We start from the raw sequence: 516276 nt of genomic DNA on the forward strand, positions 1-516276 counted from the left end.
CAATATAAGAACAGAATATTAAAAGCCATCAGAGACAAGAAACAGATCACTTACAAGGGAACATCCATCAGAATTACAGCAGACTTCTCAGCACAAACCATCAAATCACGAAGAGAGTGGGGGGGAATAATTCAAGCTTTGAAAGATAATAACCTCCAGTCAAGATTGATCTATCCTGCACAACTATCCCTGGAAATTGATGGAAAAACAAGGTGCTTCCAGGATAAAGAGGAACTAGGGGAATATGCAACCACCAGTTCAACTCTACAGAGAATACTACAGGATATTCTAAAAAAGAAAAATACGAAATAGTGCCAGAAATAGTGGCAGAGAGGCCACAATGAATGGAGCAGAAAACAAAATGAAGAAGACAAACTGACAACTAATGACAGAAAAAGAGCTCAACAGAAATGAGGCAGAGAAGATTGGATGATAAGAACAGCTATTTTGGAGAAAACGACGTCATAATAGGTAATGCTGATTTAATATCATCTTGTTTTGAAGTCCCATCAAGCTTTTGTTCTTCTGTCTCCATAGGTCTTAATATGTTGTATCTTATTGGATTTTATTATATGTGATAGTATAAACAAAAACTTTTATAGACAGGGAGATTATACAGAAACCATTGTTCATTTTCTGTTAGGTGATTCTAAATACTCTGTAATACTGTCATTCTCTTGAATGGTTTTACATTGTTTTGATATATTTGATGCTACAGTATACGAAGTTATACTCAAAGATTTCAAGGAAAGAGACAATATGGTAACTACTTTTATGTCGGGATTATCTTGTGGTGAAACACTATTTTTCTTAAATGGTTATGTTTTGATCTGTGCTGTTTTGTTGTTATGCCCTCTTTTATCTCAATCTCCATTTTATTATTGACTTTTTAATTTTTATCCTTTTAATTAAGGGAAAAATAAATTAAAAATAGCAAGATATATTATAGTAACCCACTTTGATTTTCTATTAACTTGATTTGAAGCCCTGTATTGCTCTCACCATCTTGTTTTGACTGATGTTCCTCTATTCTGTTTTGCTTGATAGTACCAGGTTCGAAAGTTTAGGCAACAGCTGTGAAGATAGTGGGATTCATTATGACGCCCATTCTGGTTGACTATTATCTACTTTTGAAGACCTGTAATGTCTCTAATGTTTTGGTTTTGTTGGTTTTGTTCTTTACTGTTTTGTTCAATTTTATTATAACTGATGATATAGGCAATTCTATTTGAGATAGCGGGAGGCATTATGGTAACCATTGTTGATCACCTTGTATTATGTTTTTACATTATCTATTATGTCCACCCTTTTGATTTGACCGACTCTGTTCTGTTACGTCACATTTGGTTTTACTCTCTTCCAAAAAAGTAATAAGAACTGTGAGAGTAATAAAACCCAAAATATGTAATAGTCATTGTACAAAAGAGAGGAAAAGAAAGTGCTCTAAATGATACAACTGCATGTATATTTAAGTGTATAAGATAGACAATGATATTACTGAGTTTTGTTGGATCATTGAACAGAACCGTTTGCAGTCTCACTGTTTGAATGTCCACTTTATATGCTTTAATTTTGTAACTTGAACAAATATTTTTAAGATGACAATATATAATCCATTAACTAGTGATTTCCTACTGTTTATTTTTTTCTGAAATTCTATATAACTTGTACCCTTTTTCTGCATTTTTTTTCTTTTTCTCCTTAAATAAAATTAAAAAAAAAAAAAGAAACAGGTTAGCAGAATGGGTTAAGAAGCAAGATCAACAACATGCTGCATTCAAGAAACATATTTAATCCAGAAGGAAACTCATAGACTAAAATCAAAGATGTAAAACAATTCTCCATTGCACAGGAACCAAGAAAAAAGCAGGGATATTCTATTTGTAGACAACACAAACTTTAAACCAAAACTGATCAAATAGACAAAGAACGTCACTACACACTCTGTAGGGGAAAACTCGAAGGATAACAACCATGAATATTTATGCAACAAACATAGTCTCACCCAACTACATAAAACAAATATTAACTTATATGAAAAAACAAATAAACAGTAACACAGTTGTAGTGGGGTATCCTTAATGCCCCACTATCACAAATGGATAGATCAACCAGAAAAAAATCAACAAATATATATTAGAATTAAACCAAGCCTGTAAACAAATGTACTTGGCAGGTGTCTACAGTGATTCACCTCAAAACATCAGAATACACATACTTCTCAGCTGCACTTAAGATGTTCTCCAAAATAAATCATATATTAGCTGACAAAACATGTTTAAGTAAATGTAGAGGAAATGAAATCACCCCATGCATACTATCTGACCATAGCACTACGAAACTGGAAATCAACAACAAAGGAAACCACAAAAACTATATTAACACTTGGAAACCAAACAACACCCTTCAGAAAAGCCAATGTGCCACTGAAGAAATTAAAGACAAATTAAAAATACATGCAATTAAATGATAATGATGATAAAACAAACCAAAACTTATGGGACACAATGAAAGCAGTCCTACGAGGGGAATTTGTAACAATTCACTGACAGTCTGAAAACAGAACGAACTCAAATAAACAACCTAATGTTGAACCTCAAACATCTAGAAAAAGAAGAGCAAATCAAACCCAGTTTGTATGAAGAAAGAAATTAAAGATAAGAACAGAAAATAATGCAATAGAGACTAAGAAAACAATGCAAAGAGTCAATGTATAGAAAAATTGATTTTTTGAAAGAATAAATAAAATTGATAGACTATTAACCAACTTCATCAAAAAGAGAAAAGAAAAAACAAAAAGTCAAGCAATTATGAATGAAGGGGGAATCACAACCAATCTCACAGAAATCCTGGATATTATCAATACTTACTATAAAAAACTATATTCTAATAAGATGGAAAACACAGAAGAAACAGACAGATTCCTAGACACAGTCCGATTGCCAAAACTAAATCAAGAGGATGTAAAAAAGTCTAAATAATCCAGTATCAGTCAATGAAATTGAAAATGTAATTAAAAATTTACCAACAAAGAAAAACCCAGGCCTTGATGGATTCACTGTTGAATTCTACAAGAAATTTAAAGAACTAATACTAGTGATGCTGAAACTCTTTAAAGAAATTGAAAGGGTAGCATCACTTCCAAAGTCATTCCTGGAAGCAAGTATCATCCTGATTCCAAAACCAGAGAAAAATTCAACCAAGAAAGAAAACTATAGACCCCCTCTCTAAACAAACATTGATGCAAAAATCCATATTAGATACTGGCAAACAGAATGCAATAACATCAAGAAGATTATACATCATGACCAAAACTAAGATTCATCACAAGAATGCAGGAAAGTTTCACTGTATAAAAATCAATAAATGCAATACACCATATTAACAGAACCAAAGGCAAAACGGAGATGGTCATCTCAATAAATACAGAAAAATCATTTGACGAAGTCCAATGCCCGTTCATGATTGTTTTAAAAATTGCAGAAAATTGGAACAGATGGTCTTTATCTCAATCTTATAAAAGCTACCAATGGCAAACCAGCAGCTAATATCACACCAAATGGTATGATATTAAAAACTGAAAGCTCTCACTCTAAAATCAGGAAAAAGACAAAGATGCCAATTATCACCATTTCTATTCAGCACAGTTCTAGAAACATTAGCCAGAGCAGTTAAACAGGAGAAAAAAATAAAATGAATAAAGGTAGGAAAGGAAGAAGTTCAGTTGCAATTATTTGCTTAGAAGACCCAAAAATCTCCACCAAAAAACTTGAGATTTACTATCCAAATTCAGTAGTATAGTGGGATACAAAGTCAGCACTCAAAAATTGACAACATTCCTATACACAAGCAACAAACTCACAGAGAGGTAAATTAAGGAAAGCATGTCCTTCACAATAATATCAAAAAAAAATGAAATATTTAGGAATTGATCCAACAGAGGAAGTAAAAGATCTGTACAGTGAAAATTATAGTACCCTGAAAAAAGAAACTAAAGGGGAATTCAGAAAATGGAACTATATCCCCTGCTCTTGGATAGGAAGAATCAACATAGAGAAAAGGACCATACTTACAAAAATTGCTATACAGATTTAATGCAATCGCAATCAAAACAGCATTAACATACCTCATAGATCTAGAGAAACACCCCTAAAATTCATGGACCAGGAAATACCTAAAATAATAGAAACAGTTCTGGCCAATAAAGACAAGTCAGGGGGCATCACAATCGCAGACCTGAAATTATACTACAAAGCTACTGTGACCAGTTCAACATGGTATTGGCAAAAGAAAAAGAAAGAAGGCCTATGGATAAGTGGAGCTGAACAGAAGAGACAGTCACATCCCCAAACACAGTCAGCCAGCTTGTCTTTGACAAAGGAACCAAACATATTCACTGGAAGAAAGACAACCTCTTTAATACGTGATGCTGGGAAAAAACTGACTCTCCACATGCTGAGGACTAAAACTACACCAGTGTAGACGATGATGCACTGAAGTCAATGGATCAAAGACCCAAGCATTAAAACAGAAACACTAAATCCACTGGAAAACAAGGTAGGTAGAAATCTTGACGGCATAGAGGTAGGCAAAGAGTTCATGAAAAAATGCAAACCACAGGAGAAGCACTTCAAGGAATCAACAACTGGGATCTCATCTTAACAAAAAGTTTTTGCACAGCAAAAGAAATCACCAAAAGAGAAAAAACTTGTATCTCGAACATATAAATAATTGAAAAAATCAGGCCCCCCAAATTCAAAGACTTAATACAAAAGTGGGCATCTGAGATGAATATGTACTTCTTAGAGGAAGAAATACAAACAGAAATAAATATATGAAAAACTGTTCAACATCTTGGTCATTCAAGTGATGCAAATTAAAATAATACTGAAATTCCATCTTGCTCCAGAAAGAATGTCTATCATCAAAAAATCAACCTATAACAAATTCTGGTGGGCTGGGAGGAAAAAGAAACCCTATCCCACTATTAGGAGTACAGACTGGTGCAACCCCTGTGGAAATCAGTATGGAGGCAAAAAAGTAGGATTAGACATCCTATTTGACCCAACTACTCTCCTTTCGGATATTTTCCCAGAAAAATTAAAAACATCATAAACACCGATGTGCGCCCATGTTTATAGCAACACAATTTGTAACAGCTAACTCTTGGGAACAACCCAGGTGCCCATGAACTGAGGCATGGATAAAAAAAGATGTGGTATTTTAATACGATGGAGTACTACTCAGTCCTAATAAGGATTAAACTGGAGACTTAAAAGTAGGTAAATGGATGTAACTCGAGACCGCATCATAAGTGAAATTACTCAGACCCATATGTGTAAAAGTCACATTGCCTCAGTAGTGTGAGAAACTGAACAAGTAAATAGGGTCCAAAATGTACAACAGATATTGTGAATTGGGAAGAAACTGTACAAAAGAAAAGAGATGATCATCTAACATAATGGCTTGTACGGTCATTGTTTGCCCACTTTTTGTGCTTTGATTTTGTAACAAGCAACTACTTCTAAGATAATAATATGTAATTTATCAACTAGTGGTTTCTTACTGTTATTTTTTAAAGTCTGTATTATTTCTGCTTTTTTCTGTTTTGCTTTTTTCCTCTAAATAAAAAAAGAAAGAAAAGACAAACTGTGATGGGAGAAAGGGGAAAGGAAGAAAGGGAAAAATATATACACAAGATAGGATAATTATACCGCTGGCTTCTATGTTTTCCTTGAAAAGAATGATTTGTGCTAATATTATTTCGACAAGGTATCATTTATATTTTGTACTCTGAATAAATACTATGAAGACAATAAGCATATGTTTCAGCTATTGTAACTGTCCTACTAACCTGTTTTGAAACTCAGTTTCATGGTATCTTTTTTTTTTCTTAAAATAAAGAAGACTATATAACATTGCCTTTAATGAATAAATGCAAGAATACTCAACAATGTATTAATAGGGCTGGAGATTTAGCTCAGTGGCATAAGTGCCTGCCTGGCAAGCGTGAGGTTGTGAGTTTGATCCCCGGTACCAAAAAAATAAAAAATAAACCCAATGAATTAATAAATACAATTCAGCAATATATTCAAAACTTGTACAGCATGTACAAGTATGATTTATTCTATATTGAAATCTGACTCAACATTTGGAAATTTAATGTAATCTACAATATTAACCCTCTTAAAAAGGAGCACACAATCGTGATTAATAGAGAAAAAATTTTACAAAATTCAACATGCTCACATCAAACACTGTTATAATACATAATAATAATGAATCTCCTAAACTTAATAATGAACATCTATCAAATGCTTGAAACTAACATTTACTCACAGAAAAAAATTGTTTCCCCTGAGAACAGGAGCAAGATAGGGTTCCATCCTTGCCTCTCACGTCCAACACAGTGTTAAGAGTCCAGGCCATTGCATTAAAGGGGAAAAAAAGAATAAAAAGCATAGAGACAATAAAAGATGACAAATTTGGCCTTAATCACAAAGGATACAATTTTTAACACAGAAAAATCTGAGTCTACAAAAAAAAAAAATTACCAAAACCAATAGGTGAGTTCAGTAAGGTCACAGAACACAAAAGGAACAACTAAACTCAGCGATAATCCCACATACTATCAATGAACACCAAAAATAATGTAGTACAGTTTATAATCACCTACATAAAGTGAAATGCTTAGGTGTACATTTAATGAAACATATACAAAACTTGTGTGATACAAACTATACAACACTGATGAAAAAGCAAAGAAATACTTTAAAATATACCTCTCTGGATGTTTTGGTCTAGATACTTTCTTGCAGTTTATTTTCTTGTTTCTTAACCTACTTTTACTCTGTGATTTAAATAGTCTACTGAATTCTTAATTGCAGTTACTGAAATTTTCTATTGTAAAATACTATTTCTGCAACAGTTTACAGATCACTGAAATCTCCAGCTTGCCATCTAATCTCTTGAACATATTATTTTAAAATCTGCGTCTCATACTTAAGATATCAGGTTATTTTGTTGCTTTGTATCTATTGCCTGGTTTTGCTTTGTTTTGGTGAGGGTTTTGTTGTTTGGGATTTGGATTTGGTTTTCTTTTTCATGTGTGTTTTTAATTGTTGTTTTGCTACTGCTTTTTTTATTGCTGGTTTCATCTACAAGTAATACCTGTTAAATTTTTATTACATGCCAGACACTGACAATGGGAAACTACAGCAAAAGCTTGAGGCTCTGTACGATTTATGATTCTTCAGAAATGATTCACTTTTGTTTCTGGCAGGTATTCAAAGCAAAAACATAACATTTAATCAGAGTTGAGCTGGCTTGAGAAAGAATTTTGCTTTTCGTAAGGTTTGTGTATGTTTCATAAACTGCTACACCTCCTAAATGACAAACGGTTGTCAGTGCCCCTCCTTTTTGATGGGCTCTAAATTCCAGTGTTGCTTATTTAGCTATACAATATCAGTAGAAGTTAAGTTTTTATTCTCAGCCTCTTGGTTACTCTTCTGTTCAGCTTCTTAATGTTTCATCCTCTACTTGTGAATCATGCAGAGCCTTAAGAGAGAGAATGGCAGCAAAACTTGCCTTCATTTCTGTGTGATGACCCCTCAGCCTCTTTCTGCCTTGGTAAACCTCAGATGCCTTCAAAGGTGCACATTTTTAAATCATATTTAAAGAATTGTCATTCTAGGCATTGCTGAAAAACAACGTGCAATAATGTTCAATAGTTGAAAAATTGATGTGCAACTTTGCCTTAGCCAGAAGTGTCCTATTGATGATTTTTAAAGAATTTCCCTAGAATAAATTACAAATTTTTTTGTAACAGGAATGAAACTCACAACCTTACGTAACCTGCCAAGCAAGTTCTTACGATACTGAGCTAAATCCTCAGCTATGAATTATAATTTCATAATGTCTGTTAGTCAAATTAACCTACTGACTTCTGGACTCTCCTTCACTTAGTGCGACTTAAACAGCCTGTCCATGATACTGCAAGACAGTTAGGACATTCAGACTATTTTTTCTAGATAAGCGCGAACAAAAGGTGTTGCGTATATGCTAAGTTGCCTTGGTATATTAACCCACTTAAATACATTTTTAATAAGTAATTGTATCCCAAGTCTAGACTTTTACTTTCTGTCTGAGAAGCCCATTTTATTCCCGACACAGAGGCCATATGCTTTGCAGTTTGTGGCTATGAAGTAGCCAGATACTTCCAAAATAGCACTCAGATTACTTCACTATTGAATTACTTCACTAATGTTTGAAGTCCCTTTCAAATGCTGTGCATTGTGCTTTGTGCTAAAAGACACAAAGGTTACAGAAAGGCAGTTTTACAGATCAGAAAAAAAGACATAATCTAATTGACTTACTTATTTTACAGAACTATTTGCTCCAAATCAAGAACTCTAGCTTCTTACACCCTGTTCAGTGTTCCTGTTGTGAAGTGCTAGTACTAGTCCCCACCCCACAAAACTCCTCTTTATCTCTCTCCTGTCCCGGAACTATGGGGAAAACCAAACTTTTGAAATGCTTTAGTAAATCAAATGTGCTTATCAAATAATGATTCTTGTGACCTAACATAATGAAAGTCCAATTTTTCTACCAGGCTTTTATAAATAATTAACATAGCTAAAAATGACACATGATTGCATTCAGGAAGCTGGTGGTATTAGGAATTGTCCTTCCTCACTAGAAGTTTACATTGCCCTTTAGAAAGGCATTTGAACAATCATTTTCTAATGTAATATGGTGTAAACTGCATTAGATATGTGATATGTGGCAGACACATGAATCCAATATAGTTATGTAATGTATTCATGTACACATGTACATTCATGTGTATACACACACACACATATATATGTACATATATATATGCATATATATATATATATATATATGACCAACATGATCCTGTTACATCTTCTTCTCAAGGGACCAGGTACATCTTTTGTGAGTTAGAATTATAGCTTTTCATCATTAACCTCAGCCAGAAATCTGCAATACATATATTAAATGAGTGAAATCTTTCAAATCTATGTAGCAGTGAAGATAATAAATTCTCTAGAAATTAACAGACAAAACAGAAACTTTTAAGCTGAAGAAACATCATGAATATGCAGATTGAGGTAGACGGCTATCAAAATTTGAGCTAAAGTAAATAGGATTTAGACAGACGGCAATCACAGGGTAGGATGTCGTATTAGTGCCCTATAGCTGCTAGAACAAACTACTACAAACAATGGCCTAAAACAACAGAGATTTATTATCTTATAGATGACAACTTCGGATGTCAGAAATCTGAAATTAGTTTAAAATCAGTGTGTTTAGAGCTGTGCTCTTTCTGGAGCTCCAGGGGAGAATGTGCTCTTTGCCTTTCTCCTTGTACTGAGGCTGCCTGAATTCCTTGGTTCATCGCACCCTCCCCAGAGCACTTCATCCCAACCCCTGCTCCTGGCACCACATCTCCTTCTCCTTCCTTTGTTCCACTTGCTTTCCTCTCACGATAGGACCATTGTGCAGGCCACAGTGGTTCATGCCTGTAATCCCGGCACTCAAGGCCAGACCTTGTCTCAAAAGAAAGTCAGAAATAGGATTCTCGTTGCCTACTCTCAGAATCCAGAACAATCTCCTCATCCCAACATCTTTAACACAACCATCTGTTAAAAATCCTTCTGCTGTGTAAATTAATGTATTCATAGGTTTGGGGGTTGGGGGTGTGGATAAATTTGGAAGGCCATTATTGTATCTACCGTTGATGTTTCAAGCAAAAGTCTCATGCAGTGTTCCTTGAGTACGGTCTCTGGACCAGCGGCATCACCATCACCTGTAATATTTTAGAAATGCAGATTATCTGGTTTCATTCCAGCCTACTAAACTGAAAACTCTGGTGACCCTGATATCTGCTGTAGCAAACCTTCTGCGTGACTCTGAAAGCAGTGACGGCGAACCTTTTAGAGCTTTAACGATACAGTCCTTTGTGGTGCCCGTGTGGTAGGTTCACCGTGACTGCTCTAAAGTTTGAGAACCACTGTGTCGCATTTTGGGAAAAGGTAAAGAGGGGTGTCTGCTGGTCATTGGATTTCACAGGGATAGATGATTCTCGAAGCATCAGAACACTGACCACACAGCTGAAGCCCGTCACACGTTGCCTAGAATCTTAAACCGAACGTCACACCTTAGTTAAGTCACACCTGAATTGGCAATGTCCTAACACATTTCACAAAATCAACAACTTAAAGGGAAGATCCTCATTACTGCACAAGGCATAACATTAACCTGTATAAATTCACACATTAATAAATGAACCTAAAAAATAATTACTCATTTAATTTTTTAAATCAAAAATTTCTTGTAAGGATTTATAAATTATCATGTTCAAAATATATAAATTACAGAAATATTCAAGAGACTAATTGATAATATTTTAACTTCAGAACACCTTCCTCAAAGGAAATATAATAGCATCTGTAATTCATTATTTTTTCTTCTTACAAACAGCATAGTAAGGAGTCCTTACATTATCACTAGAAGGCTGGACACTAGAAAAGAAAAGAATTGCAGGTGACTTCCCAGGAAAGGCTGATTTAGGGCACAGGGCAATTCCCTTTCAAGAGGCAGAAAAAAAGGAAGCATTTAGAATTGTGCTTTCCTAGAGGCAAACAGGAAACAGGAAGCTCTCTGTCAGCCATTCTTACTCTGCAGGAAAAGCAGGAGGAGTCATGTCAGTGAGTGTGACCAGCTTAGAAAATAAAATGAGCTAGTCAGTTTGTAGACCACAGCAGGGATCTCTCTCCCCTCCTCGCTGACAGCCAGGTAGCAGTCATTCAGTTTTAATACTAGACACAGAGGAAGTGAAAAAGTGTACTCAAAACACATTAATTAGATTTTAAACAAAAGAGGCATAACAGTTTTGTCTACAACAGTAAACAAGCAGAGGACAAGCTACCTCCATACTCCAAAACTTCTCTTGAGAAACATTATCCTTAGGCACCATCACACTCAATTACAAAATGAGCCTGAGTATAAAATGAATTACAGTGCCCTGTAGTAAACATAACAATAATAAGCAAAGCTAAGCCACGCCCCTGGACGTGTCATACTATGGTACCCAGCCTTCTGCACTTGATAGAAGGATACACAGCTTGGAAATTGGTGCTTTATCCCACTTTCTAAATCTCTAAAGTATTCCAGTACACGTGCTGTTTTAGCCTAGATTTGTTTATGTGCCCATTCCTCAACCACGCTGAGCTCAGTAGACGTATGACCTTATGTTGTCTTATCCACATTTATAGTTAATCATCTGTCACTTTATTTTATCTTACAGATAATTAAAATTAAATATTTTGCACATAAGTAAAAGATTAAATGCATTCATGGTGTGTGACAGGGAAGCAGCTACAATTGTTATGGAAAGGAAAATCTATTCATGCTCTTCTGGACCTGGTCCAGGGATGACACAACTGATCCTCACCCTGCTAACACCTCAGTCACCCAAAGAGAGGTGGAACATTCGAATCAGTACACTGGAGTGCCCTGTCCCCATTGAATTATCCCGAAAGCCCAGTTGCAACAATTTGCTTGGTCTTACTATATTTTAAACTTGCTGTCTTGTATCTGGTCATCATTAAACTGCAGGAAAATTTAAGAAGCTAGAGAACGCCTGAGTTCTGCTTTGTTTCTCTCCTGTAACTTGGTCCAGATTCATAGTGAAATGTGCTGAGGAAATTGTGCTCATTAACCAGCCACGCTGCCTTCTAAGGTGGAATCAATTAGTGCCAAAGTCATCCACCTCAACTTGTAGATAAAAAACGCCTCCCGAGAACACCACAAAGATGCCTGTCCCTTGATCTGTTTGTGCAGATGGAGGGGATTAGTTACACAAACACAGGGAGAGCAGATAGGATTACTTGAGGAAGTCCTCCAAAGACAGTCAGCGCTCCCTGAAAGTGAATTTTCTGTCCTTCCTGTTTTTGCATCTGAGTATTAAATTTTTCACTACTCTTATGTTTCTGAAATGTCATGTCATGAACTGCTTTCTGTTCCTTTTTGCAGTGACTATTTCCACTTTTTGATGTACCTTTCAATAAACTATAGACTCCAGAGAAATTCAGCAACCACATCCACGAGAAACCCTCTATAACTCTAAAACCATAGCCCTTCTTGGGCAGGCAGTAAAATAAAACTCCCAAGATAAGGCTGTATAAAACTGGACAGTGGACAATATATAGTGCTAATATTTTCTTTTACTCCAAGAGGTAAAATTAAAGTGTCCTTTTGATTTTAAACTGTTCTTAATTAAGAAAAGCTCTACTATTACCTGTCTTACTCAATAGGAGAGGTGTGATTTTATAGCAGGCAGCTATTTTGTGCAATAGAGACATCTAACTCTTCCACTTTGAAGAGATGCATCCAAATAAGGCCAGTATTTACGAACACCTTGGCTTTTACCCAGATCTGTTTTACTTCTGAATATCACAGTGAAATGACTACTACTAGAATTCACCAAAACCTGGCAAATGGTAACAGGATAAAGGTCCTATCAATAAAATAGGATGCACGGTATAATATTCTGCTCCCTGAGAAAAATCTCAGGCAATTTAAAGTTATTCGTCCTGTAGCATTTTTACAGGTTTTACAAGTATCCTGCCCAATCACCCCACCAAGCTACTATTATACCACAAACCACTCAGGATTCCCAACAGAGATGAGAGATGGCATGTGACCTCCAACTAAAATAGTCCTTTTTATTTAAATACTGCATTAAGAAATGGTGGGAAAGGAAATGTAGATATTTGTGGAGAGGATGCATAAATTAATTTTTAAAACAACATATATAATTCATAGTTGAGTATTTGCTACACAGTGGGACCCCTTCTTTGCAATTATAATTTAGTAGTGCATATCAGTAGTATAAAATGGTCAGTTTCTTTGTGACATTTTTGTACATGCATATAACGCACTTGATTGTACCCACCCTCCCTGTTACTCTGTCTTACCTGCCTCTCTCCTCTTTCCCTGCCCTAATAGGGTGACTTCATAACATCTCTTGTTTTAGATTTTGCTGCTGTATCTCTTCCTTTTGAGATAACTCTTATCTTTTCCTCTCATTTTTCCCCCCTAACATACACCCAACCCTCTCCTGTATTTGGAATGTTGGTTCACACCTAGTTGATGTTCCTAAACTGAAAAATCCTAATCCTTGAAAGCGAATTTTTTGTCCTTCCTGTTTTTGCATCTGAATATTAAATTTTTCACTATGCTTATATTTCTGAAAATGTCATGTCATGAACTGCTTTCTCTTTGTTTTTGCAGCTAATACACACAGTCAGAGCTCAGCTGCCTGAGCTAACTCAATAGCATATGTCTGGTGAGTAACACCTCTGCTATTATTTACACAGTCTTCAAGTCCCGTGACACAAAGCAATAAAAGAATTCACATTGCCATACCAGGATTCAGCCACAGAACAACTGCAATTCAACTAGGCATCATATTTTGAAAAATAACTTTGACCCCTGCCCCCAAAAGCAAAAGTAACAGTAACTACACTAATAATAAATCTAATAATAGCAATTATGGTAAATTCCACACAGTAAATTGTTAGTTTTATATAATGGAATGCTACTCAGCCACAAAGAACACTAAACTTGAGGCTTTTATAAATGGATACAACTGGGAACCATACTAATTTGACTTTACACACATTATACATAGCATAGTCACATTACTTTTGTATTTGGATTTTATCATTTAGTATTATCCTAAGTATCTTCCCATGTTTCTAGTCTTAACTGGAAATGAATATTCAAAGTTTCATCTAAAATTCACCAAATTTTGTCATCACTATGTACTGGAGAACTTATCAATTATAAGATAACACTGCTAACTTGCACAACTTAAAACACAGGATTATCAAGCCAGAAAAAATGAAAAAGCAGTCCCAACCCTGGCCAAGTTATTAAACCCTATAAACCTATACTTCAAAAAGTGAAGACATGATGGCTTAAAGAAATAGAAAGTCAGCTGCAATATGTGGATGAATTTTATTTTTTTATTTTAAAGAGAAAAAAGAAAAATCAAGAAGCAAACAAAAAACAACAAAAGCATAATGACGATAACACCAAAAAAATTGCAAGGTAGGATTTTGAATCAAGACGATAGGAATTTAATAATGATTGTTATATCACATTCTGTTATCCTCAAAGTAATTGCTCAGGCTACCACATACATGCTTGCGAACTGATCGAACAGTGTAATTCCTTTTTGAGCAGTTTCTTTTCCTTTTACTACATCTATTGTAACTTTTGGATCTTATTTACTCTTTGAGTTTCTTACACTAGTGAAACAATACAATGCTTACACATGCAAGTCTGATTTATTTCACTTATGAGTATGGTTCCCAGTTGTATCCATGTACTTATAAAAGCCTCAAGTTTAGCATTCTTTGTGGCTGAGTAGTACTTCATTATATAAAACTACCACATCTTTTCTATCCATTCCTCAGCTGATGGGCATTTGGGCTGTTTCGAGGATTCATCAATTAAAATTATGCTGCTATAAACATGGGTGCACATATATCACTGTGATATGATGTTTTCAGTTCTTCTGGGAAGATACCCAGAAGGGCATAGCTGGGTAGAATGTAACCTCTAGTTTTCTGAGGAATCTCCATACTGTCTTCTACAGTGGTTGTACCAGTCTACACTCCCAGCAGCAATGGAGAGAGTTCCTTTTTCCCCATCAGCATTTTTTACTAGTTAATTTCTTAATGTTAACCATTTTATTCTTGAGTGAGAAGACATCTCAGTATTGTTTTAATTTGCATTGCTTGAATGACCAATGATGCTGAACATTTTTCATATATTTATTTGCCATTGTATTTCTTCACCTGAGAATTGTTTTTGTATTTTTTATTTAAAGAGAATAAAACAAAACAAAGCAAATCATAACAGAATGATGCAAACAACACAGGACTTCAAAACAAGACAATTGGAAATCAACAGTGGCTACCAGAATGTCTCTTATTTTCTTCAAAATAGTTTTCCATACCTTCACATACAATAAAATCAAACAAAACAGAATAGTATAAAGCCAAATAAAACAAACGAATGAAAGCATTATGAGACTTCAAAAGAAGACAATAGGAAATCAACAATGGATAGTATAATGTCTCTTGTTTTCTTCAAAATAGCTGCCCATACCTTTACACATAATGAAATCAAATAATAGAAAACAGACTAAAACCAATCAAAACAAAGGAATGAAAGCATTACAGGACTTCAAAAACAGGTAACAGGGAATAAACAATGGTTACTACAATGTCTCATTTTCTTCAAAACTGTCATCCATACTATCACACATAATAAAATCAAGCACAACAGTATAAAACCAAAACAAAAGAATAAAAGCATTATAGGACTTCAAAACAAGATGCAGGAAATCAACAATGGCTCTATAATGTCCCATTTTCTTCAAAATATCAGTTCATACCATCACACGTAATAAAATCAAACAAAACAAAACAGAATAAAATCAATTAAACAAAAGAATGAAAGCATTATAGGACTTTGAAACAAGATAATAGGAAACCAACCATGATTACCATAATACATCACATTATGTTCAGAATAACTGCCCATATGATCAGACACAGTAAAATCTAACAAAACAAGACAGAACAAAACCAAACCTAACAAAATTGTGAAAACAAGAGTTCAAGACAAGACAGCAAAAATTAACAGTGGTTATCACGTTCCCCTCCCAGGTATTTCCTCCTCTATCACTTTTATAATACCTGTTGTGCTTTTTGGATCCCACTAAACTCTTTCTGTTTTTTACGCTAGAGTTCACCCATATACATTCAAACCATTTCACCCATGAACATGATCTCCTATTGCGTCTATTTACCTACAAGAGCCTCAAGATTATCCTACATTATGGCTGGGTAGCTTTCCACTGTATGAAAAATACCATATCTTTCTATCCATTCTGCAGTTGATGGGCAAATTAGTCTTGCTTTTTTGTTTATCATCTTTATCTCTCTCTACAATATCCTTCAGCACTCTCTGTAGGGTTGGTTTGGTGGTCATGAATTCCTTCATTTGTTCTTCATCATGGAAGTATCTTATTTTTCCATCAATTTTGAAAAATAGTTTGGAGGGTACATCAGTCTGGATTGGAAGTTGTTTTCTTTCAGGATTTGAAACACTTTACTCCAAACTCTTCTTGACTTGATATGTGTTGACAAGTCTGCTCTGATTCTGATTGATTCTCCTTTATAGATGATCTATTTCTTTCGTCTAACAGCTTTTAATATTCTGTTCTTGTGCCGAATTTCTGGGATCTTGATTATTATACGTCTGGGTGTAGATCTACTTTGGTTATGGCTAAGTGGAGTTCTATATGCCTCACTTATCTGTGTGCCAGATCCTTTTCCCACGTTTGGGAAGTTTTCTGCTACTTCTGTAAACAGCCTTTTTATTTCATTTGTGTTGACCCCTGCTTCTTCACTGATATCTATTACTCTTTAAATAATTTCTTTTTGCATCATATTGCAGCTGTTGAATTGTTATTTCCCGGTTCCTTGTTATTTTTAAGAGATCTTTTGTTTCACGATTGCTAGTAGCAATCCCGTCTTCAAAGTCTGAAAGTCTATCTTCAGTCTCTTTCAAGTGGTTTTGCCAGCTTTTGATTGACTTTTTAATTTCCTGGATATCTCTTTGAATCTGTTTAATGCATTGTAATTCCTTTCTATATTGTTCATTCAAGATTTCCATCATTTTGGGCACTGGGGATTTAGCTCAGCGGCATAAGCGCCTGCCTTGCAAGCAGGCAGTCGTGAGTTTGATCCCCGGTACCGATAAAAAGGAAAAAAGACAAAAAAAAAAAAAAAAAAAAAAAAAGATTTCCATTATTTTCCTATGCTCTTTATTTTTATCTATGTCTTCTTTAGATATGCTGAGCAATTCGTTCATTATGTTTGTAACTTCTTCTTTTACTTGAGACATTATTTCTGATTTGATTACTTTTACAGAGAGTTCAGGTGTGTGACTTCTATCTTGTTCCATGACTGTATCTCTCAGACTTGTTCTGCATGGGCTGAGGTCTGAGATTGTATTTTTTGCTTCTACATCTTATTCTCCTGGGTTCGTCCCAACAAGCTGGTTGTGGGATCCCAGGTATTTCCCACATTGGCTGCCCCTCACTGGTACAAGGGAATGGGAAAAGCACCTGGGTTCGTCTGACCCCAGGTTTACAGGGAGGTAGCACGGCATGGGGCAAACTTCTCCAAAGCTGTGCAGCTACACTAGGGCTTCCCTGATGGCTACGGATGCACTGTGGTGAGGGTGCCTCTCTCAGCCTGCATGTCTACACTGGGACTGCTGCAATGTTGACAGACACACAGAGGTGTGTTTGTGTGGTTCTTCCGGTGGATGATGGCTGCCCAAGGGAAGAAAGGGTCTCCAATGGTGGCCTTCAGGTGCACAAGGCTTAGCTGGCTATGTGTCCCTGCTCATGCTAGCTGCCTGCAGGAAGCAAGCCTTTCAATGGAAGTTGCCTGCAGGTGAAGGCAGATCTGGCTGGTTCTCTCTGCCCATATTAGCTGCCCACGGGAAGCAAGACTTCTGATGGCAGCTGCCAGCAGGCAAAGGTGAATCTCTCAACTGAAAATTGTGTATTCATCTCACATGCCCATTTTTGGATTGGGTCTTTAAATTTAGGGGTCTGATTTTTTTCAATTCTTTATACACGCTAGTTAAAGTTCTTTGTCTGAGGGACAGTTGGCAAAAATATTTTCCCAATCTGAGGGCTTTCATGCTGTCTGTGATTTCTTTTGATGTGGAAAAAAATTTTTAATAAGATGAGATCTCAGTTGTTGATCCTGTGAAGTACTTCCCATGCAGTTTGGTTTTTGTTCATGAACTCTTTGTCTACCCCTATGCCCTCAACATTTCTACCTACTTTGTCTTCTAGTAGGTTTAGTGCTTCTCTTTTAATATTTAGATCTTTGATCAATTTTGACTTTAATGCACAGTGATAGACATAGGTCTAGTTTAAGTCTTAGATATGTAGTAAGCCAGTTTTTCCAACATCATTTATTAAAGAGGCTATCTTTCTTCCAGTGAACATGTTTGGTACTTTTGTCAGTGATAAGGTGGCTGAGTCTGTATCTTCTATTCTGTTCCACTGATCCTCAGGTCTACTTTTTGCCAATACCATGATGATTTCATTATAACAGCTTTGTAGTATACTTTCAAGTCTGGGATTGTAATGCCATTTGCCTTGACTTTGTTACCCCGGATTGCCTTTGCTGTTCAGGCCTCTTATGGTTCTATATGCATTTTAGCAATGTTTTCTCTAGATCTGTGAGGTATGATAATTATTGATAGGAATTGCATTAAATCTGTAGAACAGTTTTGGGAGTATGGCCATTTCCACAAGGCTGGTTCTTCCTATCCATGTGTAAAGGTTATGTTTCCATTTTCTGAATTCCTCTTTATTTTTTCATAGTATGGTACTTTTCAATGTATGAAACTTTTACTTCCTTTATTAGATTGATTCCTAAGTTTTTTATGCTATTATGGGGGTGTGGTTTCTCTAGTATCTCTCTCAGTGAGTTTGTTCTTTGTTTATAGGAGTGCTATTGACTTTGGAGTATTGACTTTTTACCCAGGTATGCCGCTGGATTTTTTTATTAAGTCTAGAGGTCTATTGATGGAGTTTTTGGGGTCTTCCATGTAGAGTACCAAGTCATCTACAAATAATAAAATACTAACTTCTTTCTTTCTTATCCTTCTTCTTTTTATTTCTCTATCTTGTCTAATTGATCTGGCTAATGTTTCCAGAACTAAATTGAATAGGAGTAGTGATAGTGGACATCCTTGTCATGTTTGTGATTTTAGAGTGAAATTTTTCAGTTTTTGTCAATGATGTTGTCTTTGGTTTGTCATAGAAAGCTTTTATCAGATTGAGGTAAAGGCCATTTATTATGATTTCCTGTAGGCTTTTTACCATGAATGAGTGTTGGACTTTTATCAAAAACTTTTTCTGCATCCATTGAGATGATCATGTGATTTTTATCTTTGGTTGTATTAATATGGTGCATTACACTTATTAATTTGCATGTTGCATTATGTAGAACCATCCCTGCATTCCTGGGATGAATCCCACTGATTGTATTGTATAATCTTCTTGATGATTTGCTGCATTCTGTTTGCTAGTGTCTTATAGAATATTTTTTGCACCTATGTTCATTAGAGAGACTGGTCTATAATTTTCTTTCTTGGTTGAGTCTTTCTCTGGTTTTGGTATCAGGGTAATTTTTGCCTACCAGAATGAATTAAAGAGAATTTTTTCCTATTCAATTTCATTAAAGAGTTTGACAAGTATTGGTATTAATCATCTCTAAATTTCTTGTAGAATTCAGCTGTGAATCCATCAGGACTTGGGCTTTTTTGTTGTTCATAAGTTTTTAATTACATTTTTAATTACATTAACTGATATTGGGTTATTCAGAAGTTTTATATCTTGATCCAGCTTTGGTGATTCCTATATATCTAGGAATTTGTCTATTTTTTTCTGTGTGTTTGATTCTATGAGAGAAAATGTTTTCAAAGTAAGTATTGATGATCTTCTGAATTTCCACAGGATTTGTGGTGATTTTACCCTTTACATTCCTCATTGAATGAGTTTGAGGACTTCTTTGATAAGGTTGGCTAGAAGTTTATCAATTTTGATTATTTTTTCAAAGAACCCTATGTTTGATTTATTAATTCTTTGTATTGTTTTGTTAGACTCAATTGTGTTAATTTATGCTCTGTTCTTTAAAATTTCCTCTCTTCTCTGGTCTTTGAGCTTAACTTGTTGTTTTTCTAGAAGTGTGAGGTACAGTATTAGGATGTTTATTTGTGCCTGTTCTGTTTTTCTGATATGAGAATTCACAGCTATAAATTTCCCTCTGAGGACAGCTTTCATTGCATTCCACAGGTTCCAGTAAGTTGAATTTGCATTTTTTATGATCATATATATTGTTTAATTTCATCTCTCATTTCATCTGTGATTCATTGGTTGTTCAGGAGGGTATTAATTTCCACGTGTTTATGAAGTTTGGGGGTTTTATTTTGCCATTGATTTCCCATTTCAATGCACTATGGTCAGGTATATGCATAGGACAATTTCAATTCCTTTGCATTTATTTAAGCATGTTCTATGGGCTCGTATATGGTCTATTTTAGAGAACAGCCCATGTGAAGCTGAGAAGAATATGTATTCTGATGTTACTGGGAGGAAGCACTCTGTTAATGTCTACTGTGGGCATGTTGCTAGGAGGCAGAATCTCAATTCCCACCGGCCTCACTGAGGGATCCTGAATGAATGCTAGTCACAGGTGCAGACTCCTAGTCCCCACGATCTTCAGATATGGTTCCTAGACTCCCAACCCTGCAGATATGACTGAGAGTTCTCAGATGACTGTGAGTTGCTGGGCACTGATTCCCAAACCCCACAGGTCTTACCAAGGGTTCTTAGATAACTGTGGGTCACGGAATATGGACTCCCAGTGCTCTATCACTTTCATGAGAGCTGTGGATGAATTTTAAAAGTCCACAGTTCAGCCAGATCATGATGAGTGTTTGCAACCACAATGACTGTTGAAGCAAGTGTGCCCTATACATGCACAACATGTGTGATGACACTGAAATGAAGTGCTAGTAGATCTAGGAGGTGCTGGTAGAGTACTCAACATTGGAGCTCCAGTGTTCCAAGCCGGGTTGTGTGCTGTGTTTAACCTTGGTGAAACTGCTTTGGAAATATTAATAAGAATGCAGAAGAATTAGAGTTAGCAAAGGCTGACATGGTTCAGGTGATGTGTGTTCAGGAAATGTAATTAGTATAGATAAGAAACTTCATTTAAAATATGAAACCATTAAAAAATAAACAGCAAAAGATTAACAAGCAGTTGTTCCATGAGATGAAATTCTGGATGTTACTATTTCTGGTTTTGTATTTCCTATAATGAGCATATATCTTTTTATTTTACTTAATAATACTAATAGCTGCTACTTGACTGTTCACCATGTAGGAAGAATTCTTCCAAATTCTTTATACATACTCAACCATTTAATCCTTATCACAACCCTGAAATGTAGATACTATTACTATGCTTATTTTACAATGAAGAAGTGGAAGCAAAAGCAACTGAGGCACTCACATGAAGTTACAGAGCTAAAAAGTAGAACAAGGATGTTTAATTCAAGCAGTCCTGCTCCAGAGTCTCTATATTCTCACACCATACGACCCACTTTAAACAGGAATACAGTAAGTTTGCAAACGTTTAAACTATAACTATTTTAAATAATCTACTGTCTGGCTTCCTATTGCAATGGTACTGCATTATGTTTCTAGCATTCCGAAACCTCTATGTGGCCCAGTGTAGTGCCACATCTGTCACTGTCGTCATTATAATCATCATCACCATTGATCCTAATGCCACCATGCTTTTTAAAACCTTCATAAAGTTTCAGCATGTTCAGAGTACTGAAGCAGGCACTTAGGTAGGCACAAACCATGTATAGCACCTGTCCTTGCCTCTTGAAATTATCAGAGCTCATCTGAGAACAGCTGCAAAATGAAAATGCAGTAAGCACGCTTGGATCATGAACTGCGAATTTACATAAATATCTGAACATTATAGGCAAGAAATAAAACCGCTTCTAGTTGAAATATAAAAATTTGTACATACTAATTGTAGGTAATACAAACTGGCAGGCTTTTATTTATTTAAAATAATGACTTCAGATCTATTTTCTCCTCTATATATACAAGCATAAAGCTTTATAGAGAAAAATTGAATATTAAAGTCATCTGTATCTATTACATTATTCTCTTATGATATTTTCAGGATGGGTTGCATAATCATCTAGTTCTTAATGTAAAATTAAAATAGCTTTTCATATGTAACACATAATTCTGTTCAGTGACTTTAAAGAAATAAGATTCTGATCCTTATCCTGAAAAACATTCTGGACACCACTAGAAAAAGATTTCTTATTCTAATGAGCAAATACTAATTGCAAATAAGTTAAGCAGACTGCAAGTCTAAAATCAAATAATAATTCTGCCAATTTATTCAAGTGAATACACTTTGCTCTTTCATTTTTTGAAAACTACCTGAGTTTTTGGTATTGTTACAGGCAGCTGAGTTAGTTAAAAATATTATAGGCAATCAGACAGGGCTGAGCCCTCAAAGGAGCCAGAGCAGAAGTTCAGATACCTTGCAGCCTTGGAAGAGACAATCACCTGCTGTGGGTCAAGTCTCAAGACAAAAGGCAAAGCAAATTACACCCACATCCTAAGGATCCACAGACCCAATAGTTCTCTATCACCCTGAGGAAGTCAGGAGTCAGCATCCCTCCCCCTACAGGAAGAGTCACTGCTGTTAAGCATGCCTGCTTACTAAGTGACTTGCTTCCTCATTTGCTAATTTAATCAGTTTTACCCAAATAGTTAATCTTATTGATTGATCACAGTTCTGTCCCACCTTATGCTCACCTTGCAAATTCCCATTTTTCCCCACCTTTGACCCATCTAACCTCATGATTTTATTCTATAAAAGTCCGTGAAAAAGACAGAGTCCTTGGCAACCTGCTTGGGACCCCTTCTGTCTCTATCTCAGACAGAAACTTTCTTTTTCTCAATAAATGTATTCTGCTTTTAATCTCCGTCGTTCCTAAAATTCATTCTTCACTTTTAGAGAACATTAACTCATACTGAATATGGTAGGCTGGACGTTTCATTCCCCTGTATCAGTATAATATCCTAAAAGTATGCATATATATTTGACAAATCAAAATCTACTGCTTTGTATTAATTAAAAATATTTGAAAAGTTTCATACACATATATTTACTACCAAATATATGTTAAGCCAAGCTAATAAAGTGAAATTTAAGAGATTCCCTTAGGAAATTGCTTTAGCAGATAATAAAAATTATTTGCAAATAATATACAAATTACATATAAAGTATTGCTCTGAAATATGTGAAGACATGATTTGTGCTCCCAACCATGTTAACTATATTTATGATATCTTGTTTAGACTATTAAATTATTTGGCAATCTTTTTTTTAAAAGAGATAATTAAAAATAAACTTTCCTGAATTTTGAATCCATAAAGTCCAAGTCAATGAGAATGGCTTCGGATTAGCCTAAATCCCAATCTTTAAGAGGCTTTGCCAGCCTTTTGCGTCTATTGTATGGTTTTACAGGCAGCCTTGACCTCGGTTCCTGTGATTCCTATAAGTGGAGCCCATTGTGGCAGTGAATTTACCATCCTCTTACATCACATCAGTTTTTCCTAGGAGTTGATTTTTTAAAAAGTGACTTTAATTTTCATGAATCCATTCATCCAGCTTCTCCTGATGACTGCATTCTTGTGAGAAGTTGATGCATGTATATAACATCGCTCAGTTCTTTTTCACCCTTTTCTCTTTTCCTCCCTTGCCCCTCCCTTCATCTCTTCATTCACTTCCCTATCTGCAAAAATTCTACCTTCCTATTTCTTATTATCTGCATTTTATTTTGCACCTTGTTTATATTCTGAGTTTTTCATATAAGAGAAACTGCAATAATATTAAGCTTGTGTATCTGATTTATTTCACTTAATATTGTGGCCTCAACAAGGATCCATTTTCCTACAGATGACTCAAGTGTATCCCTCTCTATGGCAATGCACTACTCTATTGTGTATAAATACCACATTGTCCTTATCCATTCATTTATTTATGGAAATAATATAAGCTGATTCTGAAACTTAGCTCTTATGAGTTATGGCCCTATAAACGTGGGTATGCCTACATCACTATACTATGATGTCTTCAAGTCTTTCAAGAAGAAAGGGAATAGCTAGGTTGAACAGAATTTCTATTTGTGGTGAGAGTATTCTTTTTTGCTACATCCAGCGGCAGAAAATGAAAGGGCAAGAGAGCTCAAGAGCAAGAGGGAGTCATCCTCACTGTTAGAAGAAATATAATCTCACAATAAGATACATCAGCCCATTAGTTCAAGCAAAGTATTCATGACCTGGTCACCTCCCATTAGGCCTCACCTCCCGATGCTGCTGCACCAGGGATTAAGTTTCCAACATATTCACACTTAAACCACACCATGTGCTATGGATAAATAAGCAAATGCTCCTGTCCTCCATACAAAGCCACAAAGCAAATGAAGATGTTCAGAGATTCACCTTACATCCCACTGAGATACGCCCGCCTCTTCAAACCAGAGAACACTATTCTCCTTGGAAGTCAAGGGCAAAACAACTTCACAGCAATTCCTTTCCACGGTGGACTCTAGAGGTCAGCTCTGCTCAGGACAGCTAATCTGAAATCTCGCAACCTGTGAGGGTCGGTGTGAGCACAATGCAGACAGGCAGACATGGTAGCGAGGTACCTCGACCAAAGTGGCCTGGCCAGTTCTCAGCAACAATAATGTGTGACAATAGCCAAACACAGATTAATCCATTCATAAAGCTTACTATGTTGTTCTTTTCTCTAACAGAGGCTGGGACGGACCTTAAACCCTAAGTCTCCTCTCCAGGAAGGATGGGAGATGACAAGGCTAATAAATAAAAGACACCCTCGTGTTTCTTCAGGTAAATATGAAAAACTAATTTAAACTGTTTTTAGTTTAGAATCAGATAATTGTTTAGATAATAAACACAACAGATTGTTAAACTGGAAACTTCCATTCCAGATTTAAAAGATAGCTACTTAATATCAAGAAGCCAAGAAAGGGATAAACAGGAAGTCAATTGAAGAAGGGAAATAGGGAAAAGAAATTATCAGCAGGAAGGAAATAGAGAGACCAAATCAGGGAAAAATAAACAGCATGAAGGAACTTCAGGAAAAATAATAATCTTGCCTCAGGAAAGAGCAGGACTCAACACAGGTGAATCAAGTCCAGCAGGGAACAAAAAGTGAACGCATTTACTGAGTATCAGGCAAGCTGGGCTGTGTGTTTCGTATCTGTGATTAGTCTCTCTACTAATCAGGTAGAAAATAAACTTGACACAGTGATCAGAACCAACATTCAGCCAAGTCTCTGACAACATAAGCAAAAAGAGTATGGGTTTTAAAAACTCACTGCCATTATGTCACTGGACTGTCCTGATCTCGATCTCATCCGCGGGATGACAGGGAGGTTTCGATGTAATCAAATGCAGACATGGGAGTAAACGCTTAGGAACCTCCACTTTCAGGAACACGAAGATCGTCTCTGTGCTTAGAACAGTGCTTACACATAAGAGGTAACACCTGAAAACTGCTTACATTTAACTGTATAGGTTACACATTACTGAACAATGCGCCTTTTCCGTTCCAAGCCAGTACCTCTGAAAATATCCAATCTGCTCTCCTGCTTTGGCTTCTTATTGGGAGGATTAATAAAACTAATAGAATTCTTACCAAAAAAAAAAAAAGATGGAAAAAACCCTCGGAAAGAATTTCATTATCCGAACCCCTTGTCGTGTGAAGTGCTTGGTATGTTGGTTATTTTCTCATGCGATTATGTCCGGTTCTTTAAACTTAACTGACTTGTTAGGTCTTTTCCTTCCACGCATCTATGGGCAGCCTTCCCAATGTCTAAGTCTCACAAATGACTCACTAATGCTAATACTCAGATTTAGAGTTCAGAAATCCCCTATTCATGTTTGCTTTAAAAAGTAAATATCACCCACATTCTTCAAGTGTTTCTGGGAATGGAACCTAGGGCCTTTGCACTGAACTCGACTGCACCCCCAACTTTCTGGTTTTGGTTTTGGTTTTTAGTTTTGTTTGTTTGTTTGTTTGTTTGATCGTTTTTGAGACAGGTCTTGCTAAATTTCCAATCTGAGCTTGAACTTATAATCTTCCAACTTCAGCCTCCCGAAGCTCTGGGATTACAGGGGTGCTCCAACACAGCCAGCCAGAAATCAATTTTTTTAAGCTAAAAGAAAAAATTGAGCAGGGCGAGTTGATAAAACAGTATCACTCTTATTTTTTCTATAACACCTCTATTTATTACCTTTACTCTTGTTCAAATAGATAGTGAATCAGTGTGGTCATGTGTTTTAAAGAGTAGACAAGGAGTTATAATGCAATTCAATTTTCCCCAAATTTAGTGGAAGAAATAATTGTAGAGTCTCAGGATTTGATGACTAGCCTTTCTACTGATGTGTGTGTGTGTGTGTGTGTGTGTGTGTGTGTGTGTGTGTGATCATAATAATTTCATTCACCTTGAGGAATTGGGACATACACACATCACACTTGCATCATTTTTCCCGTACCTTCCCTTCCCCTCCACTCTGTCTTTTCCCATCTCTACGTCCCCTTCCCAGTCCCACAAAATCTCCTTCCCTGCTGAGTGAAATAAATCTGACACAAAAGGTTAAAGATCATTGGCTTCTTTTATATGAGAAAAAATATAAATAATTTAAAGACAAATTAAAGATATGTGATGAGACACAGAGCGGGTATTGAAACAGTCTTGAGATCCTCTTGTTGCCCTGCTTTGGTCTCCCTTCTTGCCCGTTTGGATACACTCCTTACCTAGTTCCTCTGCTCATGACTTCCCCCTCCACCTTCCTTCACCAGCTGCCAGAATAATGTCTGTGAAACACAGCTCTGGTGAGATCATGGCCCTCCTCAGAGACTCTCTTTGGCCTGAAGAATTAAAGTGTGCTGTCCCTAGTAAAGTATTCAAGACTCAAAGTCCAACAGCAGCCAACCTTTTCTAGGTCAATACTTCAAATCTACTCAGCTACCTACAGTGAGCCTTCAGATGATCGCTCGCCGCCAGGCATCTTCAGGCCTCTGAGTCCTGTTCATTTCATTTCTTCAAACTCAATTGTCCTTCTGTTCTTCATCATCCAAAATGCAATTCCTTCTCTACACAGTAAATTTCACAACCTGAAGTATCATGTCAGAGATTCTCCAGTAGAATCAATGATTCCTTTTATACTGCTAATAAGTACTTACTTTCTGTGTATGTCTATATGGTTGGCTGTTTCCACATATATCTTTGCTACTGATCCAGAAGCTCCCTCAAAGTAGGAACTGGTGATTTATTTGTTTCTTTCACAGTGGTGAGGCCAATATCTCACACTGAGTAAGAGGTCAAGAAATAAATAAATAGTGAGGCATTAGCAGCTTCTGAATCAGTAGGAGACACTTTGAAGTTTGTGAGTTAGAAAAGTGCCTCCACTCCCTCAGAGCATAGAGAGCAAGTCATGAGCTTCACTAGCAATGCACTTCGCTTACAATAAGGGACAGGCACCCGCTGGACAAGGTCCCTTGACCCGGCCCCATACAGGGACAATGAAAAAAATGTGGTTACCATTCGTCTAATTTGCTCAGAGTTGAACATATAGGAGACTTCTGCAGGGGTCAAAAGCCCAGACAGCTGTGAATCTCAGACCATGATGCTCTATGCACAGGACTCAGGGTTGTCAAAACAGGACAGGTACCATTGCCAGGTGCCAAGACAGCATACCCAGGAGAAATGCTAGTGCCTACCAGGTTCGGGCAGAAATGAAGGGTCAGTGGTAAAAACCACTGAAGAGACCAGGGTGAGTGGGTAGCATGGAGTAAAGATCAACAGACATTTCTCAGTGAGGGTGCATGGACTGTGGCATCTTCCAGTTGGAGGTTGACCCTGTGCTTGGCTCCCAAGAAAGCTCCTTGTGACTCCTGGTGATTCCTGGCAAACCAAAGGGCTGGAATCCCAGCATAAGCCAACCCACCCCTCACCGAGCTGAATGCATTCAAAGTCATGAGGAAAAGGAAGCTTGTTTTCAATCAGCCACCACATCTTGCTGGTGAGAACCCCAGTGAACAACAAGGAAATTCAGGAGAATATTGAAGACATAGGATGTCTTTGTATCCCTTAGTGGATCAACATATTGTGATGTTTTTAAAACCATTATATTTAGCATCCTTTCAATTGACATGGTATAAGAGAATATTTTCAAAATGGCAATGCCAAGTAAAGTCATAATTGTCTTAAGAGCTGGATAGCAGGAAATTCTCAACTGTGTGGCATCATGAGCTAGAAGCTTAGCCCCTCTGCCCAGAATTTAAGATAAATACAAAAGGAAAAGCATCACTCTGGTTCCGGGTTCTGCAGACTTGATTGTAACTAAATTTACAAGAAGCAAAAGCCCTATAAAACAGTTCAAGGTTCCCTGATTATGAGGGAGGAGCCATTCCTGCTTCCTCAAAACAGGTCTGGAAAATAGATCCTCATGAGGCAGAAGAAAGGAAGACACTTTAACATCACTAGTGATCAAAGTCTCTGGCTGTCTGTTTGGGGAAGCTCTTCAGGCTGTGTTTACTAACTCCCTGTCTCTCTTCCTTCCAAATCCAGAAGAAAAACAAAATGGAATGCTGCAGTGCATTTCAGAAAACCTATGCAAATGTCAGAACTAACATCAGAGACAATCTGAGCTCCAAAGATAATGAAGTTACTAGGTTAAGATGGAGGCTGACATACAAGAACAGGAAATGTGCAGTACAAAAGGAGAAACACAGGCCTCTTAAATATTTTGACTGCTTCTGCCCCACCTCTGCCCCAGGATCTTTCAATTGATAAGTGTATTTAGATGAGTATTCTTTCTCCCACTCACTAAGTAAGAGAAGTCATCTATAAAAATAACTATAGAAGGCAAGAGGGAAGATAAATTCAGCAAGATTTATGTCCAATGCGTGTCTGACACACATGAAAGGAAGTGACACCCCTCCTGGGGGGCGTTGAGACGACTTCATCCAGAGGAAGACATGTGGACTCTGTCTTCAAGGGAATTGATAAGCGGAGATGAGGGTCAAGGGCGCTCAAAGAACAGAACAATGGGAACCAAGACATGAAAACAGCAAGTTTGAAGGGGGGGATTCAGGAAGGATGGAAAGTCATGAAAAATTGAAACTGAAAGGGGAGCTGGGACCAAATCATGAAAGGCCTCGTATTTGTCAGGTTCCTCATTGCTGGGACACAGCACCCAACACCCACAGTTTAAAGGCGGAGAAGCTTATTTTGGCTCATAGTTTCAGTTCATGGTTGGCAGTCTCAAACATAGAAACTCCATGGTGGAAGGACCTGCCACAGAGGAAAGCTGCTCACATCATGGTGGCCAGAAAGCAGAAAGAAAAAGGATGAGACTGACGAGGAGATGCATCCTTCCAGGTCACACCCACAGCGACCCCCCCTTCTAACCAGGCCTCATTTGCTAACAGAAAGCCAGCTATGAACTCACCAGTGGACTAGCCCACTGATGAGCATCTCACCTCCTTGATCCAATCCCCTTCCAAACACATGAAGTTTCTGCAGGACACTCAAGATCTAACCCATAACAAACCATGAACACAGAAACCAAGATGTTCAGAGTTGTTCAGAGAACAATACGGAGTTGTTGAAGGTTTAGGAGCAGGAATGGGATCCCAACTTGTGAATTTTTTTTTTGATTGTTTGTTTTTCAGATGAGGAGGTAGGGGATAGACTAAGGTGAAGAGTGAGGAAAAAAGATCATTTGGGAGATTTTTGCAAGAATCTGGTGAAAGACAGCGATGGTTTAAAACAGTGAAATAGAGGCTGGAGATTAGCTCAGCGGTGCAAGCACTTGCCTGACAAGCGCGAGGTTTTGAGTTTAATTCCCGATACCAAAAAAAAAGTAACATAGTGGAATAGAAACCTCACAGTGATGCCACTGACCTTGTTGTCTGGACTAAGTGGGGAAAAATCAGCCAAGTGGAACTGCCAGTATGAGCATCCCAAACAGTTGTGTCAATAGGACTCCAAATGTTTCTACACTTCAGGAAAGTAAAGGCAAAGTGTGCAATGGTTGGTCTTTTTTTTTTTTAATTTTATTTAAGGAGAAAAAGAGAAAAAAAAAAGCAGAGAAAGGGTACAAGTTATACAGATCCACAGGAAAAAAAAATAAACAGTAGGAAATCACTAGTCAATGTATCACATATTGTCATCTTAGAAACAATTGTTCAAGTCACAAAATTAAAGCTTGTAAAGTGGACATTCCAACAATGATACCGCAAACAGCAATGATTGGTCTTCTACAAGACTGACACAGCTCTGGATGGAAGGACCAAGTGTCCACTTCCTATCAAAAAGACGGGTAACTCTGAAGCCACAAGTCTGGAGTAATGAGTATAAATATAATGGAAATGGATCACTAAATAAAGAACTAATCTAAAATTCTCAAAAGGAGAAGTGCTAATGAGCCATATTACTTTTTTGAAATTGCCAATCTCTTTAAAGAAAAACAAATGAAAATATAAAAGTGCTTTCTTACTCATTTCACTGATATGTTCTAGACTTTTTAATACTCAGATTAGTGAGGGCGTAAAGCCATGTATCAAAAATTACGTATGTATATGTATCAAAAATTATAAAACTGTTCATAATTTTTGCACATTAATTCCATTTCTAGGAAATGATGCCAAGGAAATAATCATTGATAGTAAATTAAATAGTGAGGGATTTTCATATTATTAAAAATTAGAAGTAACTCAAAAATTTCATAATTGGGGATTTCTTAAATATTTTGGAGTTATTCATATAATGAAATTTAGTAATATGTGTCCACTTACAGGAATTACTTTTTAAATTAATAAATGATTAACCAATTTTAAACTCAAAGCAAACACCACATGGTCATTTTGAAATTGGCTCATTATATATTAATTGAAAAAATCAATAAGCAAAATAATACTGTGTGAAATATAGTATCATTTCTGAAAAATATATAAGAAATATGATTAAAAACTCTACGAAAGCCTAAGCTAAACTGTGCTTACTCTGAACAGCAAGTGAATGAATGTCAACTTCTTCAGTTGTCAGTGACAATACCCAATTCAAACTGGCTTCAGCAAAGTAGAAGCTTTGGGAGTTCGCGGGACCTGTTCTTTGGTAACAGCCCCATGGCTGTCTGGGGGAAGTGAGTGACTGACGGACCTCACACGCAGCTAGATCATTGGGAATCTTCAGACCCTGATGTCATGCAAAATTTCAGCCCACTTTTCGTTTCATTTCAGATTTCCCTGTTAAAGCCAAGATGAGCACCAACAACCCCAGACTTGCATCCACATTCTTATCCCATCAGAAATACAGATACTTTCTTTCCAACACTTACAAGTAAAAGAAATGTTAAAGCCAGTTGGTTCTGACGGAATCACAGGCCTATCCATCAACCACTGTCATGGCCTAACAGCCGCGACCCTCTAACCTGCAATCCAAGATCAGGTCGCCTTGTCTGACAGGAGACTGAGAGTGGAGGAGAGATTTTCCCCCAGACAGGCATGGAGCTGTTACCAAAGAACAGTTAGAGGACACCGAGCTTGCAAAGCAACAGATGTCCACCAAGGCCACACAGTTGAAGCAAGATAATGAGCAAGTTGATTCCTAGCTTTGGGTAGAAAACTTAATCCAAAGGGGAAGAAAACACTATTTCTGCACTATATTTAATGAAAATAGATGATGTGAGTATCATCAGACAAACTTACTTTTACACTCATGGTAACCTATGTGCAGGTATACTTTAGGATCCCTACATACTACAGTTGAACAGACACTTCACTGAGGTAGAAATCTGCTCTTTTGGCAGATGATGGCAGGGGGACTAAAGAGCACCTATGATGGTCCCAGAATCCTGCCAGTCCTAAGCAGCAAGGCCAAGGCTAGGCCAGAAGCTCCCCAGCAGTTCTGCTGCATCTTAAGGACTCTCTTATCTGGGTGACTCCAGCCAACAATGTATTCTTCAGACTATTAAGGTTTCACTGTGAATGGAGCCCACTGAAAACTCTATTAGATCAGTTCATAAACACCTCATTTTTGTTCTGGCTCAAGATTAAACAGTGACTATCTGTAGGAATAACTAGCTAATTAACAACACATGTTTCCCATTAATCCCCAAAGCCTGTTTTAACTAAAATCTTCTTTATTAATTATTTTTCATGAATAATTTAATATTTCTCAGTAATATTCATGTATTACTGAGAAACCAAGCTTGCCAAGTACATTCACGGTAGGACATCTGTCTACCATGAACCTAGTTCTACCTTCTGCCGACCTCATCTCTCCACTGCTAGGACCTTTTGCTTTTTTTCTTCTCAATCTTACACACATGCACACACACAAATACAAAGACATGCACACACTCATCATGGCAACTGGTACTGATTACTTTGAGCATTGTGCTGAGGAGCCAGACTCAGTGGCAAAGGAGCTATTAATTGATGCCTGCCACGAGCACAAGAGGAGAATGTGATACATCCTCTCCTATATTCCCAAGTCCATCCTAGATTCAGCCCTAATCATACTCTAAAGGGAATCCAGGTGTTCCCCCCAAAAGAGCTCAGTCTCCAGGTTCTCCTCTAGGCAAGCAGAGCATCAGACCTCGAGCATAAGCTGCTCCCATCCTAGCTGAAGTCACCCGAAGTCTGGGCTAGATTCAGGGAAGAGCTGCACAAGGACTAGCCACGGGATGCAGAGCATATTGTTAAAGGCATTACTAGCACTAGCTATCAGCCCAAAGGGAATGGGCAGAGGAAAGATCCGTATTCAAGGAAACAGGAAGGAACCAGGGAAAACAGATCGAAACAATAGGGTTCAAATTGAAGAATTGGAGGTGGAACCTGGAGGAAGTCCCTGAGCCGTGGAATTGTAGATACAGCTGCTTACAGCTCTTTAACGAAGTGCACAGGTGGAAAGGAAGCTATTAATGCAGTGACTTAGACTCATTCACGAGCATCGAGTCAGGCTTGTTATTGGGGCAGTTCTGATCTTGGGCTCTAATCCTAATTACTAAACCATGATCTCATTCCTGCAATCTGCCCTGCACTGTGCAACCAAGTGGTGGGGTTAAATGTTAGCCTTATTCCCAGTGTCTGAATCTCTGTATTCCCTGTTTTTGCTAACTTCTCCCCCTCTGCTTCCTCAGAATAGAAAGTCTACACCCGAGGCCCAACTAGCTACCAACAGACTTCTCTGACACTAACTCCATAGCTGTTTTTATTCACTGATTCTACAAATAATTACTGAACTGCTATGTTGGAGGTTGAGAATACAGTGCTAAATGCTTCCTACCTTCATGAATCTTTCACTTTATTAAGGAAACAGACATTAATCCGAGATCCACACAAATAAATGTGCAATTGTAACTGGGATAAACTTTGTAACAGGAAACCATGTGATAGCTTAACAGAGATGTATGACCTAGTCAGAGGTCAGGGAAGTCCTGCCTAAGGGAACAAAACTGAGCTAAATGAAGATCAAGAGTTCACTCTTCCTTGCAGAGTGAGGTGACACACACCTAGCTACTTGGGAGGTTGGAGCAGGAGGATAACAAGTTTGAGACTGGCTAGGGTAACTTGGAGAAACTCTATCTCAAAAAAAATTTTAAATGCTGAGGAGGTAGCTGTTAGGATTTAGATCAGATTTTTTTTTTGTACCAGAAATTGAACTCAGGACCTTGCGCTTGCCAGGTAGGTTCTTATGTCACTGAGCTATATCCCCAGCCCATGATTTAAATTAAGAATGCCCCATCACCACCAAATTCTCATGTGCATAAGACAAGGCTTTTGGAAGGTGACTGGGTCATGGGGGTGCTATACTCACTGGTGGACTCATGCATTGATAGGCTCAGTAGTTAAATGTGCTGATAGGAGGTAGACCTGATTGCAGAAGGTGGGAGCATGACTTGGAAGGGTATAATTCCCTCCCTGAATCCTCCTTTCTCACTCTGCTTCGTGGCTGCCATGATGTGAGCAGTTTTCTCCAAGGCAGGTCTTTCCACCATGCCATTTCTGCCTTACAGCCTACAAACTTTGGACTAAAACCTCAAAAACTGTAAAATAAACCTCTCCCCCTTTAAACTGTGAGTGTCAAGTATTGTGTATCAGTGATGACGAGGCAGCTAGGATAACAGCTCAATGGTTGAATACCTTTGGTTCAATCCCCAGTACTACAAAAAAATCACTTATCAACTTCATCATTCTTTGACAGATATTAATTAAGCATCTACTATATACGGGGATCTACTCTTGGCGCTAAGAATATGGCTGTGAACAAAGAAAAGCCTCAGATGTCCTGCAGCTGATATTCTAGGTAAAGACTGGGAAGGACAAATATATGAAAAATTAGAATGCTGGGCATGGTGGTACATGCCTGTAATCCTAGCACCTGGGAGGCTGAGGCAGGAGGATCACCACAAGTTCAAAACCAGACTGGGCTATATAGTGAATTCCAGGCCAGCATGGACTACATAATAAGACCTTGTCTCAGAAAAATTACACAGAATAATAATTACAAATCACATTAGAATTGTGCTATATTGAAAATAGAACAAAGTAACAAATTCTGTGGTGACCAGGGACTTCAATGAAGGGAAAAAATGATGACAAAAAAAGCCCAACTTCAGAGAAAGAAAGTTTGACCCAGCTGGGGTAACAGCTAGAAAGGTCCTGCAGCAGAAATGAGCTTGATTCTTCCAGTGATGCTACAAAGGCCAGAAGGACTAGGGTCCAACGACTAAGTCAGCATCAGCAAGTCAATAGTTGCTGTAAACATGAAAATTCATTCAAAAAAACCAGCTTAAGAATGTGTGGCTTTTCCTTCCCACTTAAACCAGAGCCGTGACATGAATATGATGCATATGTGTATAGTTCCCTGGGCACGAATCCCTCGGCAGCTCTCAGTAAACAAATGCGGGCCTCTCTGACGCCTATCACAAGTGTAAACTCAGCCCCGATAACATTGTTTTGTCACTTTTCACTCCCATCAGCAATGAAGACAAATAAATGGCTTCCTGACAAATGGCCCCATTTTCCAGGGTCCCAAGCTCTGAAGGAAGGAGATGTGAGCCTCGGAACATTTCTGGAACGAGTTCCTCAGGGGATTCATGGTTGTCAGCTCTCTGGAGGAACCACTCACTGAATTATTTCATCTGAAAAATTAGATTTTTCTTGCTGTCCATTAAAATTTCCAAAGGCTCGAGAAATGAATTCCAGACTATGTTTCATTGCAATTCGCAATAGCAAATAACTGAACAGAGACGTAATGGGATTTGAGTGAAAGATGCCTTCTGTTTTTCCTGTTTAACTATAGTACTCTGGAAAAGGCTAACTTGTGACCTTTCTGGAGTGAATTCTCACTCAAGTAAACTTCCTGGGGATAGCAATTGGATAAGTGCCCCCTCAAAATTCACACCCATCCTGAACTTCAGAACATGACTTTAATTGGAAATATAGCCTTTGCAGATGTAGATGGTCAAGACGATGCTATGTCCCATTACGGTGGGCCCTAAATCTAGGGACCAATCTCTATAAGGGAAAGGAAAGGAAGGTTCAGTGGAGAGTCACACACAGGGAAGAAGGACACATGAAGAAGGAAGATGAACACAGGAGCTGGAGTGATGCAGCTACAAGCCAAGGAATGATGGCACCCATCAGAAGCTAGCAAGAGGCAATAGAGGTTATTCCCTAGAATGTTCAGAAGGACATGGCCCTGAAAACACTTCAATTTTAAAACTGTGAGCGAATAAATTGCTATTGTTTTAAGCCCCAAACCTATAAATACACTCCCCACACAACCCCTCAGACCCTTTTTCTATAGGGAACTAATATAATGGTCAGTGGCATCTGTGGGCTGGCACAGAAAGAGAGAAAAACCAGCTCGGGGAGCCAAAACAGGCGATGGGAATAAGCTATACCCACATAAGAAACGTAGAAAGCCAAGTAATTATTTGGTGGATCTGACTACCAAACTTTTGAGAACAGCTTAAACTGTACGGTTGTTGGGGCTTTGAATCAGAAAATCTAGATTGAGTTTTAACTCTGTCTTTGACCCTGTGCAAGTTAATCTAAACCTCGACTCTTCACAGATGAGATGGGGACTTATCACATAGGGCAGTTGTGAGACCTGAGAGGGGGGAATCTCCAGAGGACACAGCAAGTGCCCGCCTCACAGAAAGCTCACTGTTATCATTACTTACCATCACCACTACTACTGTCCACCTTCAGAAATGCTTCCTCCCCCACTGAAGGCTTTTATTCAAATGTGCATGTAGGTTCTGCTCCTCATCCGCTGCTGAGCAGGAACAGTCAGCATATGAAAAACCCTAAACATTCATCAGTTCCAAATGTTGGACGGTTTTGCTATATTCACTGTGAACCTGGACTCACTCCTCACACTTTTAAACAATTCTTGCCTATTTCAAAATATAAATATTCTTCCAAACTGATCATTTGCAAGGACTGTAGTATTTTTAATGACAATATTTACTGGCCATGCCCCCTGTCAGGTTCTTCCCTGATGTCCACATAACCTTAGAACAGCTCTGCAAATGAGGCTAAAATAGTCCTGCTCAGAAGCGAATAGGCTGAGGCTCAGAGAACTTCTGAGGGTTCTAGACTGACTTCAAGTTACAGTAGGAGATAAAAGTGATGTTAAGGAGAGGAATAAAAGAGGCAGGTCTTTCTGGCAGGAGCTGAATTCTCAGCTCCCCAAAAGACAGATGAAATACAGCTGTCTTTCAGCTCCCCACCCCGGGAGATCAAAACCTCAGGTGCTCAAGGCCATCCCATAAAATGGCATAGTATTTACATATGACTGGGGCACACCCTTCCATATACTTTAAATCATGTCTAGATTACTTATAACACCAAATACAAAGGCAATGCTCTGTCAATCATTGTTAGGTTCTAGTGTTTAGAGAATAATGACAGGAATATAGTCAATACAGATGTATTTTTTTCTGAATATTTCCAATCCAACTTCTGAACACTTCCTGAATATTTTGAATCCACAAATGCAGAGTCCATGGATATGGATGACTGACTACACACATTGAGGAGCCACAGCTAGACCTCAGGTCTCCAGCATCACTGGGCAAGGCACATTTTCTCTAAGTCCTCGGGTAGGGAAACTACCTGTACAAGGGATTTGGTCCAAATGATGTTTAAAAGTGCTTACAGATCCAAAATTTTATGACAGGTAACATCATTCTGGTTTAGCATCAATTTAGTCTTTTTTTAAGGAATTGGGTATGTAATAAAAGATTAAAGATGCGGACTCTGAAAATTTCCAAACTCGTAACATTTACAATACAGTATCATAATTTTTTCTTTTTTATTTTAAAGAGGATAAAACAGAATAAAACCAATCAAAACAAACCAGTGAAAAGATATAGGACTTCAAACCATTATGAAATCACAATAGTTACCGTAATGCCTTTTGATATTTTCAAAATAGCTGCAGATAACTTCAGATATGGTGGAAAACAGAACAGAATAGAATAGAAACAATAAAAACAAAACAATGAATGCAGTAAAGGTCTTCAAAACAAGCCAATAGTAAATCCAAAATCGCCACCATAATGTATCTTGCTATCTTTGAAATAGCTGCTCCTGCCATCAGATTTAACATAATCAGACAAAGCAAAAGAGAGTAAAACCCAACCCAACAAAACAATGGAAATGATACAGGACTTCCAAACAAGACCATAGGGAATCAACAATGACTGACACCCTCAGAAAGACATCCCCCCTAGATGCCACACTGCATACTGCTATCCTCTGAACCTATGATCAGACCACTGGCCTTAGACCTGCAATGTTAGTGAAACTCCAAAGCACCACAGGCATCCAACTGCATCATCACAGCCTGTGTTTCTCTGGATAAGCTGGTCGCTTATGGGGGGTGATGCAGGGGGATCGGTACTTCTTGTTTGGGAGCCCTCACGCTGGAAGGGGCTGGAGTCTGTCTGATCCAGTCTGGTGGAGGCCTGTGCATAGCGCTGATTCCCAGATGGGGTTTTCTTGTTGATGCAGCTTTGTTCTTCTACCCCTGGTCTGCAAATGACCTATAATTTGAGTTTTTGTGACGCTGATCCTATTCCTTTATTTCTGTAGTTAGCTGATCAAACAAAGTTGGGACTTTTTTTTACTAAAATCATATTTTTTATTTTTACATATGAAAAATAAAAATAATTTTAAATACTATCACATTGAAGTAGTATCTTTGGTCTAAGACTTTTCCTATTATGGTATTTTTATAAGCCATGTGTGTTATTTTTTGGTAGATCATATTAAAGTACTAGGATGTCTAGACCACTGATACTATAGAAGTTCTTCAAAGCAACATGTGATATTTAATAATAAACTCAGCTTTTTACTTTAATTGTAAATGCCATCCTCATGTAAGAAAGCTGAGGTCATAGAAGTTTAGCAACTCAAATATTTGCAAATAATCCCAATACTCTCTGCCCACAGTAACATTTCAGGAGCTGGTACGCTCCAAGAAGATATAAACAGCCCTCTGTCGATAATGTTGACTGGATCCGCCAATGCATTTTTCTTCACCTTTCATGAGTACCATGTGATAGACTTTAACAGACCACATTAATCCAGGGGCAAATGTTTCATCTATCAGGTACCTGATCTTTAAATATACAGTAAGAAAGAGCAAAATTTATGTTAGTCTTTATCTCTGAGCAGACTGAGTTTCACATCATAAATTTCTTCTAACAAATTTCACATCATAAATTTCATCATAACCTAATCTCTTCCAAAACTCTATTACTATTTTTATTGTATATTCATGCATTATAAGAAATATAGACACTGAAAACCCTAAGTATATTGGATCAAGTCCATTTTGAACTATTTATTGCTATGTTTTGCTCCTCGGAATCACTCTAGATCACATAGATTAAAATTGCTATCATCTGTGAAACATTTGCAATCCCTTGATGCAGAGCACAGTGGTTGAAGTTGATTTTCAGTGAGTTATTTTGCCAGAAATTGCCTGATTCCTCTGATGTCAGCTCTAGCTTAGGGGAGACAGACTCATTTCTCCCAAGAAGATGGAACAAACTTCAAAGCTGATAGGATGGCAACCAAGGAGCAGTGCTAATGGCTGTTCTCTAATTATTAAATTCTGGATGACTTGGGTTTTGTTTTCATTTATGTCTTTATTGCTTGCCTTGGCCCATGATGGGTTGAAAGCTCACTCTATTTTAAGGTATGTTGCCCAAGAAGTTTTATCTTCCAAGTGACAGATTTATTCAAGGTTATAGGCAATGTGCTTCTCATATTTCTGAACTTCTCTTCAGATAAGGTCTTAAAACTAAAAATACTCATTTTGCTCCCCAAAGAGCCCTACCCTACTCCCCACTCTACCACTTTCATAGGAATCTCTTTAAAGAAGTCCAGAAATCAAATTAAATTATCAGACATAAGCACATACGCACGCGCACGCACACACACACACATGCTTATTCGCACTGTGGAAATGCCTTTATCATCCACTTTTTCCTATCATTAAGGAACCCATGGCTCCCATAGTCTCCCCACCTGCCAAAGATGAATTGACTTACTTTTGAGACATTCAGTTATCAAGGGACACAGGGCAAGATGAGCACCAAGGCGAGGGGGTGGACACGCAGACCTACAGAGCCCGGCCATAAGCATTCTTTCCAAAGGAAACCAGGCTGAAAGGCTGATAAACCGCAATCTCTTTTCACAGCTTGCCTTCGGAGCCCCTTAATGCAACTCCCTCATTTGTTCATCAGCACTTTATGAGAAAATAAACACAAACACGGCCTGTTTCCTCCCTGTCAGCACATCAGAGCACTTCCTGCTCAGCATCTCATCTCAGAAGCAGAGGCCCGCTGTCTACTTGCCTGACTTTTAACAGCCCATTTTCTACGCTGAATTCCAAGGGCCTAATATCAAATCTGAAGCCCCATCTGGGTGGATTAGATGTCACAGACCCCAGTGCAGGGCGTGAGGTTCATTCCAAGCCAACTGCTCTAGAATGGTTTCCACACTGAAACCCTAAAGGTTGTATTTCTTTTTGCTATTCTTATTTTACTTACTAAAAAAAAAAAAAAAGAAGAAGAAGAAGAAGTCTAGGAAAAACACTTAAAATTGTCTTTTCACCAAATTAGTTCTATGGGATACTAACTTAATACTGTATAATTTTGCGATATTTTCAAATCAATCTATTCCTTCCAAATTTATCACTTCTAACAGCTTTGAGAAGAAACAGTGTTGGCAACTGTAAGAGCCAGCGGTCTGAGGCTGCTGGGTTTAAATTCCCACCAGCACAGTGGGGACCTAGGATAGGTCTCCTGTGGATCAAAGGTTTAAAGAGGGAATGTGTGTCCACAGGGTCTAGATGGTGGACGCATCCAAGTTTTTGCATGGATTTGTATGAAGCTCAGAGGTACATGGGACACCCATCACCCCAACTTCAAAGAGTCTAGTGTTTAAAAATATACACATTAGGGGTGGCAGTGTGGTTTAAGTGGCAGAGTGCTTGCTTACCATGAAGAGATTCTGAGTTCAATCCTTAACACCACAAAAACTAAATAAAAAAATAAAATTGACAAGTGGTACAGAGCTGTGGTTAGAAACACAAGCTCTGAAGCTTAACTTTATGAGTTCACAGAGTGACTCAGGAGCTTACTATCTCTGAGGGCTCAGACGACTTAGACTCTCTAAGCCTCACTGGCTGTCTCACTGGGGTGTCATGACCATTGAGGTGGAACATGTGAGGAGCAGAGGTCGATGACACGGGGCTCAAGAAATATTAAATACTGGATGACATTAGTGAATGTAATTGTTGTTTTCATTTTGCAGATTATGGATATCATCCTAACATGCTCATTTCAGAGGGTTATTTTGGGGGACTGTTTAAGAGAGAATGCAGACACATTTTACAAACTAGCCTGTTTGCTAAGGAATAGAATTCAGTGCAAGGTGCATCTGTCTTGGAACTCAAGCAACAGTGGGCTTAGTATCACTAAGCAAAGAGGCCCCATTTAGCAACAAAGCAAGCTCCTGGCATGAGCCTGGGACTCCAGCATTCTATGGCACCCAAGTCCTGGGGAACTAGTGAGCATTCTCACTGACTGTGTGACCTGTGATCTAAAACATTTCACCGCTCAGTGAGGTGAGATGCAGGGAGGATAAGGAATTGAATTAAAAGACATCAAAAATGTCTGAGAAGAACTATTCCACCCAAATGTTCTGTGATTCTACCTAATGCCAGGAACTGTTTGAAGTTAAATGAAACCAGACAATAAGAATAACAACCGTTACAGTCTCAATAGACAATTGAATGCTATTATTTGCAGGTTCCTGTGAATGTACTTTTGTTTTAAAAAAAGTCTTTTAGTCTTATCTTCCTAGCTAGATTAAAAACTTTAGATTAAAAACAACAGAGACCATGCATCATTCTTCTTATTCCTCATTGTATTGAGGAATATTAATATTCCTAAATGTTGATAGCATTTAATACACAGGAGTCTCCATAATATGCAGCCTAATTCCATAAACTATCCACCCAGCCACATCGTGGCTGTGTAATCATTCTGAGTACTTGCTGCTCAGTCACAGCAATCTAACCCAGAACAGATGAGACCAGCCAGACCATCACTCAGTGAAGAATATTTCTAACATTCAAGATTTACAATAGCTACGATGGCAAAGCATTGTGCTTTTTGTTAAGGGTGCTCTATGCTACCAGTGCAAGCTTGAAGGTTCACATGTACAGACCTCTGTACCACTGGGGCAAAACTACAAACTGACCTGGCTCCCAAACCCTTTGTCTCCCCATCCATGCCTCCTCTTACTAATAAAAGGATTTTGCATTTTACTAGTATTTTTCCATGTCAATAGGTGTGGTGCTACTGAATTTAAAAACAGCACCCGTTTAGAGTGCTTTGCACAGATCTAAAAGGTAAAATGTTTATCAAATAATATTTTGGTCTTCCTGAAAGAGGAAATATTAGACTATAGACCAGTGACTCCCATTCCTAGAAGCCTCCGAATGTAACACTTCCTGAAGCTGTGGTTCTGGCCTTACGCACATCAACAAAATATGCTGTGGTCTGAGGTTATCTGTAAACCAACTGACAGGTATCTAACACAGACCATGCACAGACATTTCTTTACTCCTATCACTGCTTTCAGATGATGCTGTGAAAAGTAAAAGCTCATCAGATCCTGACCGAGTTCATGATAGTGCTGCACTGTGGGTTCTTAAGGCTAAAGGACTGCTTGTGATTTATCCCTTCACCTACTTATCAGCCTTGGAGTAACTCTCCTCCTTTTAAACAGCAGCCTGCTCCCCTCCTGTGGCTCCGGCCTGATGTGCCAACATTCTCTAAATGCTAATCAGGAGATAGGAGACTTTCTCTGATCTTGTAAAGCTCACCCAGCAATTTGGTAAAAACAAAGTACAAAGATTACACTGGGTACCTGCATTCATTGGTCAAGTTTTAATAAAGAACTGACCACCACCAAGGGTTAGTTAGTTACTGTGATGAAAAATGGAACATTCAAATGTTTTCTAGAAATTTTAGGATATATTTAAATAATAGCAATAATAATAAAGCAAATATTTAAATTAAATCAGTGGTTGCTCATGGCTAGAAAAGGGAATGAAGAGGAGAATTGAAACTATGAAGCTTATAAACCAACTCTAACATAGAGGGACAAAACCTAATCTATGAAAAATATTTTTAATTGAAATATACGAAAGTGGGCCAGGATTTAGCTCAGTGGTTCAAGCACTTGCCTGTTAAGCGCAAGGTCATGAGTTTGATCCCTGATACAAAAAAAAAGAAAGAAATACATGAAAATTTTCCAAGTAATGGCATCAGGATATTATTTAGCAAATAAGACAATCAATAGTATTGTGTTCATCAGTCTTTTTTAGAAAATTGCTGTAGTTTAGCGGATAGAAAAATCAACTTGGGCTTGAGGTCTCTCTTTGATTCACTTTGATTGAGAGTCTTCCCAGATTCACCACAGATACAATGAGTGAACTAAACAATGTCACACCTCCCCTCTATGCTTCACTTTATAAGGTTTTCAGTGAGAAAGTCCATTATCTAGCTCTTTTTAAGGCTCTGAGCCATCAGTAATACTTATGGGAGCTATAAAAGATAATCAGCCAACAGATGATTTGACTTGAAAGCTTGTACAGAATTCTGTCTGATGCTTCTTTAAAAGAATCACCTGCTAATTTTAGATATATCCTGAGTGTCACAAAATCTCATAACTGAGAGCATCCTTGAGAGGTCAAAAATAAAGTAAAATTTGGCAAATATCCACACAGAAGTAAATCAGCCTAGATGGAACAATTCACATTCTACATTAGACAAATGCCTCACACTGTGCAGGGATCAAAATGGGACGGTTCCCAGAAGAAAACAACAAAGATAAGATATCAAACCAAGATAACTGAATCAAAGTTAACCTCAAAACTTCCATAGAAATCTATCCTTTTGGGACTGCGGATAATTTCAATTCGGTGCTACTCCATTTGAGTTTTTACTTATTACCATCAAGCCTGGTTTTAATATTAATTGCCAAAGGTCAAGTTCAGACACAAAAAAGCACAGGCGTGCGAGTAGATACAACCTGATGTGTTTATCTTTCCAGTACACACTTTCTGCTGTAGGCGTGTGCCAGATGTAGCAGCAGCTGTAGGAAGTTGTTTATCTACCCTCTTGACCTTTGTGAAGTGTTAGAAGATGGTAAAAATCATGTTTTTACATTATAAGTATCTCCATTCAAACTAGCATCTTGTTAGTATCAGTCAAAACACACCAATAGAGGCAAAAGGAGGTCAGGAAGACATAATTGTGTCCCAATGCTATCTGCAAAAACATACTCGTGCCACGATTTATAGTAAGAAACCACTCTCTGCTTATTTATTCAACTTTCAGAAAGTATTTATCGAACTCCTACTGGTTTTAGGGCACAATTAAAAGGTACTAGTCAAAAGAATCCTAACACCTATCACGTTTCTGTCTTAACTGACCTTTTATAAATGTACACTGTTTTCTAAGTTTATCCTTTAAATTTTTCAAAATATATTAATGTCTCGGGGTGTTTCTAAATCTGTAGCCCTTTCTACTAATAAAATATTATTTTGAGGGTTCACAGCAAATGACATTCGTCTTGCAGAGAAGAGAGCTTTGGCCAAGCGTCAGGGCCACGCAGCTTCTGTTTTGATGGGCTCTCCACTCCTGCCTGTAGGGATTACACTAACTGCAAGTGGGATTGATCTGTCAACCTAATCACTCATGAGAAATAATAACAATGTCAATAGTTAAGTTTCCAAAACAACCCAGTTCCTGCTTGGGAGTCAATCCCTCAGAAGTATGCTAAGCCTTACTTTTGTTATGACATTTGGATGAAGTCACAAGGGTTCCTTTGGTCTTTCTCTGTCAACGTCAATGTCCCCTGGGGAAACAGCACAGTGATATCAAAGGACAAAAGGAAACAAGTTAGAGGACCCAAAGACAAAGATGCAAACAGTGATTATTGTAAGAAATTCAGTTAGTTACTCATTTTGGCCCAGGAATAACTAGAAAACTTTATATTTCTATTTCTTTCTCCAAAAGGTCAGCTTGCAAATGAATCAAAATGCATTATCATACATCTCTGAATCATTTTGGCTGACTTTTCAAGATTTTTAACCTGATAAAGTATTTGTAAACCTAGACATTCATTTTAAGCTATATCTAGACATATTGATTACATGTGTATAATTCAATTAAAGAGTCATAGATGGATGCTTGGGATCCCTAAGCAAACAACCAACACAACATTTTAATTTATTTTTGAAGCATGTACTCATTCACTGTGTGTGTTTCTTGCCCTGTAAAGATCTTTTAATCCAGTTGGTATGCTTTCGAGCTAGATCATGTAATATGATTTTCTGTGACAATCTTTGTGGATAGAACAAAAAACACTCATTCTCTTAGCAGTGATATGGTAGAAATTCTAATCTTTCCATTCTCACAGCTGGCTCTTGTGTTCCAGGCAGAATGCAATCTGTGAAGTCTCTGAGTCCCACATTTTCACTATCACATCTCCTTGGGGGACCAAGCAACCACAGCCTGTTAAACTGCCTTTTCCAGCCATGAAAATTGTATATACTCAGACTTTGAGTAAATTACTACAGCAGAACTGAAAAAAACATGAAAATATTCTGAAAATAGTTGCAGATGCCAAAGAACAAGATAATCAGTTATTCAATGAATGACTATGACCTAGATATCCACGTGGTGCTAGCTTCTGTGACATAAATTGCTTCCAAATGTCTCCTCTCCCACTTCAGAGCCATGGTGAATCATCATGACCATGTCTTGGCCATAGTGATAGAAAAACAACCCAAATCTGTTTCCTAAGCCATTCTTGTTAGGATTCCTGTGAGAGCGTATTGATGGGGAAAGTGTTGAGTGTTACTGAAGGCAACAATATGCATCCTACTGGAATGATATATGAACTGTTAGATGGTGTGAGCACCATACATATGTGTAATTTTAGGAAAAAAACAGCCTAGTCAACTGATGGATAAAATTAAATATCCCCATTGTGATATGAATTTTCTTTTAAACAAACTGCTATGGTTTGCATATGATGTGTCTCGCCAAACTTGCATATTTTGGAGGCTCAGTGCCTAGATAGATGTTGGTGATGAGATAGTGGAATCTTTAAGAAGTGGCCCTCATGGGAGGACCTTAGTCATTGGGGCACTCACTGTCCTTAGAATGGATTGAGGAGGTTCTCTTGGAGCTCCTGCCCAAGTTTTCATGAGGCCAAGTTGTTATAAAAAGCCTGAATCTGACTTGTGAACCATTCTCTCGCTTCCTGTGTGGCCATGTGATTGCTCCTTCTCACATGTATTCCACCACTGCAATGTCATTCACCACAAGGCCTTCACCAGAGCTATGCTGGCGCCACGCTCCTAACCTCTAGAATCATGCTGTGAATAAGTTCTTTTCCTTAAAAAGTTACCCAGCTTCAGATACTTCATTACACTCACCAAAAAATGAACACAGTGATCTATGTTTATATAAGTGAGTTTGCTAATTTCAGGTAGTTAGCTTGATGTTTTCCCCTTCTCTATCTCCATCTCTATGTCTGTCTATGTCTATGTCTATCTCTATCTCTATCTCTATCTCTATCTCTATCTCTGTCTCTATCTCTATCTCTGTCTCTGTCTCTGTCTCTGTCTCTGTCTCTATCTCTCCTCTCTCCCTTCTGTCTGACAGGGTCTTGCTGTTGTGTTGGTCTTGCCTCAGCCTCCTGAGTACCTAAGATTACAGGAATGTGCTACCGTGCCCATCTTTGGAAAGTCTCATTTTATACCATCCATATAGCAACTTGCAAAGAAAAAATTAACCTCCTACAGTGACCTTTTTAAATAGACAAAATGCTATTACTCAGTTTATTTAATTACAGCAATAAAAATTTCGGGACTGTTTTTAAAAGTCAAACTCACTTTCAATTTTGAAAATCTGCCAATTTTGATATTCTAAAAAAATATATCATTAAAAACCATTACAAAGGAACTTTAAAAAGAATTTCAAGCATTTAACTTAATATTCCCAAAGATAACATGTTTAAAAGCTGCCCACATTTATTCTAGTCCTGTAGGTGCTGGTCATTTATTATGAACTCTTAGAGCAAAGTTTTAACTACAAAGTGGTAGTGACAATTTTGATATGAAGAATATTGCAATGAAAAATATAAAGGATCGGGGCTGGGGCTTTAGCTCAGCAGCTTAAGTGCCTGCCTTGCAAGGGTGCAGTCGTGAGTTCGATCCCCCGTGCCAAAAAAAAAAAGAGAGAGAGAGATCTCAGTCACATGATGTCATAAGCAGGGATAGGAAACTTATGGCGACTCTTCAAATTGTGAAACTTCTGAAATTTGTGTATAATATTTTGTGATTGTCCATATTTAAGGGAGAAAGACTATAATGCTACAATGTGTCATAACTCCAAAAAATCATGTAATAGAAGAATATGTAATATAATGGGAAAACATTCAAATTATATTTCTCAGTAAAAAGGCATAATATAAAGAGCCAACATAGTATACTGTATTTAAAATATTTTATGTGTACATAGTAAATAATGCTGAAAAATACAGCAAGATGTTAGCCAGAATAATCTCTGAGTAAAGGGATTATAAATAATTTTTTATTACTGTGTTATTTTGCCTTGCTGTTGACTTCTTTGTTTTCTTGATTTTATGTGTTAGTTCTACAAAGGGGAAAAAAATAAAAACTTAGGTTTCAAACATTATTTCAGAAGGATTTGTCAGTGTATCATCAGCACGGCTCAAAATACACAAGTTCTGACTATTGACAGTTCTTGGTAGCAAGAGCCTCAGACTGCAACAACTTCTGCAAAAGTCGTGGCTCCGCTGATGGGCAGCCTCAGAGCAAAGATCTCCACTGAGAAGCTTCTCATAAAACAGAAATCCCCAGCTCTCCTCCCCCTGTCACTCCCAGTCATTGACCAGAAGCAAGCTGGGGAAAAGTAGGCTACACTGCAGATGCCAAAGCAGAACCACAAAGCTGCAATCGCTAGAGGCTCCCTCTCCTCCAAGTACCTCGTCACTACAGGAACCTCTGAGTGGTGCATTTGCACAAATTTCCCACGGGGTGATTTTTTTATTTCACACATGCAGACTTTTTCTTGCTATTGAAATTTTTCTAGGTTGGGATCAAATATTCTATCCTTTCCTCATGCTCTAGAAATAACATGATGTTCCTAAATGCAATTTACAAAGAGGACCATGATTTCCAGGTACAGTGTCACTAAGCAATTTTGAGCCCCCTTTCTGGAGTTAGAAGCCTCAAACTTAAATCCAGCTTTATCATTTTCACTCTCATTGTCATGAGTGAGACACTTCACCTTGCTGATATTCCGTTTCCTTATCTGGGAGGTGGGAATACCCATGTTTTACCTCTGAGGATTGTTTTGAAGATTAAATACAATATCAATAAGAACATGTGGAAACTGGCATAACTGCCCCGGATGTGCAGGTAATTTTTAGAATAGAGACTAACAGACCTAGCTGACAGCTCTGCATTTAGCTTGACCTTCCCTTTCTGGGTAAAGTGTGACCTTTCCCTACCTTAGTTTCTTCATCTATACAATATCATCCTCAGCAATTACTGATCAGGACAACTTGCTTTGAGAACATTATTCATTATAATTTTGAAATTCAAATTAGATTTATTGTCATTGCAATCTTAATGTCAAAGTAAGTAATAACATTTTCAATTGTCATCACTCATTCTCAGATTTGAAATGTCCTTTGAAACAACTGCACATAAATACCACTCTTCATCAGAACAATCATACCTCATGTCTGACTTTCCTTATTGGAGAGACAGAGAATCCCTCACTCACACCTTAAAGGAAGAGATGTTTACTTTAACTCAGTTTCAAAGGTCTCAGTCTATGCATGGTTGACTGGTTCCAAGGAGAAAATAACATGGCGAAAGAGCCTGAGTGGAAGAAAGGGGCTCTCAGCATGGTGGCCTGGAAGCAGGAAGAGATGGGAGGAAGTGGGAAGGGAGACACACCCTTCCAGGTGACAGCCCAATGGGCTGCCTCTTCCAGCCAGACCCCGCCTCCTAACAATCCATTTAGCTGCTGGATTTAATAGTGAACAAACCCACTGATGAGTATAGTGCCTCCATGATCCAATTACCTCCCAAATATTTGAAGCTTTGGGAAGACACCTTGGATCTAAATTGTAAAATCACAGCACTCTACCTTAGTTAACTAGACTGAGATAACAAGCAGCTTTTTCATAAGTGAGCATCAGCTTTCACATTTGCTTGCATTTTTCCAATAGATGTTTGTATCTTTTAGTGATGGGCTTCTTTTTATCATCACCATTAAAAAAATAATTTTTTATTTGAAAGTCTCAATTTCTTTTAGGAATTTTTCTCCTTAATTTTAGAGCAAATGTAAATGAAATTTATTTTTCTTCCTGTTCATCCACCAATTTTACCCCCAGAAGTTCATCATTTGAAACTTCAGGGAGTTGCAGACAGGGATATTGGCATGGGGGAAATAATTTAAAATATAAAAAAGCTACAGAAATATTAAGCAAATACGAAGGCAAAAATTTCTGTAATCATTTGAAAGTAGGATATGAACAGAAGAAGTAGTAGTAGAAACTTTCAAAGACAGAACTACAAATTTTCACCTTGACCACTGAGAATGGGAATATGGAAGATGGTCCAGGGGAAGCAGAAGTACCAGTTCCTCTGATAATCTATTTATTACATATTGCAAACACATGCTAACTTAAAACAGAAATAAAGATGGTCCTACATAAGCCATGTTTATTCCATATACTTCATGGTTGGATAGTTCCAGATTTTACAAGATTTTACCCTGCCCAAAGCAGGGTAGTCTGTGGGCTCCAAATGGGAAGCCTTAGAAACAAAGACAAATTCCATTATCTTCAGTCTTTAACATCTTGGGGTAAAATTATCACTCAAAAGATGCTTGTTACCAACTAGAAATTTACTTTAATTAGAAATGCACTAACGGCAGGAGCTCTTTCTTCTAGAGCCAGGAACAGTTACTGCTCAGAATTGTTAATATTTTCTAATCGGGAGAGTCTAATTAGTCAAACACAAATCCTTTATTAAATTAGCTATCAGTTCAAAGAAAGATTATCTATATTTTCAATTTTTTCCAAAATGTATAATTTTCCAGCATCATAGATCAACACAAATTCAAAAACTTTGACTTTAAAGAGGCTGCAGAATTATACTAATACTGAGCATAGATAATTTTTCATGATGAATGAATCAGGGTTAACTTTTTTTCTAGGCCATAGGAAAATGTTTGCTATTCTGAAGAGGCCTCAATTAAAGAAATTCAGTTTACCTGGGTCATTCTCACAGATATGAAGATAACTCAAGAGATAAAGACTGGGTTTTGTCTTCCAAAGTAGAAAGCAAAAACAGAGAAGCCAAAATTACAGAAGCTGATCCAGTTTTTAAAAACATAGACAAATCTCCTGAAGGAAGTCCATTTGGTGGACAGAAGCCATAAGGGGTTTGAGCTACTGGCAGATGTACATCAGTCTTTCAGGCCCAACCAAACTGCTGATTTAGACATTTTTTAAAAATCCCAAAGCAACCACTTTCAGACCTAATTCCTAATAACTGAATCCCTCATGTGGAAATGGGATTCTTTCTGGTATAAAATAACTCAGAATGCATTGTCTTTCCCTGATATCTCAGATGCTAAAATTTACTTCAAAATTTCTGTGGTTAAAATTTATTTAAGGTATCAAACAAAGACCCAAACTAAATATTTTTGTAACAATTCCCCCCAAAAAAGAGCAAACGAAATGATGCAATCTTTCTGCCTATCTTACCCCATGTGTGGGTTTCTAGTATGCATAAAAATTCCAAACATAAATCGCTTAACCATCTCTCCTAAAACATGTCCTGACCTTTGAAAAGAAAGAGCACAAAATGGAAGGAGACGTGGGTTAGATGTACAGTACACTGCCCAGACAGTTAAGCTTTTAATACAATTTTGTTATTGAGGCTTGGAATCTAAAACATGAGGATGGGAGGAGATGGGATTCATGGTGGTCCTGGTGTACCCCTGTCTCTGATAGGTCTCCCCAGCATTAACATAATCACAGGAGTCGTAAAGTCATAGGAAAATGTTTGCTATTCTGAAAAGGTTCATTCATTCTGGCATTTCAACAAACCCCAGTATAAGTTTGGTTTCCTTTTATGAGAAACAGCATAATACTCCAAGCCACAACAAGTCATTAAGAAACCACAGAGGACAATTTAAGTGTCAGCTTTCCTCTTCATCCCAATGACCCTCATTCTTGTCATCATTGTTAAGACATCAATTTCCTGCTCGGTCCCCTCTGCCTTTCAAGTAAGGTAAACCAATTCCCTGGAGGATTCTGAAGGAGAAGCAAAACTGGAAGGGCATTTACAAAAGAAATGAAAATGGGCAAGTAAATAGTTCATATCCTCTCAACCCCAAAAGTAATCAGCTCAGAAAATGTGACCTAGGATGGAAATCCACAGCAGAACAGAGTAAGGCGGGTTTGCCACAAACTGCATGATTTGGCTTCAGGGGACCTGGTAGGTTAGGATTGGCAGAAAAGAAACTAAAAGAAAAATGTGAATAATTGATTGCACTTAGGAGAAACTTTGCTTGGTTCTATAAAACCACTAATTTCAATCATTATCATCATAGGTGCAATTTAATCAGCACTTAGTAAATGCCAGGCCCCATACTAAGCCCTTTATGTCAATCATCATACTTAATACTCATAAAAATCCTAGGAGGAACAAACTAGGATTATGCTTATCTTATAGATAAGAGCACTGCTTACACAGAAAAGAAGAGAATACGCTGGGGTCAAGAAGCTAGTAAGTTAACCACAGGGCCCCACTTCTCAGCTGGAAGCCAGGAAACTGAAATCTAGCCTCTTGCCTGAGACACACTCTTCTACTATCTATGGCTGTGCAAAAAGTACCCCAAAACTTAGTGGCTTGGATCTCTAATTTGTTCTTCTTTCCCATGGTTCTGTGGGGTGAGAGGACTCAGGAAATTGGTTCTTTCTCAAGGTCTCTCATGTGGTTGAAGTCAGATGATGGCTCAGCCAAAAGTTATCTAGAGATTGACTGGGCAGGTTGGATGTCCAAGATAGCTATCTGCCTATCTGTGGGCAAGCCAGGTGGAACTGTAGACCAAACAACCACCCAAGTGACTTGGGCTTTTCACACCATGACAGCTGGTTTCCAAAAGGCAGCATTCTGAGAAACAAACTTCCATGAGACCCCAGCAGAGGTTGAAAGCATTCTTATGGCTTAACATTAGAAGTCCTGCAACATCCTTCCACCAAAGCTTACTGTCATGGTGTCTCTCCGGCACAACCAGATGCAAGAAGAGGAGTCCACCCAAGGCTTGGGTTCCAGGGCTGTGGGGTGGATCTTGGGATTCCAACTACACTAGTCATGTTTACAAAACACAAATCTTTATGTGTTCCCCTAAGAAAAAGCCAAAGAAGGGAGTCTGGCCCTCACAAAACTTTAGGACTGGACTTTTTACAGAAACATTAGACAATTACATTACCAGAAAATAAGATGAGAAAACAAGGACAAGAAAAGCAAACTTACAGACTGCAGGGAAGGAGAACAAGAAGCCAACAAGAAGCCAAACCCTCCCGGCCAGTCAATGCCATGCACGGGCCACTGTGGTGAGAACCAGACACCAGCCCCTTCCAGTGCATAGGCTGGAAACAAGAAGAGCCAAGATCCCAGTCCCACGCCTCTGTAGCAACAGGCTGAACCAGAGAAGCACAGGCTGCAATGACGGTTGTTGAGGAAGAACATAACTTCATGCTTGTAGCATTTAGTGTTTCACTGAGTTTGCAGGCCTAAATCCAGTGGTCTGATCATCTGTTCAGAGGATAACAATATGCAGTGTAACACCTATGGGGGATCTCCTGAGTGTAGTAGCCATTGTTGATTCCCTATTGTCTTGTTTTGAGGTCCTGTATGATTTTCATTGTTTTGCTGGGCTGAATTTTATTCTGCTTTGTCTTGTTTGATTTTGCTATGCCCGATGGCATGGGCAGCTATTTCAAAGATGACAGGATATCTTATGATAGGTATTTTGGATCTACTATTGTCTTGTTTTGAAGTCCTTTATTGCATTCATCATTTTGTTTTTATTGGTTCTATTCTATTCTGGTTTTTTTCTTATCTTTACATTGTCTGAAGTTATTTTGAAGACAATAAGAGGCATTATGGTAACCATTGTTGTTTTGAGGTCCTGTCTCACACTGTTTTGTTTTGATTGGTTTTATTCTGTTTTATTTTGCTTGGTTTTAGTCTCTTTAAAGTAAAAATTACCAAAAAAAAGAAAAGAGAAGCAAACTCAAGCACTAGAGTTTAAACCAAGTTCTACTTCACATAAATAATGACTCCCTGAACATCTTCCTCAAGCACTGCTGTGGTGATAGTCCTCTAAGACCTCATATTTTATTTATCACAGGTGATTTTTTTTATTTTTTACTTGTTTTATTTTAGAAGGATCATGGTATAAGTAGAAAGATGATGGTAAACTTTGTAATCAGTTTCAAATTCATATTCAGATGCTACTAGTATTACAAATCCTTAATTAAGCACTCAAATTTTCTGACCTTTTGTTTCCTCATCTGAATACCAAGGCTGCTGATATCTCCATCTAGGTGAGTGTATGTATATCTACCTCTCTATGAGTCATTGATATGAACATATCAACCATTGAAACATATCAACATTATACATTTAATAAAAATATTTTCCTTTAAAATTGACAGTATCTAATTGAAAAAAGTCACTTTCAGATTTCATTTTATAAAGAAAGAAACAAAGAAGGAATCAAACTATTTGCTATGAACTTCTGCAAATCAACAACCTCAAAGCTCTAGTCCCTAAATGTGATACTATGAGACTACTAAAGGAAAACAGTAGAAACACTTCAAAACATAAAAGAAGAAACTTCAAAACATCCATGTAAACAAATATATAAGATCACAAAATTATAGGCAACAAAAGGTAAAACAAAATAAACAAGTTAGTTGTATCAAACTAAAATCTTTTATACAACAAAGAAAAGAATGAACAGAATAAAAAGACAATCTACAAAATGAGAGAAAATATTTGCAAATTGTTTATCTGACAAAGAATTAATTCCCAGCATACCTAAAGGATTCAAACAACTCATAGCAAACTAATACTAATAAATAATAAATAATAATCCAATTTGAGAATGAGAAAAAGATTTACAAAAGACATTTCTCAAAAGAAGACCACAAAGTACATTTTAAAATGCTCTTATCACTAATCATCAGGGAAATACAAATCAAATCCAAAACTGTAATGTCATCTCACCCATATCAGAATGGCTACTATCAAAAAGATAAAACATAACAAGTGCTGCTGAGGACACAGAAAAGGGACGACTTATACAATGTTGGCAGGAAGATAAATCAGTACAGTCTTGATGTAAAATAGTAAGAACTAAATATTGATGTCTACAAAGTGGTTGTCCCCAGCTAGGTTATACAACTTCCTCTGGCCCACTTGGCTCCGTAGGGAGATTTTTACCCCACAAGACTAAATGTCTAAAAGTATATGGCAAGCAAACCATGTAGGACAAGAATAGGGAAGAGGTGATAAAGCATAGCACAAAAATGATTGCCATAGGGGCTGGGGATTTAGCTCAGCGGCATAAGCGCCTGCCTTGCACTCAGGCAGTTGTGAGTTCGATCCCTGGTACTGATAAAAACGAAAAAGACCAAAAAAAAAAAAAATGATTGCCATCACACCATGCTTTTCTCAGTAGAAAAACAGTAAAATTTGTTGTACACATATGGATAGATAAATGGATGAACAGGTGGACAATTTCTAGTTGCAATTCTTCTTTCTCTTTCTCATGACCATGTTAAGCAATGAATTCTCACTTGCACTTCATGAAGTTCCTAGGAACTGCATACTCTTGTAACACAGAACAAGAAACACTTCTCCCCACTGCAAACACTCTACCACAGTTTGTGCCTAGGACCCATTAACCACTTTCTCCTTTCTTTTGACAGGATATTTAAAGAAAGAGATCAACAGTGAAGAGAGGACACTGTGAGTTCTCCGAATGCGAAGAGGGAGCTTTCTTTGCCTCTTTAATGATTTAATGATTTAATTATGATCCTATTTTCTAGTGTCTACATCTAAGGTCAGTGTCTAGGATCTAGGAGGTCTCCCAACCCAGTCTCTGCTTTGGTTCACAGGAGTCACAGGACTTTTCCAGGGCTCTGAAACAGAAACTAGGGTTCCTGAATGAGGACAAATTGGACAAGAATATACTACACTCTAAGGCAAGTCACAGAAGTGCCTGCTCACTAATAGGCTTTCTACAGATAGGCCAAACCAGTCTTATATCATCATCACCATAGACAATACACACACAAGCACACACGTGCACACACACACACACACACACACACACACACACACTTTTCAATGCAATCTGAGAAGAAAGGGAAAGGGATAGAGCTGGAATTGAAAACTCTCAACTTTCTGAGTCCTTGGTGAGAGATATTTCAAAGATGGAAAACCCAGATGTCGCAAATCCAGAAGTGGACAGAATTGCAGAATAATTACTTTCAGAGACAGAGGGGATGGGAGGGAGAGGAAACTGATCTGTCATCTGGGAAGGATGCATACTGAGTTGTACAAGCCAAAGAATTGTACCAGGGCAGCCGTCCAAGGGTAGTGTCTTTTGGGAGAGTTTTACCTGCTTTTATTGGAGTACCATACATCTATGAATGTCCCAGGTACCTGCTATTTTTATGGAGATTTCTAAAGGCACAATCTTTGGTGGGCAGCCTTGAAAAGAAGACAGACACAACAGCTTATCAGAGCATAAGACTCCAGAAGTTCTCAGACCCCAGAAGTTCCCAAAGGAACATGGAGTCACAGGTGAGCAGAACCGTGGCATTGTCTAAGGAACTTTCAAGAAAAAAGATTAAGTCCCTCGTTTACACCAGCCCTCTCTTCAACAGATAAGTGTTGGAGGTAAGGATCACTGGTAGAGGTAAAGGAAGACACAGCTACCCTCTCTAACGTGATTCTAAGTGACAGAGAGGTCCAGAAGAGGATTAACGACATGCCTAGAATTCTAACCACATTGTCTACACAGACACAACCACACTGCAGCTGAGAAATCTAGATGGAACCAAAACCAATCAAGGGACAACCCCGTGGATCATCACAGCTGCCTAACTTGGTGGAAAGTGAGGCTGTTCCCTTTTTAATTGACACACATGGGAGTAACCCATTCCGCCCTCCCCTCTTTTCCAGGGCAGCTGCTCTTAGCTGACATTTCTGTTGTGGAAATTGATGGCACTATATCTAAGACACCCCTGTTCCTCTGCCAGCTACAAAACCACATTTTTTCTCATGATTTCCTGCTCATCACAATCTGCCCCATCCTACTCCTTGGGAGAGACATCTTAACAAAACCCTCTACTACTCTAACTAACCCCAGGACCACTCCAGGCCCCATCGCCCTCTTGCTCTCCCCTCCAGCCCCCAAACTCCCTTGCCCTATGACTTCTCTCTCCTTAAACCCACGCCTCTGGGACATCTAGTCACACACTCAGCTCCCCTCCTCATATCTCTTAAAGACAACCCATACCCCACTTGGGACCATGACTCGCTCCCCTCATATACCTACCTGCACACCAGGCTCTCCCCCACATCTGAGATCTTCCCATGCCAGACCCACAACCAACATGGTCCTCAAAGAGCGGCTCTTGCTAAGCCTCAGCCACTTCTGTGGCAAGAGCAGGATATGCAACACTTGCAATCAATATGGTAATTGAAGCCCAAACTCTCCTCCCAAATGCCATCTCACAGCAAGCAGAACTCATAGCCCTAACCAGAGCTCTCACCTTGGCAAAGGGAACCATATTTAATACCTACGCAGACTCAAAATATGCCCCCCACATCCTCCACAACCGTGCAAACCTCCAGAACCCCTCCAATTGAATACTGCTATATACAAAAAGATTCCTCTTACACAGAAAAAACAAAAATGCCACCCAAATGCCCAGGGAGATCCCCTCCTGTCATAGGAGCAACCTTAGCCGTCACCATTGGCATCTGGCAGGAAATCCCTGAAGGACAAAATCCCCCAATAACTTCTTGAAATATATAACCACTTCTGCTTAGACACTCAGGGCTGTCCTAGCTCTGTGGAACCTCTGTTTAGCTCTGCCTCCCAGATAACTAGACTAGAACCTTCCCTAAGGTGTTCCTTACCCTAAGAACAGGTACAGTCCCCAGACAAACCCAATTCCTCAGTTGTGTCTATTGTACCTCGGTTTACCCTAACACAACCAAGAATCCTTCCCACCACTGACTAAGGCTCAAAAATCTAAAAGCTTGTTCCTGTAACCCCTTTCTCTGAACAAAACCGAGAAGATTCCAATAGATTTCAATGACAGTACAATGTCCATTCCAATGGAGATGTGTGTAATTGGGAAGTGGTCTGGAAAAGATTGGAGGTACTGTGGGGTTTTGTCCTGGTGACAGATGAAGCAAAATGGTAAATATTGTGAGATCTCCAGAACAGTTCCTTCCTAAGAATTGTCAACCTAAAATGACAGTGGCATCCTCCCCCAGAAACATCCAAGGAGATCTGAGCGAGGGAGGAGGTTTAAATCTCAAGGCAGACCATTTCTCCTCCAACCTGCACTTCACCCTTACCCTCCCTGTCCTCTCTAACCAAGGTACCAGACTCTAAGAGGCATAAAAAGATAGCTTCACTCCTGGGCCTCTGTTCCAATTAACTCTAAAGTACAGAGGAGATTAGACTTACACTGAATCCGAGATGGATGCTGTAAGCCAAAATTGACTGAGATTTTAATAAATGAAAGAGAACCAAAAATTATGAAATCTGCCAAAAATGTTAGAGTGGGGACAGAAAACTCAACCAAACATCATAGAAATAATTGGAAAATACAAACGCTTCATGATTCTACTCCACTCAGTTAAAACTCCTCAGTTTACTCCTCCATAAAGGGGAGCAAGGTCATGATTTTCAAACACACCAGGAAGGAAGGTCACAGAGAATGTTTTTTGTCTGCCTTACTGACCATTACAGATAAGCAGCTGCAGCTCGCCCCGCTTGGAAACATTACATCCTGTTTCCGCCGAGGCCCTGGGTGGATCCCTGCCTGCCACCCTGTCTGCCATCTAGGGCTCTGGCTGTTGGATGGAAAGCTCATCAAAAACTGAATAGGGGTGCTGGCCCCTGGACACAGACGATCTTCCCTGCTAAAGGATAACAATGAGTAAGTAATAATCGCAAAATGAGTTTTCCTGTCCCCCTGCTATGGACAGGTGCTTGATATCAGAGCCCACTGCCAAATGATCTAAGAGGGAAAAGTGCCCAGGTCATAGCAAGCAGGACTGGTGAGCCTGCCTGGGGAGTATCGGCCTCTGATCTGGGTCAGAATTTTCTCAACTTGTAGCCTTCCATCCAGCACAGAGCTGTCTCAGTTCACACATCTTTCCAAGTATTTTTCCTAACCCACTAATCCCTTTATCCCCAATACAGAAACAATTATGGGTCCACTCCACCATAAAAAAGTACCAACAGACATAAAATTTGAAGATTACATTAACAGTTATCTATTTACATTTTAAATGTGCTTATACTTTGATACAGAAATTCCCCTGAGTATGAAAGCTTATAGTAGCCTGACTCTTCAAGTGTCAAAAGTTGAAAGCTGTCCAAATGTTAAGTAGACGAATGCATAAACAAACTGTGGTGGGACTGGGGATTTAGCTTAGCGGCATAAGCGCCTGCCTTGCAAGCAGGCAGTCGTGAGTTCGATCCCCAGTACCGATAAAAAAAGGAAAAAGACCAAAAAAAAAAAAACTGTGGTACATCCAGATAATGGAATATTAGTCAGTGATACAAAATGGGTTATCAAGCCATAAAAAGACATGGACTATTCTTTAAATGCACATTACTAAATTGAAAGAAGCTATACATTGGATGATTCCAACGATACTGCAACCTGGAAGGGTAAAACTACAGAGATGGTGATAAGATCAGTGGTTGCCAAGAGTTTGCAATAGAGAATGGAGAAGTAGTTGGAGCTCAAAGAATTTGGGGGGGCAGTGAAAACAGTCTGTGTGATTCTGTAACACAGCAGTGGACACATATACAACACTAGGAGTGAATCCTGAACTACGGACTGTGAGTGGTTTTCATGTGTCAGTGTAATCTCATCAATTTTATCAATTTTAACACTCTGGTGGGAGTTGTTACTGAGAGAGAAAGCTATACCTCTGTCAGTGTAAGGGCAATATGAGACATCTTTGTACCGTTCTCTCAGTTTTGCTACAAACCTAAAACTGCTCTTTAAAAATAAAACAATAAAAATAAAAACCTAAAAGTGTTCTTTAAAAATAAAAGTCTATTTTAAAACATAACATAAACACCTAAGGAAAAACACCAATTTATACAGATTTTTGGAAGACATTTTGGCAATGTTTATTAAAACTGCCGACCTTCTAATTCAGTAATTCTTCTTCTAGGCTTTTATCCTTGTGGACCCGTCATGTGTAGCTGACACATGCCAGGAGCCCTGGAGCCTTGGAGCCATATGAGGTATATATATTGGTACTTAATAAAAGTGTTACAGGCCTAGGCTAAAAAATATGTAATATTAAAAGATAAATTGACAAGCAGCCCAACACATAAATTATGATTTCATCTAGGCTTATGAAAAGCATTTTTTCAGCTATTTAACAAATTTTATGAACCCTTTTAGTTCACAGCACATTATTGGAGATGCAGAAGTTAGTTATCGAAGCAAGGTCTTCTCTCCCTTTCTCCTTTGGCATCTTTTTCTCCTTCATATCCTCCTCACCCCCATTTTCATTTCCTACTCATTCTAATGTTTACAATAAATATCTTATGAAAGGATTTTGCCCTAGATAGGACGTTACAGCAGTGGGAGGCAGGACCAAGGGACACTGACCTTGAGGTCACTTTTTCCGCCTCTAGGCAATTTATCAGTGGTGCAAAAAGAGTTCCAATCAGCGAGAACTCCCAAGATCCGGCCATGGTGGGACTCAGGCAGCTCATTCACCCGCCCTCTTGGTAAGCACCCCTGCGTGGGCCAGGAGAAGAGCCATTACCTATGAGCCTACTGCCATGTGGACTGAAAATCAAGCACCCTCCCCACCGCCATAGCTACTGGGGATAGATGTCTCAGCATCTCTTGGGAGGATGACCATATGCAGTATAGCAAATATGGGGGATTTCCTTCCATCTTCTGTCTGAAGACAAAGGTTGTTTTCACTGTTTTGTTTTGTTATGTTTCTTTTGCTCTATTCAGTACTCTCAATTGGTTTTATAATGTTCCATTTTTGGTTTGATTTTGCTATACCTAACTGACTGGACAACTATTGTGAAGTTAAAGAGATATACCATAGTACCTATTACTACTATCCCAGTATACCTACTGTGAAATCCTGTACCAATTTCACTGCATTGTCTCGATTGGCTTTGTTCTGTCTTGTGCTGTTGCATTTTTACTATTTTCAAAATAAAATTTAAAAAAAAGAGTTCCAATCAGCTACTCGGGCATGCCACCTTTAGGCTCCACCCCAAACAAAAGCTATATGTATGCCACCATGTGTCCAGCAGAAAAAGCCAGACCCCGGCGGTCATGGAGTTTCTCTCTACATTCTTAGAATGAAGGCCACTTTTACTTTATATTCTCTCTTTTAAACTGTGCTGAAAATCCTATCTTTGGTTCCCTGACTGGGAACGGCAGCTCCTGGGGTCCTCCCAGTTTGAGTCCCCCCCGATTCACAAGCTGGACCCCATCCTGGATTAACTCCTCATTTCTCAATGCGGGAGCTGCTCAACTTGTTGCCACTGCAAACAACACTGTGCTAATTCATTTACCTCAGTGAGCCAACCTCCGTCTGAGGGCATCTCTGTGACCATGGGCCAGGCGCACGACAGATTACCCATTCCATCCCTGGACTGGGGTAGCTATTCTCATGTTCCTTGGACAGTTTGAGGCAGAACCATTATGTGGTTCTCTGGGACTCCACCCGTCCCTTTTTGGTGATGGCCAGGAGGCACAAGTTGGAATCATTAACCGTGTGTCCAAAAATAGGTGACAACCTTTTTTCTGGTTAGCCACAGTCTGATTTTTGGCTCATTTTAATTCCATCATGGGGAATACTTTTTCCTGTCCCCCAAAAAACACACCTCAGGGGTGCCTGGTTTGTAACCTTGGTGGCCTAAAGAAAACCATAAGAATTAAACAATTAATCTTTTACAGCCAGGAGGCTTGGCCAACCTATGAACTTAACGGCAGCCCATGGCCTAAAGAGGGGACGTTTGACTCCTGTATTCTCAAAAATTTATATGGCTTTTGTTACACTGGTGACAAGTTAGCAGAAATTCCATATGTATAGGCTTTCCTTACATGTTCCCTTGGTCCTGCCTCCCACTGCTGTAAGAGCATGTTTCCTAAGAACATGCTCTTCTCTCATTAAATCATGTATACCTGCTCAAATATTTTTAGCTAGCTCTCCTTCACCACAAACTTTCCTCTCCTGCCCTCAGGACCCCTTAGACAACGTGATCCCCCTCTTTAACCCCCACTCCCTATCCACTAGATCAATCCCTGCAGCCTTCTCAGTCAAAGATTTCTGTACCTGCCATGCGGTCCACTCCTCCCTCCCCTAGAGCCTCTGAACCTTCCCCCCCAGCATCTCTAATCCCTCCCCTAGAGTTTCTCCCCAGTCTCTGACTTCACTCCCACCCCTGCCCAAGCTTTCTGTCCTGTCTGAGGGTTCTTTGTCTCTTCCCCTGCTTTCACATTTTCTCCACCCTCTCACCATACTTGGTCTTGGGCATTCCAGCCTTCTGGCATGCCACATGGTTGCTGCAGCTTGCATGGAGGACAGCCACCATCTTAGGGCCCTCTGCCATATGGCAGGGTGCCGCCATCTTGGGATGGGTCTCACAGTCAATGGCCACCCTCTTGTGGCTCCTCGTGTGATCAGCAACAACCACCCTGCTGTGGGTCACATCATAATTCACTGTGCTGCCAGCAGCGGCTGGACCACTGTGGTGCACACAGTGACACGCCAGCAGCCTGTGTTTCCTTGTCTTATGGTGATGAGTGGCCGCTTTGTAGCCAGTCATCAGGTAATTGCCCACACACACCTGCTGGATGGTTGACTGCTCAATGGTCATCTACACCACAGTCTTCACTGTCTCAATCTCTGCTCCTGCTTCAGGAACAAAGCAGGCTCCTGCCCCAAAACATTATGTTCCTTTATAAAATTTCTAAGCTATCTCAAATTAGCCAGAATTCCTTTTCTGGTATTCTTATTTCAAGAGATCTCTATTAATTGATCTATAAAAAGGTTCACATTAGTCTATTTATTATAGTTCAAATTGGCCAAATATGTTTGGTTCATTCTAATTTTATAAGATGATTATCACTCTATCTATCTTTTGTCTGTTTGTTCAGTCTATTTATAATGTACAGATCATCTGTCCATGTTTGTACATTTGCCTACTCTGTAAACAGCTGTGCCTTTTTATTTGAGCGCAACAATCTTTTTTTCTCTTTTGCATTTTCAAACCATTTAATCAAGGTTTATTTGGGTTATAGATTTAAAAAACATGCTTCCACCTAGTTTGCCAGCTGGTCAAAATGATGCTAAAATTGGTTAAACAAAATCCCTTGGGGTGAGGAGACATTAGACAGGACTTCAACAGATAAACAAGAAAGTGACCACCTGGTAATTTTAACCAGCTCTTGTTCATTAAATGGAGGCCCAATAATCTCCATAGCCTTATGGGAGATACCTCAACTAAAGTTCATATGACTAAGACAATTCACTATTGCTGATCTGATGGTATATTCATGCCTTCATATATAAAATTGGGATTGTTTCTGCTGCATTTTTCTTGTATTCCAGCCAGGAGATTCAGATCAGACCAACACAAGGTCAGTCAAATAATAATTTTTAACAAAAATTTATGTAATGTATGATGACAAGTATTTTCTTTCAGATCCAGACATATGCTTAGAGATGCTTAAATAGTAAACAGTAATGAATGACATGTCAGTTTATAAAATTCCCTGGTCCTTATCCTCCTTATGGGAAGCCATTACCAAAGTTATAATCATAAACACCCTGTTGATTGTATTATTTGACTCCTGCATACTTAATTGATTCTTTGCCTTTGTCTCCTTTAGACTTAAAGCTGTACACCTACCCAAGATAAAACCAGATGTCTTGTTACTGTAGAAGAGACAAATACCTTCCACTTGGGGCCAGATCCCAAGACAAAAGGCTAAATGTGGCCCTCAAACCCTACAAAGAGACCTTGTTAATATGGCTTTTCACATTTTCAGCAACAGATATAAAAAATAACAATCTGATCTTTCAGCAGTGATGCTTGGAGCTCTGAGACAGGTAAACCAACACAAAGTGGAGCTGCCTGAATCCCTCCTGGACCATGCTTCAAAGTGCAGCAAAGGAGGACATTGGGCAAGAAAATGTCCCATTCATTTAGGGCCTTATCCTTATTGCATCTCAAGGGCCACTGGAAGAGTGACTGTCCTAGCCACCAGAGAGTGAGTAAGCCATCCTCTAACTCTTTGCCGTCAAAGGAGGCTCCATTAATGCCAGATTCATCGCTGACTGATCTGTTTGGACTTGCTGCTGAAGACTGACAGGGTTCAGGGCCCACAGCCCCCATTAAGGTGTCCTTCTCAGAACCCCAAATCCCACTGGATGTCTCGGGTAAAACATTCTCTATCCTTGTGGACATAGAGGCCATGTACAGTGTTCTTCCTGAGTTTTCAGGCTGCTATATTAAGTGGGTGTTGACAGCCAACTTATACAGCCTTTGCAGACAGGGCCTATTTCATGCAGGTTCCAGACTCACTTCTTCTCTGGTTGATCCCATAGTTTGAGACATCTGCAATCCCACCTGCACTGCCCATGCCATGCCTATTTTAATTTGTCTCAGGGATCCTTCAATTTTTTCTTGTGTTCCCCAATATCCAGAGCTCCCAAACATTTGCAGGGAGTTAAACCTATAATTAAGCACCTTTTAGAAAATGGTTTTTCTAAAACCCATTCACTCTATAATACTCCCATTCTCCCAGTACTCAAGCCTGATGGGTCATACTTTAAGTACAGAATCTTAGCATAATCAATAGTGCTATTACCCCAATCCACCCAGTGGTGCCAAACCCTTATACCATGCTCTCTCATATCCCTCCCTCCACCACTCACTTTACAGTCATAGATCTTTAAAGTGCCTTTTTTATTCCTTTGTGTTTATGCAGACTAATCTAGACACTCTGAGGTCTCAACAGCTCACACCTGTTATCTCTAGTAAACCCTCTCCTCGGGAATACATAGCACTCCCTTCCTTTCCTATTCATCAATTTCTCAGACACAAACCTGGTTAAGACTGGCAGATAGATTTTACACACATCTCCTGCCACAAAACTCTCAACTGTCTTCTCACCTTTGTTTTTACTTTTTCAGGATGGAGAGAATCCTTTCCCATATCCAGGGAGACCACTGATATAGTTGCTAAAGTCCTATCACAAGAAATCATCCCAAGGTTTGGTCTACCTCAGAGTATTCAATCAGATAACAGTCCAGCCTTTATTTCTCAGATCACTCAACAGGTCTCCTCAAGCTTACACATCACCTGGCACCTACACATTCCATACCATCCAAAATCCTCAGGAAAAGTAGACTCCACAATCTTCCTACTCCCTAAAGTCTCCCTCCTCTTGCTGACTATATCCCAATACTCTCCTTCCTCTGACACCTGTTACAACAACATGCTGATCTCTGCCTTCCTCAACCTTCTTAAGGGGCCAAACCAGATCTTCCCATATCTCTGGGAGATCTAATTTATCTCAAATGTTCTAAATCCACAGGACTACAACAAAAGTGAAGCGGACCCTACCTGATCTTCTTGGCAACCTCAACAGTCAAAGTTGCTGGACTGCCATCCTGGTTCCACATCACTCAAACTAAGTGGTGCCCTCCCAGCCCTAACTCTAACCATCCTGAGTGGTCATCTCACCTTCTGTTGCCCACCCGTCTCCGTCTAACCAAGGCGTCAACTGTCATCCCATCAACCTTCCTAAACCCCAATATGATGCCCCTTTTCAACAGGAAATAGTAAGAGAGAGAGAGACTTTGCCCTTTTCCTAACAATAAAAAGACAGGAATGAAAGGATTTTGCCGTAGATAGGACACTACTGCAGTGGGAGGTGGGACCAAGGGATGTCTACCTTGAGTTCATTTTCCCCGCCCCTAGGCAACTTACCTGTGGTGCAAAAAGAGTCCCAATCAGCTACTTGCACATCAGCAATGCCACCTCTAAGCACGACCCCCAACAAAAGCCATATGTATGTCTCCCACACCATGTGTCCAGCAGAGAAAGCCAACAGCCATGGAGTTCCTCTCCGCTTTCTTAGAATAAAGGTCATTTTCACTTTATATTCTCTTTCTTTAACCATGCTGAAAATCCTATCATCTTACACCTTCATGTAATATTGAAAGATAAATGTTTTATTCATTTTTATTTTATATAAGTGACATTGTATCAGATTAGGCACATTCAATTTCTTGCTCTTCACTATGTTTTTAAAATCAATCTTTTTTTGTATAGAGAAAGAACACTAGCAGAGTAAAGAAACAATCTGAAGAATGGAAAAAAAATTTAGTATAGAAATTTCTCAAAAAACTAAAAGGAGAAGAAATTCCATTTGACCCAGCTATTTCCCTTTAGGTATCTTCCCAAAAGAGTAAAAGACATACCACAGTGATGTATGCATACCCATGCTTATAGAAGCACAATTCATAATAGCTAACTCTTTGAAATAGCCTATACATCTATTAACAGATGAACAGAGATTTAAAATGTGATATTTGTACACCCTAGAGTATTACTCTGCCATAAAGAAGGATAAGCCTGAGTCATTTGGAGGCAAATGGATGCACCTTGAGACCATAATATTAAGTAAAGTAACTCAAACACACTTGAATATCACATGGTTTCTCTTTTATGAAAAGATATATATATATATATATATATATATATATATATATATATATGCATATATATAACAAAATAAAAGTCACATAAAAGTAAAAAATAGAAAAGATAATATAACAGATAACTATACTAGTGATGTGTTAGTTCATGGAGAAGAATGGTTTGTTCAAACATTTTTTCATGCCTATCTCTTGTAATTGAACCTACTACTTTGAAAATAATAATATGCAATATATTAACCATTGTTAGTCTCCTACTATTTTGTTTTGAAGTTCTGTATCATCATTTTTATTCTTTTGTCATTTTAAAATAAAGAATATAAAAACTACTGTAACCAGCATGGACAACGTATCTAAAAGTGTGCCTTGGCTCAGTACAACTGTCTTGCATGTTACATGTTCTTTGGCTTATTAGTCTCATTTTCAACCTGTGTCTATGATAATTAACTTTATAAGGTTTTGTAAGATAAATAAATGAATCTGGTGCTAGAAAATAAAAGGGAGGCTGGGCTCCAGTCAGTGACCCTGAGGGGCGGGGGAACTGCCTGCAGGGAGTGGCACAAGCTGAAGTCCTGTGCAGCAAACTCCACCTAGTCCTGTAACCTTGCACCTTCCGTGGAACCTCTTAGGGACCTACTCAGTGACCCCAAGCAGGTGGGGAACTTTGGTTTACAATGTGGCATGAGCTGAAGGCCTGCACAGCATACTGCATCAATTTCTATTCTGACTATATCAATTATAGTCATTAATGTAAATGGTCTCAATTCACCATTAAAAGAATCAGACTGGAAGAATGGAAACAACAATTAATCACATGCTGTATACAAGAAACACATCTAATCCAAAAGGAAATTCATAGATTCAAAATCAAAGAATGTAAAGCAATACTTCATGCAACAGGAGCCCAGAAAAAAGCAGAGGTAGCTATTCTGTTTGCAGATGATGTGAACTTCAAACTAAGACTGATCAAAAGTGATAAAGAAGGCCACTGCATACTACTTAGGAGAAAACTTCAAGAGGAAGAGATAACAATCTTAATATATGTGCAACAATTTCACTCAGGAGCACTCAGCTATATAAAACAAATATTGATAGAAGTGAAAAATCAAATAAGCGATGACAGTTATAATGGGAGACTTTAACACCCCACTGACACAAAGACTGATCAACTAGACAGAAAATCAACGAAGAAATAATAACTGAATCACACTTGTGAACAAATGGACCTAGTAGACATGTACAGAGTGTTCCCCCAATAACATCAGAATATACATTCTTCTTAGCTTTATATGGAATGTTCTCTAAAATAGACCATATAACAGCCCATAGAACATGCTTAAATAAGTGGAAAAGAACTAAAATTATCCCACACATATTATCTGATCATAGTGACATGAAACTAGAAATTAATGACATAAGAAACTGCAAAAACCCCATAAGCACATGAAAATTAAATAATACACTCTTGAACAATGAATGGGCCACAGAGGAAATTGAAGAAGAAATTAAACAATATCTACAAGCAAACAAAAATACAAATACAACTTACAAGAACCTGTGGGATGCAATGAAAGCAGCCCTGAGTGGAAAAATTAGTGTGGTGAATTCCCACATCAGGAAAACAGAACAAACACAAATAAACAACCTGATGCTACACCTCAAACATCTAGAAAAAGAAAAAGCAAATCAAGCCCAAAGCCAAAAGAAAGGAGGAAATTATAAAGATCAGAGCAGAAACTGATGCAATAGAGACTAAGAAAACAATACAAAGCGTTAATGAATCAAAGAATTGGTTCTTTGAAAGAATAAATAAAATTGATAGCCCCTACCCAACCTTATTTTTAAAAGGAAAGCAAAAATTAAAATTCATGCAATAAGGAATGAGAAGGGCAAAATCACTACAAACCCTGTGGAAATACAGAAGATCATCAATACCTACTTTGAAAACCTTTACTTTCATAGGATTGATGACACAGAAGAAATGGACAGATTCCTAAATACATATGAATTACCAAATCTGGGTCAAGAAGATGTAAAACTTCTGAATAAGGCTGGGGATTTAGCTCAGTGGCATAAGTGCCTGCCTTGAAAGTGCATAGTTGTGAGTTCGATCCCCAGTACAAAAAAAAATAAAAAACAAAAAACTGCTGAACAACCAAATTTCAATTAATGAAATTGAAAATATCATTAGAACCTTATCAATAAAGAAAATCCAGGTCCTGATGGATTCATTGCAGAATTCTACAAGAAATTAAAAGAAAACTTAATTCCAACACTTCTCAAACTCTTCAATGAAATTGAAAGGGAAGCAATTCCTCCTAACTCATTCCTGTAAGCAAACATGACTCTAATACCAAAAACAGACAAAGACCCAATGAAAAAAGAGAACTATAGGCCAATCTCCCTAATGAACATAGATGCAAAAATCCTCAATAAAATACTGGCAAACAGAATTCAGCAAGTCATCAAGAAGATTACACACCACAACTAAGTGGGATTCATCCCAGGAATGCAGGGATGGTGCAACATACACAAATCAATAAATGTAATACACCTTATCAATAGAGCCAAAGATAAGAATCACATGATCATTTCAATAGATGCAGAAAAAGCTTTTGATAAAGTCCAACACTCATTCATGATAAAAACCCTATGGAAAATTAGAATAGATAGTCTTTACCTCAATCTGATCAAAACCATCTATAACAAACCAACAGCCAGCATCATATTAAATGGTCAAAAACTGAAAGCTCTTACTCTAAAATCAGGAACAAGACAAGGATGTCCACTATTATCACTCCTATTCAATATAGCTCTTGAAACATTAGCCAGAACAATTAGGCAAGAGAGAGAAATAAAAAGAATAAGGATAGAGAAGTTAACTTATCATTATTTGCATATGACATGATACTCTACATAGAAGACCCCTAAAACTCCATTGAAAGACTTCTAGATGTAATAAAAAATTTAGTAATGTAGCTGGATACAAATCAACACTCAAAAAATCAATAGCATTCCTGTACACAAACAATGAACTCACTGAGAAAGAAATAAGAGAAGCCATACCCTTCACAATAGCATCCAAAAAAATGAAATACTTAGGAGCCAATCTAACAAAGGAACTTAAAAATATATGCAATGAAAATTACAATACGCTGAAAAAGAAAAAGAAATCGAAGAGGAGCTCAGAAAATGAAAAGACATTCGTTGTTCATGGATAGGAAGAACAAACATTGTGAAAATAACCATTATCCCAAAATTGTTATACAGATTTAATGCAACTCCAATCAAAATACCATTAACACACCTACCAGATCTGGCAAAATCATTCCTAAAAGTCATCTGGAACCAGAAGAGACCTAAAATAGTAAAGGCAATTCTAGGCAACAAAGGCAAGGCAGGAGGCCTAACAATCCCTGGCTTAGAGCTATACTATAAAGCTACTATAATAAAATCAGCATGGTACTGGAATTAAAACAGACCTGATGATCAATGGTACACAACTACAAACATATTCAGCCACTTTATCTCTGACAAAGGGGCCAAATATGTTCACTAGAAGAAAGATAGCCTCCTTAATACATGGTGCTAGAAAAAACTGGCTTTCCATATGCCAAAAACTAAAATTAGACCCCTGCCTATCACCATGCACTAAACTAAAGTCAAAATGGATCAAAGATCTAAATATTAAAAAAGAAGCACTAAATCTGCTGGGAAACAAAGTAGGTGGAAACCTTGAAGACATAAGGGTAAGCAGAGAATTCATGAGCAAAAATCAAACTGCATGGGAAATACTTTCCAGAATCAACACTGGGATCTCATCTAATTAAAAAGTTTTTGTGTATCAAAAGAAACCCCCAACAGAATGAAAAGAAAACTCATGAATTGGGAAAAAAATCTTAGTCAACTCTCCCTCAGAGAAAAGACTTCTATCTAGAACATATGAAATTTTTTTAAAAATAAGACCCCAGAAATTCAAAGACCCAATCCAAAAATGGGCATTTGAAATAAATACACACTTCTCAGCTAAAGAAATACAAATGGAACATAAGTGCATTTTTAAAATGGTTAGCATCATTGGTCATTTGAAAGATGCAAATTAAAACACAAAGATTAGCTCTCATCCCATAAAGAATGGCTGTTATCAAGAAATTCAGCAATAATAAATGATCTGAGGGGAAAAGGAATCCTTCTCCACTGTTCGTAGGAGTGCAGACTGGTGCAACCACTGTGGAAACTGGTGTGTGAATTCCTCAAAAACCAAGAACTAAAAGTTCCCTTCAACCCAGCCATTCCTCTCATTTAAAAAAAAAAAATGAAAAAAAAGAGAAAAGAGAAAACATGGAAGCAAAGCTTTGTAAATGGGAAAGGTTGGGAGAGGTTGAAGGTAAAGTTAGGGGAATGAAGGGAAAAAAATAAGTTATATCATGTACAGGTACTAATTTTCTATGATGAATGTGATCCTTATGTATATCTAAAATGTACCAATAAAATCTGTTTTAAAAAAATAAAGATAAGTGGGAGGGGAATAACACTGGGCTTGGATCCTGAAACTAGGCTAGGTTCTGATTTTATCCTTGTCTGTTTTTCTGTTAGCCAAATTCTGGCAGATCAGGAAAATGACACTTGATGCTTCTTGCCTTTCCCAACTGTTGAGGACCACAAACTGTAAACTGACAGAGAATCTCTCCTGCAGGTTTCTTTCCCTGCCTGCCTGGTGGGCCAGATTTGGAATGAGGAAATCACCTTCCTCTGGTCAATGAGATTAGCACCCAGGTGTGGGAATCGATTTTGGCTTCTTTCCTTTGTGATACTAAATTTGGCCATTCTACCAGAGCTCCTACGCTGTTCCAGGAAAAGAATCCTGCTCTCTCCCCTATATTTCGTACACTGGCTACTAAATAGTGGCTACTCTAAGTGTCTTTGTCTCTGCCTATCCTGAGGCAATGACCTCCCAGCCCCCCATTATGCATTACTAAAAAAAAAAAAAAAAAAAAGACAAACATAACTTTCATCAGGTTTTCACTCTGAAAAGGTTGCAACCTAGTGAGCCAGAAGCAAGTCCTAGTGGGCTACAGACTTTCCCAGGGAGAGAAAGGACACCAGAAAGCCAGATTTCTGATGTTCTTATGGAAGAGGATTCTCCGTCCAAACAATAACCACCTTCCATTTCATCCTTCCTTCCTACAAAACAAAGATGTTAACTTCAATGGTGAGTACAGAATAAAATCATTTCTGGTAAACCAGGTACATTTTATAACTTTTTGGTGAATGCACTTGGGAAAATTATTGGTGTTTCTGGTAAATTATGAATGTCATACAATCCTTTGTATTATAAAAAGGTTAGTTAAGGGGTGTGTTGGGACATTCAGAATGCATTATGGATATTTCCATTATTTCTTATGGGAAAAATAGTCTTGATTTAGCAACCAACTTGAGTTACAACCAGCCCTTGTGAATAAATTAAATCTGTTTAAGTCAAGAGTCCCCTGTATGTCTATACCTGGCCTGTGGCCCCTTTATCTTGGGTATTTTCCCTGTGTTTGTACTTCCCAAACACCATAAGTTGTGCAGCTTTTCTCCGCCATGTCTTTGAATCATGATGGTTCTGCCTTGGAGATACTTGACCATTGACTAAGATCTCTCAAGCCATGAGCCATTGTTGGTAGGAGTGTAGAATGGTGCAACCACAGAGAAAATCAGCATGGAGATTCCCAAAAAAACTAGGACTAGGTGTTCCACTAGACCCTTTTTGGTATCTTCCCAAAAAAATTACAAGCATCTTCCCACAGTGTTCTATGCACATCAGTGTTCGTATCAGCACAGTTTGTCATAGATAAGTCTTGGGGAAAAGTCCAAATGACCATCAATTGTAGAATAGATAGAGAAGATGTGATTTGCTTTAGACAATGGAGTATTTCTCATCTATAAAGAAGAATAAAGTTGAGTAGGTGTCATCTAATATTTTTTTGTCATTTTACCAGAGTTAAGGAGGGGGAGGAAATAGTCTCAAGTCTAATAACTTGAACTTGAAACCTCCTCTTTCTCTTTTGAAATTTACTTATTCATCAATAACTTATACAGTAACCAGGTTGTGGTGTAAGCAGTACAGGTATAACATTGACTCCAATATAATTTTTAATGATCTAGAAAGAGACAAAACTTTAATAAATAGTTGGGTTTCAAGTTATAAGTAATGTATAAACATATAGGATCATATAAGACAGAGTAATAAATTCTTTTGGCTGTGGGAACTTGAAAAACTAATGCCCAAAGTAACATTTAAGAAATTTCCATTGTACTAGTCAACTTTTTCTCCCAAGGGCAAAATACCTAACATCCACAATTTATAAGAGAAAAGGTATCTTTTGGCTGATGGCTTGAGAGATGAGTAGATAAGTAGTTAAAGAAAACATACAGGAGAAAGAGAAATACACACATGTACACATGAGCACATATGCACTTACATACAAGAAAGCATAATATGTAAAGATCATGTCAGAATGCCTGTTGTCCAACTATGACAAGTTGCAGAAAGAGTTCAGAAATAAAATGAGAAAAAGTTATTAAAGAAATAATAAAAGAGAATCTCTTACAATCAAGAAAACCACAAGTCTTTGGATCAAAGGGAGTGTGAAGCATGATAAAAATTTTTAAGAGCCTGCTAATTAGAGAAATGCATATAAAATTTTAGAACATTGAAGATTGTATTGAAGAATACAAAAACTTCAGAGAGAAAAATGGTCATGTATAAGGGGTGAGAATCAGACGAGAATCAGATTTTTGTTAGCAATGCTGACTACCAGAAAAATACAGAAAAGACTTCAATTGTTTAATTATTATATGAACCACATTACACTTACATTCATTTGGGATTAATTTAGCGTAACTGTTTAAATTAAATTTGTTGATCTTAAAAGTTAAATGATTAAAATATTATTAAAGGGAGAAAATGTTAGAATAAAGTAATGCAATGTATATAATCTAAAAATAAATTTGTTTGAATTATCTCATTTCTCTGGCCTTATTTTAGTATATTTGACCAATAAAAATTAGATACCTTTAAGATATTAAGCAGAAAATTTTGATATACACTAACCTATCTATCACTTCACATATTTACCTTTTTTGGTTTTCTGGTTAAGAATATTTAAAACCTATTCTCTTAGCAAATTTCAGATACACAAAATAGTACTAGCTATAAACACCATGGCCTACGCTAGATCTCCAGAACTTACTCATTCTAAATAACTAAAACTTTGTGCTCTCTAATTGACATTTCTTCCACTCTTGGCAAAAACCATTCTACCTTTTTGCTTTTATAAAGCCAGATTTTTTAGATTCTAAATATGAAATCATACTACTTTTGCCTTTCTATATCTGATTTATTTTACCTGAAATAATGCCTTCCAAATTCATCTGTGTTTTCAAAACATAGAATTTCCTTCTTTATTAAGGCTGAATAATATTGCATAATCTTTTCAAGCTTCAGACTTAATTCGGTTTCATATGGATACCCAGAACGGAGAATGCCGGATCATATGACAGTTTTACATTTTTGAGGAATATTCACAGTTTTACATTCCCACAAAAAGTATTCAAAAGTTTCCTCTTCCCTACATCCTCATCAACAGTTATCTTCAGTCTTTTATGTAATAGTCATCTAACAGGTGTAAAGTGATATCTCATGTTAAGTTTCCATGATCATTCCTTGGATGATTAGTGATGTTTAGCATTTTTCATACTCTTTTTTGGCCATGTGTATGTTTTCTTTGGAGAAATATCTACTCAAGTCTTTGCCTATTTTTAATTGTGTTTTTTGTTATTGAGTTGAGTTCCTTGTATATTTTGAATACTAACCTCTTTTCAGGTATATGGCTGGAAAAAATTTTCTCTGAATCCATGGTTATCTCTTCATCTCACTGCTTCTTTCCATCGTTAAGTAGAAACTTTTTAGTTAAATACAATCCCATTTGTTTAGTTTTACTTTGATTGCCTGTGCTTTTTGGGTCATATCCAAAACAAATAAAACAAAATCATTGACCAGCCCAAAGTTATGGAACTTTTCCCTGCTTTCTCATAGTGGTTTTGAAAACTAGTTTCTGTTCTTATGTTAAAGTATTTAATCTACTTTAAGTTTCTTGTTTATACATGGTGTGAGGGAAGGGTCCAAATGCATCCTTTTGAATGTTGATATCCAATTTTCTCAACACTACTTGCTGAGGAGGTCATGTTTTCTCCATTAGGTTGTTTGTCACCATTGTCAAAGGTCATTTTATTGTATATGCACGGAAACCCGTGCATTTCTGGACTCTCTATTATGTTTCACTTGTTTATATGTCTGTTTTTAAGCCATTTCCAGACTACTTTTTTAGCTTTGTAATATATTTTTAACCTAGTAAATGTTATGCATCCAGCCATGTTCTTCTTCTTGAAAGTTTGTTTGTTTGTTGGCTACTTGGAGTGTTTCATGGTTTCACATGAGCTTTACAATTACTTTCCAATTTCTAAGAAAAAAATACCATGGCAATATTAATTTTCTCTGAATCTGTATATTACTTTACATAATATGGATATTTTGATAATGTTAATAGATTATATAGTATGGATATTTTAACAGTGTTAATTCTTCCCATCTTTGGGCACAGTGTTTTTAGCATCTATATATGTCTTCTTCATTCTTTCAATATGTTGTAATTGTCAGCATAGAGGTCTTGTACTTCCTTGGATAAAGGTATTTCTAAGTATTTTATTCTTGGTGCTATTGTAAACAGGACTATTTCATAATTTCATTTTAGAATAGTTTGTTGTTATTCTGCAATAAATGTAACTGATGTATGCTGGTTTTATATCCTACAACTTCACTCAATTCATTAAGTCCTAACACAGCTCTTTTATATACAAGATCCTGTCATCTACAAACACTCTTTTACTTCTTCCTTTCCAAATTAGATACCATGTATTTCTTCTCTTACCTGATGGCTCCAGCTAACACTGGTGACATTGTATTGAAAGAAATGGTAACAGTATCTTTATCTTATCCTGATCTTAAACAATAATCTTTCACCTTTATGTTATTGAGAGTATGTTAATTGTTGAGAGTATAATTGTCATATACGGTTTTCATTATTTTGAGGTAAGTTCTTTCTCTATGCTATTTTTTGTAAGATTTCACAATGAAAAAAATGAGATGTCAAATTTTGTGAAATGTTTTTTCTGTGCCTATAGAGATGATCATATGGTTTTATCTTTCATTCTGCTAACCTGGTATTTCACAGTTGTTAATATAGATATGTTGGACCATCCTTGAATACCAGGGACAAATCTTAGCTGATCACAGTGTGTGAACTTCCCAAGGTACAGTTTTATCCAATTTCATAGTATTTTGTAAGGTATTTCTGCATTTATGCTTATCGAGAATATTAGCCTAAAATTTCTTTTCTTGTAGTATCCTTGTCTGGCTTATTTATTTATTGTGGTGCTGGGGATTGAACTCATAACCTTGCACTTGCCAAGCAGGCGCTTATGCCACTGAACTAAACCCCAAACCCCTTGTTTGGCTTTTATGTCAGGAAGATATTAGCCACATAAAATCAGTTTCAAAGTGTCACCCTCTTTCAGTATTTTGGAAGAATATGAGGAGGGCTGGTATTAATTCTTTAAATGTTAGGTAGAATTCAATAGTGAAGAATCTGGTCTGGGCTTTTCTTTGGGGTAAGATTTTTAATTACTGATTCAACATCATTATTATATTAAAATTTGCTATTTCTTTATAGTTCAATCTTAGTTGGTCATATATGTCTAGAAATGTATCCATTTTTTCTGGTTATCCTATTTTGGTACATGATTGTTCATAGTAGTTTTTCATAATCCTTTGTATTTCTGTAATATTGCCTGTAATGCCCTTTCATTTATAGTTATCTATCTGAGCCTTCTTTTTTCTCCATATGTTGGTCTAGCTAAAATTTTGTCTGCTGTTTCTTTTCTTTTTTTTTTCTGTTTCTTTTCAAAATACAACAGACAAAAAATGAAAGTTTTTGCTCTGAAATCAGGATCAAGACAAGAATGTCCACCGTGCCACTCTTATTCAAAGCACAAATTCTTTGAATGTTCTTTTTTATTGTGTTTCCAGCATTTATTTTATTTATGTCCACTTTAATAAATAGTATTTCCTTCCTTCTTCTTAATGTTGGGCTTTGTTTTCTTCTAGTTCTTTGATCTGTAAAGTTAGTAGTTTATTTGGGATCTTTATTTTTTTTAAACATAGACACTCATCACCATAAACTTTCTTCTTATAAATGTCTTTGATATATCCTGTAAGTTTAATATGCACAAGACCATTCTCTAATATGCACAAGATACTTCTGAATTCCTCTTTGCTCTATTGGTTGTTCAGAGGTGTATTGCTTAATTTCCATATATTCATGAATTTTCTAATTTTTTCTTATTATTGATATCTAGTGTCAAATTGCTGTGGTTAGAAATGAACTCTGTTATGACTTCAATTATCTTAAATGTGTGAAGGTTTGTTTTATGGTCTAACATATGACCTATGCTTAAGAACGTTCTGTGTGTGCATGAGAAAAATGTGTATTGTGTTGCTGTTTTAAATTTTAATTTTTTTTAAATTTTTTTATTCAAAGAGAAAAAAGAAAGGAAATAAAACAAAGCAGTAAAAGGGTACAAGTAATATAGAATTTCAAGAAAAAATACAGTAAGAAATCACTAGTTAATAGGTTACATATTGTCATCTTAGAAACATTTGTCCAAATTACAAAATTGAAGCATATAAAGTGGACATTCATACAGTAAGATTGCAGACAGTTCTGTTCAATGACCCAACAAAAGCTCAGAAATATGGTTTTCTATCCTACACACTTAAATATACATGCAGTTATATCCTTTAGACCACTTTCTTTTCCTCTCTTTTTTACAATAACAATTATACTTTTTGGGTTTCATTACTCCCACAGTTCTTTTTTTTTTTAATTTTATTTAAGGAGAAAAGAAAAAAAAGCAGGGAAAGGGTACAAGTTATACAGATTTACAGAAAAAAAATGAACAGTAGGAAATCACTAGTTAATGGATTACATATTGTCATCTTAGAAATAATTGTTCAAGTCACAAAATTAAAGCTTGTAAAGTGTCTTATTACTTTTTTTTAAAGAGAATAAAACCAAATGTTACTAAACAAAACAGAGTCAGTTAGAACAGAAGGATAGGCATAGTACATGATGCAAAAATAGAATGCCAGGTGATCAAAAATGGTTACCATTGTGCCTCTTGCTATTTTAAAAAGAGTTGCCTATATCATCAGGTACAATATAATTGACCAAAACAGTACAGAACAAGACCAATAAAACCTACATTGGAGACCTTATAGGACTTCAAAAGAAGATAATAGTCAAACCATAATGGGCATCATAGTAAATCTTATTGCCTTCCAAGTGGTTGCCTATACCCTCAAACTAAATACTATCAAACAAAACAGAATATAGTAAAATCAGACAGAACAAGATGGAGAGAGCAATACTGGGGTTCAAATCAGGTTAATAAGAAAATTTAAAAAGTTACTATAATATATCCCACTATTTTTAAATTTAGTTTTCCCTTAATTAAAAAAATAAGAAAAAATAAATTAATTTTTAAAAAGGAGGGAGATTGAGATAAAAGAGGGCATTGTAACAGAACAACACAGATCAGAGCCAAACAATTTATGCATCACTGTGTTTCACCACCAGATAACCTAACATAATAGTGGTCACCATAGTGCCTCTTTCCTTGAATTATTTGAGTATAACTTCATATGCTATAGCATCAAACATATCAAGACAGTGTGAAGCCATTCAAGAGAATGAAAGAATTACAGGTATTTAGAACCAGCTAACAGAAAACAAACAATGGTTTCTATATTATCTCTTTGCCTATAAAAAATTTTGTTTATACTATCACATATAGTAAAATATAGTAAGATACAACATGCTAAAACCAGTGAAAACAGATGTACAACAGCTTGATGGGACTTCAAAACAAGATGATATTAAATCAGCATATATTCTGCTACTGTTGAATACAATATTCTATACCAATATATTAAATCTTTGTCTATATGATTATTCAAGTCCACCATCCTTTATTGATTTTCTGTCTGGATGAACAGTGGTCAGAAGAAAGATACTGATGTCTCCTACTACCATTGCATTACTCTTTTTTTTAGTTAGTTAAATTTATTGACATGTTCTAGATATACATAATGATCACATTCATTGAAGGAATGACATAAAATGATTCTTTTTTGTTCACTCACCTCCCCTCCATTCAATCTCTATTACTCTCTTTATATACAAAAGATTTGTTTCCATTTTTCCTTCTTTTACTATCTTTTATTTCTTTTCTCTTCCTTCTTTCCCCACCTCCTCTCCCTAGTTCCTCTTTCCTTTTAAACATTTTCTTCCTATTTCACTATATCTATTATACTTTTTGGTACTTTTTTACACTTCAGATTTCCCTCACGAAGAAACAATGTGGTATTCACACATTTGTGTCCAATTTATTTCACATAAGGAATGTGGTATCAAATTGGATCCATTTAGCTAGAAATGTCTCAAACTTATCCTTCTTTATGGCAGAGTATTAAAATACTGTGTATAAAAATACCCACATCTTCGTCTGTTCTTAAGATTGCATTAAAATTGTATAACAACTTTAGAAGTCTTGATATTTTCATTATGTTGGTTCTTCTTCCAGCCCAAGAGCAAAGTATATCTTTCCATTTTCTAATATACTCTCCAATCTCTTTTTTCAGAGTCCTGTAATTTTCAATACGTAGTTCTTTACTTCCTTTGTTAAACTGATTCCTTTTTTTTTTTTTTTATACTGGGGATCAAACTCACAACCATGCACTTGCAAGGCAGGTGCTTATGCCGCTTTTTGGATGCTATTGTGAAGGGTGTGATTTCTCTAGTTTCTCTTTCAATGAGAGATTTCTTACAGGAATGCTGTTGATTTTGAGTGGATTTCTTATAGGAATGCTATTGATGTTTGAGAAGATTTCGTATAGAAATGCTGTTCCTACAAGAAATTTGAGATTTCTTATAGGAATGCTATTGATTTTTGAGTATTGACTTTTTATCCAGCTATGCCATTGAATCTGCTTAAGTTCAGAAGTCTGTTGGTACATGAGTTTTTGGGGTATTCTATGTAGAGTACCATGTCATCTGCAAATAATGATAATTTAACTTCTTCCTTTCCTATCCTTCTTTCTTTTATTTCTCTCTCTTGTCTGATTGCTCTTTCTAATGTTTCCGGCACTATACTGAATAGCAGTGGTGATAGTGGACATTCTTGTCTTGTTCCTGATTTTAGAGTGAACGCTTTCAGTTTTTGTCCATTTAGTGTAATGTTGTATATTGGTTTATCACAGATGGCTTTTATCAGATTGAGATGAAAATCATATTTTCTGATTTTCTATAGGGTTGTTATCATGAATGAGTGTTGGACTTCATGAAAATCTTTTTCTGCATCTATTGAGATGATCACCTGATTTTTATCTTTGGTTTTATTAATATGGTGCTTTACATTTATTGATTTGCATACATTGAGCCATCCCTGCATTCCTGGGATTAATCCCACTTGGTTGTTTGTGTAATCTTGATGATTTGCTGCATTGTTTGCTAGTATGTTATTGAGGATTTTTGCATCTATATTCATGAGATTGGCCTGTAATTTTCTTCCTTGGTTGAGTCTTTCTCTGGCTTTGGTACTCAGGGTAATACTTGCTCACCAGAATGAATTAAGGAAAATTTTTTCCATTTGATTTTATTAAAAATTGTGAGGAATGTTGGTATTAAATCATCTCAAAATTTCTTGTAGAATTCAGCTGTGAATTCATCAGGATCTGGGCTTTTTTTGGTAAATTTTTTACATTCTCAATTTCACTAACTGATATTGGGTTATTCATAAGTTTTATATCTTCTTGATTCAGCTTTGGTAATTCATAAACTTTTAGAAATCTGTTTTTTCTGTGTTTTCCATTCTATGTATGTAAAGATTTTCAAAGTATGTATTGATGATCGTCTGAATTTCCATAGGATTTGTAGTGACTTCACCCTTTTCATTCCTCATTGCATAAATTTGAATTTTTTCTTTCCTTTTTTTGATATAGTTGGCTAGGGGATTATCAATTTTATTTATTCTTTCAAAGAACCAGGTATTTGATTCATTAATTCTTTATATTGGTTCCTTAGTCTCAAGTATCAATTGCATTAATTTCTACTCTGATCTTTATAATTTCCTCCCTAGTATGGGCTTTGGGCTTTATTTGTTTGCCTTTTTCTAGAAGCTTAAAGTGCAGTATGTAGTTGTTTATTTGTGTCTGTTCTGTTTCCTGATATAAGAATTCACAGCTATAAACTTCCCTCTGAGGATAGCTTTCATTGCATTCCACAGATTCCAGTAAGTTGTATTTGCATTTTTATACGATTATATTTTTTAATTTCTTCTCTCATTTCATCTATAACTTATTGTTTGTTCTGGAGGGTGTTAATTTCCATGTGTTTATGGAGTTTTGGAGTTTTATTTTGCCATTAATTTCCAATTTCAATATTCTATGGTCAGATTTATGCATAGGACAATTTCAGTTGCTTTGCATTTGCTTAAGCATGTTCTATGAGCTAGTATGTGGTCTATTTTAGAGAACATCCCATGTGGAGCTAAAAAGAATGTGTATTCTGATACACTGATATATATTCTAGAACACTCTGTAAATATCTACTAAGCCAATTTGTTCACACGTTTGGTTCATTTGCTGATTTTTTTGTCTAGTTGATCTATCTCTTTGTGACAGTAGGGTATTAAGTTCCCTCGTTACAATTATGTTATTGCTTATTTTTTTCATATCTATTGCTATATGCATATATATCCCTTTCTCTTGAATTTTTCTCCTAACAAGTATACAGTGGTCTTCTTTATCTCTTCCAATCATTCTTGACTTGAAGTTCACATTGTCTGTAAATAGAATAGCTACCTCTGCTTTTTTGGGAAATCCTGTTACATGAAGTATTGTTTTCCATCCTTTGACTTTCAGTCTATGAGTTTCCTTTGGAGTTAAATGTATTTGTTGGATCTTGTTTCTTGATCCATTCTGTATATCAGTTTCTTTTGACTAGTGAATTGAGGCCACTTACATTAATGGTTATATCTGATATATATATATATATATATATATATATATGTGTGTGTGTGTGTGTGTTTATCTTTATTATGTTACTTCCTTGTTGTTGGTCTCCCACTTTGCCCCTCTGTTTAATTGCTTGCCCTTCCTGGGTTTTTTTTTCTGATATTGTTCTTGGAATTGTGGACATTTTTATCTCTATCTTTCAGTAATCTTGGTAGGATTGGTTTGGTGGTCATGAATTTCTTCATTTGTTCTTTTTTATGGAAATATTTTATTCCTCCATTAATTTTGAAAGACAGTTTTGCAGGATACATCAATGTGGATTGGGAGTTTCTTTCAGGACTTGAAATACTTCACTGCAAGCTCTTCGTGGCTGGAGAGTTTCTGCTGAGAAGTCAGCCATGATTCTAATGGGCTCTCTTTGATAGATGATCTGTTTCTTCCTTTAACAGCTTTTAAAATTCTTATCTTGTGCTGATGATTATATGCCTTGATGTAGATTTCTTTTGTCATAGCTATTTGAATTTTATATACCTCACTTATCTGTACTTTGGATTCTGTTCATGTTCTTGGGAACTTTTCTGCTTTTAATTCTGCAAATAGGCTTTTTATGTCATTTATGTGAATTTCTACCTTTTTATTGATACTTATAGTCTTATGCTGTTTTTCTTTCCATTGTCTTGCAGCTGCTGAGTTGTTATTCCCTAGTCCTTTGATTTTTTAAAGATATTTTCTTTCATGATTCCTAGCTATGATCCTATCTTCAAGGTCTGAAAGTCCATCTTCAGTTTCACTCAAGCAGGTTTGCCAACTTGCAATGGAAATTTTAATTTCCTGGATAGCACTTTGAATCTGTTTCATGCATTCTATTTTTTCCTATATTGTTCATTCAAGGTTTCCATTATTTTCCTATGCGCCTTTATTTTTTTACTCTATGTCTACTCTAGATCTGCTAAGAAATTCTGTCATTATGATTGTCATTTTTTATCTGAGAGATTATTTCTAATCTGATTCCCTCTATAGCCTCATTGATTTGCTTATTTCACTTGTTATCATTGCAGAAATTTCAGGTGTATGTCTTCCATTTTCCTCTTTGTCAGTATCTCCTCAATTTGTTCTGGGTTGACTAGAGGTCTTAGATGGTATTTTGCTTCTGTGTCTTATATTCTATTTCAAGAATTTTTATTTTGTTTTCTTTGTTAATCTTTGTGAGTTATTGTAGTAGGTAGCTATATCAGTAGTATCAAGGCCTGTCTAGTAAAAGTCTGTTCTTCAGGTGTAATGATATGGACAACTTTTTTGAGGAAAATAAGATATTACAATAATCATCGCTGATTTCTTGTTATCTGAATTTGGAATCTTGTAACGCTTTCTTTCTTTTAAGTGATTTTATACAATTTTGTTATGTTTGAGATTATTGTGTGTGAAGGTATGTTCAACTATTTCAAACAAAACAGATATTTTGGTAACCACTGTTGATGTACTGTTGTCTTGTTGTGAAGTCCTGTGATGCTTGCATTGTTCTGTTCTGATTTGCTTTACTCTATTTTGTTTTGTTTAAAATAAAAAATTTTATTTTATTTTTTTAATTTTATTTAAGGAGAAAAAGGAAGAAAAGCAGAAAAATGGTACAAGTTATACAGAACTTCAGAAAAAAACAGTAGGAAATCACTAGTTAATGGATTACATATTGTCATCTTAGAAATATTTGTTCAAGTTACAAAATTAAAGCTTATAAAGTGGACATTCAAACAGTGAGACTGCAAACAGTTCTGTTCAATAATCCAACAAAACTCAGTAATATCATTGTCTATCTTATACACTTAAATATACATGCAGTTATATCGTTTAAAGCACTTTCTTTTCCTCTCTTTCGTACAATGACTATTACACATTTTGAGTTTTATTGCTCCCGCAGTTCTTATTACTTCTTTTGGAAGAGAGTAAAACCAAATGTGACATAACAAAACAGAGTTGGTCAAATCAAAAGGGTGGACATAATAGATAATGTAAAAACATAATACAAGGTGATCAACAATGGTTACCATAATGCCTCCCGCTATCTCAAATAGAATTACCTATATCATCAGTTATAATAAAATTGAACAAAACAGTAAAGAATGAAACCAACAAAACCAAAACATTGGAGACATTACAGGTCTTCAAAAGTAGGTAATAGTCAACCAGAATGGGCATCATAATGAATCCCACTGTCTTCACAACTGTTGCCTAAACTTTCAAACCTGGTACTATCAAGCAAAACAGAATAGAGGAACATCAGTCAAAACAAGATGGTGAGAGCAATGCAGGGCTTCAAATCAAGTTAATAGAAAATCAAAGTGGGTTATTATAATATTTAAAATATATTTTAAAATATAAATATTTTTATTTATTTTTCCCTTAATTAAAAGGATAAAAATAAAAAAGTCAATAATAAAATGGAGATTGAGATAAAAGAGGGCATAACAACAAAACAGCACAGATCAAAACATAACCATTTAAGCAAAATAGTGTTTCACCACAAGATAATCCCGACATAAAAGTAGTTACCATATTGTTTCTTTCCTTGAAATCTTTGAGTATAACTTCGTATACTGTACCATCAAATATATCAAAACAATGTAAAACCATTCAAGAGAATGACAGTATTACAGAGTATTTAGAATCAACTAACAGAAAATGAACAATGGTTTCTGTATAATCTCCTTGTCTATAAAAGTTTTTGTTTATACTATCACATATAATAAAATCCAATAAGATACAACATGTTAAGACCAATGGAGACAGAAGAACAAAAGCCTCATGAGACTTCAAAACAAGATGATACTAAATCAGCATTACCTATTATGACGTTGTTTTCTCCAAAATAGCTGTTCCTATCATCCAATCTTCTCTGTCTCATTTCTGTTGAGTTCTTTTTCTGTCACTAGTTGTCAGTTTTTTTTTCTTTATTTTGCTTTCTGCTCCATTCATTGTGGCCTCTCTGCCACTATTTCTGGCACTATTTTGTATTTTTCTTTTTTAGAATATCCTGCAGTATTCTCTGTAGAGTTGAATTGGTGGTTGCATATTCCCCTAGTTCCTCTTTATCCTGGAAGCACCTTGTTTTTCCATCAATTTCCAGAGATAGTTGTGCAGGATATATCATTCTTGGCTGGAGGTTATTATCTTTCAAAGCTTGAATTATTTCCCCCCACTCTCTTCGTGATTTGATGGTTTGTGCCGAGAAGTCTGCTGTAATTCTGATGGATGTTCCCTTGTAAGTGACCTGTTTCTTGTCTCTGACGGCTTTTAATATTCTATTCTTATATTGGATTTCTGGAATTTTGATTATTATATGCCTGAGTGTAGCTCTGTTTGGGTTGTAGGTGGCTGGGGTCCTGTATGCTTCATACATCTGAGTATCTTTACCTTTTGCTAAATTAGGAAAATTCTCCTGGATTATTTCTGCAAGTAGCTTTTGTAGTTCACTTGTTTGTGTCTTCTTTTATGTTCTTAATTCTTAAGTTATAGATCCTCTTATCATCTTCTAGTCTTTGTATTATTGCTGTTTGTTTCTTTGTTACTTTTAAGAAGTTTTTCATTTCATGCTCCCATATTACAAATCTGCCCTCCAGTTCAGATAATCTATCCTTAGCTTCTTTCAAACTGTTATACCAGTTTTCAATAGAGTTTTTAGTTTCCTGGTAATCTCTTTGAACCTGCTTCACATATTCTATGTTTTCTCTATTTTCTCCATCAAACAATTCTCCCCTCTTTTTCTGTTCTTCCATTCCACCATCTGTTTTTTCTTGGGTAGTGTTTAGCATTTCTCTAACTATTCTGCTTACATCCAGCTTCAGGTCATTAATAACTTCATTTCTGAACTCATCTATGAGGCTCTGGAGATAGCACTTTATATCTATTGGTGCCATGTCTGCTATTGCCTGTTTCTCAGGATTGGGGGCCAAGGAGCCTTTCTTGTTGCTTCCTCTTTCCATATTCTTTGTTCCTTATATATGCAAGCATATATAGGAGGCTCAGCTTCCTTCCCTGTCGGCCACAATCTGATTGAATTGCGCCAGCTAGGTGTTCCCGCCCACTGCAGTGCACCAAGGAGTTACGGACCAGGCAGCCTATGTGGGGCCCGCCCCTCCAGGTCAACCTACCGAGGGCTTCACCGCTAGGATGCACCTTCAGGCACTGGGACCTGGGTTGTGCTAGCCTACTGGATCTCAGCCAGCAGTGTCATGTAGGCTAGGCACTGCTCACCAATCCCACTTGAGAGGGTGATATGTGACTGAAGTCACTACAGCGCCCTATTCTGGCAAGTCTGCCCGGTCCCCGAATGTCCTCTGTTGGAGCCTCCTAGACCGTGGAAGAGTCCTAGTTTCTCTCACTCACCGCAGGTCGATGCACAGCTCCCCACCCATCCCGCTCTCAACTCCATTCACCAATTCCTGTTCTCAGAGCTTTCATGTGTCTCTCCGATTCAGACGTAGCAGCAGCAACAGGAAACCCAAATCGCAGCTTCCAATGGCACGGGCTCCAGCTTCCATGCCAAGGCTTTATCTGTTCCTGTTATAGCACCAGGATTGCATTCCCAGTTGGTTTCTCTCAGCCCAGTTTGTTCTTGGGTCAGCAGGGCATATCTCCTCTTGCTTAAGATTCCTCACTCCGCACCATTCCAGGATTCTAAGCTGGGTCTCTCAGAGAGCCTCCATAGCTGCTGCTATCTGTCTGCTGTGTTCTCCCGGAAGTCCTAAAATTAAAAATTTTTAAAATAAAAAATAGAAATAGTCTGTTTTTCAGGAATATCTTCTGTGTGCAGTAAGTTCTTGATTTGTGTCTGTCCCAGGATCCTATCTTCCCAATTAATGAAGAGTGGGATGTTGGTATCTGTTTGGCTCAGTCCCCAGTCCTTTGGTCATTGGCTGTACTGCAGCTATTACCCAAAAGCTTGCCAGTATTGTTACAGAAGGGAGAATAACTGATTACAAGAGATGTGACATCCCAGTTAAAGTAGTATAATTAGCAATAACAATAGCATCAAGCACAGTTTAAAAACGTACAAACTGTTGGGTAACTATTAATTTTGTACTGCAGACCATAGAAGCAAAAAATCTATAGATATATAACAAAACTGATCATAAATTAAAAGCTTGTATGCAGTGTTTCCCCTTCATAGAGTCATTTTACCCTGTGGTGAGGAAATTAAGGATAGTATATAATACAAAGATAACTGGAAAAGAAGTAGAAGCAAGACTAGAGGACAAAGGATGATCATGCAAGCTTTGGAAAGCAAGAGAATAGGATAGAAAAGAAAGAATGAAGGAGTGATAAAGGAGTTATTTGAACTTGGTCTCTGAGTTGGGATTAGTTTTCTTTGGCTGCAGTTCTCCTGAGCTGTTTAGAAAGGAGATTTTTTAAAAAAGAAATTTGAAAAAAATTAAGAAAAAAGGAAAAGAAAGTAAAATTAAAACAAAAATAATTAACTTTTTGTGAAAAGGATAGGTGGCCCCACCTATCTGCTTCTATACTGTGTCTCTTTGTTCCTAAGCACAATGCTGATTCACCTAACTTACTACCTTTTGGCTCATATTTCAGACTTTTCCATCTCACTGGTCCTGCCTGTCCACTCTGCCTGTGCCCTAATCAGGGTCCTACTGTGTGTCTGGTATTCTCCCCCAGTCATCTGCTCCCTATAGGTGGGGCCAGTCAGCTGGATTCCTCCAGCAGGGCTAGTTGCTGAGTCTTAGATTCTTCATGGGCCAATTGCTGGGTCCTGCAATGTAGGGGGAGAATCCACTCACCTTGATTCTTTCAGTAGCATGTGTTGCCAAGTCCTGGATTCTTGCCAGGCTGATTGCCCAGTCCTGAGATACTCACTGTAATTTAATCACTTTTGTGTTTAAATATTTTAACAATGCCTCAAATTAGGATCATCATTTATGAATGTATTACTAAATGGATGAAGTAGAAGTTAATATGTCAGTCAGATAAACAGAATGCCTAAACTGGAAGCCTTAATGCCTACCTCATGGAGGTTGGTATGACAATGAGTGAATAACACTCATCATGATGTCTGACATATCAGTTGTCCATGAATGGCAGCTATTGTTACTGGAAGACAGAAGATATGTATGTTGATTCATATCCCAGTTCTGCCATTTATTTTTACAAGCTGTTGCAGGCTTAGATAAGCCTTATTTTTCCTCATCTGTAACTTAAGAATTATTGTAGCCTCCTCTGGAAATAATTCAATACATATAAAATGCTTATCATAGTATCTATTCTCAGCAGAAACTTTTTAAAAAGTTTTTTAAAAATTATTAGTCAATAAATCTATAGTGTGATTATTTTGTTTTTGTATTTTCCTGAAGAGAAGATGTGTTAAATGACTAGATCTATCCTCAGATCCACCAGAAAAGTTCCTCCTCTTCATACTTCCTTACACTCTGCATACTCTACTGCTTACAGACATTTACCATTTTATTTATCAGTGTCTTCCATTGCAAACTTACCAGTGAATTGAGAAGAAAACTAACAGGTTCTCTCTTATATGTCCCTGTGAACTCCAGAAGTGAAGAAGAAGGAGAAGGAGAAAGACAGAAAGAAAGAAAGAATTGTGGTATCTATATTATCAAGGATGAGAATGCGGGACTAACTGCTGCTAAATGATGTTCTTTTGTATGCATTGATGTTCAGTGAGAAATACATGTGACACAAGTTATTTGTAAAATAATATTATAACTTGGACTGCCACAACTGTGCCTGGCCCCTCAGACATGGTCACCTGGGACACCTTGGCATGATCTAGCCACCTCAGACTGCCACTGCTGGGCCCCCCCCAACCATGGGAACACCTGGGTTGCCCCAGCAGGCCTGGGTTGCCTAGGACTGCTGCCACTGGGCCCACCCCCCAGGTGGGAACACCTGTGAAACCCCAGCACAACCTAGACACCTCCTTGGACTACCACCACTGGGGAACCCACCCACCTCCTGGGCCTAGTACTGCAGTTGTTCTTTGGATCCAACCCTTCTCCCAGAACTTTGGACTACATTGAATTACCATGTTGGCTAGATGGGAGACTCAGGAACCCCTCACCCAAACAAAAGACCTCAGCAAGCTCCAGTCAGTATGGTGAGTTTGTCCCTAAAGTATAGGTCTGCAGTGGGTAAATAGGAGTGGAAATAAAACTCCCTCCAACTGTAAGACCTTGACGAGCCTTGCAAGAGAGTGAGTAACCCTCCTTCCCACAGAGAACATCAGACAGGTTAAGAGTGCACCAATAAGGCTTCCACCAACTTGGAGAGCTTATGAGACCCCCAGTGACACAGTAGAGCCTCAGCTGACACAAACACTACAGACAGGGACATCTGGTGATCTGCAACAACCTGAAGACATAGCAACAGCAGGAAGTAAGTTGACCTATATCAATACTTCTAGGCTAGTTAGCCCAGAAGGACTATAGGACTTACGCAACAGGCCCTGTAGTAGGAATTCAGGTGACTGGCTCTCCTCTTCATTGTGGTACCCAGCAAATGGTCAAACATCAACCACACAGTAGGACTCTAAAATTCACCCTATGGACAGTTGAGACTGTTGGGATTGAAAGACCAAATATTTATCCAAAAGGTGAAAATGACAAAACGAAAAGGCAAAATGTAATCTCAAACATCTAGTCCATCAGGATCAAGTGCAGGTGACACTGAAATAGAGGACTTTAACAGTCATACACCAGGAATCTCTGAAAAGATAGCAAATGAAGTAAAGAAATAAATCCATGAGGCTATAGAGAAAATCAAATTAGAAATAATGTCTTATTTAAAGTCAGAAATAATAACCTTATTAAATAAGTTGCTCAACATAGCTAGAGAAGAAATAGATAAAAAAATACAGGAGTATGAGAAATTGATTGAAACTCTGCATGAACAATGCAGAAAGCAAGCAGAATCCATGAAACAAATGCAAAGAGATATCCAAGAAACAAAAAATTCTATTGAAAGCTTGAAAAACCATTTAAATGAAGCTGAGGGATAAAATTTCAGACCTTGAAGACAGGATTGCAGATAGTGATCATGAAAGGATAGAACTTGTGAAAACAACAAAGCAACATGAAATGACAATCCAGCAGCTTCAAGATGATGCCAAGAGAAATAGTATAAGACTAATAGGCATCAGTGAAGATGCAGGAGTCAATGTGAATGACATAACTAAACTATTCACAGAAGTAATAGCAGAAAATTTCCCACACATAGGGAAAAATCTGATACACAAATAAGTGAAGCATACAGAATGCCAAACAGTCACAACAACATAAATCTACACCCAGACATATAATAATTAAGATCCCAGACATACAGAATAAAAACAATACTAAAAGCCATTAGAGAAAATATACAACTCACCTATCAAGCCTATTTGAAACACAGCAGACTTTTCAGCATAAACTTTCAAGTTAAGATGAGCTTGGAGTGAAGTATTCCAAGCCCCAAAAGAAAACAACTTTCAACCCAGACTGATGTACCCAGAAAAACTTTCATTCAAATTTAATGGAGAAAGAAGATACTTCCATGACAAACAACAACTGAAGGAATTCATGTCCACCAAACCAACCCTAGAAAGAGTACTGAAAGGCATGCTAGATGGAGATAAAAATGAACACAATCTCCAGAACAACAACAGAAAAAAAACCATCAGGCTGGACACAAAATTAAACAAAGGAAAAAAGCAGGAATCCAACAATAGGAACACAACACGGTAAAGTCAAGCCAGTACTTATGTGATATTCATAAATGTAAATGGGTTCAATTCACCTATCAAAAGAAACAGGTTGACAGAGTGGATCAAGAAACATGATCCCACAGTGCTGTATACAAGAAACACATCTGACTCAAAAAGAAACTCGTAGATTAAAAGTCAAAGGGTGGAAAACAGTATTCCATGCAACAGGAACCCAGGAAAAAGCAGGGGTAGCTATTCTGTTTTCAGACAAAGTGAACTTCAAGCCTAAAAGGATTAAAAGAGATAAAGAAGGCCACTACATACTTGTAAGTGGAAAACTACAAGAGGAAGAACTAACAATTATTATTATATATGCACCAAATACAGGAGCACCCCACTATATAAGACAAATACTAATGGACATGAAAAACCAAATACACAAGTGTAATAGGAGACCTTAAAACCCCACTGTCACAAAGAGATAGATCAACTGACAAAAGTCAGCAAAGAAATAACAGAACTGAATCATACCTGTGAGCGAATGGACTTAGTGGATGTTTACAGAGTGTCCCACCCAACCATATCAGGATATACATTCTTCTCAGCTGCACAAGGGACATTCTCCAAAATAGACCATCTATTAACCCATAAAGCATTCTTAACTAACTGCAAAGGAAGTGAAATTATCCCATGCATAATATCCGATCATAGTGCACTAAAATTGGAAATCAATGGCAAAAAAACCTGCATAAATACATAGAAATTAAACAACAACCTTTTGAATAACCAGTGGGTTAAAGATGAAATTAAAAAAGAAATAAAACAATACCTACAATACAATGAAAGTGCAGATACAACATACTATAACCTATGGGACACAATGAAAGCAGTCCTAATAATGAAATATATAGCAATAAATAGTCACATCAAGAAAATGGAAAAACACAAGTAAATAACCTAATGCTACATATCTCAAGCTTCTAGAAAAGGAAGAGCAACTTAAACCCAAAGCCCATAAAAGAGAGGAAATTGTGAAGATTAGAGCAGAAATTAATGCAATTAAAACTAAAAAAATACAAAGAATTAATGAATCAAAGAGCTGGTTTTTTGAGAGAATAAACAAAATTGATAAATCCCTGGCCAACCTTATCAAGAAAAAGAAAGAGAAAACTCAAATCCATGCAATAAGGACTGAAAAGAAGAAAATTACCATAGAACCCAGGGAAATTCAGAAGGTCATGAACACCTACTTTGAAAGTCTCTACTCACACAGGGTGGAAAACACAGAGGAAATGGATAGATTTCTAGGAACATATGAACTACCAAAACTCAGTCAAGAATAATCCAATATCAGCTACTAAAATCAAAATTGTGATTAAAAACTTACCAACAAAGAAAAGCCCCGGTCCTGATGGATTTACAGCTGAATTCTATAAGAAATTTAGAGAAGACTTAATGCCAATATTCCTTAAACTCCTCAATGAAATTGAAAGAGAAACAGTTCTCCCTAATTCATTCTTGGAGGCAAGAATACCAAAACCAGAGAAAGACCCAACCAAAAAGGAGATCTATAGACCAATCTCACTAATGAACATTGATGTAAAGACTCTCAATAAAATATTGGCAGATAGAATGCAGCAAATCATCAAGATTACACACCACAACCAAGTCGGATTTATTCCAGGAATGCAGGGATGATTCAACATAAGCAAATCAATAAACGTAATACACCACATCAACAGAGCCAAAAATAAAAATCACATGATCATCTCAATGGACACAGCAAAAGCTTTCAATAAAGTTCAACACCTTTTCATGATAAAAACTTTACAGAAACTTGGAATAGACAGTATGTACCTCAATCTCATAAAGGCCATTTATGACAAACCAATAGCCAACATTATACTAAATGGACAAAAACTTAAAGCCTTCACCCTAAAATCAGGAACAAGAAAGAATGTCCACTATCACCACTCCTATTCAATACAGTTCTGAAAATATTAGCCAGAGCAATCAGACAAGAGGGAGAAATAAAAGGAATAAAAATAGGAAATGAAGAAGTAAAATTATTTGCAGGTGATATAATACTCTACATAGAAGACCCCAAAAGCTCCATTAAAAGACTGCTAGAGGTAATAAGCAGTGTACCTGGATACAAAGTCAGTGCTCAAAAATCAATAGCATTCCTGTACACAAACAAAAACTCACCAAGAGAGAAATTATGGAAATATCGCCTTTCACAATAGCATCTTAAAAAATGACATACCTAGGAATCAACCTAACCAAGAATGTAAAAGACCTACATGCTGATAATTATTTTACTCTTAAAAAAAGAGATTGAAGAGAATATTAGAAAATGGGAGGGTATTCCTTGCTCTTGGTTAGGAAGACCCAACATTGTGAAAAAGGCCATACTCCCAAAACTATTATGCAGATTCAATGCAATCCCCATCATAATACCATTGACATATCTCACAGATATAGAGAAAATATTCCTAAAATTCATCTGGAAACTGAAGAAACCTAGAATAGCAAAGGCAATTCTGGGCAACAAAGGCAAGACAGGAGGCATCTCAATTCCTGACCTGAAACTATGCTACAAAGCCACAGTGATAAAATCAGGAAGGTACTGGCAAAGGAATAGACCTGAGGATCAATGGAACAGAACTGCACACGTTGTGTAAACACAACTGCAAAGACAGTCAGCCTTCTTACATTTGACAAAGGGGCTAAATAAGTTCACTGAAAAAAAGATAGCCTCTTTAATAAATGGTGTTGGAAAAATTGGCTTTCCACATGCCAAAGACTAAAAATAGACCCATGCCTATCACCATACACTCAACTAAAGTCAAAATGAATCAAGGATCTAAATATTAAAACAGAAACACTAAATTTACTGGAGGACCAGGTAGGTAAAAATCTTGGAGACAATAGGGGTAGGGAGAGAATTCATGAATAAATGCAAACACATGGGAAATACTTCAAAGAATCAACAACTGGGATCTCATATTACTAAAAAGTTTTTGCGCTTCAAAAGAAATCACCAACAAAGTGAAAAGAAAACTCACAGAATAGGAAAGATTTTAGTCAACAATCCCTCAGACAAAGGACTTACATCCATAAGATACAAATAACTGAAAAATTCAAAGACCCCTTCCAAAAATAAACATCTGAGATGAACATACAGTTCTCAGATGAGAATATGCAATTGATAAATACATGAAGAAATGTCCACCATGACTGGTCATTCAAGAAATGCAAATTAAAACAGCATTGAGATTTCACTCACCCCAAAGAATGGCTGCCATCAAGAAAACAAGTGATAACAAATGATGGCAAGGATGCAGGGAAAAAGGAACCCTGCTCCACTGTTGGTGGGAGTGAAGACTGGTGCAACCACTGTGGAAATCAGTATGGAAGTTCCTCAAAATCTAGGATTGGAAGTTCCATTCAATCCAGCTATTCTCCTGGGGATTTTCCCAGAAAAATTGAAAAGGTCATGTCACAGTGATATATGTGCATCCATGTTCATAGCAGCACAATTTGTGACAGCTAAATCTTGCAAACAACCAAAATGCCCATCAACTGCACAGTGGATGAAAAAAATGTGGTGTTTTTTTATAATGGAACACTATTCGGCTACAAAAAAGGATGATCTTGAGGCCTTTATAAGTAAGTGGAGGAAACTTGAGCATATCCTCATTAGTGAAATATACAAGACTCAAATTAGTAAATATCACATTGTCTCTCTAGTATAAACAATAATAAATGACAGAATAGTGGGATCCAAAAATTATAATAGATATTGCAAAAGTGAAAGGGAAGGAAAGTGCTCTAATGATACAATGGTATAGTGTGTAAGATAGGTGACCATATTACTAAATTTGTATTAGTTCACTGAACAGAAGAGATTGTACTGCCAATGTTAGAGCCGGCCACTTTTTATGCTTTAATTTTGTAACTTTAACAACTGTTAAGATGACAATGTATAATCTATCAACTAGTGATTTTATGTTAATTTTTTTGAATTCTGTATTCTACTTTTTTCTCGTTTTTCCTAATTTGTTTATTTTAATTTTCTTTCTTTAAATAAAATTTTTTTAAATATTATAAAATTTTTTGGTTTTTTTCTTTGTTTGTTTGTTTTTGAGACAGGGTTTCTCTATACAGTTCAGGCTGGTCTTCAGCTCACCTTGTAGCCCAGGCCAGCCTCAAACTCAGCAATCCACCTGCCTCAGTCTCCAGAATTCTGGTATACATAACCATACTTGGCCATAAAACTGTTAGTAGTAATACAAGTTTCATAATAATATGCAACAGAAATAGGTAGGTTTTTTTTCTTAGACTTTGAGCATAATTTTTTCTGTGTGTTTTCAGAATAAGAGATATTCATCCTCTATCAGAGAAGCATACATTAATTACTAAGTACAGCCGGAAGAAAAAGGCACAAATATTCCATGAGTACACTATACCAGACACTTGTAATGAACTTCTTTACTGCTCACAGATCATGACAGATTCATTTGAACAATGAAGGTTTAGAGACAGCGTATGACTTGTCCAAGGTCAGACAGATGCTAAGGAGCAGAGCAGAGATTAGAACTCATAACTCGGAAGTCAATGCTCTTTTCACCAGACCTCCCAGGATGCTGACAAGACCACCAACACTTCCCAGGGTGTCCCCATCTAGTCAGAGAGTCTGGAGACAAGGCTTTAATTTTTGGTTGACCACTAAGTAATTTAGGACAGTTTACCCTCAGCGAGGTTTTACTGACTCCACTCAAAATACAACTATACTTTGCATAGTATCATAAGGTCCAAAAAGCATGAAATCATGTTTGTAAAATTATATGTAAAGTCTAAATATACTTTTATTTTTAAAATATTCTTTATATGCAGATAAAAAAAATATATTCTCAAAAAGGTATTCTCAGCTGCAAATGAAGGTCAGATTTCAATGTTTCCATTTCTTAACCAATCAGACACCAAATGATGTCTTTCCAAGTAACATAGATAATGTTTGGTTGAAGCCTACAAAATAAATGTCAATATTGTGATGGTTTCTGCGGATTTAAAAGTGCTAGTCCTGAATAAATAACTACTGGGAGGAATGGTAATATGACCCAAGCCAATAAATATTCATCAAAAATTCTCACATAGGAAACATGTGGGAACATGGTGTGTTGGTTCAGAAGAAAGAATGTAACCTGATGCTAAGATTGGCCTGTGTTGAGGTTTGCCTGCATGCCTATGACGCAGCTATGCACTACTGTTGGGAATTCACAGTCAAGCAGAAGCTCACATCCTCCTAGCAGAACAGAAAGGCACTTCACGTTTTCAAGCTGTCCTTCATCTTACTTTAGCATCATGATAAATTGGGAACCAGCTGCAAGAACACGGATGCCATAATTATATTTTTTTCATTCTATATTCCCAAAAATATTAAATATGCCTAGAAACCATAATTATTCCATATGGTTTTCCACCAATATGAGGCAGAGTCAGCCCCTTGCTAGATGTGTTGGTCTAAAGATGACCAACATTGGTAATGTAAGCCTGAATCTTTTCTGATGTATAAACAAGCGCACCTAAGTGTATATTCTGTTCTTGCTGTGGTCCCTGTTTCATGATGGTTAATCAATTTTTGTGTCAACTTGGTTGGATCATTGTACCCAGGCACTTGATCAAATACTACTCAAGGTGTTCTATGAAAGTATTTTTAGATAAAATTAACATTTAAGTTAATAGGTCAAGTAAAGCACATTGGCCTCCACAATGTCGGAGGGCATCATCAAGTGAATTGAAGACCCTAGTAGAAAAAGACTGCCATTCCTGGAGAATGGGAAATTCTGCCTGAGGACCGAATTGCATCTCTTGCCTGAGTCTCCAGCCTGCCAGCCCCGCTGCATGCACATACACACAATCAGATAAGTTAATTCCTCACCTGTGCTCCATCTCCTTCCCTTCTTTTCTCCATATACATGTTCCTCTGCATCCTATATAGGCATGTATACACACATGTATACACACACATATGTATCCTGCATGTACAGGGGTTCCTCCATTTACAATGGCTTGAGTTCCAAAAGCAAAATGATATCTGCTCAGTAGACACTGTATTTTGAACTTTGAGTTTTGGTCTTTTCTTGGCCTTTTCTAGGTGATACGTGGTAAAAAGTCTCTTGTGATGCTGGGCAGTGCAGTAAGCTGCAGCTCCCAGAAAGCGTGTGATCATCAGAAGCATAAACAATCCATAGTCTACAGTGTGCTGTGTTGCTGACCTGTCAAGGTCAGAAGTAATTAGTAGGTGAGATGCTATAAATGCATTTTCAACTTATTTTCGATTGATGGGGTTTTTTTGAACATAACCCTTCCCAGATTGAGCATCATTGTATTTATCTTTTGTTCTCTTTCTCTGAAGAACCCTAACTAACACATTTACTTAGAATCACAAAAGTGACACTGAGGACCAGCAGGGCTTATATACGAAGCAGCCTGTGAGCCATCTTCTTATGCCAGCACTGCTTGGCCACATGTATTTCACAGACATCTCAAATATAATAGTCCCAAACCAAGAGGCAAGGGGTTAAATTGTGGCTGTAACCCTTGTTAGCTGTATGGCTTCAGGAAGTTATGTTACTTTCCTGTGCCTCAATGTCCTCATCTGTCACACAATTATCATATGCATAAAATAAGCGGATACTTATAAAGCATGGAGGAGTGCCTGGCACAGGGGCAAGGCCTCACTAGAAGTCGTCACAGGTGTCTCCCAAGTGCCACCTGCTTCTCCTTCACCTCACCCCCTATAAGAGGCACCCAGCCATACAGACACAATGCCTGAAACCTCATCCTCTACTTCTCTCTAGTTAGAACCTACCGATCCTACATCTCCAGTGTCTTCTTAGTCTGAGTTTTGTTTACTTATGTCCTTCTATGTTTACAGACACTCATTCCAGGACTGATGCTGAGTTTGGATACAAACAGAAGGAAACAAAGGCCAAGTAAGGACAGTGGAGGGGACTCCGAAGTTACACTGCTCTGCCTTTGTCACCCTTGGCCACTCCTTGGGATTACTGATAAAGCTTCCGGAGAAATTTCTACCCCTCCCGGTCAGGCTACCCCTCATTGTGATGCTCCTCCAGACCTGCTCGGTTGTTTCTCTTGGCCTCTAGAATAAAGTCCAGGACTGTCCCCAGCCAATCCTTACTCCATCAGCTCCAGATATTACTCTCCACAATGGATTTTCTGGTCACTTCTTGGTGACCCATGACTCTGCTCCTGCAGCTTGTTCCTCCCTTCCCCATGGCCTCCTTGACCTCCTCAGTCAGAAGTAACTGTGTTTCCTTCTCATAATTCTTGTCCTTGCCAGTGACATTCCAACTATCCCTGGCTGGAGCCCAGGCCTTCTTCACTGGAGACAGAACTAGGCAAGTCTGCAGGGTGACAGGGTGGGGCTGCCAAAGTTCTCCCCACAGGAGGTCTGAGAAGCCTCTTAGGAGATGAACTCATCCTGGGGAAGATGGGCCAAGTCACACAAACATGTTCCAAGGACAGTCAGTCAGTGTCAGAGGAAGGGATCATTTTAAGTATAGTGTGGTGTCTGCCACTCAGTTTATCCTTGGCCAAGTTCACAGGGATCCATGGCTGAACCCCACAGTCATCCATTTGCAGTAAAAGAATATCTCTTGAGGGTCTTCTATGGTTAGGTTCTATACTGGAAAATAGAGGTATGATAATAAGCAACACAGACTCATTCTCTGACCATAAGGAGCTTAGCTTGAAGTTTAATTAAAACTTTAAAGACAGAAGAACTGCAACCTAAAAAGTGAGTGGATTCTGTTTATTTTTTTTTTTTACAAATTTTAATCATCTTAAGTTATACTTATTTATAGTTTGAAATCTCCCTATGTGATAAGAAAAAGCCAAGGGGCTCTACCTTGTGATTTGTATATGAGAGTAAAATAGAATAGGGATAAAAGTGGATTTTCCTTCTTGATGGAAAAGCCGAGAAAATTTGAGGCAAGAAATAACTCAACCATGATGCTGATGACAAGCAGCCTGCCTGTGTCATGGGGGTAACCCCGGGAAGAGTGTGAATGAAGCCTTGCAACTGTGGTGTGCTGGGACCCTCTTTCCACATCAAGAGAACATCTTAAGGAAACAAATTTTTTGTTTGGTTGGTTGGTTGTTTTTTTTCCTTTTCTCATCCTCAGATTGGCCAGTTCTTCCTCAAGCAGCCATTGTGTCCTATAGTTTGGTGAATGGATCAAGAACTAAGCCTAACTTGACAATGAACAAAGTTGTATCGAAATAAAATGAATATGAAACACTTTTATTTAGGTAAAGTAGCCAGACTGCACAAATGAAAAAGAAGAAATATAAAGAACACTTAGGTGGGGAGTTTTCCTGTCTTATTACAAGACAAATTTATCATTCATTTTTTCATTCCACTTTGAAGGTTTAAGTTGGAATTAAAGAGAATTTGTTGCTGGTCTCTTTATGAGAATAACATGTCTTGAGAGAGGGAATGGTAACGAGGGGATGAATATGTTATTTGCATGTATGAAAAGAGCACACTGAAATACCATATTTTATAAAATTAGTAGATACTAATAAAATATATTTTAAAAAGAATAACATGTTCTAATGTTGAACATTCTGATGAAGAATAGGAGAGGGATGCCACACAAACGCAGTGGAATATTTCATGGCGCGCTAGAATTTGGTTATACCATTGGGAAGTCCTAGAAGAATCTTCTCCTCCACCTCCTTCTACTTCAAGGCTAGTAATTCCTCCATTACCTGGTCAGAGGCGGGAATGAATGAAAACAATAAACCAACATTTCTACAGCTGAACAAGCCCGCTGGCTTCCATAATCTGAACTAAGGGTAAGAATTTCCCTGATACGCAGACAAAACGACTGGATCGTTTGTTCAGGAACCAAAGCTGGGCCCCTCTGTAGCTGCTCAGCACAGTTAGCATCCATAACACACTGGAGTTTGTCAGAGAATGGGAAAATCGTAGCAAAAGCCGAGCAATCAACAAGGGTTCCAAATTCCTTCTTCATTGCTTGTTTTCTGGGAAAGCAACAAAAGAAACATTGAAATGATGAACATGGAGGATGTTGAATTTTATTGGTTGGCTCCTTATAGAATTATATAGAAACAGGGAACTCTGAGAAAGGAGAACAAGGAGCAAAGTGTGAAACCACCTTCATTGATCTGTGACTGGGAGACCTGTGCAATCATTTCGCTTTCTGAGCTCATATTTTCTCTTCAGCAAAGATAGAAGCAGGACTTCCTACCATGCCTGGCTCATGAAGCTGCTGTAAAGATAAGTGAGTTCTTATTTTTGAAAATTCTAAAGAATGAGAGTGATAGAAATAGGAAATATGAAGATTCCATCGCTCCACAATACTATAACCAAATGGTCTCAGACATTTTTTGCTCTGTATTTCTTCCTACGGGCTGTAACTCAACTTAACCCTCCCAGCTCATACTATCACATCATTCTGCCTTTGCCAGAATTCTTTTGTTACTGGGAAAAATGCCCAATACCCAAGGATCACTCAGCACAAGGTTAAGAGCTGACTGTCAGCAAAAATGAAAGGCAGGCTACAGAAATGAAGGCTGGATAAAAGAAAAACATTTTGCTTTCATGACTCTTTCTATAAGGTTCATGTGAAGGTGACTATGACATAAAAAAGTACCTCTGGCTACTAGATCCAGAGTCATGCAGGATGCAGTATATTTACAATTATAGCACAAATGGGGAGAGTTGTTCCAAGAGAAATCAAGATAGGTTTAGTGCACTAGAGCCAAAGTGCTCATCAGTTAGTAACTGTATGACTTGCAGCACATCGGAGTCCTTTTGCTTCTCAGGTTGTTTATTTCCAAAAGGTAGATTATAATAACGGCAATTGCTTCGTAAGGGATTATAAGGATTCCATTAGTGAACATGGACAGAGTATATAACACAGCTGCAAGAGCTGCTAAGTGATATTAAGCACTGATATTGATGGAGATGGGAATGTTGTCATCGTGGTGGTGGTGGTGGTGATAGTTTTGACTTTACCTTCCACCGTACACTTATGAAGCTAAGAAACAGAATCAAGCAACATGCAAAGCACCCCAGGAAGAGGCAGTAGCTCTCTGCTTTCTGCAGAAGGTGCTTTAAAGAGAACCAAGATCCTTCAAGGTCAAACAATGCACAGGTCTTCCGACAACAAATTAGAAACAGCAGGATCCCAGGTTATCTAAACAGGGTCATCTGTAGATGATGAACTTCATGCAACTTTGTTCAGAAAAACTGAGAAGTCATGACAGTTTCTACAAAACTTTGGTGAAGGCAAAGCCTGCTCCAGTGCACAGGAACATGATACTCAGGGGATGGTGGCACAGAGGTGAAGCTCTGCGACAATGCAAAAGCAGAGCTGAGAGAAAAAATGAGCCAAGGCAGAATTAATTCCCCTGGCCCTCCTCCCCTGAAGGGGTTTCTCACAGTGAGGACAGACCAATTAATAACAGACCTAGACTCTCCACATTCTTCTTATTTGGGGTTTTGTTTAACTAACACATTTATTTAAGCTGTTTAGTAAAGGATTGATAGCTCATTCCATAGTTTGGGTTCATCAATAAATTATTTTCAGTTATTCATTCAATATGTTTGGATTGCTGCAGAATGCGTTCAGAGCCAACAACTTAGGGAGATAGAATTGTGAGGGAATGTTACACCGCACACACAAGTCCTGCTGTACATCATAAAGGACCGTAAAGTCTTGTTAAAGACTTTGGGAGGTCTTGAAGGAGATAGCATCTTAAATGCTTTACCAGTATGATTACAAATGCTTCTGTTAGTTGTGCTCAAAGTCTCACTCAGATTCTGATACCCAGGATAAACCAAATTAAAACTTGAACAAGCTCATTTCCCCCATCATTATTCTTTTGAGGGTGGCTCTACTCTCTCATCTCAGCAACCATGTAAAGTTAGTCAGTCGCTTTCCTGTGGTCCCAGAAAAGGACAAATGGTGACCTGTAAAACCTGGCACTTATTAGAAACACAGGAATCCTATTCAGACAAGAAATACCTTTAGTTACTGTAACATTTCCAAGATTATCCATGTCACAAGTCTAGGGATGCCCAAGGCCAGGGCTTCACCAGCTCACTATTAAAATCTTAAAGGAAAAAGGAAGGAATTTGAGTCATTGTAATGGTAAAAAATAGACTATGCTGGATGAGGACCAAGTACCCACTTTGACAGTCAGAACTTTACCCTTTCTATATTGGAGGAATAATGTCAAAACTCATGCTGGAAATGTTTATTCAATTTTTTCTAAAATTCTTATGAGAAAGTTTTCTCAGTGGTAGCTACAGAGTATCTACAAAGGAGAAGCCTAAAGGAAGCAACGTGGTTGGAAGAAATTTGTCATAATCCGCACTTGCATAACTAGTCACTTTTTATTCAGGTTGTGTGTTCATTTGTAATGGCTTGCAGGTTAGTGACAGGGACTAAAATACCCCCAAACAATCCTTTTGACATGCTACCTGTTATGGGTTGTATCTAGATATTCCCCCAAAGCCTTATGCAGTCACATGTGGGGCTTTAGGAAGGAGATTGGAACATAGCAGTGTGATAGTGGATGAATGCACTGATGAGTTTATAGTTAACTGTGCTATCTGGAGCATAGCTGATCAGAGGAGGCTACAGGAGGGGCTCACTGGGGGTGCAGCTCAGAAGGGCCTATCTCCTTCCATCCTTCCTCTACCTCCCAGTCCCTGCCAACGTGCTGAGAATCCCAGTTTGTTTAAATTTTGAAGTTAAAAGCTACTGTGAGATGCACATTTTATCTTGGAGGGGAGCACACTGAATCATTTATAACAACAATTACTGCAATGACCTCATCAAGTTATCTAGCTGGTCACTGGGGAGTTTCTAGGACAATAAGAGAGATGCTTTTGATCCTGGGGAGAAAGCCAGAGGCTGTCTGGCAATCAGACTCCGGGTGTGGGCCCCACAAGAGACTGAAAAGAACCTTACTACTTCCCCTCTTTTCCAGACTCGCCTGATCTTATTGTTTGAATGGTTTGGCCTGAGATCATGGGAATTATTCTGGCTACACTATTGGCTTTAGGTTTTAGTCAGTGTGAAGAGAGAATTGAGACCCTGGGTTGTTCACTCCCCAAGTATGTGAAATTACATGCATTATTTCAACTCTTGGAGCATCAGTTTTGTTTCTGTAAAATGGGAATAATAATACATGCCTTGAATTTCAGAGCTCCTGTGAAATTCCAGTAAATTAAGGAATGTGAAAGTGCCCTGCAAATAAAAGATATTCCAAGGGCAATGTTTGACCCAAATTGGTATTTCAAGACTGGAAAGTTTAGAGTCACACAAAAATTTGCACTTGGATATTTATAGCAGCTTTATTCACAGTGACTAACATGGGGAAGCATCCAAAATATATGCCAAGTGTGGTGGTACAAACCAATAGTCCCAGCATTAGGATGACTAAGGCAAGAAGGTAGTTGCAATTTCAAGACCAGCCTAGTCTACACAGTGAGTTCAAGGCCACCCTAAACTACACAGTGAGCACTCATCTCAAAACAAAACAAAAAAATAGATGACTTGATATAGGATATATGTAGGTATATCCCTACAATGGAATATTATTCAGTAATAAAAAGAAATCTGCTATGGAGTCATGAAAAGACATGGAGGAATATTAAATGTGTATTACTAAGTGAAAAAAAAGAAACCATCCTGAAGAGGCTATATGATATATGACATGTGGGAAAGCCAAAACTAAGGAGACTTTAAAGGACCACTGATTGTCAAAGGTTTAGAGGGAAGGACAGAGACTTACACGAATACAGGAGATTTTCAGAGCAGTGAAACTACTCTGAATGATACTACAATAGTCTATTAATAACCTTACCCACTTGTCAAAACCAACCATATGTACAACACAAAGAGGGAACCTGAATGCAAATTAGAGACTTCAGTTAATAATAATGTATCAAGGAACTGTGTTATTCCCAATTAAAGCTCTTTAGTGACACCCTATGAAATCCACCAATAAAATCCACCCTGCATAATTATACCCAAAGCCCTCCAATATCTGATCTCTTGCTCTACTCACCCTGAATTATTAGCAGATCCCTAAACAACTGTCCTGTTCTACTAATATTACCAATTTTCCTTCAAAAAAAAAAAAAGCCATGTCCAAATCCACCCTCAGTTTGTGAAGTTTGCTTAGGGCCACCCTACCTTAGTCATATTCAGGGTTGGACATGTGATTTCAATCCAGTCCAGTCAAAGGCAGTCTAGAAGTTTTAACTGGAGCCATTAGGAAAAATAAACTATCTTCCCACTGCAGGATCTCAGAGACTGTAGTAAAGCTAAGTGTCTAGGGCCATCTCTGAACTCCATGGGGAAATCCTACTGAAATAAAGCTGAAGAAGAGATCTGGGCTAAGGTGAGACCCAAAAACATGGACGAACTCTGAAGCTAAACCTGCATTTCCTACTTCCTTGGACTTCCAATTATGTGACTCAATACATGTGCTTTTTAAGCTAAACTCAATTTACATTGGTGTACTACTGCCTTGTGACCAGGAATCACACACAGGGATGTTTTCCTATATTTCATTCATTTACCCTTCTCATCACACCACTGATCTGATAAACACCTTCTTATTCTTCGAGACTCAATCTTGTACAAATTCGTTGTGAAATTTTTCTAGACCATTCGTCACCTCCTCTCTAGTTAGAAAAGTTTCCACTTTCTCTGAAGCCCATGATAACCTGTAAAGACTTTAGACTACAACAGAGTATGAATTATACTATTGCTACTTGGTCATTTACGTGTCTGTCTCAGCCACAACATTTTAGTCCCTCAACCCCTCAATGAGAAAAGCCATAACCTGCCATGCCCAGTACTTCCCAAATTCTTGTTGAATTCAGAAAAAACATTATTGAAAGAGAAGGACTTTGTGGGCAGAGGAGAGACAACAAGAAACAGTCAAGAAAGTGTAAAAGACATTGTAGCCGAATTTCTAGTTAGGAGAGAAATTGAATCTAAATAAAATGAATGAGTGATACATGGTACAAATGTGATTTACACACCAGATACATCCGTTGCTCTAGGAAAGTACTTCCTCTTTTCCTGCCCCCTATATCTTAGTTACTTTTCTCATTGGGGAGACAAAATACTAAACACCCAAAGTTAAAAGAGGAAAGGTTTATTTAGCTCACAGTTTGGTGAGGTTTTGGTCCAATATTGGCTGGCTCCAAGGCAGGGTGACACACAGAGAGGGGCGACTGTTCATGGCAGCAGAAGACACCAAAAGCAACAGGAGAAAGAGGAAGAAGGGACAAGTCTGTTTCTCTGTTATATTGTACAGGAGATGTCTTCCCTAGGGTGATTAAGGATCACACCCTTAAACTCCGCCCCCTAAACCCCAGAATTACACTAGAAATCAATCACATGCTCTAGATTTAGCCACCTCCAAAAAAACCCCCATGACCCTATAAGGCTTTGGGGGACATCTAGGCACAAACCATAACACTCTGTCACCATTTTGGGTTCTCTCAGGTTTATACACACACACACACACACACACACATACCCGATATGTGCTTAGGATCCAAGTCAAGTGCTTGCATATGGTAAGCAAGCCTTCTACCATTGCATTCCCCAGTACTTCGCAGAAGCTCATATTTACATTATGACAAAGACAACTAATTGCTTCTCCATATCTGTTCTTCTACAGAAATAGAGAGAAAGTGTGGCATTTACACACAGTAGAGTGCTACTTTTCCATAAAGAAAGATCAGTTTAACTCACTTGTAGGAAAATGGATAAATCACTTGCAGGAAAATAAATTACTTAAATAATTTCTAGGAAAATGAAATAAATTAGATACTCAAGCTTAGAGATCACATGATTTACCTTATACGAGAAACCCAAATTACAAATAAAGAGCAAAATAGAAAATAGGAAGAAGAGAGCCTGAACTTCCTCAAGTAAGGAGATCAAGAAACAGAGGGGGAGGAAGAGCAAGGAAACAGAATGGTAAAAGGGTGCACCAGTTCCACACAGGGAGACACAGTATACTACAAACATGAACTCATAGAACGGTTTTAAAAGGAAATAGAGCCGCTGGTGTTTTCCCAGATACAATCATTTCCGGGCTCCGAGCTGTAGTGCTCAGTGTCTACTGCAACCTGGTGTGGCCCTGTGGCCGCTTTCCAGTGAGCGGGAGCTGAGTTTAAGTGTAGGACAGCCTCCTAAAGAGTAGACGACCACTTTTCTATCTTCCTCTTCCCACCCACCGGGTGTGGCAGCCACCCTAGACCACCTGGAGGAAGACACAATGAAGGGAGGCTGAAGCATGATACTAGCCCTGAATGATTAAGCTAGAAGAGTTACAAGAAAAACAGAGAATTGACTTATTTACGCTCCTATGATTTGGAGCTGTCTCCTTATATAATTAAAGCGCTCCTTCTTCTCAGTCTTACTCATGTTTTTTTTTTTCTTTTGCTACTTTGAGAGAAACAAGTAGAATTTGAATTCCCCCAGAGACAAAAGAAAAAGTCACAGGTAACACTGAAGGTGATTTTCCATCTTTTAGTCTTTCAACTACCTTCAAAGAATCATGTACAGATGCTGCAAAAACCCTGATTGCTCTACATAAACTGATTGGTTCCAAAAGCATAGTTGCCTAAGATAATTATGATGGTGGAATATTCAGATTGGGTGCTCAGTAACCAACAAATCCAAAGTGGGTGTAATGACAACACTCACTTTTAAGAGTTAAAAATTTAAAACAATCTCAAAATCAAAAATCATAGTATTGTCAAGTAGACTGGTATATTTCCTATGTTTGATATAATTAAGTACTAAAATGACCATTTAGAAAGAGTATATAATGTGGGGAACTATTACAATAGAAAGAGAAAAAAGACAAGACATAAAAACACAATATCATCTTAAGTACAAGAAAATGACTGAAGCCTGAGAGTGTGGCTCAGAGACAGTCTCTGCTCGCCTAGCATGGGCAAGGGCCTGGGTTTAATCCCTAGCATTGCAAAAACAAAAATATATAAACAAAAATAAAAGTCATGACAAAACACTGTCATGTATTAAGCATAGACTGAACTGTAGGCACTGTGCTGAGCAGAAGCATTTTTTCGTCTAATCTTCGTGAACCTTATGATGTGAGCGCAGTTATTATTTGTTTTTAATGAAAAGACAGACTTAAGGAGATTAAGCAACTTTCCCTAAATTCCACAGACTGCAGACGTGGATGTGTCTGACACCAAAGCCCATGCTCATTACACTGTGCCGCCAGGAAACACTTTCATGGAGCCTTTGAATGCTTTTTAAAAATATTTCGACGTTTCTTTAGTTTCTAACTTTTCTAGAAGTGGTATGATTATCTTCCTAGTAGAAAACTCACATGCAAAATAAACTAGTTCTTTAAAGAAAGAAGGAGCAGCCCCACTGGAATGATGTGTTTTGCTTTTTCTTAAAATGAAAGTGCAGGGGCTGGGGATTTAGCTCAGTGGCATAAGCACCTGCCTTGCAAACAGGCGGTCGTGAGTTCGATCCCGGTACCGGTAAAAAGTTAAAAAAAAAAAAAGTGTGGGAACCTGCAGGCAGCACCTCAGAGAAGAGCAGTGGCACTGAGTGAGCCAGTGGGCGGGATTAGAATTCTTTGGTCGATTCATTCACCTTTTAATAAAGTCCTCAAACTGAAAACACTGTGGATTAGGAGTCGTTAACCTTTGGCTGGACCATGATTCCTTTGAGATCTGTTGAAACCAGGTTGTCTTCCCCAGACAATGTGAGACTACACCGGTGCACACGCACACATACACATGCACACGCACACATACACATACACACACACACACACACACACACACACACACACACATTTTGCATACAGTTTCCAAAGATGAACTGATGCAGACACAGTGCCCAGACACAAGGCTCCTCTTTTTGAGACAGGGTTTCACTATGCGGCTTAGGCTGACCTTGAACTCACCTTGTAGCCTGGGCTGGCCAGTAACTTACAGTGAGCCTACTGTCTCAGCCTCCGGAACGCAGGGATTACAGGCGTGCATCACCATGCCCTGTTAGGAACTATAAGAAGTTAACTTTTATCTTGTTTGTTGAAACTCTGCTACCTCACTGACATGATTGTCTACACGATAAACCATAGATGGCGGTGCTGTTCACCAAGATGTCACACAGGGATGTGCACTGTGGTCTCTGCTGGTAGGAAGACGGACTTGAGCAAATTTATCTACATTCTTGACCAATTCCCTGATGATCAACAGTGTCCGGGGTGATGCAGAGGGAGACCAGAATAGAGTCATAAAAACTCCCACAAGTGGATCCCTTTGTGGATCCCTTTATGGTTGCGTTCTAATACCCTTGATCTCAGTTGACCTCTCTCAACCCTACGAAGACAGGGTCATTAGCTTTATTTTACAGGCACCTTCAGCTCCATCCACAAGAGCTGACCCTATTTGGCCAAACCCCAAACTTGATACAAACTTAACTTCATCACCAATTCAACAACATATCCAATTGGTTTAATACCTCATAGTATAATTTTTGTAACCCACCCCAGCTAATTTAGCAACTCACCAAGACTCTGTCTCTAAATTTTAAAAATCTTTTTAAAAGGACTGAGGATATAGCCCAGTGTGGAAGCCCTGATTCAATTCCAGTACCCACACGCACACACACAAGACAACAACAACAACAACAACAAAACACCTGAGATCCTCTCTGCACTCTGGCCACTCTCTCATTCTCTGGATCCTGTGTGGACAGGAGCTCAATAACAGGGCCACTGCAGTGGTTTCCATGGATCTGCTTGCCAACGCTGTGCCAGACTGACTTAGGAAAGCTCCTGGGGCTGGAGATCTAGCATCTCAGTGAGCTGGTACATGAACACAGGGCAAGCTCAGGGCCCCCTTGTTCCCAGTCACACCCTTTATTAGTGCTCCCACCACCTAGCCCACAAGACAGCCCCAGCCCTAAGACCCAGGAGGCCTTCCTTGGGCAGCCAATCAGCCGCTGACTTTGACCTTCACTACCTGGGGGGCCCCATTTCTTTGTCTTCCTCTGTCTTTCAAATTCTTTCCTCATTTCTCCTCTCTTGTTTCTCCACTTCTTACTTGTCCTTTAGGGTACCCTGCTAGGCCACAGCTGGGGTGATGTCCAGCCAGCCAGTCTCCTAACACTTGGCCTTCCATGATAACCGCTTACCTAGAGCTTGCAGCTCCCTTTTGACAGCTGAAACTCTAGCACCAAAAACTAAAATACTCAGCCCTCCCTTGAGAGCACAACTAAACTGCAAGCAGAACCTTTACCAATTTGCCGCAAAGCTGGCTCCTGACCCCTGCAACCAACCTCCACTGCCAGTGCACGATTGGGTCCAGATCAGCCTAGGAATCACTGCGCTGAGCCAAGCAATACACAGCTCTAATGACACTGTTAAACTTCAAAAGGGAATGCTGGTTAGGGAATAGGTCTTTATTGCTAAAATATGCTAAGTGAAACAGCTGTCACAGAGGGCAAGGCCTTCATGATTCTATTTATATGAGATATTTAAAATAACTAAATTCATAGAAGCGGAGAGTAGAATCATGTTTGCCAAGGGCTGTAGCGGGGAGCTGCTAATCAAGGGAAAGAAAGTTCCACTTACGCAGCATGAATAAGTTCAGGAGATCTGCTGTGCAGCTTTGGGCTTACAGTTAACAATTCTGTGTTTGACACTTTTCAAATGTGGTGAGAGGATAGATTTCATGTTAAAAATGTTCACGCCACAATAAAATTTTTGAAAACTGCTGCCAGGAATCACGAGCCCTGCTCACAAAGCAAGAGGCTTCAGAAAGCACTTCCTATATAATAGTATGAAAACATCTGCTCTGAAGCAAACCTTTGTGAATGCTGCTTACCATTCACTGATTTAAGTAAACTGTGGATCAGAAAAGGAAATAAGTAATAACCAATAAAGAGTTCACGACAACTGCAATGATTCAGAACATTTACTTCAGCATTCCTCCTAACCAACTGTGGAAAATTATACAGCTTTGTGTATTTATCTTAGCCACAATAAACAGTATTCTTTTGCGCTTAGAGAAGAAAAAGTTACCCCAAGAATGTGGTGTGCAAAATCAACAGCCAGCTGACTCTCCCTTTGGCTGCACTGGGGAGCGAGGGGTAAGAAGTTATCTTTGCCTCTCTAATTGGGTAACCCAGCAGTACAAATAAATAGGCCTAGACCCTGAGTACTGCAGGCTCTTCCGCACCATTGAGCCTCTGCTCCCCTGTACCCCATTGGACTTGCACTGATAGACTTCTTTCCCAGTGTCTGAGACAGGTGTTCTTTCCAGTTGGGGTTCCTGGGGCTCTTGCAAATGATGAGTCCCTGAGCGCACTCAGAGACAGCGAGGAAGTTATCCCCTCCAGCCAGAGTTGCTCAGGTAGCTTTTCTACCACAACGGCACGCAGACCTCATCTCCGAAGTGCCATCCGGCCATGAGAGCGTAGATGGATGAGCTCTAGTAGGCCTATGACAGGAGACATCATCTCACACTGAGTTTAAACAGTAAGACGCAGATAAAGTTGTATTCCTAATGAGAAATACCCAAACACACATACAAAATAGAGTAAATAAGAAATGAGTTACTAGAGAATAAGTAGAGCAGACATTGTTAAAATGTGGAGGAAAGGATATATGCCTGCGCCTGAAAATTTATTTCTTCAAAATTTCCATTTTCATTTCAACAGTGGTTGCTTCTGAGTGAAAGACAGTCTTCTACTTTATACTTATTTTAGATTTTCAAGCTTCAAATAATATTTATGCAGTACTTTCATCATCAAAAAGCCTGTGCGCACTATATTTTAAAGTTTCATAGCTCAGGTCTCCATCCTTAAAAATAAGTGACTCTGAGAATAAAATATAACACCTAAAAGTAGAGAAAATGTAAGAGGAAAATGAGCTTGTGATTATTATGCAACATCTCTGAAGAACTTCTAGACAAGTGCTCATACTGCAGAGCTTGGTCACAGACAGCTCTGATAATTTCTGCAATAGGTCCTGAGCTCATAGGACTGTGTGGAGCTCCAACCTTCTCCAGCCCTCCGGCGTTTTCTCCAGCATGTATCACTAGGAGTGTTGGCGTTGAATACATTGGGAAGGGACTCCTCACCACTTAATGAAGATGTAAGAACTAGCTCAGGGGCTGGGGATTTAGCTCAGCGGCATAAGTGCCTGCCTTGTAAGCCGGCAGTCATGAGTTCGATCCCTGATACCAATAAAAACGAAAAAGAAAAAAAAAAAAAAAAAAGAACTAGCTCAGCCAGGCACGGTGGTACACACAGGTAATCCCAGCTGCTCAGGAGGCTGAGGCAGGGGGACCGGAAGTTTGAACCCTGCCTAGGCAACTTAGTGAGACTATCTTAAAATCTTACAAAAAGGCTGGAGATTAGATCAGTACTCCCTGGGTTCAACTCGTAGAATCACAAAACACACACACACACACACACACACACACCCCTCAACCATGTCAAGTGCAGGGTTGATTTTTACATTTTTTAATTAGTACATATTTGCTATCTACAACACTCGCATTTGCCATAGGGAATTTGTACCTTTACATAATACATCTTAATTCTTTTCCTCCCATTGTGCTCCCTTCCCTTCAGCTCTTATTCCCCTCCCTATTTGCAGAAGCTTTGTTTCCAATTTTTTTCCCTTCCGGTGTTTGTTTTTTTAATCCCTTTTCCCCTCCTTCCCATCCCCTCCCCTCTTTCTTCATTCCCTTCCTATTGGAGTATGTTGTTCCAACCTCCCAATATTTAGTCTCAATTTGGCTTCTTGTTTGCACTTAGGGTTTCTTACCCAAGAGAAAGAAAGCAACATTTAAACCTATGTGTCTTCTTTATTTCACTTAAAATTAGGGTCTCCAGATGCATCCATTTAGCTACAAATGACTCAAGTTTCTCCTTGTTTATGGCAGAATACTATTCCATTGTATATAAATACCGCATGTGCCTTATCCATTTACCTGTTGATAGGCATGTTTCCAAGATTTAGCTATTATAGTTGTGCTGCTATAAACATGGGTATGCATATGTCACTATGGTATGGTACTTTTAAATCTTTTAGCAAGATGCCCAGAAAGAGAATAGCTAGGTCAAACAGAATCTCTAGTTTGAGGAATGTCCATACTGATTTCCAGAGTGATTATACCAGTGTACACTCCCACCAACAATGGAGATGGGTTCCTTTTCCCCCACAGCCCCATCAGCATTTGTTATCAGTTGATTTCTTGATAATAGCCATTCTTTCTGGAGTAAGATAAAATCTCAGTGCTGTTTTAATTTGCATCTCTTGAATGACCAGTGATGCTGACCATTTTTTCATACATTTATTTGTTATTTGTATTTCTTCATCTGAGAATTGAGTATTTATTTCAGATGATGATTTCTGGATTGGGCCTTTAAATTTGGAGAGTTGGATTTCCTTTGAGTTCTTTATATATTCTAGATATTAGTCCTTTGTCTCAGAGTACCTGGTAAAACCTTCTTCTCATTCTGTGGGTTATCTCCACTTTTCATTTGCAGTGCTAAAGGTTTTTAATTTAATATGAGCCCAGTTGCTGCTTCTTTGTAATATTTCCTGTGCCATCCAGGTTTTGTTCCTAAAATTTTTGTCTTTACCTATGTCTTGCCTATTTTATCTTCCAGCACATTAAGTGTTTCAATTTTTATATTTAAATCTTTGATTCATTTTGATTTTATTTTAGTATATGATGAGAGAAATGAGTCTAGATTCAGTCTTTGCCTTGTAGAAAGCCACTTTTCCTAGCACTAGTTGTTAAAGAGACTATGTTTCTTCCAGTGAAGGTGCTTGGCCAATTTGTCAAAGTAAGTTTAAGTGTGCTTGGAGTTGTTTCTGTATCTTCTATTCTGTTCCACTGTGCCTCAGATTTGCTTTTTTTCTGGGATGGGTATTGGTTCTTTGATTTTGTGTGTTTTGTTTTGTTTTGTTTTGTTTTGGCCAGTACCATGCTGTCTTTATTACAGTACCTTTGTAATATAACTTCAATTAGGGGATTGTGATGTCCCCTGCTTTGTCCTTGTTGACAGAATATCTTTGCTATTCTGGATCTCTTTTGGTTCCACATGAATTTTAGGATTGTTTCTCTAGTTCTATGAGAAATGTTAATGGTATTTTGATTGAGATTGCATTACATTTGTATAACAGTTTTGAAAGTATGGCCATTTTCACTGTATTAGTTCTGCCTATCCAAGAACAGGGGATATCTTTTCATTTTCTGATGGCCTCTTTGTTCTCCTGTTCCACAGTACTGTAGTTTTCAATGTAAAGGTGCTTCACTGCCTTTGTTAGATTGATTCCTGAGTGTTTCTTTTTTCTTGATGCTATTGGAAAAGCCGTTGCTTCTCTAATGTCTCTCTCAATGAATTTGCTATTCATGTATAGGAATACTACAGATTTTGGGTGTTGACTTCATATCCTGCTACAGCATCGTAACTGCCCCTCACCCAGTCGCCATGGGAGTTTAACACTGGGAATCCTGAAATGCAGCTGACCTCCAGTGTTCTAAGTCCCCAGTTCAGCTGGCCCCTTTCTACAACGGCATACAAAGCACACTTTCCCAGGGACAGGGCAGTCGCTTGGACTAGTCACTCCCTGGCTGTTGTAGCTCACAGTATCCACTGCTCTGTTCCACTGGCTCATTTCTCCCTGGAGTCCTCAGGAGCCACTGCTTTCAGTGCGTCCCTATAGATTCAATCTTCCTTTCTTGTGTCAGAACTAAAATCCAGGGAGAACATGTGGGCTTCCCCTTCTTTTTCTGCATTGTGGTCTATTGCTTCTATTTCTCTGTAAGCCCCAATTTTCCCTTCAGTTCTTTCCTGGCCCCCAAGGATCCACCTCATTCCTTCTTTCCTCCCCCAAGTTGTTATTTTCCAGAGTCTGGGTCTTTAGTCTTGGAGGGCTGATCTGTTGCTGCTTACCCCTCCGCCATCTTCCCAGAAGTCCTCCTAGGTCTGATTATTGCAAGAGTAATACAATCATATTTTGTTTTGTTTTGTTTTGTTTTGTTTTGTCTCTCTGTGCTACCACAAAAGCATATAAATAAAGATCATGAAAATTACAATGTACACAACTGAAAATTTGTTGAAATGAGAAAAACTAAAGTGATTATGATAAAAGATCTTTAATCTGCTACCTTCAGAGAAACAAGGGTTAAGTGGAAGATATAAGACAATCAGAATTTCATTGTATCCCAATTCATAATACAGCATCCACTTTAGAGAAACACAGTATGTACATAAAATTGCACATTGATGTTGCTAGGAATGTAACTCAGTGCATGTACAAGGTCCTGGGCTGATTCCCCAGCACCAAAAACACAAAAAATAAAAATAAGATAAGATAAAATAAAAATCCCAGCAGGAATCAAGAAAAAAAGGAAGGAAAAAATAAGGAAGGAATGAAGAAAAGTATAAATGAATAAACAAATGCAGCATTGGTTGGGAATTCCTAAAAGTTCATCAAAAAGGAATGGTTTCACTCATCGAAAGAATGAGACCAGAGGCATCTGTGCAGACATGAGAATACCTGCTGTCCAACGAGATACAGTATTGAATAAAACTTTACAACAAAAGTACAAAATGATAAGTACAATTGATAGTATTCATGCAGAACATTTTTTTTGTGCTGAGAATCAAACTCAGGACCTTGCACTTGCCAGGCAGGCAATGTGCCAGTGAGCTATATCCTTAGATATATGCGCACTTACCTTGCTCTAGATAAAAGTTTATAAATTAATTTTTAAGTTACCAGAACTTAACCTCTATATACTAAGATGATAATAATAGCTCTCTTTGGGGAGGGGACCAAAATCAAAAGAGACCCCAACTTTATCTATAATATTTGATGTGTTAAGATGTACAATGAAAATATATTCTGCATTTCCTGTACAATAAGTTTTTTTAAAAAAAGAAAGAGATTTAAATATTTTTAAATGAAAGAAACTCTTGAGGAAAGAGGCACAAACTCATATGGGCTTTCACCTCTTGCCTCTGTGTTTTAATTCTCTGTTAAATTTTCCCTGATGCCTCAGTGAAGAAAGCTTCCAACCTTAAGACAGAAAAGGGAAGGAAGAGGAAGGGAGAGGAGGAATTTAAGGAGAGGAAACTAGGGACAGCCTCATCTCCAAACTCAAAAAGAAGAAGCAGGCCGCATCTTGGCCTCTGGACCGTTCCACCTAATATCTGCATAAACTTGAGTTCGCATCTTTATTTTTGGATCTTCAGGAGAGCCTTGGTCTGGTTTACTGTGGGGTGCATGCTAGGGAGCCAGGAAATCGAGGCTCTAGTAGGGGCTATTGGGAGCTGAGGCGCTTCTGTCTTAGATATGATTAATTCCGTCTGATAGTGGCTGACCAAATCCTCCTTTCTGTCAGCCAACAGTAAGAAGGAAAGGAGAATTCATCCACAAGCCTTGGATCTGCAAAAGTGCAAGACTCATCAAATCATTAAGTCATTGTTATCACTAGACTCTATGTTTGCTTCACTTAAACAACTTATGGAGTATTTTTCTTTCCATTACCTAATGTGAGCCTCATAACAACTTCATTAGGTTATGGAGGCAGATAATATTTGTATTTCCAGAAGAGGAAACCAAGGTTAAGAAGCTGAGGGATTTCCCAGGGTCACTTTGAGCTTCCTGCGGTCACAGAGCCTGTGCTGCGTCCAGGGCACCTCTGCACCTAAGCTTGCCCTTGGTTGCTCGACAACAGGAGCTGCTGAGAGCAGTGGGGTCAGGCATTGAATGGGAGTGGGGATGGGCGAGGACGATTGATTTCCCCTCTTACCACCAGTTTAACATCTGTCACAACCTGCTTTGTACCTTCTTCAGAAAAAGATGGCACATGCCTACTTCATTTGTGGAAAAGTCCTTTCTTATTGCAACCTTGCATGTAATCCAAAACCATTCTCTCTGAATCACTCTTATCCACCAAGTTAAAGCGTCTTGCATGTCAGGCACTGTCTGTGTTTCTCTTTAATGAGATTGTCCCTCTTTCTCGGCCTCCTCACTCCTTTCCAAACTTAGCACACAAGGAAACTGCCCTTGTCTATGAATACCGTGAGGTCATGTTCTACCTATGAAGCAACTGGAACCGATTTTCCTTCTTCCTTTATGCGAAGTGAACCGTGATCTCTTGGCTTAGGTGGCTTTCTCTTTGGCCAACAGCAAATGAAGTGATTTGATAAGGAAAAATCATTTAGTCTGGCTTTCAAGAATCCAGCAAACACTGTGTTCAGATTTACATGTACTCAGATGCAGTCATATGGAAATAGAGGCAGAAAGGCAAAGAAAAAAAAAGACAGGAAAAAAGAACAGCATCACTTTTATATCAGGAGATGATGGCATGTTTTAAACAATATATTTTTTCCACCTGTGAACCTTTAACCATGCCTCAAAATTAGGACCTACAAAAGTCAGTCACATTTTTTACTGTCTCTTGCTTTAATAATATGCTAAAGTCATTATAAACCCTTTGTATGCAAAATGGAAAGACAAATTTTTCATCCAGGAAACTGGATTAAATGGGGAGCCAAATACTACTACATCTTCATAAGCCCTTTTCCAATGAGATTGCTGAAAACATGGTTTTCACTGCCAAAGCAAAGGGAAGAATAGAGAGTTTGCTGCAGAATCTAGAGGCACTTGGCCTAAATTTATCAAGAAATTAAGTATTTGATGATACTGATGGCATAGACCTTGTCTGAGGAGTAGCCTCATCTTTCACAGTTATCTCTCACTGGATGTGAGGTTCCTCCAAAAACTAAAGTGGGTGCATAATTAGCTTATTGGTATTTATACACAATTGCCTTCAAAAATTAACACTTATTAAGCACTATGTCTTAGACCATGTGTGAGAGACTTGGCATATATCATTCATTTAATTCTCATGGCATCCTCAAGAAAAAAAGAAACTGGTTTTTATTTCAGAAAGCTGATGTTCCAAGAGAGATTCAGTATGTTCTGGCCAAGGTAACAAAGCCAATGGGTATTATAGGGCTTGAGCTCAGTTCTATGTCAAACACCCATCAACAACTTTATATTGTATGACTCAAAAGGAGAGCACAAGAAAACTAGTGGGTAATCCACGTGTAACAAGTTAGAGGCAGAATGCTTTATAATAGTTATGTACAGGAATAGTTACACTTACTTGCAAGGAATTTGTATTTATAGTGCGTTGCCATGAAATCATGTTATGAATTCATCCTATGCAATCGTGGAAGAGATTCTCTGTTCATTCTGTTGCATAGACAAAACATATAGTTGCAGTGACTTGGTCTAGAGAATCATTAACCAACTAGAATCAAAAGGGGCACAAGACTGTATGTACCTGAACTCCTGGCTGTCATCCTTGTTTTCAGCATATCATGGTTTATCATTATAAAAAGCACCTTTGTTTCATCATGGATACTATAGATTGTAGCTGTTGTTGACTATTTCACTGGCTGGCAATTCAACTTAAAAAATAGAGAGGTTCCCCTCTGTACCATGATAGATGAGAAAATGAACATTAGTATCAAACAGACTGGGTGAGAATTCACATCTTAACAGTCGTGTGTCCAGGACAAGATAGTCAGTCTCTGGAGCAATTAATTCTTCATTTGAAATGTGTAAACAATAACAATATCTACCTCAGTGATTCACTCTGAGGATGAGCTAATTCATGTAAATCTCTTTTTCACAAAACTTATTTCCTATCATATTTAGTTGTCCTTAGAGGGTTACTGAGATGAAAGAAATGATATAACACTTTAAAAATAGGATACTGGACATAGTTTTTTAAAAACTAAGCCTGAGGATTAAAAATTATTTTTCCAAAAATGTAATCTCTCAAATAGAGTATGATTCCGGTATTGATAAAATGATAATGTTGAAATTGAGGTTAAATTTATATTCATCACTTTCAGGAAGTTTAACTTATAAACTACCAATGCAAAGCACCACTCATCTCAAATTAGATAAAGTTGAAGAAATATTTTCCTTCTCTTCAGAGGTAGGATCACGAAGTTATTTAAATCTGATACGTATTCATCAGCAATTTTTCAGTTTCCACTGAACTTCTGTTAAATAGCAGATCACCACCCCTGTCTAAAAATATTGTGTAATCAGAGATTATTCTTACATGCCCCTTGCCACCAAGAATGCATAACAATAAATTTAAGTATTCCTTCTATCATTTATTTTGGCATAATTAATGAAATTTTATTAGACTTTAGTTATTGGGCAAGGTGATAGAGGGTATAAGACACTTAACATTAACAGATCATGGAAGTATAATTTATGGAATGGAGAAATGGAGACAGCAATAAACTTGTAAAGTGGTTTTTTGCAGAAACATCCATCTGAAAAATATTTCAAAGCACAAAACACAGAACATTAGTGCCACCTGGAGGCAGAAATATGTTTGAAATGTACAGTAGACACAACTCAGGGAGCGAATTATTAGCACTGACAGGCGTAGCCCAGGTGGCCCCGCCTTGTGTGGTCCTATTTGGCAGCACAAATGTCACTACTGAGCACGTGAAATGTGACTATTCCACACTGAGATGCGCTATGAGTATAAAACACACATCAGATTTAAAGATTGTCATAGTTCATCATAATGTTTATATTGATGACACATTAAAACTGTACTTCTGATTACTGTTCAGCACTACGATTACAGTTATTATGGTATTTATCTTTGTCTTTTTATTGTGACTACTTGAAATCTGAAGACACTCGTGTAACTCCCGTCGTCTTTCTCTGAAACAGTGCTGGTTTCCCTCCTGATGGTGTGGGCTGTAGACAGCAGCCTAGGCCTTCATTTCCCGAAAGCTGCTTAAAAATGCAGAATCCCAGGCCCCATCTCTGGCCTGCTGAAGCAGAGTTTGCTCTTTAACAAAATCTCCAGGTAACTAGTAGGCATCTGTCTGTGATCTGCTCATGAAATCCAAGCTCTTTTTTCATAAATGAACAAAGAAATCAAAATGCTCATCTACTAAGGCACCCTAAAACCTGATTCCGGGAGATCTTGGAGGTATCAGGTGCCCCCATCTCTCTCTCACTGCCTTCTCTGAGGACACTTTCATCTCTCAGAGAAAAAATAAGATTTCTGCTTCACTGGCCAAGAAAAAAAAAAGGAAAATTCAAAATACTATTTAAATATACACGAACAGATGATGCCCTTAGGGATATTTATAAACAAATTCTGGGGTATTCCTCAACATCTGTCAAATCAGTCACTAACTATTCTTATGTAACAAACCTGTGTTTCCTGCGTTATTATTACAAATAATGAACTTTGACCAAGAAAAAAGGGCCAGGATTTGAAATCAGTCATGTGTGTTCCAATCACAGAGTTCTTAAAATGGTTTTGGAAAGACCAATTTCTCTGCACTAAGCAGGAAGGCGAGACAGAACTGGCAGTTTTTTGCAAGAGGCTCCTCACAGCGAGGGTCTTATTCTTTCTGCACCGAGCTCCTCACAATATGCTCAGCACATATGAGACTTTGAATAAATATTTGTTGGATGAAAAGATTCATTTTTCTGATTAGATTTTGAATCTCAGGAAATGTCTCCTTTATATTGTCTGCTAACAATGTAAAGAAATTCAGGAAAACACTATAGCTAAAATTAGTGATATTTTTATTCCAAAACCACCTAGTAACCTAAGTGCATTGTTGAGTGAAAAGTCAAAAAGACACTATCCTTGATTATAAAGAAATAATCTAAGGTATAAAAAGATGAGGTTTCATCTAAAATACAATCATCAGGTCGTTCCAAGAAACAAGTGATTGAACATGTTTTCATTCATTTTTGTGAAGATACTTGTAAAACATTAATCAAGCCTATTCAATTTCCAGTGTCACTATATGTATATGAGAAAACAGACATGTTTTCTCATAAAAGATTGCTGTTTTGCATGCCAACTAGAAATTTAGATGTAACTTAGGAAATGAATTTCAGTGTTATGTGAATCAAATAGACTAAGGAAAAGAGGAAGCACATTAATGAAACCATTTGTTAACAATGTAAGTCATATAGGAAGTGAAGTTTAACTCCCACTCTCTTCCTTCCAATTGTCCCATTTCCTCCTGTTTTATCCATTACTCATGTCATGTTTTGTCATTAACCTAAATAAAATAACAGGATTTCAATCCTGTTTGCTTTATACACTAATGCCTTGATACCTTCAAAACATAATTATTCAAGTGGTAATAACAATAAATATAATAGACCATAATGTCAATGCATCTGTCACTAATTTGAAGTGAATAAGCATTGCCTTACATTTCTCTGCTGATGTCTTAAATTTATATGGAATGATTCATTTACTCCTGAGAACTTATTATCAGGCCCAGTTATAGGCACTGACTGCAACCTGAAATGAAAAAATCCCCAAGCCTCTGGAGTATTTGTTTCAGTGAGAAGAGACAAACAATAAACACATGCATGATTAAATAGGGCATGGCCAAATGTATTGAGCAACATGGAGATTAGTAAAAGGGGGATGCAGAAGGGATAGGAATATTATTCTATGTAAGATGGTCTCTCTCAGTGTGGATTTGATTTGCAGCAAATCAAAAGATAGAAGGGATCAGCTGGGGGGTGTACAGAGGAGAGCAGCCTAGTACACTGCACCAAAGGACAAAAGCCCAAGGCAGGCACATGCTTAGCAGGCAGGAAGGCAGGAGCCCTTGAGGGGCACAGCATGGGCAAGAGTGGAAGGAGGTGATGTCAGAGACACCCGCACCCAGATTAGGTGCACCATGTGCACCGTGGTAAGGATTTGGGGTTTTCTCTAAGTACTAGGAAATGCCACTGGAGGGCTCAGCAAATTCAACTATGATCTGAATTCACCTAAAGAAGCACTTAGCTGCTGCCTTCCAAGTAGACCTTAGGAATCTAGGCAAAAGAGAAAGGCCAGATTATTATAATCCCAGCAGGAGTGCTGGTGACTTGGACCAGAATGATGGTGATGAAGAAAATGCAACTGCATCAAATTCTAAAAATCCTTTGAAGATAACACACAGAATTTGTAGGTGGGTTGGATGCGGTAATATGAGAGGATAAGAGGAGACTTCAAGATTTTTAAGCAACTTTAAGAATGTTGCTACCAGTTTCTGGGAAAACCAGACATGAGTAGATTTCGGTTGCAGGAGGGAAAAAAAAATCAGCGATTGCTCTAAGAAATAAATTTAAAACAGTTTTTAAGGACTCATTTTTTAAAACTGGATAAATAAATAAAACTAGAAAAATGAAAACAGAGTTCAAGGGAGAGGGTAAGGCAGGAGTTCTTGGCTATTTCCATCTGTGACACTGCACAAGATCACTAAGGAGAGATACTGATGGCACCAAAAATAGTCTTTTGGACTGGCTCCTAGAAGATCAGCATTAAAAGGGTCCGGTTATTGTTTACCTATTCAGATGTTTATTGTCATTATCGCCCAACTAAAATGTCAAGTCTTTGAGGCTACAGCCCATACCTTTGTACTTCTCACTGGGCACTTTGTCCTTGGTGAGTGCTCAATAAATGTTTGATGAATGAATGAATGAATACGTCAGGATATGTCAGGGAGTACTTGGAGGAGTTACAAGATAAAGGATAAAGATTAAGGAGTGTGGAAGGGCTACTTCTGGCATATTTCTCCCTGCCTTGCTTAAGGAATGAATCTGAGAATGGAAACTGAGGCTGTAAGGCCCAGATTCTGGGCTGTTATTGTTTTAGGGAAAAACCTGGTGTCTAAGTAGGTCTGCCATATGGGACTGGGAGAGGGATAGGAGAATGATGAATTATCACCCGTCCCTCGACCTCAGTTATGTTATGACTGGTTTCCCTCAGGCCTGTTTTCAAGGGGCACTTATATTATGATGGCGTGTGGCAGTCTTCACTTTTTGTACCTGGCTATTCCACTGTGTAAATATATTTTATCTGTTCATTATTTAATGGACATTTGGAATGTTGGCTGTTATAAATAAAGTTCACATAAACATTTGTTCCATTTTTTGCATGGACATATGCATTCAGTTCTTTGGAGTATGTACTTAGAAGTGGAATTGTTAGATAAAGTAGAACCTATGTTTGACTTTCGTGTGTCTGTGCAGTACTAGGGATAGAACTCAGGACCTTTGCACTTAGCTGCATCCCCATCCCTTTTCAGTTTTTTTTTTATTTTGAGACAGGGGCCCCCAAGTCTAATATCACTAGCCCTTTGGCACTTTTGCACGTTGAGACAGGAGTCACTAAGGCTGAGTAACTAAGTTGCCCCCGCTGGCTTTGAACTTGTGGTCCTCCATCCTCAGCCTTGCAGAGTGGTAAGATTAGAGTCTGCTTCTGGTTTCTAGTTGTGAGGCTGGGATCTGAGTCATGCAGCCCACAACCCTGCAGGTGCCACCTACCAACTTGAACTTATTTCCCTGAGCTGGGTGTCACAGCTGTGCCTCACCCTGACACTGCAAGCCCCAAGATGAGTTCTGAGTTCAGTTGACCTCTTTCCATAATAGTTATCTGCCAGTGCCCTTTTCTGGGGACACCCAAACCAGTCTGAAATCACTCACCAGGCATTGAAGTACACAACCTCCACTGCTCTATTCCACTAGGTGGAGGCCTCGGGAGTCACCCGGATCACCGCACCTCTGCAGATAGGCTTGAGCCACCCCTCCCGTGCCACACGCCAAGACTCAGGAAGAAAAGAGCATTTGCACCTCCCTCTCCCACTCTGAGGTTCCTCTCTTCACACTCCCTGGGGGCTCAAATTCTCTTTTCAGATCCCTGTGGGCTCCTAGGACCCACTTCCTTCCTTCTCCCCTTCTACACGTTGCTGTATTCCAGCATCAGGGCTCCAAATCTCGGAGAAGTTGTCATCTTCCCACAACCACATTTTTAATCAATTTGGAAACATTTTTAAACACTACCTTTGCAAATTGTATCTGTTCCACGTTCTTTTCTCTTTCTTTCTGACATCCTACCAATTGGTGTGCACGCTCTCTTCTCTTTCAGTTTTGAGAGGCAAAAGTGGTAAGATTTAGTGTTAACTAAAGTGAAAAAAAGAAGTCCAAGTTTTGGATGCATACATCTTTTCCTGTGACTATTTTCCTAGTTCTCCTGTCAGTTTGTTAATCCTTCCCAACAGAATAATTGCCTCCCAGTAGGTGTAGAAAAAAAAAAAAAAGAACTTTGTAACTGCTAGGATAACTGAAAAATGTGGGGAAATAGAGCAGAGCAAAACAAAGATGGAAAGAAAGGTGATTTAGGATGCATTTACTCTAGTGATTACAAAAGCAAGTATAGCAAGTCAAAGATCAGAGAAGACGCAAGACCTTCAACCAAGCAGGAATTTGGCCTTCTGAAACTTTGACAGATGGAGAGAAACTAGTCATCATGATGTAAGAATTGTGCCATTAAGAATAAATAGGTCCCTACTGTTTTGTTTTGAAGTCTTATATCATTTTCATTGTTTTTGTTGACTTTGTTGTAATGATAGCATGAACATCTATTGCAAAGATAGCAAGATATATTATGGTAGCTGTTTTGGATTTATGACCGTCTTGTTTTGAGGTCCTTTATTGCATTCATTGTTTTGTTTTTATTGGTTCTATTCGGTTCTGTTCTGTTTGACTTTTCACTGTGTCTGAAGAAACAACAGATTATAAATTAGATCAATATTGCCTCATAGATTGTAACAAATATACCTCTCTAATTAATGATGCATGTAATAGGGACAGGGGGATGAGGGAGTATATGGGAGCTTTTTTGCTCATTTTTGGTTGTTGTTTTGTTTTGTTTTGTTTTGTTTGAGATAAGATCTCACTATGTAGTATAGGCTGGCCTTGAACTTGCTGTCTTGAACCCATGGCAGACCTCCTGCCTCAGCCTCCCAAATGCTGGCATTAAAAGCATGTGCCATCTCACCTGGCTCTGTTCATTTTTCTACACACCTAAAACTGCTTTAAAAAGATCAAGTCTAAGCCTGGCCTGGTGGTGCATACTTGTAAGCCCAGTATTCTAGAAGGCAAGAATATAGAACATTGTGGCCCAACCTGAGCAGCTTAGCAGCCTGTCACAATCCTGTCCCATGAGAAGATCCTACATTCAATCCCCAATACAACAACAAATAATAATAACAGTAATAATACTGGTGTCTATTGATTTTTTAAAAATAACGAAATTTGAGACAAGCTCTGTTGGAAGGATTTAATGTGGGAGGATGGAAAAAAGCAGATATTCTCAGCAGGTAGAGGCTGGGATGTGTGGAATCAAAAGCACTTACACCTGAATGATTCATTGAAAAAAATTGAAGTCTGTCTTCCTTCAGACTTCATTCCTCTGAAGAATCATCTTCAGAAAATAGTTAACAACATATATGCATCATCTGTGCATTCATGAACACACTTCCATCATGCTATGAAGGAAAAGGATGTGCACCAATTCACACTACTGGGCACAGGTTTCATTTCCCAGGCAGAACATTTTCTTGAAGGATACCAAAGGCTCATTGCTCTCATCAGCACCAATAAATTCAGCTGACGCCACATTCATTTGTACTTACCTTACTACATCATTTTGTTCTTGTTTTGATGCTGGTGATTTGGTCCCAGACTCTCATATGCTAAGTATTCAGTCTACCCCCAAGCTATATCCCCAGCCTGTGCATTTTCTCTTTTTGATATGACTGTAGCATTCATTTATGATAATGAAGCAGGAGATTAGGGCATGGCTGGCCAGCTGGGAATGTGGGAATGACCTGTCAGTCACAGAGATCCAGGGCATACGTGCAGAAAAATAGTTCCCAAGCCCTGGGCCTGTGGCCAATGAGAAAATCCTATTCTTCTGGTGCTCACTCTATAGAGTGTACTTTTTCCCCCTATCTTTAATACATATAAAACATCACTACATCTTGTGCATGTCTTGTCTGATTCTTTGTTGAGGAAAGAATCTTTCTAAGAGCCCACAGCAACCCAGGTAACAGTAAGATCTTAAACAAACCTAACTGAGTTCTCTGTATTTGTTTCCTCTATAAAATGAATGTAATACCTTTTTCAGAAATTTAAGGCTTAAACAAATTAATATATAAAGCTTTTTCAATGGAATCTGGTTACTAGAAAGTATTACTAAATGTGTTAGCTACTAGCACCCCAAGTTGGATTCTGTTTCCACTTTAGTTTTAGCAAGTATAGTTTTCTTATTTCTTCTGGAGTTCTCTGAATGATTTCCATATCTAAACCTCTAGACCTGATCAACCTCCCAAAGATTTTCCTTCATTCTAGTGCAAACATCTACTCAGCTCATTTGTTCCGGGAGGGAAGCTGCCCCGGGGCACACAGTAAGCCTACTAAGAAGCATACAATCCCTCCTCGTCCCTGGATTTCATGCTTACTGTAACAAAGCCCAGGAGAAGATAGCACAGGGAGAGCAACATCACCCAATTCTGGCTACTGCAAAGAAAGTAGGTTGAAAGAGAAAAGAGTGGATGGAGAGAGGAAAAATCTCAGGAAGAGATATAAAAGATGAAAGATCAGGAGGAAGAGGAAGTCTGGGACAAATGGGCCACACATAGTATCTAACTTCTATGATGCATTGTGCTAGGGACACAGGGTGATGTCATTCTGTGACAATGCCTCAGCCACAGGGCAAGATACCATTCATCTGTGGAGATTTTCAGGATGAATATTTATAACTCTTCCTCCACAGAGAAGGGAATATTTGCTTCTTGCAGCATCTTCCTGGTGAGCCACAGCACCCATGAGATGGTACCTGGTCTGGACACTACCTGCCTTACAGAGTAGCTACTGAGCAAGAAGACAGTAATGACAAGGCCCAGGCTGATCAGGTCTGACATTTTTGATCTCTAGCTTTCAATGCTGATAATTTTCCAGACAGATCTTATTTTCAGGGATAGAAGGGTAGTTTGCCATAAAAAAACTGGTTGGCTTGAATCACAGAAATGAATTTTTGCCTCTCAGATCTAGAGGTTAGATGCCCAACATCAAAGTGTTGGCAGTACTGGTTTTCTTTGAGGGTTTCAAGGGAAAGATCTGTCCTAGATCCCTCTCCTAACTCCTGGTAGCTCCTTGGCTTGTAACAGCAGGCCTCCAGTCTTTCTATAGTGTTCTTCTAATGGCTTTGTCTGACCCCAAATCTTCCACATTTTATAAGCTTATTGTATTAGAAAAGACCATAATGAACTCATTTTAACTTGATTACCACTTCCAAGACCATATTTTGAAACTGGGAACCATAGTACACAGTTGTAAGCCCAGTTATCTGGGAGGCAAAGGCAGGATAGTCACAAGTTTGAGTCAAAATGTTACAGAAAAACCAATATCAAACTGAATGGAAGACTATTTGCACCAAGAAGGTAATGTTTATTATGTTAGTAGGATGGTGGAAAACAGTTCCAAATCACCAGCACTAGAGCAGTTTTGGGTTCAGTTTAAATATAGTTTGCAAACAGGAAGTACAAGGCAAATGGCAGGTTATTACATGATTGGTTGCATGAGCTGAATTAAGTCATATATCATCATGCAAACTAATTCTAAATAAATTTACTTAATAAGAATTGTTTACCATATATAGGAACATCCTGGGGACAAGGGGAGGAGTTTGAGTGGAGCAAGCAAAGTTAAGGGTGTTCTTGACTGGGTCACTTCGTCTCAACCTAAGTCCTTGAATCAAGTTGGAAATAATATATTCTGTTAACTAAAGGAAACACAGGTTGGGGATAGTCAAATTGGCTCAGCGCATTGTCAGAAGTAGTTGTACCAAGACAGTCAAGGCTGACTCAGTTAGCAGGGTGCTTACATGACAAGAAGTGAAAGCACAGGCAGAAGCCATTATTTGATTTTTAATTTGTTGTAACATGTCTGTTAGTCTGCTATTCTGTAACTGTGCCTTTATTGTCTGTATAATTGTGCCCTTACACAATCTGAGCAACTTGGAAAGGTGCCATCTCAAAAAAATCCCCAAGTAAGGTCACATCCTAAGGTACTTGGGACAGAACTTCAACATGTGCCCTAGGAGATGGGCAGTGCCAGTCCAGCCCACACCATGGGGAAAAGACTGGAAGACATGTAGCACAGTCAGATCTGAGTCCAAAGATCCATGGCTGTTTCTTACTGAGTGCCTGCTTTATTCCAGGCACCATTCTAATTGCTGAACACACTACAGTCAACAAATTGACAAAACTCTTGGCCCTCATAGAACTTTAAGTTTCTAATAAGAATGATAAATAAAATTTAAAGTAAATGCATATTACATGGTATGTAAGGACAAGCACTATGGAGTGTGTGGAGTGGAGGTAGAAGAAAGTTGCTGCTGAAAACTGAAAGTCTAAGAAAATCATCTTACCACAGAGAAGGATGAATTTACTCAATTATCTGGAGTAAGAATCCTGCGGGCAGAATGATTAGTCCATGCAGAAAACATTGGAACTTGTGTGTTTGAGTATCCATTAGGTCAGAGTTATGACCAGGGGATATATCTCAAAATTCATAGATTGCAGCCCTAACCCCATGTGGCCATGTTTGAAGTCAGGAAGTGACTTAAGTTAAATGAGCCCATAAGGTTTGGGCCCTAAGTCAAATAGGGGATTAGTGTCCTCGTGAAAAGTGACACCAGAGGGATCACTCACTCTCCTTCCCATCTGGCACACCTGGATAAAAGGCCATGTGAGGACATTGGTGACTGTCAATGTGACTGTCTACATGGCAGACATTGATCTCAGATTTCTCAGCTGCCAAAATTGTAAGAAAGTAAATCTGTGTTGAACCCAGTGTATGGTATTTTGTTATGGAACTCAGAGCTAGAATGTTCTGTATGGGAGATTCTGGTCAGTGCTCAGAAGACTGATAGAAATTTGGCAGGTAAAGACCAGGTTTGGGAGTTTTCTAATGGGAAGAAGGACCACACTGGCTGTTGGAGTCCAAGTGATGTGTGTTATGCTTTGGCAGAAAGTTTGTCTGCATTTTGCTTGTGTTCAGCGACTTTGCCTGAGACTGAAATTAAGGGACACAAACTAACTAATCTTGTAAAAGAAATTTCAAGGCACTCTAATATTGAGGCAATGACATGGCTACTGTTGGAGACTTTTAGCCAGATTTAGCAGAATGAAATAAAACACAATTCAGCCAGAAAGGAACCTCCAATAAAGCTGTTGATTACAAATAGCAGAGAAGAATTTCATAGCTCAGAAGGAACAAAAAAATAGAAAAGATGGCCTAAGGACTTCACAAGAAGCAGCAGTACTCTACCCACTGCAGCTTCAAAATTGCAAAAATGAACACTTTGCTTTGAGAACCCCAGAGCACCATATTCCAGAATGGTAGAGTCCCCATCATGTTACAGATTGGTGACAGCTGTGCCATGTTCCAGAATCTCAGCAGCATAGAGAACTTGTTTCTTGGAATTGGATTCAGAGTATTCAGTGATCCAGGCACTCTATCCGTACAGCCAAGAAAGAGGGAAGCCTGGATACTGCTCCAGCTGGCAGAAGACCTTGGTATCATTCACATGGTATGGGTTTTAGGCGTATGAAGAATAGAAGAGTTGTGGGTTCATGAAGGCTTCCTTCCAGGTTTTAGGCAGTGTGCCCCTAAGACAGTGGTGTGTGAAGCTGCAAGTGTAAAGCCAAAGGTGTAGTGGAGACCCCAGAATTTTGGAGAAGCCAGGAATATGTATGATCTGAGGAAAACTGCAAGGAGGGAGCAGAGAGGTCCCAAGAGAGAAGCCATGGGATCTACCACCACCACCACCAAAATTGCTGCAGGGGTGGAGCCACACAACCCTTCGGAGTTCACAATCTGGCCATGGATTACCTTGAATGCTGAGCATGAAACTATAGGACTTAATGTTTGCCCTGTTGGATTTTGGACTTGCTTTGGTTCTATTTCTTTGTATTCCCCTGTTTGTAACTTGTGGAATGAAAATGTCTATCTTGTGTCATGGAATGCTGGAAGTGTTTAGCTTTCTTTTGATTTGTTCAGGAGCTCACATCTAAAAATTTGCCTTAAATGTCAGAGGAGATTTGGGACTTAAACTTTTCAGAAATGCTGAAACTGTTAGGATTTTGGCAATTTTTAGAGATGGACTAAAGGCCTTTTATATAAATAAATGTATATAATCTTTAGGGGACTCAAATACATTTATACATTTTTTATGCAATGTTATGTTCTGTGTCTAAAGGTCCCCCTCAAAGCCTCTTGCACTTTTAGAGGGTTTTTTTTTTCAAAGGTAGCTGAATCTAGAATTTGTGACTGATTCATGGTTCAATGCTGGGATTAAGGGTGCTGGGCTGAAGGGTAGGTGATTCCTGGATCAGTTCACTGATTGGATTGGTACTGTCCTAATCCCAGTAGACTGGATACAGTATAAGGGACAGAAAAATGCTTCTCTCTCCCTTCCCTTGTGGCTCTTGCTATCTTCTACCACCATGAACTATTGCCCATCTGCCATGTGCCATCCTGGCTTGGAGCTAGCTGATTGTGGACTGAACCTCTACAGACTTTTCTTCCTTTAACCTTGGGTATCAGGTATTTTGTGTCAGCATTAAGAAAAGTAACTAAGACAGAGTGTTATTTGGTTTGGCAGAACATGTAGATGGTGGCTTGTAGGTCACTATAACAATTTGGATTTTCTCCTGAATGACATGGGAACAAAATGGAATATTTTGAGCAGAAGAGTGGCATGATTTACTTACAATTTAGCAGTATTATTCTGGCCACTGTTTTAAGAATGGACTATTAGGACCACAGCAGGGGAACCAGGGACTACTTAGGAAACTATCACAATAATATAGTAAAGAAAGAACAAGTTAGCTTGGACCAAGATAGTAGCAATAGAGTGATGAGAAGTGCTCAGGTTAATAATATAATTTTCTAACACTTTTATTGTAAAATAAACATACATAAAAGTGCATGAAACATAAATACACAGGATAAAAGTAATTATAAATGCCTCAATAGTCACCATACATGGTCAGAGCTCAGGAAGTTCCTGTACGTAATCATTTCCCAAGCACAAATTTATAAGTCATCTATCTGTTATAATAATATAATAACCATTTCTAATTTTCTGTAGCTTTTGAACTTTATGAAAATTAAATTATGCTTGTGTGCCTACACATTCCTCATGCAACATTATGTTTGTGAGATTCCTCCATATTACGTGTAACTGTAATGGGTCCTTTTTAATTACCCTAGTAGTAGGGTGAATGACTGTGCCTCATTATATTGTATCCATTGTGTAGCTGATGGACATTTGGGTTGACTCTGATGGGTTCTGCCCCTGTGAAGCACTGCCAGGCTCAGCATGGTGCCTGCCTAACACGCCGCTGGACAGCACCTCCCTTCAACACTGACTTCCCCATTCTTCCAAACCCAAAAATTGAACTCCCTGCTTTTCATGAGCACCAACATTTCTCCAATCACTGTCAAAATGTCACTGCCCACTCATTCAAACCCTACTTCTATCAAACTGAATAAAGACTGGGCTTCTTTGTCTGCCCCCAGGGGATCTTGCAGTCTACTGCAGCCCTCCCATGCCCTCAATAAAGGCCTTTTCTTTTTTCCTTTCTTTGCTTTTGCTTTTCTACTACACAGAGGAAAAACTCATTAGTTTCCAGCTTTGCATTTTGTGAGTGCCCTGTAGATAGTCTTGTGTGTTTCCCAGTACACTGGAATGTGTATTTCCCTGGTATTCACCAAGGAGTGGACTGGCTAGGTCATAGGATGCAGTGTCTTCACCTTTACCAGTTAATGCTTGCCTGTTTTCCAAAGTGGTTACAACAATTTATACAACAATTACTTCAGCAGTGTTTGATAGTTGTGAGTCCTCCAAAGCTTTGACTGTCAGGATTTCAGTTATTTTCATTTTAACCATTCTGATGCAAGGTTGTGTTTAATTATGGTTTTAGTTTACAATTCCTAATTATTAATGTGATTGGTCATTTTTTCACACATGAAGAAAATCCCCACTAAGTCTTTTGCCCATTTTTCTTTTAATGGGGGGGGGAGGATCATCTGTCTTCTCTTCAATTTCAGGATACTGATCTTTTATTGCTATTTATATAGCAAATAGATTTTTGTACTCTGTGCTTTATATTTCACTCCATAGTATCTCCTCATGCAGAGATTTCAACTTTAATGTTTTGAAATGTATTGATATTTTCCTATAGTTTTTTTATTTCTCAAATAAGACAAATTCCTTAGCATGAAAATGTTTTCTCTATTGCCTACTAGAAATTTTTTATTTTGCCTTTCAAATTAGGTCTTTAATGTGCCCACAACTGACTTGCATGAATGAAAGAAGGACACAGTCACATTTCTCTGTCTCCTATCTCTATTTCCATCTCCATCCAACCTCCATCTCCACCTCTATCTCTTGGGGTTTGTTTGTTTGTTCTATCTCTATTTATTGCAAAGTTTATGCTTTCCATACAGATATAGCATACAACCTCAAACACACAGCATGTTATTATACACATGGAGATTTGTTTCTGGATTCTCCTTTATGTCCCATAGTCCACTGGTCTCTGCTAGTGTACCTGTGCAATTACAGTATTTCACATTGGCCTTGACATCTCATACAAAAAGTCTCCCAACATCTTAATCTTTAGAAGTGTCTTAGCAACATGTAGTCCTTCCCCCTTCCTTATAAATTTGAGGACCAATTTGTTAAGTTTAACAAAAAGTTGGCATTTGGTTAATTTTGTATTTATTTCACAAACCATTTTGGGAAAGTTGTCATCTTAGCTATCCTGAGTCATCCAGTTTGGAAACTAAATATCTCTTCTCTTTTTTTTCTCCATTTTTAAATACATTTTTTAAATATCAGCAATGTTTTATGTTCTTTGACATAGTCTTAAACATCTTTTATTAGGTTTATTTCTAGACACATAAGAATTTATGTCATGGTAAATTGTATCTTTAAAACATTTATGTTCTGTTTGTTACTAGCATTAGGTAGTAATTAGACATTAATGGGGGCAGAACAAAAGGGTGTGGTTAGACTTTAATGAAGGACATAGGGATGGGTCCAAAAGACCATGTTTTGACAGTTATGGTTAAGTAAAGTTAAGTAAAGAAACAAAGACTTCCCAAGGGCTGAGAATCAAAGGTCTCCATGCCCCTCCCTCCTTAGCAACTGGATGGTTTCCAGGTCAGCTGGAGTTGATAGCAACTAAGGCACATAGATCAACTAACTGCTTGTATTGGTGGGTTGATTATGCTGACCTGGTGCCAGAGGTCTGAGCATCCCTTGGGAGGATGACAGTATGCAATACAGCAAATATGGGGTTTCCTTCTCTCTTGTCTTTGAAGGCAAATATTATTTCCACTGTTTTGCTTTGTTCTGATCAATTGTCTTGCCCTATTCAATATTCTGTTTTGATTGGTTTTATAGTGTTCTGTTTTTGGTTTGATTTTGCTATACCTGATTGGATGGACCACTATTGTGAAGATAACATGATACACTATGGTACCTATTACTTGTTCTATCCCGAAAATGAGATCCCCAAATGTTGCTCAGAATGAGGCAGGATGTTTTTGAAGAAAAAGAAGCACTTTATTTTAGCTGGTAACCAGCCATGCAGGGAGTAGTGGAGACTGACAACCTCTGCGTGCCGAGATAGTGGGGAGCACAGCTTTTATTGGCAAAAACCACAAAACAGGGGAGGTTTGCAAGACAGGGTGGGAATTTGAGGAGTTTTACAAGGGACACCTGGAGCACAGTGATCTCAGAAAACGGGGTGTTGGGCTCCGTTGGGCTGAGGGCTAGGTGCAGAATGTTTCTATGATAAAAGGAGTTGGGGGGGTACAAGGCTGGAGGTTAACTTATCTATGTGAACCCAGCTAAGAAGAAACAGAAAAAGGGAGAGGGGTGGGCAACGCATACAGAACAGGAGCATGGTGTGGAGTGATCTGTGGAAAATTATAACTTATAACGTTACTATTTTCCTGGTATCCTGCTCTGAAGTTCTGTATCAATTTCACTGCATTGTCTTGATTAGCTTTGTTCTGTCTTGTTTTGTTGTATTTTATTATTTTTAAAATAACAAAAGAAAATTAAGAAAAAATACATCAATGTATAATGCATTTATAATCTTACGTCTCATACCTAAAGCAATCCCACAGAGCACAAGGACATATAAAGGTTATACATTATACACATTCTACCTGATATCTGGCCACCTGGCTATTTAGTGGAAAAACAAGGCATACAGCATTCCTAGGCACTATGACCTGCACCCAATTATATCAGAAAGAGGAGCATTCTTTAGAGACCCATCCTCTATGGGCTGAGGTTCTCACTGGCCACACAGAGGAACAAGAAAGACATTCTTGAGATATCAACATTCCAAATAACCCCTAAGAGAAATGTTGATAAGCATGTACCTCATGTTTTAAAAAAAAAAAAAATAGTGATAATCATCACAGTTCCCTGAACCACAGGCATAACTTTTGTGTGCATAAAAAGGTATCCAAACACACATTCTGTGCAGATGTCTTTGTGGTACTCTGCCTTCTTGCTTAAGGTAAATTCTGTATCTACTTTACAATAGATTCTACCTGTACTTCGGCATGGCAACCTGTGTCTTGACTGAATCCTTTCTTCGAGAGTAGAAAGAAGCAAGAGCCAAAGAAATAAGGGACCCAGCTTCCTGGTGATGTCTCTTTATTGTGATGTCTTGGATCACTGATCCACTGAGTGATAAAATTACAATCTTCGTGCTCTCACTATCTCAAAGTAAGACTATTCAGCTTCCATTTTTCATGTGCTGACAACGTGCTGCAACAGTTTATAGGCTTCAGATTATTGCATTGTATGTGAGACTTTGTGCCTCAGGCAAGGTAATCCACAGTCAGTGTGATATTTCAAGCTGTGGGTTCATGAGGGTCATCCTTATTTTCTTTTTCCTAGGCTATGTACCAGCATCATCTCTTCCTAGGTTTTGTGGTTTTGTTATCCCTTCTCCCACTTTTGAGAACAATACTGCATTTGGTCAGAGAATGGCATACTGTTAATAGTTTTGCTAACTTCACTGTGATAATCCTGCTTTGAATGTGTTTTTGCATCTATATAGACTATTGACTAAACCTGGTTAATGTGCCAAGGGATCCAAAGACTGCTGTAATCTTTTGGCATACGTTAGACAGTTCACATCAGTTTATACATTAGGAAATAGTCAGGTCTTGTCTCTAGAGATAATTAACAGTATACAAATTAGTGCATCATGTTTTGAGAGTTCCACCAAGTTGGCCCTCATTACAAAAAGAGCATCAAAGGTCAGTGATAGAAACTGATGGACCACACAAATCTGAGCAAGCAAGACATGTTACACTCACTCCTTAGACAATAACAGAGAAAAAAGACGACTCTACTCCTCTGTGTTTTTTTCCTTACATGTGATAATTCTCAGTAGGCTTTTATTATGTCACCTCTTAGATGCATCCAGTGACTATTCTCCAGTTGTGTCAATCTGTGCATTGGAAAATAAACATCAGGCCTCCTTCACTACAGATATTTGATAGGATATAAGCTAGTGCATCATTTAGTGAGAGGCACCATTTTAGTTATTTTTTTCTTGTTGCTAAGATTAAATGAAAAAAAGAGGACAAGTGTGGAGGACCACTGGAAGGCTCTCCCTAAAGAGGACCATTTGTCTCCATGTTGGCTCACCCTTGCCCTACTTCTGTATATTGGTATGCACACAGCCGGCCCCCTCAACTGGCTTTAAGGAATGCAAATGGGTCTAGCCAGTCACTGATGTGTAGCCTTTGAAGCAATGCAACAGGTCTGTGAGCCCTGCCTATAGCTCCTACTACTAAGGATGAGCTAGCCCAAGGGATGCAGCACAGTCAGCCAAGACTGAGCCTTGAGAAAGGGGCCATGGTGTTGCAGGGTATAAAGGCCAGGCATACAAGCTGAGGCAAAAAAACACAAGATACTTCTTCAAACTGTGTCATACAGATGCCTCCAAATTTAAAGGCCACCTGTTACTAGAACCCAGTACTCTTTCTGCATAGCTCTCTCTGCATACTGAGGAGGTACCACTGCTTCTCTTACCTAGCCCAGCTCACAGTACTTACCTATGTCCCACCATTCTCCCAGGCACTCTACCCCGAGCCACTCCCTTCTTCACAAATGAAATCCTGGTTTGGTCCTGGGTCGTGGCCTTTGTTCCAGTTAGCCAATGTTCCAACTAGACCTAGGATCCATTTGGCTCCCCACAACTGCGGAGATGTCTTCATCTCTTTATTTGCTCTGTGACTTGCACTGGAAGTGGTAGATTGGAATTTGCTTATTAGAATTCCAATAACTTTTCCCTGGGATTACAAATGTAAACTCCCCCAGACCTCACTGAGAGGTCTAAACCAGGCTCCCAATTCAAAGTACATGTGGAGCTTCTTGCTGAATTATAAGGCAACCATAATGTTATCTGCTGGTTCCTTCCCCAAGGAAGTTAACAATTAAGTGTTGCGTCTGCCAGCAACCAGACCCTTGGAAAAAAGACTTCCTTACAGCAGCTCAACCTCCTAAAGTCACCTTGTCCTAAATGTGGTAAAATAGAGGACACTGTGAGGGTTACTGTCTTGCAGACTGAAGAAACCCCAATCCAGACGTTTCCCCTGGAATGGGGAGGCCCCAGTATCCTACTGGTTCCCAGACTGACTACCATCACGAGTAGGATGCAGCTTCAGGTAGCATTTGATGACACAGGTAAATCCTTAAGCTTCTTCCTTGACAGTAGGGGCCCCTTATTCTATTCTAATCTCCTACTCCAAACAACTAGCCTTCAACACTTGTTGGAACATCATCAGGACTCTAGAGACCAAACCCTTATTCCTCTCCTGTGCTGCTTACAGAATAATTTTCTCTTTATCCATGCTCTTTCAGTAATGCCTGAATGTTCTGTTCTTTGCTGGGCCAAGACTTATTAACAAAGATGGTGTCTCAAGGTGTTTCTAGCTCATCTGACAGCCCTGTGATTACCATAATGGCTCCCTCTCCCAGAAATGCTGACAATGACTTTATCCTTACTGACCTTCCTATTAAATTCCAAGTGTGGGCCAGTCACATGTTTTGAAGGGTTGTTACTTCTATACCTGTAGTGATTAAGCTAAAAGATTCTAATCGCTTCCCATACTGTAAGTAGCATTTTCTTTGGCTGGAAGCCTGAGCTACAACCCTTAATAAGTAAGTTCCTTCACTACGGACTTGTAGTGCTTTGTCAGTCACTTTGTAATACCCCAATTTTTAGCTGTCAAGAAGCCCAGTGGAGATATGCATGATCTCCATACTGCAAACAAGATAGTTACTATATTCCTATACACCCAGTAATCCGTAGCCTCTATATTCTGCTTGACCAGACTCCTTCAAATACTCAATGGGTCACAGTCCTAGACCTTAAAGATTTGTTGTTTTGCATTCCAATAATTCCTGAGTCCCAATTCCTTTTTTGCCTTTCAGTGGACTTATGAACTGAGTTGGAGCAAACAGTTTTCCTAGATGATCCTTCCCCAAGAATTCAGGGAGAGTTCCCATGGGCCTTGACACACTTTAGCCAGGGATTTAAGTGACCTAACCATAACAAATGGCGGTACCCTATAATGTGTAAATGATCTTTTCTGTTTCCCTTCTCTAACACAGGCCTGAGATCATTTGATTCAGACTTTAACTTTCCTAACTGGCAGAAGATACTGAGTCTCAAATTCCCAAGGCCCAGTTACTGTCTCAAAGGATACATTATTTAGGGTTTATTTTAACCCCAGGTCATTGAGCTTCTTCAGCAGAGCATACACAGGATATCAAAGCCCGTCTAGCCCCTACCATCAGAAAATAACTTCATAGTTTCTGAGGATTAACAAGTTATGGATTCCTGGGTATGGCCTAATCGCTTAGCTCTTGCACAAGTCTGTAAAGGTTTATGGACTTAAAGTCAAAGATGAGAAAATAATGCTCTATGTGACAGGGAACCAGAAAAAAGTGGGGGTAGCTCACCCATCAGATTGGTTGGAAAGACATAACACTTTTATACAATGGAGAACTACTCAGCTATAAGGAAGAAAAACCTTGAGGCTCTTGTAGGTAAATGGATACAACTTGAGACCAAGTTCAGGGGTAAAAAGGTTCAGAACCACTTAGGTAAATAGTGGGTTGCCTCCCTAATCTAAAATCTAAAGCAGTTGGTGGGATACAAAATGTACAATGACCCTGGGAAAGTGAAAGGGGAGGAACTGTCTAAATAGGAAGGCAGAGGACATTGTTAAACTTGTATCATGATTTGAAACCCATGTTGCTCTCACCACTCTGTTTAGTTTGGTTATATTCTGTTCCAGTTTGTCTACTTGTATTAGATTTGATGGCATAGACAGCTATTCCAAAGACAGCAGGATGTATTATGGTAACCATTTTTTATTTCCTATTAACTTCATTTGAAGCCCTATATTGCTTTCACTGTCTTGCTTTTACTGATTTTATTCTATTCTGTTTTGTTTGATAGTATCAAGTCTGAGGATATAGGCAACTACTTTGAAGACAGTAAGATTCACTATGATACCCATTCTGGTTTGGGTATCAAAAGAAGACTATCATCTTCTTTTGAAGTCCTGTAATGTCTCCAATGTTTCATTTTTATTAGTTTTGTTCTGTACTGTTTTGTTCAATTTTATTATAACTGATGATATAGGCAATTCTTTTAAAGATAGCAAGAGGCATTATGATAACCATTGTTGATCAAGTTGTATTTTGTTTTTACGTCATGTACTATGTCCATTATTTTGTTCTGACTGACTGTCTTTTGTTTTGTCACATTTGGTTTTATTGTTTTCAAAATACAAGATTTTAAAAAAGAAACCCAGTTTTTGTAGAAGGTAATTGTACCAATAGCAGTATTAAGATCTCCTGATGGACCTTAGCCATTTGAAGTGCTACATGGTTCACCTTTCTTATATACGGACTTCTAGAAGCTCAGTCTCTAAGCCATTATGTATCTATACTAAATATTTTCCAACAGGCAATATGAGAATATGGATTACAGCTGTCACAAGCATCCCTAGAACCCCAAAGGTCTATCAACCTGAAACACTTGTCCTCACTAAAATCTACAGGGAGGGTCCGCAAGGTCAGCCGTTAGCTCCTCTTTAGAAAGTCCCTTTCTCTGTACTTCCTCCTTCAACAGTTATCCAATTTCCAGCTGTATGCATCATTCCTAAGTCAAACTTCAAAGGGAAAAACTTCTCCAGGAACACTACCATCCTGAAAAGCCATCCACTGGAAAGCTCAAAATAACTGTTCAGCCATATTTCATCTGAGGAAAGCCCTCACCATCCCTGCCCTATCCACTAACAGAGGCCTGCATGCACCTTGAGTGCTCTTCTAATCAGAGCCTTTATGATAATTACCTTTCTGCTCATTTGTGCTTCTCAGGGACACAGGATCTTACCAGGTGGTGCCTATGTAAGAGCACTTGTAACACTGGTTATAAGGAACTCCATTGCCATCCCTTTTGTTTAACTGCTTCTGATGGTCGTTTTGCCCCTGACCTGCTGTCAGGAGCAGCTGCGCTAACGATCTGTTCACCTGTGCAGAGCTCAGGGCACCCTGAAGACACAGAGCACCCCAGATGAACAGGTGGTCCAGCCCCGAGAATGAGGGAGGAGGTGAGAGGTGAACTAGTGGTTAGGCAAAGGAATTTTACCTGACATCAACTTTCAAACTGTATAAAAGCGTTGCGGTGGTGAGCAGTTCCTCTCCTCCCATCCAGAGGGCTCCACCTCACCTCAGCTTTCTGTACTGTCTCATCTTTATTTCTCTATTCTCTCACTATCCTTTCCCTGGGAACTTTGAAAGCAACACAGGACTTGGCAATCTGCCTTGCAGCACTTAAAACAAGTCTGGGCCATGTCAGATCCCAGTCCAAGCTTTGGGGAAAAGATGGCTTTGGCTTCCTGAATCAACTTGGTGAAAATGGTTCATAACCATTACAGCCTTTGTTTTTACGATCTTTCTATACCGTATAATAAACTGTTTCCTAAACTTCTTTTTCATAGTCAATCCATCTTCAGATGTCCTGCCCTTTTAGTCCAACCAGCTGTATCAGAACCCTTGACCTACTTAATGAGCCTGAAAGTCAGCAAGAGTATAGACTCTAAATCCCTCAGTTTTGTTCTGAACCTTTCTTCAGGTTAGGTAACTATAAGAGAACCTTCTGTCCAGCACACTTGGCCCTTACGATGCACTGATGCACTGCCGGGTGACTTCTCAGTCACCTTTCGATGGAATTCACCCAAGAACAACAAACAAACAACAAAGGGTGACTCCTCTAGAAGAGATCATGAATCACACAGGAAGCCCTCATTGCCTAACATCAGTGGCAAACCTATGGCAAGTGCATTATTGTATTTTTCTTTTAAGACAAAAGATGTTAATGTCTGAGCTGTTTTTTCTAAACTAAAACCTCAGTATTCAGATTTAATTGCAATGTTAGCGCTGTGGGTTTGGGGTTGCAATTTGGTACCCAAAAGTTTCACCATCACTGCCCTAGATGGAATGCCCATTTGACCACCTCTTACCACCTGGCTATGAAGCCTTAGGTACTCTTGAACAAAAAAGCAAGCCTCTAAAACCCTGCACATTCACCTTTTAAAGGAATCTGGGAGAGTAGCGAGAGAGCACTTGTCTAGCATGTGTGAGGTCTTGGGTTTAATCCCCAGTGCCAAAAACAAAAACAAGAGAAAAGAAAACATTCATAAGATCTTTCCAGTTCCACTATTTGGCACACATAGTTTCTTGATGCATATTCAGCCTGCACACAGGATATCCCACTGGGATAAGGGTGAGAGGCTGGCTGCCTGACCCCTATCCTCTCTCCTTATCTCAAGACTGCAGGCTCAGACAGCCAACGCCAACTGTCTTGTAATCCTCTCTACCCCAATGTCCACAATGGTGCCTGCCATCCAGTAGGCATACACTAATATTTTTGGAAATCAACATTTTAAAGATTTTTTAAAAGAGCTATATTTTCGTTTAGAGTGACAATCAATACTGTTTAAAACAGGTGAGTCAAGAAATAGATTGCCAATACACAGGAGCAGGCATCAAAAGAACTAGCTGACCGAGCTAACTTGGCTTCAAGGGCTGGAGCTCTAGTGGGAAGAGGATGACCGCTTAAGTACAATGGCTAGGGCCCTACGTTTTTATTTTTATTGGGGCTTTTTTGTTGCTGTTCCATTTTGTTTTTGTTGTTTTGAGATAGAGCCTCATTCTGTACCCCAAGTCAGCCTTCAGCTCTCCATCCTCCTGCCTCAGCCTCCTAAGTGCTGGCATTGCAAGTGTGTGCACCATGCATGGTTCTCCCAACTTTTTTTTAATAATATGCAATTACTCTGATTTTCCACTTTACACGTTCTACATAATACAATTCCCAACACGCTACTACACCTAAGCATTTTTGTGTCCTTGGTCCATACGTAGACACGTTCGTACTAACAGCTGTTGGCAATTCTATGTATTTATTGCCAACTTTGTTTTTACTTTTTCGTTCTCACAGAGGGTTGCTCCTGCTTCGTCTCCATACCTATCCTGCCAGGGGCTCTGACGCTCTAACATGCTAATGCTCCTCAATGCAGCTCACTACATCAAAGTGGAAAGCTTAGGTATGGTTCTGCTTTTCCCCTGGAAACCGTCCCATGATGAACTGCAAGGACGCGAGCCGGCTGGCTCCCGCTGATGCGCTTAGCTACAACCAGAGACCCGCAGCAGCCCGCGTGGCCTGGGCCGGGGAGACTGAGCGCGCGCACGCTCGCAGGCGGGGCCTGGGCGGGGCCGGCGGGGGCCTGGGCGGGGCTGGGCGGGGCCTGCGTGTCCCCGCTCTAGGGCGCGTTCCCGCCCCGCGCGTCCCCAACGATCCGCCCGCAGAGGGGGCGGCGGGCCTGGCGGGCGGCGCTGGCGGGGTTCTGCGGCCGCCATGGCTGCCGGGGCGGGGACTGCGGTGTGGGCACTGAGCCCGCTGAGCGCGGTGTGGCTGGGGCTGGCCGCCGCCTTTCTGGTGACCCTGCTGCTGCAGCTCGTGCCGCCCCGCCTGCTGCCGGAGTGCGCGCTCTTCCAGGACCTCATCCGCTACGGGAAGACCAAGCTGGCCGGGCCGGCGCGCCCGGCCGCCTGCCGCGCTTTTGATGTCCCCAAGAGGTAACCGCGGGGGCCCAGCTCCGCGAGCCCGGCAGGGGGCAGCAGAGGCGTCCGCGGACCTGGGGGTGCCGCCCGCGAGCCTGAGGCGCGGGCCCGGACCTCGCGGCGCTCGGAGCGTCTCTCCCCCGCGGAAGTAGCACGGCCGGGTTTAGGCCTGGGCCCCGGGCGACAGAGTGGCCCTGTCTGCCCCGAATTCCCCGCTCCTGCGCGCCGTAGGTAGGAGCTCGCAGTCCGACCTGAGGTGCCCGGAATTGATTAGGTCCACGCTTGGCACCGGGTTCCCGCGCTTGCTGCCCCGACCCCCTCGCAGTCAGGACAAAGCAGGCCACGAGGCCGTCACAGGGACGCCACCTCCGTGGGCTGCGCCCGCGCTCCTGACCCCACCGCGGCCGCGGCCAGGGTGGCATGTCTTAGGCAGACCTGGATCCATTTAGCTTTCTCCAGATTTCATGAGAGATTGAATTGCTTGGTCCAGAAGAAGTCATTCAATCAGAGATTGTGAAAACTCTTAACAGTTTTCTTTTTTTTTTACTTTGAATTCAGGACAGAGATGGGAAGAGTCGGCCAAATTTTTACTATTTACTAGTACATTATTACTAGTACATTTTTACTATTTTTCATAGTAAAAATAGAGCGGTGTGTTTCTACCTTTCAGATGCACCCCAAATTGGCATTTAAAAATCAATGGGAAGGAATCTGAAACAGTTTCTGATGCGTTAAACATCTGAGTTATTAAAAAAACCTTTAAAGATTAGCTTGCTGGTAGAGTGAGCTACCTGTAAATGTGCTCAAGGCCATGGATAGAGTTTCCAGCGGTGGAAAAGCTTAAATTTTAAACATCACCAAACCGGTTCCGTGTTCACAGACAGCAAAGGGACCAAGTGTAAAGGCACCTGGCACCTGGATAAAAACCGGTGGTTTTTCTGTTGTTGTTTGTTTTGACAGGTCTCTGGGGTTTTTTTTGTTAAGGCTATCCCTGAACTCAGGGCAGTCTCCTGCCTCAGCCTCTTGAGTATGGGTATTACAGGCGTGTGTCATCGTGCTGTGGGAGAACGATCTGTCAGGTGTTAACACTAGGAGGGAAAACTATGTCATTCTGTGTAAGACACTGGCCCAACCTATTCCTTCAAGGTTCTTTTTAAATAAAAATCCCTGCAGGATGTCGTTTCCTACTTTACAGAAATGTATAAATTGTGAAAAGAGAACTAGTCATCCCTGGATTCAAAAATAATTCAAAGTCGGCCCCATGGGGCTGAAGATTTAGCTCAGTGGCATAATCTTGTGCTTAGTAAGCACAAGGTCATGAGTTCAATCCCTAGTACCCCACCACACACACACACACCCCTCAAAAAACAAGTAAAACCAGTCCTGCACTTTTGTGTCTCTTCGGTAGGACTTAAGTGTGTCAGGCTGGAACCTTTCCCTTAGTCATTCCTGTGACAATTGCTTTTTGGACTTATTGAAATTTCGAATATTTGTGAAATAATGCACACCTTGTCTTCTGGAATTCTAAAGTAGAACCTCCCATGGAATTCAAGTGCTACGGGGTGATTATTGTTCATTTTCCCTAAATTTAAGTATTTCTGAAGTACCACAAATTAAGGCCAAGAATGAAACACATTTTTATTGGGATGGGGAAAAAAAAGAGCAGTTGCATCAAAATGGAAATGACTCCAAAAAGCAAAATACATTCCTGTTGTTTTAGAGTTTGTACCCATTTACACTGAATAGAGGGCAGAAAGGGTGGAGGTGAGAGGGGAGCCTCCTTTACTCTGTATATTCAGGGTCTCCAATTGACAGTGTGCTTATAGTCAGAAAATAAAACCAGTATTCTACTGGCCAAGGAGCACATAGACAGGCTCTTAGTAGCCACCATGAAGTGCCAGCACTGTCACATGGATTAGTCCTCGTGGTACACCTATGTTGAAAATGTCATTGTCATTCCCATTCACAGGCACCCAGACTCAGGTGCGGGACAGGTTACATGCCTCCTGGTGAGGGCTGGTAGTGTGAGTGGTACTTGAACTTTGCCTTCTAAAATCAAGATCCCAAACTGTTTATTTTTAAAGTAAAAAAATAAACATTTCAAAATACAATAATTAGAGGGTAACTCTGGATAATAAATTGCATATTGTTATGTTCAAATTAGTTACTCAGCATAAGAATCTACATTTAATTGTCCAATATTAGCACAAACTTTTTTCCATGAATTAAGAGAAATTAATAACTATCTTAACAATCTTTACACATTATGAGCATGGTCTCTAGTTGTATCCATTTACCTATAAACAACTCAAGTTTATCCTTTATGGCTGAGTAGTACTCCATTGTATAATAATACCACAATTTTTTTTATCCATTCATTGACTGATGGACATTTAGATTATTTCCAAGATCTAGCTATTACAAATTGCACTTCTGTAAACATGGGTGCACATGTATTGCTGTGGTATGATGTCTTAAAGCAAGACAAAATATGCAAACATGTTTTGTAAAACCAGCAGGATAATTTCAGATGGTGATCCATACTTTAAAGAGAGCCAGTAGGGTTTGATGGTGAGCAAGATGGTGGGAGTGACAACCTGGGAAGGGTAAAAACAGTGGGCAGAGCTGCTAGCAGGGCCCTGCAAGCTGGGATGGAGCTGAAGGGGAGAGGGGTCTGCGTGAATGGGGCTTTCTGGGGGGAGGTGGGTGTTGCAGCACATGATTTATGTTTTAAAGGCATAGTACTTTAGTGGTCCAGACAAGAGACAGCACTGCAGCTGCAGACTAAAGTGGTAGCATAATAGGTAGCAATGACATGAATGCACGCAGCACAGGGCCAGTCACCTGGCTGTGATCAGTCAACATCATTTATTAATCCTGTAATTCTTCTTACTCGGCCTGGGATGAGTTCTAAAATTCAGCATATATGTATGAAATCAGATCGTGTCCCTAGGCTGAAAACCATATACTGCAGTTCTTGAGCATTCACAGTAAAAGCTAAGGCCCTCTATGTCATCTGTACCTCGCTGTCTCCTTAGTTTACCCTGCTGCATCTGTTCCAGTTTAGGGGCCTCTCTGCTATTCCTCTTTCCCACTCAGGGCCTTCACTGTCTGTCCCTACTCTACCTGATAAGCTCCCTCTGTTCCCTATGACATGGTGTATGCCATCACTTCCAGTGAGTCCACTGAGATTTCCCTTCTCACTGAGGCCCACTGTATGTATCTTGTTAAAATTGTAATTCCGCCATCCCCCTAATTCCTCCTGTCTCTTTCCCCTGCTTTAGTTTTTTAAGTTACTGCCTGCTTCCATGCTGTAAAATCTTTCGTGTGTGCGTGGCTGTGCATGCGTGTGCACATACACACCATGACCAACAGCAGGCTGCTATATCCCCTGCTCTAGAGCAGTCGGGGCTCGTGGTAATCACACCAACAGTTGTTAATCAGAAGATGTTCATGCAGAGCACTGTGTAATCCTAAGAAATACTTTCTCCCTGCTCCTAAGGGCTTGAAATGCATTGCTCCATAGCTGTGCTATGGTGCATGACTATAATCCAAGCACTCTTAGAGGCTGAGGCAGGAGAATCTCAAGCTCATGCCCAGCCGGGGCAACTTAATGGCATAGTGAGATTCTGTCTCAAAATTAAAAAATAAAAAAAGGTAGGGGAGCATCGCTCAGTGTAAGGATCCAGTTCACTCCCCAGTAACATACACAGCTACCAAGAGGCATAATCCCAAAGGAGGAACAAGAAGGAACAATGTGTAAAACAGCAGGCAGTGAAGCTTTTAGATCTGCATTTTGAAGCTTGAACTAGGTCTTTAAAAACAAATGAGAGGCGAAGCTAAAGATGGTGGATCAGTAAGCAGAAATACAGAGCTTCCCTGAGAAAAACAACTCAGATGCAGGAATAAAACATCCTGGAGAAGACCAGACAGAGACAGATGGATCCTCTTGATCTACAAAGAAACTAAAGGGAAAAGAGCTGGTCAAACATGCGGTCGCTGGGCTACCATCAGAGCAGCTCAGATTCATGGCCACAGCGTTCTTGCTGGAGCTGCCCAAACTGAAGATCGCAGCACTCGCTGCTGGAGCCGAGGTTGAACTAAAGTTGGGAGTCGACGAGCCCAGTGGAGAATGGAGCTGGCATGGAGACCTGCAGTAAACCTTGGTTAGTGCTCAGAATAAGACCCTCCCATTGGAAAAGGGCGACCAATTGGACGACATGTTGGAATCGGGCAGGACGGGCCTGAACTAGGAATGGCAGTGACTTCAGTTGGTTACTCCCTGCCTACAGCAGATTGGTGGGATCTGCTTTGCCTGGGTCACACCCCTGGCTGGGACCCAGTGAGTTGTCCTAAAACAATTCCCTATGCACTGTGCACTCTGATGTGGTAAAGACCCCCGCAGGTTGACTGGCTCAAAGGGGAGGGGCCAGCATACACTGCCCCTGCTTGCACCTCAGTGACCAGCAGCAAACTGGAGAGGGCAGAATTCCCTAACCAGTACACTTTAGAAGAACCATCGCCAACAAGGAAAGGGGCTGGGACCTCCACTATACACCTATATGGAAGAAACCAAAAACATGACAAGAGAAATAAGAAAAAGCTCCTAGCCCCCAAACTTGTGAATATTGATCCAGGAGAGGCAAATACAAAAGAGATTGAGGGCAGAAAACATGCAATATCAGACATGGCATCAGCAGACATAAAGAGATATCTTCGTGACCTCACAGGCAAGCTCAAAGCTGAAATATTAATTCAAGTAAGCCAAGATATAAGAAGATTAATAAAAGAAATGCTAAGCACCTGTCAAGACACAGATGGAAGAATGGAGGAACACAAAAGAAGAAGAGAAATGTTTGATGATGAATATAAGGAAAATGTAGAATACATGAAACAGATTCAAAGAGATTACCAGGAAATTTAAAACTCCATCAAAAGCTAGAAAAATTGCCTGACAGAAACTAGAGATAGATTAACAAAACTTGAAGATAGGTTTGCAATGCCTGATCACAAAAAGAAAGATCTCAGAAATAACAAGGAAATAGGCAGTACCAATACAAAGGCTAGAAGATGACAAGAGGATCTATAACTTAAGAATAAAAATTTGAGTGCAGAAGCAAGAGTACATGCAAAGGAAATATAAAGGCTATTCATGGAAAAAATTAAGGAAAACTTCCCAAGCATAGGAAAAGGAAATGATACTCAGATGTATGAGGCATACAGAACTCCAGCCACCTACAACCCAAACAGAGCCACACCCAGATATATAATAATCAAGATTCCAGAAATTCATCACAAGAACAGAATATTAAAAGCTTTCAGAGAAAAGAAACAGATCACCTATAAAGGAAAACCCATCAAAATTACAGCCGACTTCTTGACACAAACCATCAAATCAAGAAGAGTTTGGAGTGAAGTACTCCAAGCCCTGAAAGAAAATAACCTCTAGCCCAGATTGATGTATCCTGAAAAACTATCTCTCCATGACAAAGAGGAACTGGGGGGATTCGTGACTACCAGTCCAACCCACAAAAAATACTGAAGGACATTTGAGAGAGAGAAAAAAAATAGTAGGATTTCAGAAACAGTGGCAGAGAGGCTTCAATGAATGAGGCAGACAGTGGAATGATGGAGAAAAGTAGACAACCAATGGCAGAAAAATAGTATAGCAGAGATGAGGCAGAAATGGTTAGCTATAATCTCTAACACAGATGGCCTTGATACACTAACAAGCAGAGTAGATCAGAAGGTAGGGTCCATTGAGATGCTTTGGGTAGAAAATATAATTAACTTGAAAGAGGGTTTATGGACCGAAAATCAAATGTGAGAAAACAATGCTGTATGTGACAGGGAACCAGAGAGAAATAGGGACAACTCAACCAGCACCTGCAGATAGGCTGGAAAGACATGATACTTTTGTGCAATAGAGAAATACTCAGCTATAACGAAGGAAAACATTGAGGCTTTTGTACGTAAAGGAATACAGCATGAGATCAAGTCCAGGAGTGAGAAGGTTCAGAACGACTTAGGTAAATAGCAGGTTCCCCCTCCAATCTAAAAACTGAGGGAGTTGGTGGGACCCAAAATGTGCACTGCACCCTGTGGGAGTGAAAGGGGAGGAACTGTCTAAAAAAGGCAGAGGATATTGTTAATAGTGTATCAGGATTTAAAATCCACATTACTCTCATCTCTCTGTTTAGATGGATTATATTCTGTTCCAGTTTGTCTACTTGTACTAGATTTGAGGGCACAGACAGCTATCCCCAAAATAGCAAGATATAGTATGGTAATCATCCTTAATTTCCTATTAACTCAATTTGAAGCACTGTGTAACTTACACTGTCTTATTATGATCAATCATATTTGAATATGGTTTGTTAGATTGCTGTTTTGTATCGACTGATTTTACTCAAATCTGTTATGATTGATACTATCAAATCTTAGCATTTGGCAACTACACTGAAAATGACAAGATTCATTAGGATACCCACTCTGGTTTATGACCTGCTTTTGAAGTCTTATAATATCTCCAATGTTTCATTTTTATTAATATGTTATGTACTCCTATATTAAATTATATTATGCTTGGTGATGTAGACAGTCCTATTAACGATAACAAGACTCATCATAGTAACCATTATGGATCACCTTGTGTTGTGATTTTATATGACTTTCATTTCATGTTTTTCTAGGAATTTGTTTTGTTTTGTCTTTGTTTTGTTTTTCCCTCTAATACAGAAAGGATAGATATACATGTAGAGACTAATGCATGTGTAGAACTTACAGTCTATGACAACTGATTATATAACACATGATGAAATGAACAATTACTTTGAAGAAAAAGAGACACTACAGTACCCAGTGCTGAACCCGTCGTGTCATTGATGTGAAATCCAACAATACTATTATTCTTTGTTCAGAGTGATTTTAGTCTGTTTTGTTTAATTTCAACGTACATGAAGGCATGGACAGCTATTTTGAAGAGAATGAGAGACGCTATGACAGCCATTGTTGACTTCCTTATTGTCTGGTCTTGAGGACGTAAAATGCCTTCATCATCTTGTTTGGATCAGTCTTATACTATGTTGTTTTGTATGAATTCACTGTATGTGAAGATATGGACAACTATTTGGAACACAACAAGAGACAATATGATAGATAGTAAAGATCTCTGGTTGTTTTGCTTTGAAATTTGTCTTACATTGCTTTCTTAGATATGTTTTGTTCTGTTTTGGTTATGTTTAATTTTACTCTCTTTAAAATATAAAAAAAGGGGGCTGGGGATTTAGCTCAGCGGCATAAGCGCCTGCCTTACAAGCAGGCAGTCGTTGAGTTCGATCCCTGGTACCGATAAAAACGAAAAAGACAAAAAAATAAATAAATAAATAAAATTAAAAAAAAAAAAAGAAATGTGAGTTGCTCTAAGAAGAAATCAGTGTTTCCTATCGTGTATGGGAAATTAGGAAGACAGAGTGCAGGAATGTAAAAACAACTATTCGACTTTGAATCAGCAACACCATTACAGGATAGCAAGATGGGGTCTAACAACTTACACAAAATGTTTCCGGCTCGATCCAACTTGGTTCTAAGTAGTCAGAGAAGCAGATCCAGATAAGCCAAGGCTATGTGAATGAGAGCACAGTGATGTAACTTGATCTCAAATCACTGGAAGTATCTGTGCAGCCAAGTGCTCCCATTCACTGTGGGAAATTGCTAGGAAGCAATTTAATGTCTCTGAGCCTTAGTTTTCTCATCTGCCACATGAAGATAACATAAGCATGAGATCGTTGTGAAGATGAAATTCAGTAATAATGTTAACTGTAGGATCCATTCCACACCTCTATGCCGTGCTAGACTCTTCTCTACCTAGTTATCAGAGGCTTTTTATTTAAACTTAATCAAATTTATATGCATCTTCTTTTAAAAGTGCTTTACTTTTACTGTGTGGAAACATACATGGCATAAACCTCCATTAACACATTCTGAGAGTACAGTTCAGGGGCTGCAAGTTCATTCACATTGTCATCGTCCATCTCCAGAACTGTCCTTCAGCCAGATGAATGTGTGAAACATCCATTGTGGCCTCAGCACAGCCGCCCACTGAGGTATCTCCCCTCTAAAAGCCATCCTCCTGCAAGGCCCTGCAGCTCTGCCTCCCACCCCGAGACCAGGCCCCCCAGCCATACTGGGCCCTTCTCTGTTCTTGATCACCAGTATGCACCGCTTTGGTGCCTCTGCAATCATCTGACCAGAAAGCTCTTCCCCCAGAAATCCACAAGGATCACCCCTCTGGCAGGTGTCCCCCAGCCGCCATCCAGAACAGCCTCTGTTCCTCCCTGTGCTTCCACCCCACCTTACGCTAGGTGTGGCAGGCTGCTTCATGGGCTTCCTGAGTGTCCAAGGAAAGTAAATTCCTCCAAGGCAGGGATCTGGTCAGCTCTCTGCCACGTTCCCAGCACCACCCAAGTGCTTCATCAATACTGGGGGGAAAGGGAAGGCAGTGACGCAGCCAGGCTGGAGGTTGCTCCGTAGAAGCCTCGCCTTTCCTCAGCCTTCCTCTGGCCACACCTGACCAGGAAAGGTATCAAGGAAGCCCTGGAAAGTGAGAGAAGATGGCAGCCAGGTGCTGATGAACCTGCTGCACTTTGGAGAGAACTAGGCCTTTAGGCCTACATAAAAGCGTGACCGTCTGTACCTGATTTCAAACCTCTGTGTAGGATTAAACTTTATCCAATCCCATGTGACCAGAGTGGGCAGATCCAAGACCAGAATTTGCTGAAAGGAGTGGGGAGAATGAAGCGAGTTGCCATGGAGTGATCAGATTAGGTCAGGTTTGTCAGACTGGGTTGATGGGTGAGGTCTGTGTGAGCAAATACTGGCCTCCCTGGAGGAGCCCCTGAGCTGATAGTTAATCCTCTTTGGCTCCAGGTTGTACTCTTCACAGACCAAAGAGAAAAAAAAAGGAGAGGTTTAATAAAGATGCATGAAAGACCAGGGAAGGCTTTGTAATTCAATACCCAGAAGAATCCGAAGGGATTTGAATTAATTCACATAGAGGAAAAATGCAGGCTAACCCCAAAATCCAAATTGCTCCAGTATCCAAAACTTTTTGCATGCTTACATAATGCCCCAAGTAGGAAAACAAACAAATTCCACACTGGGATTCATGTGATAAATCACAGTCAAAATGCGAGTGTACTAAAAAAAAAAAAAATTCTGTATAAAATTATCTTCATGTGTACCTAAAGTGCTGGCGACATAAATGAAGTGCTCAGACTGGGGTTCTATCCCTGTCTGTTAATTTATAAGCAAATATTCATAATTCTGAAAAAGCACAATGTGAGACACTTGATCCCAAGTGTTTAAGAAATACTCGGCCAGTTGTAGAAAGGTGTGGGGAAGGGACCATCAAAAGAACAGGTTCTTGTGTGCAAGAACAAGAAAGTTCTTGTGTGCTATTACGTGATGTCATTTTAATAAGTCAGCTTCTTTCACATTAAATTAACAAGGATAATGTCATTTTCTTGGTTTTGTGGTAGTATCTATATTTGGTTTGTAAATGTGTTCATTGCAAAATAACTCTATACTTACCTGAGAAATATAAGGAGTTCCTACGTATGATTAATGATACTTGTGTTATTGAAATGTTTGTCATTATATTTAGGTCAGCATAATTCAGAAAAATACTGGAGCCTAAAATCTTTAAGGTTTCTTCTAGCATGTGTCTGAGACTGTGCAACTCTTACGCAATAGTTGTATGATTCAAGTTCTTTCTAAAAGCTAAAGAGTACTTTGGGTTGGGGACTGGTAGAGGAACTAAAAATAATCTTCCTGTGTAAGAGTTTAACACCATTCTGCCTTGATGACTAACTCCTTTTCCTTTTGCAGGTATTTTTCTCACTTCTATATCATCTCTGTGCTGTGGAATGGCTTCCTACTTTGGTGCCTTACTCAATCTGTATTCCTGGGAGTGCCTTTTCCAAACTGGCTTCTCGGTCTCCTCAGAACTCTCGGGGCAATGCAGTCCCAAGGTAAGACTCCCCTGACCCCTGACAGCACTACAGCTTGTTCTTGGCTCCTGTGGCAGGGAGCTGTGCTCCCAGCCCTTCCAATGTATATAACCAGATGGCCGCGGGGATATCCCGGAGTCCTCACGGAGATTGTGGCTGAGCCCAGAGTTGGTGCTCCAGTCCCGACTTCCCCCAGCCACAGAGCAGTGGGCAGGAGTGGCTGCCCTCTCTGTTAATTTTAATACAGTACTGCTGATAAATTTATGGAGAAGTCTGTACACATGTGGAGGAAGCTTTTAGGCTCCCTCAGGGTTGACTTGCAACATTAATCATTTATACATTTCAGCCAAAAGCATATCTCAGAACTCACAGAGATTTGATTTTAAGTAGCTTTTGGTAAACAGATGAAAAGGTTTGCTATGCTATGCTATGATGCTTTGGTTATATTATTACCTGCGCCTGATTTTTATTACATGGTCTTTTAACGTGCCACATTCAGCAGTAGATAAGGGATATGCAGAACAGTTTTTAAATAAGAAAGCAGCACATCTGTGGCCTCAGCCACTCAGGAGACTGAGGCAGGAGAGTCACTTGAGCCTAGGAATTCAGGACCAGCTTTGACAACAAAGCAAGACCTCATCTCAAATAAGTAAGTGGAAATTAAAAGTTAAAGCCATGCTGTGGCTTTAGTTAAAGTCAGACAGAGAATGAGGGGCACAATTAGAAACAAAACTGTTCTCTATCCTTGTCTCTATCCTTTGGTCCAGCAGCCAAACTACCAGCTCCCTAGGAACAATCCTTTTCTCTGCAATAAAGAATTTGTTGCAAAGACAAAAAAAGCAAGAGAAAAACTAACATATGAAACCAGGAGGGTTGGTGGGGGGAATGACTAAAGTAGTTATGTGCATATATAAATCTGCCAAGAAACCCATGAATCTGCACAGAGACAGAGAGACAGAGACACAAAGAGAAGGAAAGAGCGGGGAGAGTGAAGAGCCCCACGCACGTCCTGCTGGGAAGGAGGTACCCACAGCAAGTCCCCTCTCACTCCTCAACACTCTTGTGTTTGCTGGGAAAGAGCCCACGTTTTAGTGTTTGGAGGGCTTGTTTCCATCTCTTCCTAAAAAATTAATAAGTATATTTAATTTATTTAAAATATAAAGAGAGCAGAGCTAATCTGTGTTGATAGATTTCAGGACAGGGGCGGGTAGCTCAGTGGTGGTGGGAACAGTAGGGGGCCCGGCCCTGTTCTTTTTTGATCAGTCAGGGTGCTTGTTATATGGGCGAGATGCATTACTTTAGCCTTGTGACATGTGTGTTATTAATTTTAAATATAGAAAAACTAGGTTTTATGTTATTTTAAAAAATAAGTTATTCTGTAGACTTGTCTGGGGACCAAGGGATGAGAGACAAGCAGGAGGGTAGATTTCAGGGCCCTGAAAGGTTTTACCACCCTGAAGGGTTTTGCTGTTCTTGTCCTTTTGACATTCCTTGGGCTTAAACCCAGGGCCTTGCACATGCTAGTCAGATACTGTACCACTAAGTTATACCTAAGCCCTTCTTTATTTGTTTTAGTATAAAAGAAATTCACAACTTTTTATTCCTCACTCTACCTCTCTGGGTGCCTGGGATTCTGGCTAGTCTCCGAACAGGTAGGACTGTTCGGAGACTAGCCAGACGCTTCCTATTTGCAGCTGGCTGCACCAGGAACCAGACACTCACAGATTGTGGGCTCTGAAACAGACCTGTACTCAGTGACATAGCCTGGAAGGCTGTCACATGGTGCAGCAGAGTGAAGAGGTAGATGTTTGCCTTGTACCCTCATTAATTCACTGCATCCTCTTGAGCCAAACTCTGTGACTTCAATTGACCCAGGTCTTCATGGCTAAAAAGAAGGTGTTAGACTGGCAGATTTCTTCTCATAACTCTAATCATATTTAGTACTTTGTTTGAACAGTAAGGAAAAATAAAGCCGGACGTGGTGGCTCATGCCTGTCATCCCAGCACTTGGGAGGCTAAGGCAGGAGGATTGTTGCAAGTTCAAGACTAACCTGGGCTACAGAGTGAGTTCAAGGCCAGCCTGAACTACATAGTGAGACCCTGTCTCAAAAATACCAAAAAAAAAAAAGATAAGAAAAAGCAAAACCCTGGGGGGCTGGGGATTTAGTTCAGCGGCATAAGCGCCTGCCTTGTAAGCAGGCAGTCGTGAGTTCGATCCCCAGTACCAATAAAAAAGAAAAAGACAAAAAAAAAAAAAAAAAGGAAAAAAAAGAAAAAGAAAAACCCTGCTTTAGAAGACAGCTGAACGTGTTGAACTTTCTGAACTGTAGGTGGTGAGCTGGCGCTGTCTGTCTTCTTGGTACTCCTCTTCCTATGGCTTCACAGCTGGCGGAGACTCTTCGAGTGCTTCTATGTCAGCGTCTTCTCCAATGCTGTGATCCACATCGTGCAGTATTGTTTTGGCCTTGTCTACTACGTCCTCCTCGGCCTAACTGTGCTGAGCCAAGCACCCATGGATGGCAGGAATGGTGAGTAGCCCCTGCCTCAGCTCCGGCTCTGCAGGCACGGGGTATGGGGAGCTCTTGAAGTGATGGCTCTGCACAGCACTCAGATGGCCCAAAGTAGGAACTGACCCAACTTACTTTGCCTTCAAGCTTCTTAGACTCTGGTAATCAATATTAAAAGTCAACATCTGCCTGGCAAGCATGAAGTCATGAGTTCAATCCTCAGTACCAAAAATAAATAAAAAGTCAACATGTCCAAGTTACATTCGTATTAACTGTAAATGCTGAAGCCTTAAGGGAGCGACATAAGCCGTCATGCCTTCTGTGAAGACGAATGCTCACGAGGCTCTGCTTAAAGACAGTGAGATGGGGTGTGGGGTTCCCTGGAGGGACTAAAGCTAGCAAAGCTACTTGGGGCTAGTCTGCGGCAAGGGAGAGTGTGTGCAAGTGCTGAACAGGAAGCCGGGGAGCGGCCAAGAACTGGAGAAAGGGCCAGCAAAGGAAGTGGCCTTGGGGAGGTCTGAGCCATGCTGGGCTGCCTGGGGGAGGTGAGAGGAAGCTGTACGGAGTTAAGTCCTGAGATGAGCGCAGAGGTGCTCCTGCTAAGTCGTTGAGATTGGAAGGGAGAGTGGGAAGGCTTCCTTGCCGTTCACTCTTCTGATTGCTCCCTGTACACCAGAGCTTTGCCTCACGCAACGGGGAGGACAGAGGCTGCAGGCAAAGGGCTCTCCAGCCTGGAAGAGGCAGCCAGACCCCTGCATAGGAGAAGATAAAGAAGTAGTTTATTGTTTTATTTAGGGGGAGGGGGTCTACCTAAGTGAATATTATCTTTATAAAAACAATGTATATGTATTGTAAAGAATTCAGGTCATTTTGGGTGATTCAGTTTTTAGTGCTGAGGTTAACTGGACCGTAGCCTTCTGTCCCCCAGATGCTACAGATCTTTTCTGACCATTTTCTCTGAGTCCTGAGCTTCCTGTTTCCTAATGATGCCCCATCAGTCCTTGTAAATTGAGACGGAGATCTAGAGATTCCTAACATTCATTGTGTGAGCCTCCCTCCCTCCCACTCAGGTCTGATTTTGGTGTCAGAAATTAGTGCCCCTTAGGGTCTTTTCTCCATTACTGTAACACAGCCTCTTTGGTTAGAGAAAAGTTTTTGGGTTTGTGTGTGTGTGCTGCTAGAATTCAAACCCAGGGCCTCATACATGCTACGCACACTGCCACTGAGCCACATCCTCAGTCCCTAGGGCAAAGATTTTACAGGAAAGATTACTGATGGTCTTGCCCAATTCATGAATTACTTATTGGCCACAGTCACACAGCCAGCATTTCTGCATCTGATTCAAGTCAGTTTTTTCCTCCCTGGGTTTTCAGCTGTAGAATCCCTGCATTCTACTAACACGAAGCTATGAGCTGTCATTCCTAGTTTTTCACCCAAAGAACTTTCTAGAGCACTTTGGTAACCTATTAGCTTTCAGTCTGTCAACTTCCATTGGCACTGCATATTCCTTTAGGAGTTTCCTGGATCCTACTTTCTGCCTTCTCTCTCTTATAGTCAAAGAAGGGCAGCCCAAGGCATCCACAAAAATTACTTCCTAACCATTCCGTTCTGAATATGTTTTACTATTTTACCTGGAAGAGGTCATCTGGGGTCACCCTTGAAGAAGTGATCTGGGGAGTACTAGTTTCTGTAATTCATTGAGACAGGACACAAACAGGACATTGAGAGAGGACACATTGGGGGATTTGCCAGCTGCAGTGTCACATAGAAATAACAAGGGCTTGTGGTCTACTGGGCCTAGGTCTGCCGTGACGAATCTCTCTGAGCTTCAGAGTCTCCATCCATAAATTGGACCAAAGACTCACTCTCCACGGTCCATATGGAAGTGGAAAGGAGGTCTGGAAACCAGAACAAAAGCTTCTTTTAAGATCTAGAATCACAGACTTAATGTTTTATCCTTTATGCGTACAAAAGGACGAGGCTCAGTGGACACTCAATAATTAGTAAATAAGTGTACAATTATGTGCCTTCCCTTCCCAGCATTATAATTCTGGCATTAGTCTTGTGAATTATTATTCCCTCATAGATGATGCCTCCCCATATTGGAGCACAGGACTTGTGAACTCCTAGATGTTCTGTTGAACTTTTAGTTCTTTAATGATTGGCTCTTGAAGCCTATCAGATGTAAAACCATTTTTCATATATTGTTTATTTTTGATGTAGATAAATACTACCTTTTAGAGAACACTAAAAAGAAGTTGACTGATTCTGTAGCAAAGGTTTTTGGCAGAAATCAACATGGGTGGACTTTGGGTTCTCACTGGTAATTAGCTATTCTCACTGACTCCTACCCATAGGAGCCCCTAGAGAACAGCATGATCCTTGGTTCTCCTGCTTGAATTTATCTTTCAGGGGTTCCTTCTTGGCTCTTTTCTAGTATCAATGGACAACCTTGTCCCTTCAGTCAAGATAGATGAGGCCAGCTGCATCCTGCTAGTCCTAAGGAGGCTTCGGTGGCTGTCTCATGCCAGTGGCATGCTCTTCATGTCCTCTGTGGGCTGCCTTCCCTCCTTCCTGGTAGCCAGAGGAGGAGGAAGAAGGTAGTAAGGGAAATGCTCTGCCATACTAGATGCTGTAATCCAGAAAGAGAAACCATCGTTCGTCTTGTAGTTTGCATTTCTGTTCTTTCTGAAAAACCCCTCTGTCTGCCTTTACCTGGAGGACTTTCTTCACCGGCCAGTGCCAGACAGCTCTGCACTGTGCTTCCAGGAACTGTAGACCTGGGCACAGGGTGGTAGCTCAAAGAGATTCCTTTAAAAAGTGTTCTCCTGACAGGAAAAAGGAAGGAGGCTTAAAATGGGTTCTAGCAATGGTGACCCAAGGCAGTCTCATCACACTCAAGAGCAGATCACCCAAAATGGAGCTGAGCATTTGAAGAAGAAGGCCCCTAAAGTATCAAAGGAGGAACGGGAAGGTGTCAATATGGACTTCTCTGCTGGCAGTCACTGACGCTGTGCATGTATGAGGAAAATATCTCCTTGGTCTAGAGGAAATTTGTCTTGGTTACTTTTCTCATTGCTCAAACAATATACCTGATATCCAGAGTTTGAGGAGGAAAGGTTTATTTGGTTCACAGTTTGTAGAAGTTTCAATCCATAGTCAGCTGGCTCCAAGGCAGTGGGATGGCAGACAGGCATTGCAGAGGAAAAACAGTTCATGGTGGGCAGAAAGTAGCAAAGCAAGTGATAGACAAAACAAGCTTCTGTCATTATATTATACTCAGGCTACCAGGATTAGGATGGTGCAAAGCCAATCAGTGGGTTCATTTAGTAATTACCCATCCTCAATCTTAATACTCTTAATCCTACCATTGCACCATGAACCAGTCGGACACTCTAGATTCAGCCACCTCTGAAAAAGCCCCACTTAGGACTGCATGAAACTTTGATGGGGCAGGGGAGGTGGGAGAGATCTAATCACAAGCCATAACAGAATTGCACCAGGATAATATGATTGTTTTTAATTCCCCAAGCCTCCAAAATTTTGCAGAACTGGCTAAAAGAATAATTCCTATTTCCACAGTGTATGTAAAAGGAAAAAATCCATTGATGCAAGCACGGTGGTTCCACATCCTTGGGATGATGATGTTTATCTGGTCATCAGTCCACCAGTATAAGTGCCATGTCATTCTCGGCAACCTCAGGAAAAATAAAGCAGGTGAGATGACTTTGACAGTCTCTGCACGTGGATGGTAAGCCTCAGTAGTTAGTTCCCTGTGTTCTTGTATTCTTTCCTTCTTGCCTTAGTTGACTAATCTACAAGACACCTCTCTGTAGCCAGATCTCCCATCTGTATAATAAGATCCATCCTCTGAAGAGCTCTCTGGCTCTATCCAGCCCTAATAGCTAGGAGTCTGTGCTGTGCCCACGTTTGGGGACTGCAGTATACAGATGTATTGATCCTCCTGTAAGAGCTCATATAACTTCAGAGTTAGTGTCATCCCAGCCAAGCAAAACAACTTGGCATTCTAGTTAGCTCATATTCACTTGTCACAGGTGGTTTCCAGTTATTTTAAATATTAAAACATAAACATATTATTTAATATTCATTCAGTGCTTGTTGTATGTGAAGCCTTGTTGTAAATGCTACTGCTTCACAATTCCCACATAAAGGTGAGGAGTCTAATCTTCATATCAATGAGGAAAATGAAGCACTTACCTGAAGTTTCATACCTAGTAAGTAGGAGAACCAGAATTTGAACTCATGTCCTCTAACACCGAAGTCTGAGCTCTTATTAGTGACTGGAGTGGAAGGTTTCTGGAGGAACTAGCTGACCTTTGTGCTCCTGAACAATGACAATGTAACCTCAGCATGTGCCTTTCTGATACCTAGTAGATTATCAGTGGAAGTATGACAGGACAGTGGTTTGCATGCGGCTGTATGAAACTTTTCTCTAAACTTTTCTCACAATTCCCTAAAATGATTTAGGGAATAAAATGGTAACATTTTCTTATCAAGTCTTCAAATGCTCATGAAGTGGTCTTTTATCATTTCAGGAATGGTCATTCACTGCAACCACAAGATCCCTTTTGGAGACTGGTTTGAACACGTTTCTTCCCCTAATTACTTAGCAGAGTTGATGATCTACATTTCCATGGCTGTCACCTTTGGTTTCCACAACTTAACTTGGTGGCTGGTGGTAACATATGTCTTCTTCAGCCAGGCTCTTTCTGCTTTCCTCAGCCACAAATTCTACCAAAGCAGATTTGTCTCCTACCCAAAGCACAGGAAAGCTTTCCTCCCTTTTTTGTTTTAAGATAACCTCAGTCATAAAGAATGCCAGCTACATGACAGTGTGAAGTTGGAGACCACAGTGCCATTTCTACTAGACTGGCTGAAATTCTCTGTTCCACATTTATGTGAAAAAGAATTTCATCACATAAGCAGAGTAAGTCCCTGAAGAAGATGACTCCTGAGAATGTCTTCAAAGAAGAAATGTTTCTGGCAGACCTATGGTTCACTGTCTGCTTTCTGCAATGCCTTATAAAGCCAACCAAGTGACCAAAAGTAAGTAAGACTTCTCCAGGCTGCCTCACAAGCATGCTTACAAAGAATACAAACCGCATCTGTCACATATACCACAGAAGAGACAAGATCACCTGGGATTGCTATTTAGGGAACAGTAAGCTGAATTATATAATGAGGGATCTAGGAGGTGCTTGATAAATATTTGTTAGATTTCTCTAAAATCAAATTAGCCTTTGAAAATAACATTAAGAGGCTGGGGATTTAGCTCAGCCGCATAAACGCCTGCCTTGCAAGCAGGCAGTCATGAGTTCGATACCTGGTACCATTAAAAAGGAAAAAGACCAAAAAAAAAAAGAAAAAAGAAAAGAAAATAACATTAAGTCGGGCATGGTGGTGTACCTCTGTAATCCCGGCACTCAGAAGGCTGAGGCAGAAGTGCTGCAAGTTCAAGGCCAGCTTGGGCTACAAAATGAGTTCAAAGCCAGCCTGACCTGCATAGCGAGACCCCTGCCTCAAAAAGACAAAAACAAAATAAAACAAAAACAGAGAAAGAAAGAAAATAGCATTAATATATAACTTTATACCAGTGGTATCAGAGAGAACAGGGTTTTCTGCAGTTAGTGTATATTTCCCTATGTTACCACAAAGATTTCCAGTAATGTAGCAGGTAAAGGCCATTTCCACTCCTCTTCCCCACAAGTCATAGTCTAATGGGAAATTTTGAAACTTCTTTAATTTTCTTTGACATTCCTTTTAAGAGAGTACTTCAAAAGTGAAAGCTTCAGAACATAAAATATTTTTATATTTGTATAAAAGTCCTTTTTTAATGCTATGGATCAGTAGTGAAGCCTCATTTATCAGTAATGATTCAAATTGGAGTAATGTCTTCCTGAGAGTATTTCACTCAGCAGAATGAAAGTGAGGATATCGAAGAGTAAAGTTTACACTTAAAACAGCTTAGTTAGGAACATACCCATGAGTATGTCAAAGGGAAATAAATGTATAGTATTAAAGAAAACCTAAAACTTGAAAAATAACACTAGCCTGAGCAACAGTCTGCCAATGCATATAGTGTATGATTTTCTGCCCTAGTGGCTGAGCTATCAACTTCTTTTATGCAGCTATCTTATTACAGTCACTAGTTAGTAAAGTTTTGCATCTATATGTTGGTATGGGCAAAAGAACCTCATTATTAGCCAGACATGTCAAATGCAATCCTCACTAAGAATGTGTTCACCTACCTCCCTCCCTCCCTGGAGTTATGAAGTGAGGCTGGTGAATGCAGTTTAGTGTGTGCCTCTGTGTATGTGTGTGTAATTTTTTTTCAGTGCTGGGGATAGAATCCAGGGCCTTGTACATGCTGGGCAAGTGCTGTGCCACTGAGTCACACCCCTAGCCTTTTGAATCTAAACACATGCATGTCAAAACATATCCTGATGTTCTTACATTAATTCTAATGTAGCATTCTCCCATTAGTCAAATACAACTTAATTAAGAGTACTCCATTGCTTGATCTGTTCAAATAAAAAATACTCATTTTATGTAGAATTTGTCATCCTCAGGACCAGGACTCAGGAACAAAACTATTTCTGTGTTGAGGATGTAAAAGCATTTTGCAATTTGGTATTCATTTTCACACAAAGGATATGCATGATGTTAAGTACATTGTTTAGGAGGAAACTCTATTTTGCTTTAGCATGCAACTTTAAATCTTGATTAGACTAAGTACTTGGCTAATGTTCTGGGTCTTATATTTGAAGTAAAAGAATGAATGTTCCTTTTGTGGTTTAGCTTGAAAAAAATATCCCCCAAAAGGCTTATGTGTTTAGAGGTGGGGCTTTGAGAAAGTGACTAGATCACGGGGCTACTAGTCTCATCACTGGATTCATCCATTCATAGCGGAAGGTGCTGTGAGGTGGCGGGGGACAGGGTCACTGGGGGAGTGACCCGGGAGGATATGTTCTTGTCCTAGACCCATTTCTCTCTGTCTGGCTCTTTCACCCTATCTCTGTTTCTTGGTGACCATGAAATGAGCCGCTTTCCTCTTCCATGCCATTCCACCGTGTTTCTGCCTTAAAGCCAGATGGCCATGGTCTGAATTAGCCAAAATAAACATTTCCTCCTTTAAACTGTGTGTCACATACTTTGTTATAGCAATGAAAGGTGACCTACAGCCCCCATGAAGGATCCTGTGGAGCTTTGAGAAAGCGTTCCAGTTTCTCATTTTGTGTCCCGGTTTCCTTACTGTCCCTTGCACATTCCCTGTCTTTTCCCCAAACACTGCATTTATAGGTAAAAATAAAATAAAATAGTGAAGTCTTCAGAGGAGTTCAGAATGAAGCTGCATAGCTCGGCTGAAAGCTTAATTGAGGGGGCACAATTGGGAACTGTGCTGTGATCATGCAAATATTCCCTGTGTCTAAAGGGAAAGCAACGCCATAGAGATTTGCAAATTCTTCACAAAGATGATCCAGAAATAGCTTGGAGATAGAAATTCTTGATTTCCCTGTTGGCATAGTGAAACAGCCTTAACCTTTTACTCTCAGCTACCACCCACTTGGGAAAGGAACTGAAACTACCTCAGAACAGTGTTATCTGGGGTAACCACTGAGTATAACGTATGTTGAAAGTAGACATTCAGTCCCCAAATTATAACTCATCCTGCACACTTAGTGCTGGCTTACAGTGACATGGATTATTTCATCTCCATAAGGCTGCATTCTGTATTAAATTCAGTGAGTGATTATTGCTAAATTCCTATCCCAAAAAAAGCCTTTGCAGATACTTTTGTATGCCACTTAATGGGTACTCAGTTTAAGGAAACTAAACATTGATGGAACTGAAGGCCCCTGAAGACTCAAGAACTACTGATGACTCTTGTGTCTCAATATGATCTGATATGTTAGACTTTATAAAGTAGTAAAAGAGCAAGTTAATATTTTTCTTTTACTCCATTAACATCTAAGCAGTGTTTCCCATTTCTTTTGCATTACTCATCAGGAACAAAAAAAAAAATCTTCAGCTCCAACAATTTCTCAACCTGCCTGAGAAGTCCAGTCTGTTGATCTCATCACATTTTCATTGTCCCTTCCCCCGCTAAGACCTCTCCTCTCACCTTTCCTGATACAGGTCCCAAGAAAATCATAATTAGTCCTTGGTACTCAAGTCTCTTGCTTCCTCCTACTCTGGCCAGAGCTGTAGCCCTGGTTAGTGAGCCTCACCCTTCGGAGTCTCTCAAGCTGTGAGCACAGAAAGGCAGCTTAGCTTAGCTGGGGCTGCTGCATCGACATCCAGCAATCAAGGTGTCAGCAGGGCTGTGAGCTCATCTGTGCGCTCAGCTTCAGACCTGCCTGGGGAGGGCTTGCTTTCAGACTCACCCAGCTAGATGATAGGGGACGTGTTATTAATGTGCAATTGAGGGCCTTAGTTCCTCACTGGTTCCGTGCCTCTCCAGTTTCCTGCCACATGGGCCTTTCTATTGGAGTCTCTCACAACATGGTACCACACCAGCTTCCATCAGAACAACCAAGGATGACCAACAAGGGAAGAAAGGAGACACAATCTCTTTGCAACCTAAACTTGGAAATCAAGTCCTGTCACTTTGACCATCAGCAATTTTTATTAGTCAAACCCACACTCAAGCCAGATATGGTAGTATAAGCTAAGCACTGGGGACGCAGAAGAATCATCACAAGTTCAAGGCCAACCTGGACTACATGGTCAGTTCAAGGCCAGCTTGGACTACATAGCAAAACCCTGTCTCACAACCAGGTAGTTCTTTTTGAGTATGGGTTTCTATAAAGCCAAACTCAAGAGATTTATACAAAACCAGGAAACAGGACCATCTGTGGCTGCATATCATGGTCACCTTCTTAGGTGATTCCCCTATTTAAAATTGCAACATTCCAGATACAGTGGAGCATACCTGTAAACCCACCTATTTGGGAGGCCAAGACAGGACAATCACAAGGTCAGCCTTGAGCTTTACTTTATGAAACCCTATTGCAGAATTGCATTATATTTTCCTTACAAAGACTGCATGCAGCCAAATATGGTGGCACATGCCTATAATCCCAGCATTTAGGAGGCTTAGGCAGGAGACTTGCCGTAAGTTTGAGGCCAGCCTCAAAAACCCAAAAAGAAAAAGGTGCATTCAGTTTATATTAATGTGTGTGCAAAGCAATTATCCGTTTGTATATTTGGACTACCAAAAACCTGGTAACCATTCTGAGAAGTTGGAAATGGAATGAAATCAGTCAAAATAAATGTTTAGGAGTCCATAAACCATCCAAATACTTTCCCAGGTTTTGTAAGAAAAACACAGGCTTCATGTATTTACTCTTCCAAATATTAATGCTAAAACAAGGTTGGTATGACATGAAAATAGAAGAAAAAAACTATTCTTAGACAAAAGGAAGGGGAAAAGGGCAAGAAGAGCTGGGGTAATGAGATGATGAACAAGATCAAAATATATGCTTGAGGCCTGACATTTTGTAATTAACAGGCACTAACTATTAAAAAAAAACAAAAAAAAAAACTGCGGTGGAGAGCAATGATTAGTCTTTAGCTCAAAATTTGGTTCTCTCCTAAAATTACAAAAGGTCAGCACTCTGAGATTTCTTGCTTCCTGATCTGGAGACCTATTACCCTCTGAGCTGCTATTAACTAAGACTATGACTTTTTTTGACATGTAGATTGTGTAAACTTTTTGAGGTTTAAAAAACCGAAGTCTGTTACAGGAACCATGTAATCTAGTAAATGGGAAGGAATTTAACTTGCTCATCTATGTTATCCCTCCTTTGAATCTGTCCTAATCAAAAATAAGTATCTAATTAGAGCAAAATGTGGCCCACAGTAAAAGATTATAAAAGATGGTTTCAGTTTATCATGATTAATCATTGTTCCATCTCTTCCTCTCACTAATTGTTGCAGTCAAATTATGATTTCCTTTCCCATCTGAAATTGCTTATAGGGTTTCTTTTCATGATTTTGCTTTTTAAGACATAGAAATAAACTTTAGATTTCAGGATAATCATGCAACTAGGAATTAAGGCAATTGCAAAAATAGGCAAAGAGAGAGGAATGGATTCTTCTCTACCATATTCTGTAATCTACAATTCTGAGAACAAAGTTAGATGACATTTTTGTTAGGTTCTTTCCATGAAGCCAAATTAAAAGCTTATAGATTTAAAACAAAAAACTAAAAATTTCCAGATTGGGAAAATGGAGAATAAATAAATAAAAACACCCCTGATTTTTCTAAATTTTACTGTACTATAAATTTGCCTAAATCTGTTTGAGCCTGTGATTTATAATTTCAGTAATAACTTTGGTGATCTTATATCCTCTAACTTTACTGCACAACTCTTTCTGTCCTAAAATTCCAGAGCATGCTGAACAAGACCATTTTCTCTAACCACAATTATGATGTAATGTCCCTTCTCAGAAGTGTAAGGAACGGCAGGAGGAGAGACCAGCGCAGACCACAGGGCTTTGTGAAGGCAACATGGTGTGGAACTTATTGTGCCTGTGTGCAGGCAGACAGAAAACAAAAGGCTGTCTGTAGGGAGTAAAGCGGGCTTTTTTTTTTTTTTTTTTTTAACTGAGATTTGAAAGAAGGCAAAGGACATTAGTTAGGAAGATCTTAGCAAACATCAGTGGCCAACATTCTCAGGATGTCTCTCCTGCCTCAGTGGGCAAAGTCCTTGAGGCATCCATTGTGAATGTTTGGTGTCTCCAGAAGAACTTTACTGTCAAGCAGTTGGTGATGTGTGGACTCACATTTCCTAAAGATGCCACGCCCACACTGCACTTTAGGAGGAAGGAGGTGAGGCTGAGTTTGGCTGGCAGCCTGATACCACAGGTAGTAGAGCCTGACAGGGGTGGGGTGTAACACCTGGCCCTGAGTTGGGGTTGGGGTGGAGCTGGGGACCCAGGCTCCAGGTCAGGTCCAGTGGGTCTGCATGTACCCTCACAGCACAGCACCAAGGGAGATTTGTCCCTTTGGTGCCATGTTTCCTCTGCCTGAGGACACTGATCTTACCCCAGAATCCATGTGAAAACTCACCTTTCGGTTCTTCAAAGTCATCTATGCCATTTGCAAGTCCCACACAGAGAAAAACGAGACTGTGGCTGTACTTGCTGAGCTTCTGGTGCGTGCCGGAAGCAGACCATCATCTGGCCAGGAAGGCCTCAAACTTGGAGGTTGGGGTCCTTGAGGAGGAACTCCTGGAAAACCTGCCCTCCAGAAGGTCCAAGAATGCGGGAGCTCCTGGTCCTTGCCAAACAGCGACAGTCTTTGTGGCACTGCCCCCCTCAACACACACATTGTCAGCCGAGATCCCCAGCTTCCTTTGAGTGGTAGCCACAAGGGACAGTGGCAGAGTCTCAAATGTCTTTCATTTCATGAGGGTGGGGCAGGGGCAGCCTAGTGACCAGCCCTCAGGAGATACCTTCAGCATAACTCTCAAAACAATTTAAGATTGTCAAGTGCTTATGTTTTCTTGTTCTTTTTAAGGGAGACCTCCTGTTTAAGCACTATCATTGTATTCCATTCCCTGGAATGCTTTTGGTGGCATGCTGTATTTGAACCTGATACTATGAAGGTGTGTCAAAATGAATAAGTAACATCTGATTGTGCTGTGCATGCTAATCAGTTTTGCTTATTCATGCAGTATAGATTTCCCATCAGGCTAAAAGGTATTTGAGGGTTGAAGAGACCTTAAAACTGGTTGGTTGAGATTCATGAAGGGCATGCTATTTTTGTGGTACTAAAGATGGAACTCTAGGTCTACACCCTGAGCTAGTACATCCTTAGTCCTTTTTATTTTATTTTTATTTTGAGAGAGGGTTTCTCTAAGTTTCTAAATTGCCCCAGCTGAAACTTGCTATCCTCTTGCCTCTGTCTGCCAGATACTGGAACTTACAGGAATGTGCCACAGGGCCTGACCTACCTATTGTGCGGCGCCTAGGCCCATGTTTTCTTTTCATGACTTGATAGGATGTGTCTTCTGAACCATAAAGTTTAAGCTCTTTTATGGTAAATGAGACAAGAAAGGCTTCCAAGGCCATTACTGATATAGGGGAATGAAACACCCAAGCTACTATGTCGAGAGTTCATGTTCTCTAAAACCGAAGAATGAATTTTAGGCATAGTGGAGGTTAAGAGCACAATATATTTATTGAGAGAAAGAAAGCTTCAGTCTGAGAGAGACTGAAGGGGGTCCCGAGCAGGTTTCCCAGAGTTCTGTCTTTTTCAGGGACTTTTATAGAGTAAAACCCTGGGATCAAGGCTGTGGGGGGTGGGGGGACTGGGAACTCACAAAGCAGATGGGCATAAGGTGGGACATAACTATAGTTAGCCAATAAGATCAATAGTTTAGGTAAAACTGATTACACTGGGGACAAATGGGAAAGCCAGTCACATTGGAAGGGGCATTCTTGGAGCTGTGACCTTTCCCCTAGGGGGATGGGAGAGTGACTCCAGGGTGATAGGGAGCTATTTAGAATATCAGTCTTTAGGATGTGGATGCATTTGTTTGATCCTTTGTCTTGAGGCCCACAACAGGAGGTCTGTCTCCCCCACAGTTGCAAACTATCCGGGCTTCTGCACTGGCTCTTTGAGGACCTAGCCCTGTCTCACTGTCTGTAATATTTCTGACTAACTTGGCTGCCTGCCACAATTTCTACTTCTACTTACTCTGATTTTTCTACTCCAGGAACAGTATTTCTTAAAAAATTATAGGCAAAATTATAAGCCTTGCAGACTGCCCTCAGCATCTCCCACTTGCACATGGTATATTCTGATTAGGTTTTCCCAGTCACTAGTCTTTCATGGTTTGATCTCAGATAATATTATAAAATTACCTTTGGAAACTCTTGGTAAATAATATTGCCATCTTCATTTTAGATCCTGAAAAGAACTAGGTCCTAGAAACAAAGAACGACTCACCCAGGGGCTCTGTAAGGGCAGGCAAAGCCAGACAGTTTTCACTTAACAAATCCAGGAAGTTTACTTAAGGGCACAGCTGTGGAGTACTTACAGGAAACACTAATGATGACCCTCCTCCTGGATCAGGCAAGCGTCTCAAGGTTGTTCTTGTATCAACTTTGATTAGTTTAATGCCTTAAATAAAAAGAACGATCATTTCTGACTCTGCATGTTACTGCCTTGAAGATAGAATAATTTATCATTGAATCATATTTAAGTAACATCTACAATGTGTAACACACAGAGGTAGGTCTTGAGAGGAATACAGGGTTATGTAAGATAAGATTCTTGCTTTCAAAGAACACACATTCCAGTAGGGAAATGATGCAGATTTATCAACAACCTACTGCTTTTAGTTAAGATCATGAAGGAAATCTGTCAGCCTCCGTCATTCCTACTCACTTTTCTCTACTTACCCCAATTCTGACACTTTGAAGACTCTGACTGTATGCAGGGTCAGCTTCAAGGGCTGGAGCCTGTGTCCTGCACAAAATCCCCCTCACAGGAGGGGCCATGCCTCGGTTGATCCTCTCCTGTTGCTGTCTTAATTTTTAATAATTGTATCTTTGAACTTCTTTTTGGTGTATGAAGTTCAATGGAACAGGGCTCATACTTGTGAATGGTATAAACTCACCAGGGCGTAACGCCTGCATAAATGCACTGGGTTCTGACAGTACTGTCCCCAGCATGCACATGGATGCCTCAAGGCCACCAGGTACAGGAAGGAGGCTAGGATCTAGGCCAGTGCTGCAGAGGTATCCATGGTAGCAGCAGAAGCAGTACTCACAGTGGCAGGGGCCATGGCTCCAGAGATAAGAAGAGGTTCTCACAGGAACAGTGCAAGAATTCGGGCTGGGAGCTCAGCTTGCCTGTATCTCCCTAGACCTGGTCCCTACATCACTTACACCATGCTCTGGGCCACAGACTATTGGTGTTCATGTGTCAGTTTTATCAATGAATTATTTTTTTAAAGGTGTGTGCAACATTTTATAAAGTGTATCTAGGAATTATTAGAATTCTTCAAATGGTTAGATTCTACAGTTTTAAAAATTGCTGTAACATTGTAAAGCAAATAACCTCTTAAGGTTATTAGAAATAACCAGATGTAGTGGCACACTTCTATAATACTACCACTTGGGATGTTGAGCCAGGAAAATTGCTACAAGTTTGAGGCCAGCCTTAACTATAGAGCAAGACCTTATCTACAAAAAAAAAAAAAAAAAAAAAAAAAAAAAAAGATTAGAAATTACATTTAGAACTTGGTGTAGTAGAACATACCTATAGGAGGCCAAGGCAGGAAAATCACCTGAGCACAGGTGTGTGAGGCAGTATACTTTTAAAAATAAACACACCCACCCACCCACACACACACAGATGGAGACACAGCTCAGTGGTGCAGCATTTGCCAAGAACACACAAGACCCTGCCTGTGTTTGATCCCCAAGACCGCAAAAAACAAAACAAAAAGAAATTACATTTACAGTTATCATATTACAAAAGAGAGGAGTTTCTTGGTTTTGGTTTTGGTTTTGGTTCTTTTAAACAAGTGTTGCTTTGGATGAACCGTAGTCTTAATTCGTAGCTGAACCTGTTGTTGGTCGGTGCGGCCTGGCCAGAAGCAGGCCTCGGAGGTGGAGGGGCATAATTCCCTCCCCAACTCCTCCCTTTCTCTCTGCTTTGCACCCACCATGACTTGAACAGCTTCCTCCACCCCAGATCCTTCTACCATACCCTTCCTGCCTTGGACTCAGCTGACTGTAGACTGAATCCTCTAATAACCATGAGCCAAAATAAGCCTCTCCTTCTTTAAACTGTGGGTTACTTTGCCCCAGCAAAAAGAAAATAACTAAGAGTACTCTGGGCTGCACTAAGGAATTTAGCAGAGGAAAAATCTGTTTTCATTTTGTCCAAGACTGATACCACAAAAGAACAATTTGGGGCAATGCCTTCAATGAGTAGCACCCTCACACAAACTATGATTTTTTTTTTTTTTTTAACTATCAATAGCATAAGTTTGACAGAGATGAAATCCATTTAAAAGAAGGAAATACTCAGGTACGGTAAGCTAGAGAGCTATTTTGTTCCCCAAAGATTAGTTAAATGACCACAATGATCTGGACCCAATTTCTATTTTTGATTTCTTCAGATATAATGGCTCTCGGTGAACTTTGCAGTAGAAACAAAATCACAGTAACGACTTACTTTTGAAAACTGAGACATCAGGGAAAAGAATTTAAACCAGATTGGCTCCCTATGGGAGTCTAACAAAGATTCACTGTATTATAATGCATTATTTCCATATGATGATTGTTGCATAAAACTAATTTATTGCTGGGATTGAGAAATATCACAAAGGTGCATATTTTCCCAAAACAGTGTTAAGTCTATCTTCTCAATTTCTAATGAAATTACATTCTTATGAGATATAATTTATGCATCAATTCTTTTTGAGGGCCCTTTTTAGTCACATGTCTAATGCTTACATTGTCCAAATATACAGTACTCAGCAAAGCTGAAAGCATATACAGCATTACAAGGAAAGATATCATAACATTTTAAAAATTAGGAAAAATAATCATAATACATATAAGAAACTCAAAAACATTCATAATATATAAAGCCTTTTGCAAGTCAATGACAAACCAATTTTGCAGCGTGCTTCCATTTTCTGGGCTGTTTCAAGGTCAGTGTTGAAAGAGAAACACAAGTTAAACAGAACTTTGTGAAGAGAGTAAAATGGTCACCTTCCTCGGTCAGGAGAGGGACAGGCGATGGACTGGGTAGCAATTACAGACTGAAAAAGCCATGGACTCTTTGTGACCTCTAGTTTATTATCTCCTCCTTTCTCCTCACCCTCCAGAGATTCTCTACATCACTACTTAGCAACAAAAAGTTGGGTCTTACAGTGGCAATAATGTCCCAAGTTAGAAAAGGTTAGAGAAAAAAGTTCTGTTTGTCAAACAGAATCTCACTGGCACAGCAGTTAAAAGAACAAACTCAGACTATTTATGCATAGTCTCCTAGGAAGGGCAGGACTTTGTGCCTTAATGGCAGAGTTCTTTTTATGGTGTATGTGACTCCAGTTATACAGGGGTATAAAATTTTAGGGGCCAAGCTACTTGCTGTCCCATTTAGAGAAAATACTTGGTGTTGGGAGTCTGTAAGTTGAGCCCAGCTCATAAACAGGTATTGTTTCGCTGTAGTTTTTTTTTTTTTTTAATGTTTAAATTACTAGTAAATTTTATAGGTCAGTTTGGCTAAGCTATGAGCCTCAGCATTTTGTGCAAACACTAAACTAAATGTCTGTGAATATATTTTGTAGATGTGATTAACATCTATAATCAGTTGACCTTAAATAAAGGATGTTATCCTCAGTAGTGTGGGTGGTATTCATTAAATAAGTGTAATATCTTTTTTTTTTAAATCAGTACCAGGGATCGAACTCATGACCGCCTGCTTGCAAGGCAGGTGCTTATGCTGCTGAGCTAAATCCCCAGCCCTAGGTGTAATATCTTGAGAGCAAAATCTGAAGCTGTCTAGAAAAGAATTCTGCCTACACAGTAATATAAAAATCTTGCTTGAATTTCCACCTGCTGGCCTCCCCTAAGAAGTTCAGATTTGTTGTGTTTGTCCTAATGGTTCTGTTTTTCCAGATGACCCTGACTACTGATACAGCTACCATAACTTAAAACTATTAGTGGTTGCCCTCAAAAGTCTTTTTTCCTTTATTCTCTCTCCTGAAAGCCCTGACATAAAGATTACATTTCCCAACTTGCTCTGCAGTTAGTTGAAGGCTAAAATCTAGCCAATATTAAGCGGAGGTACTCTGTGATACTTCCCTTAAAACAGCAGATGTCTCCGTCTTATAGCCAGCCCTCCATCCTGATGCCAGGGGTTTAGATCTCTTACAACTGTACTGGGTCATGAAGAGAAGTGTCACAGGCTGAGAGTAACAGCACAAAACTGGAAGGAACCTGGACCCCTGGTCTCTCTGGGGATGCTGGATCAGTTCTAAACCACCTTTAATGAAGAAAACATTTTAAATTTATGCTAATATTGCTTGGGATTTCATGTTATATTAGTGGCTATAATCCTGGTTTGATATAATTGTCAACTTTTAAGTATTAAGGAATTTTACATAAAATTTCAGATTTCTGGCCATTCCCTTGAAAATTCTGGCTATCTCTAGGTCGATGGGTCATGTTCCCCATCATAGCAATTGACTTACTAGAACAAAATAATGACTGCTCAATTCAGACTAGGCTGGAGTTTTCTCGGGTTTATCTTCTTTCTTTAAGTTTCTAGAGGATCAAAATAAAATCATGTTCTAAAAACAGAAGACAGCAAGTATAAAGGTCCTGAGGCAGAAATAAGCTTCATCAGGCATGGCACATGAAGCAGAGAAGGTCAAGAGAGGAGGTCAGGGAGGTAGGAATTAAATAGAACTTGCATTTAGAGAGACTTAGGACTTTATTCTAAATGCAGTTAGAAATTGTTAGAGAATTTTAAGATGGTGAATAAAATTATTTAATTTTGAAAGTTTATCTGGCTGTTCCAATGTCATCTCATGTGATAAAAAAAAAAGAAGTAAAAAGTTTATCTGGCTGTTGTTCTGACTATACATTGGCAAAAGCACAAATGGGGACCTGTGTTAGCTATTTCACAGTGCAGGTCAGAGATGACACCTGGTTTGACAAAATTTGCTGTTTTCCCTTAACTTATCTTGTGAAGCTTCTTGCTTTAATTCTGAATGATTTTCGGCTCATTGTGAAGTTTTTGGTTTCCACTTTCACCTCTTTCTACTATTTCTGCCTGCTTGTTGTCTTCTCTAACCTGCCTCTACTCCACAGATTGTTTAGAGCCCAAAATGAAACTTTAATTCACTCTGTGATGATTCTGGGGATGCAGCAGATGGCCTCCTGGAGAACTCCAGAAATAGGCAGCCTTTTCCCTGTTTTGAAAAGTCGAGGATAAGATCAAAGAGTAAGATAAGCATCCAGGATGGAAGGAATGGTTTTAGGTCTGGTAGCCAGGCAGGTCTGGCTAATACTAACCTCCAGATTGAAGAGTTATGGTTACACAACTATGGGCAGCCATGGGCTTGGGACAGGCCCGCAGGGAAGGCAGCAGATAAAATCTTCCCCTACAGGCTGCACCACTCAAGAGGAAGAATGCAGCAAAGGTAATTCTGACATGTCTAGTTATCCTGTCCAAATATAATCTGTATCATCAGAGGTAAAAAGGTTGAAGCATTGAGAGGGGCCTGGAAACAGTTCTTGTAGAAACCTGGAGTAGTGAAAGGGCATTCTCTAATCGGTAAGGAAAATGTTCATGAATTAATTGACTGGTTCTGTGTGTTTGAATTTCATCAATTAGATTTTCACTAAGTAGGGCACCATTAAATTCAACAGAAAGAAACCAAACACAGTTCTGCCACTTACCAGCTGTATGATTTGGGGAAAATGTCTTGACTAAGTCTCAAATTTGTCATTTGTAAAAATGGGAATAATACAACTCACTTTGTGAGATAATTCATGCACATGCACCATAATATACTATTCTGCCTGGGTCAGAAGAAACACTTATAAAAGGTTAATACTACTGCAATAACAATTACCAAAACTATGTTAGATAATTTGCTAGGTGCTGGCATGTAAAGACAAAAGGCATAATCTAGAAGTCTTAAGGCCAAGTAAGGAGATATCCTATAGTTTGGATCTTAAGCGTACCCCCAAAGCTCATGTGTTAAAGCCTTGGTCCCCGGCTTAGCACGGTTGGAAGGTGATAGAAACTTTTTTTTTTTTATTGGTACCAGGGATCGAACTCACGACTGCATGCTTGCAAGGCAGGTGCTTATGCTGCTGAGCTAAATCCCCAGCCCCTGATAGGAACCTTTAATACCTGGAGTTTAACAGGTAGTCTTCTGGTCTTTGGGGACATGCAGTCAAATGGGATGCTGGAATCCCCAAGCTTCCTTATTCTTTTTTACTTTCCAGCCATGAGGTGGGCAACTTTGTTATATCATATGCTGCTTATGTTTATATACTGCTTCCTGCCACAGTCTCAAAAGCAATAGGACCAATCGACCATGGACTGCAACTTCCAAAACTGTGAGCCTCAACTTGGACAATAAACTTTTTGAAGTTGATTAACTCGCATTTATTATAATAACAGAAAGCTGACTAATGCAAGATGGGAATAAAATATATTAAAATAGGTTTAAGGTATAGCTTGGTGGTTGAGCATATGGATTATATGCATAAAGTCCTGGGTTTGCTCTCCAATACTAAGATAAATAAATGTATAAATACATAAATAAATAGATACACATGTGTGCAGTAGAGTTTATCGCCACAAGAGACCTACTAGTGATTTCATTTTTCTCTATGTTGGTTAGCATTAAAAAGCAAATAGCCTTGGAATTACTGAGCTCTCAACCCTCTTTTGCATAGATTAGTAACTTCAGTTGTTCTTCAGGAAAGACAAAGAAAAAACTGTATCTAATTAGCTTTTTTTTTCTTCTAGGGAAATTAGTCACTAGGGAAGAACAGAGGATAATAGCGCTAAGTTCTTCAGGTGATAAAAGTTAGATCCAATCCTGATCTAGCACTACTGAGAATAAACTCAAGAGGTAGCCAGCTGTGTGTGGAAATAGAAAGAACTAATCATTTTGAAATCTCAGGCTCCCTTTCCGAGCCTGCAGAGTCTGCAATCAGGGTGAAGCTGAAGCAGGCAGGAAAAATACCATTCTGGCCCAGACTTTGACAGTGAGCTGACCAACTATCAGTTATCTATGGGGGAAAAACCTTCCCTTTTGTTTTCTTTAGATCATCTGCTAAATAGTTTTGCTACCTTGTTCCCAAGCTAATTATCACTCAGTAGTCAGTGCCTCAGCATGACTCCTCACTGCTAAGAATTTGGCCAGTGCCCTTCCTATAAGACAGTTCTAGAATATAGGCAGCTAACCCCAGAAAATAGACACCTCCTGGAATTCAAGGACACATGGCTAGTTTTGCCACAGCCGCCCTTGTGGCTTTAAACGGAGCCACTCCTTTTGCTATAAAACCTTCAGATTATGTAAGAGAAATAAATGTAACTCCCAACCTGTTAGCTGTCTGTGGGCTGAGTTTATGTTCTTCAAAATCAAGTAAATTCTAAAGGAACAAAGGAGGTTAAGAGTAGGAAATTTCATTGAGATATTGTGGTGGATTAACTAATGGTTGACTTGTAACACCCAGATGAACTGAATCAGCCTGGTTCTAGTGTGGAAGGCCCACCTACGGATTGTTGCCAGCAGCATAAAAGAACTGGAGGGGAAGGGGGGGTGGTGGCTATTGCTGTTTCCTGGAGAAACTTTCCTGATGTGAACTCAGCTATTCTCATCATCAGAAGAGCTCAGGTCCTTAATGCCACTGAGGACGGCTAAGGTTCTCTTCAAGGAAGCTCTGGTCCTTACCTAGCATCACTTCCTGGCTCCAGTGCAGATCCCTCAGCCTGCTGGCACAGATCTTTTATACCACTGACACAGCCTTTCTAGCTTCCACCACTGAGCTTTGGGCCTTTCCAGTGCAGAGATGTGAAAGAGGCTTGCAGGAGACATTGTCATGGGCTCTAAGATCTACAGTTGGACTTGTGGAGGACACAGCCATGAGCTCTAGGCTTTTAGCTGGACTTCTGTGGGACTTTGCTGGGGGGTCCAGGCCTTCAGCTGGATTCTTTGGGTCTCTAGTATATGGACATATCTCCTGCATTCTTCTGTATTTGACTTTTTGACTGAATATTATAAAACAATCGTATAAATTATGTACTACATTGAATCTATTCTCTTGCAAACTCTGATTACAATAGACAGACATGTCCCAAGACAGACAGGACATGATGCAAGTGTGTTGCTATGGACCTCACTCACAAAGAAAAAATTTACAGAGCAAAATCATGAGGTGGGTAAAATGTGGGCTTAGAGCTATGATCAACCAATAAGATTGTAAGTATACCACTTAGGTAATATTGGTCCAATGGAGAAAAAGGTCATGTAACAAGGGTACATAGAAAGAAAAACGAATCAGAAAAGGATGGGTCCACTGAGGTAACTAATATCTATCTAGACTTCATAGGATCGGGTATTAACCACTTATCTAATCCTTGGAAAGGCATGTAGGCCTGGTTATTCTGTCCTTATCTTGAGGGCAGCCTTCCAACTAGTGTGTCTCTGGCCACAGTTGTAATGTGTTTTCACCTACTGTATTGACTCTCTCTCCGCCTAGCCCTATCTGCCTATGTACAGTATTTTTTTTTAACGTAACTTAACTCTCTATAATACTGTCAGGTCCCTCTTAAACATGGCACACCTTAAATGCATAAAGGGAATGTGGCTAAAAGAATCTGTCTTCCGCCTGCTGTATTATTAGGGCATTGTGTGGGCTCAAATATTGGCATTTGAAGAATAAACTAGGAGGCACAATGGCTGCACCCATACTGTGTAGGAGGCACTCTGGTTACTCACACGATACCAGAAACATGCATAAGCTGTAGCATGAAGGAGTGATGCATTCTGCAAGGGGAGGTGTTGGGGACAGGCTTCCTCAACAGGTTTTGGAAGTTGCAGTAGGTAGGACTAGACACAGAGAGAATGAAGGGAATTACAGACGGGAAGAACGATCCCAATAGCTTTACCAACCATGACACAGCATGGTATTTCAGTGACCTCAAAGTAGGTTTGCCCAGTCTACCTCAGCCTGTGTTAGTGGATTCATTTCTTGTTCTCCTTAGCTTTTTATGGTATATAGACAATCTATACAAATGTGTGCGAGGTTCTTAGAATAGTGCCTGGTAAGAATTATTCTCACGAAAGAAGTGAAAGATCTATACAGGGAAAATTATAATCACTGAAAAAAAGAGACTGAAGAGGATCTCTGAAAATGGAAAGATATCCTTTGCTCATGGATGGGAAGAATAAATATTGTGAAAATGGCCATTCTCCCAAAACTCTTATACAGATTCAATGCAATCTCAACAAAAATACCGTCAACATACCTCATAGATCTAGGCAAATCACTCCTAAAATTCACGTGGAAACAGAAGAGACCTAGAATAGCAAAGACAAATCTAAGCAGCAAAGTCAAGGCAGGAGGCATCACAATCCCTGACTTGAAGTTATACTACAAAGCTACTATAATAAAATCAACATGGTACTGGAATAAAAACAGAGCCAAAGATCAATGGAATAGATTAGAAGATACAACCACAACTACCAATACACTCAAACACCTTATCTTTGATAAAGGGGCCAAACATGTTCACTGGAAGAACAACAGTCTCTTTAATAAATGGTGTTGGAAAAACTGGCTCTCCATATGCTGAAAACAAAAATTAGACCCATGCCTATCACCATGTACTAAATTAAAATCTAAATGGATCAAAGATCTGAATATTAAAACAGAAACACTAACTCTATTGGAAGACAAATTGGATAAAAACCTTGAAGACATAGGGGTAGGTAGAGAATTCATGAACAGGAATCAAACCGCATGGGAAATACTTCCCAGAATCAGTAACTAGGATCACCTCTTATTAAAAAGTTTCTGCACATCAAAAGAAATCTCCAGCACAGTGAAAAGAAAACCCATAAACTGGGAAAAAAGCTCAGTGAACTGTCCCTCAGACAAAGGACTTCTGTCTAAAAAAACATTGAAGAATTTTAAAAAATCAGACCCCCAAAATTCAAAGATCCAATCCAAAAATGGGCATCTGAGATGAATACACAATGCTCAGATGAATAAATATAAATGGCAAATAAATGCATGAAAAAATACTCATCATCATTACTCATTAAAACCACACCGATTCCATCTCACTTCTGAAAGAATGGCCAGGATCAAGAAAACTACCAATAACAAATGCTGGAGAGGGCTGTGGGGAAAAAGGAATTCTCCTGCACTGTTGGTGAGAGTGTAGACTGGTGCAATCATTCTGGAGGTCAGTGTGGAAATTTCTCTAAAAGCTGGATTGGAAGTTCCATTTGGTCCAGCTATTCCACTTCTAGGCATATTCCCAGAAGAACTGAAAACATCATACCACAGTGATATATGTGCACCCATGTTTATAGCAGTACAATTTGTAATAGCCAGATCTTGGAAACAATCTAAGTGTCCATCAACTGAGGAATGGATTTAAAAATTTGTGGTATTTTCATACAATGGAGTACTACTCAGCTATAAAGAATGATCACATTGATATATTTATAAATAAATGGACACAACTTGAGACCATACTCATAAGCTGAAATAAATCAAACTCACATGTATAAATACCGTATAGTCTCCCTAGTGTAAGAAATGGTAAGAGTACGTAAGAGTTTATAGTAATCCTGACTACCCATTACATTGCTCTGAAGCCTTATAATGTCTGCATTCATTAGTTTGAATGGTTTTATTCTGGGTTGTTTGATTTTTATTGTCTGTGATAGTATGAACAGCTATTTTGAAGCAAACAAGACATTATAATAGCTAGTGCTGATTTAAAATCATCTTGTTTTTAAGTCCCACCAAGCTTTTGTTCTTCTGTCTCCATTGGTTTTATCATGTTGTACCTTATTGGATTTAATTATATGTGAGTATAAACAAAAATTTTTATGGACAAGGAGATAGGATAGTAACCATTGTTCGTTTTCTGTTAGTTGGTTCTGAATACCCTGTAATATTTTTTCTTGAATGGTTTTACACTGTCTTATTATGTTTGATACTACAGTGTATGAAGTTATACTCAAATATGTCAGGGAAAGAGACACTATGGTAGCTACTGTTATGTCGGGTTGTCTTGTGGTGAAACACTATGTTGCTTTAAATTGTTCTGTTCTGACCTGTTTTGTTATGTGCTCTTTTAGCTTAATGTTTAAAAAAAAAAAAAAAGAATAGTGCCTGGTATTCGGTTAGCATTCTTTTTTTTTTAATTAGGGGCTGGGTCTCAGTCATATTTCTTGGAACTAAGTGGCTAAATTTCCTTTGAGATAAGGTCTAACTATGCAGTTTAGATTGGCCTTGAACCAGCCTCAAATTCACAGCAATCCTCCTGACTCAGCCTCCCCAGGAAGAAGTGTGCCACTATGCCCTTCCAGTTTTTTTTGAAAAGGTGTAAACATATTCTCTAGCCGAAGCAACCATCTTTTGAGTTTTAGCCTTTTCCCCCTCACCCTCCCCATCCCACAATGAATTTTAAAAATCAAACATTTAAACAAAAGTCAAGCCAGGGTACAACATAAATGCAATACATCCTAAACAGAAAGGCATTCCAGGACTAGGGGACATTAAGACGTTTAGGGAACTTACAGGGAAACAAGGTTTGAAGATTTCCCGTTATTTTCGAATCTGATTCCAGGGCATTTTTCTTTAATAGCATTTAGATCCCCTAAGGGCATTCTTGGCAGAGGTCGTCGCGCCGCCGGGCTGAGAATCCGTCTGGAGTGCAGAACCGTGCAGCTTGTGCAGTCCCTACCCGCACATGACACGTAACTAAGGCGCGGGAACTTGCCTGCCATTTAGAAAAGGCTGCGAAAAGAGAAAGACCGGCCTGGGGATTAGGGCCTCAGGCCCAGGAGGAAGCAGTGTGAAGAGCCTCCTCGCAGGGCGGGGACTGCGCGAAGGGACTGAGGACCGGGTCTGGGGGCGCGGGGGGGATGCTGGGAGAGCAGGCCGCGAGCCCACGGAGCACCTACCAGGCCGCCCAGCCCAGTGCGAGCAGCACGCGAGCCACACCTCAACCTGCCCGAGGACGTCACGACGCCGAGGAGGACGCCGGGCCAATGGGAGGCCATGAGGGTTAGGGGGCGGGGCCAGTGAGTTGGGGCGGGGCCGCGGAGTTGGGGCCGGGCGGGCTACGCTTTTGGGCAGTCTTGTGGCCGGCCGCTGCTGGAGAAGACTGAGCAGCCGGCGCCTGCGGCCAGGGCCATCTTCCCGCCTCCTGCCTGCTCACGCGCCTCCTGCATGGTGCGGGCTGCTAGCTGAGCGGCGGCGCCGGTGAGGCGTGACGGACGCGCCGCTCGGAGTCCAGGCTTTCCGTCGCCGGCACTTCCTTCTGCGGCGCCCGTGCGTGGCCGGCTCGCCGGGCGGGATGGCGGCCGCGGCCCCGGGAAGCGGCTTTTCTGCGGCGCCCCGGCTGGTTGTACTCCTGCTAGTCCCGCTGCTCTGGGCCTCGGCAGGTGTCCGGGCTGGCTCCGACGGAGACCTTAGCCACCGGAACAACGACCCCCCGGCGCCCGCCCAGCAACTGCAGGCGCAGCCCTTGGCGGTGCAGGGGCCCGAGCCGGCCCTGGCGGAGGTGAGCTGGCCGGGCGCGCGGGGGATGGGGCGCGCGGCTGCGGAGCCGGCCGCTCCGGGTACCGGGATCTGGGCGCCGGCTGGGGGAGGGGAGCCGCCCTGCGCGCCGAGGACCGAGGCCGGCTGCGCTCTGTTGCCGGCGAGGCCTGGCCTTGCGGGGTTCCTGGGGGGGTGGGGGAGAGGGCCCAGCAGGGAGCCCGCTGTGAATCTTGGATCTCGTGGACCAGGATGCTGCTCGGGGTTAGGAATCTTAGTGATCTACAGTGTCAAACTGGAAATACTGGGAATACTCATCCCAAGTAGAAAGTTTCTAATACTGGACAGTTAAGAAACTTCTTTTTTCTTTTCTGTTCTCTGAGGATAATCATACCGACCATTTCATTGGTGAAACAGCTTAACCAAAAACAGCTTACTCAGGTTCAGCTTGGCAAAGCCTCTTGGTTTTTTTTTTTTTTTTTTTTTTTTTTGCCAAATACAATATATATGTATTGTGATCCGCGACTCTCCCTATTTTAAAACGTGCTTTGGCTTGCTGGAAGCCGCCCTTAGGAACGCAGAGGAAGAAGCAGTTTTCGACAGTACAAAGTGCTGCATCCTTCTGGAACGCCATAATTGAATTTATAAGTAAACCAGAATCCTATATTTTGTTTAACTTTTAATCTGTGTTCGTAGAGTTGATTCTTTCTTAGTCTCTTGACATTCTCACCATTTTCAATTTGACTCCCGATTTCTGGACTTTAGTCACCTACTAGGGAACCAGTTTGGTATTAACCCCCCACCTCCACTCCAGTCTACATCTGTCTTGTCTTCATGTAAGTAATCTTACTGAACGTATAATTCTGTCTTCTTAGAAACCTTCAAATTGACCCTGCCTACTAATTTCAGTTCAGCCTTGTTTGCAGGATGAATATTTAGATTTCTTAATGTTGTGGCATCAGTTAACCCCCAGGACTTTTCGCAACTATTTCCGTGCCCATATTCCATACTTTTTTTTTTTTTTTTTTTGTCTTTTTCTTTTTTATCGGTACCAGGGATCGAACTCACGACCACACAACTTGCAAGGCAGGCGCTTATGCCGCTGAGCTAAATCCCCAGGCCCCTTCCATACTTTTTTAAAAGCATGCATCTGTCGGGTGTGGTCAGTGATCCTAGTGAGCACTGGGTGCTCCAGGCCTGAGGATTCCAAGTTCTATCCCAACCTGGGCAGCTGAGCTAGTGAGATGCTGATTTGAGTTGGGGTTATACCTCAGTGCTAATGCTCCTTGTTCCCTCCCCACCCTGAGAAAAAGATGCTCAATAACTTTGATCCGCCACGTGCTCTCTTGTCAGTCTCTCCCAGACAAAAGACTTCCTTGCAAGAAGGCTTGAAGCCTGTGGTCAGGACTATTGCCACTTGCAAAGACCTGCAGATACCTACTCTTTGCAGGAGCATTCTCTAAAATTTTCCGCTTTAAAGTGATTTCTCTTTTCTCTGAATAATGTGGCTTTTCATTTATTCACATTGTTGCCTATTTCCTTGTTTGGCCTTTCCATTTTTGTTAAGTCTTTTTTCTTTTCCTATAAGTATCAGAGAATGAACATTTCACACAGCAAGAACTTTCTGAGAATTAGAGTTGTCCAGAATGTAGTAATTGATGTTGAGAAATACCGAGATTCTCTCCTTACTGGAATTACTCAGGAACAAGTTGAGTAATTGGCCACCTGTGAGAAGATTTAAAATTATGAAGTGAAGATTCTGTGATCTGATTTTTCTCACAACAGAGGTTGAAACAGGTAGAGCGGGTGTGCAGTTTCCTGCTCTTGGATGAGGAAACCCTTTAGGAGAGTGATGGTTTAATGTCGCAGAGCTGTAAGCGAATTAGTTCCAGATAGAACTAAAATTAGAACCCACTCTACTGAGGCTTACAGATGCTCTTGGAACTTAGTGTTTTATTCTCTTTTAACCTAATTTATTAATGGACTTTAATGGTCAATTGGGGAGTATAATGATATGATACGGGGCTTTGATCTCCATTCCTGGCTTCCCCTTTAATCCTTTTTGGGAGTTTTTTAAAAAAAATTTTGTCTGTGTTTATACTTATTCTGCAGCATTGGGTTCTCTATAATGTGTGCCTGTGTTTTATCTGCTATCATAGTTTTATTGTCCTGAGAATATGGTTATATCTTATTCATATTTGTCTTTTCTGTACACCTTGCCTATCCTTGGCCTTTATTAAGTTTTTGTCCCAGAGTAAAATTGAATTATTTGCATCTCATTTCTATCAGTTATTAAATACCTGTATGGAAAACTGCCTTTTAAATGAATCAATTGAAGAAAGCTTATTTTTGATACCTGTCTAGTCCACTTGTCCAATTACTTGCTTGGTTGCTCACTTTCTTTTCTCTCTCTCTCTCTCTCTTTCTCTGTCTCTGTGTTTTTCTTTCTTTCTTTTGCTAAAGGACCCACTGGACAAAATTAAGAACAACTAGGCTTCCTGAACTATGATTTCACTAACCTATGAATGGATAGGTGTTGATTTGGAAAATTTAGTTTCAACTGATTAAGTATTAATTCTGAAACTTCTGTAAAATTAAACCAAAAAATCAGAAGCATTTGAACTCAGATAATGAATGTCCTGTGATACCAGAAATGTGTAGTGCAAACCAGATCAAAGGAATACAAGAAATGTGAGTCATTACTAGATAGAAGCCAGTGTTATTCTAGTTCACAGGGGAGGAGTGGTGGAAAGGGGCTTCCTGTGCTTGTCCCTCTGTCCACCCTACCTTTCCCAGTCCTTCAGATACCCTGGCTTGTCAGTGCCTGGCTCCGCCGACTGTTCCACACGTCCACTTCAGGAACTGAACTAACATGATGATTCGTTAACTTTATTCTTAGTGTTCATCATCTGACCCACTATCATTTAACTCAGTATCAGCAGTGTGTGTTAAAACAATAACTGTTTCAGGCCTAAGTAATTTTGCATGTGAGAGTGAGATTGATGGATGTGTAGTTTTCCAAGCATTTCACTGAAGTATATTGGGATTTTTTTTTTTTTTTTTTTTTCTCTTACAATACTGGGGATTGAATCCTGGGCAAGCCAAGTTATATTCTTAGCTCTGTATTTTGAGACATACTTGCTAAATTGCATAGATTGGCCTCACACTTGCAATCCCCTGCCTTGGTCTCCTGGGTAGCTGGCATTAAAGGTCTGTGCCATAGTGCCCAGCTTTTATGTTGCAGTTTTAAAATTTACTTATTTATTTATTAAAATTTTTTCTTGGTTTTTTTTTTTTTTTTTTTTTTTTTTTTGGAGACAGGGTCCACTATACAGTTCATGGCTTTGAACTCATTTTATTGCCCAGACTGGCCTCGAACTCAGTGATCCTCCTGCCTCAGCCACCTGAATGCTGGGATTACAAGCGTGCACCACCATGCCCAACTGCAATTTTTAGACATAAATAGTGGAATGTATAACTGTTAATAATAGCTATAGCTATTAGTAACCCTTTTTAGGAAGCTAGGAAATATCTTGCCATGCAAAGTAAGGTCATGGTGACAGTCTGTACAGTGACTACATTTAATTGGTCTTAAGGATCTTTATCATTAAAACTAGGGGTACAGAGAGATGGAGTATATAGAACATAAGAGGCTTTTTTAATTTAATGTTTTCATACCTTCTTGGTGGTACAGAATATAATTGTATTAATTGTATTTTCATATAACATTTAATACAACTCACATGTTTTCTACTTTACCCACAGTACTACAATATGCTTTTAAGATCTTTTAAAAGGATGGGCTATTTAAATTTAACTTTGATGCCACTGTGTGGCATCAGGTAGAAGATATATTAGGAACAAGTATCTTGTTTGCAAATGGCTGAACTTTTAAAATAGGGCTTTCTCCACTGGGAATGTTCTTTTTGTATAGTCTGATTTATAAAAAGTTTAAGAATTAACTGAACTTTTAAAAACTACGAATAAACCTCAGTTTACAAATCTATTTTTAAAAAGTGCTGTTGGATCCTTCTATGCATTTTATATTTTGGGATATTTTAGTATTTTTCTTAGTTCTTCCTCAGGTAGAGTATGAAGGAAGCATAGTTCTTTTTAGTTGATAGAGCAGTGAGATTTAATGAAATTTACAATGTACTACATGTTATAGTTGTTCAGGCAACTCTTGTGGTTGCCTAGCACTGTTGATAAAGCCATATAATCCTATTCCCTAATGTAGTACCGGTTCTTGCTTTCATATTTCTATGCCACTGTTTCTTGTCATTTCTTTTTTTCTTTTTTTTAAAATCAGTACGGGGGGATTGAACTCACAACCACCTGCTTGCAAGGCAGGTGCTTATGCTGCTGAGCTAAATCCCCAGCCCCTCTTGTCATTTCTTTTATGTATTATCATTTAACAATGACAGTGGCTTCCACAGAATTTTTAAGCAGTAAGTTTGAAGCCATCTTCAAACTCACCTGTGATCCTGTCTCAAATAAAACACTACAGAATGTTAACATTCACAAAATAAAACATAAGCTTTCATTAAAAGTGTATTGTATAAAAAATGTAATTGTTAAATACAAATTAACAAAAAACATTAGTAAAACTAAACTAAAGTAAACTAAAGTATGATTTTACAAACAATAAACTATCCACAAATAAAAATGCTTAATAGGGAAAATTTTGCACTAAGTGTTTAATTTTAATGCAGTCTTTTGAGTCAGATTTATGGCATCTTTGTTTAAGTTACACACATTTACAGCCTCTGAAAACTTTTCCTGGCCTTACATTAGTAATACTGAGATAGTTCTGAGGTCCTAAGCATTTTTCTCTGGTTCTTTTGTCTTCAAACCTACTTAACCTTTTGTTCGATGATCTTTTTTTGAGCAACTTTTTTTTCTTTATTTTATTTTTTAATAGACACGTAAGTGTACATATTTGGGGCTCTGTGTCATTTCCATGTCATGTACATTGTGCAGTCAAGGTATTTAGCATGCCCATGTCAAACATTTACCATTTCTTTGTGTTGAGAACATTCAAAATCTTTGTTTTGAAATCCACAATAAATAATGCTAATTACAGTCACCCTTCTCAGCATGGGAACTGTTTCTTCCTATCTGACATTTTTTTCCCAATTTTTTTTAATAGTACATTATTTTGCTCTTTATGTTTTGAGTTTCTCATATAAGAGGAACCGTGTGCTATTTAAGCTTACTAGTCTGATTTATTTCACTTAACATTATGGTCTCAACATCCATTTTTCTACAAATGACTCGTTTTTCCTTCATTCTTTTTCTTGGTAGCAGGCTGTGGATTGTGTTTCAAAGCAAGAGTCTCCTCCAGTTTTATGTATAGATGGAGATTCTAGTGCAGGTATCAATACAGTCAAATTATTATTTTTCTTTGTTGTCATTTTTTTTTCTCTTGGGGACCGTGAAAATGTAAAAATACTTTCTAAATAAGGATACACAATATGTATGTGTATATGTACATGTGTACATGTATACGTACAATTTCTGGTTTGGAATTAACATTTTAACTTGTAGAGAAAAGTTTTCTTTAATTATCAATGGTTTATCCCATTCTGAAGATGTTATTTGTATTTCAGACATTCAAATACTGAAGCAGTAGTGTTTGTAGCAAGAAACACTAGTATCTTCTTACTAGTTGTGACAATGAACACTGTCACTGAATGGTGGCGTGCCAAACTTGGAGCTGCACTGCTGTGTCTGACCCTCCTGTGTGCACATTTGTTTCTGTGCTCCTGACCTCCCTTCCTTTCATCCTTCAGTGTATTGTTTGTTTCTCTTTCTGTTGTTTCCTACCTGCGTATGTGTATTCACAGGTTTCTCTTATTTTAGTGGGTAAAAGCCATTCACTTAATCAGCTTGACTCTATTGCTTTCTCTTCTTGTTTTTGTACTTCACTTTTATCTTTCACTTTCTGGCTTCACTCTGACTTTTTGTTGAAGTTTCATTTTAAAGAAAACCTGTGATTAAGCAACTTGCTAAGTCCCGAGGCCTTTTTCATTCTCATTTGGTACTGTTAACTTTCCAATTAAAAAATTTAAAGAGTTTTACACTCTCTTGGCTGTATGAACTTGGCAGAGTCACTGAAGACTCTTTGGCCTCAATATCTTCTGTTGTGCATGACTGGCATAACAGTGCTGGAGTTTTCTGAGTATCAAATGAAGCAGTGTATATATATAAACCCTTATACTGTGTTAGTAGCTCAGTAAATTATAGTTGCCCCTACTGTTAGGTACAGTAAGTAATGTACTTCCTAAATCTATGAGTTTTTAAAGTTCCTTTGTTCCTTCCTTCCTTCCTTCCTTCCTTCGTTCAGTAGATTCTCTGAAGTGCTTTTGTTTTTTTATTGCGGGATACTGTAAGAATCTGACAACTGTGAGGACTTACCAGGCAGACTAACTATAGGTATAGGGTAGGCTATTCTTAACAGCAAAATACAGTTGTTTCTGTCAGGCATGGCCCTGAACTGAATTAACAGGTTTACTTTGCTTTGTAAAGAAATCTCAGCATGTAGTCTTTCAGATTTTTTACTATTCTCTGTTACATGAACTCCCAACAATTTCTCTTGCTTGAAGCCAACCGATTATGGACTATAATCACATCTCATTGCCATGTTTCTTGTCTGATTGTATAACTGGAACTGTAGCCCAGCCAAGATGATATATGAAACTCACCATCTGACACTCACTGAAACAGAATACTGTGCACACATTAACACCAAAACTGCAGATTAGTTTTCCTGGAGCAGAAAATATCTTAAGTAAACAGAAACAATCTAGCGAATAGGATGCATAGTATTTTACTAGTTTGTTAAATTCTACGAACAACGTTTTATATGTGAAGTATTCTGAAGTATCCTCACCAAAATACTCAATAATTAGTTTCTAGTAATACCACCCTGACTCTGATCCCCCCAATTCTGTGGACTGAGCTCACTGGTCTTGTGCTGAGTTAAGTCTCCAGTTCTTTTTATTTTAAGATAGGGTTTCCCTGAATCACTTAGTTGCCAGACTGGGCTTGAATTTGCCATCCTCTTGCCTCACTCTCCCAGAGTAGGATTATAGTCGTGCACTACCACACCTGGCTATATCTGCTTTCTTGTTCAGACATTTTAGAACTAACACCCCCCCCCCCCCGCCCCGCCATGTTCCGGTATTATTTGTATGAGAAGATGAATATATGTGTTTAAACATTAAAAAAAAATCATTAGGTTCATATATGGCTAGGATTGCAAAGACACAATTATTTGAATACTTTTCTTTAGATTTGGCACACAGTATTAAGAGGTGAAGTCGGCAAGTGATTCAGAGAAGAGACAGATTCAGGATATGACTAGAACGTCCATATTTGAAATGGAAGGTATTGTGGTTTTGGACTCACATCCCTAAAGGACTGTCGTCAGGACGGTGAGAGAGCAGTAATGTGGACACTACCACCCTTTTTGGAAACAGAAGTGGTTTAACTATAACATTATCCCCAAAGGGTTAAAAATGAAGCTTGGCTCCAAGTAATGACAGAAGTACCTGGGAGTAAGAAACAAAAAGGCACGTCCCTGGTGATGGGGGGAGCTAACGAAAAAGTCTGGGGGCGTGATAGCGAGACCTTTACTCTGAGAGCATGAAGGGAGGCAGATTTGGAGATAGCATGAACGTTGAGAGGACTGCCTGACACCAAACGAAACAAGCTGCGTAAACAGCCGTGTATACTACTGCTGCTTGTGATCAACCTGAGGATGGAGGTGATTCAAGATGGGAGCTGTAAGATTTGCTTCTGTTCTGTTTTTGCTCCACAGCCTTTTTGCTTCATTTTATCAGCTCAGTTTTTGAGTTTTACCGCTTCACCTTCTCCAGTGGAAATCTCTGCTTGCAGTGATGTAGCAGATTTAGGCTGCAGCAGCCCAATACATACCTTGAGACTGTCCTGGCCAGGTTTTCAGCGGTCCACTTCTGATCACCTCTTGGCAACCCTCATTGGAATTGCTTTCTGTTACCCCAAATTGAACTTATCTGAAACCAAATTGTTTTGTTTGTATTCCTCTCCTCATGTACTTTAAGAGTAGTAATGTTTCAGCCAACTTGGGAAGAAACCTCATTGCCATTTTTGATTGCCTTCATTCCTTTTAAAGGCCTATTGATTTTTTTTCCATCAGGTCCATAATTTTTCTTCCCTAATTTGCTCAACTTTGGTCTTGTTACTGATTTGGGTAGTTCAGTAGCTGGTATTTATCATTCTCTGCCCTGTTACTAATTGCAGTGTCTTAATCATGTTTATGTCTCATACTCAGAATTTTAAGGACTTCTCCTGTGTCACCATGCTAGGGTATATTAAGCTTAAAATAGCTTAATGATTTTTCCATATTGGTGTATTTAAAGCATGCTTACTCTTTTAGTTCCATAATATTTTATTACATGGATTTGCCATTTAATAGGTTCCTATTGATAGTCATTTTTATTTTGTGTCTTACAACTGGGAGCCTTACATTTATGTGAAAAGATCAGCTCTCGGGTGTTTTGCTTTACATATTTTGTTTGGGTCATGTGTCTGTCCTGACTCATTACCCGCCGTATGCTTCACTTCTGTTTTAGATGAGGAAGGCTCACCAAGTGCTGAAATTACTAGAGTAGGCCTTGCTCGAGATTCTCCTGGAGTTCTTGAGGAATCAGAATGAATTAGGGGGATTATGGAAAGGATGTGCATTTTGGGAACTTGTGTGTAATTAGGTGGGAAATGTGGATGGCTAACCAAAAGTAAGTATTTAGAATTACATTTTAGATGTAAAATGATCCTTGTAGTTTCTTAAGCAGTGATACAATATTTTAATAATTTTAAGAAGATTAGTAAGCTGGTTGTATATAGTACTATAAAAACTGAGTGTTTTTTGTGTATCCTAAGGCCTTATACTCAATTTAAGCATTACCACAATCCTAAGGAGTAGGGCTGTCTCATTTTATACATGAACTTGATTCATGGAAGAATTTGCTTGCTGGCCCAAGATGGCAGAGTAACTGATAATTCCTTGGAGGGGGACTCAGGCAGTCTGACTGCAGAGCCTGTGAATTTAACTACACTACTTTGCCACTGTGTAGGTAAGAGTAGACAGAGGCAATTCTTGCACATTGTGAGCAGTAAACAAATGGTAATTGATTATTTTATGACCTAGTAACGTGTTCAGACTGGGCCATAATTCATGTATCTTACAGGTGGATAGGTTGAGCTACCAGTAGTATATGCATGACCATCCCATTGGGTGAACTTTCATTAATTTTATTAGTAAAGCCATCAATAAAAGTGATTAGATCTGTTTGTATCACCAGTGGTACAAACCGCCTGATGGGACAGACATGTATGTACCGTGAGTGGTTCAAGGCAGCCAGGGACATGTTATTATTTTAGTTTTTTAAAAAATGTAACTTAACAGTACCATGATACTTTTTTCTTCAGTTTTTATCACCATGGTTAGTTGCTCTTTAGGACTAACTACATGTTGAATTTTCTTGTGTTCTCAATATAGGAGAACTTTATGTAGTTTTTTTTTTGTTACTTTGCATACTTAAAAAGTATGCAAAGTATTTTGTCCTCTATGTTTGACAGGGAAACAGAGAAATGTAGCCAAAGTTTTATGATTAGAAGTTACAAAATCATGAAAATATATAGTTTTGATCCTATTATGGCTTGCTTTTATTATTCACTTTTTGAAGTTGGAGCCAATTGATCATAAATGGTATATACTCAGCCCTAATTTCCTTGGATTTTAGATTGAGTCTTAACAATGAAGTTTCTTTATATAAGCTTAATTAGAAGGAGACTATGTTACAGTAACCTTGTTGAAAACTTTGTCTTTAGGATGCTTCAAGCTTAGAATCTCCTGGGGGAGAAGGGAGCGTGGATGTAAAGACTATCAGCATAGGTAGAAAAAAACCGGTGATCGGAGCTCTGGGGGCCCTTGCTGAGCCAGCAGCACCTGCCGAGAGTGTCTCGGTCATTACATTGCCTCTGTCCTTAGAGGTCTAGTCCGAGCAGTGTCAATTCTCCCTGATGCTTTGAGGTTAAGATTCAGTGTTGAACAATGACCTACTTGCACAGTACATGTTTAGGATTTTACTTTTCTCCTTGACATCACTGGCTGGGCCTTTGTAACACATACTATTTTTTAACCCTCCCCCAAATAAAGTGGGTTCTGTTTGAGGCATTTTTTTAATCTCCTAGGCTTCTAGAGATTTATAGGTCTTTAAGGTGAACTTTTAATGTTTAGCAGTGACTTACCTAGCCAGTGACCTTTCTTGACCCCCCCCCCGAATTCTTCATTGTGGTGGTTTTGTAGATATTTAGCAGCATTTCTACCCACCAGATGCCATCAGTTTCCCCTGTAGTTGTAATAATTAAAGCTCAAACATCACTATGCATCTGCCAGTGACATAGTCACTATGTTGAGGGCAGTGTGTAGCCCATTTCCGGGGAGTGGCAGTTTCTTCTCTTGAAAAAGGGCGTTTACTTCTCTGGCAGCCACTTTAGGGCTTCTCCTTTTAGTCTGACCTCTGGGGCCTTACAGAGCACGGAGACTCATACAGACTTTCCCAGTTACTAGACAAAGATAGCCTATCCTTCCTGGTCTCTCATGATTGTTTTAGAGTCAGAACCAGCAAACTTTATTTTTTTTTATTAATGAGCCAGACAGAATAAATATTTTAAGTTTTGCAGGTTATGGTTGTGCTGGTTATGTACGATCTCTGGTGTGTAATCTTCCTGTTAACCCTTCCTTTCCTCCCTCATGTTATGGTTCTTGTCTTCCCACCACTCCCCTCCCCTGACTTTTTCTTACAATATTGTAAAACTGTTGAATATATTCATCCAGACAGGCTGGATTTGGCCTCAGCAGTAGGTTGCCAAACCCTGGTCATAGAATCTTCCTCACAGCTGAGAGTTCAGAGTGGCAAAGGGCTGAGTGGCACCAAATACTGGGGGGCTTGTCACTCACACTATAAACAACAGTGCTTTTTTGCCATTGGAGCTTTGTCACATTTTCATCTTAGTACCACTCAAGATTCTGTTATGTCATTACCTTCTGGGGTATTTTTAAAAATTCATTGTATTACCACTCCTAAATCCAGTTATATTAAATCTTAGCTAGAGCTAACTCTTGGTAGCTCCTGAGAGCTAAGTCCTTAATGATATTTCTCTCAGCTTCGGATCACTTGAAGATGTTTGATAAATCCTGAATCTTCCACCCAAGTTACTAATAAAAATTTGAATGACACATAGTAGAAAACTAAGTCTCAGATAACAAATACTTTAGAGTAAGGTGATTTTAACGTATGGATGTTATGGTTTGTGTCTGGATGTCCTCCCAAAGCCTCCTACAATCATGGGGCAGGCTTCTAGACTTTGATTGATTCATGGTCCAGTACTGCACTTATGGGTGGTGGGGGTGCTATACCCACCTAGGTAGGTGGCCTAGGTACAGTAAAAGGGACAGAAACAGACTCCTCTTCATGCCCTTCCCTTTTTGCTTTTGTTTTTGCTGTTTTCTGCCCCCAAGACTGGTTGCCTCTGTGCCATATCTCTCTGCCTTGCAGATTTTGTCATGATCATGCTGTCTAATCATTTTGAAACACAGTAAGAGCAGTTATCTATGACAGCTGATTATGAACTGAAACTTCCACAAACTGTGAGCTAAATAAATCTTTCCCTCCTTAATCTGGGCAAGAAAAAAGTAAGTAACCTAATGGGTATAGCTAGTCTCACGCTCTCTTTTTTTTCTTCAGTACTGAGCATTGAACCCAGAGTGTTAGCACTGAGCTATATTCTTCACCATTTTTATATTCTGAGACAGGGTTTCACTCAGTTTCCCAGGCCAGAGTCAAACTTGCAGTCCTCTTGCCTTATTCTCCCAAAATGCTGGGATTCCATGCCCTGCCTACATTTCTTTTAAATTGTTTTAGAGAATTATATGTCTACATAGAGTGACCTCTGTCATAGATAACTGTTCTTACCATGTTTCAAAGTGATTAGACAGTATGATCATGACAAAAACCCTAATTTTATTTTATTTATTTTTTTGTCTTTTTCGTTTTTACCGGTACCGGGGATCGAACTCATGACTGCCTGCTTGCAAGGCAGGCACTTATGCCGCTGAGCTAAATCCCCAGCCCCCAAAACCCTAATTTTAAATAACATCCAAAAGAAGAGAATTTGAATGTTTTTGTTTTTTTCAAAAAGTAACTGATAAAATTATTTGTTTTTATTTCAGAAAGGATCTACACCAGTTGCCCCAGTTCATGCCAATAAAGAAGATCCAGCTACTCAGACTAATTTAGGGTTTATTCATGCATTTATTGCTGCCATATCCGTTATCATTGTATCTGAACTGGGTGACAAGACGTTTTTCATTGCAGCCATCATGGCAATGCGTTATAACCGTCTGACTGTGCTGGCTGGAGCTATGCTTGCCTTGGCCCTCATGACGTGCTTATCAGGTGAGTGCAGCCCCAGCCCTGTGAGTTTGTTAAGGGGGAAGCATGGTGTACGGTATTGAGGCCTTGACACATTTGGCTAATTATATTGGAATTTGGTATATATTCTAGAATTTAGTAGACAGCAAGTGGTTTCAGGACATAAATTGTTAAGAGCCAGGTTGTACTTTTTAAATGAAATCCTTCACTCCCTGTAGATTTAGCATGATTCTTCTGTAATCAGTCTTTGATCAGTGCTTGTGAAAATTACAACTTCCATACCTACTCCACATTTTCTAGTGAGCTCTGGCATTCTGTTGTACAGAATTTTTTTCCTGTCCCATTTGTCTATTTACTCAATTCTTTTTTTCAGCAGTTTTTAACTAATTATTAGCCTGTTTTGTAGACTGCATTGTCTCGGATTTGGCCCATGGCAGCCTTGCTAACTGCCCCTTGTGATACGCTCCTATCGTTTGTGTTCCAGTGTAACAAGATATTGCAGGTTCATCTTGAATCTCTGCCCAGTCTTGGAATTGGCCATTTTTCTGAGGAGTTGTTAGTGGAAAGTGGTATTTGAACCCAAGCTGTAGGTGTAATGTGGGCTCATTGTTACTGAGATGTCTTCATTTCTTGGCCTTTTGGAACTAAAAAAGACATGCCTGCATTGTGTTTGTGTGTATAAACACATATGTATAAGAAATTTGAAATTTCAGAATACATTTTTAAGTAATCAAGAAGGAGAAGTTTGAATCATGCTGTCCGAAAGTCTTGTCATGACTCGTTACTGTGGAACAACGGTAGCAGACCCATGGCATGCGCACTGCAGCCGCCTGTTTGCTATCACTGAAAGTTTTGAAAAGGTTTACCATCACTGCAATAGAATTTATAATTAAAAGATCTGTGATGAATATGGATCTACATGTGGACGTGGTTTGGTTTCTAAATTATAAAATCTTGGAATCCTTAAAAGGGCATCAGAGCTAACTTACCCCAAGTACCAGGCCTTGAAGACATAAGTGACAAGGGAGGTCAGTATTTTACAAAAGATCTGGTGGAAGGTGGGCTGCTGATGTCTTGGGAAACGGAGTCAGGACCTTGGCTAGACTTGAGGGTTCATTAGTGCTAGAGGGAAATAAGTGGAATTCGTTGAGGTTATTACATAATAGTTTTTAGTGTGCACTGTTTTCCTATTAACAGTAGAAACCATGATTTCTCTGAAGTTAGCTGTGTCTTCAGTTAGTTGTGGTACTCACCAGCTAACCAGATACACTGTTTGTCATGTTTTCTTCCAGTTTTGTTTGGCTATGCCACCACAGTCATCCCTAGAGTGTACACATACTATATTTCAACTGCATTATTTGCCATTTTCGGCATTCGAATGCTTCGGGAAGGCTTAAAAATGAGTCCAGATGAGGGGCAAGAGGAATTGGAAGAAGTTCAAGCAGAATTAAAGAAGAAAGATGAAGAAGTAAGTTATGGCATTGTTAAATATCTGAGCCACGGAGGTATTCACTGAGGAATACTCTCGAGGCTTTTCAATGGCCACATCCTAGTGATACATGTGGACTTCACAAAAGTAGTGCATTTTATTTGGTTTCTGTTCATTTGTGATACGATTTTGGCTTAGTGTTAATGTGGTAGAGGAAGGAAGCAGAGAGTTGAACACTGAACGTGGCTGTTTACAATTCCTTTAGTAGGCTGATTCTGAGCTCCTGAAAAGCAGGAACTGTATGTAGTTATTTTACATGTTTCTTCAATGGCATCTAGGACAGTGAGTGATTGGTAAATACCATTTATTTTGTTGAAGATGAACAGAAGCATTGAGAATATAGCATGTGTTGCTGTTTGGGAGCTAGTGGTTCAAAAGGGCTGGGGGAGTTTGGGTTCACAAAAGTTTTGTTTCTTTGAAATACTTTTAAGATTTAGTGATTGTTGTTGTTTTTGTTTGTGTGGGTGCTATTTTGATTTTCATCCTAGAATTAATGTCATTTTTTGTTTTAGTTTCAACGAACCAAACTCCTAAATGGTCCAGGAGATGTTGAAGCGGGTACAAGTGCAACAATACCTCAGAAAAAGTGGTTACATTTTATCTCACCAATTTTTGTTCAAGCTCTTACATTAACATTCTTAGCAGAATGGGGAGATCGCTCTCAACTCACGACAATCGTTCTGGCGGCCAGAGAGGTGAGTGACATTTGAGAGACTATTTTGTATTAAAACTAAAACATAATTAATATTCTTTTGCTGAGCTAACACTGCAGTCAGTGGCCAAAGGATTATTGCCTGTGTGAACTGCTTTTGCATCTATTCATCTTGCCTCTCTCTTAAATTAGCTTTCCAGTGTCTGCTGGCAGTCGGATAGAATTCTCACAGGTAGAAATTGTGCTTTTTCTCCTGTTGCGGTGGGGGGGGGGGGCTGTTCTTAACTTGGCTTCTTTCTCAGAACTTTTGTTGACATGCTTGTTGATTAAAGGCCAGTTAGACGATAAGTATCCAAGGCCTTTTGAAATGTTTAACTTTTGGCTCTTCTGTTTCTTACAGCTAAAGAAATAATTGAATGCCACACAGGTTACCTATAAAAATATTTACTGCAATCAAGTGGAAATTTAGAAACATAGAGGAAAACTGGTTCAATTATTCACATACTTCCATGTAACATTTTATGTATTCACCCTTCAGCATCCTTTTTGATAAGCTTTAGCTCTAGAATAGATACTGAGCAGTAAACCCAAGAGACATCAGATCTTTTACTTCTAGCCTTACTCAATAAAGAAACCAAGGCCCAGAGCGATTGGCTGGAGAGAGGGCCAAAGCTGGCTGGTAGTGGGACCAGCACTGGCCTGCAGCTGTCTGCCATGTAGCTCTTTATTTTGTACAAAGGTGTTGACTGTCACTGAAAAGACAGCTGTTTTTTTATTTTCTAACCTTTCTGTTGAGGGGAGTATTATTTTACCTGAAGTCCTGTATCTGTCACAGTATACCAATTTACAAAGATTTGCCACGGAGTAGAAGTGGTATCTACTATTTATGCTCTTCTGATCTTAACTAATACTCCTGTTTCATATCAGCTATATCAGATGAAAATAGTTTTTAAATTCTTGGGAGTGGCTACCATTAAAAAATCATAACACATGTGGCAGTCTAAAAGATCAGCCTTTTAGGGTCGAACTTGGGAAAGGATGTTTTGTCAGAGAAGCCTCAAAAATGTTCTTTTGGGGAAAAAATAAAAAGCAACTACTTTTCATTTGAGTCCCAGAGAACAAACTTTTATTTTTTTTATTTTTATTGGTACCGGGGATCGAACCCAGGACTGCCTGCTTGCAAGGCAGGTGCTTATGCCGCTGAGCTAAATCCCCAGACCCGAGAACAAACTTTTAAAATGTTATTTTAATCGGTTGTGCCTTCTGATCTTTATTTCTAGCCTTTTATTGGCTTTGAAATGCCAGAACTGGGACTTTAAAAGTGACTCAGTGGCCGCGGTGGTGCTGGTGCTGCCGGGTGCACTGTGCTGGTGAAAGCATTGTTTCTCTGCATCCTCTCCTGGGGGGCAGGGCCCTTGGGAGGCTCCTGCCTGTCTGGATGGGACACTTGGTCTCCGGCGTTGTAGTAGCACAGCACATAAGCCTGGGCTTAATTTTATTGCTGTGAGCACATCACCACCCCCTGCTATGTCTCTCCTTCTGCAGATGGCGTCTGCCTGTGTTGCAGATGGTAGCACACTGTAGGGCGTCTAGCACAGTCCGCAGCCCAGCGCTCACTGTAGGCCAGCCTTCCACATTACCAGTACCACACGATCAGTGTGCTCACAGAGCCGAGTTAGTCTGGTTTTGCTCCTCTAAGATTACTTGTTTTAGTCCATTTCAGCCTGCAGCTGTATCTCTGCTTTCCAATACAGTTTAGTATTCCAAAATAGATTTCATACTCCTAGGTCTTTTGAGATGTTTGTTAGTGGGTGGGTACTAGGAGAGCAGTGGAGGTTTCAAATAAATTTGCCATGTAGTAAATCTTTGTTTTAGGATTCGGTGTGCAAAATAAGACTGACTCCTATATGAAAGGAACTATTTAATTTTTTTTTTTTTTTTTTTTTTTTTTTTGTCTTTTTATCGGTACCGGGGATCGAACTCATGACTGCCTGCTTCCAAAGCAGGCGCTTATGCCGCTGAGCTAAATCCCCAGCCCTGGAACTATTTAATTTTAATTAGTGGTATTGCAAATATCATTTTCAAATAGAGTAGCAATTTTAGAGGTCCTAATATACAAATAAAACTTTGTGTGTGTTTGTGTTACCAGGAAGTGAACCCAGGGCCTTTACATGGAGCTACACCCTCAGCTTCTCTTTTTATATTTTGAGATAGGATCTTAACAGATGATCTTAACAGGCAGGGGTTGAACTTGCTGTCCTCCTGCCTCAGCCTCCCATCGCGCTGGGATTATAGTAGTGTGCCACTGCAGCCAGCTAGACTACATTTCTTTCTGTTTTCTGGCGGTGCCTATACGCTGACCATGCCACAGCTGGCTGGCCTGGCCTCTACCTGACATAGAGAAGTCTCCTTCTGTCCTACCCCCATCTCAGTGGCAGTCCCTTTCTTCTTCCTATATTCTGGCTCCTAAATCTCCCCTTACCCCAAATAACTTAAAATCTTTGGCACACAGCCCAATTTTGTGAACATTTTTAGCATGCATGGTTTGTTCTCAACATTAGCCCCTTTCTGTAGTCTCAAAGGGCCTGACTTGGGGCTCTAGGGGTCAGCTCCTTTCTGCTTACTAAATGCACAGGACCTGTCTCTGACCCGCTAGGCATGTTGCTTTACTTGAGCTCACCACGGCCATTGCTGCTTGCTCTGGCTCTCTGGGGGCCACCGTTACATCACCAACATCCTCTGTGCATTCTCTTCAAGGGGTCTTATACTAAGACCTGGAGCTTATTTACACTAAATTTGAATGACTTGAGCTTTTCTACTTTTAATTCCTGTAAGATCCATAAAGTATATGACTTGATTCTTTCATGGCACTTTTTTTATCAAAAGGCTTAATTCTCAAATTCATCTGTGGCTGTGTGCCTCTCCCCCATCCCAATTGAGACTACAGCTGTCATCTTGCCTTGTTTTTTGTCTTTTTTTGAGACAGGATTTTGCTCTGCAGTTTAGGCTGGCTTGAACTCACTTTGTAGCCCAGGCTGGCCTTCAACTCAGAGCAGTCCTCCTGCCTCAGCCTCCTGAGTGCTGGGATTACGTCGGGTATTAGCCTTGCCACCCAGTCTTGTTCCTTCCAGTTCATTCTGTTCCATTAGACTTTAGAACATAAATCTGTCATGGTGTACTGCCCTTATAAAAACCATCAAGTGTCTCAAACAAAGGCCAGACTCCAAGCTTCTGATTCCTTCATGAGCACAGCTGCTGTTTGATGGGCTCTTCCTATTCACTGGTTTTCTGAAGAAACCCTGGAGTACTCTGCAGTTGGCTGTATCTTCCCGCTGACCTTTGTTTCTCCTCCCTAAGCACATAATCTTCCCCACCAAACAAAATGAGAGCATTTGCTAACAACTGTTCATCCCTTAGGGCTGTCTTTTCCCTGCGGCCTGCCTCTTGATGAACTTGGGAAAGGTGTGGGGCACAGAGTATAAGGAGCCAGGGTTTCTGTTTTCATGAAACATGGCCAAGTTTTCCCTTTTTTTCTACTTCACTGTCTAGATGTAACTGGTATATATCCTTGCAAGCAGCTATTATCGACTTTCATAAAGTTGAGTCCACCTGAAATTTTAGAATTGTACCTTTGTGATGGATCTCTATTTTTTGGTGCTTAACAGTTACTTTTCACAAGGGACAGGTTCAACTTTAGTTTCAAATCAGCCAATTAATGCTAGTTGTGTTTGCTCCAGGATCCGTATGGTGTAGCTGTGGGTGGAACAGTGGGGCACTGCTTATGCACTGGATTGGCAGTAATTGGAGGAAGAATGATAGCACAAAAAATCTCTGTCAGAACCGGTAAGATTTTTTGATTTTTTAAAAAACATTTTTCCTAACTTTTGTTCTTTTTAGTCACTGTGAGATTAAAACTAGGGTATTACCTTTAGGTTCTGAATTCTGAAGTATAGTGGGTCTAGTTCTCACCTCTATGAGGCCCTAAATATTGTCCATCACTGGAATTCAGCTGCTTTTCCATGTGTATAAGCAAGTAAAATACAAATTCATCAAAAAGCATTACTGAACTCCATAGTAGCTTTCTGCTAACATGATTTTAATCATGTAAAACAATCACAGTGTCGAGTTATGAGAAGACAAACCTGGAAGCACAGGCAGGAAGCGTGTGTACTCACTGCTGAAAATGTCCTCTGCAGCTTTAAGTAACTGTGAGGCCTACAGTTTAAACTCTGTTAGTTTGTTATTGAGCATTTTTTTTTTGTGATTTGGTTGTAAGATGAATTATAGTTCTGTTGCTTGACAGCACTGTTTAACATAAGCTTGGTCTTTCCCAAAACAGTGCTAGAGGAGAAACTGATTTTTCCTGCCCAGAGTCAGGAGAGCTGTGTTCCTTGCTATCTGAATGGTGCTCCTTTTCCAAGTTAGTTTACTAGATTGGAATTTAAACAGTAGGCACCTTCACAGGCTTCCTCAGAACTTTCTTTGTACACAATCAGAGTATATGAAGGAGAACTTTGGCTTACTTAACTTTTTTCTCTTCTCTTCTAGTGACAATCATAGGAGGCATCGTGTTTTTGGCATTTGCATTTTCTGCACTATTTATAAGTCCTGATTCTGGTTTTTAATGAAGTATTTGTTCATCTGTATTTAGTATAAGATAGTATCTTGCTGTACATAGTGTATACTACAACTAAAAGTGATGGAAAATACTGTATTTTGTAGCATTGATTTGTGAGTTCGACCCACTTAATGAATTACCATGTGCGGGAAAATGATCATTGATTATATATGTAAAGTGAATTTTTAAAAGAAGCCTGACTTCTAAGTGTGGTAATGATTGTATGGACTTCCAAGGTAATGATGCTATGGACTCCTTCGTTTGGTATGTCTGCTACCATGGTGCACTGGGGTCTTCACTTAATTTTCTTTTAGCATGACCCCTTTATAAGGAGTATATACTTTTTCCTTGGCCACTGAGGTGTCTTAAGATGCTGACCTCAAATTTTTTCTTGGGAATTGAATTCATCTGCATTTCTAAAAATATTTCCTTAATTTGGAAAACAGTAGTTTAATCTTGAGACTTTTCTAAATTAGGTTCTTTGTTTAAAAAATAGAAGTCAAATATGGTATTAGTATTATATCAGTAAAACAATGCAACAAGAACTGTTTGTGAGATTCACTGTTCCTTTTTTTATTGGGTAGGCACCCAATATAAAAGCAGTCAATATTTGACAACATGGAATTACCAAATTAAAAGAGAATACTATGAATGTATTCATATTTTTTCTATATTGAATAAACAATGTAACAGATAAAATGTAAATAAAAGTGGTATGACCAGTGCTTGTTTCTTGTGTGTTATACAACGTACTTTCTATAAACTTATCAAGGCAACATTAATATTTATAAGCCAGTTTCTAAAGATGTAAAAACTGCTATGTTGCTCTTCAGGAGCCTCTTGCTTTCTCTAGGCTCTTTAAACCTCACATTTCTGTGACGTACAGCAGGGGTACTGATACAAGGTTAAAATGGAAACAATAAACCCTAAACTTGTTCAGTTCTGCATGGCAGAACAGGAGGTCAAACTCGGGTAGAGTTCCAGAGCCTGCAGTTGTGTTAAATGACCGGGTGGCACTGTGCTAGCTAACGTTGCCTCATTTTGTCATGGCAACGTCAGTGGTGATCACTGTCATTTAAAGCATGTTTGGACCTCATTACTCCACCCAACTGGGAAGACAGCTGCTTTCTTTTCTAACCTGTTATGGGAGCTTATGTGGTAGCACTATCAAACAGCCTAGGACAGGATTTCTACAGAATCGTCCACATGTAGTATATTAACAAACCTAGAACAATTCAGGTTTACTGTGCTACTGTAAATAAAGGACTGGTCTACAATGTAATTTGAAGAAACTGAAAAGCCCAGTTAATCACCCAGCACTGCACAACTGTGAGAACACCTGACACTAGAGACCCACAAGTAGCCTCAACTAGAAGGTCCTATCCAGTAAGCAGTAATACCCATTATGAAGAAAGGGTCCTTTTAAGGATTTCTCTACCATAAAAGTGTGTTACAGGATAGGAAAATACAATGTCCATGACTGACTTACAACAAAGCTTTTCAAGAGAAATCTGGGTCCCCACAGTGCAGCCTTTACTCTTTGTGGTTAGATGTTATCACTGATTTTCTTTTCTAACAACAGAAAGGATACTTTGTTCCAGTAGTAGTGGGTACCCAGAGCCTGATCTCAACAGTAGCTTAGTACATGAAAAACAAGCACAGCTTTCTGAGATACCACAATCTTGTAGCAGAATGAAACTAGAGAATTTGCAAATTCAGACCTAGGCTACACAGTAGAAATTATTAATGTAGTTAGGCTTCACTACTGAATAAAAGAGGAAAATATCATTTGATAGTGATTTTAAAATATTTAATAGTCTTTAAAATCCAAAATGTGATTCTTACAAGTTATGTGCCACATGAAGCAGGTGTTACTTTTGGAGAAATGTAGGTGATACTGAGAAACATTATAGCACTGAGGTATCTTTTATTTTTAAAATTGAAGGAAACAAAGTCTGAACCTAAGTATTTTACATTTACAAAAACCCCCACAATACTACTGCTTGGCTCTTTTGCTATAATTTTAGGGTCTGAATACATTACAAGAGTCTATGGGAAAAGAGAATTGTAATAGTACATAGGTATTTTAAAAGCTATGCACATCATAACCTGGAAAAGATCATACAGCAAGAGGCCCAAGTGGAGGTAGGCTAGTAACACATTTTGACTTTCTTCTCAAAAGATAGCTTTGAAAAACAAGCATAATCAATGGTAACACCAGGTGAAAATGACAATATTAAATTGGTAATAAAATGATCCATATATTGTATATACTATTTCCAAGCAGCTCATGAAAATCGGAGAGCCAGATATAGCACCGTTAAAACCATTCGTTATCCCTCATGCTTCTATGCAATTTAGGATTTTGGCAGGAGATAATGCTTGAAAAATGCCAGTGCTTAAGTTTTGTAAATTAATTTAGATTTCAATTGTTTGCTTTAGGAAAAAAAGAAAACGGTGTTCTTATCTCAAGATCAGTAGCCACTTACAGCTCCACACTCTGGAAGGAAGAATGATGGGCTATAGCTACATTTTAATTTAAAACCAAGAACCAAGCAGTAAGGACGAACAGCACATTAAGAACCACACAGAACATTAGAAAGAATTTGGTGCATGTTTTTACAACTACCAACTGATGTTAACAATTAAAAATTTATAAAGATAAAACTTCCTTATTTTGCACTAACTTCAATACAGCACTGATTTAACTTGTCTTTGGGCTTCAATTTTTACAGAGTGAATATGAAAGTGCCATATTGAGGACTTTCCCCAACTTAAACCATAGTACAACAGATTTCAACATAGTCCTAGAATGGTTTAAATTACAGCTGTTCTGGCTGACATTTCAAAAAAGGACATTTCCTAGACAGTATATATATTTTTTGCTTGAAGATGATTGTCTAGTTATGACATATCTGAAGATTAACAGCTTTTCCTACATTTTAACTTATTACTACTGGTACAACCACTGCCAGCAGTGACCTCGTACCAGTACAGGCCAACTTAGAACACACATACATTTCTTAAAACGATGTCACAGTTTGTTTCCTCAGATTTAAATGCATATATCTGAAAACCATTTCTCCCACTAACACCTCAGAGTCAGACATTGTTTACATCATTAAATTTAACCTGGGGTTGATGTGTTTTATTTTCTGAGGGATCCTTGTGTATACGCTTCACCTAGCCTGTGGGACCAGAGCTACTCTGGGAGCTCTGAAATAAGAGAATTATGTTCTACTGTATGAGCATGAAGGATCCTCAAACGTCTAGGTTTCAATGCTCAAGCACTGCTTTATTGACAGCCTATGTATGGAGGTTTAGTTTGGTTTTTTTAAAAGAACACTGTAGCTGTATAGATATAGCCAACTTTTTATAAGTCTTCGATTTATGAGGACTTTAATGTGGACATGATGACAGCCATTACAAGATGCTGACCGTTTCATTAACGTTTTCCAAAATAGGCAAAACTTGAGGCAGCCGTGTGCCACACTGGTTCTGTCATACTGGCCTTTGGCTGTGTTGGGGAAGTAGGCATACAAAAAGTGCCCATAAAACAGAGAAGGCAGCAAGTGAAGACAGAAAAAAGTTGGAGTTATGTGAAGCTGAGCTGAAAGGGAGTTGCCTTTTAAAATTTTTTTCTTAGGTGAGTTGAGAACAGGAGAAAAGTGCAGGGGCGTCTGGATTTGGGTCCTCCATTGTCAACCTGATGTGAGACAGATTCAGACTGTCCTTGCAGGGTCAGCAAATGGGCAAGTCTGCCCCAAGTCAGAGTTAGTTCTCCAAATACAAGATGATGCAAAACAAAACCACAAATAAAGTACAAAACACTAAAATCATCAAGACAAGAATGCAAAAATACTTAAAAATATAAATAAGTACATTTAGCCATTTTATTCAAGAAAACCAGAGAACTGCTTTCAAAGCAAGTGCTTCTTTCAACCACTTTCTAAATTTTTTTATAAATACTATTTTGATTGTCACTTAATGCAGCACCTCAGTGTTTGCTGGTGGTGGTGATAGAATTTCACTTAATAGTCTCTTCAGAAACTATATAACCATTCCTACTAAAGAACATTTCCCTGGGAAAACCCAGGCACCTTACAAAACACTGCTAAGTACTCAAAGCCTGCAAATTATTAAGAAAAACAAGGAATGTAGTGTTATGACAATGGGGAAAAAATGCAAAAACAGTCACATGGAAAAAAAGTATTTTAATTCTTAAATATCCAAGTTCACCTAATTTCTTGTGATCTGTTCAACATTTTTAAATATCCTGAATTAATAGCTATACCAACATAATTTATCCCCAGTGTTTCCACAGGAGACATTAAATTAAGACCAATTCAACCAAACTAGTCAGAAATCTGTCCTTTTTGTGCAAAAGTATTACAAAAGCAAGTCAATGGAAATGCTGAAATGACATGCCAACATTTCAGGACACGTTTAAAATACTCAGTAATTCTTGAAATTATTCTAAAATATTACTACCAATCACTTTAGATCAATTCTGTACATCTACTCACATGGATACGATTTTCCTAGACCTCTGAAAATAAACAGGCTCATTGGTCTCTTTTGGTGTCCACACAATAGGCAAGATAGGTTTACAATAGTGTTTAAATGGAGCTAGGTATCTACAATCTCTGGACTCCACCACATTCAAAACGAAAGAGTTCATTTGGCTATCTTGAAATCACTCCCATAAACCTACTACGGTTCACTGGATCTAAACATTTCTCAGAAATGTCATTTTGTAATTTCACCTAAGTGATGATTTGGGGATCCTTTAGAAACAGTTAATGCCTAAGATAATGAACTGTATCAAAATGAATAATTGCAATAAAGTGCATGATACATTTGAAAATGATGCTTTTAGACTGTGGTATGTTGTTTTAAGTGTGTGCTATATCTCCCATAAAGGATCCCCAGGCATGAGATTCTGTTCTTCTCACCTGTCTCAAAAAGCAGCAGCACTATCTTTTGGTAGGCTGGCAATAGGCACATTACCCATGCGGATGAGGGTATGCTAGGACTACGGCAAAGGGGCGGGAAATGAGAAAAGGGGTGTGTGGAGGGGTGTACGTACTCATACAAATATATTAAATATGCTATAAAAATAGTCAACTCTTTTCCTTTGCAGTTACTTCAGAGGCTCCTTTTAGAAGAATGCTCACCCAATCTAGACAAACTTAAAAGGTCTCCTCCAATCACTATACTATTAAAATGGCAAGTGCCTTTGTGCTGTTTCTTCACCACTGAAATGTTTCAATCAGCTTACTCCTGGCTAGATGCTCTCAGCAATATTAATATCCAGTGTTTATACCTTCTGTGGATGCCTGTGGCACTAAAAACAGGGCCACAGATGTTGGAAAGGTTATAGATTTGAATTGAGTTTTACACATGTTCATGAACCTTCAATCACCAAAGAAATAGAAAAAAGAAATACAAAAGTAAAATGCCATCTGCATTTCACTTAAAAGTTTGCCTCAACATAGTGAAAACATTTTCCAACACAAGGAGTAATATCCAGTTGAAAAGAATTTCCACCTGTGTAGACTACTATTTTAAGGGTCCCTTTCTAAGGCTTCTTGAACAAGGGTTCATTTCCCTTCAGTACAATGCCCTTTATAGAGCTGGCCTGCTTCAGTGCTCCTGACGTCAAGAGACTGCTTTAAGGCAATGACCAAACACTGTATTGCACATCTAAGAATCCTACCAAACTTGCACTATAACAAGCAATCCAAATTACTGGCATCCTTTCATTTACTAGTACAATTCTAAATCACATCTAAATGACAAAACAGAGCACAGCACTAAAATTACCCCCTGAATTTAGGATGGAGTTTGCAAACTAGTATTTACTTACATGCTAGCCCCATCCACATCTGCTTTTCCTCCCATGTTTTCCACTCAGGGAAAGAAAGAAAAAAAGTACGAAAGAGTACTTTCTAAGTGTCTACATTCTGGTTTGACACCGTTCTCAGCAGCAACTGTGTTAATCCTTGCTGGTCTCATATTTGTCAAGTAATGCTGAGTCATCTCAGGCCCTAGCAGTCCAAAGCAAGGAAACTTACTGTACAGCAGCTAGCATTTTTCCTTTAAAAAAAGTGCCACCGAGAATAAAGTGTTGCTAAGAAGAAGGGAGAAAACTTTCAAGAAGCAGAAAGGTACTCCTATTTAGTATCTTCTTATGGTTTAGATTTGGGATTTCAATCAACTTTGGCTGTAGAAATGAAGAGCAAGCAACTGCTGACTCTCCATCTGAATACGGACAGGGACAATTTTGTAACCCAAATTTACTGGAAGCAAGAGGAAAGCAAAGCTACAGGAGGCTGACTAGCTTCTCCACAGACTCAACGTACTCCACAGACAGCAAAGGAAAAGCAGCTAATTGCTTTTTTAAGTCTAGCTACATTAATTTCACACAGGCAAAAGATGAACTGTGAACTACAACAACGATTATAAAGAAAAAATCTGTTTAAATTTCTCAGATACCTGTGAAGCTGAAAATTATTTGAAGGGGTAGGTTTTTAGTTATTTACTTTGTGGTTTGGCTTAAGCTTTGCTTTTGTTAAACACAGTGTTCACAGTTCACAATCTTTCTTGTAGATATGACACTTAGAAGATAAGCCTTAATACAACGCTTCTCCATATCTTTTTGTTTGCTAAATCCTTCTCACTAGATAATGCCAATAAATAAATGAGGCACAACTCAGATAGATACACAGTATAAGGAATGGCAAAAGGTTGAGAAAGGCAGTTTGGAAGGGAAGAAAAGATGCTGCTGCAGAATTTCCCGTCAGTTTGCGCATCTCTGTGTGCTCGGTACGCGTGTTCTGACAGCTCTCCTTGGTGCTCACAGGACTGCTGGGAATCTCCTGGGCAATCACTCGCTAGGAAAACACTCTCATGATATGTTAATTACTGCCTGGGATCTAGTCACACTCCTTTTATAGAAGAGTAGGTACCAATATTCTTTGGCCATTTTCTAATTTAATTCTGACCAGAAATAGTCTTGTTTTTTGTTTTTTAATAGAAAAGCAAAGTGTATTCCTTAAGGATGATAGCAAAGCTCTTTGAAGACAAAAGAGTTGACTTAGCGTCTGCATTACCTTGCATCGCTCAAAACATTTTCTGCTTAACAATCTCAACTCTGCTATACATTTTAAAGTAAATTTTGATTTCTTATGCTTATTCTCCCTTTTCTCAGTAATAGTTTTCTATATTTGAATAAAGAATTTTCCTAATCTTTTCTTCTCTAGTTGTGAATTTCATTATTAGTACCATAAAATCTAAAAAATGCTTTTTCAATATATATAACTTGTGTTGGAATTTATTACCTTTAGAGTGTAATACTGCCAGGTGAAATCTTAGTGCATGTTTAGAAAGCATGTGAGTTATTATTCTGGTGTAGAAGTGAAGGCAAAGCCAATTCTTATGCCTTTTTTTTTTTTTGGTACCAGGGATCAAACTCATGATTGTGCGCTTGCCAGGCAGGCGCTTATGCCACTGAGCTAAATACCCAGCTCTTACGCCTTTTTTGTAAGAATATCAAGTTTACACTGAGCAAATTTTACTCATGTGATTATTTAGCTTTAAAGGAAGATACTAATTTAGGAAACTATCTGGGATTACATTAATCACTAATAGCATTAGGCTGTCATATTTTATTTATTGTCCTCCAGTTTAAGAGACAGACAGCAGTCTTCATAGGAACTTAGGAGAATAATGACACGAACACCCACATGCTGTTAAAAATGTACTAAGGTTTCAAAACTGAGACTGAAACCAGACAGTAAGTTCAAGATGGTGAGTTATCACCTGAATTAAAATCAAGGCACTATGGGTTTTTCCCCCCTCAAATAACCCTGAATCATTTCTGACTTAAAAGAAGCATTGAAATTGTGAAGGATAATAAAAAGATTCCAACAAATCTTAAAAGTTAAAATTCTCACAATTGAGAATGTTAAAAAGTGCCTAAATCTTTTGTGTGCAAACTTTATCCTTATAACTGAAACATTCTTGAAATTACTTTCAGGCTTGTTGAAAACCACTTACATAAATATTTCCAACTATGAAGTTCATCAAAATATGTAATCAAACTTCTAACCATCTAAAGAAAAGCAGTGCAAATCCTATTTTCAAATGTAACTGAAAAATAATGAAATGAGGGATATTTATGAATAACTTGAAAATCCTGTTGTATCAATAATTTAACCTGAAAAAAGAAGAGATCCATTCCCAGCAGCACATCATACCTCACTGAACAAACTGTGACATCACAGCCAAAGTATGAACAAAAAGACTTGTGCCCCGGAAAAGTGAGTAGAATATTACTATGTTGTAAACAAAAAGAAAAACAGAGGCTGATGTATCAGTTTGTACATGGTGCGGTAGTCTAATGAAATGTGAAATGTACTCATAAGAGTTAATGCTTTCATGCAGCACACATAATGGTTTGCTTTCTCTCCTTCATCCAGGCATATACATAGTTTTACAGTATCTGTACATACATTTGAACCCACACAACATTCTGAACATAATTACAGTCCCATCATTACATGAAGAGGGAGTGGGTTAGGGAGGGGGACACTTGACTCGGGGACTATCTTCATGGCATCATTGTAAGCAAACCCAACATGGCAGTGATGTGTTCTCAGTAACACTATGTAACAGGCACAGAACCACTTGAAGTTACTAACATTGTTAGTGCCTTTTCATTTGCTAAAGATCATTCCATAGCTGAGCTTCTTAATGTTTGGCAATATACTCCTTTTCCATCAAAAACATGTGGGCAACTGAAACACTGTCAGAATTGGCTACATCTCTCTGATCATCTTCCCTGCTGGCTGGTATTTAATGTACATCTGTATCGCTAGGCAGCATTTCCCCTGTCGACTAATCCAAGAACTAGAACATTCAAAACTGCAGTGCATGAATCTGCTGGAACTTTTCTTCCTGTCCTCAGGTCATCTGAGCAAATCTTTCTAGGCCATTCCCTTCCTCCCTGGGTGTCAGAGAGGAAGCACGTGTGCTACTGCGGCTGAACCTTAGAAGGATCAGGTAGACTGTCAGTCCTATGACGACCAAGTTGCTGCGGTTGCTGGGACTGGTGTTGCTGGTGATGTGACTGAGGGAAGGCGCTCTGTTGTAGTGGAAATGCAGCAGAGAGGATGAGCTGAGTGGAAGGGTTCCCATGGAGCAGCCGAGAAGCCTAAAAAACAAATGGATTATGCAGTATCACTTTACCCCATCATACTGTCTATAAAACATTTGCTCAAGTTGTCTACAGGAGTAAGGTCCTTTGAGTCTCATTTTTCCACTGTAATTTTTCCCCTTTAAAGATCTGACTTTTGGAAAATGCTTATGGGACTCTCTTTTTGAAAGAATAACAGTCTTATTTTACAAAGGAATATCTGGGCTGGAGTTCTGTGTTGTGACAGGTCTTACTATGTAGTTCAGGCTGGTCTTGAACTCATTATGTAGGCTAAGATGGCCTCAAATTCATGGCCATCGTCCTGCTTCAGAGTAAAACTAGAGCACCCACGTCCACCTGCTGGTTATGGGAATAGCTAGCAAAGTGGCTGTTAGTAAATTGTGGGTTCACACTACAGTTGCCCAGGCCATAGATGTGTAACCTGGTTGAGCATTTTGTTTCTTTAGACCTCAGGTTCTTCATTTACCACATAAGAATAACAGTGTCTGCAACATTGGATTTTATAAATACTAAATGTTATTGACTTAAAAGCACCATAAAAACTATGGGCAAAGTTGAAGGCTTAAGTATTTTATGTAGCAGTGTGATGTCACACACAAAAAACAAAACAAAACAAAAGGCCAGGATCAGTATGAACAGCCCTGTATTTTAGTTTTGCTCTGCCATTTAGTATTCAGGTATCGGGAATCAAACTCATGACCTCACATTTGCCAGGCAAGCACTGTGCTGCTTAGCTATATTCCTGGTACTGCTCTGCCATTTATAAACTATCTGATTGCTTTGGTTTCACAAAATTTTTACTTCTGTTATGTTCATTAATCTGAAACTCCAGAAAAAAAGAAAGTTGATTTTTTAAAAGAAGTACGTTTCAAGACAATATATTTAACACAAGGTTCTCAATTTTAAAATGGAACTGGAGAGGATGATGTTTGTAAATATGTGTGAAGAATATGTACACATGCATACCAACCAACCAACCAACCAACAAAAAACAGGCCCTAAATCTTAATGGTCATTAAGCTTTGCCAAAGACTTTCAGAGTTTTCTTTTTGTGTTATTAGGAAAAGTTTGCACAGCAGAGTAACTCAGGATATTTATAAGCCTCATAGGGTTATCATAAAATGCACTTTGGAACAGAGGTAACAATTAGGAAAACCAAACTACATACAGTAAATATACTCACAGTGAATATATATTTATGAAGAGTATTGTCTATCTTATTTCCTTATGGGTTTCCTGTCTTTGGGATACTTTTTTGGAAGAAGTATGGAAGAAGAGAATGTTTTTCTTTTAAGGGGTGTTTCTTACTTGATAAAAGGAAGATCAGAAGCTAGGTCTTTAGGCAAGTCTTCTGCTTTAAGATTCTGCTGATTCTTACTGGCTATATTTCCTCTAAGACACTATGACACTTGAAGAGATATTTGGGCAACTACTCTGTGTTTCAAATGACTAGAATAAGGATTATATTTGGATTAGAATAGCAGAGCAGGTGGGGCATGGTGACATAATCCCGTAGTTCTAGCACTGAGGCAGAACTGCCGTGAGTTCAAGGCCAGCCTGAGATACACAGTGAGCCCCAAACCAAAAAAAAAAAAAAAAAAAAAAAAAAAAAGAAAAGAAAAGAAAACCAGAGTGATAATTAAGAGTGTATTTATGCTTGAATATATTATACCATATTACACTGAATCTCCTAATTATATCACATGTTGTACAACTGAAATTGATGATGCAAGCCCAGTGCACAAATCGGTGCTACCTGCAGTCAAAACTGCTCCAGCTAGGCCTGAAAGGAAACAATGGGATTTTCTAGAAAACACACTGAGGTCCACAAATTGGTTTCGTTAATTTCTTTGCTAACCACCCAGGGTGTGTGTGCCTGCTCTTGGTCAATCTAAGTATCTATTACATTCATCAACAGGGTGGTCAGAAATGACATAGGGCAATGTGTCTTATACTAAGCTCAACAATTTCCATGTCTCTTTAATCCATGAGAATTAGTCTACTATCGCTTGTACTTTATAAACTGGGCATAGTGGGATGCCTGTGATCCCAGCATTCAGAAGGATGAGGCAGCAGGATCACTGGGAGTTCAAAGCCAGGCTGGGCTGCAAACAGAGTTCAAAGGTAGCCTGAACTGTAGAGCAAAACCCAGTCTCAACCTCCCCCCAAAAAGAAATTTATCAAGTTTAAATGGCCTAAGAGATAATATAGAAACCACTGTTGGTTTTCTGATAGCTGGTTCTAAATACCCTGTAATACTTTCATTCTCTCCAATGGTTTCACACTGTCTTGATATGTTTGATGCTATAGTATACGAAGTTATACTCAAATATTTCAAGGAAAGAGACACTATGGTAACTACTATTATGTCAGGTTATCTGGTTAAGGTTAAGCACTATGTTGCTTAAATTGCTCTGTTCTGACCTGTGTTGTTATGTCCCCTTTCATCTCAACCTCCCCTTTTTTTCCCTTTTTTAAAAATTAATTTTATTATTTTTTTAATTAAGGAAAAAATAAATTAAAAAATAGCAGGATATATTATAGTACCTTCTTTGTTTTCCTATTAACTTGATTTGAACCTGTATTGGTCTCACCATCTTGTTTGGACTGATTTTACTCTATTCTGTTTTGTTTGATAGTCTCAAATTTGAGGGTATAGGCAACTACTTTGAAGGCAGTAAGATTCACTCTGATGCCCATTCTGGTTTTACTATTATCTTCTTTTGAAGTCCTGTAAGGTCTCCAAAGTTTAGGTTTTATTGGTTTTGTTCTGTACTGTTTTGTTCAATTTTATTATATAGGCAACTGATGATATAGGCAACTCTTTTTAAGATAGCAAGAGGCATTATGGTAACCATTGTTGATCACCTGGTATTGTTTTTACATTATGTACTTTGCCCATCCTTTTGTTTTGACTGACTCTGTTTTGTTTTGTCACATTTGGTTTTATTCTCTTCAAAAAAAGTAATAAGAACTGTGGGAGTAATAAAACCCATTGTTATTGTAAAAAACAGAGGAAAAGAAAGTGCTCTAAAGGATATAACTGCATTTATATTTAAGTGTGTAAGATAGAAAACCATATTACTAAGTTTTTGTTGGATCATTGAACAGAACTGTTTGAATGTCCACTTTGTATGCTTTAATTTTATAATTTGAACAACTATATCTGACAATATGTAATCTATTAACTATTGATTTCTTACTGTTTATTTTTTTGAAATTCTGTATTACTTGTACCCTTTTACTCTTTTGTTTTTCTCTTTGAATAAAAAAAAATTTTTTAAAAAGTCACAGTATGTGATGTACCAGTGGCTCAATCTCAGGGCACCCTGACTTTACAGCCCATCTTTTAACTATGATACACACTTCACACAGCCCAACTTTTAACTAGAATATTAACTACACTTTCACTGTGTTTCTCCTCTGACATTAATTTAGAAGAAAAAAAGACTAGTAAGTTTGAATCCAACCAAATAATTTAAGAAAACCCCCTTGCCAAGTGAGACAAACCTAGGGCACATGCCCCTGTAGCGGGCATGCAGAGCCCTCTCTGTCAGCACATGAGCCAAGTCATCCCAGCAACTAAGCACTGGATAACAGCTGTTTTTTTTCTAAATAAAACTCTTAGCATTCAGGTTTAACTGCAGTGTTGGCACTTTGTGATAAATGGGTTTGGGTTGCAGTTTGGGCACTTGGTCTCTGAAAGGTTCGCCATCACTGACCTATGCTAATACAGAAATCCTTCTTGGTAACTCTGCCTTATACAAAGTAGTTTGATGGACACCTAAAAAGGGAGAAAGAGGTCTTTCCTCCAATTGCACAAACTCAGGCCTAGAATAAAAGTCTCTTATATAAAGTGCCGTTTAGGCAGTGGACCACTCACTCTACTCAGCAATTCAGGTAACAGGTTATGTTCATGGCAGGGCTAAGAGTCTTCCAAACACTCAACAAGAGAGAGAAAAATAGCTAATCAGGATAAGCTCTCTATCTTACAGACATTTAAATGTATAATAAGTTTTTATGGATTTTTCAGATCAGGTGCACACCTATTCATTTAATCCCTAAGCCTGTTATAAATCAATGGGTTGCAGACAGCTTCTTCAGTGGATTGAGTACCTGTAAAAACTGCTGTGGTTGTTGGGTCAGCTGAGCCTGAGATGGTTGCTGAACTGAAGGAAGCTGCTGCTCCTGGGAACTCTGCTGCTGCTGCTGCTGCTGCTGCTGCTGCTGCTGCTGCTGCTGCTGCGTTACCGACAATGTCTGCGCCTGCTGCTGTTGTGTAGCGAAAGTCGGATAGGCAGTCACGACCTGACCCATGAGCATAGTACTAGGTACCATGACTGCCCCACAAGCCACCGGAGCAGTCACTAATTTGGTCACAAGTTGCTGACCTTGAGAAAATCTGTTAGAGGAAAGAAAGAAAAGAAAGTCAAAAGTACAAAGTAAACAATATAAAAGGCAGTGATTTGAACATTTATCTAAAATAATACCCAGTGATAATTCTAGTTTAGTTTTGTAAAAGTTACACATTTTCATTTTACTTCTTTATTTCTTTATGTCTTTAAAAGATTCCCTTTGGGATATCAGCAAAACAAAATATGTATGTAGCCAAATTAATATATGACAACAAAAACAAGACTAACAAAACTGAACTTTTAAAACACTGATACTCAAAATAATGAAGTTGCACTCGTGTCATATTCATTCATAATGCAAAATTAATCTAAACATAAGAGCTAAAGCTATAAACTCTTTAAACAGGAGAAAAATTTCTTGACAAAAGACAGGGCAATGATATCATTGACAACAAAAATACTAGTGACAAAACAGATATAGACTGCATCAAATTAAAAAGTCGGGCAACAAAGGACAAAATCAATAAAGTAAAAAAATAACCTACTAATGGGAGAAAATGTTTGCAAATCATGTATCTAGCACATCTAATTATTGTAACATAATTGTAACACATGTAGAGTTGTTACAGTTGTTACAGCCATTTACAAATCTGATATAGGTCAAGCTTGGGTAGGTATTTCTCTATGAAACAGATACACAAATGGCCAATAAACATGTGAAAAGGTACTAATATCACTAATCATTAGGGAAATACAAACCAAAACCACAAGGAGAAATTACTTTATACCCATCAAGATGGCTTTTATAGAAAAATACGGAAGAAATACCCAGTGCCGACAAAGATACGGAAAAACTGGAGCCTCTGTACTCTGCTGGTCAGAATGTGAAATGGTTCAACCACTATGGAAAACTATGTGGCAGTTCCTCAAAAATTAAAAAAATCACCTTATGAAGCAATTCACTTCTGTAAATACATGAAAGAAATGAGAGCAGGAACTCAGATACCTGTAAACACACACTCATGGCAGCATTTATTCATAATAACCAAATGGTAGAAACTACCAAAGTATCTACTGACAGAATGGGTATGCAGAGCCCAGGATATGCCCATGATAATGGTGGATCATTCTACCTTAAAAGGAAGGGGGTTCTGACAATGCTACAACTTGGATGAGCTTAGAACGCTATGCTAAGTGAAATAAGCCAGTAACAAAAAGACAAATACTATGTGATTCCAACTATCTGAAGTACCCAAAGCAGTCAAATTCAAATACATAGAAAATAGAATGAGGGTTATTAAGGACATGTGGTTGGGAGGGCTTGGGAACTTTAAATGGGTATGAAGTATGAAGCTTCTGTCTGGAGGTGGGTAGGGTGATAGTAACAACTGCGTGAGTAATACCACAAAAATGAAGGTTAAAAGGTTAATGTGTTAATTTTTGTTGTATGATATTTTATTATAATTAAAATTTTTTAGACAAATAAGAACTTTTTCATTTTATGAAACAACTCAATATCAGGGACACAGTCCATTTACCATGTGGGCACTTAAGGCAATTATAAGGTAATTTTTAAAACCCTGTTTACAGAAAAATTTACATTAAAGTTTTATCTTATAAGATGTTTATAACATAATATTGTTTATAAAATATTATTTTAGTTTGCCTTTCCTGTGAGATGAAGTTTGTTTCCAACATTGGCCATCTTAGCAAGGAAAATGAGATACACTGTAGCATACTATACCTACAGCACTAACTGTTCAAGTCCATAACAATAGTAAACTTAGTACAGTAAGAATGGTACATGAACCCTGGGCCTCCTGCATGCTAGTTAAGTCCTATATCACTGAGCTAAAGTCCCAGCCCCTAAAATAAATGCTTTTAATCCATACCAGATCTTGAAATAAAATGCTGTTTTATATACTTCAGATGCTTAAGTGCAAAAAACTCCCCAAACAACAAAACACAAATACATAAAAATTTTCATATAAAGAAAGCTCTAACAAGTATTTAGTCACAGAAGTACCAAGTGCCAATTTCTCTGTCATCTTAAACAAATAAGTACGTGAACTGTCCAACTGCCCACTGAGAAGTGTATGAATAGTTTGGCAGTGCTGGGAACTGAATTCAAGACTGTGCATGCTAGGTAAGTGCTTAAATACTGAAATATATCCCTAGCCCCTGATTACTGCTATTTCTTTCTTTTTCTTTGGTACCAGGAATTGAACTTACGACCTTGTAGTTGCCAGGCAGATCTTGTGCCACTGAGCTACATTCCCATATAGATTACTGCTTTTAACCAACCACTTTACAATTCTGAAAATGAGAAATGAATTATGGCAACTACCTTATCTGTCTTTCCTGAGTGAATGTAGTTACTGCAGCACCCTGGGTGCTGTTCTGGGACATACTGGATGGAATCTGGACCATGCTCCCGGTTGCAGGCTGAGAAATCACCATAGTGTTATACAGTGGGCCTGTAAGAGTGCTCTGGGTCTGACTGGGAAGAGATGTTTGCTGACTGTGCCCACTCAGTTGACTCTGCTAGAAAAGAGAAGGTTTTAGAGAAAGATTAATAATACAAAGTTATTTGTAAAGTTTGCTCCCACCATTCATAGTTTAAACAACTGCTGACCTAACAGTGAAACAGTCCCAGGATATATTACTTTGAGAGAACTCTAATCCCATAGGAGCAACTTTTGAGCCAAAAAAAAATCTCTCCTCTCCTACAAATAGAACAACACAAAAACAAGAAATGATGTGTAATAACTGAGAATGAATTAGTCTCGAATGCCTTGCTGCAAGGGAAGCTATAATTCTAAAAGGAGTGTGACCTTAATAGGGATAACAGAAGATATACACAGAGGATTTCTATTAAATGCCCAAAGCAGTGACTGATGACTAGGTATTTTTGTATTTTTCATTTGCAGCCACAGATGTACAGTAATTAGCAGAATTTTCTGCAATATTTATTGACACACACCCACTGGTGGCACATGCAATGACTGTCCCACCATGTGGCTTGTAGAGCTGGTGGTACAAGTGACACATGGGGCAGTGCTGCATGTGCATCCCCTGGCTCAAGCTGCGGGGCAGCAGAACATGAATTATGCCCTTGCTGTGAATTTGTGAAACCATCACTGTTCTCCTCACCTCCAGGGTATTCTGCACATGTGGTGACATGTTTCCTGGTCCACTTCATTTGTAAGTCGTAACTTCTTAACATAAAGGAGGAGACTATAAATTGTAAGGGCCCATTATAATTATTAGATCCTTCAACAGATTGTCATATTTTAAATGTCAAAATATTGACAATATTTAACACTAATATAATTTCTCAAAAAGATATTTTACCAGTTTTTTTTTTAAGATTTTTGAGAAAAGGTCTTGTGCTCTAGTCCAGATTGGCCTTGAATTCACTATGTAGCACAGGTTGGTCTCAAACTCATGGCAATCCTCCTCTCTCAGGCTCTCAAGCGCTGGGATTTCAGGTATGTGCCACCATGCCCAGCTCAGAATTTCAGTATTATGTACTCTAATTACTATGAAATTTTAGAAGACAGTATTAAAGCTTTATTTTTGTTTTATACTAGTATAATATTTCAATCACTGGACACTACTCCACAGCCAACTGTACCTGACAACATTACCTGAGTTGATGTATTTTGTAAAGTCTGTTGTTGCATCAGGTGCTGACTTGTACCAATATGTCCAGCACTCATTCCACTTTGAAGCTGGTTAGCAGGAACAAGCTGGCCTTGCATATTTACAACCTGGCCTTGCTGGATACTAGACGAGTTTCCAGAAGAAAGTTGAACAGAACCAAAATTCAGTCCAGGATTTGACTGTTGCAAAAACATCTTTGAAAATAAAGATTATATTTAATGTTTTGGTAGCACTGGGAATTAAAATTGGCCTAGAGCATCTTAGGCAAGACTCCTCCTCTGAGCTATCTCCCCAGCCCTAAATGACTTTTGTAGTTTAAAAATAGTGACAACGTTAAAACAAAGTAAGCAAAATGAAGTTTCAAATTAAGTTTAAAAGGCAAATAAAAAGACTATAACTTGAGTGGAGAATTAGCAATAATTAATGAATAGATTATGAAACTTCATTCTGCCAGCCATCCTAATGTCAGCATGTTCCCAACTGTCAGCACGCACAATTCAGCACTATTCAGAGGTCCGTGGATTGGCAGGTTTGTATCATCCATCATTCATCATTTTTGACAGTAGACAAAAGTAGTTTTTATTTCTCCTCAGTGGTTTCTTGGTTTACTAAGTGGGATGAATATGAATCATACCTAGTGGAAATTTATTGACTATTATAAAGTCTGTACCTCAAAGCTTTTGTAAAATATAAATTTTATATTATAAATTTGAGCTTACCAAAATTAGGACTTAATTAATCTTAAAAAATAAGGATGCTAGTGGAACTATTCTTAGGAATGAGTTATGCAGGTAACCAGTAAGTATTTACTGAACTGAACTAATGGAAATACTTCTAATTTTCATGTTTTAAAAAACCAATTTCTAAAGGAAAAGAATGCGTTAGAAGTAATGAAGGAGAGCAAGTGATGGATGAAATCAAAATATGTATGAAAATATCAAACTTAAGCCGAGTATTTTGTAAAATTCATATACAAAATACAAACACGTTTAATCAATTTTCTAGAAAACCAAAATGCAAAAGGGATAAATGTACAAGTAACTTACCTGGAGCCCTTGACCATGGACCATTTGAAGCTGTTCTTGAATCTTCCTTAGTTCTTCCTGTTGCCGATGAATATTGGCCTCTATCATGCGTGTCCGTTGCTCCAACTGGTCTTTCAGATGCTGCATGGCTCCCAACTGAGCTGAAAACTGAAACTGAAACAACACATGAAGAAAAGCGTCACCTAGTGCCATATGGAAATAAGCAGTATAGCACGAGTTAACAGTTCAGGCCGCTATTGCTCTGCCTTTCAGCTTCTAACCTGCCCATCTCTGATCTGCTTTGGGATCCTAGATCTGGAACTCAAAACACTTCTTCTTTGACAGCAGGCACAAAGTTAAGGCAGCAGATGGCGCTGGAGAGATACTGTCAAGAAAGGTGCTTATCTTCCCAGTTACAGTCACTTCCTTCTTATTCGAATGTCAGGGGTGCCAGTGGGCAGTTTTGCAGTGAGTCTCCTCAGCACTCAGGCAGGCAGCTTTCTAAGTAAGTCTCAGTGACATTGCAGTAGGCACCTCTCCTCGGCGTTTTACCAGTCCTTGGCAGGTGGCTTTCCTGCTCTCCAGCCATCGTTTGTAGTACCTCAGCGAGCTCCTGTTTAACACTAGGCCACAGTGAGATCTAAATCGAGCCTGGCATAGGAGACAAGTGACTAAGAAGCTGGGGTGCTTCCATGTCTGTCCCTTCCTTAGGCACGCTCCTTTTGATTTACAGTTAAGTACCTTCTGTTTACATTTCCTCTTTCTATATTCTTTAAATTCTCTTTCTTTTATTAAAGCTCAGTAATTTTCCATAGTATCTCTCTTCAAATTTCTGATACACTTTTGATTTCTGACTGGCCCTTGACTGATTACATCTTTAAGTCAGAAGACTTAAGCTCATGCTATGGGGTTCAATCACTTATTACAACAGGTTACTTAACCTCTTATTTTCAATTTCTACTTTTTAACAAATGAAAATATAGCCTGAACCTGGAATTAATTCATATCACATCCTGTCATCCCTAAATGTCTTCTATATATACATAAAAAGAATTATGCAAAGTTACAAAAACTTAACAGATAACGAACATTATTATTTTTACTCATATTTTCAGCTGATACTGTCTTCAAAAGTTTGAAACATGGGCTTTTAAAGACTAAGGAATTGGGGCTGGGGATTTAGCTCAGCAGCATAAGCACCTGCCTTGCAAGCAGGCCGTTGTGAGTTCGATCCCCGGTACCGATAAAAAGTTAAAAAAAAAATAAAGACTAAGGAATTATGAATGAATCAATGAATGAATCATGAATGAAAACAAAGTTATTCTACTTCCTGGGTTTCCCTTGTTATTTCTCTATGTCCTATAGCATGTAATTTAGCCCCATTTGGTGATTCATTCTGAAGTCTACACAGGCTCATTTAATTATTTTCATAAATACAGAGCCTGCCAAAAAATATATGCACTTCAACAATGCACTCTTCTAATAAATACCTGGAAGCTAATGGCCATCACTTTGAGCACCTATTGTAACTGTAGAGGCTAAAGATAACTTGTATTAATCTCATGATTTTTCAGTAAATTTAGAATTAAAATATTTATGCAAGTTTTTCTTTTCCTGATGTATAGTTTTGGGCAGATTTTCTATTCATTAAGTGTATGACACAGTATAAGAGTTGAAGGAGTTTCATTTTATTGGAAATCTATCTTAAATAGTTTACACTGAACTGCACCTAAAGTGAGATCATTCCCTCATGATTTTTAATTCTATCTTCAGAAGTTTGTATTAAGGATACAGAGTATACAAAGTTTTCAAAGTATATAAATCGTGAGTTCTGAATTGAAATAAGGCAGTTTTATTCCAGTGAGCTTCAGAAAATATTTTAAATCAGTGCCTTGACTATCTGGCCTTCTAAGTAACATTATCTGAACCTACAGGTAAATGTTGTCACCATTTAAAGGATTTCTATTAAGTAGAAATAAGAAAATAGAAATAAACACAGAACACAAGATCTTAACAGAAAACAACAAAGAAGCAAAGTGTTCAAAAGTATCCCCTATAAAATGTTAAGAAATGTTTAATCAGTATCCCAAGGTTAAAGAACAATACTGAAAATATTAATCAGTATCTCAAGGTTAAAGATAATACTGAAAATATGTCTAAATATTTACATAAAATTTCTGTCAAAATAATTAGAAGTTGATGCTTCACGCTGATTAAAAACTTTTGTACCTAAATATATTTAATAATACAATGCTTGTATAAAACCTTACCTGGTAATTTATTTCTAGAAATTAGGATTACAAAGTTTAGATATTCAGTGCCAAATGAAGCAGTGAGAGGAGCTAGGAATGTAGCTCAGTGCAGAGCACTTTCCTGGTGTGTACAAGGCCCCGCCCTCGATCCCTAGGACCGCCAGAAACAAGAGTAAAAGCAGCCAGACTTTTTGTGAGCGTATGTTCATTACTACTCAGCAGTACTGTTAATGTATTGGAGGAACTGAATGAGTTATAATCACAAGTTGAGAAGCTGTAATCAAAGAATTACTTTTGGATTTATTCACCTTTTTTGTCCTGATTTCTGTACTTAGGCTTTCTCTGTAACTCGGGCAAGGCAAATCCTATTTTCCTGAGAAGTTTTCCTTCACTTTACCAGGCTGCACTAAAGGTTCATATGATGTGCACAGACTATATAACACTGTATAATAGTCATGTGTTGTTTCCTCATTGCCTTTTAATATAGCTATTTACAACACATATTGTCAATACATCACATATGCATGAATAAATGAATAAAGTTAATTCTTCCAATATCTATAGAAAGAATAAAATGAACTGTTTTATTTTATCTTTAATATCTTCATGTCTTTTTTCTTCAAAAGAAGGGGATTTGTTATGGTAACATTAAGCAGGATTCTCCTTAGTTGTAAAAAATGCCATGCATCCAAAAATATGCTTAAATATCCCTGGTCCATGTCCACAAAAGTTCAGTGGTACTCTATAACCACTACTGCAAATAAAAATGTCCCTAGTTATTCTAAATGTCTCTATTTAAGATCTACTACATCTATAACTATACATATAAAAATACTACACACAACTATGCATAAAACTATTCACTTCAGCTGAAAAGCAATTTATCATTTGTAAATACTCAACTAAAACAAACAAACAAAAAATACCTGAGACATGCCTTGTGGAATTGGTAAATTTGCAGCTTGAGACATCAATGGCTGTGTTAATGATGGACCAACAGACTGGGAATTTACGGACTAGAAGCAAAATAAATAACTGAAATTACTGAAGTAATGTTCATTCTCATACATCCACCAGAAATAGAGACACGCTATGTTTATCACCAAACTTAGAATTTACTTCACACTTTTGTTAGCTGTGTACAGCTATGTCTCCCTCTTGACCCTGGAAGGATGTGTTCCTTATATATGTTTTATCTTCAAGTGGATCTCTCACAGTACAGAGAATAAGCTCTAAATAAAAGGTGGCTGACTTAACAAAAGACAAATATTATTTGAATTTAAGATATAAAAAAAGCTCTCAATCATCAGTTTTTCACACAGAAAATCTAAAACATTTTATTTGAAAAACAGTAAAAATAAGTTAACTATATGACAACTACTTCACAAATAAGAGACACCGAGGAAGTATCATGTATCAACTATTTGGGCTTTTACTGGAAAGCAATAATAAATCAATGAATTGATTAAGATTTAGGTAATTTTTCCCTTTTAATCAATCTTTGTTTCCCTCAAAGAATATTAACTAAATAGCTTACCTGACTACTAAATGATGATCTCCTTTGTGCCATCTTTTCATGAGTTGGTAAATGCTGTCTGGGAGGAGTGCTAGTATCTGTTGGGATCTTTGTTGGTGTTGCTGAAATTAGCCAACAAAAACAGAATAACATTAATACTTATAAACACAAGTTTCAAAGACTACTCTCAAAATCTGCAGTGAATAAAAATGTTTTCTAACCTAATTTCAATAAAGGTAAAATACATCATTATAAGATTAATTTTAATTCTATCTTTTAAGAACAAAGAAAAATTTTAAAGACAATATAAATATAGTAACTATAGTTCTTCCCTCTCTCTCTCTGTCTTAGTCTTTCTCTCTCTCTCTCTCTCTATATATATATATATACACATAAAATAAATTGGTATATATATATAATATTTATAATAAATTGGTTCCAGGACCATTCACCAAAATGCCCAATGACCTTACATAAAATGGCACAGTATTTGCATATAACCTATACACATCCTCTTTCAAGTCATCTCTAGATTCTTAAATAATTCCTAAGACAACATAAATAAATATTATACTGTATTGGTTAAGGGAATAATGACAAGAAAAATAGCCTGTACCTGTTTAGTAAGGAAGTAGTATTTTTGGAACACTTTCTATCTACAGTCAGTTGATTCTCCAGACACAGACCCACAAATATGGGGGGGCCAAATGTAACTTAGTGATTACTATGCAAGTCTTCATAAAAATCAGACCCTAAAAAACTTTCATAAAGCAAACAGGCTCTATAGTAAAAAAGATTTCCACTTTCTTTTTGAGGAATGGTTAAAAATAACATTACCAGTTACATGTTTTATAGATCATGTGATAACATTAATTCTTTGTTAAAGACAAACAATCTGCCTCCTAGTGGGAAGGCTGATACACTTCAAAATTTTAAAAATTTGTAATTTCGTTACAATTTATTTTAATTATAATTTTAAAGAAGTATTTTATTAAATATTCTGATCTGAGTTAAATAATTCAGAAGTACTCTGTTTAACAGAAGTCTACTTTCAAGCTAAAGTACTCACAGGAAGGGTCTGAGACTGCTGTGTGAGATGATTTTCTTGAACTCCGAGAGGAGGCAGAAGGGGTTGGGCTACGATCAAACCTTTCTAATGCTTCCTTGAGACTGACTGTATTTATTCGATTATCAGATCCAGAATCTTGGCTCTAAGAGACAGAGAAAAATAAACTTTTTCTAGTGGTTCAGTTTAGAGATCTCAAATTAGTAGTATTTCTTGCTAACCAAAAAATACAATAAAAAAAAATTTTTTTTTGTTTTTATCGGTACTAGGGATCGAATTCCCGACTGCCTGCTTGCAAGGAAGGTGCTTATGCCGCTGAGCTAAATCCCCAGCCCCTACAATAAAAAATTTAGAAGTTCAATTTTTACCTTTAATAAGGCAAAGGTACATTACAGGTAAAGATATAAAAATTTATTTTTTATAGTACAAAAGTTCTGGCTTCATTTTGTATTTTAAAAGAACAGCAGAAGGACTGGAATATCTTATACCATATACAAAAATTAACTCAAAACAGATCAAAGACCTATTAACAACTACAACTATAAAACTCTTGTATGAAAAGATGCTCGATCTCACTGTTAAGAGAAATGTAAGTCATAACAACAATGAGATATGACCTCACACCTATCAGAATGGCTATCATGTAAACAAAAACAAAACAAAAATAGAAAATAACTTGTATTGTCAAGAATGTGCAGAAACTAAAACTCTTGTGTCTTGGGGTAAAAAGAGTTTAGCAGCTATGGAAAGTGGTATAGCAGTTACCCTAAAACTAAACACAGAATTATGATATGTAAGTTTATGCCCACAAGAATGGAAAGCAGGAACTCAAAACAGCTATCTGTGTAGCAGTATTCATCATCATATTACTCAGAATGACCAAAGAAGTAAAACTAACCCAACAATCTGTTGACAGGTGAACAAATAAGCAAAATGTGGTATACACAAACACAGAATTGAACATTACTTAGTTTTAAAAAAGGAGAATTCTGAGGTTATTTGAATTCAAGTCCCTACAGCGGTGGTACACACTAACCACACTAACCCAGTGAAATCCCTGAAGTTTGACTGACAGTGCACGCCAAAACAGCTTGAATGATCCCTACTCCTTTGCCACTGGCGCCTCCGGCTGCGAGACCTGTCGCCTTGGGCCCTCTGGAGGATGGAGGAGTGGAGCAACTCCACGCCCACCGGCTGCCCCCGCCCCTGGCCCCGCCTCCACCACCACCTATCCGGAAGGGAGGCAGCACAAAGTAATACAGTGCAGGCCACAGCAGCTTGACTGATCCGGAGGGGAGGGGCTAGCATACACTGTCCCTGTCTGCAACTCACTAGCACATGGCAGTGTGAAGGGTCATCTAGCCAGCATGCTTCAGAAGAATTGTAAACAACAAAGAACAAACTGGGGCCTCCCGGAAGAAGCAAACAAGATGGGAAGAGGAAGCAACAACAAAAAGTTCCCAGGTCCCAACCCTGAGAACATGGACCCAGGACAGGCAAATACAAAGGAGAATGAGAACAGCAAACACACAATATCAGACACAGTGCCAGTGGACATAAAGAGATATATTCAGGACCTCATAGACGAGTTCAAAAGGGAAATATTAAGTAAAGCAAGATATAAGAAGATTAATAAAGGAGATACTAAGTACCCCTCAAGCAGACACAGATGGAAAAAGGGAGGAACTCAAACAAAGGAGAGAACCATTTGGTGAAGAATATGCAAAAATATAGAATACACAAAGCAGATTCAAAGAGATTACCAGGAAATTAAAAACTCTATGGAAAGATGGCAAATCAGCTTGAAAGAAACTAAGGATAGATTATCCATACTGGAGGACAATTTTGCAATGTGGGATTATGAAAGAGAAAAATTTTTAATAATAACAAGGAAATAAGCAGTTACAATACAAAGGGCTAGATGATGACAAAACAATCTATAACTTGAGAATAAAGAATGTGAAAGAAGAAGCAGGGGTACAAACAAAGGAACTACAAAAACTATTCACAGAAATAATTAAGGAAAACTTCCCAAACATAGGAAAAGGAAATGATATTCTGATACATGAGGTATATAGAACTCCAGCCACCTATAACCAAAACAGAGCTACACCAAGGCATATAATAATCAAGATCCCAGAAATTCAATACAAGAACAGAATATTAAAAGCTGTTAGAGATAAGAAACAGATAACCTATAGAGGAATGCCCATCAGAATAGCAGCAGACTTCTCAACACAAACCATCAAGTCAAGAAGAGCAAAACATTCCAAGCTCTGAAAGAAAATAACCTCCAGCCCAGATTGATATACCCTGCTAAACTACCTCTAGAAATTAATGGAGAAAGAGGATGCTTCCAAAACCAAGAGGAACTTGGGAAATTTGCAACCACCAATCCAACTCTACAGAGAATACTCCAGGGCATTCGAGAGAGAGAAAAGTACTAGGACTCTAGGAACAGTGGCAGAGAGGCCTCAATGAATGGAACAGAAAACAGAATGAAGAGGATAAGCAGACAACTGATGCAAAAAAAAAAGAGCATAACAGAAATCAGGCAGAGAAGATTTTATTCAAAACTGTTATGATTGATAGTACCAAGTCTGACAGTATAGGCAACTACCCTGAAGATGACAAGACTCAATGATATACATTCTGGTTTGATAACTGCCAGTTTTTGAAGTTCTATACTATATACAAAGTTGTGTTTTTATTAATACTGTTATGTACTGAAATATTCAATTATACTATGTCTGATGATATAGCCAAATTTATTGGAGATAACAAGAGACAACACAGGAACCATGGTAGAACTCTTTGTACAACAGTCTTATATGTTTTTTTTCATTTCATGTGTTTATAGGAATATGTTTTGTTTTGTTTCTCCCTCTAATATAGAAATGACAGAAATACATGTTAAGACTGATGCATGTGTAGAATCTATAAACAGTTTATGAGAACTGATCTTATAACACATGATGAAATGAACAGATACTTTGAAGAAAAAGAGACACTAAAATACCCAGTGCTGATCCTGGAGTGTTATAATGTGCAACCCAGCAATAATATTACTCTTTGTTCAGAGTGATATTAGCCTGTTTGGGTTTATTCAGTCTCAACATAATTGAAGATATAGATAACTGCATGTATGTTTAAGTGTATAGGATTGATAACCATATTTCTAAGTTTTTATTGGATAGTTGAACAGAACTGGTTGCAATCTGTTTGAATCCCCACTTTATATGCTCCACTTTAGTATCTTGAACAACTATTTGTAAGAAGACAATCTGTAATCATCAACTAGTGATTTCTTACTGTTTATTTTTTTCTTTGAAATTATGTATTATTTCTTCTTGTTTTCTGTTTTGTTTAGTCTTTCTTTAAATTAAATTTTTTAAAAAATACACTACCTTACCCAGTGCTGATCATGGAGTGTCATGATGTGAAATCCAGCAATACTATTATTTTTTGTTCAGAGTGATTTTAACCTGCTTTAGTTTGTTTAATCTAAACATAAATGAAGGTATGGATAACTGCATGTATGTTTAAGTGTATAGGATTGAAAACCATGTTATTAAGTTTTTGTTGGACAGTTGAACAGAACTGTTTGCAGTCTCACTGTTTGAATTCCCACTTTACATGTTCCATTTTTGTACCCTGAACAACTATTTGCAAAACAACAATATGTAAACATCAATTAGTTCTTACTGTTTATTTTTTTCTCTGAACGTATGTATTATTTCAACTTATTTTTTGTTTTGTTTAGTCTCTTTAAATAAAAATTTTAAAAAAAGGAGAATTCCAACACATGTAACATGATGAACCAAAAGAACATTATGTCGTGACATAATCCTGTTATGAAAGAAATACAGTATAATTCCACTTTTATGAAGTTATATAGAGAAGTCAAATTCAAAATCAAAGTAAAATGTGATTGCTCAAAGCTGAAGGAGAGGGGGATAAGGAGCTTTTTAAAATATGGATGGAGTTAAACTTTGGAAAGATTAAAAAGTTTTAGACCGGCAGTGTTAGGTATACAACACTGGGAATGCACATAATGACAATTAACAACACCTTCATTTTTAGTACATGTTTACAATATATGATGATTATATTCACTGTGGGGAGTTAGTACATATACATAAATATCTTAATTCTTTTTATGTCCCCTCTCGACTGTACCCCTGAAATGGAATTTTGTTATATGTATCTCTACCACATAAAAAAAGGAGAATCTTAAAAAAACAATAAAGATAACACTACATACAAAGTACTACAAGCACCTTTGGAAATTAGCATTTAACTACTCAAAAAATCTTTATTCCCTTTCTGGTCTTTCGCTAAAATTTCAGTATCTATGGATAAATCATGCAATACCCTATCTTGGCTTCTCAGCTTTCATTTTACTTTTCTCTTTTTCCCAAACTTAGAGATCTAATATATTCATGTCCGTAATCTGTTTAACTCTACATTACTCAATCTCTGTCTTGCCAACAAACACTGCAGTACCTCTCACAGTAAAAATTAAAATGCCATTTTAAGCCACACACCTCTGTATTTCTAACTCACCTGGTTTAAGGGTCCTGCTGGGAACAACTGCAGTTACTCTAAAATGATCATCAGCTTCAGTACTGGGGATCAATACTCTTAAATGTTTTTGGTAGCATCTCTGTCCTACTCTTCACAATTACCCCATTTCTTTTTCACTGTTCTTAAACCTGTCTGTCTCTCTCAACTGACAGCCTTGCTTTGCATTACTCATGCTATAAAAACAAAAACAAAACAAAAACAAAGTAGTGATGTTACTCATTGCCTTATCTTCTCTACTCTAATGACCATTCAGGTCTCCACACCCTCATTTATCTCCATCTCTCACTGCTTCCCAGCCTCTGAAACCTTTGCCTCCCTTTATTCCCAAGTAAAGTGCTCAATCGTGGCTATACACACTCCTTCAATGCCTTGCTCAAACCAAAGCCCACATCTCATCAGAAGATACCACTTTCCTTGTAGGTCTCTTCAGTGGTGTCTGTTTTCTCTATCACAGCTCATAAGACTACACACCTCCTCTACAAGCAGAGGAGATATCCCCCTACTGTCCTACTGATGTTTTCCAATCATTTCACTTCTCTCTTTTTCCCAAACTCAGAGATCTAATATTCACATTACCATATTATGTAACACATTAGCTCTTGTGGCAGTTATGTACTGACACTATGGTCACTTGCCAGCAAGTATCTAAATTATTATTATTATTATCATTATTATTTTGTTTTTTTGAGACAGAGTCCCACTATGTAGTTCAGGCTGGCCTTGAACTCACTTTGTAGCCCAGGCTGGTCTCGAACTTGCAACGATCCTCCTGCCTCAGCCTCCCGAGTGCTGGAATTACAGGCATGAACCACCACGCCTGGCTCAGTACCTAAATTAAATTTTAGCTCAGTACTCCTCTAATTAAAAATCCTGAAGTTATCTACAGTCACACATTCGGTACCATAACCTTTCTTCCCTGTTTTCTCCTCCAAAGATCTTGACTTCTACCAGTCCTCAGCCATTCATCCTTACTCATATCCTTGAGGAGTTATCAGTAAGAAGCCTTTACGACCTCAATTACAAATATCCTATTCTGTGACCATTTCTTGTATTTCTTACTCATTCCCTTTAGCATCTTAATTCTAAAACTCCTTTGATGTGTAACTTGTATTATAGGTTCTACATTTTCCAAAGCATATTCTTATTCTTGTATTCTCTCTCATCAAATTCATCCCTCCTATTTCTATCAATCACACTTGCTCAGCAGAATCTGAATGCCAGTTAAACCCAGATTTGTTTTAACCTATCTCATACCTGATCCTGTACAGCTCTTAAACTGCCTATCAAACTGACAGTAACTCCCTAGAACATTCACTTTCCTATTCTCCTACATAACTATTTAGCTTTTTTGTTTTTGTTTTTCTCCTCAAACCTTTAGCAACTTTCCTATGCTGACACTTAACTGGTTTCACTCAGTACTCTTAGATGCTTCCATTACTCTACCTACTACCTACAAGCTGGGTTAATCAGCATTGAGATTTTGTGAAGGGAAGGAAGAGAGCTAGGGAGCTGAAAATATATGCATGGTTACAATAATGAAACACGGGTTTATGCTAGATCAAGAGGGAGAAAAGACATAAAGTGACTGTGATTGCGAAAATGTATTTTCATTACCTTTTCTCCGGTTGCTATAAATTATAGATCAGTTAAATCATTATGTAATAATGACTCTTTCAAAGTTTTAGGCTTTGTGGGCCATACAGCCTCTGTCACAACTGCTCAATTCTGCTGTTGCAGCATAACTGCAATTTACAGGTGATAGTTAACAGTTAAGTATGGCTATGTTATTTATGAACAGTGGAATTTAAATGCAATATACTCCTCATGTGTCATAAAACATCATTCTTTTGACTTTTGATGCAAGAAGTTTGTAAATTCAGGGGGTCACAAAGTCAGTGAGAAGGTCAATGAGAGTCAACCTGCTGAGGTTGAACTTTTGTCCCACAAGCTAAATCCAATCTTTTCACTTACGTATTGGGTCTGACATTTTCTCATCTACTCCAGCACACTGTTCTCAGTACTCTTTCCCATCATTTCTCCTTCTCCATGACATCATTCTAAGCTATTATTTAACTCATTTTAAAAAACAAAACCAATACCCATTTTACTGGCATTTTCTATTTCTGAGTTTTCTTGCATATTTTCTCTGCTGGAAGGAGTAATTTGGAAAGGAAGGAGGGTGGCCTTTGGTCATCAAGAAATCAAGGCCCTCAGTTCAACAGCCCATGATTAACAAAATTGAGCCAACAAAAACAAACAAGCAAACAAACATTGAGCCAATAATCGCTGTGAGACAGAAATAAATTCTGCCCCAGCTGAAGAGTGAGATGGCTCTTGTCCCCAATGATACCTTTCCTGTCGCCCTCATTATGTATCCACCAGCACAGGGACCAGCTAAAACGTGCCTAGATTCCTAACCCACATTAACTATGAGATGACAAATGTGTGCTGTTTGACATCACTGTTGTGGAGTATTTGGCACACAGCAACAGACAACCAATAATATTTTCACAGGAAATAAAAAAAAGGAAGCAGTTCAAATTCCCATTATAATTTCCCAGCATATCTTTGTGGGGGGGTCAGTTTCAGTATTTTCAAAGTGAGGACATTCCCTACCAGGGAGTAAATCATAGTTCATAATTCATAAAGAAACCTAGCCAGTGCCTAAAATGTTATAGATCAGAAAAAATGGTACTTGTTAATCTGACATTACATTTATCTCTCACCTGATTATTACTAAATGTCAGGGTCTTTAATTCTTTCTTAGAAGCAAATGAGAATTTAAATATTAAATAAAAAATAAAAACAAGCATTAAAGTATAATCATATCCTTGCCACAACTGAGAAAATAAAGTATTTAAAAAACAATTATCAATTGTTCAGTGTTTTAAAATGATTAATTTTTTTTTTTAAAGACTAAGAAACATACTTTGTCAGCAGCTGTCTCAGGAAGAGACTCTTCAATGCCAAGTTCTCGTCGCCTTTCAGCCCTTACTTCTGCATAACTGTAAACAGAAAGAATCAAATTTTAGTGTTTGGTCCCTTATTTAAAAACACTAAGGAATGGGATTTAGCTCACTGGCTTAAGCATTTGCCTGGCAAGCGCAAGGTTATTTGATTCCTGGTACCACAAAAAAAAAAAAAAAAAAAAAAAAAAAAACAGAATAAAAATACTGAGGAGTGTCGGCATGCAGCTCAGTGGCACAGCTAAGCAAGAGCAGGACCCTGAGTTTGATTCCCAGTATAAACAAACAAACACACACAAAAACAAAAACAAAAAATAACAACAAAAAACCCGGAGAGTGGCAACAATTCAGTGCTCACTGTGTGTCTCACTTGGTTATCACAAATTCTAGACTATTTTCTATGTGCTACACAAATCTAAACTATCTCTATAATAAGGTACTATCTTAATCCAGTTTGCAATTTTCTCAGTATCTCAAAGTTTTATATGGTACTATAAATACCCCATGAGTACATAATAGGTAAACTAAGAAAACACAAAGGAAGAGTATGTTCATCTACTCCAGTTTTCTCTCTGCACGATAAGTTTGGTATATAAAGGACAGTGCAACTTCTGCTGTAAGACACAAAACCAGTATCTCAAGTATATATTTACCTTTACCTGTATTACATCTCTATATAATGCCTACAAGTACATTTAAATAATATATTGAAAAGATATATTAAAAACTGGGAAAAGGGTCACTTTGTAATGAACAAGTCATGAATAAAAATTACAATGTCAGAATCATTTTATAGGATGTTAGCATACTTCAGAATTTCTCTAAAAGAATTATTACCTTACTACAGTGTGTGTGCAAACGATAAACTCTGGCCTTGAATTCCACTGGTGATAAGTGATATAATAATGAGTTTGAAGCCAAATCCACTGTTGTCCTTTGGTCAAGAACCTATAATAACATGATTTACCTTTCCCATATTGCATTACTGAAAAGAAAAGAGAAACATTTTTTTTGGATCAGTATTTAGTTATGAAGAATCTGCTTTTTAACCAAAACTACTCATTTACATTTAAATCTATAATTATTTATTCTGGTATTTCAAAAACATCAGTTTTAAGAAATTGCTACTTTTTAGACCTAGTTTAAGATTCCATGATATTATCAAATCTTCCACAGTATCCAACTTTTTCTGCTCAATACTGGGGATTGGACTCAAGGCCTTTGTACTGGGCTCCATCCTCAGCCCTTTAAATTTTTTTTAAATTCTGAGATAAGGTCATGCTAACTTGCTCAGTTGCCCAGGCTGGGTTTCCAGTGGCAGTCCTCCTGCCTCAGCCTCCCACGGTGCTGGGATTATTCATACAGTAGCCAGCCAACTTTATCGTCAGTTATTGTTGATTTCATACTTCATACACAGTACACTTCCAAATACACAATGATTCAAACTGTTGACTTCCTCCTCTCTAGATAAACTGAAGGTAACAGCAGTAAGTAATAACATCTGGGATTTTTTTTTCCCCCACAGATATTGTCAGGTATATCTTTGAGGCATTTAATTTTAAACTTCAACCAAAATCAGAATAACTTCATTGTTTGTAGCAACTGTTTTTTTTGTTTGTTTTTTTTTTTTGTCTTTTTCTTTTTTATCAGTACCGGGGATCGAACTCAGGACTGCCTGCTTGTAAGGCAGGTGCTTATGCCGCTGAGCTAAATTCCCAGCCCCTGTAGCAACTGTTAAAGAGTAGAATTTCACAAAGCATTCTGTAGTTCTTAAATTCTGAAGTCTATTTTAACAGATGTCAAGGAAAAAAATGAGTTCTGTGGTTACATTAATTTGAGAAATTTTTTCATTTACTGGAATATTTGAATATAAATAATTTAAATTAAACTTGTTCCTATTTTACATATATATATATAAAATTTATATATATATATATAAATGGTCGGAAGTTTGTATTTTACTGCCTATCATTAATAGGATAAGATTTTTGTTTACATGAGTTTGAAAAAAGATACAATCACTAACTCTACTTACAGTGTTCATGGCATTTTGCCAGATTTTCTAGGTCATCCACATGATAGTAATCATAGCCTGATGTTCCAAGAACTTCAAATGGCAAATATCCTATTATTGGTGGTGCCCTGAATTATATAATAAAACAATCAAGATTGTAATTTTTCTTTCTTTTTTTTAAATTTTATTTAAAAGGAAAAAGAGAAAAACACAAAACAAAACAAAGCAGTGTAAGGGTACACGTAATACAGAACTACAAAAAACAACAACAACAAAAAAAAAACAGTAAGAAATCACCTGTTAATAGATTACATATTATCATCTTAGAAATAGTTGCTCAAATCACAGTATCAAAGAATACAAAGTGGACATTCAAACAGAGAGACTGCAAACAGCTGTGTTCAATGATCCAAAAACATTAATATAGTCAGCTATTTAACACCCCTAAACACACTTGCTGTTATATCCGTTAGAGCTCATTTTTTTCCCCCTCTCTTTTTTACAACAAAATTTACACATTTTGGATTTTATTACTCCTTAGTTCTTATTACTTTTTTTGGGGGGGAGAGAATAAAGTCAAATATGGTAAAACAAAGCTGTCAGTCAAAACCAAGGATAGACATAGCACATGATGTAAAACAGAGTACACGGTTATCAACAATGGTTATCAACGATGTGTCTTGTTTCCTTAAAAAGAATTGTCTATCTCATTAGATATTATAAAGTTGAACAAAACAGTAGAGAACAAGACCAATAAAACTTAGGCATTGTAAACATTACAGGGCTTCCAAAGGAGACAATAGTCAAACCAGAATGGGCATCTTAGTGAATCTTATTGCCTTCAAAGTAGTTGCTTATACCCTCAAACATGATACTATCATACAGAATGGAACAGAGTCTAGTCAGTCGAAACAAGATCGTGGGAGTATTACAGGACTTCAAAACAAGTTAATAGGAAATCAAAAAGAGTTACTATTATATATCCTGCTAATTTTTTAAATTTTTCCCCTTAATTAAAACAAACATAAGAAACAACTAAATAATTTTTTTAAAGAATAAGGGAGAGATTGAGATAAAACAGGACATAGCAAAATAAAATACAGGTCAAAGCATGACTGTTTCAGCAACCTCGTGCTTCACCACCAAATAACCCAACTTAATAGTAGTTACCATAGTGTCTGTCTTTTTACAGGGAGGGGAGATGCTGGCTTGGCTTCCAGGAATCCTAAGCTCCAGCATGGCGTGGATCTCAGGAGACACTGCTAGTTCTCCCCCTGGAAGGGCTGCAGTGGGCTAAACTACCGCCGCTTACCAGGGAGGGGAGGTGCTGGCAAGATTGTAATTTTTCTGTAAGAAACATTCCAACTATAAAAAAATTTTAATGGGCTTTATTTTTTGAAAAATGCTTAGTGGAAAGTTCTGATGAGAAAAAAAGATTGTCCTACAATTTCAAGAATCATATGATAATTACCATTTCATGAAATGTGAAAACAAAGTTACCTGTGATCTAGAAACAGAAACTTCCATTCTAAACTATGTCTAGATGTAAATTCTTCATTGGGTTCTTCAACAGTACACATTTCCTGCAAGTAAATTAAAAATTGTAATTTAAAGATATCCCCTCCCCCCAAAAAAAGATATTTCCCGGTTCTTAGAAGACTCCTAAATATGTTATGATTTAAAAATCATTATTATGGCCCACCTATAATCCCAGCATGCGGGGAGGCACGGTCAGGAGGACTACCAAGTGCAAGCCCAGTCTGGGTAACTTAGTGAGATACTGTTCCATATTGAAATGTAACAAAAAGGGCTGGGCATGGAGCACAGTATAAAGGCCCTGTTTTCAATAACCAGTATGGAGGTGGGGTAGGGATCATTATTAAAATGGGTGACTTTTACATAAATATATTTTTAACACATTTTAATTTTGTAGTACTAAAAAATATGGTGGGCTATGGATATAGCTGAACACTACAGTATTAGCCTAGCATACAGAAAGCTCCCTGTTCAATCATCACTACCCCCCAAATAAATTGAAAATAAAAAATGTAAATGCAGCAATAACACTGAAATGCAGGCTTCATAGTGACTACTTCTCATTCTACACATCACTTAAATATAACTGTATGACTTCACTTTTAAAAACCTATAGCTTGGGACCAAGGTATAGCTCAGCAGCACAGCGCCTGCCTGGCAGGTGCAAGGTCCTGAGTTCAATTCCCAGTACAAAAACCCCCACAAAAACAAAACAAAAGAAGAAAACAGAAACTTCATGATTAGCCTTTGTGTACTTTTTCTTTTAATTTACTTACTAGCACATATTTGCACTACACAATGACCACTTGCATTGTAGGTATCTGTTATATGTACATGACACATCTTATTTTACACTGCCCCTCTCCTCATCTCCTGGTCCTCCTTCCATTTGCAGTGTATCTGTCTCATTCTTTCCTTGTATCTACCTTTACAGATATCTTTATTTTTCTTTTTATTTATACTTTGATATACTTATTTATACTTTGAGTGTTTAAGTTTGTGGGTTTATTTCACTTAAGTATAGGGTTTATTTCACTTAATATGTTTCCCAAGGACCATTCAATTTCCTACAAAAAGTTTGAATACATTCTTCTTTATAGCAGAGTAGTATTTCATTGTGTAGAAGTACCACGTTTTCTTTATCTATTTGTCTGCTGATGAATATACAGGCTGCTTCCAAGACTTTGCTATTATGAATTGGACTGCTATAAACATAGGTCTCCATATATTATTGGAATACTATGTCTTTAATTCTCTCAGGAAAATAGGGAAAAGGCTGGGTGGAATGGAATTTCTAGTTTTAGTTTTCCAAGGGATCGAGGAATTGTCAAACTGATTTCCATAATGGGTGTGCTAGTTTACATTCCCACCAATACTGTAGGGGAGTTCCTTTTTCACCACCGTTTTCTAACACTTTTTATTTGATTTCTTGATGATTGTCATAAAAATCAATCAAAGAACAGAAACATGTAACTTCCTACAGGATAAAGGAAGTAAAACTCCTAAAGTCATAGGTGTAAGAAAGTACTTTCTGAATAGGACCTCAACTGCATGAGAAATAACATCGAGTTAACAAATGGGATCATATTCAAATTAAAAAGAGTGCACAGCAAAGGAAATACCTGAATGAAGAAACAACCTAGAGAATGGGAAAAACTTTTGCCAGCTACAACTCAAACAGAGCAATAACATCTAGACTATATTAAGAACTCAAAAAAATTAGATCTCCCCGCAAAAGACTCATCAAAAAATGTACAACTAAAAAAGAAAAGGCACTTCTAAGAAGAAATACAAACGGCCAGTAAATACATGAAAAAGTCTTCAGCGTGGCAGACTACTTTCCTAACCTTATTTCTCACTACCTCTACCCCATCCTAGATTCTGGTCATACTAAACAGTGTGTCACAATTTTCATCTGTGTCCTTAAATAACTTTCTGCAGCATAATATAACAGTGAAGAGCTGAGGCACAAAGGAAAAAAATATCAGAATCAAGTTCCAGTTCAATCGTTTAACAGATTAAACTTTTGGCAAACAACTTCTTAACTTCCCTAAGAATAGGTTTCCTTCTATATAAAATAGGGATCATAATAGCAACTAACTAAAAATTAAAATGCTTGTAAAATGTACAGCATGTAATAAGTGCTCCAATGTGAGCCACAGATATTATTTCTTAAAAACAAAAGCAGAACAAAATGCTTTAAGATCTTCTAATTGCTAACTTGGTATTTCATCCTATACCATGCTGCCTCCCAAATTTTAAACCTTAGCCTTTCCATCCACTGTTTAATAGGGAAGTGGGAAAATGGAATACTGATCAATCATCTGCTTGTTGGTCCCAAGGGGAAAAAGACCACATCATTTAAATTTTGAATTAGTAAGTCAACTGTAAGCAGAAAAAGATACCTAGACATCTCAAATTCCTTGTATTTTAAAAACTTTTTTCTTTCAATGCAGGCAGTGAATAATATACAAAAGCACCCTAAAATTCTACACAAAAGTAAGGCGTTACATATAATCACTGGTTAACTGCAAAGGATACATACTAAAAATTAGTTATACTTGGCAAGAACTCTCATAACTCATGGTTTCAAAAATATCATCTCATGCGTATCTTAATGACTCACAGCCATTACTACACTTCAATATCTGAAGGCAGTTGCAGACTTTCTGAAGACAAAAGAAAATTACAGAAACACAGTTCTCATAGTATGAATGAAATTCCCTTTGAGCAATTACAATTAGAAACATACCTTGATAAACTGAGGTGTAGCTAATCTAACAGTAGCTACAAAGCAAACTCTGTCTTCATAAGAAGGCCTGTGTGTACGCTGTATGGTTCCTTCAAAACCATTATGTGCTGAAGTGGAAACTAGAACAGTAAGGAAATATGTATCACTGGCAATTCCAGCAAAATCTAGTTCCTCTCCTATTCAAACAGCAATGTGAAGCGCTTACAAAACACTAAGTTAAAATTGTAAAAATGAAGCAATTCAACTCACCGCTATTTAAAGATTTGAAATTTCCTATAAATCTCACATATTCATAGGTGGATGGCTCCTTTGGGTCTATTGTTCCTCGAAGCATATGGCAAGAGAACTCCAATTGATTTTTTGCTGAAAAGTGGTAAAAAATAAAATCATGTCTATGTGATACATCACATGAAATAAGATTATAAAAGTTGGATTAATTCACAACTGTTTTCTCTTAACAGAAGTCGTCAATGAAAGACATTTTACTTGGTCCATAAAAGTACAATACAGTTAGCAGATGTCATCTTGTTCATGCAACTCATTGTTTCTCCTTTTCCATTTACTCTTCCTTCTCTTTCTTCACAATAATTTTCAAGAAATTCCTTCGCAGTCTGCAGCTAGCTCCCGTCTCTACCGTGAACACTCTTTCCTATCTTCTCGAAGGCCAGGCCACGCCACTTGTCTTTCACTCCTTTGGTACCTCCAATGTCTCCTTTTGGAACCTCATTTTTTACTATTTTAAATTTGCTTAGGTTTTCCAGCTCAAACGAAGAATTATAATGCTCATCTTTCTAAGGTCACAGATCGCCTTCCTTTCCAGTATGTACTCCAGTTTCTACGAGTTCGTTTTCTTTAATGTCACGTACTGTGGACTTCATCCTCACACCTTTACCACAACAGCTACAAGAGGACTAACATTTACCTTGACAACTTCAGTGATTTTTCTTGTTTCTGGTGCTTCTTAAAGTTCATACTTCTTCATTTCCATAACATGTACTTGCCTTCCTAGCTTACTGACTATTCTATCCCTTCTGCTAATCCATCGTTGAGTCAGTGGTTTTCAGAGAGGTTCTTTTATCTTGATCTTTTGCTGTCTTTTATAAATTAGTCTTTCCTTATTAACTGTTATATTTCTCTGCTCAACTCTAACATATTATATAAGACAAAGTTTTACATCACTACTTGCTTTCAGCACATTTCCTCTTGATTGTCCCATCAGTGATTTAAAGTATTTCAAAGTGAATTTATTCTTTCTTCCTAAGTCAGCTGTCCCCATTTTGCATTATGTATGTTTATTTGTCAAGTTAGAAACCATATCTCTACCCTCTGTTCACATTGATTTGGCCTCTTTCACTCCCATTACAAATCCTAAAACTAATCTGTCACTAAGACCTGTATTTATTTCACCAAGGAAACTCTCATAAATCATTTTTTCCAACTAAGCTTTTAGTATTATCAACCCAGTACAGTACAATCACAAATGGTCTTGCATCTAAGTAACGTTTACTCCTTATTCCTGTACGTTCTTGCCTCTGATTCACCTCTGGCTACTACTCTTCAATAATATTTTCATCACATTGCTTCCACACTCAAGGACTAGTAACTCCTTCATTCACTACATCAAGGCCCTGCTTTTCTTTTACTGGCAATAGTAGAAAGTTTCATCATCAATGCAACAGGTTCAATGCCCAGCGATCATTGTTTTTCTCAAATCCTCCCAGCCGTGGTCACCAGCGTTTAACATCAAGTTTTGGTGAGTTTATTTATGTGGCACTCACTTTCTTTTCCATCCTTACTTTTGTTGTAAAAAATATACAATATTTCCTTTGTCCTCAGTATGATCCTTATCTAAATTTTCTACACTAGGCATTTTTCTCCCCACATTATACAACCCTTCAAATCTCCTTTGCTGGCTTTCCACTATGTAAAACATAAAAATCAAACTCCACAGAGTGAAATAGTACCCCTTCACAATTTTCCTACTTCCTTCACTAAATCCAAATCATATCATCTACACTATCTGATCTTCATTTTAGCCAAAATGACTTACAGAAATTTCCAAGCAATTTCCCATGTTTTAACTTGCGTTTATTCTTTTGGCATAAAGTACTTTTTGATGAGGGAAGAACTTTTATGTAACAGTTGTTTAACTAAGTGATTAGCAAGACATTTAACTAGGATTGTTTCCTGTCAAAAAAATTGTGTTGTTACCTTTGCTTCTAATTTTGGAAGCAGATGCCTAAGGTCTTTCTGCCAGACAGGTTCTGTTTTTTTTTTTTTTTTTTTTTTTTTTTTTTTTTTTTTGCTGTGGATTGAATATAGGGTTTTCACACTGAGGTACAGCTTTTGTTTATTTTGAGACAGGGTCTTGCTAAGTCCCTAAACTGCCCAAACTGTACTTAAACTTATGATCCTCCTGCCTTACTGTCCCAGTATACCAGAAGCTTTGGCTCAGTTCTCCTGTCAAAATTCTGCCTCTTAAAAGTCACCACTTTTTCTTCTGTCTTCTTGTTGTGATCTTTTAGGGGTTCCAACTCCGTAACTCTTTTCCCTTCTCTATATATTAACCTCAATTACTCAAATAATGCCATTAAACCTATGACTTTGAATATTAAGTACAGGCATATAACAGGCTTCTCAGTCTATCCTACACAGCTAAAATCTTTTCTCCTCAGTACTGGATTTGAGTGGTTTATTGGTCAATGTCCGGTTTGTGGTTTTTTTGTTTTTGGTACCATGCATTGAACTCACAACCTCGCACTTGCCAGGCCGGGACTTATGCCGCTGAGCTAAATCCCCGGCACTATTGGTCAATGTCATGCAACTTGATTATAAACAATTGTATATGGCATAAGCTTCAAATGGATTCTCCCAGTTTCTAGTTTTTCTCAACTCTCCCTGAAACATGTATCAAACATACATATACAAATAAACTTCCATACAGTACTAAGTACATGTATCTCAAATCTTAGTAAACCACAGGATATGAAGAATCTCTAAAATGATTAATGCAATTATTAGAAAAAGTGCAATTTTAAAATCATGGAAAATGATAAAAGATATCTAATAGCTAACAGATAAAAAGTGATGTAACAATTTTGAATTTAACACAGCATAAAACAGTGAAGAAAATGAAGTGTTCTAATGAAACCAATTTGCTCAATGAAGAAGAAATGTCCACTAATAACATAATATTTTGGGTTTCATAGCCACAAGGACTATTTTGCACTATTCTTGCCACTTTTTAATGATATAACCCAAGTGGCTGGTACACTCGATAGAACCAATAAAAGATTTTTAAATTCAGCTAAATAAATAACTTATTTAATATTTTTAATAGAAATTGTCCCTACAGGTTGAGTGCCCAGTTGGTTAACAGTGAGGAAAATGAGATGAATTTTCTTGTGAAATAAAATATTTAAAAATTAAAAATACACTGCCAGGTTCCATTTCTTTACAATGTATGGCATAACTGTGGCACAACTATTTACATTTAGTATAACACACATGATGCTATTTCATTATAGTTTGGAACAGATTTTAGACCTTAATATGAATCCACTTCCATTTTGTAAATATTTTTTAATATTTAACAAGCACTTAATAGAGTATAAAATACTGTATCAAAAGTATTGCATTTTAATTAAGAATGTCTTTTCAAAAGCTTTCAAAAGAAAAGGATAAAGCTATTAAATACAGCATGTGGATTTTTGAAGAGAAATGGTTTTTTTTGGTACCAGAAATCAAACTCAAGACCTCATGCTTGTTTGGATTTTTGCTTAACAGTTACTACTTACATTTTAAATATTCAGGAGTTAATGAATCACTTTCCAGCAGATGGGTAGAGAGTATTTTATAAAACTCTGAATGTTCCCCTTCTGGGATAAAATTAAATATACTTTGATCCACAAGATCAGACTGAAAAAGAAAATTTTAAAAATAAACTTATTTATTAAATCAAGAGACATTTTAAAAATGTATAATCGCTGTTAAACTACAGAAGATCACCTGGTTAACTTTCAATTATCTGTGAAAAACAATATACATCAAGTTACAGATTGTATCCTTAAAAATCAAGACTGAGAAGTGCCTCTTACATCAATGTCATCAGATTCATGGTCAATATAATCTTGAAAGCCTAAAGTACTATTTGCAAAACTGAGTTCCACCCAGTCTGAACATTTTAAAACACAACTGAGCTAAGAGACTTAATGTGCTAAAAGGCACAACTTTGCAATTTATTGATTCCTGTCCCTTTAAGGACCAATGAAACTTTGGTGATTACATTTTCTATTGAGAGCAGTTCATTGCACCTGACTTCTCTACATTTCCAAACCACTCTATGGAGTCCTAGGGCGGTATCTCAAGCTTAAGGGAACAAAAGCTGCTGTGAAGGCAGGGCTGCACTCAACTAGAGCGGCTCCCCACTTGTTTGTGTGTTTCTCATTTATACATCTGCAAACCACACCATTGCTCCAAAACAAAAATAGCAACAACAAAAGAGCGCCACTGGGCATGACGAAGGTGTGGAAGAGGTTCTCCACTACTCACCATACAAGCCACACTTTTATTCTTTCTTTTCTCCATCCCTCAACCTCTCCTCATGAAGTGGAATTGCCTTTCTCAACTTTCACAAAACTATCCTTCATTCCTTCATAGTATTTCCTCAGAAAAGCACTCCCTTAACATAAAAATCCAAGGTAAAAATAAAATTCCTTTAGTACTTATTACAAGTATCATTCTTTTTCTATAAAAGTATATGTTATTTTAATGTCTACCTCCTCTAGTCCCATAAATGAATACCTTCATCTTCTTCCCTTCCAATCAAGGCACATTAACCCTGTTCCTTGCATATAATAGTTATCAGTACAATAACTGATTTTGGACTAAAGAGTTATCTGATGATGGCTTAAGGGGTAACCACACCAAAAAGATAACTATAATTTAACAAGGAATTCTAGGAATCTGAAAAGCCTTTCAGAATAAACGGAGAGCTCAGGTATGAGTCACAGAAATGCTAAACAACTATCTTACACTTAAGTACCAAAATACAGGTACTTCTAAGAATACAAAAACTAGTAAACAGAAAACTAAAACACATTTGAAATAATTAAAAGTTTCATTTTGACAATGATACTATTTCGACAAGTTATGATTTGACTTTTTTTACCCTTTGCTTTCTCTCTATAAATTTACAAGATATTTCTCATGCACAGAGAAGAAACGCAAGGCTTCTCTTACAAGTATGACAGCAAACACTGCTCTCCTACCTCCCAGCTTCTCCTGTCACTCTCTGAAGGATCCAACTTCCTTAAGTCTTAACACGGGGATAATTGTACCTGCTGTTGCTGTAACATGTATTCAGTACTCAAAAATAAGCCAGATGGACAAAAAGCAAATGGTAGCTAACTGCATCTTTCAATTTTCCTCAATTACTGTTTCTCTCTCTGTCTTTGTCTGTCTTTTCTTTTTCTTTCTTGAGACGGGTCCTGCTATACAGTTCAGACAGGCTGAACTCTCAATGATCATACTGTCTCAGCCTCCCAAATGCTAGGATTACAGGCATGCGCCACTGTACCCAGCTACCCTGTCATTTTCACATAGAACAAATATAAATCCTATTGGTTTAGTTGTATATTTCTACATTAGATCAATGTTATTAATTTACTGTAAATTATAACCACTGCAATTATCTTTTAGGCAGACAAAGAACAGTTAAACAAATGATTCCTACAGACAATTATTGCTTAAAAGGGACTCAAGGCTCTCTTGAAAAACTGTCCTCTGTGCTTCTGTTTATTTATTTACTTTTGATACCGGGGATCAAACTCACAACCTTGTACCTGCCAGCAGGTGCCTGTGCTGCTGAGCTAAATCCCTGGTCCCATAGTTCAAACTTAAAGTCTTAAGTTGACTAGACATTGTTTTCTGCACAGTTTATCCCCTTAGTCACTGCCCAAAGGACTCTGAGAAGTTGTAGGAATATGCAGCTGCAGACACAGGCCCAGCTTCTTCTCCAACCTTGTGGAAAGGGACAGCACATCATGGGGCAGAGCCCTATGCTCCCCTACATCACCTGGACAGACCCCAGGGAGTGACCTCCTAGAGTATCCATGTTGGATCATATATAGTTTTAGATTTTGTTTTTCCCTTTTTTTGGCAGAACAGGGTTTGAATCCAGGGTATTCCCACTAAACTATACACTCAGCTTTTTTTTTTGAGACAGGACTTTGCTAAGTTACTAAGGATTCAGATTTGCCTCTGTTTCTCAGAGTACTGAAATTACAGGCCTGCACTACCATGTCTGGCTTGGATATACAATATTTTTAAGCAACTGTATTCCTAAATACAATGTACAAAAATTTTGACCCTTTCAAATTAGCCTTCACTGTCATCAAGTAGCAATCAATCATTGTGGGTCAGATAGACATAAAATCAGAAGATAAGAAGTTTTAACTAATGAACCATCTCCCTTTAGTCACAGAATATAGGAGAGGGGAGAGATTCACAGGATGAGGAGGATGTTCTCTGCCTTATTCTTTTCATAGCTCTAAATCATCCTCCATTAGCCACTTTTAGTTTTCAGTATACTACTACTAAATAAAAAAATTAAGTAGTTTCTACAAATATATAACTGAAAGAAAAACCAATTCAATTTATATGGTTCGGAACTCTGTAATTTACTTGTTATCAATACATAATTCTTAGAGGGATTCTTAACCCTTGGTTTTCTTTCTATGCAAGTTTTTAAAAATTTATTTTATTTTTTAAACAAGCATTGCCCAGGAAAATAAACAGGAAGAAGGAAATACTGCTTTTTAGGATCTCTTTGTGGGTTTACTTTGCATTATTAAAATTTTCAAAAAAAATCCATTTTGAATAATTTACAAATGATCTAAGAATATTTATATCACAGGTCCTAAACCTGCAAATTCATTTTTAAAGCCATGAACTGCAGCACAGCACTCAGCATAGTGTTTGGCACACAATGGATGTTCAGTAAATATATGCTGAGTAAAAAAAGCACAATTCAGGTATTTATCATCTAATCAAAATTGTACAATATATTCCTAATTCTTTATGTCTTTTTGGTTACACTGAAAATTAACTGAATATGATCAGTATTAACCTTTAAAATGTTTTTTAAAATTTTTTATTAATATATGTTTATAGTACAAAACAATTACATTCATCATGGGGAATTGGTACATGTATATACCACATCTTAAATCTTTTTTAGTCTCCTTTCCTTTGCTTCTCTGTCACTTGGCCTCCTTCCTTCTGTAAAAGTTCTATATCCCTGTATTCTTTTATTTTTTTTTAAACAGGAAAAAAAAATAACTGTACAACAGTTTCAAAACAGGATAGTAAAGAGTTACAATAATACATTGCATTTTGTTTTCTTCCTCGTAGTTATTTAGAGTAAAAGATATAGGTATGATATATTGTACAAACAATATTAACACAAACCTTTCTTTACAATGAACTAAGATAAGCTAGCTATATAACTATCTTAACTATTTAGTGTATAAATATATATGTATGTGTGTGTGTCTATATATACATATATATACACATATTTTTTCCCATTTTTTCCTTTCCCCTCACAGTCTGTCATTTTTGAACAGTTCTTCCCAGTTCATAATATTTACTATACATTTTGGATATTATTTATTCTTCAGTTTCTCACATTAGTGATACAATACAATGTTTAAACACATGGGTCTGATTTATTTCACTTATGAGTATTGTCTTGAGATGCATCCATTCACCTATAAAGTCTCCAATTTATCCTCCTTTATAGCTGAGTAGTACTCCATTGTAAAAAAAACCCAAGTCTTTTTTATCCATTCCTCAGTTGATGGGCATTTGGGTTGTTTTCAAGATTTAGCTATTACAAATTGTGTTGCTATAAACATAGGTGTGCACATATCATTGTGGTGTGATGTTTTTATTTCTTCTGGGAAGATACCCATAAGGGGAACAGCTGGGTCAAGGAACCTCTAGTCCTAGTTTTTTAAGGAATCTCCATACTGGTATCCACAGTAGTTGCACCAGTCTACATGCCCACTAACAACAGAGAGGGTTCCTTTTTCCCCAGTGCCCGCCAGTATTGGTTATTGGTTGGTATTTTGATGATAGCCATCCTGTCTGGGGTGAGATGGAATCTCAGTCTTGTTTTACTTTGCATCTCTCAAATGACCAATAATACTGAATTTTTTTCATGTATTTATTTGCTGTTTGTATTTCTTCCTCTGAGAAGTATATGCTCATCTCAGATGCCAGTTTTGGACTGAGTCTTTGAAATTTTGGGGGCTGCTTTTTTTTTTTTTCCAATTCTTTGTATGTTCTGGATGTAAGTTGTTTGTCTGAAGGACAACTGACTATCATTTTTTCCCAGTCTGTGGGTTTTCTTCACTCTTTCCTTTCCTTTCTTGTGTAAAAGCTTTTTAATAAGGTGAGATCCCATTTGCTGATTTTTTTTGTAAAATTTTTTTGTGACCTGGGTTTAGTTCATTAAGTCTCTACTAATACCTATGACTTCAAGATTTCTACCTATTTTCTCTTCCAGTAAATTTAGTGTATCTATTTTAATATTTAGATCATTGATCCATTTTGACTTTAGTTCATCTTTACTTTTATACTTTGAGTTTCTCAAATAAGAGGAACCAAGTGATAGTTAAGCTTGCTTCACTTAATATTATGGTCTCAAGGTGCATTCATTTTCCTACAAATGATTCAAATTCTGTATCACTTATTTTTAGTGTTACTATAATTCATTCTTTTGAGGAAACTGTATGATTTCTGCTACCTGCAACAAATATCTTGTAGAAATTTGATTACTCTCAAGATGTTCTGTGTTATAACATATTTATGAGGCCAATTAAAAAGTAAACACTGAAAAGTTAGCATTAGAATAAAGAATAAGAAGTTTCTTCAAGTAGTAGCTGAATATTAAGTGGTCATGAGTCTTCTGAAAAAACACAGCGGTGCTTAACAAAGACATACGTAAGAGTTTTTGTCCCTACTCTTTAGTGATTGTTCAGCACTGTGCTAAAGGTCGGCTTTCTAGTGCTTCTAAAGATGTAAAGCAAGTGTTAAATGAAGACATTACCAGATTTTTATACTTACTGGTAAATGTTCAAGTAATGAAGTTACACTCTCAGATACATATATTATACTTCCATCTGTCATGATTGCTAAAAAAAAACCATCAAGAGCCTGAAATTAAACATAATGGTCAGTTAAATACAAAGAAAAAAAGTATTTCACAGGACAGAAACAAGATAATGACAAGATTTAAATAAATAAATCACTCTTATTTAAATAAAGATTAATATAAGACACTGTAAAATGCTAGCTTTTTCTCTCTACAGTATATTTCTATATATTTTTGTGTATCTTTAAGTGCTTCTGGGGGAAAAGATTACTCTCTGGTTAAAAAATTATTTTCTAGCTATCTGCTGGATGGCAGGGTTTTTTTGGTTTGTATTTTTTTCTTGGTAGTGGGGATCAAACTCACACCTCGCACATGCCTGGCAGGCACTTACGCTGCTGAGCTATATTCTTGGCCCCAGGATGGCAAGTGTCTAAAGATAGGGTCTTAATGTTCTGTCTTTATTCCTATGCATACTATGAAATCCAATCATATATATAGTACGACTTATCTAAAGATGCTACCATTTCCAAAGCACACATACTACCAAGAATATGTCTTAGGCAGACAAAAGAACACATAGCTGCATTGTTATTTTGCATACGTTAACAGAGAAGTATCTGATTGAAGGATAAGGAGATACATAAGGAATAAAGTGAAGGGAGAGGGAAAAAAGGAAACTGAAAAATTAGGCTGTGCCCAAATCGTGAAAGGTCCTGAATATCAGGTTACAACTTAAAAGGCTTTTTTCTGTACACAGCAGGAAGCAAATAGAAGATTTTAGGACAAAGAATGAGGGCACCAACATCTTTTGAGTGTAGGGATATAATTTCCCATGAAGGTAGATAGTAAAAAAAAACTAATACAAAAACTAAAGTGCCTTCAGAAGGATGATTTAGAGAAAATGTGAAAGAATAAGGCAGAGAACATCTTCCTCATCCTAAAACTATGACTCTTATCCTCTTCCCCACATTCTATGACTAAAGCTACAAGAGTCACTGGCTAAAACTTCTTAATTTAATACCTATGTGATGCACAGTAACTGTTTAGTCTGGGAAAGCCTGCAACAGAAGTTCTAGGGACAGAGGGGAAAGTTTTTTGTGCATTTACAGCAAAGATGAAGCTAACATACAGCACTACTCCATCCTGTATGGATTACTCAAGAACTTCAAGCTGCCAAGGACAGCTACATACTGGAAGATTATTTCACATACAGATGACTTTAGAAAGATCTGATCAGGCCAAACTGCTCTAATTGCTTTGCCTATTGCTAGTCTGCCAAGAGCAGGAAGAAATACTCCTTAGGCAACAGACACAAGGTGGTAGTGGGGGGAGGGTAATGGAAGACTGAAGACAGCCAACACTAAGTTGTGCGCTTTAAGCCCATGGTTCCAGTTTTTCCATCAATTAACTATCTGAATATGGACAAGCAGCAACCTCTCCAGGCATCATGGTAAAATTTAAGTTTGCGCTAAAAAAACTAATCTCTTCTACTTCTGGTTGCAGTTCTAACATTCCAAGGTACAGCCTACATCAGAAATTCTGCTAAGTATGGTGTGTAACCTGCTTATTTGTAATCTCATCAGCATGATTAGCCAAGTAAACCACAACTAGGTTAGCCTCTAATCAAATAAATTTCACCCAAAAAAACCAGTTCTGTTTGTGAATCAGTTTTTTTTACATTCAATAAGCAAATCTGGAAAGACTTTAATTAAGCATGTAAAATCAAATGTGAGAAAATACTTGGACTCAGCACAGAATATACATGTACATATACATATTCTTCATCTCAACATATATTAGAACATATACTTAGTAGTTGTAAGTATACTTAGTTGACATTAAAAAACAACGAAGGTTGACATTAAAAATAAATGCACCATTTTCAGGAATGTAACTCAAAATCTATGATGATAATCATGAAAAAAATTAATCTATATTTTCAATATTTTTAAGATACTTCAAATGTCTTAATATTTGGGATCTTTGGTTCATATTTTCTCTTTGATACTTATGTACATGTGCTGTGATGATTAATAAAAATCATTCCATTATGAAGAAAAATTTGGAGATAACAGTTTTCTGTTTAGCTTATTAGCAAGCAGGTAATTTACCTATATAAGGTTATAAATGAAAGTAGGTACTGCACAAATTTTTTAATTTATAAGAAATTTTTCTTACCAACAAAATAAGGAAATTTTTATTAACACATGATATTAAACCACTACACTCAGAATATAACACAATAAAACTAAAAATCGGCTGAGTTATTTTCTTTGTTGTAGACACTAGTTTGTGAATACTTTTTCACATTACTTCTATCTACAGAAGTATTTTTGACAATATCAAGCACTTTTAGAAAAAAATCCACTATTTTAAAAAGCCAATTAGCTCGTCACAGAGCTACAAGTTTCTTGCTATATCTTTCACTTAAAAGAATGATCTGGGGGCTAGGGATTGAGCTCAGCGGCATAAGCGCCTGCCTTGCAAGCAGGCAGTCATGAGTTCGATCCCCGGTACCGATAAAAAGGAAAAAGACCAAAAAAAAAAAAAAAAAAGAACGATCTAGTAAGAGGCAGCGTGCATGATAGCTGAGCAAATGAGACCCAAGGCCAGCCGGCTGCAATGAATCCCAGCTGAGCCACTTTCCAGCTGTGTCACTCTGGGCAAGTTTCACAAAGCTTCTGTTCCTTGATTTTCTTATGTGGAAAAACATACTAATATCTACTTCATAATACTGGTTATTATTGACACTCAGATACACAGTGACTACTTCATAATACCTTTATGAGGATTCACTAAGTTAGTTAATACATGAAAACTTCGCAGTTACATTTTGGTTTTAAAATATAAGATCAGCTGTTTAAATATATTTATAATGCAAACAATTTATATTTGTTAATGCTTCTGCTGAATACAGACTTACTTATCCAGTAGTTAACTTTCTGCTTAAAGTATGAGTAGAAAAATACCTCATTAATTGGAAAGAAGACTATTTTGCTTCAGACCTTAGTAGACATACAAAGATAATCTGAGACACAGATATTACATATCCTTGTAGTCTTTCTGTATCTACCTGCTGTCATGTACCTATTTCTCTTGTTTTTAACTGTTATCTCCAAAGTAAATCACTCATTTTCTATTGTAAATTTTCCTGGAAGTTTTATACTAAATTTTGCACACTTTGTATATATACATGATACCTGTGCTACTGTACATAAGAAAGAAAAAGTAGAGAAGTAAAATTCATAGGTATGAGTGATTCAAAACTTGTAAATTTTTAATAGGTTGTAGGAGATACTAACTTCTGCAATAACAAGCAAAAATGTTCTGAACTGTTTTTAAAAAATAATTTGGTCACAGAAGAACATCTGTTTTCTTCTAGAAGCTTCTCAAAAACAACTGTTTTTCAATGTATGTTTCACTTTTTTGGATTTTTCAAATACTTCATTTGTTATTTTTATTTTAGGCAGATTGTCAAATCATTTACCATTTAAAAAAAATAACCTATTGTAGACTGAGTGTCCCTTTGCAAAATCTTGTATTGAAACCTAATCTCCAACATGATTATATTTGCAGGTAGGGTCTTTGGGATGTGATTAAGCAATGCGGGTGTAACCCTCATTAACAAGATTAGTGCCCTTATGAGGAGCTCCAGGGGGCTCTTCTGTTCTTTCTGCACACAAGGATATCGTCACACCATGACTATTCAAGAACCAGAAGTCAAGAACTCTCACCAGATATAGTCTGTTGGTGCTTTGATCTTAAAGACTTTCTAGCCTTCAACACTATGAGAAATAAATTTATTTTTCACAAGCTACCCAGTTTACTGGCGCTCACATAGATTGAAACAGACACACTTAATAATATCTAACACAATGAAAAATGAATTCTAATTTTTGTTAGAATGTAGTTGTCAGTCTCAGGTTGAGAACAAAGTAGATACAAGTTTCTTTTATTCAGCATCTCAACAGATTCAAATACTGAAAATATGAAAATTTAGTGCTACTTTATCACATAGAATCATTTGCTTACAATACTTTGATCAACTTTAATTGAACATATACATAGCTTATTATATTTATAATCAAGACTTTCCTATATTAATAATACTGTTAAAACTATGTTAAAATTAATTATAGTCCTAAGATTTCTTTTTTGAGGAAAACAAAACTTTCAAAAATTAAATCTGGACATACCTCTAACATTAATTGTGTAAACTCTTCATTACTGAGGAATGTAGGTTTCCAGTCCTGTCGAATTTCACTAGCATCTGACTGTGCAGTGATTTCTGTAAACAGATTGACACATTAGTAGTATACTCCAACCAGTGGGGGAATAAAAAATCCTGTAAGTTGCCTTCTCAGTTTCCACTCCTATTAGAGATAAGAATGACAAGGACTAATGTTTATTGGTTTACATAGCAGACCACATGTTACTTAATATGAGGAAAGACTTGGCCTCTTGGTGATATTGGAGTTTTTTTTTTTTTTTTTTTCTAAGGAGCTTCCACATTTGATAGTCTTTTATGGCTGATAAACCTGAGACTGCTTCCTAGGAGATACAATGACTTAAAAACTAATAAGAGGAAAAGAAAGTGCTCTAAAGGATATAACTGCATGTATATTTAAGTGTGTAGGATTAATAACCATATTACTAGGTTTTTGTTGGATAGTTGAACAGAACTGTTTGCAGTCTGGCTATCTGAATGTCCACTTTGTATGCTTTACTTTCGTAACTTGAACAACTATTTCTAAGAAGACAATATGTAATTTATCAACTTGTGATTTCTTACCGTTTATTGTTTTGAAACTATGTATTACTTCTACCCTTTTTCTGTTTTGTTATTTTCTCTTTAACTAAAATTTTAAAAAAGCAGGTTAAATCAGATGGTTATATCTAGTGAGAGATAAAGTACTGAGCCTGGAGGAAAGAAGCCAGTAAGGTGAGTCAATCTGCTTTCAACAGAGACAATCTTAGGCCGTTTTTCAAACAAAAGGACCCTCCCAATCTAAGGTACTTTTGTTTAATCAAGGAGATGAAATTAAGATTTTGGGCAAAGTGCCAAAGAGTGACTTTGCTTAGTGTCCCTTCCTGCTTGTTCTTACTGGTAAGGATGCTGGTCCCAAATTTGGAGATCTGGCCTGGGGAACACATTTTATCAGAATTATTACTATTTTATTTTGTTACACAATTCTTGGAGATCTGGTTTAAAAGAAAGTTATTTATAAATAATGCAGCCTAAACTATCTAGGTAACAAATATTTTTCCCATTTTTAAATGCAAACATATTATAACTCAGAATAAAAATCTATGATTTAGGCTATACTCTACATAACATACTTTACACAAAGGTAGTATTTTTAATATTTTTAATTGTCACTGAAAAACTTGCATAGTAAATGCCTATGCTATAACCTGAAGAATAAGTAAAAAGTCTAGCTACTGATTTGTGGAATATGCTCATGTTTTTCAAAATCGTATACACTTAGGAAAGTATCATACACGTAAGAAAAAAGAATTTAAATCAAGAAGTAAAGACTAATCATGTTCAATTAAACACAGGCCTATTTTAAGAGTGGTAAGTAAGAATTTCCTTTTAATTCAATATAAATTTTACTTTGTGAAAATTATGTATCTAATTTTGAAGAAAACACTAATACACTTAATGCAAAAATTAATGCTCTATTTTTAGTAGGAATTATATGCATTTTATTTCATTCATTCAACCATCATTTGTTCAACACCTACAGTGCGTAAGGCACTAATTTAGGGGAGTGTGCCTTCTAATATGAGGTGGTGAGGTTTTTGAAAATATTTCTAAAGGTAAAATGTAATGATAGAGGTGGCAACAAGAGATTTGACAAATGAAAATGAATTCAGTTTTTGATGTATTGATTTTGGGGGACTTTCGGGGGACAGGCAAAAGAAGTATCTAAAAATACAATGCTGAAAATTTTCTCTCTGAAAATAAAGCATTGGTAGTTTAATAGAGATACAACAGCTGAAGTCGTAGAATGAAATAACCAAGGGAAATAATATAGAGAGACCAAAAACACAAGAACAAGCCATCGAGAAAAGTCACATTTAGAGAATACATAAAGAAGGTAGTTTTATTTCAGAAGGGGAAGAAGTGATACAATTTCATGGAAAGCAACTCAATGGAGGATGAATCAAAATTTTCAGTTCCACAGTGATGAACATTAGGCTAAGCTATAATATAAAATCTTTTACTTTATTGGGGTGGGTAAAAAATATCATTTGTTAAAATGAAAAAAAAATTCAATGAGTGATAGAGCATAATCAATCTAGCAATATATGACCAAGTGAGCTAGAGAGAAACAAAGAGGCAGTTGTTACTATTTCTCCTCTGGAGAGGTTCTGCACTTCTATTTGCAACCAGAAAAGGAAATGTCCTTTTATGTATTTTTAAAATCCGGTATCTCTGTCACCAAAACACTTATTATTCTTTACATTTTCTTTCTCTCCCTAATTCCAAGGACTGAACTCAAGTCCTTGGGCATGTCAGGTAAGCACCCCACTACAGAGTTGTGCCTCTAGCTGCATTTACATTTTCATGACCCTCGACTTGGTCAAGGTGATTTTCTTCAAACAACAACTATTTTAAAAGTGTTTATTTTCTAAAAACAAACCTAAGTAAGGTTTTTAAATGACATAGAAAGTCCTTACATTATCTGGCTCTTTTCTTTCAAATACACCCTTAAATTTCCAACATAAACATTCTCCAAATACAAATGTCTCCGCATTTATACATGTTTTCTCTTCTGTGTGAAATGTTGTTTTCTTTAATCTAAAACGAAGACTGCTGAACTATTTTTAAGCCTTTCCTGACATATTCTTTTCTTTTATGTTCCTACTACAAGTTTAAAATTTATAAGCACTACCCACATGATAATCATTTGTACTGTAACTATTTGTTTGCATATTAGTCTGCCCTGCCTTGGGTTATGTAAGGGCTAAGCAGGTTATCCTGCATCGTAAGGATCTAGGATAAAGAAGGTAAAATGTCTGTTGAATGAAAGAATGTACCAAGAAATTATCTTTAAAAAGGCAAGTGGTTTCTCTTACTGTCTTAAAAAAAAGTCAAGGAAATACTCAATCCTTTGAATCTGTGACTAGATTCTAATTCATTACACATTAAGGGAGAGTTATCATTGAAAATATTACCTTTATGTTTTCGTAAAAAGTCAATGCTCTTCTGCAGAACAGTAGATTTGTCCATCTTTCTAGCATTTCCAGGAAGCATAGATCCCAGTTCTTTAATAAGAACATTAAATTGATCTCTACGTTTCTTTTCAGATTTGTTTCTAGATACCCTGATGAAAAAATTATATAAGCAGTTTTTAAACAACTCATATAATTACTCAAATCATTTGTTACAATGTTCATTTGGACATAACACTGTTCAGCTATAAATACACATAGTAATAAATATTTCCTAGGTCACCAACAATATCTGCAAATTTGGGCAATAATTTTTCATCTTAGCTTATCACAGGAGAAACTTTTATATATCAAGTATTTGAAGCATGTTTTTATGAAAATGCAAAAACAACCACACACACCCTGCAAATTTTATTTAATCTAATACTTACCAAGGCTTGGAAAGTCATAAGCTTATAAATACTAATATTTTATGAAATTATATGTAAGTGCAAATTAAAAATTACCAACTAAGAGAAAGCTACCTAACTTAAGCTTTAGGTCATTTAAAAAAACATCTAAGAGTGAAACTCTCTTTACCTCCAGGCTTCCTATACTCTTTTCTCTGGTACTTTTAGATCCAGTCTCCCAAAGTACAACCATTCTGTATCTGTCCCGCTCAAAGATAAGGACTCCAAAGTTTTCACCTAAGCATTCAGTTATAACATCTAAAAAATTATGAACATTCTAAATATATGTACTAAATGAATAATTGATACTATGTTAATTTGTAACCAGTAAACAAAATTTTTAAGACAAACCTGATTATTAATAAAGCAGTTAATCATTTTATAATTTAAACCAACTATCTGTTTTGTGCAGTCAGATTTTCTAATTGTTTTTATTTAATTTCATTTTATTTAAGTAAAGTATAATGCTTTTCCAAAAGGTCAGAGGATAAATGTATTTAATCTATAAACTGCATAATGACCACCTAAGTTCTTCTACTTTGCTAATATTACCTAAATTCTTACAGGAGACAGCTTTTTGAAATCACTAATTTTCTATTATTTAATTTACGTATTCTTCACGTATTTACTATTTTATATCTCATATAAACTACCTTTTTGCTTTGTCCTTGTCATCTTCTTCCACCAACCCATCAAAAATACTATTGTCATCTCTAAAAGAAAAAAATAAAATGGACAGAGTAAGAGTAGATTCACTAAGCAACAGCAACACTAGAGTGGCAGATAAATCCACTTAGCTGTAGTGTAGAATTTCTGTTAAGATAATGGACTGAATAATTCAAGTTCAGTAATTAGTAACTTGTTTTATAAAAAATTTTAGCTATATTTAACTATATTTTAAGACTTTCTACATATATGTATACTTGGCTATACATGTATGGAACTTGCTATGCTAAACAAGAATTTAACTAGCTTAAATATTTTTTCAAACTTTTGATAACAGTGAAAACCTCAGAAAGTCAATATATTTGCCAATGTATAAAATTATTCACTTAGAATTATTTTTAATAATTATAATAGCATAATTTAAATTTTTGGACACATTTGTAGTACCATAAACTATTCATTCACATCACAATCATATTAGCTTATACATCTGCATTTATTTACTGATATATTTGACAAATATTTATTAGTATTCAGGTACATGACTTCTAGATGTGGTTACAGAGCAGTAATCAAGACTCACATGTGCTCTCTTACAGCTTGGTTTTTCTAGTAGAAAAGAACAAACTTCAAAACAATGGGTTTTTTTAAGATGTTAAATTTAGTTACTGAGTGATTAGTTGAGTAATTAGGAAGGACGCATTGAAGGGGACTCTGAGGGGAGATCCAAGTGACAAAACAAGGTTAGCAATAGGATGACCTATGGTAAGAACACTGTATTAAATTACATTGAGAGCACCAGTAGATAACTTTTTAAGGGAAGGCACAGTGGTATTTGTTTCCAGTGGTTTATGAACCTTTACATGAGCTCACTATTCATTCCTGAAGCCACATCTTTCCATGGCTTACAAAGGCCAACAAACAGCCTATAAAGTGCCTAAGGGACTCACTCTTGATTTAACTACGCATCTTGTTTCATGGAGCTCTATCACTAGACTTTTGGGTTTCCACTATACCTCAATACTTGTGAAAAATTTTGTGTGACGGGCATTTTCTGTGAGGAGAAAGCCCATAACTTTTGTAATATTCAAAGACAGAAGGAATCCATATTAATAATCACTGCTTTACATTCAAACACACAGATGTCATCCTTAGGTATCATACTGCCTTATAATCACTCAGAGGCATAACATCAAAATGTCTAACCCTTCTAAAGCAGTGAAAAATATTTTCCTGAAGAGAGATTTCTCACAGATGTCACCTCCAGCTAGGGCATAGTCCAAATGAATGGTCATCATGAGGCAGGCCTCTCAAGGGCATTCTTTGCCTTCAGCTCTTATATTCTGGTAGAGGAGTGATGACAAACCTTTAGAGCTTTCAGTGATATAAACAGCCTGCTGTAGCACACATGCCATAGATTCACTACTACTGGTGGTAGAGTACATACATTCACTATGTAGCTCACAAAAAAGGAGAGCTACTTTCAGAAGAAAACAGCCAATTCTGTGTGCAACCATACCTGCAGAATTCTTAAAAATTTTTTTTCTATGGACAAATCACACAGTATAGGACATGTGAAAAGGAACAGTAACTTTAGTGTCAAACGAACCAACACCAGTTAAAATTCCAGCATATCCATTGACCAGCTATGAGACTTTAAACGTATTATTTAAGCTCCTTGTAAAATTTTATGGATACGAGGTTAGAAATACAAAAATATTTTGTGCTTCAACTGTCAGAGTAGGTGCTTCAAAAGTATTAACATATTTCATCAAATTTAAGACATAATCTTATTATTTTTGTACCCCAAAGAAAGAACAATGCTACCAATTAAATTACAAATTAGTGGTTTATACTCATCAAATTTTTAATATTAAAATTTTTAAAGTCTTAGAATCTAAGAAATCAAGTTCATCCTTTTCACAAGAGTGAGGTTCAAGCATCACAATTTAAATTCAATGTGTGATCCTAATTTTAGCTGTATCTTATCAGGTACAAATGGTAATAACTGAAGTGATGGGAGTTAGCACCAAGAGACACTAGAAGTGCCAAGGAAATGTCTACAGTTATTATTTATCATTTCACACCAAGCAGCTTTTGAACAAATGACTAAAAACTGTGGCTCAATATTCACTTACAATACAGACTATGTACTATTAACTTTGGCTCTTGAAAATTCTGATGCACCTTACTATTCCATGTTTGTTCAGTACAGAAATTGACTATAATAATAATTATGTTTAAGTAAAAAATCATGCCAATCTGATATGGACCATTATTCTAACAGTAAATGTCCAAATAGTTTTATACAATTAAAACACTTTTAAAGTCTCTAAAGAAACGTACCTGTCAACAATCGAGCTCATTTTACTACAGCTTATGGTAAACAGCATAACATATTACGTTTTCGTCTTGTGGTAGACATTTGTATTTCTCCTTGGGTGAAAAAAAAAACCATTATTTTTCTTAAAAATTTCTAGAGAGTTATCTTGAAAAATACTATATTGCTATCATAGAGACTTCAAAATGATGGACCATTACTTTAAAGCCCACCTTCGGGTAGGACACATTTGAGATTTTTAAACAGCCTTCTAAAAATGAGTAACATTCATAATTTATTTATACTAAATTATACTAAAATTAAAAAGATCATTCTTGATAGTATATATATTTGATTATGTAACTGTAAATAGGTTGTAATAAAACCACCTAATTGACAACATCTGTTAAAACTATTTTCTGCTAAATAGTATAGTATACAAGAATGAAAGACACCATCTCTGTACACAAAGATTCCCAATAAGCAAAGATATAACCTACAAACAATTATAATAACAGTATAAAAAGGTTATATATTATATTATGACAATATTGGGAAAGAACAATTAGGTGAACTCATGGGAATTAGGAGAAGAAAGTGAGGAAATGTCCAGGATGATGGTGAGTCTGCCAGGAAGTCACATTACAATCTACAGATCATCAGCTCCTCTGAGAACTCGTATGTGACAGACTGTGGGCTCCATCACAATTCTCCTGAACCAGAATCTGCATTTCCACAAGATCTCCATTTGATGTTAGAGTAAATAGTTCAAAGAATTCTAAGCCAAAAAGAATGAGAATCTGTAAAGGTGCAGGTCTTTACAAAATGAGACAGTATCTTATTTGGGAAACTAAAGAGGTTTAGTATTTTCCTTATAGAAATATTAGGCTTTACGATTTAAAGTTTTAATTACTAGAGCATAAAGTGAGAATAGGAGTGGTAGAGAGTAAACCAAGTTAAATGAAGAAGATGATCTTATTACCTTTATTCGTTGAAGTAATTAAAATCACAGCTTCCAAACAGAATCATGAGCCTGAACTTTGTCTCTCTAAATTGTACACAGCCTTTCTGAAAGTATAAGGCACATTTTACCTACAAAAGATTCTTATACTCTATAATCATGAGTTAAATGCTGAATAATCTCCTTGATTCTGATAAACATTCCAACAGTTTGATTCCATTTAAAATTTAGAAAATAATATTAATTACTATGTAACTCTAAGGTAGAAAGTGTTATAAGACCAGAAGATTAGAGACAAAGGAAAAGAGAATAACCTTCACAAGAGAAAGAATAAACTTGTTTATGCACTTATGGCTGCGGAAATGGCACTTCAAAGGACCAAGAAATTTTAAAATGATCAAATAAGTGAAAGGTAAGAACTCAAAGGACTAACACTATAAAAAATATTGTGACTTAAATGTCTGTTGTAACAGCAAGTAGAACACACAGCTACATAATTTTAGAATTACAAAATTTTAGAACTACCCCAAAATTTAAAGACTTAAGCATACTTTTCTGATCTAAAAGAAATATGATGATAACAAAAGGTAGTCCTATCATGGAAAAAACAAACAAACAAACAAACAGTACAAAGGTAACAGAGCCAGTTCAGGTGAATTAAAAAAGAACAAACTACCACAAAACACATTCCCCTCAAGCTTAAATTGAACCCCATCCCCACCCCTTGGCAAAGGATCGTGTGTTTCAAAGGGAGGTGAATGAGGTGCTCATCAGTGAAGCTCATCTATTGATGGATTTGTACCTGAATGTGTTAGGACGTGGGGCTGGTCAGAAAGGGGAGCCATGGGCCTGGGGGAAGAGTTACACGAAAGTTTGGGTCTCTTACTCAGGATCCTGCCTTCTCTCTCTCTGCTTCCTTGGCTGCCACAGGAGGAGTGACTTCCTTCTGGTTAGGTCCTTCTGCCATGCTGTTTCTGCCTTGATGCCAGCTGACTATGTACGGATGGAATCCTTCAAAACACATGATCCAAAATAAACCTTTCCTACTGTAAAAATTGTGGGTGTTGGCTATTTTGCCCCCGCAAAGACAAAATGACTAAGATACTCTGTTCCCAAAACTAGGTCTTATATTATACAGGAAAAGCCTTATTAACTATAAAAAGAGTAAATCCAAACGGTTTAAGAGATAGAGACTGATTCTTTATTAGGGTGGTTTGCTGTTAAACAACAGCTCAAAATACATTCTGGTCCATCTACAAGAACAACTTCAGAGTCTCTCTCACAGTCTAGCTCCAGATCTTTTATCTATTTTTCTGGTCAGTTGTCAGATGTACTTTACTTAAGGGAAAGGAAAAAGAAACGAAATACTGTAGATCAGACAGAGTATCCTCAGAGCAAACTTTTCTAATGGGTATCAAATTAACAAAACAATATAAATAAAAAAAGAATAGCTGAAAACCTTAGGAACTAGGAAGAACAAGGTACAGTCATACCTGCCCATGCTAGAGTCTAAGAATGATTCAATTTTAGGTGCCATGCCATGTCCTTACACAAGCTGAAGAGGAATCTCCATATATCTGCTACAGCAGAATAAAATCTATTATTAAATTTCTAAAACATACATTAATAGGTCAAAATGATATGCCATACTATGTCTCCAAAACAGTAAGTTGCAATTACTGAAATCCAAAGATCACCAATTATAAATGATCGAGTCATGACAAGGAATCAAAGGCACCTTTATGTTACCCACCTGAGCTCGAAGTCATTCAGTGCTTTGATTAACCAAGCAAGCATGCATTCCATCACTATATTATGAAAACAGAGGGCAATGATGGCATGAAACTTTTATCACCACCAGTTTAAAAACTAGCTTTACACCTGACATGGTACCACATGCCTGTAATCCAATCAACTCAGAAAAGTGAGACAAAAGAATGGCAAGTTTGAGGGCATCTTGGGCTCAAACTTGCAATCAGCCTTCAAATAATATTTTGAAAATGGCTGGGAACCCAGCCTCATGTGGAAGGGAGTATTTCCTGAGGAGCCCCGCAGAGCCAGCAGCTGGATAAAAATCAATCTTCCAAGGAGAAACTCATTGCATACAAGCTCCGGATATATGCTGCACTGTGTTATAAAACTATAGAGCTTGCTTCTATGGTCAGAGGTACAAACTAACAGTTACCACATTCTGTCAGATGGTAAGCTGTGCTTGATGCTATTTTTATTAATTATTTTTATTAATTAATTGATGCTATATTTATTAATTATACTATTTTTGCCAGAATGTTGTACATGTAATCAGTTTTTTTCCCCCATGTAACAACACTGATTGCTTGGAGTAACAACTTCCACAATAGTCCAGTAACAAAGGATGGAGCACTAAGTCAAACAGCAACTTTTCATCCTTAATAAATTTGAAAAGTAGGTTCTTGGGATAGACACAAAGACCCAAGAACCCCCTACACCTAAAAGACTTCTCTAGGGAACAGACATTTTCTTTTTTTTTTTTTTATTTAAGGAGAAAAAGAGAAAAAAAAGCAGAAAAAGGATACAAGTTATACAGAATTTTGGAAAAAAAATAAACAGGAAATCACTAGTTACTGGATTACACATTGTCATCTTAGAAATATTTGTTCGTTACAAAATTAAAGCATATAAAGTGGACATTCAAACAGTGAGATTGCAAACAGTTCTGTTCAATGATCCAACAAAATTCAGTAATATCATTGTCTATCTTATACACTTAAATATACATGCAGTTATATTGCTTAGAGCCCTTTCTTTTCCTCTCTTTTGTACAATGACTATTACACATTTTGGGTTTTATTACTCCCACGGCTCTTATTACATTTTTGGAAGAGAGTAAAACCAAATGTGACATAACAGAACAGAGTTGGTCAAATCAAAAGGGTGGACACAATAGATAATGTAAAAACATAATAAAAGGTGATCAACAATGGTTACCATAATGCCTCCCGCTATCTCAAATAGAATTACCTATATCATCAGTTATAATAAAATTGAACAAAACAGTAAAGAATGAAACCAACAAAACCAAAACATGGGAGACATTACAGGTCTTCAAAAGTAGATAATAGTCAACCAGAATGGGCATCATAATGAATCCCACTATCTTTACCACTGTTGCCTAAACTTTCAAACCTGGTACTATCAAGCAAAACAGAATAGAGGAACATCAGTCAAAACAAGATGGTGAGAGCAATACAGGGCTTCAAATCAAATTAATAGAAAATCAAAGTGGGTTACTATAATATATACTGCTATTTTTCATTTCTTTTCCCCTTAATTAGAAGGATAAAAATAAAAAAGTAAATAATAAAATGGAGATTGAGATAAAAGAGGACATAACAACAAAACAGTGCAGATCAAAACATAACCATTTAAGTAAAATAGTGTTTCACCACAAGATAATCCCAACATACAAGTAGTTACCATATTGTCTCTTTCCTTGAAATCTTTGAGTATAACTTCGTATACTGTAGCATCAAATATATCAAAACAATGTAAAACCATTCAAGAGAATGACAGTATTGCAGGGTATTTATAATCAACTAATAGAAAATGAACAATGGTTTCTGTATAATCTCCTTGTCTATAAAAGTTTTTGTTTATACTATCACATATAATAAAATCCAGTAAGATACAACATGTTAAGACCTATGGAGACAGAAGGACAAAAGCTTGATGGGACTTCAAAACAAGATGATATTAACTCAGCATTACCTATTATGATGTCGTTTTCTCCAAAATAGCTATTCCTATCATCCAATCTTCACTGCCTCATTTCTGTTGAGCTCTTTTTCTGTCATTAGTTGTCAGTTTGTCTTCATTTTGCTTTCTGCTCCATTCATTGTGGCCTCTCTGCCACTATTTCTGGAATCTGTGTATTTTTGAGAATATCCTGCAGTATTCTCTGTAGAGTTGAATTGGTGGTTGCATATTTCCCTAGTTCCTCTTTATCCTGCAAGCACCTTGCTTTTCCATCAATTTCCAGGGATAGTTGTGCAGGATAGATCAATCTTGGCTGGAGGTTATTATCTTTCAAAGTCTGAATTATTTCCCTCCATGCTTTTCGTGATTTGATGGTGTGTGCCGAGAAGTCTGTTGTAATTCTGATGGGTGTTCCCTTGTAAGTGATCTGTTTCTTGTCTCTGACGGCTTTTAATATTCTGTTCTTATATTGGATTTCTGGTATTTTGATTACTATATGCCTGGGCATAACTCTGTTTGGGTTGTAGGTGGCTGGGGTCCTGTATGCTTCATACATCTGAGTATCTTTACCTTTTGCTAAATTAGGAAAATTCTCCTGGATTATTTCTGTGAGTAGCTTTTGTAGTTCATTTGTTTGTGTCTCTACCTCCTTTTATGTGCTTAATTCTTAAGTTATAGATCCTCTTGTCATCTTCTAGTCTTTGTATTATTGTTGTTTGTTTCTTTGTTATTTTTAAGAAGTTTTTCATTTCATGCTCCCATATTACAAATCTGCCGTCCAGTTCAGATAATCTATCCTTAGTTTCTTTCAAGCTGTTAGGCCAGTTTTCAATAGTTTTTAGTTTCCTGGTAATCTCTTTGAACTTGCTTCACGTATTCTACGTTTTCTCTATTTTCTCCATCAAACAATTCTCCCCCTTTTTTCTGTTCTTCCATTCTACCATCTGTTTTTTCTTGGGTGGTGCTTAGCATTTCTCTAACTATTCTGGTTATGTCTAGCTTCAGGTCATTAATAACTTCATTCCTGAACTCGTCTATGAGGCTCTGGAGACAGCACTTTATGTCTATTGGTGCCTTGTCTGCTATTGCCTGTTTCTCAGAATTGGGGGCCGAGGAGCCTTTCTTGTTGCTCCCTCTTCCCATATTCTTTGTTCCTTCTATACAAGCGTATATAGGAGGCCCAGGTTTCTTCCCTGTTGGCCACAGTCTGTTTGACTTGCACCGGCTAGGTGTTCCCGCCTACCGCAGCACACAAGGGAGTTATGGACAGGGCAGCCTCTGCAGGGTCCGCCCCTCCAGGTCAACCTACCAAAGGCTTCACCGCTAGGGTGCACCTTCAGGCGCTGGGACCTGGGTTGTGCTAGCCTACTGGGTCTCAGCCAGCAGCATCACATAGGCTAGGCACTGCTCACCAATCCCACTTGAGAGGGGGATATGTGACTGAAGTCACAGCACCCTGTTCCGGCAAGTCTGCCCGGTCCCAGAATGTCCTCTTTTGGAGCCTCCTAGATCGTGGAAGATTCCCAGTTTTCCTCACTCACCGTAGGCCCACCCATCCCGCTCTCAAGTCCATTCATAGGTTCCCGTTCTCAGAGCTTTCGTGCGTCTCTCTCCCTGCCTAGCCCATTCAGACGCTGCAGCGGTGGCACAAAACCCAAATCGCGGCTTCCAATGGCGCAGGCTCCAGCTTCCACACTGAGGCGTTATCTGTCCCTGTTATAGCACCAGGATTGCATTCCCAATTGGTTTCTCTAGGCCCAGTTTGTGCTTGGGTCAGCAGGGTATATCTCCTTTCTTAGGATTCCTCATTCCACACCATTTCTGGATTCTAAGCTGGGTCTCTCAGAGAGCCTCTGTAGCTGCTGCTATCTGTCCGCCATGTTCTCCCTTGCTTCCTGCAGGACCAAGCTTCAGGGTTCCATCTTGCCACACTTTGGCCTTCTTCATCTTTTGATGAGTATATAGGACAATAAATTCTTGGCTTTCCATTGTTTCTTCCGAAGTTATGAACCAGTCAGATCCACAAAATCATCAAGTATTTATACTACCTCATATCACTGCACCACATCCACTTTCGAACTTCTCCTGCCAAAGATCGTGACATCATCAACCTGAGCGAGCGGAACAGACATTTTCTAGGGAAGCATCAGTAATTGTGATAAAGCTTCTATCAAAAGAAATTCACAAGCACCAACAGAAAATAAAACAAATTAAAAATCAGAAAATGAAAGGACACAGAAGCAAAATACAACTGCAGGCCTCTGGCCCACTCAGAGGTCCAGAGCACAATGAGAGAGAAGAAATCAGAAGCTACACACTAGAACTTATTTAAATGATAACAGCAGAAAAGACAAAAAAAATGAATGTGGTTATAATGAAACTAATGTCTTAGGTAAAAAACCAAAAATTATGATTGAAATGAAAAGCACACCCCATACATCCAGAGTAAACACAGATAAAATACAGCTTAGGAAAACAATGAAAGCCATGAACGCCCAGCACAGGAAAGAAATGGAGGCCATGAAACAGATATCGAGGAAATTATAAGTTGCATTAAAGTATACACTATGAACTGAATGAAAGTGAAGACAGGATATCCAATCTAGAAGACAAGAATGAAAGTGTGACAATGAAAAGAAAGGAACCTTAAAAATAGCAAAAGACCATGAAAAATCAATTCAACAGTTGCAAGACGAAGCAAAGAGAAACAATGAAAGATTGATCAGAGTCAATGTGAAAGCAGCAGATAGTACAAATGCTACAAGAAAACCTCTTTATAAAACTAACGGCAGAAACCTTTCCAAACATGGAAAAAGAGCTGACATACAAATAGACACCAGAACTCTAAGGAGCCATGATCAAACTAAATCTACACCAAGGCATATATAATAATCAAGATTCCAGAAATTCAGCCCAAGAATAGAATATTAAAAGAAGTTGGAGAAACTATGCCTTCCCATGAAGTAAGTGCCACCATACTGATGGGTAAGAGCCTCAGTGAAAAGGAAAACTATGCCTTCCCGTCAACCAGCTGGTGCATGGGCTGATAAACCTAGAGCACCTCACCCCTACCCCACTGATTTGGAGGACTTGAGGTGAGATGACAGCAACTGAGGGGAAGGGAATAACTTGATGCTTGTACTGTTTGGTTGACTCTGTAGACCTGGAGCTGGTGATCTGGGCATCTACTTGGAGGATGGCAGTGTGCACTGTGTCAACTGTGGGGAATATTTGCGTGTCTTGTTTCTGAAATCCAGTGTTTTATTCCATTTTATTATTTTGTTTTACTCTTGCATCTGATAACCTGAACAACTGTTTTGAAGATAACAATGTGCAGTATTGTTCTCATTGTTTTGTTTTGTTTCAATTTACTGTTTTGTATTATTCAATGTTTTGTTTTGATGGCTTTTGCTATGTCTGATGGTATAGAAAACTACTGTGAAGATAGCAAGGCATATGATGATAACCACTGCTGACATCCTATTGTCCTGTTTTAAATTTCTGTACCACTTTCAATGTGTTTTGATTGGCTTTATTGTTTTGTTTTGTTGGGTTTTGTTCTCTTTAAAATAAAATAAAAGAATTAAAAGGAGTTGGAAAAAAGAAACAAATCACCTATAAATGAAAATTCATTACAATCGCAGTAGACTTCTGAACATAAATCCTCAAATCAAGAAGAGCTTAGAGTGAAGTATTTCAAGCCCTAAAAGAAAACAACATCCAGCTCAAACTGACATACCCTGCAAAACTACCTTTCACAATTATTGGAGAAATAAAATACTTCCATTACAAAGAACAACTAACTGAAGACATTCATGACCACCAAATCAGCTCTCCAAAAAGCTCTGTAATATATTTTAGAAAGAGATAAAGAAGAATACAATTCCAAGAATACGAACATAAAGAAGCTAGTGGGCAGGGCAAGCAATTTAAGAGGTGAAAAACATGGAACCAACAACAGGAAAATAATATGAGAAGGATAAGCCAATATATATCAGTTATAACTATCATTGTAAATGGTCTTAATTCAAAAATCCAAAAGAAACAGACTGGCAGAATGGATTGAGAATAGAGATTGAATAATATGCTGCATGCAAGAAATACACTTAACCCATAGACTGAAAGTTAAAGGATGAAAAATATTACTCCATGCCACAGAACCCAGAAAAAAGAGGTAGCTATTCTATTTGTAGACAATATGAACTTCAAGCTACGATTGGTCCAAATAGACAAAAAATTCACTACATACTTATTAAGGGAAAATTCTAAGAAGAGACAACAATTATATAGATACACCAAATATAAGTGTACTCAACTAATAAAACAAATATTACAGGAGATGAAAAATAAAATAAGCACTTAACACAATTATACTGGGAGACCTTAGTACAACATTGTCACAAACAGACACATCAACGAGACCAAAAAAAAAAAAAAAAAGAGTATCAGAGTTAACCAAACCTCTGAACAAATGGAATTAGTAGATGACTACAGAGTGTTTTACCCTATAGAATCAGAATACACATTATTCAAGGGTGTTCTTGGACATTCTTCTCTAAAACAGACAATGTACTATCCACAGAAAATGCTTAAGTAAATGCAAAGGAACTAAAATTATCTCTTGGGTATCATCTGACCATAGTGCAATAAAGCTGGAATCAATGGCAAAAGACACCACAAAAATTATGGCAACACCAGGAAATTAACACCTTCCTGAACAACCATTGGGTCACAGGTGAAAATGAAGAAGAAATTAAATAGTATCATCAGTTAATTGATAATGCTGATAAAAATATACTAGAACTTAGAGGACACAATACAAACAGAGTAATTTTTAGCAGTGAATTCTCATCTCAGAAAAACAGCTCGAATAAACAACCTGATTAGAACCTCAAACTTCTAGAAAACGAACAAATGAAACCCAAAACTCCTACAAGGGAGGAAATTATAAACATAGAAGAAATTAATCTAACCTTGTATTAAGTGTGAAAGTATAAACAAGTTTTCTACAGAAAATGAGATAATATAGTAGCCATGTTTGTTTTCTGTTATTTGGTTCTGAATGTCCTATAATACTCTCATTCTCTTGAATGTTCTTATACTATTATGCTATGTTTGATACTATTGTATATTAAATTATACTCAACTATTTCAAAGAAAGAAACATTGTGGTAGTTACTATTAATTACAGGTGGTCTTCTGGTGAAATACTGTGTTGCTTACATTGTTCTGTTCTGATCTGCTTTGTTATGTCCTGTTTTGTCTTAATCTCTTTAAAATAAAAAAAAGAAATTAATCCAACAGAGACTAAGTAAACAATACAAAGAAACAATGAATTGAAGAGTTGGTTTGTTGAAAGATTAAATAAGATCAATAAACCCTTAGCCAAACTTATGGGGCGGGACTCAAATTCAGACAATTAGGAATGAAAAGGGTAAAATCACAAAGAATCCTGTGGTAATACAGATGATCATTAATAGCTACTTCAAGAACCCATGCTCTCTTAATATGGAGACATGTAGATTTACTAACTAAACTTATTTGCATAGGTAGGTATAAAGTCAGCACTTAAAAATCAGTCATATTCCTGTACAAAAGCAACAAGCTCACAGTGGGTGAAATTAGAGAAACCACATCATTTACAATAGCACTGAAAAATATGAAATATTTAGGAATCAATCTAACAAACGCAGTAAAAAAATCTATACATTGAAAATGTACTCTGAAAAAGGAGATGGAAGAGGATATCAGAAAATGGAAAGACATCCCTCACTCATGGGTAGGAAGAACCAACATAGTAAAAATGGGCCTATTCCCAATACTGTTATACAGACTTAATATCTTAGAATCAGAAGTGACCTAGCAATTCTGAGCAACAAAGGCAAGTCACAGTACATGACATTCTCTGACCTGAAATTATATTATAAAGCTACTGTGATAAAATCAACTTCGTATTGGCAAAGAAAAACAGACCAAAGGATCTGTGGAATGGAATTGAAGATGCAGACAGAACTCCAAATACCCTCAGCCATCTCATCTTTGACAAAGGAATCAAACATGTTCACTGAAAGAAAGTCTCTTTAACAGTGCTAGAAAAATTGGCCAAAGACTAAAGCTAGACCCATGTCTCTCACCATGCAGTAAACTAAAGTCAAAATGGATTCAAGAGCTAAGTATTACAACAGAAACACTAAAAATTACCCACAGCGTGAAAGCATAACCCAGAGTGGGAAAATGTTTTAGCCATCTGTTCCTCAAAGGACTAATACCTATGCCATATAAAGAAGTGAAAAAAACCAGTCCTACAAAATTGAAAGACCCAATCTAATGAGCATCTGTGTAACTAAGGAGGAAGACATACAAACAGAAAATAAATCTATGAAAAAAATGTTCAACATCACTGGTCACTCAAGAGATGGAAAATACAAATATGCTGAAATTCCATCTCATTCCAGAAAGAATGGTTATTATCAAGAAATCAACCAATAACAAATGCCAGAAGAGCTGTACAAAAAAAAGAACCCTTCTCCTCTGTTTGGAGAATAGACTGGTGCAACCACTGTGGAATTCAGTGTGGAGGTTTCTCAAAAATCTAGGATTAGAGGTCACAATTGATCCAGCTATTCCCCTTCTTGGTATTTTTCCAAAAGAATTAAAATATCATACCACAGCAATGTATGTACACACACCTATGTTTATAGCACTGTTTTTAATAGCTATATCTTCGAGACAAGCCAAGTGCCTATCAACTGAAGATTGGGTAAGATGTGGGTTTTTTATACAATGGAGTACTACTCAGCCACAAAGGATAGGTAAATGTATATACTTTGAGACCATACTCCCAAGTGAAATAAATTGGACACTTGTGTATAAATATCACATTGTTTTTCTGATGTGAGAAATCAAAAGTATAAATAAGACAAATGTTTACATCAGATATTGTGAAATAAGAAAAAATTATTGAAAAGAAAGGGAACTATGGAGGCAGAGAGGGAAAGGAAGGATGAGAAAAGAGGCTGAAGGGAGGGGATTGGGGAAAAAAAGAGAAATCAAAATATATCATATTCAGTTACAAATTCCCTATGATTCATACGATCTGTATGATTGCCATGGATATTTAAACAATATCAATAAACAATCAAATCGAAAAAAGTATAAAGATCAAGCAACTGGGAATGTAGATTTTGGTAAAGCACTGACTTGACATGTGCAAGGTATTAGGTTTAATCCCAAATACTGCTGCAGGGGGAGCGACTAGCTTTAAGAAACATTTACCAAAGGGATAGATAGTAGCAAATAAGAAATGTCATAGATGGTCAAATACAACAACAGAAATGCTTTTAATTTAGCATACAATGTTACACATAACTAGGAAATATCACTGTTTGGCAGTGCATCTTTAGGCAAGAGCAACTATAATCCTGTAATAAAAAAGAAACTATTATTAATGTTATACTTCTTGTCTTCTGAATCCCATTTAATGCCATCTTCAAAGTCTTCCCACTTCTACAGCATTTTCTCCTTTTTAAATTACTTTGATCAACACATCTTAGTATTCTTTATTTTAAAAATAAAACAAATTTTTTTAAAAAAGCCTCAGGGCTGGGGATTTAGCTCAGTACTGTAAGTGCCTGCCTTGCAAGTGAGAGGTCGTGAGTTCGATCCCCCTTACCGATTTTTTTTAAAAAAGCCTCTCTAGACCTACCAAACCCCTCCTCAGCTACTGCCCTACTTTTTTCTCTGCCCAGAAAACTCTTTTCAGAGTTGTGTATAGTTGCTATTTCAATGTTTTACTTCTAATCTCCTTTTTAAAAGGAGTCAGTGGTTATTTTCATCTATGTAGGCATGTAAAAGGTTTTAAGAGTCCAGTTTTATAAGACTTACTAAAAAATCAGAACTCCTTTGTTCTCTAACCCCATTTCTCACTTTCAATCATCTTTAATTTGTTTCTTCTGGTATTTAACCCCTTAGCTGTAGTACCCTTTGTTACTTTTTGATTCATTTAAGTCATTCATTCAGTTCCAGGTAAGGTGCCTGGACAGTTCCAGTTCTTTCAAGTTTTTTTTAATGTAATACAAAAAGTCTCTTCTTTGCCTTTAAAAAATTACGTATCTTGTTTTTTAACTATCATTTACTGAATTCCATTAAGAGAATAAAAATTTGACTGTTTTTATCACTTCATCCTCTTTATATATGTACACTTTCCCAATTTCCCAATACTGTGTTTTCATGTTGTTATAATGAGTTAACATTATGATTGGAAAAAAATTCACAGTTGAACCATAAAAGTATACAATACATACAACATTTACTTTTCCTTTCTAAGCAGTATTTCCTAGAGTTAATGTTTTTTTTTTCACTGTTTAGTTTTGTGTATATATATTACCAATTTAGCTACAAACTTTTCCCTATCTAAATCTCTCTGTATCTTTGAACACATTACATAGAGTACGAATTTCACCTTCTTAAAACTACTTCTCTTGGAATCTTGTAAGCTGTTGCGATAGAGTCTGGGTGTTACTGACTACAGCTCGTGACCTGCAGCTATCTGCCATCTTAGGATCATCATTATCCAGACAAGCCCCTAGGTCTCTAGTTAAGACACATTCCCTGAGTCTTGTCTCTCATGGCTTCAGCTTTTTTAGTTTAGCTCTTATGTTTGTTGAGTAATTTCTCAAATATGACAAGGGGGACATGGCAGATACTTCTTTTTTTTTTTTTTAAGATCTCACAAGTCTGAAATTGTCACTGATATCTTTAATCTTTAGATTTTGACCTACAAGAAATGTCAAAATTTGAGGCCAGCCTAAGCAACTTAGCAAAATCCTGTATCAAAATGGAAAAGAAAAAGGACTAGGGGCACAGCTCAGTGGTAAAGTGCTTGCCTAGCTTGTGCAAGGCCCTGGTTCAGTCCCTAGCACCACCCACTCACAATCACATTCAACCAGTCTCTATCCTTAGGTAAGAGTAGCTGATTACAATGCATTGGGTTGCAAATAATTTTTTCCTTCAGAATTCTGAAGGCTGCATGGTTTTCACATTTCCAATATGGTGTCAAAAGTCCAAAGCCCTTCTGATGACGCATTCTTTGATATAACTTACCAGTTCTGTCACCCTAGATGCTACACTTTGTTCTAAAACAGTGATGTGTCCTGTTTTAAGATTTGTTTTTATATATGTATTGATCACTTAATAAACTCTAACTGGGAACTCGTATCTTCTTATTCTGGAGTTTTCTTAAATTATTTCCTATTTTTTGTTTCTTGCTTTTACTTCTGCTATTATCTTTATAGAATTATTATTGGTATTTGAATGCAGTCTTACAGTTCCTCTTATTTTCTTAGTTTCTTGCTCCCTGTTTTGTGTTTTTGCTTTACTTTTGAAATACCATTTTTTAACCCATTCACTCAGTTTCCATTTCCAGCTTTACTTCTGTCTGTCTTTCATGTGTCATAGATGTAGCACCTCCCCTTTTTCACTTTTCTGAAGCCATTACATGATAGGTTTGCATTTAATTTCTACCTATTAGGTCTCCATTTCCCTTAATTTGGTTTTTTTTCTTTCAGTTTGATCATCTCTCATAGAGGATGTTTTCCTCAAATATTTAGTGATCTCTAGCCTCAGACTTGTATTTAAGGAGGAAATATCGAAAAGATTATTACAGAAGCTCTGTGACTGTGGTGACTAATGGTGAACATGTAACTAATGGTAACCCAACTGAACTGAACCAACATGGTTCTAAGTTTGGACCGTCTATCTGAGGACTGCTGCCAACAACGTAAAGAGGAGAACTGGAGGGGAAGATGCTGTGCTATTGATTCTCCAGGAGAAGCCTGTCACACTGGTTTTCCTGATATGAATTCTGTTATCACTGGATCCTTGCTGTTGCTGACATGGCTTTGGTTCTGTTTGGGGAAGTTCTGGTCCTTATCTTGGGTATTGCTTCCTGGCTCCACTGCAAATCCTCCATCTGCTGGCACAGATCCTTCACCCAGCTGGCACAAACTTTCTAGCTTCCACCACTGACCTTTGGGCCTTGCCAGTGCAGATCCTTGATACAGACTTCATGAGACATTGTCATGGACTCTAGGCCTCCAGTTGCACTTGTGGAGGGATATCGTTATGGGTTCTAGTTCTTCAGCTGCACTTGTGCTGGATATTGCCATGGGATCCAAGCCTTTAGCTGGATTCACTGGGTTTCTATAGAGTATGGACAGATCGCCCACATTCTTATATTTGTTCTTTGGGTAAATATTATAAAATAATCTTATAAATTATGTGTTCTGTATTAAATATTTTCCCTTGTAAACTCTAACTACAACAGTGACAAAGTATGCTGACTGAGAACTTTACTGCCATGGTACAGGTTGGAATACTTCTTTAAAGGATTTTTCTTTTTCTTTTTTTTCCTAGCACCCATGACAGTGTTAATTTTTTTTTTTCGTGTTTTTTTTTTTTTTTTTTTTTATCGGAACCAGGGATCGAACTCACGACTGCCTGCTTGGAAGGCAGGTGCTTATGCCGCTGAGCTAAATCCCCAGCCCCTTAAAGGATTTTTCAACATAATTATGTTCAGATCTTTTCTGTTAGGCTAATTATAATCTATAGAAAATTTTTTCACCTCCTCACCTGAAAAGCTTAAAAACCAAATAGCCTGGGTTCTTAATCCTGTATTCTCACTAGTTTACCCTCATTCATCATCAGCTTTATTTGTGGTTATCTTAATCTTCTCTAAGAGTAAATTCTCCAGACTTCTGCTAAGATACCAAAGTAAGCAATTGATGTCAAAGTTAGGGTTTCAAAGTTAGGAAAAAGAGTCACCTCTTAAATAAATTTGTAAGGAGTCATTCTGTTTTAGTGCCACCATTACTCAATTTCAGAAGCAGAGTGCTTCCCATTCATGAAATTTTAGAGGTACCAAGAAGTACCAAGAAGTTTCTCAGTTTTCCCAAAACTGGCTCAAGATTCTAGGAAAGAAAGTTACATTTCCTTTTGCTCTTCAGTTTTCAAAATTTTATTATTATGGTTTCTGCTCCCATTCTCCTTGTCTCTGTGAGGTTACATCATTTGCAAACTCCTTTTACTTATAGTCAAATGCTTTAATGGTGTTTTAAAAAATAGATGAAATTTAGTTGTATTGTTTGCTGTATCTAACTACAAGTGCCTCACTCTTCATCGGTCTTAATTAGATTTTGATTCCTATCACTTCACTGAGAATTTTTACTGTTAATAATAGAAAACGCTCATGCTGCCATATCTAATGGCTACTCTGTTTTTGAGCTCTTGGTAGATGTGATATAGCTGATCGCTACTATTTGTTAAATATAATCTCTCTTGGTTCCTGTGACAGAACATTTTCCTGCTTTTCCACGCACCATACTGGCTGCTGTTCCATCTATTATTAATACTGGCAAGTGAAAGAGCTATGCTCAATTTCTGTATACACACTTCTGAGACAATTTAATCCAGAAATTTGACTGAGTACTTCTGTTACATCAGTGGTGCTCAACTACATGATCTTAGAACAGATTTACTACTGCACTCATATATCCACAATATCTTTTAGACATTTTTACAGGTTTTAAAGGTATTCTGAGTATAACAGCCATTTAAGAATATGAATATCCAGGTGGACTCATAAAGGAATTAACTGTGGACTTTAGGCCTTTAGCTGCACCAGTGTGGACCCTGCTGTGGCTTCCAGGCCCTCAGCTGGATGCTTCAAGTCTTTAGCATACCAACAGATCTCTTGCATTCTTCTACTTCTGACGTTAGTATGCGCTAATATACTTACTCCATTATTTACTATATTCCAGCCACTCTACTCTCTGTCCTGATGTATACCATGATCACTCTGGTTCTCTTGCTGGGAAACATGGTAGACTGCAAATAACAGACTTATTCTTTTGTCAGATCTGCACATGTCTAGAACTTTCTTCACACTTTACTCTCAAATACAATGACTCTTTTTCAGTGAGCCTTCACTGATTACCTAATGAAAGCAGTCACCGGCTCCACCACATTATCCCTTTAAATTCCCCATGCAGTACTAATCACAAGTTCCTCATTTGTTTACTATTTGCCTTCCTCAAAAACAAAACCCTGAGAGCAGGGTTGGCTTCTGTGTTATTCACCACTGTATAATGACTATCTGAAGTTGTATCTGGACCTAACTGTTGCACAATAAATGTTTTGGGATAAATTACCACAAAAGAGAAAATTTTTAAATAAAACATTCCTCAAATTAGTGTATCAAAATAATTCGTAGGTTGTTTTGTATAATATTTTGGAAAAATATCATTCTATGGTGCCCTTTAAGATACACCTAGCTTTACCTTTTGTTCTTTCAGGTCTTCTGAACTGATTTTTCAGAATAATGTAAGTTCAAGAGCTTCTTCTATATGACCAACCATCAATCTCAGAACAGAAGTCTGTTTAAACAAGAAAAATAATGTTAGATTTATCCAACTTACATACAATTTTACTATTAAAAAGATTTAAGTAATTTTTAAATAAAATTTAGGGATGTGTTACAAAACCACCTAACAAATTATAAATCCTATAAACTGTTTCTGAGAGAAAATGAAATAACTTTAAAATCATGAATAAACAAAATCATTGAATCCTAGTACAGAATTTAAAAGATAAAAATAGGGTTGGAATTTAGCTTAGTAGGCACAAGTGCCTGCCTGGCAAGCACAAAGTTGGGGGTTCAATCCCCAGGACCAAAAAAGACAAAAACATAAAAAATAACCACAAAAATGTTAATAAATACATGATATAAATGGATGCAATTTGTGACATCAATAACATAAAATAGGGGGAAGAGTAGAAGCAGAGTTTTCATATGCAATCGAAGGTATCTGCTTAAAATACACTGGTACAAGGTATTGCTATATAAGACCCATATTAACCACAAAGAAAATATTTATGAGGGTATATAAAAGAAGGAAAGAATAATACCAATAAACAAAAAATGTAAAGGAAGACAGGAAAAGAGCAACAAGAGAACAACAAGACAGAAAACAGCGCACTCCCTTTCAGCAACTAATTCAAATGTTAAGTGGATTAAACTCCTGAATCAAAAGATACTGAATGACTGACTGGATTTTTTAAAATTCCAGCTATAATCTACCTATCAGGGACTCACTTTAGGCTGAAAGTAAAAGAGCAGAAAAAGATATTCCACATCAATGGCTAACCAAAGAAAGCATGAAAGGTATACTTATATTGGATAAGTCAAAACTTGTCACAAGAGACTAAGTAGAATATTATATATACAATTCATTTGAAAGGTACAATTGTAACCATATATACATTAAAGGTCAGCGCACACCCACACGTAAGAAGCAAATGTCAACAGACCTAAAGAAACAACTATACAATAGGCAATTTCAACACCCCATCTTTCAACAATGTACAGATGGCAGAAAATTAATCAACATTACAGACCAAATAAACCTAGCAGATATACACAGAACATACTATCCAACAGCAGCATGATGCATATTCTTTTTAAGTACACAGAGAACATAATCTATGACAGATTATATGTTAGTTCACAAAAAAGTTTTAAGAAGTTTGTAAAATGACTTAAATCATACCAAGTATTGTGACTGCAATGGAATGAAAATAGCAACTAAGATAGAAGGAAAAGTGGAAAACTCATGCAATTAAACACTTGAAATTAAACAATGCTCTTCAATAACCAAAGGGTCAAGGGAAAAATCAAAGAAAAATTAAGAAAGTATTTTGAGACAAACAAAAATACAATGTACCAAAATTTATGACCTATAGCAAAACCAGTACTATAAGGGAATTTCATAGACATAAATGCTTACATTAAAAATTAAGAAAGATTTTAACTAATCTAAAATTTTGTTCCTCAAGGAACTACAAAAATAACAAAGCCAACAGTCAGCAGAAGGAAATCAAAAATAAAGATTAGGACAAAAAAATAGAGAAAAAGATTGATAAAATTCACTTAAAAAAATCAACAAAATTAGCAAAAACAAAGGTAAGAGATCCAAGTTATTTTAGAAATGAAAGAGACATTATAATCCAAGTCATAAAAACAGGAAGGATAGAAGAATAGCATAAAAATTACACACCAATGAGTTAGATAATCTAGAAGCAATGGATAAATTTCTACGAATAAATAACCTACTAAGACTAAACAATGAAGAAACAAAACTGAACAGATCTCTAACATGTAAGTATATTGAATCAGTACTCAAAAATTTCTCAACAAAGAAAAGCCAAGGACTAGATGGCTTCACTGACTAACAAACACTGAGTGAATGAATACCAATCCTTAGACTTTTCCAAAAAAGCTGAACATGAAAGAAACTTACAGAAAATAAGACAGATCTAATTGAGCAATGGTGGCAAACATATGCTGCAGCAGGCTGTTTATATTATTGAAAGCGCTGATAGGTTCACCATCACTGCTATGGAGAACACCATAATCTAAAATCTCTAATAAATACTGATGAAAAATTCTCACTTAAACCTGGAAAGCAAATTCAATAGCACACTAAAACGACCATATACTATGATCAAATAAGACTTGTTCCACTTGATTTGTCCCACTCTTGCATTCTGGGATGCAAGAATGATGGTTCTATATACAAAATTAATGAACAGACATACCATGTTAACAGAAAAAACAAAGTCACACAATGATCTCACCTGAGACAGAAAAAACGTTTCACAAAATTCAACACCATTTCATGACTGGAAAACATTGTCTAAACCAGGAACAGAAGGAATTGCTCTCTCATAAAAAGAAAAACAAACAAAAAAAACCTTAGTAAGATGTATCAGTAACTTGAAAATATTTATGCCCTGCGACCTGTACTTCTTTTGAGAAATAACCAGAAATACATTCTAAATCTTTTTTTTTTACATTCTAAATCTTACACTCATTGCAATAATATTTAAAATAGCAAAACTAGAAAGAATATAAATGTCTACTTGTAATAACAAAGGCATCAAAATATATACCTAGCTGGGCATGGTGATGCATACTTGTAAACTCAACACTCTGCGAGGCTGAGGCAGGAGGATGGCAAGCCCAGCATGGGCAACACAGTGAGATCTTGTCTCAAAATTAAAAGAAAAAAAAGGTGTGTATGACTAGGGATGTAGCTTAATTCAAAGGCCATGAGTTCAATACACAGTATCAAATACAAAAAAAAAAACCTAAAAATGCTCACAGTATCGAGTAGTTGTTCTTGAGTTATTTTGTGTATGTTTTTACTTTTTCTTCAATAGTTTCTAAAATTTCTCCAATTAACATGCATTACTTTTATAATCAGAAATTTAAATACTGATTTTTGCGTTCAATTGTCCAGTGCTGAAAGCTCTGACCCTATGTAAGAAAGCTAAAAAGATAAAATACATGTTTATCCTAGAAAACAAAAACAATGTAACAGAGATCATTTTCCTGTGCACTGCTCACATAATTTAAAAGGAAAATCCCTTTTAATTTCTTTTAATTCTTTACACTAATTAAAATGGTTAACCCAAGACCTTTATGTTAAAAAGACTGAAACTACAATTTATTTTAACCTAAAAACCTATTGACCCATTAACCTACTTTCAAGGTTAGGTTTATTAAATTTGATATCAGATATTTTGAGGACTGATGGATCTGTCAACATTAATTAAAAGTAGTGCTGAAATTTAACTGACTGGTATACAAAATACAACATTACTACATTAACTACATTTACCACCGTTTCTGAAAAATTCTTTCTTCTGCAGATTACTTTGTTTTGTAACAGAGAAGATCATTATTTGTAAGAGGACAATTTTAACTTGCAAAGAAAAGTCCAAATGTTTCTAAATTACTTGTCTAATGTATGAGAAAAAATGAAATTAGGTAATAGTTTTCACTTTATTTGACACTAAATGAAGCCATACTTGCATATGTGATGTAAAATACTGGCAAGATTAAAAACATTCTTGATTCAATAGTAGTTTCTACAACAAACTTCAATTACAAATTGACTTATAAAAACCAGAGTCACTTCCCAAACCAGTTTTAAGAACTAGACTTCTTAGAACCAGAGAAGATTCTGGCCAAGACAAATACCATGTAACACTAAAACTAGTTCAGTATCAAGACATTAGCTATTTCAAAACACTCATTTAACAAACCAAAACTAAAAGTTTTCTTAGTGCACCATAAACCTATTTCAGCTATGTACATTTCTGCAAATAATATTTGAGTTCCCTATTCATGTAAACTGTTCTGGCTCTGAATACATGTACCTTTATCTGCTTTTCAGAAATGACACTGAGACATGCATCAGTCCTCAGCCTCTGATTCACTGCACATAAACCCTGAAGGTTCAGAAAGAACTCAACCCTCAGAGCTACGTAGTATGACCCTGGACCTATACCATCCTGGTCTCTACATATTAACATCAGGTGAGAAACCACTCAAACTGCTTCAAAGCTCAGGAGCACCTAAGAACATCTGAGGATGTGACCTTGCTGTCTAGTGGAGGCACACAGTGGGATACAGTTATGTAACCATGACTCAACAGTGGAAAAACATGCATGAGCTGGTCATAGCACTATACAAGAATGTAAATACATGATAACAACCTGTGTAAGAATTATACAATAAGACTCTAGCTGCTTTAGTGCTCTGCTCTACTCCATGCTATTTCTGTTGTTGCTGTTATCTTGCACATGTGCATTCTTTAACCTGGGGACATCATCACAAAAATCTCTCTTGGGCCTTCCAAGAGGGCTGACATACCACTAAAAAGAAAGAGGGACGGTGTGGTATGCAAATGAATGACCTTTAAAATAGGTTCATGCCCTAAATCCAAGGAACCTGTGTCTACACTAGTCTGTGTAGCAAGAAGGAACTTTGCAGGTGCAATTAAGGTCATAGATCCTGAGAGTGAGACTGTCCTGGATTACCAGGTGGGTCCCATGTAATGCACGAGTCCTTAAGGAGTGCAGCCCTGTAACACCTTCATTTTAGCATCGCAAGACATCTGTTGGATTTCTGAGCCTTAAAACTGTAAACAATAATCTGTATTGTTTTAAACCACTAAGTTTGTGGTGATTTACATGGCAGAAACAGTAGTATAGACCTAAATCTTTGGCTGTTCTTGATAAGTCTGTTTCTCACAAACCTCTCACGATATTTACAAAAATCTGCCTAGGAGTTCACTAAAAAAAATTCTATTATGCCCTACATCCCTTTTATATCAGTCGTCAGAACCCCAAAAGTCATCTGGACTCTCATCCCATATACTCACTATATATCCCAACACTCACTCCTGCCACAATTTTTTTGCCTAATTTCCAAAATACTTTCACTGTGTCCTCTGTAACATCTATTTCCTCTGTTTTGTTTTTACCACTTGAAATCTCACTTTTAACACTTTGGCTCTCACTTAATGGTTGTTTTCTCTTACATGGCTCAGATAAACAGGCCCTGAAAGGGGTGGACTTTGTCATTCTCATTTCTCAATTATTTTCCTTTCTCCCCTCCCTGAAATCCCAGTTTTGAATTTCAGGCCACCAGAATGTATGAGCAATTATCTCCTCATCTTGGCCATTCACATAATACCCAAAACAAGCCCTCTCACTCCCTCTTCAAAACCTGTTCTCTGTTAGTACAGCATTTCAATATAGAAAATGATTCCCCCAATACCTTGGTCATTTAGTTCCCCCAAGTCTTTTACAACAATTCTGTGTTCTTCCCATCATCCATCCAATTCTGCTGATATTCCCACTCTCCTTCTGCTACCCTAGAACTCACCATTACCAATAACCACACACCCATCACAGTCTCATTTTCAAGCATTTATGCCCTCTGCCCCAACCCCATAAACTGGGACTGTATGTGATTTATTAGAGTAAAAAGACAAAAACACAGTATTTTTGTCATCTTTCTTTGTTCTTTAAGGGAAGACAAAAAAACACTAAAAACACCTCTCCTAGGCGCTTCATCCTTGTTGGGCCCTTGGGTTTCTCATCCTAGTACAGGCAGAAAGGAGCAAGATGAGTTTGAGATGTCAGGAAAATCAAATACAGTGACAGTTTATGACCAGTCAAACTGCCCAACATTTTCTATCAGAAAAGCTTCATTGTTTCTCCATGTTTGTCTAAACTCCTTTTTTGTTTTTTGCCATTGAGTCCTTTGCACATTTATCAGTTAGAAAAGCCATTTCAGGAGTCATTCAATGGCAAAATGCAATGATTGTTTACAAGTTTATGACTATAATATAGCTCAAATAGTGCAGGGAATAAAAACTAGTAATTCCAATTCACAGTATTTACAACACGGGCACATATGACACAAAATGAATTTGCTGAAGGGAAACCAGAGTGTCTGACATTTGTTTTGTTTTCTTCTCTAACTTCAATCTATCTTCTAGCCTCCTTTCCCATTCTACTCACTGTAGACACACCCCTATTTTCTAGCTACACTGAACTACTTACCACTCCTATGAAGTACAAAACAAAGATCCCTGCATAGACAAAGGCTTTGTTCATCAGTGCCCAAAATATTATAATCATAAAAGCATTCTTAATAAAGTAAAATTGATCACAGAAAAATTGTTATTCAAATCAGAATTCAAATACTATAAATTTCATATTATTAGAGAAAGGTTAAGCAGAGATGCTATCTAGTACCTTCCATTGGCTACTATAATAAGTTATCACAAACTTACTGGATTAAAACTACAAATTTACTGTAACACAGTTCTATGGGCCAAAGTCACTGAGCTAAAGTCAAGGCACTGGCAGGGCTGCATTCTTTTCTGAAAGGCCTAGTAGAGAATATTTTCTGTCTTTTCAAGCTTCTAGAGGCTACGCAAATTCCTCCCAGCTTATGGGTCCCTCCTTCATCTTCAAGTCAGTCCTTCTCAAGCTGCTGTCTTTTCTGTTCCTTTCTTCTCTAATAAAGACCTTTGTGATTATAAACACAAGATAACTCAGGATAATCTTCTCTCATTTTAAGGCTACTTAGCAACTTCAATTCTTCCTCCTCTGTAATCTCACAGTCACAGTTCTGAGAATTGCATCGGAAATATCTTTATAGAGGGTCCTTATTCTGGCTACCACAAACCACAAATCAAAACATCTGTTTTTGGTGAAAGCAATAATATTTTGAGGAAAGATGACACATCCAAGAACAATTTGATTTACTAATAGTTAAAAGACTAAACTTCATGTAAGTAAGCCCCTAACTCGTGAACTATCTGTATCACATTTCTTCAAGGAAACTGAAAACATAATGTGGATAATTCAGGCTGTACTTCAACCACAACTGAAGTTTAACTTTATCACTATTTCATGTATTCTTCTGAATGACAAACTGGTTAATGTCCAAGAGAGTACAAGAATGTATTTTCCTTTTTTTTAAAATTTGTTATGCCAGGTACAAAAGTGACTAAATTGTGTTGATCAACCTCAACATAAATTAATTAAACCATACATTTTGCAGAATTGCTTATTATTTTAAAAAGCCAAATGTGTGTCAAGTTCTGAGATGGCTTTCCAGGGTAAGAGAAAAAATTTATCAATCTAAAAAAGAATTATAGAATTTTGTTAGTGTCATAAATACTCATGAACCCGTTAGGAATTTGATTAAGTAGAATTACAAAAATACTAGGCAAGCAGCTTCCTTATGAAACATTCAACAGCAAGCAAATAATATGCACAAATATAATAACAATATTTTTACACATATATTCTTATCAGTGAATCCAATTAGTCACTGAAAATACCATCAAAATTATATTTGCTTTCAAGACTGTGAGTATTCACAATGTAACGATTTTCATTAAACAGACACTTTGTTTGGTTTATTAAAACTTGGGTAAACTGCCAAGTTGCTTCTGCGAAGCCAAGTAAGCCAAGTAATTCACAACCATCTGAAAATTAGTCAAGTAACCACCCTAAACCACAAATTAGAAAACAATCACCATCAAGCACTTCTTCACCAAAATAATCATTACATTAGTTTGTAAAACAAAATTCATTTCTTTTAAACTGTAAGTTTTTGCAATCTAACTTATACATGTTGTCCATTTGCATTCACCCTGTTGTCCCTACTTTAGAAACTTTCAGGTAAAAAAAAATTTGAGTATATGTAGTCCATAAGATAGTAATTATTACTGTACTTCACTGACTGATTCCTAATTCATTACCATGCAATGACAAGGTTGGGATAATGACAAACCGCGACCCTTAATCCATGAAGTGGGAAGGCAGCTGCTCAAACTGAACAGAGATCTTTGTAGCATGTGAGTAGAATTAATTGTAAAGACCCTGATGTTATGTTGATACCATATTAATTTGCCAGTCAGAAGCCCTGTGACCACGTTTCATACAGTGCACAGTGGACTTAGCAAGAGTTATAGAACAGATACACATTCTTTCTTGATATGGATGACCAAGATTTGATGAGACTTCTGATTTATGTTTAAGTTCACTGACCCTTTCCTCTACCATCTCCATTTTGCTACTGAGTCCATGCAATAAATTTATACTCATATATTATATTTTTCAGTTCTAAATTTCTATTTGATTCCTTTTTATTTCTAATTTCTATTTTAGAAAAATTTTGGAGTATTAGGAACAAATCTCATGAACTCAAGGTCTGTCCTTTAAAGTTTAATATCATCTCAGAAAGATGAGCTACTGGAAGATTTTTTTTCTGCTAATTCCACATTTGGGTCCACATTTGGGTATCTGTCTATTGCCTTTTCCCTTTAAAAATAGTCAGATTTTCCTATTTCTTTGTATGTCAAGGAATTACAGGTTATATCCTAGACATTCTGTATAAGAGTATGAGAGTGTAGTTCTATTAACACCTAGAAAATCTTGTTTTTTAAATTAAGTTTAGACCATAAATTTTGCCTTGCCTTTTGTGGATAGTGGTTCAATGTAAGCTCAGATCTCAAAGCCTTTATAATGTTCGGGTTCATTCTCTGCATACATCACTCAGAGATGCATCTAGGATTTGAGGCATGGTTTATACTGTAGTTCAGTTCACTAAGTGTTAACTATATTTCTCTGGGTCTGTTCTAAGCATGAGTATCTTGGATAAAGCGGCACCTTTTAGGGTTCAGACACACAATTAGGGCTCTGTTGCTTCTAGGGTTATGAAATTATATTCCAGCTTCCTAGGGGTTCTTTCCAAATTCCCTTGGCCAGAAAGAACATTTTTGCCCTCTAGTTTGTGTCTGTGCCACCATAACAATGAGATTTTACAATCAGAAGTGGTCTCAAGGCAGGTGTAACAGAAAAAGGAGGTCATTTTTCTTGTTCCCTAGCTAGAAATAGAAGGTTTCTCTTAGAGTTCCTGCCAATTGCTCTACCCTGTGTGTAGTGCCTCAATCCAGGCCACCATTCTGTTAAAGCTGAGCCATGGAAAGAAAAATTTACAAGCTTACCACGACAGTTATTCTTCAAGTTCTGACTTCCTTTTTCAATCTGTCTCCTTCTGTTTTTAGTCTTCAGATTGTTGACTGTTGCATTCTACTCAGAGTTTGTAGTCCTAAACGAAGAGACAGGCTTACTATATTTTGACTTTTCCATTATATTTTACCCATTTCCAACAATTTTTCCTCTAACAGCTTTACAAATTATTGATCTCTCTTTTTTGAGGGGGTGGGTACTGAACTCAGGACCTTTCGTTTGCAGGCAGGCATTATGCCACTGAGCTGTATCTCTGGCCAGATCATTATTTTAATGGAAGTTGCACTGTGAGTTTCTAAGCCTGTTCTTTCCTAGAATTTTATTAATAGCTGTCTTCTGCTAAAGATAAAGTTCCCCCCTTATTTGATAATCTTGGAATATGACATGCATAGAAAAAGATGAGTTAGCAGTTGATTCTTTAAAATTTTATCTATCAATTATTTTCAGAATGAAATGAAGCCTATACTTCTTTTAAAAAAAGAATGCAAATTCTTGGTTTCTTATACACTTATGCATTTCATTCTACCACATACATTACAGTTTTCTTCATTTTTGTTTTGTTTTTGTTTATACTGTGAATTGAACTCGTGATCTTGCACTTGCCAGGCATCTTCACTGTTTGTTTAAAATGGTGTTTTGCTACATCACCCAAGCTGATCTCAATCTCATGGGCTCAACTGATTTTCCTAAGTGGCCAGAAGGACATGCACCACCATGCCCAGCCTCATTAAATTTTCTAAGACCTGCTTTTATGGAAAACTTCAAAAATACATAAAGTTAAAAGAGTAATGATTAATCTCACATATCTATCACCCAGTTTTTCAACTATTTTTGGTCAATCTTGATCAATCTTGCTGCTTTATTGCATTCCTCACCCATTATTAAGACGCAAATACCCAACACTACCATTTCATCTGTAAATTGGCTAGTGTGCGTGTCTCAAAAACGTATCTACAATGTAATTATCACATCCTAAAAAGTTAACAGAACATGTATTGAGACCTCCAAGCAATAAAAACATTCTGAGAGAAATGTCCTAAATTTTTAGTAGTACACGATCTGGTTATTGACCTGAAAGTCTCAATACTGAAATATGTCCAATATATCCAAATTGATCTACAAATTCTACATTAAGGTAGTCAAAATACTAGCAAGGTTCCTTCCCAAACTTTAATGGTGAAGTGGAGTGATACGTGGGAGACTACCACAGGTTGAATATAAATTTTTTTAATTGAATTCAAATGATTAAGAATAAAGGCAGTTTTTTGAAGAACAAACTTGGAACATTTAAATTACTGGCTATCAAGATATTATGAAACTACAAGAATTTTTAAAGTGTGGCACTGGGACAACAGAGACTAGTGAAACAGGATTCCAAAAAGAAATCATAAATAAAAATTTACCTGAATTATTAACAAAGGTACTAATGCATTTCACTAGGGAAAAGATAGTTTTTCAATAAAGAATACTAGAACTTTTTACTTTCCATATAGAAAACAACAAATGAATCATGAACCCTATCTTACATATAGAACTAAATGAATGGTTAATGTTTTAATTTCATTTTTAAATGTAATGGTTAAAACAATCACATTTATATAAAGAAACAAGAATGTCTTCTTAGCTTCGGGGTAAAGATTTCTCTCTTTCTCTTTTTTTTTTTTTTTTTTTTTTTTTTTTTTTTTAATTTTAGACAAGGTCTCACTATGGAATCCACTATGGAATTCAAACTCACAGCAATTCTCTTGCCTCAGCTTCTCAAGTGCTTGGGATTACAGGTGTATACTGCCACACCTGGTTATACCTTTTTTTTTTTTTTTTTTTGTCTTTTTTCGTTTTTATCAGTACCAGGGATCGAACTCACAACTGCCTGCTTGAAAGGCAAGCGCTTATGCCGCTGAGCTAAATCCCCAGCCCCTATACCTGGTTATACTTCTTAAAACACAAAAAATTACTAACCATAAAATACTTATTTGGTAATATGAACTTTATTTACTAAGAGAAAGAAGTGAATACACACTACTGAAATCGTGAAGCAGCAACCCAAACGACAGAAGAGATATTTTTAATACATAACCCAACAAACATCTGAAATTACCTTTTTCTTGGGTACTTCAGATAAGAAATTCAATAGAAAAATATGCAAAATCCTGGAAATGGTCTATATGCTCATTAACTAATGGATAAAGAAAATGCGGTATTTAGTATACACAATGGAATACTATTCTGCCATAAAGGAAAAACTTGAGTCACAAAATGGAAACACCTTGAGATCATAACATGTACTAACTGAAACAAATCAGACACATGAGCTTAAATATCTCAGGTTCCTCTTATATGAGAAACACAAAGAGCAAAATAAAAGATAAATAATAGGAAGCAGGAAGATATTTTTCAAACAGAAAGGAAAACAAAAGGTGATGGGAGGGAAAGGGAAAAAATGAAATAGAGCTTTTGAAATAGGAAAGGGGATCAAGAGTTGGAAGGAGCATAAAGAGATGGGAAGGGCAGGGGATGAAAAAAATTAAGATGTGTTATTTACATGGAGCAACTTCCCAAGATAAATGTAATCATTATGTACTACAAATGTATACTAATAAAAAGTAAAAATGTGCTAAAACCATTAGGTATTCAAACAACCAACGGTACATAAAAATGTGACAGATCATCATAGAACCATGAATACGTTCTCACTACATATATACCATATGAGCTAAAATTAAAAATACTAATAATTTCAAGTGTTGGTAAGAATGTAAAGCAAGGAGAATTTTTGAACACTGCTGATGAGACTGTAAATTATTTCATCGCTTTGAAAAGCTATAATAACCTACTATGGCAAAATAGCTAGCTAAACATTGTCTGATCCAAAAATTTCACCCTTAAGCATTTACCTAACAGGAACATGTACAGATCAAATAACACATTCAAGAATGTTCACAACAGTGCTTTGTTATTTGCAGTACCAGCACCTGAACCCATGACCTTTTCAGACACCTATATTCCCAGTCTTTTCGTAGTTTTTATTGTGAGACAAAGTCTCACTAAGTTGTTTAGGTTGGGCTCAATCTTTTGACCCTCCTGCCTCAGTCTCCCAGAATAGTGGGACAGGGTGAGTGCCACCACACCTGGCTATAGTTGTGTTATTCATAATGGCCAAAACCTGTAAACAATCGACAATCCACAATCCACAGCAGTAGAATGGATAAATTGTGTTATCTCCATGCAATGAAGTATTTCAGAGCAATAAAGAAAAACATGAACTTCTGCTTTATGTATTAACATGGATAATAAGCAAGATCATAAAAAGCTAGACACAGAACTCAAAAACAGACAATACTAATATATAGTGAATGAAATCAGAATAGAAGTGTGAAAGTTATCTTTGGTGTGCAATAAATGGGGCACTCATGACACTGTGCTCCATATCTTGCTCTTGACATCAGTTAAAGGGATGCTGACTTCATAAAACTTCATCAAAGGGACATTCAGGATGTATGCACTTTATAGCATTTGTGTTACAATTTAATTAAAAGGCCATTGATTTTTTAAATTTTAACTGTTTGGTTATTTTATCTGCAAGTAAATTAAAAGCCTTGGTAATGTTAATTGTTATATTAGTCTGCCTCCTACTTGAGCACAGAAAGTTGTGCTCAAGAAAAGTTTACTTCTTTCCTAAGCACAGTTACTGAAGAACTGTTTTGGTATTTGATCACAAGAGTGTAGTCCAGCTTAAAGCTGGACACTAGCAAATATTCCCAAAATAAAAAATTCTAATACAACAAACTTTTCTTCCTTCATGTAAATACAAATGATCAGTTTTTCCATCTTAAGTTTCAGATCAATAGGTCTCACAGCCTACATTCGACAAAAAGAATGAAACCTTGATGAAAATTCAAGCTCTAAGCTTACCTTTACAGAACTGAAAAGACTCAAATCGAGGCAGTATGTCACATAAGGTTATGAGAATGAAGCAAATTATTAAATGTAAGTCACTAGAATATTCTGCTCAAAACCAAGCAAATGCTCAAAAATATCTACATTTTGATAAACACTATATTAGATATTAATTCTTGAATTTCCTTCAAATTACATTAAGTATATGATAAATGATATTAAAATCAGGCTAATATGTGTACATGCACACATACGGAGATTGAGCTCAGGGTCACACGTGCGCCAAACAAGTGCTCTGCCACTAACCTTCACTCTCAGCCTGGTTTTCAGTTTTATTTTGAGACAAGTCTCACTATGTTGGCCAGGCTGGCCTCCAACTTAGGATCCTTCTGCCTTGTCTCCCAAATAGCTGGGATTATAGGCATATGCCACCATGCCAGGACCTATGACTCACTGTTTTAAAGGAGTATTTTTGTGGAACCAGAAACATGTAATAGATGTTTAATAAAACTAAGTGAAGTGAACATTATATTAAAGGAAGTACAAAACAGATGAAAAATTAAAAGAAAATACTCAATTTTAAAGGTTTAAACTACACTACTGGATACTTAAGGGTTTATGATCAAAATAACAAGATAACCAGAAAGAACACTGCTAATGTAAAGACTTTTATCTTTCCATACTTTTTATTTGTAAAAAAATTTTATTCGTAAAAAATTTTTTGTTTCATTTTACATCTATATGAATAATCAAACCTATTTTGCTAACTATAAGTCATAAATGTATCAAATACAGTAAAATAATTACAGCACAATGTGTCCACACTGGGGATCATACAGTTATTATAAAACACCCAACAAAAGAATTCTGTTCAATGACAGTACCTTTTTGTAATCAACGTATATGTGAAAAAAAATCGTAAGTGTACTTTTAAGGGATGGAAATGGAAATGGAAAAGTAACTAATTAGACAAAATTTCCAGGTTTTTGCATAGCTACTAAAGATGTTTCTTTAAATTTTCCACTTGTAAATAATTCAAACTTTCAGAAAAGTAAGACTATTTCACTGACTCTATCCAGATTCATCACTTGCTAACATTGTTTATTTTATTAAATACATACACATATTTTCTGAATCATTTTAGATGAATATATAATGCTGTCTCACCTATCAATAATTCAGTGCATATTTTCTAAGAAAGGAGACAGTATCTTAAATAACCAGAGTATAACTACTAACTGCAGAAAATTTAACAATTATACAATAGTATGATATAACATCTATTTTCTAAGTTGTTGTCACTGACCAAGAAAATGTCCTCGCAGTACAGGATCCAGTCCACAACAAGGTATCACTTTTAGCTCCCATGTCAACCAAGAGTCCTTTAATCTGAAAGTTTTCCTTTACTACATTTTATATTGTATCTTACCTTTATATAAAATCGTATGACATCCTGTGAGATTTTAAAAGCTTGAGTTGTTGAAGAAAGAATACAAGTTTCATTACAAAAAAATAGGTTCAGTGGAAGAGCTAGAATAAATTTAGAAGACTCAGATGAAAATAAACAAAACTCCTATCCAAGAGTACCTCTTCCATCCCATCCCCTGTGAGCAACTCAATGTTTTGGAGGACAGGCTGAGCTGATAGCAACTAAATGCTTGTCTGGTTGATTTTGCAGGCCTAGAGCCAGCAGTCTGAGCATCTCTTGGGAGGATGATAGTATGCAATATAGCAAACTGGTGGGTGATTTCCTTTTATCTTACCTTTGAAACCCAATACTGTTCTCACTGCTTTGGTTTGTTCTGATTGTTTTGCTTCGTTCAATATTTTGTTTGATTGGTTTTATTCTGTTTTGTTTTTGCTATACCTGATGGAATGGACAACTATTCTGAAGATAACAAGATATACTATGATAGCTAGTGTTGTTTTCCTAGTATCCTGCTTTGACATTCTGTACCAATTTTGCTGCTTTGTTTTGATTGGCTTTGTTCTGTTTTGTTCTGTTAAATTTTACTATCTTTAAAATAAAAATAAATAAACTGGTGATGTTGAGGAAAAAATAGACTTTGTTCTTTTACTCAACAAACACAGGCCTACGCTAAGTGAAGAATCCAGCACTAAGCAAAAGATGCATGTTATCTACTCAAAAAATTTACAATTCAGCAAATCCAGAATTCCTGCTTTTGAAAAGGAAAGTTATTATTTTCTCTTACTGTGTGCAAATGAAGCAACTGGATTCAGATTAATGAATGTGACCTGAGTCACATTAATAAATCTAGAGCAACAAAAGAAGGTAGATACTAAAATCATAGACTTCCATCTGCTAAAACAGTATTTAAACTGCCTATGTCGGCAAAGAATACCTTAACAATATTCTCTAAGGCTATCCATGGATTGCAAAGGGACAGTAAATCTTCATCCTCGAAGCATTAGTATTGATATAGTGAATCAATCAACTAGTTCCCAAATAATACCTTAGTTTTCCCATTAAAAATAAAAGGCAATCTTTATATATCAGTAAAAAAAAACATACAAAAAGCATATTCTGCCTTTTTAAGTGTTTTAAGATATTAAGGTAACATTAAAACTTCATAAAAACTCAAAATATTAATTTTCTTTCTTATTTCCATATATAACCATTTTAAAAGAAAAATAATAGGAAAATCAACTGGTTTATAAAAACACAGGTTAATCTATTAACTTATGGGTTATACTTCCCAGGGTAGAAAAAGTCACTGAGAATTAGAACCAATCCTCATCTCCCTCTAAATTCCCCAATTTATCTTGCAGTCAAACTGTAAAAAACTCTCCAACCACACAGAACAAGAAAGGTCAACTTATTCTGAAACAGTTCATATACTAAATTTTGTTGTTGTTGTTGTTGTTTTCTGACTTTAAGACTCAACTCAAAACAGTTAGCTGTCACTATAGCTTGAAAGCAGTCATGTAGGTTTTATTTAAATGCCTACGTTCTAATAAAGTTTTCTGAACAATGAAATTTGACTCTCATCTAACTCTCTTATGCTACAGATTAGTATTCTTTGGAGGATTTTCTTGTCATTTAAAAATACTATTAATATTGTTTTTAGCTCATGAATCACTCAAAATTACAAAGGCTGAATTTAGTATTCCGCAGACAACTAGGTGACTATCTCTTCATCTCAGCACCTGACACATTACCTCTGAACCTAAAATCATGCAGGAATCCAGTAATTTTTATTCTACTTTTCAGTCATTTGCAAATCACCTTCCTGTATCATAAAAAAGACAAGTTGTAACTCCCACTTTCAAGCATTAACTTTGAGAAATACCAAAAATTGCTGTAATGAAAGTACATGTGGATTTAATTTTTTTAGTAGCTTTTTTTACTCCTTATAAGAATGAAAATTATAAGATAAAAGCTAGCATACCTGAATTCAAAATGAAGACGGGTGACATCTAGTGAAACCAAACTCTGAAGACTGATTAAGGAGATATGCAGAATCTCCTGAAGGCATCTTAGAATGTGGCAGAATCAGCTTTTGAGTTTCAGCAGCTTCTCTGGAAAAAAAAACAACTCTGTAAATAAAGGAAGTTGCAAAAATAATGCTAACCAAATTCTAAGCAACACTGAAGTTTTTTGGTTTTTTTTCTTTGTTGCTTTTTTAGTAGTCTTGCACCCAGGGCCTCCTATGTGCCACCCAAGTCCTCACCAGCCTTTTTAAGTTTTGAAATGTCTTTCTTTGCTGCCCAGGCTGCCCTCAAATTTGTGATCCTTCTGTCTCAGCCTTCGAAGTAGCTGGGATTACAGGCATCTGCATCCAGCATCCAGCATCCAGCATCCACTGTGTCCATTCATCCATGTATAGAATATTTATTGGGAGCCTCCTATAAGCCAGTAATTGGCAATCAATATAGTAAATCCTATCAACCCTTAGAACAGTGTTGGTACAGCATCATCAGTTTGTATCACTGAAAGTTCTAAAAGGCTTTGCCATCAGTCCCTTATGAGAAATCAGTCTGTAGGGCAATTCCAGTGTAGAAGGAAAGTTTGACTGACCCTAAAAATATGAAGAGAAACCATGATAGAAATACAAACCACTCTGCCAGAAGCTTGTAGGAAAGTTCATTTAATGGAATCATGAATGCGATCTAGCCAAATAAAGCAAGGAGGTAGAAGAAAGACCATGTTTTGTTCAAAGAAAACAGTATGTTCATAGGGCCAGACATAGAAAAAAATATAGCAAGGAGGTAGAAGAAAGACCATGTTTTGTTCAAAGAAAACAGTATGTTCATAGGGCCAGACATAGAAAAAAATATAGCAAGGAGGTAGAAGAAAGACCATGTTTTGTTCAAAGAAAACAGTATGTTCATAGGGCCAGACATAGAAAAAAATATTTGTATGAAAATAGCTTGGTACAGCTGATGAGAATGAAAAAAGCAACAATATGGGCAAAGAAAGAAAGAAATAGAAGCTCACATAAGGCTAAAAGGCAGAGTCCATTTCAAAACCTCAGGACCTGACTGAACCCCTGGACCCTACCAGGCCCATACATGCCTCCTTTCAAAAACTAAAAGAGGCTCTCCTAAAAGCTCTGGCTCTTACCCTTCCTGATCCCACCCAACCTTTCATCCTATACACTACTTGTCAGGGCCACAACGCTATAGGTGTACTAGGACACAAAAAGGGACCTTCTTTTCAAGCAGTAGCTTACTTATCTAAACAGTTAGATCACACAGTAAAAGGATGGGCTCCTTGTCTCCGAGCTCTTGCAGCTGCAGCCCTCCTGACACAAGAAGCTAAAAAGTTTACATTAGGACAATCTATTACAGTCCACTCACCTCATCACCTACGTGACCTTATCTCACATAAGGTGCTCCCCGCCCTAATGACCCCTTCTCGCCTTCAACAGGTACACTTAGCTCTCTCTCAAGACCCTTGCATCTCTATTGCAACTAGTGGTCCTCTAAATATAGCGACCTTACTTCCCACCTCAGAGGGCCATCCTCACCATGACTGTATAGAGTTTTACAGATGACTACCACTTCTTTCCCGCACATCAGTAGCACACCTCTCTCCTTGGCCTTGACACATGGTTCATAGATGGCAGTTCAACAAACACAGACAACCAAAAGAAGGCGGGATACGCAATAGTTAACCAGTCAAAAGTTATAGAGGCAAATTCACTGCCACCTGGGACCTCTTCCCAGAGGGCAGAGCTTATTGCCCTTACAAGGGCCCTTACACTAGCAAAAGACAAGATTATAAATATATACACTGACTCAAAGTATACATTTAGCATCTTACACTCTCATGCCTCTATCTGGCAAGAACGGGGTTTTATTTCCACTCAAGGAACCCCCATTATTAATGCCCCCCTTATTCTTAAGCTTCTAGAGGCAGCCCAACTTCCAAAGCAGGCAGCAGTCATCCATTGCAGAGGACACCAAAGCTCTACAGATCCTATTGCTCAAGGCAATGCCTTTGCAGATTCACAAGCCAAGTTAGCTGCACAAAGGCCCTGCCCTTCTCATCTTCTCCCATTAGTCCCAAACAGTCTACCTCAGCCCAATTATTCACCAGAGCAGTTATAGTTACTTCATAAACCAGGTTACACACAAAACACTCAGGGATGGATTTTTCAGGGATCTAAACTCGTTCTCCCACATCAACAGGCCTCAGACATCATCGCCGACTTACACAACTGTTTTCATATAGGATCTCAGGCCCTATACAAACTTTTGGCCCCAATAGTCACACACCCTTCTCTAAAAGCCATCATTCTTAAAATGACTCACACCTATGATCTCTGTGCCAGGACCTCTCTTCAGGGACACATGGCACCCCCTTCCTTTCCTACCCATCAATTTCGGGGACACACCCCTGGTCAGGACTGGCAGATAGATTTTACACACATGCCCCGCCACAAGACCTCTCAAATATCTTCTCACTTTTGTTTGCACCTTTTCAGGATGGATAGAAGCCTTTCCCACAACCAGTGAAACTGCTGATGTAGTTACCAAAGTCATATTACAAGAAATCATTCCGAGGTTTGGTCTACCTCAGAGTATTCAGTCAGATAATGGTCCCGCCTTCATTTCTCGGATCACTCAACAGGTATCCTCGAGCTTACACATCACCTGGCACCTACACATCCCATACCATCCACAATCTTCAGGAAAAGTAGAAAAGGCGAATGGCCTCGTAAAGACACACCTGACAAAACTCACTTTAGAACTACACCAACCTTGGCCTCAATTTTTGCCCTTAGCCTTAGCCAAGCTCAGGGCACTTCCCCGGGCTCCTACTTTCTTAAGTCCTTTTGAACTTATGTATGGCAGGCCATTCTTAATCCACAATCTTCCTGCTCCCCAAAATCTCTCTCCCCTAGCTGACTATGTCCCAGTGCTCTCCTTCCTCCGACATCTGTTGTGACAACATGCTGATCTCTGCCTTCCACAGCCCTCTGGAGAGGCCAAACCAGATCCTCCCATATCCCCAGGAGATCTAATTTATCTCAAATGTTCTAAATCCACAGGACTACAACCAAGGTGGAGTGGCCCTTACCTGGTCTACTTGACTACCCCTACAGCGGTCAAAGTTGCTGGACTCCCATCCTGGTTTCACATCACTCAGGCTAAGAGGTGCCCTCCCAGCACCAAATCTGATCATTCTGAGTGGTCATCTCATCTTCTGTCACCCACCCATCTCCGTTTCACAAAGGCCTCACAGCCGCAGTTAACAGGCTAAGTCATGTTTTGTTATCCGATTTGGTTCCTAATTTCTTACGCTCTATTAATGATCATTTTTGCAGCAGGACTCTGGACAGTCTTTCCTAGAGACTCCCACATCATGCATAAGATCATCTTTATAATGTTCTATGTGATAACTGTCGTGGTTCTTTCCACCCTCAGCTGTCTGGTTAAACGTGACATCCCTGAAAGCCTAAGCCCTCACCTTCCCTATATTGGTACAGCCACCGTCTCCCCTACTCCCCCTATTTTATCCGGCTCAACTCCTACACCAGAGACAAGTTTTACACACCTACCCTCCTAACTTTTATGCCTTCAGATGGGGGAGTAATCACCTCTCATAATTTCACTCCTTCTAACCTCACACTTATTTTTCAGAATTCTACCTCACCATGATGATGTTCCTACCTCAACATCATCCTGATAAAATACCATCTCTAAGTCAAAGGCACCTTCCTATCTACCTCACCTGGGTCCTTAAATATGATAGTGCCATGTCTCCTAATAACATCATGTCTCTTTGTTTTTTTCCAATCTGACATATGTACATTCACCAGTGAAGTTGTCCTGGCTAAAACACCTGGCATCAGTGTCTACCTGGGCATCAACCTTCATCCCGTCGACTCCCCTAGGCTCCAATACAGCACCCCCTACCAGCAGGAAGTGGTTAAAAGAGAGAAATCTTCGCCCCTTTTCCTAATAATCATAAGACGGGATATGAAAGGGTTGCTGGCCCGGACAGACACTCTAGCCAGAAAAGCCTTAGCTGGAGTTAGGGGGCTCCTGCCTCCCCCGCCCCTATAGATTTACCTGTAACCCTATACCCCCATCCCTAAGAACTTGTCCCTGGCGCCAAACGTGTGCCAATGAAATACCTGTGCATCTCTAATGGCCTTAGGGCACTGCCCTAAGCTTAGGCTATTTATATTCCCCCACACCACATGTCCGCGAGAGAGATCGCCAGATTCCAGCAGCCAGTGCGCCAGTCTTCTCTCCCCATGTTCCTGGAATAAAGGCCTCTTTTGTCTTATACTCCTCAACTTTTGGAAGCATCTTTTATCCTCTGAAGATAATCCTATCACTGACTACAACACTTAACTGTTCTGATGCATTGCAAAGCAAGCTAAGAAAAGGACTCTAGAGAAGAATTTCAGGAAGCCTTTGCAGAGGCCCAAAGCCCAGTAACTAGACTCCCTATGGATAGTGAAAGGGCTCAAATGACCATCAGGGGCTCATCATGCAGAATACTGGGGGAAAGGTCAATTTCAGCATTCTCACTTTCTTATAGTTACCAAGGACTTTCTTATATGTAAGTCCTATTACAAGGGCTTTATATGTACTGATTCCATCTTCACAGCATCCTTATGAAACACATTTGTATTATCTTATCATCTATTATAATTTTAATGAAACAGTTCCATCATGTATTTTCATATTCTTTTATTAACAATTAAAATTCTTAAAATTTTCAACACCTGCTACAATACAAGAGCACTTTAATTGCCCTTGTATCAAAAATACTATTTTAAATTATCAACAAAAATAAAATACTTCACATTAACATGCTTCTTTCATTTGATAATTTAATGAAGCCATTTTAGGTTCACAACAAAACTGAGGACAAATAGATTGTCTCTACAAGCCCCTTCCCCACATGCAGGCGTTGCAATATACAATATCCCAGAGTGGGCATTTATTACACTTCTATAGTGACCTTCACTGATACATCTTTATCATCCAAAATTCAGTTACTTTAAGGCTCACCTGGTGTACATTTTAAGGGTTTGGATGAACACTATGATTTATATACACTAGTATATAATGCAGATTACTTTCATTGTCCAAAAAGTGTTCTGTGCTCCCTCTCCCAAAGCCCTAGAATGATTCACTTAATATTGCCTCCCCACAACTTTGCCCTTGCTAGAATGTATTCGGTTGGAATCATACAATATGTGTAAGATGTTCAAACTGACTTGGATTACTTAACATTTTCAATCCCAAGGGAAAGTTCTAAGAAGTACAGTCGCTGGACCATATAATAAATGTATGTTTAGTTTTATAAGAAGCTGCCATACTGCCTTTTCAAAGGGATGGGATGATTTTGCATTCTAAGCAGCAAAGAAAGGAGGTCTTTTTGCTCCACATCCTCACCAGTACTGGGTACAGTCATCATTTAAATAGGTATGTACTTGTACTTCGATGTCATTTGATTTTACATTTCCCCTGTACAATGTAGAACATCTTTTCATAAGCCCATTTGCTATCTGTGTATCTTCTTTTGAAATGTATGTACCTACTAAGGTATTTGTCTGTTTTAAACTGGATTGTTGGATTTTTTACTGTTGAGCTGCAAGAGTTCTTGATACATTATTAGATATATTTTTTGCAAATACCTGTTCCCAATCTGTAGTCTGTCTTTTTATTTTCTTATCAAGAAAACAGAGCAGAAAAGTTCATTTAGTGAAGTCTAGTTTCAAGGTCTTTAGCAAGAAGCCTGCTTCATGATTATCTTTGGTATTGGGAAAGCTCATTGCTAAACCCAAGATTTTCCTCTTTGTTTTAGGAATTTCGTATTTCTCTGTATTTTACATTTAGATTTACAACCTATTTTATTTTTACGATAGGTATAATGTTTGTGTCCAGACATCCAACTGCTTTAGTATTACCTAAGAAAACTATCTCATCTCCACTATTACTGCCTTTTGCTTCTTTGTCAAAGATCAGTTAACTACATTTACTTAAAAATAATTTCTGTGTTCTCCATTCTTGTCCACTGATCCATCGATTTTACTTTTTCATCAATTATGGAGTTCTTGATCACTGTTGTTTTCTACTAACCTTAAAGTCAACCAGTATCTGACTTCTTTGTTCCTTTCCACCAGCAGTTCTTGAACCTTTGTTTTTCCATATAAACTTTAGAATCAGTATGTTGATATCTACAAAAATGTATCATTGGGAATTTGACTGGGATTGTAGGTAATCTGTAGATCAAGATGAGAAGAACTGGCATCCTGATAATATTGAGTTTTCCTATTCATGAGCATGTAACTCTTTAGTTCTTTTATTGTTCGACAGTTTTGAAGTTTTCATCATATAGCTCTTACATACATTTCACTAGACTTATAGCTAAGTATTCACATTTGGGAATGTTAATGTAAATAGTGGTGCATTTTTAAATTTCAAATTCCATTTGATTGTACAAGGAAACACGTGCTCTATATGTTAATATTATAGCCTGCTGTGGTGCAATTCTTTATTGATTCAAAGAAGTTTTCATCAATTCTTTTGAATTTTCTATACACACAATTATGTCATCTCCAGACAAGTTTTACTGCTTTCTTCTCAATCAATATTTTGTTTCACTTTCTTACTATACTGAAATTTTCAGTATGATGCTGAAAAACAATGGTAAACGGGGACATCTTTAACTTGTTCTTGATCTTAGTGGAAATTTTCATATCTAGATTCTTACCACTAAATATAATGTTAGTTGTATTTTACTGCTGCTATTGTTTCACATACATGCAACATTACTTTTCTCTTCCCCCTTCACATTTCAATACCAACATGTAACGTTACTACATTCATTTATTTATTCATTCACTCATTCATTTGTTCTAGGGCAGAGTCTAATTTAGCACCAAGTATTACAGAGGTTATGTCTTCTTACCTGTTTTCTGATTTTCTTTAATGAACGACCCTCAACGGACAATTCACATACTGTATGACTTGCTCACTTAAAACCCATAATTCTGTATTTATCAGTATATTCACAGAACTGTAAAATCGTCACCACAATCTGATTTTGAAACACTTCTGCCCCTCTGTTGCAGAAATACAGGTTCTGATCTTCTTTATCAGTTGAAAAAGTTCTCCAATATTCTCAGTTTACTAAGTTTTTATCATTAATGGATGATGGAATTAGTCAAGAAATTTTTTTCAACCACTTATTAGTAACATATTTTTCTTCTTCAGCTTGTTACAATGAACTACATTAATTTCTGAATGTTGAACCAGTTTTGGAGGCTTAGGATGCCAACTGATTGTGCCATATAATTATTTTTATACATTTTAAAATCTGACTTGCTACTCTTTTACTGAGAATTTTTGTATCTATGCTCATGAGAGATACTAGCCTGTAGTTTTCTTTGCCTACAATGTCATGTTTTGGTTTTGTCTTAGGTAACACTGTTTTACTAAATTCCTTTTGCTTCTACCTTGCAAGGTAGACAGAAAATAGTATTTCTTTCTCTCTATGATTGACAGAATTCATCAGCAAACCAATCTGAGACTGATACTTTCTATTTTGAAAGGTAATCAGTTACTTCAATTTCTTTAACAGATACTTGCTGGTTCAGATCATTTCTTATTGTATGAGAAATTTTAGCCCAGTAAGTCCTTCAAGAAACTAGTCCATTTCACCTAGGTCAGTGGGGAACCTATGGCACATGCACCACAGCAGGCTATTTGTTATCACTGAAAGTGCTAAAACACAGAACAAAATAAAGTCTGCCATCTTTCACCTAGGTTATCAAATTTGTGGGCAGAGTTCTCCTAATATTCTTGCTGAGATTATTCAGTATCTTTCCATGAACCTACTACTGACTTGCTGGTATAAATCAACAACAATCTGGACTCCACACTGTCTATCAGAAAGAGCAGAGACAAATCTGGAAATGGACTTTTTTCCCCCCTCTCATTTGTTTTGTTGCGGTTTGGCTTTAGTTTGTTTTCTTTCCTCTCCATTGTTTGATCTTGTTTATGTATGACTGTAAATGTAGTTTCCAGTTTCTTTGTGGTTGTAGTTGTTATTTTTTTTTCCTTCTCTCATTCCCTCCTACGTTCTATACCATTTCCATGCAAAGTTTGCATGATCTCTCATTGTCCTCCAGCTTTCATCTTGTTTTTTTGTTTTGTTTGTTTTGTACCAGGAACTGAACTCACAACCCTGGGCTTGTGAGGCAGGTATTTGTGCCACTGAGCTATGTTCCCAGCCACTCCAGCCTTCTAATCCCTTCCACTTCTGCATCTCTAACTTTTCCCTTGTGCTTTTTAGATTTTCTAACCAGAGGGTAAAACTGACATATTGAGAATTTATTTACTGCATATAATTTTCTGGTTTTAGATGAATGCAGCTCTAGCAAAAAAACATTAAATCAGAAAAAATTTCTCAAATAAGTAGTGAGATGATGACATCAATGAAAAATATGCTAAATGACTCTAGAGCAGACAGAGATAAAAAAGGGGACATAAGAAAATGATTAATGCCCCATATAGCAAAGAAATGGAATCTAAAAGAAATTCAAGCAGATAATCAGGAGATTAAAAATTCTGTCTTAGTTACTTGTCACTTGTTGCTAACACAAAATACCTGATGCCCAAAGTTGGGAAAGGAAAGGTTTATTTCTTACAGTTTTTGGAAGTTTCAGTCCATATTCAGTTGGCTCCAAGGCAGGGTGGCATGGCGGGGCTACAGTTCATGGCAGCTGCGAACAGCAAGGTGGAAACCAGAAAGAGAGAAACACACCTTCTTCCTGCCATTACACTGTATGTTGCTCTACCCATATGTGGGTGTAGAACTGACACCATCAATCCAAGTGCTAGATAATGAACCAATCACAAATGCACAATGCAAACAACATGGGACCTGGGGGCCACCAACATAAACTATGACACCTTTTTTGTTTGAATACTAAGTAAATATGGGCCACCCAGAAACACTGTCTATCTCAGCTACCAGAGTTAACAACTCTGCAAAAGGTTTTGGTCTCCTGGAGCCCTAGAGATCATACATACCACTTGTCTCATTTGTTTGGGCCTTCAGCATGCACTTGTTTGAGAGATTGGGGATCTAGACACAGACCCCAATACCTCAAGTCACGGACAGCCTGGAGTGAAGCACTTCAAGCCCTAAAGGAAAACAGCCTCCTCCTCAGATTGATGTACCCTGCAAAATTATCTTTCAACATCAATGAAGATATAAGATACTTCCATGTCAAAGAACACCTAAGGAAATTCATGAACATCAAACCAGCATTCCACAATGTTCTTGAAGGACATTTCTGAAAGAGCTAATAAGGACAACTTCATGAATCCCAACAGAAGGAATCCACTAGGCAAGAAAAGCAATTAAACAGGGAGAAAAAGAAAAAAAGGAGGGTAGCCTAAACAGAAAATGTACAAGGATAGGTCAACACATATCATTTATAACCATCAATGTTAATGGTCTCAAATCACCAATCAAAAGACACACACTGGCCAAATAGATCAAGAAGCAAGATCTAATAATATGCTGCATACAAGAAATACATTTAATTCAAAAAGCAATCTACAGCCTGAAAGTCAAAGGATGGAAAACAATAATCCATGAGAAAGGAACCCAAAAAATTCAAACTATTCTATTTGAAGACAGTGAATTTCAAGTTAAAACTGATTAAGAGAGACAAAGAAGGATGCTACAACCTTGTAAAGGGAACAATCCAACAAGAAGAGATAATAAGCATAAATATACATACAACAAATACCATGTACCCAACTATATAAAACAAATATTAAAGGATATGAAAAAAATCAAACACCAATATGACTGCATTGTGGGAAAGGAATACTCCACTGACTCAAAGAGAGAAATCAATTTAAAAAATCAACAACAATCAGAAGTAAAACAAACTTTTGAACAAAGGGACTTAGTAGATGTCTACAGAGTGTTCCATCATACATCAGAATACACATTCTTCTTGGCTGTATATGCTATGTTATCCAAAATAGACAACACACTAGCTCACAGAACACAAGTAAGTGCTAAAGAATTGTAATTATCCCATGCATATTTTCAGACCATAGTGCAATGAAATTGGAAATCAATGGCAAAATAAAAACTTCATGAGTTTCAAACTCCTCCCAGCCAGGAGCAAGGGCTTGGCACCACACTCCAGGGTTGTGTCCTCACTAGCTTTACAGAGAATCCGAACTCTGCCCAGCCTAGCAACCCAGTGCAATCCATCACAGGAATGCACAGCCAGCTTCACTGGTCACAGAGGTACCAAGCCCAGCCCAGCCCAAAGCCCCAGAGTCACCCAACAGGGCACAAGGACAGGTCTTGGAGAATTTGAGCTCATCTCATCAGAGCACAAGACTCAGCTCCATAGTTCAGCAATGCGGCCCAGCTAGTCACACAGTAGGTCCCGGAAGTTCCGAACCCTACCCAGCTAGGAACAAGGCCCCATCACCACACACTGGGGGACACACTCTGGCTAGCTGGGTGCTCCAGAGGCTCTGAACTCCTCTCAGTCAGAGGCAAGGTCCAGGCAGTGCCACACTTGGGGTCATGCTCTGCCTAGCCACCTGGGTCCTGGAGGTTTTCAACTCCACCCAGCCAGGTACTAGGCCCTGGTGACATACTGAGGATGCATCCCTACTAGCTCCTGGGTGCCAGAGGTTCTCAACTCTATTCAACCAGGTTCTAGTTCCCAGCAACACACTAGTGTGTCCCTGCTAGCAGCAAAAGGATCCAACCTCTGCCAGCCCCGCATCCCAGAGCAACCCAGTGCAGTACATCAGGGGAACACCCCGCCAGTCTCACAGGCCACAGAGCACAAGGATTCAGTGCCATAGGTCAGGGTGTGCCTTGGCTGGCCAGGGGGGTATCAGAGATTGAAACTCTGCCCAGTGCAGCATTCCAGTGCAATCCATCAGGACGTTGCTTGACCAGCAATATGGGTCCCAGAGGAAAATGATAAAACAAAACAGCAAGAGGCAATCTCAGTCCTCCAGCCCATTGAGAACAAGCCCAAGAGACAATGAAATGGAAGACACTGGAAACTGCACAATGAACTTTCTGAAATAACAAATGAAGTAAAAAACAACTCTGAGAGTTTAGCAAAAGATGGCAGATGGATAAGAGCAGAATACAGAGGCTCCCTGAGACAGACAATTCAGATGCCGAAATAAAACATCATGGGGAGGATGGGACAGAGGGAGATGGATCCTCTTGACCCAGGAAGAAACCAAAGAGGAAAAAAAAAACAGTAAAACATGCAGTCCCAGGGCTACTATTGGAACAGCTAAGATTCGGTGCTCTTGCTGCAGTGCCCGAACTTGCACAGCCACGACTCATTGAGCTACCTGAATTCCCACAGCTTCGACTCCCTGGAACTGCAGTCGCACTGAAGTGCAGTGGCACTGAAGTTGGAGGTCAACAGAGAACGGAGTCAGCAAGGGACCTGCATTGACCTGCAGTGTGTGCTGGGAATAAGACCCTTCCACAGCAAAGGGGCACCAATGAGAAGACATTTTGGAATCGGGCAGGACTGGCAGGAACAAGCAACAGCAGTGACTTCAGTCAGTTGTTCCCTTCCTAGACAAGATTGGTGAGGTATGCTTGGCCTAGGTCATGTTCCTGGCTGAGACACAGTAAGTTGTCCTAAACCAATTCCCTACACGTGGCTAACACTAACACAGTAAAGGTCTCAGCAGGTTGACTGACCTGGAGGGGAGGGGCCAGAATAAGCCATCCTTGCTTGCACCTCAATAACACATTAGAGTGGGCAGAAATACCTAGCCAGCATGCTTCAGAAGAACTGTAACCAACAAGGAAAGGGACTGGGACTTCCTCTATACACCTATATGGAAGGACCAAAACATAACAAAAGGCAGAAACAGGAAAAGTCCCCAGCCCCCAACCCTGAGAACATTGATCCAGGAGAGGTAAATACAAAGGAGATTGAGGACAGCAAACATGCATACCAGACACGGCATCAGTGGGCATAAAGAGATATCTTCAGGACCTCACAGATGAGCTCAAAAGTGAAGTATTTAATCAAGTAAAGCAAGATATAAGTAGATTAATAAAAGAAATGCTAAGTACCTCTCAAGAAGACATAGATGGAAGAATGGAGGAACAAAAAAAAAAAAGGAGAGAAACGTTCGATGAAGAATATAAAGAAAGGAGGCTGGGGATTTAGCTCCGCGGCATAAGCATCTGCCTTGCAAGCAGGCAGTCATGAGTTCGATCCCCAGTACTGATAAAAAAAAAAAAAAAGGAATATAAAGAAAACATAGAATACATGATCAGGTTCAAAGAGATTACCAGGAAAGAAACAACTCCATGAAGTTATAGAGGAAATCAGGTCAGAAATAATCTCTCAGGTGAAAAATGAAATGACAAGCATTATGAAAGAAATGCTGTGTGTATCTAAAGAAGATCTAAATGAAAAACAGAAGAACATAAGAAAATTATGGAAACCTCGAATAAACAATATGAGAATTATAATGTATAAAACAGATTCAAAGAGATATTCAAGAAATTAAAATTCCACTGAAAGCTGGCAAAATTGCTTGAATGAAGCTGAAGATAGAGTCTCTGACCTTGAAGACATGATGGAAGATTAGGACCACGAAAGAAAAGATCTTTCCTTGTTATTTTTAAGAAACAAGAAACCAGGAAACAATTCAACAGCTGCAAGATGATGCAAAGAGAAACAATATAAGATTACTAAGTGTCAATGAAAAAGCAAAGGTCAATACAAATGACCTGCAAAGACTATTTGCAGAAATAATAACAGAAAATTTTCCAAACATGGAAAGAGAATCTGATATTCAGCTAAGTGAGGCATACAAAACCCCAATTAACCATAACCAAAATAAATCTTCACCCAGAAATATAGTAATTCAGCACAAGAACAGAATACTAAAAGCTGTTAGAGAAAAGAAACAGATCACCCGTCTTAGTTACTTTTTACTCTTCGCTGGGACAAATACCTGAAGCCCGAGGTTGGGAAAGGAAAGGTTTATTTCTTACAGTTTTTGGAGGTTTCAGTCCATACTCAGTTGGCTCCAAGGCAGGCTGGCATGGGGGGGCCACAGTTCATAGCAGCTGCAAACAGCAAGGTCAAAACCGACAAAAGAGCCAGACACACATTCTTCCTGCCATTACATTACATCCTGGCTCCACCCCTATGTGGGTGTAGCACTGACACCAAGCACTAGACAATAAACCAATCATAAATGCACAATGCAAACTCATGAGGCCTGGGGGCCACAGACATAAACCATGACATCACCTATGAAGGAAAGCCTATCAGAATCATGGCAGACTTCTCAACACAAATCTTCAATTTAAGAAGAGCTTGAAGTAAAGTATTTCAGGTCCTGAAAGAAAGCAACTTTCAACCTAGATTGATATATCCTGAAAAACTATCTTTGAAAACAGATGGCGAAATAAGACACTTTTCATGACAACAACTGAAGAAATTCATGGCCACCAAACCAACACTACAAAGAGTACTGAAACCCACTCTAGACAAAGATAACTACAATCCCAAGAACAACAACAAAAGAAAACCACTAAACAGGACAAACAACTAAACAGAAAAAGTAGAAAACCAACAACAGAAGATAACATAACAGTGTAAGTCAGTACTTATCAGTTATATCCATCCATTACATGGTCTCAACTCACCAATAAAAAGACTGGCAAAAAGCAAAAAGACAAAAAAAAAAAAAAAAAAGAAACAAAATCCAACAATATGCTGTGTACAAGAAACACATTTAACTCAAAAGGAAATTCATAGACTAAAGGTCGAAGGATGAAAAATAATACTCCACGCAACAGGAATCCAGAAAAAAGCAGGGGTAGCTATTTTGTTTGCAGACAATGTGAACTTCAAACCAAGAATGATCACATGAGATAAAGAAGGTCACTACATACTTGTTAGGGGAAAAATTCAAGAGAAAGAAATTACAATCATAAACATATATGCACCAAATATGGGAGCACCCAACTATGTAAGGCAAATTTTAATAAACATGAAAAGCCAATGAGTGTTAAGATCCCCTGTTATAACTGTATTATTGTTATAATACAGTTTGATTTAGATCTGTTAAGATCCCCAGGATCTTAACATCCACTGGCACAAACAGACAGATCAAACAAAAAATCAGCAAAGAAATAACAGAACTAAATCAAACTTGTGAAAAATGGACCTGGTAGATGTGTGCAGAGTGTTCCACCTAACAACATCAGAATACACGTTCTTTTCAACTGCACTTGGATCATTTTCTAAAATAGATCACATACTAATTCACAGAACATGTTTAAGTAAAATGCAAAGGAACTGAAATAATTCCAAGGATATTATCTGACCATAGCACAATAAAATTGGAAATTAACAACAAAAAATCCACAAGAACCCAATAAACACATGGAGATTAAATAACACTCTCCTAAACAACCAGTGGGTCACAGAAGAAATTAAACAATATCTACAATAGGACAAAAATGCAAATACAAATTACCAGAACCTATGGGACACAATGAAAGCAGTCCTCAGAGAGAAATTTACAGCACAAAACTCCCACATTAGGAAAATGGAAAGAGCACACATAACTTAATGCTGCACCTTAAACTTACAGAAAAAGAAGAGCAAGTCAAGTCCAAAGCCCAAAGAAGGCAAGAAATTATAAAGATCAGACCAGAAATTAATGCAATTGAAACTCAGAAAACACAAAGAATAAATCAAACAATTGGTTCTTTGAAAGAGTAAATAAAATTGATAAGCCCCTAACCAATCTTATCAAGAAGAGGAAAGAGGGGCTGGGATTTAGCTCAACAGCATAAGTTTTTACCTGCCTGGCAAGCACGAGGTTGTAAGTTTGATCCCCGGTACTGAAAAAAAAAAAAAAGGTGAAAGAAAAAGCTCAAATTGATGCAATAAGAAATGAAAAAGGTGAAATCACTATAGACCCTGCAGAAAAACAGATCATCAATACTTAGTTCAAAAATCTTTACTCTCATAGGTTTGATAACACAGAAGAAATGGACAGATTCCTAGAAACATATGAATTACCAAAGCTGAATCAAGAAAATATAAAACTGCTGAATAACCCAATTTCAGTTAATGAAACTGAAAATGTAATTAAAACCATACCAACAGAGAAAAGCTCAGGTCCTGATGGATTCACTGCAGAATTCTACAAGAAATTCAAGGAAGATTTTATGCCAACATTCCTCAAACTCTTCAATGAAATTGAAAGGGAAGCAATTATCCTTAACTCAGCCCTGGAAGCAAGTATTACCCTAACACCAAGACCAGAGAAAGACGCAATGCCTCCCTCCCCAAATTATAGGCCAATCTCTCTAATGAATATAGATGCAAAAATCCTTAATAAAATACTGGCAAATAGAATGCAACAAGTCATCAGGAAGATTATACACCACGATCAATGCAGGGATGGTTCAACACATGCAAATCAATAAACATAATACACCATTTCAACAGAGCCAAGGACGAGGACCACAAGGTCATCTCAATAGATGCAGAAAAAGTTTGACAAAATCCAACACTCATTCATGATAAAAACCCTACAGAAAATCAGAAGACATGGTCTCTACCTCAATCTGATAAAAGCCATGTATGATAAACCAACCGTCAACATCTTACTAAATGGACACAAACTGAAAACTTTCAATAGAAAATCAGGAACAAGACAGGGATGTCTATTATCACCATTCCTATTCAATATAGTTGTAGAAACATTAGCCAAAGCAATTAGACAAAAAAAGAGAAATAAAAGGAAAAGGGATATGAAAGGAAGAAGTTAAAATTACATTATTTGCAAATGATACAATACTCCACTGGAAACTCCCAAAACTCTATTGAAAGTCTCCTAGACCTAACAGTCAAATTGAGTAATGTAGCTGGATACAAGGTCAACACTCAAAAATCAATAGCATTCCTGTACACAAACAATAAACTCACTGAGAGAGAAATAAGGAAAACCACAACTTTCACTATAGCATCCAAAAAAATGAAATATTTAGGAATCAACCTAACAAAGGAAGTAAAAGATCTATTGAGTAACAACTACATACCATTGAAAAAGAAAACCAAAGAAGATTTCAGAAAATGGAAAGGTATTACCTATTCATGGATAGGAAAAATAAACATTGTGACAATAGCCATTCTCCCAAAGTTGTTATACAGATTCAATGAAATTCCAATCGAAATACCATAAACATACATCACAGATCTAGAGAAATCATTCCTAAAATTCACCTGGAACCAGAAGAGACCTGGAACAGCAAAGGCAATTCTAAGTAACAAAGCTAAGGCAGGAGGCATCACGTTCTCTGACTTGAAATTATATTACAAAGCTACTGTGATAAAATCAGCATGATACTGGAAAAAAACAAGACCTGAAGATCAATGAAGTTCAGATGATACAGCCACAACTACAAACACACTCAGCCACCTCATCTTTGACAAAGGTGCCAAACAAGTATGCTGGAAGAAAGATAGCTTCTTTATTAAGTAGTGCTGGAAAAACTGGCTCTCCATATGCTGAAAACTAAAACTAGATCTATGTCTATCACCATGCACTAAACTAAAATCAAAGTGGATCAAAGGTCTTAAATATTAAAACAAAGTCACTAACTCTGCTGGAAGACAAAGTAGGTAGAAATCTTGACAACACAGGAGTAGGCAGAGAACTCATGAGCAAAAATCAAACCATATGGGAAACACTTCCCAGAATCAACAACTGGGATCTTATCTTACTAAAAAGTTTTGCATGTCAAAGGAAATCTCCAACAAGAGTAAAAAGAAAACACACAAACTGGGAAAATACCTTAGCCAAATGTCCCTTAGACAAAGGTCTTCTATCTAGAATTCACAAAGAAAAAGAATCAGGCCCCCAAAATTCAAGGATCCAATCCAAAATACAAATGGCAAATAAATACATGAAAAAATGTTCAACATCAATGGTCATTCGAGAAATGCAAATTAAAACAACACTGAGATTCCACATTACTCCAAAAAGAATGGCCAAAATCAAGAACTCAACCAGTAACAAATGCTGGAGGGGATGTGGGGAAAAGGAACCCTTCTTCACTATTGTGGGAGTGTAGACTGGCACAACCACTCTGGAAATCAGTGTGGAGATTCCTCAGAAAGCTAGGATTAGAGATTTCATTTGACCCAGCTATCCCACTTCTGGGCATTTTCCCAGAAGAATTGAAAACATCATACCACAGCGATATATGTGCACCATGTTTATAGCAGCATAATTTGTAATAGCCAAATCTTGGAAACAGCCCAACTGCCCATCAATCAAGGAATGGATAAAAAAAATGTGGTATTTTTATACAACACAGTATTACTCAGCTATAAAGAAAGACTGTATTGAGATTTTTATATGTAATGGACATGACTTGAGACCACACTCATAAATGAAATAAATAAAACTCACACGTGTAAATATCATATTGTCTTCCTAGCATAAGAAACTGAAACATAATGTAAATTCCAAAATCTACAATGAATACTATATAAGTGTAAGGAACTGTTCAAAAAGGAAAAGTAATTAGAATAAAGGAAAGGAGGGAAGAAGGAGAACAAAAGGAAAATATTACAATCTTTGTCAAATTCCTATTATCTTGTTTTGTCAACCTATACTGCTATTGTATTTGGTTTCTCATTTGTTTGTCTGTATTGCTGTTTTGTTTTTCTTTTCTGTCTTTTTAATCTTAAAAAAATAAGAACTTCATAAACACACAGAAATTAAATAGCACCCCTTTAACAACCAATGTGTCACAGATGAAATTAAAGAAGAAATTAGACACTTTCTATAATTAACTGATAATGACAATAGAACATACCAGAACTTATGGGACACAATGAAAGCTGTCCTAAGAGGGAAATTTGTAACAGTAAATATCTGTATCAGGAAAACAGACCAAGTGCAAACAAACAAATTCATGTTGAATCTCAAACTTCTGGAAAAAGATGAGGCAAATCTGCAAGCTCATACAAGGGAGAAAATTCTAAATATCAGAGCACAAATTAATGCAACAGAGTCTAAGAAAACAAAATAAAGAATTAACAACCTAGCTATTCCCCTTCTGGGTATTTTCCCAGAAGAATTAAAACATCACACCAAGGCAATATATGTACACCATGTTTATAGTAACACAATTTGTAATAGCTAAATCTTGGAAACAACTCAAATGCCCATAAACCAAGGAATGGATAAAAAGATGCAATATTTTTAAACAATGAAGAATTACTCAGCTATAAAGGATAAACTTGAAGTTTTCATAGGTAAATGGATGCAACTACAGATCGTACTAAGTGAAATAAATCAAACTTGTATGTGTAAACACTGTATTGTCTCCCTAGTGTAAGACAATGAAAGAGTAAATAACATTCAAAATCTGTAGTAGATATTATGAAAGGGAAAGAAACTGCTCAAAAGGAAAAAAACAACTGGGATGAGGAAAAAAGAAAAAAAGGAACAGGAAAGAATATACACAAACATACAAGATAGCCAAGATAATGATTGTACTAATTTTTTTAGTCCATTAAAAACAATAGTTTGTTGTTATTGTTTGATCAATTTTGCGAGCCTTTATCTTGTGATCTAAGCAACTACTCTGAAGATAACTATGCAATATATTATCCATTGTTAATCTCCTACTATCCTGTCTTAAAATTCTGTTTCATTGTTTCTATTGTTTTTTCTCTTTTAAATAAGAGAATCAATGAATTAAAGAGTTGGTTCTTTGAAAGATTAAATAAAATTGACAAGCCTTTAGCCAACATTATCAAGAAAAGACTCAAATCCACACAATTAAGAATGAAAAAAGTGAAATCACAATGGACCCTGCAGAAATCCAGAAGATCATCTATACCTACTTTGAGAAATTTTATTCTAAAAGATGGAAAATGCAGAAGAAATGGGTTTATAAATATCCCAAATAAACCAATATTAATCAATGAAATAAAAGACGTAATTAAAAACTTGTCAACAAAGTCAAGATCAGTCCCTGATGGATTTACTGCTATATTCTACAGAAAGTTAGAGAAGACCTAACACCACTTCTTCTCAAACTCTTCAATGAAATTGAAAGGGAAGCAACACTCCCAAAGTCATTCCTGTAAGCAAGCACGACCAACACCAAAACTGGAAAAGGTCCCAACTGAAAAAGAGAATTACAAGGCAATCTTCCTAATGAACACAGATGCAAAAATCCTCAGTTAAGATACTGATGAACAATGTATCTAATCATCAAAGAGATTATATGTCATGACCAAATGGGATTCATCTCAGGAATGCAAGGATGGTTCAACATATGTAAATCAATAAATATAATAAACCATATTAACATATCCAAGAACTAACACCTTATGATCATCTCAACAGACACAGAAAAAGCTTTTGACAAAGTCCAGCACCCATGCATGATAAAAGTCCTACAGAAAATTGGAATAGATGCTCTTTATCTAAATCCAAAATAAGCCATGCATGATAAACCAATAGTGCCCATCCTATTAAATGGTTATAAACTGAAAGCTTTTACTCTAAAATCAGGATAAGGATGTGCACTGTTACCACTCTTACTCAACACAGTTCTGGAAACTTCGGTCAGAGCAATAAGACTAGAGAAAGAAAAGGAATAATGATAAGCAAGGAAAAAGTCAAATTATCATTATTCACAGTGACAGAATAATCTACATAAAAGATCCCAAATACTCCACCAAAGACTTCTAGATTCAATCAGGAAATTTAGTAGCATAGCTAGATACACAGTCAACACTCAAAAATCAGGAACAAACTCACTGAGAAAGAATTCAGGGAAACAATACTTTTCACAATACCATCCAAAAAACTGAACTACTGAGGAATCAATCTAATAAAGGAAATAAAAGACCTCTACATTGAAACTACAGTACTCTGAAAGAAGACTAACAAGGATAATAGAAAATGGAAAGATATCCCTTGCTCTTGGAGAGGAAGAACCAATATAATGAAAATGGCCATACATCTAAAACTTCATACAGATTTAATCCAATCCCAATCAAAATCCCAACAGCATTAGAGAAAACAATTCTAAAATTCACTTGGAACCAGAAGAGACTTAGAATAGCAAAAACAACTCTCAGCAATAAAGGCAAAGCAGAAGGCATCACAATTACTGGCTTTAAATTATACTATAAAGCTACTGTGATAAAATCAGCATAGTATTCACAAAAAACCAGACCTGAGGATCAATGGAACAGAACAGAAGATGCAGATGCCACTACAAAGATACTAAACCACTTTCTCTTTGACAAAGGAGCCAAACATGTTCACTGGAAGATAGTTGCTTTAATAAATCATGTTAGAAAAACTGGCTTTCCACATGTCGAAGATTAAAACTAGACCCATATCTCTCATCATGCTCGAAGCTAAAATTGAAATAGGTCACAGATTCCAATGTTAACATAAGCACCAAATCTGATGGAAAATAAAAAGGTACAAGACTTTAAAAGTTGGCAAAGATTCTTTGAAAAAAACCTTAATTGCACAGGAACTATCATAAAGAACTGATTACTGAGATCTCATCTTATTAAGCTTTTGCACAGCAAGGAAACCACCAACAGAGGGAAAAGACAACCCACACTGTGGAAAAAAATGTTTGCGAGCTGTTCCTCAGAAAAAAGACTATTTAGAATATAAAAAGAAAACACACAAAAAAAATCAGAATCAGACCCCCCCACTTTGAAAGACCCAATCCAAAGGAAATCTGAAATGAACAGACACTTCTCAGTTGAAGAAGTACAATGGCAAATAAATGTAAGAAAAAATGTTCAACATTACTTGGTAATTCAAGAAATGAAAATAACACTTAGATTCCAGCTCACCCCAGAAAGAATGGCTATTATTAAGAAACCAACAAACTGGCAGGACTATGGGGAAAAAAGAACCTTCTCCACTGTTGGTGGGAATGTAGACTGGTTACAACTACTGTGTCTTGCAACTACAGTGTGGACATTCCTAAAAAACTAGGACTTCCATTTGACCCAGCCATTCTCCTTCTGTGTATCTTCCTAAAAGAATTAAAAGTATCATACACCAAAGTGCTATATGTCCACCAATGTTTATAGTGGCACAGTTTATAATAGCCAAATCTTGGAAACAGCCCAAGTGCCCATCAACTAGTGACTAAGTGAAGACGTGGTCTTTTTTTTTTTTTAACACAATGAAGTACTACTCTACCACAAAAAAGGATAAGCTCAATATATACCTAAAAAAGGGATGCACCTTGAGTCCATACTCTCAAGTGATTAAATTAGACACACATATGTAATACTACATTGTTTCTTAGGAGTGAAAAACTGAAAGGACCAAAATGAATAGCAGTTATTATGAAATAAGAAAATGTTCAAATGGAGAGGGGGAATAAAGGAGAGAAGAGGGAGGAAGGAAAGAAGCAAAAAATAAAATAAAAATGAGAAGAAAAGGAAAACACGGAAGAAAGCTTTTGTAAATAGGGCAGGGAAGAGTGTTTGAAGGGAGGGTAGGGGAATAGTAAAAAAAATCATATCATGTAAAGGTACAAATTCTTTACGATGAATATGATCATCACACGTACAAATAAAATGTACCAATAAAATCTGATCAAAAAATGTACAATTGATCTCCTCTGCAACTGTCACTCTAAAATCCATTCTGGGCCTATATATCTATATGTACCAATAAAATCTGATTGAGGTAAAAAAAATTATGTATTTAATCTCCTCCGCAGTTCTGCCATCCTAAAAATCACTTTTAGGGCCAGTTTTCTAGCACAGTCTTCCTGAAGCCAATAGTATAAGAATATTCTATAAAAATGTCACTGAATAAAACAGTGCCTGCTGGCAGGAACAAGGTCCTGAGTTCAATTCCCAGTACAAAAAAGAAAAAAGTCCCTGAAGTGTGCCTTAAGTTGTCCTAAATCTGATCTCTTTTTTAAGGTCACCAAGCTAGCAAAAAGCAGCTTAACTTATACCATAATCCTAACAATTATTGCCTCCACACCTATCAAGTGAAGCACCTGCCTTCTCCCAACACTCTGCCTCCCATGAACTTCACAGATGACATGAACCACCAATGAACCACAGATGAAATCTTTAAAACTGTGATGCCAACTACAACCAAGGGTTATTACCAGCCCCATTTACTAACACCAATCGCTTCTCTGTTGTGCAGACTGAATTAGTGAACAATTCAACTCTAAAAAACTGTTATGAATATCTGCTTCTTTGGTACAAAATATTTCAGACAAGATTAGTAAACAAAGTCCAATGCAAAATTTGTGGATTAATGCTTTTTGGGACAAAAAGCTGGCAATTCTAGAGTAGAGATATGAGGGGAAGTAAATCAGGGAAGTAGGTCAAGTTAAAAACAAACAAAAACAGTGCTGCATTGCTGTAGTACTACTGCTTCATTAAAAGTTACAGCTAATTTTCAGTCATGCAGGAAATCTCCAGGTAAGTCCTATGGAAACACTGTGCCTTCAAGTAGTCACCAGGTGAAAACAGAAATGAGCACATAATTTATCTGGTGTACCTCTCCTGTTTTGGGTCATTCAGTGGTTACTGCAGTGATGGTGAACTTATGGCACACGTGCCACAGCTGGCTCCACCTCATCATTCCAGCTCCAAATGATTCACCATCAATAGGTTTCTGCTTAACTACTGAGGATGTAGACCCTAAGAATCTCAATGCTCTAAGTACATATTTTATTTTACAATATATGCTTAAAATAAACAAATGTGTATACATACATATATATTTTTATTTCCACCGAAGTCTTTAGTAGAAGGTCCTATTCTAACTAAACAAAATGAGGTGATCCTAAGGTCACCCAATCCACAAGTTATTTGAAAGGCACTTTAAATATTGAGTAGTGCCGTCTTCCTTGCTACTCTCAATTTCCACTATACTATGGCTTTGTTCGAATTCACCTTCATAATTATTCTGTCTCCTACCTCCACTTCTGGCCGCAAGTCCACAGCCCATACCTTACTTTGAATCAGAAAGCTGTAATACTTGTATCTGACATTCAGCCCCTCAAGATGTAAAACTTGCTGCCTACAACAACTTTCCGTGACTCCTGATTTGGTCCCCAAAGCTCTGCCTTACCTCCTTTTCAGTGTCTCTGCTGTTCGAGTCATTTCTATCCACTTGCTCTTCCCTGTATACAAATTTTGTTGTACCTCCAGGTCTATCTCATAGTTTTGTTTTTTAAACAGTTTTCAAAACTATCTAATTTAAACATAAAATGGAATTATAGTATATTACATCCCTACTTTTTATATTTTATAGCCCACATGTATAAGTTTTAGATTTTTGTTGGTGCCCAGAATTCTGATTCTTGCTAACGTTCCATGTACTGACAGTGACCCAAGGACTATGGCCCCCTCACAAGTATGTATATAAAAGGCATGCTCATAAAAGACAAATCTGAGCAAGTTATTCTCTTGGTGTGAATTTCAGTATCCTTAACACTATGTGTCACGTGATTCTTATATTTTAAACTTGTATCTGTATGTAAAATGTACATGAGTGAATGTGTTAACTAGACAAATTCTTAGTATTTACATGAAAGTGTGAAAGCGAAGTTAAAAACGCTTTGCTAATTTGAAGAGAAAAAGGATAAATTAGGTACAGCAGCACATTCCTATAATACTAGAACTGAGAGGCTCTGAGGCAGGAGCTACATATCAATATTCTAGCCCCCTCTCCCCCAAAAAGCAAAAAAAGAGCAATTTTAAGATAATCAAGGTTTATAACACAGGTCTTTCAAAAGAAGAATAAAGACCAGTAATTGAATCGTGCATGTCTAAAAAAGTAGCATCACAAATGAACAGGAAAGAACAAATTAATCAATAAATGATGCCATGCATACAAGGAAAAAAGGACCTTGCATTGGATCTCCACTGGAGGTCCCAGCTGGATGAAACACAATGCAATTGTAAACTTAAAACCTTTTAGAAGAAAATACTCAGGAGAATAGATTTACATCTATAGGGTAGAAAATGACTTTTTAAAAATAATCATAAACCTCAAAAGAAAACAAGGTAAACCTGAAAAAGACTAATATATTTGATTTCATTCAAATTCAAAACCTAACTTAATTTTAATTTTTCTGGTTACCAAAAATAAACCACAAATTGGGAAATATACCACAGAAGATTAGTATCCAGAATGTATAACAATAAAAAATATTTTAGAAGGTCATTAGACATAAGAAAAGATGCTCAATCTCATTAGCAAAATTAGTGGGAAAAATAAATGCACTATAGCTTAAAACAGTAGGAAATAGCTTTACACACTTCACAGAGGATTATCAGCTTTTAACATTTTGCCTCATTTGTGCATTTTCCACAACATACATGGGTGTATATACATTTTTATATATATGTATGCATTTCCAAATACAACTTACCCATAATGTACACATATGTGTACACACATCTTTAGTTCTAAACCATGTGAAATTACTAATTCTAATCTTGAAAGCAAGGGAGCTATCAAAAATTAGTATGAACATATCAAACAGATTTAGAAGCCAATAAAAAAAGGGCCCTAGTCAGTCAAAGTTGGGGCAAATTTAACAAAAACAATGGTGAAGCACAATAATGTAAATCTGCCCTAAGAAAAATAAACAGAAGACCCTTAGTGATCAAAAGATAACCAGAGTACAATCAGCTCACCTCAGAGTTCAGAGTAGTCACCATTACTTAACTTCTTTGCCCAGTGGTGCTTGTTTTAAAATCATTTTATAAATTGAGACAAGAGGGCAACAAAAAAAAAAATTTTAGAATTTTAAAAGAAAAATTCAACAAATCAAAGCCAAAATTTTATTCCATTTTCCATGTTAGAAAATATATATACATAACATGGATACTGTCTTCTGAAAGCAACTAATTGTTCATGAATAAATTTTTAGCATATTCATGTTTTACTGATTCTAGACTTCAAATATATCTCTAACAATCTCCAGATACAACTCTAGATACATTTCAAATATATCTGTTCTCTCTCCAGATTTGTTTCTAATTTCCTACCAGCTTGTCAGTAGCTCTAGCTCTTCTTGTACTTGCATCATCACAATGCAGTAGTTTAATAATTCTTCAGACTTAACACTTTGTTGAAGAGAGGATAACCATCTTTTGTATTCCAAAGCCATAAGACTTTGTTTTTTTCTTAAGCACCAATTAAAAGAAAAAAATCCAACTACTTTTACATCATTTATTTCTTTTCAATAACCTTAATGTACAAAAAGCATCTGTCAACCTCAAATTTATTAAGTAAATATTGGTAAACATCATAAAAATGAAATAGTATCAATGTTGTTTTAGCAATGTAAGATAGTACCCACTCATGAGAAAATATTCCTTCTTGTTAAATAGTTAACTAGATAAGAATAATCACATTTTTAGAAATAAAATTATTCAAACATTAGTATGAAAATTCATCTGGATATCACTATCTGAGCAATTATACTCTTAAGCTGCTTAACTGACCTGTTTATTTTTAATTATACATTTTTAATTACATATAGAGCTTACATTTGTGATTCATATTAAGTTGCTATTAACTATGCTGGTCCAAAAGTTCACACTGAATTTCTACTGGACAAAGTCTAAAGTGCTATTCTTCTATATACATTAACCTGTGATTTCTCAAGGAGATAATGAAACACCCTCATGTCATTTCTCCTCTTTGCTGTAATACACAGAAATGACAATTTTAAAATTATCAATGTACTCAATGATAGGTTTACCTATCATGTACTTATCTACCTATCATGTAGGCACCTACAAAGATAATGTCTCTAGGTTTCTTTTTTATGTTTGCCTGTTTGGTTTCAGGCTTTGGTGACCACGTCACACTGTAGTTCAGGTTAGCCTCGAACTCAGATTACAGGTTTGTGTTACCATGCCCAACTTTCCAGGTTTCTATTATAACTTCTTGAAGGATTACACAATACTTGGGCCAACGTAAAAATATTAAAAACTGAAAAATGACACAATACTGACAGTTATTTCCATATCTTACCACTCTCCTATGCAATCTAATCATCCTTCTCCATTTCTGATACTGTATTTTTAGGAAAGATGGAAATAACTGATGAGTAATAAAAAAATTTTTAGAATGATATAGTTACAGATGTTAAGAAAAAACCAATACAAGAGAAAATGAGTTTTACTCTGTAAATTTTGTTGTCATTTAGAGAGAATGCTACTCATTGAAATAGTCCACCTGAATAAATAGTACTGCTAAAAAATTAACTACTAAAATTAAATCAAATACTGATAGTATGCCAAAGGCTAATAAAAATTTTTTAAGTAACAGGAACTTTTTACAAAATACTCTGCTTGCCTGTTTTATTAATTGTATTGTCTTGTTAACTGTTTCAAGGCAGGTAAAGAGCTAATCCTTCAAAGAATTTCAACTAATAAGAAAAAAAAACCATATAAATAAGTAATAATCCTCAAGATATGCTAAAACCATTATTAAAAAAAGTGATGGCAAATTTCACAATGGGTTTATACTGCCACTAAAGGAATTTGCTGGTAAAGCTTCCCATATCTGAGAGTGAGAAAACTATATATTATGTACTTCCTGATAGACACAAATATGTACTACAACACATATTTAAGTAGTACACAGTACTATTTACTGAGTATTTTTGTTAAAGAACAATCTAATTGTAACATACAAACACTTCAGATTTTGCATTCCTGGAGGCATCACAGCAAATTTTTAGAAAAGTCACAACAGGTAAATTTATTTTCTAGGTGTATTTTTATAGATGAACTACCAATTTTAATTTTGTTTTATTAAGCAATGTCTACTTAGCAGAAGAATAAACTGTCAAATATGTGATGGATGTTTAGAATAAATACCAGCATTTTCAGTATCAACTATTTACCTGCTCACAAGACATAAAAAATAACAGCAAAAATAAATGTCTATATGAAGTACAATGAAAATACAAACAAAACTCTACCAGAGAAATAATCTTTGCCTCAGTTACCACACTTAACACACTCTTCACACATTACAACTGTATGTTCCATACACAAGTCTCACACTGACAATATGTGCTTAGCTTTGCTTTCCTGCTTGATAGCTCTTACTTGTCACCTCTCGCCTTCCTCTTTTGTCAAGAGCTTTCTACTATAATCTACAATGTCCACTCAGCAGGAAAAAAATATTAATAAAACATCAAATATATACTGTTTAGAATACACATCAACATCTTCTACATAAACTGTCTGCTTATTAAATTTAAAAAATAACAGCAGAAATAAATGTCTACGTGAACCAAAATGAAAATACAAATAAAACTACCACAAAAATGATCTTTAAGGGCCAGGGATTCAGCTCAGTGGCTTAAGTGCTTGCCCGGTAAGCATGAGGTCCGGAGTTCAATTCCCGTTTTTCAAAAAAAAAAAAAAAAAAAAGGTATTTATTTAATTATCATGCCTAAGGCAGTTTTGACACATAACAGCATGTTAGTATCACCTACACTGACAGCACATGTATTTTGTAGCACATACTTGACATCTTGCTGGTCTTCTTGTTATCGTAGAATGTTTCTTGTGATATTTCACCCGTCTGTTCACTGATCTGTAGAACAATTATTTTGAGGACTCTTTTGGGAAGATACATACTATTTTCCCTCTGTTGTAATTGATCATTTATCAATTCCTGTCCCAATCCTCTAAGAAAATTTCCCAGTGATATTTTGTTCTTGTTAGTTTCTTTGTAAACTATAACTATTTATACCTTACTTTTAGTATCAAGTAAAACACATGCTTTGTTTCAAGTGACATCACAGTTGCTACATAACCAACCAATAAATCTACCCTGCCTTTCATTTGTTGTAACATGTGACTATTTCTGGCTTAACTTGTATTGAGAATTCATCATCAATCTTTCTTGTTTGTGTTTAGATAGGGTTTCACTATGTAGTCCAGGCTATCCCTGAACTTACCACATAACATGGGCTGACCTTGACTTTACAGGATCTTTCTGCCTCAACCTCCCCAGTGCTGGGATTACAGGCATGCAGCACCACTTCTGGACTATCAATCTTATTATCTTATCACTATCTTATCATGCATAACACTGGCAGTATCAATATTACTTTTTTTTCTTACCATAATATAACCAACCTAGCCTTGAACTCACTATATAGCACAAGCTGATCTTGACCTCACAGGGTCCTCCTGTCTCAGTCTCCCAAGCACTGGGATTACAGGCATGCAGCACCACATCCTGCTTCACCATCAATCTTATCATCATGGTATAATGTTGGCAGCATCAATACTACTTTGTTTTTCTTCACCAGGTAGGAGGCCAATGTTATGCCCTTCTAAAACCCAAACTGAAATACACAGTTCTGTATTTTGAACTTGCAAGTTTTTTTTCAGGAGTCTCTGCTTTGTTCCTCTGGTCAACTGGTGGGTATTTTTGTTTGTTTAGCAAATTAATGTCAATGGCCAACTACTGAGCCAACTGTTGAATGTGACCTCTGGGTTACTTTTTGAAATAGGTGCAACAAAACTGTCCACAAACTCATACTGCAGTATTAAAGACCTGGTGGCTGAGTTTCAGAATGAATTTCTAAATTCAAAGTGTAAAACTGCTTCGCATCCTCCAGAGCATATATTTTTATAACCATTTCTGGACAGTTTACTTAGCAAACACTGCTGAAAGCATCAACAACCACAAAGTGATGCAAGTTCCTCAACAGTCATGTGTTTGGATGGTAAATAATGCTTCACAATTTGAAACAAAGCTTTCTACATACAGGTACATACCTGGAGATTAAATGAAATACTCTTGAATAATCAATGGGCCACAGAAATCAAATACTTCCTAAAATCAAATGATAATCCCAGTACAGCATAGTAGAGCCTAAAAGATACAATGAAAGTAGTTCTAAGAAGGAAATTTATAGATGTGAATGCCCACATCAGAAAAACAGAAATCACAAATAACCTACGATGAACTCAAATCCCTAGAAAAACAAGAACAGGAATCCAAAAATTGCAAAGTAGGAAATTATAAGGATCAGAGAGAAAATTATGAAACTGAGACAAAAAACAATCTAAGAGTTGGTTCTTTGAAAGGATAGACAAAATATAGACAAAATAGACAAACCTCTAGCCAAATTTATGAGGAGGGAAGAAAGATCAGCATCAACGCAATTAGGAAAAGAGAAAAATCACAACACAGTCACAAATCCAGAAAATTATGAGTAAATGTTTTGAAAACTGTACTTCAATAAATTAAAAAATCCAGAATAAACAGATTTCTAGAGGCATAACAATTGCCAAAACTGAATCAAGAAATAATACTACTAAGCAATTAGATAACAGGCAATGAAATTGAGACAAAAATAAAAAGTCTACCAACTGAGTCCAGAACCCAAAGAATTCTCTTCTGAATTCTACAACTTAGGAAGGTATAATACCCATACTCCTCAAACTTTTAAATGAAATTGAAAGGAAAGGAGTATTTCCAAACTTATTCCTGGAAGATAGCATTACCCTGATACCAAACCAGACAAAATTTTTTTTTTAAAAAACTAGGCCAATCTCTTCAACGAGCATAGATGCAAAGATTCTCAGCAAGAGACTAGCAAACAAAATGCAACAAGTCATTAAAAGGATCATAACCATGACTACGCTGCTTTCATCCCCAGGATGCAAGAATGGTTCAACAAATGTAATGCATCACATAAGCAGAAGAACAAACCCAAATGATCAGCTCAATGAAGCAGAAAAGGCCTCTGATAAAACCCAACATCCAGCTATGATTTTTAAAAAATGAAGAAAATAAGCACAGAAGGACCTTATCTTAACCTGATACTACACATCTGCAGGACACAATGATGGCCTTCCTTGTGGAGAGTAAGTACATAATTCCCTCCCTTTTTAATTCCTTTTTATCCCTCCCTCCCACCTAGTACTCTTCTCTTTTGTAAAAACTCTATTTCCTTATAAGGGGAGGTAGCTCAGTGGAAAAGTGTATGTTTGAGGCCCTGCATTTGGGACCTTACAAAAAGCCTAAATAGCTAACTGAGAAACTAAACAGCAAGTGAAACTTTGCACCTTTGGTATTATAAAGGTACAAAGACCACCAGGCTTAAATTAAAAATCCTCAAGATAGTAACTGAGAAATATGGGAAAATTAAGAGGTAGTTACACCAAACTACTAAAGTAGCAACCCTACATCCCTGCAATTTAAGCTCCCTATTTCATGTATCTAAAATAATCTGGCATTTATTTAGAAATAATAAGGTATAAACAAAACAATCAACCAGCTTGACTTGACATTTCCAGAATATCCAGTAATAACAGAATATAAATCCTTTTCAAATATCAAGCATTTGCTATGATAGACCATACTCTGGGATATAAAATAAATCTCAATAAATTTAAAAGAATCTCATTGCAAGAATCTCATTGCAATGGAATAAATTAAAAATAGGAAAAAGATCTCTAGAAAGTCCTCAAATATTTGGAAATCAAATAACATATTGTTGAATATAGACAGTCCTCATTTAAGGATAGAGTTGCTTTCCTGCAATTAAGTCATTAAATAAACTGATCACTAATGAAGAACTGTATATATTATGTGCAATACAATACACAGAACAAATAAATGGTAAAAGGAAACTCCAACTTGATGACTCTGCTCTTACATGCACCACTGTAATATATAACAGAACATAAAACTACAGTACTATACTGTGTAATGTAATCAGCAAAAATTACAGTACAGGTAATCCACAAATAAAAGACACTAAAAGAGAAATTAGAAGCCAGACATAAGCAGGGTGTATGTGGTAGACATGCCTGTAATTCCTGTACTTGGGAGGCTGAGGCAAGGGGAAATCTTGAGTTTGAGGACAGCCTGGGTTACGTTGTGAGTTCAAATCCAGCATGAACTACATAACAAGAGAATGTCTCAAAAAAGAAGAAGAAGAAAAGAAACTAAACAAAACCGAGAAAGAAGCCAAGAACTGACAGCATGTGCCTGCAGTTTACCTACCACTGGGCACTGAGTACTAAGGCAGGAGGATCACTTCACCCCCAAGGGTTGGAGATCAACCTGAGAAACACAGTAGAAACCCCACCCCAAAGAGAAATCTGAAAGCATTTTGAACTGAATGAAAATAAAATATCAAAAATAATAAGCACCTATAGCAAAATTAATGGCACATTTAAATTTTTAAAAATGTCACAAATCAGTGATCTCAGTTTCTAAAGAAACTAGAAAAAGTAAAAACTACACCCAAAGAAAACTAAAGAAAGCAAATATTAATAAGAGCAGAAATAAAAGCAGAAAAACTAGAGGAAGTCAGTTAAACCAAAAGCTAACTTTTAGAAAATCTCAATAAAATAAACCTCTAACTAGACTGGTACAGGAAAAGGAAGGCCCAAATTAGCAGTATTGGTAATGGTATTAAGTCTGGACACATTATACAAATAACAAGGTATTCAATATTTTCTAAAGATATTAAAAGGACAACCAGTTATTAAACACATTGTGCCAGTAAATTCAACATCTTTAATGAAACAGACCAGTTGTTAGAAAAACTGAACAGGCGTATGAAGAAACAGAAACATTCCACCCATATGATCAGTAACAAATAGAAAATATTTAAATAGACTAACCCAAGATGCAAATACTGGAATTAATAAGCATTTAAATCATTATATCCAAAAGAAATAGAATTTATTAAAAATTACAGGATAATAACCTCAGCATTCTGGGAGCCTGGGACAGGAGGACTTTGAGTTTAAGCTCAGCCTAGGCAATTTAATGACTCAGCAAGGCACTGTCTCAAAAAAATAGGACAGCAGGACACCGGGGGTCAGGGAAGGGAAGATGCACAGCTCTGTGTAAAGGCCCTGGGTCAGCTCCTCAGTATTGGGACAGGGGAAAAATAACAACAAAAACTATAAAATAGGATCAAATGATTTTTATAATTCAAAATTACAATGTGAAATTAAGAATACAATAGACTGATTAGAACTAAAAAGATATTTTGGCAAATAAAAGATATCCATCCAAACTGACATTTAGAGATAAAAATTTTTATACATATTATATTAGACATAAAATCCAAAAAGGTGTAAAAGCAAATACTTGAAGGCATCAAAAGCTACAAATTCGAAAAGCTCTATGAACATAAAGCAATGTACTTAAAAAGAAAACCACACCTCAACAAAAATAGCCAGTGCAATAAAACTAAGAGTGTCTTACTTAAAAAGACACTCTTAGTGACTCTTAGACACTCTCACCTTTTAGTGACAAAAAAGTACGTTTTCTACAACACGTAACTGATACATTATTTTCAAAAAGATTTGACTTTCAAAAGTACCTAACTTTAATAGAAACTAAAGAAAAAAGCAACAGGGCAGTTTTTTATTATTAATTTTAAAGTAACTACCAGCTTAGAAATTTATAACTCAAAATATCCAGAGCCCTAGAAACATAACTATCAATAAAATTTATTCAAAACCATATTAGTAATGTCTGTGGGAATGTATGTGAAAGTAAAATATAAAATAATAATGATACAAAAAAGCTGTATGAGGAATTAAGTGTTATAACGAACTGGAATTATTGAACAATGACAGAAGTATTAATTTACCTTAAATTATTAAAAGTATTAATTTATACTGTACTATTAAAGTATTATAAAGATGAAGGGGCTGGGGATTTAGCTCAGCAGCATTAAGCACCTGCCTTGCAAGCAGGCGGTCGTGGGTTCGATCCCCGGTACCGATTAAAAAAAAAAAAAAAAAAAACCAAAACAATAAATAAATAAATAAATAAAAGATGAAAAGCAGAAGAGTCAAAAAAACAATTTTCAAGAGACAATGTATGATTTTAAAATTGGTGGTAGTTACAAACTTAACTATTACTAGAAAAAGGTAACTGAACTACAGTAGAATTAGATTAGAATAATAAAGATGTGTTTACTCACCAGCATTCATAAAAGAACACAAAAGAAAATTACAAATCTGTACAAATTCCACTTGTTATGAAATTGTAACATGTACACACCCAAGTATACACACACACACACCATTAGAAAAGCCTGAAAAAAAATATTAACAACTTATCCTTGACATCAGGTGATTTTTTTTCATTGCAGATTTTTTTTTAGTTTTAGGTATTTTAACTCTTCAAAGGTGCATAACTCAATTTTACAAAACATTCCAAAAGAAAAAGGTCAGTACTGTAAATTTTTTTAAGGATGAACTCTAACAAAGTAACAGACTCAGAAAAATATGTGATAAAGATTAAAAGTTAAACAATGTAAATCTATTTCTCACAATACACCCTACTGGTGAAACTAAGATACTCTCATAATGGCATCATCTTTCCTGAAAGATGGAAAAATTTTTTCACTAATTGTATACAATCAACTTAAAAAGACAAAAAGATTATTTTGCCTCACAGTTTGAAAAGTTTCAGTAAACAGGGAGGCAAATTCATTGCTTTCAGCCTTGGGTGTCGGTGTTGGCAGGCAGTGTAAAAAAACTCTAGTTCATGTCACTGAGAATAGAGAAAACACTATCTAAAACTTTTCCAGTTTCCTGACAAAAGCTTTAAAAAGGAAGTTACTATTAAAAATACAGTTTAACTTCCAATAATAGACAATACATTAAAATTACTGTATCAAACTTTAAGATCATATCTACTTTCTCCTGAAAATAGTTTAAGATGACCTTTTCTCCCTATTTAAACTGGAGGATGTAGCGCACATTAATATCATATACCTTGAAATTGAATGAAATGTCATAGAAACACATGAAGCTAAAGCTAATGATAATCTCTTAGACGGTAAAGGATTATTTGTTGGTATTTAGGTTTTCCATTTAAGGAAGTGTTTCTCGAGAATTTAAAAAATTCTCCCTTGAATTTAGGCCACTGTAAGAAATGCTGGAGCTCAAATTTCAATTGTATGTTCAGACTATGTGAGACTACCACGCTACTCAATTGATTTATGCTCATGAAATGCAAAGTGAGCTTAATACAATTAAAAAATACTTTTGAATGAAAATATATCATCACAAAAAAATCATGGAATCATTTCATCATTAGGGATTATTAATTTATTATACACTTCTAGCATTTTTGCAACAAAAAGCACAGTTTCTGTTTAACTATGTTATCAACAGAAATCCAGCAGCATTGCATTTGAATTTTAGTGGTTTCCAAAGTGTTCTAAATGAGAAGAGGAGATAAAACTATTTACATTAAACTATAACTATTTAAGTTAACTATGTTAAACTGTATTTTAGTATAAGTGATAAATTCTAAGACAGGCAAATGGTTTAACTTTTGTTATTTTAGTACATAAAACTTTGGGCATGAATCAACCTGTACTTTTTTTCACTGAGAATTAAAAAGATAAGTACCTCATTAAATATAAATTCTCTACAAAGAGGAAAATGTCTCAGTATTTGACTTTATTATAAAAAGTGTTTCGGGGCTGGGGATTTAGCTCAGCGGCATAAGTGCCTGCCTTGCAAGCAGGCAGTCGTGAGTTCGATCCCTAGTACCGATAAAAAAAGAAAAAGACCAAAAAAAAAAAAAAAAAAAGTGTTTCGGAAAAACACTAGTATCCAAAAGAACACATTATAAAAATCTAAAGCTATAATAATCCCAAAAGTCTTAAAGTTTCTTTGTAGCCATCTGATATTTAAAATAAAAACTACTTCTTTGTGAAATACCCAACTAAAGTAACTCAAGAGTTGGAACTGAGACTGAATTAAAGTAATTTAACACTTGTATAATCAAAAACATGAGAAAAATAAAAAATTAATCCTTGTTTAATTCCACTTAGTTCATGGAAATGACACATAATAGGGCTAACAAATGGTTGTATAGTAAGTTATAAATGATATTATATAACTAAACAATTAGTAAGAATTAAATTACTCTTAATGTTTAAGCATTCCACATATAATTCATATAACTCCATTCAAAATTTGACTCAAGGGAGGAGATAATACAATGTTCACACGTGTAATGTCTTTATGTTACTTTATGCATCTGCAAAGAACTATATGGAAACAGACCAAAAAAGCTTTTGCTATACAGTATGGAACTTTGAATGATCTCCTTCCCACAATGTTGGTATTTTGTTAAAATAGTTACAGGAAATAAACATTTGACACAGCACTAGAAATAAAAATGTGAGGGAGATATTAAATATATGCTATGAGAGAAGAAGGGGAAAGGAACAAATAACTCTATCTTAATACTGCCTGACATATTTGATGATAAACAATAGTTAACTGATTAACTTCCCAATTTAATAATTCTAAAATCTAAAAATCACAGAGACTATAGCATAATTATGAAATAAAACAAGAAGTGGCTCTTTCTGATGGGAAAGCTTTAAAAAAATATTAAAATAGCCATCAGTTTCAGTTACCTGCTATAAGGATGAAACTCCTAAACATTAAACTCCTAAACATTAAGAGTTAAATCTAAGCTTTGTAAATTTGCTCTGTTCTTAACTAAAAGGTTAAATTACCATAGTCTCCCTCAAAACTTCACTCACAAAACACATAAAAAGCTGGAGTCTCATACTTAAATATAATTTTCCTTCTAAAATTGGTCTTATCTTGTACTATAATTACAATCAACATACTGTTCTTTGAACCACATTAGCCTTCAAACTCAATTGTATAGCAGAATCAATTATGCTCCATCTGTGTATCTCATACAGTAGTAAATAACTCTTACTTTTATTTTCTGCATTCTAAAAAGAATAGACTTCAAAATTCTTTGTAGCTTGATTTTGAAACCAAAATAACAACAAAAAGCCCCTTTGGAACTTTTGGAGAGGTAAAGTCTGGGAAGAAAGGAGGATGCACTTTACTCTTAGTCAGTTAAGAATAAGAGAAAACAAAAAGCTCCTTCTCCCCCCAGATCAAAGAAGACTCAATAACTTGGGCTTCAAGGACTCCTACAGAAGTCATGGAAACACAGTTTTTAGGTTCACTTCGATCTATACCAGACAAACATCATTTTGGCCTCCCCACAAACTGCAAATGCCTTCACACTAACTTGGCTCCTCACTAGTGAAAAAATACATGTGTTCTAAGTTGTGCACCACACGTGAAACCTTCTGACACCGTCCAGGTCATTTCCCTGTCCTGTGGGTAGTGAAAAAGGCCAGAGCAGAGACAAACTGACAGAGCAATCACAACACAACAAAAAAACAAAACAACAGAAACAAAAACAAAAACAGAAAAAAACAAAAAACAAAACAGAGGCTGCGTTCTGATGGTGCAAAAAAACAACACTGTTGTCATGTAAACACTGTATTAATGATTTTATACCTTAGGTAGCTTAATCTTTTTCATGAACTTAAGATTGAAAGGACATAAATATTGAGTGAACAGAAAGACCTAGAAGAATATACACCAATGTTGAAAGGAGTTATCTCAAGAGCAAGAGACGTAAGACAGAAATAGAAATATGTAAAGCAGGTTTAAACTTACAAATATATTGTACTTTTAATTTTTCATTAACATCATTTTACCTTTATAATTTTAAGAATAAAATTTAAAATAAAAATTTGAAATGTGACTTCACTGGTTAAAAAGATTGAATAGATCTGTACGGTTCAAATGAAAAACTAATGTCATTTTGCACTAGTTTGGCTCCTACAAACCTACATCTTAAATAAATAATACAAATATCATAGCTTACAAAATAAAAGATACTGGTAGCATTTCTAAAAATGTCCCCAACTGTTACCCACTACTAACTAGTCACCAGAGGGAGTTTAGAGTTTGCCCTCCTTAAAATTTTATCTTCTCTAATAAACAGTCTTAAGTTCATGAAAAAGATTAAGCTACCTAAGGTATAATCATTAATACAATGTTTACATCACAAAAATGTTTATTTTTTTGCACCATCAGAACACTGCTTCTGTTTTATTTTTCCTAAGAAACTACAAGCACACACATGCACACACGCACCTGATTTCCTTAAAGGAAAGAAAAGTTCCCCAATCTGAAAAGCAAATAAACCAAGTTTACAATCCCAATGGAGCGTTCCAACCTTGAGGGCAATAGAAATAAAATTTTATACAACTATAACTATTGAAAAAAGCTAAAGGGGGAACACAAACTATACTCTGAAAGCTGCATAATCCAACCTTTATGACAAATGTACATAACATCATTAAATATTTTAGCTGGGCAAACATATGTCTTTAAAAATGAAATTTGTCCGTGATCTCTGCATTTTAAAACATATAAACAGCTGAAGTACCCTAAACTTTGTTGATATTTTAGTATTAAGACAAGCCAGTGGAAAATATCAAAAGGATCATAAATCAGGTAACAAAAACCATATAAATAGTCTTAAAGATATGGATTTTTGCTTAATATGGTTTATCAATTCACAAAGTGATCATAAAATTTAAAGAAAATACATACAGATGGTGTGTCTCATTTCCCACCCTTCCTCCATCAGATTATTTCTTTTTCCCATCACTTTTCATGCTCCCAGGAGTTTTAAACAAAGCAGGAAACACAAGTTTATACTGTGGTACACCGTCGAACCCAGAAAATACTATTCATAATTCTACACCTTGCTTTTTTTCACGTTGACAAATTTGAGATCACTCCACATCAATACACAGAAAGCTTCCTCATTCTTTTTTCATAACTGATCACTAGCTGTACCACATTTTCAGTCTACCTTCTTCAGACTAACCAACCTGTAATGTCAGTCAACTCCTTCACACAATAGCTTCCTTCCTTCAAAAAGATTTTAAAACAAACCAGATTTGAGGTCCAAAGAGATACCTTTCAGATATCATTTTCAAACACGTAGAGGAAGGAAAATATTTCACAATTTTTACCTCTGATCACTTAAAAGCTACAAATCAGAATACAATCGACAAACGTAGTTACCCTCACTTTAATTTGGGGGATCCGCACACTAACCGAATTAACAATGCGTGCAAGTTTATTTATTGTGGGTTTTTTTCTGCTGTAAAAGTGAACACTGTTTTTGACAAGGCGGCTAAAAAGTCTTAAATCACATAAAGACGACATTCTAATTAGTACGAAACCACAGCATGAGTTGATCTGTCATTTGCCAGGTCAGAGGCCAAGATTTTTTCTCTTTCTTTCTTCCGATCGCTCTGCTTTCTCCTGACTACTGTCAATAGGACGGCTTCGACTGCGAAGAACACAGACTGCGCGGCGAAGCGCGTCGCAAATATCCCCCACCGACCGCAGCGTCGGGACCTTACGCGGGAAGCCGGCTCCGCAAGCGAAAAAGGATCTAGAACGCCTGCCGCCGCGGCGACCGGAGCGCGAGGCGCCGGTCCAGGGAAGCCGCGCCCCGAGCCGCGCGTTCCCCAAGGTCTGAGCCCCGGAACCACGACCACTAACGGAACCAGCCCATCGGCGGTGGCGGCGGCCGCTCGGACTGCGCACCGCGGCGCGCTGGCCGTGCGCTGCGAAGGCGGGGGTTCCCCGGAGGAGCTGGCCGCCCCAGCGCCCCATTGGGCGCCGCTCCAAACGTGCCCGAGTGGTGACAGGAATAAAGTGGGTCACAGGCCTAGCGGGTCCCGGGCGAAAGCGCTGTCGGCACCGGGTCTGGCTTTGCCCGCCGTCCAGACGCTGGAACCCGCTGCAGCCCGGGCACCCGCAGCCACCCACCCCGCCCCGCCGTGCGCCCCCAAACCGCCCCTGCCCCGCAGGTAACCCCAGCTGCCCTCAAGGGCCCCTCAGCACAGGCGGGCCTCGCCCCAACTGCCGGGAAAAGCCGCGCTGGAGCGAGACGCTAAACTTGGGCTTCTGCTCCCGCCTCCCATGCCTTGGCCGCCGCCCCCCGGCCCCACACACCGCCCCCCGCTCCCTCCCCTCGCCCGCGCCCTCACCCGAGGCTCGCGGAGGCTCCGGCTTCTTCCCTCCCCCACCCAGGACTCTGGCTGAGGCGCCTCGGAACCACTCACCGGCTGCGTCCCCGAGACACGGCGGTTCCCGGCGCCGGCAGCACCCGAGGCCGCGAGCGACGCCACCCACCCACCCCCCAAAATTTACCGCTACTGCCGCTCTCCTTCTCCCCCTCCCTTCCCTTCCCCTCCTCCACAGGCACCCGGAGCACGCATGCGCTGCCAAGGCAAGCCCGCCGGCGGACGTCTGGCCCGGGCCCACCCGAAGGGGCGCACTCACCGGGAGCGCGCACGCGGCAGCGGCCAGATTTCCTTCGCGCCTCGCCGTCCGGGGTTTCCTTTTTTAAACTGGTAGCCGCAGTCGAGTCCGAGATTGCGCTCCCTCCCGGCGCATGCGTCGCCAGTGACCCCAGCTCCGCGGCGGGCCGAGCTCCGCGCTCGCCCCTCCCCTCGCGCTCGCTTTCCGCGCCGCGTCGGTGCGCATGCGACTTGCCCCGTTAGGCAGCGCGGAGCCGCGCCGCGAATTCCGTGCTCGGGAAGGCTCCCTCTCCCTCCGGCCGCGCGTGGGCGTCCAGGAATCCCGGGTCTCCCAGTGCCCCTTTTCCCTCCCGGCTTTTGGAGTGCTGGTTACTGGAAGCCGGAGAAGCGGAGCGTGGCCGGGCGCAGGTGCCGATTTGGAGAGCGTTTAGCGGTAGGTCCGGACTGCTTTGGCTTTCATCGTGGATGCCGGGAGCCCGGAGAAGAGCTCCCTGCCTGCATTTGGAGGCCAGAAAGGAAAGACCCTGTCTCTCGAAAAGCAAAACATTTCGCCGTGGTGTTAAACTTTGCCAGTATGGGTTGGAGACGTCCTCAACACTGGCGCTTACTGCCAAGGAGGTTGCGAAGGTCCCTGGAACGCTAGGGACACGTCTTCCCCAGACCTCCGCAGGAGGGCAGTTTGGGAGTCTTCTTTACTGGGGCGGGGGTATCTGGGGACCAGGTTGGCGTACTGGGCTCGAAGGGGGAGACGAAAAGTCAAGATACACAGTATTTGTTGGTAACCTTTTATTAAAATCCGAAGGATGCTATTATGGATGGTGGGAGGTGAAGCAATGAAAAGACCCTTATTTGCACTCATCCCCTCGGATGAATATCTAATGGGGGCGGGTTCCCTTAATGCCCAAGACACACTTGGACCCAGAGGGAAAGCACGTATTACAGGTTTCTAAATTACTCTTCATATTAATTCTTAGTCATTTCTGTTATAAGGAATCTAGATTTGAAGTAGAAGGAATCTTCTTGTTACACTTTTCTAGTTTATTCACTATAAAATCCTCTAAAATAACATTAACAGCAGTAACTATGTTATACTGTATTCTCAAAACTGAGGAACTCACTGGATTTGGTAGTTTATGCCAGTAATCCCAATACTGGCATTTCAGAGATTCAGGCAGCAGGATTTCGAGTTCCTAGCCAGCGCATAGACCCTGTCTGAAACCAAAATTAAAATTGAGGGGTTAAATCTGGTCCTTCTTAAGAGGTGTTTTGTCCTTTGGCTTGCTAGCAATACACTACCACTGACCTACATTTCCCAGCCCTCCTTAATTTTGAGAGGTGCTCACAAGAAGTTGCCCAGGTTAGCCTCAAACTTGTCATTGTGCCTCAGCCTCCCAAGTAGCTGTGATTATAGTTATGCTGCATGCCTGGCTTCATCTGAAAATTTTTCTTTTATGGGGAATGGAAAAGCATGATTTGTCAATTGCTGCATTGCATGGTGGAAGGAATTTTGATAGACATTTCTGTTCATTCCCATATGTTCATGGAGAACCAACCGTTTTCCACTGAGTCCATAAGATCTGGATAAGCCTATTTGAATGTTGAACTCTTAGTTTCAAGGCATTATTAGGTCTTTTCCAGTGAACTTGGATCTGGAGAGAAACCTGGAGTTTCTTTCCATACACAACTAATGAGAAAAAAAGCACCATGGAAAAAAGTAGATCCAGAGATGGAGGTTTGGTGTAGAGACATGTTTGATGCCGTACTATCAACATGGACCAGAGTCCTATGAAAATTACAGTTAAGCAATAAATTCTTCAGTGTATTTGCTTTATTGCTTCAACTAGTAAGAGGTTTTCTGTCAATATAATTCCATTAAAGAGTGCTGATAATGGTAGATAGGAAAAGGGAGCATGATTAATAATACTGATAAAGTAGGTTGTAACCAAACAACAAGGTCTGACTGTTTTTCTTAGGATGAATGTTTACATTTTATTCTAGGGACAGTGATCCCTTCTCATATTCCACATCTTCTAAAACATATACAAAAATACCTTTGCCCTTTTTAATGGTTTCATTGTCCTCTTAGTTGCCAGGATCAAATTATGTTCATCTGTGACTCCTCCCTCTTGCTCATTCTGTGTTTAATTATTTACTAAGACCTGTGGATAATTTTGTTTTTACTCAGTCCTCTGCTACTGCTTGAATATTTCCCACAGTTCAATCCACAGCTACTCCTTTTCCCCTGTAGTTTCTTTAAAAAAAAAAAAAAAAGGCTGTTTCTAAAAACTTTTCCTGCTCCCACACTGTGTGTTTCCAAAATCAGAAATCCTGCCAGGCAATTTCATAGATCCTGCACGTCCATGTTCCCCAGCTAAACTCTCTCCTTAAACAATTTAATTCATTCTGTTCACTCCTTTTATGCCTTGTAATCCTTCAAACTGAGAATTTCCAACTCTTTTCACCTGATTTACCCCAGTTAGAGCATTTTCTACTCATTTCCACTGATAATCCCCCAGTTATTTGTTTTTTTCCTCTGTGAAAAGGGCTAATAACTCATTTTATAAGGTAGTTGAGAGAAGGCTGTGTACAAGTGTGTGTGATTTTTTTTATTACTGGCATTTCTTTTTTGCGTAATAATCAAGTCTCCTTTGATCATATAAGAATATGATCTTCTCCCCCTGTGTTCCATCAGTCACAACATCTTTTTCAACCATTCATTGGCATCCCTAGTTTTACCACTATGGTTAAAGGTGAATCAGAAAGTAGAAAGTTTGAGATATGTAGAACAGGACATACAAGGTAAGTTTTCTTTTTTAGAAGAAAAATGGCTTAGTCAATTACTCATTCTAGTTCCTTCATACTAGAGGAAATACAATATAATATACTGTATTTTGCACTTCATGGTTAGAAGTCTAGTGTTAAATCCTCACTAATGCTTCTAAACTGAAAGGCACCAAGCAAATCAAGTAATTCCTTTTGAGCCCTGGAATATTTAAAAGTTATAATAATAAACATTCCTGAAAATTCTGGCTTGCATGATGAGGATAGTGGTTGTAGATTTTTACAGTTTTGCCAGTTGAAACCCAGGGAATGGTTATAATGGCCCAAAACTTTACCTCCAAGCTATACATTCTCCTCTTCTCGAAAGGAGCCCTACTGTTAGGGCTTTTATCTAGATGTCTCCTGAAGCCTCATGCAGTCAGAGGTAAGGCTTTTTGGAGGTGGCTGGATCTAGGGTGTGTGGGATTAGATTAGGCCGCTAATTGATTTATCATAATTCTGCATGTGGTTAATAAGAAATTTTACCCTAGACGTGAGTAGCACCATCTAAAAGGCTCATAGCATGGATGGATAAAAAGGAAAGGGAGTCTTGCTGCTGCTCTTGCCATGGATTGTCACTGCCATGTCCCTGTGCCTTGCTGCCCTGTCTTGCAGCCAACCAACTATAGAGTGAAACCTCTACAAACTGAGCTGAAACAAACCTTTCCTCCTTTAACTTGTAAGTCTTAGGTATTTTGTCCCAGTAGCAAAGAAATAACTAAGACAGATTTTTGTACTGGCAGTCTGTTTTCTTTTTCTCATTGCTGGAACAAAAATACCTGATAACCAAAGTTAAAGAAGAAATTTATTTCAGCTCACAATTTGTAGTGGTTTCAGGCCATAGTCATCTGTTTCCAAGGCAAGGCAGCATGGTAAAGAGGCATCTCCGAGGAGAAACAGCCCATAATGGGCAAGCAGAAGGTAGGAAGCAGCAAACAGCAAACATGCATTTTCCTTTTATTCCATCCAGCTTGCAAGGTTTTGGGGTAGTGCCACTCATACCAAGGGTGGGGCTTCTGTTCTCGGTAAATTCATTCAACCACACCTAGCACTATGCTAATTCTAATTAGTGGACTAATTTAATACCACACACCCTTAATCCCACACTGTAGATCCAAAAAACCTCCCCCATGACCACATGAAGCTTGAAGTGGACAGTTATCTACTTGATATCTCTTTTTGGGTGTTTCATTTATGGTTGCTCCTTTGAGCTTGTTCTCACAGACCATTAAAGCCCAATACTTGGATAAAGAGGATGACTTGGAAGAATCATTGAAGCTTTAAGTTCCTGGTAAATACTGTGGCTTTTCCTTTCCTTATATGTCCAGTTTTTCTCCAAGTTAGATGAGTAAAGTTCCAAAAGATTCAACAAGAGAAATGAGATGACTGTACGAAGGAGACAGGTAGCTCTTCCACGGGCAGATTCATTAACCTGAATGGGAGGCGAGAGACTTGGAGACAAGTAGTTGGCCAGGGGTGGACTGAAGAGAAACAGCCCACATGTCCATCATTTGGTATGGCAAGGGTGTGTAAATTTCTGATGGTTTGATTAATGCTGGTTTGAATCATCGTAACACTTAAGGGAGAAGAACAGGTTACCAACAAGAGCTACATAAACTCCTGTGGAAGGAAACTGAGAAATTAGGAGAAGGCTAACACTGTTGCATCCGCCATGTTGAGCAAGAGATTGTGCTATGGGAAATTGCCTCTATTTGTGGAGAACTCAGTGTACCTTATTAAAGAACGAGCATTTAGATGTGATGTGGATATACAATTGAGAGAAATGTCCCTGTTGTCTTCCCTGTCCCCAGTACCACAGGGATGGGCCCAGAAAGGACTGATAAAATTGGTTGAAAACAAACCCCACCTTTCATTTTCAGAGTTCCTTGAGTCACAAGTTCAGCCAGAGAATGTTTAGCTTGGAACTAAGAGTGGAATTTCAAACTGGTTAGATTTAATAATCCCCAGAGCGGTGTAAGAGCTAAAGAACAAGCTAAAACCAACTTTGAGGGATTTGGTGCCTGGTGCTTCTCAAATTTTCGTTTGCATGCCAGTCACCTGGGGATCTCATTAAGGTGAAATTCCTCTGTCTGGGATAGGGCCAGAGGTTATACATTTCTGTCAAGCTCCCTGGAAACGGCAGCTGATTCCAGGACCACACAAAACACCGTGAAGGGAGTTTCAAAACAACACAGTTGGCAAGGCAAATATTAATTGAAGTCTATGAGGTATACTTTTTTGTGTGTCAAAAATGGTTGAATGTCAATTTAAAAATTCATCTCCACCCTTCAAATAATACATTCAGTAAAATGAAAAGTTACTGAATAGTGATTTTCCCACATTCTGATAAAGTCATATCCTCCTAAAATGAGAATGTATAAATAAAGCAATGTGTGAAGCAGTGGTGACCTGTGATGGCAGGCATGAGGCCTTGTTTTGAGAGTCTGTATGCATTTTGTGTAAGAGCAGGGTTGGAATCACAGCCAGACAGTTCTAATGTATAATCTTATGATTTTTGTCACCAGCTAGTGTGTGTCTTTACTGAATATGGAAATTAAAGCAACAACATAAATTTACAGGCCAAAGCTTTCACTGGAAAGTAAGAAAAAGATAAGTGATTTTGGCTTGAGGAGCTGATAGAGACCAAGCCAGTGTCCTGACATAGAAAAGACAGGCAAAGGACTCCAACTTGAGAGACACACTGTGACAAACAGGATCAAATTGGCCTTACAAAAGGGAGAGCAGTTTTATGGGATGCTGTGGTGGGTTGAGTTTCAGTTGATTATCTCAGTTTGGAGGAATCATTTGAGGGACTGTTCAATTCCCCATAGCTGAAGCATCAAGACTTACGGGCAATTTCAGTAATGTGAACCTGTGCTGGACTTCAGGGTGACCATAAGTTTTAGGGCAGTGAAGATTTTTGGGCAAAGCTGTATCCTTGTGAACCTCTTAACCTGATGAGGTAGGCTAGGTAAATTCAGAATGAACCTTGTTTTTTGAACTTCTAAGCAAATTCCCTAAATGACTAGCATTCTATATGCAGAGCTAAAAATGACTTGATCTAGAGTTTAATGAAGTAAAGGTCAAGCTTTGTTCTGCATTTAGTTACCTTTTAGGCATCTGTACACCCAAGTAAAGAGTCACAGTTTTTAGCACAACCTACTTTTATGTCTCTTGACAACTTCAGAAGAAAACACAAACCGTGCTTTCAATGAGAAATAGATTAAGGGCCCAGGAGTTTGTCCTCTTTTCTTATGGTTGTCTCTGTTGTCCAAATGTGAAAACAGAGTTCTACAGAACTCTGTTTGTTGATAAAAATTTAACTGTCACTTAATAGATCTGAGTGCAGAGGGAAATAAGTATTTTCTATTTCAACTAACTTGTTAATTTTAACTTCTAAAAGTTAAGTAAATACATATTTACCAAAAAAGAAAGAAAGAGAAAAATTACACTTAGAGGTTTTGTGTTTGGTTATAATTTGAGAACAAAATAATGTTCTTGTTTATGTGCGTTAGAGTTAAATTGTAATTTTATGATAATATGGCTCTACCATTCACTTGACAACTTTTATACTGGATAAGAATTTATCCATCCATTTCTTAAGGAATTTAGGGATTGGATCAATAGAATCAGGTAGCTACTCCTCTGACATGATTTTACATTTTCTAGTAAACTATTACTTAAATCTGCATTTAACTTTCTACTTTACAGTTCTCTGCAGCCTGTAAGATTCCTTAGCCCACCAGTAGTAACAGAGCCTTTTGTTGATTCCATGTTAAACAGCCTCCTTTCCCAACAATTTATTTTTGTAATTAAAGCATTTAAACTTAGTCTAGATTCTCCACGGCATCAGTGAGCATTTATATTCAGAATTATGGGTCATCAATATGAACCAAATAGAAAATGTATTACTGAACTTGTTATGTGAAGGATTTACCAATCTTTCCTCTATTAAATGATGTTCATTGTCATACCAAGATGAAATACCCTGCAGGTCTTCTGCAGTGTCCTAAAATTCTGTTTTCTCATGAGAAAGTCTGTGATTACCATTAAAAACATAGGTTAGTCTTGGTATCTTTTTCTTCCCTCTCAAGATTTAGAAACTTACATGTCATACTCTTTTTTTTTTTTTTTTTTTTTTTTTTTTGTCTTTTTCGTTTTTATCGGTACCAGGGATTGAACTCACAATTGCCTGCTTGCAAGGCAGGCACTTATGCCGCTGAGCTAAATCCCCAGCCCCTACATGTCATACTCTTCTAATAATTCTACAGTTTATTAGTGACAAAACTTAGTAACTTTCTACCTTAATAGAACCATTCAAAGCAATGATAGGAATATTTTTATGTACTTTTATGTACTTTTTAGAATCTTTAGAATATATTATTAAGTTCATGCTTTGAAGAAAAAGCAAATGGTAAATAATGTAAGAATCTTTACTTAAGGTCCCTAAATAATAGAATTAAAGATGTGTTGACTTAAAATTTCTTGGTTCTGTCATTATTTTCTTTCATAAATCTCTTAGGAAGTGAGACAACAATACAGATAACTTACAATATTTGTGTTTTTGTCCAACATGGGTTAGACAAAGAATGAATCACAAGAGAATTACAAGGAATAGAAATTCTGCTTTTGTCAAGACGCAATGAATATTTTGAAATACGTGAAAAATTTTCTAATGACTATAATTAAATAGAATTAAGTTTATAATTCTAGTGTAGAAATGAAAATCTATAAATGTCTTGATGTCTGATTATGAAATCATTAAATACAACATTGAGTATGCATATATTTTAAAGCTATTTATTGAATATTTCTACTTGTTATCATTATCACTGTTGGAACTATCACTGTCATTATAAATGGAGGTGTTTCTAATTGAAGATACCATCATATCTTCAATGCTTGTGTTGGGATTTTCCTCCAGATCAGTCTGTACTGCTCCAACTTCTGCTAGTTTCCATTCAAGTTCTGCAATAGATAACCCATCATAAAGCTGCATAAAGATCTTGAAAAAATTCAAAGAGAAATTTATCATCTATATGGCACAAGTTGACACTAATAAAAATAATGTAGAAATGAAGGTATTTGAAACTGAATGACAGTGAAAGTATTACAGTATCAGAATACATATTGAATACAGCAAAGTTAGATGAAATTGTGGTTAAATTATTTTTAAATGAGTGAAAATAAATGGTTTAAAACTTCAAGTCAAGAAGATAAGGATAATGAAGCAGAAAGAGAGGTAAAATGAAGAAAATTCCTTAAACACATTCCAAGCAGAAATGTTCACAGAAAGGGAAAGAAACCACATAAGATAAAGAATTTACATTGGACATAACCAAACAATAACAAGATACCATTTCTTACCCATTATCTTAAGGATAACACGTGCACACAAACACACACAACTAACGTTAAGATCTGGTAAAGATGTAAATTAGTGGGAACACCATACAAACAATTTTAAAAGCCTTGGGACTACTGTGGGAGGGAAAGCAAACAAACATACCAGTACATCTGAAAACTTTAGTGGGAGAATTTCAAGAAAATATGAATTAAAATATACCTGTTAGCTGGGTATGGTGGTGCACACCTGTAATCCCAAGCACTTAGGAGGCTAAGGCAGGAGGATTACCACGAGCTTGAAGCCAGCCTGAACTGCCTAGTGAGACCCTGTCTCAAGAAAACTAAAATCTGTTAACTTTGTATCGCTGTGATAAAATATCTGACAAAATCCGTTTAAAAGGAGAAAAGGTATATTTCAGCTGTTTTGGGGCTTGAGGTGAAGCAGTAATGGTAGGAGAGTGTGGTGGAGAAAAACTTACCTCGTGGCAACTGGGGAGCAGAGAGAACCAGAGAGGAAGGGCTGGGGCAAGTCATGGCCTGGGTCTCACTCGTTTCCTTCACTTAGACCCTGCCCATTACCTCCCAATAATGCCATCGATTTGTGAGCGGGTTAGTCCACTGATTAGAGCCCTCAGGCCCAGTTGCTTTTCAAAAACCCCAACTCTGAACACGTGGCCTTTGGGTGAAATTTTTAGATCCGATCTAAGAATGTCCAAGAAGGGGCTGGAGATTTAGCTCAGCGGCATAAGCGCCTGCCTTGCAAGCAGGCAGTCGTGAGTTCGATCCCCAGTACCGATAAAAAGGAAAAAGACAAAAAAAAAAAAAAAAGAAAAGAAAAAAGAACGTCCAAGAAAGAAAGCCCAATATCCAAAAAGTTGATATCCCCAAGTCCCACATCTTCACAGATGAATTTGAGACCATTCTAAGCTGCATAGCAAAAACTTTGTCTTAAAAAATTATGTATATATGTGTGTGTGTGTGTGTGTGTGTGTGTGTGTGTGTGTGTAAAATTAATGGACAGTAACACTTCTCCAAGAACTAATCTATAAATTTAATTCTAATAAATATTTAGCAGGGTTTTTACATGAAATTCTGAAAAAGACTTACTAGAGATGTTGTAAAGCTGGAATAATTACACAATGTTGTATGAGTGTAGAGCTAAACAAAAAGACCAGTAGAATATAAAACAGGCTTCAGAAACATTCAAGCATTTTTAAACTGTCAAAGTGATGCAGTAAACATTAAAGCCCACTAGAATGATAGTAAAAACAAATTTTGGCAAATGTGTGAAGAGATGGGACTCTTACGCACATGTGACCAGAGAATAAAGTAGCACTGCTGTTATGGAAAGCATGGCAATTCCATAAAAGAATTACCACTTCTCAGAGAGTCCTCGTCTTAGTATATTGCCAGGAGAGTGACGACAAGGACATACTCTACACTCACGTTCATGGCAGCATTATCCACAATAGCCAAAGGATGGAAGCACCCAAGTATCTATTGACAGATGAATGCATGCACAACAGTTAGATTTTTAACCTTAGAAAGGAAGATGAGAATACATGCTACACCTTGAAGAAAACTTAAAGGTATTATGCAAAGTGAAAAGTCACAAAATGGCAAATGTATGATTCCAATTATGAGATACCTAGAGTACTCAAATTCTGAAGGACAAAAGTAGAGGAGTATTTGTGGGACTAAGGGATAGCGGGATTGGGGAGTTTAGTAAGTGTAGTTACAGTTCTACAAGAAGAAAAGAAATGAGACTGTTAGCGCAATATGAATTTACCTAAGCCAACTAAACTACATACTTTTAAATGGTTAAGATGATAAATTTTTATGTTTTATGTATTTTACCAGTTAAATAGATTTCAAAAATATCTGTGGGAAATGAAAATTTCGTAAGTGCGGTTGAAAAAACTGCATTTTTAAGAGAAAAAAATGAAATCAGATACATTTCTTATGTCCTACTAATGTTAAGACCTAAGTTTAAAAAAAAAACTTTAAAACTATTTAAGAAAGTATAGAGAATTATCTTTTTCACATTAGAAGTACAGAAATGTTTTAAAAGTAAAGCACAAAAAGTGTGAAAGGTAAAGATTAATACTTTTGACTATGTCATAACTTTCGTGTGAAATGAAGCTAGGTTTCACGGTGCATGTGTGTATTAGGGGGACTGAGGCAGGAAGACTGCATGAATCCAGGAATTTGAGTTTTAAAATCTTTCCCTGTCTCAAAAAAAAGTACAAACTTAGATTGGGAATATAGCTCAGTTATAAAGCATATTTAGTATTTTAGGTCCTGGATTTGATCTCCAGCAACACACACACACACACACCACTGAAATGATAAGGTACTGTGTCACTATGGAGAATATATAAGCAAAACTATAAAAGCAGTACCCAAAACACGTGTATATGTACACACGTATATACATAAATACTCTTGTACATGCATTCTAAAATCAGTGAAATAACTGAAAAATGAACAAAACATAAATAATTAGGAGAGGACAGTACAATGATCAATACATATTTAGAAATGCTAACTCCACTAATAAACAAACTTAATAACATACCATTTCGTAGCCATCAACTTGACAAAAATTATATAAAACCTAGTGAAAATGTAACTGGAAAATATCATAGATGGCTAATGAGAGGATAAATTGGTACTATCATTTATAGGGCAATTTGTTACCTATTTAGTGTGTTTGAAAATAGGTAAGCTCTAAGACCCCACAATTCCCCATAAGTCCTTGAGAAATTTCCAGAAGTGGCACAAATATAGTAACAGCAAAATATTTTGTAAAGGGAAAATGAAAACAACTCACATTTCTATCAGTAGGAGAATAAGTAAGCTGAGGTACATCTGATAATACAATAAAATGAAGAAAGAACAGATACACGCTAAATTTATGATAATGTTTGCTTCTAAGGGAACACAGTAAAGAACAGGACTGAGAATACAGATGCAGGTAACTTGAGCTATATTTACAATATTTTTTCAAATGTAAACAGATACACATGAACAAATGCTCATCTCAGTTTTTTTCCCAGTGCTGGTGATCACTGCTACCCAAGTGTTCTACCAGTGAGCCACACCCTCAAACGCCACATTTTTTGACAACTGCTGTAGTCTTAAATGCTTGTGTACCTCAAAATTCATGCACTGAAGTCCTAACTCCAAGATGATAGTATCAAGAAGTAGGCCTTTGAGAAACTTATTAGATTATGAAGGTGGAGCTCTAATGAGTGGGATTAGTGCCCTTAAAAAAGAGGCCAAAGAGAACTTGTTTGCTCCTCCTGCCAAGAGAGAACATGGAAGAAGTCACTAAGGAACAGACCTTCACCAGACACTGAATTCACTATGGCTTTCAACCTGGACTTCTTTGCCTCTGGAACTGTGAGAAACAGATGCTTTTTGTTTATACCCATCTAGTTTATGGTATTTTTGTAATAGCAGCCAAACAATAAGACAATAGTTACTTCATGTAACTACATGTGTAAAACCACAATTTCTTGTACTCCCTTGTATTAATTTTTAACTTTAAAAAATGAGGTTCAAGCTAGAAAAACAAGGTAGTGAACCAAGGAGGGGCCTTAAAGACTAAAAAAAAAGAAAAGGCACATTGGAACCAACTGTTCTAGTCCTAATACAGCCACACATTTTTAGGGTATTGACAGAAGGAAAGAATAACTCTTTAAAACAACCTTTCATTATGGCCTTAGCATGATGATAAGATAAAAAGATTCTCAGTTTCATAGGATAAATAGTCTTTAAAAATGAATAAACCAAACATTTAGAAACTAAAAGTCGTTACATAACTAAAAATATATAGCCTTGGCTGTGTGCTATGAAAAAGCAAATAATAGAAGATGTGTCCCCAGCACTTGTTAGGAAATTGAGATGCAAGGGGAAATGAATCAATAAAATGGGAATGGCATTCAAATAAGTAAAAATGGGTGGTACACACACTATATTTTACAGAAATTCAGTGGAGAAAATGAAGATGTTATTAATTAGTCCAGAATTACAAAACAGGACAAGAGGAAGACACAGGAATAGGGTTTGGACAGGGAGAATGAAGACTGTCACAGAATTTTAGGTACAAGATTTCCAGTTTTAGGTTAAAAAAATGAATAAGCCAAAAATTTATGACAAGAATACTATCTTGGGAAAATTATTCTGGAGGCATTCAAAAAAGAATAGAAGCAAGGAAAAAAACTTTCTTTTTTAAGGAAATAAACTTTCCTGATGCTTATCAAACCACAGAAATCTTCACCTCTTATTTCTATAAATAAATTTTTTAAAAAAATTACCGTCCAGCTTGAGATTTATCCCTCCACATTCTATAATTCCAATGAATTTGCCTTCTATCTGGCCATTCTTGTAAATAAAAATTGTTGGTAAACAATTATCATGGTAGTGTTGAATACAGCTATCCACAATGGCTTTAACAAATTTAGTTATTGGGAACTTTCTTGCGAGGAGACTAAGATGCTGGTTAACCAACAAACACATTGGGATGCTGAAAAGGAAAACACATAACATTTTAAAAACCGGCTACTCTCGTGGGTCTAACAAGTGAAACATCTCCAGAGCAGTTACATGTCTCAAGTTTTTACATAAAGGCGTATCCCCATCATCCACCATTACCTTTAGCAATGATAAACTCTATGCACAATCCTCTGGTTCTTATTGGAAATGCCACTATAACCTAGAAATATTTTGGGAGTCGAATGCCTAACTTAGACAAACTATATTCAACTTCCTGTCGATTTAAGTCAATGTAGTTTCCAGTAGGTAGGACACAGAATAAAACAAAACAAAGTGGCATAGTTCCAAGAAATTTCTGAGTCTTTAGTTGAAATGCAGTGCATAGGTTTATTTCCATGTGAGATTATCATATCCAAATTTCCTCATCTCAAATTTCCTTGACTTTCTTGACCCTAAAGGAACTTCAACCTCGTCTTCTTAAGCATTCCATTCCATACCACCTCCTGGTCCCCATTCTCCAGAATTATTTCTCATCAGAAATTTAAAATTGTTTGTAAGTATGACTAAAACCTCCAAGTTTTCTTGCTTAATCACTGAACTGCCATTATACCATTCTCCAACTTGTCCCCTTTCTCCAGGGTGTGTCCCTCAAGGCATCAGACGGTTGCAGGGTAATCCTACCATCTCTGCTTCACTGCACACCCCTTCCATGTCCTGTGCACTCAGTCGTTCTGCTTCCCTCTTCTATTTTCTCATTGCTCCTACTGCAAAAACTCGTTTCCCACTGTAACCATATTTAAGTTAATAAATCTTAGAAAGTTTTTTTAGACACTTACAATCCTTTCTCCCCTCCTAATAACTGTTCTCTTTCCTTCTAATATCAGCTCTTTTTCATTGCCTCCATTTCTGAGATGTTCTCCTCTTTTCATTTCTGTAATAGCACTTTCTATTAATTTCCTTTTTACCTGTGACTTTCTTCTGTCTTTGTCCCTTATAATTATATCCTGGACACTAGTCTTATTCCAAATGCATTCACTGGACAATCCTAACCATCCTGACGTCAACAGCTGGTAGACTTCATCTCCTTTCTTCCCCATCCAAAAAAAAAAAAAACCCACCTAATCTATATTTTATTAGGTTGGCTTTCAGGCCAAAAATTTCCATTTCTTCCACAAGAAGATTGTCTGATTAGTGATCAAGTCACAACTGACTCCATCTCCTCATTTTGTATCCATCTCAACCCTTTGCTTTACTCTTTTCCTCTCTTATCTGAACTACCTTGGGTTACACTAAATCTGTTTCCAGGCTCATTGTCTATATTGACCCTTCACCTGAATACAAAAGCAGCTCACCATGAAAATCTCATTGTGTAATTCTGAGATTTCCGACGTTCAAAATTCTTTAGTGGCTCCTCACTGCCTTTAAGAAGTCTGGACTCTGCAGTGGGGCTTTCAAGGGTCTCATACCCTGGCCCCTGCCTGCCTTTCTTTTTTTTTGTCTTTTTCCTTTTTATCGGTACCGGGGATCGAACTCATGACTTCCTGCTTGCAAGGCAGGTGCTTACGCCACTGAGCTAAATCTCCAGCCCCACTGCCTACCTTTCTAATAGTATTCTCTGCTTGACGCCTTATTGCACCATGTGCCTGGGGTAAGTCAAATTATGTAAAGCCTTCCAAAGCACCAGACATCTTGGATTTCTGTGCTTTTGTTCAAGATGCATACTCCTTCTAAAATAACCCTTTCATTCTGTAACCTGAAACTTGGGGAATTCATTCTTTTTTTTAAATCCAAAATCAAGAGTCAGTTACCATAAGAACTTTCCATACTTCATTGTCCAAAGGCAGAATTTAATTATTCTGTCTCTCCTTTATTCTACTCTGTGGACTTCAACAATAACACCTAAAATACTGTATTACTGTATTTTCTCCCTCTATTGTATTAAAATGTATGTAATAGAAAAGACAGATGCTTTGACTTTGCATTCTCAGCATCAGTGAAATTCTTAGAAACTTTCCTAGTTTTAGGTAATGTGATATATCTGTTTATGGAGGAAAAAACTTAAAAAGACAAACTATAGGCTTAGAGATGGTGTTGAAAGTTCAAAATGTGAATTGGGGAATATTAATGATATAAATGTAAGACAAGGGCCAGGGATACATATAGCTCAGTGGCACAAGCACCTGCCTGGCAAGCCCAAAGTTCTGAGTTCAGTTGCTGGTACAAAAACAAACAAACAAAAAAAAAACCAGTAACAAAACTGGCATCAAGCTGAGCTATTAGGCTTCCTGTCTCAGCGTAAGTTAGATCACTGTAAGGATCTTAAGCTGACTGAGCCTTCATCTGGGTAAAACATAGGCCCAATTCTATACAGTTAATGGTGAAGACTTTAGGAACCTAGTGAAAAGCAGACTCTTACCTTCCTATAAAATTCATAGGAGGTAACAAGAAACCCAAATCTGTTTAACAGTTATATTTTATTTTATGATATTTAAAGTTATTAATAAATCCATTGTAAAAAAAAACTAGGCATCTCGAGGTTGGGAATATAGCTCAGAGGTAGAATGCTTAACCCAGTATGTGCAAAGCCCTAGGTCTGATCCCCAGCATAGCAAAACAACTTGGACAATTTAGTGACTTAGTGAGATCTGGTTTAATAAATAAACGAATAAATACGGCTGGGAGTGTGGACAAGTGCAAGGGTCCTGCTTCAATCCCCACTACAAAAACCAAAACCCTCTGACTCTTTAAAGACTATTTTTTAAAAAATAATCATTTTCTGTTATGTTTTATGAATTTGGATTATTATGGATGGATTTTCTTAAAATATATGTTACATGCCAATGTGTGATAAGTACTCTAACACTGAATTGTATCGCATCCCCAAATGTGTTTCCTTAATGTTGAGAAAACTAATAATTCATATAATGATTTTAAATCGGCACTAGAAAACCTTAAGTCACAAATATTTAAAATACTATGAACCTACATTCTTTTTGAAGAATAGCAAAGCGTATGATATTTTGAAGCACATAGAAACACACTTTAACCTTTACAAGTTTTGAAAATTATTTGTCAAAATTAGCAATTTATTTGGAAATAACTTTTAAAGGAAAAAAATGTATTTACTTTAATGCGCATTCAGAAGCAGCATTCATTCTGCTAATCATCAAGGGCCAGAAAAGGCATTCAGTAAACCACTTCGGTATATAAATTTTACTACAAATAGACCCCAGATTTGCAGGTATCAGTGTTTCTCATCCTTATTTGTGAGAATTCCCTGGAGCATTAACAAATTGTTTTACTCAATAAGTGGGACATTTAAAATGATAGGGTAATGATTTTTAAGACTTTAAAACTCTTTAAAAATTTACCTAACAATAGTTTTAGTTAACGATAAAAGTAATGTTTACTTTTATGGAGCATGTCCTATTGTAATTTGAGAAACTGGTGAGCTGATAAATTGCAGGACTATAATTTGCACAAATTCCTCTGAATGTCTCTAAGAATCTGGAGAAGAAAATTATTATTTATAGATTAAGCTAAAGATAAGTTGGACTATTGTTGTGGCCTCTGTCTACAGAATGTCAGCAGCCCTGAGGCTCAGGGCCGGGAACCTAAAACAACCGGATTCTTCCAATCAGAGAATGAGATTAGGAGAAAAGGCTACTGTTCCCAGACTTTACTGTACCAGGCTGATAAGGAAAGGGACATTTGTACATTAGTACAATGGAGCATTTTAAATTAGCTTTTTGTATTTTTTCAAATGACAATATAAAAATAGTAGCAATGAGATATTTATGGCAAAATGATCATCGTTGAGTCTATGCTGTAGATACAGTGCTTAATTTATCATTCTCTCCTCTTCTGTATCTTTAATATTTTCCATTATAAAAAGCTTTTTAAACTAACTACAGAACACTTATTTTTCTAGGAAATGAAATGAGCTTTTCAAACTAGAAATAAAAATATTTTTAAATATATAATTTAATCCCTGAAGCCAGTATCTATTAAAACTCTATAGATATATTTACATATGTGGAGCATATATATCTTTTTCTTTTTGTTATATGCATTATAGAATGTTAAATTTAAAACTGTCTTTTAAAACATTAGTACATTAATTTTGAAATGTCATGGTACTTACCTTGATCTATACAGATGAATTACAACCCACACATCTTTTTCTGCATTTGTGACTTCATTCACATACTGATTTCCAGAAATTTCTCTTAATTCCCCAAATTTTTGTTTTCTCTTAAGTACTTTCCATTCCTGTAGCCGCTTTTCTCTAATTGAAAAGAAAACTTAAATTACTTAAGGAAATTGTCATATTCTTAAACTCATTTTCATGCACAGCAATAATTTAGGGCAAGGAACATAACGCCTGTTCATATCAAGCATCTTAAGTGATAGGATAACCATCAGTGATCCTGTAAAGCCAATTTATCTTACATTGGAATTTGTGTTATGATGGATATTACAAAGTATAAAAAGTTTACTATTGACTTTTACATTTGTTTTTATTTATCATTAGGTTATTTAGACATTAGGCCTACCAATTCTCATACACAGGCTAAATATTTTATAAGACAGAAAACCTAGATAATAGCTAACATTTATTGAGTGTTTATTATTTGCTGAGAAAACTATTATTTTAAGTACATTACACTGACTAATTTAATCCTTTCAAAAACTTTGTGAAGTTCATATTATTATTCTCACCATGTTTATAACCATAGCATGCTAAGCTGATCTTTAGTCAAAAGTCTTCGTGAATATATCTAATTACTTGTTAAAAACTAATTTTATTACCGGAAACAAGATAGCAGAAGAGTAATTAAGAGCTTGGACTCTAAGACAGATAAACTGGGTTTAAATGCCAGCTCCAGCATTTAATAGTAGCATGAACTTGGGCAGGTTTTTTAATCTTCCTCAACTCCAGTCTCTCTAACTGTACATAAGAACATTAATACCTACTCTTACAGAGGATTGCTGGGGATTAAGTGAGATTATATATGCAAATTTCTTAGCATGGCGTCTGGCCCCCATGAGAATTCCATAACATTTACCCATTTTGTTAAACAACTTTCAGAATTTTTGTACTCTGGAGGTTAATCTGTTTAATGTTTGGATTTATGCAGCAAACCCAAATGGTTTCTGATACTTCCTGAAGCTCCTTAACATATTGATTTTATATCCCTCAATTTGCCTGGGGACTTACTCTGCTTTCTCTGTGTGTTAACTATATTTTCTTACTTTTTGGCATTTAAAGCCTTGCCAGTTCTCTAGCCACAGTGCCTATCTCAGGGAAACTTAATTCTAAGGAAGAATACACACTGAACTAGAGAACAAGTTTTCAAATGCAGACCAAATAGTGCAGAGCACATGCTCTCCATCATCTTCTCTCTCAAGCTAAGCCATTCCCTTGTTGCCCTGTCACCTCAGGGCCTGAACCAGAAAGAGTTCCAGCAGCCCAGCGCCCAACATCATTGCCCTACTCTGTCCTTAGCCTGCTTACCCTTCTTGTGCAGTCTTTTCTGTTGAAGCTCCAATAAAGGCTCATGCCTAAGCTTTTATCTTGCTTCCCATGCCTCTCTCTTCTGGGGATGGAACCCAGGGCTTCATGCATGCAAGGAAAGATCTCTGCTTCCGAGCCACATCCCCAGCCCCCAAACCATCCTTTGAATGGCAATTCCCTCCTGATCACACTTGAACAAAAACAAAATCCTGGGAACATTCTGAAACATTCTGACTGTATTTTACATGTAGAAACATGTCAGGCAAATTCTCTCACTTTATATAACAATCCAAGTGAAATGAAGCCTAAAAGATGATGCTAATGATAGCGACACAGGATTAGGTAGAACTTCTTACCATTTTCAAATTGAAGGGCTTCAGCTGTCGAGAGCTACCTCAAAGATCTTCTGAGAGCTTCACTTTGTTTGTACAGAATGGTTAATATTGCTATCACCACCTACCCTCCATTTGAGCGCACTGGATTAACACTGTTCAGAAATTTGAAAATGTTCTTGTTCTGGCAATGGCACCATTCCCTACTTAATGGTGTAACAACCACCACTTCTCTTTCTCCTCCCCCTTCTACCACCTCTCCTTCCTGTTTGCTATTTCTTTGGATTAAGTAGGGGAGAAAAGTAGACATACAGTCTAGTTTTGCCAGTAGGAAGTCACATAGTGTTCAGTGGCCTGCATTTCTCACTGAACAGTCAGATCAGTTGGGATCTAGCTGCATAAACAGAAAGCCTTCTGGCTATTTTAAATACGAAGAAGTTTGATCTGATGATTTAAGTGTTTTGCAAACCCAATGGAGAGGCAGAAGAAGTAAACTCTAAACTGGGCAACCAGAAATCACTCTCAAAACAACATTGCAAAACTGGTCCGTCATGGCTTTCGTAGGTAATCTAGAAACTGGGAATCTGGAACTGGTGTTTTAAGTTGGCCCTACTGTCAAATTACCCTGGAGGTTCTGAAATCCACAGTAGCAACTCTTGTTAGAAACCCCTCTCCATAGCAATCATCTCATGATGACAAGCTGCTACCAGAATATTGGCTCCAAAACCGTGATGTGAATTCTAGATTAGTGCTGGCTAGGTGGTGCTTTGTGTGCTATCATTTCTTTGTAATTTGACTCTGAATTCAAATATACTGTGAATGTGCTAACAGAATGTAAATTACATTAATTATCCTTATTGCAGTAAAGACAGACATACAATTTCAGCTTGTTAGCTTTTGCATAACTGGTGTATCATCAAGAGAAAGAGGAACATGTGCCAATCAACTTAGTATATTTGCCACAAAACACACTACATGTTCATGGTTATGAACAAATTTTTAATCTTTTTAGCTATAAGAGTTTCTGAGGTAATTCACTCATTATTTTATAACTACCTACAAAACAGCATTTTGTCATTTCCTTTTGAATATTTTTTGATTTATCTTATCCTGATGCCTGGTTAACACATGCAGCTTTTTTATAGCTTCTCTTGTAGGACTCAGAGAAAGAACATACTAGCAAGCTTACTTTATAGATACATTAGGGACAAAGCTACTAGAACATGAAGGAAAGGATGTATTCATTTCTATGATTCTTCTCTGAATATACCTTATAAGGTAAAGGATTCTAGGATTATGTAATTCCTAGTAAAAGGGGTCCAAGCCACAGCCTGAAAGAGGATGCTTGAGAGACCTGGATGGATCTAAAAATTGTGACTATCTTATGAAAAAACCATTTATCACTCCAAAGGAAACTCTGTGTTTATTTTCAGTTACTCTGTATTTACTCTTTTGAGGACCTGGTATCCAATAGCCTATTTTCTGTTTATATTGTTTTTACAACTGTTTTCTTCTTCTTAGTGTGGTATTTTCAAAGTTCACCCATGTCATAGAGCATATTGGTATTTCATTGTGTTTCGTGTGTGAGTAATAATTCCATCGCACAAATACAGCACTTCTGGTGATGCACAGAGTAGTTGATAAACATTCAATTTGTAATTTTTGGTTTGATGATGCAATTAGCATTGTTATACGTGTTCTGTTTTCACTGTTTTGGGTACGTATCAGGAGTGGAATGGCTCAGTTATGTGACAGTGCTGCATTTAAGCTTTTGATGATTTGTCAGGATGTTTTTCAAAGTAGCTGTACCATTTTGCATTTTCATCAGCAATAACAGGGGTTTAATTTCTCTAAAAGCTTGCCAACACTTTTGTTGCTATCTTTATTTTGTATTACAATTATTTTAGTGAGTATGCAGTGATTTCTCATCTTAGAGTGCCCTAAGTCTGTAGTTACTGTCAGAATAAACTGAATTGCAGAATTCCCAGTTGGTATTTAGCAAGTTGAAGAATAGGTTGGCCTGGGGCAAAACTGAATACATATCATGTCAGAAATAGTATCGTGTCAGAAATAGCAGAGTATGGTGGCACATGTCTGTAATCTCACCCTTTGGGGAGGCTGAAACAGGAGTATCACAAGCATGACTCCAACCTGGGAAACTTAGCAATTTAGCAAGATCTTGTTTCAAAATAAAAAGGAACTAGAGAGGTAGCTCAGGGCAAAATCCCTGGGTCCAATAACCAGACACACATACACACACACACACACACACACACACACACACACACACACACACACTCACAAGCAAAAAGAAAGAAAAAGAAAAAAAGAAATGATATGGGTAAAAGAAAAACACTCAAGAAGAGCTAAAAAGTAAAATGCTGAAAAAAATATACTGGAGATCTTCACAAACTTGTGTAAGTAAAGAAAGAATCAGCAAACTTAAAGATGGGACAATTGCAATTATTAAGTTTGAGGAAGAAAATAAAAAGAACAAAAACGCCTAGGAAGTTGGACACTACTAAGTAGGCCAATACACACACTGTGGAAATCCTAGAAGGGAGAAAAGAGTACACAAAGAATATTTAAAGACATAATGGCTGAAAACTTCCTAAATTTGATTAAAAACACACACCTACAAACCTAAGACATCTAACAAACTCTAAATAGGATAAACTCAAAGAGATTCTTGCAGCCAGTAAGACAGAAACAAGTCATTACATGTAAGAGATCATTAACAATATTATGAGCCAGTTTCTCATTAGAAACATTGGATGCTAAATGGGAAGAGATTTATATATCTGAAATAGCAAAAGAAAGTAACTGTCAGCTTACAATTTTATATCTGGCAAGACTATGTTTCAAGAATGAAGGGGAAATTAATATATTCCAAGATAAAAAGAGGTAAGGGAGTTTGTTACTACTAGACCTACTCAACAAAATGTGCTCCTTTTGGTTTTTAACTCCTTTTTTCTAGATGATATAAAATGCAAATGCATAAAGCAATAACTATAAACCTTTGTTAGGGCCGGGGATATACCTTAGCGGCACAGCGCCTGCCTGGGAAGCGTGAGGTCCTGAGTTTGACTCCTGATACCAAAAAACCCCTTTGTTAATGGTCACACAATACATAGCAATGCATCTGTGACAATAACAATATAAAGATTATGGAGGTGAATAAGTGTTTAAATGGTATTGAATCTATGCTGGTGTTACTAAAGTAGAAGTTGATTTTAATCCTTAAGAGAACCACAAAGCAAAAATTTTTTTAAATACAGAAAAGGAAAGAAGAAAATAAAAATAGTATTCTACAAAAACCAATGGAATGAAAAAAAAAGCATAAATGGAAGAACTGAGGTACAAAAGCATATAAGAGGACTTGGGATATAGTTTATTGGAAAAGTGTTTGACTAGCATCTAAGAGGCCCTGGGTTTGATTCCCAGCATTACAAGAAAAAAAAAAAAGCATATGCATTTAGCATAGTCTTTCTTTGTTTGTTTCTTTTCTTTTTTTTTTTTTTTTGGTACTGGAAGTCAAACTTGCTTAATCTCTAATTAAAGTTAAAGTGATTTTTTTTTATTTTTTTGTTTGTTTGCTTGTGCTGGGGATCGAACTCGCGATCTCACACTTGACAGGCAGGTGCTTATGCCACTGAGCTAAATCCTCAGCCTAAAATGAATTTTATATTAGTATTGGGGATTGAACCTTCACAGTGAACTACATTACTATATATCCTCAGCCTCTTTTAATTTTTATTGAAACAGAGTCTTGGTAAGTTTCTAAGTTGTCTAGGTATGGCTCAAAATTGCAACCCTCTTGCCTCAGCCTCACAGAATACAAGGATTGCAGATATGTGCCATCTGACCAGCCCTCAGACCTTTGATAAGAGCATTAAACTCATTCACAAGCAAGGAGTCCTCAATGACCTAAACACTTTCCAAAATGCTCCATCTTTTAATATTGCTTGGAGATCAAGTTTTGACATAGGAATTTGGGAGGAATACAAATATTCAGACTATAGTACTATCATTTAGAAGATTTTTATAGTGGTTTTATTACATATGGATGATTGGTTTAATCAACTGGTGATTAATTCAACTTCCATCCCCCTCTCTTTCTCCAGACAATGGGGTAAGTAAGGCTGAACATTCCACTCCTCTAATCACGTGCTTGATGCTTCTAGAAACCAACCCTAACCTAAAGGTATCTAAGAACACTCCCTCTGCCAGGATTCATCTCACTAGCATATAAAATCATGATTGTCTTTTTATTGGCTTTTCATTTATATTTTTTGCTTTAATCCTACATAAGACGATGAATACTTTACATTTTTGGATACTTTCTATTTTAGGCTTTTTTTCCTCATGGTCCTGAGGACTGAACCCAGGATCTTAAGACAGTGAACACGTACTCTACCTCTGAGTTACACTCATAACCCCTGATAATTTTGTATTTAAATAAAGGCAAGAAGAGAAAAAAAGTTTCTAATGATGTAATTTTATCTCATAAAGGCAATTTTAAAATGTTACTACAATTTAGTCTTCTTCTCTAAAATTTATTCTATAAACACCAAAATTCTTGGTTTCATTCTTACAATACTTCTTCATTCAAAAATTCTTAAGCAAAATAAATCACTGTACCTATATGTTTCAATGGCTTTCATATCTTCTTCATCAAATTCATCTTCAGCCTCTTCTAACTGTGAAAGAGTCATCTTTTCATATGGTTTAACTATAATAACATAAATTATGGGCAATTGTTTAAAAGTTATTTTCACTTTACCATAAACATCTAAAAAGCCAAATATCTCTGATAAATGGAGATCAAGAAGAGCTTTAAACAAACCTGAAGCACTTAGCCACAATTTTAGTTTACATATTGGAGAAGCCAAACATTAAAGTTTTATGCTCATTCAAAGTTCACAGAACCAACTGAGTATATGTAAAGGTAGGTGTGAAAATTAATCAGACCCCATAAATTTAGATATCCTCCAAGTACCCTGAAATCTTGACAAATAATATATATTCTGTGGAATGACCAAAATGCAGGGAAATCACAAGGTAGAGGAATATAATGGGAAAAGAAATCTCATGAGGTTACATACCAGCATATTTCAGCTATTTCATTAAGTAGCATATGGTCTTTATATGTTAATTAGACACATCAGTCAATACCTCAATTGTGAACATATAGATGGTTTCTATTAAATAATCTCTGGTGTCTCCTTTGATGTTTGTAAAACACAGTATTGCTACCTAACTGCTCTATCACCTTTGTTAGCCCATAAATGTACAACTATACCCAGTGCTTCTTTCTGTAAGCGTAAAACCATTTCTTCAATTTCATCTTTTGGTTCTTCTTTTGGAGGAAGAATTCCAAAATCTCTTAAAATTTCATTCCATTCTGTATCTTCATTTGGGTCCTTCACAAAAAGAAAACAAAATCTATTGACATAGCTGTGGATTCTAATATGTACTTATAAAATTGATGATATGTAACACTTCCTAGTATGCAATTGTTCGTGAACTCTACAGATAATTAGGTTTAAAGAACAGAGCAAAGTGGTTTACTTTTTTACATTTCTCATCATTAATAGGAGTACATCTTTTATCCTTAATGTTATACTGAGTTTAATAAAAATCAATTTAGAGTACATGTATCAAGTATTAAGGAAGTAAACAGAAATCATGGAAAATTCACTGATTGTAGTTGCCAAAACCAATTCACAGCATGCACAAATATGCATTCCATGAGATTATAGCTTCTATTATCAGCCTGCTCATTTCCTGACTTTGACAAAGCAAGCTGCCATACCTCGATGTGTGTGTGACCAAGATTAAACATGAATTAACATCCTCAACCAAATCCTGCCAGCTACTATGTGATGATATGAATTTGTCCTGTTGTTATACATTCAAATGAGGCCCAGATTTAGCTATTGTACTTATTGTTACTAGCTATTACTCTAAGAAACTCTTAAAGATAATCTGGCTTTTAATTGTCTGGATTCAGCTAGAGTTTTCTTTGTCTATGGTTTTCTGTAGATTTGCCATAATGAATCAAGAGATATACAATGTATCTTTTTATTTATCCTGAATGAGCTCACTGGGCTTTTTGTAACTATAGAATAGTATCTTTTAATAGTTCTCGAAAATTTGCAGAAATTATCTCATCAAATATTTCTTAAACTCTTTCTACTATACTTCCTATTTCTAGTCTTCAGACCTAAAAAAAACCCCACCTACTTGATATTTAATTAACTTGTCTTTTTGACACAGGGTCTTGCTTGCAGTTCAAAATGCCTTGAGTTCACTTTGTAGCCTAGGCTGGTTTTGAATTTGCAACAGTCCTGCCTCAGCCTCCCAAATGCTGGGATTACAGACCACACCCGGCTAGGTATTTTAAATTATTTTTTGTTGCAGTTTTTAATTTTCACATGGTTTTTTTTGGCTATTTATATTTTATTGCACTGAAATGTATATAAAATGTATCATCTTAACTATATTTAAACATACAGTTTGGTGGCATTAAGTATATCTACAGTTATGCAACATTATTACTATTCTTTTCAGGTCCTCTTACATTGTATTACCGGCAGCTCGGGTCAACACTATGCCCCAAATCATGGAAGCCCATTGATTTTCATGAAAGGAAAAATGGCTTTATTCAAAACTAGCTTGGTGGAGATGGAGGAACCTCATATTGCCTCAAATCACCATGTCATTATGTCCATGTGTACAAGGGTATCTTACAGTAAGGAAGAGAGGAGGAGAATAAGATGATCAACAATGCCACATTTGTTCCATTCCTCTGTGAAAATGAAGCTGGACCCTGACTTGCTGGAAGCAGCAGCTATACATTCTGTCCGTTTATCAGAGCTAAGAGAGAGGTAGGTGGCCAGTGGTGGTTTACGATCTAGGCAGGAGAAAGTTTGGAGAAGCAACTGTCTCTAAATGAAAAGATTGTAACTTTCAAATATCAAATTCTTTCCTATTGGTTATTATCATTCTGTTTCAAGACTATTTTGACTATTGAGTTCCCTTGAGATTCCATAGGAGTTTTAAAATGGCTTTTTCCATGCCTACAAAAACATGTTTGTAGGGATTGCACTGAAATTGGTATTGCTGTTGGTGGTATTGACTTTTTGACAATAACAGCCTTCTAATCCACAAACATGGGATACATTTTGGGATTACTGACACATTTAACTTCTTTAAACAATGCTTTATAGCTTTGTGTATACAAGTTTTTGACCTCCATAGTTAAGCTTACTCCTCAGTACAGTATTTTATTCTTTTTGACTTTGCTATAATGGAATTATTTTCTTAATTGCCTTTCAGACTGTTCACTGTTACTGCATAGAAATGTCTTCATCAAAACTTTAATGCCAATTTTTATAGTCTTGTACTCTATATAGATATCTTAAACAGGTCTTTTAATAAAAGCATAATTACAGTTGCTTTTAGAACCTGTTTCTGGCTATTCTAACATGGTAATTCTGGAAGTCTGTGTTTTGTTTGCTTGCTTGCTTGCCTTTGTTTGTTTTTTGAGGCAGCATCTCTCTGGGTAGTCCAGGCTGGCACTGAACTTGCAATCTTTCTGCTTAGCCTTTAGATTACTGGGATTACCACATGCAACTGCAGTTCTGGTTTTTCTAGGTTCAGGGTTATAATGCCTTTTCTCCTTGTGTGCTTTGTTACTTTTGATTTCTGTTCTTTCTTCTTGAAAACCTGCTGATGGGAATTCCTTGACAGCTATGATAGAGAGGTCTTCCTCCTATGGCCTAAGATAGAGAGGCTTTATACTTATTTCTTGCATGCACTTGGGAACACTACAAAAGATAACCATTTTGTATCAGATTCACAGTTTGAGGTCTGTTGCCTCACTCAACAGTGTGCCTCAGGTTGCAAGTAATGTGAAAGTTGTCTTAAGTCAGCATTTCTTGAGGATTGCTTTTATTCTTGTCCATTAAGGATCAAGACAGTGTTTTCTAAATTCTCCAATGAGTCCTAGTTCACAATCCTACCCATTTCCCGTGTACTCCAACTTTGGTTTCTGCTCCAATATGCCTTCAAAATTGCTCTGCTAATGTTACCTACAAACTGTATGTTATTAATTCCATTGGATAGGCATTGCATTTGATCTCATAAGAGAATTTGAGGTTTTTTTTTTCTACAGTGGTCTTTCTTGACTTTCATGACACCATGTTTCTTACGAATGTATTCAAACTTCTTTGATTCATCTTTAGCAGATCCAGGAGTTGGTTGCAAAGAGATGTTATGTAACAATCAATGCTTTTTGCCAATCCCTTTACTTTTAGAAATTATGAAACTTTATCTAATGTAAGTAGGTGCCATAATGCATTTCCTCAAACTTTAATGGCATTTTTCTATGCCTAATTTTATCTCTTATTTTCCCAAAGTAAATTCTTCTATAATAGGCACGGGAGCTGATGGGACTGCTGATGAATCAATGAATAAATAATGGAATAAAGAAATTAATATGCTGCTGCTTTCACTCTGAGTTAAATTACTTTTTTGTTTTTTAAAGCAGAGTCTCACTATGTGAACTCATGTACAGCCCAGGCAGGTCTCAGATTTGGAGCAATCCTCCAGCCTCAGCCTCCCAAGTGTTGGGATCACAGACATGTGCACCAGATCCAGCTTAGTTGTCTTTTAGCTGAATTCAGGACAAATCTGCATTGTTTTTGTGCATCGTATAAAAAAATATACTTCCTAAGACTGTATGATTACTATGAAAAGATTATCTACTAAAATTAAAGGTAATTTATACATAAAAATATCCTAATAAATTGCATATACTAATACATTGGTATATTCAAATACCAAAATTAAATTTGTAAAGCAAAAAATTTCAGTGTTTTTAATTTGGGGGAGTGAGTGGAAAAAATTATTTAAGTCGGAAGGTGAGAGTTTCACTCTGCAAAAAAAGAGATAAAATAAAAGTACAGGTTTCTAGTTAATAAGGAAGTTGTAGGGTGTGAGGCCTTCTGAGAAATAAGCAGAAATTTAACAGAATTTTTGTGATCAAGTAGGAAAAACTCCAGGACAACCGCTTTTTCTTAAGATGTGTCATTACAAGGGTTAAAGTTTCTGTTGTGTTGTTGTTGTTGTTTGATATATTCTTAAGTCAGAAACAATGTGTCATAAAAAGAATTAAGATGTGTTATGTATATGGACCAACACCCCACGATGAATGCAGTCATAAGGTACTCCAAACACGTTTAAATAGTTTAAAAAAGAGTACCAGCAGTAGGATTACAAGTGATCAGGTGTGCAAGACTACACTAAACTCTGATTGCTTTAGCGACACACCAAAGTCTTGAAACTAAAAAAAAAAAAAATGGCCTTCGTCTAGAACTAATTCAAATTTCTCTCGAAAACAAATGGAATCACATGAAAATTTAGCACTGATCAAAAAGAAATGTTAGACTCCAGCCCTGTGGCCCACCTCCCTTTTTATGATGGTTAGCCCGGGGTCCAGCTAGGGACCTCGCCTCTGTTCCAGTGTTGCCCGGTGGACCACGACCTCACCTGCATGATGTTCTGTGCCACTCACACCCCTGTACGATTCCACCCCCACGAGGTACTGGAATCGGAGACTTGAAGCCTCCTACAGGTTGGAAGACGCCTCCGAAGGCCTAGCGGTTTCCAACGCCCACCGGGTGGGGGTTGGGAGGATATCTTTGGTGAGCTCCGTCGCCAGGCAACGCAAAGGTGTGGCCTAGGCGATGGCTTTGAGCATCTATCCCAAGTAGTGCCTTTCCTGTTCTCTGGTGGTGCTGAGGCTGGCATTCCTCAAACCCTTTCCTCTGCATTATCACCAAATCAACCAGTCCTTTCCAAGCCCCATAGATGCAGTAGTAAATTATTATTGAGGTGTTTTTCTATTGGAAAAGTAGATAAAATCTTTGTGGAGACCCAGGCGTTGAAGGGTGGAGGGATAAACTCCTGGAATGGAGAGTCTTTCAGATTTCTTAACCTGGAGTCCATAGCCCATATTTGGTTTGATTTTAGGGGATATGTAACTTTTGCCCTGGAGTTAAGGGTCAGACTCTTAAGTGGGTCTATAGGTTCTGCAACCCCATTTTAAAGACTCGCTGCCTTAGGAGACAGAAGGTGTGGTTTTAGGCAGGAGTTCTAGACACCTGGAGTCCTTGGTGTTGAGGAAGAAGACCTGAGAGCTGCTGGGAACCTTGGGAAGACACTGGGTATTATTCACATGGTTGTATACATGGTCCTAGACATACACTCATTGGGATTTGGAAAACAAGAAAGATTTGTTTTAATGACACAATTTTAAGTGAGTTTGACATTGGACCACTTAATCTGTAGTGCCTGATTGGTTAATACTAATTCTATACTCCTAATAGCTTATGTATTTTGTTATGCTTCTGTATTAGATGCTAACTTGTAAAATGTATATCAAACATGTACACTGCCCAGAAATGCAATTTTTATGACACCATGTTGGTATTTTTGCTGTTCTTCCCTTTCCTTTTTTTTTTTTTTTAATCCTAGGAACCTTAAAATGTGTAAGAAGCCTATGTGTTTCTGGATTTTCAAGAGGCCCTAGAAATTACTGGTCAACATTCAATGCTCTGTTTTTTTATTTTCAGAGTCAAAAATCCCCAGGCTACTTGAGTTACTGTACACAGAACCATCTAATGTTGCTCTGTGCATTCATGGGGTTAGAGAAAGGGCCTGCCCTACTTCCAAGACCCTATCTTGCCAAGGCAATTCTTTTTTTTATTTTGTACCAGGAATCAAATTCATGGTCTTGTGCTTGCCAGACAGGCATTGTGCCACTGAGCTACATCCCTGGCCTGGCAATTCATTTTTTAAAGAACAAAATTTAGGAGGCTGGGGATTTAGTTCAGTAGCATAAGTGCCTGCTTTGCGAGTGCATGGTTGTGAGTTGGATCCCTGGTACCAAAAAAAAAAAAAAAAAAAAAAAAAAAAGAAAGAGAAAAAGAATGAACATAAGAAAAAAAATTCTTATGTTCTTTCTACTGGTTGACAAGAAGTGAAATCCAATATCATTAGTCAAAATCAGAATAGATTACCTCATCTTTGTTAGATAATCAATGTTTAATGGCTAGTAGATATTAATTTAATAAAAAATGTACCTTTCTAATTAGCTAGCAACTTCCTTGGTGAAGAGAAGATCCATGAAAGAGATCAGAAGAAAAGCAGCCAGGAAAACGGGAAGGCAGTGGTGTGGAGGTGGTGGCGAGACTCAGCCTCCACCTGGCTTCATTTTATTAAACATTGATTTGCTGTAAAGGTTCACCAAATAGGTTTACGATTCTCTACTAATGTGATTGGTTTTCTTCCTGATAATGACAACATTGGCTGCCTTTCAGGTGTTGCAGGGTAAAACAACTTATTTTGAGTTAAACTGAATATTACAAGTTGGCAGGAAAAGCCCCTGATGTATGTGTACCATATTTTACAGTATATAAATTAGAAAGTACATATTAGGCAATTAGATGGGTTTTGAACAAAGCCTCCAGTGATACAGATTTAGCTGGTATTCAGGTTCTAAGAATAAAATATGTCTTGCATAAAACATGACATAAGTGTGTGTGTCATATCTGTCAATAGCTACAGACATCCAACAAACATCGTTATTTATAGTTTTAATATGCACTATCATTAGAATGCTAAGAAAAAGTACTTTAAGGTGCTTTTTATTTTCAACAGATTAAATGTTTGCAATCTGAACTAACTTTTTCTGAGAATGTTCACAACACAGGAATTTTCAACAGAGCAAACTTCAGGAGAATTGTTTTTGGGAAGAAAACAAAATTTTAGTACATTATGTATTGCATACATTGTTTCTGTGGAAAAGTAGTTGGTATCCTGTAAAAAAAAAAGAAAATTGAATTAGGTTCAAGTGTAAATGAGTACATATATTTATAGTTCTTATATAGACATTTCTAGAAATATTTTATCAGAGTGTAATAATATTGGCACTTGAGATATTTCCCAGCTGTTCTTCAGCCTGTATACTTTTAACATTTATCACTATTTCTCTAATGACATGCTTCTGTAGCATTACTATGTTTTACAAAAATTTACAGTATTTAATCATATAAAAGTGGTTTCCTAAAGTTCATTAATGCCCATATGATTTATGGATGCTTCAAAAGTCACAGTTACTCCTTGTATGTCTTTCCTTCCATAGAGTATCTCCAATTAAATCATTTTATGTGTAACCACTTTCTAAATAAATATAAGTCATCAGGATAGAGGAAGATCTTAGACAACCAGGTATCAAAAAGGAGGAAAAATTATTATTGAATTGCTTTTTCACACTAACAGTTTGATGTTAAAATCACGGATTTTGTAAGTGCTCATGTTAATCTGTAATACTATGAAAGAGAGTTTTTCCATTAACTGCTCTTAGTTACTTTTTAAAAAAGCATCTTTTCCTATGTTTCTCATATGGACATAATTTATCACATTTCTTTTAAAGTAGGAGTTAATGCTAAACACAGTTTAAAAATTCAAATTCTTGATCCTGATCCATGAGCATATTATATCTTTCCTTCATTTTTTCAATATGTCTATCCTTTATTTCTTCATCATCTAATTGCACTGGTGAATGCCTATTAGGCCATTTGATGAGCTAAAGTACATTAACCCAGCATAGTGGTGCATGCCTGTAATCCCAGCTACCTGGCCAGCGGAGTCAGAAGTATCGCAAGCTCCAGGACAGCCTAGACAAGTTAGTGAGGCCCTGTCAAAACAGACCAGTAGAGATGGTCCGTGGGTTCAATCCTGAGTCACACACACACCCACACACACACACACGCACACTCAACAGGCTGGCCTTCAGGATACACTCAATAAAAAACGAGGGTATACTTATTTTGTTCCAGACATAAGTAGGTATTCTTTGATGTGTTTCATTATCAAACCTGCTTCTAATTTACTTGGAAATCATTATATAATATCAAGAAAAAAATTCATCTCTTTCTCCAAGGATTTTTCTCTTAAAGGATTAGATATTGGTGTGGAATTTTTACCACACTCATCTATTAAGACTATCAGATACTTTTCTTTTAATGGTGGTATATTTTAATAGAGTTTAATGTCAGATCATCCTTGAACTGCCAGAACGAATTTCACTTAGTGGAGTCATGTCCTTAAACATAGTGATGCATACTACTTACTAATATATTCTGAAGATTTTGTCATTGATACTTATTAATAGGCTTAACATTCAGCTTCCATTTTATATTTTTGTTAGGGTTTGGTATTAATATTATGCTGACTTCATAAAAATATTTGAAGACTTCTTTTTTGAGCTAAAAAATTCAAAATCTATTGGCTTAGTATTTTCTAATGGGATGGTTTCTTGACAACAGTTTCAATTTTTTCTCTTACTATTAGTACATCTTGCTTTATTTCTTTCTGCTGAGGTCAATTTTGGTAGAACCTACCTTGCTAGACAATCTTCCACTGATCCCAGGTTTGTAATCACAATGCAGAGATGTGCAAAGCACTCTTTATTTTCATTTCTTCTTTATCATTTAATTTCCATCTTTTCATATGTATCTTTGTATATTTATAGTTTTACCATTTTTTCTAGATTGGACTAGGCAAAATATGCTAGCTTATTTTATTTTTTTCAAAAAATTAGATTTTTTTAAACCAGGTGTGGTGGCACATGCCTGGAATTCCAGCACTTGGGAGGCTGAGACAGGAGGATTACTACAAGTTGAAAGCCAGCCTGGACTACATAGTGAGTTTAAGGGCAGCCTGAACTACATAGTGAGACCCTATCTCAAAAAAACAAAACAAACAAATACAAATGAGCCATATTTTTGTTGTTTATTGTTTTTCTACCTTACTACTTTTTCCTTTATAAATTTTTTTTATTTTTATAACTTTCTTCCTGTTACCCTGTTGTTCTTTTTTTTTTTTGACTACTTAAGTAAAATTCTTAATTCATTGTCTTTTTTTTTTTTTTTTTTTTTTTTTTTAAAGATGAGAATGTCATTTATATGGCCCTGGCTGGCCTCAAACTTGAAACCCTCCTGGTCAGCTTTCTGAGTAACTGAGGCTACAGGCCATCACCCTTGGCAATTCATTACCTCTTTCTTGCTCAATTGAGGCCTTGAATTTTCCACTGAACAGGAATTTTACAAAGTCTCCTAAAATTTACTATGAAGTGTTTTTTATAATCCTACTTTCTAGATGTTGTATGTTTGGGTGTTATTGTCTTCTTTAGTTAGAAATGGTACATTTGATTTTGTTTCTTTGAAAAACTATTCAGAATTTTAACTTATTTTTCAGACAAGGTCTTAATATATAGTCTAGCGTGACTTCAAACTCATGATCTTTCTGCCTCCGCCTCCCCGCTGGATTATAGCTGTTTACCACCACATCTAGCAACAATTTTAATATTCTTAAGATAAATATATTTAAGGGTTGAGGTAATGAAATGAGTGAAATAGTTGCAAAAAATATATTCAAGATAGAATCTAGATTTAGAATACTTATTTAGTAGAATACAGTTTTATTTTGTGCTATTAATACAATAATCTAAATTTCAGTTTATTTTAAATTTGTAGCCTATTAAGTTAGTAGAATTAACATTTATTAAGCAATATGGGACCAGTGGCTATTGACTGGCACTGCATATTTAACAAATATGTCAATCTTAAAAGCTGTTAGCTACTAAACATATTCCCTTATACCCCGCTCTGAGGAGAAACTCTTCATGTAGCAAAATAGAAGTCATATTATTATGTCTTTCCTCAGTTTATTAATTCTCTAGAACTGTTAAGTCACTTGCTTTTATAAAGAATCTTCGAGTATGAGTTACTCAGAAGTCAGAAGTACACTCGCTCTGCAAGTCCTGATTCGTTATGGTGGACACTGACCACCAGAGTAGGAATGACTGTGCTCTGGTCTGAGGGCTTCTATAGCATAGCAAATATGGCCTTAAAACATTCGTGTTTTTCATCATGTGATGACCTCATTGCTCCTATAATTGCAGTATTTAAACAGAATATTAGCGTTCACATGCAATCAAATAATAAAATACACTGAACATAGTCTAATTTGTGCATATTTAAAAGCAACAGAAAATTTTAGGTTGAGTTGGACTGAGAAACACATATAATTTCATTTTTATATATCCATTACATATCACTTTTAAAAAACACGTACCATTTTAAATGAAGCCTGCTGACCTCCCATTGCGTGGCTAAAAAAGTTAAAAATAAATCAGTATAACTAGGAACATAGAATGTTGACATATCATAAGGATATAGAGAGGTGTTTCTTTAATGTACTCAGAATTACCTGAAGGACTTTTGACAATACAAAAATGCGACTACTGGACCCTATAGCTAGAGTTTCTAATTTAGTAAGTCTGAGATGGGCTCCCAAAATCTGTATTTCTAACAGGTTCTTAGGTGCTGCTAAATCTGTTGAGGACCACAACAAATGAGACATAATTTGATTTTGCTTATTTTCTTGATAGGCTCAAAAACATAAAAGAAATGTTTTCAAATTTAATTTGGTATCAACCAAAATTAACTTGATAAATCCACAGTCCATTAGTACCATTTTTTCCTTTTTCAATCATGTTTATTCACTATCTTCTCCAATTTCTGTTAGAATAATTTTCTAAAATGTAAGTCTCACCACATGCTTCCTGTGGAGCTCAACACAGAAAAGTTGAAAATTTTCAGCTAAATATTTTATCAACTGATTCCTATCAGTTCTTCAGTACTCATCCCATAAAAGCTTTTCCACACTTGCTCCATTCCTTAAGTGGTGTTTTGGGGACACTCCACAGGCCTCAGACTAAAGACGCATTTAATTTAGTATAGTCAGCCCTCTGCACCCAGTTAGAATGTGGCAAATCATCATTTTTGACCACCTCATTGTTCTTATAATTGCAGTATTTAGACAGCTTTTAGTATTCTCAGATTTTAGTATCCTTAGATTGTCATGGAACAAGCTTCCTTGGCTACCCGGCTGACTATATTTTGTGTTTATTTATCTGTTTCTTTTATTGGGCTAAAAAATTAAAGAGTATAGAAATTGAATCCTGTCTTTAATTCCCATTCATTTGTACCTAGGCAGCATCCAGTAAAGTATAGTAAATAATTGTTGAATAAGAAAATTAAAATTTTGTCCTAATTTATTAAGGATTCAAATATTTCATAAAGCCTAGCTGTCTTAGAAACATATTTCATACAAAACTTCGGCATAGAAAATAAGAAATGTAATCATAAACTTTTTCTACTTAAGGCTATAAGTAGAAATAAAGGCTATTATTATAGTTGATTCTTTTAAGGATTTGTGATGATAGTCATAACTTTCCCAAACTACTGAATCAAAAATTTAGTGACTGATCCCTTGGAATTTAAGAAATAAGAATACTTAAGACATTTATTTTCTATTTGTGGAAATTAAGCTGTCAAGTAGATAAATGTTACTTGCAGTGTTTATAAACATGAGCAGTGAATCAGAAGACATTGGAGATCCTGCAATATTGAAGCAATCAGACAGAGTAAACGTCAGACTTTAATGCTGGATGTCAAATATCTGCAGATATATTTCAGAATCTAATTGAAACTTGTGAGTTAATTAAATCTACAGTGAATTTTTCAAGTTTGATATCAGTTGATCAAAAAATATATACATGCTTACCCTGAACAAAAAATAACCTCTCCGTGGATTTGCAAAAGGTCTTCGGAACCCTTCCTGAAAGAGAAAAGGAGTGCATTACAAGCAACACCAAAAATAAGTGCAAATTCTTCTTAAGAGAATAGTGCAGCTCAGAGTTACCTTCAACTGTTATCACTGAACAAGCAAGGAGTCACGACTTTAGTAAATAATTCTTATCAGGAGAGAGTCACTGTATTTACACTTCAAAAATGTCAACTACTAGCAGTATCACTCAAATGCTGTATTTAAGAATACCAGTCTTATCAGTATGTCAGATTTTCTTTTCAGGAAGTTTGTCAGTTGTAAGTGTATTCATCAATAAATAAAGGATAAATATTATACAAAACTAGAGATAAACCAGAACTGTGTAAAAGCAAAATAATATGATATTCCCACAGTGATATAGATTGTAACAGAGGCACAGTTTTGATAAATTTTGTTTATCCACTGAAGACGTTTTCCTAAAATATTCATAGAAGGTAACAACAACAAGAAAATATTAATAAGAACAAATAATTATTTATAATGGATGTATCATATAGTGGTTTTTTTACTTAAACATTTCATTTTTAACTTCATGGAAAGCATATTGTACATTTTGGTTTCCACAAAATTGATTTTTAGCTTCCCACTTCAAAACCTATCATAATGATCATGAAATCTATCAATCGACTTTTTCATTTTATAAGATAAATATAGTCATATTCTTAAACTCTAAAAAATATCTCTAGTATCTATTTAAATTCTTGATTTACAACAAATATATCTTAAATTCTCATTATTTTATTTATTTTCATCATTATTATAAGCCCTAAACTACTTAAGAACAAAAAACCAGCATTTAAAATTATAAGCATAGAAATTATGTTCAGATGTCTATATAAGAAAAATTCTCATGTACGTCACATGAAACAGAAAAGAAAAAAAGTAGAAAATAAAATTACTGAATATTTTAAAATTTCAAATGCAAAGCCCAAACACATACAGGTTTTACCAGAGTCTTATCATTGGAAATAGAGTCCAATATATGAAAGAATGTGAATAGAGATAAAAATATGTTGGATAAAGTAGAAGACATATAACAAACAAAATTCAAGAAGAAAATTTAAATGTACTAAGATTCAGAAATCTATTTTCCTCGAGAATGCAAGATCCTTTACTGTCAGGGTGACTCAGTCCTACCACAGCTAACAAGCTGTTGCTTCTCGCTCACCTCTGATATGCTCTCCCCATCTCCTCCCCTGCCTTTCTCTTTCAGTATTAGATATTGAACCCAGGGCACTCTATCACTGAACTACGTCCCAGCCATTTTTATATTTTATTTTGAGGCAGGGTCTTACTAAATTGTCTGGGCTGATCTGGAATTTTTGATCTTCTTGGCCCCGTCTCCCAAGCATGGGGATTATAGGGGTGCGCAACCACATCTGGTTCTTATATTCTGTTGTCTCATAGGTTTCCAAGAGTCTTGATTTTCTACAAAAGAGGCATGAGGATCTCAATTTCAAGGCCAGCCTGGACAACTTAGCAAGTCTTGTCTCAAAATTTTAAAAAAGACTGATGATGTAGTACTTAACATAACGAGTATGGGGCTCTGGGCTCAATACCCAGTTCTGTTTAAAAAAAAAAAAAGATTTTTAGGGTTTATCATTTGTCTTCACAGTATACTACTAAGTTATAGCTCATGTTTTTGGCTAATGGTCTGCTGGTATATATGGTCTCACTAAAAGTAGAAAATTTACACACCATATTAAACATCACAACACTGAGCGATTATTTTTGAATACATAAGTGACAACACTGAAATACTGTAGTCAAACTAACACTCATTACTGTACTTTGAGAATCCAGATCTTTAAAATGAAATTATGTATTATTCATAAGCCAAGAGAACATTTTAAGAAGTAAAAATTAATTCAAAAAAGCATATATTGGCGGGTATGGTGGCACACACTTGTGATCCCAGTGCTCTGGGAAGGTGAGGAAAGAGGACTGGAAATTGGTGCCCAGCGTTGGGGAATTCTGTTTCAAAATAAAAACTAAAAGGGGCAGCACAGGTAGTTTAGCTTAAAGGTCTTGGGTTCAATCCCCAGTAAAAAAAAAGTTTGCTAACACCTGACTTTTTAAAATTTCATTTTGGAAGTTTTAAATTTTTAGAGAAATACTACATTTGTTATGCTTCTTTTTAAAATTGGCAGCAGATACTGTCTTTGTGAAGAATCTAGGGAAGAAATAGTGACCATAAAAATAAATATACTTAAACAGTATGCATTTTTTAAAAGCAGTTGAAGATTCTAAGTAGTAATTTAAGAAGAATAAGACAGTATTGAAGTTAAGGAAAAATCCGGCTTGAATGCAACCTTTAATAATAGTCTAAAATTTAGCAATAAAACAAAAGTATTCAAGATTAATCTGTAATGAGAATATCAGAGTGAGAAAACATTTGCATAGATTATGTGTCAGGTGACTGTGCTGTGACCTCTTTTTCTAGTCTCATTTTGAGAAACTCCTTTAACTATTTTGAGCTGTCTTCTCTTCTGTAAACTTGAGATAATTTATACTCTAGGTGTGTAAGTACAAACAGAGCTCCTAGTAGAGTAAAACAAGGTAATATGAGACTGAAAACTGCACTGTTGCCAGGTAAGGCATCCTTTAGAATATTACCTGCTAGAAGCTCTCAGCATCCTAAGCATTATTATTCTTCTTAAAAGACAATGCAAAACTTTACAATTTCTAGTTAAGAGGGCATTAACTCAGTTATATTTATGTTACACATAGGTACTGAGTTTAGGTCCTATTTTTAATTGTGGAAAAAACAAAGCATTTGCACTTAGTTTCTGACACACGCCTCATCCTTACCAGTACTTTAACCCTTGAACAAAAAGTGTGTCCTAGCTGGTTCCCAACACCAATAAAAAAAGGCAGCAAACTTTGTTCTCCTCTTCCTACCTAGAGACTAGACATCTTGTACTGTCCTTTCTTAAATTGAGCAGGTTTTCTCGCTGGGCAGTCATGCAGGGAAGTGCAATCCCAGCTTTCTAGCTTTCCAGGGCTGCAGTTGGAGGAACAGGACACAAGGGACATGAAGGGCTGAACACTTTTCTTCCTGAGCATGACAACACTGCTGCACACCTATGCTCCTGACACTGGCTCGTCGCAGGTCCTCCAAAGCAAAGTTCTTTGTTAACTGTCACCAGTGGGAGTCAGGGGAAAGGCTGCCCACACAGAGAGAGAGGCAAAGCAATCATGCAGTTTGTATTACATACGTCCTCTGGGAATCTCTTCATTCTTCTCTCATGCAGTTGCGGGACAAGCTGCAGCAACGGATGCACGACAGACGACTGAGAGGACATGAACACACACACCATGAGCCCAGGACTTCTCGGCATTGGCCAGAAAGACGCTCCCCGTCTTGTATTTAAGCCCACTCTATTTGCCCCAGACAAAAGCTAGCCCTTGGTAAGCACCTCAGGGAACAGGAAGGGGTGAGTAAAACCTGCTAGCCTATGCTGAGGTTTCTGCCAGCATTTGAAGAAACACTTTCCCAAAGGCCTCAGCTCTGTCGTCAGATGCCAACAAGTGAAACCCTGCACTGCATCTTTGGGAGTCAGAAAAGCCATCTGCGAGCTTCTAGACTACTCAAAATAATTCACTTCAGATGCAGCCAATGTGTGAGCATCAGCTTTCCATCATGAGCATCTTTCTACAGAAGATCAGGGTATGCACATATCTAGTTAATCGCCTTTTAAAGTTGTATATTTAAAACTGAAGCATACGGAGAAAGACAACAGGGAACACCAAAATGTGAGTAAGATACATTTTTCTCAAAATGCAAAGATACTGAGCAGAAGAAAATGGAGCATGCTTGAGACATGAACCTAAGATACGGATTAAACTCAGCCTTCTCACACATGTTAAATTCATTCACGGAACGGCTTACTTTGAGCCCTGTATAATGGTTATCTGTTCACAAATGTAATTTGTATTTGGTATATAGCCAGTTTAACCTGACTTTAACTCCTCATGTGTAAGAATGTTTCATGTGATAAACATTTAAAGCTGAATTTAAGTTCACCTTTCCATAGGGACACACATGTCAAAAATACATCACGCTCCATGTTCCTTAAATTGGTTTGTAGTAGTGAATCACAGCTTAGAAAGAACACTGAATGCATATTTACTAAGCATTCTAGATTGAAACAACAAAGTACACCAGATAGCTTCTTTCTTCCAGTGCTGGGATGGAACCCGGGGCCTCACTCATACTAGGCAAATGCTATGCCACTAAGCTATACCCTCAGTCCTATCTAGCATTTAACACACACACACACACACACACACACACACACACACACACACACACTATGACTAAAACCAGATGAGTTTAAGGTTAATCTTAGTAATCTGGTTAATCTTAGTAAATTCTCATATTAAATTCCTAATTACTGATAAGGAATTAGGATTTTAGAAATAGAAGAGGATATTTTTAGTTAGATTTAAATTTTTGATAATCATGTTTTAAAACAATTCTTAAAGCACTTTTGAATAAAATTACTTTTTCTTGCACTAATTGCCATCCAAAACAATGTGTTTTACTTTTTTACTTGCTTTTGTTTGTTTGTTTGCCTTATAATGTCAACTTAACAAAGACAGGGGTTTCTTTTTAAAATTTTATTTTATTCACTGCCATTTCTAGTACTTAGAATTGTGCTTCGCACATAGTAGATATAGCAAATAATTGTGGAATGATTTAATTTCATGTACATGTAGTTATTAACACATAAAATAAGTAAATAGTAATACTGATTTCCATTTACCTATATATACACTTCTAATGTAAAAACATTTGAATTTTGATCTAACTGTATTAAACAGATATTTAAAGTAAATACTAGTGATACTAGTAAATAGTTTACAACTTACCATAACATTTGAATTGCCCAGCTTCTGTGTCTTCGAATAATGAAATAAAAACTGTTACGAAAGAGGAAGGGAGTTACACCATAAAGGATTAGTAGCTTCTTTTAATATTTTAATGTATAGATTTATAAAAATCATCTTACCCTTTTAGTATTATCTTTTTCATCTTGTTCCTATTGAAAAAATACATATATCACATATTATATACTATAAAATTATTGTGTAGTTTAAAATTTATTAGGTATTATAAAACTGTATCATGTAATTTTGTAAAAACATGATATATTCATAGAAAATTAAAGGCTAAAATTGGTTAAGAGTTTCTCTAAAAATTAGTAGGAAATTATATATAAATAAATACTAAGTATATATGCAATCCTTACTATATTATTAATAAGAATAAAAATTTGGAAATGTTTTAAATGTTCAACAGTGATAGAATGGGAAATTAAAGTATAAACAATTGATAGAATATCTAGAGAAAAAGACAGTGAATCAGATCAAAATATTTGTAATGGTTATCTCTATACAATAAGATTATGAGTGATTTTTGCTTTCTTCTTTAAGTTTTTCTATATTTTCTTCTTCCAAATACCAGTTTTTGTAAGAGTAGATTATCTGTTTTTTGTTGTTACTCTTTCTTGTTCTAAACCACTCTTTAGTATGGTAATTTGAAAATAAGTTTATCCAAAAAGTACCAAAATGACGAATACATAGTAAGAGGTGGTGCTTATGCAATTATTCAAGTTGCCATTTATCTTTGTCTAGAACAAAATTTTTCAGAAGAATCAAATGAATAAGAAACCAAATATAAAAGCAACAATATAATTTTCAAAATTGATCAGCAATACAGTGTGTTGCCTTATTTAGACCCATAGCCTCACACATGCTAAGCAAGTGCTTGACCAGAGTTAAACTCCAAGCTGTTTTCACATTTTTTTTTTTTACCGGTACCAGGGATCAAACTCACAACCACGTGCTTGCAAGGGAGGCGCTTATGCCACTGAGCTAAATCCCCAGCCCCTGTTTTCACATTCTTAATGTCTTACTCTGACAAAGCATAGTGTCCTAACCTCCAAGGCATAAGACATACTTAGTAGCTTAGAAAGACACATGTGGTCTCCAACTGTGGTATGAATCAGGAAGAAAAATATAGCCAAGATGACCACAAATTCCTCCCGTCAGACTGAGACTGAACACATTTTATACTTGAAGGAGACTTATGATTTCCCCTTATGATGATGATAATTTAGGGTCATATGAACATAAACTCCATTCATATGACCCTAAATTATCAGATATTAGAGAACCTGAAGCATTTGTTTTTTATCCAAAAGTCATTGCATTGTCTTTTAGTTCTTCTCGACATGTCTTCCAGGTGGAGTATTTTTTTCTTCCAGGAGAAATTCCAAGAAGTTTTATGAGATTTTTTTTTTTGGTCTACAAACAAAATACTATTTCAGCCTTACCTGAGGCTTTGGCAGAATCCTCATCACCATAGAGCAAAGCTCCCTCAGTGCAGTGGATGCCTAATAAAAACAGGAAGATATATGACTGTGGTCTTCTTGCACAGTGTCTGCATAGAAGACGTAACTTTGAATGTGAGGAGCACAGACTCTTCCAGCCACCCAGGAAAGAACCCTTTCTGTGGCCCACTGTGGCCCACTGAGCCTGTGCTGGAACCCCTTTCTCTCATAACAAAACATGGCTGCTAGGAAGTAAAACCTTTCTTGCAACTAGGGGGAAAAAGCTATGTACTATACACATGTGCACTGATTAAGGCTTCCACTGTGGTCCAGTTACATAGTTCTCAGCACTTGCTAAGATATCCTAAAACTCTATGACTAAGAGTAACCAGGGCAGTGCCAAATAGGGATTAGTCTTTCCAGCTTGTAGACTACTGCATCTACACGCCAAAGCCATGAGCCTGGCAGAATATTACTCATTATTGGCTAATTTGAAAATCCTACAATTGCTCCCAAACAATAGGAAATGGAGGAGAAGTCGTCATGCACGGTGTTCCCAATCTGAGTACCACCCTTTCAGCTTGCTGACTGCACACCCCAGGATCAGGTTTGTCAAAGCATTTGAGCACAGAAGTAGGGCACGGCTCCCTGTGGTTAGCAGACCGCTGGGTGTGGTGAGGAGCAGCACAAAAGGACAAGCAGAGGCAAAACCTGCCTTGCACAGGATCTAGCCAGCAGTACCACGGTTGATCCTGGGAGTCATGAAGAGCAGGGACAGGAACAGGGATAGGGCCAGGGCCAGGGGACAGGATTAGTGGTTCAAAGTATGGGCTATGGTGGCAGGCAGCCTGCGACTGTATGGCACAGCAAATTCCATTTCCACTTTTTCTAGCTGTGTTACCATGGGCAGGTGACCTACTATCTCTAAACTTTAGCTTCTTCAGCCAGAAATCAGGGGTGACATCACTGCAGGGTGTTCTTGGAAGAACTACAGGCGGGTAAAGTTCTTCAGTTTGATTGACAGCTGCATGTACTCTTAATTTAGAAGATTCATGAAGGCCTTATCCTACCCTTTGAAAACCAGTGCATGCTTAATGTGGCTGGCTGGGCAAGAGACACAGTTGGATTCCTGACCCTGTGGCTCTGTGCCCTTCCTAACATCAGAGGTCTGCTTTCTGTTTTCTTCCTTCCATTTTTGTCTGCCCAGGATGTAAATTGTTGGGATGTTTATTAACACCAGATAGCTTATCTTTATATGGTGTTTCAGTAAGTTACAAAAAGGTTTCATGTACCTACTTTACATTCTGCCCTTAAAACACAAGCATCGAGACACAAACAGGACAAGAATTACTGCTCATGCATAGAGGAAGCAAGGTTCTAAGGGATTGTCATTTGTCCAGTACCACACAAGGCTAGTGTTTAGGATCTGAATCTTAGGCCACACTAGCATTGCCTGTTAAGCCTGTAGTTGAGAACTGACTCTGTGTGTGTGCGTGTGTGTGTGTGTGTGTGTGTGTGTGTTAGTAGAGATTAAAACCAGAGCCTATACACTAAGCTACATTTCCTGCTCTTCAAAAAAAATTTTTGATAAGTTCTTATTTAGTCATGGGTTCAAATTTGACATTTCTCCTGTCTCAGCCTCCCACAGAGCTAAGATTATGGAGTGCACCAGCTGACTTTTTTTTTGGCAGTGCTGTGGATTGGACCAGGTTTTCACACATGCTAGGCAAGCACTCTAGCACTGAGCTACACTCCCAGTCCATGCAGCCTGGAAATGAACAAGAAAATATAGCGTGTGAGCACTGATGTATCCTTTTCACTTGTTTTCCTTAAGGTCAGCTGATAAAAATCTTTAAATAAAATCACCAAAGCTCTTTTTATGGCCCAAGTAGAAATGCTACAAAATATACAGCAATAAAAACAAAATATTTGATCACTTCACTTACCAATGACACATTCCAATTTGAAGAATAAATTTACATATATAAAGCTGAATGATGCTTGGCAATTATATTGAATTGGGACAAATTTTGAATCAAATATATTTTCTCTAGTTCCTTTTTGTAAGAAGCTATTATTTTCAATAATTCTTTAAAGGTTTTTCATACATGGAATTTTAATGTTTTATTTGTATTTGTTGGTTTCAAAGATCCATTATTTTTTATTTAGAAGAAATATTTTAAAATACTGTTCAGATAATCACATAAACAATAAATCATTTTCACGTTATTATATTACAATTTGTGTTATAAGTATATGAGTCAAGCATTAAATTTACTAAGCTCTTAAAAGTTACACAGAAAAATGGTTTAAATGAGTGCTTTAAAATTCACTCTCATTTTATATTCTGAAGATATAAAAATGGCTCTGACGATGATCCTGAATTTTAAATACCACATTGTTGTGCTGTTGCTTATGTGCTGACGTCCATCTCTTGTTATCTGTCAACACTCCTCGAGTAATCTGAAATAGTGTTTCACAATGTTATTAGCTGGGCCCCTGGTCTTGCTTTACCACCTAACCCTCTAGCTTCCTGCAGGGAATCATCTACAGCCTGGAGGATGGGTTGAGGCAGGTGAAATATAGTACTATGTACAGAAGGCTGAGTTGCATCCCAGCCTGGGCGACCTTCTAGAAGGACCGTTGAGACTGACAGGTAGCGTGGGTTCCTGGGCAGACTGTGGAGGATCATGCACCAGGCTTTCTCCAGGAGGTGAGGGGCACTGATTAAGAAACTCAAGACAATAAGACTAACTCAGCTCTCCCTGCACTCACACATGGATCTGCAGCATTCAGAAAAAACAGTGTAAGGAGAAGACCTCTATTCCCACTCACGTGGGACTAGTACTCCTGGCCTCTTTTGCAGCATTCCAGTGGAAAGAGGAGTGAGCTGTCCAGTGGGTGAACTGCGAGGGGAAACTGCAGGGCAGTTCAGCCTTCCAGTCGCCAGAAGCCAGCGCTCTGGGCAGCTTGTCTGGTGTCTGCCCTGTGCTTGGGAACCTGATGTGCAACTGCTGAGAGCCATGGTCAATGGGGCATTTGCTCTAAAGCCACATTTGAATTGATGTTTTAGTCAAAATGATGATACTTTGATTGCCTTAAGTTTATTTACATGTTTAAAACTCAAGTGGAAGACAAGATATTAACCCCCAGGTTCAGCAAAGGATATAATATTTTAAATGTGTGCACAATTTGATTTTGAAATTAGAATTTTAATTTGGCATTCTACAATTTCCAAAATATGTGTACATTATTTTTATTTTATTTAGAGATAAAAGCTCTAGCATTTTAAAACACAAGCCACTAGTATTAATTATTACCTGCGGAGTATATAATAATATCCAATATGTTGACACATTTCAATAAGTTCATACAGGTCCAAAGGGACAAATGAAAATTTTCAACACGACACAAACACATTGTTACAAATTTCTCCAACTGAAATTACCTGAGGCTGAGACTCAATGGATAGAAAGGATGAACAAGCATCATTCATCTGAAAAAAAAACAAAAATGTCATTTAGTTTCTGGAAATGATAGAAAAGATTTTTACTGTCACCTATGACAGTAATCAAACTTCCATGACAGGTTAGGACTCTGGATTTGACAGAGAGGAGACCCTAAACTTTTTAAGGAAGTTCTGGAATTGGAATTTGTCTGTGCTAGAAATAGGACTCTATGTCTCCAGTAACAGTTGATACGGGACTGGGGATGTAGCTTAGCAGCACAGTGCCCCAGTGCCTGCCTGGCAAGCATGAGGTTGTGAGTTCGATCGTCAGTACAAAGAAAAATAAATAAAGGAGGGGGGGATCAAAGACATCTCAAGGTTGAAAGCAAAAATTTCTGTTATTATTTAGTCTGAGAAATGTAGGAAGAGAATGGCTTTGTGTGTAGTTTCTTATGACACACAAATCTAATGTCACCTAACTTAAGATCCTTGTATGCTATATAGCATATAAGAAAAAATAAGACAACATAAGTAATAAGCAATCACTGCTTCTCTGCTGTGGGACAAGCATTGGATAAGGGTTCTATTTTATAATGAATATTTATTGAACTATGGCCAGCAATTAGCTGTTCTCAATCTTCATCCCACGGAGAAAATTTCAGAGACTTTCAACTGTAGTGTAAGAGATTTGTATCAATAATAAAAAATCCTTTGCTGAGAAGTTGAGAGAAATGAACTGGATTCATGGAGTCATTTATGGCATTTATTGCTTTGGTGACCTTTTAAAATGGGACTTGAAAAATGATGATCCTGTGTGTCCGGAGTGATTTAGGTTGAGTCTTGTTTATGACACAAGCTCTCAGAGGCCCCGTCCAGTTCCAGAATTCTTTGTTAAACTATTTTGTTTAATTTGTATTCTCACACCAAACTAAAGAGAGAGGGTTTTTAAAAATACTTTTAGGGCCTAATTTCTCAAGCTCCCTTATGACTTCCAAATTGACCATGGAGGTCAGCTGTGGGGGTGCACGTCTGTAATCGTAGCATTTGGAAGCTGAAGCACAAGGATCACGGGAAGTCTGAGGCTGGCAGGGGCTACCAAGTGAGTTCAAGGCCAGCTGAACTTCATAGTGAGACCCTGTCTCAAAGAGACAACAACAGCAACAAAACTGGCAGCCAAGTTGACCACATCCTAAAAACAACGGCTCTTTAATTTGAAGAATTACAGAAATATGACATGACAGAAAAGCATAAGATTAGGTTTTCCTCCTTTTTATCCCTACAGACGTTGTTATCTTCTCTGTGCATTACAAATACTTGGGGAATATTTGGATAGTCCACTAATTCCTCATTTCTGTCTACCTGCTCCTTTCTCTACGTAATACAGACACAAAATCATGGACACAAGGACACACACACTGATAAACTTCTTGGAGCCGGGGGACTGTTATACAGCACTCACCCAGAACAAGCATCAATACAATTCTTTAATTAAATTGAATTGAATTTGTGCAAAATTTTAAAAAATAATGTTAAGAGAAAAAAGGGGCAAGCAAAAAAGATGCCTCCCTCCCCCACATTTTTTAGTACTGGGGATTGATCCCAGGGCCACTCTACGGCTGAGTTATACCTCAGCCCTTTTTATTTTGATGATGATCTTGAGACAGTCTTGCTAAGTTGCCCGGGGTAGCCTCAAACATGTGATCCTCTCATTTCAGTCTCTCAAACAGCAGGGATCAAAAAATATGCCATTTTAAACTCTGGATTTTGACCAGTATTTGCTACATTTGCACCAACTATGTGGTCTCTTTTGCACAGGATAGGATTCCTGAAATATTAAGGAATGTAGTTAGCTGAAGACACTATAGTCTCAAGGAGAATCTATCCTCCTGTGAACCAGGCCTGTGTCCAAAAACACAGACCCATTGACCTCAGTTAGTGCATCAACATTGTTTGAAGAAAAACATTAGAATTTTTACAACCTAATTAATAAAATAGGAGTCTATTGCAAAGCTCTGCCATCTTTTTTCTCATGCCTTTTAAAGGCACAGCTCACCTGCTTTCCGTTTGAGTAAGCATTTGTTCACTTTACTCAGCTTACAGCTGATGGTTTTGAGCATCACTAGTTGTTTTTTGAGATCTCTGTGTGGGGCATTGGTGAATCTATTTGAAAATGGCTTGGTATTTGTATATGGCTGGAAAAGTTTGTGTTGTTAGTGTTTGAGGAACTCTGTAATTTTTCAGATCTTTGGGTTACAGAAATGCAAATTTTGTTTTTAGCATCTTCCTTAAGTATTTTTTCAGTAAAAACATTTATAGTGCTTTTACAGCTGAGTTTCCTTCCAGAATTATCATCTAAAATACTTTTCCACAGAAACAGATGATTTCAAGTTGAAATAAATATTATCTGTATTATTCATTAACATCTGCTGTCTCAATTGCTTTTCATCTTGTATTATATTTCTGCCGTGTACCAAAATAGAGCTCTTTTTTTTTCTGTCGGTACCGGGGATTGAACTCACGACTGCCTGCTTGCAAGGCAGGTGCTTAGGCCACTAAGCTAAATCCCCAGCCCCTAGACTTTGTATCTGTCCATACTATTAGAGTGTTTAGTACCTGGGACTAGTAACTGAAATTGTCTTTTCCCTTATATTGGCAGTAACCTGGGTGCAAAGAGTATTTCAGTTCATAGCAGATTATCATCATTAGCCTTTATTTATTTTTTCAATATTTCCATCCCATCGCATTCCATCTTTCCATAGGCAACTCTTCCAATGCATTTTCTCCCCATATATCCACCTTTTGTATGTATTCTTGTCAAATCTGTTCTGTATCTATCAAATGTATCATTTTTCCCCCACTTAACACTGGAGATCTATCCATGGTCCTGGGTGTACACCTAGTATGTTACTTCCAGCTGCTATCCAGTCCTGTGTTACATGCATCCATTGTACTCTCTAGTGATGGACAGCTGCGATCTCATCTGTTCTTTCCATTACAAACAAATTTTCAGTCAGCTTCCTTGCACAATAGTTATGTTTTCTGCATGTAGATAATTGGGCTCTACAATCAGAAAAGGCAACATCAGATCTTTGAGAGATAGAGGCTGCTTTCCAGATGGTTCCACAAGTTGACACTCAGCAGCGCATAAGACATGGTATAGCCCACATCCTTGCTAATGTTTGCCATGAAGTAGATTTCTATTTTTTCCCAGTCTGTTTGGTAGGAAATGATGTTTTTCTCCTAATTTTCATTTGCTTGTTACAATGAATTTGAACATATCTTTGGATGCTTGTTGGACTTCCTCTTTTTTAAACTGTTGTCATCTTTTTTATTTTAAAGAGATTAAAAGAAAACAAAACAATAAAAATGATATAGGATTTCAAAACAAGATGACAGTAAATTAATAATGATTGCTCTACTGCATATTGTTATCTTTGAAATAGTTGCTCAGATTATAAATTGTTATATTTTGATCATTTTTATTTTGGCATCTATCTCTGCCCATTAGATTTGATGGAGAGTTTTAAATATTCTTTATTTATATATTCTATGTTTAACAGTTTTAAATAGTATCACTATCTTTCAAAGGTTTTCATATTTCTCCAGAATCCTTTGTTAAAGAAATTTTTACTCCTTTTTTCCTTGTAGTTCTGGGAGTTGAATCCAGGATCTCATGCATACTAGACATAACCTTTAACCTTTACTCTTAAAGTAATTCATCTATTAAAATTTTGGTTTTATGTTTTATTTCTTTTTAGTTTTTGTTTTATGTTTTATGTATTATTTATTGGTACTTTTAGATATACATAATGACCACATTCTTCATAAAGAATTTGTAACAATACATATTATATCTTAATTTTTCTTTTTCTCTGTTCCCCTATCTTCTCTTCAACTTCATATAAAGCTTTGTTTCCATCTTTTCTTCCTTTCTAATTTTTACATTTTTTCTTCTTTCCTTTCTTCCTCCCCCTCCCTCTTTCCCCTTCCCATTTGAACATTTTCTTCCTACTTCATAATATCTAATACATACTTTGGTCCTTATTTACACTTTTGGTTTGTCACACCAGCAAAATGATGTGATATTTACATGTGCATGTTCTGTTTATTTCACTTAAGAGTGTAGTTTGCCTAGAAATGTCTCAAGTATATTCTTCTTTAAGGCTGAGTGGTATTCCACTGTATAAGCCAACCACATCCTTTTTTTTTTTTTTTTTTGGCTTTTTCGTTTTTATTGGTACCGGGGATCGAACTCACGACTGCCTGCTTCCAAGGCAGGTGCTTATGCCTCTGAGCTAAACCTCCAGCCCCTAACCACATCCTTTTTATCCATTCTTTGGTTGATGGACATTTGGGCAGTTTCCAAGATATAGCGATCATGAACTGCACTGCTATGAACATGGGTACACATATATTGCTGTGATACAATGTTTTTAATTCTTTTGAGAAGATATCAAGAAGGGGAATAGCTAGGTCAAGTGGAACCTCATAGTTTTATGAGGATTTCCACAGTGGTTGCACCAGTCTACACTCCCACCAACAGTGAATAATATTCTTTTTCCCTCACAGCCTCTCTAGCATTTGTTTTAGGTTGATTTCTTGATAATTACCATTCTTTCTGGAATGAGATGAAATTTTAGTGTTGTTTTAATTTGTGTCTCTCAAACGATCAGTGATATTAAACATTTTTTCATAGATTTACTTGCTGTTTATACTTCTTCATCTGAGAAATGTCTATTGATTTCAGATGCCCATTTTTTGATTGGGCCTTTAAATTTAGAAATTATGATCTTTTTGAGTTCTTTATGTATTCTAGATATTAGTCCTTTGTCTGAGGAACAGCTATCAGGCATTTTTCCCACTCTGTGGGTTGTGTCTTTACAATGTTGATTATTTCTTTTGCTGTTCAAAAGCCTTTTAAATCAGATGAGATCCCAGTTGTTGATTCTTTGTGATAGTTCCTGTGCAGTTGGAGTTTTGTTCATAAAGTCTTTTCCTAGAGCTTCAAGAGTTCTTCCCATTTGCTCCTCCAGAAGACTTAGTATTTCTGTTTTAATATTTAGATATTTGATCCATTTCAATTTTAATTTAGTGCACGGCAAGACACATAGGCCTAGTTTTAGTCTTTGGCATGTGGAAAGCCAGTTTCTCCAACACCATTTATTAAAGAGACTTCCAGTGAACATGTTTGGCCCGTTTGTCAAAGATAAGGTGGCTGAGTATGTTTGGAGTTGTGTCTGCATCTTCTAATCTGTTCCATTGATCCTATAGTCTGGTATTTTTGGTTGTTTGTTTGTTTGCTATCATCATGCTATTTTCATCACAGTAGCTTTGCAGTATTATTTATTTATTTATTTTTTCTGTCTTTTTCCTTTTTATCGGTACCAGGGATCAAACTCACAACTGCCTGCTTACAAAGTAGGCGCTTAGGCCGCTGAGCTAAATCCCCAGCCCCTGCAGTATAATTTAAAGTCAGGGATCATGATGCCTCCTGCCTTGCCTTTGTTACTAAGAATTGTTTTTGCTATTCTAGGTCTTTCTGGTTCCAAATGAATTTTAGGATTATTTTCTCTAATGCTGTGAGGTATGCTAATGGCATGTTAATTGGGACTGCATTAAATCTAAATAACAATTTTAGGAGTATGGTCATTTTCACTATGTTAGTCCTGTCTACTCAAGAGCAAGGGATAGTTCCCATTTTTTATTTCCCCTTTGATCTCCTTTTTCAGAGTAGTTTTCGATATGAGTTTTACTGCCTTTGTTAGATTGATTCCTGAGTAGTTCTTTTTTTTTTTTTGATGCAGTTATGAAAGGTGTCGTTACACTAGTTTCTCTCTCAGTGAGTTTGTTATTTGTGTATAGGATTTTTGAGTACCAACTTTGTATCTGGCTGCTGGACTGAATCTGGTTTTTAATTCTAGAAGTCTTTTGGTGGAGTTTTGGTAGTCTTCTATGTAGAGTATTATGCTATCTGCAAATAATGACATTGAGGGTTGGGGGTTTAGCTTAGTGGCATAAACACTTGCCTGGGAAGTGTGAGGTCTTGAGTTTGATCCTCAGTACTGAAAAGAAAAAAAGCAAAGAAACCCCTCGACAATTGAACTTCCTTTCCTATCCTTATTCCTTTTATTTTTTCTCTTCTCTAATTGCTGTGACCAGTAGTGCTAAGAGTGAACATCCTTGTCTTGTTCCTGATTTTAGAGTGAAAGCTTTCAGTGCTTGATCATTTAGTATGGTGTTAGCTGTTGGTTTGTTATAGGTGGCTGTCATCAGACTCAGATGAAGACCATCTAGCATATTAGTACTTTTTTTAATGACTATTTCTTGTGAGGAGTTGGCACACATACATAACACATCTCGATTCTTTTTTCATCCCCTCTCCCTCCCTTCCCCTTCCTCCATCTCTTGATACTCTTGAAGTATTTTTTTTTTTTTTGTCTTTGGTACCAGGGTTTGAACTCACAACCTTATGCTTGCCAGGCAGGTGCTTGTACCGCTGAGTTCTAAATGCCCCCTTGAAGTTTTGTTCAAGAAATCTTTCCCAGATCCTACCTCAAAGACATTGTCCTACACTATGACTATCGAATCTGTAACTTAGCTTTTATATTTCGCTCTTTTGTCCTTTTGAGTCTTATCTTTGTACAGGGTAATACTTTTTTTTCTCCATATGGTCAGACGATTTTTCAATCCTTATTTGCTAAACAATGTTTTCTTCCCCTCACTGAATTTTATGCTATTTTGTTGTAGGTTACATTTATAAGTATATATATTTCTATCTTAAGTTCATTCTCCCCCAAAACAAACTTGGAAGTAAGGATGTGAATGTAGGCACATCATGAGGGAGATAACCCAGGACACACTGGTAGATGAATAAAACAGAGAAGACAGAAGAATCTAGGAAGGGCTTTGTTAGCTGAACATGTGACCACTGTCAGTAAAGGGCTCAATCTGTCTCTGCCACTCTAGCAGGCAGTGAAGGCATTTCTGGCTGCCCAAGCACAGCCAGGCAGGTAAAGATATGGTTTTGTAATTAGAAACTAAGTTTGGAGAGCTTGGAGTACCCTGGGGTGGTAAATGCCAAAAGAACATGGCACAGTACTGAGGGCAACTCAGTTTCATTAGCTCATTTCATTAGCTCAATTTCATTAGCTCATTTCTCTGTTTTTGTGTCATGGGTGCACCTTTTTTCTTTTTTATTACTGTAGTGGTACAGTGTGTCTTGATAATCCGGCAGGGCAAGGTCCTGCTTTCAACTCTTGGTACTTAAAATGTCTTTATCTGTTTAAAGACCTTCATTTCTCCATATCAACTTTAGTTTAAATTTAGAAATTTTCTTTAAAGATCTGAACACTGATTCATGCAATTTATACTGGTTAATTTGGAGGAGCTCTTTCATCCAAGAAACATCTTTCCATATATTCATATCCTCATCTATTTCCTTTATTAGAGTTTAATTTTTCACCGTAAATCTATTGTATATTATTGGTTCCTTTAACTAAATATTTATATTTTGGGTTGCCACTGCAAATGATATATACTTGTTTCTTAGTATTTGCAGGAAATTGGCATCAGCACTTGCAAGATACTAAAATCCATGGATGCTCCAGTCTCTTACATAAAATAGCATAATATTTGCATAATCTGTACACATCTTCCTGCATTCTTTAAATTATCTCTACACACCTAGAATACCCAGTATAATGTAACTACTATGTAAGCAGTTGTTATACTGTTAGTTTTTATGTTGCATTCTTCAGGGATCTGATGAGAAAAAAAAAATCTGTATGCTCTCAGGACAGATGCAATTTCCCTCTATTTCATTCCACAGTTGGTTGATTTTGCAAAAGTGGGACTCTTGGATTCAGAACTTTAAACTATTTCATGTTACATTTTCTTACTGAAAATAAATTTTATTATTTTATATTGATATTATATCCAAAAATTATATGAATTCTCCTCACAGTTATAGTAATTTAAGAGCAAGAATTTATTAATGTAATTCATGACAATTACAGGCTAAAGTAGAAAAAACATATTGCTGACCTCAAATTAGCATTTAAAATTTTATTTAGGATTCACAGAGCTCTTAGAACGAAAGAAAAAGATGAGTATTCTTAATCTGTGAAGGCTAGAGAAAGTTTTTACTTTTAGAAGCTTTACAGACACTATGTACCATAGAACACAGGCTTTGGCCAATGATGTAAGGAAAAACGTTTTTTCCTGAGTGCTTATTATATTATTACTGCATTTTGGGGGTCTCAGATATTTTTCTAAGAATATTATTCCACCAGTTTTTCAAAACTATTGCCCAATAGCTACCTATCCTATTTTTCTTTTTGGTAACATTTTTACTGATGTACAATCTACATCCCATATAATTCCTCTATTTGAAATGTGTAATTAAATGTCTTTTAGAGTATTTACAGAGTTGTGCAACTATATAGTCAATTATCCATAATACTTTTTGAAAATATTTTAAAATCTCCATTTTGCTTGTTGTTGACTGTTTTTCAGTGTATATAACTTATCTTTGTTTTCTTCTGTTTTAAAAAATCAGTACTATTAATTAATGCTTATTCTTTTTGAAAGTAAAAATGTTTTTGTTAATATTGTTCTCTACTTTCTCTTATTAAAATGTATTTCTGCCTTTGTTTTTATAATCTACCTCATTAATATTTCTTTTAATTTTCTGTTTTTTATTCCAATGTTTATTTTTAAACTTTCTTCTTTCTTAGTAGATATAAATGCATACATGTGTGTATATATATGTATATATATATTTATCAAGTGGGAAGAAAAAGTTTAGAACTATGTATATGTGTATATTATGGTTATATCTAGGTGTCTCCCCAAATCCTCACGTGCTCATGGGTAGAGCTTTTGGGATCATGGCTGTGTAATACTGGATCATGGATATATGATATTGGATTACTTCACTGACTAATATAGTGCAGTTCCAGCTGTGGACAATGGACTTCGTAAAGAAGGAAGACCTATTTGGGTATGGGTGATACCAACCAATACGTGTGTATCCTGGATGGAATAAAAATGGAAAGAAGAAGGAAGTCTTGCTTCTTCCTGTCTGCATTCTGTGAACTGTTTCTTCTCTGCCATGTCTCTCGGCCATGCCTCCCTGCCTTGGGGTGAGATGGCTATGGACTGACACCTCTGCTTTACCTTGTGTTAACTTGTGGGTGTCAGATAATTTGTCCCAGTACTGAAAAAGTGACTAAGATAGTGTATATACATATATAAGATACATATGACACACATATATAAACATAAACACGTCACATAATACATATGTAGATGTCTATATAAAGACATATAAATAACATACATATATGTATATTTATCAGGAAAGAAGAAAATTCTTATATATAGAAGAAAATTTATATATTTTCTCTCCAGCCAATATTTTAGCTGTAGACTACAAATTTTGACTTGTAGTGACTTTGTCGTTAAATTCTAAGTGTTATGTAATTTTCTTTTAAAGTCAGGGTCATGGGACTGGGGATTCAGCTCAGTGGCCCAGCACATGCCTTGCAAATGTGCAGTTCTGTGTTTGATTAAAAGTAAAAAAATAATAAATAAATAAAAATCAAGTTGATGACAAAAATGATACTTATTTTCTAAATAGATGAGATATTTTCTAAATAGATGAGATATGCATTTGTTAATAATTTCTTACTTCTTTGTGTTTGGAAACCACTTAAATAAATTCAATTTATAGAATCTTCCTAGTTGAACATATGTTCTATTTTTTTAAATGCCCCAACTATATGCAAGATGAATGGACATACTATGTTTTACAAATTTTACAAAACATCTTAACTGCTCAAATTTATTAATTATATGATTATGCATTTGATATATTTTTATAAGCTATCTGGTTTAACTATCATTTTTTGAGAGAGAGAATGTTAAAATTTCTAACTAAAACTATTGACTTTCTTATTTTTCCCTGAATTTCTACCAGTTGTTAAAGAAATTTTGAGGTTGTATTGTTAGGACATGTAAATACTGGCTGTATATTCTTGTTTTTAATTGTTTCTTCAGTATGCAAGATTCCATTTGTCTGTCATGATTATTTATTCATCTGAATTCTATTTTACCTAACACTAAGACTATTATTCCAATTTTTTTCAGTTCATATTTGCGTGGTAGTCATTTTCCATCCTTCTAGGCTTTCTTTTTGTTATTATTTTCTGCATCAAATATGGTATTTTCTAGATCTTAAATAAATGACAAAACACATCTAAGAAACCCTGTTTTTAAAGTGATATGTTTTTAGCACATTCACTTTCATTATAATTACTCTATTTATAGGATTTATATCTCCTTCCTTACTTTACCTGTTTCTTTTTATATTTACCTGTTTTATTTTAATAAAATTATAATTCTGACATATTTGCATAGTTGTGCCAAAGTTCAATTCTTTCATTTATCATAATAATTTTAATAAAGGAAAGTTTCCACCAATTATGTGAGGATAATTCTTTACCTTAATCCACAACTGAAGTTCTTGTTCAGACCATAATCTGTGAGGTAATACTGGAGCACCTAAAAATAAAATTATAGTCATGTTAATTTTATAATATTTATTTTAACATGAAATATCCATATAATTCCTTTTCAGATATTATTGCTCATTTCCACTATATTATTATCCATCTAACTTGACTAGACATTTTAGCATTTGACTCAGTAAAAGACATAACTATTAAATAAACCTTAATAATACTATAAAATACTACTCTCACTAATGAATTATATATGTCTACATAAAAACATATGCCTGAATGTTTACAGCACATTAGTCATATGACCTCCAAAGTAGAAGCAATCCAAACATCCATTGATTAGGAACAGAAAAACCAAATGCAGTTGACTATATAAAGGAATAACCTTTGGGCCAAAAATGAACTAATAATAAATGCCATAACATAATAGAATCCAGAAACACGATGCCAAGTTAAACAAACTACTGTATCTGTAAGAAATCAGGTACTGTATGATTCCATTTATATGAAATTTCAGATAAGATCATATCTATGATGACATGAGGATTAGTGATTGTCTGGAGCTAGAAACGGGAATGGGGATTGACTGCAGATGGACATAACTGTTCTTTTAGGGATGATGAAAACATTCTAAAACTGCTTTGTTGTGATAACTGCAAACCTCCTTAATTGTACTAAAATAGCTCTCAAATGTATAAAGGCAGGTGAATTTTATGATAGATACATTGTATTATAATAAAGATCTTTTTAAAAAGTTACTTATTAAGGCCTTAATTATGACTGAAATAAAGCTATCTCCTAGCTTATATACTTCAGAATATTATTTTCTCTGTAAGTTTACTTCTAAATCATACTAATGCAAATTATATTATTATCTGAATGTTTTCAGCTTTTATTAGTATTTAAATATTAGTGTGTATTGTTTTGGATATAATTTTACTAAAATAAGAAAACATCTTCTAGTAAAAGACTATACATTTTAAAAATGATTAAATGTAGCAAAATTAAGTTCTTTAAATATAAGCTTAAAGAAGGAAACTTTCAAGCTGGTAGGATATCTCAGTGGTACAGTACCTCACATGCTGAAAGCCTGGGATTGATTTCAAGCACTGGAGAAGGAGGAGGAGGAGGGGAAGGAGGGGGAGGGATAGAGAAAGAAGAGCATCTGTTCACACTAAGCAGGACGCTTTCTAACACCAGGTACTGTGCTAAGCATTTGAAACGTATTATGTCCTTTAGTCCTCACACTGACTTCTTAAAATACATATTATTATTACAATTACTATTTTCATTTTACACTGAGGAAACTGAAACAAATTATGGAGTAATTTGCTCAGGGCAAGCTAAATAGGAAGAGGCTGATTTCAAACCAACTGACTGACTTCAAATCCTGACAGTTTTCCCCCCTAATTCCATCAGTCTGTGACCATCTTGCCTTGAGTTCTCATGCTTTAACTATTATTTTATTTAAGTTCTGGCAATAATGTATTATGTCTTCTGTGGCAATAAGTATCAGGAAAAATGCATAGAGATCATGCAGTCCACGGTAGAAAGTTGATTTACTTAGGAATCTGATGGAAATCTCCCTTCAGGGAACAACTGTTCCCACTTCTGTTACAAACCTCTCCCTTTACACAAGAATGTAACCTAAACTCACTGCTGTCCTCGAGACGCACTCTCAGCTTATCCTGTGTTCAGGAAGGGATAAAGCTGTACTTTTCAAACTTTCATGTAGTGTACTTAGAGAACTTACTGCAAGAGATTCTGTTTGAAAGGGTATTTCTGTTTTTTAAAAATGCGATTTTATATTCTTATGCTCCAGACTGACACCCTCAGTAACAGCTTAAAGCCCTGCACTCTCCCAGGCTGCCTCACAACATCCACGAGGTGCGCTGCTCCTTCCAAATCCCAAGCTCCAGTCACCTGGAAATTGCCATTAGGCTTAATTTAGCCCAAATTTAGTCCCCAACGATTAAATACAATTTAAAATGGGCTCTTTGTTGTTCTTCCACAAAATATGTAAATGCAGTCTCAGGTGAAGAATGACACAGAAGCCAAAATGTATAGAAAACAAGTACCTTATGTCTGAATCCAAGTAAGGGAAAGTTATTTTGCCCTTTGCTTAGTTGTTAATTAGAGTTGATGCAATTTTCTTCCCAAGATATGGTATATTAGTCTGCTTTTCTCATTACTGAAACTAAATACCCGAGGCTTGGTAATTTATAAAGAAGTATACTTAGCTCACAGTTTTGGAAGCTGTGTGTGCAAGATTAGGCGGCCATGTTGATTCAGCTTGGGTTGAAGGGTTCATGGTGGATGGGGACACTGCCAGAGTGATCACTCAGGATGCTCTCTTGGCAAGAGAGGAAGCCAGGGAGCAGGGAAAGGACAGTCTTACTCTTCTTATGACAACTCACTCTCTTGCTCTTTTTATGACAATCATGGTCCTAGGGGAACACTACCTTAATTCCTCCCCAGGGCAGCCCCCATGACCTAACCACCTCCTAATAGAACCACCTCTTAAGAGCTCACCGCCTCTCAAGGATGCTATGCTGGGACCAAGATTCTAACACAGGACACCTTTGGGAGGCACTCAAGTCATATTCTCTCAGATGTGGACTTTATAAAGAACTATTAAGAGCAGTACTCAGGTCACTTTCAACATTAAGCTCAAACAGCACTACTGTCTTCTAGGTCATAAAAACTGTACTGTTTTTGCTCAAGTTCACCAAAATATTTATACTGCAATATTATTTCATAAAACAGGATGATTGTGAAATTTTTCTTTCCCTTTGTGAGGTAGGAAAGACACTCTAATTTAGTCTTGGCCATTCGGTCCTTCATTGTTACAAGCATAATCAAGTGATTGTTTGCTGCAGATATCCTAACTGTGCTCCTCTTCTAAGACATTTTCATCTTGCAATCACATTCTCTGAGTAGACTGCTCTCATTTATCAAGTTGGTGACTGGTACTCTGTCATCTCATTGCTATTATATATGCTCCGCTAATTCGTTTTTCGCTATGGATGATGCATTTACTGACACTTCTGCTTTTCTCTGGCTTGTGACATTTTTGTTGCTTTTAGATACATCCGGTTGCATTTACATAGTGATTGACCGTGATAGATTAGCTCCAAGTTCTGCTGATGCATCTGGTGCACCACCGCTGTGGCGTCTCTATGGAGTCAGGGCTAAGGCAGATTTCTGTGTATTTACCCTCTCCCCTTCCACCACATCGGTAGAAAAATAAAATTAGTTTTTTTAGTATTTTAAGAACAGGCCTGAAAGGGAAATGAAGACACAAGAGGGCAGCCTAGGAACCCTCCAAGTAGCAAGGGGGACATTTCATCCTTTTGCTTGAAAAATATAGAGGACATATTTTTAATGAGACTAGTCGGCCAGCAGAGATGTCCTTTTGGAAATAAAATCCAGGACTTATCTTCTTTTAGGAACCAGCTGATACCTTCCATAGCCACCGCTCATTTACAGCAGCCTCACCAGGGCCCACCCTGTCCCACCCTTTCCCAGCAGTCAGCCCCCACAGACCCACTGATCACTGCAAGCACACATGTAACATGCACAGGAAGTGCACACTCTTTACTTATCAGAGCAATTTTTAAAACTATAATTATTTGCTTCCTTAATAAAGTACATAAAGATTATCAACCCTTTTTTAAAATCTAATGACAAATTTAAAACAGAGAAGGTTGAGGGCTGGGGGTTTGGCTCAGTGGTGCAAGCGTCTGCCTGGCAAGCCTGGGGTCTAAAGTTCGATTCTGGGTACCGGGAAGGATGACCATTTGCCTTGCATATTCATGTGGGTACCTGCTGGCTCTGGGGAGAAGGCTTAGGTCTGTCAGCTTCTGATTGTAGGGATGCCCACCTCTTCCAGTGTCTCAGAAGAGCAGAAAATCAAGACAATGAAATAAAGGCAGTAAAAACAACTGGGTTAAGGACAGAAAAACAGCCCTCCAGTCGAGGGCTGGGCTAGAGCTCTGGAAGATCCCTGCAGGTTAGATTTTAAGTCCTGGACACTTAGGGGGGGAAAACAAACCAAACAAACAAAACCCGGCTGCACTGCCTGCCCATCCTTACCTCTCTGAACTGGAAACTAAGAGAACTGGGGGCCCACTCAGGACTGAGCGCTTGGCTGTGAGATGTCCTCACAGCTCAGGGATGGAGAACGGCCCCCGTCCCGCCCCCGCCCTTTATCGTAACCTTTAGAGACCCGGGGAAGCAATCTCCTCTGCGGTGCACTAGCACCTTGTCACAGATCTCCCTCTCCGACTTGGCTTCTCCTATTTCTTCTCTCTAAACCAGGATCAGGAAGTCCCGCTTGTTACGGGGTCACATCTCCTCGGGCATTAGCTGTACACTCCCTGAAAGCTGGACTTGGTACCCTGGCTTCTCCAACTTTGCGCGATGGGATTGTCTCCATTCCTTTTCCCCACCTGGTGCCTGCGCACCGGTGAGCGGCGGAGCTCACTCCCCACACCCACCCCGCCCTCCTGGCGGACCGGAGCCGGCCGGTGCCGCTGTTTGCTCGCGCTCACCTGAGAGATGCGCGCACGGCCGGTTTACCCCGCCTGGCAAGTGCATAGCAAACTCTCGCTTTGTGTCGATGGATCCCCAGTAATTGCATGGAAAAGGAAAACATTTTAACGTTGTCTATTTCAACTCCTGTTAGCCACGGGCCGCGGGCTGGAAACCGCACCCCGAGTGCGATCTGGGCCCGGGACCGGAATGCGCTGCAGCCCGGCCACCGGCCCCGCACTGGCTGCACCTGCACCTGCACCTGCACCTGCACCTGTACCTGCACCTGCACCTGTCCTCAAGGGCGGGAATCCCGGAGCGCAGCTGCTACCCGAGGCAAGGGCGAGTCCAGAAGCCAGCGAAGAGGACGGGAAGGGAGCAGGCGGAGAAGTGGGGGGCGCGGGGCGTCTCACCTCGGCCGGCGGCAGCACAGCAGGCGAGCAGGAGCAGCAGCTGCAGCAGGCGCGACGCCGCGGCCACCTGTCCGGGGGGCGGCCCTGGGCTGCAGCGGGCGGCGCGCGGCATTTCGGCGTCTGCGGGCTGCCCGAGGCTCCTGCGCCGGGTGCCCTCCGCGCCTCCGCGTCCGCCAAACTGACTGCCGCGCGCCACCAACTTTTAAATCTCAGGCCCCGCTCGGCTGGGCGGCGCTGTGATCCCCTCGCGCGTCACCTCCCGCCCCCGGCTCCCTCGCGTCACCGGACCCGCTGCCCGCCCCCGCACACCCCCGGCCTGAGGACCTGACACTGCGCACCCTTGTCCTCGCTCTGGAACCGAGGGAATGGGACGAAAACCACCGCTTGCACCCCCGCCTTGGAAGGTTTTGGTTGGGAGCAGGATGGCTAACCCGAGGACGCCCATGTTTTGCTTTTCCCTTTATCCCCAGCTCCTTGGTGCATCCTGGAGCAGTGAGTTCCATGGTGAGGTCGATGCTGTCAGCCGCTCCCCAAATTCCTGTGAAGACTGAAACAATTTAGGGAGCTGCACTTAAGGACTGCTGGGCCCGGCCACACAAACGTGGACCCGCCTGGGTGGTGTGGTTGCCCAAGGCGTGCATTTCTGCTGCTGTGGGCTTTTCAGCTGACTTCTACACGCTCCCCACGGTGTCCTTTCCTTCCTTAGCGGAAATGGAAATGTCCAAGCGGCAGCCTCTTCCAGGACACCAGCCCATACGGGTCTAATTTCCTTCTATAGAAAAAAGGCAAAACTGATCTTATCTGACCTCCTTTTGAAAGGTCACAAACGCTGAGGAAAAGACAGGAAGCAAGTACAGTACATTCACATTTTTAAAAAGGCATCCGAGGCCATGTGCTTTCTTGTGCTATTTCATTTACTATTTGTGCCATCCCTGGGATGTGAAAGCACTGTGACAAAGATGTTTAAAGTATTATAAAACTACTGTGAAAGGTATGGTAAAAAGATTCTTACATTATGGTGCTGAGAGAGACTGAAAAACCTTTTCAAGGATTTGGACCTGGGCAGGTGCGCGGGATCACTGCACTCCCCCAAGACATTAAACTGCCAAGCACTAACTGAGGCAGGCGCTTTGGGATATAACATCTGCAGTAGAACTTTCCCAAAAGGAAATTGGAGTTTGGTAGCAGACCCCAAAACCCAAATGAAGGGAGGTAGGAGTAAAATGTGACAGATGAGGTGAAAAGTAAGTGGACACCGTTCTAAACCTCTTCATAGCCAGGAAGAATGTAGGGAGAAAGTAGGTTTTTAAGGTCTAAGGATGGATGGATGAGATTAGATTTGATTCTGGATTGCTTGCCTTTGGTTTATTCCCAAAGTAGTAATAAGTAATTAAGTAACTAAGTAAGTAAGTAAATAAAACAATACAGAGGACGTGAATGACCCAATAAGAAAAGGGGAACATGGTTCTGGTTTCCCTTTCCGGGCCTTGTGCTTCTCAGAAGTACAGTGAAAGATCCCCAGTCTCAGAGCTGGTGTAGCAGCGTGAGATGTCACTGAGAACAGAGAAGCCTGAAATAGTAGGTTCAGTATTTTTTGTGTCCCTAGCAGGTCAGTAAAAGAAACAACTTGTACATTGCAAGCTTTTTCTGCATGAACCAGGTTGCTCTGAATGTCCTTGTATGCATGACCCTTAGTGAATATGTGCTAGAGTTTTTTGAATAGGTACTTAGAAGCAGAATTATTGGTCATAGGGGATGATGTAGTTGAACTCTAAATGGTTTTCCAAAATATTATGCAAATGTGCACTCCAACCAATGGTTAAAATTTCCGTAGCTGTACATCCATGCAAAAAATGTTTGCCAATCAGAGAGCTGATATATCACCTTGCAGGAATTTGTAATTCCTAGTTTACTAATGAGACAGGCTGTCTTTTCATAAATGTATTGACCGTTACTGTTTTCTTCTCTGTGAAATGTCCATTTATCTTGTTTGCCCATTTTTTCTTCTTGGATTTTTAGGGTTTTTTTTTTCTGATTTATAGGAATGTTTTATGTATTCTGGACTCTTTGTTGGTCAGATATATGTAACAAATATTTCATCTCTATTTATGGCTTCTCCTTATCTATCTCTAATATGAGTTTACATTTTTCTATTTTGAGCTTGTATTTTTAAAGAAATGTTTAAGGAGAACCTTTTAGCCTTATAAGTCATGTGATTTAGGTGTTAAAAGAAGTCAGATGAAGGGTGGGCAGTGGGCTGGTTATTTTTAATTGTCACCCTGAATAGATTACGGCTTCTGGAGAAGTGTTTGGATTGTGAGAGTGCTGACCTCACTGATGCTCTGAACCCACTGAGGAGTTTGTAGCTGATTGGTGATTACAGGATGGGCCGGCAGGAGAAAACAAATCATGGGGTGTGATCTAGGGTACTATGTGGGGTCCCTGGCCCCTTTTTCTCTTGATTCTGTTTTGCTCTCTGCTTCCTTGATGCCACTGTAAGGGAACAATTCTACAAAGAGTAAAGGCACAGCTATAGAATCCAGTCTCTCTGCTGAATTCTTTGGGTCTCTATGTGTGAACAGATTTCGTGTCATCTTGTGCATTTGATTCTTTTGGTGAATACTATCAAACAGTTCTACAAATTCTGTGTTCTGTACTAAATCTATTCCTCTGTAAGTACTGACTACAACAAAGCCTGAAAGGTGAGAAGGGACCAGTCATGGAGGAACATGAAAAGCAGAACTCTTCACAGAGAGAACATCAAGTGCAAATGGCCAGAGATAGAAACAAGCCAGAAAGATTCAGTGGGCAAGAAGAAGTCAGTGTAACTGGCCCCGAAGGAGTTAGCAGAGAGTGGGACAGACCTGTGCTCAGAGAAGTAGGCAGGGGAGGTCTTTGACCATTAATGGGTCTTATAAGCCATGATAAAGAATTCAATTTTTCTCTTAAGTGAAATGGGAAGGCTTTGGAACATTTTAAGTAGAGGAGTGAGAGCATCTGGTTTGTATTGGAAAGCAGGCTCTGGAGGACCTCGGGGGACATGAGAAGACCGTAAGAGGACAATCAGGGCAGAAGTCCTAAGTGTCTTGGTTACTTCTCTCTCATTACTGACACAAAATACCTGACGTCTAAAACTAAGGAAGGAAAGGTTTATTGAGCTCACAGTTTGTGGAGGTTTCAGTCCGTAATCAGCTGGCTCCAAGGCAAGGAGGCATGGCACTGGGGCAATGCTTCAAGTGGCAGAAGACAACAAGGAAACAAGGGCAAAACGGTGGAGGAGGGTAAGCCTCTTTTTCTCCAGACCCATCTCCAGAGCAGGTGTAGCCCTCACAAAATCCCCCTGCCCTCCTCTTGTAGAGACTGAGGATGTTTACAAAGTAAGGATCTTGGCTCCCTGCTGAGGCCCTTGGTTAAATTTGTAAACTTTTCAAGTTGACACAATGTATCAACCATAACATCCTAGAAAGGAGTAAATGTTACTTACTGTAACATAGATGAAGCTTGAGAATTCTATCTTGAGTAAAAGCAGCAGAATCCAAAGGTCACATATGATATAATTACATTTATAAATAAAGTTGAGACTAAGAAACTCAGTAGAGATGGGGAATAGGTTCTCAGGGGAGTGAAGAGTGACTGTAATAACTATGTTCTTTTCCTTTTGGGAGTTTGAAAATTTCTGGACGTTATGATGATGGGTTTATCAGTCTTTTTTTCTTTTTATTATAAAAGGAAGAAAGAAAAAACTCAGAATTTAAAAACAAGATAATAGGAGAGTAACAATAATTAATACATTGCATATCATTATCTTCAGAGTAGTTACTTGGGATATAAGATACAAGCATGTGATACTGTTCAAACAATATTAACACAAACCTTTCTTCTCAGTGAACTCAGAGAAATTAGCAGTACATCTATCTTAGTGATATATGTTTTTTTCTTTTCTCTTCCTAGTCCCTGTCCTCCATCACAGTTCCTGTTTTCTTTTGAACTGTTTCTTTTTTAAAATTTTATTTTATTTGAAAAATGACAAAATCAAGGAAAATAATACAGAAGAAAGCCAATGAAAAATAAACCAGTATAAGTAATACAGGACTTCAAAACCTTAAGAAACCAACAATAGTTACAATAATGCCTTTTTGTTGTCTTCAAAATAGCTGTAGATACTTTTGGACTTATAAAAGTGGAACAGATCGGAATAAAACAGAAACAATGAAGCCAAAACAGTGAAAGCAATAAAGGACTTCAAAACAGGCCACTAGTAAATCCAAAATGCCTACCATATGTCTTGTTATCTTTCAAATAGCTGCTCCTGCCATCAGATTTAAAATAATCAAACAAAATAAAAAAAGAATAAAACCCTGCTGAATGAAATAATGAAGATGATAAGGTTTCCCTGTTGGGGTCGCTTCCTGGGGAGACCTGGATCTCTCTCCCCCGCAGGCTGTGAATGGGGCAGACTCTTGGAGAGAGGCTTGGGCCTGTCTGTGACCTCAGCCTGCGCAGGGTGCTGGTTTCCAGGTGGGGACCACCTCCTGGTGAGGCCTCTGGTTCTCTCCGCGCAAAATCTGCCAATGGGCAGACTCTGATTTCTTAGTCTTTTGAATGAATACACTAATTACCTCTGAATTTTAGCCCCTAAAAGGATAAATATAATAGTCTGTGAATCATATCCAAACTTTACAAGAAGAAAGATGTCCAAACCAGATATGTGATAATAGGTTGTATTGGATCATGGCAATCTGTGCAAATTAACACAAGCAAAATTTTGGCATAATATATATCTCTATTTTGCTGAATACTACATTTTGCTAATTCTTTTTTTCCGTCCATCTCTGAAATCTTTGGATGTCAGTCTTTCCGCTTCTAAGAAAAGTGATTCAAAAGACTTTGGAAGTCTACTAACCTTTATATTGGAAATCACTCTGGGAGAAATGCTCTTTAAAAACAGTGAAAGAACCAGACATGGTGAAGCGTGTCTGTAATTCCACATTTTTGGAGGCTGCAGCAGGATCACAAGGTCAAGAGCAGACTTGGTAATTTAGCAGCTTAGTGAGACCCTGTCTCAAGGAAGAGGAGGAGAAGGAGGAGGAGGAGGAGGCAATGACAGTGTAGTAATTAAAAAAATAGAGGACTACAGATCAAGTGTGTTGATGTTTCTTAGACTTCCTGTTACAAGATAATTAACTTTGCCCTAATAACACAGCACTTCATATAATTGTAAGACATATCACTTTCTATAAGAGACAAAAGCTCTTCTTACTTTCTCTAATCATTTGATACAATTAATTTTAAGCATTTTACAGAAATAATAAGCAATATTACTCAAGGTCTGTCTTCTTGAGGTTGCTTTCGAGTTCACCCAACGTATATATTAAACTGTGATATGGACTAATGAAAGGTCTGTGTGCAAATCCTGCAGCCATAGTAGCTTCAGTTTTGCCCGTGGAGTGACATTCCTCTCAGTCTCTGGAGGTGAGGAGGTGCTGTGGATCCAGTGCGGAGTTCTGTGTGTGCAGGCCTGGAAAGGATGAGGTACAGCCTGAAAGCAGCCCTGACATAGATTCCTTTCGAGAAGAGAATTGTTTAAAAGACACAGTCAGTAGCTCTTTGCAGTTACACTGATGCCCAAAAAGTCAGTTTTTCATGTGATAGATGTTTGAAGAGCATGGCCTTTATAAAATGCAGAAATGTTATTGCTAACATGAAATGTGATATTAAAAAATTCCATTCCGTTGAATGCTAGATCTTTTCTTTGTTTCCTTAAATTGCAATTAAAATATTAATACAGACTAGTAAAAAATTTATGAGATTTTCTTGACATATTTATGAATCACATCCGGAAAAATCTGGCAGAAAAACAGATATATCTGGATTTATGAGGTTTTATAAAAATGCAACCTAAAATTAAATGATAGCTATAAAAAAAACCAAGTAAAGTAATTTTTGTTGTTTATACACAGTAAATTGTATAACCATCTTTTTTATTGCTAGGCTGGTTTTCAATCTATTTAAAATGAATGAAAACATCATTATATTTTCTAAAAGCATCCAGTATTTATGAAAATTACTTGCACAGATATGTTCAGATAAAAATTTTTATTGTGTTGGGCCAGAGATAATTTTTAAAAATGAGAGAAAAAGTGGGCATAATTGGACATTTAAAAAATTTAGTAATAAAGAGGCCTGAGATGAATATCTAAACATAAAAACAAGTGGAATTTTAGTTGATCTCATAAGAGGGGTAATCACTACTCATTTTATCTCTGATGTTTCAATTTTATTCTGATTTTTAAAGCTGACCATACAGATATGAGATGCCGAGAGTTGCATGCATACATATGTCATGTTGTCTAAGTTAAACACTAGTTGACATGATTCTAGGATATTTATGTTTTGAAAAGGATAAAATTAGTCAGTGTTGAGTAGTTTATTCCCTTTGCTCATCTCTAATCAAATTCCTTTTTCTCAATAATAAAGCAGAGGTCCTTTTTCTGAGTTTTCACTATGAGGATGATTCCAAATATAAGCTATTTTCAATCTTCCTGAGTCTCATCCTTTATTTAAAGTTTATAAACAGCTTCAATGCAGTAGACAGTAGACTTCACAGAGAAAACAAAGACAAAAGGAAGGAAACCATTGCCTTAACTGAGCAGATTTCCAAGCAGGTCACCTCTGTTGTTCTGTCATAATATTAATAGTCTCATGTCTATTGATTAAATTGCCAGTTTGGCAGTTGTTGATCAGTTCAGTTTGAAGCTGGGCATGCTGGCACACAGCTATAATCCCAGGACTGTGGTGACTGAGGCAGGAGGATTGTCATAAATTCAAGGCCAGTCTCAACTGCCTACCAAGGCCCTGTCTCAAAAAAAAAAAATTGGCTTGAATTTCTTTGCTCTTGCCCTTTTTTCCCCCTATACCTTTATTCCCATTCTAAGAAAAAATGAGACATTGATTCTTTTATTCTTTATTACCATATATTATTATTCTCTACAACAGGGGCTCTCAGAAGTACTAAGTCAATTCTATATTGGGGAAAGCGTTCAAAGTAGCAATGTCACCTATTGGTGACCACTTTCTTCCCTGACTTCCCCATAGTAAATAGTACGTACCATCGTTTATTCTGGCACTTTCTGTCTCCTTTGCAGTGTTCTGAAAAGGAGGTAATAAGTGTTCTGCTGAGCACTTATTACCACCTGATAGATCATCATCTCCCTTTACCAGAGTAAGAACTCAAAGTCATGTTTTTAAGTTTCTTCTGTCTTTTAAAAAACACTTGTATGAGGGCCGGGGATTTAGCTCAGTGGCAAAGCGCTTTGTCTGGCAAGTGCACGGTCATGAGTCCAATCCCCAGTACCAAAAAGCAAAAAACAAAACACAACATTTGTTTCATTTGTTTCCTTAAGGGTTAGAGCTATAGCTCAGTGGCACAGTGCCTCCCTGGCAAGCATGAGGTTGTGAGTTTGATTCTTGTGGGGGCATAATAATTTACTTCTGAAAGCTTTAGCTTTTATTGTTTATAAAGGATATATATATATATATATATATATATATATATATATAATTTTTGCTTGAACAACATTCTTTCCTTTGCAAAACCAGACCTTCCCTCTTCTGCAATAATCTCACACAATTCAGGATTTAGCCTCTGGATTTGTACAGAGGCTATGGTGAATGATTTTGCTTTCTCTGTAAATCTGTCATGTAAGGATAAGTTACATGGAGAGAAGCTGTTTTGGAATTATACCAAGTCAAAATAAGTATATTGAGAGAGAGAAAGAGAGAGAGAGAGAGAGAGAGAGAGAGAGAGAGAGAGAGAGAGAGAGAGAGAATGTCATACATACTGAAATTCAGCCATGATTGAAGCCAGGTCATTTTTTGAGTTGGACAAGTAAAGTTTGCTGATTTGTCTTTTGTTTAACCTAACTTTGAAATCTGCAGCAGTCGTTGACACAAAATGCATGTCCTGAAACCGTTAGCATGTGCTCGGCTTCAGCTCACATACTCTGAAACTGTTAGTACACTGATAATAAATAAGCAGAGGAGGAGAGAAGAAGAGTCCTCAAAAACAGAAGCACGGGATTCAGAAACTTCCAAAGTTTTATTTTACTTTTAAGTATTTTATGATGAGGAATGGCAATGACTAGAATTGAATGAACAGACATAGGAAAAAGGAGAATCCATTTTCTTCAGTGAATTTTCCAAAGATCTACATCACCAATCCTAGCAGGCTGAAGGGGAGCTGGAGCTAATGGGCACCGCTGCCTCTTTCCGTCCCCAGGCCCCTCAGTAAACACATACACTCTTAGAAACTTTGTTCCTATAGGCTGGGCTTCATTCCCATGATCTTCCTGTTCTGGTCTCTCAGGGACCCTCTGTAGAAAGGCCACACTGACTCCATTTTGTCCCGGACACAGCTGGTTGACAGTGTCTTGGTAGCAAATGCAGACCTGGAAACATTCCCCTCCACCCCAGCCATTGTGCTGACCCTTGGGTGTGTTCCTTTATTTTCCCTTTGCTTGCAGAACCCCTAGAACCCTCAAGAAGTACAGTCACGTGCCACTGTGCCCAGATTACACGTGCATTTATTTATTTATTTATTTATAGGTTTTTTGTTTATTATTTTGGTGCTGGGGATTGAGTCTGGAGCCTCGCACATGACAGGCAAATGGTCCACTACTGACCCAAACTGCCAGCTCATCATAATGTTAAAAAAAAGAATAGTTTATCTTTGGATCTAACAGATTCAGAGGAAATGGCAAAAAGAAAGATATAGAGAACGTTTTTATATCTTTTTCTTAGTTTTTCCCAATGATAACATCTTGGACACAATATCAAAACCAGGAAATTGACATTAATGTAATCCACAGAGTTTATTCAGATTTCACCACTTTTATATGTACTTGTGCGAGTGTGTGTGTGTGTGTGTGTGTGTGTGCGCACGCACGCATGTGTGTGTTTAGTTCCATGCAATTTCATGAAATGTATTGGGAGTTTTTCAGTATGAAAATGTATGAACTTTTTTTTAATCAGTGCATGTTTTGATAACCACTACCACAATCAACATATAGAAAATTTCCATCACCACAATGCTCGCTAATATCATCTTTTTAAAAATCATACCCATCCCCTGTCCTCATCTCTAAGCCCTGGTAATCAGAGTTCTGTTCTTTAGCTCCCTGATTTTATTTTATTATATTAATAATTTCTAAGTGGAACTATACAGATTAACTTTTTTCATTCAGCATAGCTCCTTCGTGATCCATCCATGTTCTGTATGTTAATGGTTCTTATCTTTTATTATACTTCATTTAACCATTCCTCTAATGAAGGACATTTGAGTTGTTTCCAGTTTTTGACTATTATGAAAAAGCTGCTATGAACATTCATTTACATATTATTGTACTGACATAAATCTTTCCCTCAGGAATCAACACTGGACAAATATTTTCTCCAATGGCAGTTCCATGTCACACCCCCAGCAGCAATGTGTGACCCCACCTTTTTGTATCCTCACAAGCATTTGATGTTGTCATTATTTATTTTAGCCATGCTAATGGTATATGATTATATATGGGGGTTATGGTTTGTATCTGGATGTCCCACAAAGACCCATGTGATCACTGAAGGTGGGCTTTTCAGAGACAGCTGAATCTAAACTTTGTGATTGATTCATGGTCCAATGCTGGGGTTAAGGGTGTGAGTGCTACACCCACTCTAGGGTGGGTAGCCTGTAGACAACATAAGGGACAGAAAGAGGTTTGCCTCTCTCTCCCATCCCTTCCTGTTCTTGCTGTCTTTAGCTTACCATGAATTGCTCTCCTCACTCAGCCTTGAAGCCAAATGGATTGAAACCTTTACAGACTGTGAGCTAAATAAATCTTTCCCTCTATAACTTCAGGTGTTGGGTATTTTGTCTCAGCAATGAAAAGAATAACTAAGGCAGTCTGTATTTCTCCAGTGTTTATGGTGAACATTTTTTCGTATGTTTATTTGCCATCTGTTTGTCCTCTTCAGGGTAATATTTGTTTATGTCTTTTGCTCATTTTCTAATTGGATTGTTTCCTTACTGTTGAGTTTTGAGTTCTTTATAAATCCTTGATGTAAGACCTTTCACAAATTTTTCTTCCAATTTTGTCATTTGTCTTTTGATGAGGTCCAGTTTACTGAACTTTTCCTTTTGTGCAACACACTTTTGGTGTCACATCTGAAAACTCTTTTCTTATCCCTAAATTCTAAAGATTTTCTCCTAAAATTTTATGGCCCTGTTTTGGTGTTATTTTTGTTTTCTGTCCTACTGGGGGTCAAACCTAGGCTCTTGCCCTTTTAAGCACGGGCTCCATCCCTGAGCAACTCCTTGACTCAGTTTGATCATTTTGTGTTTTATATTTAAATCTACAATTAATTTTTAAGTTAAAATTTTCATAAGTCCCAAGGTTTAGGTCGAGGCTAACCTTTTTGCCTGTGGATGTGCAATTACTCCAGCACAATTTTTAAATACTCTCATAAACTCTTAAGAACATTAAATACCTTGGGTTGTGTTTTAAACCTTTTGGTTTGCTTTGCTTTCAAAACTTTTTGGAAAGTGAGATAATCACTTTTTATTCAAAAGTCACTTTGATATAATCTTGTTTGCTTTGACTTTATTTTACTGTACTTGCAGTCTTTGAAAGCTATTTGTGCTGACAGGTCAATTGCATCTCATTACATTTCAGGAGAATGAACAGCAGCTCCCCTAAACAGCACACACTTAAAATGCCACGACCTTTTCCAGACCAGAAAAAAATGCTGTTTATAAAAATAATATCCAACTTCCAACGTTCCCATCATTTTAACACAGTTTAGTTTTCTTTAAAAAAAAGACTTAGTATTTACATAAAAGGTAATAAGACTATGAAAAATTAGTGATTCAAAGAATTACCACTTTTGGCCATGCATGGGCTGCTGCCAGAGTGGGGATAGCCAAACCCAAGCCTCTCTCAGTGAGTCAGCACCATTCACAGATTACAGAGGCAGAGAACAAAGTTCAACCAGGAAGCAATCCCCACCTGGAAATCAGATCATTTTCATTGTTTTGTGGGGTTGAGCTTCATTCCCTTTTGTTTTGTTTAATTAGGTTAAATCTGATGACATGAGCAGCTATTTAAACAATAGCAAGATATTATGATAGCCATTTTGGATTTACTATTGGCTTGTTTGGAAGTTCTTTATTGCATTGTTTTGTTTTATTGTTTCTTTTCTATTCTGTTATGTTTGACTTTTACTATGTCCAAAGGTATCTACAGCTATTTTGAAGACAAGAAAAGGCATTATGGTAACTATTGTTGATTTTGTAAGGTTCTGAAGTCCTGTATCACTTATACTGATTTATTCTGATTGGTTTTATTCTGTTTTATTTTCCTTGGTTTCATCCTCTTAAAAAAAAAGAATTACCACTTTTGTATGTACATTGAGATTGTTTTAGGAAAAAAGCCCATGTGTAGATGAAAACATTCCTGGACAAGAAAACATACTCGATTTAGAATATGAAAATGTCAAAAAGAGACCTGTGCAGCCCTTGCATCAACTGAAAAGCTACACTGGAAAGTTAGTGTGGATTGAATACAGTACTTTATTCCCTGACTCCAACCCCAAGACCTTTGTAGTTGTAGGAAATTGAGCAAATCTAGGAAATAATCCATCAGGAAACAAGTGGATATAACACTGCTAAACCACATGTGTATCCTTTGCATAACTAGCTCTTAGACAGACACATGATAGGACCAGATATTATGCTTGGGGCTTCAAGATTCAGTATGACTGTATTAATAAGATGTATAACTACAGATTTTATTAGCAATATATCCCTGTGAATAATAATAATATGCCCATGCAACAATAATAGTAATAACAGATACTATATTTACTACATAGCATAGTATAAAAATAAAAGTAAAAAATTTTTTAGTAAAAATATTTTTATACTGGACCAAATACACCAAATTCAAACCAATCAATTATGTATAAATAAATAATTGGGAGATTCAGAACTGGGTGCCTGACAGTATTGAGGAATTATGTTGTTAATGCATATATCATTTGCATACAGTAAAATGCACAGATTTTAAATGTTCACTATGACAGATTTTAACAACTGTGTCTGCCTGGATAACTACCACCAAAAACAAGGCATAGATGTAGATGTAAATATGGAGCATTTTTATTACCCAGAAAGTTCTTTCTTGTTCCTTTGCAGTCGATTCCCCTCTGCTGCCTAACATCACAGATCAATTTTGCTTATTCTGGGGCTTCATATAAGTGGAATCATACAGTAACATACTCATTCATATCTGTTTTTACTATATTATTACATATTATTAAACTCACCCATTCTAAGTATACAATTGAATCTCATTAAGTTTGTCAAGAAGTACAACCACTGTTTGAGAATAGGATTCTCACCAGCTGAGAAAGGTCCCTCCTGCTCATTTTCAGATGATTCTGAGGCCCACTCTCAACGCAGGAAGCTAGTAATCTATTTTTGGTCTCTACACATTTGCCTTTTCTGAACATCTTACACAAACTGAACTAATACTATGCGGTCCTTTGTGTCAGGCTTCTTTCATAAAGTATTTTTGAAATTCATGCATGTTGTGGCATGGGTCTATAGTTCATTTCTTGATATGGCTGACTAATATTTAATCACATACAAATATGTGCTACACTTTATGTATCCATTTATCTTTTTTTTTGATATGAGGGATCGAACTCACCATTTGTCTATTGATGGGCATTTAGGTTGTTTGTATTTTCATCTAGCGTAAATAATACCTATATGAACATTCATAAACCCTTTTTAAAATTTTTTCATGTATAATCACAATAAATAGAAAATTATTGAAGTTCATCCATAATGTAAGACATTTGAAATAACAATTCTAATAACATTCTTCCTCCACTGGACTATAAAGCTGTCCAGAGCCAGGAGCCTGTGTTGGCCACTACACACTCTGGTTCCCTCTCATGTCCACTGATCAGCATGTGACAGTCTCCAAACAGACCTCCCCTGTGTCCCAACCACAAGCTCAAGTCCCCCAGCCATTTCTGCAGTGAGCTGAGCCAGGTGGCCCACTAAACCCAAGGTGGTGTGCTCCTGGAAGGCACCTGGTACCCAACTGGGAATGAAAGAGGCTTTCAGTACCCAGACTGCAGTCTCTAGCACCAGGGATAGGGTCACAGGTGAGCCCAGCTCCTCCTGCTTTTTTTTTTTATAGTCATGTGCACCCCAAGTATGAGTCAAGGGCATCTGGCTCCCTGGCCCAGGTATGCTGGGTCCCCCAGTGGCACAATTCAGAGCAATCACGAAGGAGGAGGTCAGGGCGGCAGTGGGCAGGCTGGGGCCAGGGCCAGCACAGCCTTAGCCACAGGGCTCCTTCTGAGGGCCAGAACAGGCTTTAGTCTGCAGAGGACCAGCTCTGCTCCTTGGCAGTGCTGAGCGCATTCAGAAGTTGAGTCCATGATCTTTCTTCTGCAAAATGGAGGCAGTGTGTCTTATCTTATTCTGGAGTCCTCAGTCCAGCATAATCACAGGTACATGTCCAAGAAATGGGAGGCACAGCTCGTCTCCATGAGTCCTTCAGGGCTGATTCAGATACCTCTTTAAAGAAGTCTAATTTGTATAACATGTACAAGGTCCTGGGTTCAAGTTCCAGAACCACAAATAATTGCACACCTTTTAAAATTTTTTTCTTGGTAGATAACCAGGAGAAAAACTACTGAGCTATATAGAAAATTTAAGCTTAACTTTTGAGAAACTGCCAAACTGTTTTCCAAAGTGGCTCCATCATTTTTCATACTCACAAGGAGGGCCCCAGTTTTTCCATGTCTTTGCCAATGTTCATTATTGTTTCGATTATAGCCATTCTAGTGGGTATGAATCAAAATACTGCATGTGAGTTCCATCCACAGAGTTGCCTATATTAGTAGTTTATTGCTATATATTACTATTGTTACTTTCTATAAATATAGAATTATTTGTATATTATTATTTTCTATAAATATTCCACTTCTTAAAAATTTCATTCTCCTTTATTTATTTTTTGATCTCTTTGAGACAGGGTCTCACTATGCAGTACAGGCTGCCCTGGAACTCATTTTGTAGCCCAGGCTGGTCTCAAACTCATAATGATCCTCCTGTCTCAGTCTTCCAAATGCTGGGATTCCAGGCATGCACCACCACGCCCAGCTTTAACCCATTCTCTTATTCATGGATATTTGGGTGGCTTCCAGTTTGAGGACATTATAAATAAATAAATATTACACAGATTGTTGCACAATTTTTGGAATATGTTTTCATTTCTTTGAGGTTTTTAGGAATAAAACTGCTAGAAGATAAGAGAAATGTGTATTTAACTTTTTGAGAAACTGCTATTTACATTTTTACACTGTCAATAACATTGTATGAAAGTTCCACTTGCTACATATACGCACCAAATTTTGGTGTCAATCTTTTTTATTCTAATTTTTCTATATTACTACTCTTGAATTAGAATAGAGGCATGGTACATGTATGCTTTCAAATATGTTTTGAAATATATTTTCAAATATGCTTTCAAATATGTTTAGGGATAACACCACATTTTCCACACATTAAATTTAATTTGGAACTTGCTTCATAAAAATCCAGTGGGAGAGATACGCAGGTGTGAGGTGGAGTTAGTTTTTAAAAAAACAAAGAAAAGAAAAAAGAACCTTGTTTTGAAAGCCTATATTGCTATTGTTTTGGACTTTTTGCTATTGTTGTTTATTTGTCCCTTTTGTTCTTGTTTTTCTTGTATTTTTTGGTTTTATTTTGTTAAAAAATTTTAAAAAAAGAAAAGAAGAAGCCATGAGTGGATGATTTTGTAACTAGGGTGGATACCTGGGAGTTCATTAAACATTTCTCTTTAATTCTATGTTTGAAATATTCATAATATTAAGTATTATTCACAAATATTATTCATAATATTAAAAACTTGAAAGACATATACATTTTTTAAAAAGGAGACTCACCCTATTCAATATGCCATCTGGAAATCCAGGAAATATTCTCCTTTTCTTTCCAAAGAAAGTCTCCTAATCTCAAAAATAAAAATAAGAAATGACCATGGAAGAATAAATGATAAACATCTTGGGATGTAGACTTCTAATTTTTATTCTCTTACTGTCTTAGAGATTATGTTTTACATTTATTAGTAATATTCCACCTGCCAAATAATCAGCAGTCTCATCTCCAATTTTTGTAAAAGCACAGTGAGAATACTCTCCAGACCCAGTAACCCAAGATAACTGACTGACCTCATTTTTGTTATATTAGAGGATAGTCCGAGAAAACAGTTCATCCTAAGCATCATTTCTAAGACAGTTACTAACACCTGCCTGGGACAGAGACTAGAGGCTCCTGTTTGCAGTAGATTTGACAGCAGTTTTTATTTCCAAGCACACATAGTACTCATTTAAAACTTACAAGGATATTAAGTGGATAATATTTCCTTTCTTCCCAAGATGATTGATGATTGATTGATGATTTCATACTGTGGTCTTCCCTGTGAGAATTGATTTCATTAGAGTCATTTTAATTCTCCAAGTCTGGGATAAAATTGAACTGTTACTTTTTGGATTGTTAATTGTGAAATCTTGAAATACATTTTCACTCACTTTAGAATTTTGACATATAATATGTCAAAAAAAAAAAACCCAAAACAAAACAAACCACTCCAGGCATCATGAATCACTTACCTTCATTGTGTCCAACTCTAGATTCATGAACTACTTTTAACTTGAACTCAGATTATAAATGATTATGACAAATGTAAATGGCTCTAGACAGTTCTCAAATCCTTTATCTTTCCAACTGAAGGACTCTTAAACATCACAAAAGTGTCCTATCATGAATTATGTTAAAAATTACATCAATGGAACATTATTTCTAAATGCCCTTTTTACACTGGAGTGTAACTCAGAAGTGAATGTAAAGCTTTTAAATTTGTTTTATGAATGAACTTTCTGCACATTAAAGTATTTTAAGTTACCTTGCCTTGATGGCCATTATTTTAAAATTATTTACTAGGTTTCTTTAGTTTCTCAGAGAAATTAATCAAAAGTCCAGGCTGAGCCTCACACTTCAGTCTCATGTTTGGCACTTTCTCATGGATGTGTCATGCCCAGGCAAGATTTGGCTGCGTACATAGAAACAAAATTTGGACCTCTGCGTAAGTGGGCAAGAGGTGTTGAATCTGAGGCAGCAAAACAAGCCACCCATGTCACTTTTCATTACAATTTCAATCTGAGCAGCTGTTTTTTAATAGCTCCACCGCTCAGGCTGAGCCCATACTTAGGAGTGGCAGTAGATTAGTGGACACGCAACTGGTGCCGTTAGCAATTTCCTACATTCTGTGAGCACAATTACATTGTTAGGTGACAGTCACAAGACCTGGTCTCATAATTAACCACGGGGAATGTAAAGTGCTCCACGGAGTCACAATAATCACTAGATAGATGAGGCAAGTAGAGTGGATGGAAGGTAAGTGGCTTTCTCACACACACTAAATGGGAGAGTCTACATTCAGACCCAGCACGTGTAACTAGAAAGCCTGTTTCCTTTCTGCTTTGATAGGGGTCCCCCACCAACGCTGAACAAACGTTCTGGGCATGGCTGATATTTACCCAGCATACCCACCAAGCCCAAGTTATACAGTAATAATTCTAATGATAACAGAGGCCACAGACCAGTGTCATAATTTTTAAATCCAAGAAGATAGGGTGCAAACAGGAAGAGGACCAAAAAATGGAGGTGGGGAGGGGATGTCAAAGAATTAAGATGTGTCATCTACACATATCAACTCCCCATGATGACTGGAATCATTGTATACTACAAACATATACCAATAAACATAAATTTTTTAAACAAACAAGAACAAAACTTTGAAATTTGAAAAAGCCCCAAACTACATTTTTGTAAGTCATTTAGCAGTAAAACCCGACCTGACCTGAATTCAGCTGGGGTAGCAAAACTTGGCTTGAGATACAAAGACTGTTCATGGTTTTTCTCTTTCTCATTTAATGTAAGTATTCTGTCTTGCTTACTTTTCTCTCATTGCTGAGACAAAATACCTGACACTCAAAATTAAGGGAGGAAAGGTTTATTTAGCTTACAGTTTGTGGAAGTTTCAGTCCATAATTAGCTGGCTGCAAGGCAGGGCACAGCGGCAACACTTCAAGGTGGCCGAAGACAGCAAAAGCAGCAGCAGAAGCAAAATTGTTCTTTATATTGTAAGCAGGCTACACCCCTTGGATTGGTGTAGCACTCACACCATTTTCCCGCCCTCCTCTTGTTCAGGCTGAGAACAGTTTACAAAGTAAGGACCCTGGCCCCTTGCTGAATCACTTAGTTAAAACTTCTGACCTTTCAAACTGACACAATGAAAAACATCCTAGAGTAGTAACTGCTAGTCCTTTATACCTCAAGATATAGAGCTGCTAATTTACTTAGTTAAACTCCTAGACTTCTCAAGTTGACAAGTATATTAACGGTACCATATTCACATATCTTGCTGCATAAATATTAATGTGTTCCCAGAAGGCTGAGGCAGGAAGATCACTACAAGTTTGAGACCAGTCCAATGAGGTGCACAAAGTGAGTTCAAGGCTCACCTGAACTTCACAGTAAACCCTATATCCAAAAAGACCAACCAAACAAACAAAAATGTACAGACAAAAACCAAACCAAACCAAAAATAAATAGGCATCAATCACCTTGGATGCAGGACCAAAACCTACCTGATCCACTCCTTCCAGGAAAGTCCACATTCATCCCATGTGCACTTGCTAAGTTAGTTGTTTCCCTATTAGGTCACCATTTAATCAATATTACCTAAGTAACTATACTTTTAATCTTACTGGTCGACCATAGTTTTGTCCCACTTCATACCCACCTGTGATTTCCCATTAGATCAATATTACTGAAGAGACAATAATTGTAATCTTATTAATTAGCTCACTTTATACCCATCTCACCTTGTGCTTTTACTCTAAAAAACTCCCTTAATTAGCGGGATTCCCGGATCAGCCACCTGGAAACCCCTTCTGTCCCTCTTAGACAGAAGCTTTCTTTCTCTCAGTAAATACTTGTTACTCATTAAAAAATTATTAGTGTGTCATCATAGGGTTCTTCCCCAGACAAAATGAGAGCTGTCACGTAATACATGATAAATTTATGGTATTATAAATATTTTTATAATTCTGAATTTTGAAGCACATTTGACACAATGGTTTCAGATAAAAAACTATAGATCTGAATAATAATAATAATGCAATATTAATGATAAAATTTATAACCTAGTCTGATCTCGTCTTTATTTTTAAACAAAATATTTTCAAATGTGTATTGCTTAATGGGTTTATCATCATAATGTGAATGTGGTACTTTCTTACTTGTCTGGATATATTTGCCCTGGTTACCTATTTAGAGCAAGAAAAAAACAAATCTCTTCTGAGGACATATAATGCTGTTAAGAATGTAAATTATTATAGCTATTATGAAAAGCAGCATGGAGATTCCCGAGCAAACTAAAAATAGAACCATACAATTCAGCAATCCAAAGACACAAAATCTTTATGATAAGTCGTTAAATTTCCATGCTTATTGTTGCCCTATTTACAATAGCTAAAATGCAGAATCAACTTAGATACTCAGGAGTGGATAAATGGATAAAGACAATGTGATATATATATAATGAAATATTACTCAGCCATGGAAAGCAATGAAATTCTGTCACTTATAACAACACAGTATAATTGGAGAACATTGTATTAAGTGAAATAAGTTAGGCATGAAAAAACAAATACCCTATGTTCCCACTTATTTGTAGAAACTACAAAGTTGAGCTCATAGAATGGAATGGAATAGTTAACTAGATACTAGAAAGGACAGGAAAAGGAAGGATGTAAAGAAGTCCAACAAGGTGCATAAAAATGCAGAATTAGTTCTGATTGTTCTATAGTACAGTAGCATAACTATTAGTTAAAACATTCTATGACATATTCCAAAGTGATTAGAAGAATATGAAATTCCAAGCACACAAAAATGTCTAATAGTCAAAGATGGATGCTTATTACCCTGACTTGATTATTACATTATAAATATGTACCAAATTAACATAATGTGTCCAATGAATATGTATACTATTTTGTCTTAATAAAACTTTTAAAGGAAATGAATTCCTTAGCCTAATGTAGATCTAACCTTAAACTGAGTTTTAACTTCCTAAATAAGATTCATTTTAAATCTGAATTTAAATGATACTTGTGTGTGTGTGTGTGTGTACACATGTCCTGAGCTTTTCCTAAATGTAAGTCTCATTAGTGATTTTATTTTGAAAAGCATGAAAATTTTATTTCATTGTCTTAAAGTAAGACAACTTGGCAGTACAGTGGTGCTGTGGCTCCCAAACTTAATTCATTCCATGGTTCTGGGGAAGATCATCAGGCTCATGCTCATAACCTGAAGCAAAGTTGTCAAACAGAAGCAAAATTTTGCCAAATGCTTCAATTCATAAACCTAGTTGTAGGTGTTATTGTAATATGAAACAGGATTTTAGCAGACGTGCTTAAGGAGGCCATCCCTGAGAAATGAACACATCCTTTCTGCCTTGAGAAAGTCCTCAATGCTAGTGGTAGAGCTATATATCACAGGAAGTTGGCAGGCATCAATATAGAAGAGAAAATAAAAGAAAAAAGAAAAGGTGGAGAACAGCAAGATGCAGAGGTGGGGTGCAGTCCCAAGATGCCCAAGCCACCCAGCGTAGGCCTGAAACTCAATGAGATGGATGAAATTGGAAGTCAAACATTGGAACCATCTGAAGTGATAACAACAGAAGTGAAAAAGCAAGTGGGAAAGGCTTTGGAGAAAAAGCTTTGGACATCTCAGATACGAAAAAGAAACGATACTTAAAATCAAAGATATTAGAGAAGACACAAATAAAAGAATAAATGAGTTTTAAAAAGATGGAAACAAAAAATTCCCAACATAGGAGAGAAATAGTATCCATGAGTCACCTCCAGAAAGAGATCCAGGAGATTTAAACCTGCACTGAAAGTATAGCAACAGATTAAAAAGAAAGAAGAGAATTTCAGAGCTTAATGACAGAATTGCAGTGAGTGATCATGAAAAGAAAGATATCTCTAAAGTAGCAAAAGAAAACAGTTATAAACAAAGCAAAAAATAACATAAGATTAACTGGGGTCAGTGAAATAACCGGAGACAGCACAAATGCCACAACAATCATAAATATATAGGAACTTAACACAGGAGCACCAATTATATGTTATTAGTATACAGGGAAAATCAAGTAAGCAATGACACAATTGTAACAGAAGACCTCAATATCCCATTGTCACAGAGAGACAGATCAACTAGATAGAAAATCAACAAAGAAATGTCAAAGCTGAACCAAACCTGTGAACAAAGAGACTTAATAGAAAGAAGCCATGCCACAAGGCAATGTATCAGCAGCCAGGAGAGATCGTGTAAGCCCAGAATGGGCCTGGAAAAGAAGCCATCCCATGAGGTCCACCTATTGGGGGAGCATTGGTGAACCACAGTCTCGTGCCTCTGCACTGCTCTAGGAACCCCAGATAGGAGGAACCCAAGTTCCTAGTCCAATCCGCTACACTGAGGGACAGGCAGCCAATGCAGAAAGCACCTGGGATGCAGCAATGGGCTGATTCAGAGGAACACAGGAAAATGTCAAGATGAAGGAGCAAAATACAATCAGACCTCCAACACACAGAGAACAAGTTCAGGAGATGTAGACATAGTAGAAATTCTAGGCCACACACCTGAAATTTCTGAAAAGATAGCAACTGGAGTAAAGAAGCAACTTTTTCTCATTTTGTTTGGTGAATTTTACATGCTGAGAGACTGGAAAAAAATATGGTGGCTACAGAGGCTCTCTGAGATAGCCAACTTAGATTTCAAAAATAATACAGTGTGGAGAGTCACAGAGGGAGAAATACCCTGAGGACCCAGGAACAAACTAAGCTGAGAGAAACCAATTAAAAGTACAGTCCTGGGGACTTCCAGGAGAACATGGCGGATAGATAACAGCAACTACCAGAGGGTCTCTGAAAGGCTCAGCTCAGAAATCAGGAATGATGCGGACTAAAGAGACATGAGCCGGTAGAGATATGCTCTGCTGACTCAGGAACGAACTGGGCTGAGAGAAACCAATTTGGAATGCAGTCCTGGCGCTAAAATAGGAACAAAAAAGACTCGGTGTGGAGGCTGACCCTGCGCCATTGGAAACCGCGGTTTGGATTTCCCGCCACTCGGTGGCTGGCTGCCTCCACAGCGGCTCGGCAAGGAGAGACGTGCAGAAGCTCTAGGAACGGGAGTCTGTGAACGGAGTCGAAAACAGGATGGACAAGGAGGCGTACACTGACTGGTGGCGAGGTGAGTGAGAGAAACTGACACTCTACCACAGTTTGACTCCAGCAGAGGTTTTTCTGGACTCAGGCAGTCCTATAAGAGCAGGGCGCGGTGGCAACTCCAGCCGCACATTCCCCTCTCGGACAGGATTGGTGAAAACTGCCTGGCCTGCGTGACGCTGCGGGCAGACTTGGTAGGTTGGCCTAACCCAGATCCCAGAGCCTGACGGTGGCCCAGAGGGGCGACTGACTCCCACGTAGCCTGCCTCCTCCGCAACTCCCTGGGGCACAGCGGTGGGCGGGAACACCTAGCCAGGGCAATTTGATCAGGCTGTGGCTGACAGGCAGGGAAGCTGGGCCTCCTATGTAAGCTTGCATTTTATAAGGAACAGAGAATATGGGGAAGGGAAGCAACAAGAAAGGCTCCTCGGACCCCAATTCTGAGAAACAGGCAATAGCAGACACCGCACCAATAGACATTAAGCGCCATATAGAGAGCCTCATAGACCAATTCAGGAATGAAGTTATCAACGACCTGAAGCTAGAAGTATGCAGAATAGTTAGAGAAATGCTAAGCACCACCCAGGAAAAAACAGATGGTGGAATGGAAGAACAGAAAAAGAGGGGAGAATTGTTTGATGGAGAAAACAGAGAAAGCATAGAGTACGTGAAGCAGGTTCAAAGGGACTATCAAGAAATTAAGAAGTCTATCCAAGACTGGCATAACAGCTTGAAAGAAACTAAGGACAGACTATCTGAGCTGGAGGGCAGACTTGTAATATGGGAGAATGAAATGAAAAACTTCTTAAAAATAACAAAGAAACAAACAGCAATAATACAAAGACAAGAAGATGATAAGAGGAGCCATAACTTAAGGATTAAGAACATAAAAGAAGAAGTAGGGACACAAACAAGTGAACTACAAAAGCTACTCACAGAAATAATCCAGGAGAATTTTCCTAATTTAGCAAAAGGTAAAGATACTCAGATGTATGAGGCATACAGGACCCCAGCTACCTACAACCCTAACAGAGAAACACCCAGGCATATAATAATAAAAATTCCAGAAATTCAATACAAGAACAGAATATTAAAAGCTGTAAGAGACAAGAAACAGACCACTTACAAGGGAACACCCATCAGAATTACAGCAGATTTCTCTGCACAAACCATCAAATCACGAAGAGCGTGGGGGGAAATAATTCAAGCTTTGAAAGATAATAATCTCCAGCCAAGATTGAGATATCCTGCACAACTGTCCCTGGAAATTGATGGAAAAACAAGGTGCTTTCAGGATAAAGAGGAACTGGGGGAATTTGCAACCACCAATTCAACCCTACAGAAAGTATAGCAGGATATTCTAAAAAAAGAAAAATACAAAGAACCCAGAAATAGTGGCAGGGAGGCCACAACGAATGGAGCAGAGAACAAAATGAAGAAGACAAACTGACAGCTACTGGCAGAAAAAAAGCTCAACAGAAATGAGACAGAGAAGATTGGATGATAGGAAAAGCTATTTTAGAGAAAATGACATCTTAATAGGTAATACTGATTTAGTATCATCTTGTTTTGAAGTCTCATCTAGCTTTTGTTCTTCTGTCTCCAATGGTCTAAACAGGTTGTATCTTATTGGATTTTATTATGCACGATAGTATAAGCAAAAACGTTTTAAAGACAAGGAGATTATACAGAAACCATTGTTCATTTTCTGTTAGTCGATTCTAAATACTCTGTAATGCTGTCATTCTCTTAAATGGTTTTACATTGTTTTGATATACTTAATGCTACAGTATACGAAGTTGTACTCAAGGACTTCAAGGAAAGAGTCAATATGGTAACTACTTTTAGGTCGGAATTATCTGGTGGTGAAACACTATTCTGCTTAAATGGTTATGTTTTGATCTGCGCTGTCTTGCTGTTATGCCCTCTTTTTTCTCAATCTCCACTCCATTATTTACTTTTTTATTTTTATCTGTTTAATTAAAGGGAAAAAAATAGCAGGATATAGTATAGTAACCCACTTTGACTTTCTATTATCTCGATTTGAAGCCCTGTATTACTCTCACCATCTTGTTTTTGAGTGATGTTCCCCTATTCTGTTTTGCTGGATAGTTTCAGGTTCGAAAGTTTAGGCATCAGCTGAGAAGATAATGAGATTCATTATAACGCCCATTCTCGTTGATTTTTATCTACTTTTGAAGACCTACAATGTCTCCAATGTTTTGGTTTTGTCGGTTTTGTTCTTTACTGTTTTGTTCAATTGTATTATAACTAATGATATAGGCAATTCTATTAGAGATAGCGGGAGGCATTATGGTAACCATTGTTGATCACCTTGTATTATGTTTTTATATTATCTATTATGTCCACCCTTTTGACTTGACCGATTCTGTCCTGTTATGTCTCATTTGGTTTTACTCTCTTCCAAAAAAGCAATAAGAACCGTGGGAGCAATGAAACCCAAAATGTGTAATAGTCATGGTACAAAAGAGAGGAAAAGAAAGTGCTCTAAACTATATAACTGCATGTATATTTAAGTGTATAAGATAGAAAATGATATCACAGAGTTTTATTGGATCATTGAACAGAACTGTTTGCAGTATCATTGTTGGAATGTCCACTCTACAAGCTTTAATTTTGTGACTTGAACAATTATTTCTAAGATGGCAATATGTAATCCATTAACTAGTGATTTCCTACTGTTCTTTTTTTTCTTCTGTAAATCTGTATAACTTGTACCCTTTCACTTTTTTTTTTTTCTTTTCTCCTTAAATAAAAAAAAAATACAGTCCCGGTGCTATGATTGGAACAGCTACAGTTTCGGTGCCTCCGCCTGAACTCGCAGTTTGAATACCCTGCTGCTGCGCATCTGAGTTGTACAGCTGGGATAGCCGGCTGGTTTCAGCTCACTGGTCATCTTTAATTTCTTATTAACTCAATCAGGGTCCCTGTATGACTTACACTGTTGTATCATGACTGATCGTAATTAAATCTGACTTGTTTGATTGCTGCTTATTATTGACAGATTTTATTCAAAACTGTTAGGTTGCTGGTATCAAGTTGCTGGTAACAAGTGTATAGACAACTATACTGAAAATGACAATATTCATCACAATATCCATTCTGATTTAATTACTACTTGTTTCTGTAGCTCTACACTATCTACAAAGTTGTATTTCTATTAATTCTGTTATGTTCTGATATATTCAATTATACTTTATCTGATGATATAACCAGTTCTGTTGATGATAACAAGAAGCAGCACAGTGACCAAGGTAGAACTCCTTATACAACAGTTTTATATGTCTTTTTAGTTTTATGTGTCTATAGGAATATGTTTAGTTCTGTCCTGCTTTGTTCTGTTTCTCCCTCTAATATAGAAAAGATAGAAATACTGGTTAAGACTCTTGTTTGAGTAAAACCTAGGAACAGTTTATGAGAACTGATTTTATGACTCATGATGAAATGAACAAATACTTTGAAGGAAAAAAAGGGGCACTGCAGTACCCAGTGCTGATTCCAGAGTGTCATGATGTGAAATCCAGCAATATTATTAATCTTTGTTCAGAATGATTTTAATCTACTAAGTTTTATTAGGTCTCAACATAATGAAGAATGGGTAAATGCGTACATGTCTAAGTGTATAGGATTGATAGCCATAGTACTTAGATTTTGTTGGATAGTTGAACAGAACTTTTTGCAGTCTCTCTGGTTGAATTCCCATTTATATGTTCCACTTTTGTATCTTGAAGAACTATTTGTGGGGGGACAATATGTGTACATCAACTAGTGATCTATTACTGTTTATTTCTTTTCTTTGAAAGTTTGTACTATTTCTGCCCAATTTCTGTTTTGTTTTATCTTTCTTTAAATAAAATTTTAAAAAAATTTTACATGTCTATGTCTGATGGTCTGGACAGCTATTTTGAAGATAACAAAAGACATTACGGCAGTCATTGTTAATTTCCTATTATCTTGTTTTGAAATCCTGTATTGCTTTCATTGTTTTGTTTTGATTGGCTCTATGCTGTTTTATTTTGTTTGCTTTTATTGTCTTTAAAATAAATAAGATACATAAGGGATTCAGCTTATTTTCTTCAATAATAGTGACTCTCAAAACAGTTATTATTTATACAACCAGCAATTTTTCTCTTGCTTGGGATCCAGAAGAACCAGACAGTGGATCCATTTGAATTCTAGTAAAAATATAATATATTCCCCATTTTCACATTTCGCAGATTCTAGAGGCTTACTTCCTCTTGAAACAACTTCCCCTTAGTCTAGCTTGTACTTTGCCAGTCTTGGTGCAGGCCTACTATGTGGAAATCTAGAATGGATGAAAAAGAAGATAAAGAATAAATATCAACCATAACCTTGGGATCATTTGCAACAATATGGAGTGTAACTTGTTCCATTAAGTTTAGTAAGTTGAGTCCCTTGTAGAGATTGTGACTTGTTGCCATTTTAAAGTCTCTGGACTGGGCTTAATGTAGAGTACAAATAGATCTTACAGTGCAAGGGGCAGACCAAATACAACAGGTCTTACAATGGCAAGTGGTCATGCCACAGACAAAACCTGACAACACCTTGTCTTGGTTCTGCAAAGTACTTTTGCTTCATGCTCTAGTGCTTTGATACCACAATATGCAACACATCCAGGGATATACAATCTAAATTCTAGAATTTTAAGAGAGTGATTTAAAAATATATTTGATGAGGAGGTGTTAGGAGTAAATAAATGCCCATATCTCACCTTCAAGAAGACATATTTTACAACTCTTCAGAAATATCCCAACAGCTTCAAAACGTCAGTGATCCACAATAATTATCAAGTTGATATGTCCTTTTCTCCTTTCTCTTCTGTTTCCTTGATCGTCTTCAAAATAAACAATCTCACGGAAGAACATGTCTACATGTTCTGTGGGAAGTCTCTGAGAACATTCTTAGGGACTGTTGGATGATTTGTAAGGACTCACAGAACTCATAAAAGCTACTATACTCATGATTACTACTTATTGCAGATAACAGATAAAGACTAAAATCAGCAAATGACAAAAGTACACAGGAAAAAGTCCTGAAGAAATTAGGCAGAAGCAAAAGCGAAAGTGTGACCTTCCAATAGAGTTTTGAGAATGCATTTAATTCTCCAAGTGATGATAAACGACAACTTGTGTGAGGAATTTCATCAGGGAGGCTCAACCAATCCTTGGCATCTGGAGTTATTGCAAATCAATCATGTAGGCATGACTGACCTTAATTACAAGTCTTCAGCCTCACCACTGGTCAAGCTCATGGCTGGACCAGAACCCTCAGCATACAAAGTTCCTGTGGTCAGGCAGGATATTCCCAAGGCCCCAAGGTTATTTCCCAGAGTTAATACAGAGTTTAATACAGATAGGCTTTCTTTGGAATGTGGAGGGTTTGAGTAGCTCCGGGCAATGTATCTTATCACCCTAAATAGAACATAAAGTATTCCAGGAAAAAAATTACATATTTATAAAGTTTCCCCCAAATAAAAACTTACCTATTAGTCATTCTTAGAGTCAGAGCAAATTAGCATTCCTGAATTCCTGAGCCTAGTTTTCTTCCAAGTGCATATTTTAGAATTACATGTGAGGAGTATTCTGGATCTTTAGATGCAAAATGCCATTTTGATCCCATGCAGTTATTGTTTATTTCCATAGAACGTGCAAAGATTCTGATCCTTGTTGACCTCCTGCTCCAAATCTGGATCAGGGTTCAGTGCAAAATTACTCTCTGGGATACCAGTACTCAGGAAGAATTTTATTGATAATGCAGAGGACTTAAAAGTCTAAGCTTTCTGAGAATTATTTTTAATTCTACTTTTTTGGCTTTCCTCCACATATTCCAAACCAATTATCTGTAAATGGAGGCCAGGATCCCAGGTAATTGCAATTACCCAGTGCAGCCAGAGCCAAGCACTGCTCATCTAGAGGGCTGAGATTCAGGGGACAGCTTGTTTAGGCTGGCACAGAAGAATCCCCTTGGACAACTAATTAGTGAGGGCCTAGGTGCCGCTCAGAGTGTGACCCTTGGACCACAGCTTGACTGTACCTCTCAGCTTGTTAGAAATGTAGACTTTCAAGCTCTACCTAATTTTAAAGACTCAGAATCTTCATTTTAAGAAGATTTCAAGGTTACTTATCTGGATCTTAATATGTCAGAAATAGTGACAGAGGCAACAGGACACCTCACTGTGTCTGGAAAACAAATCTTCAGCCGATATGACAGTAACCTTTGGCCTAGAACATTCTTTCTGTAGGTGGTTGATGAAGCATGAATCCATTTCTGACCTTTTCCATTTCATTCAGTTTAACAACTTACAATTGTTTTCAGTGGATAAGGAAGAGGGTGAAAGATGCCTGAATTTATTGCATCAGTGACATAAATTTATACAATAAGGAGCTGTATTAACAATGCATTCCTACCATATACCAAAAAAATAATGTCTCAGTGAATTGACTAGAAATAGTCTTTGACTTTCGATGAGTAGACTTTAAAGAAAGAAAAATCAGTAGCTAATATCTCATAATCATTCCACTTGACTGTTTCCGCTGAGACTGCTAAGTGACTGTTCTGTGCCAGGCCTAGACCACCGTTAAGGAATTTCAGGCAAATGCATCCATATCACTCAGTCCAGCTTTGTCTCTGGGCCATTCTTGCAGCAGGAGCCTGAGAATGGGACTTGTGATCTTAATAACTTACAAAATTCAGACCTTAATAATAATGCCAATGAATCTTTTTGAGCACTTACTACTGTTCCAAAAGCTTGATAAATATTACTTCGGTTAATACGCTTCACTGATTGAGATAGTACTTTTCAGACAAAAAAATAAGAGATTATACAAATAGTAAGCAAGATTCAACCAAATCTATGCTCTGTAGTCTTCTGCAGTCCTTTACTGACCCCAACCCTAATTACAATATCATTGTTTATATGGATTTGACCTGATGCCTGCTATGGGCTTTGAACACCTTGGTAGTTCCTCTATGGGCCATAAAAAGCAAAAGCTCCACTGCCCCACAGGGATGCTGAGTCAAGTCACACATTGGCAAGAGATACACCCTCAATTCCATGATAAATCCTACTGCTCAAAACCCTCAACACTAACCTCGCTCAGTGCCAATGCCCTGAGCTCCTCTCACTGGCCCTCTCTCACCCGGCTGAGTATATCTTGTCTTTTCTTTCGAATGCTACTCTTGGGTGTCCTGCTCAATTCTTTGTTTAGGACCTTAAGAACCTAGACAAGATCCCCAGGATGGTAACAATGAGAGGACTGAAATAACAGACTTCACCTTAGAGTTCTGGACTACCCAAAGCCATACCACAAGAACTAGACTGTCAAGGTAGTTGCAGCTCCTAATGCAGTCAGGGCACTGCCTGTTGAATGGGACCAGACCATGTTTCTCTGCTCTAAGATACACTACACTCTGTCCATCTCTCTACTTCAAAATCCTCAAAGTGCTTCTGGCTGACAGCATCCTACTCACATCTGGATCTTTAGATGCAAAGGTCAGTTGGGAATGTTTTGCCCTCTTGGCCTCTTTGGGAAAGGAAGACTTGCTAAAAGAATGTTGGGGTAGATAGTGAATTAGTCAGTGGGGCTCCATCACAAAATTGGTACAACTTTCTACAATTGGATTGTGTGAAAATGAAATACTTGATGTCTCTTTGAGTTTTATCTGAAATTATATCATACTATCTTCTTCACTTTAGATGTCTTTCCTCTGATTTTTAGGTGTTCATTTTTACTTCACTTTCCTAATTTCAAAATTCTTGAATATACTTATTATAATTCTCAGCAGTCAAAAATTATTATTTCTCAACAGAAAAAAATAATTTTTCAAAATGTACAATCTACCTGGTATAAGAAAGAACTCAAAACCAAAAACTTTCCTTGATCTAAATTAGGAAGCCACTGCAAACCCACCCAACAAAAACAGACACATAGCAAAATCAATGATATATTGTGTTCTGCCATTGTTTCAAGGAAAATGATCCAGAAAAATTATTTGTCAATATGAAGTTTCTCGAGATTCAATCAAGTCCATCGTGTTTTCTTGAGAAAGTCGAGTTTCACCTCTTTTGTTTATCACACTATAGAAGAGACCAGTGAAAAAGGCAAAAATCAGGAAAGGCACCTTTTATGTATATACAACATAGTCATACAATGCTTTTGAGAAAGTTATAAATTGGCTCACTATGGTGTGTATCAAGATGTACCGCTAAGGCCTCATGTAGTTTTTTTTTGTGTGTGTGTGTACCAGGGATTGAACTCAGGACCTTATGCTTGCCAGGCAGATACTTATGTTGCTGAGCTAAATCCCCAGCCTGCCTCATTCAGTTTTATATGGGTTTTCTTTCAGAGACAGCTGAATCTAGCGTGTGTGATATGGGGGATTAAGGATATGTGCTTACAAAACCAGTCCACTGATTGGTTTGCCACTGCCCTAGTCCCAGTAGCCTAGATAAAGTATAAAGGAGCCAGAGAGATGTCTTTAAGGGCTTTTGCTGTTTTTTGCTGTCTTCTACTACCATGATGCTTGCTCCTCTGCCATGTACCATCATACAATGGGGCTATAAAATTATGGACTGAAACATCTACATACTGTAAGCTAAATAAACCTTTCCTCCCTTAATTTTTAGGTACTGGGTATTTTGTATCAGCAATGAGAAAATTAACTAAGACACAGTTCAAACCATGAATGTAAAAGTCAGATTATATTATAGGTATACCTTTCCCTCTCCATATTCATTTATTTCAAGATATTTGAAGGTCAAGTTGTAATTAGAAATTGGGTACCTAGAGTTCACATTCATAATTCTGAATCCACAATTTCATAAGATGTCTAGATAAAAAGCTTAATAATTTTTTTATCCCACAGACCCTACAGCATTTAAGATGTCACTGCTGACTTAATCAAGATATTCAGAAACAATCTGAATATTTAGGAGAAAGGTCTTTTTAGAAGGAACCTCAGCAGTCCCTTTCACAAAGTCAGAGAAGTCTCTCCTGGCCTGGTCCACTTCCAGATTGCTCAGGGGAGACTTCACGTCTTAGTAAAGTGAAATATACTTGGAATTGGACAGATCAAGCTGCTGCAAATCTTGATGCTGGAACTCGGCCAATTTTCTGCTTTCTGTTTTTTTGTTTTTTTCTTTTAGAGTCTAGGATACTACTTGGGTGCCTTGGTTGCTTGACAACTTATTCTAACCTCTTCAGCACTTCCATTAATGGACAGCTCTCTGCAGATTCTGTTCTAAACAGAACACAGTATTTAAAATGGATTCAAATTGTGTCTAAAAGAAGTAAGACCACGTGGCATTGCACCGCATCATCCTTTTCTTCAAAATAACTTGCAAAGCCTCCTTGGAAGCAGTTGATTTCCAGGGATAGTATTTAGTAATGTCTAAACTCGCGTATGGGAAAGCCATTGATTTCGCTTTATCTGAACTTTTCTAAAAGCACCAGGGCACATGCAATAATAGCAATAGCATTGCTGAGTATCTGCTGTGGACAGAAAGCATTGTCTAAGATGTCTAACTCATTTTTATGGCTATTCTTTGAGGTGGCTACATAAAATATTGTGATAGGATAATATTCTACTAACATAAAATAATGTTTCATCCATTGTACAGATGAAGAATCTAAAGGACAATGACTGAATGATTTAGCACATAAAAACACTTCAAACAGTTTCAGGCACCGAGTTGCTTCAATAAATGTTAGTTGTTATGGTCACATAATTAATGAATGACAGAGCTGGGATTAAAGTCAAAGTACTCCACATATTTAACCACTATATTCTACAGCTCTACCTATGTAAACTGACCTCTAAGAATAGTGTTAAGCACTCTATAGTTACTCCAGATATATCAAGGACCAAGATGTAATACAAAGATCTGATCATTTTACTACATTGCTTAAGTATCTTTGATGTCTCCCTGTCACCCACAGGATGAGACCAGTTCTGTGCAATGCAACACTTAGGGCTTTTCACCGTGTCATCTGAATCACCCCTTTCCTGAAACCCCTATTTCAGTTCCGCTGTTCTTGCCATGCCAGTATTCCAAGCTGGCACTGGTTCTCTTCACTTTTTCTCTCCTTTTGGAATGCTCTTTCCCAGCTTCCCTGCCTAATGTTACCCAGTCAATGAAACTTCTCCTGAAGGCCCTTCTCCAGCCCTGACCCCACTCTGCAGAGCTGTTGGCTCATTTCTATGCTCCTGCAGGAAGTTTTGAAACCTTCCTTACAGCCCTAACTAACTACACTACTTCAAAGTCTCATGGTTTTCCTGTCAATCTCTCCCACCAGATTGTTCACTGCTTGAGAGGAGCACTGCAAGTAATGATGACCTGAAAAACATTCATAGAACAATTATTACTGAGTGCCAGACACTATATCCATTATACCTAAATGATTTTATTGGTCGTGTAGCTAGAGAGTTTCTTCTTCCCCTTTATTTTACATCTTGGTTTGGGTTCCTTAGAAGTAGACTTCGAGTGAGGATCAAAGTCCAAATAGCTTATGAAGTGCATGAAGCACTGGTGGTGAGGAGCTGGCATGATAAGACACAGGGAATGGAGCAGTGAAGAATGTTGTTGACCATGGGCAGCTGGAGCTCAGCACTGGGGTGAACTCGGGGAGAGAGGGAAGCACACTCTCACAGCTATCCACTGTAGAGGAAGGGTTGTTGGGTGCTTGGGTACCAAAATACACCATCTCTGATTGAAGGTTCTCAGGGATATTTAATTTCCCCATCCCTTCTCCTCTCCTGCCACTTGGTTTCTGGGAAGAGCAGCTGGCTCTAAAAATGTGCTCAGGAAAAGAGTACAGGTACCAGCAACTGGAGGTGAGCAGAAGCATCTGGAGGGGCAGGAGGAGGCATCCGGTGAGGCATCGTAATATCTTCTGTCTTGCCACTCTGAAACTCTGCAAGGTGTGGAGAAGTAAAGGGACTTAGAATTTGGGAAGGCTTCAAATATTCCTGCGTGATAGTAGAGTTTCTTAAATTCTTGATCACAATGCAAATTCTAAGGACTAAAGAATATAGGAAGCTGAAAGTGATGTAAGACTGAGCCAGTGGATGAAATCTAGCATGATGAGTTAGTTTGGGCTTTATTTATGCATTCTAGATGAGGTTATAACTTCAAGAGTAGGCAAGTATTCCTATGAATTCCTGAAGCCCACTATAAATCAAGAATTTTTTAAAAATTTAGTCAAGACACAATGAGTACACACTGCAAATAGAAAGCATGGCCTTTAGTCATAGATAAAAGTCAAGTAAACATAAAGACATTTACTGATCAGCTTAATACAGAAATCTGCAGTTGCAGAGAATATACCCTAAAGGATGAAAATATGTTAAGAACCAGAATAGTTATCTGACATGACTGTACTTTCTGTCTCAAGATCTCTTTTGGGTCTTTGAAAGGGACTTTGGGGAGAGCAAACAAATATAGGGACAAAATATAAATAGCTGTGACCGATGATAATAGCTATGTTATTTATTTTCTCTAGCAGTGTTTTACAGTTTTCTTAGCAAGGCAAATACAAGTTTTAAAAATAACTTCTTGCACGGAGCTACCTGATTTACCCTATTCAGAACAAGCTACTTCTATATAGTAACCACATCATACAGGGAAAGGACACAAAATGGAAAAAAAAATCAACACAGATACAAAAAGTAGAAAAATTTTGAAGGTGGAGTTAGAGGGTTCAAAGGATCCCAGAGTGGATTTGTCTGAGTGATTTTAACATCTGAATCAGTCAGCTTTACATTGTGACCTGAGAAAAACAACTTAGAGGAGGAAAGATTTATTTGGGTTTATAGTTTCAGAGATTTCAGTGAGCTGGTTCCAAGGTAAACACGATTGTGATGGGGCGTAGAGAGGAGAGCTGTTCACCTCCTGGGAGCCAGGAATCAGAATGAAAAACCAGAAAGGAAGGGACCAGGGACCAGAAATAATTCCCAAGTTCAATTTCTTCTACTAGACCCCACTCTTAAGTTTTCATCAAATCTCAATAATGCCATCGAGTTATGATCTCATCAGTGGATTAACACGCTGATGAAGTTAGAGTACTTTTGATCTAATCACCTCTCTAGAAGTGTTTAATCCAATGAAGTTGACCAGATCAACCATCATGACAGCACTCACTCCTGTCCGTGCTAACCAAGTGCTCCATCATTGAGCTATATAGTCATTTCTTAATAAAGAACGTTACAGTACATCAATGAACTGTACCCTACTTAATTAAAATGACTTGTTTAGATTCCTGAGATATCCTGTCATATTTCTCATGCTCTCTTTGCTCTGTGTGCTCAGTGATTTATTTTCACAGAGACTTTAAACTATCGTTAACCCAGGAAGTATCTGCGCGAGGGCAGGTTTGACATGTCATCATAAAAGAGCAGTCCAAATTACTGTAACCCAATCCAAATCAACCAAGTATTGTCAACTTAACTCTGATGTTCTTTTTGGCAAACTGAGGAGGTTGAGCTCCTGAATCACAAAGCTAAGAACCACACAAGGCTGTGTGGTGTCACTGAGGAAAAGCCAATCTATGATGCTTTGTCCAGTCAAGCCCTATATCTTCAAACTGCACGGCAGCACTCACATGTGAAAGACCTAGACAAGAAAACTTTCTCAACACTCACAGGCAAAGAAAACCAGTCGAACACGAAAATCCCAGCCTTTTCAGGGAGACAATCAGGGTATTTGGTGTCTCTATTTTGATTTATAAAATGTGAATAATTGTAATATGATTTCTTGTCACAGAACTAAAACTTGTATGCACCAATAAACAATGTCCTTCAAATTCACCCTATCTATCTGCTCCCTACCACCCACCTGCTAAAAAACAAAACATTAAAAAAAAAGAGAGAGAGAGAGAAAAGTTTACTACAAATGTTTTTTGGAGCTTTGCTTTAGAAATTTCCCTCAGAGCTATTTGAGTAATAAAAGTTTATTGTGTGAGCCACATAGTATGAGGCACACAGTTATGAGTTGCTCAACAAGAGAGATGCATTTTAAGAAATGTATCATCAGACATGTTGCCACCTCCCACGGGGTGCACTTACACAAACCTAGCTTACTGCACCTGGGTTATATGATATCCATATGTTACAGCTTATTGCTCTAGGGCTGCGATAAACAAAACAACATGAGATTAAATGAGGCACAAGAGAAAATGATGCAAAGATGCCGTGAAAACCAGCTGTATGAGGCGGCTGCCTACACAACATGGCAGGCTTTTTTGCAACAAACTTTAAAGGCAGTGTTCTTTAAAATAACATTAAGACTGGTAAGAACATAAACTGGTAACATTGTCATTTATTATTAAGTACTGTACCTAACTGTGCTAAACTTTCATATGACTGACAGGCAATAGGCTTTTTAAATATATGGAAAAGTCTCACCATGGACACATGAGTAACTTGCGCAGGTGTCATTACAATGTTATGGGGCCATCACTGAATAGGTGATTTGTTGTTGATTGAAACATTGTTGCAGGTATTGTGCTTGTTTTCTGAGACCAGCCTCACAATACCATCATTTGCTGGAGGGTTCATTGTTGTCCGCAGCCCTTGGAACTCAACTTGGAGTAGGTGCTCAGTGGCGTTTGGTGTTTTCTTAGGCTGAGGTATGATATTCAGACCTCTACATTGGCTGACTTTGGCCAACAGACTCAAAAACATTCCTTGGGTTTAAAATACCCAAGGCACAGCAATTTAGCACCAGAACTAAGATCAGGACCTGATCCTCCTGCTGGAGGGCTGACTCTCTTGTCTGCTAGTTCATTGAAGTGTTCCTTCCAGAAGACATAGAATGACCAGAAGATAAAGGGCTGCTCAGGGATGGGGGGGTCTTTTTTTTTTTTTAAGTAGCACTGTTTTTGGTTACAGAACAGTTCCAGTACTGTGGATATTACCTGCTTGAAGACCTGGTAAAAATTCTGTGAGAGCCTTTTCTTTTCTTTGAGTACAAAGGCCAACCAATCATACTACCTAGTGAATGCTCAACAGTTGCGTGAAACGACTAATGCATGCACCGACTGAGTTTCCATTTGGTAAGTTTAGAAACACCTACTAAATCATGGTATACACAGTAAGAGTTTCATTATTTTCACTGGTATTCAGTATAATTTTCTATTATGTGATCTTCAGAAAAATATTGCATTTATCACATCACTTCTAGTTGCTTTTTTGATCATTTTTATTCAGCTTCCTAAAAAATTCTCCTTTATGTTTGTTTTTGTTAAAGTAATCAATTCAAAAACTTCAAAATTGGCAGGAACAAGTAATACATTTCTTTAAATTAACTGGGACACAGTATTAGGAGAGGGTGTCATGCAGGCACTGTAAGCAGTTCAACTCATTAAGATTTTAATAAGGCACCTGTGCATGGCTACTTCTGCATTTTTGTCCTTCATTTAAGTTCACCTCTTAACTAATTTCACCATTTCTTTCTATCTGATCTTGACATTATAGTGCATCATTTACGTTCCAGAAACAATGTAGTCCTTGTTTCGATAGAATTGATTTCTTTGGCTGGAATTAGAGAAGCAGACAAAAATAACTTCAGTAAGTTAAATGGCATGAATGAATTGCAATGTTTTGTATTATATAAAGTAAAAGGGGGGAGAGGAAGTGATTATTTCTGCCTTAGAATAAAGCACAGCTCATGTGAGCAAGGTGACGAGTACCAAGCCAAGGGAAAGACAGAGAGAAGACTTACGAGAGAGTGTGTCTGGACAGGGCCAGGTGAGGCCGGCAAGTGGCTGAGGACAGTGAAAACCACTGGGACTCTCAAGTGAGTGTCACGGTTTTAGATAGAGCCCTCGGATGCGGTGTGAGTGCTGACTCGGATGGTGGGAAAAGAGAGTTCAGCATGTCTTAGTCCCTCACTATTTAGTGAGACCAAGGAGACATATGAACTCTTTGTCTCTCTCTTCCTGGATCTTCAGCAAAATCTCTAGTCATTATCAGTGGTTTGAAATGTCCTATTAGAACACAGATAGGTGACTGTGAAGGGTGAGCATTTAGGCTTAGATTCTTTAACGAGGCAAAGGGTGATCACTGTAAGGCCAGAGAAGACATAGTCTAGGAAATTACAGAGAAATTAGGAAATTACAGCAAAAGAGATGCCAGAAGTTTGCTTTGACTTCTTTATTCCAATAAGAGAGAGAAAACTTTTCTCTGAGTCTTTTAAGTACCAACTCAGCCATGTTATGATTGCAATATGCTGTCATTATGCCACCTTTTAAACCATTTAGCTAGGAAAATATGACCAAGTTCCAAAGAGTTAACATAAATATAATTTTTAAAAGGCTAATTATAGTCTTTTTAATTGACATGTAAAAATTGTATAAATTTATGAGATACAGTGATATTTTAATACATATAAACAATGTGTAATGATAAGATCAGAGTGACCACACTTTGGAATTATTGCCTACTATTTGGAAATTTTCAGTAACTCTTATCCATTCACTAAAGGTCCTCAAAGTCTTTTAGGTGATTTCTATCACGATTACGTTAGGTACTGGAAAGTATTCTCTGTTAAATTAAGGTAACCTTTTATATACCCAACTGATTTATTTATTGACAAACTGTTACCACTATCAATAGCAATTGCAATAATAATGGATGCTAGCAGTGTCTAAGTATCTCTATAATTGCTTTTGAGTAAAACAGTTTAGATATATCAATGAATAGCATGAGAATTCAATTTTATATTTGGCACAGTTAAAAATTAATTTGACTTTGTTATTTTGATCAAAATAAGTCTGAACAGTTAAATTATATGTTTCTAATATTTTTATATAAGTAGAATTGTATTGGTATTAATTTATTGAACTTTTATAATGAAAATGGCAATATGCTCTCAATTTTAGGTTGTCTGCCATACACGAAGCTCTAATTATAGTCTCCAGGTAATGTGTGAATTTTCACAGAGCCTGAGAGTCATTACAATTTGAAAGTATAAGATGATTATTTTACCCCTATATTCTAAGTTCAAGTTTTATATTTGGACAGAGTAGTTGTGCATAGTTTTTAAGTAACTTTTGGTCTTCTCAGAAGAAAACTCACTTTGTCTCATATGTTTCCTCTTAGAAAAGGTTGGAAATATATAGACAGAAATGCTGTATATTGGGATGTGTCTTTAGCTAGTTCTGCCACAAATGCTCCTTTGTTGAGCAGCGACTCAACATCTTAAAACCTCGCATCAACATTCACCCTATAACTTTCCAATTACTTGCTAAAGAAAAACAATTCAGGCACCAAAACTTGATTATAAGTATCATTTAAAAATAGAAATCATCTAATTATCTGTGAATGACATAATTGTCAATAGTCATCCTGTTTAAAATTGAGTTAGGAGTACATTTCAGTGGTTTTGGTTTAACTTCCGCAAACTATGAGTACTTTTTAAGTTGCTTCGTTACACCAGCAATAAAGGCAGGTTTAGAAGAAACCATGGCCACAAAAACCTCTGCCAATTTTAATTTTGTTCTTAGGAATATTTTCCCACCACAATAGAAAGTATCTTAATAAGCTTTCTATCACTATTACAAAATATCTGAGAAAGTCAACTTATAAAGAGAAAAGAATTATTTGTAAGGTTCATAATTTGGGGGGTTCTCATCTGTGACTGGTTTGCCTTGTTGCTTTGGGCCTGTGGCAAAGCAGCACATCATGGTAGGGAGCACATGGTAGAATGTGCTCACCTCATCATCAGGAAGCAGGAAAAAAGTAAATAAGGAGGAAGTTATTTTCCCACAATCCCTTTCAAGGGCACTCTCCCAGTGACCTAAAGACCTCCTAATAGTCCGCATTCCTCAACTGACCTACCAGCCTGAACTAGTACTATACTAGAGACCAAACTCATGAGTCTTTGTGAGACATTCAAGATCTACACCATAGTAGAAGAGAGATTTTCAACTATGAAAGTAAAAGATAAGAGTACTTACATTTTGTATTTGTTGTTGTTATAATGAAGGAAATGAAAGTATAGAGCTAGTAAATAATAGTAGAACTGAAGCCTGAACCTGCAATACAGCTTATTTTTTAAAAATCTAAGAATTTTTAAGAAAGAGAAAGACACGTATGTGTTACTTATGAGAAGATGCCATCAGATTTTATCTTAAGAAAATGCATATTAAAATAATTGAGAATCAAAAATATAAAGTCTGCCTAAAAACATAAATTATATCAATTAAATATTTCATAAATCACTAAATTAACACTATGCATACCAATCCTTGTGTTCTTATTCTTAGAAATTTATTCTTTTAATTATACGATGACAGACATATAGGGTTACCATCTGCTACGTTTTTAGTGGCTATTAAACTTAAAAGAAGAAACTATAAGTTAGTTCTCATTCAATTATACAGATAAAAGTTCTAGGTTAAAGATTGGGCAATAATAAATCACATATAATAATGAAAAGGCAATTTACTTATTAATCTTAAAAATATAAACATAAATAGCTCACAAATATTATATGTCTCATTTCAAATTTTCCTGAAAACAGAGCCTGGAAATCTCTGTTTACTAATCCATTGTGTCATTGATGCTATACTGTTACAACACCCGAATATAACTGCATTCGTTTTCTGGAATGGATTTCTTAGCATTTCATTGGAATTAGCTAATTGGTTAAGAACAAGAATCAAATTCCTGCAGACCAACTAATGCTCATTTTGGCTGTAATAAAATGAGAGTTGAATCCAGCCCAAGGACATTTGCCTTTAAACCTGAAGGCTAGTCCAGTTGTTTATTATCTGCCACCATGAACATAAATTGATTATCTCTGCATGAGTAGGATATTATTCCTTCCCACCTTGCCTGTAACATGGGGCTCCTGGTAAGTTCAAATAATATATGATTATTTTTGCTGAAGTTACGTGACAGACAGATATCATAGTGGTAAGTATGCTAGATGAGTATCCTTAGATACTAGATACTTATGCTAGATGAGTATCCTTATATACTAGATACTTATGCTAGATAAGTATCCTTAGATGAGATTAAAAGATGACCTACCTTATACTAAATCCATGATGATTTCAATTGAAATTAATATTAACCTTACTGGTAACCTGACAGACGATACCAGTGATTCCAATGAGGATTGTTTCAGCCTTTGTAGAATGAAGACAATATTTGTCTCTGAAAGTTCTTTGACTCACCTAAAGCACTTGGAAGATATAATTTACTGTGATTAACATTTTGGCTCACCATCACTCTCAGTGTATATGGCTATACACTTAAATAATGTCATTGTTGTTATCAGCCTCATTACTAGTAATTCTATTGAGTGTCCTCCGCAAAATATCCCTCTTTAGAGGGGCTTGCTATGAGTTCTGTTCTGCATTCAATTCTACTCTATGATAACTAATGTCACAGCAAAGTCATATGTTACACTGTTCAACACACCCCTCCAAAAGTTTGCCTGTGATGTCTATTATCACTCTACAATGAAGTTTGGTTGCAATCCTTTATCACAGACAAATAATTAACTCTTAATTTCTAAAGCAGATAAATGTGGTGGGACAATATACGATGCACTCTGGTGCACCTGATTTCAACAAATTTTGTTTATTTATTACAGTTTTGCATTGTGACCTCATCTTTTTTCAGTTCTTTTTAAAGGATAAAGAAAATACAATTTCATAACAAAACAGAGTAATAACAACAGCAAATAAAAGCAGTGAAGACAAAGCTGGTGATGCAAACCTGGCTTGAATCTGTAGGGAAGCGAGTCTCCCACTGGACTATTTCACACCTCCCGAACAGCACAGAAAGTGCAGATGCGAGCATTATGCTTTCTGTGCATTAAATTATTCCCCGAAAGGAATTCTCAGCAAGTTTCTGGCAGAGCTGAAAGCCATTGCTTGATTTTTGTTTATTTCGATTGTGGTTGTACTTGTTCATATTTTTAAAAGTCAATGAATCAAAAGCAAAAATGGGAGCAGCCTCTTCATTTATTAACATTGCATCTGATAAAGTTGGGGATAAAGTTTGTTTAGTTGACCACCAACTTAATCAGATGTGGGTGAAATTCACAAAGGATATTATTTCTGAGATTGCTAAAACTTTCTAGAGATTTATACTCAATTCTGGAGGAATCACATTTATTAGGAAGATGACTAATATGGCGAGTCAGAAGGGAATGAGCCAGAGAAGAAGCTGAAACATTTGGAAAACCTTCACAAAGACAAGACATTTCTTCCATGGAGCTCCAAAAGGCAGGCAGAACCAGGACTCAGTGGGAGGTAACTGCGTGAAGGTAGTTTTAAGTCAAGGGAGGGAAGGAGCTTCTTTTTTCCTGGGTTATTTAAGACACAGAACATTAGCTTTGGTGGAATTGAAAACACATCTACATCAATTTATACATTTTTAATTTTTATTAGTACATGTTCATGATACATAATGATAATAATCTTTGTGGGGTGTTTATTACACATATGTAAATAATCCCATTTTCATTCCCTTTACCTCCCCCCTCATCCCCCTTCTCTTGGCCTTCTCCTCACATACAAAATATCTGTCTCCCTACTTCCTATTATCTATCTTTTATTTTGCTTTATATTTATTTATTTTGGATTTCTAATAGAAGACAAATGATGATATTTTTAAACTTCCATGTCTAATTTGTTTCACTTAAAATTACTGTTTCGAGGTGTATCCATGTTCCTACAAATGGCTCAAATTTATCCTTTTTAATTACAGAGTACTTCTGCATTGTGTATGAATACCATATTTTCTTTATCATTTCATCTGTTGGTGGACAGACATATAAGCTACTTCCAAAATTTAGTAATTATTGTGCTGCAATAAACAAGGGTATGCGTGCATCACTGATATGTTGTCCTTAATCATTTTGGAAGGATACCTCGAATAGGTGGATCAAATACAATTTCCAGCTTTATTTGGTATGTGAGTCTCCCTGCATTCAAATCTGCTGTAGCTTGATCTTCAGTTTCTGATATTATCATATCATCAGTATAGTATATTATTACATTGAGCCCTTCATCACATCCAAATCCCTTCTAACACAAATTATGACAGTCACCTGGTATATTTAACATAATCAGGATACAGCACAGTAATATAAATTGAGATCTTCTCCATGTGAAAGAAAAATGAACTTAGTTCTTTCTGAGATTCAGACAGCAGGATCAAACACTGAGACCAGCAAGTCTGTGCATTATAGAAATGCTATAAAAAAAGACAAGGGAAGATGCATAAAAAATACTTAGCATAAAAAAAAGCATACATTGTGTCAAAAATGGCAGCTTGCTAGGTAGATGGGTGGAGAGCCTGTCTGGGAAAAATGGCTCAGACGCTGGAATTTGACAACCTGGAGAGGGCCGCATGAGGGGAGAGAGGTTCTCGCCACCCAGGAGGAACCTGAGGAGAAAGGAAAATGAGAAGAGGAAGGAGAAACACAGGTGGAGGGTTGGAGCTGGATGCGCTCATTGAGACCAGTTCACACAGTGCTGACAATTCAAGATCATGCTGAATGAAGCCGGGACCACTGATAATGGGAACTGGTGAGTCCCGGGCCCTTGGTGGGAGGTCACAGTGCAGCAAGGAGTGGAGCCAGGGTGGAGAACTGCATTAATTCATGGTAAGTGCTGGAAATTGGGTCCCATGGTGGGTGTGGCCAGCTGGAAGACATGCTAGAGTCGGGCAGGATAGGCCTGAGTCCAACGCCATGGTAGTGTCAGTTAGCCATCCCTGGCCCAAAGAGAACTGGTGGGACCTGCTTGGGCTGAGTCATATCCCTGGTTGGGACCCAATAGCCAAGGATGAAACTGTCCCAAACCTGTGATGTCCACAAAGCACAGGCTAAGTTGCTGAAAGTACTCGCCAGTTGACTGGCTCAGAGGAGAGGAGCCAGCCCATAGTCTCTGCATGCACCTCAAATAACAGCAAACTAGAGAAAGCAGCAAGCCCCCAGCCAGCATGCTTCAGAAAACCCATGAGCAATATGGAGAGGGCCTGAGACCTCTACCACACCTGTCTGAAAGAAACCAGAAACATGACAAGAGAAAGAAATAAGAAAAAACCTCCAGCCACTGACCCTGGGAAAATAAGTCTAGGAGAGGTAACTACAGAAGAGACCCAGTGCAGCAATCATGCAATATTGGCCACAACATCAGCAGACATAAAGAAATGCCTTTGTGATTTCATAGATGAACTTAAAACTGAAATTCTAATCCAAGTGAGGCAAGATATAAAAAGATTAATAAAAGAAATGCTAAGCCCCTCTCAAGAAGACACAGATGGGAAAATGGAGGAACCCAGAAAGGGAAGAGAAACTTTTGGTGAAGAATATAAACAAAATCTAGAATACATGAAACAGATCCAAAGAGATTACCAGGAAATTAAAAATTCCATTGAAAGCTGGCAAGATACCTTGACAGAAACTAAAGTTAGCCTTTCAAAACTTGAAGATAGATTTACAATGTGTGATCATGAAAGAAAAGACCTCTTAAAAATAACAAGGAACCAGGAAGTAACAATTCAAAGGCTAGAAGATGACAAGAGGATCTATAACTTAAGAATAAAAAATGTGAGTGAAGAAGCAGGAATAACCACAAATGAATTACAAAAGCTATTCACAGAAATAATTAAGGAAAACTTCCCAAGCATAGGAAAAAGAAATGATATCCAGATAAATGAGTCATATAAAACTCCAACCAACTACAACCAAAACAGAAAAAGCTCAAAATCATGCAATAAGGAATGAAAAAGGTAAAAACACTACAGACTCTGCAAAAATACAGAAGATCATCAACACCTATTTAAAAAACCTCTACTCTCATAGGTTCGATAACACAGAAGAATGGACAGATTCCTAGAAACATATGAAGTACCAAGCCTGGTCAAAAAGATATAAAACTGCTGAATAACCCAATTTCTATTAATGAAATAAAAAATGTAATTAAATCTTTTTTTTTTTTTAATTTAAGAGGAAAAAGAGAAAAACACAAAACAAAACAAAGCAGTGTAAGGTTACACATAATACAGAACTACAAAAAAAAAAACAGAACAGTAAGAAATCACCTGTTAATAGATTACATAATATCATCTTGGAAATAGTTGCTCAAATCACAGTATCAAAGAATATAAAGTAGACATTCAAACGGAGAGACTGCAAACAGCTGTGTTCAATGATCCAAAAACATTAATATAGTCAGTTATTTAACATCCCTAAACACACTTGTTGTTATATCCGTTAGAGTTCTTTTTTTTTTCCCCTCCCTCTCTTTTTTATAACAAAGTTTACACATTTTGGATTTTATTACTCCTCAGTTCTCATTACTCTCTTGGGGGGGAGAGAATAAAGTCAAATATGGCAAAACAAAGCTGTAAGTCCAAACCAAGGATAGACATAGCACATGATGTAGAACAGAGTACAAGGTCATCAACAATGGTTATCAACATTGTCTCTTGTTTCCTTAAAAGGAATTGTCCATCTCATTAGATATTATAAAGCCGGACAAAACAGTGGAGAACAAGACCAATAAAACTTAGGCATTGTGAACATTACAGGACTTCCAAAGGAGACAATAGTCAAACCAGAATGGGCATCTTTGTGAATCTTATTGCCTTCAAATTAGTTGCCTATACCTTCAAACTTGCTACTATCGCACAGAATGGAACAGAGTCTAATCAGTCAAAACAAGATCTTGGGAGTATTACAGGACTTCAAAACAAGTTAATAGGAGATCAAAAAGAGTTACTACTATATATCCTAATTTTTTAAGTTTTTCCCTTAATTAAACTAAACATAAGAAATAGCTAAATAATTTTTTTAAAGAATAGTAGTTACCATAGTGTCTGTCTTTCTCCTTAAAATATTTGGATAAAACTTCATATACTATAGCTTCAAATATTTCCATATCAAAAAGCCCAGAGTAAAGCCTTTCTAATTAATAAGTGAAAATTTTATAAGGCTTCAAGGCCACATAATGGGGAATCATGATTATCACATATTTTTATATATTTGAATCATTACTTACATTAGGGAAACTATTCGGTATTCATACATGCGAGATTGATTTATTTCACTTATGAGTATGGTCTCAAGCTGCGCCCATTTATTGATAAATATCTCAATGCGATCCTTCTTTATAGCTGAATAATACTCCATTGTATAGAAATACCACAACTTTTTTATCCATTCCTCAGTTGATGGACACTTGGGTTGTTTCCAAGATCTGGCGATTACAAATTGTGCTGCTATAAACATAGGTGCACATATATCCCTGTGGTATGATGCTTTCAGTTCTTCTGGGAATATGCCTAGAAGTGGAATAGCTGGAATAAATGGGATTTCCAATCCCAACTTTTTGAGAAACCTCCAGACAGATCTCCACAAAGGCTGTACCAGTCTACACTCCCACCAACAGTGCAGGAGAGTTCCTTTTTCCCCACAGCCTCTCCAGCATTTGTTGTTGTTGGTTTTCTTGATCCTGGCCATTCTTTCAGGAGTGAGATGGTATCTCAGTGTGGTTTTAATTTGCATTTCTCTAATGACCAATGATGATGAGCATTTTTTCATGTATTTATTTGCCATTTGCATTTCTTCATCTGAGAATTGCGTATTCATCTCAGATGCCCATTTTTGGATTGGATCTTTGAATTTTGAAGGTCTGAGTTTTTTTAATTCTTTATATGTTTTAGACAAGAGTCCCTTGTCTGAGAGAGAGTTCACTAAAATCTTTTCCCAGTTTGTGGGTTTTCTTTTCACTATGCTGGAGATTTCTTTTGACATGCAAAAACTTTTTAATAAGAAGTGGTCCCAGTTATTGATTCTGGGAAGTATTTCCCGTGCAGTTTGAGTCCTATTCATGAATTCTCTACCTACTCCTATGTCTCCAAGGTTTCTACCCAATTTGTCTTCCAATAGATTTAGCGTTTCTGTTTTAATATTCAGATCTTTGACCCATTTAGATTTTAATTTAGTACATGGTGATAGACATGGGTCTAGCTTTAGTTTTTGGCAAATGGAGAGCCAGTTTTTCCAGCACCATTTATTAAAGAGACTGTCGTTCTTCCAGTGAACCTGCTTGGCTCCTTTATCGAAGATAAGGTGGTTGAGTGTGTTTGTAGTTGTGGTTGCATCTTCTAATCTATTCCATTGATCTTCAGCTCTGTTTTGATTCCAATACCATGTTGATTTTACTACTGTTGCTTTGTAGTATAATTTCAAGTCAGGGATTGTGATGCCTCCTGCTTTGTCTTTGCTGCTTAGAATTGCTTTTGCGATTCTAGGTCTCTTCTGGTTCCAGATGAAATTTAGGAGTGATTTCTCTAGATCTATAAGGTATGTTGATGGTATTTCTATTGGGATTGCATTGAATCTGTATAAGAGTTTTGGGAGAATGGCCATCTTCACAATGTTTGTTCTTCCTATCCATGAGCAAGGGATGTCTTTCCATTTTCTGAGATCATCTTCAATTTCCTTTTTCAGTGTAATATAGTTTTCACTGTATAAGTCTTTCACTTCTTTCGTAAGAGTAATTCCTAAATATTTCATTTTTTTGCTTGCTAATGTGAATAGTCCAGTTTCCCTTATTTCCCTCTCTGTGGTTTTGTTGTTTGTGTATAGGAATGCTATTGATTTCTGAGCATTGATTTTGTATCCAGCCACATTACTGAATTTATTTATTGTATCTAAGAGTATTTCAATGGAGCTTAGGGGGTCTTCTATGTAGGGTATCATGTCATCTGCAAACAATGACAACTTAACTTCTTCTTTTCCTATCTTTACCCCTTTTATTTCTCTTTCTTGCCTAATTGCTCTGGCTAGTACTTCCAGTACTATATTAAATAGGAGTGGTGATAAAGGACATCCTTGTCTTGTGCCTGATTTTAAAGTAAAGGCTTTCAATTTTTGGCCATTTAGTATGATGCTGGCTGTTGGTTTGTCATAAATGGCCTTTATTATATTGAGGTAAAGACCATCTATTCCAATTTTCTGTAGAGTTTTTATCATGAATAAATGTTGGACCTTATCGAAGGCTTTTTCTGCATCTATAGAAATGATCATGTGATTCTTATTTTTGGCTTTATTGATATGGTGAATTACATTTATTGATTTGCGTATATTGAACCATCCTTGCATTCCTGGGATGAATCCCACTTGGTCATGGTGTATAATCTTCTTGATGATTTGCTGGATCCTATTTGCCAATATTTTATTGAGGATTTTTGCATCTGTGTTCATTAGGGAGATCGGTCTATAGTTCTCTTTTTTAGTTGGGTCTTTCTCAGGTTTTGGTACTAGAGTGATATTTGCTTCCAGGAATGACTTAGGCAGGATTGCTTCCCTTTCAATTTCATTGAATAGTTTGAGGAGTGTCGGCATTAGGTCTTCTTTGTATTTCTTGTAGAATTCTGCAGTGAATCCATCTGGGCCTGGGCTCTTCTTGGTGGGTAAGGACTTAATTACATTTTCAATTTCAGTAACCGAGATTGGGTTATTCAACAGTTTTACATCCTCTTGATCTAGCTTTGGCACTTCATATGCTTCTAAGAAACTGTCTATTTCTTCTGTGTTATCAAACTTTTGAGAGTAGAGGTTTTCAAAATAGGTGTTGATGATCTTCTGTATTTCTATTGGGTCTGTAGTGACGTCTCCTTTTTCATTTCTTATTGCATGAATTTGAGCTTTTTCTTCCCTTTTTTTAATAAGGTTGGCTAGGGGCTTATCGATTTTATTTATTCTTTCAAAGAACCAACTCTTTGATTTGTTGATCCTTTGGATTGTTTTCTTAGTCTCTATTGCATTGATTTCTGCTCTGATTTTTATAATTTCCTCTCTTCTTTTGGCTTTGGGCTTGACTTGCTCTTCCTTTTCTAGCTGTTTGAGGTGTAGCATCAAGTTATTTATTTGTATTCGTTCTGTTTTCCTGATGTGGGAACTCAGTGCAATAAATTTTCCTCTCAGAACGGCTTTCATTGTATCCCACAGATTCCGGTAAGTTGTATCTGCATTTTCATTTTCTTTTAGGTATTGTTTGATTTCTTCTTTAATTTCTTCTGTGACCCACTGATTACTCAAGAGTGTGTTATTCAGTTTCCATGTGTTTGTGGGATTTTTGCAGTATCTTTTATCATTAATTTCTAATTTCAGAGCGCTGTGATCCGATAACATGCAAGGGATGATTTCAGCTCTTTTGCACTTGTTTAAATATGTTCTATGAGCTAATATATGGTCTATTTTAGAAAATGATCCATGTACTGCTGAGAAGAATGTGTATTCTGATGTTGTTGGGTGGAACATTCTGTATATGTCTATCAAACCCATTTGTTCACAGGTATGATTCAGTTCTGTTATTTCTTTACTCATTTTCTGTCTGGTCGATCTGTCCCTTGGTGTCAATGGCGTATTAAGGTCTCCCGCTACAATTGTGTTACTGATAATTTGAGTTTTCATTTCTGTTAATATTTGTTTTATATAACTGGGCGCTCTGGAGTTTGGTGCGTATATATTTAAGATAGTTATCTCTTCCTCTTGGAGTTTTCCCCTTACGAGTATGTAGTGACCTTCTTTGTCCTTTACGGTCATTGTTGGTTTAACGTTCACGTTGTCTGCAAACAGAATGGCTACTCCTGCCTTTTTTTGGATTCCTGCTGCATGAAGAATTGTTTTCCATCCTTTGACTTTCAGTCTGTGAGTATCCTTCTGGGTTAGATGGGTTTCCTGTAAACAGCATATGGTTGGATTTTGTTTCTTGATCCATTCTGATAGTCTGTTTCTTTTGATTGGTGCATTGAGACCATTTACATTAATGGTTATTACTGTTAAATGTTGTTTAATTGTAGGATTCTTATCTCTCTGCTGTTGCATCTTTATCTTTCTGTTCTGTTTAATTATTTGCTTTGCTTAGTGGTTTTTTCCTTTGTGTATCTAAACTGTCTTTCAATATTTTTTGCAGGGTTGGTTTGGTGTTCATGAAGTTCTTCAGCTGTTCTTTGTCATGGAAGTATCGTATTTCACCATCTATTTTAAATGATAGTTTTGCAGGATATATCAGTCTAGGTTGGAAATCATTTTGCTTTAGGATCTGGAATACTTCACTCCATGCTCTTCTTGACTTTATTGTTTGTGATGAGAAGTCTGCTGTGATTCTGATAGGTTTTCCTTTATAAGTGATCTGTCTTTTCTCTCTGACAGCTTTTAATAATCTATTCTTGTGTTGGATTTCTGGGATGGTGATTATTATATGTCTGGGTGTAGTTTTATTTTGGTTATGACTATTTGGAGTTCTATATGCTTCACTGATCCTGATGTCAGTTTCTGATCTCATGCTTGGGAAGTTTTCAGCTATTGCTTCTCTAAATATCCTCTTGATATCCTTTATGTTGTCTCCTTCTTTTTCATTAATCCCTATCATTCTTATGTTATTCTTCTTTGCATCATCTTGCAGTTGTTGAATTGTTGTTTCCTGATTCCTTGTTATTTTTAAAAGATCTTTCCTTTCCTGTTCACTTGCTGCAATCCTGTCTTCAAGGTCTGAAATTCTATCTTCACTTTCATTAAGGCGGTTTTTACAACTTTCAGTGGAGTTTTTTATTTCCTGTATATCTCTGTGCATCTGCATTATGTATTCTGTTTGTTTCTTATATTGCTCGTCTAGGGATTCTATCTTTTTGTTTAATTCCTCCAATTTTTTATCTGTGTTTTCTTTAGATGTATTTAGAATCTCTTTCATTTCTTTTATCATTTCTTCTTTTATCTGGGAAATTATTTCGAGTTTGAATTTCTTTAAAGCTTCCTGGAGTTGCTTGTCAACTTCAGTAGCTATTGTGTCTAATATATGAGGAGGATGGGATATATTTTCTTCTAAATACACTTCTCCTAGGGTTTCCTGAGATGGGCTGGAGGTTTGAGGTTGTAATTTGGTCTTTCGTTTTGTCATTTTCCTATATTTCTGTGTTTCAAGTGTTATTTGAAAGCCTCCTCAGGATCTGTTGAAAATCCCCTTCTATGTTTGCAGCTACTGAGACTCTGGCACCACTCTACCCCAGGCCATTGGGCCTGCAGAACCAATGGCCCTTCTCTGCTTGTTCAGAACTCCGCGGTTCCAGACAAGCTGGGCCTCAGGGACACTGTGCGCCCACCTGCCCCTTGGTAGATCCACAGCTCTTGGATCGCAGCCGGGTTAGGGTACTCACCACAGACCGCAGTGCCTCAGGAGCCTGTGATCCCTCCCTGCTTGCAGAGATATCCACAAACCTCCAGACAAAGGAAGGGCCTCCTGCGGGCACTCCGGATCTACCCCGCTCCTCCTCTGCACGCAGATGGCTATGCGCGGCTGGGCACAGGCTGAGGTGCCTCAGGAACCCGGGACCCCTCCTCCTCCAGACAAAGGAAGGGGCCTCTGCAGGCGGCTCCGGATCCGCGCAGCTCCTCCTCCGCACACCGATGGCCAGGCGCGGCTGGGCACAGGCCAAGGTGCCTCAGGAACCCGGGACCCCTCCTCCTCCAGACAAAGGAAGGGGCCTCTGCAGGCCGGATCCGCGCAGCTCCTCCTCCGCACACCGATGGCCAGGCGCGGCTGGGTACGGGCCGAGGTGCCCCAGGAACCCGGGACCCCTCCTCCTCCAGACAAAGGAAGGGGCCTCTGCAGGCGGCTCCGGATCCGCGCAGCTCCTCCTCCGCACACCGATGGCCAGGCGCGGCTGGGCACAGGCCAAGGTGCCTCAGGAACCCGGGACCCCTCCTCCTCCAGACAAAGGAAGGGGCCTCTGCAGGCCGGATCCGCGCAGCTCCTCCTCCGCACACCGATGGCCAGGCGCGGCTGGGTACGGGCCGAGGTGCCCCAGGAACCCGGGACCCCTCCTCCTCCAGACAAAGGAAGGGGCCTCTGCAGGCGGCTCCGGATCCGCGCAGCTCCTCCTCCGCACACCGATGGCCAGGCGCGGCTGGGTACGGGCCGAGGTGCCCCAGGAACCCGGGACCCCTCCTCCTCCAGACAAAGGAAGGGGCCTCTGCAGGCGGCTCCGGATCCGCGCAGCTCCTCCTCCGCACACCGATGGCCAGGCGCGGCTGGGTACGGGCCGAGGTGCCCCAGGAACCCGGGACCCCTCCTCCTCCAGACAAAGGAAGGGGCCTCTGCAGGCGGCTCCGGATCCGCGCAGCTCCTCCTCCGCACACCGATGGCCAGGCGCGGCTGGGTACGGGCCGAGGTGCCCCAGGAACCCGGGACCCCTCCTCCTCCAGACAAAGGAAGGGGCCTCTGCAGGCGGCTCCGGATCCGCGCAGCTCCTCCTCCGCACACCGATGGCCAGGCGCGGCTGGGTACGGGCCGAGGTGCCCCAGGAACCCGGGACCCCTCCTCCTCCAGACAAAGGAAGGGGCCTCTGCAGGCGGCTCCGGATCCGCGCAGCTCCTCCTCCGCACACCGATGGCCAGGCGCGGCTGGGTACGGGCCGAGGTGTCCCCTAAATCTTTACCTATAAAGAAGAGCCCAGCCCAGATGGATTCACTGAGGAATTCTACAAGAAATACAAAGAATACTTAATGCCAACACTCCTCAAACTCTTGAATGAAATCAAAAGGGAAGCAATCATTCCCAAGTCATTCCTGGAAGCAAATATTACTCTAGTACCAAAACCTGAGAAAGACCCAACTAAAAAAAAAGAACTACAGGCCAGTCTCCCTAATGAACACAAATGCAAAACTCCTCAATAAAATATTGGCCAATAGGACGCAGCAAACCATCAAGAAGATTATACACCATGGCCAAGTAGGATTCATCCCAGGCATGCAGGGATCGTTCAGCATATGTAAATCAATTAATGTAATCCACCATATCAATAGAGCCAAAAGCAAGAATCATGTGATCATCTCTATAGATGCATAAAAAGCTTTTGATAAGGTCCAACACTCATTCATGCTAAGAACCTTATAGAGAATTGGAATAGATGGTCTTTACCTCAGTATGATAAAGGCCATCTGTGACAAACCAACAGCCAGCATCATATTAATGGCCAAAAACTGAAGGCCTTTGCCTTAAAATCAGGGACAAGACAAGGATGTTATTTATCACTGCTCCTATTCAACATAGTACTGGAAATGCTAGCCAGAGCAATTAGACAAGAGAGAGAAATAAAAGGGGTAAAGACAGGAAAAGAAGAAGTTAAATTCTCATTATTTGTAGATGACATGATATGCTACATAGAAGACTCCCAAAGCTCCACTGAAAGTCTCCTAAATATAATAAATAAATTCAGGAATGTAGTTGGATACAAAATCAATACTCAAAAATCAATAGCACTCCTATACACTAACAACAAAATCACTGAGAGAGAAATAAGAGAAGTCACACCCTTCATGCTAGCATCCAAAAAAAATGAAATATTTAGGAATTAATCTCATGAAAGAAGTAAATTAAAATCTAAATGGGTCAAAGATCTGAATATTAAAACAGAAGCACTATATCTATTGGAAGACAAATTGGGTAGAAACCTTGAAGACATAGGAGTAGGTAGAGAATTCATGAACAGGACTCAAACTGCACGGGAAATACTTCCCAGAATCAATAACTGGGACCACTTCTTATTAAAAAGTTTCTGCATGTCAAAAGAAATCTCCAGCATAGTGAAAAGAAAACCCACAAACCGGGAAAAGATTTTAGTGAACTCTCTCTCAGACAAGGGACTCTTGTCTAAAACATATAAAGAATTAAAAAAACTCAGACCCCCAAAATTCAAAGATCCAATCCAAAAATGGGCATCTGAGATGAATACACACTTCTCAGACGAAGAAATAAAAATGGCAAATAAATACATGAAAAAATGTTCATCATCATTGGTCATTAGAGAAATGCAAATTAAAACCACACTGAGATACCATCTCACTCCTGAAAGAATGGCCAGATCAAGAAAACCAACAACAACAAATGCTGGAGAGGCTGTGGGGAAAAAGGAACTCTCCTACACTGTTGGTGGGAGTGTAGACTGGTGCAACCTTTGTGGAGGTCAGTCTGGAGATTTCTCAAAAAGCTGGGATTGGAAGTCCCGTTTATTCCAGCTATTCCACTTCTAGGCATATTCCCAGAAGAACTGAAAGCATCATACCACAGTGATATATGTACACCTATGTTTATAGCAGCACAATTTGTAATCGCCAGATCTTGGAAACAACCCAAGTGCCCATCAACTGAGGAATGGATAAAAAAGGTGTGGTATTTCTATACAATGGGGTATTATTCAGCTATAAAGAAGGATCACATTGAGATATTTATCAATAAATGGGCGCAGCTTGAGACCATACTCATAAGTGAAATAAATCAATCTCGCATGTGTGAATACTGAATAGTTTCCCTAATGTAAGTAATGATTCAAATATATAAAAATATGTGGTAATCATGATTCCCCATTATGTGGCCTTGAAGCCTTATAAAGTTTTCACTTATTAATTGGAAAGGCTTTATTCTGGGCTTCTTGATATGGAAATGTTTGAAGCTATAGTATATGAAGTTTTATTCAAATATTTCAAGGAAAAAGACAGACACTATGGTAACTACTATTAAGTCAGGTTATTTGGTGGTGAAGCACTAGGTTGCTGAAACAGTCATGCTTTGACCTGTTATATAGTTATGTCCTGTTTTATCTCAATCTCTCCCTTATTCATTAAAAAATTATTTAGTTATTTTTTATGTTTTTTTAATTAAGGGGAAAATTTTTAAAAATTAGCAGGATATATAATAGTAACTTTTTTTGATTTCCTATTAACTTGTTTTGAAGTCCTGTAATACTCCCACTATCTTGTTTTGACTGATTAGTATCAAGTTTGAGGGTATAGGCAACTACTTTGAAGGCAATAAGATTCACTAAGATGCCCATTCTGGTTTGACTATTGTCTCCTTTGGAAGTCCTGTAATGTTTGCAATGCCTAAGTTTTATTGGTCTTGTTCACTACTGTTTTGTCCAACTTTATAATATCTAATGAGATAGACAATTCTTTTTAAGGAAGCAAGAGACATTGTTGATAATCATTGTTGATAACCTTGTACTCTGTTTTACATCATGTGCTATGTCTATCCTTGGTTTTGACTGACAGCTTTGTTTTGCCATATTTGACTTTATTCTCTCCCCCAAAAAAGTAATAAGAACTAAGGAGTAATAAAGCCCAAAATATGTAAATTTTGTTGTAAAAAAGAGAGGGAAAAAAAGTGCTCTAAAGTATACAACAGCAAGTGTGTTTAGGGGTGTTAAATAGCTGACCATATTAATGTTTTTGGTTGGATCATTGAACACAACTGTTTGCAGTCTCACTGTTTGAATGTCCACTTTGTATGCTTTGATACTGTGATTTGAGCAACTATCTCTAAGATGATAATATGTAATCTATTAACTGGTGATTTCTTACTGGTTTTTTTTGTAGTTCTGTATTACTTGTACCCTTACACCGCTTTGTTTTGTTTTGTTTTTTCTCTTTTTCCTTTTAAATAAAATTTTAAAAAAAGAAAGAATTAAAAGATCTATACAGGAAAATTATAATACCCTGAAAAGGAAATTGAAGAGGATCTCAGAAAATGGAAAGCCATTCCTTGCTCATGGATAGAAAGAATAAATATTGTGAAAATGGCCATTCTCCCAAAACTGTTATACAGACTCAATGCAATACCAATGAAAATACCATCAACATACCTCATAGATCTAAAGCAATCACTCCTAAAATTCATCTAGAACTGGAAGAGACCCAGAATAGCAAAGCAATTCTAAGCAGCAAAGGCAAGGCAGGAAGCATCACAATCCCTGACTTGAAGTTATACTGCAAAACTACTGTAATAAAATCAACATAGTACTGAAATAAAAACAGATCTGGAATAGATCAATGGAATAGGTTAGAAGATACAACCACAACTACAAACACACTCAGTCGCCTTATCTTTGATAAAGGGGCCAAACCGGAAGAATGACAATCTCTTTAATAAATGGTGCTGGAAAAACTGGCTCTCCACATGCCGAAAACTAAAACTACATCCATGCTTATAACTAAACTAAAATCTGAATGCATCAAAGATATGAGTGTTAAAACAGAAACCCTAAATCTATTAAAGACACATTGGGTAAAAACCTTGAAGACATAGGGGTAGGTAGAGAATTCATGAACAGGAATCAAACCACATGGGAAATACTTCCCAGAATCAATAACTGGGATCACGCCTTATTAAAAAGTTTCTGCATGTCAAAAGAAATCTCCAGCATATTGAAAAGAAAACCCCCAAACTGGGAAAAACTCTTAGTGAACTGTCCCTCAGACAAAGGCCTTCTGTCTAAAACATATAAAGAATTAAAAAGAATCAGATCCCCAAAATTCAAAGACCCAATCCAAAAATGGGCATCTGAAATGAATAAACAGTTTTCAGATGAAGAAATACAAACGGCAAATAAATATATGAAAAAATGTTCATCATCATTAGCCATTAGAGAAATGCAAATTAAAGCCACACTGAGATTTCATCTCACTCCTGAAAGAATGGCCAAGATCAAGAAAACCACCAACAACAAATGCTGGAGAGGCTGTGGGGAAAAAGGAACTCTCCCACACTGTTGATGGGAGTGTAGACTAGTGCAACTATTGTGGAGGTCAGTCTAGAGATTTCTCAGAAAGCTGGGGCTGGAAACCCCATTTGACCCAGCTATTCCACTTCTAGGTATACTCCCAGAAGAACTGAAACATCATACCACAGTGATACATGTGCACTCGTGTGTATAGCAGCACAATTTGTAATAGTCAGATCTTGGAAACAACCTAAGTGTCCATCAACTGAGGAATGGATAAAAAAGTTGTGGTATTTTTATACAATGGAGTACTACTTAGCTATAAAGAATGATTACATTGAGATATTTATAAATAAATAGATGTAGCTTGAGACCATACTCATAAGTGAAATAAATCAAACTCACATGTATGAATACTGTAGTTTCCCTAGTGTAAGAAATGATAAGAATACGTAAAATATGTGGTAATCATGATTCTCAATCATATTGGTTTGAAGTCATATAATGTTTTCACTCATAATTGCAATGGTTTTAACCTGAGTTGTTCGATTTTAGTATCTGTGATAGTACGAATAGCTATTTTGAAAAAAACAACACAACATAAAAGCTAATGCTGATTTAATATCATCTTGTTTTGAAGTCCCATCAAGCTGTTGTACATCTGTTTCCACTGGTTTTAACATGTTGTATCTTACTATATCTTACTATATGTGATAGTATAAACAAAATTTTTTATAGGCAAAAAGATAATATAGAAACCGTTGTTCATTTTCTGTTAGCTGGTTCTAAATACCCTGCAATTCTTTCATTCACTTGAATGGCTTCACACTGTCTTGATATGCTTGATGCTATAGTATACAAAGTTATACTCAAATAATTCAAGGAAAGAGGCACTATGGAGACTACTATTATGTTAGATTATCTGGTGGTGAAACACAATGATGCTTAAATTGTTCGGTTCTGACCTGTGTTGTTCTGTTACAATGTCCTCTTTTATCTCAATCTCCCCCCTTTTTAAAAATTAATCTATTTTTTCTTATTTTTTTCAGTTAAGGGAAAACTAAATTAAAAAATAGTGGGATATATTATAGTAACTTTTTTATTTTCCTGTTAACCTGATTTGAACCCCAGTATTGCTCTCCTCATCTTGTTCTGTCTGATTTTCCTATATTCTATTTTGTTTGATAGTATCAAGTTTCAGGGTATAGGCAACCACTTTGAAGGCAATAAGATTTCCTATGATGCCCATTATGGTTTGACTATTATCTTCTTTTGAAATCCTGTAAGGTCTCCAGTGTAGGTTTTATTGGTCTTGTTCTGTACTGTTTTGATCAATTCTATTATACCTGATGATATAGGCAACTTTTTAAAAATAGCAAGAGGCACAATGGTAACTATTTTTGATCACCTGGTATTCTATTTTTGCATCATGTACTATGCCTATCCTTCTGTTCTGACTCTGTTTTGTTTAGTCACGTTAGGTTTTATTCTTTTCAAAAAAAATAATAAGAACTGTGGTAGTAATAAACCCAAAAAGTGTAATTGTTATCTTAAAAAAGAGAGGAAAGGAAGGTGGCCTAAGGGATATAACTGCATGTATGTTTGAGTGTGTAGGGTGGAAAACCATATTACTGAGCTTTTGTTGGGTCATTGAACAGTCATGGTACATAAAAGTTTATAGTAATCATGATTCCCTATTACCTTGCTTTGAAGTTTCCATTCACTAGTTGGAATGGTTATATCCTGGGTTGTTTGATTTTATTATCAAATGATGGTATGAATAGCTATTTTGAAGAAAACAAGACATTATAATACCAGTGCTGATTTAATATTATCTTGTTTTGAAGTCCTACCATACTTTTGTTCTTCTGTTCCCATTGGTTCTATCATGTAATATCTTATTGGATTTTATCATGTGTGATAGTATAAACACATTTTTTATGGACAATGAGATAATATAGTAACCATTGTTCATTTTCTGTTATTTGGTTCTGAATGCCCTGTAATACTTTCATCCTCTTTAATGGTTTTATACTATTTAGTTATGTTTGATACTGTTGTGTACGAAGGTATGCTCAAGTATTTCAAGGAAAGAGACATTATGGTAGCTACTGTTATAACGAGTTGTCTTGCGGTGAAATACTGTGTTGCTTACATTGTTCTGTTCTGATGTGCTTTGTTATGTCCTCTTGTATCTTAATCTCTTTAAAATAAAAAATAAAAAATTGTGATACTACCAGAAGACAATACTGTATAAGAGAAATACTTCAGGACATAGGTCTAGACAAATTTTATCCTGGATATGAGTCCCAAAGCAATAGTTTACAAATGTGATTATACCAAACCAAAAATTAAACAAATAACAACAACAAAAACCAGAATAAAGATCCTACAGAATGGGAGAAAATATTTATAAATTATTCATCTTATAAGTTATGGATATGCAGAAAACATAAAAATCTTATTTTTAACAAAAAAATTCTGATTTAAAAAGTAGTTGAATGACTTGAATAGACAGTTCTCAGAAGAGGACATATAAATGCCATACAAGGATATGAAAAACAGACAACATCATTAATTTTCAAGGAAATGCAAATTAAAACCACAATATCATGTCACCTCACTTAAAATGAATATTTTTAAAAAACAAAAGGTGAAAATGCTAGTGAGCATGTAGAGAAAAAGGGACCCTTTTACACTACTGGTGGGAAAGTAAGTTAGAACATGCATTATGGGAAACTGCAGGGAGGTTCCTGAAAAACATTGCAAGTAGAGCTATCTGGTAATCTGGCCATCCTGCCACTGGGGATGGACCCACGGATCTGAACTCAGCATGTAAAGAGACATCTACACCAGTGTGTTCACTGGAGCACAGTGGAATTGACTTAGTGTCCAACATTGGAGGAATGAACAAAGAAATGTGATATCCCATGCCCTTACGTGTAGACAAATACATAAGAACTCTAATTGTCACAAGTATTTCCTTGTTATCTTGTTATGGATATTTGTGTGTATATTTTATATTTACATATAGTACATAGTCTGTTTTCTTATCTCCTTAGCACGTAACAATAAGATATGTTGACTTTGTATTATATAAGTTAAATTATTGTTAATTTTACATCACCATATTCAAGTCCCAAGATATCAAAGAAAAGAGAAAAAGTCATCTAAGAACTTTGTATGCTTTTCTAGCACTAGGGTTAGTACGTTTTCACTTTTACACATGTATCATGTTGGGGAATCATCTTGTCATTGTCTTCAAAGCATGGCTTAAGGACGAGCAGATGGGTTCTAGGCTGATGAGCCTGAACTTTAATGATTAATTTTATGTGTCAATTTGATGTTTGGGGATGAGATTAATATTTAAATTGATGAACTTCGTGTAAGCAGTTACCTTCTATAATATGGCTGACTTCCTGCAATCAACTGAAGGGTTGAAAGGGAAAAAAATGACCCACTTCTCTGAGCAAAAAGTAATTCTCCAACGGATTGCCCTCAGACTCATCTGCATGATAAACTCTCATAAATTTGCCCATGCTGCAGATTTTGGATTCTATGGTGTCAATAACTGCAAAAGCCAATTCTGTATAATAATAAATCTCCATTACATACACACAAATACGTACATACATATATCTATATATACATACATACATACACACACACACTCATATCCTAGTGGTTCTGTTTCTCTGGAGGCCCCTGATTAATGTACAGGGAAGGTAGATGCAAGCTACTTTCAAATGGTTCAGAAAGAAATTAAACTTTAAAAATATGGCAAAAATATGAAGAATCAGTAAGTCTGGGTGCAGGTACAAGGCAGTTTGTGTGTGTGTGCATGCGTGCGTGCGTGCGTGCTTGCGTGCATGCCTGTGTGTGTGTGTTACTGTGAATTGAACCCAAGGCCTTCATGTTTAGTTACATCATCAGCCCTTTTTTATTTTTTATCCTGGCACAGGGCCTCATTAAATGCCCCCAAGCTAGGCTTATACTTGCAACCCTCCTGTTACAGCCTCACAGAGTTCTGGGATTATAGGCATGTGCCACTATGCTCGGCATGGGAATTGTTTATACTATTACTGCAACTTATATGCGTGTTTTAAATTATTTCAAAGTAAAAAAATGAATCTGTGCACCAGGTAGCTCTTTACTTTTCAATTAACAAAATTCCAGTATGACTCTGATTGACATTTTGCACAATGGGCCACGGTTTCTCTTATTTTGGATTTCTCTGAAATGGGAACCCAAGTCAGGCTTAGGTGTAGGCAAGTCCCTGGAGGTGGGCGTGGGGGTGGGAAGCAGAAATGAGTCCTACAGAAAAGGAAAACACAGTCACAGGATGCATGATGAATTGATGGATATTCAGGACTCACTGTTGCTGGTGGCCTGTGGCAGCCAGTCTCCAAGATGGCTCTTCTCTCTTTAGGATGACTCATTTGGGGGAAGCACCATGTGAGTTTGGAATGTGGTCCTCAGATCCAGTCACGCTGCAGGTGACTGCGGCCTTGGCTGACACATGGGCGGACACATACCTTGTGAGAGACTGGTGCTTCCCGACTCACAGAACTGTTAACTCAGAAATGCCCAACATTTTAAACCATAGTTGGAAGCAGTTTGTTGCCCAGCATAGGACCCTTTGAGGGACTGGGTTGAACATACTTGTGACACATGCCACCAAAGCCTGGGAAGCTGAGACACTGACCCACACAGCTCAATTCTCACTGTGGCTGGGGTTTCTCCTGGAGAACTCCCAAGGCAGAAACTGAAGGTGAGATGCTGTCAGGGTGCGAATGGACTCAGAGGTGGGCTGAGGGAAGGTAGCGAGAGGCACACCAAGGATTCGCTGGAATTTAAATACTTTAACACTGCAGGACAAAATCCCTATTTTGTATAATGTGAACCTCTCTTTAGAATCAGTTTCATCTGTATTTATTGTGTTAGTCTTTCGAAGTCTGCAAAATTCATTTCACAGAGACATGACCCACCTGGTACTGTGGCACACACTTGTAATCCCCGCACTCTGTGAAGCTGAGACAGGAGGATGGCAAGTTCAAGCCCAGCCTAAGAGACTTAGTGAAACCCTGAAAATAAACGAATAAAAAAGGCCGTGGGTGCAGCTCAGTGTGAAGACCCTGGGGTTCACTCCAATCCCCAGTTCTAAGGAAGGAGGAAACACAAGAATTGAAGAAGGAAAGAAAGAAGAAAAAGACTATTTTTCTCCAGTCTACACTCCCACCAACTGTGTAGGAGAGTTCCTTTTCCCCACAGCCTCTCCAGCATTTGTTGTTGGTGGTTTTCTTGATCCTGGCCATTCATTCAGGAGTGAGATGGTATCTCAGTGTGGCTTAATTTGCATTTCTCTAATGACTAAGGATGATGAACATTTTTTCATGTATTTATTTGCCATTTATATTTCTTCATCTGAGAACTGTGTATTCATCTCAGATGCCCATTTTTGGATTGGATCTTTGAATTTTGGGGTTCTGATTTTTAAAAATTCTTTATATGTTTTACACATAAGTCCTTTGTCTGAGGGACAGTTCACTAAGTTTTTTTCACAGTTTGTGGGCTTTCTTTTACTATGCTAGAGATTTCTTTTGACATGCAGAAACTTTTTAATAAAAGATGATCCCAGTTATTGATTCTGGGAAGTATTTCCCAAGCGGTTTGAGTCCTGTTCATGAATTCTTTACCTACCCCTGTGTCTTCAAGGTTTCTACCCAATTTGTTTTCCAATAGATTTAGTGTTTGTGTTTTAATATTCAGATCTTTGATCCATTTAGATTTTAGTTTAGTACATGGTGATAGGCATGGGTCTAGTTTTAGTTTTCAGTATATGGAGAGCCAGTTTTTCCAACACCATTTATTAAAGAGACTGTCATTTTTCCAGTGAACCTGTTTGGCCCCTTTATCAAAGATAAGGTGGTTGAGTGTGTTTGTAGTGTGGTTGTATCCTCTAATCTATTCCACTGATCTTCAGCTCTGTTTTGATTCCAGTACCATGCTGATTTTACAACGGTTGCTTACATTATGGAGGTCAGTTTGGAGAGTTCTCAAAAAGCTGGGATTGGAAGTCCCATTTGTTCCAGCTATCCCACTTCTGGGCATATTCCTAGAAGAACTGAAAGTATCATACCACAGCGATATATGTGCATCCATGTTAATAGAAGCACAATTTGTAATTGCCAGATCTTGGAAAAAATCTAAGTGTCCATCAACTGAGAAATGGATAAAAAAGTTGTGGTATTTTTATACAATGAAGTACTACTCAGCTATAAAGAAGAATCACGTTGAGATATTTATAAATAAATGGACGCAGCTTGAGACCATACTCATAAGTGAAATAAATCAAACTCACATGTATGAATACCGAAGTTTCCCTAGTGCAGGAAATGATTCAAATATATAAAAGTATGTGGTAATCATGATTCCCCATTATGTGGCTTTGAATCCTTACAAAGTTTTCACTCATTAATTGGAATGGTTTTATTCTGGGCTGTTTGATATTATTGTCTGTGATGATATGAACAGCTAGTTTGAAGAAAACAAGACATCATAATAGCTAATGCTGATTTAATATCATCTTGCTTTGAAGTCCCACCAAACTGTTGTTCTTCTGTCTCCATTGGTTTTATCATGTTGTATCTTACTGGATTTTATTATATGTGATGGTATAAACAAAAATTTTTATAGGCAAAGAGATAGTATAGAAACCATTGTTCATTTTCCGTTAGCTGGTTCTAAATACCCTGTAATACTTTCATCCTCTTGAATGGCTTCACACTGTCTTGATGCCATAGTATTCGAAGTTATACTCGAATATTTCAAGGAAAGAGACACTATGGTAATTACTATTAAGTCGGGTTATCTTGTGGTGAAGCACTAGGTTGCTGAAATTGTTATGCTTTGACCTGTATTGTTAGGTTGTTATGTCCTCTTTTATCTCAATCTCCCCCCTTTTTTAAAAATTTATTTTTTTAAATTATTTTTTAATTAAAGGAAAAAATCAAAAAAATTAGCAGGATATATTACAGTAACTCTTTTGATTTCCTATTAACTTGATTTGAAGCCCTGTATTGCTCCCACCATCTTGTTTTGACTGATTAGACTCCGTTCTGTTCTGTTTGATAGTATCAAGTTTGAGGATATAGGCAACTACTTTGAAGGCAATAAGATTTACTATGATGCCCATTCTGGTTTGACTATTATCTTCTTTTGAAATCCTGTTATGTCTCCAATGTTTAGGTTTTATTGGTCTTGTTCTGTACTATTTTGTTCAATTTTATTATACTTAATGATATAGGCAATTCTTTTTATGGTAGCAAGATGCATTATGGTAACCATTGCTGATTACCTTGTATTCCGTTTTTTTTTTTTAATTTTATTTAAGGAGAAAAGAGAAAAAAAAAGCAGGGAAAGGGTACAAGTTATACAGATTTACAGAAAAAAATGAACAGCAGGAAATCACTAGTTAATGGATTACATATTGTCATCTTAGAAATAATTGTTCAAGTCACAAAATTAAAGCTTGTAAAGTGGACATTCCATCAATGATACTGCAAACAGTTCTGTTCATTGATCCAATAAAACTCTGTGATATCATTTTCTATCTTATACACTTAAATATACATGCAATTATATAGTTTAGAGCACTTTCTTTTCCTCTCTTTTGTACCATGACTATTACACATTTTGGGTTTCATTGCTCTCACGGTTCTTATTACTTTTTTGGAAGAGAGTAAAACCAAATGTGACATAACAGAACAGAATCGGTCAGGTCAAAAGGGTGGACATAATAGATAATGTAAAAACATAATACAAGGTGATCAACAATGGTTACCATAATGCCTCCCGCTATCTCTAATAGAATTGCCTATATCGTTAGTTATAATACAATTGAACAAAACAGTAAAGAATAAAACCGACAAAACCAAAACATTGGAGACATTGTAGGTCTTCAAAAATAGATAAAAGTCGACAAGAATGGGCGTCATAATGAATCTCATTATCTTCACAGCTGATGCCTAAACTTTCGAACCTGATACTATCCAGCAAAACAGAATAGGGGAACATCAGTTAAAAACCAGATGGTGAGAGTAATACAGGGCTTTAAATCAAGGTAATGAAAAGTCAAAGTGGGTTACTATAATATATCCTGCTATTTTTTTCCTTTAATTAAAAGGATAAAGATAAAAAAGTAAATAATGGAGTGGAGATTGAGATAAAAGAGGGCATAACAACGAAACAGCACAGATCAAAACATAACCATTTAAGCAGAATAGTGTTTCACCACCAGATAATCCTGACCTAAAAGTAGTTACCATATTGTCTCTTTCTTTGAAATCCTTGAGTACAACTTCGTATACTGTAGCATTAAGTATATCAAAACAATGTAAAACCATTCAAGAGAATGACAGCATTACAGAGTATTTAAAATCGACTAACAGAAAATGAACAATGGCTTCTGTATAATCTCCTTGTCTTTAAGAGGTTTTTGCTTATACTATCGTACATAATAAAATCCAATAAGATACAGCCTATTTAGACCATTGGAGACAGAAGGACAAAAGCTAGATGAGACTTCAAAACAAGATGATACTAAATCAGTATTACCTATTAAGATGTCATTTTATCCAAAATAGCTGTTTCTATCATCCAATCTTCTCTGCCTCATTTCTGTTGAGCTCTTTTTCTGTCAGTAGCTGTCAGTTTGTCTTCTTCATTTTGTTCTCTGCTCCATTCGTTGTGGCCTCTCTGCCATTATTTCTGGATTCTTTGTATTTTTCTTTTTTTAGAATATCCTGCAATACTCTCTGTAGAGTTGAATTGGTGGTTGCAAATTCCCCCAGTTCCTCTTTATCCTGGAAGCACCTTGTTTTTCCATCAATTTCCAGGGACAGTTGTGCAGGATATCTCAATCTTGGCTGGAGATTATTATCTTTCAAAGCTTGAATTATTTCCCCCCACGCTCTTCGTGATTTGATGGTTTGTGCAGAGAAATCTGCTGTAATTCTGATGGGTGTTCCCTTGTAAGTGGTCTGTTTCTTGTCTCTTACAGCTTTTAATATTCTGTTCTTGTATTGAATTTCTGGAATTTTTATTATTATATGCCTGGGTGTTGCTCTGTTTGGATTGTAGGTAGCTGGGGTCCTGTATGCCTCATACATCTGAGTATCTTTACCTTTTGCTAAATTAGGAAAATTCTCCTGGATTATTTCTGTGAGTAGCTTTTGTAGTTCACTTGTTTGTGTCCCTACTTCTTCTTTTATGTTCTTAATCCTTAAGTTATGGCTCCTCTTATCATCTTCTTGTTTTTGTATTATTGCTGTTTGTTTCTTTGTTATTTTTAAGAAGTTTTTCATTTCATTCTCCCATATTACAAGTCTGCCCTCCAGTTCAGATAGTCTGTCCTTAGTTTCTTTCAAGCTGTTATGCCAGTCTTCTATAGACTTCTTAGTATCTTGGTAGTCCCTTTGAACCTGCTTCACGTATTCTATGCTTTCTCTGTTTTCTCCATCAAACAATTCTCCCCTTTTTTTCTGTTCTTCCATTCCACTACCTGTTTTTTCCTGGGTGGTGCTTAGCATTTCTCTAACTATTCTGCATACTTCTAGCTTCAGGTCGTTGATAACTTCATTCCTGAATTGGTCTATGAGGCTCTCTATATGGTGCCTTATGTGTATTGGTGTGGTGTCTGCTATTGCCTGTTTCTCAGAATTGGGGGCCAAGGAGCCTTTTTTGTTGCTGCCTCTTCCCATGCTGCCTCTTCTTCTCTGTTCCTTATATATGCAAGCTTATATAAGAGGCCCAGCTTCTCTCCCAGTCAGCCACAGCCTGATCGAATTGCGCCAGTTAGTTGTTCCCGCTCACCGCTGCGCACCAGGGAGTTACGGACCAGGCAGCCTACGCGTCTCCCCTCCCGGCCACCGTCAGGCTCTGGGATCTGGGTTGGGACAGCCTACCAGGTCCGCCCGCAGCGTCACGCAGGCCAGGCACTTTTCACCAATCCCGCCCGAGAGGGGGATGTGTGGCTGGAGTCGCCACCGCGCCCTGCTCCCGCAGGACTGCTCGGGCCCGGAAATAAACCTTTTTCTATCCTCCCCCTTGAAATCCTCTCTAAAGCATGCAGAATGGTGATGAGAGTTACCCAGGCAAATTAGCAATGTCCAGGATCTTATTCTGATGTTATGATATGCTGCTGGTCCCCCAAAGGCAGATTTGCTGTCTTCACCAGGGTACTGGGATATCTCTCTAAGTTCCTCGCGTACTCGCTTTTTCCGTCTCTTCTCGGACTATATCTGTATTCTGTTTTTACATCATGTACTATGTCCATCCTGTGTTTTGACTGACTGCTTTGTTTTGTCATATTTGGTTTTATTCTCTTCCAAAAAGAAGTAATAAGAGCTATAGGAGTAATAAAACCCAAAATGTGTAAATATTGTTGTAAAAAAGAGAGGAAAAAAAAAAGTGCTCTACAGGATACAACTGCAAGTGTGTTTAGGTGTGTTAAGATAGATGACCATATTACTAAGTTTTTGTCAGATCATTGAACACAACTGTTTGTAGTTTCACTGTTTGAATGTCCACTTTGTATGCTTTAATCCTGTAACTTGAGCAACTATTTCTAAGATGACAATATGTAATCTATTAACTAGTTATTTCTTATTGTTTTTTGAAACTCTGTAGTACTTATACCCTTATACTGTTTTTTTTCTTTTTTGTCCTTTAAAAAAAAGACTATTTTTCTGATTAAAAGAGCAATTTATTAGTGAAGTATTTTTGAAAATAAATCAATACCCAAAGAAGAGAAAAGTTTTTAAAACAAGAGAAGACACACGGCTTACTACTGTTAAAATCCTGAGATATTTTGTATGCTGTAAAAATACATACACATTTTAATTCATAGTGACTACCATCTTAGAGCCCATTTTTATTACTGACAAATACACCGAGAAAAATTTCCAGTGTGAATGCGATTGCACTTTAATAACTTAAATCTTGAACACATTGCTCAGAGAAAAAAATTACAGTTTCTCAGGTTCAATTGCATTTTCTAGTGTGAGAAAGTTATCAGATAGACTTCTGGGAAAATCAGGGTGTTAACATCCTTTTTAAAAGCAACTCTAAATAAATCCTATCTCCTGACCTCTACAGGGACAGTTCTCAGAGCACAGTGAAAGAACTCCTGGCTTGTGTTTTTCAGTCTTTTAAAATATTTTTCCTTAAAAATGAAAACAAGCCACGCCAGTGACCCTGCTTCCTGTCTTCCGGTGCTGTTAAGAGCCTGGCCTCTTACCCTGTCCACACCTGCTGATTAGCCAATCAGGTGCCCCCTATGTGGGAGGAGTACACTCCAGCTCCCAGCCCTTCTGCTCAGTCAGCGCTGGCTTCTGCTAGAAACAAGTTCTGGTGGGGCGGGATGCATTCTCCTCTCTTACTTATCTATAAGAGAGAATAAATGTACTTAGTTGCTTAATGCACCAAGGAAATATAGTGGAGAGTCAAACGTGGAACTAAAAAGTTAATGTCAAGACAGACAGACAGACGCGCGCGCGCGCGCGCGCGCACACACACACACACACACACACACACACACACACACCCCTAACAGTCCAGCAGTGATGTGCTGCATATAAGGGGCAGGGCTGACCTGGGGAAGTTTAGTGCTGCTACCAGGCACAAATGAAGATCACTTGATTTTCGTACTATTTCTGCCAAGAGAACCCAGATCACTAACTAATAAAGGTAACTATCAATTGAATTAAGCAAGATAACAGAAAAGTCAAATCAGAAAGAAGGATTTAAAAGTTCATTCTACTGTAGCAATAGACCTACACTTTAGGAGTCAAATAAAGTGGGAAGGTAATAAAACCATATGAAGCTGAGTATCAAATATGCACAAGGAATTAGCACACCACGGATCACATGAATAACTTATTTTTGCTAAGCTCCAAGACATGGCAAAAATGAAGGGAGTTGCTGGACTTGAGTTAGGACTTTGAGGACAGATCCTCGCTTAGGAGGCCAGATGATCTAATTAATTCTTACTTACTTAGTTACCAGGATGCATGAGTCTTACTTTCACCTAGAAGTGATTCTCACTCCTTAAATTTATGAGATAAATCTTAAATTTATGAGATAAATCTTTATATATTTTCATAAGCTATGAAGTCCATAACTAGATATTGGTAAACATCTGTTCATTACCGAGAGTTCACTTCCATGCAGGAAAGTAAATGCCCAAATTAAACACAGACTTGCAAACCAGTTTGAGGAACCACCACCCAAAAGCTAAATGCCCAAATGTCTCTGAATCAAGTGTTTGTGGAGGGGAAATTAGACCTTTCCAGTGTGTGCATGTGTGGGATAATGTAACAAACAGACTGGCTAGTCTGGTATAGCTATTATTAATTTAAATATTTTAGTCTTTTTAGCAAAGTAAAATGTATTTCAAAAATTTCCCAAGCAAATATAGGTTCTAGACTGGCTAGTCTGGTATAGCTATTATTAATTTAAATATTTTAGTCTTTTTAGCAAAGTAAAATGTATTTCAAAAATTTCCCAAGCAAATATAGGTTCTCCAAAAAAGAAAATTTTATTACTATCGCTTCCTTTTAAAATATTCTGCTTGGAGCTGGGCACAGGGAAGTACAACTTTAATCCCAGCACTCAGGAGGCTGAGGCAGGAGGATTGCTGTGAGTTAGAGGCCAGCCTGGGCTACACAAGAAGTTCAAGGCCAGACTGAACTGCACAGTGAGACCTTGTCTCACAAAAACAAGCAAACAATAAAATACCCCACTTTTCTGGATATATACATTTTATAATGATACATTTGTATATATCATCTGAATTAGTTACAGTGTTTTAACTACCCGTGCTATGACGGCCGTCATTCCTATTTAAGTTCACACACATCACTCCAGCCTGTTTCCATTTTCTTATCTTTTGACTTTCATTGCGAAATATTGATACTGTTTGAAGAGCAGGAGTGAAGTGAGAGGCTGGGGCACAGCAACTCAGCCGAGCATTGGGGTGCCATGTGCCAGTTGTGGAGACCCAGAACCCTGGGGCGCGGAGCAGCAACCCCCAGGCCTGACGCAGGATCAAGCTGAGTCCTGCACCTGGACCTCATCTGCCGACAGGAAGCTCCATCTTCTGGCATGTGCTCAAGGGGGATCGCCTGGATCAGCTATCACAGAAGACACAGAGACTCTACCGCTCCCCGCCCACTGTTCTCCTAGTGACCATCCTGCTTGCAGGCTGTACATTCTCTTTTGCCTTGGAAGTACCCTTTCTTCCCTGGGCACTTCTTCTGCGCTTTTTTCTCTTTATTCCCTAAAATAAATAGTAATCTTTCACATTCACCCGACCGACCATTCGCCCATCCCACCCCATGACAGGGGCCTTTGTATCAGACTTTGAATATAAAACTGACAGGTAAGGGACGCTGGATCAATTCCTCAATTTATGGAGCTCAGTTCTGTGGTTGTTGCTGTTGTTGTTTTTAAATTTGCAAAATGGAGATAGTGAATTTTATGGGTCCACTGTAAAGATCAAACAGGAAAACACACACACAGCCCTAATGTCGCCCCTTTACCGACTGCTCAGATAGGATTCTCCTCTTTTTGTGAAGAAGCACAGGCACCCGAGGGCTCAGAACGAAAGTTGTCAGCGCTGTGAGAGCACATGTAAATACTCATTTCAAACAGTTGTTTTAATCACATGTATGCAAACTGAAAAGTAAATGTAGTAAATTAGACTCTTAACAGCAGGCTCTGAGGGGACTCTGTAATCTAATCTTAAGTCTCATTCTTCCAGAAGTCATCAGGAATGGAGTCAGTCTACAAGCCAGATAATATGAAGCCAAATGAGTTTTACTTCTGCTTCTCCAGGTTAGCCTCAGCCTAGACATGTGGCATTGTGACCACACGCAATGGCCATGATCGGTCACCTTGTGTCCTTTGTGTTTGTCTTCATTTGAGGTTGACAGTTAAGAATAACTCATAAATGTTAGCTGAAAAGTATTTTAGAAGTATGTATGTCTGGTGAAAATGATTAACAAGCAGCATTTGTTCAGAATGCGTGTTCTTGCCCTTCAGAAGTCTGCCTGGAAGACAAGACTTGCTCTTTGAATAGATCTAATTGCGTTCTGAGAAATGCAAGGTTATATTTTTTTAATGAGTTGAACTCTTCTGAGGAAGAAACCAAGCTTCCTCCACATACCATTGTATGGGCTAACACACCTCATGTTCGCAGCAGTGCTGTGGGGTGAAGTAAATGTTCTTGTTTTGTAAATAGGATCACTGAGCCGCATACAGGTAAGGCGACTTGAGAGGATCACATAGCTATAATTCCAGAAAGCAATGCAGACCCGTATCTCCAGATCCAAAGTCCTGCTGCTTTCACCACCCCTGGACTGGTAGGGGTGAATAAAGAGAAAGAAATCATTGTGAAATATACCTTGAAGGAAAAATTGAAATTTTAGCATATATGTTGCTAAATCTAGCACCAAAACTTGAAATTTTTATAGGAGTTTGGATGTGGATCATATTAAATTATCACTACTTCATTAACAAAGCTATGGTGATCCCTGATTGAATTTCAATGAAATATTTCATAAGTGAGACAAGGTACGAGCATGAGGAAACAGAAACCTAATTATGTATATTAAGAAATCAGATTAGTTTTAGCCATCTATTCAAAAAGACTCAGCAGCTGCATGGTGGTGCATGGTGGTGTAAACCTGTAATCACAGCACTTTAGGAGGCCAGGGTAGGACAAACACAAGTTTGAGTCCACTTTGGTCAGTTTAGTGAGTTAGTGAGGCCATGCTTTGCAAAACCATTAAAATGGGTTGGAGGCATAGGTCAGTGCAAAGGCCCTGGGTTCAGTCCCCAATACTCCCTTGCCAAAGACAGCATACAAGTGAAATAACTGCATTACTGTCCATTTATGCAGTGTTTCAATGTTGACATTTAAATGTTAATAGTTATACATATTAGTTAATAGTTAGCTAATAGTTATAGTTATAGATGTTATAGTTATTTTGCAGTACTGGAGATAAAAATCTAGGACCTCGTGATTGTTAGGCAGAATTCTACCACTGAGCTTATCTCTAGTCCAAACATGTTAATTTAGAAGGCAGCCCCATAAATAGGAAAAGGTCATCTGTTAAAAGTTCTATATATTTGAGATTTAGCCCCAAAATTACTTCAATAAAATCTTAGGAAGCTCACATAATCACTTTTAATTTGACCAGAATACTAATATCTATTCTACCTAAATCCACTGTCCACTCACCTACTCCCTGTCCACTCACTGATGTATTTGGTTCTTCATTCAGTGTACATTTATTGAGCATCTACTAAGTGCTGGTCACATGTCACACAGACGTGTCACAGGTAAACTAGACTCAGACTCTGCTCTTGAGCTAACAGTCTAGAAAGAAAGGCGATACTAGGAAAGGACGCAGTAAGAACTGATGGGTGCTGTAAAGAGACTGTCTGGCCACAGAGGGCAGAAGGGCCAGAGTAGAAGGACGTCTCCCTGACACTGTGGAAGAGGGGTAAGACGGAAGAAGATGACACATGAGCTGAATCGTGGTAACAACACAACTAGTTTTCCTGGTAAATCTGGGGTGATATTGGGAAGGGTGTTCTAGCCAGAGGGAGACGCAGAAGTCACTAATCACTGACTGGTATGTGGCGGTGTGGTAGTCAGCAACCTGACGACTCAATGAGGGTGGAGGGCAGATGCGGCTAGAGATGGGCTGGGAGGGGTGGTCTGTTGTATTGAGGAGGTTAAATTTTATACTATGAGCATTAGAAATCATTAAGAACCCATCAACTAAGAGCAAAAGGGTCAGTATTAGATTTGAGAAAGATGACAATGAATCCATTGTGAGAATCAGGACAGCCAACTTCTAAAGAAGTGCGGTATGCTGCTCATCACTATATGAATCATAATACAAATATCTGCTTTTATTCTTAGCTTAATATACAGTAGGTCATTACTACAGTCCATGTGTGATGGAAAACACACAAATTCTGCTTTACTATCTATTTAAATAAACAAAGCTAGCAAATGAAATATGAATTATATAAAAATAAATTGAAATAATAAACTATAGAAAATTAGAAAACTTTCACCTTGTTCCAGAACTCGTATCTCAACAAAAGATGTTGTTGGTGAAGATCCCTGAACATAATAAGACTATTAGGCTGACGGTCTTTAAGAGTAATGCATTGAAGAGGATTGGGAGAAGCTGCAATGTTTGTACACTTTTGGTAAGGATGCAAAATGGTGTAGCTATGGTGAAAGACAGTAAGGCAATACCTCAAAAAATTAAAAATAGCGTTAGTGTATGATACAGCTCTTCCACTTCTGCACATATATCTGAAAGCCCTGAAAGCCAAAACTCAAATAGACACTTGTGCATCCATGTTTACAGCAGTAGTACCATAGTAGCCTAAAGCTGGAAGTGATTCAAGTTTCCATTGATAGACAAAGGAATAAGCAAAATGTACATACATGCAATGGAATACTCAGCCTTGGAACAAAAGAATGCTACAGCATGGATGACCCTCTGAGTACACTGCTCTAAGTGAAATAAACCAGTCACAATAAAAAAAATCAATATTGCATGTGCTATCTAGAATAGTCATGGTATGTATAAAGTATCTAGACTAATCAAATTTAGAAGATGGGGGAGAAATAAGCAGCTCTTATTTAATAAATATAAAAGTTCAGTTTTGCAAGATGAATAAAGACTGGAGACTGGTTGAACAAAATATGAATATATTTAACACTACTGAATTAGTATCATACTGTACAATGAAAAGTTGAAATTTTCCTCCTAAGCTCAGAAATCAGACAAGGTTGCCCACTCTTGCAACTTATGTCCAACATAGTTCTGGATATTCTATTTAGGCTAACTGGGCAAGAAAAAGAAATAAAATGCATCCAGGTGGGCCTAATGGCACGTGGCTATAATCCCAACACTCCTGGAAGCTGGAAGATCACAAATGTGAGCACAGCTTGGGCAACTTGGTGACTTAGCAAGACCCTGTCTAAAAATTAAAAAAGGGTCTGGCCTGCAGTTTAGCCTGAAGGTCTTAGGATCTCTTGTGCCAGAGAAAAATGGTCTTCTATATTGGAAACTCTAACGACTCCACAAAAGACAGTAAGGATTATTTTTTTAAAAATTCTGTAAGCATGCAGAATATAAAACAATTAAAGACTGTAACTCTTCTATATAATCACAATAATCAAGAAGACAACCCCATTTGCAAAACTACAAAAAAATAAAATATTTAGGAATACATTAACCTGTACCCTGAAAACTAAAAAGCATTGATGAAAGAAATTGAAACCACAAATAAATAGAAAAATATCCCATGTTCATGAACTTAAAAAATTAATATTGTTAAAATGTCTACACTAGCCAAAGTGATATATAGATTTAATGTAATTACCGTCAAAGTATCAAACATTTTTTCACACAAATAGAAAAACATCATAAAATTCATACATACAGAACCACTAAAGACTCTAAAATACTAATCTTGAGCAAAAAGAACAAAGCTAGTAGTGTCATGTTATATGACTTGAAAATCTACTATGAAGCTATAGTCACAACAGCACAATACTGGCAAAAACTGATTCACAGACCATGGAACAAAATCAAAGACCCAGAAACACACACATTTACAGTTAACTGGATTACAGCAAAGCCTCCAAGAACATATAATGGAAAAAGAGCAGTCTCTTCAGTGTATGCTACTGAAAACAACTAGATGTCCACAGACAGAAGGATGAAATTAGATTCCTTTCACTGAAGTTTTATGTCAGGGAGGTATCTGCACTCCATGTTAACTGCAGCAATATTCACAATCTCCAGGACGTGGATTCAACCTAAGTAACTGTCCCACCAACAAAAGTGATAGGGAAAATATGATCCATATATGCTATGCTTACAGAAGAATTATTTCCAACTCATTAACATGGGCATTTTTAAATTCGAGTGTAAGAAATACTTAGAGAATCTGCAAATATTGCTGATCCCCAGATATTATCTCCTTCTGCTAGATTCTGATGTGATCTGGAGTGGAGGTGAGAAAGCTACATTTTAATCACACATTGAGAGGGTTCTGATATGTGACCACACTCTGAGATAAACTGCATCACAGATGAGTCCGTAAAAAACAACCTAGCCCACATAGAGCATGATGTTGAGATATAGCTAGTAAGTGGCCAACTCTAACTGCAATAGTACTTTTAGCATCAAAGGGAAGATTCATATGAGGTCATGTTTACCCTCTGGACATGACCTCCAACAAGCTGACCATAACCCGCAGGGCAGCCACGCAATGACTGTGATGTGTGCCTACAGCCTCTCACCAGACAAAGACGTTGCCTACCATCTCTGCTGTTGGAAACCTATTCTCTGCTTTCCCCAAACTTGCAACAAATTCTTTTAGAAACTTCAAATTAGTTGGAGATGCCCAGGGGCATTCTGAGAAATACCCAAAAGAACTGGAGAAAAGGAGGCAGAGTTGTCCATCAGTCCTGGAATTTCAAGGCTAGAAGTTGATATCTGAAGGCCAGGCCCCTAGTTTCACAAGTGAGGGAATAAATAACAAAACAATCAGAAACACCAGCAACTTACTGAAAAGCACAGCACTGGCGTTTTCCCCAGCTGCACTTCAAGTGATAGTTTCTCTCCTTTTAATTCCTCTGCGATGATAAATTACTATCTTTCTGTACCCCCAGAAAAAAGCAACCCAGTTACACACATCTTCCCCCGCCCACCTGAATAGCAGCAAGGCTTCCTTCATGGGGACAGCAAACAATTTAGGATTTGGCAATCTTCTTTACAATTGTGTCATTTAAATGTTTTAATCTGACTGCTCTGCTTATCTGTCTTCACTGGTCATGAATTATGACAAAGATGCAAATTTACTAATTAGAATTTGACATTATAGAACTATTGACTCTCAAAGTAGAAGAAAACTCATTGGAGTCTTTCAAGATAAAGTACATAGCTTTCTTTAAAAGTTGCTTTTGGGGTATTAAATTCTACCAGTACAAAAATAATTGAAACAGCACCTGACTTGATAAATAACTAGCAAATGTAGCAATATGTTAATAACAGTTTAACAGGAAGAAAAGAAGTAGCTATTTTATATGGTCTGTGAGAAAGTAAAATCTATACCTGTTACTGCAATTGAGTAAGTACATCACGATTGCATTAAAAAGTGTCTATGTCAGTAACACAGAAAGTGCAAAGATTCCTAGATTCAAGATCAGGGGTTTCTTGTTGGTTGCCTCAAACCCTTTTGTGAAATAAATCAGAGCATAGATAAATGCTCACAGATCCATTCACATTCATGTGTATGTATGTAACTATTTTTGATTCTCCTATCACCATTATTCATTCAGTTCATTCAACAACACGTATTGCATGCCTGTCAAGTGCCAGGCAGCTGGGTAACAGCAGTGAACAAACGAGGTATCTGGCCCTCCACAACTGGTAACCTGGAAGAAGAAAGATGAATAATAAGCAAGAAAGTGCACAGATGTACAAGATAACTTCAAGTAAATAAGAGTCCGGAGAGATGAGGTAGAAGGAGGTCACTCAGGGCTGGGTCCCCTGGAAGAGGTGGCGCGTGAACCTGCAACACTCAGAGCAGGGCAAACAGCAGGTGCAGGAGACAGGCAGGAAGTGGAGCACTGTGACAGATGAGGAAATCAAGGAGGCTGTGACGGGAGCCGGGGCTGGCAAGGGAGCCTGAGTCAGGTCGTGAACACCTGAGATGTTTTTAGTGGTGGCGGTGCTGCTGCTGGGGATCCAACCCAGGTCCTTGCCCCTGACAGAACTTACGAATCTAAGTGGCCATTAATACAGGAAGATCTTTCTTCTCTTCTTCCTACCCAACCTTTCCACTCACAAAGACTTCAGTTCACACTCTGTCTGATCACTCAGGGTCACGTTTTTGCCTTCTCTAAAGGGCTACCTACCATATGTGCAAAACAATAGAGACAGAATCCTGATTTTTTAAAAAACAAGTGTTATTAGTCCTGCCTGCTATGCCTTGAAAGTTAAGTTTATTTGTTGGGTCGAGCATTACCCTCCAGGTTTGTTTTTGAAACTATATACTATATTCGTATCTTAAATTACTTAAACAAAGATATATATATATATATATATATATATATATATATATATATCTTTTGTGTGTGTGTATTTTTACCGGTACCAGGGATCGAACTCACGACCACAGGCTTGCAAGGCAGTGGCACAGGCTTGCATGGCACTGAGCTAAATCCCCAGCCCCAGATATATTTTCTTAATGAGACAGCATAGCATAACTTTGGGTACAGTAGTACATAACCAACATCTTTGTAAAATTTAATTAGGAGCTAAGGGGTTTCACTAGTACACTGATTTTTCTTTGTGCCAGGCAATTTTTTAGTGCTTTGAATAAATAACTTTATATGATTATACAGAATGATAGGCAAACATTACTGTACATTTAAGTTGTATTATTTTTATCAACCTAAAATGTCAGGTAATCTAATGTAGCTATCTAACTGATCATTCCTCAGAATCTCAAATTTCTGTCTGGACCCATTCCTTCACAGTGAAAATAACAAACTTCAAATATTAAACACACTTGATAACATTGCTAAGCAAATTCTCCAGTAATTTATAGCTATAATCATGTTTTAATATACTCAGAAAGTATTTTCATTTAATATATTTGAATTACATCATGAAATAACCAACAATTTCCTCTAAGATAATGATTTTATCTATTTTTCTTGGTATTTTCCCTTAATACTCAAGAGTATGGCTTGTTTATATTAGATTCATGTAACTATCAAAATATGTGACTGGGATAACACAAATATTTTTCAGGTTAAGACAAATGGTTGCTGGAAATTTTTCACTATTTTTTAAACTAAAATGGTAACAGGGAATTTTTTTGTAAAAGTAATTCTACCACATTTTGCAGTGGAAATTTTTTCTAAAATTTTTCAGTGTAAAATGTGGTAGAATTACTTAATGATACGAATACAGCTTTAACTCAACTGATGTTCACATAAATGATTGCATGGGTCATTAAATGAAATAAAAAGGTCTAGTCTTTACTATTTTTGAAACATCAAAGAGATTTCAGAGATATAAATTTAAATAAGGCAGTTTGAAATATACACTGAAACACAGGATTGTAACTTGCTTTGAAGGTGTTCCACAGATGAGCAAACATTTCTAATCAATTTTAACTTGATTAAAAAAAAGCCATGTCTTTCAATACAAGCAGTAGTACAGTATGTGACACTAAACACCACATTATCACAACGAGCAAATGTTTCCCCCTCGCCCTCTCCTCCCCTTTCCCCTCTCTCGCCCTCTCCCTCACTATAGGACTGTCCGAGATCATCTCCAAGCAGTAAGACCTTATGGAGGAGCTCTCATTTGCAGAGGAGGCAGAGAGAAAGGTGGAGGGATTCTTCTCTTCAAATTAGACTACGAATATGCATAAAATGCGGGAAACAGTGCCAAATTTGTACAAGGCACCAACCAAATAAGGCTGTAGCAGTGCAAGCAATGACAATGCAGTGTCACATTTCCACCAAATCCTCAAAATGAGGCAAAACAGCTGTCACTGCGTAGGTTCCTTCTTAAAGGTGCATGAAAAGAAAAAGATTCTATTAAGACCATAGCAGAGATTCCATTAGTGAGGATGAAAGTGGTCCTGCACTGTAACTCTCCTCTCCTTGTCCCCCTCACACCAGCATGAAGAGTTTTAAAGTAAGTGTAGGTTAATTTGTTTATTTTTCTTTGTATTTTCTTTATTATTTTGTATTATAGTGTTTTAATCATTTTATATGAATATTTTTCAGTTATGGAATGAATCACCTGAATTTTCATTATTTCTTGTGGGGAAATTTGCTTTGATTACAAGCACTTTGGATTATAATTTCCAGAACAAAGTATACTGGCAAACCAAGGTTTTACCATATTTAGTTTCACCATGAAAGGCACATACATGGTATAATATTTTATATTACCACACATCACTCAGCATTTCTGAATCTTCTTTTTTTTTTTGTACCAGGAATAGAACTTAGGACCTTGCAGTTGCCAGGCAGGCGCTTGTGCCACTGAGCTATATTCCCAGCCCTTACACTCAGCATTTCTAAAGGTGAGGTTTAGTGAATGATAGCAAAAAGTTACTTGTATGTTAGTCTTTTATATTAGCATGCAATTATCACAAACTTAAACCATTTATGTACATCTATGCACATTTCTAAAACTTTTGGGTCTATATAATATGTGCCATGTCCCAAGGATTGCATGTTTTTAAAAAAAAATATATATATATATGCCTCAGTACTTAATATATTATAACCTAAAATTTAAATATTATCTAATATTTATGTCAAAGAATAATTATTAAACAATATGTAATGTTTGTATTTACATTTCTAATTCTGTTTTGTACAGTTGTATTTTCAATGAAATAATAAATATTAAGCTTTTAAGTCACCCACTCAGCCTTTACCAGGTTTAAGAGGGGACCCAGAAAATGCACTTATATTTTTGTAAAATTTGCCAAAGTTAGACACTTTAAGTTATTAAACTTAGCTTACTCTTTCTACTGTTACTTTTCTTCTATCGTATTTTCCATCTTGTTGTTTGGCTGTAGGGTACTGAGAAGCATTTTGATTCTTTCAATCCAGGAAACTAGACTGCTGGTGGTGAATTCCAGCACAACAGGTCAGTCCAGGAGAGTTTAAGATCATCGCTCCCAGTGGTTAAGGACCCACTCAGCTTCCAGCCACACAAGACTAGGCTTGGGAGGTTTTGCCACCTGACTAGACCATGCCCAGTGACCTTCTTTAATTGGAGGAGCTAAGGGCACATGAAGTGAGTTCCAGCACATCAGTGCTTGCCTGGGGAGAGCCTTGGATCATCACCTATAGTGGTTAGGAGCCCACAGCTTCCTGGAACAACAGAGGTGGCACAGGACACCCTGTGGGCCTGACATGGACTAACTTCCATTCAGTCCCAAGAGCTGAGGATATTGGAGACGTTTAGCAACACACCCAGGGGAAGCTTTAGAATATCACTTGAAACACGGAAATATAGGAAAATGACAAGATGAAAAACCAAAATGCAATCTCAAACCTTCAGCCCATTCCAAGAAAGCCTAGGCACCATGTACAAAGAAGAAAATATATGCCATACACCTGAAATACCTGAAATAATAGCAACTGAAATAAAGAAGCAACTCCAGGAAGATTTAAAGGAATGCAAATTAGAAATAATCTTCCAGGTAAAAGAAGAAATGATAAAAGTAATCAAAGAGATGCTGAACACATCTAAAGATGACACAGTTTAAAAATTAGAGAAACAAAACAAAGAATCCTTGGATGAACAATATAAGAAACAAACAATATATGAAGCAGATTCAAAGAGATATACAGGAAATCAGAAATTCAATTGAAAGTTGTCAAAACCAACTCAATGAAAGTGAAGATAGAATTTCAGACCTCAAAGACAAGATTGCAGCTAGTGAACAGGAAATAAAAGATCTTTTAAAAATAACAAGGAATCAAGAAATAATTCAGCAGCTGCAAGATGATGCAAAGGAAAACAACATAAGATTGATAGGGATAAATGAAAAAGAAGGAGACAACACAAATGATATCAAGAGGCTATTTACAGAAGTAACAGCTGAAAATTTTCCAAATATGAGAATGGAAACTGATATTAGGATTAGTGAAGTGTATAGAACTCCAAATGGTCATCACCAAAATAAAACTACACCCAGACATATAATAATTCCATCACAGAAATCCAACATAAGAACAGAATATTAAAAGATGTTAGAGATGAAAGACACATCACCTATAGAGGAAAACCTATCAGGATTATAGCAGACTTCTCAACACAAACAATGAAATCAAGAAGACCATGGAGTGAAGTATTTCAGATCCTAAAGGAACACGATCTTCAACCTAGACTGATATACCCTGAAAAACTGACCTTCAAAATGAATGGAGAAATAAGATATTTCCATGACAAAGAACAGCTGAAGAACTTCATGATCACCAAGCCAACCCTGCAAAGAATACTGAAAGACAGTCTAAATATACATAGGAAAAAACCACTAAGCAATGCAGAAAATTAAACAGAATGAAAAGATAAAGATGCAACAGCAGAAAGATAACATGTCAACAATAAACCAATATATAACAGCTATAACCATTAAAGTAAATGGTCTCAATTCAACAATCAAAAGAAACGGACTGGCAGAATGGATCAAGAAAAAAAATCCAACCATATGCTGTCTACAAGAAACCCATCTACCCCAAAAGGAAACTCACAGACTGGAAGTCAAAGGATGGAAAACAAACTTCATGCAACAGGAACCAAAAATAAAAAAAATTAAAAAGTGGGTGTAGCCATCTGTTTGCAGAAAATGTGAACTTCAAACCACGAATCATCCTAAGATATAAAGAAGGTAATTAGTTACTAGTTAGGGGAAATTAATGTATTAGAGAATAAGGAAACAATCCATAGAATCAATGAATCGAAGAGTTGTTCTTTGAAAGAATAAATAAAATTGATAAGTCCCTAGCCAACCTTATTTTAAAAAGGAAAAAAAAGCTCAAATTCATGCAATAAGGAATGAAAAAGGTGAAATCACTAATGACTCTGTAGAAATACAGAAGATCATCAGCACCTATTTCAAAAACTTCTACTCTCATAGGTTCGATAACACCGAAGAAATGGACAGATTCCTAGAAACATATGATGTACCAAAGCTTGGTCAAAAAGATATAAAAGTGCTGAATAACCCAATTTCTATTAATGAAATTGAAAATGTAATTAAGTCCTTACCTACAAAGAAGAGACCAGATCCAGACGGATTCATTGCGGAATTCTACAAGAAATACAAATAAGACTTAATGATGACACCCCTTAAACTCTTCAAAGAAACCAAAAGGGAAGCAATTCTGCCTAAGTCATTCTTGGGAGCAAATATTACTCTAGTACCAAAACCTGAGAAAAACGCAACTGAAAAAGAGAACTACAGGCCAATCTCCCTAATGAACACAAATGCAAAAATCCTCAAAATATTGGCAAACAGGATGCAGCAAATCATCAAGAAGATTATACCCCACGACCATGTGGGATTCATCCCAGGCATGCAGGATGGTTCAGCATATGTAAATCAATTAATGTAATCCACCATATTAATAGAGCCAAAAGCAAGAATCACATAATCATTTCTATAGATGCAGAAAAAGCTTTTGATAAGGTCCAACACTCATTCATGATAAGAACCTTACAGAAAATTGGAATAGATGGTCTTTACCTCAGTATGATAAAGGCCATCTATGACAAACCAACAGCCAGGATCATAATAAATGGCCAAAAACTGAAGGCCTTTACTTTAAAATCAGGCACAAGACAAGGATGTCCCTTATCACTGCTCTTATTCAACATAGTACTGGAAATACTAGCCAGAGCAATTAGACAAGAGAGAGAAATAAAAGGGGTAAAGACAGGAAAAGAGAAAGTTAAATTATCATTATTTGCAGATGATACGATACTCTACATAGAAGCCCCCCAAAGCTCCATTGAAAGTCTCTTAAATATAATAAATAAATTCAGCAGTGTAGCTGGATACAAAATCAATACTCAAAAATCAATAGCATTCCTATACACTAACAACAAAATCACAGAGAGCAAACTAATAGAAGCCACACCCTTCATGCTAGCATCCAAAAAATGAAATACTTATGAATTAATCTCACAATAGATGTAAAATATCTATATAGGGAAAATTATAATACCCTGAAAAAAGAAATCCAAAGGATCCCAGAAAATGGAAAGGATAGGAAGAATAAATATTGTTCATGGATAGGAAGAATAAATATTGTGAAAATGGCCATTCTCCCAAAACTGTTATATAGCTTCAATGAAAATACCATCAACATACCTCATAGAAATAGAGAAATCACTCCTAAAATTCATCTGGGAGCAGAAGAGACCTAGAATAGCAAAGACAAATCTAAGCAGCAAAGACAAAGCAGGAGGCAGCACAATCCCTGACTTGAAGTTATACTACAAAGCAACAGTAGTAAAATCAAAACAGAGCCAAAGATCAATGGAATAGGTTAGAAGATACAACCACAACTACAAACACACTCAGCTACCTTAAAGGAACCAAACATGTTCACTGGAAGGACAATCTCTTTAATAAATGGTGTTGGAAAAACTGGCTCTCCATATGCCGAAAACTAAAACTAGACCCATGCCTATCACGATGTACCAAACTAAAATCTAAATGGATCAAAGATCTGAATATTAAAACAGAAAATCTAAATCTATTGGAAGACAAATTGGGTAAAAACCTTGAAGACATAGGAGCAGGTTGAGAATTCATGAACAGGAATCAAACGACATGGGAAATATTTCCCAGAATCAATAACTGGGATCATCTTTTATTAAAAAGTTTCTGCATGTCAAAAGAAATCTCTAGCATAGTGAAAAGAAAACCCACAAACTGGGAAAAAATCTTAGTGAACTGTCCCTCAGACAAAGGCCTTCTGTCTAAAACATATATTTAAAAAAATCAGACCCCCAAATTCAAAGATCCAATCCAAAGCAACAAAAGCTTGGGCTTCTGAGATGAATACACACTTCTCAGATGAAGAAATATAAATGGCAAATAAATACATGAAAAAATGTTCATCATCCTTAGTCGTTAGAGAAATGCAAATTAAAACCTCATTGAGATTCCATCTCACTCCTAAAAGAATGGCCAGGATCAAGAAAACCACTAACACCAAATGCTGGAGAGACTGTGGGGAAAAAGGAACTCTCCTGCACTGTTGGTGGGAATGTTGACTGGTGTAACCATTGTGGAGGTCAGTCTGGAGATTTCTCAAAAAGCTGGGATTGGAAGTCCCATTTGTTCCAGCTATCCCACTTCTAGGCATATTCCCAGAAGAATTGAAAACATCATACCACAGTGATATATGTGCACCCGTGTTTAAAGCAGCACAATTTGTAATAGCCAGATCTTGGAAACAACCTAAGTGTCCATCAACTGAGGAATGGATAAAAAAAATTGTAGTATTTTATACAGTGGAGTACTGCTCAGCTATAAAGAATGATCTCATTGAGATATTTATAAATAAATGGGTGCAGCTTGAGACCATACTCACAAGCAAAATAAATCAAACTCACATGTATAAATACCAAATAATTTCCCTAGTGTAAGAAATGGTAAGAATACATAAAATTATGCAGTAATCATGATTCCCCATTATATTGCTTTGAAACCTTATAATATTTTCATTCATTAATTGGAATGGTTTTATTCTGGGTTGTTTGATTTTATTGTCTGTGATGGTATAAACGGTTATTTTGAAGAAAACAAGACATCATAATAGCTAGTGTTGATTTAATATCATTTTGTTTTGAAGTCCCATCAAGCTTTTGTCCTTCTGTCTCCATCGGTTTTATCATGTTGTATCTTATTGGATTTTATTATATGTGATGGTATAAACAACATTTTTTATAGACAAGGAGATAATATAGAAACCATTTTCTGTTAGTTGGTTCTAAATACCCTATAATACTTTCATTCTCTTGAATGGTTGTACACTGTCTCGATATGTTTGATGCTATAGTATACTCCAATATTTCAAGGAAAGAGACACTATGGTAGCTATTGTTATGTCGGGTTATCTTGTGGTGAAACACTATGTTGCTTAAATTGTTCTGTTCTGACCTGTGTTGTTATGTTGTTATGTCTTTGGTCTTAATATCCTTCTTTTTTTAAATTTTTCTTTTTAATAAAAAAAAGAACAAGCTGAGGATGAAGACAACCTAAATTCTACAAAAATGAGCAAAGGATGTGGGCAGACACTTTGTTCCAAAAGGTATCCAAAAAGCCAATCCACACATTTAAAAAGTGCTCAAATCATTAGTCATCAGGAAAATGCAAATTAAAACTTCATTGAGATGTGTGGCTCCATAACCCTCAGAAGAGGTAGCATGGTAAGACTGGTTATGCTAACGTTTGCAAGGATTTGGAGCAGCAACATTCACATACGTTGCTAGTCTCATACATTGCTCATACAGTGCTTATACATTGGAATATAAAACTGTCTAACCACACGGAGCAACTGCTTGGCAGATTTTTTGCAAGTTAACTATCTGATTGCCTGGAAAAACTCCTTCCTAATTTTATGTATATACTCCAGAGCAATAAATGCTGATGTCAGGAGCTGAGGCAGGAGGACTACTTCAAATTCAAGGCCAGCTCAGGCTCCATAGAGTTAGTTCAAGTCCAGCCTGCACTCTAGAGTTAGACATTGTCTCAAAAACTGCTTATGTCCCCAAAAGACAGACAGAAACAATAGTAGCAGCTTTTAAAATAATTGACTCAAAAGAGAAATAACACAGATTTCCATAAAAATTAAAATGGAAAAACGTTATTATATTGATATAATAAAATACACTTAGCAATCATAGAGAACAAATTCCTAAATTATAGAACACTGATGCATCTCACAGGGGCCTCTTTCTTTCTTTCTTTCTTTCTTTCTCTCTCTCTCTCTCTCTCTCTCTCTCTCTCTCTCTCTTTATTTTGAGACAGAATTTTACTATGTAGTTCAGCCTGGCCTTGAACTCACAGTGTAGCCTACCCTGTCATTGAACTCATAGCCACCTTCCTGCCTCAGCCACCCAAATACTGGGATTACAAATGAGTGCCACTATCTGGTTCCCAGGAGCAAATTGAAAACATCTATTGGCCAAGCTGTCACAATTAGAATATCACTAAAAATAATAATCATTATTAATTATAATAATCTGAATAATACAAGTTAGTTTTTACCAGGATGAGTAATAATAATTACTTGTTATTTGGTTTATAGTAGACTAAAAGTAAGTCTGTAAAAGATTAGCTCATAATAATACTCAAAAGAAAAATTAGCAGAAAGCTGTGTCTTTTGAACATTTTAGACCATAATAACTCAGGTAAAATATAGTGTACTCAGTATATATGTATATGGTATAGCTTAGTATACACACACACACACACACACACATATACATATATCAGAATTACATAAAATACTACCTACCTTTATTATGTATGATGAATTATTTCTATTTTATTATATGTTTTAGGTTAATTTTTAAAAGCTCAATTGCATGAACAACCAATTAGTTGCAAACTAGAGCTTACCAAAAACTTGGTTGAAATGAAAGAGGAAATGATGAATTTATGCTGAGTTAGGGGTTTCTGTGGAAAAGATATGAAGATCAATTTTATGTGACAACTTGACTGGTCATAAGAGTGTCTCTGGGTGAGATCAGCAGCTGAATTTGTGAGCTGGGTAAAGCAGTGTCCTCCCCAGTGCGCATGGATATCATCTAATCCACTGAGTGCCTGTGTAGATAAAAACAGCAGAGGAAGGAAGAATTCGCTCTCTCTTCCCCTGACTTTTGAGCAGGAAGCACAATCTGACCTGCATTCAGATAGGAGTTTACCATCAGCTCTCTGATCATTAGGTCTTTGGTGCAGAAAAACTTATGACATCAATTTTCGTCATTCTCAGGCCTTTAGACTTGGACTTGAGCTACACCACCAGACTTCCTGAGTCTCCAGGTTGCAGGCAGCTAAGCACAGGACAAACTTGTATAAAGCAATCCCTTAAAATAAATAAATAAGTAAATATATATGTATGTATGTATGTATGTATGTATGTACTCACACACACTATGGGTTCTGTTCCTCTGAAGAGCTGTGAAAAATTCAGTATGAATATTATTATATGTGGGAAATTTTGTTTCGCTAATCATATGATGACTTATATGTATATAAGATATGTACCTAATTTATTTATTGTATGCAGAGAAGGATATAAATACAAAGAGCTATATGTATATCAAGTAATTCTAGAAAAAATAAGAATTAGGTGCAAAATAAAAGGACTATCCAGCATGTATAACATCGTAAATAGAAAAAGAAATCTAATATTATCCAACAATATATATTCCAATGATACATTAACCAATCATCCTAAAACCCAAAAACCCTAAATATGCGAACTCAGTCTCTCATACTAAGCAGTAGAAACATCAACATTACTAGGCTATAATAAAACTCAGTGCAACATACTTAGGTTTAACTAATTTTATTCTTACTAATTTTTGAAAAACTAACATATTTACATGTAAAATTTCCATTTTAAATAAAAAATGATAAAAGGCACAAATGATATTAAATTTTGTGTTCCTAGAAAAACCTCGTCCTCACTTGTCCCTCGCCCACTTGGTTCCTCCCCTGGATGCTCCTCCCAGTCCAGGTCGCCAGCGCTAAGTGCTTTACAGAATTTCTTTGCACAAAGCCAAAAAAATAGGAATTATCTGCCACTTCTTAAAACACATTTTATTCTCTTCCCAAAAGTTTTCTAAGGTTGAAATAGAATTAACCATAGTATAAACCATGCTTTTAAAGTATATAATGAAATCACTTTTCCTATACTCATGGTTGTACAACCATCACGGCTAACTAAAGGGCCATTTCATCACTATGCAAAGATGTCGGTTCCTCTCAACTGCCTTGTCATTCTCCTGTTCCTAAGCAACCACTAATACACTTTCTATCAAGTTACTTCTTGCACTTCATATATATAAAATCATACAGTAGAAGCCCCTTTGTGACTGGCCTCTTTCACTTAGATAACGTTTTCAAATTTCACCTGTGCTGTACCATGGGGCAATTCTTCATGTCTCTCTGTGGCTGGATATTTCAGTGTATAGATACTACATTTCCTCCATTCATCAGCTGGTAGACAACTGGATTGTTTCCTTTTTTCTTCTTTCTCTTTTCTATTATGAACAATTATTACCAAGGGTAATCATGTACAAGATGCTGTGTGACCAAGTATTTTTATTTTTTTAGCATATGTCTAAGAGTGGAATTGTTGGTCCTATGTTTATTTATTAATTTTTTGAGACTGCCAGTCTATTTTTCCAAAAGCCCTGAATCATTCTACATTCCTGTTAGCAATCCATATATGCTTTATGTGTTTCAATTTCTTCACTTCCTCACCAACAACTGCTGCTGTGCATTTGTATCATCTCCATTTCTTCATACAAGAGAAATACGCCATGCACACTGTGCCTGCCTTACTTTTTCACAGAATGCCATGGCGATTTTTTGCTATCAAGGAAACAAACTTAGGGAAGAGCTTCTGGGGAAGCAGGCTCAGATGTCACGAGGAGGAGGGAGGGGAATTTAGAAAATGGTCCTCAACTTTGTTGCCACTAGGTGTCAGTTTTCTAGAAGACAGTTTTCCACAGATGCAGGGTGTGTGTGTGTGTGTGTGTGTGTGTGTGTGTAAGAAGCACACAGCCTAGCTCCTTTGCATGTGCAGCTCACAATAGGGTTTGAGCGCCTATGAGAATCTAATGCTCCTCTTTCCCATCTGCCAAGAGGCAGAGCTCAACAGTAGTGGGAGGCAGGGAGCAGCTGTAAATACTGCTGTGTAGCCCGGTTCTTTGCACACATGGACCTGGTCTGTGGCCCTGGGGCTGGGGACTGCTGGTTTAGAACAACTTTCTATACATCGTAGGTGTGACATGTACATTTTTTTTCACTCATTCCTTCAAACATTACTTTTGCTTCACAATTTTCTGTAATCTGAAGAGCTCCTAGAAGATCATCTAAAAAGTAATAACTTGTCTGGTTATCCCACATGTGAAACACGAAGGGACAAAAGTCCAGACAGGCCATGTGACCTTTGGAGGTACAACCACAGGTCATTCTGAGAAATGTATCATTAGTTGATTTTATCAATGGACAAGCATCACACAGTGCACTCACACAAACCTAGATGGCACCGGACAGTCCCTCAATGTGGCCTCTTGATGCAGTTGAGAAACATGGTGAGATGCTGTGCAGGCATCATGTGGCATGCTCTTTGCATAGTATGTTAGTACAAGGAAGGTAGAAACTCTGAAATAATAACAAAAAGTTATAGTATAGACCTAAATCAATAGAATGGTTGGTTGCTATTATTAAGTATTAGGTACTATATGTAATTGTATATATTACATTTTTGTATGACTTCTGACCAAGTAGGCTTCTTTACACCAGCATAACACAAACATGTTGGTAACATTTTGTGCTGTGATGTTATGATGGCTACAACTTCACTAGGTAATAGGAATTTTCCGTCTTAATCATAACCCTCAGCATACCTGGCATAGTTACTTCTGTTGGTGGCTGAAATGCCCTTACGCAAATCATGGCTATAGCCTGGTTTGGTAGATGTGTTGTGACAAACTGCCATAAAGTAAGTGACTTTAACAACTGATATGTGTTGTCTCAGAGTTCAAAAGGCTACAAGTTCAAAATCCAGGTGGCTGGGGGTTGACATTTTTTCTCAGAGCTGTGAGAATCTGTTCCAACCATCTCCTCTGGCTCCTGGTTTGCAGTCTTTGGTGTCTCTCAGCTCACAGAGGCGTGATTCAGATCTTTGCCTTGACACTCACATAGCATCCTCCCTGTGTGCATCTCTGTGTCTAAATTTCCCTATTTGGTACCAAACATATTGGACTAGTTTTCACCTAAATGATGTAATGACAACTTGCTTACTTCTGTGAATACCTTACGGTTGCCTTCAATAATGAATTCTGGCAGAACACATTTCAACATATAACACTCAAGTTCTTGCCGCTAGTGAAGTCTTCTGGATTTACCAGGTAACTCTAAATTTCATACTTATCTTTTATACCAAAGAACCAACTTTATAAAAATTTTCATTAGTAACAGCTGTAATTAAAGAATTTTTTTTCAATTTACTAGGAAAACAACTGAGATCCAACTTCAACTCAAAAGGTAGTTATTAATCTAACATAACCCACTGGGTGGGCATTATTTAGGGATAAATCTTTATGCAGATTGTAATATTGTAGAAATAGTTGTGATGGGCAGGTCAGGAATTCTGAAGCCAAGTTCTGATATATACCATATTATTGTTGTTATTACTATTATTTTGAGTTTTTTGAGTTAGGATCTCACTACATAGTTTAGCACTGCCTTTAACTCATTTTGTATCCTAGGCTTGCCTCAAGCACATGGTGATTTTCCTACCTCAGCTTCCAAAATGTTGGGCTTACAGGTATGCACCACCATGCCAGGTCTTCAATTCTTGTTCCATTTTGTGATGTTCTATTTCATGCTATTTTTTTCTATCACCCTACTCCCTCAAAACAAATATGGGCAATAGACATATATAATATATCCTGGGGACCACAAATTATAAATTAATATAGTATCTGTTCTAGGCTTCCTCAACCTGCCTACCTTGTGGGCTGGTTTTTGGAATGTGGAAATCCCTCTTCTTCCCTCAGTGAGATTAACATCCAGATGTGGGATGGATCTTAGCTTTTTCCTTTATAATATTAAACTTGCCCCTTCTACCATGATTTTATGCTATTCCAGGAAAAGCACCCTGCCCTTGCACAGGCTAATAAAATGGTAGCTAGCTGGAGATACTGAGTTTTTGTTCAGAGAGGACATGGATCACTTCAGAGCCCTATCTTTTGCAATTTTTGTTTCTAGCTCTTTCTTTTCTTTCCTACTGAGCTCCGTAACTGGGCAGGCAATTTGGAGCCCACTGCAGGTGTCTCTAATAGATATATATAGACAGAGTTATAACACTTAGGCACAGACTTGCTGATTCTTAGAAAGGTTTCACCCATGCCTTCATTTAACGAAGAAACAGAATCCTAGGGAGCTTAAATGACTAGTCTAAGTCATACACATCGTTCCGTGTTTAAGTAATTTTAATAGAGTACAGGGTCTTAAGGTTGGGTTTTCAGGTAGGCCTGGAAGATAAGTCATGCCCCAAGGCCCCTCTGCCATTGGGGGAGCACCAGTGAGCTGCTGCCCTGCACCTCTCTGCCACCCTGGGAACCTCGGATCAGAAGAATCCAGGTGTCTAGCTCCCCTACACTGCAGGATGGGCAGCCAGTACAAAAAGCATCCAGGACTCAGCAACTGGCTGATTCAGAGAAACACATGTCAGAGCAAAGGATCAAGGTGCAATCTCAGACCTCCAGCTCACCCAGAACAAGTCCAAGGATGTAGACATAAAAGACATTAATAGTCATACATCTGAAATTTCTGAAAAGATAGTAACCAAAGTAAGGAAACAAATTAGTGTTTATATTGTTCGATTAACTTTGCATGCCTGTATCTGGTAGTCGGAACAACTATTTAGAGGATAACAATGTCCAATATAGTAACTACTGTTGATTTCCTACTGTCTCATTTTTGAAATTCAGTGTCATTCTCATTGTTTGGTTTGTATCATTTTATTGCTTTATCTTATTATTTTAAATTTAAAAATTGAATAAAGTTGGGTTCTCACACACAGAATCTTTATAGATGAATACTAGTGAGTCTACTCCTAAGAATTATTATGCAAAAACTTGTGTGAATATGACTATATGCATTTTCTTCTAGTTTTGGAAGAATTCTCTAGTTTTCATAAAATTTTCAAAGGGGTCTATTATTATTCAGAGAAGTCCTCAGCTCCCAGCACAATGCTTCTTCATATGTAAGAAACACTCAATAATCATTAGGTGACTGAGAGTGTCACATTCTCATCCAAGAAAAAAGTGAATAACTAACCACTGAGGTAGAGTACAGCACAGCACAGGCATTCTTTGGAAGGCAATCTCCACAATTTCCTACCCCTATAGTACTCTATCTGCAGTTCACAGAGCTGTGCTTGTCTATTAAATCAATTAAGACGCTTAAAATCACAATTTCATCTCCTTTAGGAAATCAGCCATCTTTTAATTTAACTTTACCACTCTATTTACTTAACGATGGTTTAATGGTGGTTAATAAATGATATATTAATTAATAAATTGAGGAAGCAACTCTTTTGCCTTATTAGAGTAATTCTGATTGTAAATGCCTGTAATTTTCATTAGTTATTCAAGTAAAACACTTCAAATCCAATCAAATTGAAGATAGGCTACATAGCGTAGTCCAAGTACACAAGAAGATTTCAAATACATCTAGAATATGGGAAGGAACAAATATTAAAACTTTGGCTTTGAAAAACTTAGGGCAATGCCTTTGGTCTCTGTAAGTAGAGGGCAAAAGCACCATGCAGAAGGTACTCTATAAGCATTGAAGCAGCCAATAGGTTAAAATGACACAGTTAATGTTTCTTGGAACAGAAGACATTACTTGGGCTGGGCAAGAAGAATTTATGGGACACACATAAGAAAAGGCCATGTGATGGTTAGATCCTCATCTGAAAGACTATGTGATCTACTGGGACCAAAGGTATAGCACTAAGCTGACAGAAATCCATGCTGATGTCAAGTACAACTCTCTGTGTGTTTGTTGTTACTAAGCATTTCCTTTGATAATTTGTTACTAAGGACATTCAAGTATAGAAGCAGCTAGAGGTCCACAGATTAGGTGTCAATACAGAAGTATGATAGCCTGCCAGAAGAAGGCCAACGCATTCCATATTTACAATGCTGAATTAATTTTGAAAACACACATATGCCATTTAGAAGTAATAAATCAACTTATACTTTATGGGAGTATCTAAGGATTCTCTTGCCATTAGATTCTTTATAAGGCTGGTTCTTATTCATAATTGTGTCTCAAATCCAGCACAGTATAGCTGTTTAATAAAAGACTGTAGACATAAATTAAGATAATCAAGGGTGTTATTAAGTACAGTGAGGAAGAGCCTGGCCATTATCTTGTCCAGCTTGCTGTACTACTGTCTACCCCAGGAAAAGAGTGCCTTTCTCATTCTAGAAAATTTCTGCAAGAGCAGTTGTCAGACATCTAAGACAAGGAAAAACTTCAGACATAAAAGAATGAGCACAGAAATCGTAAGCGCCTCTTTGGTGAGAAAACTTTAAAGATGTATTTATGTCTCATTATTCTGCATCTTTTTGAACAATGATCTTCAATATTTAAAGAGAAAAGAACCTAAAAGCAAAATTTTAATGAGGCGTCAAATTCAATATATTTATGTTACCCTGAGGTTTCTTTTTGCTGATAAAATGAGCACCATAGAGACAGTCCCGAGGTGTACTCATAAGTAATTCTTAAACATCCATGTACCAGCATTGTAGATTTGATATAAGGAGGGGAATAGCCAACAGTAGCCTTGAAAAGTGGTGATGTATTTTATGTGTGGTGTAATTAGTGATATTGAAGAAACTCTTTTAAAAACGTGTAGGAGACAACTACCAAATAGTGTTTAAGCAAATATACAGTGGTGTGAGCAGAATAGATTAAGGTAAGACTATTGAGTAAATGAACTTGATTTTGGTGCAGTGTGTGTGTGTGTGTGTGTGTGTGTGTGTGTGTGTGTGTTCCCTTTCTGTGGGTGTCTCTGAGGCTTCTGACTTCTTTCTGAAGTCTTTCACTGATATTCACCATCCCTGGCCCCAGGGCTAATCCAAGGACAAATAACTAATTTGACAAATGAATCTGTGCTGCCATGGGAAATAAAGTTATTCTCCTAAATATAAACAATGAATTTTACCTTCAGCCCATACAGAAACGAGGGCTAAGAATAATGTCAATAATGCTTTACATTCTTTCTCTTTGTTTTACTTTTAGCACATTTTAATTTTTTTAATTTAAAAGAATAAAACCAAACAAAATAAAACAGAATAAAGCTAATCAAAACAAAACAGTGAAAATGATACAGAATTTCAAAACAAGATAATAGGAAATCAATAATGGCTACCATAATGCCTCTTGTTATCTTCAAAACAGCTGCCCATACCATCAGATATAATAAAGTCAAACAAAACAGAACAGCGTAAAACCAATCAAAACAAAACAATGAAAGTGATACAGGACTTCAAAATAAGATAATAGGAAATCAAAGTGGCTACCATAATATATCTTGTTATCTTTGAAATAGCTGCCCATGCCATCAGATATAATAAAATCAAATAAAACAAGACAATGAAAATGATACAGGACTTTAAAACAAGATAATAGGGAATTAACAATGGCTATCACTTTCAGAAGGAGATTCCCCCATAGTTGCTATATTGCATATTGTTATCTTCTACATAGATGCTCACACTACCAGCTTTAGGCCTGCAAAGTCAGTCAAACAATACAAGCTGTTTTTTACTGCAGCAATTATCATCTACAGTCTGTGTTTCTCCAAATTAGCTGGTTGCTTACTGGGGTGAGCGGGCTGAGCTCTTCTTGTGTCCCAGTGCACATGCTGGCTGGATCACAGGAAGGGCTTGGCCTCTTATTTCTCCTCTCAGCCTAGAACTTCCACAGGTTCCTGGGAAGGGGTTAGCTTCTTGATTCTCCTCCTGACTTGTATGATCATCACTGACTCACAGGAAGGAGTTGACCTCTTGTTTCTCTTCCCAACCCATGCCTGCCACTGACTCACAGGTAGCTTCTTGGTTCTCCTTCAGGCTTGCGTGGCTGATGCTGGCCATGCCTTATACTCCTTATACTCCTTATACTCTTTATATTGGTAGTTGCCCTACCAATTTATGTACAAACTTCAGTACAAGGTACTATACAGTAAACATTTAGGGCCATGAAAATGAGTACGGTGCTAACCCTGTCTATAAGTTAGCTGGGGGAGAGAGCCCCACACAAGAAACTTGAATCAAGGCAGTGAGCAGTGGAGGCATCATAGGTTGCAGTGCTGAGATGGCTGAGCACTCATCTGTACCACCTATCACAATACATTTCTGAGATTTGGAGGCAGAGCATTATCAGGTCCTGACCTAGATTTCCAATCTCCCAAACGAGTGTACGGCTAAGTCTTAAATAAAATAAGACAAATTATATGATTTTAGGGCTCAAGGATGGTCAAAACCCTTTAGCTGAGCTCGAGACTCCAAGGGCTAAGACAAAGACTTCTCTGGACCAACCCACTTTTATTAGGTCCAACAACAAAGGGCGGGGAAATTGAGGAAAGTGTGGGAAATAACCAGGACCTTCGGAGTCATTTCAAAGACTTCTCAAGGCAGTAAATTATGCCAATTTAGGAGAACCATCTTATCTCCAAGATGACATTTATGATAGGATTGAGACTGCAGGAGTGAAATTCCTCAGCTGCAGTATCTATTTACTTAATAGTGTTGGAGCCAAGGTGTCCTCAGCTGTGGCCTTATCTTGCGCTATAAGGTGCCTCTGGCCTCACAGACCCCTCAGGCCTCAGCCAGGACCAGTGATTCATAGTGGTTCACTTACTATTAATCAGCTCCCATTGCCAGGCAATGGGTTGAGGCCTGGGACAGACTCACAGATAAACATAGAAAGCCAATTAGTATATCTTAAATCCTGCTCAGAGCAGCTTCATAGTGGTCTCCAACAGAGCATGCTTGATATCAAGAGTCCTTGAAGCTGCCATCAAGCCTTCTTTATGAAATGTAGCCCAGAAAAGTGTGCCTGCTATAACAGATGCAGAATCATTATTGGAATGCCATGTGAGCACCTAGCTGGTCTTCAATCCTTCTGCCATGGTGTGTACCAGATGCAACTTCCTCCAAAGAAAAAGCCCAGAGACGATGATGGCCAAACTCCTGCTAGATATACATGCGTACATCTGGTTCTTTTCAGAAATAAGATTCAATATCCCTTTTCCAATATCATCCAATTCCATTTCCAGGAATTAAACAAATTAGTTCCCAGTAGTAACTTTATTATATAACACTAAAATAAAGTCCCAGAAAATTAACACTTAAGCCTCCTCAGAGTGAAACTCTAATTCATAGGGAGGTGCTTAAAACCATCATCCTGAATTAGTAACTTATTTGAATTTTTAACATACCTTAGGAAAAATTTAGCATTTTTGAAAAAATAAGTCCTGTGAGAAAAAAATTCTAATTACTAGTTATTACCTGAGATAGTTGTTACTATATAAAATACTATTTTAAAAGGTCAATTAGACTGAACATTACACTGCAGTTTAAAGTTTTTCTTGTTCTTGTTTTATACATAAAAGCAAAAATTGAAAATTAGGGTTAATATACTTGTGATTTTTTTCTACTTCCCTAATACAAACTCTGCTTTAAAAATGGGCTAGAAGGGATTTTCTCTATAATCATTTTGGCCAAAATATTGAAATCAGATAGTAATTTGGGGGAATCTGTAGCTTGTTATATTACCACAGTAAGGAGCTACATTTCCACATATTAGCGGTGTCCTAGCATCCCAGCGATGCTTTGCCTGGAGCCATAAATGCTTATCAGCTGGTGCCATTGGTTGTTCTCACTGCATTTGGAAGATGATGATTATTTCCTTATCTTATTTACTGCCCTTTAGCCAATGTAGAGTCCACAAAATAAAAATGAGGTTTCTTTTACAGAGGCAGCTGTGACTTCATGAGAAATCTGCCAGGGACTCATCTTACTGGATATTATATATTAGGTACACACAAGTTGGAAGTTCCTTAAGAAATATTGAGAAGCATCCTGTCTCCCCTGCATCATGGTGTGTATGCATGGCTTTGTCATCTTGGCATAGAAAGAAGTCCATAAAACTTGAAAAAGGACCATCAAGGAGCCACCAAAGTAATCATGGATTTAGAAAGAAAAACTTCTTTAATGAAAAACACTAGCACAAGAAAGAAAGTGCTATTGCTTGAGAGTCCTACAAAGAGGAAAATTACATGTTGTTGAAGGGCACAAGGAATACAGTCCATAGCAAGGGCTGTAAAGGAACTTACAGGCAAAGGTACTGTGGAGGTTCAAAGGCTGAGGAGTCACAGGGATGCAGGAACAGGAAGGGTGGCTGCAGGGGATTCTGGAAGGGGAAGAGAGTAAGGCCTTTAATACGTTTTTCTGCAGTATTTCCCAATGATTCTAAAAACGAACTGTAACATACAAAATACAATAATGTAATCTGTAGTATCTGTGTAAGAAATAATGAACTGGAAAGCCTATGTTTTCTTTTGGCCATGATGAGAAAAATAGAACATCTCTGTTGAGAGAGAAAACAAATATATTATAATTTAGAAAGGTACCCAGGCTACTGTTTGAATTATTTAAAGGTGACTGTATTTTCTGTTGTTCATTCTGTGATCGAAGGTACAATGCACCACTTCCTGCTCTGTTAGTTTTCAGCTGAGATATTTATTTCCTTATATCTCAGCTCACTCCACTTGGCACTCCAGCCTCGCCTGAGAGTAAGGACTACCCAGCACATCCTTCCAGAATACAGGGGAGTAGGTCCCTTCATCTCCCTACCCAGGGCCACTGAGATTCTCCTCCTTGGAGAGACCCAGGGCCTGACTACGCCCATCATCAGCTTCCTGGATGCAAGAGCATGAAGATCAAAGGACATCAAGTCCTTCCTCATCCCAAACAAGTGAATCCTTGAGAGAAAGTGGGATCTCGTCACCACCCCCTATTCGGTGAACTCTGTGACCTGAAAACCTTTTTGTCCCTGCAGTAGCTGCTATCCAGTGACATAGCTTTTTCAAGAGATGCCACCTACTCCTTTCAAGACTCCCACATGGCTCCCTCATGGCTCCCACAGTCAGCAGCACAGGAGCACTGCACAAGCCTCTTATTCACATCCAGAGGACTGGAGGACTTTACCACCACACTCCCTGCGGCCCAAGGACTGACTGAGACGTGACTCGCAGGATCTCCTCTGGTTCCCTATAAGCACCGGAGCCACGCCTGAGTTTCCCTTCACCTGAGACCTGATTCCCACATCCGAAACGCGACAGTCCTCAAGTCTGCATCTTGGTCCAGGATCCTTTCCTGGTATGCTATTTATACTCCAGAAAGCCCTTCTTTTTGGGGCTTGTCATGCTTCATGAGTAAAAGAACTTGAATTCTGATATCAGACTGGGTTCTTGAAAGCAGTGCTTCTCAAATGTGCAGTCACAGAAAGTCATCAGGAGCACCTGATAAAGCGCAGACACCCCAGTGACTCTCCTAAATACTTGGCTAAAGAAGATCTGGGATAGGGTCTGGCCGTGGATTTCTAACCAGTGTCCTAAATGACCCCAAGTACTTTTTGACATTTAGGGAAATACTAGCTTAGCACCTGTTGTCACTTCTTATACCAGATGATTTGGTTTTTTTTTTTTTTTTATTTAAGAGGAAAAAGAGAAAAACACAAAACAAACCAAAGCGGCGTAAGGGTACACGCAATACAGAACTACAAAACAAAACAAAACAAAAAACCATAACAGTAAGAAATTACCTGCTAGTAGATTACACACTATTTTCTTGGAAATAGTTCCTCAAATCACAGTATCAAAGAACACAAGGTGGACATTCAAACAGGGAGACTGCAAACAGCTGTGTTCAATGTTCCAAAAACATTGATAAAGTCAGCTATTTAACACCCCCAAACACACTTGCTGTTATATCCGTTAGAGGTCCTTTTCTTTTTTTTTTTTTCCCTCTCTTTTTTACAACAAAATTTACACATCTTGGATTTTATTACTCCTTAGTGCTTATTACTTTCTTTGGGGGGGGGGAGAATACAGTCAAATATGGCAAAACAAAGCTGTCAGTCAATACCAAGGATAGACGTAGCACATGGTGTAGAACAGAGTACAAGTTTATCAACAATGGTTATCAACGTTGTCCCTTGTTTCCTTAAAAAGAATTGTCTATCTTACTAGATATTATAAAGTTGGACAAAACAGTAGAGAACAAGACCAATAAAACTTAGGCATTGTAAACATTACAGGACTTCCAAAGAAGACAATAGTCAAACCGGAATGGGTATCTTAGTGAATCTTATTGTCTTCAAAGTAGTTGCCTATGTCTTCAAACTTGATACTATCATATAGAATGGAACAGAGTCTAATCAGTCAAAACAAGATCGTGGGAGTACTACAGGACTTCAAAACAAGTTAATAGGAAATCGAAAAGAGTTACTATTTATATATCCTAATTTTTTTGAATTTTTTCTTTAATTAAGACAAACATAAGAAATGACTAAATAATTTTTTTTTGAAACAATAAGGGGAAGATTGAGATAAAACAGGACATAACAATATAACAATAGAGGTCACAGCATGACTGTTTCAATAACCTAGTACTTCACCACCTTATAACCTGACTTAATAGTAGTTACCATAGTGTCTTTTTCCTTGAAATATTTGGGTAAAACTTCATATACTCTAGCTTCAAATATTTTCATATCAAGAAGCCCAGAATACAGCCTTTCTAATTAATGAGTGAAAACTTTATAAGGCTTCAAGGCCACCTAATGGGGAATCATGATTACCACATATTTTTATATATTTGAATCATTACTTACATTAGGGAAACTATTCGGTATTCACACATGCGAGATTGATTTATTTCACTTATGAGTATGGTCTCAAGCTGTGCCCATTTATTGATAAATATCTCAATGTGATCCTTCTTTATAGCTGAATAATACTCCATTGTATAGAAATACCACAACTTTTTTATCCATTCCTCAGTTGATGGGCACTTGGGTTGTTTCCAAGATCTGGCGATTACAAATTGTGCTGCTATAAACATAGGTGCACATATATCCCTGTGGTATGATGCTTTCAGTTCTTCTGGGAATATGCCTAGGAGTGGAATAGCTGGAATAAATGGGATTTCCAGTCCCAACTTTTTGAGAAATCTCCAGACAGATCTCCACAAAGGCTGTACCAGTCTACACTCCCACCAGCAGTGCAGGAGAGTTCCTTTTTCCCCACAGCCTCTCCAGCATTTGTTGTCGGTTTTCTTGATCCTGGCCATTCTTTCAGGAGTGAGATGGTATCTCAGTGTGGTTTTAATTTGCATTTCTCTAATGACCAATGATGATGAGCATTTTTTCATGTATTTATTTGCCATTTGCATTTCTTCATCTGAGAGTTGCATATTCATCTCAGATGCCCATTTTTGGATTGGATCTTTGAATTTCGGAGGTCTGAGTTTCTTTAATTCTTTGTATGTTTTAGACAAGAGGCCCTTGTCTGAGAGAGAGTTCACTAAAATCTTTTCCCAGTTTGTGGGTTTTTTTTTCACTATGCTGGAGATTTCTTTTGACATGCAGAAACTTTTTAATAAGAAGTGGTCCCAGTTATTGATTCTGGGAAGTATTTCCCGTGCGGTTTGAGTCCTGTTCATGAATTCTTTACCTACTCCTATGTCTCCAAGGTTTCTACCTATTTTGTCTTCCAATAGATTTAGTGTTTCTGTTTTAATATTCAGATCTTTGACCCATTTAGATTTTAATTTAGTACATGGTGATAGACATGGGTCTAGCTTTAGTTTTCGGCAAATGGAGAGCCAGTTTTTCCAGCACCATTTATTAAAGAGACTGTCGTTCTTCCAGTGAACCTGCTTGGCTCCTTTATCAAAAATAAGGTGGTTGAGTGTGTTCGTAGTTGTGGTTGTATCTTCTAATCTATTCCACTGATCTTCAGCTCTGTTTTGATTCCAATACCATGTTGATTTTACTACTGTTGCTTTGTAGTATAACTTCAAGTCAGGGATTGTGATGCCTCCTGCTTTGTCTTTGCTGCTTAGAATTGCCTTTGCGATTCTAGGTCTCTTCTGGTTCCAGATGAAATTTAGGAGTGATTTCTCTAGATCTATAAGGTATGTTGATGGTATTTCTATTGGGATTGCATTGAATCTGTATAACAGTTTTGGGAGAATGGCCATTTTCACAATGTTTGTTCTTCCTATCCATGAGCAAGGGATGTCTTTCCATTTTCTGAGATCATCTTCAATTTCCTTTTTCAGTGTATTATAATTTTCACTGTATAAGTCTTTCACTTCTTTCGTAAGAGTAATTCCTAAATATTTCATTTTTTTGCTTGCTAATGTGAATAGTCCAGTTTCTCTTATTTCCCTCTCTGTAATTTTGTTGTTCGTGTATAGGAATGCTATTGATTTCTGAGTATTGATTTTGTATCCAGCCACATTACTGAATTTATTTATTGTATCTAAGAGTATTTCAATGGAGTTTAGGGGGTCTTCTATGTAGAGTATCATGTCATCTGCAAACAATGATAATTTAACTTCTTCTTTTCCTATCTTTACCCCTTTTATTTCTCTTTCTTGCCTAATTGCTCTGGCTAGTACTTCCAGTACTATATTAAACAGGAGTGGTGATAAAGGACATCCTTGTCTTGTACCCGATTTTAAAGTAAAGGCTTTCAATTTTTGGCCATTTAGTATGATGCTGGCTGTTGGTTTGTCATAAATGGCCTTTATTATATTGAGGTAAAGACCATTTATTCCAATTTTCTGTAAAGTTCTTATCATGAATAAGTGTTGGACCTTATCGAAGGCTTTTTCTGCATCTATAGAGATGATCATGTGATTCTTATTTTTGGCTTTATTGATATGGTGGATTACATTTATTGATTTGCGTATGTTGAACCATCCTTGCATTCCTGGGATGAATCCCACCTGGTCATGGTGTATAATCTTCTTGATGATTTGCTGGATCCTATTTGCCAATATTTTATTGAGGATTTTTGCATCTGTGTTCATTAGGGAGATCGGTCTATAGTTCTCTTTTATAGTTGGGTCTTTCTCAGGTTTTGGTACTAGAGTAATATTTGCTTCCAGGAATGACTTAGGAAGGATCGCTTCCCTTTCAATTTCATTGAATAGTTTGAGGATATACCAGATGATTTGGATTTGGTCCCTCTCTGGAAGGGAGGAGGATCAACCCCTTTTTCCCTATCAACTTGTCATTGCTCCAAATCAAGCCAGCTTCAACCTTACTCTTCTTTCTCCCGTTTCCCAGTGTGTCCTACAGCCAAGAAACGTCATCCTTGTGCTGGCACTTGTCATACTTGGAAGGTTTGCTGACCTAACATTTTCTTACTAGCTTTGCAGAGGACCATTCCTCCCGTCCCATACCATGGGGTCAGTCGCTTTGAACAGTACTGATAACCCATATCAGAATGGAATTTTCTACACGCTACAGGCATGGTAATTTTCATCTCTGGATCTTCCTGAGAGGGCACCAGCTCATTAGCTTTTGTTGGCAGCTTCCTCGTTTCTGGGTAGCCTATGACGTAAGCAGACTATTCGTGATGATTCTGATGCTCCAAAATGATACACAGTGCCTCCACGATGATGCCATGCACATGCCTAGATTCTCTAATAATTTTCCTTCTTCTGTACGGTACCATAGTTCCCTTTTATCTGTGCCTGAAACTATGGATAGTATTGAAATCTGTATATGCTGTGTTTTTTCCTATACATACATACCTGTGATAAAGTTTAATCAGTAATTTAAGTGTATTTTATAAGAAATTAACAGCAATAAATAATAAAATAGGCTAACTACAACAATATATTGTTATAAAATTTACGTGATTAAGGCCTCTTTGGATTTTTCAGGTAATATTTTTGGGCTATAGTAACTGAACTCATGTAAGGTAAAAGTGTAGATGAGAGAGGACTACTGAACACAAGATTTGACTTTCCACTTTAATCACAAACATAACTATAGTAATAGTAATAGCCACTTACTTAGCATCTGCATTTATGTAATTTTATAAACACATAAAATATAATAAATGTATTTAAAATTATTCATTATTTTTATTTTCCTTTCCCCCTGAGGATAGGGACCGTGTCCTCAGCTACTTGCCTTTCTTTATTGATCCTTCACAGCACTAGAAGGCACGGATGCAAAGTAAGTAACTAATAATTGATCACATCATTAGTTAAAGCAAATGAGGAATTTAAGGTGTCCTGCAACAGAATAGTAGCGAGAACTCAAAATCAACCTCAAATACTAGAAAATTTGGAAATTACTGGCTGGTGAAATTTTATATATCAACCATAAACTGTCAAATAAGGAAAAAATATGCATTTTTAGTGCCTGTGGTCATCTTATATATCTAAGAAAGTTATGTACAAATCTACCTGATGTATGAAAAACGAACTAGAACAACAATAATTATGTTAATTACAAAACTAATTCCAAACATCCTCTCCTGTCTGAAAGTAATGAACATGAAGCCCAGTGGAAATGTTAAAAATGATGATTTCTATTTTCATGTTGTCATAAATGCTGATGGCTGGTTCAGGGTTTGTGAAGCTAAGAACTACAGAGGAGAATTCGTCCTTCTGCCTTTGAATTCTGCTCCTAGACTCTTCTTAGAAATCATCAGAAGTCTGGTCAGAAAATGCTTCCTTTTGAATGAATTGCATTCAGAAGAGCAGAAAGTTCTAAGAGAAAATGAATGGGAGGGGTGTGGATTATGAGGGAAGGCTCATTTCTTAAAAACCGAGTGCCTCCCAAGGACTGTGCACAGCCTCAGCTGGTTCTGCAGCCTCTCACACAGAGGACACGGAGACTCGGGGCAGGGAAATAATTTGTCCCAGGTCACTGCATGACAGAGTCAGGATTCTGACCAAGGTCGTTCTGACCCCGAGACAGTCTTTTCCCCAACATCAAGTTGCCAAACCAACTCAATGAAAGGTCACGGAGCGCTGGAGTCAGATACCACCCTCGCACTGCAAACTGCAGTCTCCGCTGCTTTCAAGGAGTCTGAATCTGAAGGTCACCAGGTCATCATTCCAGATATTTAAATATTTAGGATCATTTATGATGTCTTTAAAATGTCTGGAGAAATACTGGGAGAGGAGTAACAAAGCTATCAGAGACTTCATCTGATAAATCAGTAAGAGACTTCATCCAGGTGTATTTTAGCAGTCATTTTTTTAAAGCACATTAGAACCAGGGCAATTGTTCTTCTGTATTTCAAAATCAGTGAAAGGCAGGGAAGGCACACAAGCATGGACTGATATTAGAAAAGGTCTGATTAATGTCTCGTAAATACCAATTTCATGATTTATCTGCTACTATTGCTACTCCACAACATCAAACTTACATTAAATACCAGTACATCCTAGGGTCCAGATACTTTTTATGTCATATTTAAGAAAAGAGATCATTTTCTCTCCCCCACACAAAAACATCACAAACCTGGCATTGCAAATCCTGCTCTCTTTTCCTTGACCTCAAAACTGTGCAAGACTTTGGAGAAGTTTAAAGTGGACCAAATTATAAAGGAAATTGAATTTACCAAGCCATTTCCAAGACTCTAAAGTTCATTGATATACTTGAACAATGTAGAATCATTCTTGAATATCGAACAGGGAAATTTTATTCAAATGCAGTTTTTCCTCTTACATACATAAAAAAGTCATGCACAAGACCCTGGATTCAGTTCTGCAACACAGAAAAATAAGAGTAAAACTCACATGGATTATTGTCTTGAAATCTTACATCATACTGATTTAAAGATTCAGGTAAACACTAATCCTTAAACAAGTTTTACCCTCAAGGGAACAGAGAGGTTTTGTACCAGAATGGGAAAATTAGCAATTGTGAATGAACACTTATAAGACAGTGCTACAGAGAACATTGTTTATTCCAGTCTTTTCTCAGGTGCCTTCTAAAGAACATTTATTTTTCTTTCTCCTTCTTTATTCCCTGCAATGCTGGCTATACCCCCCAGCTCTTAAAGAATACTTCTAAAAGAGAGACACCTAGAAACTCTGAAACAACCTGTAGCTCCTTAATTCACTGGGGTTGTTTTATTTTTAAATTCAGACAATTTCTTGCCATGCAAAATAACAATTCAGATATTAAAATGCTTATCCTTAGTAATGTATAAACAAAGGGAACGTCTTTGCTCTCCTCAACTACCTCTGCTCTTTGGAATTCCTCTGACGTCCCATCGTCCCTCCAGAGGCACAGGCAGATGCATCAGAGCAGGATGACAGTAAACTACAAATGGAAGATGTGGACCTAGATTCCAGTTTTGTAGGGATTAAAAAAGATGATATAGTATACAAGGAATGGAAGACAAAGAAAGAAGCAAAGTTTTCACCTATTATACAGAAACATGAGAGAGTGATAAATATTGGACCAATGAGCATGAGAAAAGAAACTAACACTAACAGGAAATGTCATGAATTTTTGGATTATTATAAACTTTCTTTTTTCCTCTGAAGCATTTCTGCCTTGTACTGAAAGAATTATATCCCAGTGTTTTTAAAATTTTTAAAGAAATTCTTCACACACAAATTTCTTTCCATTATTTTTAAAAATAATCTTAATTTTTGAAATAATTTCTCACAAGAAATTGAAAAAACAGTACAGTTCCCAGATACTGTTCACCCAGTTCCCCCTATAAGTTTATATAAATTTAAAACACATCGTCAAAACTAGGAAATTGATTATTGCTGACCATCATTAGCTCAGGTGCAGACCTAATTCACAGACAATTTTACATACATATTTTCTTCTTCTTTCTCCCTTCATCCCCAGGTTATGGTTTTATAAAGTTTTACCAAATCCATAGGTTCAAATAACCACCACCACGACCAGGATATAAACCATTCCATAACTATCCAGACACCCCCAGTGCCACTCCTTAATTCATGCCCTTCTTGCTCATTCCGTCCCAACTCTGTGTAGCCACTGACCCAGTCCCTATGACTCTAACAGCACCACTTGGTGACTATTACATAATCACACAGTGTATAACCTTTTGAGACTGGCGTTTTAAACTTGCCCTTGGTGTCCATTATTTACATTGAGTTTTAAAGTTCTGATTTAAGTAAATAAACAAAGTTCTAATTAAGCAAAGTTCCAAGTTAAATGACTACTATGTTATCTTTAAAAGTAGTATCTTTATTTTCCAGGGGAACTATGGGATGAGATGCAGACAGTTAATCGTTCCACTGTTTGGAGGAGATTAAGAAGAATGGCCTGGGTAAATAGAAGCATTTGATTTCACCCTCCATCCAAACTATAACACCATAAGCATTTTGATAGTTTGCTCAGATGGTTGCTATTACTTTTTAGAGTGCAGATTATAATTCTGGAGATTAAAGTGTCATAAAGAACAAGTTTCACAGAACCCAGAGCTTAGTCAAATGCAGATAACTACAGTGTTTGTGTAACTGCAACTAGAAACACTATTTACAAACAGGACCTTATGCCATAACCACCTCTGTCATTAATAAAGTGCATTTGCAAAGCGTCTATTAAAATATGTCTACTTTTCTCAGAATTTCAAAAGCTTGAGTTTTAAGAATTTAATGTAAAACCCATCTGAGGCTAAATTTTTTTTGTCATTTTGAGACAGGGTCTCACTATGCAGTTCAGGCTGGCCTTGGGCTCACTTTGTAGCCCAAGCTTGTCTTGAACTTGCAAAGGATTCTCCTGCCTCAGCCTCCCAAGTCTGGGATTACAAGAGTGTGCCACACATCCAGCTCTGAGGCTAAATTTTAACAAAACTGCCCTTTCTTCAAAACAAAAAAAGCATTTGTGGTTGCACAAGTTTGGAGAACAAATGGGCTTTTCAATGCACTCTTTTAGTATAAATCAGCCTCCAAAATGTGGGATAAGTCATATATAGAAATTGGTAAGTTGGTTTTGGGATATAACTGAGTAGGAATGTCCCACTAACCAGTAAAATAACACACATGCTAACTGGCATTCCCAGCTGGCACTTTCTCAGTCCCGAGGCTTCTCTGGTGGGGCTGTTTGGCCTCAGGCCTGAACCATCTGCCCTGAATACACTTAAGTTTGGAGCTCTTTACTTGGTTCCCTGTGAGTCGCAGTCTCACCTCCCAGACTTCCTATTATAATCCTGGCATTACTGCCTGGGGTCCCCTGGGTGGACCCTTGCCTTAAAAGGACTGCAGTTTTGCGCTGGTGTAACACCACAGGTGGCATCTGCAGGTTCTCACCTGTGCTAGCAGAGGCCAGCGGTCTCCCCTAGAACAGAGAGACACCTCCCAGATCCAGGGTCAAAATAAGAGCCTACAAACACACACACACACACACACACACACACACACACACACACACACACACGAATGGAACTACAGCATGCTTCAAGAAGGCAGGCAGGAAGCAACTGACCACTGAAAAGAAGTAAGGAAAACCACACTGTGCTTGTCCCAGCAGCACAGAGCACAGGACAGTACGGAAGCAGAAGTAGCAGGTTGTAAACGCTATGGCTCAGATATGGTTTGAGTGCCCCAAGAGTCCTCAGGTACCAGGCTTGGTTCCAGGTGTGGTGACAGGGAAGATGGTGGGACCTTTATGTAGTAGGGTGTACGGGAGGGCCTTGGGACACTGGGGTCCTTTGGAGTAAATTCTCCAGTGGCTGAGTTGTTATAAAAGGCTGAGCCTGTCCTCTGAGTCGTTCTCTGGTTTCCCAATTGGTGTTATCATCATTTGCTCTGCCACATGCTCCTGCTATATTGTGATGCCATCTGTCATTAGGGCCTCACCAGTCTTGGACGTTGAATCTCTGAAACTGTGAGCTGTTTAATTGCTTTGGATATTTTGTTATAGTAAAGAAAAACTGACTAACATAGTAAAGATGCTGATAATAGTCAGCATCAGGGAAGTATGGGATCAGATTAGGAAAGTGGGAGAGACACTCAGGGGAGCATAGAAGCATCCCTGTTACTGGCTCTGGTGGAAAGGCTGGAATAGCAATTTGATTGACTTTGGGATCCACCAAAGGAACACGGAGCACACTTCTTGGTTATCTGGATGGGGAAGCCCAGGAGTGTGGCCTGAGGTCTATGTCTGATTCCTCACCCCGTTCTGCCCAGACTGTTCCCTGCTCTGCTTCCTGGCCATGAGGAACTAAAGTAGCACTGATCTGCTCTACGTCTCTGCCATGATGCTCCTGCTGTGCAACCTGCCAACCAGGAACTGAATCCTCAGAACCCATAAGCTGCATTAAACCTTTCCTCCTTTACATTGTGGGAATAGATCAGGTATTGTGTTCCAGCAAAGGAAAGCTAACTAATACACTAGCGCTGAAGAACAAATTTCAGGTTAGAGCACAGAAATAAGTAAGATTGGGAAATAGAAAGGCACTGAAATATATGGCTAGTCTACCACCTCTTTGAAAGCCCATTTAATACTCACAATAACCTTGCAAAATAGAAATTATTCCAATATATAGGAGAGCAATTAAGGTTCAGAGATACTAATTAGTTTTGTCCAAATGACAACACGGAACATAAAGAGCAGTTAAAATTTTGAGCTGAAGGTAGTTTAACTTCAGGGATACATTGCTATTATTCACTTCATCATTTGTCATAATTATGATTTATTTAATTGCCAAATCTTTCAAAATGCACTCCCAGTAACTTCTTGTTTTATTTATTTTTTCCGCTTTAAATTTGCATTATATGTTAAAAACTGTTTAATAATCTAAATTCACCACAAGTTATGGCAGAGGGGTAGAGAAAGCCAGATCTATCTGTGATGGGAATTTGGAGGCAGCTGAGAGGAAACCAGGGTGTTGGATGAAAAACCAGGCTGCGACTTCTGAGGGATCTCCTGAGGATGAAACTGAACTGAAAGCATAGGACAAAATTTGGAGAATGGAGCCAGGTACATTTGAAGAAATAAGATTGCTTGCAGAAAACCAGAGCCCTCCACTGGGTTTTTCATATCATGTGGGCTTCACATTAACACATCACATAGAGTAGATGGGTCTGTCAGGACCTGGTTTTAGCCCTGAGGATCAGGGAAATATGGGATAATACACATAATATATAAATATATATAATATATAAATTTATAAATATATTATATAAAATATATATGCATATAATTTTAGTACAAGAACCTACTGAAATTTTCTTCATTTTTAACTGTTTATATTTTTTGTTTAAAAACTGAAAATAGTATAATTTAAATGATACCTCCAATTTTACTCGCACGTGTCACATTGTTAATTAACATTTTTTACATATTTATGCAATATAAATACGCTTCAAATAACGGGTGGTCAGCCACGTAGCTTTCTCATATTTGATAACAGGCAATACTAGAAAGTAAGTCCAGACAACATAGCTCTTGTCAGTAAGGACTGGTTTATCTGGCGTTACAGAGCACCACCTGGTGGATTAAATGACAATAACAGCTCAGGAGACGAATCTTGAAACGGCTCTAGGTGGCTGGTACTGGACCCTAGACGCTCATCCTTTCTCTTTTCTTTTCCGTCTCCTTTCTTTGTTACCCGTTCTCCTTTCTTTTCACTCCCAGAACTTCCCCCTCCTGCTTTTTTCACACCTAAATCTTGTCCACGCCATCTATTAGTACTGTTGACCCCTCAAAGTAGTTATGAAGCTGGTTTACTTATGTTTACTTTAATAAAGTCTAAAAGGTTTATAAGTTTCAAATAGAAAGGAAAATATACTTTAAGTTGCAATATTGTATTGTGTTCCAAACACAGAATCTTTCTATCCAAGGACAGATTAGTGTTACCCCACGTGGAGCCCTTATTTGTGTGAACAATTTAACACAAAAGCATTCATTCTAATAGAATCCCTCTTTCTATTTTATTTGTAAATAATGCACAAAATTGACTAATTTTTAGGGTTTTAGCTTGTTCTGACCTGGCTTCTGAGTGGCTTTCAAAAGAGTGGAAAGTTGACATAAAGTAACCTTCTTAAGGCTCTCTGACCTCAAATGACCTCCAGGTAACAAAAATGAGTAGAATAGGACGGATAAACATTAGGAAGTAGCGAAGAATGCTAATCTAAAGGTATCACAACTTGCTCACAGAGGTACATGTTATTCTGATCTAATTGGTTATTCCAGTATTGATTGATTGATTGATTGATTGATTAAGACAGGGTCTTACTATGTAGCCCAGTGGGCTTTGGTTTTAAACTCACCATGTACTCAGTCTGACCTAGAACTCCCTGCTATCCCTCCTGCCTCTGCTTCTCAAGTGCTGGGATTACAGGCATGCACCACCACCCTTGGCTTTATGACAGATCTTTAAATATTTAAATATTTGCAAATTTGAATTTTTTCTGCATGTCATAAATAGACCAACATCTGATTTACAGTTATTGGAATGTAGAATTTATTCGCTAGTTGATATACTAATAGTAAAGAAGCAGTCAGGCTAAAATCCACTCTGAGCTCTGAACAAATCACTTTCATTATTCCCAAAGACCTCCATCACTTCTTAGTCTAGCAGTCTATATTGTAGACAATCATTTTACAGGACTATGGGGAGAAAAGATGTCCTGCCAGTGCCTTTGATCCCTTGACCAACCGTTTGCCTATAAATAATCCAAGGTTCAGATTTTGGCTCTAAAGAGAATAAACTAAGAGCTAAGGAAAACATCCAGGGGGCTTTATCAGCTGGGGTTTGTAGTACATTTCTAAACAGATAAATCATTTATGTTTAAAATAGCTAAACTCTGATTTTGACCATCTTTATCTTACAATAAAACCTGTTCACCCATGTATTCCATTGGGGAAACTAGAAATTCATCAATTGTAACTGTTTTAAGAAAGACGATGGACACACTTGGAAGATGAAATATTAACTTCCTTACTCAGATTCTCCGGGGAACAGTGGAAAGATTTTTCACTTATTTTATTTTGTATTTTGTTTGATTTTGGGTATGAAAAAAATCTTGTAGAGTACACAATGATATTTTAATAAACAATTCATAGCAAAATGATTTTAAAGGAAGGGAGAATTTAGTAATATTCTGTTACTATAAAATATTTTCCTTACAGATGAAGTGGTATAATCTTCTTTAAGAGTAGACTTGGATTGCTATATATCTACATTGCAAACTCTAGGGCAAATATTTAAAAAAAACCATCAACATGATGAGAAAGAAAGAAAACTGGACTCAAATAAAATGGTCCAAAGGGCAAAAAAAGATTGGAAAACAAAACTATGAATAAAAATAAGGTCAATAAATAGGAAATATTTTTTATTTAAAAAAGAAGGAGATTAAGATGAAAAAGGATATAACAATATAACATCACAGGTCAGAACAGAACAATTTAAGCAACATAAGTGTTACACCACAAGATAATCAGACATAAAAAGTAGTTACCACAGTGTCTCTTTCCTCGAAATATTTGAATATAACTTCGGATACTATAGCATCAAACTTATCAAAACAGTGTAAAATCATTCAAGAGAATGAAACTATTACAGAGTATTTAGAACCAACTAACAGAAAACAAACAACAGTTTCTATATTATCTCCTTGTCTATAAAAATGTTGTTTATACTATCACATATAATAAAATCCAATAAGATACAACATGATAAAACCAATGGAGACAGAAGAACAAAAGCTTGATGGGACTTCAAAACAAGATAATAGTAAATCAGCACTAGCTATTATGATGTCTTGTTTTCTTCAAGATTACAGTAAAATCAAACAGCCCAGAATAAAATCATTCCAATTAATGAATGAAAACATTATAAGGCTTCAGAGCAACACAATGGAGAATCATAATTACCACATAATTTTGTGTATTCTTATCATTTCTTACACTAGGGAAACTATTCGGTATTTATACATGTGAGTTTGATTTATTTCTGAGTATGGTCTCAAGCTGTGCCCATTTATTTATAAATATCTCAATGTGATCATTCTTTATAGCTGAGTTGTACTCCATTGTATAAAAATACCACATCTTTTTTATCCATTCCTCAGTTGATGGATACTTAGGCTGTTTCCAAGATCTGGCTATTACAAACTGTGCTGCTATAAACATGGGTGCACATATATCACTGTGGTATGATGCTTTCAGTTCTTCTGGGAATATGGCTAGAAGTGAAATAGCTGGATCAAGTGGGACTTCCATCCCAGATTTTTGAGAAATCTCCAGACTGACCTCCATAGAGGTTGCACCAGTCTAAACTCCTACCAACAGTGCAGGAGAGTTCCTTTTTCCCCACACCCTCTCCAGCAATTGTTGTTGGTAGTTTCATTGATCCTGGCCATTCTTTCTGGACTGAGATGGAATCTCAGTGTTGTTTTAATTTGCATTTCTCTACTGACTAATGAGGATGAACATATTTCATGTATTTATTTGCCATTTATATTTCTTCATCTGAGAAGTGTACTCATCTCAGAAGCCCATTTTTGGATTGGATCTTTGAATTTTGGGGGTCTGATTTTTTTTTTAATTCTTTATATGTTTTAGACAAAAGGCCTTTGTCTGAGGGACAGTTCACTAAGATTTTTTCCCAGTTTTGGGGTTTTTTCTTTTCACTATGCTAGAGATTTCTTTTAACATGCAGAAACTTTTTAATAAGATGTGATCCCAGTTATTGATTCTGGGAAGTATTTCCCATGCGGTTTGAGTACTGTTCATGAATTCTCTACCTACCCCTATGTCTTCACGGTTTCTACCCAATTTGTCTTCCAACAGATTTAGTGTTTGTGTTTTAATATTCAGATCTTTGATCCATTTAGATTTTAATTTAGTACATGGTGATAGGCATGGGTCTAGTTTCAGTTTTCGGCAGATGGAGAGCCAGTTTTTCCAACACCATTTATTAAAGAGACTGTCGTTCTCCCAGTGAACATGTTTGGGCCCTTTATTAAAGATAAGGTAGCTGAGTGTGTTTGTAGTTGTGCTTGTATCTTCTAATCTATTCCATTGATCTTCGGCTCTGTTTTGATTCCAGTACCATGTTGATTTTATTACAGTTGCTTTGTAGAATAACTTCAAGTCAGGGATTGTGATGCCTCCTGCCTTGCCTTTGCTGCTTAGAACGGTCTTTGCTATCCTAGGTCTCTTCTGGTTCCAGGTGAATTTTAGGAGTGATTTTTCCAGATCTGTGAGGTATGTTGATGGTATTTTTATTGAGATTGCATTAAATCTGTATAAGAGTTTTGGGAGAATGGCCATTTTCACAATATTTATTCTTCCCATCCATGAGCAAGGGATGTCTTTCCACCTTCTGAAATCCTCTTCAATTTCTTTTTTCAGTGTACCATAATTTTCTCTATATAGATCTTTCACTTCTTTCGTGAGGATAATTCCTAAATATTTCATTTTTTTGGTTGCTAGTGCAAAGGGTGTCGCTTCCCTTATTTCTCTCTCTGTGATTTTGTTGTTAGTGTATAGGAATGCTATTGATTTTTGAGTATTGATTTTGTATCCAGCTAAATTGCTGGATTTATTTATTATATCTAGGAGTCTTTCAATGGAGTTTTGGGGGTCTTCTATGGGAGTATCACATCATCTGCAAATAATGATAATTTAACTTCCTCTTTTCCTATATTTACCCATTTTATTTCTCTCTCTTGTCTAATTGCTCTGGCTAGTATTTCCAGACCCTATTAAATAGGAGTGGGGATAAGAGACATCCTTGTCTTGTGCCTGATTTCAAGATAAAGGCCTTCAGTTTTTGGACATTTATTATGATACTGGCTGTTGGTTTGTAGTAGATGGCCTTTATCATATTGAGATAAAGACCCTCTCTTCCAATTTTCTGTAAGGTTCTTAGCATGAAAGAATGTTGAACCTTATCAAAAGCTTTTTCTGCATCTATAGAAATGATCATGTGATTCTTACTTTTGGCTTTATTGATATGATGGATTACATTTATTGATTTCCATATGTTGAACCATCCCTACATGCCTGGGATGAATCCCACTTGGTCATGGTGTGTAATTTTCTTGATGATTTGCTGCATCCTATTTGTCAATATTTTATTGAGGATTTTTGCATCTGTGTTCCTTAGGGAGATTGGCCTGTAGTTCTTTTTTTTAGTTGGGTCTTTCTCAGGTTTTATTACTAGAGTAATAAATACTTCAGTATTACTAGAGTAATATTTGCTTCCAGGAATGACTTAGGAAGGATTGCCTCCTTTTCAATTTCATTGAAGAGTTTGAGGAGTGTAGGCATTAAGTCTTCTTTTTATTTCTTGTAGAATTCTAAGTGAATCTGTCTGGGCCTGGGCTTTTCTTTGTAGGTAAAGACTTAATTACATTGTCAATTTCATTAATAGAAACTGGGTTATTCAGCAGTTTTACATCTTCTTGACCTAGCTTTGCAACTCCATATGTTTCTAGGAATCTGTCAATCTCTTTTATATTATCAAACCTATGAGAGTAGAGGTTTTCGAAACAGGTGTTGATGATCATCTGTATTTCTACAGAGTCTGTAGTGATTTTGCCTTTTTCATTCCTTATTGCATGAATTTGAGCTTTTTCTTCCCTTTTAAATAAGGTTGGCTAGGGGCTTATCAACTTTATTTATTCTTTCAAAGAACCAACTCTTTGATTCATTGATTCTTTGGATTGTTTCCTTAGTCTCTATTGCATTAATTTATGCTCTGACTTTTATAATTTCCTCTTTCTTTTGGCTTTAGGCTTGACTTGCTCTTCTTTTTCTAGATATTTGAGGTGTAGCATCAGGTTATTTATTTGTTTTCATTCTGTTTTCCTGATGTGGGAACTCAGTGCAATAAATTTTCCTCTGAGGACCACTTTCATTGCATCCACAGATTCTGGTAAGTTGTATTTGTATTTTTGTTTGCTTTTATGTATTGTTTAATTTCTTCTTTCATTTCCCCTTTGACCCACTGATTGCTCAACAGTGTATTATTCAATTTTCCTGTGCTTGTGGGGTTTTTGCACTTTCTTTTATCATTAATTTCTAATTTCATGGCACTATGATTTGATAACATGCATGGGATAATTTCAACTCTTGTGCATTTATTTAAGTATGTTCTGTGGGCTAGTGTATGGTCCATTTTAGAGAATGTCCCATGTACTGCTGAGAAGAATGTGTATTCTGATGTTGTGGGATGGAACACTCTGTATATGTCTACCAAGTTCATTTGCTCACAAGTGTGATTCAGTTCTCTTATTTCTTTTCTGATTTCCTATCTGGTTGATCTGTCCTTTGGTGTCAATGCATTGTTAAGGTCTCCTGTTATAATTATGTTATTGCTAATTTGATTTTTCATTTCTATTAATACTTGCTTTATATAACTGGGTGCTCTGGAATTTGGTGCATATATATTGTTTTCCCCTAACCAGTATGTAATGACCTTCTTTAACTCTTCTGATCATTCTTGGTTTGAAGTTCACATTGTCTGCAAACATAATAGCTACCCGCGCTTTTGGGGGGGTTACTGTTGCATGAAGTATTGTTTTCCATCCTTTGACCTTCAGTCCCTGAGTATCCTTTTGGGTTAGATGGGTTTCTTGTAAACACCATATGGTTGGATGATGTTTCTTGGTCCATTCTGCCAGTCTGTTTCTTTTAATTGGTCAATTGAGACCATTTACATTATTGGTTATAACTGTGACATATTGGTTTATTGTTGATATGTTATCTTTCTGCTGGTGAATCTGTATCTTTCCATTCTGTTCAATTGTCTGCTTTGCTTAGTGGTTTTTTCCTGAGTGTATCTAAACTGTCTTTCAGTATTCTTTGCAGAGCTGGAGTGGTGATCATGAAGTTCTTCAACTGTTCTTTGTCATGGAAGTATCTTAATTCTCCATTAATTTTGAAGGACAGTTTTTCAGGATATATCAGTCTTGGTTGGAAATCATTTTCCTTTAGGATCTGAAATATTTCACTCTATGCTCTTCTTGACTTTATTGTTTGGGTTGAGAAATCTGCTGTGATTCTGATAGGTTTTCCTTTGCAGGTGATCTGTCTTTTCTCTCTGACAGCGTTTAATATTCTATTCCTATGCTAGATTTCTGGGATGGTGATTATTATATGTCTCAGTGTAGTTTTTTTTTGGTTATGGCTATTTGGAGTTCTATATGCTTCACTGATCCTGATGTCAGTTTCTGTTCTCATGTTTGGGAAATTTTCAGCTATTACTTGTCTAAATATCCTCTTGACATACTTTATGTTGTCCCTTTCTTTTTCATTTATCCCTATCAATTTTATGTTGTTTTTCTTTGCATCATCTTACAGCTGTTAAATTGTTATTTCCTGATTCCTTGTTAATTTTGAAAGATCTTTCATTTCCTGTTCACTAGCTGCAATCTTGTGTTGGAGGTCTGAAATTCTGTCTTCACTTTCAGTAAGTAGGTTTTGACAGCTTTCAATGGAATTTTTGATTTCCTGTATATCTCTTTGCATCTGCTTCATGTATTCTGTTTGTTTCTTATATTGTTCATCCAGGGATTCTATCTTTTCATTTTGTTCTTCCTTTTTTTTAACTGTCTCTACTTTAGATATGTTTAGCATCTCTTTCATTTCTTTTATTACTTCCTCTTTTACCTGGGAAATTATTTCTAGTTTGAATATCTTTAAAGCTTCCCAGACTTGCTTCTCTATTTCAGTTGCTATTATTTCAGGTGTATGACATTTGTTTTCTTCTATGTACATAGCTCCTAAGGTTTCTGGGGATGCTAGAGGCTTGAGATTGTATTTTGGTCTTTTGTTTTGTCATTTTCCTATATTTCCGTGTTTCAAGTGTTATTCCAAGGCTTCCCTCTGGGCCTGTTGGAAATCGTCTTCTATGCTCTCAGCTTCTGGGACTCTGGCCGCCCAGCTCCCCGGATTGAGAGAAAGTCACTGGGGGTAAGGCAGGCAGGGCTAAGCCCCGCTGTGCCAGTCCAGTGTGGCAGGAAGCTGCAAAGTTCCCTGGCTGGTGGGAGCAATGACCTTAAACCCCCTCCCAGGGGCTCAGGATGGTGTGGGGACACTCAGTTCAGGGCACAGGGAGGCAGGCCCAATTCCCTGGAGCTGGCTGATCACGGCAGGAAACCAGAAAGTTGGTACAGGCCAGTCCAACCCCTGCTGAGCTGGTCATTGCAGCAGGAAGCCATAAAGTTCCCTTGCTGGCATGAGCTAAGATCTTAAACTCCCTCCCAAGGGCTCAGGATGGTGTAGGGACACTCATCCCAGGCCACCCAGTCCAGAGTTCAGGGTGCAGGCAGGCATGCCCAATTCCCTGAAGCTGGACAAACATGGCAGGAAACCAGAAAGTTCTGGTTCTGTGTTTCTGATTATTGTCTGAAAAGGTGTTTTCAGAAGCAGATTCTTTGGGCTCCATCCATGGCGGCGGCTCCATGGAGCTCCAGCCACTGGGCCCTGGTGGCAGTGCAGACACACTAACCCACCCCGGGACCTTGGGGGCGCTCTGGCAGCAGGGCCCACACAGCACTAGTGTCGTGGGATCCGGTTATTGCGTGAGCAGCAAGGGCAAAGGCAGCAATGCGTCCCAGCAGGTTGGGTCCCATGCCTGTGATGCCACAATGTGCCCTCCTCCTCGCGCCCTCTGGGATGTGGCCTGGATCCCAGGGGGCGACAGAGGCGGCCATAAATAGGAAATCTTAACAAATACAGTACATAAAAATTCAACTACATTAAAAATCATTTTAAATATCAATGTTCAAAGTATATCAATCAAAAGACAAAAACTGTATTCATGGATCAAAACACAGAACTCAACTATAGGTCTACTGAACAGAAACCTGACTGCACAAGGAATAGTACCATGAATTAACAAATGGCATTGCATGAATTTGAGATTTTCTTTCATTTTTTAAGTAATGTTGGTTAGGGGCTTATCAATTTTATTTATTCTTTCAAAGAACCAACTCTTGGATTCATTGATTCTTTGAATTGTTAGTCTCTATTGCATTAATTTTTGCTCTGATTTTTATAATTTCCTCCCTTCTTTTGGCTTTGGGCTTGACTTGCTCTTTTTTTTCTAGATGTTTGAGGTGTAGCATCAGGTTATTTATTTGTATTTGTTCTATTTTCTGATGGGGGAACACAGTGCAATAAATTTTCCTCTGAGAACAGCTTTCATTGCATCCCACAGATTCCGGTCAGTTCTATTTGTATTTTCATTTGCTTGTAGGTATTGTTTAGTTTCTTCTTTAATTTCCCCTGTGACCCACTGATTACTCAAGAGTGTGTTATTCAGTTTCCATGTGTTTGTGGGATTTTTGCAGTTTCTTTTATCATTAATTTCAAGTTTCATGGTGCTATGACCCGATAACAAGCATGGGATAATTTCAACTCTTGTACATTTATTAAATATGTTCTGTGGGCTAGTATATGGTCTGTTTTAGAGAATATCCCATGTACTGCTGAGAAGAATGTGTATTCTGATGTTGTTGGATTGAACACTCTGTATATGTCTATCAAGTCCATTTGTTCACAGGTATGATTCAGTTCTGTTATTTCTTTGCTGATTTTCTGTCTAGTTGATCTGTCCCTTGGTGTCAATGCATTGTTAAGGTCTCCTGTTTTAATTGTTATTGCTAATTTGGTTTTTCATTTCTATTAATACTTGCTTTATATAACTGGGTGCTCTAGAATTTGGTGTATATATATTTAAGATTGTTATCTCTTCCTCTTGAAATTTTCCCCTAACCAGTATATAATGACCTTTATCTCTTCTGTTCATTTTTGGTTTGAAGTTCACATTGTCTGCAAACAGAATCACTACCCTTGCTTTTTGGGGGGGTTCCTATTTCATGAGTATTGTTCTCCATCCTTTGACTTTCAGTCTGTGAGTATCCTTTTGGGTTAGATGGGTTTCTTGTAGACAGCATATGGTTGGATGTTGTTTCTTGATCCATTCTGCCAGTCTGTTTCTTTTAATTGGTGCATTGAGACCATTTACATTAATGGTTATAACTGTTATATATTGGTTTATTGTTGTCATGTTATCTTTCTGCTGTTGCATCTTTATCTTTCCATTCTGTTTAATTGTCTGCTTTGCTTAGTGGTTTTTTCCTAAGTGTTTCTAAACTGTCTTTCAGTATTCTTTGCAGGGTTCACTTGGTGATCATGAAGTTCTCCAGCTGTTCTTTATAATGGAAGTATCTTATTTGCCCATCTATTTTGAAGGACAGTTTTTCAGGGTACATCAGTCTAGGTTGGAAATCATTTTCCTTTAGTATCTGAAATGCTTCACTCCAAGCTCTTCTTGACTTTATTATTTGTGCTGAGAAGTCTGCTGTGATTCTGATAGGTTTTCCTTTATGAGTGATCTGTCTTTTCTCTCTGACAGCTTTTCTATTCTTATGTTGGATTTCTGGGATGGTGATTATTATATGTCTGGGTGTAGTTTTATTTTGGTATTTGGTTATTTGGTTATTTTGGAGTTCTATATGCTTCACTGATCCTGATGTCAGTTTCCATTCTCATGTTTGGGAAATTTTCAGTTATTACTTCTTTAAGTAGCCTCTTGATATCATGTGTTATCCACTTCTTTTTCATTTATCCCTATCAATCTTATGTTGTTTTTCTTTGCATCATGTTGAAGGTGTTGATTTGTTATTTCCTGATTCCTTGTTATTCTTAAAAGATCTTTCCTTTCCTGTTCACTAGCTGCAATCTTGTCTTTGAGGTCTGAAATTCTATCATCAGTTTCACTGAGGCAGTTTTGGCAACTTTCAATGGAATTTTTGATTTCCTGTATATCTCTTTGAATCTGCTTCATGTATTCTGTGTTTTTTTCTTATATTGTTCATCCAAGGATTCTATCTTTTTGATTTGTTACTCTAATTTTTTAGCTGTGTCTTCTTTAGATGTATTAAGCATCTCTTTCATTTCTTTTATCATTTCTTCTTTTACCTGGGAGATTGTTTCATGTTTGAATTCCTTTAAAGCTTTCCAGAGTTGCTTCTTTATTTTAGTTGCTATTATTTCAGGTGTATGGCATATATTTTCTTCTATGTACTTAGCTCCTAAGGTTTCTTGGGATGAGCTTGAAGTTTGAGATTGTATTTTAGTTTTTTATTTTGTCATTTTCCTATGTTTCCATGTTTCAAGTGTTATCCCAAGGCTTCCCCTGGGCCCGTTGGAAATCATCTTCTATGCTCTCAACTCCTGGGACTCCAGCTGCACTGTTCCCTGGATTGAGAGAGGGTCACTGGGGATGGGGCAAGCAGCTCCAAGATCTGTGGAGCCAGTCGAGTGTGGCTGGAATCTGGGAAGATACTTGGCCTGTGGGAGCAATGATGTTAAACTCCCAGGGCTCAGTATCATGCAGGGACACTCACCTCCAGCTACTCAGTTTCCAGAATTGAGGATGCAGGCAGGCCCAAGACCTCTGTAGCCAGTGGAGTGTGGCAGGAAGCTGGGAAGTTCCTTGACCAGTGGTGAGAATGGTGATCCCAAACTCCTGGGGCTTGGGATAGTGTGTGGACACTCCAAGCTCACTCTTTGATGGCTGCCCCAACACTGTCCCAAGCCCCTCAGAGATGAAAAGTTAGATAAAGGAGGGGCATCTGTCTCAAGATGATCTGCGAACTCCCTAGCCTCACCCCACTCCTGTGACTACTGGGTTCCCTGAGCAGTTGAGATATAAAATCTTTGGCCTAAGCACATTAGGCTTCTAGTAGAAACACTGATCCTTCTTCTCCACCAGGCAAAGCAATTTTTCTCAATTATTGAGGTTTTGAGGAGCCAAACTCTGGTAGTAGGACTGGGGTGTCATTCTATTTTATGGTTCATGGGGATCTAATTCTGTAGCCTCCCATGGCTATCAATCCCCAAAGACGGTACTTCTTATATGTAGCAAGAAAAGATTGTTAGTGTCTGGGCTATAGACTCTACCAGGGCTAGAAACAAGTTTTTGTTGTAGTGGAGATGGGAAGAGGGCTGCTTTCCATTTAAAGACCTTATGAGTTGATGGTCAGAGTGAGACAGCAGCCCTCCTAAGTACAACATGCTTCAAGGTTCATTGTCATGCATATGTATATATATTCCCATTTTAGGTCTCCTGGATTAAAGACAATAAAATTAATAGTTACAGGCTCAAAATTTACACTTGGAGGTGGCGCCCCCTTTTGGAAGAGTGCTACCTTGTCTTTACCTTTTCAAAGGGCACAAGAGACACAGCTCCAATAGGGGCAGTAAACCTGTAATGCCACTGTAATGTGTGGATTGGAGAAGGTCTGTTCCACATATACTTGTCATTGAGCCTGGGTTTTTGTTCCCGTGGTAGACCTCCACAATTTTGGACCCACAGCTTTTATTGATAGCTGCACATGCATCATGAAGTACCAGTACAGCAGATGGGAATTTATAACACTGGTCTTGTGGATTAATTGCCCAGCATCCTGGGAGTGTCAGCCCTCTAACCATTCCTCAGTTGTGGAGTACCATGGATTGAAACAAGAGTACTGACTCTCCTTTTGGAAGCCAGAATAGATGGTATTATTGTATTTATAAGACTTTTCTCTTGCATGAGAGTATAGTAAGATCTAAGTGACTCCCTGGCCTGACCTGGCCTCCTTGGCAAATACACAAATCACATCATGAGGAATCTCGATCTGCAGAAGGGGTCCAGATGAGAAACAACCAGTAACAGTAAGAAACAAGGGATGGCAATGCATCATAGAAAGTAAACAGATACAAAAAGTCAAAAAGTGAGGATCCTCTATTTGTTCCACCAGATCACTGGTTCCTCAACTTTCTGCCTTGTGTAGATTAGTCATGTGATCTGCTAAAGCAAGGCTACAATCTCCCCGAAGACTCTCTGCAGTTGCAGATTTTTTCTTCCATAAGCTCAGCTAGCACCGTATTGATGGGTCAGGGCTGTTCCTCCACTCTCGAGATGCCAGGTTTATTCTGTTTTGGTGAATCCAGGAATCCACCTTGACCTCCTTTGTTGCAGTAGGCAAAATGAAAATAAATGTCCCTTCCAGATGGGTTTTAGTGGTTGGACATTCCACTCCTTCACCCAAACCACATCTCCTGATTTAAATGGATGTCTCTGGTCAGACTCATAGGTAATTACTTCCTAACCCAATGGTGTTAGGTAGTTAAGGTGGAGCCAAGGGCCCTCATCTATTGCCTTAAGATCATATTGTCTCTTTTATATCTTCTCTTATGCCCTTAATGTTGGGAAGAGGATGCTGATAAAAGATTTCATAATAGGAGACCCCTTCTGCTCAGTGGGGCCCCACCAGAGGCTTTCTTTCAATGAATGTGTTTTGCCACTTTGTCAAAGATAAGGTAACTGAGTGTGTCTGGAGTTATTTCTGCATCTTCTAATCTGTTCCAGTAATCCTCAGGTCTGTTTTTTGCCAGTACCATGCTGTTTTTATCACAGCAGCTTTTTAATATAATTTCAAGTCAAAAATGGTAATGTCCCTTTGCCTTGCCTTTGTTGCTGAGAATTGTTTTTGCTATTTTTGCTCTCTTCTGTTTCCAAATGAATTTGAAGAATGTTTTCTCTAATTCTGGAGGTATGATAATGACATTTTTATTGGGGTTGCATTAAATCTGCATCTTTGAGATTTATGACCAATTTTATATGTTATTGGTTCTTCCTATCCATGGGCAAGTGAGATCTTCCATTTTTTTATATTCTCTTCAATCTTTTTCCAGAGTACTGTAATTTTCCATATATAGATATTTTATTTCCTTTGTTAGATTGATTTTTTACCCAGCTACACTACTAAGTTTGGTTATTAGATCTAGCATTTTTCAGTAGAGTTTTAAGATCTTCTGCAAAAAAATGATAAGTTAGCTCCTTCCTTTCCTGTCTTTGTTTCTCTTTTCTAATTGCTCTGGCTAGTGTTTCCAGATCTATATTGAATAGGAGTGGTGATAGTGGGCATCCTCACCTTGTTTCTGATTTTAGAGTAAAAGCTTTCAGTTTTTGACCATTTACTATGATGTTGGCTGATGATTTGTCATAGATGGCTTTTATGATTGAGAAAAAGACCATCTATTCCAGTTTTCTCAATATTTTAACAAACTATATAAGAGATAAAGCAATTATAAACAACGGGCAAAGACAAATCATAAGAGGTTATGAGCAATGTGCAAAGATAAGGTACAAATAATTATAAGCAGTGGGTGAAGACAATGAAAAATTGAAGCACTAAACTTTGTTACCTAAACAAGTCCCAGTCCAGGCTTTGGAACAAAAACAAACTCTTACCTCCATCCAATGATCTTGGTGGAAGACTTCCAAATGGTATAGGGAAATGAAACTCCCAGAATGCTAAATGTCCAGTAAGAGTTCATGTTCTCTAAAATAAAAGAATGAATTTTAGGAGCAATGGAGACAATGGAAGAAAGAAAGAAAGAAAGAAAGAAAGAAAGAAAGAAAGAAAGAAAGAAAGCAAGCATCTGTCTGGGAGAGAGTCAGAAGAGGTCCTGAGTGTGTTGCCCTATTTCAATTTTCCGTAGAGTTTTTATCATGAATGAATGTTGGACTTTGTCAAATGCTTTTTCTATATCTACTGAGATGATCATGTGATTTTTGTCATTGCCTCTGTTAATATGATATGTTACATTTATTGATTTATGTATGTTGAACCATCCCTGCATATCTGGGATGAATCCTACTTGAGCATTGTGTGTGTCATTGGTGATTTGATGTATTCTGTTTGCCAGTACCTTATTGAGGATTTTTGCATCTGTTTATTAGAGAGATTGGCCTATGGTTTTCTTTCTTGGGGGGGGTTGTTCTCTAACTTAGGTATTAGTGTAATATTTGTTTCCTAGAATGATTTTGGAAGTGTTATTTCTCTTTCAATTTCATTAAAGAGTTTCAGCATTAGAGGCATTAGTTCTTCTCTAGATTTCTTATAAAATTCAACAATATAAAATTCATCAGGGCCTGGACTTTTTTTTTGGTAAGTTTTTAATTACATTTTTAATTTCATTGACTGATAGCAGGTTATTTAGAATTTTTATGTCTTCTTGATTCAGTTTTGGCAATTCATATGTGGCTAGAAATCTACCCATTTCTTATGTGTTTTCCATCTTATGAGAATACAAGTTCTCAAAGTAGGTATTGATGATCTGGATTTCCATATGATCCATTGAGATTTCAACCTTTCCATTCTAATTGCTTGAATTTGAGTTTTTTATTTCCTCTTTTTGATAAGGTTGGGTAGGGGCTTATCAATTTTATTTAATACTTCTAAGAACCACCTCTCTGATTATTGATTCTTTGTATTGTTTACTTAGCCTTAAATACACTAATTCTTCTCTGATCTTTATAATTTATTCACTCATATGAGCTTTGAGTTTGCTTCATTCTTCCTTTTCTATAAGCTTGAGGTTCAACATTAAATTGTTTATTTGAGCTAGTTCTATTTTCCTTCAGCACTATAAATTTCCCTCATAGGATTGGTTTCCTTGCATCCTATAAGTTCTGATATGTTGCATCAGCATTTTCATTTAATTGTAAATATTGTTTAATATCTTCTTTAATTTTCTCTGGTGACTCATTGGTTGTTTAGGAGGGTACTGTGTAACTTCCACGTGTTTATGTATGCATGGGACAACATGCATGGGCTAATTTCAATTCCTCTACCATTACTTTTGTTCTACAGGCTAATACATGATCTATTTTGAAGAATATCTCATGTGCAGCTGAGCAGAATGTGTATTCTGAGGTTGTGGGGTGGAACACCCTGTAGACATCAAATAAATCCATTTGTTCAAATGTTTGATTTAATTATGACATTTGCTTTTTTTTGTCTAGTTGATCGGTCTAATTGTAAGAGTGGGGTATGAGGGTCCCCCGTTATAATTGTGTTAGTGCTTATTTGATTTTTCATGTCTATTAATATTTGTTTTATATAATTAGATGCACTGATATTTAGTGCATATATATCTATTATTGTTATCTTTTCTTCTTAGCATCTTCCTTTAACAAGTATGTAAATGATCTTCTTTATCTCTCTTAATCAGTCTTGACTTAAAGTTCACATTGTTTACAAATACCATAGCTACCCTTACTTTTTTCTGAGTTCCTACAGCATGGAGTATTGTTTTCAATCCTTTGACTTTTGGTCTATGAATGTTTTTTAGCATTAAATATGTTTCTTGAATACAGCATACTTTTGAATCTTGCTTCTAGATTCATTCTGTAAGTTTCTTTTGATTGATATATAGAAACCATTTACATTATTATAACAGATATGTGTTAGCTTAACTTTCTTATACTATTTCCCTTTGTTGTTGATTCTGACTTTCCACTCTGTTTAATTGCTTGCCCCGCTTGCTGACTTCTGTTAATGTTCTTGTGCTTGTGTTATTTGTTTTGTCTTTTTAATATATCCTTGAGAATTCTGAAGAGCTGGTTTGGTGGTCCTGAATTTCTTCAGTTGTCCTTTTTTGTGTAAGTATCTTTTACTTTGTTGATTTTGAAAGATAGTCTTCTGGGATACATCAATCTGGTTTGGAGCGTTTGTTGAGAAGTCTTGTAGGGCTTGAAATATGTCACTCCAAATTCTCCTTGATTTGAGGGCTTGTTGAGAGATCTTCTTTATAGGGAATTTCTTTCTTTTCTCTGTAGAAAAGCCATACTGACTCCATTTTGTCTTGGACACATCTGGTCAACAATGTTATCAAAAAAAGAACAAGCCTTAAAACATCACCCCACACCAAGGTAAAAATATGAGGTCCTGTAAGGTCAAGAAGTAAACAAGTCATATAATCTGAGCATACACGTTGTGTTTCTTTGTTCTTTACCTCAATAAGTGCCACTTGCTAAGGCTCATCAAGTGGCAGTCATTTTACTGACCCTTAGTGTGTGCAATCCTTTATTTTCCCTTTGCTTACAAAACCCCAACATTTCTCTAAATGCTTTTAATATTGTTCATGTGCTGAATTTTTGGAATGTTGATTATTATATGCCTTGGTGTAATTTATTTTGGTCATGGCTGTTTGGAGTTCTATATACTTCATTTATTTGTATGTCAAATTCTTTTTCCTTGTTTGGGAAGTTTTCTGTCATTATTTATATGAAAAGATTTTTTATGGCATTTGTGCTATTTCCAGTTTTCTTTCTGACTTCAGTCATCTTATGTTGTTCTTCTTTGTTTCATTTTAAAGCAGTTGGATTATTTTTTGTGGTCTCTTTAAGGGATCTTTCTTTTCATGGTCACTAGCTGCAAACTTATCTTCTAGATCTGATAGTCAATCATTGCCTTTATTCAGTCTGTTGAATACACTTTCAGTAGAGATTTTAATCTCTTGGGTTTCTGTGGATCTGTCTCATGGACTCCTTTCTTTCCTTATTGGGCATTTAAAGTTTCCATCATATTCCTAAGACTCTTATTTTTTAAATATGTGACTGCTTTAATGTCTTTCATTTTAATCGTCATTTCTTTTTGTACCTGAGGGATTATTATTTTACATTGCCTTTTACACTTGTTTTTGTCATTTATGCTTCTATCATTTCAGGAAGTTTCAGTGGTTCAATTCCAGTTTCCTCTATTTATTTTTTATTTTAAAAAAGGTTAAGATAAAAGAGGACATAATAACACAGGTCAGAGCAGAACAATTTAAGCAATATACTGTTTCACCACAAGACAACCTGATATAACAGTGACTACCATAGTGTCTTTTTCCTTGAAATATTTGAGTATATCTTCATATACTATAGTATCAAAAATAACATGACAGTGTGAAGCCATTCAAGAGAATGAAAGCATTACAGGGTATTCAGAACCAACTAACAGAAAATGAACAATGGTTTCTATATTATCTCCATGTCTATAAAAATTTAGTTTATACTATCACATCTAATAAAATCCAATAAGACAAAACATGATAAAACCAATGGAGACAGGAGAACAAAAGCTTGGTGGGACTTCAAAACAAAGTAATATTAAATCAGCACTAGCTATTATGATGTCTTGTTTTCTTCAAAATAGCTGTTCATACGATCATGGACAATAAAATAAACAACCCAGAATGAAACCACTCAAATTAATGAATGAAAACATGATAAGTCTTTAAAGCAATATGTTGGGGAATCATGATTATCACATACTTTATGTATTCTTACCAATTCTTACAATAGGGAAACTATTTGGTATTTCTACATGTGAGTTTGATTTATTTCTCTTATGAGTATGGTCTCAAGCTGCACCAATTTATTTATAAATATCTCAATCTGATCATTCTTTATAGCTGAGTAGTACTCCATTAAATAAAAAAAACCACAGCTTTTTTATCCATTCCTCAGTTGATGGACACTTAGGTTGTTTCCAAGATCTGGCTATTACAAATTGTGCTGCTATAAACAATATCACTGAGGTATGATGTTTACAGTTCTTCAGGGAATATGTGTAGAAGTGGAATAGCTGGGATGAATGAGACTTCCAATCCCAGCTTTTTGAGGAGTCTCCAGACTCCTCAAACAGTGGTTGCACCAGTCTACACTCCCACCAACAGTGCAGGAGAGTTCTTTTTTCCTTCAGCCTTTCCAGAATTTGTTGTTGATAGTTTTGTTGATCCTGGCCATTCTTTCAGGAGTGAGATGGAATCTCTGTGTGGTTTTAATGAGTAATGATGATGAACATTTTTTCATGTATTTACTTGCCATTTGTATTTCTTCATCTGAGAATTGTGTATTCAGCTCAGAAGCGCATTTTTGGATTGGATCTTTGAATTTTGGGGGTCTGATTTTTTTAAATTCTTTATATGTTTTAGACAAAAGTCCTTTGTCTGAGGGACAGTTCACTAATTGTGATAGTATAAACTAAATTTTTATAGTTTGTGGGTTTTCTTTTCACTATGCTGGAGATTTCTATTGACATGCAGAAACTTTTTAATAAGACGTGATCCCAGTTACTGATTCTGGGAAGTACTTCCTGTGCGGTTTGAATCCTGCTCATGAATTCTCTACCTACTTGACCCATTTAGATGCTAATTTAGTTCATGGTGATAGGCATGGGTCTAGTTTTAGTTTTCAGCATATGGAGAGCCAGTTTTTCCAACACAGTTTATTAAAGAAACTGTCCTTCTTTCCTTCTTCCAGTGAACATGTTTGTTCCCTATATCAAAGATAAGGTGGTTGAGTATGTTTGTACTTGTGCTTGTATCTTCTAATCTATTCCATTGATCTTCGGCTCTGTTTTGATTCTAGTACCATGTTGATTTTACTACAGTTGCTTTGTAGTATACAAGTCAGGGATTGTGATGCCTCCTGCCTTGCCTTTGTTGCTTAGAACTATTCTTCATCTCTTCTGTTTCCAGATGAATTTTAGGAGTAATTTGCCTACATCTATGAGGTATGTTGATGGTATTTTCATTGGGATTGAATTGAATCTGTATAAGAGTTTTGGGAGAATGGCCATTTTCAGAATATTTATTCTTCCTATCCATGAACAAGGGATGTTTTTCCATTTTCTGAGATCCACTTCAATTTTTTCCATGTATCATAATTTTCCCTATATAGATCTTCCACATCTTTTGTGAGAATAATTCCTAAATCTTTCTTTTTCTTTTTCTTTTTCTTTTTTTTTTTTTTTTTTTTTTTGGTTGCTAGTGTGAAGGTGTGGCTTCTCTTATTTTGCTCTCAGTGATTTTGTTGTTAGTGTATAGGAATGCTATTGATTTTTGAGTATTGATTTTGTGTCCACCTGCATTGCTGAATTTATTTATGATATCTAGGAGTCTTTCAATGGAGTTTTGGGGGTCTTCTATGTAGAGTATCATGTCATCTGCAAATAATGATAATGTAACTTCCTCTTTTCCTATATTTACCCCTTTTATTTCTCTCTCTTGTCTAATTGCTGTGGCTAGTATTTCCAGTACTATATTAAATAGAAGCAGTGATAAGGGACATCATTGTCTTGTGCCTGACTTTAAGGTAAAGGCCTTCAGGTTTTGGTCATTTAATATGATACTGGCTCTTGTTTTTTCATAGATGGCCTTTATCATATTGAGATAAAGACTATTCCAATTTTCTGTAATGCTCTTATCATAAATCAATGTTGGTCCTTATCAAAAGCTTTTTCTGCATCTATAGAAATAATCATGTGATTCTTAGTTTTGGCTTTATTGATATGGTGGATTACACTTATTGATTTATGTATGTTGAACCATCCCTGCATACCTGGGATGAATCCCATGTAGTCATGGTGTATAATCTTCTTGATGATTTGCTGCATCCTATTTGCCAATATTTTATTGAGGATTTTTGCATCTAGGGAGATTGGTCTGTAGTTCTCTTTTTTAGTTTAATCTTTCTCAGGTTTTGGTACTAGAGTAGTATTTGCTTCCAGAAATGAGTTAAGCAGGATTGCTTCCCTTTCAATTTCATTAAAGAGTTTGAGGAGTGTCGGCATTCTTTGTATTTCTTGTGACCCAGTTTTGGTACTTCATATGTTTCTAGGAATATGTCTATTTCTTCTGTGTTATCAAACCTATGAGAGTAGAGGTTTTCGAAATAGGTGTTGATGATCTTCTGTACTTCTACAAAGTTTGTAGTGATTTCACCATGTTGCATGAATTTGAGCTTTTTTTCCCTTTTTTAAAATAAGGTTGGCCAAGGGCTTATCAATTTTATTTATTCTTTCAAAGAACCAACTCTTTGATTCATTGATTCTTTGGATTGTTTTGTTAGTCTCTATTGCATTAATTTCTGTTCTGATTTTTATAATTTCCTCCTTTCTTTTGGTTTTGGGCTTGACTTGCCCTTCTTTTTCTAGATGTTTGAGGTATAGTATCAGGTTATTTATTTGTGTTCATTCTGTTTTCCTGATGTGGAAACTCATTGCAATAAATTTTCTGTTGAGGACAGCTTTCATTGCACTCCAAAGATTCTGCTAAGTTGTATTTGAATTTTCTTTTACTTGTAGGTATTAATTTCTTCTTTAGTTTCCCCTGTGACCCACTGATTACTCAAGAGTGCATTATTCTGTTTCCATGTGTCTGTGGGATTTTTGCAATATCTTTTATCATTAATTTCAAGATTCATGGTGCTATGATCTGATAGCATGCATGGGATAATTTCAACTCTTTTGCATTTATTTAAATATGTTCTGTGGCCTAGTATATGGTCTATTTTAGAGAATGTCCCATGTACTGCTGAGAAGAATGTGTATTCTGATGTTGTTGGATGGACCACTCTGTATATGTCTACCAAGTCCATTTGTTCACAGGTGTGATTCAGTTCTGTTATTTCTTTGCTGATTTTCTGTCTGATTGATCTGTCCCTTGGTGTCAATGATGTGTTAAGGTCTCCTGTTATAATTGTGTTTTTGCTAATTTGGTTTTTCATTTCTATTAATACTTGCTTTATGTAATTGGGTGCTCTGGAATTTGGTGCATACATATTTAAGATGGTTATCTCTTCCTCTTTAAATTTTCCCCTAACCAGTATGTAGTGACCTTCTTTACCTCTTAGGATCATTCTTGCTTTCAAGTCTGCTGTGATTCTGATAGGTTTTCTTTATAAGTGATCTGTCTTTTCTCCCTGACAGCTTTTAATATTCTATTCTTATGTTGGATTTCTGGGATGGTGATGATTTTATGTCTGGGTGTAGTTTTATTTTTGTTATGACTATTTGGAGTTCTATATGCTTCACTGATCCTGATGTCATTTCCATTCTCATGTTTGGGAAATTTTCAACTCTTACTTCTCTAAATATCCTCTTGACATCCTTTATGTTGTCCCCTCTTTTTCATTTATCCCTATCAATCTTATGTAGTTTTTCTTTGCATCATCTTACAGCTGTTGAATTGTTATATCCTGATTCCTTGTTATTCTTAAAAGATCTTTCTTTCCCTGATCACTAATTCCAATCTTGTCTTCAAGGTCTGAAATTCTGTCTTCCCTTTATTTAGGTGGTTTTTGTCGCTTTCAATGGAATATTTGATTTCCCTGTATATCTGTTTGCTTCTGCATTATGTATTCTGTTTGTTTCTTATATTGTTCATCCAGGGATTCTAGCTGTTTGTTTAGTTCCTAATTTTGTTTAGTTCCTAGTTTTTTTGTTTTGTTTTTCTTTTCTTTTTCTTTTTTTTTTTTTTTTTGTCTTTTTCATTTTTATCGGTACCAGGTATCGAACTCATGACCGCCTGCTTGCAAGGCAGGTGCTCATGCCGCTGAGCTAAATCCCCAACCCTTAGTTTTGTTTTTTTAACTGTCTTCTTTAGATTTATTCAGCATCTCTTTCATTTCTTCTTTTACCTGGGAGATTTTTTCTAGTATGAATTCCTTTAAAGCTTGCTGGAGTTCCTTCTTTATTTCAGTTGCTAGTATTTCAGGTATTTCTGGTGTATGGCATATATTTTCTTCTATGTACATAGCTCCTAAGGTTTCTTGGGATGGGTTTGAGGTTTGAGATTATATTTTGGTCTTTCGTTTTGTCATTTTCCTATATTTCCATGTTTCAAGTGTTATTCCAAGGCTTCCCCTAGGCCTGTTGGAAATCCTCTTCTAGGCCCTCAGTTCTTGGGACTCTGGCCACCCAGTTATGGATTGAGATTGGGTCTCAATTGCAATGTGGGATTGAGAGAGGGTCACTTTGGGTGTGACCGGTAGGCCCAAGTCCTGTGGGGCTGGTCGAATGTGGCAGGAAGCTGTGAAGTTCCTTAGCTGGTAGGAGCAATGATCCCAAACTCCTGGGCTCGGGATTGTGCAGGGACACTAACCTCAGGCCACCCAGTTTTCAGAGTTAAGAGCACAGGCAGGCCCCAGATCCCCAGAGTAAGCCGAGCATGGCAGGAATTTGAGAGGTCAGTGCAGGCAGGCCCAAGACCTGCTGAGCTGGTC

General features: G+C 37.5%; 5 protein-coding genes, 1 long non-coding RNA gene and 1 other non-coding gene across 19 annotated transcripts; 2 read left to right on the forward strand and 5 right to left on the reverse strand.

Moving 5' to 3' along the window:
- Positions 1-139457: 139457 nt before the first annotated feature.
- On the forward strand, positions 139458-159414 carry Srd5a3 (steroid 5 alpha-reductase 3). Its single transcript, XM_005004506.4, has 5 exons — positions 139458-139755; positions 149629-149771; positions 152081-152278; positions 155840-155974; positions 156814-159414. Exons 1-5 carry the CDS (start codon positions 139535-139537, stop codon positions 157071-157073), a joined length of 957 nt encoding a protein of 318 aa, XP_005004563.1. The 5' UTR covers positions 139458-139534; the 3' UTR covers positions 157074-159414.
- A 5032-nt stretch (positions 159415-164446) lies between these two features.
- On the reverse strand, positions 164447-177114 carry LOC134474104 (uncharacterized). Of its 2 annotated transcripts, XR_010044713.1 has the most exons (4): positions 176986-177114; positions 176600-176818; positions 174309-174360; positions 164447-170226 (listed from the first exon to the last, which is right to left on the reverse strand). It is a non-coding gene; the product is annotated as an uncharacterized LOC134474104 (long non-coding RNA). The 2 variants fall into 2 exon arrangements; XR_010044712.1 differs by having other exon boundaries at positions 164447-174360; positions 176986-177111.
- A 71-nt stretch (positions 177115-177185) lies between these two features.
- Tmem165 (transmembrane protein 165) lies at positions 177186-197525 on the forward strand. Its single transcript, XM_003471666.5, has 6 exons — positions 177186-177587; positions 189840-190065; positions 191334-191509; positions 192043-192225; positions 195920-196025; positions 196731-197525. Exons 1-6 carry the CDS (start codon positions 177381-177383, stop codon positions 196805-196807), a joined length of 975 nt encoding a protein of 324 aa, XP_003471714.1. The 5' UTR covers positions 177186-177380; the 3' UTR covers positions 196808-197525.
- Positions 197526-198588: 1063 nt separating this feature from the next.
- Positions 198589-326535, reverse strand: Clock (clock circadian regulator). 11 transcript variants are annotated; one of them, XM_063240684.1, is made up of 27 exons: positions 326379-326535; positions 286998-287127; positions 279666-279769; positions 272920-273006; positions 270564-270659; positions 255380-255504; positions 254515-254600; positions 253559-253648; positions 251200-251259; positions 250101-250249; positions 247112-247203; positions 242888-242977; positions 237553-237673; positions 234005-234118; positions 233756-233874; positions 230968-231050; positions 229489-229595; positions 228291-228438; positions 227417-227492; positions 219904-220045; positions 218856-218956; positions 218245-218334; positions 215088-215240; positions 214026-214235; positions 212723-212919; positions 210137-210422; positions 198589-206017 (listed from the first exon to the last, which is right to left on the reverse strand). In XM_063240684.1, exons 8-27 carry the CDS (start codon positions 253603-253605, stop codon positions 205838-205840), a joined length of 2565 nt encoding a protein of 854 aa, XP_063096754.1. In that variant the 5' UTR covers positions 253606-253648; positions 254515-254600; positions 255380-255504; positions 270564-270659; positions 272920-273006; positions 279666-279769; positions 286998-287127; positions 326379-326535; the 3' UTR covers positions 198589-205837. The 11 variants fall into 11 exon arrangements, with proteins under 11 accessions (XP_063096754.1, XP_013009858.1, XP_063096752.1 ...); XM_013154404.2 differs by lacking the exon at positions 272920-273006; XM_063240682.1 differs by lacking the exons at positions 255380-255504; positions 272920-273006.
- On the reverse strand, positions 239675-239875 carry LOC111757335 (small nucleolar RNA SNORA73 family). The gene has a single exon (XR_002791707.1). It is a non-coding gene; the product is annotated as a small nucleolar RNA SNORA73 family (small nucleolar RNA).
- Positions 326536-333977: 7442 nt separating the features above from the next.
- Positions 333978-354582, reverse strand: Pdcl2 (phosducin like 2). Its single transcript, XM_023565796.2, has 6 exons — positions 354428-354582; positions 350175-350295; positions 349514-349604; positions 343167-343310; positions 338845-339053; positions 333978-334144 (listed from the first exon to the last, which is right to left on the reverse strand). Exons 1-6 carry the CDS (start codon positions 354431-354433, stop codon positions 333990-333992), a joined length of 726 nt encoding a protein of 241 aa, XP_023421564.2. The 5' UTR covers positions 354434-354582; the 3' UTR covers positions 333978-333989.
- A 1988-nt stretch (positions 354583-356570) lies between these two features.
- Positions 356571-387262, reverse strand: Nmu (neuromedin U). 2 transcript variants are annotated; one of them, XM_013154271.3, is made up of 10 exons: positions 386892-387238; positions 381927-381985; positions 371423-371470; positions 367978-368037; positions 366652-366681; positions 366512-366562; positions 364855-364929; positions 361574-361627; positions 360080-360116; positions 356571-356758 (listed from the first exon to the last, which is right to left on the reverse strand). In XM_013154271.3, the coding sequence occupies exons 1-9, from the start codon at positions 387001-387003 to the stop codon at positions 360084-360086; spliced, it is 522 nt and encodes a 173-aa protein (XP_013009725.1). In that variant the 5' UTR covers positions 387004-387238; the 3' UTR covers positions 356571-356758; positions 360080-360083. The 2 variants fall into 2 exon arrangements, with proteins under 2 accessions (XP_013009725.1, XP_023421630.1); XM_023565862.2 differs by lacking the exon at positions 364855-364929 and having other exon boundaries at positions 386892-387262.
- Positions 387263-516276: the final 129014 nt, after the last annotated feature.

The sequence above is a fragment of the Cavia porcellus genome, unplaced genomic scaffold (genome assembly GCF_034190915.1).
Source record: "Cavia porcellus strain 051 isolate PalLab524CR breed Dunkin Hartley unplaced genomic scaffold, mCavPor4.1 scaffold_30, whole genome shotgun sequence".
NCBI lineage: Eukaryota > Metazoa > Chordata > Mammalia > Rodentia > Caviidae > Cavia > Cavia porcellus.

Coding starts and splice junctions, on each gene's coding strand:
- Srd5a3 (XM_005004506.4), top strand. CDS start 139,535: ATGGCTGCCGGGGCGGGGACTGCGGTGTGGGCACTGAGCCCGCTGAGC. Junction 139,756..149,628: donor GCTTTTGATGTCCCCAAGAG/GTAACCGCGGGG, acceptor TTCCTTTTGCAG/GTATTTTTCTCACTTCTATA. Junction 155,975..156,813: donor CCTCAGGAAAAATAAAGCAG/GTGAGATGACTT, acceptor TTATCATTTCAG/GAATGGTCATTCACTGCAAC.
- Tmem165 (XM_003471666.5), top strand. CDS start 177,381: ATGGCGGCCGCGGCCCCGGGAAGCGGCTTTTCTGCGGCGCCCCGGCTG. Junction 177,588..189,839: donor CCGAGCCGGCCCTGGCGGAG/GTGAGCTGGCCG, acceptor TTTTTATTTCAG/AAAGGATCTACACCAGTTGC. Junction 196,026..196,730: donor AAAAATCTCTGTCAGAACCG/GTAAGATTTTTT, acceptor CTTCTCTTCTAG/TGACAATCATAGGAGGCATC.
- Clock (XM_063240685.1), bottom strand. CDS start 253,605: ATGCTGTTTACCATAAGCTGTAGTAAAATGAGCTCGATTGTTGACAG. Junction 233,875..234,004: donor TTTCAAATCTTTAAATAGCG/GTGAGTTGAATT, acceptor TTACTGTTCTAG/TTTCCACTTCAGCACATAAT. Junction 231,051..233,755: donor CTACACCTCAGTTTATCAAG/GTATGTTTCTAA, acceptor ATTTACTTGCAG/GAAATGTGTACTGTTGAAGA.
- Pdcl2 (XM_023565796.2), bottom strand. Junction 343,311..349,513: donor AAAGCCATTGAAACATATAG/GTACAGTGATTT, acceptor CTTTTCAATTAG/AGAAAAGCGGCTACAGGAAT. Junction 339,054..343,166: donor ATTCATCTGTATAGATCAAG/GTAAGTACCATG, acceptor TTTCCTTTTCAG/CATCCCAATGTGTTTGTTGG.
- Nmu (XM_013154271.3), bottom strand. CDS start 387,003: ATGCCGCGCGCCGCCCGCTGCAGCCCAGGGCCGCCCCCCGGACAGGTG. Junction 371,471..381,926: donor AACTTCAGTTGTGGATTAAG/GTAAAGAATTAT, acceptor TTTTTTTTTCAG/ATGAATGATGCTTGTTCATC. Junction 368,038..371,422: donor CCATTGAGTCTCAGCCTCAG/GTAATTTCAGTT, acceptor TGTTTTTATTAG/GCATCCACTGCACTGAGGGA.